Consider the following 576,716-nt stretch of genomic DNA (forward strand, 5'->3'; position numbering starts at 1 on the left):
CACCAGTACATTGTAGTCACCAGTACGTTGTAGTCACCAGGACATTGTAGTCACCAGTACGTTGTAGTCACCAGTACATTGTAGTCACCAGTACATTGTAGTCACCAGTACGTTGTAGTGCCCAGTACATTGTAGTCACCAGTACGTTGTAGTCACCAGTACATTGTAGTCACCAGTACGTTTTAGTGCCCAGTACATTGTAGTCACCAGTACATTGTAGTCACCAGTACATTGTAGTCACCAGTACGTTGTAGTCACCAGTGCGTTGTAGTCACCAGTACGTTGCAGTGCCCAGTACGTTGTAGTCACCAGTACGTTGCAGTGCCCAGTACATTGTAGTCACCAGTACGTTGCAGTGCCCAGTACGTTGTAGTCACCAGTACGTTGCAGTGCCCAGTACATTGTAGTCACCAGTACGTTGCAGTGCCCAGTACATTGTAGTCACCAGTACGTTGCAGTGCCCAGTACGTTGTACTCACCAGTACATTGTAGTCACCAGTACGTTGTAGTGCCCAGTGCATTGTAGTCACCAGTACATTGCAGTTGTTGAGTCCTTCTCGTCCCTGGCTTCCTGAATGTAGGTAACCAAGTAAATGACACGCAGCACAGAGTTTGTGTGATCATATAAAGAGGTAGCCCTGGAGCACGTCTGCCTCACTGGGCTCTCCCCCTCCTTTATATAGTAAAGAGTTAGACATTTTACAGACATGCGCACAAGCGCTCATATTTCACATTCTTTTACAAAGCAGATCTATACTGTGATAAGTTACAACCTCTGGTATGTAGGTGAAAGGCTACAATATCAAGAAGGAATGCGTGCGTAATTATTTCCATAAAAGGAAATGTCAACTTTGCTCAAGTTTCCTGTTGTAAGCCAGATTTAACAGGAGAAAGACACGATAGATTCTTTTGGTTCAGTCTGATCTCCACACAGTGCCCAGCACATTGCAGTCACCAGTACATTGTAGTCACCAGTACATTGTAGCCACCAGTACGTTGCAGTGCCCAGTACATTGTAGTCACCAGTACCTTGTAGTGCCCAGTACATTGTAGTCACCAGTACGTTGCAGTACCCAGTACATTGTAGTCACCAGTACATTGTAGTCACCAGTACTTTGTAGTCACCAGTACATTGCAGTGCCCAGTACATTGCAGTGCCCAGTACATTGTAGTCACCAGTACATTGTAGTCACCAGTACGTTGTAGTCACCAGTACGTTGTAGTCACCAGTACATTGTAGTCACCAGTACATTGTAGCCACCAGTACGTTGCAGTGCCCAGTACATTGTAGTCACCAGTACCTTGTAGTGCCCAGTACATTGTAGTCACCAGTGCGTTGCAGTGCCCAGTACATTGTAGTCACCAGTACATTGTAGTCACCAGTACTTTGCAGTCACCAGTACATTGCAGTGCCCAGTACATTGCAGTGCCCAGTACATTGCAGTGCCCAGTACATTGTAGTCACCAGTACATTGTAGTCACCAGTACGTTGTAGTCACCAGTACGTTGTAGTCACCAGTACATTGTAGTCACCAGTACTTTGTAGTGCCCAGTACATTGTAGTCACCAGTACGTTGTAGTGCCCAGTACATTGTAGTCACCAGTACGTTGTAGTGCCCAGTACATTGTAGTCACCAGTACGTTGCAGTGCCCAGTGCATTGTAGTCACCAGTACATTGTAGTGCCCACTGCATTGTAGTCACCAGTACATTGGAGTGCCCAGTACACTGTAGTCACCAGTACATTGCAGTGCCCAGTACATTGTAGTCACCAGGACATTGTAGTCACCAGTACGTTGTAGTCACCAGGACATTGTAGTCACCAGTACGTTGTAATCACCAGTACATTGTAGTCACCAGTACATTGTAGTCACAAGTACGTTGTAGTGCCCAGTACATTGTAGTCACCAGTACGTTGTAGTCACCAGTACATTGTAGTCACCAGTACGTTGTAGTGCCCAGTACATTGTAGTCACCAGTACGTTGTAGTCACCAGTACATTGTAGTCACCAGTACGTTGTAGTCACCAGTACGTTGTAGTCACCAGTACGTTGCAGTGCCCAGTACGTAGTAGTCACCAGTACGTTGCAGTGCCCAGTACATTGTAGTCACCAGTACATTGCAGTGCCCAGTACATTGTAGTCACCAGGACTTTGTAGTCACCAGTACGTTGTAGTCACCAGTACATTGTAGTCACCAGTACGTTGTAGTGCCCAGTACATTGTAGTCACCAGTACATTGTAGTCACCAGTACATTGTAGTGCCCAGTACATTGTAGACACCAGTACATTGTAGTCACCAGTACGTTGCAGTGCCCAGTACATTGTAGTCACCAGTACGTTGTAGTCACCAGTACGTTGCAGTGCCCAGTACATTGTAGTCACCAGTACGTTGCAGTGCCTAGTACGTTGTAGTCACCAGTACGTTGTAGTCACCAGTACATTGTAGTCACCAGTACGTTGTAGTCACCAGTACGTTGTAGTCCCCAGTACATTGTAGTCACCAGTACATTGTAGTCACCAGTACGTTGCAGTGCCCAGTACATTGTAGTCACCAGTACGTTGTAGTCACCAGTGCGTTGTAGTCACCAGTACATTGTAGTCACCAGTACGTTGTAGTCACCAGTACGTTGTAGTCACCAGTACGTTGCAGTGCCCAGTACATTGTAGTCACCAGTACGTTGCAGTGCCCAGTACATTGTAGTCACCAGTACGTTGCAGTCACCAGTACATTGTAGTCACCAGTACGTTGTAGTGCCCAGTACATTGTAGTCACCAGTACATTGTAGTCACCAGTACATTGTAGTCACCAGTACGTTGCAGTGCCCAGTACATTGTAGTCACCAGTACGTTGTAGTCACCAGTACGTTGCAGTGCCCAGTACATTGTAGTCACCAGTACGTTGCAGTGCCTAGTACGTTGTAGTCACCAGTACGTTGTAGTCACCAGTACATTGTAGTCACCAGTACGTTGTAGTCCCCAGTACATTGTAGTCACCAGTACGTTGCAGTGCCCAGTACATTGTAGTCACCAGTACGTTGCAGTGCCCGGTGCATTGTAGTCACCAGTACGTTGTAGTGCCCAGCGCATTGTAGTGCCCAGTACATTGTAGTCACCAGTACGTTGTAGTGCCCAGCGCATTGTAGTGCCCAGTACATTGTAGTCACCAGTACGTTGTAGTGCCCAGTGCATTGTAGTGCCCAGTACATTGTAGTCACCAGTACGTTGTAGTCACCAGTACGTTGTAGTCCCCAGTACATTGTAGTCACCAGTACGTTGCAGTGCCCAGTACATTGTAGTCACCAGTACGTTGCAGTGCCCAGTACGTTGTAGTCACCAGTACGTTGTAGTCACCAGTACGTTGTAGTCCCCAGTACATTGTAGTCACCAGTACGTTGCAGTGCCCAGTACATTGTAGTCACCAGTACGTTGCAGTGCCCGGTGCATTGTAGTCACCAGTACGTTGTAGTGCCCAGCGCATTGTAGTGCCCAGTACATTGTAGTCACCAGTACGTTGTAGTGCCCAGCGCATTGTAGTGCCCAGTACATTGTAGTCACCAGTACGTTGTAGTGCCCAGTGCATTGTAGTGCCCAGTACATTGTAGTCACCAGTACGTTGTAGTCACCAGTACGTTGTAGTCCCCAGTACATTGTAGTCACCAGTACGTTGCAGTGCCCAGTACATTGTAGTCACCAGTACGTTGCAGTGCCCAGTACGTTGTAGTCACCAGTACGTTGTAGTCACCAGTACGTTGCAGTGCCCAGTGCATTGTAGTCACCAGTACTTTGTAGTGCCCAGCGCATTGTAGTGCCCAGTACATTGTAGTCACCAGTACGTTGTAGTGCCCAGTGCATCGTAGTGACTGGTTGGCTCTTTTATACCGACAGACTTGAGCTGTTCTAAGATCAGCGTCCATTGCAGGTAAAGCACTTTCGTGTCGTTTTCTTGGTGTTTTGATATTCAGCCCCTTCTACAAAAATTGGTTTTGCACATCAGGCAATGGAGAGATTTGTGATTATTGTGCAGTAAAGACCTAAACCGGCCAATTCATTGTGTGATACTTTTCCTACACTAAATGCTAAATCCACTACATCCATCAGGATGAATATGAGACCGGTATCTGCGTGAGGCCTCATCGATGTCAAGTGTATGGGAATCAGCGGCTGTTAGGACCTTGCTCACACTGATGACTGACAACACTCAGAAAAAGGGACCGAAGTCCGAGCTCCAAGGAATCACTGCAGCCGCCCAGCACCAGCACCAGAAGAAACGACTCTCGCCGCGTTTTGAGTCCTGCGAGCCACCGTACCAGGATAGGAAGCGCTGACAGCTGACTGCCGATCACGTGACTTCTGCTGTCGCTTCACTTAGTTGAAGCAGGACCGGCGCGAAACGGAGCAGACAGGAACGAAGTGCCGAGCTTGTCACCATGGCGACAGCGGTATTCAAGGAGACTGTGAGGTAGTGTGAGGGGATGGGAGCCGGTACTGCATTCTGTGATTACCGGAGGGGGAGTGCGCAGTCATGTCTGCTGCGTTATCCGTGCGGCATCACATGGCCGTTATCAGACAGTGATTCTAACTAAACGCGATTCACCAATGTTCTGCTAATTCACAATGTCAGCGGTTCCTGAGCTATGACGGCTCCTTTCACACTGTGCTCCGGCCCCTGTCCGGTGGTCCTGTCAGGGCTTAGGGCCAAACCCCCCGCAAAGTGGGATTCTCAGGAATGCGCCCATTGCCTATACTGGTGCTGCAGAGCGGACGTGCGCTGGAGACGCATTTGGGTGCCCTCCTCCGGTAGGCATTTATGCCCGGAGCACAGCAGAGCGCACTGTCAGCACCATTCCAGTCAGCGCATACATCCGAATCCCATTTTGCAGGGGCTTTGGCCCTAAGCTCTGACGGGACCAATGAACGGGCCCAAAACGCAGTGTGAAAGCTCCCCAACACTTTTATCAGTCTCCAAGGCAAAGCGTGCTGCCTTAGATACCGACCACCGCTGCTAGACGGACGGCGTGCTGCCTTAGATACCGACCACCGCTGCTAGATGGACGGCGTGCTGCCTTAGATACCGACCACCGCTGCTAGACGGACGGCGTGCTGCCTTAGATACCGACCACCGCTGCTAGACGGACGGCGTGCTGCCTTAGATACCGGCCACCGCTGCTAGACGGACGGCGTGCGGCCTTAGATCCCGACCAGTGCATTGCTATTGAGCGTGTAAGCACTGTTGTGAAGATGATCAGGGATGCTCTGCTTCCTCCTAATCCTGGCCAGCTTACAGGCTAGACAGCAGAGGCAGTCGGTCTCCTAGGCAACTAGCTGTAAACAAAAGTGTTAATCTCAAGAACAGCTGCAAGTATCAGTAAGTGGTGAGTTGCAGAAGTGCCTTCTTTTACTTGCACTCTCCAACCGTTTCGAATCTGAAAAAGCAGGAATAGCCCTTCAAGGGGCAAAAGAGTTTGATTAAGATTTACACACAGAAGTAGAATCAGTGATTGTATTCAGGAGCGGTAGACGGTCCCTCCCTGTGCCCGGGAGCGGTAGACGGTCCCTCCCTGTGCCCGGGAGCGGTAGACGGTCCCTCCCTGTGCCCGGGAGCGGGAGGCGGTCCCTCCCTGTGCCCGGGAGCGGGAGGCGGTCCCTCCCTGTGCCCGGGAGCGGGAGGCGGTCCCTCCCTGTGCCCGGGAGCGGGAGACGGTCCCTCCCTGTGCCCGGGAGCGGGAGACGGTCCCTCCCTGTGCCCGGGAGCGGGAGACGGTCCCTCCCTGTAATATGGAGCGGGAGACGGTCCCTCCCTGTGCCCGGGAGCGGGAGGCGGTCCCTCCCTGTGCCCGGGAGCGGGAGGCGGTCCCTCACTGTGCCCGGGAGCGGGAGGCGGTCCCTCCCTGTGCCCGGGAGCGGGAGACGGTCCCTCCCTGTACCATGGAGCGGGAGACGGTCCCTCCCTGTAATATGGAGCGGGAGACGGTCCCTCCCTGTGCCCGGGAGCGGGAGGCGGTCCCTCCCTGTACCATGGAGCGGGAGACGGTCCCTCCCTGTACCATGGAGCGGGAGGCGGTCCCTCCCTGTGCCCGGGAGCGGGAGGCGGTCCCTCCCTGTGCCCGGGAGCGGTAGACGGTCCCTCCCTGTGCCCGGGAGCGGTAGACGGTCCCTCCCTGTGCCCGGGAGCGGGAGGCGGTCCCTCCCTGTACCCGGGAGCGGTAGACGGTCCCTCCCTGTGCCATTGAGCGGGAGGCGGGCCCTCCCTGTGCCATTGAGCGGGAGGCGGGCCCTCCCTGTGCCATTGAGCGGGAGGCGGGCCCTCCCTGTGCCATTGAGCGGGAGGCGGGCCCTCCCTGTACCATGGAGCGGGAGGCGGGCCCTCCCTGTACCATGGAGCGGGAGGCGGGCCCTACCTGTACCATGGAGCGGGAGGCGGGCCCTCCCAGTACCATGGAGCGGGAGGCGGGCCCTCCCAGTACCATGGAGCGGGAGGCGGGCCCTACCTGTACCATGGAGCGGGAGGCGGGCCCTCCCAGTACCATGGAGCGGGAGGCGGGCCCTACCTGTACCATGGAGCGGGAGGCGGGCCCTCCCAGTACCATGGAGCGGGAGGCGGGCCCTACCTGTACCATGGAGCGGGAGGCGGGCCCTCCCTGCAACCTCAGTCCCGGATGTTTACAGTAAGATTTTTAGACTGGATGGTCATTGGTAAACTGTCCTGTCCCCCGTGTTCTTATCTGTATTATGCCCACGTCTCTTCATCCCGCAGCTCTGGATGCAGAGCCACCTGCTGCCCCCCACAGGGCTCATTGACTGCTCCTATCATCTACCTATTCATGGACTGAGTTTGTCTTAGTCATGGAGAGCTGATAGGAGCTTGTAGGGCATGGGACATTATCACCACAGGGCCACATCTACTCCTTAGAGACACTTCCACGTGATTCTTCCAGAATGCTGTGGAGGTGCAGTCATTGTGAAGTCTGACGTCCGCAGGCTCATTGGTTTGCACCTACTGTTCTCTCCTGCCTTGTTCCCTTGTGAAACTGGAGCAATCACCTATGTAATTTCTCATAGATTTGAAGATCCTGGACATTTAATATCCAGCTCCTCATATTCCTAGAATCGGGCAGATTTCATTGACCGCTTTTAGCCATCTCTCCCACAGGTTTACTAGGCTCCAGTAACATTTTTGCCCATAATGTCGCTCAGGACTGTACTGCTGTCACACATGGAAGTGTAAGACCCCAGACTAAAAACAAAATCCAGCTTGAATTGCGAGGTTCTGGACAGTGATTTGTAATGTGGGGTAATACGTGAAGGGAACAGACATCCCACTGTCTCCGGACTTTATACTAGTTGCTGTCTCAGTGCTTTTGCATTTCCTGCTGAAATGTTTTTTTTTATATATATAATCTTTATAAGAACAGATGTGTCGGTCACATGATTTTGTGGCACTTACCAATATGTAGGTATTACAGGTTCTCATCCAGTATTTGTTAGTGCGGATTTCCTCACAGACTGCAAACCCGCCTGTCCTGAAAATGTCTGCTGATGGAGAAGCATGTAACCAGACCTGTCCATCAGCCTCCTCCAATTCAATAGCACCACTAATGGAAAAGCTGCTTTTTAATTGGGGGAGGCTGATGGACAAGTCGGCTACACGCTTCTCCATCAACAGCTATTTTATAGAGTTGAGGGCTGTAGAATCTCTAAGGATGTCTGTACTGATAAGTGCAGGAGAACCTGTCATCAGTGGTGTACCAGGCCCCCGCCCGTCATCCTAAGTTCAACTGTATCGGCATCCTGGATACTGATACAGTTAAAAGTAATGTGAGAGGGAGCGTCAGCTGACACTCCTGCCTTCAGTCTTTCACACTTAGCGTCTGACGTCTCACCGCAGTGGGCACGATGATGTCCCTACACAGCGCCCACTGCTCTGAGATGTGTGGGCAATTCAGAATGCTGACTGCAGAGACCGGAGCAGCAGGGGAATGAGGAGGAGTGAGGAGTTTTTTTTTTTTTATATGGGAGTACATTGTGGTGGCCGTAATACTATGTGGCGGACTATAGGGAATGCATTGTACTGTGTATGGAGGACTATGGGCAGTGCTAAGTGCTGTGTGGAGGACTATGGGCAGTGCTAAGTGCTTTGTGGAGGACTATGGGCAGTGCTAAGTGCTGTGTGGAGGACTATGGGCAGTGCATTGTACTGTGTGGAGGACTTTGGGGAGGGCATTGTACTGTGTGGAGGACTATGGGGAGGGCATTGTACTGTGTGGAGGACTATGGGGAGTGCATTGTGCTGTGTGGAGGACTATGGGGAGTGCTATGTGCTTTGTGGAGGACTGTGTGGAGGACTATGGAGACTGCATTGTACTGTGTGGAGGACTATGGAGACTGCATTGTACTGTGTGGAGGACTATGGGGAGGGCATTGTACTGTGTGGAGGACTATAGGGGCTGTGTGGGTGTCACAGTTGTGTTATCATACTGTCTTGGGGTCACCATGCTTTGCTGGGGCAGTTGAGGTTGGGTACAGTAGGGTCATCATACTATGCGTGTGCAAGAATTCACTGTGGGGATATCATACTGTGTTTTGGGGGGCACTTTTACTCTTCGCCACGACAGCACCCTACTGGAGAGAGGGATCCGCCCCGCAGGAACAGGAAACCTATTGAGAAATAAATGGGGGCGGTCCGCCTCTCCTCCTCAGTTTAGGTTTCCTGTTCCTGCGGGAACGACAGGACTCTTACTGAGAAGACATACCTGGGCTTGCATGCCGCCTGCGCAGTATCCGTGAGAACGGCAGGGGCTGCGGCTCAGAAGCAGCGTCGGGGGAGTTCCGTTAGACGGCTCCCCCCTCGTCTGATGGAGCGGGCAGACGGCCGGGTCCGGGAAAGGCCGACCGGCGTCCTTCCCAGCGTGCGGTACGGCAGCAGGAGCCGGGTAAGGTGACCTTCCAGCGGCCGGCGTGGAATCCCGGGCCGCGCGTGCGCCGACCGCCGCACATACAGGCTACCCCGGAAGTGGTTCTTGGACTTCCGGGGCGCCTAGGCCGGATCCAGGGCGGGGGAGCCGGCACTGATCTACGCATGCGCGGGAAAAAAAAAAAAAAAAAAAACGTTTTGGCGCTCTATTTAAAGCGCTCACTAACGCTGAATCGGCGATGCAGAGATGTCATCCCCAGGTGCCATGGACCCTACAACCGGAGTTCCAGTACCCCCCGCCAAAGATCACGCCAGAGGATCCTCGGACACCGCTCGTAAAAGCGACGGTTCCAGAACAGGATCTCGGCCTTCTGATCCGGTATTATTTGCTTCACTGGGTGAGTTGTGAACTCTACCTATTAAGCTAACGCTGTCTCCCTATCTCTCTCTTTTCCCTTTCTCTCTCTACTTACACGCTTAGAGCAAAAAACGACAAAAAACGAAGCACAGGGAATGTGCCTTGTGTAACCAGCCCCTCCCTGACTCATACCCCAAAAAACTTTGTGAGGACTGTTTAAAAGAAACACAGGGAGCAGCAGTGTCCATTACGGACCTACGGGCCATTATTAGAGAAGAACTAAAAAATATGACCCAGGAAAAACCGCGTAGTTCTAAATCTAAAACGCCAACACTTGTGTCAGACTCCGACAGTGACCAACCGATACTGTCAGATGCCTCCCTATCATCATGTCCAGCGTCATCATCCTCATCAGAGATTGAGGGACGCTCATGTTTCCCCTTGGACAGTGTGGACAACTTGGTAAAATCTATTCGAAATACCATGGGGTGTGAGGAGTCTAAGGGTGCGCAAACCGCGCAAGAAATAATGTTCGCGGGTTTGGCAGACAGAAAGAGGAGATGTTTTCCGGTTATTCCAGCAGTGAAAACATTGATTAAAAGAGAGTGGGAGAAGCAAGATCAGAGAGGCTTTCTACCCTCAGCCTCAAAACGCAAATATCCGTTTAGTGACGAGGAGCTTCTTACTTGGACCAAAGTCCCTAAGGTCGACGCAGCTGTAGCCTCTACCTCCAAACAATCCACTCTACCTGTGGAGGATGCGGGACTATTGGTCGATCCTTTGGATCGTAAGGCTGAATCATCCCTTAAACGTTCCTGGGAAGCGGCTACAGGGATATTCAAACCTGCAGTAGCCAGCACTTGCGCGGCCCGGTCAATGATCATCTGGATTGATCAGTTAGACCAGCAAATTGAAAAGAAAAGCTCGAGGGAAAAACTAAGAGCAGCCATCCCTTTAATACGAGGAGCAGCGGCCTTTCTGGCAGACGCCTCCGCCGACTCACTCCGTTTAGCAGCAAGATCTGCGGGCCTTGTAAATAACGCAAGAAGAGCCCTATGGATGAAGAGTTGGAAAGGGGACGCGCAATCTAAGTCTAAAATATGCGCAATCCCATGTGAGGGTGAGTACCTCTTTGGTAAAACCTTAGATGAGATACTCAAAAAGGCAAAGGACAGGAAGAAAGCTTTTCCTGAAACCTCTATTCCGTTTTACAGGAGAGCCTTTAAAAGGAGGCCGTTTGGCAAAAGGAGGCAAACGGATAGGTCTACAACATGGACCCCTAAAGACGACAAGCAGAGAGGTACCATGTTTAGAAGACCCAACCCCCCAAAAGACAAATACTGAGGACATACCAGTTGGGGGCAGACTTAAATTTTTCACCACCCAATGGGAGAAGATAACATCTAGCTCGTGGGTTTTAAATATCGTCCGAGATGGAATTAAATTAAAATTCTCTCGTGTACCCCACGAGTCTTATATTATAACAACTCTCAGCTCGCCTATACAGCAACAGGCTTTAGAGCTTGAAATTCAAACCCTAATATCAAAACGGGTCCTAGTCCAAGTGCCAGTGGGACAGGAGGGTAGGGGATTCTATTCTCCCCTATTCTTAATCTCTAAGCCCGACGGTTCTTTCAGAACCATCATAAACCTTAAAAAACTCAATTCATTCATTGAAAATTATACATTTAAAATGGAGTCCATTAGGTCCACCATAAAACTCCTCTTCCCAAACTGTATGATGGGGGGCATTGATCTAAAGGATGCTTACTATCATCTCCCCATTCATAACAGATACCAAAAATTCCTCAGAGTGGCGGTAAAAATCAACAACGAGGTTCGTCACTTCCAGTATGCGGCCTTACCCTTCGGCCTCTCAACAGCGCCGAGGATCTTCACCAAGATAATGCTAGAGGTGATGGCATACCTACGCCAGAAGGAAACTTTGATTGTGCCCTATCTGGATGACTTTTTGGTAATAGCAAATTCAGTTACTCAATGTGCCGATCGTTTGGCTCACGCAATTTCCTCTCTACAGGACCTGGGCTGGATAATCAATACCGACAAATCCAGACTCACTCCGCTTTCCCGTCAGGCGTTTTTGGGGTTCCAGTTAGACTCCATATCTCAAAAGTGTCTCCTGCCGCAGGTAAAAATCCTACTGATCAGACACAAAGTCCTAGCCGCAATAACTAATCCTCGTATATCCCTGAGACAAGCTATGTCGTTACTAGGGTCTCTTATCTCTTGTATACCAGCAGTGAGATGGGCTCAACACCACACTCGAGTCCTACAACATCAAATTTTACAAGAGGATAGACGGTTATTTGGTCACCTAAATACAAAAATAACCTTATCTCAGGAGGTTTTAACTTCCTTAGAGTGGTGGCTAGACTCAAACCATTTGTTGAGTGGGGTTCCATGGGTAATAACGCCATCTCACACCATAACCACTGACGCCAGTCCTCATGGATGGGGCGCTCATATGGGGAACGATTATTGCCAGGGTTTATGGAGCAGGGAAGAAAATTGCAGCTCCTCTAACTTTAAAGAACTGAATGCTGTAAAATACGCCTTATACCATTTCCTCCCACAGATTCGGGGGAAAGACGTCAGAGTCCTGTCCGACAACACCACCACGGTGGCGTATCTAAATCGGCAAGGAGGTACGCGATCAGAGACTCTGATGTCTTCTGCTACGGAAATCTTAAATCTAGCAGAAAGTCACCTAACATCCCTTACTGCATTGCACATAAGGGGAGCAAGCAATCAGCAGGCGGACTTCTTAAGCAGACACACCCTGAGGCAAGGAGAGTGGTGTCTAAACCAGCAGATATTTCTGGACATAATATCTCTTTGGGGCCGTCCTCAGATAGATCTCTTCGCCACAAGGAAAAACAGAAAAGTCCGGAGATTTGCTTCTCTATCTCCAGCGGATCATCCGGACATTCTGGACGCTCTCCAAGCCCCTTGGCAGTTCAGTCTGGCGTACGCGTTTCCTCCGATCATATTGCTTCCTCAAGTTATACGCAAAATCAGGGAAGAAGGGGCGAGAGTTGTACTGATAGCTCCATTCTGGCCCAAGAGACCATGGTTCTCATGGTTACAGACCATGTCGGTCTCAGATCCTTGGGTCCTCCCCTCAACGCCCAACCTTCTCTTCCAGGGTCCGTTTTTCCACCCTCAGGTGGACAATCTACACCTGACAGCCTGGAACTTGAGAGGCAGATGTTAAGATCGAGAGGATTCTCGGGGGGTTTAATTGATACGCTTCTCCATAGTAGAAAACCCTCCACCACAAAAATCTATACAAGAGTATGGAGAAAATTTTTTCAATTCCATACATCTACCGACACATCAGAAATTCCGATACATTCTATCCTGGAGTTTCTTCAAAAAGGGAGAGAACTAGGTCTAACTGTAAACACCTTGAAGGTTCATGTTTCAGCGCTAGGAGCCCTCTATGGCCATAACATCGCGGGGGATAGATGGGTATCCAGATTTATTACGGCCTGCGAAAGAATGAATCCAGTTAACATACCTAGGATTCCACCCTGGGATTTAAATTTAGTCTTACAAGCCCTAACAGACTCTCCATTCGAGCCAATAGACTCAATACCAATTAAATGTCTATCACTAAAAACGGCCCTCTTGGTAGCACTGACTTCAGCTAGGAGAATCAGTGACATCCAAGCACTCTCTATAGATCCACCTTTTTTGTTAACCTTTCAGGATAAGCTAATTCTTAAACCAGACCCTTCCTACCTGCCCAAAGTAGCAAAAAAATTCCACAGGTCACAAGAAATAATCTTGCCCACTTTCTTCAGTAATCCATCCACTCCTGAAGAACAAAAATATCACACTCTAGACGTTAAAAGAGTAGTGTTAAAATACATTGAAAAGACCAGCAGCTGGCGACAGAGTAGGGCTCTGTTTATTTCCTTCCAGGGCGTCAAGAAGGGTCATGGAGTAACAAAAAGCACCTTATCCCGGTGGATCAGAGAGGCTATCAGACTGGCTTACTCCGCGAGGAAAGAAAACCCTCCGGAAGGCATAACGGCACACTCTACCAGAGCGATGGCATCCTCCTGGGCAGAGAGGGGAGACGTCCCGATTGAAACTATATGTAAGGCGGCAACGTGGTCAAACCCTTCTACATTTTATAACCACTATAGGCTAGACCTATCGTCAACTTCTGACCTAGACTTTGGCAGGACTGTCCTCAGCACGGTGGTCCCCTCCCTAGGTGATGGTCTCTGAAAGATCTCCAGTAGGGTGCTGTCGTGGCGAAGAGTAAAAAGCCGGATTACTCACCGGTAATGCTCTTTTAGTGAGTCCACGACAGCACCCTCTTACATCCCTCCCTAGATTAATATAATGCATATTATTTGAGTAAAATCCTTTTAATCATAAGCAAATAAGTTTAAACAATGAAATAAATGATATTTGCCTAATACTGGCGGTCCTCCGGGTACTCTGAAATCAAAACTGAGGAGGAGAGGCGGACCGCCCCCATTTATTTCTCAATAGGTTTCCTGTTCCTGCGGGGCGGATCCCTCTCTCCAGTAGGGTGCTGTCGTGGACTCACTAAAAGAGCATTACCGGTGAGTAATCCGGCTTTTTGCTGGCATCATACTTATGGCTACAGTGAAAGGGAATCTAGGGTTTTCTTTATGAGTAAAATTACTTTGGACTCTAGATTTATGAGATATGCTCTTTTGTGACCCTGCTAATTATTAGAGCTTAATATAAAGCTTCTGCTATGGGGCCCCATGATTTCTATGTGCTGCCTGTCATAATTATGTATTAGTAAATGCCTCAAAATCTTGTCCTCAACACATTTGGTAAAATATTGAGAAATAATCCCTGATCTGCTGTTATCAGCTGTGGCAGTGTACAAGTGGAAGAGCACAGCTCTGTACTCGGATTAGTGTCTGCTGCAGACTGGCTCTTAACTAAAAGATGTAGGCGTTGATTTGCCGTACTCGGGAGTGGCCACTAATCTGTGTGCAGAGCTGTGGTCTTCATTCGGCCACTGCCGGAATCGATAACGGTCATTCAGTCAGGATTTGGGCGATCCCCACCAGTATCATAGTGGATAACCCCTTCTGACTAGAAGCTGTCACCCTGAATACACTGAAAAGGCCAGAAGCTGAACAGATTGATATGTAGGTTTGTGAAAAAAATGCTTAGCATAACCTGAGTTTTATTCATTGAAATCCCCTCTCATTCTGGGATTAGGAGTCATGTGGGCGGTCCTAATCAATTAATGACACCTGTCTCTATATGCTCTTTTATTTAGCAAGGCTGTAGATCACCGCCTATCTGACTTCTAATCCCAGAATTTTTATTTCATAAATCAATATGAAACATGAAAATTGAAACTTTGTAATATATCTTAATAGAGAAGTCACCTTCTTCCTCCACCAGGGCTGGGCATTCATTCTCAATGTAAAAATAAAATCTGTTTTCGGTGAACACATACTTTCCCATTACTGAGACGGTTGGTGCTTTTAAAATTCTATGAGGGGAAGGAGAAGCGAGAGGCAGACAGACATTCTGCTGCAGGTTTGCATGAAATGACAGTTTACATTCTCCATAGAACTTTATAAACACCAACTGCCACCTCCTGTCTCAGTGATGGCGATGTCCCCTACACAGAGAATGAATGATCAGTCCTGAGGCAGAAAGAAGTGGAAATCTAGGATACAAATACATTACAAAAGTTTCTTATTGTCACAATTACTATTGATTTATGTAAAATAAATAAATTACCCAACATTTATTATTTAAATGAATAAACCTGAAGTTCTGTTGAATTTTTTTTTCCCACAAACGGGCAATGTGCTCAGCTTCTCTATAACCTGCTGCCTGCAGAGCGGACTGGATTTCCAACGTGACATGTTCCCTTTACGCTGTACATGAGTTGTGGCTTTACATTGGGCTGCAGACATTCTACATCAGACTACAATGCACATTTACTTCTCCTCTTATTTTCTCTACCAGCATAAAACAAGCGGTCGCCATTATCAATGGCATGGATGCTGGAAAGTTTCCCCGGCTTCTATCACGGATACTTCAAAAGCTGCATCTGAAGGTGAGTCTGAGATGCATCTAAAGAAGAAAAAAGACTTTATAATTGTAGTATAATTTCTCTATTACCCAGTAATAAGGCCTTGGGTGGCTGAAGCTGACCGTGCACGTTAGGTAGCTTCGCAGCTGTCCTGCCCCCCATAGACACGTACATGTCCCCGGAAGGGTGCATGAGCTCTGAATGTGGGGCTGATGTCACCTGAGATAAAGCAATCTGGTATGTGTAAATCCAGCTGCCCCGGTCCTTATTTCCCCGAGACGTATTTGGGAAAACCGGGACAGTTCCAGACATGTTAATGTTCGGATGACGCTGATGTATCACTAGCTTAATGCCTTGTTACGGCAGTACTTTCATCAGTATTTGTAGGCCAGAGCTAGGGCTCCAAATTACTGTCGCGTGAGAGGGCTAAGAGCTGCTAAATTGTCGTCGCCATGCCAGAGAATTGTGCTGCAACCTCTCCAGGACTCCTGCATGAGAACCGCGTGTTTGCCCTGCACTGATTTCCATTCACAGATCTGCTCTCCGCTGTTGGAAGCGGCCATGTTCCTCACATCCTTGCTGTGCTCGTATTATGCACTGAGACAGTTTCTCCTGTACAGTGTATATACTGCACATTGTCTGACATAGAGATCATTTTCTCAGAACGTTGATCACAACAGAAAGATCCCTGCAAAGACTGATGGAAGAGGCATCTCAGACCTGCTGAATTGTAAATGCAGCTTTCTTGTATACTACATGCTGTCATTCAGCTTCACAACGTTCATTATGGCTGGAAGAAATGTTATGAAATCCTGTTCTAGGCCATTCCTAGAAAACAGGAGCACATTCATGAAACTGATTTTAAAGGGAATCTGTCACTGGGCTTTTGTTACTTAATCTGAGAGCAGCATGATGTAGAGGCAGAGATAGTTATAGGCCGAAGAAATGTTTTACTGTCAGTTATCTAAGGTGTATGAGCAGCTGAACACTACTAATTCCCCTAACAAGGAATCTGTCACCTCCTGATGTGTGAACAGCAGAAAATAGAGAGAGAGACCCGGCTTCCAGTGATATGTCACTTACTGGGCTGCTTGCTGTTGTTTTGATGGTCAGTGTTTTAACTGCTGGAGAGGAGATTATCTGTAGAGGACTATTAAACCAGCTGAATGTAGGTTTTTTTTTTTGGTTGTTGATCAGGTAAATCCCGTATCACTGGTCACCCAGCAGCAGCCTCTGTGTGTAGAGAAATTTAACTAGTAGCTGACAGGTTCTAGAAGGGCAAACTTTGATTGTGTACATTCTCATTACCAAAGAGGTACTAATAAATGAAGTGGGGGGGAGGGATTGTCCAATGCGAGACATGTCACCCATTTAAGCTGCTGTATTTTCTGCCTTGTGAAACCACAGAAATGTGTTATCAATCCAAATTATGGATATACACACATGGTCCTAATTGCTGGTACCCCTCGTTTAGTGACGGAAAAACCTACAATGGTCACAGAAATAACTTGAATCTGACAAAAGTAATAATATATTAAAAATCTATGAAAATGAACAAATGAAAGTCAGACATTGCTATCCAACCATGTTTCCACAGAATTAAAAAAAATAAAATAAATAAGACTCATGAAATAGGCCAGGACACAAATGATGGTACCCCTGAAAATAATGTGACAAAAGGGACATGTTAAATCAAGGTGTGTCCACTAACTAGCATCAAAGGTATCTACAATCTTGGAATCAGCGAGTCGGCCTGTATATAGGGCTACAGATACTCACTGGTGTGTATCACACTCAACATGGACCAGAGGAAGCGAAGGAAGAGTTGTGATTAGAAAGCAAATTATAGACAAACATGTTAAAGGTAAAAGTTATAAGACCATCTCCAAGCAGCTTGATGTTCCTGTGACTACAGTTGCACATATTATTCAGAAATTTAAGATCCATGGGACTGTAGCCATCCACCCTGGACATGCCCGCAGGAGGAAAATTGATGACAAATCAAAGAGACGGATAATACGAATGGTAACAAAAGAGCCTAGAAAAAAATTCTAAACAGATTATAGGTGAACTTCAAGCTCAAGGAACATCATTATCACATTGCGCCATCCGGCGTTGTATGAGCCAAAGTGGACTTCATGGGAGACAACCAAGGAGGACACCATTGTTGTAAACAAATCATAAAAAAGCCAGACTGGAATTTGCCAAACCAAATGTTGACAAGCCACAAAGCTTCTGGGAGAATGTGTTATAGACAGATGAGACACAAGGGGAACTTTTTGGCAAGACACATCAGCTCTATGTTCACAGATGGAAAAATGAAGCATATCAAGAAAAGAACTCTGTTCCTACTGTGAAATATGGAGGAGGCTCTGTTATGTTCTGGGGCTGTTTTGCTGCATCCGGCACAGGGTATCTAGAATCTGTGCAGGGTACAATGAAATCTCAAGACTATAACGGGATTCTAGAGAGAAATGTGCTGCTCAGTGTCAGAAAGCGTGGTCTCAGTCGCAGGTCATGGGTCTTGCAACAGGATAATGACCCAAAACACACAGGTAAAAACACCCAAGAATGGCTAAGAGGAAAACATTGGCCTATTCTGAAGTGGCCTTCTATGAGTCCTGACCTAAATCCTATTTTGCATCTATGGAAAGAGCTGAAACATGCCGTCCGGAAAAGGCAACCTTCAAACACGAGACAGCTGGAGCAGTTTGCTCTTGAGGAGTGGGACAAAATACCTGTCGAGAGTAGCAGAAGTCTCATTGACGGTTACAGGAATCGTTTGATTGCAGTGATTGCCTCAAAAGGTTGTGCAACAAAATATTAAGTTAAGGCTACCATCATTTCTGTCCAGGCCTATTTCATGAGTTCTATTTTTTTTTTAATTCTGCGGCAGCATGGTTGAAAAGCAATGTCTGACTTTCATTTGATCATTTTCATAGATTTTTAATTTATTATTTCTGTGACCATTGTGGGTTTTTCTGTCATTAAACAAGGGGTACCAACAATTTTGACCACGTGTGTATTGTAGTTGTTTGGTGTGTCAAGGATGGTGAAAGCATCCTCGGAAATATGGCGGTGATATTATTCCAACACGAGTTTACTGTGGGGAAAAAAATGACATGAATAGAATAGGGTCTTTACACCTATTTCTGTGCATATGATTAACCATCCTCCTTTCACTGACCAGAAGGAGGGTTGAGATCCTATAGAACATCCCAGAGACCCCCATTGTCAGATCCAGGAGGGACAGCGTGCAGTATAGATCTGCCCTAATCTCCGCAGTAATCTACTCCACCAAAAGCCCTCACAGATCTAATCTATAGGATGTTTCTGGATTTCATTCCTTTTGTTGTTTTTGCTTGTTAATACATCTTTTTTTTTATAATTTCTTCTTTTTGTCATTTTTGCAATTACTGAACTTTTTTTGTATATTAAATCTAAAGTCTAAATTAATGTATTCCTTGCTGCTCTAAATGTGCCCAGAGCATCAAAGAGCAAAGTATAGCCTAGTTGTGCTATCCTATATATGCCAGAGTGTAAGAACAGTACCTATCAGGTGCTCGGCAAAGCTGGACGCATGTATCCAAGTGTGTTACTAGGGCTGGCCCAACAAAATGGTGAGTGGTGGCAGCGAAAAGTCACATCGGAGTCACAAGTGCAACAAGTGGGCAGTGTTCTTGGCTTCCATCATATCCATGAGTTCTATATAACCCCACCTCCACCACTGATTGGCAGCTTTGTGTTTACACTCTGCCTAGGCATAAAGTTGCCAATCAGTGGTGTGGGCGGGGTTACACAGGGCTCTGCATTCAAAGAACTGCTAGATCTGCTGCAGATAAAACAGTGACCTTATCAAAGCTGGTGCATGCATCCCAGTAAGTGATACATCGCTGGAACCGGGGTCTCTGCCCCTATATCATGCTGCTGTCATATGGGGAACCAATGACCTGAAGACAGATTCCCTTTAATATGAAAGAGCAATCACCTGAAATGTACTCACTCTTACCTGTGCCTGCAATCCTCTGACGGGCTGGTGCAAGATCACATGATGCTTGGCCAGATGTGTCGTTCCATCCACTAGGTGCTTTGGTGACCACCTGCCATATGTGGTCACAGGTAAGAGGCAGAACACACAGTGGTTAGGGCTACTTCTCTCCCCCCACTGGCAACCCCGCACCGTGATCACGGAGGAGCCGAGTTTTGTCCTGACAGCCAGAGGTTATTTGATGACCTCCAGGTCTGTCAGCTATGGTGGCCTGTTATACTCAACCTGCTGCAGGGCCTAACAGGCGTTCTAACAGTGCAAGCACTGACAGTTCTCATGCATTGCAATGCAGGGACTAAGAAAAAAAAAAAAAAAAAGTAACAACATTTTTTTTAAAACTACTGTGTTTGGAAAAAAAAAAAAATCACAAAATATATAAAGAAAAATGTTTGAACCAGTAGATACGTATATTCATATAAAAACAAAAAATGTTATCGCCGCGTCCATAACGTCCCAATCTATAAAATTGTCACGCTAGTTAACCCTTTCAGTGGACACCATAAAGTAAACAAAAAAATCAAAAAGTGACAAAAAATAATGCTTTTTCGACATATTGCAGAACAAAAAGTGGAATGAAACATGATCGAAAATACAAATGGTATTGAAAATGTCATTTTGTCCCGCAAAAAACAAGCCGCCATACAGCTCCATCAGCGGAGAAATAAAAAAGCTATAGCTCTCAGAATAAGCAATGCAAAAACAATTCTTTTTACTATAAAATAGTTTATATTTGTGAATAATTGAAAAAATTGGTCTGGTTAGGAAGGTGAAAACAGGCTCTAGGGGTGGAGGGGTTAAAGCAGACTTGGGCAAAGTGCGGCCCGCAGGCCACATCCGACCCTCTGGCTGTCTGTCTGGAGACCAGAAGTCCACGGGCCGCACCATGCCCGTCCGCTCACTATCTTCGCTGTCTATATCCACACTGACTGCGTTGGTGGAGGAGGGGTCTCCGGCCACTTCCTCCACCAATCAGCGTGTGAAACAGCTGATGCGATGTCATTTCATCACGTCAGCTGTGTCCTGCGAAGAGTCGGCGCACCGGTGCCAGGAACAGAAGCGGAGTGCCGGGGAACGGGACCGAGGTGAGTATATGGTATTTTTTTTTCATGTGTATGGGATGTTTGGGTGGGCATGGGAAGGCTATGGGGGTGTCCTGCTGCACATGGGTAGGCTATGGGGTTGTTTTGCTGCACATGGGGAGGCTATGGGGGTGTTTTGATGCACATGGAGAGGCTATGGGATTGTTTTGCTGTACATGGGGAGGCTATGGGGGTTTTGTGCTGCATATGGAGAGGCTATGAAGGTGACATGCTGCACATGGGGAGGTGATGGGGGTGACATGCTGCACATGGGGAGGTGATGGGGGTGACATGCTGCACATAGGGAAGCTACGGGGGCTCATGCAGTATATAGGGAAGCTATTGGGGCCTTATGCAGTATATAGGGAAGCTACGAGGGCCTCATGCAGTATATGGGAGGCTGTGGGGGCTTCATTCAGTATATGGGGAAGCTATGTGATGCTGATGCAGTATATAGGGAGGCTATGTGGTGCTCATGCAGTATATATAGGGAGGCTGTATGGGGCTCATGCAGCATATTGGGGAGGCTTTGTGCACTCATGCTATATATGGAGAGGCTGTGTGGGGCTTACAGTATATAATGGGCCGTGGGGAGCTCATACGTTATACAGAATGGGCTGTACTTGGGTTCAAATGATATATAGGGGGATATCAGCATATTTAACTCTGCTCAATATTAAGTGATACAATTAATATTAATTTAATTATCAATAATATAATAATTATAATCTGTCGATATTAATATTGAGCAGAATTAATTTCAGCCTATAGGTTTGGCCCTCCACAACAGCTACGGTCTCTCATGTGGCCTCTCGGGAAAATTAATTGCCCACCCCTGGGTTAAAGGGAAAATTTGTATTGTTTTTCCAGGAAGGGGGGTAGTAGGGCATTAAAGTAGACTGGAGGGGCACAGATGAAAAAGAAAAACTGTTCCAGAGTCAGTGGAACAATACTTTTATTGGAAGAGGTGCTCAACTTAAATAGGTTATGCAGGATTTTTTTTCTATGTGCATAAAAACTAACAGGCAGGCAACTACCTGCCTGCTGTACCCGCTGCTGGCACAGAACAGTCACTGACCACTCCTGCTGGCGATTCGGCTGCTCCATGTCAACAGAGCAGTTCTACTTCCAGGAAGTTTTATCCATGGGTCGTGACTGCTGGAATCATTCTGATGGACAGCCGACTTCCTGCACTTAGGCAGCCGGGATATGGCTTTCAATCAGAATGACGCCAACATAAAAATGGAAAAGAAGCCGCTGCAAGGTCTGAGCTAGTAGAGATTGGCGTCGGGCACAATAGGCAGGTAGTCGGCATCTACTGTACGTACCTTTTAGTTCTTCTTGGATACTTCTTGGATAACGGTCTAACGCCTCTCACTCAGCCAAACCAGATCTCCGCTTTGCACTGACGAGGGGCAGTACCCCGAAACAGTGTCTGCAAATTGAGATTCTGGTTTGGCTATTATCCTAAGTCATGTGACAAGGCTCGTTAAAGGGTCTCCTCATCTCGGCATGCTTAGCATGTCGATCTCCGCAAGGAGAAATGATACTTCTTGGATTTCCGTTCTTCGGCAACTGTAAAGCTGTGCTGCGGATTCTAGAGATTTCAATGAAGAGAGTAAAAGCTGCAGCAAATCTGCAGTTTTCCCACAATGAAAATCTTCCAGTGTTTGATTTTGATTTTTCCGCTTTATATTTTACTGTCCATTTTTCACTGCTGGAAACGTATCAGTCCTGTGTGAACGAACCCATGGTGATGGCCATGATTATCAGATGCCAGTTATTGGTGTCATTGTTTATCCTCGTTATCACAGTTATGATTTACGCGGTATTTTCCCAAATGACTGTTTTTTGGGCACAGTCAGATCTGTCATTGGGTGCTGGGGAATCCCTGGTAATGACCTGTGTAGTGTATCTGGGGAGAGCTGATGCTTCCTCCTGTTGCACAGTCTTCGGCCCGTCTGCCAGTGTTATTAGCCTTCCAGTGCCATTTTGTGATATGGTTGGATATGCAGAGATATGACCACGGGCTGGTTTGCTTTTAAGCTGCAGTTAAAATGTTCCCCATATTGTGTTGTCAGGCAGAAGCTGTAACTTGAGGAGATAAGGAAACCTTCAGAGCCGTTCTGCAGTTGTTATTTCCAGTATCGGTCTGATTTTCCAGTCTTGTCTATCAGATCATTTCTGCCTTTTTAGATTGAGTATACATAATAATGAGCAATGTGCCGTTGCATCTGCTCTGGCATCCTCTGTCGCCTCGTACATGTTTCACAGGTTTATCACTATAGTTGTAAGTGCCGCTCATACATTAAATTGATGCAATTGGCTAGCAGCAGTGAATAAGTAAATATAGAGATTGTCGTTTTCAATGAATATTTTATTTTAGCTGTTCCTGATAACTGGTCCTTCACCTGGGAAGAGTGATCCATTTATATGAGGTTTTATTTCCTCCTATTGGCCCTTCTCTCTATCGATCTCTGAACTGACCTCATTCATTTCCACCTATATATAATGACACAATGGGTTTATTCCATGTGATTTGTGATGTCACCTCATGTAAGTTGTCTTATTGGCGCACTAGCATTCCAGTTATGTTTGAAAAGTATATCATTTATTGATAATTAAAGAGAAGCAGCCATTTTGCACAGGATGCAATAGCAATTTTCCTCAGTAGGATTGTGGCCATCAGATGCTGACACCAAGCTGCAGGTAGTCATATGGAACATTGTCACTTAGGGATGAGTCACACAGCTGTATATTACTGGCGAGGATCAGAATTCATTGCTCGGACTGGCCATCGTTTCTCCCCACCTGAGCCTGACATCATGTATTTGGAGCGCCCCGCTAAGGGCCTTAGGGGTACTCGGTACAGGGTCTGGTCTTCATTAAAGGGGTGGTCATGGTGGCAGCGACCCGATCGGTGGCCCTGGGCGTCCAAATTAAAGGAAATGTCTTTAAAGGGGTTATTAGAAATAAGAATGTTCATGACAGCACCTGTGGTATTCGGTCCGGGATGACCGACACTGCTTAAAGGGGTCCACTGGAGTGATGTGATATGGCAGCTGGGATGGTATGGCTTTCCACAGGTGAAGCAGGGTCCCCAGGGCTCCCAGTATAATAGATAAAGATCGTGTAGTAAGAAACAGTGGACACAAGGTTGCAGTCTCTTTACCTCTTTACTGGTGTAAGGCAGCCACAGTCCAGGGCACCGGATCACAGGTACGGTCCGGCCGGCTTGGAGGCGCCTCAGGAATCTCCCTAGCCAGGTGAGGTTGGAAGCCTTCCCTTCTGCACTGTGTTGTAGTCTGTTGCTGCCTTAGGCCTCACACAAGGTCCTCGCGTTCTCTCTGTCCCCCTTGCTGGTAGGACACTACCCGCATGGCAGGTAACTCAAGCCTTTTTACAAGGTCTCTCAGGATGACTCCGGGCTCTATCTGTTACTGTGCCTTCGGGTGTTAATGAAGGACAGGCGACTTGCAATCTGCTGTCTGACGGTTTCTGCCGTGGGGCATAGAGTTACCCCCACAACCTCGGTCTGCCGGCTACCGGAATTCTGCACTTCAGCGAGGAGGAAGCTCAGTTGCAGCTTCCCTCCAGCTCTTTACTCTCCTGCACTTCTCTTCCCCTCGGTCTCCTACAGACTGCTCTGTTCCTCTCTCCTTCCAGGAGCTGCAGCACCTGATGTGGCTGCACGGCCCCAGCTTTCCTCTGACTCTGTCTGCTTCCACTCTCTTCACTCTACTCTCACCAACTGACCTAACTCCTCCTCCAGCCAGAATATATAGGGAAGGCCCCTGAATCTGGGTCTCGAGCTCCCCCTTCTGGCCTAGAGTCAGAACAGTGTTGCATGTACTGGTTACCTGTTAAAGGGATCCTTCCTCGCTTCCAAGCATGGCATCACCCTCCCCGAGAGGAAAGCAATTCCACTGTAACAACTGGTTACCTGGGGTGTTACATATTTCTGTGCAGCTGCCATTCTGTCCTAGCATTGTGTTGCAATCCTCGTCCGTGTTACACGGCTGTGTGACTCTCTCCTTAAAGGGAATCTGTCACCAGATTTTTGCCACCACGCCTGAGAGCAGCATGATATTTAGCAGAGACCCTGATTCATGCTTGCTGCAGTTTTGCTAAAATCATTGGTTCTTCTGCTGCCGAGCCACCAGCTCTTTTTATGTTGAGCTCTATATAACCCCATCCATACCACTGAATGTCCGCTTTCTGTGTACACTGTGCATAGGCAGAAAGCTGTCAGAGTGGTGGAGGCGGGATTATATGGAGACCATGAATATGGAGGACTACGTGGCAGAAGATTCACTAGACATCAGAACTGCAGCAAGCAGCTCAGTAAGTGACACAACACTGGAGTAACAGCTGTTCATCCCTGAGAGTCGGTGGAAGTGGACTGACGTCCGTTCCGTAGGCACGGCCGTGGTATGTCACGGTGCTTCCCGGAATGAAGCTGGGCGTCTTCTTGGGGCACGGCCTGAAATGGCATAGTGCATCCCCAGCGACAATTGGAGCAGCGACGGATCCAGGGATAGGAACCAATTCCTACTCCTGGCTCGATTCGGGGGCAGACCTGGGAGGTATATAGGAGAAAAATCTCCCTCCACCTCTTAATTATGCTGCGGAAGGTATACCAGATGGAGGACATCAACCAGCTTGGAGAACCTACGAAGGCGGCCCCTCTGACCTGTGTAGTTCTGCATCAGGTGTGGCGAGTTAGGTTTGAATCCCTGGAGAAAAACCATTCTAAATGCCTGTATTTTACTTTTATCTATATGTTTCATAGGGCAGGCCTGGGAGAGTGCAATCTAAAGCCAAGCACAAGGAATGCGTTTTATGCAGGAATAGATTAGCTGCCACCTACACTAAAAGGCTGTGTAAGGATTGAATTGAGAAAGCCCTGACAGAAGGGTCCCCATTCCCTCATGGACGTATGAGAGACATGATTAGGGTAGAGATTAAGAAAAATCTGTAAAAGGAATTAAATCTGGAACCTCAACAATTGAAGCTAGCGAAAACTCCAGTTCAGAGGAGGAGATAGAAGATGGAAAGTTCGGGTTATTATACAAACACCTCATCATCATTTTCGACTGACAGCGGCGGAAATTCATCTTGTTTCTCGATAGAAGATTCAATAAATTAGTGAAGGCTGTCAGAGCAACCATGAGAGTAGAGGAAATGAGTGAGCCAAGATTCATACATGATCTGATGTTCGTGGGACTACAGGTCAGAAAACGTGAAGATGTTTTCCTGTACATATAAGCTTAGCCTCACTGATTAAGGAGTGGAAGAAGCCTGACAGCCTGATCTTTATCAATTATAAAAATCGCTGGTGCAATCGAAACGTGTCGCTCTCTGTCCCAGTGTGCACTATAGTGCAGTCTAGGAGCTTGTCATGTTTTACTATTTCGAATAAATTTGGAATATTTTAACCAAGGAGCTGGAAAAACAAGTGTGCTTTTCTCATAAGAGAAAATACCCCTTTGAAACTGGGGATTCGGAAATATGAGATAAAGTGGCCAAGGTTGATGTGGAAGTATGTAAGGTGTCCCACAATACGTCGCTTCCGTTCGACGATGAAGGACTGATTAAGGACCCACATGATAGAAAAGCAGAGAGCTTTCTGAAAAAAACCTGGGAATCTGGGCAACAACATTTAAACCAAATATAGCAGCCACATGTATGGCGAGATCCCTGTGGCTTAGCCAGCTGCAAGAGCAAATTAGAAATAAATGCCCAAGGGATCAACTACTTGCCAGTTTACTGAACATGGCAAATAATCTTTAAGGTGGTGGCAACACAAGACAAATTTATCCGGCGGAGTTCCTTGGGAAATAATAATAAAAAAAAAAATAATAATCACCACGGATGCAAGTCCTTTTGACTGGGGATCACACACAGAGGGAAGAATCCTCCATGGGAAATGGCCTCAAGAGCTGATGGATGCATCCTCCTACAGGAAAGCGCTAACGTCCATGGGGATGGCACTAGAAATCGTGCCGGATATAAAGGTCCAACATGTGAAAGTTTTATCGGACAACAAAACAGCAGTGGCATATATAAACAAACAAGGGGGCGTGAGGTAAAGAGATCTCATGATAGAAGCAGGCAAGATAATCACTTTAGCAGAAGAAAACTTAAAAGTCAATATTGGTAAGTTATCTCAAAGGAGGAGAACAACGAGGCAGATTACCGCAGTCGTCACATGATAGACGAGGATGAGTGGTCCCTAAACTCGGAGATATTTCAAAAAATAGTTATGCGCCGGGGGAAGACCCAAATAGACTTGTTTGCAAACAGATCAACAGATCCAGGTAGTTCTTCTCCCTGGATCCAAAAAGACCTTCCCTACGGAGTAGCCACCCTTCTTCACAGATGGCCAAAGGACTTAGTTGATGCCTTTACCCCAATTTCCTTAATTCCGATAATTCTCAGGAAACTTCGGATGGACCAAGCCAAACCGATATTAATAGCCCTCTTCTGGCCCAGAATAACCTAGTTCACCTGATTATGTCGGCTAACAGTGTGAGTGCCATGGATACTTCCGGAAATATCAGATCTCCTATCCCAGGGGCCCATATTACATTGCAATGTGAGGGGTCTTCATTTGACATGGCGCTTGAAGTCCAGGAAAAAATTATGTCAGACATCTTCTCTAGAATATGGGGAAAGTTCAAAAAGAGTGGGAGATGGGGTTTAAAAAGAGTACAATTAAAGTCCACACTGCAGCACTGGGGGTCCTCTTTGACCAAAAAATTGCTGATCACTGCTTAATAGTTAAATTTTTTAAGGTGGTCAGTTGCTCCTGGATAACCCACAGCCCCGAGCCACTCCTTGGGACCTAAACCTAGTTTTAAAAGCTTTAGTCAAATCTCCATTTGAGCCCCTATTAGATTGCTCGATTAATATTTTTGACTCTGGAAAACTTACATCAGCTAGAAGGGTGGGGGAGCTGCCGGTACTATCGGTCAATCAACCCGTTACTCCTTCTTAGCAGATAAGCTGGGTCAGGGCTAAATATAACCATTTATCCCCAAGGAGGTAACAACCTTTCACAGATCCCCCCCTGATATAAAAGCACACTCCACAAGGGCTGTTTCTACATCCTGGGCAGAGAGGGCTAACGCTTCTCTGGAGCAAATCTGTAGGGCTGCCATGTGGTCTTACTCTCCACTTTTTTCAAAGAACTACATGTTAGATTTAGGTGCTGGGAATATTACTTTCAGGAGGAAAATCTTACAAATGGTGATCCCTCCCTAGGGGACTCCGAAAAAATCTCTCTCCGTGGTGCTGTCGTGGAGAATGGAAAAAATGATTATTACTTACCAGTAATTGGATTTTCCAGAACCCACGACAGCACCCTTGCTTATTCCCACAGGGTGTTGCAAAACAAAAAAAAATTACCACTGGAATAACATGTATTACCAAACTAGTATGTCTACCATGCAAATCAAATGGAGTTTCTCTCATGTTTTGTAAATCACTGAAGTGTACTAGAGGGCTCTGTCTTTTAAAGCTGTAGGGTTTAGTGTCCTTGAGGGTGGATCCTCTCTCTCCATGTTGCTGTCGTGAATTCTGGAAAATACGGTTACCGGTAAGTAATCCTCATTTTCCATGAGGAGGATAGAGTAAACCTTTACCAGACTAGTCTATCAGCGACTTATCTGTCTGGGGACAAAAAATGGAGATCTAGAATTCAAATAGCTGATCCTTGTGTCACCCACATCATCTGTGATGGGAGAGCTGGGAGGTTCTCGGACACATTAGATTGTCAGCAGATCCACCAAATGATTGCGTTTGGCCGACTTATTTTTATTGTGAATAGTGCCTTTAGACTCTCCCCACACTGTGCTGTGTTGGTCTTATGTCCCATCATTATGTTATATCCCTAATGGAGGCACAAGAAGACTACTGATCAAAAAAGGTGTTCTTTTGGGAATCTTTTACTATCTGTAGAGAAATGGAGGGTATATGATTCTGGATATGTCTAAAAAACTTGGATACTGCCTCTTATAGGCAAGAATAGTGTCACAGAATTGCTGTCAAAGGCTTACAGAACCGCAGTGGCTCCCAATACAAGTCAATAGGATCTGTTTGGATCCATTGAACTGTGGATCTGGAACAGTATCATAACTGCTGTAGAGGATCATGCTGTCGGGTAGCCACCTGGCACAGGGTTATACATCAAAACAGCATGCAGTTTATTCTCCATCATAAGCTTTACGCCTCCAAAGCGAAAACACCTTTCCTTCAGTATCAGTGGGTAACCTAAACAGTCCTTTTCTTCAGGCAGAATGAAACAGCATAAATGCAACAGACTCACCAACCTTGGTATTCCCAGCAGCAGCTCACACTTGTGTTAAACGCGTTCACCAAACAAGCACCTCTCTGTACACCTTTTAGCCGAGCAGACTGACTAGCAGATCTGCCTTTTTCACACTGCTGTTCTAACCCATCTGCTGTTAGTAGGCCTGTAAAACCCCAGACTGGATCATAGGATTTACTTTTTCCAGCCAGGTTCTTTTGGTTACTCAAAAATCCCAAACTCAAAAACCCCAAATCAAGCCACATTAAACCCTCTGACTAACCTAGTGTTACTGGTACAGCTTACATTACAATACAGATCTACCATCCAGGACCTTAGTTCCTACTTTCCTACACCACGTAATACAGAACCGCAATGACCCCTTATATCAGTCAGTTTGGTCCATGGGTCTTCTGTATTTAATGTCTGAAACATCTGGCCCTGTGTGATGGCTTCTGTTACTAACCTATATGACTATACATTATGTCACATCTGGTGGGACAAAGGGGAATTATATTGACACCTCATGTGTAAATTGTGATTCTCATGTTCTGCTCCAGAACTGGATTTAGTTCTGCTTAGTGCTAATTTACGTGAGTTGACATCCTCAGTTGATGGATCTATATCCGACTCTGTGCAAAGAACAAGATAAGGTTCTCTCTGGCATCACTAGATTGATGAATGCAGCCCGGGCAGACTCTCAATTATTCCTCTGAGCCCATTTATTTTCCAGATTTGTTATGTGATCTCAGCCTTGGGATTATAACAAGAGGCTTTTCATGCCTTGTGTAAAGGATACAAATACCTGACATTAGCTCTCAGTAGTTTGGATATTTTGCACGCTCTGCACTTTTATGTGTTTTATTCAGATAAAGATATGAAATGATAGATTTCATCCAGTCACAATTCAGTTTTCTGAAGATATGGCTGAAGATTTGCCTAACGGCAAAGTATGTGCCTTTCTGAATTATTATTCCTGATGCTACACTCACATATACAGTATATATATTTCTTGGTAAACTTTATTCACCTTTTTTTTTTTTATAGGCAGAACAGAGTTTTAATGAAGAAGAAGAGGAGAAACTTCAAGGTGCCTTTTTATTGGATAAACAAAGTCTTAAATTGGTTTTGGAGACCATTTCCTTCATTTTGGAACAGGTATTAAAAGTAACCTAATTAATAAAGATAATTATTAAGGAAGATTTGCAGAGCCGCATTGTGAAAGCCATAATTCTTTACCATCAGTGTAGTTTTGTAAAGGTTTGTTTTATTGCGTGATGAAATCTATTTTATATGAGCACTGTTTTGGAGTAAGTATCTTTTATTGAAATTAAAAGAGTTGTCCTTGGGATAGCGCATCAGTATCAGATCAGTGGGGGTCAGACATCCAACTTCCCCTTCTTACAGCTGTTATACGTTCCAGCAGTTGGCGGATGTAAACCTTGAATGGAGATGCATTGTGTAGTAATGTGTTCCAATGTGTGGTGCCCACCGCTGAGTACTGCAGAATGGCTATTCAAGGAACTGACTGTCTGCAGTTTAAGATGTAGACAGAAATATTAAGTTTCAGTGCCGGGTACTGCGCAACCAACCTCTATTAGTACATGATAGTGACTGCCACATGATGAATTGAGCTCTGCAATGCAGCCTTATTCAAGGTGTTTACATCCGTGCACTGCTGGGGCTTGTGTGTGTCGGATCCCAATTGATATGATATTGATGACTTATGAAGATGTGTCATTGTCATAGAGAAAAATTTAAATCCCCAAGACCTCTCTAAAGAGGGGAGATATAACCTTCACATTGAATGTATGGGATTAATTATAGCTGAAGAAGAGAAATACAAATTATACCTGGAGAAGTGGGAGGGTGCTAACATCGCAACCTCCATTGAAGTAGGGGCCAGCAGAACCCCTCCAACTTAATATTGGTCCAATAGATGGTGCTATCCATGCCATGTTTCATATCTATAGACAGATAAAATTGTGATAAGAAATGTGAAGACAATATCTGCCGCCAGGAAACTCCAGGGGTGAAGATATCCTGTAGGCTGGGATTCTCATAAAATTCTAAAAGACCTAGCACATCGCACAATCGGCCTCCTTATGAGCTCACCAAGGGGAGGTATGTGGGTGTAACCTTGCTCTAATAAAAAGCAGAATTTGGATTTGGTCATTTGTCAGACCTGAAAAATACAGCTTGCTATGGGTTCTATTGTTATCCTTTTTACTGTATTGTGATTGTATATACTGTATCTTTGTATATTCTTTATGAACACTGCCTACATTTACGATTTAAATATATAAAATGAAATAGCTCTGTTCCTCTTGTTCTGTAAATGGCACCCCCTAAGCCATTCGCCACCTTGCAACAGGTGTCCAATTGGTCCATGTAAACAATTGGTGGTGGTAGCTAGTAGTTCATTTTGTTGTTGGGTAGTTGGCAGTCACCATACCGGGGTATATAGATTCCATGAGATGGAATCGTAAGTGTATATACCATATGCTCACTGTGAGTTCCCCAATAACTGGCCTAGTAGTGGAAACAGCCGCGGCTGACGTCCATCACTCGTCAGTCAATTGCGTAGATGTCCTGACGATTGAAGGCAGTGGAGTTGTGTCCCCTGTCAAGCTGGTGACAGTGGGGGTATCTGCGTGATTTCTCCGGCTGTTATCTTTGACAATTGGTGGCAGCAGTGGGATCTACGCGATTTCCCTGGCTGTTATCCTTGACAGTTGGTGGCAGCGGTAGGATCTGCGCGATTTCCCCGGCTGTTATCCTTGACAGTTGGTGGCAGCGGTGGGATCTGTTCGATTTCCCTGGCTGTTATCCTTGACAGTTGGTGGCAGCAGTGAGATCTGCGCGATTTCCCTGGCTGTTATCCTTGACAGTTGGTGGCAGCAGTGGGATCTGCGCGATTTCCCTGGCTGTTATCCTTGACAGTTGGTGGCAGCAGTGGGATCTGCGCGATTTCTCTGGCTGTTATCCTTGACAGTTGGTGGCAGCAGTGGGATCTGCGCGATTTCCCCGGCTGTTATCCTTGACAGTTGGTGGCAGCAGTGGGATCTGCGCGATTTCCCTGGCTGTTATCCTTGACAGTTGGTGGCAGCAGTGGGATCTGCGCGATTTCCCTGGCTATTATCCTTGACAGTTGGTGGCAGCAGTGGGATCTGCGCGATTTCCCTGGCTGTTATCCTTGACAGTTGGTGGCAGCGGTGGGATCTGCGCGATTTCTCTGGCTGTTATCCTTGACAGTTGGTGGCAGCAGTGGGATCTGCGCGATTTCCCCGGCTGTTATCCTTGACAGTTGGTGGCAGCAGTGGGATCTGCGCGATTTCCCTGGCTGTTATCCTTGACAGTTGGTGGCAGCAGTGAGATCTGCGCGATTTCCCTGGCTGTTATCCTTGACAGTTGGTGGCAGCAGTGGGATCTGCGCGATTTCCCTGGCTGTTATCCTTGACAGTTGGTGGCAGCAGTGGGATCTGCGCGATTTCTCTGGCTGTTATCCTTGACAGTTGGTGGCAGCAGTGGGATCTGCGCGATTTCCCTGGCTGTTATCCTTGACAGTTGGTGGCAGCGGTGGGATCTGCGCGATTTCCCCGGCTGTTATCCTTGACAGTTGGTGGCAGCGGTGGGATCTGTTCGATTTCCCTGGCTGTTATCAATAGTGACTTCTAATTTTGCCAGGCTGGATTTTCACTATTTTTCTCCTAAAAAAATTAGTTTTGTAAATTTTCTTGAAAAAATTAAAAATTAATGCTAAATTTTTAAACCGTCTAAAATTCTAACAAAATGGCGCTAGTGTAAAGCAGACATGAGGGAAATGTTATTTATTATGTTTTTGTGTGGTATGACTATCTGGATTAAAGGGATAATCATTCAAAGTTCAAAAATAGTACACATTTTTGGAAATTTTTGTAAAAATGTCTGATTTATGTTTATAAACACGGAAAATATCGACATAATTTTACCATTATCATAAAGTACAATATGTCATGAAAAAACTATCTCAAAATCAATGGAATATGTGTTAGCATTCCAGAGTTACCACCACATAAATTGACACTGGTCAGATTTTAAAAATTTGGCCCGGTCACTAAGGGGTTAAGAAACCAGAATACTGAATTCCTCTCACAATGTCCTGGTGTGCTTTGTTTTATTTTGCAGGCGGTGTACCACAATTTAAAAACACCGGTGTTTCGTCAGCAGCTGGAGAACATCCAACTTGAGCAGAGCAAAATTGAAGCCTTTGCCAGTGTCTGGGAAAATGCTGGGCCCGAGACTGTGGAGAAATTTAGGCAGAGGACTTTTACTCCTAAAAAGGTAATCTTGGCCCTGAAAGATGATGGTGATGGTTCCTTCTACTTGCTACTAACACTTGATACAGGAAAGATATATATCTTGGTACCGTGTTAGCCAGTAGATAGAAAAATATTTAGAATTGAGAGTCCTCAGTGGTTGATACCTTTTAATGCCAGCTAACTGAAAAGATGGTAACAAATTGCAAGCTTTCCAGACTACTCAGGTCTCTTCATCAGGCATAGACTAATAGAATTTCTGGAGAATTCTGGAGCTTGCAATTTGTTACCATCTTTTCAGTTAGCCATTAAAAGGTATCAACTACTGAGGACTCTCCATTTCTACTATCACTTGGAGGTTCTTCTAGTGCTTTGTTTTACATACGAGCAGCTGTTTAACTCCGGTTTTCCTTGTCACCTCTGCTGACAACGTTTTTATTTATTTATTTTTTTTTTACTTAAATGCATGTATTTGGGTCTAAAAATAATTTTTCAATTTGTAAGCCAAAATTGAGAGTGGAAGAATCAAAGGTAACGTATAATAAAAACACGTCACCATTTTTCACCCACTCCTGATTTTGGCTTACAAACATTGATGTAACATACTGACCAAATACTGAAGATGTGAACGTGGCCTAACTGTTGTACCTGTCGGTTTCTGAGCTCCTCTCAGCTGATTTAAGACCACAGACCACATCCAGGCAGTGTTCCTTAGATAATTCTTTGGAAAAGTGAAATTGTGCTTCCCCATGCAGAAACCAGTGTCACTAAGTGAAAATCAGGAACACCTAATCCGAAAAGACCAGTTGGGCTCTGTTCACACCACACTTGGAATTCTGTTGAAAAGAACATATTTTCCTTTAATTTGAAAAAAGAAAGTGTCAAGATGCAAAATCGGTACAAGCTCCTTTTTTTTTTTTTTAAATCTCCGTCGCAAATCAGAATCATGAGCGTCAATTGTGACAGGACAGGCCCCCTTTATTTTTTATAAAGGTTTTTATACAGAATGCAAAAATGTATTGTGAACCCAGCTTTAAAAAATGTGATTTATGTTTACGGTACATTTATTTATTTATTTTTTTACAGACCGGCATTTCAGTCCTGTAAGATCTGAATGCTACAGTTGCTTCAGTGCACATTGCGTCTGATCTGTATACTGGTGGTGCACATTGCGTCTGATCCATATACTGGTGGTGCACATTGCGTCTGATCCGTATACTGGTTATGCACATTGTGTCTGATCCATATACTGGTGGTGCACATTGTGTCTGATCCATATACTGGTTATGCACATTGTGTCTGATCCATATACTGGGGGTGCACATTGTGTCTGATCCATATACTGGTGGTGCACATTGCGTCTGATCCGTATACTGGTTATGCACATTGTGTCTGATCCATATACTGGGGGTGCACATTGTGTCTGATCCATATACTGGTGGTGCGCATTGTGTCTGATCTGTATACTGGTGGTGCACATTGTGTCTGATCCATATACTGGGGGTGCACATTGTGTCTGATCCATATACTGTGGGACACATTGCGTCTGATCCATATACTGGTGGTGCGCATTGTGTCTGATCCGTATACTGGTTGTGCACATTGCTTCTGATCCATATACTGGTGGTGCGCATTGTGTCTGATGCGTATACTGGTGGTGCACATTGTGTCTGATCCATATACTGGTTATGCACATTGTGTCTGATCCATATACTGGGGGTGCACATTGTGTCTGATCTGTATACTGGGGGTGCACATTGTGTCTGATCCGTATACTGGGGGTGCACATTGTGTCTGATCCATATACTGGTGGTGCGCATTGTGTCTGATCTGTATACTGGGGGTGCACATTGTGTCTGATCCGTATACTGGGGGTGCACATTGTGTCTGATCCATATACTGGTGGTGCGCATTGTGTCTGATCTGTATACTGGGGGTGCACATTGTGTCTGATCCATATACTGGTGGTGCACATTGCGTCTGATCCATATACTGGTGGTGCGCATTGCTTCTTATCCGTATACTGGGGGTGGACATTGTGTCTGATCCGTATACTGGGGGTGCACATTGTGTCTGATCCATATACTGGTGGTGCACATTGCGTCTGATCCATATACTGGTGGTGCGCATTGCTTCTGATCCGTATACTGGTGGTGCGCATTGCTTCTTATCCGTATACTGGGGGTGCACATTGTGTCTGATCCGTATACTGGGGGTGCACATTGTGTCTGATCCATATACTGGTGGTGCGCATTGTGTCTGATCTGTATACTGGGGGTGCACATTGTGTCTGATCCGTATACTGGTGGTGCGCATTGCTTCTGATCCGTATACTGGGGGTGCGCATTGCGTCTGATCCGTATACTGGTGGTGCGCATTGCTTCTTATCCGTATACTGGGGGTGGACATTGTGTCTGATCCGTATACTGGGGGTGCACATTGCCTGATCCGTATACTGGGGGTGCACATTGGAAGACTTTCCAGCGTGTTTCTCTGTCTTATGCCCTTGTAATACATTGTGATATACATTCTTGTAGCCAATCTGTCCCCAGTGGAGGCAGAAGGGACGTTCTTTTGGCTTCCATCAGGTAAATGGGGCACTTACAGTAAGATATGTTTACGCATGGGACTTTTTTTTCAGATGTTCGCACCAAATTAAAGGTTTGAACTCGGTGTACATAGAACCTTCAACTGCGAAAGAGCTCAGCGGAGAAACGAAACTCCGTGTGACTCTGATCTCATAAGGAGCAAAGTTAGGAAATTGGCACACTGCGGTTAGTGAATTCATAAACTTCACTATTTAGTTTTACATATTTAACATGTTTTAATCAAAGTTCCACAGACATTCAACCACGTCATGGTGTTCCTATATATGGATGGTCCTTATCACTAATGTCCTATCTCCATGTGCCAAACCTCATCTGAACTGGGGAAATCAAAGGGGACCAGGCGAAGCTCACAATTGTAACCTTGTCTGGGAAAGATGGGTGGATAAGAGTGCTGAGCCCCCCAGGCTGGACCTTAGTGATGGGGACCATCCATATTGAAGTACACCTTGATGTTGGTTGATGTTGACCTTGGTTAATTGCCTCTTGCACTTTTTGATAGAAAAAACATGAAATACCCTCCATTTCTAATGGTTACAGCAGTAGTACAGTTCATGTATCCATTAATCGCAGTGAACTCCCGCATCGTGTACGTATATGTTAGTATATTGGCCACATGGCGTGTGTGTGCCTGTACATTAATTTAATAAGTTATGTAAGCCCTACTTTTTTCATCTTTTTTTTATGTCCACTTTAATCTATAGAGAAATGGAAATGCTTGTGCCAAAAGAAACGTCACAGGGAGGCTCCATGAACAGGGAGCTTTTTTCTTCTCCGTACCCTCAGAATACTATAACGTTGCAGCTTTAATCTACATAAACCCAGAAAACCCCTCTCTATAGACGCTGGGCACTGCTTGCTCCACTTGTGTGCGCACGTTCTGCCGGTTCCCTTTGATATCATTATCCTTTCGTTCTCTGGCGTCCCACATTTCCTCATGTGGGTCACATCTCCTACACAATCTCTTATTCATATTTTATTTCCTACATTTCCATGATATTCCCGCAGCTCTCCGCTCTGCAGTCCAGTTCCTCTATCATTTGTTGTCTGTGAAAGCAGGAAGGATGTTTTCCTCGGCAGCCGGCAGATTGTGTGCAGGTATCAGGTAGTGACACAGGATTTGTGTGCGTTCACTCCCAGACACATCCAATGTGACTGCCCGCCTCTTGAAGATGGAATCTCTATTACTTGACATCTGTTGGCGGTCGATTCATTCATCAGAATTAGCAGTCTGGAGAGCATGTCCCTGCTATGCCACACTTAATGGGCGAACCGATAACCGCTCACAGCAGCTAATATGTATATGACACCTTGTTTAGCTATAAACTTATAGGATCGGAATCATTAACTGTCATGGAGCGTATCGAAGAAAAGCGCGCCCCGATCTGAGTTATGACTTCTCAGGAAATTGCTCTGTGTACAATCTTATAAATGCCACATCGCAGTTCCAGTCACAGTTTATGCGTTTGTGATAAAAGATGTTGTCGGCTTCCTGAGAGGCCCATAGTGCAATAAGCTGCAACATATTACAGCTCTGACTTTTCTGTTAGTTCTGTGTTATCTTTCCCTTTAATCTACCGCCTCATGGTCCAGCAATTCCAAAATGTATCCGCTTTTTTTTCTACCTAAAATTGTCTTAGCTGGGATCCTGCAACAAAAAATAAGTGATTCAAGCACTTTAATTTATTTCATCCATATAAATACTGTTGTTTGTGTCTTATTAGGTTGATAAATAGATATTTGTATGTCCATATAAAAGAAAGCGGATTGGTACATACCACCCCGTGCAACAAAATCCTTTATTGTGGCATCATCATACCAACAGCAGGCAGATAAAACAGTGGAGCAAATATAGACGATGATCGTTTCACGCTTACATTGCACTTCAACAGGTCATGATATATAGATATGGCCAAAATATCAAAATGCAATAATTTTTTTTCAGCAATTTCCCGTTGCTGCATTTTTGCATAGATAATTGATAAGAGACTCTTTTTTTCAAGTGTATGTATCCATGATTGGTAACGTCATCAGATCGTGATGGGGTAGGCTGTAGTGTCATCATCATTATAAATTTAATTGGTTTACATAACCCCTTTTTAAAGTGTTGGTCATCCAGCATTAAGCTGAGTACAGTGGGGCATACTAATTATGTTTAAACCTAGACGAAACAGTCAAAAGGTCCCATACCCTTTAGATAGCTGTGATGTGTTTGGCTGACAGCTGTCGCTCTTGACTCCTCATACATAACGCACCGGTGCTTTCCATGAGTGAGTTGCTGTCAGACTTCCCTGACGATGGCTTATCTCCTGAAAAACAAAAAGATTGTCTTCTGAAATTCAGCAGACCTGACATCATTTGTCAGGAAGCAGTCAGGAAGCCCCCATAGACAGTAGACTGGATGATCCCACCAATGGGCAGCACGGTGGCACAGTGGTTAGCACAGCAGCCTTGCAGCGCTGGAGTCCTGGTTCAAGCCCCACTAAGGACAACATCTGCAAAGAGTTTGTATGTTCTCTCCGTGTTTGCGTGGGTTTCCTCCGGGTACTCCGGTTTCCTCCCACATTCCAAAGACATACTGATAGGGAATTTAGATTGTGAGCCCCAACGGGGACAGTGATGATAATGTGTGCAAACTGTAAAGCGCTGCGGAATATGTTAGCGCTATGTAAAAATAAAGATTATTAAAAAATAAATAAAGATTATTATTAAATATCAACAGACTTGGCCAATTTTAGTCTAAAGTGTATGAGGGCCTTATAGTTGCATAGGGTATGCTATAAATGTCTTCTGTGAAGCGCTTTGTAATCACATCTCAGACTTAAGCTAGTCATACACATTAGATGGTTGTCAGCTGAATATTGTTTTAGCTGATTGTTCATCTGACAGCTATCTCTGCCTACTCCTCTTTATACAAAATCACTCATTCGGTAGAGCACTCCTCTGTTCTATGAGTAAGCTGGGATAATATTGCAGTTGGCAGTCCGAAATTGGACATGTGCAATCTACACCTCTCCATACCATACAATATTATTGTTTTACAATTGGTCCCTTATAGTAATTCTGGCCCCTTGTTCTGTAATAATGTTCTTCATCCTGTAAAAAATGTCCCCAGTTCTGTAATAATGTATTAGTCTTTGTTCTGTAATAATATCCATCGTCCTGTAATAATGCCCCTTATCCTGTAATAATTGTCCTCATCTTCACACACATATAAACACACACACACACTTCTTCTCACCTGACTTCGCTCCCTTGGCGAAAGGTGTCCTCTTCCTCCACGGGAATTGATATTGATGATGCTGCTACTTGCAAATGCTTTTCTAGATTTGCGTCAGTCTGGAGCACAGTTAATTATAAGTTTTATAAAGAAATGATCGCAGCAGTATGTTGTTCCAAGCACAGATTTATACAACACAACATGTCTCCTCAAAGAGGGAAATTCATCGCTGCTCACGTAACTTAAAATTCAAGCAGTGGAAGGTCTGCAGTAATCCTCACATAGGAGACGAGAGACTGCTGCTGTATATACATCACGTAGGAGACACTGAGACTGTTGTATATAAATCACATAGGAGACACTGAGACTGCTGTGTATACATCACATAGGAGACACTGAGACTGTTGTATATAAATCACATAGGAGACACGGAGACTGTTGTATATAAATCACATTGGAGACACTGAGACCGCTGTGTATACATCACAGGAGACACTGAGACTGCTGTATATACATCACATAGGAGACACTGAGACTGTTGTATATAAATCACATAGGAGACACTGAGACTGCTGTGTATACATCACATAGGAGACACTGAGACTGCTGTATATACATCACATAGGAGACACTGAGACTGTTGTATATAAATCACATAGGAGACACTGAAACTGCTGTGTATACATCACATAGGAGACACTGAGACCGCTGTGTATACATCACATAGGAGACACTGAGACTGCTGTATATACATCACATAGGAGACACTGGGGCTAGTATATGTACAGCACATAGGAGACAGATATATACACCAATCCCTGTGTAACCTATGTGTTGTGTATATACACGAATCCCTATCTCATAGGAGACACTGGGGCTGGTGTACACACATCTCAAAGTATACACAATCTGCTGTATTCATTATATAGGAGACACTGCAACTGCTTCCTTCACCATTAGGACCGTTCAGGGCACTAACTCCACAACAAAGAATGTCCTAATGCTGGCATTGGCCAGCATCAGTGCGTAATAATTCATTATTAATGCATGTACATACTCTCGGTCCAGGGAAATTAAAGGGAACCTGTCACCCTGTTTTTTCAATATGAGCTAAAAATGGCTTTAACCCCTTAAGCCCGTATGACGTACTATACCGTCGAGGTGGGGTGGGCCTTAATTCCCGGTGACGGGATAGTACGTCATACGCGATCGGCCGCGCTCACGGGGGGAGCGCGGCCGATCGCGGCCGGGTGTCGGCTGCATATCGCAGCTGACATCCGGCACTATGTGCCAGGAGCGGTCACGGACCGCCCCCGGCACATTAACCCCCGGCACACCGCGATCAAACATGATCGCGGTGTACCGGCGGTACAGGGAAGCATCGTGCAGGGAGGGGGCTCCCTGCGTGCTTCCCTGAGACGATCGGTACAAGGTGATGTACTCACCTCGTACCGAACGTCTTCTCCCTGCAGGCCCCGGATCCAAAATGGCCGAGGGGCTGTATCCGGGTCCTGCAGGGAGCACTTCCGGGTCGGAGCAGGCTGCAGATGAAAGCTGCAGCCTGCTCCGATGAAAGTATGATCGCGGATCTGATAGAGTGCTGTGCACACTATCAGATCTGCGATCTGTGATGTCCCCCCCTGGGACAAAGTAAAAAAGTAAAAAAAAAAATTTCCACATGTGTAAAAAAAATTCCTAAATAAATAATAATAAAAAAAAAAATATTATTCCCATAAATACATTTCTTTATCTAAAAAAACAAACAAAAACAATAAAAGTACACATATTTAGTATCGCCGCGTCCGTAACGACCCAACCTATAAAACTGGCCCACTAGTTAACCCCTTCAGTAAACACCGTAAGAAAAAAAAAAAAAAGAGGCAAAAAACAGCGCTTTATTACCATACCGCCAAACAAAAAGTGGAATAACACGCGATCAAAAAGACGGATATAAATAACCATGTTACCGCTGAAAACGTCATCTTGTCCCGCAAAAAACGAGCCGCCATACAGCATCATCAGCAAAAAAATAAAAAAGTTATAGTCCTCAGAATAAAGCGATGCCAAAATAATTATTTTTTCTATAAAATAGTTTTTATCGTATAAAAGCGTCAAAACATAAAAAAATGATATAAATGAGGTATCGCTGTAATCGTACTGACCCGACGAATAAAACTGCTTTATCAATTTTACCAAGCGCAGAACGGTATAAACGCCTCTCCCAAAAGAAATTCATGAATAGCTGGTTTTTGGTTATTCTGCCTCACAAAAATCGGAATAAAAAGTGATAAAAAATGGTCACGTGTCCGAAAATGTTACCAATAAAAACGTCAACTCGTCCCGCAAAAAACAAGACCTCACATGACTCTGTGGACCAAAATGTGGAAAAATTATAGGTCTCAAAATGTGGAGACGCAAAAACTTTTTTGCTATAAAAAGCGTCTTTTAGTCTGGTTTCACACTTGCGTTTTTATCTGCATGCGTTTTTTTAAAAAAACCGCATGTGTGAAAAAATGCATGTAAATGCGGTAAAACGCATGCGTTTTTATAGAAAAACACAAGAAAACAAGAAAAAAACAAAAAACCCTAACCCTACCCCTAACCCTACCCCTAACCTGAAATACGTGGCACTGAAATACGTGGCACTGAAATATACGTTTATATACGTATATACGTATATAAGTGCCACGATATTTCAGTGGCCACGTATTTAAGTGCCACGTATTTAAGTGCCACGTATTTAAGTGCCACGTATTTAAGTGCCACGTATTTAAGTGCCACGTATTTAAGTGCCACGTATTTAAGTGCCACGTATTTAAGTGCCACGTATTTAAGTGCCACGTATTTAAGTGCCACGTATTTACGTGCCACGTATTTACGTGCCACGTATTTTTCAGTGCCTGAAATACGTGGCACTGAAATACGTGGCACTGAAATACGTGGCACTGAAATATCGTGGCACTTAAATACGTGGCTCTTAAATACGTGGCACTTATATACGTGGCACTTATATACGTGGCACTTATATACGTGGCACTTATGACTGTCAGAAAATGTTCAGTAAACGGTTAGGGGTGAGGTTAGGGGTAGGGTTTCAGGTAGAATTGGGGAGTTTCCACTGTTCAGGCACATCAGGGGCTCTCCAAACGCGACATGGCGTCCAATCTCAATTCCAGCCAATTCTGCGTTGAAAAAGTAAAACAGTGCTCCTTCCCTTCCGAGCTCTCCCGTGCGTCCAAAAAGGGGTTTACCCCAACATATGGGGTATCAGCGTACTAGGGACAAATTGAACAACAACTTCTGGGGTCCAAGTTCTCTTGTTATCCTTGGGAAAATAAAAATTTGGGGGGCTAAAAATCATTTTTGTGGGAAAAAAAATATGTTTTATTTTCACGGCTCTGCGTTGTAAACTGTAGTGAAACACTTGGGGGTTCAAAGTTCTCACAACACATCTAGATAAGTTCCTTGGGAGGTCTAGTTTCCAATATGGGGTCACTTGTGGGGGGTTTGTACTGTTTGGGTACATCAGGGGCTCTGCAAATGCAACGTGACGCCTGCAGACCAATCCATTTAAGTCTGCATTCCAAATGGCGCTCCTTCCCTTCCGAGCTCTGTCATGCGCCCAAACAGTGGTTCCCCCCCACATAGGGGGTATCAGCGTACTCAGGACAAATTGGACAACAACTTTTAGGGTCCAATTTATCCTGATACCCTTGTGAAAATACAAAACTGGGGGCTAAATTTCATTTTTGTGAAAAAAAAATAAAAAAATATTTTCACGGCTCTGCGTTATAAACTGTAGTGAAACACTTGGGGGTTCAAAGCTCTCAAAACACATCTAGATAAGTTCCTTAGGGGGTCTACTTTCCAAAATGGTGTCACTTGTTAGGTGTTTCAATGTTTAGGCACATCAGGGGCTCTCCAAATGCAACATGGCGTCCCATCTCAATTCCAGTCAATTTTGCATTGAAAAGTCAAATGGCGCTCCTTTGCTTCCAAGCTCTGCCATGCGCCCAAACTGTGGTTTACCCCCACATATGGGGTATCGGCGTACTCAGGACAAATTGTACAACAACTTTTGGGGTCTATTTTCTCCTGTTACCCTTGGTAAAATAAAACAAATTGGAGCTGAAATAAATTTTGTGTGAAAAAAAGTTAAATGTTCATTTTTATTTAAACATTCCAAAAATTCCTGTGAAACACCTGAAGGGTTAATAAACTTCTTGAAAGTGGTTTTGAGTACCTTGAGGGGTGCAGTTTTTAGAATGGTGTCACACTTGGGTATTTTCTATCATATAGACCCGTCAAAATGACTTCAAATGAGATGTGGTCCCTAAAAAAAAAATGGTGTTGTAAAAATTAAAAATTGCTGGTCAACTTTTAACCCTTATAACTCCGTCACAAAAAAAAATTTTGGTTCCAAAATTGTGCTGATGTAAAGTAGACATGTGGAAAATGTTATTTATTAAGTATTTTGTGTGACATATGTCTGTGATTTAAGGGCATAAAAATTCAAAGTTGGAAAATTGCGAAATTTTCGCCAAATATTCGTTTTTTTCAAAAATAAACGCAAGTTATATCGAAGAAATTTTACCACTAACATGAAGTACAATATGTCACGAGAAAACAATGTCAGAATCGCCAAGATCCGTTGAAGCGTTCCAGAGTTATAACCTCATAAAGGGACAGTGGTCAGAATTGTAAAAATTGGCCCGGTCATTAACGTGCAAACCACCCTCGGGGCTTAAGGGGTTAAATAGGGCCTGAGCTGTGCTTTATAACTGTGTCTTTATTGTCCCCTGATTCCCCCACCTTTGCTGCCAAAATACCTTAGTAAAGTCGCCGTTTTCGCCTGTCAATCACGGCGGTCTGGTCAAATGGGCGTTGTGAATTCGCTGTATCTCCCCCACCTCTTGCTTTTCCCTAAGTAATTTCTTCCCGGCGTTTGCGTCGTGTTTTGCGCCTGCGCAGTTAAGTCTAATGTCGCGCCTGCGCATTATGCTTTGCCCAACTGTGGGCATAGCATACAGCTCGTCTCTGTGCATGCGCGGCTCTTCTCTGTAACCTGTGTGCCCCGGAAGTCTGGCTATGCAAATGGTGTTGTCCTGGATGCCGGTAAAATTTCCCCATCCATTACTTCTTGCGTAAGTTTGTAAGAAAATCGCTTATCTACAAAACTTACGCAAGAAGTTCTGGATGGGGAAATTTTACCGGCATCCAGGATAACACCATTTGCATAGCCAGACTTCCGGGGCACACAGGTTACAGAGAAGAGCCGCGCATGCGCAGAGACGAGATGTATGCTATGCCCACAGTTGGGCAAAGCACAATGCGCAGGCGCGACATTAGACTTAAAGGGAACCTGTCACCCAATATTGTGGCCAGCATGCAGCCAGCGGGTAAGGAAAGGGTGAATCAAACACCCGAAAACCCCGCCCATATGACCCAAAACTGGTCCCGCCAAATTCAGGTGACAGGTTCCCTTTAACTGCGCAGGCGTGAAACACTATGCAAATGCCGGGAAGAAATTACTTAGGGAAAAGCTAGAGGTGGGGGAGAAACAGCGAATTCACAACGCCCATTTGACCAGACCTGCGTGATTGACAGGCGAAATCGGCGACTTTACTAAGGTATTTTGGCAGCAAAGGTGGGGGAATCAGGGGACAATAAAGACACAGTTATAAAGCACAGCTCAGGCCCTATTTAAAGCTATTTTTAGCTCATAAAAAAAAGGTTGAAAAAACAGGGTCCCTTTAAAGGACTAGTGAAACCGGGTCGGCTGTCCCAAGCAGTATGGTCCCCAGGAATCTGTCTGGGTACTGTAGAAATGACATCATGGGTTGGAGGTTCCCCACCGCTGTATATACAGTAAATCATCGAGGGTGCTTTGCAATTTAAACCATAGCTGTCACAAATTTTGAGGTTTAATCATTATTAGTTTGATGTGAACTTCCAGGTACATGATAACTTTTTCTATTCAGACAAGCACCGTCACAAAATATTTCTACTGCAATTCTAAATGATTGCTACAAAGACATAGAAAAACAGCATTTGGAGACAGATGTTCACTAAGATCTGCAAAAGAAGTGGACATTGAAACTTTGTGAGACTATTTCTAGAGTTGTTGACAGACGTCGCAGTGTTCAGATCCCAAGGTCATGTGAAGCATCCATCCGGATTGTAGGATTGCCCATAAAGTCTGTGTAGATAGGCAACAACGGAAAATCCAGCTCATCTGAAGAGCAGTGTTTTGGAGAGCATTGTGTCATCTGCTGTATATAAAACCAAACCTTTCATTTTCTTTTTACCGTATATAGCACGGAGCGGGGAGAGGATTAGCTTTGTGTTTATTATCATGATTTCTGCTCACATCATCTTCAGCTTTTTTTTCCTATTTGTATTTATATTTTTTCATGATTTTCTTATGTTTTTCTGTCTTGATTTTCATGCAAAACTGCATATTTGTTTTACAAAATTGTTACAGGCTATAAGTAGACAAAAACAGCTCATGTAATTTTTTCTTTAACCAAAAACAAGACTCAAATTGAAGAAGTGTATTTAGGTTCTTCTCCATATATATGCGACCTAAAGCTAGCTGTAGACGTGGTATTTTCCAGAATCCACTGCCGGAAAGAAGGATGGGACTGGTTGGATTTTACTAGAAACATAAAATCGAGCAGATAATAAACACAATATAAACAAGCTAAAAACAGTACACATATAAGATAAGACAGCCATCTTACAAACCACAGTTTGGGTAACCTTTTTGTTAGAGATGCAGTGGCCATCATTGGTTATGGGAATAAAAAAAAACTATAGGATTGCTTAGTCCAATGACCTTATTTTCGAAAATGTATTTTTAGTAAAATATGCCTCCCCAAACCTTCAGAGAAAAGTCCCCGGAAAGTTTATCAAAGTGGCATAATAGAAGAAAATATAATTTTTGAAAAGTTATTTTTTCTGTCCATGAGATCATTCACTATTTTACTTTCCTCTGGTATGTGTGCTCCAAGTAATTTCTGAATTGTGTCGCCCCAAGCTTTTTTTTTCTGTTGATTTAGCCGTTTGAAATGCAAAGGGTGAAATCTTCAGCAAATCCACGCCTAAATCTGCATGTAATATATGCAAATGTTGCTATGTATCAGCGACATTTTCCAGTATATGTGGAAGTAATTTTGAATTTCTCTATTTACCCAAAACCTTGTCTATAAAAAAAACAAACAACTAAAATACTCACAGGCTTCAATACTCTTTCCCCCGTTAAAATGCTGCTTATGTTCTGGTAACATACCATAAGCGGAGAAGTATTGGCCTCATTTAAACAAAGGATACTATCTCTTTTTTTTTTTTTTTTTTTTTTTTACTGGAGGATGCGCCCCTTGCAGATGACTTGGCCTAGTACCTAGCCCAGAGCTTCCCAATCTTATGTCATTGAGGCCTCATGTGAGAGGAAGTGCCTTTCATTGTTTTGTTACTGGAGCCGCACCATGTTTCAGCTACAGCATTAGTCCTAGTAAATTACTTTTTCACAATTTAGCACACTGTATATTAAACTTTTGGATTTAGTAAAAGAATAGATACAGCATAAAAACAATTGGCTCTGTTTCTATTCCAACTGTTGGTGTAGCCATGAAAAAGCATGTAGAATATAATCCCTTATGGCAAAACTGTCCCTTCAGCTGCGCCTCACCAGCAAGTGAAGGTTCCTCATGTTCTGATCTACGGCGCTCATCCAAAAGTCATCCTACATACAGAGTGAGAAAACAAGCAGAGGGAGACATAAAAGGATTATGGTAAGATTTTTATCAAGTGTTTTGTATTACCCCAGAGCTGGATTCACTGCTACATAGCTCAGTTCTGCTATAATAACTTTCCCTGTGTTGCTGCTGCTGCCTCTATGTACTTTCTAAGGAACTTAGAAATAGAGAAGAGCCCTCAGAGGGTAAATCTGGTGAAAATGCAGGGCACAAGTCATATAATGGCCAGAGATAACATTATTCCTTATCTACTCAAGCAAGACCGCTTATTGTTGGAAGCATTGGTACCCTTTAACTTTATCTATAATATTATTAGATAATCTGCGAGTGTGTGCAGACCTGTATATTGCTCTCCATCATTTGCTGAACGTCATCCTAGAGCTAACATGCTCTGTATTGGAAGTATATGTGACCGCATCTGTCCTTCAGTGGCCTCCATTGAATAACATTGTGTATGGCAAGGAAAACTAGCGACATGTTCATCAGTGCCCAATTCCCCCTCTGCCGTGTTCAGCCTTAGGCCACATTTTATGTTTGACCCTTTTGCACAGCAGTTTTTTATTTTGAATCAGTATTTCTAAGTTAAAACTAGGAATGGAGCCTATAGGGAAAACTGGAAAGAGCTGTACATATGTCATATTTTACACCCAATGTTGGCATTGATTTTGTATCAGATTTGTGAGTCAATGTCAATGCAGTGTGAAAGAGGTCATGGACTTTAAAAAAAAAAAAAAAAAAAATCCAAACCAAGATGTGGTGCATAACCGCAGAAAAAAGTTTATTGGAAACATTTATGCCTCTTTTTGTGCACTCCTGGCTTTGACTTGAAAATACAGCAAGAGACAGAATGGAACTGCGCTAGTCTATGCGATTCTGGCAGTTCTTATTCCCGCAAAAATGATAGAGGCAAGATGTCTCCATCTTCTACTGTCAGTGATATGGACCCTGCCGTAACTGCCCCTGACTTGCCCTTGCGTACACACAAGCAGAAAAATGTCAGGAAGGCTCAATGACAATTGCAATACTTCAGGACTTTTAATACATATGTTGTCATAAAAAAAGGTATAAAATATTTGTACAATAAAAATGTGCTTTGAACAATAATAATAATAATCTATATTTTTATATAGCGCCAACATATTCCGCAGCGCTTTACAGTTTGCACACATTATCATCGGTGTCCCAATGGGGCTCACAATCTAGAATCCCTATCAGTATGTTTTTGGAACAATGTCATCAATAGACTTCCTTTAGCCCTTGGAGGGAATTTAGCAGCGGGTTTTTGCTATTTATTCTGAGAGCAGTATAATGTGGGTCATAGTCTGATTCCAGTGATGAGTCACTTACTGGGCTGCTTGCTGTGGTTTCTGTACAATCAGTGTTTTTTCAGCAGGAGATTATCACTGCAGGACTGTCTGTGGTGTGCCAGGCAGTCATGCCAATCTGTGTAACCCCACAACTACTACTGATTGGCAGCTTGCTTACAATGTACAGTGTATACAGGAATCTGCCAGTCAGGGTGTGGGCGGGTTATATACAGCTCAGCATTTTGAGCACTGCTACATCTACCGCAGAGAGAACAGGGTTCTATCAAAACTGCACCAAGCAGCCCAGTAAGTGATACGTCGCTGGAATCGGGCTTTCTGCCCCTACATCATGATGCTCTCAGATTACATAGCAAAAACCTGCTGATACATTGTCTTTAGTCTCTTGTTTTATTTTTTTTGGGATCAAATGAAATGATACAGCCCTCTACTAAACATAGATTTTTCCTTCACCCCCTTGCCCAAAACTGTGCTCACAAAGCACTGATGTAATTAACCTCGTTGCTTGTATGGGGAACTAAAGTGCTTCATTCATCAAAGTCTGACGCTATCGAGGTTAATTACGTTATTGTTGTACAAAGCCTAATCTTCGCTGGTCACATAATGTTTGAGGCATGTTCCTAGCGTTTATATAAATGGGGCACATTTTCTCACAGGGGTCAAGGGAAATCGCGCAGAATACGTTTCTGCCGCAGTATTAGTGGCTGTCAATCAATATACATAATGAAACCCGTGTGCCATTGAGTCTGTGTATATACTCTATTATTGCCCTATATTAATATGCATATTTATGAATTCATATTAAATTAGGCTTATGTTTTGTAATAAAATGTTGTTGTTTTTTTTTGCTTTTAGAAATCTGTTTTTCTTGGACAGTACTCATAAGATAATGTTTTGAGAAATAAATATTTTGGAGCTGCTGTTTGATATTCTTGTGTTTCTGATTTAATAACGCAGAATGAATACTAGCGCCGATATAAACAGAGCCTTTCTACAGCGAGGAGGGCATGGTGGAGGAGGAAACCTGATCTGTCCACCAGAATATGAACTTTGTCAGAAATCTAAAATCCCTTTTACACAAAGACAGTACGTTATTGTAAGATAATTAGTGAACATTTATTCCCAATAAATCACAATGTTGGCGATTAGTGATGAGCGTGCTTGAAGAAGGTGTTGTCAGATCATGCTTGAGTGCTAATAGAGTGTCTTTGGCATGCTCTAATACCATGTTCGAGTCCCCGCAGCTGCATGACTCAGGGCTGTTCAGCCGCCACACATTTAAGGATTGCCTAACAGGCGAGACATGCAGCCGCTGGGACTCGAACATGGTATTAGAGCATGCCAAAGACACGCTACTAATACATAAGTACGCTCACTCATTACTATTGAGGATCTCTCAATGGTCAAGCTTAATGCTCATTCATCCAGTGATCGGAGCGTTTCTACCTTGTCATAGGTCGGCTCACTCAGCTGCTCCCCGAGGTAGACACAGGAACACTTGATATTAACCCCTTAATGACAGAGCCAATTTGGTACTTAATGACCGAGCTAATTTTTACAATTCTGACCACTGTCATTTTATGAGGTTATAACTCTGGAACGCTTTAGCGGATCCCGCTGATTCTGAGTTTGTTTTTTTCGTGACATATTGTACTTCATGTTAGTGGTAATATTTCTTCGATATTACTCGCGATTATTTATGAAAAAAACAGAAATATGGCGAAAATTTTTAAAATTTTGCAATTTTCAAACTTTGAATTTTGATGCCCTTAAATCAGAGAGATATGTCACCCAAAATAGTTAATAAGTAACATTTCCCACATGTCTACTTTACATCAGCACAATTTTGGAAACAACATTTTTTTTTGTTAGGAAGTTATAAGGGTTAAAAGTTGACCAGCAATTTCTCATTTTTACAACAAAATTTACAAAACCAATTTTTTTAGGGACCATCTCACATTTAAAGTCACTTTGAGGGGTGTACATGACAGAAAATACCCAAACTTGACACCATTCTAAAAACTGCACCCCGCAAGGTGCTCAAAACCACATGCAAGAAGTTTACTAACCCTTGACGTGCTTCACAGCAACTGAAACAATGTGGAAGGAAAAAATGAACATTTAACTTATTTTTGCAAACATTTAACTTCAGAACCAATTTTTTTTATTTTCATAAGTGTAAAAAGAGAAAATGAACCACAATATTTGTTGTGCAATTTCTCGTGAATACGACGATACCCCATGTGTGGGGGTAAACCACTGTTTGGGCGCACGGCAGGGCTTGAAAGAGAAGGAGCGCCGTTTGACTTTTTCAATGCAGAATTGACTGGAATTGAGATCGGACGCCATGTCAGGTTTGGAGAGCCCCTGATGTGCCTAAACAGTACAAACCCCCACAAGTGACACCATTTCGGAAACTAAACCCCTTAAGAAACTTATCTAGATGTGTGGTGAGCACTTTGAACCCCCAAGTGCTTCACAGAAGTTTATAACGTAGAGCCGTGAAAATAAAAAAAAATCACATTTTTTACACAAAAATGATCTTTTCGCCCACAAATTCTTATTTTCACAAGAGTAACAGGAGAAATTAGACCATGAAAGTTGTTGTGCAATTTCTCCTGAGTACGTCGATACCCCATCTGTGGGGGTAAACCACAGTTTGGGCGCATGGCAGAACTTGGAAGAGAAGGAGTTCCGTTTGACTTTTTCAATGCAGAATTTGCTGGAAATGAGATCGGATGCCATGTCGCGTTTGGAGAGCCCCTGATGTGCCTAAACATTGGAAACCCCCCAAAAGTGACCCCATTTTGGAAACTAGACTTTTAAAGGAACTTGTCTAGATGTGTGGTGAGCACTATGAACCCCCAACTGCTTCACAGAAGTTTATAATGTAGAGCCATGAAAATAAAAAAAATCATATTTTTTTCCACAAAAATGATCTTTTCACCCCCAGATTTTTACTTTCACAAGGGTAACAGGAGAAATTGGATCCCAAAATTTATTGTGCAATTTATGCAGAGTACACTGATACCTCATATGTGGGGGGACCACTGTTTGGGCACATGACAGAGCTCGGAAGGGAAGCGCGCCGTTTTGGAATGCAGACTTTGATAGAATGGTCTGCGGGCGTTATGTTGCATTTGCAGAGCCCCTGATGTACCTAAACAGTAGAAACCCCCCACAAGTGACCCCATTTTGGAAACTAGACCCCCCCAAGGAACTTATCTAGATGTGTGGTGAGCACTGTGAACGCCCAAGTGCTTCACAGTAGTTTATAATGCAGAGTCGTGAAAATAAAAAAAATTTTCCACAAAAAATGATTTTTTTAGCCCCCAATTTTTTATTTTCCCAAGAGTAACAGGAGAAATTGGACCCCAAAATTTGTTGTCCAGTTTGTTCTGAGTACGCTGATACCCCATATGTGGGGGGGGGACCACTGTTTGGGCACACATCAGGGCTCGGAAGGGAAGTAGTGACGTTTTAAAATGCAGACTTTGATGGAATGGTCTGCCAATGTCATGTTGCATTTTCAGAGCCCCTGATGTACCTAAACAGTACAAACCCCCCACAAGTGACCCCATTTTGGAAACTAGACCCCCCCCCCCAAGGAACTTATCTAGATATGTGGTGAGCATTTTGAATGCCAAGTGCTTCACAGAAGTTTGACGCAGATCCATGAAAATAAAAAATCATTTTTTCCCAACAAAGTGACGAAAATAAAACAAGAGGAAGAATCTTTATCTGCCGTCCGGCACATCACGGCGGGGCACTGCGCATGCATTTTCTTCCTGGGGGAAGAAGCCGGCAGCCAGGAGGGGACACGGGAGGACCCAGGGACACCGGTAAGTATAACAGGGTCCCAAAATCCCCCTATTTCTCTGTCAGCTGATGTGCGATCACATCAGGGAACAGAGAATGACACGCCGCTTTTTTTTTCTTTTTGTGGTCGCCGGTAAACGGTCAATTACCGGCGATCGCAAAACGGGTCGGTAAAAACCGACCCCGATCATGTTCTTTGGGGTCTTGGCTACCCCCGGCAGCCGAGACCCCCAAAGGTCTGCCGGGTGCCGGCTGCTGGCGCACTGCGCATACACCCGCCATTTTTTTCAAGGAAAAAGATGGCGGCGCGCATCGGGAGCCACGAGGAGCATCGGGGGAGACGGGTAAGTATCGGGGGGCTATCGGGGACCCCATTTCTCTGTCCTCTGATGTGCGATCACATCGGAGGACAGAGAAATTAAATCGCATCCTTTTTTTTTTTTCTTTTGAGTCGCCGGTAAACAGTTATTTACCGGCGATCGCAACCCGGGGGTCGGTGAAAACCGACCTGAATCATGTTCTCTGGGGTTTCGGCTACCCTCGGCAACCGAGACCCCAGAGAAAATCCGACTCTTGGGGGCGCTATACACTTTTTCCACAGCACTGTTAATTAATGGCGCTGTGGTTTAAGTACCTTTAACTGCTGCTGTTAAAAGGCGTATCAGCGGTCGTTAAGGGGTTAAAGTCTCTGGGTGGTTTATTGCTTCTTAAACTGTGAAGCCAAAATAGTAACACAAAACAGCCTTTCTGGCACACATGAAAATAAAAAGAACATACAAAAGTCCTCCCCAGTGTAGCTCCAGCCTTCTGGGACACAACACACATCAGCTCCCACTGGAGTTTAAGCCTGGAGACTTCCCTCCTCCAAACGCACAGCAGAGAACAAACAGTAGCTGGATATTAAACTCCCTCAACCACGCTCTTGAGGTGGAGATATGGTGAGTAGGTGTCCTGCCTGTTATGGTTCTCAATGGCAAGAGAACATAGCCCAGCAAACATACGAACTAGCTCTTGGAAGGATGGAAACTAAACTGACCATGAACTAAACCTGCCGCACAACTAACAGTAGCCGGGTAGCGTAGCCTGCGTTTTATCCCTAGACGCCCAGCGCCGGCCGGAGGACTAACTAATCCTGGCAGAGGAAAATATAGTCCTGGCTCACCTCTAGAGAAATTTCCCCGAAAGGCAGACAGAGGCCCCCACAAATATTGGCGGTGATTTTAGATGAAATGACAAACGTAGTATGAAAATAGGTTTAGCAAAATTGAGGTCCGCTTACTAGATAGCAGGAAGACAGAAAGGGCACTTTCATGGTCAGCTGAAAACCCTATCAAAATACCATCCTGAAATTACTTTAAGACTCTAGTATTAACTCATAACATCAGAGTGGCAATTTCAGATCACAAGAGCTTTCCAGACACAGAAACGAAACTACAGCTGTGAACTGGAACAAAATGCAAAAACAAACAAGGACTAAGTCCAACTTAGCTGGGAGTTGTCTAGCAGCAGGAACATGCACAGAAAGGCTTCTGATTACAATGTTGACCGGCATGGAAGTGACAGAGGAGCAAGGCTAAATAGCGACTCCCACATCCTGATGGAAACAGGTGAACAGAGAGGATGATGCACACCAGTTCAATTCCACCAGTGGCCACCGGGGGAGCCCAAAATCCAATTTCACAACAGTACCCCCCCCTCAAGGAGGGGGCACCGAACCCTCACCAGAACCACCAGGGCGATCAGGATGAGCCCTATGAAAGGCACGGACCAAATCGGAGGCATGAACATCAGAGGCAGTCACCCAAGAATTATCCTCCTGACCGTATCCCTTCCATTTGACCAGATACTGGAGTTTCCGTCTGGAAACACGGGAGTCCAAGATTTTTTCCACAACGTACTCCAACTCGCCCTCAACCAACACCGGAGCAGGAGGCTCAACGGAAGGCACAACCGGTACCTCATACCTGCGCAATAATGACCGATGAAAAACATTATGAATAGAAAAAGATGCAGGGAGGTCCAAACGGAAGGACACAGGGTTAAGAATCTCCAATATCTTGTACGGGCCGATGAACCGAGGCTTAAACTTGGGAGAAGAAACCCTCATAGGGACAAAACGAGAAGACAACCACACCAAGTCCCCAACACAAAGCCGAGGACCAACCCGACGCCGGCGGTTGGCAAAAAGCTGAGTCTTCTCCTGGGACAACTTCAAATTGTCCACTACCTGCCCCCAAATCTGATGCAACCTCTCCACCACAGCATCCACTCCAGGACAATCCGAAGATTCCACCTGACCAGAAGAAAATCGAGGATGAAACCCCGAATTACAGAAAAAGGGAGACACCAAGGTGGCAGAACTGGCCCGATTATTGAGGGCAAACTCCGCTAAAGGCAAAAAAGCAACCCAATCATCCTGATCTGCAGACACAAAACACCTCAAATATGTCTCCAAGGTCTGATTCGTCCGCTCGGTCTGGCCATTAGTCTGAGGATGGAAAGCAGACGAGAAAGACAAATCTATGCCCATCCTAGCACAGAATGCTCGCCAAAATCTAGACACGAATTGGGTACCTCTGTCAGAAACGATATTCTCCGGAATACCATGCAAACGGACCACATTTTGAAAAAACAGAGGAACCAACTCGGAAGAAGAAGGCAACTTAGGCAGGGGAACCAAATGGACCATCTTAGAGAAACGATCACACACCACCCAGATGAGAGACATCTTCTGAGAAACAGGAAGATCCGAAATAAAATCCATCGAGATGTGCGTCCAGGGCCTCTTCGGGATAGGCAAGGGCAACAACAATCCACTAGCCCGAGAACAACAAGGCTTGGCCCGAGCACAAACGTCACAAGACTGCACGAAGCCTCGCACATCTCGAGACAGGGAAGGCCACCAGAAGGACCTTGCCACCAAATCCCTGGTACCAAAGATTCCAGGATGACCTGCCAACGCAGAAGAATGAACCTCAGAAATGACTTTACTGGTCCAATCATCAGGAACAAACAGTCTACCAGGTGGGCAACGATCAGGTCTATCCGCCTGAAACTCCTGCAAGGCCCGCCGCAGGTCTGGAGAAACGGCAGACAATATCACTCCATCCTTAAGGATACCTGTAGGTTCAGAATTACCAGGGGAGTCAGGCTCAAAACTCCTAGAAAGGGCATCCGCCTTAACATTCTTAGAACCCGGCAGGTAGGACACCACAAAATTAAACCGAGAGAAAAACAACGACCAGCGCGCCTGTCTAGGATTCAGGCGTCTGGCGGACTCAAGATAAATTAGATTTTTGTGGTCAGTCAATACCACCACCTGATGTCTAGCCCCCTCAAGCCAATGACGCCACTCCTCAAAAGCCCACTTCATGGCCAAAAGCTCCCGATTCCCAACATCATAATTCCGCTCGGCGGGCGAAAATTTACGCGAGAAAAAAGCACAAGGTCTCATCACGGAGCAATCGGAACTTCTCTGCGACAAAACCGCCCCAGCTCCGATTTCAGAAGCGTCGACCTCAACCTGAAAAGGAAGAGCAACATCAGGCTGACGCAACACAGGGGCGGAAGAAAAGCGGCGCTTAAGCTCCCGAAAGGCCTCCACAGCAGCAGGGGACCAATCAGCAACATCAGCACCCTTCTTAGTCAAATCAGTCAATGGTTTAACAACATCAGAAAAACCAGCAATAAATCGACGATAAAAGTTAGCAAAGCCCAAAAATTTCTGAAGACTCTTAAGAGAAGAGGGTTGCGTCCAATCACAAATAGCCTGAACCTTGACAGGATCCATCTCGATGGAAGAGGGGGAAAAAATATATCCCAAAAAGGAAATCTTTTGAACCCCAAAAACGCACTTAGAACCCTTCACACACATGGAATTAGACCGCAAAACCTGAAAAACCCTCCTGACCTGCTGGACATGAGAGTCCCAGTCATCCGAAAAAATCAAAATATCATCCAGATACACAATCATAAATTTATCCAAATAATCACGGAAAATGTCATGCATAAAGGACTGAAAGACTGAAGGGGCATTTGAAAGACCAAAAGGCATCACCAAATACTCAAAGTGGCCCTCGGGCGTATTAAATGCGGTTTTCCACTCATCCCCCTGCTTAATTCGCACCAAATTATACGCCCCACGAAGATCTATCTTAGAGAACCACTTGGCCCCCTTTATGCGAGCAAACAAATCAGTCAGCAGTGGCAACGGATATTGATATTTAACCGTGATTTTATTCAAAAGCCGATAATCAATGCACGGCCTCAAAGAGCCATCTTTCTTAGCCACAAAGAAAAAACCGGCTCCTAAGGGAGATGACTAAGGACGAATATGTCCCTTTTCCAAGGACTCCTTTATATATTCTCGCATAGCAGCATGTTCAGGCACAGACAGATTAAATAAACGACCCTTAGGGTATTTACTACCCGGAATCAAATCTATGGCACAATCGCACTCCCGGTGCGGAGGTAATGAACCAAGCTTAGGTTCTTCAAAAACGTCACGATATTCAGTCAAGAATTCAGGAATCTCAGAGGGAATAGATGATAAAATGGAAACCACAGGTACGTCCCCATGCGTCCCCTTACATCCCCAGCTTAACACAGACATAGCCTTTCTGGCACACATGAAAATAAAAAGAACATACAAAAGTCCTCCCCAGTGTAGCTCCAGCCTTCTGGGACACAACACACATCAGCTCCCACTGGAGTTTAAGCCTGGAGACTTCCCTCCTCCAAACGCACAGCAGAGAACAAACAGTAGCTGGATATTAAACTCCCTCAACCACGCTCTTGAGGTGGAGATATGGTGAGTAGGTGTCCTGCCTGTTATGGTTCTCAATGGCAAGAGAACATAGCCCAGCAAACATACGAACTAGCTCTTGGAAGGATGGAAACTAAACTGACCATGAACTAAACCTGCCGCACAACTAACAGTAGCCGGGTAGCGTAGCCTGCGTTTTATCCCTAGACGCCCAGCGCCGGCCGGAGGACTAACTAATCCTGGCAGAGGAAAATATAGTCCTGGCTCACCTCTAGAGAAATTTCCCCGAAAGGCAGACAGAGGCCCCCACAAATATTGGCGGTGATTTTAGATGAAATGACAAACGTAGTATGAAAATAGGTTTAGCAAAATTGAGGTCCGCTTACTAGATAGCAGGAAGACAGAAAGGGCACTTTCATGGTCAGCTGAAAACCCTATCAAAATACCATCCTGAAATTACTTTAAGACTCTAGTATTAACTCATAACATCAGAGTGGCAATTTCAGATCACAAGAGCTTTCCAGACACAGAAACGAAACTACAGCTGTGAACTGGAACAAAATGCAAAAACAAACAAGGACTAAGTCCAACTTAGCTGGGAGTTGTCTAGCAGCAGGAACATGCACAGAAAGGCTTCTGATTACAATGTTGACCGGCATGGAAGTGACAGAGGAGCAAGGCTAAATAGCGACTCCCACATCCTGATGGAAACAGGTGAACAGAGAGGATGATGCACACCAGTTCAATTCCACCAGTGGCCACCGGGGGAGCCCAAAATCCAATTTCACAACACCTGCCCATCTCTTACATTACTCACAAAAAACCCAGACCCTGGTAACTGCTGATTAACCCCTCAGCATATATCATGCTGGAGAGAAACTTATGTGTCCCGAAGGTTTTTTATGATGTGAAACCCATATCTCGCCTCACATACAGCGCCAGTGGCCCTGTCACAACCTGTGTAAAACCCTCACTGTTGTTCGCACCTCGTGTAAACTAATGTTGTGCAGCCGATGACGCAAAGCTTTGTGGGACCCAGTTAATCCTAATAGCAAACGTTCTTCTGCCATCATTGTTAGTTGACCCTTGAAGAGAGGCCACAAACGAGCGCCATGTATGTAGTTGATTGGCTCTCATTAACGATCTAACATTGGATTTTCTAAGTGCATCATAATTCTTAGTATTCTACAGACGGGCCAAGTCTGATGTAAGAGGTGCTGCTTGTTGTAAGCTTATCTAGCCGTCCGTATAGGACTTGGAGTTTCTCATCTTAAGGGCTCTTTTCCATTTGCGAGAAACACGTCCGTGTCTCGCATGTGAAAATCAAGCTCTGGAGCCGGCAATTTGGAGCGGAGCGTGCATCTCCATGTGTTGCTATGCGGCCGCATGCTCCGCTCTGGAGTGCCGGCGCCAGAGCCTGGTTTTCACATGCGAGACATGGACGTGTTTCTCGCAAAAGGAAAAGAGCCCCAATATATACTTACTGTGATGCAGTGACCCATGTTACAGCCAGGGGGTACTGTGTGTGCGCTGTGTGTGCGTGCTTCAGGATGCGCTTGGTGATGGTGAATTAGGGACTGGCATTATTGTAAATGGCTGGAATGTGTCGCAGAGGTTCTCTGCGCTGTAAGCCCAAAATGATATGGTTATGCTGGGACTTATAGTTCCACAAGTGTTTGTTGGGTTTACTTATAAGGGGGCTTATAGGGTTAGTCAAAGAGCTGGGCGGGAATTGGCTAACCACACATGCACCACCCATCTATGGGGGGTGGTTACAACCATATAATGTGACTGAGGTCTGGTCACATGATGAGTGTTTGGACCTGAATGGTCTGTGTTGTAGGTCCTGAAAGAGGTCAGGTCTGTGTTGGAAGCTGTTCGAGTGGAGACTTCCTGAAGAGCACATGGAGAGACCGTGGACCTGAATGGTCAGTGTTGGAAGCTCCTGTGAGTGGAGACTTCCTGGAAGCACCTGGTTAGACCATGTACCTGCAAAGCCTGGGACAGCATCTGTGTTGGCGAAGCCAGGACTGACGAGTAGTCAGCCTGTGGAGCAGTAGCTCCTGAGAGGTAACCCCAGGTATGGGGAAAGAACTATGTGCACTGCACAGTTCAGTAACTGTCCTTTGTCAGTTACCCAGTGACTGGAGAGAGACAGGCTTGACTAGTGAATGCTTTGTAAAGCCATATGCGATGAAGTAATGGACTATGTGTAAGCTGGTGATGTGCAACCTAGCTTACGGTGCGGTTTATGACGCTTAAATAAACTGTATGGACTGTTTTGTGTGAAAAACCGTGCCTGACTATGTTAATCCGCTGCCAAGCGAGTGTTCCCCAACACAAACAGGCGCAACGCTACATTATCTTGTAATGTCTTCACATCCCGTTCCGTCCAGATGTGTCCGGTTCCCAGAATTCCAAGCGGCGGAAGTTCACCGACCGCCATATTGGGACACCCAAGTGATGGGTGTCCCAATATGGAAACTTTTTTTTTTTTACTTTTGCCATGCTTGTGGTACCAGTCTCTTGCGCGGCACCACCAGCGGAACACTGTCGCACCACACACACATACCCATACCCATACACACACACACTGTATACACCGTAAACAGCACACACACACACACACACACACACACACACACACACACACACACACACACACACACACACACACACACACACACACTGTAGCCGGTCACATTAAAGGGGTTTTCCCACGAACAAAAGTTCATTTTAAAAATGGTCTGTGCCTGACTGTGTACGGAGCATACCGCATCTCCTGGGCAGGGGAGGAAGCACAAGTCAATGCTGACATTACGAGCAGAGTAGGTATTGGTGTGCACGCAAGGTCACTGTAGAAGTGAGGTGCTGGAAGAACGGACCGTGGTGGTCCCTGAAATAAATAGCAAAAATTCTGTGGAATTTTATTTTAGACAAAGAAAATAAGTGCCAAGTTACAAAAAATTGGTCCCAAACCCAGTAAAGTAGAGACACCCAACATTTCGAGACCTCCCGGGTCTTAATCATGGGGTTTACTTAGGTTCAAAAGGAATGGGAACCAGGGTTAGGGAATAGCTGTATATACGCTTCCATGCGGATAATGGTAGGCTGTAAAGAAATGGTAACCTTTGGAGGATATGAAATGTACTAGGTAATGATAATAGGTCAGTGGTAACCTTAAGGGGCTTTGAATGGAGACCCGATAGAGTCCTGTGCAATAAAAAGCGTTGCTTTTTGTATGTGATATATTTTCCATATCTGGTATGGTAAGATATGTGTTGTTTCATACTTATAGTCAGAATAGTGCCAATCATTGGTGGCCAATGGTGATAACTGCATCATGAGGCTGTAGAACCTTCCTGGATATGCTTGCGCCCTGCTCCAGCCAGGGGACCATTTATTTACAGCCTACCATTATCCGCATGGAAGCTTATATACGGCTATTCCCTAACCCTGGCTCCCATTCATTTTGAACCCAAGTAAACCCCATGATTAAGACCCGAGAGGGGCGAAACGTCGGGTGTCTCTACTTTACTGGGCACATTGGGCGTGCGCTAGCGATGTGCCGTCATTTGAGTGACGGCCCGCGAACGCTGCTTGCAGCGTTCACTGTCCGTTCCTCGCTAGCGCAGATCGGGGATCTGCGCTAGCGGGATCGGCTAACGCGATCCCTTTTGGGACATTGCGTTAGCGCAGTCCGTAGCGCTATGTGCTAAACGGACTGCCCTAACGCAATGTGACCCTAGCCTAACTTGGCACTTATTTTCTTTGTCTAACATAAAATTCAACAGATGGTTGCAAATCATTCCATTAGAGTGTGCAGTGAATTTTTGCTATTTAATACTGACATTACAGCAGGGAATCACAGAGGATTCATTTTGTCAGGTAAAATATTTCACTGACTTTTTAAACAATATTTTACCTCACAAAATGTATCCTCTGCGACCTCCTGCTGTAATGTCAGTATTGTCTTTTGCTTCCTTTTCTTCCCAGACAATTTTTAAAATGAACTTTCCTTCGTAGGAAAACCCCTTTAAAAAGCAAATGTCAACACAAACATGGCTCCTCCGGATTGCACATGGGGTAGACAGGTCAAAGAAGAGAGCACAGATGGGAAAAGTCAGCACATGGTGAAAGAGACAGTGGATAGGTGGGTGAGCACATGGGGGAGATTCTCAACGCTGTAAAGTCTGCCCCCATCGTTACATCACCGCCCTCCCGATGTGATAGCATCGGGCCTCCATCTAGTTGTGAGTATAAGAATTACCAGTGGATGTACATTATATACTGTGAAGGGTTGTTTCAGTATGTATCGTGTTCTATGTCATTCTAGGAGCCTCGGTCAGCAGGCCGCTCTAGACTTTATTTTTAGTATTTTGATGGATGAAATGACATACAAGGTGCTGTTCACATTGCGGACCAGTCAAGGTTATAGTGACCTATGATAAATGCTGTTTGTAGAGGACATAACTAAAAAAATCCTCAAGTGATCACCGTGTCCTCATACTAATTATGGTAATATATCCTGTTAGGAGATGAATTATGTCGGTATAAACTGCACAAAACCCCATTGTTCAGATCAGGGCCATAGACCCTTGTCCCTTCACACTTGTTTTTTTTTTTCTCAATGGTTTATAAAATAAAAATTCCATTATTTTCATTTGTTCTTAGAGATGTATGGGAAAATGGCGCACCTGGTGCGTGCTGTTTGGAAAAAAAAATGCCACGGAGCCAAAGTAACGCACCGAAAAGGTGATCAAATGCCACAGATAAACACCACACTGTATGTAGTGCATGTGTTTTTTTTCCATAAGTTTTTGTGATGCTGTCATTTTGGGTCCATAAACCCATATAAAAGCAAGACACTGACTTCTCATCCTTGTTTGCACTGCTGGGAATTGGACCAGACCTTGTGTGTATGGTGCTCCCTTGTAGAAGAAGGTAACGCACATGGATTATCCTGTATTACATATGGTGCTGGATAGTGTCCTGTGGACAGCTGTACGACAGTGACAAGTCTTCCCTAATAGTAATAGTAATGCTTCTTGGCGAAATAAAATCATTTTGGAAAATAAACATTCATTTGAATCCAACTGAAAAGCATAGCTATGCTTCTTATCAAATCAGAGGCATGTGCTGGTAGGGTTGCCCCACACAGAAGCATCCTAGGAACGTATGTGTAAAGGAGAACAGAATTGCTCTGAACCATGACCAGCCTGCTATATGGCTATGTATCAGGCATCTGAATAGCCTCCCTTACACGGGGTATTTAGACCATCTGGATTATCTAGATATGGCATAATAGGCAGCAATAGGGATTAATTATACATTTTCTGATAATTTGTTACTTGGGCACACCAAATGCTGATAGTGGAATCAGGCTTGAGATGCAGGTAGCCGCCAAGTATCACTTCTAGGTAGTCCTCATACTGCAGCTGCTAATGTTTGTAGACACTGACTCTGGATCCGTTCAGGCTACACTGCTTCTGGATCGTCACGTAGAATGGACACTAACACGGAGTCACAGACTGGGCTGGATTTGAAAAGTGGGACAACAAGGAATACAGGGATAGGTGTGCGTTCAGACACACTAGTCTCCGGAACTTGTTCAGAGACCACTGGAGCGGTTTCAGAGTTCAGGACCTGGCCGCACAAAGACCAGGGGTTTGGGAACAGGGCCTGGCCACACAAAGACTGGGACCTAACAACTCACTGGTAGCACACTAACACACTAATGAAGCAATGTTGCTTAGTCTCTGTCCTATTGGCGAGGGTGCCTTTATATACAAGATGCCCCCAAGCAATTGGCTTTGGGCTTCTTTGCATGTGCGGGCGCTGCCCCTTTAAGAACAGGGAAGCTTGCACTAGGCATGTCTCCTGGAAGTGTGGCGTGCACAGACAACAGGAAGTAGGGAGCACGTTGAGGACAACTTCAGGTTGCCGGGGTGGAAAATATGTCCGCATCCCTACATGTAGAGGGAAGGAGAGCCATGCGAGGACGCGGCATTAGCGCTACAATGCAAGTATCCCTCTCTACTACTCTTTGGTCAAACCTCTTTTGGAATAGTCTCCAGTTCTGGGCACCACATTTTAAAAAAGACTTAAAAAGAAAACTGGAGCAAGTTAAGAGAAGAGCTACCAGGATGGTGAGCGAACTGTAAACTATGTCATATGAGGAACGGTTAAAGGATCTGGGATTGTTTAGCTTGCAAAGCAGAAGGCTAAGGCTGCCATGGGAGGTGGTGAGTTCTCCTTCAATGGATGTCTTCAAGAGAGGCTGGACAGACATGTGTCTGAGATGCTTTAGTGAATCCTGCATTGAGCAGGGGGTTGGACAAAATTGATCCTTGAGATCCCTTCCAACTCTGACATTCTATCATCACTGAAATCTGTGGTTTTACCCCTACAGCATGCTGAAAGATACACTTTTAATTTTAAAGGGCACAGGGTTGTGTAAGAAAACAAAAAATCCTGAACCTTCCTTCCAAACTGAAATTTCTCCTTCACACTCTGTACTGTATCCCCCGCCAATCTCGTGGGATCAGCATACAGTAAGGGAATGTCATATGACCGCTGCTGACAATCAGTTGAGGCTGTTATGTTTAAGTGGTCACATGATGTCTCCAGCAAGATGCTGATGGATACAGTATGGAAGGTGGAGAAGCAGTTTGTAGTATGGAAGAGCAGTTGTGGAGCAGGAAATGTGTGTATATTTTTGTTTTTTCTCGCTGCCTTTGGTACATCTAGATAAACTGGAATAAATGGCGCTATAATAATAAATAATAATAATAGTGGAGAACCCCTTTAACATGATTATTAATATTGTAAAACTATAATATTACCATTAAAATCTTAATTTATTGAACTACCTCTCCTATAGCATAGCGATTTTGGCCAGATATGGTGACATGGGCATTTCGAGTATGTTGAGGACTAGGTGAGTGTCGGATTGGCAGGGTTTTTTTTAGGTATTTTGACTGTATTGTTACTATTGAGCTGGTAGCATAAGGGCGCAGTCAGACGGCCGTACTACTCCTGCAAGGATCGTATCACATTCCTTGGACTAACTGTCGGCTCTGCTGACCGGAGCGTGACAGCTGCAGAGAAATACATGCTGCCACACTCAAGACATTAGAGCCGACGGCCAGTCTGAGGATTGCAATTGCGATCCTTGCACGAGTAATACGGCCGTCTGACTGCGCACTTAGAGTGCTTTTTTTTTTTTTTCAATTAAAAGTTGGCATGAAGCGATAAAGCCATGGTTTTTGTTGATTTTTAACTGTGCTGTCACATTTGTCATATGTGAATGTACCCTCATAGATGGCACTTCTGGAGGGGATTGCTTTCAGTTTGGTCTCACATATTTCCCATCTAGCAGACAAGTGTTTAATTAGTAATGAACATTGGGTGTTGCTACTTGTAGTGATTGCAGTTTATAGGTCAGAGCCCAAGAGATGCGTCCTATGTCATCATTTATGCAGGCTCGTCTGTCGCTCACCGCGTTGTAGTAAATGAGGTGGCGCGCACAATTTTCTTAGTAAAGGCAGCTAAGAGCCTTCTGTAATACTAGTAAAGTTGGGCAGTTCTGCTCCGGTCCGTTCACAGTAACCCCGCATTGAGCAGGGAGTTGGACACGATGACCCTTGAGGTGCAATCCAACTCTAACATTCTATGTTATCATTTAGTCACATAGGAGTTCTAGTGTTACAGTGGCTCTACATATGACAGATCTGGCTAGATGTGCCTTCCTTTATAAAGTGTGAACATTGCCTAACAGTATTGTTGACCTCTAAGAAAAGGCACTTCCGGGTCTCCATTATATTAGTATCTGAAGTAAGAGGGTCCTAGATACAGATGAAGTGCTCCATATTTGTCAGATGGCATTTAATAGAGCAGTTTATGGTGGCCCAGTACCCAATGAACAGCACAGGTCGGAGAATGTAAGCCCCATACATCTCAGGCTTCAGAGACCAGGGGTCATCATATTCTCGAATTGAAAGCCTTCTTTGTAAGACTTTGTATACATTGGCAGCAAGTGTGACTGACTGTCATCTTATTATGGCTAAAATCAACAAGGATTTGTCTATAGTTAATTTAACATGTATTTTACTAGTGGATCTCTAGGTGAAATCTGAGCCTGGTATTTGGATTCCAGCTGTGGATGTGCCAGGGGCCCATATATACCATGTTTCAACCAATTGGACAGCAGAAATCTCGGGCGACTCTCCCATACACAGGAGCGCTCCCTCAGCCAAGTGCTACTGTGCTCTCTATTAGAGATCCTCCAGGCTGGTTCATCATCAGGAGAACAAATGGTCGGCAGTCTGAAATCAGACATGATGGGTCTATACCTCCCCTGACAATAAATTGTCCAGAGCCCCAGTACACACTAGACGGTCTGCGAAACCCATTGTATGGGAGCTTTTGCCTCATTCATTGGGGATCATACACCGTTCCCAGCAGCATGCACATGGCCATCAATGTTTTATGGGGGAAGGCTGCCATTGTGCAAAATACTGATAAACCGCCACTCAAGGCCAAATATTCATGAGCTAATGACTTGTTAGTAGTATACTTCCAACCAGATGAGGCTTTCTTGAGTCTTTTTTTTTTTTCTATTACCGGTATTTCATAAACTATGGGGCTTTTCTATGTGGAAACTGGTGATAATATTGAACATGCCCATTATTCTCACCGATAGCAGTGTGGATTAGGGTGAATGGGGTTATAGTGATGCCATGTTCTTGCATGAGGCTGCGGATTTGATGTGGATTTTGACACAGATTTCACATTAAATCCAAAAGGAAAACGTTAAGAAAAGGGAGAAATTTTTGTGTGAAAGTTGTGCAGTGACCCCAGATTTAGCCAGCTTCACCCATGAGTCTGCCGAGATTCGTCTCCTTCTGATGCTGCTGTGCATCCTCCATGCCTGCCCTTTATTGCTGGTGCTGCGGTGAGCGCTCCTACAGTAAAACCTCCTGTCACTACAATTTATGCTGTAGAGATTTCCACATACCTAATGTCTGGATACAAATTCCGCTATCCTGTCTGCCTGGCTCCACGAATGAGCGCACATTGTTACTCACATCCTGACATTAAATCCATCCTGAAACGAGAGGGCCTTTCGCTATTCTACACTGCAATGCAATCTAAACCCTAGGGGAAACTTGTGCATCCGCTAGAAGTGACACATGGCGAGCTCCTCTCCTGGAATCGCTCTCGTAGACCGGTCTGCCAGTGAGGACCTGCGCACCCTGCATCAATCATTGGGAAGGAATATAACATTGCGTCTTTCAGGCTCGCTCTAATACATCAGGACTTGTTCTGATTTTTTTCCATCCTTTAATGAGCTCGGAGATGTTGCAGCCGAGCATGAGCTGATGAATTGCCGGAGTGATGAAAAGTCTGCTTTTATATTGTTGTGATTTATTCATGCGAAATCTAAATATATGAATCACAGTATAAAGCCTGACTGCTACAGAAGGAGGATAATAAAACTCCCAGCGTACGTCTCGCTGCCTTTATTTAAAGTCCTGTGTTTCCAGACTTACCTGCATGATATAGTGGGGACCTCACCATAATGATGGGCTTATTGGTGACAACAGCTGATGGGAGCTGATGGGTCTTGTAAAACATTTTCAGGAAGAACCGGGCAGCTGCTGTGTAACACACATGATCCTTTGCGGTCAATACCTTTTTATTTCCTTGACGATTTATTCTTTTAAGGAAAAGAATATTCTCTCCACAGATTGTTTCCCCTCGCATATATGATGTAGCCCCTGGTGTCTATAAGGGTCGATCCACCGATTTTAAGCTGTATTTTTTTTCTCTAAGGCTCTGTTCACATCTGCGTTACCGGAACAAGCCCTAATAGTTGCTTCTTTGAAAAGTCCGTCATCATGACCATGAGCGATCCGATGGACTCCATTACAATACATTTTGGTGGATGCTGGTGTCTGTGCTCGACATAGGAAAGTTTTCTATCTGAACCTCTGCTTTGGTGCCGGACACGCTGTTGGTTTGGCTTCAACAGCAATGCATCTATTTGTTTTCATTTTTAATATTTCTATGATGTCGTCTTGGAAGTTACAGTCACACAAGCGTGTAAGTCGGATGAGTGCTATCCGATTTTTTGTTTCTTTTATTTTTTCCAGCCATAAGTTTGTGTTGATTATAAAACTTGCAGCACGACTAAGAACATTTAGCCAAACCAGAGTCTTCTGTAAGAGTAAAACACCTCCATCTGCAGAAAGCGGTTTCCTAGGGAGCAATACCCTATGCCAGCTTTGGCGATTTCCACAAGGAGAAACAATACCCACAACATCCGATAAGGGCCTCAAATTCAACCAAGCAGTATCTTTGTACTCACGGACGAGGAGCATGAGCCCCAAAATAGTTGTCTGCAGATGCAGATCTCTTCATCTTGGAGAAGACTGGTGTGGTGGAATATTTTATGAAGAATACAGGTTTAAAAAGTTGGGTGAAAACTGACTTGTAGGGTCGCTATGCCCAGTAGTTGGCACTACATAGCCCACTTTCTTCCTCTTGGAGGAGAGCTAATTTGCTTACCTTATACCCCGTGTCCCTTAGACCCCGGACATACCTGCAATGTAAGATGACAGTCTCTGGAAGGAGGAATTTCCTAGTTGATTGCTTATTTCTGCTCGGTGTGACACATGCCAAGTCCCATTGATGCCAGGTTGTTGCACATGCATAATTTGTGGCTTAAATGAAGATTGAAGCAGAAGTCATGGTTTCCTAAGGAAATAAATGAATGGAAATGAGTCTCGTTCTATTACCGTTTCCTTCTACTTGTCAGTCTCTTCTTGTCACTTGCGATTTTTCACCTCCTACTCTGCATCTTTTATTTGTGTATGTCCCCAAATAGAAATTAAGACACAATTGTGGCTGGATCTGATAAAGTGATGATAAGGTGCTGGTAGGAATCTATATTCGGATGGTAAACAAGTGCTGATATTGAGCAGCCTAGAGCCGGGTTATACATCTAATTAGAAGGGAAGCATTATCTCCTATAATCGCTTGTGATGTCGCTTCTTTCTGTAATCCGTCCTGCCATATGTAACTGATATTTGTCCTTACTGTACGCACTCACTATGGTTGGGGCTGTGACACAACAGGAGCCCACCTCTGGCTACTACTAATGGCTACTAATGATAGTGAATATGGTTGGCGAGAACATTCCGGTGACGTGACGGTCCATAGAAATCCAGTTTTCCTAGATGTGAGTGCACCCATATTCACTATTATTACTTGTCATTTTAGTAAAATCGATACTACAATATAATTTTGCTCGCCTGAAAGTCACCATTCAGCACTTATATAGAAACACATAATATGATAGATTTTTAGTCAATAAGTCTTAACCTGTTACTGTGGACGTCTTTCAAGAGCATGCTACTGATAATTGATGTCCATGCGTGCCATATACATTAATGCTCCACAACCGTATATCTTCTCATAATGTATTGCAAGTACGTCTGCTGCACTAATGCAGTGCTTAGGACAAGTTTCCATTGAAGCCCAAACCCTCCCAAAAAGGGAAAAAACATTTTCTATCCGGATCCAGCAAGGTCTTCTAAATTGGGAACAAAAGACCTAAAGGTGTTATTCCAATCTGATAATGTGTTGGCACACCGGATCAGTGGGACTTTCCAAGGTCGTCCCTCCACTGATTGTGATGTGTGGCCAGACCGTGTCCTAGGAGTGTCCTGGTACTTTATAACCTAGGAGTGCCCCTTTATATATATATAGGCATATCATTACATACTTCACACATGTTTGTTTATCATATCTTCGGATTGAGTTTTATTGTAGTATTGATAATATTACTCGCAGGGCCAGAATTTACAGCCTATTGATATTGGGTCTTTGTATATCCGTATATACAGTAATATAGTCCTATCCGTCATACTGCAGCATTTTATGAATTTTGTTCTTGTGCCAGAATACCTACCTAATGCATTTAAGGTAAACTGGCACAGATGGCGTAAAGAAGGAGACGCTATCCTGTTTACCGAAACTGCCGTCGGACTTTTTGAGCTCACAAACACATGGAAGAAGTAACTATGGCTTTTTTGTGTTTTGCTGTCTAGCTGGAGACAACTGCCTGGCAGCTCAACCTCCAGATGGCTCAATCCACCCAAGCAAAAATGAAATCTCCCCAGGCTGTGCTAGAACTTGGAGTTAGCACCGAAGACACAAAGGTAGGCAGACACATCTGCTGCTGAGCGCTTCCCTTCTCTCCTCCGGGTGGCTGGGAACAGCAGGTCTTTATCCGACCAGTGCTGGGTAATGCCTGAGCTCCTCCGTCACACAAGGGGTTAAGTAGAGGACTCCTCACTTGCTGTTGTCAATGTTTTATCTCTTGGTGAATATGTCATTATTGCATTTAGAGGGGAGACGAGCAGTTTGCTTACGCTGTGCTCCAAGTGAAGTAATTAGGAAGTGTTGCCTGCAGACACACGATATTGCCGCGTGCTGAATAAAGCACCCCTCTAGTCTTCTCCTTATCCCAAGTGTGGCATAGGATTAAGATCTCTGCAAAAAATGCTTGTTCTGGCTGTCTTGGCTTGTTACATCTTATTTTCTTTAATTGCTTTCCTTTAATTACTTTTTTTTGAGTCTTCACAAATTCTCTGATGTACCAAATGGTGTTACGGCGAGCATCGCTGCTGTGCTGAGAAGTTTATTACGTTTATTTAGTGATATGTATCTCTTGTACATATATATATATTTATTATAAAGCACTACAGAACCTGCTTGTGTAATATCTAGTTGCCAGCCATGCGGCTGTGGCAAGGACATGCTGGTATCATGGTGGCGTCTGCCGATAGGATGTGTTGGGTTTCTGCTGGAGCCTACACTTAATTTCTCAGTGTTCCCACCCTAGAATTGCTCACCGGGCAACGAAATGGAGATTAAACCCTAGAGTAAGTAGCCAAGCAAAAGGTAAGCTTTCAAGCATAGTTAGAAGTTCACCATACCACCTCTGTGATACGCTGTGAGGCTCCTCTCGGACGACCATTGCAGCAACTTATGTTGTCAATCATGGCACAGAGATTAAAGAGATTTTGTCTGAATTCACATTAATGGCCGTTCCTTACGGTCTGATCTCCATGGCCACTTTCCTTGTTGAAGGGGCAAGGCCGCTACGTTGCGGTGCCATATAAAGTGGCACTTCTGTACATGTGGCACTACCACAGCTTACCACTATGCTTCCAAGTTTTTCTTCTGCTGGTGAAGGACAGATATCTCTGCACCTAAAGAATTTTCCTGGATGAACCAAAAGTAGGACACAAATTTTTAAAAACAATTAATTGCCAGATAAATCCCCTACTGCTTATGATGTGCCCCCCACCAGTCTTATATTAACTTTTTTGGACTGGTAACATACCATCTATCCACATGACGGCAGCAGTCAGTCACTGGCCTCAGCTGTGTTATGGCATCTATGCCATCAGACCACTAAGCCTAGTAATATGCTGCAGTAGTCACGTAGGCATAGGGCAATTGATCCCTTCTGGATAATAAATAGATAGATGAGGGGCTCCACAGCAGGGGATTTATTTACCATTTATGCCATGAACTTGTTATATTCCTATATGTGTTGTCACTTGTAACTGCTGATGATACTGTCCATACAGCTGTAGATGAAAAGTGCAGGGTGATATTACAGGCTGGATGTTAGACTACTTCCTATGCATTGAAAGCGTTTGTGTATATACGATGACTGTATACTGGATTCAGAGTTCTTCAAGAAAAAAGTTGGAGCGAACGGCACCGATTTCTGTATATTGCATGAAGATATATACATTATTTGATCCTATAAAGATCAGTACGTTCCGAGGCTCAGTGCTGATGTGGCCGGTGCTCACCATATGAAATCCACAATCGATAAGGTAAGTATAAGAATGAAAGCGGCACTCACCCGTTCCAAGCAGTAGAATTGCTGACCTTTATTTGCATTCAGCAAGTTACAGACATATTTCGGCGGCGGCAGGTGAGGAGAGGGGTGCGAGGGGTGAAAGACTGAACGACGGCCGTTTCGCGCACTTGCACTTCTACGGGTGGACAGCAATTCTACTGCTTGGAACGGGTGAGTGCCGCTTTCATTCTTATACTTACCTGTATACTGGATTCGTCATCTGTGAAACGGCATGTATTTGTGAATTTATAGGCTTGTCTGATGTGATTCATCTAGTTTTGTTTTTCTGTAATGTGTGAGATAAGATACAATTAATAACGGCTTTGTAAGTGTTAATATTCATCACTGACAATAATTAGATGGTGGCTTGAGAATAGATGGGTGTTTATTCTTCCTACAATATGCTTTCTTCCATTTTCTCTGTCTCCAGGACCTCCCTCGTGCTGCGCCAGTTTTCTGGAATGTACTACCCCAGCAGATCCAACAAATAACTAGCTCTTACGTTTTTAAGAGCGCTTTAAAAACACATTTCTTTAGACAAGCCTATCACCTCGCTTCTCTGACTTAACTATGACCTGTCCCCGCTTTCTAAATTTTCCTCAGACTAAATGCTGATGTAACATACTGACCAGATACTGATCTTGTGAACCTGGCCTTATAGTCTATGGGGTAGTCCACTTGTCCTCAGACCGATTGGTCCACACAGGAGTACAGGGACTTGTCCGGTGTTCATCCTGGGGTTGGATTAAACTTGGCAATGTAAAATAATCGTACAGCACTTGGATGCCGTCCGTGTGCCCTCTGTTTTTATGAGAAACCTCCTTGAGTTAATATTTCTCATAAACTGGTGAAACGCTGACCCAACTCTGATAACACTCTGCTCAAAAACACTAGTGAAACGCGTAGCGGTTTCTGAGTATGTGAGAAATCCCTGACGCATGCCTGAGCCTTAACAGATACATCAGCACAGTGAAATATTGGTTTTATCTTTCCAGTTTGATGCGAGCAAGAATGAAGAAAATGACATTTTGGTATCTGGTAGATTCTGATAACTTTGATAACACTCCCAGGTAATTCTGTTGACATTTGAGGGGGCTAACGCCTTGCCTTGGCTGTAGAGAAGCCCTCCGGACGTGGAGTGTCTCCCGCTACTTGTGCCTTCACCCTTGTATTCCCATTCCACGTTTAGGAATCGGTTTCTGCTTTTATTCCGCTAAATGCCAGGGCATTGTTCTTCATATCAGTACAACATTTCGCAGTGTCTGGCTGTGGTACAGGTGTAGTAATTCACAGAAGTCACTTGGGATGCCAGGAACCTCTTCATTATCATACTCTAACAATATGGAATCTCCTGGCAGGAGCTGGCTGAGCAGGCTGCATTGAATCCTCTTTCATACATTGCTTTACATATTTTCCACTTTTCTTTTAAACACATCCTTTAATAATTTCCGAACTACAGCAGGGTAAGTATTTTACTGTGAGAATCATTTGCTAACATGACTCTTGTGACTACTTCAGGCTGCGTACAATTCTCACACTAACCGTCAGCGCACTAAATGCCAGAGGCACGTTCCCATCTACAGAAATGAACCTAAGAAACCTAGAATGTAAAACAATATAAAACAATAGCTGGCGAGAGAGAGAAAAGTTAATTATATGTGTTGGTTTGAAAGTAAAGCTGGAGAACGAAGGAACATGATCTTGTGGCTTTAGTGAAGCGGATTTTGGGGTGCAAGAAAGGGAATGAGCAAGTAAACTCAAACTGCATCATGTCTGAAGAAGTGTGGTAGCACGACTTAGCGGAAAGCAGTAGTGCTTGTTTGCTGTGTACACTGCTGCTTACTTTGGCGCTATAGACCATTATGTGTTTCCATGTCACGGGGTGGTACTACATTAAAGGCCCCCATTCACATTAGCTGCTGGCGCACAGCCATATTCCCATCTCCCCGACTCCCTAATATATTTTCCCCAGTCCCACAAATATCCATGACTTCAGACTTTAGACTAATGTGTAAGGAGCGTTGGCACCTTGGGAGTATTCTTGCTATGAAAACAGCCAAACTCCTATTGTTCCGTTGATTCATTCTCCAGCCAGCCTCCTATCTCTATCCATCCACCCCACAGATGTCCCCACCCTGTGCCCGTCACTGCTTTGGTTGCCAGTTGTTTTTACAATTCAGTTAAAGTTTATCCCTCCCTTGTACAAAGTCCTGCCCGATGCTGGACCACTCTGTAACATCTGTATCTACCACTCTACTTGTGCTCGGTGTTCTGCCAGTTTTTTTTTAATAAGATTACCTTCTCCATAATCTGGACCGCCCACTCTTGACTTCAAGATCTTTTTCCTCCTGCCCCAATTTTCTGACAGTTAATACATGCTTCCCGATCCACATGCAGGATGACAGTGACTGTATGACTTCAGCCTGGTAGGTTTGATTCTGAAACCCTGTTGCGTTTCACTGAAGAACACCGCCCACACCAGGCTCTGTATGTACCATGTCTATTGACAGTGAGACGCCTATCACAGGAGGGGGCGGAGTCAGACTAATATGCACTGCGCTGCTGTAGTCCGGACACTGATAATCAATAGGTGATAAAACCTTCAGGGTAAGTAATCAGCACGAAAACTGACATGTGACACATCGTTGAATTCTTTGTTTTAACCCCTACCTCATGCTGTCTGTGGATTACATAGCAAAAACTTGCTGTCAGATTTTCGTTGAAAGCTGACTGGGTCCTAGCAGCACAGGAGCCGATTGGAAAGGTCAGTCCTCTCTGCCTGCTCCCCTGGAATGACAGGATTTCTCTCTGTGTGCATTGTGCGTGTGTAGGGAAAGACCAGTTACTCCAGGGGAGCGAGTGCAGAGACGCCGCCTGGGACCACCCTGTCCGACTAGTCACCCATGTGGCTCATTCCCCGGTGACTTGTAAAGTCTGTTTCTCTCTGAAGTGCTGCAGTGTTTTAGAGTCAACCATTCATGGCTGAAATCATACATCCAGTGTCTGATCCATGATGCCCGTGGATCGGGAAGGAAGTATCCGCTGTCAGGTTCCCTTTAATTCCTATGATCAGCAGTTTTAGGCATGTCTTAAAATACATCTTTCTATGCAGGCCTATCACAATCCTTACATTGGTTCCTGTCCTGTTATCACCATTACCCCCACACTCCTTGCCCGGTGCTGCCCCCCATCTATTCGTACACACATACTGACCGGTGCCCGGCCATGCAGCCTTTATGTGGACTCCCCTACTTAGTATGAAAGATGGCCAGGCTTTCCTATATGCTGCTTACTGAGAACTAAGCTGAGGAAAGTCATGGAGCCATTAGAATAGTATGTGAGGAGAAAGGGCCTCGCTACTGTTCTATCCCACTACTCCGCAGCACCGCACTCACAAGTCAGAAAAACATCTCATCTCTCTGTTTTTCGCACATAGTCCACACATAATCACACGCTGATTAATTTTAGAAGCCAAACAGATTTTGTTTTCCTTGCTTTTTCCTGCAGCAATGCGATCTGCTCTGTGTAGATTACACTACAATGATATTCTTCTATAATAAACAGCAAAACAAGCCAAAATCAGGGTTGCCTGCGTGTCAGAAAAACAACGTTGTTCCCGTGATTGACAATTTGGCTCGTGATCACAAACAGATGCGTTCTGTGGAGCTGATGTATAAATCTGTCATGAAGTAACCAGCAGTATTTTGGAATGTGTTCAGCCCATTGTACAAGCTGATGGTAATTGCGGGTCTGGTACAGATGTCACCCCGTGTGGCTCGCCGCCCTTCAGTGTGCAGCATGTCCCTCCGGCAATGTGAGCATGGGAGGTGAGGCACTGTGTGGGAGCACCGCGCGCTCTCTCCTCTTGGGGCGATTATTAGTATTTTCGGACAGATGCTATTGTAGATGTAATTTTATTTTTTCTGTTCTATACTTTCCCATTTTGTTGACACTCCATGACACGTAAGCACATTTGAAATGCATTCATGTGAGAGGTAAAATAAAAAGATCTTGAGGTCAAAATGCACTTAAGTCATCAAAGGGTTACTTTGCTTTATACTGGGCAATCATCATCATTATGAATGGTTGGAAATGAAGACAGTCATAGTTTCCCAGTGAAAACATGGCTTTACTATTAAAAAGGTCAGTAGGTTAGTAGGTCAGTAGTTGGAGTTGGTATAAAATGCACTGACTCCGGCTCTTAAAATATATAATACATTGGGTACAGTAGGACAATGCAGAATGTGCTGTAAATTGTTTTCGTAAGAATTTGGGAAAGTTCTGAAATGTTCTATAAATGTCTGTTCCTGATCTAAGAATCTGGGCTATTAGTGGAGATGAATCTGTGCTGCACTTTATGCACATTCTCAGTAGTGACCAGTGCTGGGGAGTCAGGAGTCGGGCACATTGAGGAGTCTGAGGTTTGGCTTACTGCCTCCACAGCTGTGCTCCTTTTCCAGTGCATCATGTGTTCTATGGAGCTACTAATCTAACTTCCCTGATCCTAGCATTACATGTACCAGTTGCTGTCTTCATCTGTTCCTGGCGCCGCTCCAGTCCTGTGCCGACATCAACTTCTGACTGACCGGAAGACAAAGGTAACGGTCACAGGCACTCAATGCAAGTCTATGAGCGCCTCATTCTCACAGCCTGACGTTGAGTTGCGACTTTCAGAGCAATCTGCCAGGTCACAAACCTCTGCAGCCTGATCTGAACGGCGCCGATAAAAGGTGAAGCTGGCGGCGGGTCAGCATGAGACCACGTGCAGGGAACTTGCATTAGTTGCAGTAAAGAAGAAACCTTTGGAGGGGCTTTACATCTGATGTTCAGTGTGTCGTAGCCCCTTGAATCAAATGGATCTTTATTTACTAGAAATGGCTGCTGCACCTGAGAGATTTGTAGGAGCGGCGATTAGAGCATAGTCTACAGAAGAAAGCATCAGGAAAGCTTGGATTTGAGAGCAAACAGTGGTTGTCTGTCCCGGTGGCAGCGGTCTGAATATGTCGCTACCTGGAAATAAATGTTAACCCACAATTTGGAGTAAAACAAAAATACGTCTCTGCCATTTCTCCCACCACCTTATTTTCTCTCATGATGGGAACCTTGCAATGACACGGAGCCCTCTAGAAGGTGGCTTCCGGAGGAGTCGCTAGGTAGGAGACCCTCGGGAATCTGCCTTTAGACCTTGTGTGCAGCTCTCGCCTATGAAGGATGCTTTGCTTTGACAGCTAGTAACCAGGGAATTTCAATGGCAGGGCTAGCAAGCTTCGGGTTTGTTGAATCCACATGTCAAGTGTTGGCTTGCTTTCTGTCGAGCGTATTGAAAAAAGGAGCCTTGCCATTTATTCTCCCATGTCTGATAATCCTCTGCTTTACTTCCCGTGTGTCAGCTAGGACTCTGAAATGTGCGCCGCTCCATCATTAGTGGCTAATATTCTGTTGTTGGTAATTTAGAGATTTAATCTGGGTGGATTATAGGTTTTGTTTCTGGACTCTAAAGACCTGTCACTCACATAAACAAGAGCAGGCAGGTTGTGTGAATCCGCTCCCTTCTGTGCTGCGGCCACTAGGAGGCATTGTTGCTCTTCCGTTGGCCGCTGCACCACTGACACCCGAAATTTATTGTCTTGAAAGCAGCATTCAGAATCAATTGTGAAGCCGGTAGCTGTGGGAAATGCGAAGTGTTTACATTTCTAATCTGTGCCTAACAATGGTCTTCTGTTGCACTTCTAGCAAATGAATTCCTATTCATCAAACCAGGGCAGAGCACAACAGCAAGCGATTTAACCAGTGCAGCTCTAGAGAGATCATCCGAGCATCACCGCTTAATTCTCTACAGGACTTTCCAGCAAGAAAGAATCACAAACTTATTTTGTTTTCCTTGCTCTGAACCCTCATGCTGTCAGTTAAAGGGTTTCCGCGCAGCGCTCCGCCAATGCCGCCTTTCTTTAGATTCCGAGTCCTTTCTCTTCCCTTGCTCCGATTATCGCTCTTGGTTCCCTGTAGGCGCCGCGGCATTCTCTCTTTTGAGACAGACGGTAAACAAGACTCATCTTGACAAAGCTACTTTGCATAGGTGAAGGGGTTAATTTGGCTCTTTCAGGAGCCTTCCTGAGAACAATATCTGTGTTGTGCATAAATCACTTGTACACCACTTTTCCGGGCCCAGTTTGTAAGGATTACAGGACACCTATCAATAATGGAGCGGGCAGCTGAATTTGTCTACCTTCTGAAGAGAAAAGACAAACTCTGTTTGAAATTCACATTTCCGATCTTTTTCTATTCAGCGAGGAGCCACAAAAGAGAAAAATCATTTGTTGTGGACACTTTCATGTCAGTTTATAGCTGTGAAAGTCAGCTTTAATAAAATGTATGTGAGAATGCACGACGGCTACTTTTTTGAATGTCGGCATGATAATCCTTTTTTTTTCCGTCTCTTTTAATTACCGTACATATTTGTTTTGCTAGCGGGGTTGATACTAGAATATCCTGTAACATTGTGCCATGCCTTTCTCTGAAATTCTTTACTATGAATCCTTGAATGGTTAAACCTAGAATATGCTGTCAGCATGTGATGATGAGATCCAAACACTAACACTTCAATATCATAAAAATATCATAGAATATAAAATAAATAAATAAAATCTCATAAAACACTGCGCACCTCAGCGCTTCACAGTTTACCCCTCTAAGGGTAATCTCATCATCATCATAAATGAGCAACTTTGTCATTTACTTGTTTTTACAAATCCCTGCAGTTCTCACAAACAGAGGAAATGTTTCATTTTGTTGTTTTTTGCTAGTTTCCTAGGTTACCTGTCATCGTTAGTAAAAGGAGTGCTGTGCTTTCATTCTTTTTCTAATAGAGCTTGTAAGTGCTGCACTGAAGCTGGCCAAAACAAGATCCAACCAGCTTCAGTGCCAGTGCGCTCTCAAGGAGCTGCTTTGCCTCTGCAGCATCAGAAGAGCGCACTGTTTGTGTGAAATTCTGAGGGTTCAAGCTGTCAATCAGTCAGATGTGCCCTGTCCCCCGGCAAGCACAAAGTCCGGAGGCAGGAGAACTGTGCTTCCCTTCTTTTGCTCCAGTTACTGTTATCACACGTAATTGGATATACCAGATTAGATTCTGCCAACTGATCCTTCCCCTTCTGAACAAATGATGACGCTATACACTGACAAGGACATACTTCTGATCTCCTGTATGTGCTGGGCAGTATTTACCGCACTGGGGGGCACAGGAAGCGGGCACATGTATCTGCTATATCTCTTGGTTGTGTTTTTTCTCCCTGCCCCAGTCCCTTTATGGAACATAAAATCACCTTGGCAACAGAACTAAATCTCACGTATGCTATAGGAAGCTGGTCTGGGTTCAGGTTACAGATGGCTCTTCATTTAGAGAAAACAAATTATGACATTGAGTCAAATGAAATCATGCTAATGTAAATTTTCAAGGGACAGAATATTCGCTGTTAACTGTTTTCTCACTGAGTGTCCAGGGTGTTATACTGCCAAATGAGAGCGGAACAGATTTCTCAGGCCATTTTTTCATTTCCTGTACCTTGAGCCTTTTAACATCTGTTTGCTATGACTGATGATTGATACGTATTGTATAGATGTCTTTTTATTTTCTTATACTTAATAGTAAAATTTAGGTTACTTTTTTTTTTTTTTTTTTTTTTAGAAAACCAGTTTAGGCTATTCGTATGAGAAAGAACTGGCATACTCGCCAATTACATATCCACAATATGGGTACAGGCAGCAACAAATCCTGGTCGAGAAACACGCCAAAACACCAAGTGAAAGAGAAGAAGACCGCAGCATTTTGGGGCGTAGTGTGAGCAAGAATGGACATGGATCCCAATCACATATATGGGTGCAGGCAGCAGTGTATCTGGGTCCAGAAACACGCCAAAACACCAAGGGAAAGAGAAGAAGACCGCAGCATTTTGGGGCGTAGTGTGAGCAAGAATGGGCATGGATCCCAATCACATATATGGGTGCAGGCCGCAGTGTATCTCGGTCCAGAAACACGCCAAAACACCAAGGGAAAGAGAAGAAGACCGCAGCATTTTGGGGCGTAGTGTGAGCAAGAATGGGCATGGATCCCAATCACATATATGGGTGCGGTCAGCAGTGTATCTCGGTCCAGAAACACGCCAAAACACCAAGGGAAAGAGAAGAAGACCGCAGCACTTCGGGTAGTAGTGTGAGCAAGAATGGGCATGGATCCCAATCACATATATGGGTGCAGGCAGCAGTGTATCTCGGTCCAGAAACACGCCAAAACACCAAGGGAAAGAGAAGAAGACCGCAGCATTTTGGGGCGTAGTGTGAGCAAGAATGGGCATGGATCCCAATCACATATATGGGTGCGGTCAGCAGTGTATCTCGGTCCAGAAACACGCCAAAACACCAAGGGAAAGAGAAGAAGACCGCAGCACTTCGGGTAGTAGTGTGAGCAAGAATGGGCATGGATCCCAATCACATATATGGGTGCAGGCAGCAATGTATCTCGGTCCAGAAACACGCCAAAACACCAAGGGAAAGAGAAGAAGACCGCAGCATTCCAGGTAGTAGTGTGAGCAAGAATCAGTATGGATCCCAATTACATATCCAGGATATGGGTGCAGGCAGCAGCGCATCCCAGTCCAGAGGCACGCCAAAAATATAAGTAGGGGAGAAGACCACTGAACTCTAGCTTTAGCCCAGCATGTCCGGTGAATAAGACCCCTGGATGAAGCTGGAGTGCTGCGATCTTCTCGCTTACTTACAGTTTGGCGTATCCCCTTTGGATACTTTGCTGCCTGCAGCCATATTGTGGGTGCTGATTCTTTCTCATACCACCAGAGGAAACCTATTCTGCCTTCTTCTATAATTCAAGTCTCTCCTCATGTAACACTTTGGTTATTGGCAAATGTTCACCTGTGAAGTATATGGGAACTGGATAAAGAAGTATTCACCTTAAGGACCAACTGTGCCCCTATTGTTTCCCTTTTGCCACAAAGTGGATCTTGTAAACCTTGTTGTATAGGAAAAGAACAAAAGTCTGTGAAGTGAAGAGGGAGCTCTCCATTATGACCTCAGGGGCTTATGTAAACTGTTGATCATTTTTCTTCATGATACTTTAACATTAATCAGAAATTATAATCCGCTTCTATGAAACATTGTCTCATATACTGTAACTATTGTATTCATCAAGGTTTACATTTATGAATGACCTTTTCACATGCCTTAGAAAAACACATTACAGACCTAGTGCCATCAAGCCACTCCACCAACAACCATTTACTTGGTCATATGTGAAATCCAATTTATTAGAGTTTATTCAGTCGTCCGTACAGGGCTGTTCACTTGCCTGTGTCCTTTTGTGCACTGCTTGCCTCCTAAAAAATCAGAGAGACATATCTGTTTTTGATTTGAGCCATGGATGTGATGGAAGTGCATAGGCCAGATGAAGCGCAGAGCAGCGTGAAACGAGCCTTGCCTACATGCCCCAGCTGCCTCCGCTGTATCCAGCTGCCACATTTTTTACAGTAGACACTTATGGTGAGTGCCCCTTTTTCCTCCTCATTGTTTACTGGATTGTCTTTTTTCATGCTGAGCACCACCTGTTATCGTTTTTGCAGAGTGGACGATGTTATTTGATGCACGTCTGGTTACATTTGAGGCGACCTCTAGTTGCCCACCCACAGGCTTCATGCACTTTGTATGGGTCAAAATGCCCCATACAAGTTGACGGATCCGTAAGATCACGGACAGCACATGAATGCCATCCATGTGTAATTTCATGTTCTGTCAGTTATTAATATTGAAATGGGTAGGAGAAGCTTCTTTTTTTTTTTTCTTTTGCGTGGAAGAAAATCACTGGTGGAAAAAAACTGACAAAACGCTGATGAACTGATCCAAAACACTAATAAACATCTGGTTTTTTTTTTTGCATTTTTTTTTTCCCTTTTCTGGACGTCTGAATGAGGCCTTATGGAAAAAAGTTTGTGCTAGAACTCTGTGTGGCATTGGTATCTAACCTGAGCTGTTGTTAACCTGCGATTTCTGAGGCTGGTGACTCGGATAAACTTATCCTCAGAAGCAGAGGTGACTCTTGGTCTTCCTTCCCTGGGGCGGTCCTCATGTGAGCCTGTTTCTTTGTAGCGCTTGATGGTTTTTGCAACTGCACTTGGGGACACTTTCAAAGTTTTCCCAATTTTTTCGGACTGACTGACCTTCATTTCTTAAAGTAATGATGGCCACTCGTTTTTCTTTACTTAGCTGCTTTTTTCTTGCCATAATACAAATTCTAACAGCCTATTCAGTAGGACTATCAGCTGTGTATCCACCACACTTCTGCACAACACAACTGATGGTCTCAACCCCATTTATAAGACAAGAAATCCCACTTATTAAACCTGACAGGGCACACCTGTGAAGTGAAAACCATTTCCGGTGACTACCTCTTGAAGCTCATCAAGAGAATGCCAAGAGCGTGCAAAGCAGTCATCAAAGCAAAAGGTGGCTACTTTGAAGAACCTAGAATATAAGATATATTTTCAGTTGTTTCACGCTTTTTTCTTAAGTATATAATTCCACATGTGTTAATTCATAGTTTTGATGCCTTCATTGTGAATGTACAATTTTCATAGTCATAATAAATAACCAGAAACACAACAAAAGCCAGCATAATTAGAGCAAGTCCTTATTTAGCTGTCACAGAGACCAATTAACTACTTATACTGAAGAGGAAAAGTGAAACGGAGGACTACATATCAGGACAAGTCCACAAGGACCCAAAGAAAACACCCTGAAGAAGGTGTGACAACCGAAACGTGCGTCGGGGAGGGCGCTCGGACCCTGTGTACATCTTACCCGCTTCTCTACTAAGAGGTAATTGACACTTTTTACCTATATTAGATACTTGGGAATATGGCTCTCTCAATTATGCATACATTGCAAAGATTTTATATTGGTTATAACAAGGTGGTTTTATTTATCTAACCATATAACATAGCGGATTTTTCTCTGTTATTTATATACACCTTAGCTATATAGGAGGAGCATTAATCCCTTGTCGGTCAATTTATTTGTTTATTAATGCGGGTGTGTCTGTTCCCGGCTCCGTGCGCCCCTAGTATGCTTACATGCCTGTGTGGCGTCTATGCACACGATGCAGCACTGTACCTCACCTGTTCTTGGTAATGTGATGTATATCTGTGTATTTCTTAAAGGGAACCTGTCACCCCGTTTTTTCCGTATGAGATAAAAATTCCGTTAAATAGGGCCTGAGCTGTGCATTACAATAGTGTATTGATCGGTGGGGGCGGCCATCTTCCTGTGGTTGCGCGTGCGCAGATGGAGCGCTCTGCTGCCCGGGGCTTCAGGCCATTTTCCTGAAGCCGAGATGCGAACTCTGCTTCAGGAAAATGGACGCCGCGATCTCCATCTGCGCACGCGCGGCATCCCGCGGCCATTTTCCTGAAGCCCCGGGCAGCAGAGCGCTCCATCTGCGCACGCGTGGCCGCATGAAGATGGCCGCCCCCACCGATCACCAGGGGAATAGCGCAGATCGCGCTCTTTTTCCTCACCTGTGCAGTGGATTCGGCACTTGGGCATGTGCAAACCACTACGCCACCAACGGAAAACTAAGCAAGATCTGGGGGAAGAAACAGCGATGTCACCACGCCCATCCGACCAGACCAGCCTGATTGACAGGCGAAAACGGCTACTTTGGTAACGTATTTCGGCAGCATAGGTGGGGAATCAGGGTCCACAAAATACACTATTGTAATGCACAGCTCAGGCCCTATTTAACGGTATTTTTATCTCATACGGAAAAAACGGGGTGACAGGTTCCCTTTAAATTTTTAATTAATTAATAAAGATACATGTTTTATACATTGTTCTATTTGGACGTGTAGGTCGTTTTCTTTGGGTCCTTGTGACCCACTCCTTTGCAATTTTCAGAGTCATGAAGATTCAGAAAAATCTTTAAACTGCTGCGGGTGGTGTTCGGTGCTGCTGAGATCTCCATCTGTGCATGCGCCGCCCCCGGCAGCCATTTTCCCGGAGTCCACTGCATAGGATACCATGGGACTGCAGGGGCTCTGGTCTTTCACAAAATGTCGGCAGAGCCCCCCGCAGCACCGCACCCCGCATCCGAACACTCACTCATCCCAGCCTGCGGCCTGCAGCAAGGCTCCACTCATACCTCCTCCAGCAGGGACCCAGCTTCACCGCAGCCACTACCCCCGGTAAGCAATTAGATGCATGGTTTATAAGAAGCACCACCATTGTTATTAGTTTTACCTCTGAATTATTGTTTCCAGTATTGACTTATAGGCTGAATATTAATTCAACTCCATAAGTCTAAACATGATCATTACCTATATCTCTACTGCATTTGTCTTATGTGGCGATCACCAAACTTTGGCATCTTCCAGCCTCAGTCATAGTCTGGTTGCCTGTGACTGTCATAACATGTAGTTTTAGTAACCAGTTTGGTGGCCACTGGTCTAATAGGTAGGAGTACACACTTTGTGTATATTTACATGTAATGGTGAAGCAAAATGACTGGCAAACAGTTCCTTTGTTATCGATACCTGAATAAAAGTAAATAAATGTGAATTTTGAAGAGTGGTTGGCCTATTTCCTCTTAATGTGAATATATCCCAAATTATAAGCCCATTCTTTGTACTTTAGCTTAGTCAATATGGTCAATCTTGTGTCTGGTAAGACATAGACAACCATAGACTTATCATGAATCTGCGCTTAAGACAAGTAGTATATAAGAAAACTGAAGCACAGCAAGAAGGAATACTTCTGACTTGTAGTAATGAGTACTTCCTTCATCAATGAATTTTTTTAATGATTTAACACAGTTTTGCAAGGTGTTTTTATATGCATAGCTCTTAATAGACACTTAATATTACATTCATACATATCGAATTTTTCGGACTATAAGATGCTCTGGACCATCTGAGGGTTCATCTTATAGTCCAAGTTTAAGGTATGTTACATGGGGCAGGCAGTGGTGGAGCAGGGTTGCAGCAGACATGGTCCCTTCCTCAGAAAGCCAGCGGTGGCAGAAGCAGGGCAATGCTCTGGGTTGGAGGAGGGGGGTATACCTGCGGTGCGGGCTCAGTGTCGACAATGAGGCAGAGCAGAGTGCGTTGCGTGGAGCAGGGTCCCTTCCTCAAGAAGCCAGTGGCGGTCGAAGTGTGGCGATGTGGGCCCGATGTTAGCGGTGAGCAGAGTGGATTGCATCATTGGTTTTCCGAGGCCATTTACCTGAAGCTGTGGAGTACTGGAGGTGGCGCGTGTGCAGATTGGGATCTCTGCTCAGCCGATATCACAATCTGCAAACGTGCTGCCTCCAGCAGCCATTTTCCTGACGCCCACAGCTTCAGGAATATGTCCACCTCCGGAAGAACGAAAGATCTTGGCTAGGCCTAGATCCCAATCTGCACATGCACCGCCTACAGCGACATACAGGTTCAGGAAAATGGCCGTTGGGAAACCAATAATGTACTCAGTTCTGCGCACCGCCGACATTGGGCCTGCTGCATCGCTACACTTCTGCCTCTGCCGGCTTTCTGAAGAAGGGACCCTGCTCCACCACTGCCGCAACCCCTCGGTAAACCTGCATTCGGACTAAAAGACGCAACCACCATTTTCCTCCCCAATTGTTTTTTGTTTGGGGGGGGGAGGGAAGTGCATCTTAGGGTATGTGCACACGTTGCAGATTTGCCTGCAGATTTTTCTGCACTAAATCCGCATGTCTTGGCAGAAAACGCAGGTGTGGTTTTGACACGGTTTTTATGTAGTTTTGTATGCGTTTTTGAAAGCTAAATAAAGATGTATTATTGAACAAAAAAAAAGATTTGTGATGTCATGTCTTGTCCAACCTCCTCTTTTACATTTGTCCAACCCACACTCCATTACACACATAGATAGACAGACAGATAGATAGATTCATAGATAGATAGATACATAGACAGAAGGCATTAGATAGATAGATATACAGTACAGACCAAAAGTTTGGATACGCCTTCTCATTTAAAGAGTTTTCTGTATTTTCAAGACTATGAAAATTGCAAATTCACACTGAAGGCATCAAAAATATGAATTAACCCATGTGGAATTATATACTTAACAAAAAAGTGTGAAACAACTGAAAATATGTCTTATATTTTAGGTTCCTCAAAATAGCCACCTTTTGCTCCGATGACTGCTTTGCACACTCTAGGCATTCTCTTGATGAGTTTCAAGAGGTAGTCACCGGAAATAGTCTTCCAACAATCTTGAAGGCGTTCCCAGAGATGCTTAGCACTTGTTGGTCCTTTTGCCTTCACTCTGCGGTCCAGCTCACCCCAAACCATCTCGATTGGGTTCAGGTCTGGTGACTGTGGAGGCCAGGTCATCTGGCGTAGCACCCCATCACTCTCCTTCTTGGTCAAATAGCCCTTACAAAGCCTGGAGGTGTGTTTGGGGTCATTGTCCTGTGGAAAAATAAATGATGGTCCATCTAAACACAAACCGGTCGGAATAGCATGCCGCTGCAAGATGCTGCGGTAGCCACGCTGGTTCAGTATACCTTCAATTTTGAATAAATCCCCAACAGTGTCACCAGCAAAGCACCCCCACACCATCACACCTCCTCCACCATGCTTCACGGTGGGAACCAGGCATGTAGAGTCCATCCGTTCACACGGTGGTTGGAACCAAAGATCTCAAATTTGGACTCATCAGATAGAAAGAACAGATTTCCACTGGTCTAATCTCCATTCCTTGTGTTCTTTAGCCCAAACAAGTCTCTTCTGCTTGTTGCCTGTCCTTAGCAGTGGTTTCCTAGCAGCTGTTTTACCATGAAGGCCTGCTGCACAAAGTCTCCTCTTAACAGTTGTTGTAGAGATGTGTCTGGTGCTAGAACTCTGTGTGGTCGGTTTTTCATGTTTTTTTTCCATTGTAATCATGCACATTTTCCATTCTTTCTCTCTAAAAAACGGATTAGTTGCATCAGTTTTTCACTATTTGCAACGGATCCGTTTTTCCACAAATTCACCGGGTCCTGCCTGACGGAAACAAACTGATGTGTGAAAGTAGCCTAACTATCCATATATTTATCTACATCTATCCATCAGGCAGGATCCGGCGAATTTTTGAAAAATCTGATCCGTTGCAAATAGTGAACAACTGATGCAACTGACCCGTTTTTTTTTTTAGAGAGCGATAATGAAAGCTGTGCATGATTTCAATGGAAAAAATGCATGAAAAACCGGATTCTTCATTTCACATCTCAGTTTCATACATTTTTCGCCGGATCCGTCGCTGTTCATTTTTTCGTCGGACAGAAAAACCGTTCTTCTGTACGTTTTCTCCGTCCACCGGAAACAGCTTTTCTGACGGATCAGTCAAAAAACAGAGGAAACGTGTGGCCATCAGGCGCAATCCGGTGCTAATACAACTCTATGAGAAAAAAACGGATCCGATTTTTTTCAAAACTCACTGGATTGTGCCTGACGGCAAAAACCTGATGTGTGAAAGCAGCCAGATATATGGATAGATACATCTATTTATCTATAGATATATCTATCTATAAATATATCTATAGATCGATATATCCATAGATATATAATAGAAAGGCCGATGTTTCTTAGGCTACTTTCACACTTGAGTCGTTTTGGGAAAAAAACTGCATCCTGCAAATGTGCCCGCTGGTTGCGTTTTTTTCCCATAGACTTGTATTGCCGACGGATCGCGACGTATGTCCATACATCGCGTCCGTTGTGCACTGGATGCGTCGTGTTTTGGCGGACCGTTGTCATGAAAAAATGTTCAAGGGAAAGTTTTTTCCATACATCGGGACCGCCATTTCCTACCGCGCATGCGTGGCTGGAACTCCACCCCCTCCTCCCCAGGACTTTACAATGGGCAGCGGATGCGTTGAAAAACTGCATCCGCTGCCCACGTTGTGCCGAATTTGCACAACGTCCGTCGGTACGTCACGCCGACGCGTAACGACAGCCGCCTACCGACGCAAGTGTAAAAGAAGACTTAATGAGCGTTTAATAAAAAAAAAAGGAAAAAAATGGCGTGGGCTCCCACGCAATTTTCTGCGCCAGAGGGGGAAAGCCGACGGCTGGGGGTCAATATTTGTAGCCCGAGAAGGGGTTAATACCCATGGCCCCTCCCAGGCTATGAATATTAGCCCGCAGCTGTCTGCGTAGCCTTTACTAGCTATTAAAATAGGGGGACCCCCCAAAAAAATGACGTGGGGTCCCCCTATATTTTATAGCCAGAAAGGCTATGCAGACAGCTGCGGGCTGATGTTCATAGCCTAGAGAGGGGCCATGGATATTGCCCCCCCCCCGGCTACAAATACCTGTCCTTAGCCACCTCAGAAATGGCGCATCTGTGAGATGCACCAGTTCCGGCACTTAGCCCCTCTCTTCCCACTCCCAAGTAGCGGTGGGATATGGGGTGATAAGGGGTTAATGTCACCTTGCTATTGTAAGGTGACATTAAGCCGGGTTAATAATGGAGAGGCGTCAATAAGACGCCTGTCCATTATTAATCCTATAGTAGTGAAAGAGTTAAAAAAAAAATAAAAATTAAGACACGGCCAAAAATAAGTATTTTATTATTCTTAATTTAACCATACTTGCCATACTCGATCACCTGCAAAAAACGTAAAATAATAAACCGTGTACTCCCTGTCCGACGCAGTCCAATTAATAACGAGTGTCCCACGACGATCTCCCCTATAGAACAGTGACATCGGGTGATGTCACTGCTCTATAGGACCTCCAGTGGCACACTGACAGGAGACAATGGCTCCTGCAGTGCATCACTGAGAGGTTACTGTAGTTCACTGGTCTCACTTTATGGCATTTGCTGCGTGGGAACTTTCTCACACAGCAGTGCCAAAAATGAGACTAGGGACTATTTTTACAGTGGCGGAGGAATACAGTGCCACAGACCCCCGGCAGGCCCGCACAGACCCCCGGCAGGCCTGCACAGACCCCGCCCGCACACACAGACACGCACAGTCTCTGCCCACGCACCGCCCACACTCTTCCCTCCTCCTGATCTGCAGCGTTTCACCACAGCTAAACTGCAGATCTTTTTTATATCTGCGGTTTTGCTGCGGAATTGCCCGACTCAATGCAAGTCAATGGGTGCAGAAACGCTGCAGATCCGCACAAAGAATTGACATGCTGCGGAAAAAACTACGCTGCGTTTCCGCGCGTTTTTTTCCACAGCATGTGCACAGCGGATTTGGTTTTCCATAGGTTTACATGGTACTGTAGACCGCATGGAAAACTGCTGCAGATCCACAGCGTCAAAAACGCCGCGGATCTGCGGTAAAAACCGCAACGTGTGCACATGGCCTTATGGTTCGAAAAATAAGCTACGGTATATATTCTCCATACATAGTTTTTATTATAAAGTTCCTTATATACTTTTAAAAATACGTATATTGGCTACTGCTGAGTATAGATACAGAAAAAGCTGTTGCTGAGGGGAGCGCTCTGCTCACCATCTCTCCATACAAGGACCACTGATTTGTAGTCTTGGCTACTGCATACAGCCTTCCAGTGTTCACATACAGAGGTGCTCAGTTCATTGGGCACCTGAAGAAGGGTATTTATTTTACATTGAATTACCAGGCCCCCGGATTTTTACACAAAACCGAAACCGATAAATACCAAGGAACCCCTTTAACACTTTTTGTTTAGTCAAATTTAACACTGTAGTAAAATATAAATATTTCATCCTTCACAGATTTTTGACTGCAAGGTCTACGGCGTTTATCACTGTTGAAATCCTCATACTGGCTATGTGTCAAGTCCCAATTATGAAAATCAGCGTGACTTGGGGTTACGAAGCATAAAATTAAATTTTAAAGTGAAAGTCTGGATATTTCATTGTGCCTAGAAGTCCCAGAATGAAGTATTGATTTTTCATTTTTCACTAATTTAGTCAGTTTCCAAGGCTATAGTAAATGCTTGGTCAGTTAGGGGCAATTTCAGATTTCTCTTCTACTCTGAAAATATTGAATTTTCTTTGATTTATTTTATTATTACAATAAAAGAAAAATGTATTTGTAATAATGTTTGATGATTTTTCTTAGCATTGGTGATGTTCCTGACAGCATTTTGGAGCTTCACAGCCACAATGCCATGCACATGGCAGCCCTGTGATCACCGAGTCCCGATGTCCCCACACTGTGCATTGTGGACTCTATATTTGGTTGTTGGCTCTATTTGCCGCTTTATGGCCAGTTGTATTACAGTGAACATCTCAAACATTTGCCGTCCAATGGCACATGTCACATTTTGGTGGGCAGATTCATTGGAATCTGATAGGAATCAGGTGGTCGGAGGATGGGGGGGCTTATAGATGGAGTGTTTGTATGACGCCTTAATTCAGTTGTCAGTATGAGTCCTAAGCGCTTATTTTTTTTCATCTTCGATCAAACTCAGCTTCTAGTGTAAATTTTCTTGTAGAAATTATACTTCACACATGCACATACCTAGTAAGTAGTTATGAGTTAATGTGGAGGCTCACCAGTAAAATTGTTGCTTTGTAGTGCTGGGGTCCAGGGTTTAACTCCTTAATGGCAAGGCCAAATTTTTGAAATCTGATCAGTGGCAATTTATGTGGTAATAATTCTGGAACGCTTCAGCAGACCCAAGTGATTTTAAGTCCGTTTTTTTTCATGACAGATTATATTTATGGTAATGGTAAATTTGGGTCAATATGTTTTGTGTTTATAAAAATGTCAGAAATAATTACAAATTTACAATTTTCAAACTTTAAATGATTTCCCTGTAAGGCCTTGTTCACACGTTCAGTATTTGGTCAGTTTTTTACATCCGTATTTGTAAGCCAAAACCAGAAGTGGAAAAATCAGATGGAAAGTATAATAGAAACACGTCACCACTTCTGTATTTATCACCCACTCCTGGTTTTGGCTACAAATACTGATGTAAAATACTGAACATGTGAACGTGGCCTAATCCAGATAGTCACACCACACAAAAACATTAATACCGTATATACTCGAGTATAAGCCGAGATGGGCCCCATAAGATGCTCCATACAAAATACACCCCATATAATGCTCCATAAAATTTATCATGGGCCCCATAAGATGCTCCATATTAAAATATGCCCCATATAATGCTGCACAAAAGGTTAATAATGGCCCCGTAAGATGCTCCATAGACACATTTTCCCTATGCAGTGCTGTATTTGCCCCATATAATGCTGCACAAATGTGATTATGGCCCCATAAGATGCTCCATAGAGATATTTGCCCCATATAATGCTGCACAAATGGTGCTTATGGCCCCATAAAATGATCCATAGAGATATTTGCCCCATATACTGTTGCCGCGATTAAAAAAAAAAAAAAAAAGACATACTCGCCTCTCGTCGCTCAGGCCCCCGGCACTTGCAATATTCACCTGTCCTCGTTCCAGCGCCGGGCACCGCTGTGTCTTCCCCGTCCTCTGCACTGACGTTCAGGTAAAGGGCGTGCACTAAACACGTCATCGCGCCCTCTGACCTGAGCGTCACAGCAGATGACGCGGAAGACTGAGTCCGGCGGTGGAACGAGGACAGGCGAATATCGCACAATGCTGCTCACCCTCCCCATTATACTCACCTGCTCCTGGCACGGTCCCTGGCAGCTTCCCAGATGGTCTTCTCCGGGCGCTGACAGCTTCTTCCAGCGTTGAGCCGTCACTGGTACCGCTCATTACAGTAATGAATATGCGGCTCCACCCCTGTGGGAGTGGAGTTGCGTCCATATTCATTACTGTAATGAGCGGTACCGGTGACCGCTCAATGCTGGAAGAGCTGCCGCGCCCGGAGACCATCGGAGATGCAGGGACCTCGCCAGGAGCAAGTGAGTATGTCACAGCCGCCGCTCCCCCGCCACCCCCTTGGACAATGACTCAAGTATAAGCCGAGAGGGGCACTTTCAGCCTAAAAAAAATGGGCTGAAAATCTCGGCTTATACTCGAGTATATATGGTAAGTAACATTTCCCGCATGTCGGCTTTACATCAGCACCATTTGTAGAATGTTGTTTTATTTGTTAGCTTGTTAGAAGGTTTAAAAATGTTGCAGTTATTTATATTTTTTCAAGGAAATTTACAAAATTTATTTTTTAGGGATCTGTTCAGTTTTGAAATGACTTTGGGGGTTTTACATATTTGAAACCCCCCAAAGTGATAACATTTTAAAAACCGCACCCCTCAACGTATTCAAAACTGCTGTCAGTTGGTTTATTAACCCTTCAGATGCATTTGAAGAATTAATCTAAACTGGCATGACGGGAAAGAAAAAATGTTATTTTTACCACCTGAATGTTGCTAACCCCTGAACAGGTCACAATATCTGGAAGACTCTTATTGCCATGACAAACATCAGGACCACACAATCATGATCTCAGGATGCTGATCAAATGGAATTAAAGAGGAAGTCCCCACACTCTGTTGACCATTTAGATACTGTAGTCACTGTTGGAAATATCTAAGGGGTTAAATGGCCATTGTTGGTGCCAACACTGTGACTGATTCAAGTATTAGCTATATAATGTACAGCTACAGGATTGTCACCTGTATGGGGATACTATTCTCATATATATATATATATATATATATATATATATATATATATATATATATATATATATATATATATATATATATAATGTGGTGATACGCTACCTGAGTGTGTTGGGGGACACTCGCTTGGCATAGGATTCAAGCACTCAGGCACGGTACCTCACACAATTCTGGTCATATCCGGTTTATTAAACGTCATACATCACATGACATACAGTCTATTCATGCAGCAGATAAACTTCTCTGCCACATATTACAATCCCCTTGTCCAGGGTTAACTTCCAGGAGTTCCACTCCTCATACTGACTTCACGTCAGTCCCAGGTCCTCAACACGGACTGTCCAGGTCGACGGTCTCACAGTGCTTCCAGGACGACTCCACCTGCCAGGAGCCTCCAACACTGACCATACAGGACCTACAGCCTTACCAGGTGCTTACAGGACTCCAGCCCATCCCAGGACAATCCAACACCCTCGAGCATTCAGTCCATAGCCTCAGCAGTGCTTCCAGGACTCCAGTCCACTTCAGGACAATCCAACACCCGGCTATTGCAGGACTCACGGTCTCAGTGCCTCCAGGACTCCAGCCCATACCAGGACAATCCATCACTGACCGTACATCAGGTCCACGGTCTCAGGTGCTTGCAGGACTTCTCCAATACCAGGAGTCTCCAACACCGACCGTCCAGGACCTTGCACAGGAACCAAACGGATCCATACACAGGAACCTCCCAGGCACATGTGACCCACACCCTGGTCACATTACATACCTGTAACCACTCCCCTGGGTGGGAGTGTGGGTGTGTGTGGCTAGTCTGACCCTCCCATCTCTCATAACTAGCCCTGCCAATCTCCCATTAGCATTACACAACTACTTGTGGGACTACAGGTCCCAGCACACCAACCAAACCTCAGATTGACAGCACAGAGTGTCTTCCTGTGCAACACACACACCGGCCATTAACACTCCTGCCGGACTTAGTCTCATCACATTTATGCCTCCAAGCGCATCTTGAGGCCTTGGGTTTCAACCCTTGAGTCACCATCCGTCTGTCTCACCATACCCTTTTTGGTCAACCCACTTTTACTACAAGGTCTTCCAGCTATGTCACTCATCCCTGAGTCAACTGAGGAGACACTACTTCTTTCATTAGGCTGGGTACTTCCACCCTTTTTCTTGTCCACATTTCGGGTCAAACGTGGCAGCCATCTTCCATCAACAGGGCGCAGCAGTCCTGTAAGGCGCCGTCCTTCAACCCTTAACTGCTCCATTTCCTTCAGATATACCATATGATATTCCAGCAGAGTCCGTATTTTGCCAAGACTCTCCTCTGTTCCCACAATGAGGAAAGGAACCATACCCTTTTCTCGAGGTAACTGGTCTTCATGGACACCAGGTATTCTCAACCTTACCACTCCAGAGTTATCCACCATTTCTTGCATGGCTTGACCATTCCTTCCAATTACTCTTTTTACCTGTATTACGCTCTCCTGAAGACTCCGAGCTTTCCTCATATGCTCCAGCCATCTAGCAGCATCTTCATTCCGCAATTGGATCATCCACTTTGTGCGCACATATCTCCAGTGCATGTCACTCAGGGTAGCAACCCTCTTCGCTGTGAGATCAGTTGTGGACAGTATCACTAACTGACTTGTTTCCGGGGTCCAGCTCACCTTACACGCCCCCACAGCCTTCTTGAACCCTTCATGCATAGACTCCCTAGCACACGCCTCTCTCAGTTCTTCAGGTACGTCTATCATGAACTTGAACAAGGAACTCTCCTTCTCTTCTGCTGTCATTAGACACCCATCTTGTTCAGGTTTCAGAGCCAACTTCCTTTGAATATCACCAGTTTCCAGATGTTTGGCCAGGAAAAACACCTGCTGCTCCACCTTCTCCCAGGCTGCTTTATGCATTGACTGGCTTTCTTCCAGGAGACCTCTGAGCTCTGCCACCTCTTTCTCTAAGGCACTCACACGGCACTCAGCAGCCCGTCTCCATAGCTCCTCTTATTTTACTGGGTTTCTACTTCAGGCCCCACTCCTTTGGTGGCCTTCTGCACTTCTTCACAAGGTGCAACTGGTATCATTTCTTTGCACCCTTTACGTCTCCAGCGACGGAAAGATTTTTCCTTTTGGTGGGGCTCTTCTTTACTGTACTCCCTTGCTTCCTCCGAGTCACAGTCACCCGCATAGTCTGTGTCACACTCCACAGTATGGTGAACTTCCAAGTCACTCTCTAACTGGGTGTCAGCTCCACAGGTTCTATTTACCACATTACAAACCGTCACATTGGGGTACACATCAGGTGACATCATGTCCGTAAGTTGGGCCCGTCCACCATTTTCCTTGGTCACGCCCACCTTAGGACTGTCAACTATCGGGGGTGCATTCTCTGCAACAGTTTTCATACACATTAACCCAACAGACACTTTCCCTTTTATCAGGTGCTTGCAGGACTTCTCCAATACGAGGAGTCTCCAACACCGACCGTCCAGGACCTTGCACAGGAACCAAACGGATCCATACACAGGAACCTCCCAGGCACATGTGACCCACACCCTGGTCACATTACATACCTGTAACCACTCCCCTGGGTGGGAGTGTGGGTGTGTGTGGCTAGTCTGACCCTCCCATCTCTCATTAGCATTACACAACTACTTGTGGGACTACAGGTCCCAGCACACCCACCAAACTTCAGATTGACAGCACAGAGTGTCTTCCTCTGCAACACACACACCGGCCATTAACACTCCTGCCGGACTTAGTCTCATCACATTTATGCCTCCAAGCGCATCTTGAAGCACACACACAGCGCCCCCTGGCTGTAACGTGGGTCACCGCACCACAATATACATACATATATATATATATATATATATATATATATATATATATATATATATATATATATATATATATATATATATATATATATATATATATATATATATTTATATATATATATATATATCGGTTCTGCAGCTCCGCCCAGTTGCCTGATATAAAGTGGCTAGTGGCAATGGTGTACTGTAACTTTTAGTCACGCCCCACCGGAAGACGCATAATTGCGAAATGCCGCTCGTCGGGGGCTGGGTAGGACACAGCTCTGTCCCTTGGCCGCACCGCATCACAGCAAGCACGCATCCACTTCAGGTAATGGCATTGGCACTTCAATACCTGAGTATGGAATGTCTTATATTGTGTGTGCTGTATAGAGACTTAGAGAAAGGGCATGGTAATAGTCTATACATGGTTGTCAGGTTTTTACTTGTCCATGCATCCTTCCTTATTTATGGAATATTACCTCTTCATGTTTATAAGTTATTTTGAAAATATCTAATAGGATGCAGAGTGCTCAGCCTTCACAACTATAAGCCCTCTTAATTTTGGATATTTTTAATCGTTTACACTGCCATTTCCCTTTTCAACATCATTGTCTGGGTGCAGGCCTTTATTGGATTGCTTGCCTCTCCTCCCCTTGTTTGGATGTATTCTCCCTTCCCCGTCTTTTTATATCTGTTTTTATCTTTTTTGTATATAATGCAATTAATAAAGATATTATATTATTTTATTCTAATCCTTTTCCTTCGTCACGTCTTACTGTTATGGCCTAATTTCATATCAGTATGGAGAATAATCTGTATATTGCAGTGCTTTCAGCCTATTCTATTTAAGGACTATGGGAATCATCACTTTATTTAGTCCGCATATACTCCAACATCGCCGTTTCACGTGAACATGTTTGAAAGGATATTTACAGACATTATAACTAGTGATGAGCAAATATACTCGTTACTCGAGATTTCTCGAGCATGCTCGGGGGTCCTCCGAGTATTTTTTAGTGCTCGGAGATTTAGTTTTTCTTGCCGCAGCTGAATGATTTACATCTGATAGCCAGCATAAGTACATGTGGGGATTCCCTAGCAACCAGGCAACCCCCACATGTACTTATGCTGGCTATCAGATGTAAATCATTCAGCTGCGGCAAGAAAAACTAAATCTCCGAACACTAAAAAATACTCGGAGGAAACCCGAGCATGCTCGAGAAATCTCGAGTAACGAGTATATTCGCTCATCACTAATTATAACATAAATTAATAATAAAACAGCAACCCTAAATCTGAGCACTTTAGAATGTGATCTCCTCCTTCTATCCTTGGTCACATTATCAGTAGATACCAGTGGCTTACCTCCAGTTACCTCCAGTGCAGCTATACATGCCCCTGCCGTAACGCCACCGCCTCCACATTTGACGTGTGCTTCAATTTATGAAAACTTCTACTTTTTCATACTGTTCTCTTCCCATCATTCTGGTACATGTTAGTCCCATCCATTGAATTCTATCCATCTACATAATCTTATTCCAGGAACTGAGTAGTTTTTTTTTAAACATAATATGGAGATAAGTATTTGGGGCATTTCTTAATCATTGAATGAAGTTTCTCATTCCGCCCCATTACCACAGGTGTATAAGATCCGGCCCCTCGCCATGCCGTCACCTTTAGTAACGTTGTGACACAATGGTCTTTCCAACCTGCTCACTGAGCCCAGTGTGGTCCTGTAGTAGGACGTCACCTTCCGTCCATGCGATTCTTCCCTCCTAACTTCTCAGTAATCGCCTGTGAGTGGTCATTATATGTTTGGGAGTAGAGACCAGGTAAAGTTCCAGAGCGGGGTCGCCGAGTGCTGAGGCACATACATAAATCATTTTTTGAGAGATTTACAGTTGTATACATATAAAGAATATCATTGCATGAGATAAAATATGTCATGTTGTTAATGATGTAAAATACCGTATTTTCCGGCGTATAAGACGACTGGGCGTATAAGACGACCCCCCAACTTTACCAGTTAAAATATAAAATCTTCTTAAAAGTCGGGGGTCTTCTTATACACCCTATGTCGTCTTATAGGGCCGGTGAATATGTGCCTTTTTGGGGGGGGGGAGTGATCCTGATGACGAGGGGGCGTCTCACAGGAAAGTGAGTATCCCCCATTACCTTATCGTAGCGGTGCAGCGTGGGGGTCTCAGTGCTGGGAGTGGCGGCGGCGGCTGCTGTGCTCTGGTGCGGCGGCTGCTGTGCTCTGGTGCGGCGGCTGCTGTGCGGGGCCTCTGTGCTGTGCGGTGGCGGTGGCGGCGGCATATCTTTATCCAGTTGGGGCTCCTCCGGCATCTCCTTAGCCCTGGAGGCCCCGCCGCAACTCCATGAGTGCAATGCAGCGGCCATTTTCCCGGAGGCAGCTCAATAGGTGCGATGCGGTGGCCTCCGGGAAAATGGCCGCTGCTCAGATTCAGATCTCGTCCCGAAATCTCGGGACACGAGATCTGAATCTGAGCAGCGGCCATTTTCCCGGAGGCCACCACATTGCACCGATGGAGTTGCGGCGGGGCCTCCAGGGCTAAGGAGATGCCGGAGGAGCCCCAACTGGATAAAGATACGCCGCTGCCGCCGCCACCTCACAGCACAGAGGCCCCACACAGAAGAGGAGCCGCCGCACCAGAACACAGCAGCTGCCGCCGCTCCCAGCACTGACACCCCCACGCTGCACCGCTAGGATAAGGTAATGGGGATTACTCACTTTCCTGTGAGACGCCCCCTCGTCATCAGGATCACTCCCCCTCCCCACCCACCATATACACCGGCGTACAAGTCGATTCCCGGCGTATAAGACGACCCCCGACTTTTAAGAAGATTTTCGGGGGTTAAAAAGTCGTCTTATACGCCGGAAAATACGGTATATCTGTAATGTAAATTATTAGCTTTGCCTAAACCTAGTGATTTCTAGGAGAATAGAGTGCTATATGCAGGAAAGTTGTAATTTTGCAAGAAAAAATGAATCATGCGGAGGTTGAATCGCTGCGGAATAAAAGTACAGATCATGGTGTTTGAGACATAAGTGTTTCTATCAGACGTGTATTTGTAGATGACCTTTATCAGGATGAAATGAGGTGCACATTGAGTATGAAGACTAGAATGAAAATTCTGTCATAAAACAAGCGTGTAACCGAGGGGTCTGCAGGACCCATGCGGGAAATGGCCAAGCTTTCCTACCGTTTCCACTAATAGATTGCTTCCATTAACTGAACCTGTTTGTTTTTTTTGTTTTTTTTTAAATCACCTTCAGCAAGCGGCGCCTGCACTGCAGCATGATCGCATGTATAATGTGCATATAATTCTTTTATTTGATGCTCTAAGTAATTTCATAAAAAAAATAAATCTGTGGCAAAATGGCGCCGGACGCGCCTGCGCAGGAGCAGCTATCGGTGACTCGATAGATGCTACTGCACAGGCACCAGCGGGGCAAAGCTACTAGAGAAAAAAAAATTGCCCCCTCCAAGATGGCGGCGCCTGCGCAGTAGCATCTATCGGATCAATGATAGATGCTACTGTACAGGCGGCGCCATCTTGCTAGAGAAAGAAAAAAAAAATTGTCTCCACCAAGATGGCATCGGCTGCTCCTGCACAGTAGCATCTATCGGCGATCTGGTAGCGCCAGCTTGTAGGAGACAATTTTTTTTTTCTCTAGCAAGATGGCGTTGCCTGTGCAGTAGTATCTATCGGATTGTTAATGGCTGCTACTGCGCACTGTTCCACCCACTGATTTTTACATGCCCCCACCTCTTAGCACATTGGGTTGACTGGAGCAAGCACTGTCTGCTGTGAAAACTCAGGCAAGCCAGTGTTGTCAATCATGTGCCGAGAGGTGGGGTCATTCAAAATCAGTGGTCTGTATGGTGCTTCCCCAATGGTGCCCTGAGCTTCTTGGCCTCACCTTTAGTGCCCTGAGCTTCTTGGCCTCACCTGTGATGCCCTGAGCTTCTTTGCCTCACCTGTGGTGCCCTGAGCTTCTTGGCCTCACCTGTGGTGTCCTGAACTTCTTGGCCTCACCCGTGGTGCCCTTAGCTTCTTGGCCTCACCAATGGTGCCCTGAGCTTCTTGGCCTAACCAGTGCTGCCCTGAGCTTCTTGGACTCACCAGTGCTGCCCTGAGCTTCTTGGCCTCACCAGTGGTGCCCTGAGCTTCTTGGCCTCACCAGTGGCGCCCTGAGCTTCTTGGCCTCACCAGTGGCGCCCTGAGCTTCTTGGCCTCACCAGTGGCGCCCTGAGCTTCTTGGCCTCACCAGTGGGGCCCTGAGCTTCTTGGCCTCACCAGTGGGGCCCTGAGCTTCTTGGCCTCACCAGTGGGGCCCTGAGCTTCTTGGCCTCACCAGTGGGGCCCTGAGCTTCTTGGCCTCACCAGTGGTGCCCTGAGCTTCTTGGCCTCACCAGTGGTGCCCTGAGCTTCTTGGCCTCACCAGTGGTGCCCTGAGCTTCTTGGCCTCACCAGTGGGGCCCTGAGCTTCTTGGCCTCACCAGTGGTGCCCTGAGCTTCTTGGCCTCACCAGTTGGCGCCCTGAGCTTCTTGGCCTCACCAGTGGAGCCTTAATGTCCCTAATTAGAATATTTGGTTGAACTTCAGTTTCCACAGAGAACTAATACCTGACTCTTAAAAAAAAAAAAAAAAAAAAAAAAGATCTTTATGGCATCATTAACAGTGAAATATTACATCCATTATTGACAAAGCCAGGAGTGGAACCTAATGGACAGTAAAGTATGAAGCGGGCTTCCTCAGTCTTTTTCTTCTAAGGCCATGTGCACACGCTGCGGATTCCATTGCGGAATTTTCCCCAGCGGATTTGATAAATCCGCAGGGCAAAACCACTGCGGTTTTTCCTGCGGATTTATCGCGGTTTCTATTGTGGATTCCGCTGCGGGTTTACACCTGCAGTTTTCTATTGGAGCAGGTGTAAACCCGCAGCGGAATCCGCACAAAGAATTGACATGCTGCGGAATGTAAACTGCTGCGTTTCCGCGCGTTTTTTTCCGCAGCATGTGCACTGCGGATTTCGTTTCCCATAGGTTTACATTATACTGTAAACGCATGGGAAACCGCTGCGGATCCGCAGCAAAATTCGCAGCGTGTGCACATACCCTAAGATCTCACCAGCCAGAACATGGTGATACTTGGTCTTCATCATTCATTACAGCTCTTGCAAATATTACAAATGTAGTTAATTTGTATTACAAAATTGTTTATGGGAGCTAGTAGAATATTAAAATAAGCATCAAGTATTTGTTGTTTGCTTATTTGATTGGTGCAATTTGTGCAGCACATGTTCACTCTAGCTGAATGCTAAGATAAATATTGTCTCATGAATACAGATTCTTTTTCAAAATAAGCTACATATGTAGATGGATCTGACCAAACATTCTGGATACTGAAGGTGAATGTAGTGTTTTTACATGGTGCCCAAAACAAATGAATCCATATAATACAGTACATGTAAATACAGCGCTGCAGTTCACAAATGTGATTGCGCCTATGACATCCAAATGTTCTAATAGTGTATTCACATAATGAGTTTATCCCTTTCAGTACAATAATTTGTTATATCATCAATAGTAAGCAATACTGTATTCATTGATTTTCTGGGATTTACTGAATTCACTCTAAGTGCAACTATCCTTTTTACATTTTATTAAATCAACAGTACACATAACAATAAGTAACTTTGTAATATATTTAATCAGAGGAATTTGCTTCTTCATCCACCTGAATTAATCTTGTACTCTCATTTCATGGGTGAAATCTGTTTTCATTGAATACAGATTTTCTCATTACTAAGATAGGAGATGACAATTGGTGCCCATACATTTCTATGGAGGAGGGAGGAGCTAGAGGCAGACACAGATCTTCTGCTGCAAGTTCTCATGAAATGACCGCTTCAGTTAAAGGTGCACTTGCTATTTTTGCCTTTAGCTCCCCCCATCCTCCTCTCTCTATTGAATATTATCAGCAACTCTCATCTCCTATTTCTAGTACTGGGATAACTTGTCTTAGCTGAAAACAGATTTTACCACTGAATCCAGCATTGACAGTGTAAAAGATTATTATTATTATTAGTATACATTTTTATAGTGCCATTTATTCCATGGCGCTTTACATGTGAAAAAAGAGGCATACACAGACAAGTACAATAAACATGAGCAATAATAGGCACGCACAAGTACAGAAGGAGAGCGGACCCTGCCCCTGAGGGCTCACAGTCTGCAGGGGATGGGTGAGGATACACTAGGAGAGGGTAGAGCTGGTTGTGTGGTGATTCAGTAGGTTGAGGATCACTGCAGGTTGTAGGCTTGTCGGAAGAGGTGAGTCTTCAGGTTCCTTTTGAAGGTTCCTATGGTAGGCGAGAGTCTGATGTGTTGGGGTAGAGAGTTCCAGAGTATGGGGGAAGCACGGGAGAAATCTTGTATGCGGTTGTGGGAAGAAGAGAAAAGAGGGAAGAAGAGAAAAGAGGGGAGTAGAGAAGGAGATCTTGAGAGGATCGAAGGTTGCGTGTGGGTAAGTACCGGGAGACGAGGTCACAGATGTATGAAGGAGATAGGTTGTGGATGGCTTTGTGTGTCATAGTTAGGGTTTTGACCTGGAGCCTCTGGACAATAGGACGCCAGTGAAGGGCCTGGCATAGGGGAGAGGCTGGGGAATAGCGGGGAGAAAGGTGGATTAGTCGGGCAGCAGATTTTAGGATAGATTGGAGTGGTGCTAGAGGGGAGGCCAGAGAGTAGGAGGTTGCAATAGTCAGATCAGCTCTGGAAGAGAAAGAAGCTGATTTCTCTGATAAAATGTATTACAACATTTCTTATTTTCACATGTACTGTTGATTTGTGAAAAAAATAAAATGACAGTTGCTCTTTAACCTCTTCACGACCATAGACCTATCCATACGTCCAGGTTGCCTGGTTGTTTAATGACCTTGGACGTATGGATTTGTCTAGGCAATTTTGCACTCACAGAGGCTGTGTGCTTGCGATTGTCACCAGGTGTCAGCTGATTCTGACAGCTGACATCTGGCTCTCCGTGTCAGGAGCCTGCATCGCTCCCTGCATTTTAACCTTCTAAATGCTGCAATCCCAATTCAAATTTTACCACTATCGTGAAGAACAATATGTCACTAAGAAAAAACCTCAGAAGCAGAGGGATCCATGGAAGTGTTCCAGAGTTATTACCTCATAAAGTGACACTGGACAGAATTGTAAAAATTGACCTGTCATTAATGTGCAAAATGCCTTGGGGGGTTAAAAGAATATTCTCATGCTTTAAATTGCTTTATCTAATTAGACAGCATAAAAATTAATAAGTTTTCAATTGACTTGTTTTGTTTATTTGCTATCTTTCGGCAATGAAAGCTTTTATCTTGCATGATGTACAGTTTGTTTCCATGGAGCACAGTCATTAGAGCCTGACTGAGTGTGCATAGTAGTTATATTCCACGGACGGAATTAACTCCTCACACCTCAATCAACTCTCTCCAGCCCATTTTATACAGCAGTTATCTGCTCAACTACCTCCCTCTAAGCTCCTGACAAGCTGCTGCTACAGATTTTGCAAACTCACTAGCTGCAACCATCGGCTGCTTGTAGAACAGTTTTCCTAATCACTGCTCTCACTGAGCCATGTGCTTGTTCAAATGCCATGTAATGTTATCTCTCGATATAAATATAGTGATAATAGTGTAAACTTCTAAAACTATAACTCTGCTACTCACTGGAACTTACGCTCAAGTAGTAAAAGCCTGCTCTGCCACAAACCATTAAGTGAAAGAGAGAACTTGAGAATAACCCTTTACTTACAGCTTCTCTTCACTGTTTTTAAGTACAAATGCTTCCATTCAACACATAGTGGATCATACTCCAAGTGGTTTAAACCAGAAAACGGGCCCATAAAAGCCGCAAACACATTTTTTTTTTCCCGCAGCTCTGACCCTGTTAAAACATAGGCAAGCTTAGTGGAAATTCACTGTAATTTGCTAATGCAGATTTTTCCTCAAGCTTGGCATAGAAAATGCTAGTTTTGATGTATCGACCCCACAGTGTTTCTAAGTGTATTCTTTGCTTATGTAGATAGAAGGATAAAAACTGAGAGAATCAGTGTTACAATTCTTCAAATGTTCTGCAAGCTAGCTTTTCCCCAGTCAGATGGCTGACAGAGAACCAGAAGAAGAGACTTTTTAGAAAACTGCAGGATTTATCAGGGATGTTACACAACCTGTTTGGCTTTGTAATGTAGACAGCAGGGCTTTAGCACTCGTCCCGATCAATGCAAAGACTAATTTGCACTTTAGAGATGTATAACTGAGCTAATTTCCCTAGATTGCTGTCAGTAAATAAATTAATATGATTTCAAAGACCTTTTATCAACTTACTAAAAAAATGTGTGTAGGAGATTGTTCGGCTCAAGGTCCTCAGGAATGACGTGACTTACATTTTCAAAATTCTGTTTATTTAATGATGGTATTGATAAATAGCAGTAACAGGACTGTTCTCAAAAAGACATGCAAATTATGGTCTTCAAAAATAAGCCCTTCGCCTCTCCTATTTTTGATCTTTCAGGAGATGCTCTGCAGATCATTTCAAGATTGTTGTAGCAAGTCTAATATATGGGCAAAGAGGTTGTCAATGAGTAAAATATTAAAGAACTCTGAGTAGGATAAGCTTGTTGGGGTCTGACATGTGGCACGCCCAATAATCCGTTCTCATCAGCTCAGGAAATTAAGACATGTACAGAGTCTGAACAGTAAAGCTGTTTAGTGTTAAGTGGTCGCTCCTTGAAGCTTCAGCTCAACGCCTATTTAAGTGAATGAGAGCGTCCCAGAACCCGGACAGGCACCAAACTGTACAAAGCTGGGCTGTTTCGCTTCTGTAATTGTTTACATTAGATGGCCACAAGAGCAGATAACAGATGATTGAGGGACAGTGTAGTCCGCTCCATATGGCTATCAATGGTTTATCAGTGGTAAAGGTCACCTCTGTATGAATCGTGAACTGTTACTATCACATTCTGTCTTATTGCGGTATCGTACGTGTTACTTCTTAGGCTATGTGCACACATTCAGGAATGTCTGCAGAATTTTCCTGAACAAAACCGGACTTTTTCTGCAGGAAATCCGCTCGCGTATTTTTTCCGGAGCTTCCCAATGCAATAATATAACGGGGAAAATCAGCAAAATTAATGAACATGCTGCGTTTTTTTACCGCGATGTGTTTTTTTTGCGGAAAAAACGCAGCATGTGCACAAAAATTGCGGAATGCATTAAAATGATGGGATGCTTAATGTAAGTGGTTTTTACCGTTTTTTCTGTGGAAAACGGCAAAAAAGCGAAAAATCCTGAACGTGTGCACATAGCCTTAATGTGTACTATGTGTATTTGAAGCTGTTATTGATGCTAGCACATCAGAGTTAGAGGGCTGTAATCTCTGTTATTCACAAGTCAAAGTCGTTTTGCATGAAAGTTAGACTAAAGTCCCCCATACACATCAGATTTATGTAGATTACTGAGCAGTTTGATTCATGCTCCCTAAACCTCAGGCAGCATAAATCAGAGCCTGGCTGCATAACTGCAGTAAGGTATATTTTTCTCTTAAATGCTCTAGCTGGGGACTGGAGACCACACTAGTCCAGCTCTGCCTCTGGCCAGCTTTTCCCAGTGCTGCTCCACTCCTACCTCTGGCTGGCTCCTCCCAGTGCTGCTCCATCTCTACCTCTGGCCGACTTTTCCCAGTGCTGCTTCAGCTCTTCCTCTGGCCGGCTTTTCCCAATGCTGTTCCAGCTCTGCCTCTGGCCGGCTTTTCCCAGTGCTGCTCCAGCTCTGCCTCTGGACGGCTTTTCCCAGTGCTGCTCCAGCTCTTCCTCTGGTCGGGTTTTCCCAGTGCTGCTCCAGCTCTTCCTCTGGCCGGCTTTTCCCAATGTTGTTCCAGCTCTGCCTCTGGCCGGCTTTTCCCAGTGCTGCTCCAGCTCTGCCTCTGGCTGGCTTTTCCCAGTGTTGCTCCAGCTCTTCCCCTGGCCGGTTTTCCCAATGCTGTTCCAGCTCTGCCTCTGGCCGGCTTTTCCCAGTGCTGCTCCACTTCTGCCTCTGGCTGGCTTTTCCCAGTGCTGCTCCTGCTCTGCCTCTGGCCGGCTTTTCCCAATGCTGTTCCAGCTCTGCCTCTGGCTGGCTTTTCCCAGTGCTGTTCCACTTCTGCCTCTGGCTGGCTTTTCCCAGTGCTGCTCCTGCTCTGCCTCTGGCCGACTTTTCCCAGTGCTGCTCCAGCTCTGCCTCTGGCCAGCTTTTCCCAGTGCTGCTCCAGCTCTTCCCCTGGCCAGCTTTTCCCAGTGCTGCTCCAGCTTTGCCTCTGGCCGGCTTTTCCCAATGCTGCTCCAGCTCTGCCTGTGGCCGTCTTTCCCAGTGTTGCTCGAGCTCTGCCTCTGCCCAGCTTTTCCCAGTGCTGCTCAAGCTCTGCCTCTGGCCGGCTTTTCCCATTGCTGCTCCAGCTCTTCCCCTGGCCAGCTTTTCCCAATGCTGTTCCAGCTCTGCCTCTGGCCGGCTTTTCCCAGTGCTGCTCCACTTCTGCCTCTGGCTGGCTTTTTCCCAGTGCTGCTCCAGCAGTTCCTCTGGCCAGCTTTTCCCAATGCTGTTCCAGCTCTGCCTCTGGCCGGCTTTTCCCAGTGCTGCTCCAACTCTGCCCCTGGCCGGCTTTTCCCATTGCTGCTCCAGTTCTGCCTCTGGCTGGCTTTTCCCACTGCTGCTCCAGCTCTGCCTCTGGCAGGCGTTTCCCAGTGCTGCTCCAGCTCTGGCTCTGGCCGGCTTTTCCCAGTGTTGCTCCAGCTCTGCCTCTGGCCGGCTTTTCCCAGTGCTGCTCCACTTCTGCCTCTGGCTGGCTTTTCCCAGTGCTGCTCCAACTCTGCCCCTGGCCGGCTTTTCCCAGAGCTGCTCCACTTCTGCCTCTGGCCGGCTTTTCCCAGTGCTGCTCCAGCTCTGCCCCTGGCCGACTTTTCCCAGTGCTGCTCCACTTCTGCCTCTGGCTGGCTTTTCCCACTACTGCTCCAGCTCTGCCTCTGGCCGGCTTTTCCCAGTACTGCTCCAGGTGATTGACCAGTTTCTGCATTAGTGAGTTGTCTGCTGCGATGTTGGTTGAAGCTCTTCTAACTAAATCTTCTTTGAAGCATTGACATGTTTCATGGAGAAATATAATGGCTTTAAATTGGTAGGCATATGCTACCTGTGGTTTGTGTGGCATGAATCAACTGATAGTCACCTTAAACATCCGATTATCTCACTTGAGAGCAAAGAATCTGCCACAAGAATTGCCTGGCTTCATCTTTGTTCTTCGTTCCTTGAAATCACATTAATGCTCAGCCAAGTCGAGCATTCATGCACATGAAGCAGTCACAAAAAATCAATGATCAATTGTTTAGCTGGTAACAATCTTATGTGTATGGGCAACTTAAAACATTGTGTATGGATGGGATTAGATATACGACGCCCCCTTCTGGTGTTATTTATCCTAGAGATAAAAGTTATCTGATCCCATAACTATGCCATACTTTATCTGGTGTGGGTTTCTCTTCTATATATTTGGATACTGCGCTAGGGTTGGATGTAAGCTCTGATGTGCAGGGAAAATGCATAAAGTAGCCACGCTGCTGCAGACCATTATTCTCAGGATCGCTTGGGTCCTGGCAGTGAACTTCACAAATCAGAAAATGAGGTCATATCCTTAGCAATATGTGATCATTTCTAATTGTCAAGCTTGCCTCGTTTTGCGACTAGTGGGCCACAGGTTCATTAGTGGATCAGAAGTGGGTGACCTGGTAAGGCGTTCTTCTCCTTTGTTGTCTTGTTTTTGCCCCAGGTGTATTATGACTATTTTTATAGCGTAAGATAAGAAAACAAAGCCCAACTAATACATCTAGTACAACACGAGAATTGTTGACCTCAAGTACTCTTCTCTGCAGAAGGCCTAATTAGCTGCATCCTGAAAACTTGTCAACCATCCTCTACCAATGCCCCCGTTGTCTCTCTTGTGTAGGGTACGTTAAGAACATACAAATAATTTGAGCAACAGAAACAAACACAAGAAATGATCCAAACTCTGGAGAGACCAAGATGGTTGAAGAAGTTACAACTGTCTGGAGAACCGAACCTTCAAGGAGATGCATGATATCTGTGCAAGGGGAATACACTGTGTGGGGACATGGTAGAAGCACGAGTAAAAAAAAATATTTGAATACATAAGCAAAAATAGCTAAATCATAATGTATTGAGGGGCGAGGCGTTCTATACCTGTGCAAGGGCAAATTTGTGGCAGCTAGCCCATCTGTGTCTGAAGTTCTCATCTTCTATCTGAAGTATTTCATCCAATGACTTCCATCCTGCATAGAGATAATCACAAGCTGAAATACAAAGATGATTTGTGTCAAGTCTGTGTGTCTCGCCCAATACGAGATGCACTGGATTTCTAGCATGAGGACAAAACATTGCCGAAGAGAGAGAGAACGATTCTTTCTTTGTTATTGCAAAAGCACAGCGAGTCCCCTTAAATTCTCTTTATGTGACATTTACTGTGAGAATGTATCAAAACAAGGCTTTGTAAGCCAACTCCTGTACACTTAGTAGTGCCGGAGTCACAAATTAGTCAGCAAGAGAGACAGGCAGGCAAGACGTATTCAAATGTACCGCTCGGCTGACTCTCCGGCTGTAAACTCGTACATGGGACTGCCATGGAAGCTTTGTGTTCAACGTTGGCCTTGCTGTTTTATATGGCACTAAAATGGGTACAATTTTACCAAGATATTATGATTTCCGCCACACTTAGTACAAGGACAGTATATTCCTTTCCTTTTAATAAGAAAATTGTAAAATTGATTTCTTGCAGAGGCAACACGGGGTCATTTTGACTTTTTCAAATCAGAGACTGGTAAAAAGCGTTGTGCTGTACCGACGACTCCAGAGGTGTTAACGTTGTATAGCTTCATTGGTTGGCAGCTAGTGAAAGATGTGAGGATTGCAGATTTGTAAAGGTAATTATAATACTTTATAACTTGATACGACGGTGTCTAAGAAATTCGTCCTTTGCCTCTGGCCTTTATACGGTACTTTGTGGCGATCGTGAATGCATCTACTGCTGATCTAGAACTTTTACTTTAAAGAACTATTTGGGCCTTTTTACCTATGAAGGTAAGTACTACATTCCTGCCTGTTCTGCCTTGAGAAGATCTCTTGACGGACCGCTCTTGTCGACGATTCTCCTTCATGTAACGTTACGTCAATAGTTGTTCCTTCTCTTCCACTTTTGTCTGTTGACGGAGTGTCACTGCCAATGTCATGTTGGTTGACAGCCGGCTCCCACTGCCTGTAAACTCGGAGGAGAGTGGGGGGATTCCTAAGTCTTTCCTACGAGCTGCCATCTAACTAAGGGTGTTTTAATGTGGGATGTAATTTGCTACAAAAATTCATTGTGGATATCAGAGCATGATGAGCGTTTATACACTGGGGATATATGTAAGGGGTGTGCTAGCATGTCTTTAAATGAGGAGATAACTTGGCACTAATAACAGTGATAAGTGTAGTACTTTGGTTGAACCCCATGTTCTTCATTTTACCTCCACCTTGAATTAAAGACCTAAATATTTATTAGAGGTAATTGAATATACGAATGACCCATGATGATAAAACCAACACATTAGGGTTATGGTGATTGTTGGACTATTTGAGGTTAAAAGAGCATGGTGTAATAACAGGAATTCGGAGACCTTGACTCGAGCGTGGTGCTTGGCATACATTCATCACATAAACATAATGAAGTTAAAGTTGTTAATGCGAGAGAGTGTTAGAGGGACAATAAATCAAGCGTCCAAGGCAAGTCTATAATTAATTTATTTAAATGAGTTAAAGATGGTAGCGTGCCTATTAAGCCTCAGGATGGCTCCGTTAGTTTGCAATTTCAGAAGAACATTAATGACTGGTCTTAACTTTCCATCCATGTGTTAAGTAACTGTGTTTTCAATGTGTTCTATCGTGTTCTGTGACCCTATAGATATTCAAGCAAATATATAAAATGGATGTAAAACATTAATCACTTTTGCTGTCAAGAAGTTTCATAAACCTGATTTATCCACTTGATCGCTTTAGGTGTTAGAATAATTTATTGCCTAGATTAGACTCGGAATATTGGCTCTGTACAGGTTTCCAGCTTCTGGGTGTAAAACAAGAGATTTCTTATTCTTTTACAGTTAGAAAAATGGTGAGAAATTGTGACTCTGCCACTAATCACTGTTTGTCTTTTTTCTGATATCCCTGGTAAACTACTGAAGGTTTAGTGAAAACTGTTACATTCAAGTGAATGGCCATTCATGGAACACATTGCCAGGGCCACCAAAAGGTGTTCCTCATAAGCTCCTCTCTCTTCCAGTTAATAGACAAGGGGCCTAATGGAGTATTTGGAAGTGAATTGTCATATTTAAAGGGTTATTCCCAAACTGTCAAGTCCACATGATAGTTTGCTGAACGCTGAGGGCTTACCGCAGGGACCCACTCCAATTCCAAATACATGCATTAGCCCCATATACATTAAGTCAAATGAACACGCCGATATTGATGGGCTCAACTGATGGACTAATAGGTTTAGAGGCAATGGCCAACTGATGGTTGAGAGAGATGTGAACTGCGCATATCTAATTTTGGACTGCCAATTGCATTTCCCTCCCTGAGATAAGCCAGGAGGCGACATGTGTTTCGGTGGCTTTTTCAAAGAGAACAAAGGAGCGCTCCTGTGTATGGGACAGTCAACTGAGATGGCTGTCGACCAAACGATCGGCCAAAGCATCGTTCATCTGACAGCAATCTAGTGCGCATGGCAAGTTTAGATATGATGATAGGCTTGTTACAAAACACTCCATTTTGTGTCCATTGTATCTATCTTGTCTTACATCTCCTGTGCACAAGGTTGTCAAATAACACGTATTGGCAAGTATGTTTCACATTTCTTTTCAAGCCCCTAAAGTTCCTGTTGGCTCATATTTCAGAGGGAACTCTTCCCTCGTATGTGACATCATTTAACGCCTTCTCGACATGCGCCGTGCATATACTGCTCTGCGGAAGCTGCGTTCCCGCAAGCAGCAGTATATGTATGGTGCAGCGAACACGCGGCCTCACGCTGAGCGCCGCGGTGATTACATGCGGGTGTCAGCTCTGTGTGAGAGCTGACACCCCACAGCAACGCCCATGATCGGTGTTAGCACAGATCGCGGGCACTTAACCCCTAGTTAAGTAGTCAGTAGTCCGTAGTGACAGCGGCATAGAGGAGCATCGTGCAGGGAATGAGTTTTCAGTGCTCTTCTATCAGGACTACGCGATGCAGGGTCCTTCCAGGTATTGCAAGGAAGGTGGCTTGTGAGCACGTGCGGAGCACAGGCGCTGACATGCCTCCTTCCCTGCATGTCAGATCCTTATGTGATACTCTGCAGTGTACTATACTATATCCCATCCTGGGACAATGTAAAAAAAAATATTGAAAATTGTAAAAATATTTTTTTAAAAATCCCTAAATAAAGAAAAAAAGATAAATATTTTTCCAATAAATACATTTATTTATGTAAATAAAAAATAAACAATAAAAGTAAACATTTGGTATTGCCGTGTCCGTAACAACCCGATCTATAAAACTGTCCCACTAGTTAACCCCTTCAGTGAACACCGTAAAAAAATATAAAAACAAGGCAAAAAACAATGCTTTATCATCATACCGCTGAACAAAAAGTCCAATAAAACGTGATCAGAAAGACGGATGTAAATAAAAATGGTACCGCTCAAAACGTCATCTTGTCCCGCAAAAAACAAGCAATGCAAAACCAATTATTTTTTCTAGAAAATAGTTTATATTGTGTAAAAGCGCCAAAGCATAAAAACTATACAAATGAGGTATCGCTGTAATCGTACTGACCCGAAAAATAGAAAAAAACAAAAAGCAATTCCTGAATTGCTGTTTTTTGTTCATTCTGTCTCCCAAAAATTTGAAATAGAAAGTGATTAAAAAATGTAATGTGCCCAAAAATGATACCAATAGAAACGTCAGCTTGTCCCGCAAAAAACAAGCCCTCACATGACTGTAGGAAATATGGAAAAAACATAGCTCTCAAAATATTGTGATGCAAAAACTAGTTTTCTCAATAAAAAGCGTCTTTTAGTGTGTGACAGAAGCCAAACATAAAAACCAGATATAAATCTGGTATTGTTGTAATCGCACTGACCCAAAGAATAAAGTCACCTTATCACTTATACTTTACGAGGAGCGGCGTAAAAAATAAATAAAACCAATTCTTCACCTGCTGTAGATTTTTTCATTCTGCCTGCAAAAGATCGCAGTAACGCTCGGCGCACATTTATCCTGTGTTCTACGCTGAATGCTTACACCGGGGTTTTTTCGTGTAAATCTCTGAAATACGTGATTCAGACAGAACCCCCGGTGAAAGTTTCTCTTTAATGAGGCAGATGGAGGCATTGTGGACGCCATAAGACCTGTGATCCGGTGGTGTCTGTCTTTTTTAGGATTGCGTAATAGTGCCTTCACCACAGTCTTGTGCACTTATGTAAAGAAGGACACTACTGAACAGAGGTCAGACTGAGTCCAGAGTAATTCTGCTGCCTCATTATAGTGAATGGATCCCTCGGGGGTTTCATCTGTCACGTCACCTAGAGATTTAGATGGAAACCTCAAAGTAAGTGCTCAGCGTAGAGAGCTGGATAAATGTGATCCCAAACGTTATGTAAATGTTCCCAATAAAAGCTTCAACTAAATCCACAAAAAAAGCAAGTCCCCACTCAGAACAGTAATCTGTTAATGGAAATATAGGGGCTTCCACGTTACTGGTAGCACAAAGGCTTTGGAAAAGCTAAATGGCTCCTCACCCCTCAAAAGAAATTCAGCAAATCTCCTCTCCCAAATCCAAATGCCCCCTCTCCTCTCCCTTCTGAGACCCAGTGTGCCTAACCACATTTAAGCACCCACATGTTTGGCATTTCTGTAGTGATAAGAGCCAGCCTAATTTACAGGTGCGTATCACCAGAAGCATGAGCTGGGCATAATGTACTGGTCACTACAACGGCAGTTTCCAATTTTCACTCAGCAACATCCACTGCTGCTTGTTTCTGGAAAACACCCATGGAGTCAAAATCATCACTACATCTGTAGATAAATTCCCCAAGGGTTATACCGTATTTTTCTGACCATAAGACGCACTTTTTTTCCTCCAAATTTGGGAGGAAAGTGTGGGTGCGTCTTATGGTAGGGATGTAGTATGTGGGGAGGGGGGCAGCAGCGAGTGGGGTGGCACTGTTTTTATCGTGTACCCCGACCGATGATAAAACCGTGGCGTTCATTTGTGATGGTTTACGTTTTGTTTTAACACACAATGCGTTTAAGTTTGATTCCACCTGGTTTCTCCAAACAGAGGGTACAGCGATGGGTACTCCTGTCGCTTGTACCCTCGCCAATTTATATCTAGCGGTGTTTGTAAAACGCTTCGTTAATGTGGTAAATAATCCCTTCCTGAAACATTTAAAACTGTATATAAGATTTGTGGACGACGTGTTTGTGGTCTGGGATGGGGATAAAGCTGGTTTTCTATCCTTTGTTCAATATCTTGAACAAGAGAATAATATGAACATGAAGTTCACGTCGGTTTTTGGTGGTTTAACCCTGGAGTTCCTGGACGTCAGAATTTGGATAGAGGAGGGGACGATACAAACGGAAGTGTTTCACAAGCCGACTGCGACAAATTCATTATTACACGATCAAAGCGCACATCCAGATTATACGAAAAAATCCCTCCCTTATAGTCAATTTCTCAGGGTATTGAGAGTCAATAGCAGTCAAGCTGGGTTCCAACGTCAATCACAGGAATTATACACAAGGTTTAGAGACAGAGGGTATCCCCCTAGTGTTTTGAATCAAGCTTTAGCAAAAGCAAGAATTGAGGGCAATGTAAAGCCAGGTAAAAAGACGGGTAATAACGATATTGTACACAAAAAGTTCGTTTTTAGTTTTAGATTTGGTCCTATGGACCATTGTATAAGAACGGCTATAAGAAATAGCTGGCACATCTTGGAAAGATATCCCATGTTAGCCGGTCCCGTTAGTAAAGGCCCATTATTTGCTTGCCGCCGAAGGAAAAACCTAAGGGATGTATTGGTGCGTAATAGAGTTGTGTCTAAACGAGTTGATTGGTTAACAGCGGGTATCCCACAAGGCAACATGAAATGTGGACATTGTAATTTCTGCACTTACCATTTAGTAGGAAAATTGATCCAAATCGGCCCTGTCCGACATGTAGTCCAGGATTTTATTTCCTGTAGAACTCCGTATGTAGTGTACATTCTGTTTTGTCCGTGCAGTTTCTATTATGTGGGAAAAAATATACGCCCCCTCTTTGTCAGATTCAGAGAACATTTCAAATCTATCAGCACTGGTAAGGGAGTCCCTAGACTCATAAGTCATGTTCGCACCCATCATCCAGGAGATGCGACATGCCTGCGCTTTGCAGGCCTTGAGAGGGTAACTCTGTCAGAACAAGGAGGAGATCTCCACAAGCTATTATTAAGAAGAGAAGGGAGGTGGATATTGAGAGTAGACGCAACAGGCCCTCTAGGATTAAATGATCGTACTGATATGTCAGTCTTTTTATAAGGTATCTTGGTAAATTGTTATAGTACTCTGTGGTATTTCACTGTAAATGTTTCTTTATATTATTTAGTCTTTTGTTCTCTTTCATATTGTTTTTAAAGTTTTTACTTTTAGTAGGAGTTCCGTAGTTTGGTGACGCTCACAGGTGTTATAGTACTTTCCGGGCGGAAACGCTTGATAAGTCTTCCTACCTGGAGTTACCATTAGACCCGTAGAAGCTCAGAAGAGCGAAACGGCCGTCATTCGGAACCACAGGTTCTCCCTGCTATGTTCTGCTATTTTAAAATGAAGCCTCAATAAAGGAAGGACACTTTTGCACGGATGGTGAGTGCTCGTTTTCTTAAATTTTTCTGATGGCACTGTTATCCCACTTCAGGAGGCAGAAAAATGTCCCCACTGCCGGGAATCAGCGCTGGGGAAAGCATGTGGTCCCGATGATTACGTGCAGTATTCATTAGCTACTCCCCGCCCAGCTGAGCTGGGAGCTGGGAGCAGCAAATGAATACTGCACTTAAGCAGGGACACACATGGTTTCCTCAGCGCTGATTCCTGCAGCAGCTGGGGAGATCCGTTTGTCCGGGGGAGGAGGAGGCAGCAGCAGCAGGGCCTGGGGGAGAGGAGATCGCTGTACCTTCCTGGGCTGGACGCTGAGTGCTGTGCAGTGTGCACAAGGAGGACCTGTGATGATGTCAGAAGTGGGCGGGCAGGAGCATCACATGGCAGCACAGAGCCCTCCCTCTTCTTGACATCATCACAGGTCCTTCAGACTCCCCACTAGAATCTGCAGGCTTCCATTACCTGTGCTGTGGAAAGGCAACAAGAGGGAGGGCTCTGTGTGTGCAGTCATGGGATGCTTTTCACCTCACCTCAGTGGCTGCCACAATTAAGAGGTTAGTCTTTCCAAAACACAATAAAGCACTCTGCCACTCCTTTAATGAACTATAACTCCCAGCATGTCATAGGATCTGCAGGACATGCTGGAAGTTATAGTTCTCCCATGGGCTTTTAAAGCAGCACTCCAGTGTTATTTTGCAGTGCTGGAGTGGTGCTTTCAATATAAGCCCTGTGCCCCCAATCTTATACTCACACTCCAGCATCTTCATATAGTACTTCACAGACACCACACTGGGCCCGCAGCTTCCAACATAATAACATACTATTATATATAATAACACCACATATAATAGTATGTTATTAAATATTTTACCACATTTTTTTGCTTCAAATATTTTTTTCCCTATTTTCCACCTCTAAAACCTGGGTGCGCCTTATAGTCTGGTGCGTCTTATAGTCCGAAAAATACGGTAATTTCCAAAATGGGGTCACTTAAGGGATTTTGCTTTTCCAGCACTTAGGGGCTCTTATATGGAATTTGCAAACTATTCTAGGAAAATCTGCATTCCAGGATGCAAATAGCGCTTCATCCCTCCCGAGTCTCTCCGTATGGCTAAGTACTACTGTACAGCCACAAATGGGGTATTTCTACATTCAGCAGAAATTGTAGGACACATTTTGGTGCCATTTTTACCTTTTTGCCAGTATGAAAATGTAAAAGTTGGGGCTAACACACAATCTTGGTGGTAAAAATGTAAATTATTTTTTCTTCACTGCGCAATGGTAAAAAATTCTGTGACACACCTGTTGTGTCAGTATAATCACTGCACCCCTAGATGAATTCATTCAGAGGTTTAGTTTGTAAAATGGGGTCCCTTTTGGGGGGTCTGCTGTGTTGGCACCTCATGGGCTCTGTCAATGTAACATGGTACCCTCAAACAAGTGCAGCAAAATCGGCACTATAATATGGCGCTCCTTCCCTTCTGAGCCTTGCACTGTGCCTCAAAAGTAGTTTTCGACCACATATGGGGTATCAGTGAACTCAGGAGAAATTGCATGACAAACTTTGGGGTCCATTTTCTCCTTTTGTCATTGTGAAAATGCACAATTAGGAGCTAAAAAAGAGTTTTGGGGGAAAATTTTTATTTATTTATTTTTTTTTATTTTCACTGCTTAAAGTTACAAACTTCTGTGAAGCACCTGGGGGTTCAAGGTGCTCAATACACATCTAGATAAGTTTCCAAAGGGGTCTAGTTTTTAAAATGGTGTCGTTTGTCAGTGGTTTCCACTGTTTAGGCACATCAGGGGCTCTCCAAACAGTACATGGCGTTTGCTAATTATGCCTGCAAATTTTACATTCAAAAAGTCAAATGGCGCTCCATCTGAGCCCTGCCGTGTGCCCAAACAGTAGATTTCCTCCCCATATATGGTATCTGCATGCTCAGGAGAAATTGCACAACAAATTGTATGGTCCATTTTCATCTTCTGTTACCCTTGTGAAAGTAAAAAAAATTTTTGTGAAAGAAATGTCAATTTCTTTTTTTTCCTACCACATTCCAAAAATTCCTGTGAAGCACCTGAAGGGTTAATAAACTTGAATGTGGTTTTGAGTTCCTTGAGGGGTGCAGTTTTTAGAATGGTGTCACTTTGAGGGTCCAATATGACAGGAAATACCCAAAAGTCATGTGGGAAATGTTATTTATTACCTATTTTGTGCGATATGACTCTCTGATTTAAGTGCATAGAAATTAAAAGTTTGAAAATCGCAAAATTTTGAATTTTTTTAACCAAATTTCCATTTTTCTCACAAATAAACATAAGTCATATCAAAGAAATTTTACCACTGTCATGAAATACAATATGTCATGAGAAAACCGTCTCAGAATCACCAGTATCCGTTGAAGCGTTCGAGTTATGACCTCATAAAATGTTAGTGGTCAGAATTGTAAAAATTTGTCTGGTCAGGAAGGTGAAAACAGACTTCGGGGTGAATGGGTTCTGTATTAATAAACCAGAAATATTGTAATGCCATACAAGGCTGGGCTGCAATGGTTTTCCGATCGCTCGTAATTAGTGTTGAGCATTCCGATACCGCAAGTATCGGGTATCGGCCGATATTTGCTGTATCGGAATTCCGATACCGAGATCCGATACTTTTGTGGTATCGGGTATCGGTATCGAAACAACATTAATGTAAAAATGTGTAAAAGAGAGAATTAAAATAAAAAATATTGCTATACTCACCTCTCCGACGCAGCCTGCACCTTACCGAGGGAAGCGGCAGCGTTCTTTGTTTAAAATTCGCGCTTTTCTTTCCTTACGTGAAGTCCCGGCTTTGTGATTGGTTGCGTCGCAGTCACATGGGCGATGCAACCAATCACAGCAAGCCGTGACGTAATTTCAGGTCCTTAAGGATTTTAAAATTACGTCCCGGCTTTGTGATTGGTTGCATCGCAGTCACATGGGCGACGCAACCAATCACAAGCCGTGATGTCACGGGAGGCTGGACACGCGCGCATTTTAAAATGCGCGCTTGTCCAGCCTCCCGTGACGTCCCGGCTTGTGATTGGTTGCGTCGCGATCAACCAATCACAAGCCGGGAGGCTGGACACGCGCGCATTTTAAAATGCGCGCTTGTCCAGCCTCCCGTGACGTCCCGGCTTGTGATTGGTTGCGTCGCGATCAACCAATCACAAGCCGGGAGGCTGGACAAGCGTGCATTTTAAAATGCGCGCGTGTCCAGCCTCCCGTGACGTCACGGCTTGTAATTGGTTGCGTCGCGATCAACCAATCACAAGCCGGGAGGCTGGACAAGCGCGCATTTTAAAATGCGCGCGTGTCCAGCCTCCCGGCTTGTGATTGGTTGACCGCGAAGCAACCAATCACAAGCCGGGACGTCACGGGAGGTTGGACAAGCGCGCATTTTAAAATGCGCGCGTGTCCAGCCTCCCGGCTTGTGATTGGTTGACCGCGAAGCAACCAATCACAAGCCGGGACGTCACGGGAGGTTGGACAAGCGCGCATTTTAAAATGCGCGCGTGTCCAGCCTCCCGGCTTGTGATTGGTTGACCGCGACGCAACCAATCACAAAGCCGGGACGTAATTTTAAAATCCTGAAGGACCTGAAATTACGTCACGGCTTGCTGTGATTGGTTGCGTCCCGGCCACATGGGCGGCACGCGACCAATCACAAGCCGGGACTTCACGTAAAGGAAAGAAAAGCGCGAATTTTAAACAAAGAACGCTGCCGCTTCCCTCGGTAAGGTGCAGGCTGCGTCGGAGAGGTAAGTATAGCAATATTTTTTATTTTAATTCTTTCTTTTACACATTAATATGGTTCCCAGGGCCTGAAGGAGAGTTTCCTCTCCTTCAGACCCTGGGAACCATCAGGGATACCGTCCGATACATGAGTCCCATTGACTTGTATTGGTATCGGGTATCGGTATCGGATTGGATCCGATACTTTGCCGGTATCGGCCGATACTTTCCGATACCGATACTTTCAAGTATCGGACGGTATCGCTCAACACTACTCGTAATACAAATCTTACTAATTTGGAGTTCTAAAGGCATACAAAAGAGTGTATTTCGCTCAGAGACGCATATTCCCTGTTCTGTACAGAAGACTTTTCAGAAGTCTCATTATCATCACAGACCTGATTAAAATGAAAAGCAACCCTTTTTTGCATAATGTAATAATATATAGTAGATAACACATGATCCACCTTTCACAATAGATGGTGGTCACAGCCAATCTCTTCCATTCTCTTTACAATGATTTTTGCTGAGATCAGAGCATGCCTAGGAAAACTCCTGAATAACTTAGTGTCAGGCAGTCTATTGTCTATTGGAGCCTATGTTCACGTGACTGCTTTGCAGAACAGGAAGTATGAGTCAATTATTAGCATTAGTGGCCAATGTAAAAATCTGAAAGATTTCTGAAACTTTTGTGTAAACTTTTACTACATATAGTTTATAAATAAAAGAAATATCAAAAATAAAAAAAAATTATGAGAAGTCCTCTCGTGGCTGACAAGGATCTCTCCTTTGCAATGGGAGAATTAACCATTGCAAAAGAAATGTAGGCTTGGAATACAAGAATTTGTTTTATTAAATGTAGAATTATTAATTAGAAGTAAATATATTGTGTTTTATTGGTGGATATAAAGTTGGTATAATTAATAGGTAATAGTATGATTATTACTGTTTAAACAGATAAATAATTTTATTGTTTTTTTGTTTGTTTTTTGAGAAAATGGACTATACAGTATTTACTCCTGTTTTTATCCTAGATTTGGATATATCCATTGCTTTACCCTTCTAACCCCCTCTCCTTGTCCTTCCCCTGCCTATCTCTCCAATTACACTAAATAATATGTCTTAAGTATAGTAAAATATTGAGAGAAGATATACTTAAATGACAGAAGTGATATGCCACATGCACAGCTTGTTGTTGTTGTTAAAAAAATGTTTGTTTGCTTTTCTTTTTGGAAAAATAAAAATTTATTGAAACAAAAAAAAAAAATGCATTTAATGTAGAAACCTGATTTAAACACGATCTCACTTTCTGCTCACACATTCCCTTTACGCTCTTTTTACATAATATTAAAAGTTTTTCAATTTTAACTAATGAAGTTTTACGTACAGGAGTTTTGCGGCTGATTAAATGCTTACAATTGAGTTTAGAAAGCAGTTTTCGAGCTTCTTAGCATTGAAATCTTATGAAAATGATGAATTCTTTGGGGTGGGTCAGCGGTTTTGTCTCCCCCAACTACTCTCTGCCAGCCATTTGCATCCTGTGTCAGACGGACATTTAACTTTTGTTTCAGGGAATTGCCCCTCTTGATCGAGCTCTCACAAGTGCCGTCAGTCCTTGAGGCGGTTCATGTGCAGATCAACTTTCTGGGTCTGGTGACATCATGAGGATCTTACTGCACATGCGCTCCGCTCCTTGACTAATGGCACTTCTGAGAAATCTCAGTCAGGGGAGGCAGGTTCTGGAAACAAGGGGCACGCGTCAGGGAGGGAGGACAATGTCCCACCCCGAAACACTTGTGGCGCATTTGCATCAAATTTCAATTTTTGGACTGCTGAGAAATGCCAAAAGATATGTCTAAATCAAGGTATTCATTTATTCAGCCTCCAAGTGTCTGCATGTACTTCTCAGTAGCTTGAGATATAAAGTCCTCATGGCAGGTTTCCTTTTTAAATAAAATAATAAATTCTGATGTAGACAAAACATGTCTGTTAATTGTGTAATATATAATTGTGCAGGCCTTGTGATTCCTGCCATGATGTCTGTGTCTGTGAATCGGACATGTGATGCGTATGCCAGGCATTCCCACGTAACTCTGTACACAGACCACTTACTTATGCATTATATGTGTTTCCTTGTCTGCAGAGTCCGATCTATAGATGTCTCTAATGCGACTACGGGGGGGGGGGAGTTTTCTTCTGTCTTGAAAGTTCTCGTCCGTAGTCCCTTGGGTCCAGCTACCAGCAGAAAATAGTGTTTTGTTTTGCATTTTTTTTCTCCTGTCTGTATCCTTGCCGTTCAATAAACTGAGCATCGTTCTTCTGGTACAGAACATGGGAGGATGAAAGATGAAGGCTGCTGCGGTTCATGAGCTCACCACTAGAGTCGACCGTGTCTTCTATACACAGTGACGCAATGTTCTTCCTATCAGTGGGTTTTGTTTAGAAAAACTGTTGAAACTAAATGGGAAAACGTTTAATGTAAAGTACAGGTGCACCATAGCCGAGATCTTGTTACTCAACCCTTCTACTGAACAGTTCATAATACATCCTCAGATTGATATGTTTCAGAAAGTAGATGTTCTGAGCAGTGTAAATCTAGTATTATTTTTTCATTTTCTTTTACATTTCTCTGCATTTCTATTATAGAAAGTATTTTTGTAACTGTACACAAATGTCCACAACTATGTACAGTATAGTTTATTTGTGTAGGCTCACATTAGGGTTGAGCAAAAAGATTTGCCTGCCTCTGGTTAAGCAATGGATGATGTCAACTAATTCCAAAAGGCTTGCACATAGGAGGAGGTTTGTGGGGCTTTTGGTCTGGCAGCCATGACCACTGATGTGGCCACTGGAACAGGGTTGTGCGAATCTTTATACTCTAATTCACACACCGAACAATTTATCATTCTGATGAAAATACTTAACCTCCCCAAAACTGAGTGCCACTTTTTTTTTAATCATATGCAAATGCATATTTCTAGTCCTAGCACTGTTATACTATGTGTGTTTCATTGCAGCCATTTTGAAAATTCAAAAAAGTTCGTTTTTTTTCTCATTAATGTGCACTCTGCACCCCATCTTGACTAAAACAAAAAACAGAAATGTAGAAATTTTTGTAAATTTATTACAAAAAACCCCCTGAAATATCCCATGGTCCTAAGTATTCAGACCCTTTGCTCAGTATTGAGTAGAAGCACCCTTTTGAGCTGGTACAGCCATGAGTCTTCTTGCGAATGATGCGAGTTTTTCACATGTGGATTTGGGGATCCTCTGCCATTTTTCCTTGCAGATCCTCTCCAGTTTCGTCAGGTTGGATGGTGAATGTTGGTAGACAGCCATTTTCAGGTCTCTCCAGAGATGCTCAATTGGTTTTAGGTCAGGGCTCTGGCTGGGCCAGTCAAGAATGGTCGCATACTTGTTCTGAAGCCACTCCTTTGTTATTTTAGCTGTGTGCTTAGGGTCATTGTCTTGTTGGAAGGTGAACCTTCGGCCAAGAATGAGGTCCAGAGCACTCTGGAAGAGGTTTCATCCAGGATACCTCTGTACTTGGCCTCATTCATGTTTCCTTCAATGGCAATCAGTCATCCTGTCTCTACAGATGAAAAACACCCCCATAGCATGATACTGCCACCACCATGTTTCACTGTCAGGATTGTATTGGGCAGGTGATAAGCAGTGTCTGGTTTTCTCTACACATACCGCTTAGAATTATCACCAAAAAGGTCTATCTTCGTCTCATCAGACCAGAGAATCTTATTTCTCATAGTCTGGGAGTCCTTCATGTGTTTTTTTTTTTTTTAGCAAAATCTATGCAGGCTTTCATATGTCTTGCACTGAGGAGAGGCTTCTGGTGGGCCACTCTGCCATAAAGTCCCAACTGGTGGAGCGCTGCAGTGATAGTTGACTTTGTGAAACTTTCTCCCATCTCCCTACTGCATCTCTGGAGCTCAACCACAGTGATCTTGGGGTTCTTTTTTACCTCTCTCACCAAGGCTCTTCTCCCACGATTGCTCAGTTTGGCTGGACGGCCGGGTCTAGGAAGACTTCTGGTTGTCCCAAACTTCTTCCATTTAAGGATTATGGAAGCCACTGCTCTTAGGAACCTTCAGTACTGCAGAAATTATTTTGTAACCTTGGCCAGATCTGTGCCTTGCCACTATTCTGTCTCTGAGCTCCTTGCCCAGTTCCTTTGACCTCATGATTCTCTTTTGGTCTGACATGCACTGTGAGCTGTGAGGCCTTATATACACAGGTGTGTGCCTTTCCAAATCAACTCCTATCAGTTTAATTAAACATAGCTGGACTCCAATGAAGGAGTAGAACCATCTCAAGGAAGATCACAAGGAAATGGACAGCATGTGACTTAAATATGAGTGTCTGAGCAAAGGGTCTGAATACTTATGACATGTGATTTTTCAGTTTTTCTGTTTTATTAAATTTGCAAAAATTTCTACATTTCTGTTTTTTCAGTCAAGATGGGGTGCAGAGTGTACATTAATGTGAAAAAAAATTAACTCTTTTGGATTTACCTAATGGCTGCAATGAAACAAAGAGTGAAAAATTTAAAGGGGTCTTTCCGTACCCACTGTATATGTGGATCCTAGAGAGCATGTCCACAAGGTGGAAACTACTGGGATACTGGGAACAAACAAGAAGCCCTCCCAACACCAGTGGGTGAACCCTATTCTATCACAGATTTTTTTTTTTCCTTAAGAAATGACAACCATTACTATTTTTAATCTACTTGCATGTATGTTTGTGTGTGTGTGTGTATGTGTGTGTGTGTATATATATATATATATAAGGTGCACATGTTGACTGGACAATGGAACTATCAAGCATATCCGTGTGAGACACCATAACAAGGCTCTTTGTGTTGCAGGTGGTTATTTTCTCAACTTAGGTTTTTAATGATAACCCTTTGTTGACTTTAGTAAACCATTTTCAATGTATTTGATTAATGATGATTCCCCATTTGTCTAATATCGGAAACATTCTGCTGATTTGTTGCTGCTTTTTTTGGTTGTTTACAACACAAATTAGTTTTTAGCGTTCACAATTCTAATATATTATGCCTTCCAGAAGGCTCATTAGCTGCTAGTGTATTTCTCTCAGTGAGATGCCATCTGTTGGAGCAAGTGTGGTGGATAGGTAGTTCACCTCTTCCTAGCATTGTAGACGATAGATATAGAAAAACTGAAGGAAAGAAAGAAAAATTCTACTTAAATTGTATAAAGTAACATCAGAAACTAACTTTATTTATATAAATAAAATTTACATTCTTTTTTGTTTGAAACATATTTTTTCTGGATTTTGAAATTATCCACAATATATGGAAATATTCCAGTTTGCTCACTGGCCACTGGAGAAAACACTGTAAACTGATGACTCCTTTATTTAGCTACTTTGTCAGCTTTGCTGTGTGTGCTGGGTCAACGTGAGCAGAGCCACTTCATTATAATTTGAATTTTGGCAAGTAATATCAGCCCTTTTATTGATGAAACTCTCTATGTGTCTCCACTGTCACTCCCTGATCTATAATTTTTTTTGGGGGGGTGTTCATCATATTATGGAGACTTAAATTTTTTCGAATACTGACTCCCATACACCATAAAACACGTACTCTGCTTCATAGTCTACACAGATTATAAGAAAATGTGTGTGTTCTCATAAAGGATTTTAAATAATTACACTGAAAAAGAAGACATTACTTCTCTTCTACCAACTCATGTCTATGTAATGAAGCTAAAATTCATAAGACATTTCATTTTCAAAAGAGTTACAAATGGTAAATTTTCACGTTTTTATCCTGAATACTCTTATTTTCTCTAATTAGTCTTTAATATTTATTGCAGATGAGTTAGCCCTGAACATAAAGCTTCCTTTTAGTGATGCTAGTTGGAGGATTTGCCTATTATGTATCGGTAATGGAATATGAAGAAAATCTACTTTCCTAATCAGTATACGGGTTAGACCTTTGACATGTTTCCATTTGGTTGCATTTGTGGATTTCATTACATAATATCTATATTGCTTCACAAGATAGGTTATCAATTACACCCAAAGCCTAGCATTCTCCAATCCCACCGAAATGATAAACGAATGCGAATGACAAGCAAGTCCTCCGGTGATCTAGTAGAGTCACAAGAGCGATGGCTCTTGTCTCTGCAGTTTCAGTGAGGGTAATCAAAAGATAATTACAGGTGCTTTATCTGTTTTTAGCATAGTACTATAGACAAATACATGCTTATTTGTCTTACATGTCTGTAAAGGTTTATTTGCTATTTTTGTTTCAGTAAGGTTTGCTATACCTGACATACTATTACAATGGTAACTTTAAAAAGTATCCATCTTGTCAATTTATATTTCATGAATCATTTGTGCACATGAAAATAAGAAAGTTTGTGAAATATGTTATCAGAGAAATCCTCTTCTCATTTTCAAAATTCTTAATTCACAGGTAAAATCTTACAATTTTACCTGAGAGAATACAATTGGTGCTCGTAAAGTTCTATGTAGGAGGGAGGAGCTCTGCCTCCAACTCCTCCCTCCTCCCCGCCTACATGGAAGCTTATCAGTAGCACCTGCAACCTCTTATCTCCGTAATATAACACTCTGTCTTCACTGAATACAGATTTTACCTGTAAATTAAGAGTTTTGAAAATCATCGATCAGTTCAAGAGGAGAAAGAAGCAAATCTCTCTCATAAGATATATTACAAGGTGGCTTATTTTCATGTGTATTGATTTATGAAATAAAAATGTAAATGACGGTTAAGCTTTAATGAATTGATTCTGAGAAGTAATGTAAGTAAAGGATAGTATGTATATATTGTATGCACTAGAACAGTGGTCCCCAACCTTTCTGACCTTGAGAGCTACATTCAGCTCTGCAAGAGGGTCGCGAGCCACATCCAGCTCCTGCTCCCCTCACCGTAGTGGCAACCAAAGCCCCCATTATGGGTATAATGATAACCAAAGCTTTTCTACACAAATCACCCTGAATCAGGATACCAAGATCCAGGGGTTCCCACCACACCCCCATTCAGCATTCTTCCATCACTCCCAACACAATCACATTCAGCTTCAAGCACCTCCTCTGACCGGTAATATCATCCTGTCTCCAGCGTACCATACTTAAATTAGCTCTAAACCCCCAAGATCAGTAGAAGTGTACCCAAATCTACTCTACTGTGCAGGGCTGCTCACAAAGTTCACCATTTTGGGATCTGCTCTTCATAACCGTTTACTAAATCTGGAGCTAATGCACAAAGTTGGCAGACAGCCGTGAGCCACAATGCATGGGACCGCGAGCCACATGTGGCTCCTGAGCTACAGGTTGGGGACCTTTGCACTAGAATATGGAAATGTATGGAAATTTTGTTTTGGAGCTATGTAACATTTCATGTTACCAGTGGCTATAAAAAAATTGAATATTTAAGCTGCATTTACACTGACAGGTAATAGTGTGAGTGTTCTTAAAAACGCTTGTTTCCAGAGCCTGTAAACAGGCTGCCGATATGCTCTTTTGTGCCGAGAACCATGGCTGCCTAAGGCTACGTTCACATTTGCGGTCTGCGCCGCAGCGTCGGGCGCCGCAGCGTCGCCGCATGCGTCATGCGCCCCTATATTTAACATGGGGGCACATGGACATGCGTCGCACTTGCGTTTTGCGCCGCATGCGTCCCTGCGGCGCCCGCGTCCGGGCGCAGAGGACGCAGCAAGTTGCATTTTTGCTGCGTCCAAAATCAATGAAAAAAAGGACGCATGCGGCGCAAAACGCAGCGTTGTGCATGCGTTTTGCTGCGTTTTTGTTTGCGTTGTGCGCTGCGGCGCCGACGCTGCGGCGCACAACGCAAATGTGAACGTAGCCTTAGACCACTGAGCGGTCTACTATAGATCACTCAGTGCACAGTGTTCACTGCGGGCGGCCTGTGTAAACAGGCTATGAAATGACCGCCGATCAGTATAGGCTTGGTGGTCTATGTAAATGGACTATTACTCACAAGTTATAGATGATTCCTGAGGGCCCCAGCAGAGAGCACCATCTAATTTGCCTATTATCAAAGGTTCCCTATAATAACTGTAAATTGTTCAATCTGGAGACTGCAACTAAACTGCAGTGCAATACATGTGAATGGAGTTCTACAAACCCCCTCTATACACACTCAGACAATTGCAAATGGTGAAATATGTTTTTAAATTCGCTGTATATATATATATATGTAGTCCTAATAAAAAACAGTACTGTTAGGATCAAATCCTGATCATATCATAGTAGTTCAGCTTGGAGCAACTGATTCTTAGGCTATGTGCACACCTTGCGGATTGGGGTGCAGAATTTTCTGCACAAAATCCGCATCTCCTGGCAGAAACCGCAGGTGCGGATTTGCCACGGCTTTGCCACGGATTTTGTGTGGTTTTGATGTGGAATTGATGCGGATTTTCTGCGTTTTTTACCCCTGCGGATTTCTATCATGGAAGGGCTCAGAAACGCTGCAGTTCCGCACAAAAGTAGTAGCATGCTACTTATTTTGTTCTGCAACGGTTTTTATGCAGATTTTTCCGCAGATTTTTTTTTTTGCTATTGATTTACATTGTACTGTAAATCACTGTGCGGAACTGCAGCGTTTCTGCACGGCAAAATCCGCTGCGGATCCTCACAAAATCCGCGTCGTGTGAATTCAGCCTTAGAGTTGCAATATTGGTCCCTGTCCACTTTCTGTGAGCAATACATTACTAATGATACGAAGGGCTGTATTAATTTCTAATGCTATTTATTAGCAGTGTTGCAGGAATCTATTTAATAACTTTGAAAACAGTGTGGAAACTCACAGCTCTAATGTAATCTTAAAAAAATGTCTAGAAGGATCTCATATAGCCAGGAATTTAAAATGTTTCCATTTAATCTTTATACCCTAAATAATTTGATCACACATTGAGCTGTTCATATTAACCCCTTCACCCCGAAGTCTGTTTTCACATTCCTGACGCGGCAATTTTTTTTCAATTCTGACCTCTGTCACTTTATGAGGTCATAAGTCTGGAACGCTTCAATGGATCCCACTAATTCAGAGATTACTTTTTCGTGACATATTGTACTTCATAATAGTGGTAAAATTTCTTTGATATGACTTACGTTTATTTGTGAAAAAATCGGAAACTTGTCAAAAATTTTGAAAATTCTACTTTACATCAACACAATTTTTTAAACAATTTTTTTTATTAGGAAGTTATAAGGCTTGAAAGTTGACAAATGATTTCTCATTTTTCAACAAAATTTACAAAACCATTTTTTAAGGGACCACCTCACATTTGAAGTGACTTTGAGGCTGTGTGCACACGTAGCAGATTTTTCACTTTTTTTCGCAGTTTTTTGCTATAAAAACGCTATAAAACTGTGAAATTTATTTAATAGAATGCAATCCACATTTTTTGTGCACATGCTGCGTTGTTTTCCTGAGCGGAATCACATTCCAGAGAAAAACACAGCATGTTCATTAAATTTGTGGAATCGCGGGGAATTCCGCACACCTAGGAATGCATTGATCTGCTTACTTCCCGCATGGGGCTGTGCCCACCATGCGGGAAGTAAGCAGATCACGTGCGGTTGGTACCCAGGGTGGAGGAGAGGAGACTCTCTTCCACGGACTGGGCACCATATAATTGTTAAAAAAAAGAATTAAAATAAAAAAATTGTGATATGCTCACCTTCTGATGGCCCCAGAGTCTTCCCGCCTCTCAGCAGTGCACGCGGCCGCTTCCTTTCCCATGGATGCTTTGTGTGAAGGACCTGCGATGACGTCGTGGTCACGTGACCGTGACATCATCGCAGGTCCTGCACACAAAGCATCTATAGGAACGGAAGCCGCTGAGGAGATCGGCTGCCTTCGGAAGGTGAGAATAACCATTTTTTAAATTTTTTTAACATTATATCTTTTACTATTGATGCTGCATAGGCAGCATCAATAGTAAACAGTTGGTCACACTTGTCAAACACTATGTTTGACAAGTGTAACCAACCTGTCAATCAGTTTTCCAAGCGATGCTACAGATCGCTTGGAAAACGCTAGCATTCTGGAAGCTAATTATGCTTGCAAAACGCTAGTTTTTAGCAGGAATATGCATGCCAATTCCGCATGCGATATACCCGTGGCAGGAGTTGCAGAATTGCCGTGGAAATTTCCGCGGCAATTCTGCGACGTGTGCACTTAGCCTGAGGGTCCTATATGACAGAAGATACCAAAAAGTGACACATTCTGAAAACTGCACCCCTCAAGGTGCTCAAAACAACATTCAAGAAGTAACCCTTCAGGTGCTTTACAGACATTACTGGAATGTGGAAGGAAAAAATAAACTTTTAACTTTTTTTCACAAAAGATCCAATTTTTTTTTTTTTTACTTTCACAAGGGTAACAGAAGAAAATAGTAACATAGTTATTAGGGTTGAAGGAAGACTTTAAGTCCATCTAGTTCAACCCATGGCCTAACCTAACATGCCCTAACATGTTGATCCAGAGGAAGGCAAAAAAAACCCATGTGGCAAACAGAAAGCTCCACATTGGGGAAAAAATTCCTTCCCGACTCCACATACGGCAATCAGACTAGTTCCCTGGATCAACACCCTAACAAGGAATCTAGTATATATAACCTGTAACATTATACTTTTCAAGAAAGGCATCCAGTCCCCTCTTAAATTTAAGTAATGAATCACTCATTACAACATCATACGGCAGAGAGTTCCATAGTCTCACTGCTCTTACAGTAAGGAATCCGCGTCTGTTATTATGCTTAAACCTTCTTTCCTCCAGACATAAAGGATGCCCCCTTGTCCCTGTCTCAGGTCTATGATTAAAAAGATCATCAGAAAGGTCTTTGTACTGTCCCCTCATATATTTATATATTAAAATAAGATCACCCCTTAGCCTTCGTTTTTCCAAATTAAATAGCCCCAAGTGTAATAACCTATCTTGGTATTGCAGACCCCCAGTCCTCTAATAACCTTGGTTGCTCTTCTCTGCACCCGCTCTAGTTCAGCTATGTCTTTCTTATACACCGGAGACCAGAACTGTGCACAGTATTCTAAGTGTGGTCGAACTAGTGACTTGTATAGAGGTAAAATTATGTTCTCCTCATGAGCATCTATGCCTCTTTTAATGCATCCCATTATTTGCCTTTGTAGCAGCTGCCTGACACTGGCCACTAAATGTGAGTTTGTCATCCACCCATCCACCCAGGTCTTTTTCATTGACGGTTTTGCCCAGAGTTTTAGAATTAAGCACATAGTTATACATCTTATTACTTCTACCCAAGTGCATGACCTTACATTTATCCCCATTAAAGCTCATTTGTCATTTATCAGCCTAAGCTTCTAGTTTACATAAATCATCCTGTAATATAAAATTGTCCTCCTCTGTATTGATTACCCTGCAGAGTTTAGTGTCATCTGCAAATATTGAAATTCTGCTTTGTATGCCCCCTACAAGGTCATTAATAAATATGTAAAGCGCTGCGGAATATGTTAGCGCTATATAAAAATAAAGATTATTATTATTATTATAAGATTATTATGTTAAAAAGAAGAGGGCCCAATACTGACCCCTGCAGTGCCCCACTGCTGACTGCGATCCAGTCCGAGTGTGCTCCATTAATAACCACTCTTTGTTTCCTATCCCTGAGCCAGCTCTCAACCCACTTACACATATTTTTCCCTATCCCCATTATTCTCATTTTATGTATCAACCTTTTGTGTGGCACCGTATCAAAAGCTTTTGAAAAGTCCATATACACTTCGTCCACTGGGTTCCCTTGGCCCAGTCCGGAACTTATCTCTTCATAGAAATTGATCAGATTAGTCTGACAGGAACGGTCCCTTGTAACCCCATGCTGATATTGGGTCATGAGGTTATTCCTCTTCAGATACTCCAGTATAGTATCTCTTAGAATACCCTCCAGGATATGGATAATATAATTTGTTGTGCAGTTTGTCCTGAGCATGCCGATATCCCAAATGTGGGGATAACCACTGTTTGGGTGCACGGCAGGGCTCGGAAGGGAAGTAGCGCCATTTGACTCTTTTAATGTAAAATTTGCTAGCTTAATTAGCGGATGTCATGTCGTGTTTGGAGAGCCCCTGATGTGCTTAAACAGTGGACCCCCCCACAAGTGACACCATTTAAGCCTCTCAGGGAACTTATCTAGATGTGTAATGGGCACCTTGAAACCCCAGGTGCTTCACAGAAGTTTATAACATTGAGGCTTCTTTTACACTTGACGTGTTTTTGCAGCCTGTTATTGCAAGCCTTTTTTTGCGGGCCGTATTGTCGCAATTTTCATCGTCTCCTGCAATAACGGACAGCAAGAACCTTACGGGTCGCCGTTTTTCGGGTTCCCAATACTGTAGCAAAAGTATTGGGAAAAAAAACGGCGGTTCGTAAAACCTTCCGTTGTTTTTGCGGCCCCATTGATCTCCATCTGCGCTCGCGCGGAATCCCGCGGCCATTTTCCTGAAGCCCCGGGCAGCAGAGCGCTCCATCCGGTAAACGGCTGAATAGCGCAGATCGCGCTGTTTTTCATCACCTGGGCAGTGGATTCGCCTTTTGGACATGCGCACACCACTACGCCACCAACAATGTAATGATGAGCAGGATTCTGGGGGAGAAACAGCGCTGTCACCACGCCCATAGGACCAGACCAGCGTGAGTGACAGCAGAAAACGGCGACTTTACAAAGGTATTTCGGCAGCATAGGTGGGTAATAAAGGCACACAAAGACACTAATGTAACGCCCAGCTCTGCCCCTATTTAACGCTATTTTTAGCTCATCTTCAAAAAACGGGGTGACAGGTTCCCTTTAAAACTCGTTGTTGAGGATCAAGTTGGGTGTCAAGTTATGCTGTGTTCATAATACAGACACCAAAGAGAGACCATCCGAATAATGAGAAACTCTCAATCTAAGGAGCAGCTATCCAGAGGGAGTCTCTCAGGACAAAATGACTGTCCAAACCAAGCACACGAACTTGGTCTAGTGAACAAGAAAATGTTGGAGACACTTGGCCACACCAAGGGTGCACTGAGCTTTTGTGCTTCGAACAAAAATTTAAATCAGTTTTTCAGACTAAGCCAGGAATGGATCCTGCAGGAAAAAGAATTACAAATTATAAAACTACAACTATTTTCCCCATTCCTTTCAAACTCATTTCTGGCTTTGGCTTGAAAACTACAACATAACAAACTGGACCAAAAACTACTCTAAATGGCTTTTTCGCACTTTGGATCTGTATATATTTTTATAGTATTTACTTCCATATTCACTGGTTCCTTGGCTTGTGATGAAAAGAAAACATTTTGAGTTGTCCGATGTCACAAAACATCCTGTTTTTCTAAGATTGTGTGGGTAATAAATGGAATGACTGGAGTGCTACGGATATCTATGGGTAACCTGGTCTCTGATCATTTGCAGTTATTTTCCTAAACTTTCTATATTAGGCCGGGGTCACTCTCTCATCAATACCCGGCACTGCCACCGGCACTCACGACCGGAGTGTGCGACTGCGTGTATTTCTATGCAGCCGCATACTCCGGTCCCGAGTGCCGGTGGCAGTGCCGGGCATTGATGGGAGAGACTCGCGCACGTTTCTCGCATCACACTCGCAAGTGTTACCCCAACCATAAGTTTTGGCTTCTTACTTTTTTGTGTAATAAAATAAAATTGAGTGCTTTAGTGATTAGTTTGTAGTTGGCGTAGTAATAGATGGAAGAATGTGCACCTTGAGACCTCATGTTTGTTCTTGCTTCTTATATTAATTAGTGAAAATCTCATTCCCATCTTGCAGAGTTATTTTGGATGTGCAAATTGAATGGCTATCTATAACAAGTGTTGACATCTCTTGTTCTCATTTGAAGCTTGGTAACCAGGACATAAACATATGAAGCCATTTAAGGCAATTAGCATAGGAGAATCATACATTGGGCAGTGGAGTACAATGTACTCATCTACATAGAAAATCTCTGATTTTTGAGTATCACCATGGACTACCTTAACCAAGTCTCTTTATCTATGGAATGCACACATGGCTTCTTCTTCTGCTCCATCTAAACAGTACTTAACCAATATAAACCAGCACAATGTGAAAATCCATGCCTGCAGCATTACCGTGTGCACAGCCCCCGTACGATTGTCCAAGGGTCTCCTGCAGGTCCCTATGGTGCAATGCTTCATACATAACGCATCGTGCATGGGAACATGCCATCTGAAAGCAGCCTGTGCCCCTATGTAAGGTACAACATTGGCTGAAATGGCACGGGCATATGCAGAAAGTGATTCCAATATACAGTAGCTATCTCCAGACGCCAAGATTACATTTCCAAGTTTTCTTGCTGATAATTGGCTTATTCACCCACCGCTTCACATTGGATCAATAGCATATGCTGCTGTGCCATTAAGCATGAAGTCAATTCATGCATTGTCCTTTGTTTTTTTTCCCTATTTAACGCACTGAAAAGTGTGCTTAATGTTCAACTTAAATACTTGGAGCATGAAATAGAGTGTGTGTTTATACTGGTGGGCTTATTAGATAATTGCATGCGCCCGCTAATCACAGTCATTTTTTCTTTTCATTGACTTCATTTTTCATTACTTTGTTTTTCTGCTACAAAACACTTTAACGGGTCTCATTCTGTAAATGGCATCACCAGTAGCGTAGCTACTGGGGGGGCAGAGGGGGCCGTCGCCCCGGGCCCTGTCACATGAAGGGGCCCACTGGGAGCCAGGGCCACTTCTGTGACGAGGCAGGAGAACACCGCATAGGAGCAGAGCAGTATAATGTCTGCTCCCGTCTGACGGAGACTCTGCAGGCTGCTATTAGCACAGTGGCGGCTGCAGTCTCCCCCCTGCAGTGAATGGTTTCGCCCCCTCTGACCTGATCATGAAGCTTTTCCTGGCTGCAGTTTTCTTCACTCTGTGCACGCTGGGATTGGCTCAGGCACGCTGGGTCCTAGTGCCCACCTTACATTACACTTACACTTCCTGGTCCTGCCTGCCTGCAAACTTTACCAGTAAATGGGGATGGAACTTATTAGGTTTATTAAATTCAGGTATGTCACTGTGAGACCGTTGGGGTATTGTGGGGGCTGAAAGTGAGTGAGGGGGGACAGGGTACTGGGGGGTGAATGTGAGACCATTTGGGTGTTGTGAGGGCAGAAGATGGGTGAGGTGGGACAGGGCACTGAGGGGTGGATGTGAGATGATGGGGGTATTGGGGCTGAAGTGGGGGAGGGGGGACAGGTCACTGGGGGCTGAATATTATAATGTTTTGTTATGATATTATATGTACTCCATCACAGGTAATATTTGCTGTCTGGGGAGGCTGGAGATGGGAGTAGGGGGCTTTTGATACGTACCACCTGGGTCTTTTATGAGTATTAGTATTAGGAGCCCCCATACAGTAACCAGGAGCTGCATCACATTTACAGCACCACTGCAGCATTATTTTTTATTTCATTGCTGGAGCGGTGCTGACAATCCGCGTCCCCTGCCCCGTCTGATACTCACCTTCTGGTGTTTTCATGTTTTTGTCTCCGCTCGGCTCCGTCTCCTGCAGTTTGTGACCTGTCCGAGGCTCCAGTGTTTCATGGAGCAGCGCAGAGGTCACTAATCAGTGTGAGTCTGTGGGAGCCTCGTTCTGGCCTCTTTCTCACTCTCAGGCTATGTGCACACGGTACGGATTGGCCGCTGCGGATTCGCATCAGTTTTCCATCTGGTTTACAGTGCCATGTAAACCTATGGAAGACCAAATCCGCAGTGCACATGGTGCGGAAAATACAGCACGGAAACGCTGATTTGTATTTTCCGCAGCATGTCAATTTTGTGCGGATTCTGCAGCGTTATGCACCTGCTCCTGTATAGGAATCCGCAGGTGGTAAAACGCAGGTGAAAAAAGCACAAAAAACGCAGGAAATCCGCCGTAAATCCGCACTCGAATCCGCAACAAGTGCACAAAGCCTCATAGTCTTACATTGAGCGCTTGTGACATAGCTTCTAACTTCTGGCCAATCAGTAGCTGCGCTCACAAGTTTGAGCAGCGGCACTGCAGCAGTGCCACAAAATAGTGAATACGCCAAAGGATGAGTAAATGACCGGGGCATCCAAATCATGACAGGGAGCTGCGGGCCCATCATACTGTGTATAAGGGAGCTGCGGGTCCATCATACTGTGTATAAGGGAGCTGCGGGTCCATCATACTGTGTATACAGGAGCTGCGGGTCCATCATACTGTGTATACGGGAGCTGCAGGCCCATCAAACTGTGTATAAGGGAGCTGGGGGTCCATCATACTGTGTGTATGGGAGCTGCGGGCCCATCATACTGTGTATATGGGAGCTGCGGGTCCATCATACTGTGTATAAGGGAGCTGCGGGTCCATCATACTGTGTATAAGGGAGCTGCGGGTCCATCATACTGTGTATAAGGGAGCTGCGGGTCCATCATACTGTGTATAAGGGAGCTGCGGGTCCATCATACTGTGTATACGGGAGCTGCGGGTCCATCATACTGTGTATACGGGAGCTGCGGGTCCATCATACTGTGTATAATGGAGCAGTACATGGGGGAACTTAGGGGACATTATTATTGTGCATATGGTCCAATATGGCGGTAACGTCAATGTTCGTTTTTGTATATAGATTTATTTTCAATAACAGTGCGGTCATATTCTGAGGTTCCCCTATATTCACAATAAGATTGCGCAACCGTAGCTGTAATCTGGGTTAGCTGGTTAGGGGCCCACTCAGATGTTTCGCCCCCCCTAAGTTGAAACCCTAGCTACGCCTCTGGGCATCACCCACATATAACTGCGAGAATGAGCAAGTGCCTAGAAGTTGCAGGATCCTGTCACTTATTTACATGCTCACAGCTCTAATCCTGCCTGTGACTAACCCCCCATTAGGGTCACGGCAGGTTGGGGGTCGGCACGTGGCAATGCGGGGTCAAGTTTAAAAGAAAACAGAAAACCTTTCTTTGTGACAAGTTTTTATACCATCGTATGACACATCCAGGAGGAGGGCGGTGTGCGGTACATTTACTCACTTTGTGTGACAGACATAACTATCATAATTGGATTATGATTAGGTTGTTAATAGAATATTATGACAGTCTGACTGCAAAGATGTACCCTGCCGGGTTAGTCAGTCATTGTTACAGCTATACATAGTAGTCAGAAGAGGAATACAGTCGGCAGGGTTTCTTTTTTAAATTATTGCCTAATAATAATAGCTAATAGACTGAGTCATTATGGAGGCCGTATTGTACAGCGACTGTACATGGTAACTGCGCCACCGCAGGGGTCACTCACAGATTGCAGGCATTAAGGAAGCCCTCCCATGAATATCTTTTATTGAATGTGTATATGTGTATGTAATATGAGTGTTAATATACTTACCGCCACTTTCTCCAGGATCCAGCGCTGTTCTTCTCCACTTCTCAGTGATGTCAGCGCTCTTTAGACTCTCCGGGTCATGCTGCGCTCTGTGTGACCCACCAGTGGCTTTTACAATGCAAGTATATGGAGCGTCAGAATAAGGGTCCATATACTTACATTGTAAAAGAGACTTCCAGCTCACGCATAAAGCAAAGAGTGAGCTGGAAAGTCTGATAATCTGGACCTCGGAAAGAGCGGCAGTAGATGAGTATATTAATACACTCACACTGTACACCATACATATATACATACATTTAAAAACAAATATTCATCATAGTGCTTCTTTAAAGGGTTATTCCCATTTCTTTCTTTCTTGGATGATGTTGAAAGAACTGCTTATAGATCCCGACCAGCAGAGATGGGGTTACAGGTAACTGCAGAATTGTACCATAACTTGCATTATTACTATATTTCTATAACTCCCATTCATTTCTAAACAGCATAAGGCAATGTATACAGCATAATACAGCTGTTTTCATTACTCCCTCCCTGGAGGCAGGTATTCCCATCTTGAAATGAAAGGAATAGATTGCAATAACCCTAGAAAGGTCACAGTTGCCGAACAACTGGTGATCTGCTAAAAAAAGAAGACTGGATTGTCCAGTGTGGACAACCCCTTAGTATTGTACCAGCTGATCACATTTACCAGCTCTGGGGGTGGCTTTCCTTATTTTCCTCTAGTGGTCCATTCCTTATTTTCCTCTGGTGGCCCATTCCTTATTTTCCTCTGGTGGTCCATTCCTTATTTTCCTCTGGTGGTCCATTCCTTATTTTCCTCTGGTGGCCCATTCCTTATTTTCCTCTGGTGGCCCATTCCTTATTTTCCTCTGGTGGCCCATTCCTTATTTTCCTCTGGTGGCCCATTCTTTATTTTCCTCTGGTGGCCCATTCTTTATTTTCCTCTGGTGGCCCATTCCTTATTTTCCTCTGGTGGTCCATTCCTTATTTTCCTCTGGTGGCCCATTCCTTATTTTCCTCTGGTGGTCCATTCCTTATTTTCCTCTGGTGGCCCATTCCTTATTTTCCTCTGGTGGCCCATTCCTTATTTTCCTCTGGTGGCCCATTCCTTATTTTCCTCTGGTGGCCCATTCTTTATTTTCCTCTGGTGGCCCATTCTTTATTTTCCTCTGGTGGCCCATTCCTTATTTTCCTCTGGTGGTCCATTCCTTATTTTCCTCTGGTGGTCCATTCCTTATTTTCCTCTGGTGGTCCATTCCTTATTTTCCTCTGGTGGCCCATTCCTTATTTTCCTCTGGTGGCCCATTCCTTATTTTCCTCTGGTGGCCCATTCCTTATTTTCCTCTGGTGGCCCATTCTTTATTTTCCTCTGGTGGCCCATTCTTTATTTTCCTCTGGTGGCCCATTCCTTATTTTCCTCTGGTGGTCCATTCCTTATTTTCCTCTGGTGGCCCATTCCTTATTTTCCTCTGGTGGTCCATTCCTTATTTTCCTCTGGTGGCCCATTCCTTATTTTCCTCTGGTGGCCCATTCCTTATTTTCCTCTGGTGGCCCATTCTTTATTTTCCTCTGGTGGCCCATTCTTTATTTTCCTCTGGTGGCCCATTCTTTATTTTCCTCTGGTGGCCCATTCCTTATTTTCCTCTGGTGGCCCATTCCTTATTTTCCTCTGGTGGCCCATTCCTTATTTTCCTCTGGTGGCCCATTCCTTATTTTCCTCTGGTGGCCCATTCCTTATTTTCCTCTGGTGGTCCATTCCTTATTTTCCTCTGGTGGCCCATTCCTTATTTTCCTCTGGTGGCCCATTCCTTATTTTCCTCTGGTGGCCCATTCCTTATTTTCCTCTGGTGGCCCATTCTTTATTTTCCTCTGGTGGCCCATTCTTTATTTTCCTCTGGTGGCCCATTCCTTATTTTCCTCTGGTGGTCCATTCCTTATTTTCCTCTGGTGGCCCATTCCTTATTTTCCTCTGGTGGCCCATTCCTTATTTTCCTCTGGTGGCCCATTCCTTATTTTCCTCTGGTGGCCCATTCTTTATTTCCCTCTGGTGGCCCATTCTTTATTTTCCTCTGGTGGCCCATTCCTTATTTTCCTCTGGTGGCCCATTCCTTATTTTCCTCTGGAGGTCCCTTCCTTATTTTTTTCTCTATGGATCCATTCCTTATTTTTCTCTGGGGCTCCCTTTCTTATTTTGCTCTGGGATTGCCTTTCTTATTTTGCTCTAGGGGTCCATTCCTTATTTTTCTCTGGGAGTCTCTTCCTTATTTTGCTCTACGGGTGCCTTTCTTATTTTGCTCTGGCAGTCCATTCCTTATTTTGCTTTAGGGGTCCATTCCTTATTTTCCTCTAGGTGTAACTTCCATCTTATTCTCTGGGGTGCCTTTCTTATTTTGCTCTGGGGGTCCATTCTTTATTATGCTCTGGGGGTCCATTACTTATTATGCTCTGGGTGTCTCTTAATATCATGCTCTGGGAATCCCAGAGCATAATAAATATAGTATGGGGAAAAATCTATAATACATCACTACTGGTGCTGGATTTCTGCACAGATCCCTCCGGCCTGTTCTTTACTGATTCATGGCATGTGAGGTTCTCTTCCTCTGTATTCACTTTCCACTGGGGCTTTCGGCGCCGAGTAGGCCCCTAATGGCAAGACACGCATATTTAGTTAGGGCCTTGGGCAATGCACATAATGACACAAGATGCCTAATTGGCACATGAAGCAAATCCTAAAAAAAATTGTATTTACGAGAATCCATTTTTGTTATTCAAATTAATTTCAACCAATTTGCTCATCTCTAGTTATTACCAATCTGTGCGTTTTTATATTCTCAGCAGCTTCAATATGTTCTTGAAGCCAGCAGAGGTGTTGAGTCCTGTACACATTGTAAAAAAGTTGAGAGAGCAAACTATAGTAGGGGCAAAGGAAATTCCTTCTAATAGCTCCCTGCAGTGTCACCCTTTGAATCGCTTACTTCTCTTTTGATCTTATTCATGTAATTGTTAAAAATGACACAGACTGAAAAAAAAAATCGTGTTTAAAATAGCACAAAAGCCATAATGAATTTTGAGCAAAGATAAGAATGCTTTTAAACTAAACTTTTTTCCGCAATAAAAATGAGCAAAAAGAATGATAAATGTTGCCTTATTTTGCTTAATTATTGTTCCTTATGAAGAGAATAGGAAGATTCCCTATAAGTCTATGGGCTATTAGCATTGTTAGGTGCATTGTGTCTTTGTATCAGATATTTGCCTACAATAATATTAATAATAATTTTATTTATATAGCGCCAACATATTCCGCAGCGCTTTACAATTATACAGGGGCTTTGTACAGACAATAGACATTACAGCATAACAATAATCACTGTTCAAAACAGATACCAAGAGGAGTGAGTGCCCTGCTCGCAAGCTTACAAACTATGAGGAAAAAGGGGAGACGTGAGAGGTGGATGATACCAATTGCTTTCGTTGTTCGTTGTTTTTTGAATGGGCTACCCAGGGATAGTTAGGTTAATACATTGAGGCGGTAAGCCAGTCTGGACAAATGCGTTTTTAGGCCACACTTAAAACTATGGGGATTGGGGATTAATCGTATTAACCTGAGTAGTGCATTCCAAAGAATTGGCGCAGCACGTGAAAAGTCTTGGAGACGTGAGTGGGAGATTCTGATTATTGAGGATGCTAACCTCAGGTCATTAGCAGAACGGAGAGCACGGGTAGGGTGGTAGACTGAGACCAGGGAGGAGATATAGGGTGGTGCTGAGCCATGGAGTGCTTTGTGGATGGGGGTAATAGTTTTGTACTGGATTCTGGAGTGGATGGGTAACCAGTGTAATGACTGGCACAAGGTAGAGGCATCGGTATAACGATTGGTGAGGAATATGATCCTGGCTGCAGCATTCAGGACAGACTGGAGAGGGGAGACTTTGGTAAGAGGGAGGCCGATTAGTAGAGAGTTACAATAGTTCAGACGAGAATGAATAAGTGAAACAGTAAGAGTTTTTGCAGAGTCGAAAGTAAGAAAAGGGCGAATTCTAGAAATGTTTTTGAGATGCAGATAAGAAGAGCGAGCCAGTGATCGGATGTGGGGGGTGAATCAGAGCTTGGAATCAAGTATGACCCCCAAGGCAGCGGGCATGTTGCTTGGGAGTAATGGTGGAACCACACACGGAGATGGCAATGTCAGGCAAAGGTAGGTTAGTAGAGGGAGGAAGCACGAGGAGTTCAGTTTTTGACAGGTCCAGTTTCAGATAGTGGGAGGACATGATGTTAGAGACAGCGGTAAGACAATCATTGGTGTTTTCTAAAAAGGCAGGCGTGATATCAAGAGAAGAAGTGTATAATTGGGTGTCATCAGCATAGAGATGGTACTGGTACCCAAATCTTCTGATTGTTTGTCCAATAGGGACAGTATACAAAGAGAAGAGGAGGGGGCCTAGGACTGATCCTTGAGGAACCCCAACAGTAAGGGGAAGGTGAAAGGAGGAGGAACCAGCAGAAGATACAGTGAAAGAGCGGTCAGAGAGATAGAAGGAAAACCAGGAGAGAACGGTGTCCTTGAGGCCGATGGAGTGTAGCATAGTGAGGAGGAACTGATGATCCACAGTATCGAATGCTGCAGAGAGATCCAAGAGACTTAGCATGTAGTAGTGACCATTAGATTTAGCTGTTAGTAGCTCATTAGAGACTTTAGTGAGTTCAGTTTCAGTAGAGTGTAAAGACCGGAAACCAGATTGAAGAGGGTCGAGAAGAGAGTTATCTGAGAGATTGCAGATAAGACGGGAGTGGATCAGGTGTTCAAGGAGTTTAGAGATGAAGGGAAGATTAGAGACAGGTCTATAATTAGCGGCACAGTTTGGTCGAGGGATTGTTTTTTAAGTAATGGATGTATAATGGCATGCTTAAATGAGGAGGGAAAGATACCGGAAGAGAGAAAAAGGTTGAATATTTTTGTCAGGTGAGAGGTGACAGCAGGTGGAAAGGGACTGGAGGAGACATGACAGAATGGGGTCACTGGTGCAAGTGGTCGGGCGCGAAGATGCAAGGAGTCTGACTACTTCTTCTTCTGTAACTGGTTTAAAGTCAGAGAATGAACTAGATGCAGTGGGGGAGGGAGGACAGTGCATAGTATGAAGGGATTTGGAGATAATTTCCTGTGTGGATGTGGTCAAGTTTTTCTTTGAAGTAATTGGCCAGATCGTCGGCTTCGGAGATCCGTGGTTGGGGTTTGCACTCTTGGGTTGAGTAGGGAATGAAAAGTGTCAAAGAGACGTTTAGGGTTATTTGACAGTGAGGTGATGAGGGTGTTTAAAATAGGTTTGTTTGGAGGGGAGAAGGGCAGAGTTGTATGTTTTAAGCATGAACTTATAATTGATGAAATCTTCGGGTAGATTTTCTCCACAGACGTTCGGCACCTGGAGCACCGCTGCAGGAAACGTGTTTGCAGCGTTTGCCACGGTTGTTGCCATCTGTGCCGAGTTGTTCTATGTATAGGAAGTGCAATTTCATCCAGGGCGCTTTGCAGGGTTTCATTGTAATGCTTCAGTGCAGAATCAGGACATGAGATAGAGGAGATGGGGCCAAGGACTGCAAGTTCTTCATAATTTTCTGGATGTTAATGGCCTGTATGTTTCTATAATTGTGGAAAGTGGGGGTGACCTGAGCGGGATGGCAGTTCTTGATAGAGAATGAATGAAGGTTGTGGTCCAAGAGCGGGTGAGGGGAGTTTGTGAAATCATCCACTGAGCAAAGTCGGGAGAAGACCAATTCGAGGGAGTTTCCGTCTTCATGCGTTGGAGAGTTAGTATGCTGCAAGAGGCCGAAAGAGGAGGTTAGAGATAAAAGGTGAAAGGCAGATGGGGAGAGGGGGAAAGCAATGGGGATGTTGAAATCACCCATGATGAGGGTGGGGATGTCACAGGAGAGAAAGTGTGGAAGCCAGGTGGCAAAGTGATCCAGGAACTGATGAGAGGGGCCGGGAGGACGATACACCACCACCACTCGCATGGAGAAGGGGATGTAGAGTCTGACAGCATGGACTTCAAAAGAAGGGAACACAAGTGAGGGTACTTAGGGGATAACTTGGAAGGTACATTTGGTTGATAGAAGCAGACCAACGCCTCCACATGCTCTGTTGTCCGATCCGTAGTCCACCATATGAAAGAGCAGCAGCAGCGGTGGTGTCTGACTGCTGGATCCAGGTTTCAGTAAGAGCCAGGAGATTAAGAGAATTAGAAAGGAAGAAGTCATGGATGAAAGGGAGTTTATTACACACAGAGTGAGAATTCCAAAGGGCACAACTGAAAGAGGCAGAAGGCATGCATGGGATATTAATAAGGTTAGAGGAGTTTCTGAGCATAGCATTTGGGAGGTTAGACTTGCTATAACATGGGGGGCCGGGGTTGGGAGAGATGTCTCCAGCGACTAGGAGAAGGAGGATAGAAAGAGTGAGCAGATGGGTAAGTGATTTTTGAGAGCGTCTTTTGTGTTGGATGGTGGGACTAAATGGATCTGCGCTGTTAAGCAATTTGAACAGAGCGTGAGTGCTATACATAGGAGAGGAAAGGACAGAGGGGCCGATATGAATGGAGTGTAAATAGTTAATGCAAGGGTGGTGAATGTGAGTGAATGCAGCATCCAGGATATAGATTATACAAATGCATATGGTGAATATTTGTTCTGTTCCAAATGTACAGGGAATAGATTTACCTGTCTCCTACCCTGTCTAACTTCCATGTTGTAACTGCCAGTACTTAGATAAATGTACTTCGATTAAATGTGCACAGACAAAAGTGCACAAATGCTCCCCCACATGAATGCTTCCCCAAGCTATGTCTAAATTTATTGGAGGCTAGATCTTACTTTTTTTTTCTCGTTAGTAATCAATCAAACTTAAGTTGAGACAGCAGTACACAATAAATGTAGTGAACAGATAAACAAATGTCCAGGCCAACATGGATCATAAACCACTTTGAAAACCGTTATATGCCTCTTTGCATAAGGGACAAGCAGAAGTAAGTTCAATAGCTATATACCAAGACAAATGCTTGCTAAGATGGCTAATAAATCTAGATACAAGCAGTATTCAATGCCGGAGATAGAATTAGTTAAATACCATTCAGGTTGCTTGCTGACATTGAATGGAGTGAAAAGACATGCAAGATAGTTCAGTTCAGAGGTTGAATGATATGATTATCTTTATGAAGAGAATAGAGATGTGTGTTAGATTCATCCATGTTGTAACTGCCAGTACTTTGATAAATGTACTTCGATTAAATGTACACGAATAAAAGTGCACGAATGCACCCCCGCATGATAGATAGTAATAATAGAATGAAATAATAGAATGAAATGTGTGAACAAGGACCCAGAAGGGGAAAAAAAGAGAGAACAGTTTGATATTCCTTTGATCATTTTTACATTGCTGTTTTTAAAATGTATGCTAGTTTTACATCCATCTCTGCGGAATACTATTTGGGTCGTTTGAGAAAAACACTTGGTATGAATAATTTAATAGTATGCAAATATGCATTGTCTTAAATTTCATTTTGATTGCTTAGAAAGCTCAAGTCATAAACATTTATCTCTCCAGACCTTTTAGATTTTTTTTTTGTTCATTTACTATTTAAATATTTTATATGGGAAGAACTTACACTCATTTATTACAAATAATGCTGTTTACTCATCGATAGCCTCGGGCTACTTCTACATTTCTGGAGGAAAATGATTTATTGACAAAATACTGAATACTTGGAACCTTGTAGTTTTCCAATAATAAGCTTAATACATGAAAAAACTCAAGACAGAATTATAACCAGGTCCTACAGGAACTGGTAGATTCCACCTTTGGCCCTTGAAGAACGCCCAACTCATGGTGATAATTTTATCTTTCCTCATTGAGTGTGTGAATCTGAGCAGGATCTCCACCTCATACTACAAGCACCCAAAATGTAGCAAACATTATGCAAAAGGGGAGGTAAATTATCATTGCTAGTCATACCAAAGTACCTCGAATGACGAAAGAACAAGAAAATGAAGCTCATATCACATACAACTTGGTGAATACAAGATGTATCTCTGCTCATTGTCCTGTTTAATGTGAGAAGATACATTTTAATAGAGCACCTTGCTTTTCTGCTGCAGGACCTCTCAATACTGTGACTCTTCTAACGGAGAGGTTACCTAGTCTTGCTCATGCTCTGAAGGGGAAGGAGAGGACTTACTCCAGTGCAAACCAATGAAGCGAGCTAGTTTAAGGAGCACAGCTGAGCCACAAGCAGCAGGTATCAGACACTGGCTGTATAATTTCAGCTGTATATGTTTAACTCTGAAACTCCTGTGACTAGATGGACAGGCGAGTCCCTGGTGGATTCTTCCTGCCCGCGCCTCTTGTGTTACAGGTGTCTCCCTGTGTGCATGTGTAGGGAAAGAGACCTGTCACTCCAGGGCAGCGGGCGAGGACAAGCGGCTAGTAACATGCCTGTCTGTTTCCCATGCGGCTTAGTCCCCGGAGTCTCTCTTGCAGCACTTCAGAGTTGAACACATATGGCTGAAATCATACAGCCACGGTCTGATACATGCTGCCCGTATATTAGGCTGTATGTATCAGCTGTCAGGTTCATGTTAAAACAAACAAAAAAATAACAGAACACCACTCTTGATTCTAGATTGCCATAATTTTCAAGTAAAAAAAAAATACCTTAAATTCTTTGCCAGAATTATGGGACTTTATGATCAGACAGTAGGACATGACAGTGTGATCTGCTGGGTTACAGTGGGTTTTCAGGCATATTGTATTTATGACCTATCCATATGATAGGAGATCAATGTCGGATTGATGGGGATTTGACCCCGGCACCTGAGTAAACTGTGAATAGAGGTAAACCGCGCCGCTCCAGTCCCTGTGTAGTGGACGTTCTCATGTACTGCATCTAAGCTTCTATTGAAGTGAATAGGAGCTGAAATGGCCACCACAGAGCTGTTCTGTTCACTGTTAACATCTACCCCACTGGTGATAGGTCATCAATTTCTTAAGTCTGGAAAATCCTACTGATGACTCATCCTAACACTATAAGCCTGGTGAGGGTTCGGCTCTTGACACCTCTACTTATTAGCTGATTGAGGAGCTGCGATCAAGTTCCACAACCCTTTATATTGGTTATTGGACACTGCTTCATTCACATATGGAGCTGTTTCTGGTAGACTTTGAAAGGGTCCATTCAGTCAGCTGATTGGTGGGAGTGAGACCTCCATAGATTTGATATTGATGGCATAGCCTTAGACAATTTCCTATAAATTCCCTTTACAACCTGTCAATTTGGAAATGGACAGCGTTTTGGGTAGTTCTTTTCTTGCTGTGCCTATTGTCACATTACAGAGTCTGATGGGACTAAACGGCACCCCTGGAGTTTGCTCTGGATCCCATGGATTGGTTCATCTTTTAAACTATGAAGCCCTTCTGTAGAATTAAGGCTCATACTCGCTTGCACGGCAATACCCAGCATGGCAATACCCGGCACTCAGGAGCGGAGCGTGCGGCTGCATGTATTGTGGCCGCACGCTCCGATCTGAGTGCTGGCAGCAGCGCCGGGTATTAACATGCGAGACTCATCCGAGTTTCGTACAAGTGAATATGAGCCCTTAGGCTCACACTGAACCTAGAATATATATTTAATATAAATGACATTTACATTTTCTTTCTTGTCTTAAAAGACGAGTTGCAAACAAATCACAAGAAAGCATCCCGTCGTTTTACCTATGAACGCGGAGCGCTCAAGGGACAGGCCACAGAATGGGCATCCATTTTTCTCTATTGCACAATGAAAGTACTTTGCTTTGCAATATAATAAAACAAGACTTGATATATTACCGTAACAGGATTGTATTACCTCTAGACAAGGAATAAATTGATTGCCTTGACACATGGAATGCAGCATTGCTGACTTATCCCAGTAATAGTTCTGAGATTTATTTCTCTTTAGTAGTGAGAGATCTATGCTCCATCCTTCTATGTTATTTTCTATTATTTTAAATCAGCACTTAATGTTGGCAACTCCACCCAGAAAATGAATGCAATCCAGATCACCTCCAGCAACCGGGAGACAAAGTATCATCCTCTCAGCTGTCTGAGGATATTGATTGTCTCGCACCTTTCTTCGCCTCTTCTTCGTGCTCTGCCAGAAGGGCCGGAGATGCCGTGCTAACCAGCGAAGGACGTGTGATGTGGACAATCCTGAGTGAGGTTTTGGCACACGGCATGGGATATTGTGTTAAGGTAAAGACAGGTATATTTATTGCTCAAGCCCATGGCACTCCGGAATTTCCCCCCACTCCATTGTCACGCAGTGACTCTCAGGGGCTCTTAGAAGAAACACATTAAACGAGTTGAACGATTAATAAAGAATGAGTTGACCTTGGGGTGACGACAATAAATATTTTCTGAGAAGACTGCTGCTTGTATTCAGACTTAATAAAGAAGTATGGAGACTTGGGTATGAATGAATTTTTTATTTTTGGAGATTTGCAGAGCAGTGCACTGATGTATTTTGTATCCAGTTGAACCTGCTGCATAATAATCTGCTAAAAGAGGCTCCTGGAGCTAAAGAAAGAACTCCTGTAAATACAAAGAATGAAATATTCTTTGCCCTGAACTGTATTTTGCAAAGAAATCTATTGATTTGCCTCAAAATGTCCTGTGTATGTAGAAAAGTGTGGTCTTTCTGCCCTTATTACTGACCGCCAGTCCGTTATGCCCGGGAGCCATCTCAGTTCTCAGGCACTTGTCAGCCTCTTTTTTTTTGAGTGGTCGTTACTGATTCATTGACAGGCTCGGTCCGAGGAGAAAGTCAGACATACGCACAATACCATAGCATAACATTGGTGCAATGTTTTGTCGGATCGCAGTCTGACACAAAGTACGGTAATCTGCACAAGCTCTTAATGAGGGGCATGCAGGAACAAAATGTGCCGACTTTATGAAGTGGCGTACCCCACATAATGACTTATTACTGGTGTGCACCTCTGTTACTCCGGTCAGTGACTAAAGTAACATTCCTGGTGTAAGAGACAGAGTTTGTGAGCATTCAAAGTGTTTTATGTCAGGTTTGTGGTGTATCTATATCGACCCACGGTGACTAACAATTTGGTGTGATTTCTGGTGGGTAGACAACATCATTTTTAAATAAAGTGATTTGAAATGTGTCTAATTATCAAATTATCTGTCAAATGAGATCAAGTCTGAAAGTGCAGCAAGCTAGAATTTTCTATGTGAACTGTCACTCTTCCTCTCTGTTGTATCGGAGTGTGATTATCACCGGTGTATTCTGGATCTGGATCCCTCCAAAATAGAAGAGGTGGCAAATGTTGTTCTTTGTGACTATTCACACTTTCAGCTTTCTACACATGTTTGCATATGCCCTATGATGGCCGTGTTCATCCTGCAGAGGTCAAAGCAACCTACAAAAACAGATACATATATGACTTCTAGGTTACAGATTTCAGTATTTGTATTTGCAATATTGGAAAAGTGCAAGTAAATAACATAGAGCGGCATATTGATGTATTATTGGCTTAAAGATAGCAATATAACAGTAAAGACAGACAAAAAAATCCATATTGCTTTTATTATGCAAAGATAAATGGTGACCAGATCGCTGTATCGCATTAGTCTACAGCGTCCGGCGTAGATGAATTCTATCTGGAATTAAAAGGTTACCTGTGTTTTCCAAAGCAGTCAGCCAGTCTGGGCCAGAATATAGTATTGGCCACCAACTATAGAACGATGCGCCTCTTCCCAAGCAAGCTTTAAGTAGATGTGGGTTCAGGGGTTGCTGGGAAGTAACAACATTATCCTGCGGTTTCCCTATGTTATCACATTTTTTATATAATCTGTCAACCTTGCTTAAAGCACCACTCTAACGTGTTTTTTTATTTCACCGCTGAAGTGGTGCTTCTAATCTAAGGTCCTTGGCCTTATTCTTATACTCACCTGCCGCTGTCTCCACATATTATCACCGCCACTCCCATCGGTCTTGGGCAGTTTGTGAAGTGCTGGATCGCTCCAGTGTTTCATGGAGAGAGCTAGATGTCATCTTCCATACAAGTCTGAGATCCTTGTATTAGAGAAGAGCTTCCCAGTCCATGGTTTACGTCTGTTTTCGACTGAGCACAGGAGCGGCACAATTTTACTTTAAATTCTGGGTTCCTCATTGCAACATTCGATTTTCCGGCCTGGCGTGACGTCATCTGTGGGACGTATGCAGTTCACAGGAGACATCTCGCCAGCCTGGCTAATAATAGGCCCAGCTTGGGATCCTGGAGGGTAATAGGCGCAGCTCCTGTACATGGTCAGTGAGCACGGGCCTGAACCGTGGACTGAGGTTGTGTAAAGTATCCGCTCATTTCTGTGAAGTGGGCAATGTGGGGGTCCTTCCTGTACAAGATGGACTACTGCAAAGTGACATTTGGAACAGAAAGCAAAAACTGGCAATAAGCCTTTTCCTTGTGTTCTTAATTAATTTCCTTTTTCCTAGCGACAAAATGCAGATTTTTGTCTGATCGGCATTACATTTACCTTGATACATATGAGCCTAAGGCCGTAATATCTAAATTGTAAAGAGCTGTTAGAGATAAATCCAGGCCAATCCGCCTTTATGAAGCTAAGAGAATGCAGCTCGTACAGATAATACAGGGATATATGGTAACTAGCTCTGCCGTCTACACTGTATTCTCCGCTAATTGCAGAAAGCCCCTTCCCATGGAACAAAATGCTGTGGTTAACCATGGCATTTACTGGGCATATACATAATAATGCATAGTTTTCTCTAATCACTGAATTATAGACACATGAACAGCCAGGTTTAAAGTACAACCATAAGCAATTTTAAAGGTTCGCCCAGTAACAGAAAAAGATGCACAGATGTGCCCATAAATGCATACATCTGATTGAAATAAAGGTGGAAATGATGGCTAAAGCTTAGCAATTAGGAGATAATGGCCCCTATTCTAGGACTTGTAGTCTGGCTTACTGTAAGATTCATGAGAAATTGTACCTACTCTTTTGTAAGCCTTTATGTTCGTTGTGTATCTAGCCACTGTATAGTCTTACGTAAATGGGGCAAGTAATAGTCATCTATTATTTTATTCCCAGAGCTAGGTTTATTGTTATCAGATCCTGCTGTTCATATAGTCATCTGTATTAGGATTTCTTATTTTTTCTCGTTTGTTGAAAAGCCAATAAGATTAAAATTCATTGTAGTGAATAAGGAGTGGAAACCTATTGCGCTATATAATTTATTTTTATCGTCAAACCCCAAAACCTAAAAATGGATCTCTTGATTCCACGTTTAGTTGCCTTTATAAAATATCAGCAGCGTCTTCTTTGACAAGTACACCTTGATCTTTACAGTAGTTTTCTTAGTCCAAAGATACACCACATTTATTAAGAGGCGTTCTGTTCTTAATAAATCTGCGGCACCCAATTCTGGGGCTATAGTTTCAAGACTGGTGTATTAAACAGCGTTCCTGATACATTTCCCCCTGCCTTCAGCTACTGTACATCCGAAGATCTTTGGTTGGTTTGATTTGGACAATCAATTTTGCTAGAAAGTCTTGACTTGGTTACAGGATGACCGGCTTCTGATACCTTCTGAGGTAATGTGTAATCTATGAGAGGACTCTGAAGCCTGTGTTATTGGGTGGAGGGTAAAAAGTGGCTGCAGAGGAAGCAAGGAGACTGGCGGGTACCCTGGGCACTGCTAGGAGAGGAGTGTTGGAGGATTGGCAGGTGAGTATTCATTACTTTTTGGTTTTAGACCATGCCTGGGCCACTTTTATACATAAAAGGGGGTGAGAATGCCATTTATATTCCGTACTGTAAGGCTATGTTCACACGCTGCGGTTTTTGCTGCGGATCCGCAGCGGATTTGCAGCTGCGGATCCGCAGACGTTTTCCATGCAGGGTACAGTACAATGTTACCCTATGGAAAACAAAATCCGCTGTTCCCACTTTGCTTTTTTCCGCTGGAAAATCCGCGCTGATTTTCTGCGGAAAAAAAGAAGTAGTAGCATGTCACTTCTTTCTGCGGATTCTGCAACTGTTTTCCACCAGCACCAATAGGAAAGTGCAGTTTGAAAACCGCAGTGGAATCTGCAGAAGAAACCGCACAAAAAACAGCAGGGAAATCCACCGCGGTTTTGCACTGCGGGATTCCCAAATCAGGACCTGAAAAATCCGCAGGAAAAAAAGGATGGTGTGAACAAGGCCTAACTCAAAAGGGGTAAAGAAGTGTTACACAGTTCCCAATAAAATGAGTCGGCTTTTGACATAACGTGTTGGGCACTCCATCACCAGAGCAGCTCTTTGTAGCCTTTCATGGCTTTAGCTAATAGACAGTGGGTTGAAATTGGGGTGTTATAACTCATAATTCCTTAAAAGTGTATTTGAATTTAGAATTCATAAAAACATATTCCATGTCGCCAGTGTCCGGCACTTGGTGGATTTTGTCCGATCGTGCATTTAGTTTGATTTCCTCTACAGGTAAAAGCTCCAAGTACTGATGGTGACTGTCACGTCCTCTGTACCTGCCGCCGTGCCTGGCGCTTCTGTCTCCGCTCGCCAGTATACTCACCGGCTCCGTCGCACTCTCCCTGCCGCCTTGCGTCCTCCCTCTTCCGGAGTACCTTCTTCCTGGTTCACGTCGGGTGCGCGTGCGCACCTCACGCTCCTGCTCTCTCTGCGCACGCGCACTTCCTCCATTTGTTTTGCTGGTGTTCCATGCCTCCACTCCTGGATCCTGACCCGGAAGTCCCCTTGCACATCTGGTATTTAAGGTTACTCCTTCCTCTATCCCTTGCCTGTCTGTCATTTGTGCTCTTTTGACCCAGGTCCTCCTTTGTCTCTGCTCGGTCAGCCCTGTGTCTCTTTCAGCCCAGCCAGCCTAACTTCCCCACCATTCCTAGCTTTCCTTGCCTCGCCGTCCTGCTCTGTCCGTCCTGTTACCACTCCATCCCTTCTCTTAGTGTCGCCTTCCTACCCCGTTACCGCTTTCCTCCCTGCTTCTCCTGTTTTTCTCATGTCTCTACCATACCAATCCGCCCTGCGTCCTGTTACCCCTAGTCTGTCTTACCCATCGCTTCTTTCTCTGGGATCTCCTACTGCTTGTCCCCAGGTGCCAGCTTCCGTGGTGATAGTCTCCCTCGGGCCTGCCCCTAACACTCCCTGTATAGGGGGTGGTCTATCTGGCTAGCTCACTCGTGGGAGGTTCGTTGCCGTGGATCTGCGGGTTCACTCTAGGAGTTTTAAGTATCTCACAGTGACTATTTTGATGATTCACCAAGACTAGTCCATAGATATAAACATAAGGATGAATGACCTCGGGGAGATCAAAACATTCAACACCGCGGAGACACCATCACGTGTTTCTCAACGCAGTGATCCAGAACACTGCCCCCATCCCTTATGGGAAATATGCAAATGCATGTAGAAAGGCCGCGGAGACACCATCACGTGTTTCTCAACGCAGTGATCCAGAACACTGCCCCCATACCTTATGGGAAATATGCAAATGCATGTAGAAAGGCCGCGGAGACACCATCACGTGTTTCTCAACGCAAGCAATGAATAGCCAGGTCTTTCACCGGGAAGGAACAACCACGGGAAGGGCAGCATCCAGTAAAGGAAAACCACCTATTCCAAAACATGGTATCTATCCACAGACAGCTGTTTTGGGGTATTTGCCCCTCATCAGTGTGGAGTAGGAAACTGGCTATTAGGAGCAGTGCCTAGTGAAAGGACTATAAACATAAGGATGAATGACCTCGGGGAGATCAAAACATCCAACACCGCGGAAACACCATCACGTGTTTCTCAACGCAGTGATCCAGTGATGGTGTCTCCGCGGGGCAAATACCCCGAAACAGCTGTCTGTGGATGGATACCATGTTTTGGCATAGGTGGTTTTCCTTTACTGGATGCTGCCTTTCCCGTGGTTGTTCCTTCCTGGTGAAAGACCTGGCTATTCATTGCTTGCGTTGAGAAACACGTGATAGTGTCTCCGCGGCTTTTCTACATGCATTTGCATATTTCCCATAAGGGATGGGGGCAGTGTTCTGGATCACTGCGTTGAGAAACACGTGATGGTGTCTCCGTGGTGTTGGATGTTTTGATCTCCCCGAGGTCATTCATCCTTATGTTTATAGTCCTTTCACTAGGCACTGCTCCTAATAGCCAGTTTCCTACTCCACACTGATGAGGGGCAAATACCCCGAAACAGCTGTCTGTGGATGGATACCATGTTTTGGCATAGGTAGTTTTCCTTTATTGGATGCTGCCCTTCCTGTGGTTGTTCCTTCCCGCTGAAAGACCTGGCTATTCATTGCTTGCGTTGAGAAACACGTGATGGTGTCTCCGCGGCTTTTCTACATGCAATAGTCCATAGATATGTTTTAAGTTGTTTTTGCTTTTCTCTTTTAATTATTCTTAATCTAATTTGTACTGATTAGTTTCTGATAATAAAAATGAATAATTCATACTTCTGACTGAAAATGAAATCGAACCTAGAGCAATCATAGAGTGTATCACAGTGTTAGGGTATGTGCACATGTTGAGTATTTGATTGCCGAAATTTCTGCATCTCTTGGCAGGAAAACGCAGCCTCAAAAACATTGCATTTTTGCCTGTGTTTTTTTTTAGTGCATTCAATGGGTGAAAAATGCACAGAGACTTGACATGTTGCATATTATATTCTGCACCAAATACTCAACGTGTGCATGACACTTCAGGTTTCTCACTCACTTTACTGGCATCAGGTTTTGTCACAAATAATCACAGGAAAAAAAAAATGCTACAAAAACGCACCAAATCTGAAACGTGTGCACACAGCCTTAAGCTCCCATCTTGTCTGTTGATATTTCGGGCATTGCCATCCTGCACATAATGTAGAACGTGCTATTCGTTGCTGCACCTTGTGCCTTTGGAGGAGTGCATGCAGAGCAGAGCTGGAGAGCAGCTTAGTATTTCATCATACTGTGTACGGCGCCTTTCTGAAGGATTGTTTGAAGCTCGAAAACAAATAACACAGTAGGGTAACATTAAGCATAGCTGGTAAGAACAACATCAACATTTGTTACAAAGTTATGGTTGTTGCTGAGTTTGTGGAAGCAAATGCCTTGAAGAGTTATGTGAAGATTTACAGAGAGCCGCCAAGTGTTCTTAGTACAGGGCGGATGTGTTTTCCACTTTATTTAACAGTATTTCCAGAATATTTCTATTAACATGTCAAAGAATTGGTGGTTGTGGTCTGTCAGTGTAATTAGAACCCCCATTATTCCCCCCCCACCCCAAAAAAAAAAAAAAAAAAAAAAGACATTCATAATGTGATGCATCAGGACTAATAGGATGCTGGTCTGAGATGCCAGAAGCTGAGCAATTCAAGACTTGATCTATTTGCATGCTTAACTCAGCACCATTATGTCATCTATCAGCACAAAATGACTGTTCACAGCAAGCACAGGTGTGGCAGAGCAGTATGTATCTAGAGATATCAGAGATAGATGGAAACGTAGGTGAGAATGTGCACCACATTGTTTGGCTATGGCAATTTTTCACTGAGTGTCTGTGCTTGGTTTGAACAGTCATTTTGTTTTGACAGACTCAGTTTAACAGCAATCTTTGAAGTTTTGTACTAGACCCAAAAGGATTGGTGAGTATTACTGAGTGCCATCTTTATTCTCAGACTCCCTGGCTTCTCAGCTCGCCCCTCTCCACTTCTTATCTTCTGATTTCTTGCACTGACTTGTCAAGCATTAATTAATATGCACATTTTATGTGAGTGGCAAGGTCATAGAAGAGAAATGGTTGCCACAAGTCTGACTCTTTTTTGTTTTTGTTATGTAGAATTTGTTTTTTCAATGTCTATTTTATTACACATTTACACATTATGTACGTTATATTATAAAGTTAGTGCCCCCTCTAAAGGGAGAATTTATCAATTTTTTTGCCCCCTTTTTGCATACATTGAGATAAAAAATAGTCAAAATCATAATATACTACATAGTTCAGTAAAAAAGTCAGTTTTTGTCACATTTGCAAAAGTAGAAAGGTGTGGCTATGTCGGCATAGAATTAAGGGACAAAAAAGTCTCATTTTTTACACAAATCTATAGGTAGCCATAGCAGGCATACATTAGATTTTGTAACTCTATGGCCAGGTCTACATAGTGACTTTGGCGCCAACACAAGTTGCGTGAACAAGTTTTTTTTTTGACCTGCTAAATTACAAGGTAATGCATGTGGAAGGGGTTGATTTGAGACCCGCAGGGTATCACAAATGTGTCAGGCAGCTTACAAAACATCTGACTGGTTCTGACTCTTTCCAACTTGTTAGTCCCAGTTGCAGTACCCTGCTGGCTCCGATGCGACTCCATTCCCACCCATTCACCTGCATTATGCTGTTATGTAGCAGAGGCATAGAGCGATCTTTGTCAGCGCGACCTGTGTTGGGGTCAAATTTACCCTGATTGTAGCATCATGGACATAAATTGCTGGGATTGAAAGTTACCTGCCCATCCCAGAGAGACACGCGTGTGGGAGTACAAACTTATGATGACCTTTGACACATTCAGAGCAGGAATTCATGTGTCTCTTGGATTTATAATGGTCACCTGCCTTTAATGTTTCCTTTTTGCCATTATCACTTTAAGGAAGTCCGGAGTGCAGATATCTTGGCGTCCTTCTATCCGGAATGCTGTATAGGATCATGCATTTTCTATACATGTATGAGCCGATATTTTACTAGCTCATAGTTGGATAGTTCAATGTATCTGTGTAGCTGTCCAAGGAGAAATGTACCCACAGGCAATCATGCGGCCCTGATATTAATCATAAAATGAGAAGAGCCCTCCTTAGTAACATAGCTACAGATGGAATACGATCAAATACAGATGGAAAAGTTATCTCTCTGCAAATCCTATATAACCATCCTTTTTTAGCTGGGATCACGGGGTTAAATTTAGATTGCTGCCATCTGGGCTGTCATATATTAAAGGCATTCATTTCTGAGGTAGAGTTTTATCAGCTGTATACTTTCACACCAAGCAACATCCTATAAAATAATTTGAAATGTCTGGATCAGCAAACTAATGCTTCATGTTTCTTGTCTTCATGCTCCCCATGTCCCTTCTTGATTTATCTGTAGAAATGCAGGTTGCTTCCAAGTCTGGGATATATTTCATGGGGATTGCGAAGCAACTGCCTCAATAATTGGCTTTTTTTTGTCAGATTTCATAGTAGAAAACCTTTAATAGTAAAGTCCAAGGAAGAAAGCTAGCCGAGCATCAAACTCTTCAGGGTAGACCGTCAACGAGGAGAAAAGACCCAACAGAACCGACTATTGTAGCATACATATCAGCAGGGCTCAAGAATGGTTTGGACGGAGGCATGATAGAGCTGTCATAGCGGTTCATAAGCCCTTGTTCCTATGAATGCACCTAAAAGAAAGCATGGCATGTTCTCTTATATAGTAGTTCTTCTAGGGCAAATACCTATGTACATGCAAAGTCTGTTGGTGCCTAACAGCTCTGTACAATGTCCTAACCCAGAATCATCACACATAGCCCTCCTATGGTATCAGCTGCACGTTTCCATACATATTGGCATCATGTAGTCTGCTGCCTGCATTATAGTGTGTGCTTCATTAAGGCCAATTAATATGAGCTATCAGTTGAGAATGATCCTTAATTTGAGCTTGTGTTGACCAACTATCGGCATGTGTAAACAACATGGCAGCAGTCACATGATGTGTGAGCATTCACGCTGGCCTTAGCATCCTTGTTCTCTCCAGCACATCGTCCTGTGTCAGCAGGCTCTGTGCTGCCAATAATGATAACAATCTACGATCATCCAATAATCATGGTGACAATATGTTTGTGTGCATAGAATTTTGGCCTGCTTGTCTGAACAGGTTACTAAATGGCCACCTGCCGGTTGGTATCCATTGTTTTTCAGTGGTCACAGTTCACTTGTATCAATAGGCCCTTAGTCAAACTTTTGAGGGTAGATACCACCACCATACGACTGTGTTGCGGAAGCATCCATCCACATAAGGAAACTGCGCATGCTTAACCTTAATACTAGAGTACATCAGGCAATAGGCAACGTATGGTAAAAGGTGTCAGAATGAGTTTGGGAACTTTAAAAGCTAAAGTAAAGTAAGTCTTCTTTTTTTATTTAATTTCAGAAATTACTTTAGGAAATTGTTTATCCAGCAGTTTTCTAATGAATTGTAACCTGGATTGCTGAATAGTAAATTGCACCAAATAGTTTAGCTGTGAGGAATTGAAAGTCTGTATAGATGAGCGCTCCTGCCATCAGCAACGTCCAGTACCATTTATATATCTACAGGAAGCCTTGGTGTGATTGGTATCACAGGGGGACACCGCAACAGAGAGGGGCCAGAAGATCGCGGCGTCTGGTTACACGAACTCCTGCACTCTCTCTGGTATATATGATCGTCACTGGTACTGGGGAGTTGCCAGTGATTGTTCTACTTCCTGGTTTGTTGATGAAGGAGAAAGTTCAGTGTTTGGAGTTGGCAGCTGGAGAGTTTTTCTGTAGTTTGTTGCGTGGAGTTGGTTTGCTGTTTTTCCTTATCCTCTCACATTTGGATTCCCCTTTCTATACCTCCTCTGTTTCCCACTCTATTGTTTTGTGCGTGTATTTGTAGGATTGTAGTTTTCTTTTATCCCTGTCTGTTAACCCTGTCTGTCTGGTTAGTGTTTTCCTATACACTTCAGCCCCTCGCCTCCCTGGTTGGGAGAGGGAGCACATAAGGGTTAAGTTAGGAGCATAAATAGGTACATGAACGCAGTATCTCCACCTCCTAGAATAATCATAGGGACAGGGATAGACTAGGGTGCCCCTAGTTCAAGGGATCGGGTAGGTGCCCCCACAGTTCCTTGACTCTACTTTCGGGGGTTTCAGTAACAGCCGTACATTATAGAATTGTTGTCAATGCATGTAATAATTTGTATATTTGTAATATAACAGTATATGTGTTTTCATAACATTTTATAGTCCATATTAATGTTATTGTTGAATAATTAAAGAACTTTCCTTTTTTTTTATACGACTTTAGACCTGTTTCATGTTAATTCTTCTCAGTACAATTGCCTAATTCTATTTTAAACTTGGACTCATTTCTGCTTGTCATAAGATAGCAGCTCGATAGTGTAACACATCTGTCTTGATTCCAGGGTCGGGCTTTGCTCACAACCCCTATTGCCACTTCCCTTTGTACATTACAGCAGGTTTCAAAAGTTGCTCGGCGTACCTCTGTAACATAATTATCCAAGGCCTTTTAAGGTCGATATACAACCCCTGGCAAAAATTATGGAATCACCAGCCTTGGAGGATGTTCATTCAGTTGTTTAATTTTGTAAAAAAAAAAGCAGATCACAGACATGGCACAAAACTAAAGTCATTTCAAATGGCAACTTTCTGGCTTTAAGAAACACTAAAAGAAATCAAGAATAAAAAATGTGGTAGTCAGTAATGGTTACTTTTTTAACCAAGCATAGGGAAAAAATTATGGAATCACTCAATTCTGAGGAAAAAATTATGGAATTACCATGTAAATTTTCATACCCAAAAATAACACCTGCATCAAATTAGATCTGTTCGTTAGTCTTCATCTATAAAGGAGTGATCACACCTTGGAGAGCTGTTGCACCAAGTGGACTGACATGAATCATGGCTCCAACACGAGAGATGTCAATTGAAAGAAAGGAGAGGATTATCAAACTCTTAGAAGAGGGTAAATCATCACGCAATGTTGCAAAAGATGTTGGTTGTTCACAGTCAGCGGTGTCTAAAATCTGGACCAAATACAAACAACATGGGAAGGTTGTTAAAGGCAAACATACTGGTAGACAAAGGAAGACATCAAAGCGTCAAGACCGGAAACTTAAAGCAATATGTCTCCAAAACAGGAAATGCATAACAAAACAAATGAGGAATGAATGGGTGGCAACTGGAGTCAACGTCTGTGACCGAACTATAATAAACCGCCTAAAGGAAATGGGATTTACATACAGGAAAGCTAAACAAAAGCCAACATTAACACCTAAACAGAAAAAAAACAAGGTTACAATGGGCTAAGGAAAAGCAATCGTGGACTGTGGATGACTGGATGAAAGTCATATTCAGTGACGAATCGCGAATCTGCATTGGTGATGATGCTGGAACTTTGGTGCCATTCCAATGAGATTTATAAAGATGACTGCCTGAAGAGAACATGCAAATTTCCACAGTCATTGATGATATGGGACTGCATGTCAGGTAAAGGCACTGGGGAGATGGCTGTCATTACATCTTCAATAAATACACAAGTTTATGTTGATATTTTGGACACTTTTCTTATCCCATCAATTGAAAGGATGTTTGGGGATGATGAAATCATTTTTCAAGATGATAATGCATCCTGCCATAGAGCAAAAACTGTGAAAACATTCCTTGAAAAAAGACACAAAAGGTCAATGTCATGGCCTGCAAATAGTCCGGATCTCAATCCAATTGAAAATCTTTGGTGGAAGATGAAGAAAATGGTCCATGACAAGGCTCCAACCTGCAAAGCTGATCTGGCAACAGCAGTCAGAGAAAGTTGGAGCCAGATTGATGAAGAGTACTGTCTGACACTCATTAAGTCCATGCCTCAGAGACTGCAAGCTGTTATAAAAGCCAGAGGTGGTGCAACAAAATACTAGTGATGTTTTGGAGGGTTTTTTTTGTTTGTTTTCATGATTTCATAATTTTTTCATTAGAATTGAGTCATTCCATAATTTTTCCCCTATGCTTTTGCCAGGGGTTGCAGACAGATGTAGTGTCTGAGTCTTTAGTCAGTGGTGTTTTCAATTCCCATTTGTATAGGAGTTTTACCACCATCCACTTCCTTTAGCTTCAGTTATGTTTGCAAGCTCATGTTTGCAACTTGCATCTACTGCTTATCAAACCTTTATTCATTTGATATAGAAAAAGACTCTTTCAGAAGGGAGGAAGCCACGCAAAACCCATGTCAGGGAGCACCTGGTGGTATTTGTGTTTAGTAATATTGATTCCTTTTGATGTCCTCTTTATAACTTGTATATTTTCTTTGGACTGTGTTGCAAAAGGATTTTGTATTATACTTGCAGAGCTCACTTGTTAAGCACTGTGTAAAGCTCTCCATTTTGGAGGCCAGCATTTATACCAGTCGGCTCTACTGGAGATAGGAATAGATGTATATACCCATACAAGGAATTCTGCATACCATCCTTAAAGCAAACCTCTCTCTACTGGGGCTAAAACCAGGCGCCGTAGAGAATTGGGGTATGATCAATTTGCAACCCGCTAATAAATAGCTATGCTGTTGACTTTCTTTTAGAGCTGTGGAGTCGGTAAGCCAAACCTCTGACTCCGACTCCCTCATACATGCTTCACCACTGAGCATGTGCATAAAGTGCAGCACCGATTCATCTCAACTAACAGCCCAGATCCTTAGATCAGGAACAGAACAGACATTTATAGGACATTTCAGAACTTTCCCAAATTCTTATGAAAACATTTACAGCTCATACTGTATTGTCCTACTGTACCCAATGTATTATATGTTTTAGGAGTCGGAGTAGGTCCATTTAATACCAACTCCGACTCCACCAAAATGGACACCGACTCCACAGCCCTTATTTCTTTCTCATTTTTTTGCAGGAGTTTAGTTGCACTGAGTACTTTATTATGAAGGATATACAGTATATCGCTGTGCTATACTGTTACCCCTAATTAGTCGTTCTGTTATATCCTATATTTTATATTACCTCCTCCCCTCTTTTTTAAGGGGTGTCCAATGCAATTCAGGCTATCATAGTATCTATCATTTATAGAAAGGAAATTGGTTTTGATATTACAATATATGATCTGTAATATATATACTGTAAACGTAAATTTTTTTTAGCATTATACGACTGAGTCTTTTGTCATGGATATCTATGGATATATGTATAGATAGATCTATAGATATAACTATGGCTATATCTATAGATATATTTATAGATAGATATATCTGTAGATGCATAGATATATCTATCCATATATCTATCTGGCTACTTTCACACATCTGGTTTTTGCTGTCAGGCACAATCCGGCGAGTTTTGAAAAAAAAAAAATGGATCCGTGTTTTTTTTCCGCCGGATCCGTTTTTTTCTCATAGAGTTGTATTAGCGCCGGATTGCGTCTGATAGCCACACGTTTCATCCGTTTTTTGCCGGATCTGTCAGAAAAGCTGTTTCCAGCGGACGGAGAAAACTTACAGAAGAACAGTTTTTTCTGTCCGGCGAAAAAACGCCCAGCGACTGATCCGGCGAAAAGCATATGAAACTGAGATGTGAAATGATGAGTCCGGCCTCCGAATCCGGTTTTTCATGCATTTTTCCATTGAAATCATGCACATTTTCAGTTTTCTCTCTGATAAAAAACTGATCAGTTGCATCACTTTTTCACTATTTGCAACGGATCCGTTTTTTCACAAATTTGCCGGATCCTGACTGATGGATAGATGTAGATAGATCTATGGATAGTTAGGCTACTTTCACACATTAGTTTGTTTCCGTCAGGCAGGATCCGGCGAATTTTTGAAAAAAACGATCCGTTGCAGATAGTGAAAAACTGATGCAACTGATCCGTTTTTTTTTTTTTTTTTTTTAGAGAGCGAGAGAGAGAGCGGAAAATGTACATGATTTCAATGGAAAAAATGCATGAAAAACCAGATTCGGAGGCCGGATTCATCATTTCACATCTCAGTTTCACACGCTTTTCGCCGGATCCGTCGCTGCGCGTTTTTTTGCCGGACAGAAAAAACTTTCCTCTGTACGTTTTCCCTGTCTGCCGGAAACAGTTTTTTTTTTACTGATCCGGCAAAAAACGGATGAAACGTGAGGCCATCAGGCGCAATCCGGCGCTAATACAACTCTATGAGAAAAAAAACGGATCTGTTTTTTTCAAAACTCGCCAGATTATGCCTGACGGCAAAAACTTGATGTGTGAAAGTAGCCTTCCTATCCATATATCTATCTACATCTATCAATCTCATTCCATCTATCTATCTGTCTATAAAACGCACACAAAAACGCATAAAAAAACGCACCTGCGTTTTCTGCTGAGAGCTGCGGATTTAGTGCAGGAAAATCCTCAGGCAAATCTGCAACGTGTGCACATACCCTTAACGAATGAATTCTTTGTCTGTTCTGCTATGCTCGTCTATACACCTGGCCCTGTGGCTTCCAGCATGTCGTTTCCGCTTCCTTGCTTGCCGTTCAGCATAGCCCATTGTGCAGTTCCTCACTGCTGTGCCATCGCCCTCGGTCCGTGTGTTCTGTCTGAGCTGAGGCTCAGTTTTTCCACCTCACAGGGTGAGCTCTATCAGATCATTTAATTCATGTAAAATGTCTTTATAATGTGCAAGGTGGATTGTAGAATTTCCCATCTCTCTGCTGCCTCTGCCTTGGCATATATGTATGTTCTTTGGGTGTTTTCAGAAATTGATGCATATCAATAGTTGGTATTGCTTGCCCTTTGAAGCTGGCAGGCGCGGGTCTGCACTCACTGCCCCATTTACAAACTACATGCTTTATTAATATTTAGCCAAGGAATTTCAGGCTTTCATGAGCCGGGTGATAAATGTGTGCCGTTATAATCATCAGCATGTTCTACCCAGTGGACGACCTGCCGGGGAGCTTCATCCATTACACCCATGTGATGTACTATAGGCAGGACAAAGATCAGATGTCATCCATTCAGGGGATTTATTTCTTCCCTTCCATCCAAATATGTCATCTCGTTTTATTGGAAGTATTAATGTGACAGTGTGAGATGTATGAAACTATTTGTATTGATTCGGCTACCCACATTCATTTTATGCTTGCTTGGCTGGTCACAGTCCTGTTATATGGATTACTTAGGATTAACCTTGTTTGAAATCATCACAAACACCCCCTTCCGAAGAGAAAAAGATAACAAGGAATTGGCTTTTTGCTCCTCTTACACTTGCACTGTAATGTGCAGCTGATTTAGGTACAGTATTTGGAGTTTGGGGTTCAGCTCTGGTCCCATCATGGCTCAGTTTTCTCTCATCGACAAATTCCATTATGGGTGAGTAGGATCCAAAATAGAACAAAAAATGTCATATCCATCATAAAATCCTTAAAAATTAAAATAGAATGTACGACGGTACAGTAGGAGAGGTTTATATTATTTGTGCCAGTTTTATGGTTAAAAAAAGTGTTTTAAGTCTTGTCACATGACTGTTTTGCTAAAAAATTAGCAACTTTCTTCAATTTGGTGCCCCTTTTGCCGGAAGTGGGCAGAATTAGACAGAAGAGATGGGGCCAACTGCAACCCAACAGATTTAGTTTAATTAGCACCAAAAATCTCAAATCTGGCATGGATTCCAATTTGTGGCGTGAATGAATGCCAATGTAGTAAACCACAAATTCCATAACCATGATGATCTGACGCCTAACTGTAACTTGGGAAGATCACATGTAAATGGTATTTCACCTTAGTTACAAGGCCTCATATTTATCCAGTGCCTCTCATTTCCAAAGCCGTAGAGAAGCAATGCTAAGGTGGGGTCCATCCTGCACTTACCATGTTATCTCACACCCAGCAGCAGATCTCATACTACTTATGACAGAATGTGTACATGGTACCTCCTGGGGGTGTACGATTCTTGGGATAATTTCTTTAAAAAATGTGATACATCTTCGGTTGCCCATATGCCACCAATAAATTTGTCACATTTTACTGCAGTTGCTTCTGTTTAAGGCTCGTGTACGAATATTTAGTAAATCCCCCCCCCCCCCCCCCCCAATTTCTTTCTGACAAAGTAATGTGGCTAATGGTTGCAGTAGAGTTTTATGACACATAAACCCTTGTAATTAAAGGGAGATTCCATTAAAACTTGATTTTCTAATACATTCTGGGCAGCGGCATAACTACAGTCCGATTGCCCCCTGGACTTGGGCCCCCACCTGCATGCTGGTCAGATGTATGGGCCCTTGTAGAATTCTAGACTCTATAAAGTAGGCAAAAAAATAAACCCTCAACACCCTTGCATCAAGAGCTTCGTTCTCTATCACAATTTGATACTGAGGTTTTCGCCTACATTAAGTCAGGACGATGGTCCTTTGCTCAAGTATGCCTTTAGGAGCAGCAGTCCTTGCTTTCCTCCAGAATCTAGGTCCTATAAAGACATACAGTGGCATGTAAAAGTTGGGGCACCCCTGGTCAAAATTACTGTTATTGTGAACAGTTAAGCAAGTTGAAAATGGAATGATCTCTAAAGGGCTAAAGTTAAAGATTACATATTTCCTTTTGTATTTTAGGCAAAAAAATATATATTATCATCTTTCACATTTTAAAAATTACAAAAAGGAAAATAGACCAATGCAAAAGTTTGGGCGACCTTGAAGATAGGTGTACTCAGATCTTTGACCAATGTTTCAGACCTAAATTAGCCTGTCGTTGGGAAAGACCAGGGGATGCACATTTCCCAGCTTTATAAAAACTCAGCCTCCTAACTTTATGCCAAAAAACAGCAGCCATGGGTTCTTCTAAGCAGCTGCCTAGCACTCTGAAAATGGTGTAAAAGTAGCTGATTTGATCAGCTGTCATGTGCCCCTAACAGCCGTGGGTGGAATCGCGATCCACCCACCGCTGTTAAGTAACACTGTCAATCTGTGACAGCGGCGTTTAATGCGCTTACTGGAAATGCGTCACTAATCCTTCCCATCGGTGCCCCTGTCACATGATTGTGGGGCACCAATGGGTTGGCATGACAACCAGTGGTTTGCAGGAGACTCCAGTGCTGTCATTGCTGATCTGCTACGAACACCGGCCCTCAGCTGGCATACATAACAGATGCTGATTTTTGCTACACATAGCAGGGCTGACACCGTGCTAGGTATAGCACATGCCTTTAAAAGATCAGAGCTTCAAATCTTCTAAGAAGACTGTTGAAGCAAGTAATAAGTGTAAGTGTAAGGGTATGTGCACACGGTCTGGTTTTTTCGCGATAAAAACGCTATAAAAACTCATTAAAAATGCATACATTATGCATCCTATCATTTAGAATGCATTCTGCATGTTTTGTGCACATGGTGCATTTTTTTCCGCAAAAAAAACGCATTGCGGTAAAAAAAGCAGCATGTTCATTAATTTTGCAGATTATCTGCGTTTTTCCCGCTGTTCTATGCATTGGGAAAAAAAGGCAAAAAAAACGTATGCGGATTTCTGGCAGAACCAAATTCATCCCCCTTTTGCATATATATATATATATATATATATATATATATATATATATATATATATATATATATATATATATATATATATATATATATTACAGATATTTGGAAACGCCTAATCTATCAAGATATAAAAAAAATTATTCAATCGGTAAATGGCTCAGCTGGAAAAAAAAATAAAAACGCAGAATTTTTTTTTTTTTTTTGGTCACTTCAACAATGCAGTAAAATGCAATAACAGGCGATCAAGACAACGTATTTACCCAAAATGGTGTCAATAAAAACGTGAGCTCTGCTTAAAAATGAGCCCTCACCCAGCTGCAGATTCCGAAAAATGGAGATGCTACGGGTCTCTGTAAATGGCACCATTTTTTTTTTACTATCTTTGTAATTTTTTTTCACCATATAAACAAAAAAAAACCTATACATGTTTGGTATCAAGGAACTCGTAATGACCTGAAGAATCATAATGTCAGGTCAGTTTTAGCATTTAGCGAACATGGTAAAAAAAACCAAAAACAATTATTTAGTATTTAGTAGTTTTATATGGCAAAATCAATGGTGTCGTTCAAAAGTACAATTCGGCCTGAAAAAAATAAGCCCTCATATCCTCCTTTTTATAAAGCAATTTATTTAGAAGAACAACTGAGCCAAAAGCAGGGCTGTGGAGTCGGTAAGCCAAACCTCCGACTCCAACTCCGACTTCTCAATTCCCATGACACCGACTCCGACTCCCTCATACTTGGCTCAGTTTAAGTTTGTGATAAATTTACTGTAGTAAAATGGGAACATCAGGCTTTTAATCTTTTATTATGATTCAATAATCAGGCCATTTAGATAGAAGATAAAATATATTTATTGGAATAGAACTTTAGAACAATTAATTTTTTTGCAAATTTACAATTTTATTTACAATTTATTATACACTCTGCAGTAAGTGGAAAAAAACGTTTTCAACAAAAACATACTGAATAGCATTTGTGCAGTCTATGAATCTGTTCTGAGAAATAGTATCGCTTCCATCAAAATCCTCCTTAATAGATGTCCTCAAATCTGACCTAATTATTTTAAGGCTAGAGAACAACCTGTCTACACTAACTTGGGTTGGTGGCAAAGCAGTAATCACATGGGCAACATTTCTAACCTTTTCAGGGTATAAAGGAATTGCCTTATGCACAGTCAGTTTTGATGAACGATTGAACTCTTCTACTTCTTTGGGAGCAAGTGAAAATTTTTGCTGAGATATGGTCAATCTGTTTTCTATGTGAGTGGAATCTTTTTCCCTTCAGCAACGCTTTGCCTGCTCCATGTCGTCCAAATACTTGTCAAAATCAACTCCTCAACTGATGAGGATGAAGGAACGGCAGCAGCAGCACTGGCAGGACCCCGATACCTCTTGCTCTTTGCAGTCCTGTAGCCCACTCATCCTAACTGCTACCTCAAACAAAGCTTCTTTTCCTTTAGTAAGCTGTTGATCATCCAGCAATGTACGATGACTCGGGTCCACATAAACAGCTGCCAGAAGAATTTTATTTTCTAATAGCAGTGTCTCTCTCCGTTTCATTGAAGCAGCAATGCCATCTGCGATTAAACCTCCTCTTTGGGACAGGCAAAACAACAAGTTCTTCTACTCCTTTATAAAAATGCCAGTTAAATCCTCAGCTTGTAACTTTTTAGTCACTGTAAAAGAGTGTTGAAGCAATTCTTTCAATTCAGCCACCTGTGTCCATTGACCTTCATGTTGTGTTACCTGAGGGTTCGCTGTTGTGAATTTGCTATTTGCTCCCTCTAGTGGTTACTAGTTTTTTGACTCTGGTTTTTCTGTCATTCCTTTTATCCGCACCTGGGTCGTTAGTTAGGGGTGTTGCTATATAAGCTCCCTGGACCTTCAGTTCAATGCCTGGCAACGTAGTTATCAGAGCTAGTCTGCTGTGCTCTTGTCTACTGATCCTGGTTCCAGTTATATCAGCTAAGTCTGCCTTTTGCTTTTTGCTATTTGTTTTGGTTTTGTATTTTTGTCCAGCTTGTTCCAAATCTATATCCTGACCTTTGCTGGAAGCTCTAGGGGGCTGGTGTTCTCCCCCCGGACCGTTAGACGGTTCGGGGGTTCTTGAATTTCCAGTGTGGATTTTGATAGGGTTTTTGTTGACCATATAAGTTACCTTTCTTTATTCTGCTATCAGTAAGCGGGCCTCTCTGTGCTAAACCTGGTTCATTTCTGTGTTTGTCATTTCCTCTTACCTCACCGTCATTATTTGTGGGGGGCTTCTATCCAGCTTTGGGGTCCCCTTCTCTGGAGGCAAGAAAGGTCTTTGTTTTCCTCTACTAGGGGTAGCTAGATTCTCCGGCTGGCGCGTGTCATCTAGAATCAACGTAGGAATGATCCCCGGCTACTTCTAGTGTTGGCGTTAGGAGTAGATATATGGTCAACCCAGTTACCACTGCCCTATGAGCTGGATTTTTGTATTCTGCAGACTTCCACGTTCCTCTGAGACCCTCGCCATTGGGGTCATAACAGTTTGCCAGGCCAGTATTAAATGTTTAATGCATTGCAGAAGAGGGATTATAAGAAAGAAGATTCTGAGTTTTTTTTTTCTTCTTCCCCTTTACCTCAGAGTGGCTATGCTTGCTGCAGACATGAATGTCCAGACCTTGATTACAAGTGTGGACCAGCTGGCTACTCGTGTGCAGGGCATACAAGACTATGTTATCAGAAATCCTAGGTCAGAACCTAAAATACCGATTCCTGAACTGTTTTCCGGAGACAGGTTTAAGTTTAGGAATTTCGTGAATAATTGTAAATTGTTTTTGTCCCTGAGACCCTGTTCATCTGGAGATTCTGCTCAGCAAGTAAAAATTGTTATTTCGTTCTTACGGGGCGACCCTCAGGATTGGGCTTTTTCGCTGGCGCCAGGAGATCCGGCATTGGCTGATCTTGATGCGTTTTTTCTGGCGCTCGGTTTACTTTATGAGGAACCCAATCTTGAGATTCAGGCAGAAAAGGCCTTGCTGGCTATGTCTCAGGGGCAGGACGAGGCTGAAGTGTATTGCCAAAAATTTCGGAAATGGTCCGTGCTGACACATTGGAACGAGTGTGCACTGGCCGCTAATTTTAGAAATGGCCTTTCTGAAGCCATTAAGAATGTTATGGTGGGTTTTCCCATTCCCACAGGTCTGAATGATACTATGGCACTGGCTATTCAAATTGACCGGCGGTTGCGGGAGCGCAAAACCGCAAATTCCCTCATGGTGTTGTCTGAACAGACACCTGATTTAATGCAATGTGATAGAATCCTGACTAGAAATGAGCGGAAAATTCATAGACGCCGGAATGGCTTGTGCTACTACTGTGGTGATTCTACACATGTTATCTCAGCATGCTCTAAACGTATAACTAAGGTTGTTAGTCCTGTCATCGTTGGTAATTTGCAACCTAAATTTATTCTGTCTGTAACTTTGATTTGCTCACTGTCATCTTATCCTGTCATGGCGTTTGTAGATTCAGGTGCTGCCCTGAGTCTCATGGATCTCTCATTTGCTAAGCGCTGTGGTTTTACTCTTGAACCATTAGAAAATCCGATTCCTCTTAGGGGTATTGATGCTACACCATTGGCAGCAAATAAACCGCAGTATTGGACACAGGTTACCATGTGCATGACTCCTGAACATCGGGAGGTAATACGTTTCCTGGTTTTACATAAAATGCATGATTTGGTTGTTTTAGGGCTGCCATGGTTACAGACCCATAATCCAGTCCTGGACTGGAAGGCTATGTCAGTCTCAAGTTGGGGCTGTCGTGGTATTCATGGGGATTCCCTGCCTGTGTCTATTGCTTCTTCTACGCCTTCGGAAGTTCCGGAGTATTTGTCTGATTATCAGGATGTCTTCAGTGAGTCTGAGTCCAGTGCACTGCCTCCTCATAGGGACTGTGACTGTGCTATAGATTTGATCCCAGGCAGTAAATTTCCTAAGGGAAGACTGTTTAATCTGTCGGTACCTGAACATACCGCTATGCGTTCATATATCAAGGAGTCTCTGGAGAAAGGACATATTCGTCCGTCTTCTTCCCCTCTTGGTGCGGGATTCTTTTTTGTGGCAAAAAAGGACGGATCTTTGAGACCTTGTATTGATTATCGGCTTTTAAATAAGATCACTGTCAAATTTCAGTATCCTTTACCGCTGTTGTCTGACTTGTTTGCCCGGATTAAGGGTGCCAAGTGGTTCACCAAGATAGACCTTCGTGGTGCGTACAACCTTGTGCGCATTAAGCAAGTTGATGAATGGAAAACCGCATTCAATACGCCCGAAGGTCATTTTGAGTACTTGGTGATGCCTTTTGGTCTCTCCAATGCGCCTTCAGTTTTTCAGTCCTTTATGCATGACATTTTCCGGAAGTATCTGGATAAATTTTTGATTGTTTATCTGGATGATATTTTGGTTTTTTCTGATAATTGGGATTCGCATGTGGAGCAGGTCAGGTTGGTCTTTAAAATTTTGCGTGAAAATTCTTTGTTTGTCAAGGGCTCAAAGTGTCTCTTTGGTGTACAGAAGGTTCCCTTTTTGGGGTTCATTTTTTCCCCTTCTGCTGTGGAGATGGACCCAGTCAAGGTCCGAGCTATTCTTGATTGGACTCAGCCCTCGTCAGTTAAGAGTCTTCAGAAGTTCTTGGGCTTCGCTAACTTCTACCGTCGTTTTATCGCTAATTTTTCTAGCATTGTGAAACCTTTGACGGATATGACCAAGAAGGGCTCTGATGTAGCTAACTGGGCTCCTGCTGCCGTGGAGGCTTTCCAGGAGTTGAAACGCCGGTTTACTTCGGCGCCTGTTTTGTGCCAGCCTGATGTCTCACTTCCCTTTCAGGTTGAGGTGGATGCTTCGGAGATTGGGGCAGGGGCCGTTTTGTCGCAGAGAGGCCCTGGTTGCTCTGTTATGAAACCTTGTGCCTTTTTCTCTAGGAAGTTTTCGCCTGCCGAGCGAAATTATGATGTGGGCAATCGGGAGTTGTTGGCCATGAAATGGGCATTTGAGGAGTGGCGTCATTGGCTCGAGGGTGCTAAGCATCGTGTGGTGGTCTTGACTGATCACAAAAATCTGATGTATCTCGAGTCTGCTAAACGCCTTAATCCGAGACAGGCCCGCTGGTCATTGTTTTTCTCCCGCTTTGATTTTGTTGTCTCGTATTTACCAGGTTCAAAGAATGTGAAGGCCGATGCTCTTTCTAGGAGCTTTGTGCCTGATGCTCCTGGCGTCGCTGATCCTGTTGGTATTCTTAAAGATGGAGTTATCTTGTCAGCTATTTCTCCGGATCTGCGACGTGTGTTGCAGAGATTTCAGGCTGATAGGCCTGAGTCTTGTCCACCTGACAGACTGTTTGTCCCGGATAAGTGGACCAGCAGAGTCATTTCCGAGGTTCATTCCTCGGTGTTGGCAGGTCACCCGGGAATTTTTGGCACCAGAGATCTGGTGGCCAGGTCCTTTGGGTGGCCTTCCTTGTCAAGGGATGTGCGGTCATTTGTGCAGTCCTGTGGGACTTGTGCTCGAGCTAAGCCTTGCTGTTCTCGTGCCAGCGGTTTGCTCTTGCCCTTGCCTGTCCCGAAGAGACCTTGGACACATATCTCCATGGATTTCATTTCTGATCTTCCGCTATCTCAGGGCATGTCCGTTATCTGGGTGATATGTGATCGCTTCTCCAAGATGGTCCATTTGGTTCCTTTGCCTAAGCTGCCTTCCTCTTCCGATCTGGTTCCTGTGTTTTTCCAGAACGTGGTTCGTTTGCACGGCATCCCTGAGAATATTGTGTCAGACAGAGGATCCCAGTTCGTTTCCAGGTTCTGGCGATCCTTTTGTAGTAGGATGGGCATTGATTTGTCGTTTTCGTCTGCTTTCCATCCTCAGACTAATGGTCAGACGGAGCGAACCAATCAGACCTTGGAGGCTTATTTGAGGTGTTTTGTCTCTGCTGATCAGGACGATTGGGTGACATTCTTGCCGTTGGCTGAGTTTGCCCTTAATAATCGGGCTAGTTCCGCCACCTTGGTTTCGCCTTTTTTCTGCAACTCTGGTTTCCATCCTCGCTTTTCTTCGGGTCATGTGGAGCCTTCTGACTGTCCTGGGGTGGATTCTGTGGTGGATAGGTTGCAGCAGATCTGGAATCATGTGGTGGACAACTTGAAGTTGTCACAGGAGAAGGCTCAGCGCTTTGCCAACCGCCGCCGCGGTGTGGGTCCCCGACTACGCGTTGGGGATTTGGTATGGCTTTCTTCCCGCTTTGTTCCTATGAAGGTCTCCTCTCCCAAATTTAAACCTCGTTTTATTGGGCCTTACAAGATATTGGAAATCCTTAATCCTGTATCTTTTCGTCTGGATCTTCCTGTGTCGTTTGCTATTCACAATGTATTTCATAGGTCCTTGTTGCGGCGGTACATTGTGCCTGTAGTTCCTTCTGCTGAGCCTCCTGCTCCGGTGTTGGTTGAGGGCGAGTTGGAGTACGTGGTGGAGAAGATCTTGGATTCTCGCCTCTCCAGGCGGAGGCTTCAGTACCTGGTCAAGTGGAAGGGCTATGGTCAGGAGGATAATTCCTGGGTGGTCGCCTCTGATGTTCATGCGGCCGATTTAGTTCGTGCCTTTCATGCCGCTCATCCTGATCGCCCTGGTGGTCGTGGTGAGGGTTCGGTGACCCCTCACTAAGGGGGGGGTACTGTTGTGAATTTGCTATTTGCTCCCTCTAGTGGTTACTAGTTTTTTGACTCTGGTTTTTCTGTCATTCCTTTTATCCGCACCTGGGTCGTTAGTTAGGGGTGTTGCTATATAAGCTCCCTGGACCTTCAGTTCAATGCCTGGCAACGTAGTTATCAGAGCTAGTCTGCTGTGCTCTTGTCTACTGATCCTGGTTCCAGTTATATCAGCTAAGTCTGCCTTTTGCTTTTTGCTATTTGTTTTGGTTTTGTATTTTTGTCCAGCTTGTTCCAAATCTATATCCTGACCTTTGCTGGAAGCTCTAGGGGGCTGGTGTTCTCCCCCCGGACCGTTAGACGGTTCGGGGGTTCTTGAATTTCCAGTGTGGATTTTGATAGGGTTTTTGTTGACCATATAAGTTACCTTTCTTTATTCTGCTATCAGTAAGCGGGCCTCTCTGTGCTAAACCTGGTTCATTTCTGTGTTTGTCATTTCCTCTTACCTCACCGTCATTATTTGTGGGGGGCTTCTATCCAGCTTTGGGGTCCCCTTCTCTGGAGGCAAGAAAGGTCTTTGTTTTCCTCTACTAGGGGTAGCTAGATTCTCCGGCTGGCGCGTGTCATCTAGAATCAACGTAGGAATGATCCCCGGCTACTTCTAGTGTTGGCGTTAGGAGTAGATATATGGTCAACCCAGTTACCACTGCCCTATGAGCTGGATTTTTGTATTCTGCAGACTTCCACGTTCCTCTGAGACCCTCGCCATTGGGGTCATAACAGTTCGCTATATCTACAAGGAAGGGTTTCAGTAAGCAGATGCTGCCCCACCGAGTGGCTTGATCCACAATTGCCCCTTTTCCAGCACGTCTCTACAAGATGGAATCAATTTTAGGGGTTCTGGCAGCAATAACAAGTTTCCTCACTTTGCTAATCAGAGTTCCAGCATGTCCCTCTTGCAGACTATCTCTTATTGCCAGCTGCATCGTGTGCACAACACAGCGTATGTGATGAGTAGGAAAGAGGTGTGAAGCAGCTTCAACAAGATCATCTAATTGTAAAGAATAATTTTGCTGTTCTTCTGTAGTAATATCTGTTTGTTCCTCCGTTATGGGAACAGGATTGTGGCCTTCCATCTCCAACATACTGAATGTGAAATGTTCTTCTAGCTGCTGTTCGCTGTTCACCTTCATTATTCTCATTCATCAGTTTAATTGTACTTATCATGTTTGAAGCATTATCACTTACAATAGCAAGAACCTGTTCTTTTTTGAGTTCATAATCTTGCAGAACTTTTTCCACTAAGGTCTGGAGAGACTGGCTGCTGTGATGAGCTTTAGTTTCTTTTACTGCCAGTGTCTTAGTAACAATTTTTTGTTGTCACAAACATATCGAATGTTGATAGCAAAATAGTTCACTCGGACGTGTGCAAGCATCCATTTTAAGAAACATAAGCATCCATTTTAAGAAACATAAAGAGTCTCTTGAGAGTCATTTTAAGATCTTCCTTTTGGTTAAGGGCTTCTTCAATCACTTATTTTCTAATACTTTCTCTTTCCAGAGAAACACCAAGTTTACTAGCCATTTCTCCATTAAGAGCTGTAAAAGCTGGTCGTGCAAATAATAATGGTACACAGTCCTTCACAACAAGATTGATGAGCTGTTTTTTAAACACATCTGCTGTCATTGTTACAGTAACTTTGTCACTTACAAAATTTCTTGTAACTGACATTTGAGACGCTCTTTTGTCCTCCTTTGCCTAGTGGGAAGTGCGGGTCTCTGGTTTCTTGGTGCTGCTGTGATCTTTTTCAATCACAGCTTTGTAAACTTCTGAGTAGCAGCATTGTAAAAGTCTTTAAGTCCTTTTAGATTGGAAACTCTGGAAGGAGCATTTTTACCACTGCCTGAGTATGCACTGTCGCAATGCGTTGGTAATGTAAGTCTATGGGGAAAAAACGCATCCTGCGATCAACTTTGCAGGATGCGTTTTTTACATTACAATACAGTATTTCGACCGATCCGTCGTAGATCCGCTAGACCAGTGATTTTCAACCTTTTTTGAGCCGCGGCACACTTTTTATACTTAAAAAAATCCCGGGGCACACCACCAACCAAAATGGCACAAAATGACACTAAAACAGTACATATTCTACATATAGTTAATAATATAGATTCTAAATGTATTTATACTCACTCAGTGTGAAACCTGGGCCTGTTTCGATAAACTCAAAAGGGATATCCTGGCAGGAATGGTGGAAAGACACACACGAAGCTCTTCCTCAACAGTTCTCAGTCTCTTCCTGTTTTTAGTTTTTTTTTGTGCACATGCCCTACCCCTAACCCTACCCCTAACCCTAACCCTACCCCTAACCCTAGTTCTAACCCTAACCCTAGTAGAAAAAGAAAAAAAAAATTATTATTATTATTTTTTTTTTTTATTATTGTCCCTACCTATGGGGGTGATAAGGGGGGGGGGGTCATTTACTATTTTTTTTTTATTTTGATCACTGTAATAGGTTATATCTCAGTGATCAAAATATACCTGGAACGAATCTGCCAGGGGGAGTGGACTGTTACTGTACAATGTACACAGAGCGATGTGGTGTGGACGGGGTTATACACAGCCCAACAACTGAGCTCTGCTAGATCTGCCGCAGTGAGAACTGTGATTGTCATAACTGTGGCACCCAGTAAACTAAGTGACACATTGCTGGAATCAGGGTCTCTAACCCTACCTCATGCTGCTGTCAGATTACTTGTCAAAAACCTGCTGATAGATTACCTAAAAATACATGAATTGTTCATGAACGCTTAAAAATGTTTACAAAAAACTATTAAAGAAAAACTATTGGCAGTAAGCTTCAAGAAGCAGTAACAAAACGCTATAAAAAAAATGCTACGCTCCAGGAAAAAATATGCCTAAAAAACTCCACAAAGAAGAGCATTTCCTGATGCAGTTTCTGCTTGAAAAACTTGTTCTATTTGCCAACCACAAAATCTCCCTGTGTAAGCATGCCCTACCAGTTTGTGTCCAGAATACATAGGTGCTTGGCTCGTACCCCTTGTTTGGTATGTTCAGTCATTTTATTTTAAATCAGTCACCCCATTAATAGTTTTTATAATATTATCCTTAATGCTAAAAAGAGAATCTATGCGTTAATGTTGTATCAAGATCCAACAATCCGAGAAGTCTCCTCGATAGTCACCTGCCAGCTGAACGGACTATGTATACAAGGCCAGCCACAGTCGTCATTGCCTGGGACTCTGCTCCAAGCAACAATTCATGAGCATATGTGCAGCTACGTCAGCCTGAGGAGTGGAAAGGAGCAGATCATAGTGCCTACCTCTGGGAGCGTGAGGTGTAGCCCAATGCTGGAGACTTTAATAAATTATCACAACTTCTGGCTGTTCCTCCATGCCTTCTGTTTGCTGATATTTCTGTTCCCTTGCTGTAAATGTGTCTTTATAGATATGGAAAGTACTGTTCAATTGAAGTGAGATGAAGAATGTGTTTGATTTTATGGGAAAAGGCTTATATCTGAATAATGCTGGCCATCTACGCAGCTGTAAGAGAATAGAGGAGCAGTCATTTATGTGACTGACCTGCCTGACTATCTTGTAGTGTCACAGTCGGCCTTCATCTTAGCAAACACATCATTTTTGAAATGCGATAAAGAAAAAAATGTGACCCTAAAAATGTCTTGTTTGAAGAAAAAAAATGCTACAAAAACATCATAAAAATTTACAATAAAATATTGGAAAATATAAATGCAAACTTTACATTTTTAAGTGCTTTTCTTAATCCAAAATATGCTCTGGAAAAATGGCTCTGTAAACGCAGCAACAGATTTTCACCGCATATTGTACTGTACATTTATGTCCTTTACACTCTGACATATAGACTGTATGGAGGACTATGTTGGGCCCATTATACCGTATGGAGACAATGCGGGGTCCAGTATACTGTATGGAGGACTATGTTGGGTCATTATACTGTATGGAGGACTATATGAGCCCCATTATATACTGTGTGAAAGGAATTGCAGGGCCCATTATACTGTATGGAGCACTCTGTGAGGCCAATATTCTGTATTGACTATATGGGGCCCATTATACTGCACGGAAGGCAATGCAGTGCCCATTATACTGTACAGAATGCAATCCAGTGTCGATTATACTGTATAAAGGACTATGTGGAGCCATTATATTACATAGAGTGAAACGCTGTTTCCGGCGCCAATGCATGGATCCCCTCCTTCCCCCTCCATGCAGGGATGCCGGCACACTCAATGCCCCAGCCATGTGGCGTGGCCCACTGGTATGTTTCATGTCTGTTCTGAGCACTGGCGGAACACCTAGGGTGCGCGCACTCCCCTGCTCTTAAAGGAGTGTCACGCGCATATATTAAAGTGCCCTGAGTCTGTTGCTGAGAGATATTTAGGTTTAAATGGCTTCATCTGCAAGATGGCTCCAAGCCAATAGCTGGGAGTCATCTTATTTAAAAGGCACCCTCCCCAATAGGGAGGTGCCAAGCAACACATTGCGTCATTAGGCAGTTTGGTGTTCTACCAGTGAAGTTGTGAGGTCTCCTGGTCCCGGAATGTGTATTCTGTGTTTCCAGACTGCTACAAACAGTCTCCAAAAACACTGAATCCGCATGGGCGTAACAGTTCTGCCTGAGGATGCTGAATCTAGTTGTCTGAACCGAGCCTGAGTTCTTGTCAGTAACCATTCTGTCAGGCGATCCAGAACTTAGTAGTCTGAACAAAGTCAGACTTCTTATCCAGGTCTGCGTACCTGATCCCTGGGGTCAGCAGCTGCAGTACCGGGGACGGCCTACGAGTTGTATCTGGCAGCTACCCGCAGGCAAGCCTGACTCCACCATCGGGAACTTCAGTAAACACGTGGTATTCGCTTAGCTACGCCCCTCCTAGGCAAGCCTGGCCCCATGGCACAGTGGGTCCAGGAACCATGTGAGCCACCTGCTTGCGTAACATGAAAGACTGTTTGGGGCCATTGTACTATATGGAGGACTATGTGGGGCCATTATATTGTGTCGTGGACTATGTGGGATCCATTATACTGTGTGGAGTACTATATGGGGGTCCCTTATACTGTGTGGAGTTCTATATGAGGCCCCATTATACTGTGTGGAGGACTATATGGGGGCTCATTTTACTGTGCGTTGGACTATGTGGATCTCATTATACTGTATGGAAGGCAATACAGGACCCATTATATTCTTTGGAGGACTAGTCGGGGTCCATTATCCTGTGTGGAGGATTATGTGGGGCCATTACACTGTTTGGAGGACTATATGGGGTCCATTTTTTATACTGTGTGTAGGGCTGTGGGGATCACCGTATGGGAATCATACTGAGTTGGGGGTCACCATACTTTGTCAAGGAGGGGTACAATAGGGTCATCATACCATGCGTGTTGAGGGTATTGTGGAGAAATTTACTGTGGGGGTATCATACTGTGCTTGGTGGGCACTTTTATTGGCATCATACTTTTTTGTATTCAAGGTTTTTATCTTTTGTTACATATTGAAATTAGGCCATTGGGCCATATGCTTTTACTGCTCTTACATAATATATTATTCTATTACTATGCCCCATTTGTGATTAGGGGATTATTTTATTCTAATATCTACTAAATCTAATGTACTTTGACAAGTACTTTTGACATAAGTTTGTTTCCTTATTAAAACGTTCATTGTTATATTTGATAAGGAAAAACTTCAATTGTAGACATTTTCACCCCACTGCCATCACTGGCAGTTTTCTGTGTACACTATGTCATGACACAGCTGTTTGGTGACCCGGGATCATGGGCTCCTTCCATGCCCCTAACACTAGGGGGCGACCTAGCTTGCCCTGCTCCCTGGGATACTTCTGAAGGTAAGGATGTCAGGGCCTCTGCCTTGCCTTATCTCCTGAGTTAGCCATCCGTCTGTTCTCTTCCCCCACCCAGGGAAGAGGGGGCGCTACTGTGCACCGTAATACACCAACCTGACAAAAAAGGCAACACAAACAAGGGTTAACAGAAAACTCCAGGCATACAAAATATTCACTCACATATAACAGAGGAATGCACCAGGGTGTGTAAGTAGAGGAATAATACCTTCTTAGAAAACACCAGTGATTGTCTTACCGCTGTCTCTAACATCATGTCCTCCCTCTATCTGAAACTGAACCTGTCAAAAACTGAACTCCTCGTGTTCTCTCCCTCTACTAACCTTTGCCTGACATTGCCATCTCCGTGTGCGGTTCCATCATTACTCCAAAGCAACATGCCCGCTGCCTTGGGGTCATCCTTGATTCCGAGCTTTCATTCACCCCCCACATCCGATCATTGGCTCGCTCTTCTTATCTGCATCTCAAAAACATTTTTAGAATTCACCCTTTTCTTACTTTCGACTCTGCAAAAACTCTTACTGTCTCACTTATTCATTCTCGTCTGGACTATTGTAACTCTCTACTAATCGGCCTCCCTCTTACCAAACTCTCCCCGCTCCAATCTGTCCTGAATGCTGCTGCCAGGATCATATTCCTCACCAACCGTTGCACCGATGCCTCTACCTTGTGCCAGTCATTACACTGGCTACCCATCCACTCCAGAATCCAGTAAAAAACTACTACCCTCATCCACAAAGCACTCCATGGCTCAGCACCACCCTACATCTCCTCTCTGGTCTCAGTCTACCACCCTACCCGTGCCCTCCACTCTGCTAATGACCTCAGGTTAGCATCCTCAATAATCAGAACCTCCCATTCCCGTCTCCAAGACTTTACACGTGCTGCGCCGATTCTTTGGAATGCACTACCCAGGTTAGTACGATTAATCCCCAATCCCCACAGTTTTAAGCGTGCCCTAAAAACGCCTTTGTTCAGACTGGCCTACCGCCTCAACGCATTAACCTAACTATCCCTGTGTGGCCTAATAAAAAAACAAACAAAAAAAACATAATCAGGTTCCTCGCATCATGTTCTCATACATTCTCATACACTTTATGCAGTTAATAGCCTCTGTGTCTGTACTGCTACATACTTAGGCAGCTAACTGGTTCATGCAGCTTTACATGAACACCCGAGCCTTACACTATGACTGGTCCAAATAACTAAAGCAATTGTTACCATCCACCTCTCATGTCTCCCCTTTTCCTCATAGGTTGTAAGCTTGCGAGTAGGGCCCTCATTCCTCCTGGTATCTATTTTGAACTGTGATTTCTGTTATGCTGTAATGTCTATTGTCTGTACAAGTCCCCTCTATAAGTCGTAAAGCGCTGCGGAATATGTTGGCGCTATACAGTTAGGTCCATATATATTTGGACAGAGACAACATTTTTCTTATTTTGGTTGTAGACATTACCACAATGAATTTTAAACAAAACAATTCAGATGCAGTTGAAGTTCAGACTTTCAGCTTTCATTTGAGGGTATCCACATTAAAATTGGATGAAGGGTTTAGGAGTTTCAGCTCCTTAACATGTGCCACCCTGTTTTTAAAGGGACCAAAAGTAATTGGACAATTGACTCCAAGGCTATTTCATGGACAGGTGTATGTAATCCCTTCGTTATGTCATTCTCAATTAAGCAGATAAAAGGTCTGGAGTTGATTTGAAGTGTGGTGCTTGCATTTGGAAGGTTTTGCTGTGAAGTAAACATGCGGTCAAAGGAGCTCTCCATGCAGGTGAAACAAGCCATCCTTAAGCTGCGAAAACAGAAAAAACCCATCCGAGAAATTGCTACAATATTAGGAGTGGCAAAATATACAGTTTGGTACATCCTGAGAAAGAAAGAAAGCACTGGTGAACTCATCAATGCAAAAAGACCTGGGCGCCCACGAAAGACAACAGTGGTGGATGATCGCAGAATAATCTTCATGGTGAAGAGAAACCCCTTCACAACAGCCAACCAAGTGAACAGCACTCTCCAGGAGGTAGGCGTATCAATATCCAAATCTACCATAAAGAGAAGACTGCATGAAAGTAAATACAGAGGGTTCACTGCACGGTGCAAGCCACTCATAAGCATCAAGAATAAAAAGGCTAGACTGGAATTTGCTAAAAAACATCTAAAAAAGCCAGCACAGTTCTGGAAGAACATTTTTTGGACAGATGAAACCAAGATCAACCTCTACCAGAATGATGGAAAGAGAAAAGTATGGCGAAGGCGTGGTACAGCTCATGATCCAAAGCATATCACATCATCTGTAAAACACGGCGGAGGCAGTGTGATGGCTTGGGCATGCATGGCTGCCAGTGGCACTGGGTCACTAGTGTTTATTGATGATGTGACACAGGACAAAAGCAGCCGAATGAATTCTGAGGTATTCAGAGCCATACTGTGGGCTCAGATCCAGCCAAATGCAGCCAAACTGATTGGTCGTCGTTTCATACTACAGATGGACAATGACCCAAAACATAAAGCCAAAGCAACCCAGGAGTTTATTAAAGCAAAGAAGTGGAATATTCCTGAATGGCCAAGTCAGTCACCTGATCTCAACCCAATTGAGCATGCAGTTCACTTGTTAAAGACTAAACTTCAGACAGAAAGGCCCACAAACAAACAGCAACTGAAAACCACAGCAGTGAAGGCCTGGCAGAGCATCAAAAAGGAGGAAACACAGCGTCTGGTGATGTCCATGAGTTCAAGACTTCAGGCAGTCATTGCCAACAAAGGGTTTTCAACCAAGCACTAAAAATAAACATTTTATTTAAAATTATTGAATCTGTCCAATTACTTTTGGTCCCTTTAAAAACAGGGTGGCACATATTAAGGAGCTGAAACTCCTAAACCCTTCATCCAATTTTAATGTGGATACCCTTAAATGAAAGCTGAAAGTCTGAACTTCAACTGCATCTGAATTGTTTTGTTTAAAATTCATTGTGGTAATGTCTATAACCAAAATAAGAAAAATGTTGTCTCTGTCCAAATATATATGGACCTAACTGTATAAATAAAAATTATTATTATTATTATAAACCAAAACAGAGAAGGATAAGGAATTCCACATATACAAACCAAGCAACAGTCACTAATAACTCCTTCAACTCTCCTTCCATAAGAACTCCTCTCTCTCTCCATTAGCCATGCAACAGGAAAGCTAACTCTGACAAGGATTAGTATCAGAGCCCAGATTATAAAGGGAAAAGGAGTGGCTAGCTGTGAGCACAGGGATTTCCAACATGGCCGATTAACCCCTGTTCTGCCAGAAGGAATAAACACATTAAAAATGAAGGAGACGTGCTTCTTCTCAGTGCAGGAGTAGGAGCAATCAGACACTATGGTCTTCTTGCTACACACTGTCACTATTCATGGAAACAAAGCTGCCAATCAGTGATGTGGGCAGTGTTATACAGGGGTTAGCATTCAGAGAACTGGTAGATCTGCAGCAGAAAAAAATATGATTTAATCAAAATGACAGCAAGCAGCCCAGTATATGACACAGAGCTGGAATCAGGGTCACTTCCCCTACATCATGCTGCTCTCAGATGGAGTAGCATAAGTGACAAATTTCCTTTAATAATTTTTTAGTAGTCAACTCCTTTAAAAGGGATATCCAGTAATTTAAAAAAAAAAAAAGGCATGTAGTTGCTAACAACTACATTGACCGCTCTTGCCGGATATTCAGCTGCTCCCTCTCAACAGAGAAGCAGTTTCTCTTCCTGTTGACAGGGCGGGACTACTGATGTCATGCTGATTAACAGTCGGCATCCCCCAAATAGGCAGCGGTAGTAGCTGAATCTCTGGCAGGAGCGGTTAATGACCAGTGCCGGGTACAACAGACAGGTAGTTGTTAGAAACTACATGCTTTTTTAAAGTCCTGTATATCCCCTTTAAGTCGTTTTCCTTCATTGTCACTGCCCCATTTGTAAGATCCTGAAGAATATATTGGCCCTATAAAAGATATTCGCTCAAAGTCCGATATTTATCAAGACATGTATGGTAGAGTAAGTGTTTCCTTTAAGTTTTTTAAGACCTTGTCTATCATTTAAAGCCATTAAAGAGCATTTGCACCTTAAAGGGAACCTGACAGCAGAATTGTGCACAGTAATCTAGTGTGTCAGGTCGGTTCCGTTATACTGATTAAAATGACACCTTGGTTGATGAAATCCGTCTTGTGGTTGTTGTGTAATCTTTATTTTCAGTTTTGAGGTAATGTTATGCCTGTACTCCGGGGCGGCCTGTGGGGGTCTTCATGTGGTCCTCTGCTTAGGTACTCACCAGTATGGCTTCTGACATGTCACTGATCACTGACTTACCTACCCCCAATTTTACATACTGAATATTGTATGTATTGAAAAAAAATCACATTCACCAGGCATGCGCTGGCCCTGTAGCATGATCGTATCTATGATGTCCATGTAATTATTTTATTGGCTGATAAACATGTATTAAAAAAAACCAAATCTCTCTCAAAATGATGGCGCCAGCCGTGCCTGCGCAGTAGCATCTATTGTGCATGTACCGCTGGCGCCATTTTGCTACAGGAAAAAAAACATTGTCTCCACCAAGAGGGCATCGGTGGCGCTTGCGCAGTAACGTGTCAGCAAAATGGAGGCGCCTGCACAGTAGCATATATCAAGTCGCCAATAGATGTCCCTTGTTTGAGAAAGTGAATGATAGTGGGGAATATCCTCTTCTATATTATCCTTTGTAGGAATATTTAACTCTGGCTCTGTTGTAGTTGATTGGCCACTCACTTGAATGTCTGACATGTAATAGTACATTTACTCCAAGCAGCGACTATTGGCAGATGTATGGCGAGCCGCGGCTGTTAGCGACGCAGTCTGAAGCCAGACCTGCAGCAATCGGCTGATCCCTGCCTTACTCTGGTAAAACTTAAGAGTCCATTTAAACTAAGTTATATATGTGTTTCCTATGTTAGGATACAGTAGTACTTACACTTCCCACGGTGGTTATCTCCCAGCTTTCCGAGACTTCTGAATAACCTAGTTATAAATTATTATTTGTTTTATCACTGCATACATAGACAGATTAGCCATTAGAGTCCTTATTAGTCTGGACAGAAGATGCCAGGTCTCGGCAGTAAGCCACATGTAATAGTCTATGGCGGTTACCTGATGGAATGTTTATTGCTGTATAAATGAACTTTCTGGTATTTACACGATATTAAAACTGTAATTTATTAGGCATTTTGCACTGTATGTAAGCAACTTTACTTATCCCATGCCGACTGCACACTTTAATCTGCCAACAGAGTATTTTTGTGTCCGTATTACAAGGACATTGTAAAGATATCGTCAATACATAATTTCAGCATTAAGAGACTATTGGCTGTAAAGAAAAGCTATAAAACATTTAAAGACAACTTTTTATAGTTGTGCAGGACATTTTTCTTTTTTTTACTAATTAATAACAGAAGACAGGCTTTCTAGACTTAGAGAAGAGAGTTTTATGATTCAACAACAACATTAGAAATAGAAGATTTTCTGGAGCAGATAGTTAATAACTTCCTCTCTTCAAAACTTAAAAACGGGCATATAAGAATAAGAAGGTTCACAAAGTCTTACTGAAGAGATATAGTTTACTAGGGTAGAATGGGAAAAAATTCAAACAAAACGAATCATAAAACATTGAAAAAATACTTGTCAACTTCTTAGCTTCCTGGGGAGACAAAAATGTTCTTGTGTGCGCAACTACTGGCCACAATGTCGCCAATATCGTAAACTGCAACACGCTCCAGTGCCATGTGCTCCTTTATTGTTTCTTTACCAGCCATAATATTAAAACTAGTGATGAGCGAACGGGCTTTGATAAGGTGTTGTCCGAGCACGCTTGTGTGCTAACCGAATGTTTTTGTTGTGCTCGAATACTAAGTTCAAGTTCCCTCGACGGATTGCTAGACTGCCGCAACACATGCAGGCATTGTCCAACAGCCATGAGACATTCAGCTGTGGGGAGCCCGCCGATGACACTCAGCACACGATCATGCTCGGATAAAACTGTAACCAGAGCACTTTCACTCAACAGTTATTAAAACCTGTGACAATTGAAGTGAAAAATATTGATTATTTTCTGACAATGGTACCCATCAAAGGGTGCGATGTGTTTTGCAGAATGCGAACAGCCATTCGTGTCATTAAACTTCATCTTCTGAAAACAGGAGAAATGGATAAAAATAAGAATTTGAGGAACTTTCACAAGATCCAAATTGTGATTGCTAGAAGACAGGGTGAGAGCTTTATTTCGTAAATATAGCACTTGTCAAAAGGTTTGGATATAATGGAAAGCAAGTGAATATTTAGTTATTGAAGTTAACATGTTGGAAACAGGAAAAATGGATAAGTACAAGGATTTCAGCGATACCGATGAGTCCAAATTTACAACAGCTTGATGATTGGGTCAGAACATCTCCAAAATTGTATACCAGCAAGTTTGGCACAGTGGTTTGTACAGTGGTGTACAGTGCTTACCTACTGTTCCATAAGTGTGCCAAAGAAGAATCACTGCGGAACCAATGAAAGAATTTGTGTTGCCAAGAAATCAATGATGTGCAGTGCCATTCAAAAATTGGACTGGCATGTTCATGGTATGTTTTTTTTTCTTACAGGAATGTGCACATAGTAGATTCAGAATGAAGGGTGCAAAACTATATCTAAAGAAGGTGTAAAGAAACACGTGTTAAACAAGCCCGAATATGTGTTAAGCCTTAGGTTCCAAAGTACCCACCTTTTGGTCTGATAACACCTGTACACCCCTTGGTTTCCCAAGCAATTTTATCAGGTAGTCACCTTGAAATGGCTTATATTGTACTGGTATTCCTCATTAAGAGGTAATTTGTGCAACCACCTGCCTTCAGATAGTCTTTGCAATCATTAGGTGAGTGTTGTAAAGACATTGAGTGTTGCCACACTGTACCATACAGTTCTGAGCTCCATTCCACCATTATTATAAGCGAGAATATGCCAATAACCACTCGAGTGAAGATAAATGACAGTTAATCATTACTTTTAAGACATTAAAGTCACTCAGTTTGAAAAAATTCTAGTACCTTCTTGAAGGTATCTTCAAATGCAGTTATGGAAGCTATCAAATGCTATGATGAAACTGGCTGTCATGAGAACTATCATAGGAAAGGACGACCAATAATTACCTCTGCTGCAGAGTATAAGTTCCTCAGAATTACAAGCCGCAAATTGACAACACCTCAAATAACAGCCCTCATAAATGATGCACATACATCAAGCAGCAGGTACATCTCAACATAATCTGTCCAGATGGGACTGCTAAGAAGTCACTACTGAGGACAACAAACAGGAATAAGAGGCTTGTTTGGCCCAAATAACAATAAGACTGGATGTTGGAACAGTAGAAATTTGTACTGTGAGCTTGTAATTAAAAATTTGGAATTGTTTATACCAACACCTATGTCTTCGTGAGACACTCATCATGAAGCATGGAATGGAAGGTGCAATGATGAGTTGTTTTGTTAGTGACACTTTTAGTGATTTATTTCATATTTAAGGCATGCTTACGACAGCACTCTAAAGTGACATGACATCCTATCTGGTATGCACTTAGTAGGACCATCATGTGTATTTCAACAGGGCAATGACCCTAAACACACCTGCAGGCTATGTAAGGGTTATGTGATCAAGGAGAAGGATGGAGTGCTGCGTCAGATGACACGGGTTACACAATCACCCGACTTCAGCACAATTAAGATAGCTTGAGATGAGTTGGACAACAAAGTGAAGGCAAAGAAGCCAACAAATGCTCAGCACTTCTTCTAGACTGTTGGAAACTTAGTCTGGGTGACTGTGATGAAGCTGCTTTGATGAATTCAGAAAGGGTGAAAAGCTGTTATCATTAAAAAGGGTTACTCTGAGAAATCTAACATTTAACATTAGTGATGAGCGAATATACTCGTTACTCGAGATTTCTCGAGCACGCTCGGGGTCCTCCAAGTATTTTTAGTGCTCGGAGATTTAGTTTTTCTTGCCGCTGCTGAATGAGTTACATCTGTTAGCCAGCATAAGTACATGTGGGGGTTGCCTGGTTGCTAGGGAATCCCCACATGTACTTATGCTGGCTAACAGATATAAATCATTCAGGTATCAATTACAGGTATACAAAAAAACAGAGCCAGCGCATACCGTATGAGCTAAGCTACAACTGGCGTTAATTAGAGGCAGACTAATTGGAGGCAGAGAGCCAGCTAAATAGCCAGGTAATCAATCACTCACATAGCAGACGAATGGAGGAAGCCTCATCATGCATGAGCTCTGATTGGACGACTGAATTGTCACTCAACACAGTGATAACTCGGCACACCCCAGCCTCCTATTGGATGACAAAGCTGTCCATCACCATACTGACAGCTCAGCATGCCCCTGTCCTAGACTGGACGGCTGAACTGTCACTACTTCCAAAAACACGGATTGGCGGAATCGTTACAGCCTTGTCTGAAGAATAATTTTTTCCTTTTACATCATGTGGATCTCAGTGTACATACCGAAGAGCTGTCGCCAGGAAACAGTAGAAGAACGTAATGCAGCCACCCAGCAGAGGGAGTGTGAATCTCTGGGCAATGTTATGGGAAACCTGGGTCCAGGCATTTAATTGGATGTTATGGTCACGTGTACTAACTCCCTAAGCACTGTTGCATATGTAGTACTATTGGCAATTGCATTATCCCAATAGTGTTGAACTTTCATTAGGATAAAGCAGTCTGCTACAGTGGAAAAAGTGTTCAGAAATGGTTTGGGGACATGACCGAGAGTCACTTGACCTCAAGTTCCCCAGATCTCATTCTATTGAAGCAACTGTGTGATTTACTATCAAGACAAGTCCAATATATTACAGCCCCACCTCACTATTTTCAGGACTTAAAAAGACCTGCTAATGTCTTTGTGTCAAGTATCTTAGGACACCTTCAGGGGTCTTGTGGAATCTACAATTCATCTGGTCAGAGCCGTTTTGGCTGCGCTTGCACCTACACAACATTAGGCAGCTGATTTAATATTATAGCTGAATGGTGTATACGCTAATGGTATAAATTTGAACTGAGAAAGCAACTAATTGAAGACTTCCTGGTATTGGAAATGTTTTGATGACAAGATTTTAATTGATACGCATTATTATAACAAGTAAAAATAAGTTATCAGCAGGTGTACTTGCTAGCAGTTCCTCCACATCCTTCCAAAGAATTACTAGTTAACTCCTCATTTCGAGAACTTTCTGAACATGATGTTTTAGAAACATAAAATGTATCCTTTGCATACACATGGACTCATAAATGCATGGTAAATCTTTAAAAGCACAATTACCTTATACCTAGAATTCTTCCCTATGGGCAGAAAAGCTGCAAGGTCAGACATTTGGGACTACATCATTGGAGTTGAACTGGGACCAATTCACCACAAGTGGCTCTACCTATTGTATAGTTTTAAGATTGCAATTCTGTATTCTGATTTCTGCTATGGAAATATATTGAGCGTCATTTGTTTAGTTATTTGAATGCAGACATGCAAATGGTTAATGTTTTTATTCTGGTTACCATGGTTATGTCCAAGGACTTAATGTGTGTATTCATCAAAGTAGAATTTATTTAAAAGTTCAGGCCAGATATACTATTCCAATACACTACATACAGGTAAGTTGCTAGATGCTGATTTCCCACCAATAATCTGCAACAAAGTACAGTACAACACAGCTGAAGAAAAGATTCTTTATTTACATATGGTGGAGAAAAAATGCCTGACGATCCTCCTTGGCAGCATCCCAGTAAATTTGTATATATGTCTATGTATGTATATATGTATAATGTGTGTGTGTATATGTGTATATATATATATATATATATATATATATATATATATATATATATATATATATATATATATATATACTGTGCCTAAAAGTAGTATTCAACCCCCTGCAGATTTAGCAGGTTTAATAAGATGCAAATAAGTTAGAGCCTTCAAACTTCAAACAAGAGCAGGATTTATTAACAGATGCATAAATCTTACAAACCAAAAATTTCTGTTGCTCAGTTAAATTTTTATAAATTTTAAACATAAAAGTGTGGGTCAATTATTCTTCAACCCCTAGGTTTAATATTTTGTGGAATAACCTTTGTTTGCAATTACAGCTAATAATCGTCTTTTCTAAGACCTGATCAGACCGGCACAGGTCTCTGGAGTTATCTTGGCCCACTCCTCCATGCAGATCTTCTCCAAGTTATCTAGGTTCTTTGGGTGTCTCATGTGGACTTTAATCTTGAGCTCCTTCCACAAGTTTTCAATTGGGTTAAGGTCAGGAGACTGACTAGGCCACTGCAACACCTTGATTTTTTGCCTCTTGAACCAGGCCTTGGTTTTCTTGGCTGTGTGCTTTGGGTCGTTGTCTTGTTGGAAGATGAAATGACGACCCATCTTAAGATCCTTGATGGAGGAGCGGAGGTTCTTGGCCAAAATCTCCAGGTAGGCCGTGCTAGCCATCTTCCCATGGATGCGGACCAGATGGCCAGGCCCCTTGGCTGAGAAACAGCCCCACAGCATGATGCTGCCACCACCATGCTTGACTGTAGGGATGGTATTCTTGGGGTCGTATGCAGTGCCATCCAGTCTCCAAACGTCACGTGTGTGGTTGGCACCAAAGATCTCGATCTTGGTCTCATCAGACCAGAGAACCTTTAACCAGTCAGTCTCAGAGTCCTCCAAGTGATCATGAGCAAACTGTAGACGAGCCTTGACATGACGCTTTGAAAGTAAATGTACCTTACGGGCTTGTCTGGAACGGAGACCATTGCGGTGGAGTACGTTACTTATGGTATTGACTGAAACCAATGTCCCCACTGCCATGAGATCTTCCCGGAGCTCCTTCCTTGTTGTCCTTGGGTTAGCCTTTACTCTTCGGACAAGCCTGGCCTCGGCACGGGAGGAAACTTTCAAAGGCTGTCCAGGCCGTGGAAGGCTAACAGTAGTTCCATAAGCCTTCCACTTCCAGATGATGCTCCCAACAGTGGAGACAGGTAGGCCCAACTCCTTGGAAAGGGATTTGTACCCCTTGCCAGCCTTGTGACCCTCCACGATCTTGTCTCTGATGGCCTTGGAATGCTCCTTTGTCTTTCCCATGTTGACCATGTTTGAGTGCTGTTCACAAGTTTGGGGAGGGTCTTAAATAGTCAGAAAAGGCTGGAAAAAGAGATACCGTATATACTCGAGTATAAGCCGACCCGAGTATAAGCCGACCCCCCTAATTTTGCCCCAAAAAACTGGGAATACTTATTGACTCGAGTATAAGCCTAGGGGGGAAAATGCAGCAGCTACCGGTAAATGTCAAAAGTAATAATAGATACCAATAAAAGTAAAATTAATTGAGACATCAGTAGGTTAAGTGTCTTTGAATATCCATATTGAATCAGGAGCCCCATATAATGCTCCATACTGTTCATTATGGCCCCATAAGATGTTCCATATTAAAATATGCCCCATATAATCCTGCATAAAGGTTAATAAAGGCCCCATAAGATGCTCCATAGACACATTTGCCCAATATAATGCTGCACAAATGCTGATTATGGCCCCATAAGATGCTCTATAAAGATATTTGCCCCTTATAGTGCTGCACAAACGTTATGGCCCTATTAGATTCTCCATACAGACACTTGCCCCATATGCCGTAGTGCCCTACAAACGTTAATTATGGCCCCATACAGACACTTGCCCCATATAGTGCTGCACAAACATTATGCCCCTATATAGTGCTGCAGAAACGTTATGGCCCCATATAGTGCTGCAGAAACGTTATGGCCCCATATAGTGCTGCAGAAACGTTATGGCCCCATATAGGGCTGCAGAAACGTTATGGCCCCATATAGTGCTGCAGAAACATTATGGCCCCATATAGTGCTGCAGGAATGTTATGGCCCCATATAGTGCTGCAGGAACGTTATGGCCCCATATAGTGCTGCAGGAACGTTATGGCCCCCATATAGTGCTGCAGGAATGTTATGGCCCCATATAGTGCTGCAGGAATGTTATGGCCCCATATAGTGCTCCAGGAATGTTATGGCCCCATATAGTGCTGCAGTAATGTTATGGCCCCATATAGTGCTGCAGGAATGTTATGGCCCCATATAGTGCCGCAGGAACGTTATGGCCCCATATAGTGCCGCAGGAACGTTATGGCCCCATATAGTGCTGCAGGAACGTTATGGCCCCATATAGTGCTGCAGGAACGTTATGGCCCCATAGATGCTCCATACAGACACTTGCCCCATTTGCTGCGATAAAAAAAATAAATCACATACTCACCTCTCCGTCGCTCAGGCCCCCGGCACTTTCAATAGTCACCTCTCCTCGTTCCGGGCGCCGATCTGTCTCCAGCACTGACGTTCAGCAGAGGGCGCGCACTGACCACGTCACCGCGCCCTCTGACCTCAGCGTCACTGCTGGAGACCGATCGGCTCCCGGAACGAGGAGCAGGTGACTATCGCGCAGCGCAGCGCTCCCCTCCCCGTATACTCACCTGGTCCTGCTGCTGTATAGATCCTGCTTCTCCGACGCCGCAGCGCTTCATCCTGTACTCAGCGGTCACATGGTACCGCTGATTACAGTAATGAATAGGCGGCTCCACCCCTATGGGAGGTGGAGCCGAATATTCATTTACTGCATTGAGCGGGACCATGTGACCGCTCAGTGCAGGAAGACGCTGAAGCTGCTGCTGCCGGCGCTGGGGAAGCAGGGACCGCGCCTGGACTAGGTGAGTATTTTTAGACAGCCCCCGCTCCCCCTCCCCTGCCGACCCCCGGGTATGACTCGAGTATAAGCCGAGAGGGGCAATTTCAGCCCAAAAAAGTGGGCTGAAAATCTCGGCTTATACTCGAGTATATACGGTAATTAATCCAAACATGTGAAGTTCATTGTTCTTTGTGCCTGAACTACTTCTTAATACTTTAGGGGAACCAAACAGAATTCTGGGGGGTTGAGGGGTTGAATAATAAATGACCCTCTGATAAAACTTTTCACAATTTTAAAAAAAAAATAAACAAAGAAATAACATTCTTTTTTGCTGCAGTGCATTTCACACTTCCAGGCTGATCTACAGTCCAAATGTCACAATGCCAAGTTAATTCCAAATGTGTAAACCTGCTAAATCTGCAGGGGGTTGAATACTACTTGTAGGCACTGTATATATTGTGACAGGGTCACTGGCACTGTATATGATTGGAAATACCGTATGTGTCACGGACATTGCTTCCCTCTGTGAGCTAGAAACCTATAAGTTTCTTTTCAGCATGCTATCTGCTGAAGGAGTTAAGCGGCCATTTTATGGGTGAGTTTTTAGGTGAGTAGGTAAAGAGATGGGTGGGACGCCTACTCACCATATCTCCACCTCAAGGTTGTGACTGGGAAAATAAATGTCCAGCAAGTTCTTTTTTTCCGTACTGAAGCTCCTGCGAGAGCTGCCATATGCGTTGTCCCAGAAGTATATGTAAGTAAACGGGAGATAAAGTCCTGGATAGCAGACATATGGTACCGAGGTGGTTGGCCTTGTTAAAGTGTAGTCTGTACCAGTGACACTAGATTACGGAGAGTGTTTTTTATTTGATTGGATTTTGGGTAGGGGATTTAGCAGAATGCAGACAAATTTGGGAAACCCCAAGAGAACCCTCACTAACAAGCCCTAAATCTTAACTTTTATTGATATTTAAAACACGGGGTATTTAGATATTTGTACACTGCCTAAATCATTCTAATTGTATAGAGAGGCGTGAGACAAGATTATCTAATGGTGTCAACTCTATTGGCAAGACTGGACAAATTATTAGAATATCACAAGTCCCTCCAGCATCTTTCACCGCAAAGGAGCCTGGGTGGAAAAACAGATTTTTCCCACAATCCCGCCTGGGGCTTACAGGCCTATATTCAAATAGAATTTAGAAAAAATAGAAAAAGCCAAACTCACTACCATCAAATATAGTATAGTTTCACATCACATGTTGGACCTGCAAAAAACGGTTGCCCAGCATGATCAAGTTAACCCCTTATTGACCCCAACTTTTTTTGGTTTTGCATTTTTGTTTTTTCGAGTTGTACTTTTGAACGACATCATTGGTTTTAGCATGTTGTCTACTAGAAAACGGGAAAAAATTCCAAGTGTGGTGAAACTGTAAAAAAGTGCAATCCCACACTTGTTTTTTGTTTGGCTTTTTTGCTAGGTTCCCCAAATGCTAAAACTGACCTGCCACTATTATTCTCCAGGTCATTACGAGTTCATAAACACCAAACATGTCTAGGTTCTTTTTTATCCAAGTAATAAAAAAAATTCCAAACTTTGCTAAAAAAAACAAAAGAAAAAAAAAAATTGCGCAATTTTCTGATCCCTGTAGCGTCTCCATTTTTTGTGATCTTGGGTCAGATGAGGGCTTATTTTTTGCGCGCCAAGCTGATATTTTTATTGATACTATCTTGGTGCAGATACGTTCTTTTGATTGCCCTTTATTGCATTTTAATGCAATGTCACGGCGGCCAAAAGAACGTAATTCTGTCGTTTTTAATATTTTTCTCGCTGCGAAGATTAGCAATCAGGTTAATGCTTTTATTTTATTGATAGACCTGGCGATTCTGAACCGCGGCGATACCAAATATGTGTAGGTTTGATTTTTTTAATTTTATTTTGAATGGTGTGAAAGGGGGTGATTTAAACTTTTATATTTTTTTATTTTTTCATATTTTTTAAAACATTTTTTTTTACTTTTGCCATGCTTCAATAGCCTCCATAGGAGGCTAGAAGCTGGCATAGCCTGATCGGCTCTGCTACATAGGAGCGATGCTCAGATCGCTCCTATGTAGTAGAATTGCTGCATTGCTATGAGCGCCGACCACAGGGTGGCGCTCACAGCAATCCGGCATCAACAACCATAGAGGTCTTCAGTGGACCTCTGGTTGTCATGTCGACACATCTCTGACTCCCGATCACGTGATGGGGGTCAGCGATGCTCACATTTCTGGCCTGATGACTGGAAGCGCTAGTTAAATGCCGCTATCAGAGTTTGACAGTGGCTTTTAACTAGTTAATAGTGGCGGGTGGATCGCGATTCCACCTGCCGCTATTGCGGGCGCATGTCAGCTGTACAAAACAGCTGACATGTCCCGGTTTTGATGCGGGCTCACCGCCGGAGCCCACATCAAAGCGGGGGATCTGACCTCAGACGTACTATCCCGTCCGAGGACAGAAAAGGGTTAAAATTCTTGGTAAAAACTGCAGAAACATTAAAAAAAAAAGTTTTGTTTCATGTATGCATTTCTGATGCGTTCCTGGCTCTACTAACCGCCCTTAGTCATATAGATCTCTATGACTTAGGGTCAGTAGCGCCAGAAACAGGTCAGAGATGCACTCATGAACCAACGAAACTGTTTTTGATAGATCTGAAATAAAGGATCTCTGTTTTATAAGTGAATATTCCTGCTGTTTTTACCAAGAATTTTGGCTTTGAGGCCTAATAACAGCAGCTGGTTTAGCTCAGCAGTGTGGAGTTTGGGCTGGAGCTCAACCGAGGTGTGTTTGTTGAATGCGTTTAAAAACTGCTACGGCCTGGAATACCAGGATTGGCGAGACTGCTACATTTACTCTGTTTCATTGAGCCTGAAGAAAGGACTGTTTATTTATTTGTACTGGAGGTAAGCTGTTTTCATTTTGGGGCTGCATGATGCTTTATGATGGGCAATAAACTTTATGCTGTTACATACAAAACCCTGTGCGTGTGCTTATCCAATTGCTACCAAAGACCTGAAACCCTATAATATAAATATACATACCGTATATACTCGAGTATAAGCCGACCCGACTATAAGCCTACCTCCCAAATTTTGCCACAAAAAACTGGGAAAACTTAATGACTCGAGTATAAACCTAGGGTGGAGAATGCAGCAGCTACCGGTTAATGTCAAAAATAAAAATAGATACCAATAAAAGTAAAATTAATTGAGACATCAGTAGGTTAAGTGTTTTTGAATATCCATATTCAATCAGGAAACCCATATAATGTTCCATACAGTTCATGATGGGCCCCATAAGATGCTCCATACAAAATACACCCCATATAATGTTGCACAAATGCTGATTATGTCCCCATAAGATGCTCCATACAGACATTTGCCCCATATAATGCTCCATAAATGCTGATTATGGCCCCATAAGATGCTCCATACAGTCATTTGCCCCATGTAATGCTCCATAAATGCTGATTATGGTCCCATAAGATGTTCCATACAGTCATTTGCCCCATGTGATGCTCCATAAATGCTGATTATGGCCCCATAAGATGCTCCATACAGTCATTTGCCCCATGTAATGCTCCATAAATGCTGATTATGGCCCCATAAGATGCTCCATACAGTCATTTGTCCCATGTAATGCTCCACAAATGCTGATTATGGCCCCATAAGATGTTCCATACAGTCATTTGCCCCATGTAATGCTCCATAAATGCTGATTATGGCCCCATAAGATGCTCCACGCAGACATTTGTCCCATATGCTGTTGATGCTATAAAAAAAATCACATACTCGCCTATCGTTGCTCAGGCCCCCGGTACTTGCTATATTCACCTGCTACTCGTTCCACCGCCTCCAGCCACCGCTACGTTCCCCGTCCACTGCACTGACTGGTCAAGTAGAGGGCGGAGCGCACTAATCGCGTCACCGCGCCCTCTGACCTGAGCGTCAGTACAGAGGATACAGAAGACGCAGCGGCTGCTGGTGACGGTGGAACGGGGAGCAGGTGAATATCGCGCACTGCTTATACTCACCTGCTCCTGGCGCAGTCCCGGCTTCCCCGGAGCCGGCAGCTTCTTTCTGTAGTGAGCGGTCACATGGTATCGCTCATTACAGTAATGAATATGCGGCTCCACCCCTATGGGAGTGGAGTGGGGTCCATATTCATTACTGTAATGAGCGGTACCATGTGACCGCTCACTACAGGAAGAAGCTGCCGGCGCTGGGGAACCAGGGACCGCGCCAGGAGCAGGTGAGTATGCTTAGACCGCTGCCACTCCACCTCCCCTGCTGACCCCTGGGTATGACTCGAGTATAAGCCGAGAGGGGCAATTTCAGCCTAAGAAAAATGGGCTGAAATTCTCAGCTTATACTCTAGTATATACGGTATATTGTAGGGATTCACACTCTCAGGTAGCCCCAAGGGGTTTCCTGGTCCAAACACATCTACACTACTGATTATCAGCTTATTGTCAATATACAGTGTACATAGAAATCTGCTTCTTAGTTGCCTGGGCGGGGTCAGCTTTCTGAGCACTGCTACATCTACAGCAGAGACAACTCTAATGATATCACAACTGCAGCACCGAGTAAACTACCGTATATACTCGAGTATAAGCAGAGATTTTCAGCCCATTTTTTTGGGCTGAAAGTCCCCCTCTCGGCCTATACTCGAGTCATACCCAGGGGTCGGCAGGGGAGGGGGAGCGGGGCCTGTGTAATTATACTCACCTACTCCTGGCATGGTCCCTGCTTCCCCGGCGCCCCAGCTTCTTCCTGTACTAAGCGGTCACATGGTACCGCTCATTACAGTAATGAATATAGAGGTGGAGCCGCATATTCATTACTGTAATGAGCGGTAACGGTGACCGCTCAGTACAGGAAGAAGCTGCGGCACCGGGGAACCAGGGACTGCACAGCGCCAGGAGCAGGTGAGTATAATGGGGAGGTGGAGCGCTGCGTGATATTCACCTGCTCCCCGTTCCGGGGCCGCTCTGTCTTTAGCATCTTCTGCTGTGACGCTCAGGTCAGAGGGCGCCCTCTGCCTGAACGTCAGTGCAGAAGACGCTGAAGATGGAGCAGCGCCGGAACGAAGTCAGGTGAATATTGAAAGTGCCGGGGGCCTGAGCGACGGAGAGGTGAGTATGGGATTTTTTTTTTTTTATCGCAGCAACAGCAAATGGGGCAAGTGTCTGTATGGAGCATCTTATGGGGCCATAACGTTTGTGCAGCACTATATGGGGCAAGTGTCTGTATGGGGCCATAATCAACGTTTGTGTAGCACTATGTGGGGCAAGTGTCTGTATGGGGCCATAATCAACGTTTGTGCAGCACTATATGGGACAAGTGTCTCTATGGGGCCATATTCAACGTTTGTGCAGCACTATATGGGGCAAGTGTCTGTATGGAGCATCTTATGGGGCCATAATCAACGTTTGTGCAGCACTATATGGGGCAAATATGTTTATGGAGCATCTTATGGGGCCATAATCAACATTTCTGCAGCATTATATTGGGCAAATGTGTCTATGGAGCATCTTATGGGGCCATTATTAACCTTTATGCAGGATTATATGGGGCATATTTTAATATGGAGCATCTTATGGGGCCATCATAAACTTTATGGAGCATTATATGGGGCTCCTGATTCAATATGGATATTCAAAAACACTTAACCTACTGATGTCTCAATTAATTTTACTTTTATTGGTATCTATTTTTACTTTTGACATTTACCGGTAGCTGCTGCATTTCCTACCCTAGGCTTATACTCGAGTTATTAAGTTTTCCCAGTTTTTTGTGGCAAAATTAGGGGTCTCGGGTCATCTTATACTTGGGTCGGCTTATACTCGAGTATATACGGTAAATGATACATCGCTGGAATCAGTGTCTTTCCCTACATTATGTTGTTCTCGGATGAAGGAGCAAAAACTTGCAGACAGTTTCCCCTTACTCAGCACCCTACCGATTAGCAGTAGCCGGATGTAAATAGTGTATGGAGCAGAAAACCACCGCTCTTATGTCTCACTGCCTTGTGGCTGCTCTTGGGTACTGCAGACCAACTTCAGATCGGACCCCCACAAACTTCTATTGATAACCTGTCCGAAGAAAAGGTCATTAATATAGTAATAGTGAAAAAACTTTTCAATTGATATTTTAATCTCTCCATTAATTATATTCTGGAAGGGAAACTCCTCATTATGAAATTGAATTGTCTATATTGTAGTTGACATGTTCAGTGCAAACTTTTAATATCAACCCTCCAGTAAAATGAATAAAACAATTTTGTCCATATCCATTTGCCCAATCAGTAGCTACAGTATATCTGAGTATTAATGAGGGTATTGCGGCATGTGTATGATAAATCACACAGCAATGCTGCATTATGGCGTTGACTTGTTGGCGCTACATATGCAGTTTAAACAATAAATAATGTCCAACAAGCATTAGAGTAATTTGATGTGGTTGCCAAAGGACATGTGTCTTATATTAAAGTCATGAGTGGCATCATAAAACATTTCCTGATTAAATTCACAATATTTTAATATTTCACCGACAATGCGACAGTTTAATAGCTTTTGTCCTTTAACTCTCCAGCAGCTTATGGTGGCTGCAGTACATAAAGTGGACTCATACAAAGAGGCCTATTCATAACGCAGGTGACAATACATTGCAAAACCAGTTTTAATAATGATGGTAACGTCAGTTTATTTCACAGGAATTATCTGTTCTTAAATAAATACTAAAAATAGTCTGTGTCTAGAGTTTCTTGTTTGATGTCTGCTTCCAGTAGGTGTGCAAAGTATGCGAGATAAATATTTTAATGATACGTCAGATGATACAACTCAATAGGATAGTGTTGGAAGTGCTAGACATTGCATAGTGTCTATGTAATGATGAAAGCTTTGTGGATTTATTGCATGTAACTGCACTTTTTGTAGCAGAGATCTGTTTGGAAATAAATGGGGTTTCACATCCCCTTCTAGCAACAGTCACAAAGTGCATTTTGAGAAGTGGCATGAGTTCAGTAACACGTTGCCATGCTAGCCCAGGTTAGCACCTACTGTGTTATGTTGGCATGATTACGCTTGTTTTTTAAATACAGGGATGTATTTTGGCAGGCCCAACATCGTCAGTGTACAATCGTAAATCAATTTGCGATTTTCGGCGTAGGATACAGTCATTTTTAAAGACTAAGATAAGTAATTGGGAAGAGGCCGAGTCATCCTGTAATCCAGTGGTTTTTGGCCCCAGTTGCATTGTGATCTCGTTATGTCACGTGCCACAAATTGACATTCATTAACCTGTCACCAGGTCAGAGAGAGAAAGTTTTTGCTATTGTTTTATTCGCTGTTCCTCTCATTATTCCATGTTTTTGTTTGTTTGCTTTTTTTTTTTTTAATCTTCTATGCTGTTCCATAGACATGTTCCTTTTTATGTATTGCTAATTGTTGTGGTCGTTACCAAAGGGCCGTGGCTCACAGGATTCCCAGTGGATGTTTTTAAGCTGCTCAATATTATTACCCTGTGAACAATAATCCTCTGGTAAAGACCATAAATGATAGCACTAAATAAAAAAACTCATCGCTGAAACCATATATAAGATTACAAAAAAACACTGAAAACTCCGCAGGATTAAGGTAAGGCCCAAACTGCCCACTGTTGACCTGGTGACAGGTCCTCCTAAATGCAATGTTGCAATGCAAAACTGTGATCTTTGTATTGTCCAAGTAAAGTTCCATTATAACCTTAACGTGATACATCACTTCTCATATGCATAAAGAACATCGCTTGTTATATTAGTAAACTTTAAAGCTAAGTTCAGTTGCCTTTGTGTCTAACCATGTGGTTTATGCCTTAGCCGAAATGACGACAAAGTTGCACACTTTGTGAGTACCCATAGCCAAAAGGAAAAAGTTGCATTCATATTTCTCAGTCTGACAGAATTATTGCCACTAAACAATAAGCTTGTACTATAGAAAACTTTGGTTTCAGTGGTGTCATATTAGTTTAACTCTGGAATTTTTAGAAAAAAAAACAAACTTTGAGGACCAGAGATGTCATATGTGCAGATCTACAGTGTGCTAGTTCTACTGATTCACCTGCCCATGTTGCTTGGAAATATTCGCAGTACTGATACAGTATCTTTTGTTTAGATGTAACACAAAAACACAGGGCACCACACAGTGACCTCAGGGACTTGGCAATTGGTAGATAGAAGCCCACAAAAAACTACTTCTGAGTATCAGTGCTGTAGTCACTGTTCTTCCTTGTATTCTGGAAACCTTTGAATCTCTGAGTTGCCAAGCGACAGCCTCAAAATCTTAATGATTTAGAGATGATCTGCAAAGAGGAGTGGACCAAAATTCCTCCTGACATGTGCGCAAACCTCATCATGAACTACAAAAACGTCTGACTGCTGTGCTTGTCAACAAGGGTTTTGCCACCAAGTATTAAGTCTTGTTTGCCAGAGGGATCAAATATTTATTTCTCACTGCAAAATGCAAATACATTTATATAATTTACTGGCTATTGAACCCGTTCTACGCCCGGGTGGCGAGCATTTATATTGGTATATGGTCTCCATCCTGGTATGTGCTGCTCACATCTTGCTCTCCCATCCTGTCATGTGCTGCTCCATCCTGCGCCCCCATCCTGTCATGTGCTGCTTCATCCTGCGCCCCCATCCTATCATGTGCTGCTCCATCCTGCGTCCCCATCCTGTCATGTGCTCCCATCCTGCGCCCCATCCTGTCATGCTGCTCCATCCTACACCCCCATCCTGTCATGTGTGTGCCCCCATTTTGTCATGTGCTGCTCCCATCCTGTGCCCCCATTCTGTCATGTGCTGCTCCCATCCTGTCATGTGCTCCCATCCTGCGCCCCATCCTGTCATGTGCTCCCATCCTGCACCCCCATCCTGTCATGTGTGCGCCCCAATTCTGTAATGTGCTGCTCCCATCGTGCGCAATCATTCTGTCATGTGCTGCTCCCATCCTGCGCCCCCATTCTGTCATGTGCTGCTCCCATCCTGTGCCCCCATTCTATCATGTGCTGCTCCCATCCTGTGCCCCCATTCTGTTGTAATGTGCTGCACCCATTCTGCCTGTTCCTGTTTCCATTCTGCCATATGTTGCTCCCATCTTTCTCTCTCCGGCTCTACTGCCCGAGTACGGCTGTGCTGAGTGCGGGCGGCTGTGCTGAGTGCGGGCGGCTGTGCTGAGTGCGGGCGGCTGTGCTGAGTGCGGGCGGCTGTGCTGAGTGCGGGCGGCTGTGCTGAGTGCGGGCGGCTGTGCTGAGTGCGGGCGGCTGTGCTGAGTGCGGGCGGCTGTGCTGAGTGCGGGCGGCTGTGCTGAGTGCGGGCGGCTGTGGTGAGTGCGGGCGGCTGTGGTGAGTGCGGGCGGCTGTGGTGAGTGCGGGCGGCGGTGGTGAGTGCGGGCGGCTGTGCGTGGCGGTGCTGATGGCGGGCGGCTGTGCGTGGCGGTGCTGAGTGCGGGCGGCTGTGCGTGGCGGTGCTGAGTGCGGGCGGCTGTGCGTGGCGGTGCTGAGTGCGGGCGGCTGTGCGTGGCGGTGCTGAGTGCGGGCGGCTGTGCGTGGCGGTGCTGAGTGCGGGCGGCGGTGCGTGGCGGTGCTGAGTGCGGGCGGCTGTGCGTGGCGGTGCTGAGTGCGGGCGGCTGTGCGTGGCGGTGCTGAGTGCGGGCGGCTGTGCGTGGCGGTGCTGAGTGCGGGCGGCTGTGCGTGGCGGTGCTGAGTGCGGGCGGCTGTGCGTGGCGGTGCTGAGTGCGGGCGGCTGTGCGTGGCGGTGCTGAGTGCGGGCGGCTGTGCGTGGCTGTGCTGGGCGCCGAGTGCTGGGGGCCTGAGCAGGCAGGGACACCGGCGCTGTGGGGGTCAGGTGCCAGAGTCGCCGCTAGCTCAGGCCCCCGGCACTTGCTATATTTACCTGTCCCATTCCACCGATGCATGCTGCTCCATCCTCCACATCCTCTGGCTGTGACTGTTCAGTCAGAGGGCGTCGCGCATTAAGCGCGTCATCGCGCCCTCTGAACTGAACGTCACAGGCAGAGGATGTGGAGGACGGAGCAGCGCGCATCGGTGGAACGGAACAGGTATATATTGCATACTCACCCTCCTGGCACGTCCCTGCTTCTCCGTTGGAGATCGCGGTGTGCGTTCAGTGCTTACGCATACCGCGATCTTCTGGGAGCGTCACTCTGTGGGGTCCAGACTGCGCCGGCGCTTGCGCAGTCTATAAAGGCTTCGGACAGAGTGACGCTCCCAGCGTTATATTATAGATATAATGTGTATTTCTGGATTTTATTTTTTATATTCTGTCTCTCAATGTTAACATTAACCTACCCTTAAAATTATAGACTGTTCAGGTCTTTGTCAGTGGGCAAACTGACAAAATCAACAAGGGATCAAATCCTTATTTCCTTCACTGTATATGACCAGATGCGTGAAATTATCTTCCACAACTTCACGGTTGTAGCAGAGTAGGGCTGTTCCTCATACAGTTTTAAACCTCCTATACAGCTTTTTCTGTGTTGTTTAACCCCTTTCTGCTTTGATGTGGGCTCCGCGGTGAGCCTGCATCAAAGCCAGGACATGTCAGCTGTTTTGAACAGCTGACATGTGCCCGAAATAGCGGCAGGTGAAATCGCGATTCACCCGCCATTATTAACTAGTTAAATGCCGCTCTCAAACGCTGACAGCGGTATTTAACCGGCGCTTCCGGCCGGGCGGCCGGAAATGAGCGCATCGCTGACCCCCGTCACATGATCGGGGGTCAGTGATGCATCAGAATGGTAACCATAGAGGTCCTTGAGACCTCTATGGTTACTGATCCCCATCAGCTGTGAGCCCCACCCTGTGGTCGGTGCTCACAGCACACCTGCAATTCAGCTACATAGCAGCGATCTGATGATGATGATGTAGCAGAGGCGATCGAATTGTGCCAGCTTCTAGCCTCCCATGGAGGCTGTTGAAGCATGGCAAAAGTGAAAAAAATAAAAAAAATATAAAAGTTTAAATCACCCCCCCCTTTCGCCCCATTCAAAATAAAAAAATAAAAAAAAATCAAACCACCTATTTTGTATCGCCGCGTTCAGATTTGCCCGATCTATCAATAAAAAACCCATTACCTGATCGCTAAACAGCGTAGCGAGAAAAAAATTCAAAACGCCAGAATTATGGTTTTTTTTGTCGCCGCGACATTGCATTAAAATGCAATAACGGGCGATCAAAAGAACATATCTACACCAAAATGCTATCATTAAAAGCGCCAGCTCAGCAGGCAAAAAATAAGCCCTCAACCGACCCCAGGTCATTAAAAATGGAGACGCTACCGGTATCGGAAAATGACGATTTTTTTTTTTTTTTTTTTTTTTTAGCAAAGTTTGGAATTTATTTTCACCGCTTAGATAAAATATAACCTAGTCATGTTAGGTGTCTATGAACTCTTAATGACCTGGGGAATCATAATGGCAGCTCAGTTTTAGCATTTACTGAACCTAGTAAAAAAGCCAAACAAGAAACAAGTGTGGGATTGCACTTTTTTTGCAATTTCACCGCACTTGGAATTTTTTCCCCCTTTTCTAGTACACAACATGCTAAAACCAATGATGTCGTTCAAAAGTACAACTTGTTTAGCAAAAAATAAGCTCTCACATGGCCATATTGACGGAAAAGTAAAAAAGTTATGGCTCTGGGAAGGAGGGGAGCGAAAAACTAACACAGAAAAACGGAAAATCCCAAGGTCATGAAGGGGTTAATACCTGTTTGTCACGCTCGTGCTGCACATGGTTTGTGGACCCACTATCTGGCTTACCTAGGAAGGGCATAGCTGAGTGGCTACTCAGTATTCACTGGAGCTCCTGATGGTGGAATCATGCTTGAGCTGCAGGTTGCCACCAGGTACCACTCCTAGGTATTTCCCAGTACTGCAGCTGCTGACCACAAGTGTCATGCATGCAGACTCCGGCTCTGGTCAAACTACTCCTCTGGCAAGTTGGATGCTGACAGAGTTATACACAATGCTGGATTTGGAAACTACTGTGACAGTCCGGATACACAAAGACACTTTCAGACAAATGGGTCTCGGGAACCTGATTCAGGCCCTGGCTATACATGGACCAAGGGAGCATGTTCAGGTGCTGGCCCTACAAGGACTAGGGGTTCAGATTCAGGCACTGGCCGCACAAGGACCAGCGGTTCAGGTTCAGGCACTAACTTGTGCATACTAGGACACAGGACATCCTGGCAACATACAGCTACACACACTAGCAACTACTAGGAAAGTCTAGGGGTGGCTCAGTAACCTCCCTAATGGGGAGAGTGCCTTTTATGCCCAGATGCCTCCCAATTATTGCTGGGGGCATTTTACCATGTGCGCACCAGGCACACCGATGGGAAGTGTGACGTGCACAGAGACAGGAAGCTGGGAGCATGTTGCGCGGCCAGGGTGGTGAGTATGCCAGCGTCCCTGCATGGAGGTTAAAGGGGTACTTGCCTTAACATTACACTGTGTTTCAAACTATGTAGGAAGATGATGATATTTATCATATGTTTAGAATAATTGGTTACTCATACACTTTACTATGACCCACACAGACTTTGTGCAAGCGTACCTGGAAGAATTGATGGTCGCGCCAAACTATGCATTATGTTAATTGATAAAACTAAACAATTAACACTTCTGTGCATGTAATTATTAAAACTCTATGTTATGTAATTTTTAAAACTCTATGTTAAAAGGCATTTTAGTGTAGATGTATAACCCGAGTACGTTTGCAAGATGGTAATGCCAGGCTATATGTTGCTCATGCTGCTGTGAATAACTTGCATGGCCTACATGGACTACCACAGCCTGCAATGCTCTAGACTTCTCATTTCGAGCACATCTGAGGTGTCATTGTCCAGCAATTGCAAAGGTAGCTGCTAGCAAATAATTTACGTGCCCAGGTGCATTCAGCATGGTAGAATATTCTTCAAACAACCATTAGCACCTCATTGACATCATGCCAAGGTGTGTAAGTACATGTAATTGTTTGTGTGGAGCTCATACTCGATACTGAATAAATTGAGATGTTTTCATATTTAATTTCCATTTTATCATCATTGTACACACACATTCGGAAGTTGCACCAAGATAAAGCATCTGTTGCACACGAGATGAACTCATTTTTATGCTCTTGTTTGAAGATTGGTGTGGAAAATTAGTACAGACTTTCATGTTCGGGGCATGCATTCAGGTAATCATAAAGAGCCTATAAATTAGCAAGAGGCTGCATCTAGGTCTCCCAAAGGCAAGTTCTTATCAGATACCTTCATAAGTTATTAATGAGGCTTCAATCTCCCTTCTACCTTTACCATGTTTAATTAGGTTTCTTGGTCCCTAAGGCCTTTCATTTTCAACCGGAACTCTCCAACCTTCACATGTTCCCATAATTAGAAAACGAGTCTGATACTTTACTTTTAATTAGAAACATCATTTAGCTTCTGCCGGTTTCTTCCAAGGTTTTGATACTGTGCAGTTCACAAGGGCTTGCAGGGGTTAAGTGTCAACATTTTAAATGCAGAAAACAGTAGGTGTTTGCCCCAGTTGCATGCATCATCATATGTTTTTCCTGATGAAGACGGAAATCATTTTAAGAATTTAAAAACATAATCTAATCAAGATACAGCAACTGGAGTGACTTTGGCTTCTGCTGTATGTGCAAGAATTCTCTTTCCATTTGCTTAGTGAATGTTAAATGCATAAAACCCAGGGGTGAATTCACTTAATTTTCGTTGCCATTAGATGTCAAGTTCACACTCACTCAGACGTCCATTTCTTTGTCGAATGTATAAAAGTGGAACAATTTCCATGAGTGTGCTTGATCAGATTTTCACCATTGTTGTTCATTTTTGCCATCAGTGATTTTCGCAAATTTCAAAGCTTCTCCTACTCATTATTGTATTGCAATGTTGAAAACAGGCAATGTCTGATTTTCACAGACTCTTAGACTTGAGTTAATTCTTTTTGCGACCGGGATCAAAATGGACATGTCTCAGTGATTTTTTTTTTATAAAACAGGAACATGTGAACAGCCCTGTATCTATACTTCATAGTCGGATAGAGGTTCCTGACAAATGACGTATAGGTATGACATGGCGATCGTGCAGATTAATTACTGTGTTTTTGGTATAAATTATATTTCCACATGTCAAACAATGTACCAGTTGGCGCAGTAGATCTGCATGTTTTTAAGTCTGTGTATTAGAATAATTAATTGAAATGGGGTGTGTTCAAAATAATAGCGTGTGGAGTTCAATTAGTGAGGTCAATCATTCTGTGAAGAAACAGGTGTGAATCAGGTAGCCCTTATTAAAGGGTGAAGACAGGACATGTTGTACATGGATTTCTCCTTAAAAGCCTGAGAAATATGGGTAATACGAGACATTGTTCAGAAGAACAGCTTACTTTGATTCAAAATTTGTTTGTAGAAGGTAAAAATGGAAAACGAAAGACTATCATTCGAATGGATGGAAGAAAAGCCAGAATGGCAAAGGCTCAGCCAATGATCTGCTCCAGGATGATCAAAGACAGTCTCAAGTTACCTGTGAGTACTGTGACAGTTAGAAGACACCTGTGTGAATCTAATCTCTTAGCAAGAAGTCCCGCAAAGTCCCAATATTAAAAGAAAGACATACTGAAGCGGATACAATTTGCGAAAGAACACATCGACTGGACTAATGAGTAGAGATGAGAGAACTTGTTCAGAAACCGGTCACCGAATCCGAATGTGCCATATTTATGCTGAAATTTATGTTTGGCAATCATTTTCTGAATATATTCGCTCATGCAAGGCTTGGCTCACATTCTTCCTGTGGTCTACTCTGAGCGCTTACACTGGGGTTTCCGTTTAAATCTCAGAAATATGTGATTCGGACAGAATATTCCCTATAATGAGGCAGATGGAGACACTGTGGACGGTGTCCGGCATATGATCCGGCGGTGCCCTCTTTTCATGCATGTATAAGAACATGGTCGGCCACAGTTTTGTGTACCTCTGAAAAGGAGTCCAGATTAACTGTGCTGACTCATTACAGTGAATGGATCCCTTAGGGTTTTCATATGATTCACATAATTTGGAGATTTGGATGGAAACCCACAATGTAAGTGCTTAGCATAGAGTGCAGGATAAATGTGATCCAAAATGTTGTGTAAAATGTTCCCAATAAAAGCTTCAAGTCAATCGATAAAAAAAACAAGTCCCACTTAGGTCAGTCATTTGTCAATGGAAATATAGGGGGCTTCCATATTACTGGAAGTACAAACGCTCTAGAAAAGCACTATAGCTGCTCGCCCCCCCAAAAGAAGTCGAGAAAATTCAGCGCTCCCAAATCCAAATACCCCCCTCTCTTCTGAGCCCTAGTGTTTCTAAACCACATTTAGCATCCACATGTTTGGCGTTTCTGTAGCGATGAGAGCCCGCTTAATTTAGTGGGTGTCTTCAGAACCATGAGCTGGGCATTCTGCATTACGCACTACAATGTATAGGCACTACAATGGCAGATTCGCAATTTTCACTTGGCAACATCAACTACTGCTTGCGTTTGGAAAACACCCATAGAGTTAAAATTGTCACTACACCTGTAGATAAATTCCCATGGGGGTGTAATTTCCAAAATGGGCTAACTTGAAGGGGAATTTTACTCTTCTGGCACTTAGGGGCTCTGTAAGTGTTATCTACAAACTAATCTATGAAAATTTGCCATCCAAGAGTCAAATAGTGCTCTTTCCCTCCCGAGTTTTGTCGTGTGGCTAAGCAGTACTGTACAGCCACATATGGGGTATTGCCACATTCAGCAGAAATTGTAGACAAGTTTTGGTTCAATTTTTCCCATTTCCCAATGTGAAAATGTAAAATCTGGGTTTTTTTATGGTAAAAATGTAAATTTTTTTTTTCACAGCCCAATGGTATACAATTCTCTGACACACCTGTTATGTCAATCTGATCAGTGCACCTTAGATGAATTCATTGAGAGGTGTAGTTTGTAATATTGGGGTCAATTATGGGAAGTTCTGGTGTTCTAGCACATCAGGGGCTCTGCCAATGTGATTTGATTCACGCAAATCATAAAAGCAAAATATGAACTCCAAAATGGAGCTCCTTCCCATCTGAGCTTTGCACTGTGCCTGAAAAGTTTTTCTTGATCACATGTAGGGTATTGTGGGTCGATGTTACCATCCAGGCTGAGAACCGCTGATGAATGAGCTGCTGTGAGCGCAGCATCAGTAAGCAGTGGTGACCTCATCGAGGTTACCGCCATTCATTGCGGCTGTGTTCCCAGCTGGGCTGAACTGAGGTGACCTCTGCACTGTGATAAAAAGTTACTGAGTTCACCGGAGTTCAGCTCAGTGAGTTCCCCACAACTCTTTGATTTTTGATCTGTGGCAAACTCAGTTAAAACTAAATAATTGAAGAAAACAGCGTGGGGACCCCTCTATTTTTGATAACCAGCCTTGCTAACGCTGACAGCTGAGGGTTGCAGCCCGCTACGGTCAGTTTGGCCTGGCTGGTTATCAAAAATACAGGGGAACCCACGCCTTTTCTTAAATTCATTTATAGCAGAGGCAGCAGCTGATGAATACTCCCATCAGCCGCCGCCTGCTCCCACAGTTATTAGCAGTGGCAGGTGTAGGCTGATGGAAATAATAGTCCCATCAGCCTCCGCTTGCTGTCTCTGTTATCAGTTGCATATAACTCTTATCATTCTCCCCTGCTTGTGCTGATCACAGGCAGAGCAGGGAAGAATGATGAGAGCCATCTTGTATTTCACAAAAAAAACAGACTCAATAACAGATATGTCCGTTATTGTATTACTTCACATCTATTATGCATATTAATGGAGGACAAAAGCAATGTCCTGGGATGTAAGTTGGTGTGAAAAGATAAAGCCTAAGAAAAACAAAATGAGCAAATATCTTGTAGTAAATAAATAGCAACAGTGCATGAAAATAATATAGGGTACTTGTTTAACATATTTTTTATTAAAAAAATAAAACGTAAATTGATCCCACCATGTCAGTGACTTTTTTTGGCACTGTACTAACATCAAATATTTAAATCTTACCATGTGTCTAATGACATTTGTGGGAATAAGTGCTGAGAAGGACTGAGGCCCCGACTAATGTCCAGCTGAAAGTAAAGGGAGGCCATGCCTTATCTGCCCAGGGTGCAGAGACTAAACTGAAAACAAAATCAATGAAGTGGAATGTAAGGGGGTGTGCAGGCAGCATGTACGTGCATGTTCACACTGGCCGCTAAACATACAAAACCCAAGAGAAAAACATGCACTGTTGCTATTTATAAATTTAGTATTTAATTCTAACAGAATTTTTTAAAATTTTACCGGGTTTTTTTTGCGATCTATTTTGTAGCTCCAGCTACATGATGGGAAAGTAGAACATATAACATGTCTTTTTGTTTGCAGGCTCTACTGATGGCAGCTAAGCAGGGGAGGTGATAAATAGAGGCCACAAGAGCAGTTTCCCTACTTGTCTCTGTCTCTCACGTGTGCTGTTCATGTTAGTGTATCACCTTCTGTAGGCGAGCAGTCAGTGTATACTCAGTCTTGTGGTCTGTCCATAGCTCACAGTGGAGGCTCTGCTGTATTTCTAAGACATTATCTAGGATCTACGGCAGATGTCCATACTGTACCATAGATGCCAGAGAGCAAGACTGCATTTACATCATTGCTTAATCTGAAAGGTCTCTTGTGTATATCTTCTGTGCTGCTAAATTAGAAGATAGCTGTGGACAGCTTGGCGCAATGTAAAATGTCATCTTTATCATTTTTTAATTAGTTTATCTTCTACGTTACGGAATGCAATCTCAGACTTACCAAACATACTGCGGCCCCACTCCCAAAAGATGAAAATGCATCTTACAACAGTATTGATATATCAATCTCAATGCTTTAATACAATGTAGAGCCTTGGACATTGCCTTTATTAGGGAAAAAAAAACATTTTGAAGTGTACCTAAATTGTTTTTAGTGTAGATGTTTTACTCCGGTTCTGCTCACATTTGTGCCAACGTATAACATCCTCACGTTCAGCTGCTAGCAGGCCCTGTGGTAACTGGTTGCACGCAGTGTGGTCGCAACACCACAGCTCCATACTAGTGGCTGTTCTCTGCTACTACAACTCAGATTAAAGGGAACCTGTCCCCCCCCCCCCCCCCCCCCTCAGGCGTTTGTAACTAAAAGAGCCACCTTGTGCAGCACTAATGCTCCGGGCCTGTGCGCGCCGCCGCCTCTTGCTGCATTATCGTCCCCGGCACCTGCGCTGTAAGTACAAAGGGCAGCGCAACTGCACATGCCCGGAAAAAAAACTTAATGTGCAGGCCCGGAGTGACGGCTGTGCTGCGTCTGATTAGGAAGAAAATTCCCGCCCCCGGGACGATTTAAGGGTAAGAGGGGGCACATTTTATAAACGTTTATTTCAGCGTGTGCAGGCATCATAACTAAAAAGCCACCTTGTCAGAATGCAGCATTAGTGCTGCACAAGGTGGCTCTTTTAGTTGCAAACGCCTGGGGGGGGGGTGGTGACAGGTTCCCTTTAAATTTAGCTCAGTGGAGCCGAGTTGCACTACCTAAGAACGGCCACTACTCTGTGTACTGGGCTATGGTTTTATGGCTTTGTACCCTGTTTACCTCTATCTGCTACAGGACCTGTTAACAGCTGTATGTCGGGTGTTATTTTCCCAACAACTTAACATTGGTGACCTATTTTAAGGATAGTCCATTAATATCAAAGTTCTGGAAAACCTGTTCAATTAATCTTTCTTCACTGTTGTCCTCCGTTTTCCTATTGTCTACACATATCTATTTAGCCAGAGATAGATTATAAAAGTATATCTTTATTGGTTGTAACAAATGTCACAAAAAGTTAAAAACGAGGAGTATAGTCAAGGAGCAGCACAAAACAGCAGGAGATGATAGAGGTAAACAGAATCTGATATATGGTCACAGTATATATATGTATATATAAAATGTACTCGGCAATGGATAAAGTACAAAGGTAATCAAAGTCCGTATACAGGTAACCATGAAGTGACCATAGACCTAATAATAAAAGATGGTTAGTATAAGGCATAAATTCACACCTGTGTTCATCTTCTTAGGCTATGTGCACATGTTGCGGATTTTGCTGCGGATCCGCAGCTGCAGGTCCGCAGCAGTTTCCCATGAGTTTACTGTACAATGTAAACCTATGGGAAACAGAAACCTCTGTGCACATGCTGCGGAAAAAAAACGTGCGGTAACGCAGCAGTTTACATTCCGCAGCATGTCAATTCTTTGTTCGTATTCCACAGCGGTTTTACACCTGCTCCATAATAGAAAACCGCAGGTGTAAAACCGCAGTGGAATCCGCTCAAAAACCATGGTAAATCCGCAGGAAAAACGCAGTGTTTTTGCCCTGCGGATTTATCAAATCCGCTGCGGAAAATTCCGCAGCCCTCACAAATACGTGTGCACATAGCCTTATGCTAGAATGGCGCCAGGCCCCAGCACGCATTTTGGCTCTAGTCCCCGATGAAGGTTAGCGCCAAATATTATAAACCAGTTTTTGACATTTGTGTGTGCATGTATAAATCGTCCCCTTTCCTTTGACCCCCTCTAGTTACATAAACACACTAGTAAAATCCACAGTTACTTACTTTTTCAGCCACATATAAAAATTTATATTGCTAAAGGTAAATTTAAACATTTTTCCAACTCTGACATCTTTGAGGCAGCTGATAAGCTGGTGGCTCCTAGGTGAGGTTACTTGGCAATTTTCTGCTCAGAAGAAAGAGGTGTAACCGACTTGCCTATCCAGCAACTCCAAAGGATCCCAATTCCACAGCAAGACAAACCTAACATAGGAGCCGGTCCAACTCCAGCTCTTCAATAAAATGTAAAACTTTTATTTAAATCCAGTAATAACATTATCACAAAAAAATGGCATAATCATCAGAGGAAAAATCCCAGAGATCTACAATCAAGGTTGACACATTTTGAAGTACAACATTTTACTCATAACTTTACTTTGAAACGCGTCAACCTTGATGGTACTTTTCTCTGGGATTTTTCCTCTGTTGATTATGCCATTTTTTGAGATATGGTTTTAACTGGATGAAAATAAATTTTACATTTTATTGAAATGCTGGATCAACGACTATTTTCAATATTTTGTTCATCCTGCTTTTACCAACTTGGAAAATACGTGAACATGTTAGTTCAGCTTTTAATTTGTGCACTGTTTCTCCCTTTGATTTTGAGACATTTTGTCCTCAGAGGTGCAGTGGCCTGATAATTTGTAGACAGTTCCAAGGTCAGACTTTGTGGACACTCTCGGTTCCCTTATCTCTACGAGGAATTCCGCAGTATGTCGCTCTCCATCTCTTCTCATTAACAGACTCCCTGCCTCCAGTTTTGATATAGCGTTTGATAAATAGCATAATTCATTCTTTCAGAAGCAGACATTAAATTGAGATAGATGGTGCCTAGTCATCCATTTATTTATTTCTTGCATTTTTTTCTTCCGTTTCACTATTTAAACTTTTTTCTTCTTTGATGGTAATTAGATTTATTGTACGCTACTTGTGATGGGCATAACTTAATTGGTGCCTTTGTTACAGATTCCTGCCAGCGCTCATCGTGGCATATTACATTTAATAAGTGACTTTGATTTGTAACCCTTTCTGTATCATAGTTCTCTTATATATGCTGTAGTGCAGCGGGGTTGGTGCAGTGCGACGGATAGGCAGGGACCACAGAAAGTTCAACATAAACAGTGTCTTTATTTTCAGTCTCACATACAGGAGTGATATCCTCCAGATCGCAGCTGGGTTTCCACAAATACAGTCCGTGTTCAAAACCTGTTGCCATGGACAATGGCATCGCCGTGTCTCTTGGGTGCGTCAGCCGCCTTGAAGTCCCTGGCTCTGTGTTAGCTCCACACAGACTTGGATTGCACAGAGCCTTCTGTTCTGCAGCTTGCAAACTCCAATCTGACACACTCAAGGCCAAACTGACTGATCTAAAATGAATTGTGGCAATAGAGCCACTTCCAAAACCCAGAGTGGTGTGAGAGGGATTTGCCCCACTACCAAACCTGCAAATCCCTCTAAAAATAAAAGCTCTTGACTGGACCTAATCCACTCTTTCTTTTAGTTTGCCTTGTGATTCACAGGCATTCTGCTGTGAACACAAGGCGCTCCATCATGTTTAATAAGACTGTCCGCATCCTGGGGGGCACACATCGACCCTTCCATATGATCCCCCTCAATGCCTCACAATGCTCAGCAGACTGCAGTGTGTGACACACAGAATGCAACAGGGATCAAAACCCACAAATTACGCAATGTAGAGCAAGTAGCCGATTTGATGAGTTCTCTAAAATCCTTATCAGACCCCATAGCATCCAAGAATGGACCAAAAATGCATGCAGATGCACCTGAAAAAACTTTTGACTTTACTAGAATTTTTTGACAGTGGGGATAATTTGCATTTAGATAGAAAGCATAATATGTAATGAAATTCTAGTGTCTCCCTCAGATTTGTACCACAAATTGTAAAAAAAAAACCAAAAACCAAAACATTAGAATTGTCTTTCTAAGCCTCAAATACTGAACTTAGACTGACACAGATTTTTTTATTCCCACGGAAATTTTGACCATATTCTGCTCCAGTATCCACATGAAAAATCTCTTAAAAGTCTTTGAATTAACTTCCTATTGATCTCAATGGAAGACACACCTATAGTGTACATTGTGGTGTTTTTTTGCATGTGGAAAAAGTATCAATGTCAATGCTGGGTGCATTTTTTCTGTTAAATCAATGGAAGCAGAAAAAAACTTGATATACAGCCGACAATGGGGGTTTTCAACCTGAAAAATCCCTGTGTGATCATACTCTAAAGAGGCCTGTACTCATTGCAGCATGAAAGAGTCAATATGTTTAGGCCTCAACATCACCTCTTTCTTTTGGAGATGTCTTATAATGACATATCCCAGACAGAAGAATGGGGTAGAGGCCAGAAAGGATGTGACTCAGGATCAGTCAGAAGGACTCTTTAGTAGATACCTTCTTAAGTCTTTCCTGATATTTTGCATGTGGTGTATTAGAATTTACTGGGCCAATTCATTACAAGTGGCACTGCACACATCTGTCTGAATGAAGGGGCATGGTGGGGTAAGATACACTGAAGTAATTAAAGGGAATCTCTCAGCAGGTTTTTGCCATTTAATTTGAAAGTAGCATAATGTACGGCATGAGACCCTATTCAATGCACGAGTCACATATTAGGCTGTGTCCTGTAGTTGCAATGCAATCAGCATTTTATCAGCAGGAGAATAACATTGCTGGACTACAGCTTCCATGCCCAGCAGTCAAGCTACTCTAGTTCACTAAAGTGGTGTAACTTTTAATGAATTTGGGAGTCCGGTGCCCTTATGCCCTTGTCCTACCCATGCTTTGCCACGTTGGCGGAGCTGGCTGAAACTGGGATGACAAGCGGAAAAAAACTTGTGCGACTTTGCAACATTTCAGTGTGTTTTACGTCTCAAAACTGGCGTAGACACTTGGTATTGATGAATCAGGCACTAGAAGCGGATCACTCTGCATTCTGTATTTTATTGCTAAGCCACAAACTGATGCATTATGTTCTTGACTTCCATGATACTAGTTCTTTATACCCCAGCTTTGTACATTTGGTTGGGATGTATAGGTCTTTGATAAGCGTAGTCTTTAGGTCTTTGATAAGCATAGTCTTCTGTGTGCTCTGACTCCTCAGCGGATGTGTTTGTTTTCCGTAATGTTGAGGCAGCCGGATCGCCTTAATTACTGTGCAATGCTGCAGTGCTTTATAGTAAGGCTGCTGACTCCTTACACCGGGGAATCTCACTGCTAAGTGCACTTGTTAGTTGACAACTGGCACATACACTATGTCATCATTATTCTGCACATACACACAGACTCATTTATAAGCCTTGTTGGAAGAGGACATATTACTTCAGTGTCACACGTTATATGACAGGCTGCCCAAGGCTTGATCAAACACAAAGAAAATAAAGTTTTCATTCATGTGTGAAACCAGACCATTGTAAATGTGCCGTATGAGTTTTGCTTTATGTAATGTAGAGGAGGTTATCCCTTTTGTTGTAAAAATAATAAATGCATTCCGCTTATAATGTTGTTTGATGGGACTGCTCAAGGACAGAACTCCTTCCTGTGTTGGGGGTGCTCTGGCCGATTTTCCATGGGAATGATATTATAATCATGCCTTTCACCCATAATACAAGAAGGGTGCTGGCTCTTTAGGCAGTATTGTTCTAACCAACTGTGTATAAGAACCCTTGTGATAGAGAAAAATTAAAATCCATAAGACTTCTCCAGGAAGAGGACATGTCCCTCTTAACACTGGACATATGTGGAAGATGGAAAATGACATATAGCTAGTAAGTGAGGAAAACTAATTAAAACCTAGGAAGAGCTAACAATTCAAGCTCCTTTGAAGCCAAGACCTCCTGCCATGGACAGGTGATTAAAACAGGATATCTGCTCGGGAAAAGACAAGTCCGATTGAGTTTTGTGTACGCAGGAGAGGAGAAGTGGAGAGGCTGCCTTTGTCCAAGGAAAGAAGCAGCCTGAGTTCAAAGAATTTGTATGAGAGAACAGCTAGAAAATATGACCTGATATCATGTTAGTAGGGGATATTATAAAATCCCGAAGGACTGATAATAGCACCCACATAAGATCATCAAGGAGAGGTGTGTAGGTGTGGGGGAGTGCCATGGCGTTAGTCGTGGCTGAGGTAAAAGTCTCTTGCACACCCTGACCTGCCATCACATACAAATCATAGGTCTCCGTTCCGTTACCTGTCACGTTCTCCAGCTCCCTCTCGGGCCTTTCTGCACTGCACTGCACTGCACGTACTCCTCAGACGATGAAGGATAAACAGAGTCACAATCCAGTTCAACGCTTGAACTATTAACTTTACTGCTTCTGGTACACAGTTCATACATATTCTTTCCATCATCAGCATCAGAGTGGACATTAGGCAGTTTCTCCTTTGTCCTTGTCTTCTCTTCTTTGTTACTAAGCACCCTTCCGGGACGGACTGGGTTCTCCGGTCTCTCAGCAACATCCCTGCTCAGTCCTGCTTCAGTAGGTGAACCTCTAAGCCGTTTTGCCCCAGTCTCGAGTACATCCACCCACGTAACAAGCCGCCACATTACGAGTGACCTGCCCATACTGCTTAGTCTTCTTCTGGCAACTGCAGACCTATTTATCCTGCACTTTTCCTGGTGTTACTCCCTGATGAGGCCCTGACCCAGAACACTGTATGACTGGGCTCAACGTTACGGTGCTAATTGACCTGTCAGGGCGCTCCCTCCCAACTGATTCAAATTCCAGATGTTTTCCAGGTTAACGGCCGTTAGCTTCTCTCAATTAACTATTTACAAGCTGACTATCACTCCACCCCATCTAGTGGGCCAACTAGGGTACTACACTCTCCCTATAAATATTAGAAAACCATACATTACTTCAAAGCATACAGAATATCATGCAATGGACATAAATAAACATTAAATATACATAACATATTTCATGACTTTAGTCAACCCCCTTACATAGGCATAACTTGGAGTTAATAAAAAGAAGAATTTGGGTTTTGGTCTGTCAGTTCTTGGAAAGTGCAGCTTACTGTAGTTGTGTCTGTGTTCCTAGAGTTCCTCCCTACACTATGCTCTAAGCCACTTTTGTGGCATCAGGTTTAGTTATTCCTTTTTATTTTATGTAATTGTATATATCGTATTGTTTTGGTCCCATTCTGTACCATCTTGTATATTTTTTTAAACACTGCCTATCTTTCTTCATTAATTCGGACAAACAACCGCACTCTGACAATGTATTCAGATTGCATCAGAAGTGTGAAGTATTTATTGAGTAACTAGATGGTGGCCCGATTCTAACGTATCGGGTATTCTAGAATATGCATGTCCACGTAGTATATTGCCCAGCCACGTAGCATATTGCCCAGTTACGTAGTATATTGCCCAGTGATGTCGTATATTGCCCAGCCACGTAGTATATTGCCCAGTGACGTAGTATATTGCCCAGTGACGTAGTATACAGCACAGAGCCACGTAGTATATTGCCCAGCTACGTAGTATATTGCCCAGCCACGTATGTCACAGGTTAAAAAATAAACATATACTCACCTTCCAGGGCCCCTTGTAGTCCTGTCGCCTCCTTCTCGCGCAGGCGCGCAGGAGCTGGGATGACGTTGCGGTCACATGACCGTGTCGTGGTCACATGACCGTGATGTCACGGCAGGTCCTTCTCGCGCAGGCGCGCAGGACCTGTGATGACGTCACGGTCACATGACCATGACATCATGGCAGGTCCTTCTCGCAGACCATCCTTGCCACCGGAACCTGCCACTTGCATGGAGCGGTCACCGGAGCGTCGCGAGGAGCGGGAAAGGTGAGTATATAATAATTTTTTTTTTTTTTTTATTATTATTTTTAAACATTAGATGTTTTTTCTGTTGACGCTGCATAGGCAGCATCAATAGTAAAAACTTGGTCACACAGGGTTAATAGCGGCGGTAACGGAGTGAGTTACCCGCGGCATAACGCGGTCCGTTACCGCTGGCATTAACCCTGTGTGAGCGGTGACTGGAGGGGAGTATGGAGCGGGTGCCGGGCACTGACTGCAGGGGAGTAGGTAGGGACTAATCGGACTGTGGCTGTCGCTGATTGGTCGCGGCAGCCATGACAGGCAGCTGGCGAGTCCAATCAGCGACTTGGATTCCATGACAGACAGAGGCCGCGACCAATGAATATCCGTGACAGAAAGACAGGAGGACAGAAAGACGGAAGTGACCCTTAGACAATTATATAGTAGACACCACAGTGGTCAATAGAGTTCTGAGGTAACGTTTCGACCCTTTGGATCTTTAGCAAACCTCACTTTATGAGTAGAGAATGATAGAAGAGAGAGGAGGACACTTGTCCAAAGTATCCAAGAAAGTTGGGAGGTGCGGAGGTCCGGTACAGCACGCAGGGAGCAGCGGCCCTAGAGGCACTAAGAACAAGAGGCAAAGAGTCAAAGTGCTAGTAGTATAATAAGGTGCAGGGAACTGGTCAGAAAGCAAAGTACCTGTGGGTCCAGCAGGAGGGAGGAAGGCGGTAGTGTCTTTCTTCATTAAATATATAAAAATTAATAGCTCTGTTCCTCTTGCACTGTAAACCACACCCTTGAAGCCGTATGCTATCTGTAACGGGTGTCCAATCGGCCTGTATAAACGATTGATGATGGCAGCCAGTAGTGGTTCCTTTTTAGTTATTGCGGAACTGGCAGTGACCTACGGGGGGGGGGGGTATATACGAATCGGAGGTGTATATAACATCCTCTCACTGTGAGTTCCACAATAACCAACCTAGTAGTGGAAGCAGCCGCGGTCATGTCCATCACTCGTCAGCCAATTGCGTAATTGTCCTGATGATTGCAGGCAGCAAAGTTGTATTCCCTTGACAACTGGTGGCAGCGGTGGGATCTGTGTGGCTTCTCCAGTGTGATCTGTGACAGTGGTTTCAATGGTAGGTTCTGTGTGATCCCCCGGCTGTGTATCTGTGACAACCCTCTATATTGCATCTGGAAAGTGACCAAAAAAATCTCATGGCACAGGAAAAGTCTCCTGTTAGTGAGGCATTGTATTTGCAATGCAGGCTAGTACATCCAGCCTATATAGTAATTAATATAAATGGCAGCCGAGAACAGCATAGAAATTAAATGGGATCTCCCATCTTATTAACTGATGACATATTACTAGGATATACCATTGTTTAAATGTCCGATGAAAAGATGATATGACCAATCCACTGGATTGGTGACCGCTTGTAGATCATCTTAACAGCACACTTTTTCCCTGTTAGAATGGAGGATGGAGTGGCTGTGCTTGGCCGCAACTTCATTCATTCTCTACAGGAATACTGAGTGCGGTGCTTGGTTTCTACCAGCAGTTCCATAGAGAATGGATGGAGTTGTGGTCAAAGGTGCCCAGTGCCGCTCCATTCTCCGTTCCAACAAAGGTAAAAAAAGACCCATTCTGCCAATCAGTGGAAGATGAACTAACGCCAATATGTGTTGTTACCTTTCTTTTTGATAGGTGATAACTTCTTTTGAGCTGGACAACCCCTTTAATGATTGCTGGGGTCCAACTTCAGAGACCCCAATGATTCTCGGTTGTGAAGAGGCTGCATTGTTTTTTTACATGTTTTTCATTGCGAAAGGCACTTTGGTACCCGCTGTAGTGCAGATCTCTTTAAATTCATGTCCCTAGGTGTAGTTCTCTGAATAGATGGGTGGCCGGTAGTACCATTGTGCAGTGCTTCAACCTCTTCATTGTCGAGATTTGATGAGGTTCCACATCCAGTGGACAGCCGCGTCACTAAATGGGGTGCGGCGTTGCTCAATACAAGTGTATGGAGCGAGATCGTACCCACTAGACGAGCTCTGGCCGGGAGTATGTAGAACTCATACCTACCCTCCGGCCCGGCTCAGAAACTGGTGAATTCCCACAGCGCACAGTGCGAGCACTAGGGGGATTCATAAGTCTGCAGTCACACAGAGAGACTTCAGACTTACGATTTGGACCAGACAACCCTAAACTTCTTATAGCTTGCCTATGATGTGGGATTCTTGAGGGATCCCTTGAAGATGATTTCTTTTTTACCCTATGAAATCTGTGGAAACAAGTTTGTTCTGGTCCTAATGGGCAGGTCCACCATGAGATGCTTGAGATGACCCGGATACATGATAGTGCACAGCTGGTCATACACAGTGATAGCGTTTTGCCTTATGCAATAATCTGACCTGTAATTTCACATCATTCTTTTAAGGTTGACGCCAATAGGGTGTGAATGGTAAGCGAGATCGTGTCTGTGAGTTTAGTGCGGACAGTAGGGAGCAATGTTATGGTGTAATTATAACACCGTGTAGGATATTCCATTCTTGGTTCTTGCTTGTAGATGAGTACCAGTGTAGAGATTGCATATGGCAGGCCTGGGACTTATTTTTTGCAGTAATTGGTTTATACCTTAAGGTAAATCGACTAGTATTTGAAGAGCCGCCCTTTACATGACCTGTTATTAAGATTTGGAAAAGCCTTCCACTTCATTCTCGCAGAGTTCATAAAGCGCCATTTACTGAATTCAATCACTTAGGGTTCAAAGGAGGAGTTAATTCTTCCGAAATGACTCCAAGCACTTGTGCTGGGCATCAGAAGCGTCACCTGTCTGACATGGTGACAAATGCACACTTCCTATAAGTGGAAGCACATGGAGCAAATTGTGGTCCCGCTGACCCCTGCCTTTAGATCACTAGTCCCAGCTCACACAAAGGGTGGGAGAGTTAAATGTTACCTACTGGTTAACCATGTCTGGAGGGGCTGAGTGTCCCGGGTCCAGGCCCTGCTGATGGATGTGTTTAAGACTTCCAGCCTAATGTGCTCATTTCATTTTGTAGGTGATCCTAAGCCAAGCTGCAATATTAATCTATGCCAGACGGAAGTGTTTCAGAAAGGAGAATGGATTATTATGTAATGTGTCAGGTGCAGGGTAACATTATGTAGACCATCATTCTTCTCACCAGCAGTAGCAGGCGTGCGATTTACTAACTACTTCAATGGCTGTATTTCATGACAATGACTTTGTAGTTACCATGAAGTCCACCCTTTCACAGACCCAACTGTTGGATCCAGAGGAAGCTTAGCAGGATTCTGGAGGATTGTAGCTAATTTTGCCTCACGGGGTAATAACAATATTTCTTAGCACCACAAAGGCAGTCGGATAGGTTCCCAGGAGCCGTTTACATTCATTCTCCCTCCTTTCTAAATTCTATTTTTTTGCCACTGGACTGACATCTCCTGAATATTAATATCTGTTGCACGCTTCTAGAAATTGATTTTTTTTTGCCAATTTGTATTGATATTTTGTACACAGAATAAAATACATAAAATCATGTAAAAAAAAAAACCCTTTTTGGACTGTTCTATGTTGAAAGCTGTGCTGCGGACATTGCTAAAAATGGCGGACACAATAGTGCTAATATATCCAGAAGAAGCCGGGCAGGGATCTCCTAGTCAGTGGAGTCCGTGGGATACTGCAGCCGTTGCTTTCCATGCTCTGCTTGTATGATGTGAACGCAGCCTCACTTGTTTTATTTTTCTTAGTTTTTTTACTCAAAATATTAACTAAGCCCAATTTCTCCAGCATTTCTTTGTAAGAACAACTATTTAGTATCTTAATACGGTATTTATTAACTAGTTTTTGAAGCACCGTTCCATTTTCTGCTCTTAGGGCTCCTTCTCACTTGCGTGAAATACGTCCGAGTCTCGCAGGTTAAAACCCGGCTCTGCCGCCGGCACTCCAGAGCGGAGCGTGCGGCCGCACAGCAATACATGGAGCTGCACGCTCCGCTCCCAAGTGCCGGGTGTTACCATGCGAGACTCGGATGTAGTTCACGCAAGTGAGAAGGAGCCCTTAGGGTGAGTTCACAGGTTGCAGCAAATCTATCAGTTTTCACTATAGATGGCCCAAAATCGACATGAAAAACTCCACAATTTGGCCGTGACAGGTTAGTCTACGTTCACATTAGCGTTCTGCGCCGCAGCGTCGGGCGCCGCAGCGTCTCCGCATGCGTCATGCGCCCCTATATTTAACATGGGGGCGCATGGACATGCGTTGCACTTGCGTTTTGCGACACATGCGTCCCTGCGGCGCACGCGTCATGGCGCAGAGGACGCTACAAGTTGCATTTTTTGTGCGTCAAAAATCAAGCAAAAAAAGGACGCATGCGTCGCAAAACACAGCGTTGTGCATGCGTTTTGCTGCGTTTTTGTTTGCGCTGTGTGTTGCGTTGCCGACGCTGCGGCGCACAACGCAAATGTGAACGTAGCCTTAGCTCATCCTTACTGTGGGCTCAATATGTTTCATTATATCACCATTACATTTAAATCTGCCATTTACCTTCAAAGTTTGTCATTGGCTGAAAAAACCAAAACCGAATCCAAGCAGCTCCTAATTTATAGTAGCGCACCATTCATTATTCTGTGTGTTGTTCCACTTTTCTATGTAGCTTTTGTGGTGACACCGGGAATGAAGCACCATTTGCTTTCCGATTTCTCCTGCCACGTGTTGGCTTTTCAGCTTTACCTTTGGTGTCAATATTATATTTTTTAGTGTGACGAGCGCAAACACCATTGCGTGTACCTTTAGCCTATTACTGGGTATTAATGAGCCTTTAGCACGTATGGACCTACTGCAGGTATTCCTAGCACATGGTACTAAGGCAGCACGTGTAGGTTGTAGTAGGATAGGGCAGGAGTTTGGTGTCAGAAAAAAGGGCATAAGCAGGGATCAGGGCAGGCAGCACGGTCCAGTGTAATTGTGATCAGAAGTAACATGTGCAAGAAAGCAGACTAGAACAGAAATTACCAATAAAGATGGCGCGAGGTACTGTGCCGGGATCTCTATAAAGAGTGGCGCACATTGCCTGGAGGCTGGGAGTTGGCGCATGGCATGAAGCAGGATGAGACCAATGTCATGAAGCAGAGCGCCGCACACCTGGAGAGGTAAGCCTGCACGTCTTTATTGGTTGCTGTGTAATTATTCATATATTTTTTTTTATCATGCATCCATCATTATTTGCAAAAACTTTTTCCATGCACCCTAGATCTGTAAAATATACTGAAATACATATTTTGCTTTTCATTATGTACTTTATGAACCAATGAACCTTCTTAATGATAATTTATAGCATAGTAAACGAAGATGATCAAGTTCTCTTAAAGGTAATTTGTCATCAGCTTTTTGCCATCCAATCTGAGAGCGTAATGTGGAGACCCAGATTCCAGTAATTAATCATTTACTGGTCTGCTTTCTATACTTTTGATAAAATCACTGGTTTTACTTATTAAAACCCCTCCTCCATCACTGATTGACAACTTTCTGCCTATGCACAGCTTTTGGGTGTGGGCAGGGTTATACCGAGTTCAGAGAACTGGTAGATCTACAGAAAGAAAGCAGGGATTTTACCAAATCTGCAGCAATCAGCCCAGTAAGTGATGTATTGCTGCAATCAGGGTCTTGGCCCATACATCATGCTGCTCTCAGAGGGCTAGCAAACATCCAGTGACAGATTCCCTTTACATTTGCATATGGTGCTTTCAATACTTTTTTCCTTTAACTCCATTATATGAAGAATATGATGGAAACTAAGGATAGGCTTTTGAGACTCGCTATTTGTAAGGCAAATCATGCTAGCGTCAGGATCAGACTGAAATTGAGTCAGATGTGTAAATTATAGTCATTTACACACGTATTACACTCTCCTTCCCAGTATTCTACTCCTGTAATTTAGTTTGCAGGAGTCTGCTGTAGAATTCTCCTACCCTCCTGTGTGATAATGCATGCAGCTCATGCTCAGGTGGCATTATTTGAGTTTTAGGTGATTGCTTTGCATGAGAGATCTGTCTCCCTGTCAGGCAGCATCCTGCCAAATTGGGGCAGCGCCCATGCTTAGCATAATACATCAGGAAGAAGGTCAGTGCGTATCAGAGCTGGGCGCCAAGCCGGCCTTTATCCGTGGTGTGCAGATTATTCATTCGAACAACAAAAGGGACCAGATATTTTGTTATCTTCTCCTACATGGACAGACGGGAAGGTCACTACTGATTGGCGTTAGCTGCTCACATATCTTACTCATTTCACACCACTGCCACCTCTATCAGTCATGAAACATGTTCCTTCTAATACGTCCATGACTCCATGTTCTTACTTATCAGTCCTGGGTGGGCAGGATCTTTCCTGCACGTTGTGGGGCGAGGGCCATTTATTTTCCTGTAATATAGCTTTCTTATTAGAGCACCACATCACTCTCCATCAGTATGGAGGACATCTACTTCTAATGACCTCTTCCTTCTCGGGCACCAGGAAATGACTTCAAAGAGCTTTCAGTCAGACACAAAACAGAAGGAAGACGTTGGGATTAGACAGTGAGTAGAGTGCCACTTTCTAGGCAGGCTTGTCACAGGGATCTCAGAGCAGAAATGGGGCAGCTTCCTAACTTGGGGCATGACCAAGGTGATTTTGTGAGCCGTGGTCATAGGTCTGGACGATGTGAAGTGTACTTGTTTTACTGATTGATTATATTTATTAAATATTATTTGCTGTTAATGATATACAGTTAGGGCCATATATATTTGGACAGAGACAACATTTTTCTAATTTTGGTTATAGACATTACCACAATGAATTTTAAACAAAACAATTCAGATGCAGTTGAAGTTCAGACTTTCAGCTTTCATTTGAGGGTATCCACATTAAAATTGGATGAAGGGTTTAGGAGTTTCAGCTCCTTAACATGTGCCACCCTGTTTTTAAAGGGACCAAAAGTAATTGGACAGATTCAATAATTTTAAATAAAATGTTCATTTTTAGTACTTGGTTGAAAACCCTTTGTTGGCAATGACTGCCTGAAGTCTTGAACTCATGGACATCACCAGACGCTGTTTCCCCTCCTTTTTGATGCTCTGCCAGGCCTTCACTGTGGTGGTTTTCAGTTGCTGTTTGTTTGTGGCCCTTTCTGTCTGAAGTTTAGTCTTTAACAAGTGAAATGCATGCTCAGTTGGGTTGAGATCAGGTGACTGACTTGGCCATTCAAGAATATCACTTCTTTGCTTTAATAAACTCCTGGGTTGCTTTGGCTTTATGTTTTGGGTCATTGTCCATCTGTAGTATGAAACGACGACCAATCAGTTTTGCTGCATTTGGCTGGATCTGAGCACACAGTATGGCTCTGAATACCTCAGAATTCATTCGGCTGCTTCTGTCCTGTGTCACATCATCAATAAACACTAGTGACCCAGTGCCACTGGCAGCCATGCATGCCCAAGCCATCACACTGCCTCCGCCGTGTTTTACAGATGATGTGGAATGCTTTGGATTATGAGCTGTACCACGCTTCGCCATACTTTTCTCTTTCCATCATTCTGGTAGAGGTTGATCTTGGTTTCATCTGTCCAAAGAATGTTCTTCCAGAACTGTGCTGGCTTTTTTAGATGTTTTTTAGCAAAGTCCAGTCTAGCCTTTTTATTCTTGATGCTTATGAGTGGCTTGCACCGTGCAAGTGAACCCTCTGTATTTACTTTCATGCAGTCTTCTCTTTATGGTAGATTTGGATATTGATACGCCTACCTCCTGGAGAGTGCTGTTCACTTGGTTGGCTGTTGTGAAGGGGTTTCTCTTCACCATGGAGATTATTCTGCGATCATCCACCGCTGTTGTCTTCCGTGGGCACCCATGTCTTTTTGCATTGATGAGTAGTGTTGTGCATTCCGATACCGCAAGTATCGGGTATCGGCCGATACTTGCGGGTATCGGAATTCCGATACCGAGATCCGATACTTTTGTGGTATCGGGTATCGGTATCGAAACAACATTAAGGTAAAAATGTGTAAAAGAGAGAATTAAAATAAAAAATATTGCTATACTCACCTCTCCGACGCAGCCTGCACCTTACCGAGGGAAGCGGCAGCGTTCTTTGTTTAAAATTCGCGCTTTTCTTTCCTTACGTGAAGTCCCGGCTTGTGATTGGTCGCATGCCGCCCATGTGGCGGCGACGCAACCAATCACAGCAAGCCGTGACGTAATTTCAGGTCATTCAGTATTTTAAAATTACGCTCCGGCTTTGTGATTGGTTGCGTCGCAGTCACATGGGCGACGCAACCAATCACAGCAAGCCGTGACGTAATTTCAGGTCCTTAAGGATTTTAAAATTACGTCCCGGCTTTGTGATTGGTTGCGTCGCAGTCACATGGGCGACGCAATCAATCACAAGCCGTGACGTCACGGGAGGCTGGACACGCGCGCATTTTAAAATGGGCGCGTGTCCAGCCTCCCGTGACGTCCCGGCTTGTGATTGGTTGCGGCGCGGTCAACCAATCACAAGCCGGGAGGCTGGACACGCGCGCATTTTAAAATGGGCGCGTGTCCAGCCTCCTGTGACGTCCCGGCTTGTGATTGGTTGCGGCGCGGTCAACCAATCACAAGCCGGGAGGCTGGACACGCGCGCATTTTAAAATGGGCGCGTGTCCAGCCTCCTGTGACGTCCCGGCTTGTGATTGGTTGCGGCGCGGTCAACCAATCACAAGCCGGGAGGCTGGACACGCGCGCATTTTAAAATGGCTTCCCGGCTTGTGATTGGTTGACCGCGCCGCAACCAATCACAAGCCGGGATGTCACGGGAGGCTGGACACGCGCGCATTTTAAAATGGGCGCGTGTCCAGCCTCCCGTGACGTCCCGGCTTGTGATTGGTTGCGGCGCGGTCAACCAATCACAAGCCGGGAGGCTGGACACGCGCGCATTTTAAAATGGCTTCCCGGCTTGTGATTGGTTGACCGCGCCGCAACCAATCACAAGCCGGGATGTCACGGGAGGCTGGACACGCGCGCATTTTAAAATGGGCGCGTGTCCAGCCTCCCGTGACGTCCCGGCTTGTGATTGGTTGCGGCACGGTCAACCAATCACAAGCCGGGAGGCTGGACACGCGCGCATTTTAAAATGGGCGCGTGTCCAGCCTCCCGTGACGTCCCGGCTTGTGATTGGTTGCGGCGCGGTCAACCAATCACAAGCCGGGAGGCTGGACACGCGCGCATTTTAAAATGGCTTCCCGGCTTGTGATTGGTTGACCGCGCCGCAACCAATCACAAGCCGGGACGTCACGGAAGGCTGGACACGCGCGCATTTTAAAATGGGCGCGTGTCCAGCCTCCCGTGACGTCCCGGCTTGTGATTGGTTGCGGCGCGGTCAACCAATCACAAGCCGGGAGGCTGGACGCGCGCATTTTAAAATGGCTTCCCGGCTTGTGATTGGTTGACCGTGCCGCAACCAATCACAAGCCGGGACGTCACGGGAGGCTGGACACGCGCGCATTTTAAAATGGGCGCGTGTCCAGCCTCCCGTGACGTCCCGGCTTGTGATTGGTTGCGGCGCGGTCAACCAATCACAAGCCGGGAGGCTGGACACGCGCGCATTTTAAAATGGGCGCGTGTCCAGCCTCCCGTGACGTCCCGGCTTGTGATTGGTTGCGGCGCGGTCAACCAATCACAAGCCGGGAAGCCATTTTAAAATGCGCGCGTGTCCAGCCTCCCGGCTTGTGATTGGTTGACCGCTCCGCAACCAATCACAAGCCGGGACGTCACAGGAGGCTGGACACGCGCCCATTTTAAAATGCGCGCGTGTCCAGCCTCCCGGCTTGTGATTGGTTGACCGCGCCGCAACCAATCACAAGCCGGGACGTCACGGGAGGCTGGACACGCGCCCATTTTAAAATGCGCGCGTGTCCAGCCTCCCGTGACGTCACGGCTTGTGATTGGTTGCGTCGCCCATGTGACTGCGACGCAACCAATCACAAAGCCGGGACGTAATTTTAAAATCCTTAAGGACCTGAAATTACGTCACGGCTTGCTGTGATTGGTTGCGTCGCCCATGTGACTGCGACGCAACCAATCACAAAGCCGGAGCGTAATTTTAAAATACTGAATGACCTGAAATTACGTCACGGCTTGCTGTGATTGGTTGCGTCGCCGCCACATGGGCGGCATGCGACCAATCACAAGCCGGGACTTCACGTCAGGAAAGAAAAGCGCGAATTTTAAACAAAGAACGCTGCCGCTTCCCTCGGTAAGGTGCAGGCTGCGTCGGAGAGGTGAGTATAGCAATATTTTTTATTTTAATTCTTTCTTTTACACATTAATATGGATCCCAGGGCCTGAAGGAGAGTTTCCTCTCCTTCAGACCCTGAGAACCATCAGGAATACCGTCCGATACTTGAGTCCCATTGACTTGTATTGGTATCGGTATCGGATTGGATCCGATACTTTGCCGGTATCGGCCGATACTTTCCGATACCGATACTTTCAAGTATCGGACGGTATCGCTCAACACTATTGATGAGTTCACCAGTGCTTTCTTTCTTTCTCAGGATGTACCAAACTGTAGATTTTGCCACTCCTAATATTGTAGCAATTTCTCGGATGGGTTTTTTCTGTTTTCGCAGCTTAAGGATGGCTTGTTTCACCTGCATGGGAAGCTCCGTTGACCGCATGTTTACTTCACAGCAAAACCTTCCAAATGCAAGTACCACACCTCAAATCAACTCCAGGCCTTTTATCTGCTTAATTGAGAATGACATAACGAAGGGATTACCCACACCAGTCCATGAAATAGCCTTGGAGTCAATTGTCCAATTACTTTTGGTCCCTTTAAAAACAGGGTGGCACATGTTAAGGAGCTGGAACTCCTAAACCCTTCATCCAATTTTAATGTGGATACCCTCAAATGAAAGCTGAAAGTCTGAACTTCAACTGCATCTGAATTGTTTTGCTTAAAATTCATTGTGGTAATGTCTATAACCAAAATTAGAAAAATGTTGTCTCTGTCCAAATATATATGGACCTAACTGTAGCACAAACATATTCCATAGCAATGTACATAGAGCGTTACCATTCACATTAGTAATGCTCAAAGTGTCCAGCTTTTGCTCCATAGTGGTGTACCCGACCGTGCAAGGAGCTGTTACTAGCATGGTCAACAGACATTTCATTGCCGTGCCAGGAGAAAATGGTGAGAGGCATGAGTGGGCACAGACAGAAGAGGGTCTCTGTACAAGAACAGTATGTGGGCCCTTTGCTATCCCATAGCTCAATGTAACGCACATTTCCACCTGCTTTGGAGTTAGAAGTGGACCCCTTTTAACTCTGGGGCCTCTGTGGTTGCACCAATGGTGTTTTCACCCCAGGTTAGAGGGATGCATCATTAAACCAGCACTATGTCCTTCATTCTCGGGATCAGTGATTTTTTTAGACTTACGAGTCTTAGAGATGAGCAAATTTGTTTGGCTCCCTCCTTATTCGGCAATATACAAAAAAAGGTTGCACTCTATCGTGCCAAAACACATCAGATATGAAATACATGAAATATGAATAGCAAAATGGCTTTTTGAACATTAGGAAAACATTTTTTGAGACGCTTAGCACAGAATTTGGCCAAACAGTGTGAGCCCATCAACCATCGTCAAGGTGGTCTCATTAAACTGATGGGTACCTGACCTCCCTGTCCAAATGTGAACACTTACCGAAGGCTAATGTCTGTATGCTTGGGTGAATATGGACACCTCTCTAAGCAAAGCCTACATATGGGTTGGCCAGAACCAAGTGTGATTAGATGTAATTAAAAAACCAGATGGTGAAGGGATGAGTGCTCATTCAGTAAGCTAACATAGAAGTGACAGAAAAACAACTGGCACATCCAATCCATTCTATGTTAGCTTACTGACTGAGCACTCCTCCCTTCACCATCTGGTTTTTTAATTACATCTAATCACACTTGGTTCCGGCCAAACCATATGTAGGCTTTGCTGAGAGAGGTGTCCATATTGTGTTATGTTCACATTTGGACAAGGAGGTCAGGTACCCATCAGTTTAATGAGACCACCTTGACGATGGTTGATGGGCTCACACTGTTTGGCCAAATTCTGTGCTAAGCGTCTCAAAAAATGTTTTCCTAATGTTCAAAAAGCCATTTTGCTATTCATATTTCATGTATTTCATATTTGACGTGTTTTGGCACGATAGAGTGCAACTTTTTTTTTTTTTTTTTTTTTTTTTGTGTATATTATATATGGAGGTAGCTGCTCCTGGTATGCACCTATTCACACTAGTTTGGATGTGCCAGTCGTTTTTCTGTCATCCTTATTCGGCAAGCTATAGCTCTTAGCGAATAAGCTGCAGAGAGAACCCGGATGCCTGGAGCGCGCCAGCGCGCCGTCTGAACGGTGCCGCAGCTGCATGTGTCATGGCTGTGTCACTGTCACAACCCAATAGTTCAAAATAAGTAGGGAGCCGAACAAATTTGCTCATCTCTACTTACGACTACATCCCTTGGGTAGTGCTATGGTTTCTTAGAGGCTGAAGGATTGGAAAGCAGATCTGAATAGTGGAGGCTTTTAGAAGCAAATAGAGGGCACCAAGTAGGGTGTCAATGCATTAGATATAGTAATTTCTTAGTCACAGGGTGGGGGGGGGGGGGTCGTTTAAAAAGGTCCAGAAGTTTAAATCTTTGTGAAAATAATGAAATCATTGCTTCTCACCCAGTTCCACTTCAGCCCAGTCTCCGCGATGCTCCCCGTTGGCCTTTCTTGACTTGGCTGCAGGGTTGTTCTCGCGTCTTGTGCTGTTTGCACCATTTCATGACCACTGATCCCAGTGATTGGCTGCAGCCGTGTCCGTAAAGACAGGAGCAGCAGAGAGGCAGCGGGAAAGTAATGATATTGTTATTTTCATAGAAAGCTATTTTTTCGACCAGAACATTCTTTTAATGATTATATGACCTCCGACCTTCAACATGGTTCTTTATAAAGGCCCCAGAATTGTGCTTTACTTACTGTGCATTCAGCTAAGGGTCGAAAACTAACAATTAAATTGTCATTCATTAATATGGGAAATGTTAACCTCCTGCACAGTCTGTGAAGCTGCGTTGAGTTCATATATATTTTTATTGAACCGGCTTTCAAAGACGACCATACCTTTTCTAATGTCTAAATTTATCACAAAAAGAAAACAATGAATAGAAGATGGATCTGCTCCTTGCTGACATGGTTTGTGTGTATTTAGCTTTGCTTGAATCAGCCAAGGGTTGAGCATTGCGTTACACACCATGGAGCATGTTCACTGAAGTATTCCCAGACAATTACATTGGATGCACTTGCCACCTCCTCACGTGTCTGCATTGTGTTGTATGCTTCCACGCATGCTTTATCTGAAAAAATCCCTACTAATATATTGTACGTAGTCTGGACTGCAGTATCTTCAGGCACCACAAATGGAAAGATATTTAACAAAACCTGCCCCCCACTGTGTATTTCTGAATTAACTGGCTGCTGTGGCTTCTGAGCCATAAAACAGTGCTTTTACGCTGCTTCTTTCTGTCTATTCCCGCACAATCTTGACACGTCGGCTATATGGAATCCAGAATTCTGATGAGCATACATCTTACTCCATGCATGACTGCTTTCATTAACGTAAGAATTGAAGACAAAAGAAAAGAAGCATGCTTGCTTTACTCTTTGATTCAACCCACATGTGAATTCTTCAGAGCTTTTTTCCTATGGCTTTGACATTTTTAGATTTTATCATGGAAAATCCTTATGTACCCTACCAAGAACACACAACTCTGGTAAATGTGAGCCAACATCAGTATTCGACTCCTATGTGTAAAGTTGTACATCAAAGGCAGCGTATATTAAAAGTGAAAACAAAATCTGAAGTGTGGTTAAGTTAGATAAATGACATAAGAAAAGTTTAGCTAACTCCTCACTGGTCTGGTGGAGCCATTATTCTAGAACTGTTTGAGCAGCTCTCTCTCGCTTGCGGAGGATGTGTGTTAGGTTCACTTGGACAATTACACATCAGAGAACCTGATGAAATACAGGCAAAGTACAGGAAAGAGAGGTTTATTTTATATAAGGAGACATGTGATGGGACAAATGTCTGTTCTGGTAGCAGTAATATTAAAAAATAAAGATTTTCCTCTCCATCCACAATCTATATGACTGCACCTGGAAGCAGCAGCCATTTTCGGCCTCGTGAACTCAGTTGTATTATGGCTTTTATTTCTTTTGAGACGTTCAGAGTTTTTTTCTGGTGGATTCTGTAGGATTATGGCAGAAACATTGAGAACAACTCTATACATCAAGATGTTCATCTTATGTTTCTTCTTGGGTTGACATATTTTGAGATGTGTGTCGTGTACGTGATAATTCCCCTTCTTCTCCTACTTTGGTTTAACCCCATCCTTCCCTCCTCGGTGTTAACCTCTGTTGTGTATGTGAGTATATTTGTATGATTGGTATTTTCCTTTATCCCTGTTCATATTACCTTGTTAGTCTGGTTGGTGTATTACGGTGCACTACTACTTCCCTCTTCCCTGGGTGGGTAAAGGGTACAGTCTGAGGGCAGATTCAGGAGCTAAGGCAAGATATATGGCCCTGGTGTTTTCACTATGAGAAGTAATCTGGGGAACAGGTCGAGCTAGGGCACCCCTAGCATTAGAGACAGGGAAGGAGCCCCTGGTCCCGTGACACCCGACAGAGTCGTGACATACTGCTTTCATTTTTGTCTGTAACTCCTGTAATGGAGTTGGATAAGGCCACAGTGGGTGTCCCCACCTGTCAAAACAGATCCAAAAAGGTCCCATAGGTGAGACCCCACCCTGAAGTACATTTATGGCATATCTTTTCACTCTATTATAAATGTTGGTAAAAACCCAAAAATGTTCAGCCCAAAAAATGGCAAACTCTTCTACATCTGTAGGTTTTTTTTATATTTTCCAATGTAATAAATGACTGGTTCAGTGGGTGTACAATACTTTCCCTTTACCTGCTATAGATCATCTATTGAGAAAATAAAAGCAAAGATTGTGAGCGCTTCTCTGCTGATCTCTGGTAAATTCAGGTAAAAATAACCTGGATGTAAAATTTGTAGCATCTCTCATAGGCAGATGTAAAGTGGTCAGTATAAGGCCAGGGTCACACTGGTGTAGATTCTCTTGTCCGTGATCATCGGGCCAATTATGCTAATCACACTCTGATCCAACTCTGATAGTTTGGTCAGAGTATGATTATAGTGTTAGCCGATTTCTCAGATAAGAAGATGGGGAAAAAATATTTTCTCCATTTGGTCAGTTCGTAAAAATCGTACGGCATTTATATGTGATCCGATTTTCTCAAATGAGGAGAAGATGGGAAAAAAAATTCTCCATCATCTCCATTCTGTCAGTCTGTGAAATTGAACCGCACCCTGATGACATCTGAGTGCAGTCCTTTTTCCACGTACTCATTAACTTGCATGGCCGAGTGCGATCCGAATATCTGATGCAAATCAAGCATGATGCAATTTTATTCCTCAAACAGACATTTTGCCTGGCCCCATAGAATGACATTGGTCTGAGTGTGATCCGATGTTTTGTTGGATCACACTCAGACCGAAAGTACAATCTTCTACATGAGTCCTTATGCGCATGGAAGGTACAGTTACTGAAATCATTCTTTGCTAATCCTGATTTTCCTCTGAGGAAAGTAATCTTATTGAATGGTCAGCATAAAAGCCAAACATATCTTTGGAATGTCTAAAGAAAAATGAGAAGCAAATTGTACATTGTAAAGCATCATGACACCGTTAGAAGAAAACATGGGTGATTTTATGATCAGTTCTTCAGTGACCTACATTTTTGTGATGCGCAAGTATGTATATTTTTTTACCTTTTCCTAATTGATTGATATAGATGCTTTGTAAGGCCGGTTTCACACGTCCTAATCTTACCAGTACCAGAAAAACTGGTACCGGTGAAATCCGTGTCCGTGTGTGTACTACGTGCGGCACACGTGTGGCAACTGTGTGCCACCCATGTGCCGCATCAGTACCACACGGACGGATGCCGGGGAAGAAGCACTACAGTAAGTGCTGTTCCCCGGCGGCTTGTGCTGATGCCGGCTCTCATCATTCTCCCCTGCCCTACCGGCGATCGGCGCGAGCATAGGAGAATGATGTCCGAACGATGACAGCAGGTGGGGGCTTTTGGGACTCTTACCCACATCATCCGATACCTGCTGCCGTAATAAGAGTGACAGGAGGAGCGGATGATTGGGGTATTCCACAGCTGCCGCCTGCGATCTAACTAAATAAATTAATGAAAAATTCGACATGGGTCACCCCTGTTTTCTTGAATCAACCAGGCAAAACTCACAGCTGGGTGCTGTAACCCTCAGCTGTCAGCTTCTGCAAGGTTGTTTATCAAGAATAGAGGGGTCCCCATGCTGTTTTTCTTTAAATAATTTAAATAAATAATTAAGAAAAACTGGGGTCCCCCCCATTTTTGACAACCAGCCTTGCTAAAGCTCACAGTTGGGGGCTGCTATTCTCAGGCTGGTAAGGGGCCATTGATATAGACCCCCACCCAGCCTAAAAACAGCAGCCCGCAGCTACCCAGAAAAGGCGCATCTATTAGATGCACCTTTTCTGGCGTTTTGCCTGGCTCTTCCCACTTGCCCTGTAGCGGTGTAAAGTGGGGCTCATATTTGTGCGGTTGATGTCACCTCTGTAATGTCACGTGACATCAAGCTCACGGTTTAGTAATGGAGAGGCGTCTATAAGACACCTATCTATTACTACTCCTATAGTTGTATGTTAAATAAATACACCGCCAGATTAAAGTCTTTTATTTAAAAAAATTACACAGACTCCTTTATTAATCTAAATTAAACCTTACTTACTGCAACACCTAAATCGATCTCCTGTAATAAAAAAAAAATAAAAAGGCAACAATATACCATACCTGTCCGTCGTTGTATCCCACGCTGTAATCCATGTGTGGGGGCTAAACCTTTTTCAAACTGGACGGTTCGAAGATGCTACCGTCGCAGCTGAAAACCACTGGTGAATGAGATGCTGAGAGCCCAGCGTCATTCACCAGCGGTGACATCATCACCGGCATTTTTCACAGTCCTGAGGTCACCGCAGTTCAGCCCAGCCTCAATGATGTCACCGCTGGTGAATGATGCTGATGTCTATAGGGAGTGATCACCTGACCAACTAAAGTTTATGCTCGCTCTACTTCACTCCTTTTATTCAGCTCTTGTTCATTCCAGCCTTCTGCATGACAATTTTTTTCTTGTGCCTGGTATCTGGTATTGACGTGGCTTTCTAACCATCCTCTTCCAGCCTGCTGCCTTGGCCAGCAGCTACCTTGTGAACCCAGCTAAAAAGCTCCTGTGTAAGTATGAATGTCTGTACAGTGGTTCAAGAGTGAAGGCCAGGGGTTCAAGAGTGAAGGCCAGGACATCCTCTGGGATCTGCTAGACAGAGTGGTTAGTGTAAAGCTTGTCTATGGAAGTCCTATTAAGAAGTGCAAGGTTTCCCTGGCAGAGCTGCCTGACATTTACAAGGTGGATCACTGTTACTGACACCTAACAAGAATATTTTTAGCAGTAAATCATTTGCATATGAAATGTCTAATAGTCCATATGTAACTCCTGAAATATCAGAAAACACAATTGTCTACAAGTGTGATTATCTTTATTCATACATAACCTACCTGCAGTAAACCATAGGTGCAAGCCTTACCGTGATCCCCCCCAAAAGTGCTTAAAACATATCGGTTTAAATTTCAGTTTCCGTTGTGCCCATTCATACACACAGTAGTAGTCCCATTGTATTTTCTTTATTGTATCTGGCAATGTATTTTAGGCTTTTTTTTTTTTACATTGATGAACAGAAAAAAAGCTATTATATTAGTGCAAAATAATTGATTTCATAAATATCTCCCACCTTCAGGACGACATTGATAGTGGCATCCTTGTTCTGTTTGTGCAGCTCATAATATTTTATTACAAATTATTTCCTTATCAATGAAATATTTTACAAGTGAAATGACTAATGGGTCAGGGCAAGTGTGCCAGATGGGAAATCACTGAGCAAACACTGCGGGACCTGACCCTGAATCCGTGTCCTGTTTCCATCTCTAGGACTGCAAACACATGCTGACCACAAATGCGCAGTTGCTTCAATAGACCGGTGGGTGATCCTTCCGGGATGGCTGAAAAATAGCATGATTTCTCTTCAGCTGCCAGACAGGACCAAATTCTCTGCTGTAAAAGTTTCCATTGTTTTGTAGCCTGGCATAAAACAGAGAATGAGCGCTCAACACAGAAAAAACAAGCTGGCGTGATTTTGATTGCCTGATTTTGGTATTTTTCTCTTGTTGGGAATGTAATCCGGACAGAGCAGAGGACCTGGTCCAGCTTTCTCCGCAGCCAAGACTCCAGTGGGCGTGCGGCACGGTGATGAGTGGAGCAGTCACATCATCCTCATCAGTATTTGCAGAGAAGAAGGATTTTACCTTGTATAGAGATAAACACATGTGTTATGCAAATAGATTGTTGTCGTTTATTTTTAGAGCGATTGCTATGACCAAACTGGGAGAAAGTCGAATATTATTGGACTCCGTGCAGTGTTTAATCCATTTGCAGCCACCGCACATTTCATTGTGTTTCTTCAGATTTTAAATTAGCGCAGAAATAAACTCCATGATATCTGGCTTGGAATTGTGCTTTATATAACAAAATCTGACGTCGCATCCAAATGAGTGGGAATGCATCTACAACTGGGCGGGAGCGTGGCACCGCAGAACTGCATTACGGAAGAGTCAGGATCTAAGTGGTCCTGAACAATGCACAGACGTGGTGACAATGACAGGTAAAATATAGGATGCCTGCCAGTAAATGGCAGATATGGGGATTAAAATCTAAATCTCCTTGTAGGGTAATTCATAACCTGCTCGTCGCCTGTTACAGAGCCGCCCATGCATCACCGCTGTACGTGTCTGATTGCACGCTCGGGAATTTCACATTAGCGTTAGGAAAGCGAAATGGCAACTATCATTTACAGAAAAACATTTATGCTTCATGGGGGATGTAAAGTGTCATCGATCCTTGGGGGTTCGGCTCCTAAGACTCCACTGATCAGTATCACTGATCAATGGAAACTGTGTATCTGTATATTGCTCAGGTGTAGGAGCCCATAAACTTACTATTGAGCCCGTACACCACTCCATATCATGCAGAAGATGTACACTTCATAGGGGTGTTTTGACTGATTGGTGGAGGCTTCAGGACCCAGGCCACCACCAATCAGCAATACATGGCATCACCTGTATCATTTTTTTAAATGATCGTTTCATTTTAAAAGATAGAACTATGTAGAAAAGACTTGTAAATATCACTATTACGGTACTTACTTTAAAGGGAACCTGTCACCCCCAAAATCGAAGGTGAGCTAAGCCCACCGGCATCAAGGGCTTATCTACAGCATTCTGTAATAATAATAAATGCTAGTAATGTCATAAAATCCGTTCATTTCAAGTAAGAATTAAGTATTGCTCTAGAGCGAGCTATATGGGGCCTTAAGTAAGTACGCCCCTTTCCAGTCCGTTCTAGAATGTGTCATAAGCCTTTATGCCAGAGAGCTTTAAACTTCCTCAGGTCTTCATTCATATCCCCTGCTGCTCATGGGTAGGACTGTATGCGACTCAGCATTCTCTCCGTCCATAGAAATCAAGATGCATTCATTCTGCATAGGTTCAGACACACAGGTTGTTCTGTCTGTATCTGCATACATACTAAATGGATTCAGCCCCTGCACCCAAATGGATGGATGAAGAGCACAGCGATAAATCACTTTATTGCGGCTCTCTTGTTTATTTTTGATTAGAAGACCACGTCCAATGCATTACAGCCCTATCCGCATGGAGCGGGGACACGTGAAGTTGTAGAGCTTCATAGCACAAGCACAAAGACTTATGGTATAGTATAAATTGACCTAAACATGTCCAACCCCTTTAACAAATCGAAAATTGTTTTGAACACTCAGAGCCTCAATTTTAGGGTTCACTCACACTGCTGTATAACACGGCCGCCTGCTATCCACTATTTGATCGGCTAGCACTTAGCCCAATGTTCTACTATGGGCCAGGGTAAATCTCAAATTATTTTCTCATGCTGATTCAGATCGGTCGGATCCCTCTCACCCATACAAGTCTATGGGTGTGTGTGAAACATCGGACTGACTCATTGTCATCCGAGTACAATCCGATGTATGTGTGCAGAGACAATGGAAAGGATGGAGAAATTAGGTTCTCAATCTTCTCCACGCTGAGCTTCTCTCATGTAAAAGAATTGGATCACACTCGGAGTGAGCGTACCCCCAAGGAGATCAGAGCACTATTCAGCATCGTCGGCTCCTCAGCTGGCCATACACGTGAGATAGCTGTGGTCGGACCATCTGATGGGCAGACTGCTCTCTCTCCATACTTCCCCCATTACACAAGTTCATTTTCCTCGCCCGAGCATTCATGTGTTATCAGATGCTTCTGACATCGGCGTTCCTCCTCTGAAAACAGAAGGTTCAGGCGTGGAAATTACAACTGCCCAATCCTTACTCCCTCAACATTATCGTTGGGGGAGGGTTGGACCCCCATACATAGCGCAGGTTCGGCTGGCCTTCATCTAATATGTATCAGGGCCTTTCATCTCAGTTCCTTGACAAGCAAAACCTATGTATTCAGCTCTCTTTAGTTTGATTGTGCCAGCGAGGATACTGGGGTTCACCTGAGCGTTAATATTTATGAAATCCTCACCTGCTAATGAAGTAACATTTTCTTTGTAAATAATAAAATAGTCTCACTATCCACACTAAGGAAAAAGTTGACATCAATGAGTGTATTATTCAGATGCCCCGAGGCTTAGTAAACCTTTCCGATGCTAACGTAAAGATATTTTTGTGTTTGGCATTTACTTAGCCTCTGGTACAATGAATGCATGTGCAGTGCGATGCTTTAATATGACTGATGCTCGCTGAGCTCTCCGGATGGCTTTGTTTTCTCTCGGGGCTCTCATAATTGGAATGTACAGTTTGCATTATTTAGGTATTATCAGAAATCAGCTTTTCTCTGTGCAGTTTGGAAGGTCTTTTTTTGCTCTTTCTGTTGTCAGTGTGATGATTTGAAATAGTTACAACAATATCAATTTGCATTATAACATTGTCTATTTACTTTAACCCATTTCCAACGTTGGGCGGAATAATACGCCCACGTCGCTCTCCCTCCCTTTGACATGGGCTCTGGCGGTGAGCCCACATCTTTTCCGGCACATGTCAGCTGATGGGGGGGGGGTCACATGATCACGTGATCTGGGGTCATCGGTGCGCCAGCATGACAACCAGAGGTCTCCTGCAGACCTCTATGGTTGTCGTAGCCAGATACTATGAGCGCTGTCCGGTGGTCGGTGCTCATAGCAAGTGAGCATTTCTGTTATATATACAGTTAGGTCCATATATATTTGGACAGAGACAACATTTTTCTAATTTTGGTTATAGACATTACCACAATGAATTTTAAACAAAACAATTCAGATGCAGTTGAAGTTCAGACTTTCAGCTTTCATTTGAGGGTATCCACATTAAAATTGGATGAAGGGTTTAGGAGTTTCAGCTCCTTAACATGTGCCACCCTGTTTTTAGAGGGACCAAAAGTAATTGGACAATTGACTCCAAAGCTATTTCATGGACAGGTGTGGGCAATCCCTTCGTTATGCCATTCTCAAGCAGATAAAAGGCCTGGAGTTTATTTGAGGTGTGGTGCTTGCATTTGGAAGGTTTTGCTGTGAAGTAAACATGCGGTCAAAGGAGCTCTCCATGCAGGTGAAACAAGCCATCCTTAAGCTACGAAAACAGAAAAAACCCATCCGAGAAATTGCTACAATATTAGGAGTGGCAAAATCTACAGTTTGGTACATCCTGAGAAAGAAAGAAAGTACTGGTGAACTCATCAATGCAAAAAGACTTGGGCGCCCACGGAAGACAACAGTGGTGGATGATCGCAGAATAATCTCCATGGTGAAGATAAACCCCTTCACAACAGCCAACCAAGTGAACAACACTCTCCAGGAGGTAGGCATATCAATATCCAAATCTACCATAAAGAGAAGACTGCATGAAAGTAAATACAGAGGGTTCACTGCACGGTGCAAGCCACTCATAAGCATCAAGAATAAAAGGGCTAGACTGGACTTTGCTAAAAATCATCTAAAAAAGCCAGCACAGTTCTGGAAGAACATTCTTTGGACAGATGAAACCAAGAGCAACCTCTACCAGAATGATGGAAAGAGAAAAGTATGGCGAAGGCGTGGTACAGCTCATGATCCAAAGCATACCACATCATCTGTAAAACATGGCGGAGGCAGTGTGATGGCTTGAGCATGCATGGCTGCGAGTGGCACTGGGTCACTAGTGTTTATTGATGATGTGACACAGGACAGAAGCAGCCAAATTAATTCTGAGGTATTCAGAGACATACTGTATGCTCAGATCCAGCCAAATGCAGCCAAACTGATTGGTCGTCGTTTCATAGTACAGATGGACTATGACCCAAAACATAAAGCCAAAGCAACCCAGGAGTTTATTAAAGCAAAGAAGTGGAATATTATTGAATAACCAAGCCAGTCACCTGATCTCAACCAAATTGAGCATGCATTTCACTTGTTAAAGACTAAACTTCAGACAGAAAGGCCCACAAACAAACAGCAACTGAAAACCACCGCAGTGAAGGCCTGGCAGAGCATCAAAAAGGTGGAAACACAGCGTCTGGTGATGTTCATGAGTTCAAGACTTCAGGCAGTCATTGCCAACAAAGGATTTTCAACCAAGTACTAGAAATGAACATTTTATTTAAAATTATTGAATCTGTCCAATTACTTTTGGTCCTTTTAAAAACAGGGTGGCACATGTTAAGGAGCTGAAACTCCCAAACCCTTCATCCAATTTTAATGTGGATACCGTGAAATGAAAGCTGAAAGTCTAAACTACAGCTGCATCTGAATTGTTTTGTTTAAAATTCATTGTGGTAATGTCTATAACCAAAATTAGAAAAATGTTGTCTCTGTCCAAATATATATGGACCTAACTGTAGGTGATCTGATCATCACCTGTATGTCGCAGAGCCAATCAAGTTATGTCAGCTTCTAGTCTCCCATGGAGACTATTGAAAAAGTTTAACTTGTCCCGCAAAAAAACAAGCCCTCACATGGCCATTTTGACCGAAAAATAAAAAAGTTATGGCCCTAGGAAGAAGGGGAGCAAAAAACAAAAACGGAAAAAGGGGCTAAAGTGCACGATCGTTTTACCTTTTATTTCACAAATCAATACTGCATATAAAAATAAGCATTTCTTGTGAGTAAAGTTAGCTGCTTTCTCCTCCTGTTTTGATCTTTCAGCTCAAAGGTAAAATCTGCCTTCAGAGAGGACAGAATTTCCCATTGTTAAAATAGAAGATGGCAGTTGATGCTCATAAAGTTCTATCGAGAGGGCAATAGGGGAAGTGAGGAGTCTGACACAGACATTCTGCTGCAAGTTCTCCTGAAATAATGGTTGTACTTTTCTATTAGTACTGGGCAATCCCCATCTCCCCTTTTTCAACTTTGCACCAATTTAGTGCAATATTTCCTCTTTTCTGGTTACTTTAAACAATGTGAACAAAAGAAAAAAAGGGGGAAAAGCCAGCTCACCTCACCGGTGCATGGAAGTCCGTCCTGGTCAGACGTATATGCAAAGCAGCAGAATACAAAGTTGCTTCCAGCTCCTGGGATAAAATGTAAAACTTCTTTATTTGAAAAATGCTAAAAATCCATAAGAAATTCCGGGACATAAAATATCGGACAGATGAAAGAGCGACGCGTTTCGATCAACAAAGTGATGTTGTATTCCCTTACTTTTAATTTCGGAAATTGCAAAAATATTAGTTACTTGTGTTACTTTATGATTAAAAAAATGCTTATGTTACGTATGGGAGCAGATTGGTAATACCTTTACTTGTCATTATATTCATGCTGTCCGAGCCATGGTCAGCATGAAATGAACACGATTTGTACGATGGGGGCCAAATTGGAAACAAACAAAGCTGTGTGGTCCCCATCAATCCAGGGACTCGTGGCTGAGAGCGCAAGTAATTACTTCCCCTTCTTCATTCTTATGGCTAACAAGCCCTTCATTTGATCTTATAATAGCTATCAGGATGGTATACAAGGAGGAGCAGGACTATGGAGGAGGGCAGCTGCAGGAGATCAAATTTGCGAAGCCTATGCACAGAGCATCTGCATACACAGGTGGCCAATATGGTGGCCGATCCTCACAGCAACTGCAGGGAAATTGAATTCAATATATGTTCTCTTGGATAAAGTGTCGTGATTCAGATACTGGACATACTATATAATAAGAATGACCTGTCCATGTAGGTCCCTAACAATTACCTCCACTTTAGGCTCATCAAATGCAACCTACATACTCTGCTGTGGATAAAAGATGTATGTGAGATAATGTAGCTCCTATACATTAATAGATTGTGTGATATCAACCTGGAAAGGCTTAGGGCTCATTCACAAGTCTGTTTTTCACGTATAAGTGCAATTCATTTTTTTTTTTTTTTTTAAGGATAGCACTCGTTACCTAAGACAGTCTGGGGGTCTGTTCACATGTCAGATTTTTTTTTTCACTAATAAGAGAAGATGGATAAACTTTATTTGTTCTTACCATTGAAAAGAATTATGAATAAGGGTTATTAATACAAAATGTGTAAGCTTATGGATATTTAATCTTTTTGTTCTTTTTGACTTTCTCACTGTTTTTAATTGCACAGTAAACATCGTGGTTTAACATTTTTATCGGGGCTGGAATGTAGTCCTCGTGGACCCTCTCTTATTCCTGACCTTTATGCCAGCCAGGTGTGTTCCCACACTCCTTGCACCACGCTCTGACCAAACAAGGTCTACCAGGGCTCCTAGGTGAATTTGTTCAGTTGTTTTTCTACTGAGCTGTCTTTACTGGAAGGTGAGCAGATTACCATATTTTTCTGTCCGTACTGAAAAAAATAATAAATCTCTGACCAAACTCTGAAGACACTGATGAAACTTTGATGATGCTGATGAAACTGATGAAAAGCACTTTGAAACCCAGTTCATTTTTCTCATACGTGAAAAAAACAGACGTCTGAATGAGTCCTTATGTAATATGTACTAAAATAAGTATATCAGATTTTTTTTTTTTCATACACCATGACTTTGGTCATTAATGTACCGTAGGTATTAAAACTTTTAGTCATGAAGACATGCTTGGCCTTTTAGCTCTAGTTTTGCGACATCAACTTCTATGGCCGAGTGTTGAGGCTTCTCATGTAATAGCCGAGTGTCGGGACCCCTATCCTTATTGACGAGTGTCAGAACTTCTACCCTTATGGCTGAGTATCAGGCACGTCTACCCTTATGGCTGAGTGTCGAAACCTCTACCCTTATGGCCAAGTGTCGTAACCTCTATCCTTATGGCCGAGTGCCAGGAACATCTACCGTTTTGGCCGAGTGTCGGGCACATCTACCCTTATGGTCGAGTGTTGGAACAGTCTACCCTTATGGCAGAGGCTTTTTTTACGAGATTCAGACAGAACGCCCGGCGGAAAATTCCCTATAATTAGGCAGATGGAGGCACTGTGGACATTCCGTGGTCTATGATCCAGCGGTGTCCATCACAGTTTTGAGCACTTTTGGAAAGGACATAGCTGAACAGAGGCCAGATGGAATCCAGAGTAACTCTGCTGCCTCATGATAGTGAATGGATCCCTCAGGGATTTCATCTGAATTGCTTCATTCGAAGATAAAGATGGAATCCCCAAAGTAAGTGCTCAACATAAGGCACAGGATAACTGTGATCCCAAATGTTATGTAAAATGTTCCCAATAAAAGCTTCAACTCAATCCACAAAAAAGCGCCTTGCACTCACGTCCATGATCTGTTAACAGAAATATAGGGGGCTTCAATGTTACTGGTAGTGCAAAGGCTCTGTAAAAGTAAAATGGGTTCTTGCCCCTCCAAAAAAGAAATTCAGCAAATGCTGTGCTCCCAAATACAATGCCCTCCTCACTTCTGAGCCCCAGTGTGCCTAAACAACATTTTGCACCCAAATGTTCGACATTTCTATAGCCATGAGAGCCAGCCTCATTTACTGGTGTGTGTCTCCAGAAGCATAAGCTGGGCACTACAACGTCTTGAACATTGCAACATTCTGGGCACTACAATGGCAGTTTGCAATTTTCACTCAGCAACATCCACTGCTGTTTGTTTCTGGAAAACACCCATGGAGTCAAAATTGTCACTACACTTGAAGAGGGATTCTGCTCTTCTAGGGTTCTGTATATGAAGTCTGCAAACTATTCTAGCATATTCTGTGCTCCGTCCCTCCAAAGTCTCACCATATGACTAAGCAGTCCTGTACAGACATATGTGGGGTAATTATTTTTTCAGCAGAAATTGAGGGACAAATTCTGATGCAATTTTTACCCTTTTACCAGTCTAAAAATATAAAATCTAGGGCTAAAACAAAATTTTGGTGATAATGTAATTATTTTTTCTTTATTATTATTATTATTATTATTTATTTATATAGCACAATTAATTCCATTACTGCTCAATCGTTTAAAATTCAGTGACACACCTGTGGTGTCAATATGATCAATGCACCCTTAGATGAATTCATTGAGAGGTGTAGTTTGTAAAATTCAGTTTCTAAGTGCTCATACTCACTTGCGAGAAACTTGGATGAGTCTCGCATGTTAATACCCGGTGCTGCTGCCGGCACTCAGATCGGAACGTGCGGCCGCATAGGAATACATGCAGCCGCACGCTCCGCTCCTGAGTGCCCGATGCAGTGTGGGGTATTGCCGTGTGAGACTCATCCGAGTTTCTCGCAAGTGAGTGTGAGCCGTTATGGGGAGTTCTGCTGTTCTGGCACTTCAGTAGCTCTGCCAATGTGACATTGCGGCCACAAACTAGTCCAGCAAAATGTGAACTTCAATATGGCACTTCCTTCTGAGCTTTGCACTATGCCTCAAAAGTAGTTTATGACAACATATGGGGTATTGGTGAACTCAGGAGAAATTGCACAATACATTTTGGGGTCCATTTTCTCCTGCTATTCTTGTGAAAAAGGAAAAAAAATTGGGGCTAAAACAACATTTTTGTGGGAAAGATACTTTTTTTTAATTTTCACACTTCAATGTTGTAAAATTGTGTGAAGTACCTCTGGGTTCAAGTTGCTCACCACACGTCTAAATGAACTCTTTGAGGGGTCTAGTTTACAAAATGGTGTCACTTTTGTGGGGTTTCCACTGTTTAGGCACTCCAGGGGCTCTCCAAATGTGACTTGACACCCACAGAACATTCCATCAAAGTCTGCGTTCCAAAACATCACTCCTTCTTTTCTGAGCCCTGCCATGCACCAAAACAGTAGTTTTCACATCACATACTGGTACCGGCATACTCAGGAGAAATTGCACAATAAAGTTTGGGGTCCATTCGCTCCTGTTACTTTTGTGAAAATGCAAAATTTGGGGCTAAAAGAACATTTTTATGTGAAAAATGTGATCTTTTTTATTCATGACTCAATGTTATAAACTTTTGTGAATCACCTGGGGGTTCAAAGTGTTCATCACACATCTAGATAAGTTCACTGAGGGGTCTAGTTTCCAAAATGGTGTCACTTGTTGGGGTTTCCACTGTTAAAGCACATCAGGGGCTCTCCAAATGCGACATGGCATCCGCTAATTATTCCAACAAATTTTTCATTTAACCCTGCTATTCTCCTGGTTACCACTATACACTTGTTATCTTCCGGTCATTTTTGACCAGACCTAATAAAGTCTTGATTTTTAGCTAATTTAAGTGTTTTAATTGAATAATTTTTGCAGTATTATATTGTATGTGAACCTGGTTGTTTATAAACAAATGAACAATGGAAAGAAAAGCTTACTTTTTATTTTTTTTTTGACAAAACATTTAACATGGCTTTATTGGAATATTTATGCATATTGCATATTTGCACATACAAAAATAATGATTCATCCAACTGTAAACTATAACTAATAACAATAAATGTATGTGTAAATCTTCATGGACCAAAAGGACCTAAATAAATTGATAAATAGTAGTAGATGTAATATATAGTCCAAAATGAGATTATAGCTCCTTTATTTTACTTATAAAATGGCTGGAGATCACTATAAAAGGCTATCGGTCATTTTTGACCGAAGAGTACAAGTGTATAAAAAATTGTGGAGCAAAAAGTAAACATAAAAAAATATACAGTATATAAAAATACGCATAGTAAGAACCCCTCAAATGAAGAAAAGTCAATCAACCACAAGTTTCAGAACCGCAACTTGAATTTTTTTAAAAATATTAAAGTTCAAAATCGGTCGTTTTTGACCGAAGAACAGCAGGGTTAAAAATTCAAATGGAGCTCTTTCCCTTCCAGGTGCTACCATGCGCCCAAACAGTAGTTTTCCCCCACATATGAGGTATTGACATACTCAACAGAAATTGCACAACACATTTTGGGGTCCAAAAACAAAGTCCACATTCCAAGTGTCTGAAGGGTTAATAAGCTTCTTAAATGTGGTTTTGAGCACCTTGAAAGGTACTCTTTATAGAATGGTGTCACTTTTAGAGACCGCATTACACTATGTGTTGGGGCCCCTAAAAAATGGTGTTGGGGTGTTGGTGTTGGGGCCCCTAAAAAAATAGTTTCAGAAATTTTGTTGAAAAAAATGAAAAATTGCTGGTCACCTTTTAACCCTTAACATGTCCCCCCAAAAAAATTGTTTCAAAAATGGTGCTAATGTGTTATCTTTGTATCCGATTTTCCCATCCGTGTCCATTTTTAACATCTGTGTTTTTTTCCATCAGTGTGTTATCTGTGTCCGTTTTTACTATCAGTGTGTTATCATTGTTTTTGTTTATACCATCCATGTGTCCGTTTTTACTATCAGTGTGTTATCATTGTTTTTGTTTATACCATCCATGTGTCCGTTTTTACTATCAGTGTGTTATCATTGTTTTCGTTTATACCATCCATGTGTCCGTTTTTACTATCTGTGTTATCATTGTTTTCGTTTATACCATCCATGTGTTTGTTTTTACTATCAGTGTGTTATCATTGTTTTCGTTTATACCATCCATGTGTTCGTTTTTACTATCAGTGTGTTATCATTGTTTTCGTTTATACCATCCATGTGTCCGTTTTTACTATCAGTGTGTTATCATTGTTTTCGTTTATACCATCCATGTGTCCGTTTGTACTATCAGTGTGTTATCATTGTTTTCGTTTATACCCAGGGCCGTATTTGCCACTAGGCACTTGAGGGCACGTGCCTAGGGCGGGGCCATGCGGGGGGGGCGGCACCTGAGCAGGTGTGTGTGCTTTTTTTTTTTTTTAATGCAAAGTCCGGTCCGGCCGGGGTCACCTAAAGGCTTAAGCTCCTCCCCCCTCACCCCCCCCCTCCTCGCCGCCACCGCCGCCCCCGCCGCCCCCCCGCCGCTGCCTCCTTGCCCATACACACTATGATTGATGCATACTCACCTGCTCCAGCGACGCCTGGTCTGCTCTCAGTGACTGCACCCTCGCTGTGTGAGCGGTCACATGGTACCGCTGATTAAGGTCATGACCTTAATCAGTGGTACCACCTGACCGCTCATACAGGACGACGAGGGTGCTGCGCCGGGACACAGCACAGAGGTGGAGGATCCCGTTCCTCTGCGCGCCGTGCGCGGTGTGAGGTGACACAGCCAGGTGAGTATGATGACAGCCAGGGACGGGGGGAGCCGGGGAGGATGAAGGAGGAGGATCGGGGAGCCCAGCAGGCGGCAGCCACAAGATAGATGGGGAGCGGCGGGGCAGGCTGCCGATGAGCCACGCATGGGGGATGGGAGATGACGAGCCAGAGCCACCAATGCCACCATGCATGCATGCATACAGGGGGGGATGGGAGATGAGCCACACATACAGGGGGGGATGGGAGATAAGCCAGAGCCACCATGCATACAGGGAGGGAGGGGGAGATGAGCCATACACACAGGGGGGGTGAATATAAGCCATGCATACAGGGGGAGGGGGGGGGGTGAATATGAGCCATGCATACAGGGGGAGGGGTGAATATGAGCCATGCATACAGGGGGGGGGGTGAATATGAGCCATGCATACAGGGGGGGGGGGTGAATATGAGCCATGCATACAGGGGGGGTGAATATGAGCCATGCATACGGGGGGGGTGTATATGAGCCATGCATACGGGGGGGGGTGTATATGAGCCATGCATACAGGGGGGGGGGGTGTATATGAGCCATGCATACAGGGGGGGTATATGAGCCATGCATACGGGGGAGGGAGTGTGAGCCATGCATACAGGGGGGGAATGTGAGCCATGCATACAGGAGGGGGGGGGTCATTATACAGTATCATGGAGAACTGTGTGGCCATTATACAGTATTGAGCATCATGTGTGGCCATTGTAAAGTATTGAGCATCATGTGTGGCCATTATACAATATGGAGCATCATGTGTGGCCGTTATACAGTATGGAGCATCATGTGTGGTCGTTATACAGTATGGAGCATCATGTGTGGCCGTTATACAGTATGGAGCATCATGTGTGGCCGTTATACAGTATGGAACATCATGTGTGGCCGTTATACAGTATGGAGCATCATGTGTGGCCATTATACAGTATGGAGCACTGTGGCCATATTTTTTCGTTTATAATTATTGTATATAAAACAGTGTGATCAGCAGTGCTAAATGGCTGTGGTTGGGACGTGGATATGGGTGTGACTAGTTGTGAAATGGGTGTGGTCAGAGGCGTGGCACACTTTGTCTCCTTCCCTTCTTCAAAAGTTGGGAGGTATGGTACCGCATTTGCCAGGTCATAAGTGCCGCAAATCCCATAGGGAATGAATGAGGCCAAGCGCAGTGTTGCCATAAGTGATCCGTTACGCGGCACATGCAGAAAAACTGCCGGATTTGCTGCAAAAGGCGACTTTCACATCAGCGATTATTGCTAAAGTCACTGCCGATAGTGTCATACTCACCAAAGGGGGGGGGGGGGGGGGGCAGCGCTAAAAGTGCCTAGGGCAGCAGAAACCCTAAATACGGCCCTGTTTATACCATCCATGTGTTCGTTTTTACTATCAGTGTGTTATCATTGTTTTCGTTTATACCATCCATGTGTTCGTTTTTACTATCAGTGTGTTATCATTGTTTTCGTTTATACCATCCATGTGTCCGTTTTTACTACCAGTGTGTTATCATTGTTTTCGTTTATACCATCCATGTGTCCGTTTTTACTATCAGTATGTCATCCGCATGTCTGCTTTTACTATGTGTGTTATCATTGTGTCCGTTTTTACCATCATTGTCATTTGTGTTTTTCTGGTTTGAAAAAGAAAGAAATAGATGAAAAAGCTTCTCCTATACATGGATGTCATCTGTGAGCTGTATGTGTTTTTCACAAACCCATGGACTAGTATTGACCCTTGTCATCTGGGCTGCTGGTAAAAAACAGACATGTCTCCGTGTGTTTTTCATGGACACCTGGTGCGTGTAAAAACATGGCTATGTGCATAACACCCTAGATTATAATGGGCACGTGTGATGTCCTTGAAAAGAAGTAGATACAACACGTAGCAGATGTGTGACGGAGGCCTGAATGTGTTCAGCTTTGTTGGACCTGCTCTGACTCGGTCATTGCATCTATTACTGACCAGGCTGCACCTTGCTGGGACCACTGAGGGCGACTGTCATATCGTCAAAGAGCCCCATACATGTTGGCTCACCCTGAAGGAATGTTCTGCCGCAATGTATGAGATCCAAGAAAAGTATTAAAATCTACACATCTGCGTGTGATTGCGAAATCCAGCAACCATTTTACTTCTATCTTTGGAATTGGCGCTTTCAGAATTAATGGTTCATAAAACAAGTTTTACATGAAATCCTAGTAGTCATCTCAATGATAATGAGTAACCCGCGAGGCCTGTAGAAGTGTGTTGTCTTTTATCGCATTGCAAGGCGCCTCCGTAAACTAAAAAATTACACGCTTTCTGATTTTTGTAAGAAAACTGCAGATTTCTGAGCTGCGGTTATTTAGAGCCCGAGATGGCTTTCAGCTTTGATAGACTGAGAGTAATTCTCACTTCACACCATAGAGATCGGTCTTGCCGCCCGTGACGAAGTAAAACTGATGTAAATTATGTGCGCATCAGTTTAAAGGACAGGTCTGTGTGGCTCAGTGAGGCAAAGCAAAGTGGAGTCTGTTTACTTGTCTCAGCTATCAGAAGAATATAGGCTGCCACAAGAGCGCGGGAGAACGAGCTAGTGATGGAGTGCTCTGTGATGACCCGCACGCTGCGCCGCCACACATTACACAAAGTGAAGGTTGGACAAGTCACAGAGAGCTTGAAAGGCTCATTCTCTGGGAGCACGCAGAGGCTTTTAGTAAGAGCGCCCATGACAGGTGCTTTCTATTCAATCAGTCTAACATTCTTTGCTGGGGTGACTGTATGAAGTCGGCATTTTAGTTTACACTTTAGGTACATATCGCCAGCACAGTGAACTAAGTGCATGAAATAATAAAGAGCAAGTAAATAAAGAGCAGATCTATGAACGCCTCATTTCCTAAGCCATCCTGCTGAATAAAGCATAGTTTTTTCACAGAATGGCTCATTAAAGCCATTGTAGTCCCAGGAACCACCATACAAAGCATTGGGATGTATTTGTTTTAGCAGAAGATGCTACAAGCTTCCTAAGGAAAAGTGGTCCTTTGCCCCTAGTAAGCAGAGTTGACCATTCGTCTTTGCACCGTGTTTTGGGTATTTGTCACTGTCAACTTTATTCTTGAAGGGATTTAGGGCACAGTTTACACATCACATATTTTCTTTTCTTTTTTTTTTTTTTCCGGGTGCCGGCACATTTAGTGCGATCACGTCTTTTAAAAACTCCTAACCAGGCAATGTTTCATCAGAGTCGTCCGTGACACTGACACGTTTGTCCCGATTCCTCGAACAGTTTGTGCCACAATTCCGGACGAAAACTGTTTGAAATGTCGCAAAATTTTTGAAAAGTGGGAAGAAGAGCATGACTGAGCACCGCCATCACATTTATTAGAAATAACGCCACAAATTACAGCAGAAAGGTTCTGTAACACTTTGGCTTACAAATACTGATGTAAAAAAGCTGACCAGATACTGAACCTGTGAATGAGGTCTCCGAGCCAAACGTTGCATACCTTAGACATGGAATAAATATTTAATACAATTCCTTATTCAGAGGCGTATTGGAGATACAACTGCGTAAGAATGCAGGTATGGTATGAGCCATTCAGGATATATGCGCTGGGACAGCTAAGTGTGATTGTCATCTAGTGTCAGTTTTTGATGACTGATATAATTCAGAAATAATGGCACCGAGTAATAAAGTAGATCTGACAGATATTTTCCTCTATGAAATAAGTCCCCTAAGCAGTGGTAGAGGGTTCTCGTTGTTTTTTTTTAATTTTATTCATTAGTCTGGAGGGTGGATAACAGCCTTCAAATATGTTTTGCTGCCCATGTTAATTATTGTAATGTCATTATATGTGTCATGGGCAATTTTTAAGCATTTGACATAAGTAGGATGATGACGACCTGCAAGCTTTGGCTGTAATGTGGAAATCTAGAAATAATATGTCGTTGCTTGTTGTTGTGGCTGTCGGCATCCATGCTCCTTTCCATTATTGCAAGGGTCCCCAACGATATGTGTTTGGCCCGTGTGCGCTCTGTGTGGTCTTGTGTGTGGTCCATTACACGGACAGTTAATGAACTGAGAGATCGGTCGTCTGAATGGGGATGTTTGTAGGGGAATGCTAGAGAAATCTGCTCCACATGACATTGCTGTCTAATACATGGTTTCCCTTGGCCCAAAGAAGACAGTCTCTCTCTGCCATAACTTTGCTCTACCTTTCAGTGGGTGCACATTGTAAAGCTGTAGTAGCATCGTATGCAGTGAAGAAGCAGTGACCCACAAATTCAAACACAAAAGTCTCTTTTAATGTGTTTCTTCACAGCATTAAAGTCCAGTACACATAAATGCATATAACTTCAGGGATCAGTTTACACCAGTTCAATGCAATACATTTCACATGGCTTTAGATTTGCGGTCCCTAAACAGGCCAGACTTCCCTTGTCCAGTTTCCCTGGGCGACCGCATGCCATCTCAGTCTCTATACGTCTCCATACACACAGCCTCATATGTTGCAGACACTACACACGCCAGCCCTCCTCTGACTAGTTCTCGTGGGTGTCCTGCATCGCTATATCACAGTCTCTTACAGACTCTTTACTTACACAGTCGTACACAGTTCAGGATATCCTCCGGATAGCAGCCGGGCACCATATCCACCTGTTTGCAATCGTTGCACATGCTAGTCCTCTTTCGGGCACAGGACATCCACCTCCGGGCACAGGACTGTCCACATCCAACTCCTACGGGCACAGGACTGTCCACCTCCGGGCACAGGACTGTCCACCTCCGGGCACAGGACTGTCCACCTCCGAGACCAGTACCATGGACGACTTGCATCTCGGTGTACGCTGCGGGTGCCAGGCTATTCAGCTGCCCTGGGTGCTGGCTCTGCTGGCCTCCATGCACTCTGCAGACCAGCACACACTAGACTGACACTGACGTGCACCTGGCCTCACCTGGCCAGACATCTGACATGGCCTGCACGGCCTGACACACCCATACCCCTTACTGCAGGGCTTTTAAACACACACAAACCTGTGGCCTTCAGCCACTTGGAAAACCCGGACCGGAAATCCATGACTCTCATGCACACCTATGGACTTCATCCGTCAGATTTCAAAAATTTGGCTCCGTCACTAAGGGGTTAAAGGGAACCTGTCATGTCTAAACACCATGTTCAATCCCTGGAGCTGCTCACTTTCAGTCATAGGGTGAGTAGGAGGGGACTGTAAGGACTCAGTCAGACGTCAGTGATTTTCCAATACGGTCAAAGTTTCATCAGTGATTTTTGTCAGTGTCAGTTTTTTAACGTCAGAGTTTAGTCAAAGTTTCATCAGTTTTTCTTGATTGACAAACAAGCAAAAATTTTCTCCCATCTTTTCCTATTATTATTATTATTTATTTATATAGCACCATTGATTCCATGGCACTGTACATGAGAAAGGGTTACATACAAATTACAGATATCACTTACAGTAAGCAAACTAACAATTACAGACTGATACAGAGGGGCGAGGACCCTGCCCTTGCGGACTTACATTCTACAGGATGGTGGGGAAGGAGACAATAGGTTGAGGGTTGCAGCAGCTCCGGTGTTGGTGAGGCGGTAGCTCCGGTAGTGGTGAGGAGGCAGCGGGGTCAGTGCAGGCTGTAGGCTTTCCTGAAGAGGTGGGATTTCAGGTTCCGTCTGAAGGATCCGAATGTGGTTGATAGTCGGACGTGTTGGGGCAAAGAATTCCAGAGGATGGGGGATATTCGGGAGAAGTCTTGGAGGCGATTGGATGAGGAGCGAATAAGTGTGGAGGAGAGAAGGAGGTCTTGGGAGGACCGGAGATTACGTGAGGGAAGATATCGGGAGATTAGTTCAGAGATATATGGAGGAGACAGGTTATGGAGGGCTTTGTAGGTCAGTATTAGTAATTTGAACTGGATACGCTGAGGCAATGGGAGCCAGTGAAGCGATTTGCAGAGGGGGGAAGCGGAGGAGTAGCGAGGAGCAGTCCGTGAATAATAGAATGCGCATGGCTGGTATCCGAGTGTTGTCCGATTTTTTTTTTTATTTTTTTTTTCACGGACCAATAGACTTGCATTTTCCATCTTGATTTGACACTTAGATCAAATTCAGATGTGTCTCTTCGATTTTGCACAGAAGTGGCCCCATTCACTATTTGAGGTATGCGTTCTACCCTTGAGCAACACGGGTAGCACTTGTCTGCAAAAAACAGAAGTCTGAATGGGCGCTTAGTCATTACTAGTGATGAGCGAATATACTCGTTACTCGAGATTTCCCGAACACGCTCGGGGATCCTCCGAGTATTTTTTAGTGCTCGGAGATATAGTTTTCAGCGCCGCAGCTGAATGATTTACATCTGTTAGCTAGCATAACTACATGTGGGGGTTGCCTGGTTGCTAGGGAATCCCCACATGTAATCAAGCTGGCTAAGGCCGGCCTCACACTAGCGAGTTTTACGGATGTATGAGCGCATAAACTACGTCCGTAAAATGCGCATTACACACGGCCCAATGATTCTCTATGGCCCAGCTCCTGTCTGCCGTATATTACGCATCCATAATATACGGTCTTGTACGGCCGTAGAAAATCGCAGCATGCTGCGTTTGTCTCCGTATTGCGCAAAAAAAATCGCCAATGAAAGTCTATGGGGGTGAGAAAAATACGGATTCCACACGGATCAGCAGTGTGACTTGCGAGAAATACGCAGCGGTGTTAGTGAAAAGCCGGGGTTTACAGGCACGAGCGAGTGCTTTAGCACAGCTCCTGGCTGTAAAGTGATTTAACCCCTTCAGATGGATTTACTTCGTGGGACGTGACAGATCATCTGAAGGTATGTATATTGTTGGTTTATTATTTTTCATAGCGAGAGTCTTCAGGTGGATTGAGAGAGCAATAAAATATTAAAACAACCTGTGTGTTTATTTCATTAAAGGACTTTGTAATAATGTGTGTGTGTGTGTGTTTTATTAACCATTTAGTACTATTGGATTAATAATGGATAGGTGTCTTATTGATGCCTCTCCATTATTAATCTGGCTTAATGTCACCTTACAATAGCAATGTGACATTAACCCTTCATTACCCCATATCCCACCGCTACACGGGAGTGGGGAGAGAGTGGCCAAGTGCCAGAATAGGCGCATCTTCCAGATGTGCCTTTTCTGGGGTGGCTGGGGGCAGATGTTTGTAGCCAGGGGGGGCCAATAACCATGGACCCTCTCTATGCTATTAATATTTGCCCTCAGTCACTGGCTTTACCACTCTGGCGGAGAAAATTGCGCGGGAGCCCACGCCAATTTTTTCCGCCATTTAACCCTTTATTTTAGCAGCTACAGCGCCCAAATTTTGCACATACACACTACTAACATTAGTAGTGTGGAATATGCAAAAAAAAAAGGATATGAGATGGTTTACTGTATGTAAACCATGTCTCATATCCTGTCGGGTTTGGGAAGGAGAAATGAAAAGCCGGCAATTGAATTACCGGATTTTCACAGATATCGCGCTGAAGTAAATATAAATACAGAATATATATATGTGTGTGTCTCAATGACATATATATATATATATATATACACTGTATATATGTTTTAACAAACATTTGAGCACATAAATCCATTATATGTCGGTTTTGCAAGCCTGTGAGAAAATATTGCAGTACGGATGCCATACGGATTACATACGGAGGATGCCATGCGCAAAATATGCTGACACACCCTGCCTACGGATGACATACGGACCACTATTTTGGGGATTTTTCTGCGTATTACGGCCATAAAAAACAGACCATATTTACATACGCTGAGTGTGAGGCCGGCCTAACAGATGTAAATCATTCAGCTGAGGTGAGGAAAACGAAATCTCCAAGCACTAAAAAATACTCGGAGCGGAGGTCACCCGAGCGTGCTCGTGAAATCTCGAGTACCGAGTATATTCGCTCATCACTAGTCATTACTCATTATACTGTGAGCGGAGGCTGTACTCCGCAGCACACTGATTGACAGCTTGCGCTACAGTGGGTTTGTAAAGCGGGGAGTGAGTACAGCCGCCACTCACAGTATAGTGTGCTGTGATTGTAACCGCTCTATGCTGCCACAGCGAGAGGCTCCTGGGAGGATGTAAGCTCTTTTTTCCAGGTAGCTGTGCTTTCAACAATGTGTCCATGCTGCATTTTAACACTATTTACCTGCAGATTAACCCTTTTATATTGTTTTGGAAATGACAGGTTCTCTTTAAGAGTTATACTGCTAGGCGCACTAGCTACAATTTACAATTACTCAGTTTAAAGCTAATTATTGCAAATGTAGCATAATTACCACCAAAAGTGCTGTGATTCATGATACATTTTGCTTTGCCTTATTCCTGCTTTATTAAATAATTCAGGGAAATGCTGGTGATTAACAAACATGAATGTGCACCCTGCTAACTGCGTTTTATATCTATTGATTAACATGGACATTTCACGACTCAAGGTTGCTGCTGCGGAGAGAATCCATTATTCACGATCTCCTGGAATAAACTATCATTACTAGCTCCCCAAAAAATATACTATTCTGTACAAAATCCCCTTGTTGCTCCAGGCAACAGATCATTAATTGCCATCTCCAGTATCTCATTACAGGCCCATTGAAATCCAGTAATTGTGTGTAGTTAACCCTCCTACTCAAGACCTAAGCATATGTTCTAGTTTATAATAATTGTGACAATATTATAGGTTATGCTTGTCAGATCGTGCGTTCTGCATCCTGTAAACATAAGTAAAGCTCTTAAGAGACCGTTTCCGCAGCCCTCTTTGCTTGACTGCCCACCGCCTCGGAGTATAGTCCTCTGAATTCTCCGAGGACCGCCAGTCTGCAGGGGGTAGACTGTTTATTCATTGCTTCTGAGTGCTCATATTCTTATGCCATGCAAAGACGTATTAAAAGGCGGCATAAAGCAGCTGGTAAACAACAGCCCAACAATCAGTGGCACGCATGGCTTGGAAATGTAGGGCTTTTACACCTGTTTGACCCATAATGTGCACAAAAGAAAGTTCCTGTTGCCTTTGTATTCTCGGTCACTATATAATTACGGCAATTAAGTTATTACTGGCATAATACATAGCGCTACCTGCTAATTAATACATGTAACCAGGAAAACAAGAGGGGCTGTACCACCTAATCATGACAACTCAGGCGTGAAAAGCCAGGATCATTTTCACTGAACCATTCCGAAATAAAATGGTTTTATTTCTATGCAGTGTATTTAAGTGTTAGATTTTAATTATAAAGCTTTTGTCATGAAAACAAAGAGAATACGTGGATTTTTCAGCCTTTCTGAAATGTGAAACAGCTTAATAGATTATTAATTTTTGTTAACCGTTTCTGAGAAAACTTGATGACGAGCGACATCACTGTTGTTAGCCAGCTTCCCCGGAGTTCTGAACTGCAGCGCTGCCTAGTAGTATAGTGGCACGGGATGAATGAAGCATAGACTATCTAGTGGCAAAAATCAGCTCACCCATAAATTGGCACACATCACAACTACTTCCATCTGCTTCTCTGGACCGCCAAATGATTACACTGGGCATTGACTCAGACACAGTCCATAGGGAACCTGGAATCCGGGACTTCAAGTATATAACATCGCATTTATTCCAAAATATTTATTAAAAAAGCAAAGTGGTTAGCCTCTTTTTATTTTTATTTTTTATTCAAAGGACCGTGATAAGTCTGATAGCACCGTTACCCTGCTTATATAGGGCTAATGTGCAAGTTAATAGTGTTATGAAAGTGCCCAGCCACAGTACTAAAAGTAGTGTCTCCAGGGAGAAAATGAACTTTATTTCTCTCAGGAGTTGCCAGGATTCAATCTTGCAGGCGTGCCTGGAGGAATTACAGTTACCGATCACAGCACTGAGAGCAGCGTCAGTAATTACACCCCAGCACTGACAGTGACAGTGCAGTGCATCAGTACAGAGCTGGCTGTCAGTCATGCAGGTGTGACCAGAACAATTACAGCCAACGCTCAGTCACAGCACTGAGAGCAACGGCAGTAATTACACCCCAACACTGACAGTGCAGTGTATCAGTACAGAGCTGGCTGTCAGTCATGCAGGTGTGACCAGAACAATTACAGTCACTGCTCAGTCACAGCACTGAGAGCAGCGGCAGTAATTACACCCCAACACTGACAGTGCAGTGTATCAGTACAGAGCTGGCTGTCAGTCATGCAGGTGTGCCCAGAACAATTACAGTCACCGCTCAGTCACAGCACTGAGAGCAGCGGCAGTAATTTCACACTAACACTGACAGTGCAGTGTATCAGTACAGAGCTGGCTGTCAGTCATGCAGGTGTGACCAGAACAATTACAGTCACTGCTCAGTCACAGCACTGAGAGCAGGGGCAGTAATTTCACACTAACAGCGACCGTGCAGTGTATCAGTGCAGAGTTGTCTGTCAGTCATGCAGGTGTGACCAGAACAATTACAGTCACTGCTCAGTCACAGCACTGAGAGCAGCGGCAGTAATTACACCCCAACACTGACAGTGCAGTGTATCAGTACAGAGATGGCTGTCAGTCATGCAGGTGTGCCCAAAACAATTACAGTCACCGCTCAGTCACAGCACTGAGAGCAGCGGCAGTAATTTCACATTGACAGCGGCAGTGCAGTGTATCAGTACAGAGCTGGCTGTCAGTCATGCAGGTGTGACCAGAACAATTACAGTAAGTGCTCAGTCGGAGCAGCTTTAAGCATGTCCTGGCACTAGCTGACAGTCGGCTGATACTGCACTACCTGCTGTCAGTCAGTGCCTTGGCGTACTTACAGACATTGCTCTCAGTGCTGTGATCGGTAACTGTAATTACTTCAGGCACACCTGCATGACTGAAAGCCGGCAGCTCCTGGGAGAAATAAAGTTAATTTTGTCCTGGGTTCTGCACTTTCAGTACAGAGGCAGGGCACCTCCATAATGCTATTAACCTGCAGACTAACCTTATATTATCAGAACTGACCGGTTCTCATTAAATGTGTTGTGGTCATGATTTAGTGGTGTTGAGTAATCTAAAAATATTACAGGATCTCTTCCTCAATTTGTTAGCCTTCCTCATTGACTGCACAGCTCTCCTGTTCTCAAAATGGCTGCTGAATGCTGATGGAGAAGCATGTGACCAGACCTGTCTTATCAGCTTCCCCAGTTGAGAATCAGCATTCCCATGTGCAGTGTTATACAGTTGGACGAGACTGATGGACAGGTCTGGTCACGTGCTTCTTTATGAGGCCTCTTTCACACTTCAGTCTTTTGGCGTCAGTTTGAATCCGCCATTTTCGTCAAATAGTGGATCCGCCATTTATTTTTGACGGATCCGCTATTTTCCCATAGATTTGCATTAGCGACGGATTGTGGTGGATGGTCGTCCGTTCCATCCGCCATGTGACGGATCCGTCGAGATTTGGCGGACGTCCTCTAGACATTGACGGACATTATAAAGTTTTTTGTCTGCGCCGAAATGGCGGTTCGCGACGGATCCGTCGCGTCCGCCATTCCATAGAATGGCCGCCAATGGGCGACGGATCCGTCGCGACCGTCATTTGGCGGATCAGTCACCCCAATCCGCTTTTTCAATTGCGCATGCTCCAAAAAGTAGATACTTTTCCCAGACAACCCCCAAGTAACGGATCCGTCAAAAAAACGCATCCGTTAGAACCGTTTTTTCAACAATTGTGACGGATCCGTCAATCCGTCACTATGTCGGAGCAGACTGACGCCAAACAACTGAAGTGTGAAAGAAGCCTAAGCAGCCATTTTATGGACTTGAGAGCTGTGCAGTCTGTGAAGGAAGCTGCACTAACAAGTGCAGGAGGGGGACCTGTAATACATATATGAGTAAGTGCCTCCAAATCGTGTCTCCAATGGAGTTGGTTCAAATCGATTAACAGGACAGGTCATGTCAGTAATGTGTGACTGCTGGACTGGAGCCCTTCTTACCGAATGCCATTTATGGCTAGTATTTTGAGTAGCTGGCGTGATGCAATGTCTTTACTGCGGCATGAGATGTAGGCCGGCTAATAAAAAGAAGAGCAGTGGATGCTGCAAGGAAAGAGGTGGCTCTCAGATTACTGATATGGCCAGTGGACCGGGTCCTGCATACCAACATGCACCAACTCTGGTCTCAAACACATTTTATAAAATAGCCTGTTCGACCTCACAGCACACAATGAATATAAGAGTAGCACAAATAAATCCACATTTATAATATAATAAACCTTGTTCCTTTTCATGGATATGTTTGCAAATATTGTTACAATTTAGCTGGCCGTGCTGGATTCAGGTTTCCTTTATGACCAGTGATATCTGCAATGTCGGACTCTCGGAGACTCGTGAAGCAGATGCTGTGTGGGAGCTGAAATCCTGGCCGCCTTGTAGATGTCACTAACCATTAGTCATAGTGGTGGTTTCAAAGAAATATAAATCTCAGAAATCTTTTCTTGCTACTATTTTTCCATGTACTGATATAGTAGAGAAGTGTACAGCGTGCCTGACACCTAAAGCATGACGAACACATCCCCGTCACTTGGCATTACGTGTATAGTATCATCCAAAAATAATATCCACAAATATGGAAACTCCATAACCTGCAGCCACTTGGTTCTTGCATTGGATAAAGAGTTGTCCTCCATTGTGGATCATTTTATTTATGTAATATATACATATATAAATGCATTTATTTGGGGCTCAAAATCATTGTTGCAATTGGATTTCATTTTAAATTGTGCACCGCTTTCCTTCTGTAGTGTCTATATTGCACTGTATATTGCTGGCTGCAGAATGAGTGGGCTTTTACTGATGGACAGAGAGTTTGTAACGCTTTTGTCTATGGTTTTTTAGCTTCTCTAGGCTCATGTATGACCACAGACCAGATCAAAAGACTTTGCAGGAAGAAGAAGATCTTGTAAAAGCCAAACAGTGCAAGATTTGTAATGACACCCAATGCTAACATAATCATTAGTCCCAAATACCTGCATTTAAGTAAAAAAATGCCCTCCAAAGGTGGACAACCCCTTTAAGATTTCACATAGGACTGCATAGGCACGATAATGACTTCATAAAATAATGCCCACGTGTATGTGCAGAGGCTACATGATGAGGCGCCGTGTGATATAGTGGCGCAACATTATAACAGCGTTTTTCTCATTCATGAATGGGATCTGTCTGTCAATTGAACGTCGATGAAAGGCCAGAACTTTTGCAGGCGCTTTACTCTTCGCCTTATTATGCGGTGACGGAAGTGACACACATGACAGGTGATGACACTCTTGATACATTTCTCAGCACGGTTTTGTGATGGAGCTGATCCTGCCATTGGAAGGGTGCAATTACTTTTGTAGTCCCCTTCAGGTGTAATTTTGATGTTGCTTTTGATAAATGTATAGTGATCAATAGTAAATCGATACAAATCCCTTATTTTACAATGTAAGCAGGATTGTGCCCAAGGGGCTGCAGGCTCGGTACTTTACATACATCACAAAGGTTTTAGTACTTTGTATATCATTGTATTTCTTTGTATATTTATTATGTAGAAGCATCTATAGTGAGCAAGTGAGATATCTGGGGTTGGGAGCGCTACAGCACATCATGAATTTGGCAGTGACGCTTCAGTCCCTCACCGGTGTCCCCATTTCGGCAGAACGACAAAAAAATTGGACAAATTAGGCCCAACTCCAAGTTGCACCTATTTTTTTTTTATCCTTTTCAAAGCTTTTACGCCAGAATTTTTTTGTGAAAGCTAGTTCCCAGTCATTTTTTTCTGAGTATTTATTCTACAGTTTCACAGTAAAATGTACACGGCTGTAATAATGCAACCAGTATCTGACTCCTTTTACCTGCCATGTTTTTTTATTGCCATGCTGGGGTAGTGCTACTAATGTGACTTCCCTACACTAAAGGTACCGTCACACTCAGCGACGCTGCGGCGATATAGACAACGAGCCGACCTAAACTAGATCGCTGGAGCGTCGCTGTTTAGGTCGCTGTAGAGACGTCAAACACAGCAACTCCAGAACGATGCAGGAGCGATCCAGTGACATAACGGCGACTCACTTCTCGTTCTCGCTGGTTGTTAGCTCCATGTCAAACAGCCGGAGTGTACCGACTGGCTAGAAGGAGACGCTGCGACGCCCCCTATGCTCGTTGCTGGCGTCGTTGCTTTTGATGTCAAACATGACGATACACGCCGACCTGGCGACGAAATAAAGTTCTGGACTTCTAGCTCCGACCAGCGATGGCACAGCGGGATCCAGATCGCTGCTGCGTGTCAAACACAACGAGATCGCTATCCAGGACGCTGCAACGTCACGGATCGTTGTCGTTCTCTTTGCGAAGTTGCTGAGTGTGACGGTACCTTTAGTCTCATACTTAGCAGCCGCTGTCTTCATCTGTTAAGCGTGCCGCTTCGGTCTTTCTCCAGCAGTGTGTGACTTTCCAAATTGCTCTAGTGTTTGCTGGAGCGATCCCAAAAGTCACAACGCCATGTAAGTCTGAGAGCCAGGACGAGGCTCAGACTTGCCCTGAGAGCTTGTGCCGTCACCTCTGACTTCCGGCCTGTCAGGAGTTGCGGTCGCAAGATGGCAGAAGATGACTGGTGGAGAATATAATACTAGGGTCAGGGAACTTGGATTAGTAGCCCCACTCCAGCACTGAAATAAGAAGAAAAACTCTTCTGTAACAGACAAATGATGTCTACTAGCCCTCTGCAGTGCAATGTCTGAGGTGATTGAACCACTGAGGCTGGATGTGGACTGTATATGGTTAAATTCACCGCTCTCATGATCCGACCATTGTTTGATCATGTTCTAGTTTCTATATCTTAACTGCTCAGAAAAAATACATACACAACAAAGGCATTTCAGAAAAATCTGTCACAACAAAGGAATAATAATGCGGAGTAACAGCAGGATGCAGACAACCCAGTGCTGGCATTCTAATGATACAGACACATGAAACATTACATCAAAAATAACCAAGTTTATTTCTACAAAGGATCCATTTTCTCTATACTCACTGAGAAGACCGCAATGTCTAAACACACTGAATCGTGGGTAATTAACGGATGAGTCTTACGGTGTTGGCCCCCGTTCTTTATATTAGATCACCTATTAACCCCCATTCTTGTATGAAGAGCGCGGTTTACTGGTCAGCGCACGTAGATATTTAATTTTCATATACCGTGCTCCGTAATCCAGACTCCGCCATAAAGGACACACACAGCGTAACGGCGGTGCTGTATACCGTGCAGCATGGCGCATTCACAATGTCAGCGTCTTACCAAGGCTCTTGCAATTGTAGTCAGCTTAGCGTCCCTATTGTGTGCTGCGGTGTTTTAACAGTCGCTGGATTATAAGAGCCACACTGAGGGCTTTGAAGAGCTGCACGGGGCTCACAATCCACAGGCTAAATATGTCTGTGCCCATGGATTGGCTTTATCAGGTATTGAAACTCAATTAGACTGTTAAATGTAAATCTGTATAAAATAGACAGTGGCTTATTCCCAAAAAGGAATACCTCATGTACCAAAGTGAAAAAAGTCAATTATTCCGAGCTAGAGAAATGCGATTTTTCTCCGCAGATCTATTTTTGTCTTCAAACGATAATGTAGTTCAGCTTGTTAGGGTATGTGCACACGATGCGGAAAACGCTGCAGTTTCCCATGAGTTTACAATACAATGTAAACCTATGGGAAACAAAAAACGCTGTGCACATGCTGCGGAACAAAACACGCGGAAACGCAGCAGTTTACATTCCGCAGCATGTCACTTCTTTCTGCGGATTCCACAGCGGTTTTACAGCTGCTCCTATAGAAAACCGCAGTTGTAAAACCGCAGTGAAATGCGCAGAAAAACCGAGGTAAATCCGCGATAAATCTGCAGCAAAAACGCAGCGTTTTTGCCCTGCAGATTTATCAAATATATGTGTGCACGTAGCCTTAGGGTATTCACTGTTTACTACCCAACACTTTGAGCAACCTTAGGCTGCATTCACATGTTCAGGATTTTAATGCAGTTTTTGATAACAAAAGCCAGATGTGGATTCAAGAGAAGAAGCCCAAGTCTTTTCTTTCTAGGTGTTTTCTATTTATAAGCCATTTCTGGTTTTGACCTAGAAAACGGCATCAGAAAACCTGAACATGGGAGCCAAGCCTTGGCCATTAGGCAATTGTGTAAACCGCAGTCACCTATTTGTGGCCTTTAGGCCTCAGTCAGACGTCTGTGATGACCGTCCATACATGGTCTAGCTGTGTTCTTCACGCATACAGTACATACCCTTTATAGTTTATGCGCCTGTTCACATGTCTGTGTTTTTTCACGAATATATGTCCATTTATTTCTGCCAGCATGGATGAAAAGAGCCAATATAAGTTTATGGGTCTGTGTAAAATACATACAGCACACCAATGGGATCCGTGTGCCTTTCATGTTTTGCTGTCCACACTTAAAATTGCAAAGTATGTTTGTCTCAAGCCCTGCTATGTGTAGCACAAGCCATCAGAAGATTACAGTTTCAAGTTTCCTAAAAAGACTATTGAAGCGTATAAAAATATAAATAAATAAAAAATATATCAATGTTCAAATCATCCCCATTCGCCCAATTCAAAATAAAACTGTAAAAATATTAAAAAATGCACATATTTGGCATCGTCGCTTTCAGAAACTATAAAGTATAAAAATAATTAATCCGATTGGTAAATGGCGTAACAAGAAAAAAAATCAAAACGGCAGAATTAAATTTTTTTTGTTCTCTGCAATATTGCAATAACAGTCAATCAAAACATTGTATCAGCCCCAGATCATGTAAAATGGAGACACTATGGGTCTCGGAAAATGGCAACTTTTTTTTTTTTCTTACAAACTTTGGTGTTTTGTTTTTTTAACCACTTAAAAGGAACCTGTCACCAGGTTTGGCCGATATAAGATGCAGCCACTGCCTTTCAGGGCTTATCTACAGTATTCTGTCAAGCTGTAGATAAGCCTCCGATCCGACCTGAAAGATAAGAAAAATAAGTTTTATTATACTCACCCAGGGGGGTGCCATGAAGCAGGAGGGCAGCAACGCAAGAAGATGGGAGGCGCCGGACCCTTATCTTATTATCAGGTCGGATCGGGGGCTTTTCTACAGCATTATAGAGTGCTGTATATCAGCCCTGAAAGGCAGTGGCCACATCTTATATCAGCCAAACCTGGTGAATAAAACTAACTTTAATACCTTTCTACGATAGATAAATCACACATGTAATCCACCTAAAAAAAATAGCATTTTGGCTGCAGAAAGAAACACTGCAAAAATGCCACAAGTACATATAGCATAAATAACTGACAAACATGCTAATTTTAGGGGCTTATTTGTATTTCTGCAGCAGATAACTTTTATAGAATTTGTATATACAAATACACAGTGCTTGGCCAGCAAAGTATCTGCTATGGAGGAACATTGTTATGATTTTTGTGATAAAAGTGCTCCCACTTCCCTCAGTTCGCTCATTGACAGATTGCTTCCTATTACTGTGCATCAAGTTCATATCATCTGACTTTTCATTGGACTCTTTCCTTTTCAAAGTTCAAGATGTAAGTATTACAAGATTTACTGTACAAATACTGTAAAGCAGAGGTGGGTAACCTCCGGCCCCAGGGCCATTTACGGCCCTCTATGACCTTTTATCAGGCTCCCGAGCAGATTCTCAGGGACCGCATTCTTGGGCAGGGAGCTGTATTTTGATTTGCCGCCAGCTCATTAATGTCTTCTTGCTCCGTTAGCACACACACACTGTTCACTACTGAACACTGAAGGGCAGGCAGTGAAGGATGACGCCCTGACACCAGTGCCAGAGTCAGGATGTACTTTGTGGGCGGAGCTTGTACGGCCCCCGAAGGATGGTATAAATATCCAAATGGCCCTTGGCAGAAAAAAGATTTCCCCACCCCTGCTGTAAAGTGCCAGACTGCTGAAATGAGCATAACTGTCATTACATTATGCTGCCTACAGAGGGCAATATTCTGGGCCTTCCAGGTTTCGTTTAAAATCCGATTCACTGCTGAGCAATTGTAAAATAAAATTAGTAGTTATCTTGCTGCCGAATTAACTTTTTATACACTACATCATCATTTTTTTTTATAATCTCTCCACTTACATTGTATTACATTGTATTACATTTTTTTGCAGTTCTGTGCAACAAATTTCTTATGTGTATACTCTTAGTGGTGGTCCCGAGCTAACATTTATTTTAATACTAAATGCCTATCTATTTAATGTGATAATATAATAGTTATAGGATAGTCAATTGACACATCATTAAGGGAGCAGAGGCTGCGGCCACTGCTGCAGGCTATGCCCTCCCTGAAACCAAGTGCTATTATTCTATTCCTCATTCTATTGAACATGCATTCTTTTCAATTCTGATGTGCTCAGTACCATCCCCTCGTCACTGTGCAATCTGCACAGTGGCAGTGCGCTCGCCAGCTCTGATCAGAAGTAAAGAGCTAGAAAGAGAGTGCACTGTCAGTATGCATTGTAAGAAGAATATACGCTGTGTGGGAAAAGCAGTGACCAACGCCACCCCAGCAACAAATTACAAAGTCTAATATTTTTATTTTTTGCTCATTTGTTTGATTTTGTTCACTTTATCAACTTTTAGAAGCATGGAGAATTCTAAAGGGCTCACAAACTTTCAAGCTCTAGTATACATGTTGATTAAGAAGTACCTCCGCCCTAGTTTGCGTTCTAATTGTAATAATGGCTTCTTTTGGCAATTTTTGAATGGCAAAACTAATGAAAACGAAGAGACAGCAGATTACAATAGAGGGCAGTTACAGGTGCGGGTAGTGCTCCTCACTGTGGTGTTGATTCTTTCGGATGAGGATTGCCGTCGTCTCCGTGTAGAACAGCTCTTCTCAGAATGCTGCTTTATCTGACATTGTAACAAGCACTGAAGGTATAGACCTTGAGGCGAGGGAGCAGATCTTTAACAAGGTGGTATATACTGTAAGCAGTTGGATTGAATTTTAATAGGTTAATTTCAAAATGTACTCAACCTGAAATTTCATTTTAGCAGAATTCCAATAAGACAGGGATTGGATAGATTTATTATGATAAAATGTTTATGGGGCTGGTCTCTAATCATCCTGGGAAGTAGGAAGATGCATGCTCAATTTATTATGCTACCCCATAATTGGGTTCAATGTTGAGGTGGTACACACTGAAGATACTGAATGGAGCTGGAATCCCAGTTGCCATGCCAACCGCAGAATTATGCATGATAACCGTGCTGATTGTTGGGAGGGAGTACGAAGGATGTTGCCGTAACTGCAGCGCCCTTCTTGGAACTGATTTCATGTAATTCAGGAAGAGAACAAAGGAAAAGCAGATGCATTCTTACTTTAGGATGTATTTCCGAAACCTGTCAGTCATTTTCAGCTGTTGAAGAACTTGAAGGACCAAGACCTTGTCTATTAGGGTCCCGAGTTCTACAGTAATATGAACGTTTTAAAATAAACTTGAAAAGAGTAATATGGAAATGAATCTTATGTTAGACATGTGTCTCAAAAAACATACCATAATAAATCTACATTTTCCGTTTCCAAAGAACTTGCAGCCAGCTAAGTGGAGGATCTAAAATTGTCCCCAGGTATCTCATTTCCAAGACTTTTAGCTAAGAGGTAATTAAAGTAAATCAGATCCCCCGGGTGTTGTTTTTACGCCTGTAGCCAAGAGGGTTATTGTAAACAAGTGTACAAGATGCAAAACATATTGTTTGGACTTGACTCTGTCCTGTGAAGTGCATCTGTGATGGCTGCCAGGTGGGCAAACACCTGCATAGGGAATTGTATTGTTTTAAGAGGAATCATGCCACAGTCGTGCTTTTATGGTATCATGGTGATAATTATGTGAATGGGAAGCAAATGTTATTTTGGCTTCTGGCATGATTGATGAGGACTCATGTGTCAAATTGGTGGGCTGCGAGTTTGACTTCATCTTTCTAATGGCCCTACAGGTCACAAGTTCTTGCTCTAATGTTTGGGACCAAATATTTACTTGATCTCTGGAATAAATCCAAAGTTAGTGGAATACGGGTGATGCTGTGGTCATAAGATATCTAGTTGAATTATAAGAGGTTACTTAGCTTTCCTTAAGGTTGGTTTCAAACAACTGTAATACTGCAATTAATAATGATCAGATCTTCTGAACTGAACATGTGCCACCACTGAGTTGAAAGGAGATCTAAATTAGATTTAGTAGAAGCTTAAGATGTTCAAACCTGTTGAGTAGAAATGGTTCAAATCAATTTGAAGGAACTATTTTAGCGGCCATATCAGCCTTCTATGACCGTTGGACGGGAGCCCTGAAAAAAGCCTCCTACCTCACAGCATCTATGGTTCTTTTGTTGACTAATTGACAATGTGACGTCCAGGGCTGTATAGTTGGAGTTTTTTTATTCGGTGTCCATTTTGGTGGAGTCGGAGTTGGTATAAAATGGACCGACTCTGAATCCTAAAATTTGTAATAAATTGGGTTCAGCAGTTCAAGGTAGTAACTTTTTTCATAAAAATTTGGGAAAGTTATGAAATATCCCATAAATGTCTGTTCTATTCCTTATCTAAGGATCTCCGCTTTTAGTTGAGATGAATCTGTGCTGCACTTTATGTACATGTTCCGTAGTGATCAGTGCCATGCAGTCGGGAGGCAGTCAGGGAAAGTGAGGCGCCTGAGTCGAAGCAGCCCTGGTGACATTGCCCCCCATTGATGAAGCCATGTTGACTAATCAAAAGAAGAGCCACTGATACTGAGAGGTAAGAGGTGTTTCTTAGGGCTCCTGACTGCCAGACCATTTCTTATGGATCAGTTAGTATTGAGTTATTATAGATGCCATAATCCGTCCAACAAAAGGTGAGTAGTAAATGATGATTGTCTGTAGGTTGTTTCCTTGTGTTTATTTGTGACGTTCATTGGGCTTTTTTTGGAAAGCTATTACGAGCATTGTGATTTGGATGTTTGACATACCTCCCATAGTCTTGGTTATCATACATAGTTTCCTTTCCACATATCTGATAATTATTTTTTTGTCTTTGTTACTTTTGGAATCACCCCAAAACATCACTATTTTGCTATATATTTAATTTGTGCAAAGAGAAAGCTCCATTGGTCAGATGGATGCAAAGAGATTGCCCTAATTGAGTAGATTATGCTATTCCATCCAGAGAATGAAGTAAATGATACAAAGCGCTCTGTATTAATGGTAGCCTGTGGGTGGTGTCGGTGGCGTCCAACACCTAAATGGCTTCTGTTTAACTTATACGTCATAAAAAGCTGTTGGGACTCTCACGGCGTATATGTTGTACTGATGCCAGTATAACTTGTGGGTGACTGATGCGTCTTCTAAGGAATGGAATATTTCCAGCTCTTTACAGGAAATAAGGCAAAAACACACTATGTGAACATGAGTTATTTCCACCTGGTGTAGAGGAACTTTATGCCCAATCTCTGGACTTCTTGGGTCCTTCTGCTCCTGTATTTAACTCTGAGGAAAGTAATTTTCAAAGCTTCACATAGGAGGTAGCATTAATATAGCTGAGAACTTCTCATAAAGTTTCCGTGGTCCTCATACGCATCATGTCCACTTCCGGTTCCAGCAATAACATGTTTGCCTGCTCATCTTCGATACAGAATCCTATTTTCCCTGGTTTATGAGGTATGTAACCGCTTGATAAGATGCTGGTTGTCTGCAGATTTTATGGTAAAATGGCTGCTATCCAAGCTTACTTTGAAATGACCAGTTCTCTGCCTTTACAACTGTGTGGCCTCATTTATAGCCATATGTTCTCTGCGGACACGGTTTATACTTTAGAAGAGTTTTAATCACATTGAGCAAAGTTAGTGAATGTTGTTGATTTTAAAATAAATTTTCTGCAACAAAAAAAAGAAAAAAAAAACACATTACAAGGTGTTGGGCTTCATTCACACTATGTTTGGGTGATAGATTTTCCTGTATGTGTCTTTTGATAAAACATGGAGTGCCATTCTTACTTAAGGCTTTGGACTGGATAATATTTTCAACCCCATTTTATTCTTCCTAAATGGTGTTTGCAAATTGCACACCAGACTGCTGTGTCTCATATTAACCTCTGCTAAACGAGTTCTAGCTCTTTCCTCGAAATGAGGTGCTCCTCCATCAGTAATTGACTCGTATAAACGAATATTCACACGTAGCAGGCATGTTGTACTGTACTGCTAATGTATGATTGAAATGATGCTATTTGCTGCAATTTTGTATTAGACTAAGACTCCACTAAGAACCACAACATGATACCGTGGGTGAGCGACGCTGATAACGTTTCATTAGAACAAATCTGCCAAGACTCTTTACTGTTATACATTCCTTTTGTCCTTTTATAGGACCATCTCACAAGGTCCTTTTTAATGCTGTCCTTTTCTAGTAAATAGGAGAGGGGCACGATATCTGCTAACTATACATACACCCTTGTAAGTATGTGTAGATGTAAAGTCATCAGCATCACTCTCCTCCCTATGAATAGGTAAGCTGCCCCAGAATCAAAGAATTTTGTGCCATGAACCACCCTATGGCTACTTAAATGACCACCTTAAATTGACTTGTGGAAATTTTGTTGCACTAGGATACTAGGTGATCACTTAGCCTTCATTACATCTGTTATCAGGGCCGGTTTTAGAAAAAGTGGGGCCCTGGGCAAAAGTTTAAAGTGGGACCCCAAATGCTCACATATTCCACATCACACAAATATTTTGGTTGTATTTACAGGTGCAAAGTTCAGACCATTAATTGAGCATGATCCACAATAATGAAGTCGTTTGACGCTTGTTCCCGAGTTTCTTTACACCGACTGAGAAAGAATGATAGGAACAAATAGTCCCCGATACAGTATAATGCAGGTCCCATATAGTACATATAGTATAGTGCACTTTCCATGGTCCTTGATAGAGTATACTGCAGCCCCCCTCAGAGTATAATGCAGCCACACACACAGTATAATGCAGCCCCTCTCCACACACACGCAGTATAATGCAGCCTCTCCCCACACACACGCAGTGTAATGCAGCCCCTCCCCCCACACACAGTATAATGCAGCGCCTCACAAACCCACACAGTATAATGCAGCCCCCACTCACAGAATAATGCAGCCACTCCTCACACACGCAGTATAATGCAGCCCCCACTTACAGTATAATGCAGCCCCACACACACACAGTATAATGCATCTCCCCCCACACACAGTATAGTGCATCTCCACACACAGTATAGTACAGCTCCCCACACACACACAGTACATTGCAGCTCCCCCACACAGCACAGTGCAACTGCCCCCCACACAGCACAATGCAGCTCCCCCAACACAGTAGAGTGCAGCTCCCCAACACGCAGTACAGTGCAGCTCCCCCACACACAGTATAGTGCAGCACCCCCAACAAACAGTACAGTGCAGCTCCCCCACACACAGTATAGTGCAGCTCCACAACACACGGTATAGTGCAGCTCCCTCAACACACAGGATAATGCAGCTCCCCAACACACAGTATAGTACAGCTTCCCTCCAACACACAGTGTAGCGCATATTGTGAACATATATTTAGTAGGGATCCATTTAGGATCCAAAAGAGAATGCTCTTTTTGGTGAGCAGAGTTGAGAGCCGGATCACCAAAAAGAGCCGGACTGCTCATCACTAGATGGAAAAGCATGGCGCATGGTGAAGTGACGTAATCGCATGCCCGCTGAGTCACAATAAGAGGGGTACTGATGGGAGAGGGAGCGTCAGCTGAAGCTCTTTCCTCCATCACTGCTTTCAGCTGTATCAGTGTCTATGCTGCCGATATGTTGAATCAGAAATGGGGGCGGTGAGGGGACTCTCTTACTCACGGACCCCATAACGGCTGCGTGGTGTGCTGCTATTAACGGCATGCCACTGGCTGGGCCCCCTGGAGGAGCTGGGGCCCTAGGCAGCTGCCTGGTCTGCCTGCCTCCAACGATGGCCCTGTGTGTTTTTAAAAAAATCACTTTTTCCCTTGTCTTCACGTATATGAATGTTTTTTGCAACTTGTGTGACATGTCGACTCCAGTGCAAAGTAAATGAGAGGATGTGTAATGCAAACTTCATAGACATGCTACATTAACGGGGTTATAAAGCCTACAAGAAATAAAACCCTGCTGTAACTAAATAAGTAAAAAGCAAAAGTTCAGATCAAAAACAGCATAAAAGCCATCCCACCGTCGACAAGGTGACCCTGATCGGGACGGTCCTACATTGTCTAATATTAAAAACCTTACCATGTGTCAGAGTTGACCACAGTGTGTGAATAAGGGCAGACAAAAGGACCGGATCCCGACCTATGGACACCAGTCTGGGGAAGCCTTTAAATCTCGTTTCCAGCTCGGGAGAGAGAGGCCACACCCTGGGGTTATCAAGGACTGCATTATTTTTTTACTGCAGGCCTAAGAACTAACAAGCAGTAATCTGCTAAATACCTGCCTGTTCTTCTCAGCATACATCACTGCCAGCAGAGAGGGGGTCACAGACTTCCTTTACTGGCAAATCTGCAGCTTCCACTGACACCACGTCGACAGAGCAGTCGCTTCTCTTCCGCTCTGCTCTGTTGACGGGGCTTTACTGCCAATGTCATGCTGATTAAAAGTCGGCTCCCCACTGGAAAACTGCAGGAAGCTGGCTGTCAATCAGCATGACATCAGTAGTCACACCCCGTCAACAGAATAGCCCGGAAGAAGAAGAGCTGCTGTGTTGATGAGTAGTAACTGAATCACCAACGGAAGTGGTCAATGACCTCTCTGAGGTGGCACCTGATAGAACAGGTTACCTGCTCATACTAAAAAATAAATTTAGTCCTGAATAACCCCTTTAATGCTTTGGCATACCCCACAGGCTCCTATATACCAATTGAATCTGTATCTCCCACCCTTAGGTAATATTTTTTTGTATACAAAACTTGATTTATTTTTCTACCCATGACAGCTTACTGAAAATAGCACCTTAAAATGCTCTAAGGATTGAACATTTCTATGTCAACATGCTGTTCTAATTATTAGACTTTTGATCGTCTTTTAACCGCTTTGGGTTTCAAAAGATGTGACATCTGTAAATCTACTTATTCCATGTGTATTTACTGTATGTACGTTAATCTATCTTATCCTGTCGGCTCCTGCCGTGATTTTACAGTACACGGCAGATGAATTGCCGGCTTTTCTTCTATCTATCTATCTACTGACATCTACATATCCATCTATTCTATGTGTATATATCTATTCTATTCTATCCAGAAAAAAGGGCCGTATAACATACGCTCATCCATAGAAGCATCAATATCAAACCAAAAAAACAAATATGGATAGCAGAACAATAATAAAAAATAGAGTTTTTATTGATAATTACATCAAATAATTTTATCTTGGTAAAAATACATAAATTCACAATATAAAAGAGAGAAAGGGATTTGGTGACACCTTAGTGCCACGTCCAAGAGTGGTTGGTTAGGTCAGAAAGGTAAAATTAAACCACATTCATATGTATGCACATAACTATTGCCATTGTAAAAAAATGGATTATATAGTTAATATTTGGTAAGTAGTACAAATAATACCAGCTATTGAAGGCTAATTGTGGAGGTTCACAAGGGCCTCAATTCAAATATAAAGTGGCAAGTGCATAATATATTAGAGGATCCAAATGGAAACAATCACAAAAGAAGCCAGACCATTAATACCATCATACAAAGAGCAGCTTGGTGAAATCAGATTTCCATGAAGTACACACCAATAGAAAGCATGTAAATAATCAAAGTGGAAAAATCAAAAGCACCCATAAGGGTATGTTTCCACGTTCAGGATTGCATCAGGATTTGGTCAGGATTTTACGCAGGTAAAATCCTGACCAAATCTGCACCTGAGGTCACTGGCAGGTCACCTGTGGTGTTCCTGCGTGTTTTGCTCATTGTAGCAACATGCTGCGTTCTGAAAAGACGCTCCGCATGTCCGTTTCCGCGGGTCTGCCGCATGCGTGTTTTAATGCATGGTGGAGACGGGATTTCATGAAATCCCCTCCACTATGCTGGAACATCTGGACGCTGCGTGTTTGACGGCTCTATGCAGCGTCAAACACGCAGCGTTTCCTGAACGTGGAAACATACCCTAATAAACCAACCTTAAAGAAAGGACGTGGAAGACAGACCCCAACGCGCGTTTTGCTGTACTGCTTCCTCGGGGGGGGGGGGGGGGGGGGGCGTGGTGTCTAGGTGGAAGCTGCAGGTATTTATAGGCCAATGGCAAAGCGGCATCACGTGGCGCTTCCAAAGGCGCGGCGCCGGCCGGAAACCGAGATTCCGACGTCATCAACCCGCCGCTGACGCGCCAGTCAAGCGGGCGGAGAACAGAAGACGTCAAAAGGACGCGTAACCACGGCAACGGCCGAGCGAAGGCCCGGGAAAATGCACACCGCAGATAGAACAGGATATGAATGGGTAAAAAGGTGGGTATAACTGAGTGAATACCATAGGGCAGAGAAGTAACACAAAGTGGAAGACACTGAAAAAAGATAAAGTGAAAACAAATACATACCTGGTGAAACACAGAAACACCCGTGATAAAAGAAAAAAAGTTAAAGTGAAAAGCGAAGTGCTGAAAGAAGGAAGCAAAAAGATATGATAAGAATACAATTGTTTAAACATTATTACCGTATGTGAAATGGTGAAATGCGTATCAAATACATATCAAATATTGAAAGTGAATAGATAAAAGATGATTAAAAATAATTAAGAGAATGTGTAAAATGTGCAATACATTATGTTTGAGCAAATACAATACACTAATACATGAGTGTATTAAAACATGTTCAATTAAGAGAATCTGAAGGAGTGATGTAAGGTGTGTTGTGTAAAATTAATTAAACAGTTACAATATGCATGGGACCACAGACAATGGAACATAAAATATAAGTGAATGTAAAAATCCATCATAGTTATATAATGTGATATAGATAATCCCTATGAGTCATTAGAAAAAGGAATAGTGCACTGTAAAGAGAGCACATATAAAATATGCAAGAGAGTTAAAGAATATTATTGACAATAAAGTAAATAAATAACAAAATTAACCAGATACACATACATAAATACAGTACAGACCAAAAGTTTGGACACACCTCATTTAAAGATTTTTCTGTATTTTCATGACTATGAAAATTGTACATTCACACTGAAGGCATCAAGACTGAATTAACACATGTGGAATTATATACTTAAAGGGCCACTGTCACCCCCCTCCAGCCATTATAAACTAAAAGAGCCACCTTGTGCAGCAGTAATGCTGCAGTCTAACAAGGTGGCTCTTTTAGTTTTTGATTCAGTTATTCCCTCAATAAAGCGTTTTAAAATTTGTACAAAATAACCTGTCCTTAGACCTGGAGGCGGTCCGAAGCTTCCTCGGTGAATCTCCCAATGGCCGTCACTCTTCTCTTCTGGGGATGTGGTCGCCGCCCCCTGAGCGCTGTTTCTTCCTAAATCCGGCGCCTGCGCTGTGCGTGCCTGCCTGGGGCAGGCGCAGTCTTCATTGTCCGTCATAGGTCAGATGCAGGGTGCCTGACTGCGCCTGTGCCGGCAGTGCGGCCACCCTGTTGCTGAATCCCCGCCCCGCACTGTGTTATGCATTATGCACAGTGCGGGGCTGGTATTCCTGGGCATGCGCACTGCGCTGTTCAGACACTCCCCCGCTCCCCCACCTTCCAGCGTTGCCATAATATACAGGTTTCCTTGCCAGCGTTTGGAATGAAGCAGCCGCAAATAACAACGCTGGAAGGCGGGGGAGCTGGGGGAGCGTCTGAGCTGGGGGAGCATCTGAACAGCGCAGTGCGCATGCCCAGGAACCCCCGCCCCGCACTGTGCATAATGAATAACACAGTGCGGGGCGGGGATTCAGCAACAGGGTGGCCGCACTGCCCACACAGGCGCAGTCAGGCACCCTGGATCTGACCTATGACGGACAATGAAGACTGCGCCTGCCCCAGGCAGGCACGCACAGCGCAGGCGCCGGATTTAAGAAGAAACAGCACTCAGGGGGCGGGTACCATCACCCCTGAAGAGAAGAGTGACGGCCATTGGGAGATTCACCGAGGAAGCTTCGGACCGCCTCCAGGTCTAAGGACAGGTTATTTTGTACAAATTTTAAAACGCTTTATTGAGGGAATAACTGAATCAAAAACTAAAAGAGCCACCTTGTTAGACTGCAGCATTACTGCTGCACAAGGTGGCTCTTTTAGTTTATAACGGCTGGAGGGGGGTGACAGTGGCCCTTTAACAAAAAAGTGTGAAACAACTGAAATTATGTCTTATATTCTAGGTTCTTCAAAGTAGCCACCTTTTGCTTTGATGACTGCTTTGCACACTCTTGGCATTCTCTTGATGAGCTTCGAGAGGTAGTCACTTGGAATAGTTTTCACTTTACAGGTGTGCACTGTCAGGTTTAATAAGTGGGATTTCTTGCCTTATAAATGGGGTTGGGACAATCAGTTGTGTTGTGCAGAAGTCTGGTGGATACACAGCTGATAGACCTCCTGAATAGACTGTTAGAATTTGTATTATGGCAAGGAAAAAGCAGCTAAGTAAAGGAAAACGTGTGGCCATCATTACTTTAAGAAATGAAGGTCAGTCAGTCCTAAAAATTGGGAAAACTTTGAAATTGTCCCCAAGTGCAGTGGCAAAAACCATCAAGCGCTACAAAGAAACTGGCTCACATGAGGACTGCCCCAGGAAAGGAAGACCAAGAGTCACCTCTGCTTCTGAAGACAAGTTTATCCGAGTCACCAGCCTCAGAAATTGCAGGTTAACAGCAGCTCAGATTAGAGACCAGGTCAATGCCACACAGAGTTCTAGCAGCAGACACATCTCTACAACAACTGTTAAGAGGAGACTTTGTGCAGCAGGCCTTCATGGTAAAATAGCTTCTAGGAAACCACTAGTAAGGACAGGCAACAAGCAGAGACTTGTTTGGGCTAAAGAACACAAGGAATGGACATTAGACCAGTGGAAATCTGTTCTTTTATCTGATGAGTCCAAATTTGAGATCTTTAGTTCCAACTACTGTGTCTTTGTGTGACGCAGAAAAGGTGAACGGATGGACTCTACATGCCTGGTTCCCACCGTGAAGCATGGAGGAGGCGGAGGTGTGATGGTGTGGGGGTGCTTTGCTGGTAACACGGTTGGGGATTTATTCAAAATTGAAGGCATACTGAACTACCACATCCATCCTGTTTGCGTTTAGTTGGACCATCATTTATTTTTCTACAGGACAATGACCCCAAACACACCTCCAGGCTGTGTAAGGGCTATTTGACCAAGAAGGAGAGTGATGGAGTGCTACGCCAGATGACCTGGCCTCCACAGTCACCAGACCTGAACCCAATCGAGATGGTTTGGGGTGAGCTGGACCGCAGAGTGAAGGCAAAAGGGCCAACAAGTGCTAAGCATCTCTGGGAACTCCTTCAAGATTGTTGGAAGACTATTCCCGGTGACTACCTCTTGAAGCTCATCAAGAGAATGCCAAGAGTGTGCAAAGCAGTCATCAAAGCAAAAGGTGGCTACTTTGAAGAACCTAGAATATAAGACATAATTTCAGTTGTTTCACACTTTTCTGTTAAGTATATAATTCCACATGTGTTAATTCATAGTTTTGATGCCTGCAGTGTGAATTTACAATTTCATAGTCATGAAAATACAGAAAAATCTTTAAATGAGGTGTGTCCAAACTTTTGGTCTGTACTGTGCATACAAATGCATGCATATACACACATGCACAGCAATAAATAATAAACGTACCGGCCATAAATGCATACATATATAATAAACGGCATGAAAAGTAATTGTGATGCGATCAAAATTCTTCTTTCCATTCAATGGCTGTGGAATAAAATAATTTGATAATACGCCACCATGGTTACCGACCCAAACCATTATCCCAAAAGAAACCTGCAGCAAAAAGAGAAGTGAGAATTAAAATGCAATAAAGAAAAATAAAAACAGACTTAACGCATAAATTACGAAAACGCATAAAATACGAAACGAATGCAATCAATTTTGAAAATCCAGCGGGTTTCGAGTTGAGACAATCTCTTCTTATTGTCACTGCCACATTTGTCAGTTAGAATACAGTCAATGGCGTGAATCCTTAGGTGTTTACTATTACACCCATGCATCAATTTAAAGTGTCTCGCTAATGGTTTTAATTGTTCATCTGTCTGGCATTCAGCAGCCTTCTGAATGTCACGCACATGCTCTCTCACCCTTATACGTAGTTGGCGAGAAATAAGGCCAACATACACTAACCCAGAGGGGCACATGGCATAATATATCACATTTTCAGTAGAGCCAATGATATGGTGCGTGATCTTAAATTCCTTTGACCCATCACTGGATCTAAAAGAAAAAGAACGTTCCAGATTCTTACATGCTGCACAGTTCTTACAAGGGAAAAAGCCCCATCGCTGACTCTTTACACCAAACATACCCTCCGATTCTTGGCCTTTGTAGTAGCTGTGGCTGAGAAGATCTCTGAGGTTTTGATTTCTCCTATGGGTGATGGAAGGTAAAGGAGAAATATGTTCAGACAAAACTCGATCCTGCCTAATTAATGGCCAACATTTTTCCAGAGCCGCCCTGACAGCAGATGAATTGTTTAAATAATGCGTCTGGTGTACCCACGTTCTTGAAAACGTTCATGCAGATCAGCAACCTGCTTTTGATATGTAGTTTCTTCCGAGCAGATCCGCTTTGCACTGAGAATTGGCCATATGGAATATTTTGCTTAAGGTGTGCAGGGTGAGCTGAGGAGGCATGTAGTAGACTGTTAACTGAAGTTGCCTTCCCGAAGAGGTCACTTTGTAGAAATTCATCCTTTGAAAACAGCTGAGAAAAAAATAATGATGTGAGCTGCCCCATAGATTAACACTAGTCCGAGTGCTATGCAATGTTTTCTCGAATAGCCCTATTCTATGGTAGTGTGACTCCGGCCTTATTGGTGTACCTGACCTTGATGATCTAATTTTCCATCCGTTCATAGGTCTATAATACACCGGTGTCTGGACCTCTTCTGTCATGTCTCCTTCATGTACCCAATCTTATATTCATGCCTAATTGCATTTACCGTTGTCATGTGCCCAGTAGTTTTTCATGTTGGCTGGTGAAATTGGGGCTTGGTGCCAATTGTATTACTAAGACATAAGCAGAAATAGGCATCTAATCCCCAGAACAGCATGGCAGCCCTATGAGAATGCACTTCATTATATCAGATTTTCACACTTCTCCTTCTCAGCCATTATTAATCTACTTATTTATTAGGGAATAAAATGCTTTCAATAATTATATGCAATGTATTGTTTCTTGTAAGTTGGACTTCTTGGAAGTGTATGTTTATTTGCCACTTGTAAGGTAATAGTAAGAGATGAGTACATGCTTATAAAGGTAATTACTCCTATTAGACAAATCCTCTAAATGTTCTCCATTCAGTTGCACTTTACATGGGGAGATAACTCCTGTTTTCATACAAATTATTAGTAGATAATGCGCTTCCCTTTTTTGTTCTATGTTTTTATCGTGGTACAAAAGTTCAGTGGTGACTCATGTTGGCGCACTAATGGTTCACTGTGTATGCAGTCAGGGCTTATGATGGATAGTGCCACTTATTAAGGTCTGGGTGGGGGTGCTGCCTTCAGAATCTCTAATCCCATGAAGTATAAATCTAAAGAATATCCAGTATTAATATTTAACCTCTAAATTGCACATACAAACAGTCTCAAATTGCAAGTGCCTTATTTTTTTCCTTCACCTTGTGATAAATCTTCATTATGGTTTCTTTTTGCAGTGCTTACTGCTATCGAGCTCTACTACGTGAGTAGTTCTGCTATCCATCTTTGCTGCAGTTCAGATGACCTATTCTTGACTGTGTGTTAGTGTCCTAATGGGTTCTAGTTATTCACTGGGTGCAATAATTAAAGGGAACCCATAACCTGACTCATGCTGCAGAAAGTGCTGGCAAAATTAATCGGATTCTAGCTGCACAATTGTAGCCAGGTATATGTCTCAGTCACTTCACTGGGGACACAGGGACCATGGATTAGTCTGCTGTCACCTGGAGGATGGCATTAACAATACATCTTACCAAAAAAAAAGTTGACTCCTCCCAGCAGACTATACCTTTCCTGGTAGCACTAGGCCTCCTCATTTTAGCTTAGTGCTGCGCTCTTTACCTTGTTCTGCATCTGAACAACGCATCGCAGTAAAAAAACGCAGCATGTTCATTAATTTTGCGGATTTTGTGCGTGTTTCCCACTATATCATTGCATTGGGAAATCTCCGGAAAAAAAACGCAAAAAATCTGCAAAAATAACGCGTAACAAACCGCGAGAAAAATGTGCAAAAAAACGCATGCGGATTTGTTGCAGAAAATGTCCGGTTTTGCTCAGGAAATTTCTGCAAGAAATCCTGAATGTGTGCACATAGCCTTACTCTCCCATACTACCAAGAGAACTCTGCAGAAACTAGACATCGTCAAAAGCAGAAAAAACTTCCTTACTGTTATCAAAGTATTGAACCCTTCCAACATAAATAAAACACCAATAGAGAACAACCGAAGGATCAGTCAACCGAAGCATTTAAAAATATAACAAATTTTATTTAGAAAAAATACATAATAACATAAAGAAAAAGAAAAAAAGAATGGGACTATAAGGGCGTATTTGGAACCAGTCAACATAGATCAACTACAGCAGCAGTTCCATGGAATGCAACATCAAAGTGACATCATCAATAAATTTGCAGTAGCTTTAGATGTGTCCATGGAATAGCCCGGTGCAATGGACACTATGGCACAATATTTAAAAGTGACTACAATATGTGCATGGCCATAAATACATCAATAAATAACATAATCCAAGTCACAACCATTAGTCCTACAACAACATTGAGCTATGACAGTTTTCCAAAAGTTAGCCGATGAAGGAAAACAAAAACTACCGTAATTAGTTTAAGGAGCAGGCTCGCATGTTGTCACAGTCATAGCTTGCAGATAGTTTGCGCATTAGTTACCTGTGTCCATGGCAGAGGGATCAATTACTGCTGTAACTGCACCTCGACGCGCGTTTCACCGCCGTTTGCAGTTTCATCAGGCGTTCAAAGCTGGCTGTGCGGTGCTACTTATCAGCCAGCCACCGCTCTATTCAGATGTTCGGATTCTTTGTCATTCGGTAAAGCCCGCGCAGAGACCTGGTCACCTTTAAGGTGACCATTGCTTGTTGGATTTTATCTGTTATTTTTGAAGCAAATAGGGCGAAGGCTAGATCTCCCCTTTTAGGATTAGCAACAAAAGAAACTGCAGGAGAAATAAGCGCAAAATAGGGTCTTATCCGATGGACCTTTAAAATAAAAATCAGATGGTGCTCACCTGATGCTTCCTTGTACTAAGGTATGTAAATACGATCGGTTTTATCAGCTGCTGCAGATCACGGGTTAATAGGTAACTGTATCAGGAACAATAGATTATCACAGATTTGGATTCTTTACTGTAAGAGCAGTGAGACTATGGAACTACATGATGTAATGGTGGATTCACTACAAAAGTACAAGGAGGCCATGGATGGCTTTCTTGAAAAATATAATATTACAGGTTATGGGTGCTAGATTCTGTGATAGAGCCTTGATCCAGAGAACTAGTCTGATATATATATATATATGTATATATATATGTATAATATGTATATATGTATAATATGTATATTATATTTGGAGGCATTAGCATCTGCCTCAAGGGGATTTTGACTTCCCTAGATCAAAATGTTAGGCTACAAGTTGAACTTGATGGACTTTTATCTACATTGAACCTTAAAAACTATGAAACAATGCATGCAGGTACATATATGGGGAACACTAGTCCACATACATAATATTTCCTTTATTCTCACTGTTTTGGATTGGCACAATGTATTACATAATGTACCCAATGCTGGAATCTTTAAATTATATTTTGTCTGAAATGCTGGAGTGATTCAGAGAAAAATGAGGATTTTTGGTACTCACCATTAAAACTCTTTAACGTAGTCTTCATTGGGGATGCAGGAACCGTGAGTTAGGGCTCATACTCACATGGGAGAAACTTGGATGAGTCTCGCACGTCAATACGCGGCACTGCACCTGGCACAGAGGAGGGGAGCGTGCAGCTGCATGTATTCCTATGCGGCCGCACGCTCCGCTCCTGAGTGCCGGGTGCTGACGGGCGAGACTCATCCCATTCTCGCATGTGAGTATGAGCCCTTAATCTGCTGCTACCTGGAGGCTGACATTAGCAGTACTAGCACCAGGCCTCCTCACTTAGTGAGAAAGCAGTAAAAGAAGGAAAATAACGAAAGCATAACGGATTGCAAGATGAAACATAACCACTCCAAGAGACAAAATAACTTAAATGCTTGGATGGGCATAATACATTATGGTTGTGGTAAAAACCTATTTCTATTGATTATGTACTAGCTCAAGTAGTACCGCTGTATTATTGTCTGACTTGTTGTATAGGCTAATGCATCATTGGTTTTGGATTGAGGCCTCATTTGTACTTTTTATTTGGGGGTCACCATCTTCTTGTTATTTGACTCCTAGTTTTTTTAAATGTCCCTTCTCGCATTATTATGTTATATTTGATTGAACCCAATGTTAATCTTTCTTACAATATTGCATGGACGATTACTTATGTGTGTTTTTCATCTTGATCCTGAATCACATAATGCCTGTTGGTGCATGCCCAATTATGCCGCTCGCTATTAGAAACAGTCAGCAAGCCACAATGCTGCCACCTAAGCTTGGACATCGCAGTGGTCTCCTCTGCATTAATCTGGCAGGTTTTTTATACTTGGTACAAAGATGAGACTTTGTAGCATCCCAATGAACGGCGGTCTCGTTCTTGTGCTGCACGGAATGGTGGGTGATATAACCTGATTATGTGAGTTGTCCTGTATGATTATACAGCTTCATCATGGCTTGTTTTATTACCCATATAAATATAGCAGCCACCTGTGCAGATTATAAACCATCATTTCCTGGAATTTTCAGCTCACAGCTGGATATTTTCACCGTCGCAGAGAATAGTCACCTGTAGACCGCGGCCGGGCTGACGAGCCTCCAAGTGGCGCAGTAAATTATTCAGATGAGCCTGGTTTAGTGTTATTTAGGGCAGGTATGGCGCTCCGCAGAGTTGTAGCCTGGGATTACTGTCTGTCTTGTTATATTCGAGGAACAATGATATAATTTCATCGCTTTTTGCTGCTAGACCATTAATTACTGGAATTGTCACATTTCATTAAGCCATGAATGTCATTTTTCCACCCGTTGAAAGAACGTTATAACATTAGCATTTCATAACATTTTCTTTATCACATTATTGTTGAGTCTGCTTATGACAATGGTGCCTGTTATGAAATTACTCCACATAATTACTCACTCAGGTGTCAGGTTTGCAAGATTCAACTGGACGGCAATAGCTATAGCATATGCTGACAACACACAGGGTAGCGTAGAGCGGGGGGTCTCTGTATACAGTCATGATATTTTTTAGAAAAAAATGTAAAAATCTAAGTACCTCGTATTTATAGTGCTCACATATTTCTAGTTCCTCCATAGTTTACTATTGTATCTAATCTCTGCACTTGCGTGCATGATGAATCAGGCCTCAGGCTAATCCATGCCGCCACATTTGAACACCCTAAAATCAATGAGAGGACCTCCCCATGAAGGTCTACCAGACCCCCGCTACACATATTACTAGAATGCAGCACTACCATCTGGCTGTTTTCTCCCGCTAACATTTTGGAGCAAAAAAGGCCGAGGGAATAAGCCTAGTTAACCCCCATTTTCTCATCTAATCCCTAGACTAAACATGAATGTTAGTAATTTAAAGCAAGGAAAGATATTAAGAAAATCAGGAAGGTGGTTTGTCAAACATTTTGGAAGATGCATAAATGTCTGAGTTTAATACAATTTTCTCTAAATACGAGATTAACAATAATACCAATGATGCCCAGTTCCGACCTCTGGTCCGGACCCCTGATACAGCTGGACTTCATATGATCAGGCTTCTTAGAGGGTCTTTGTTGACTTTTAGGATTACTACATCCAATAATTGGCGCTAGAGTTCTAGTCCTCTTCTTCATAACAATGATCAGTATTTAATGTTCCACTTCTACCACTGCTCCCAGTGTGAGGGTTAAAGGGCCACTGTCACCCCCTCCAGCCGTTATAAACTAAAAGAGCCCCCTTGTGCAGCAGTAATGCTGCATTCTAACAAAGTGGCTCTTTTAGTTTTTGGTGCATGTATTCCCAAAATAAAGCGTTTTATAACTTCTCCAAAATACCTGTCTTTCGCCAAGGAGGCGGGTCCTCACCCCCCTGCTTGAAACGCCACACTGCCGTCACTCAAATCTTCAGGGGCGCTGGGCGCCACCCCCTCCGCGCTGTTTTTGCATGAAATCCGGCGCCTGCACTGTTTAGTACTGTCTGGTGCAGGCGCAGTGAGCTTTGGCCGTCTGACGTCACAGCCAGGCTTGCAGACAGCACCTTTGCGGCCAGTGCGGCCACCCACCTTCTGAATCCCAGCCCCGCAGTGTGTTATGCATTATGCAGACTGCAGGGCTGGGATTCACAAGCAGGGCGGCCGCACAGGCGCAGTCTGCAAGCCTGGCTGTGACGTCAGACGGCCAAAGCTCACTGCGCCTGCACCAGACAGTACTAAACAGTGCAGGCGCCGGATTTCATGCAAAAACAGCGCAGAGGGGGCGGCGCCTCTGAAGATTTGAGTGACGGCAGTGTGGCGTTTCAAGCAGGGGGGTGAGGACCTGCCTCCCTGGCGAAAGACAGGTATTTTGGAGAAGTTATAAAACGCTTTATTTTGGGAATACATTAACAAAAAACTAAAAGAGCCACCTTGTTAGAATGCAGCATTACTGCTGCACAAGGTGGCTCTTTTAGTTTATAACGGCTGGAGGGGGTGACAGTGGCCCTTTAAGTGTGAGTAGATGCAGATTGCCATCTAAAACAAAAAAAATTGATTTTGAGTGTTTTGGCTTGTTTATAGGAGCGTTCAAAGAATTCACCGAATATTGTTGTATTCATTAAGGGAAAACTTGCCCCATTTTTTCCCAGCCTCCTCATAGTAACTGACAGGTGGTAGTATATGCAGAGACACACAGCAACAATCAGCAGCGCTATCCTCATAAATACACTGGACACTCATTATTTTATGCAGATTTTTTGCTTATATGAGTGAAACTGTGTATGTATTAGGCTACTTTCACACTAGCGTCGTGCACTGCACGTCGCTATGCATCGTTTTGGAGAAAAAACGCATCCTGCAAAAGTGCTTGCAGGATGTGTTTTTTCTCCATAGACTTTTATTAACAACGCAGTGCGACGCATTGCCACACGTCGCAACCGTCGTGCAACGGTTGCGTCGGACCGTCACCACCAAAAAACGTTGCTTGTAATGTTTTTTGGTGCGTCGTTCCCGTCTTTTCCGACCGCACATGCGCGGCCGGAACTCCACCCCCGCCTCCCCGCACCTCACAGTGGGGCAGTGGATGCGTTGAAAAACAGCATCCGCTGCCCCCGTTGTGCAGCGCTTCCACAGCTAGCGTCGGTGCGCCGCAACGTCGCATAGTGACGTGCAGCGCACGACGCTAGTGTGAAAGTAGCCTTATACTGATCCTACATAGCTCAGCATAGTCTTATATTATCTTATAGAAGTCATCTTCATGCAAAACTTCCTTTCATTACCTGTCATGTGAAAAAAATACTATTAACTTGCAGATATGGGGTTAATCTGCAGGTTAATTGTGTTCTGAACCTGCCGGCACTGGGCACTTCGAGCCCCAGTGCCGGGGGAAAATGAGCATTCTTCCCCTCAGCATCATTCATCATTCAGTCATACGGACTGAAGACACATACGGACTAATGCTGAGCTGCTGTCAGTCGACACAATTTCAGTAACCGTTCTGTGTATATAGAGTGGTGGCTGTATCCGCACCCATGGGACTGACTGACAGCCCTAATGCTGAGCTGCTGTCAGTCACTGCTGTCTGTGCTCAGAGGTCTGACTGAATCCGTGCTGGCACCTCCCCCGTGACTAAACACTGCCAGGAGGAATAATCTTCATTTCCTCCCTCCCTGCAGCAGGGGTCTAAGTGCAGGTGCCGGGCAGGATCAGAACACTTTTAGGCCGGCGTCACACTAGCGAGTTTTACGGACGTATGAGCGCAGAAAATACATCCATAAAATACGCATAACACACGGCCTAATGATTCTCTATGGCCCAGCTCCTATCAGCCGTATTTTACGGATCCATAGAAAATTGCAGCATGCTGCGTTTGTCACCGTATTGCGCAAAAAAATCGGCAATGAAAGTCTATGGGGGCGAGAAAAATACGGATTACACACGGACCAGCAGTGTGACTTGCGAGAAATACGCAGCGGTGTTCTATAGAAAAGCCGGTAATTCAATTGCCGGCTTTTCATTTCTCCTTCACAAACCCGACAGGATATGAGACATGGTTTACATACAGTAAACCATCTCATATCCCTTTTTTTTTTTGCATATTCCACACTACTAATGTTAGTAGTATGTATGTGCAAAATTTGGGCGCTGTAGCTTGTAAAATAAAAGGTTAAATCGCAGAAAAAATTGGGCTCCCGCGCAATTTTCTCCACCAGAGTGGTAAAGCCAGTGACTGAGGGCAGATATTAATAGCCTAGAGAGGGTCCATGGTTATTGGCCCCCCTGGCTAAAAACATCTGCCCCCAGCCACCCCAGAAAAGGCACATCTGGAAGATGCTCCTATTCTGGCACTTGGCCTCTCTCTTCCCATTCCCGTGTAGCAGTGGGATATGGGGTAATGAAGGGTTAATGTCACCTTGCTATTGTAAGGTGACATTAAGCCAGATTAATAATGAAGAGGCGTCAATTATGACACCTATCCATTATTAATCCAATAGTACGAAATGGTTAATAAAACACACACATATTATTTAAAAGTATTTTAATGAAATAAAGACACAGGGTGTTTTAATATTTTATTATACTGGTAATCCACCTGAAGACCCTTGTCACCTGAAATAAAGTAAAAAAAACAAACAACAATATTCCATACCTTCCGTCGTTCCGTCAGTCCCACGATGTAAATCCATCTGAAGGGGTTAAATCATTTCACAGCCAGGAGCTCTGCTAATGCACCCGCTCCTGTCTGTAAAATGTTGTGAATGAATGGATTGCAGGGGAATGTCCTGTAGTTACCTTGATTCGCGGTGATGCGCCCCCTGCTGGATGTCCTCATATGAACTCAAGCCTGGGAAAAGTTCCCACGCTATATATATATATATATATATATATATATATATATATATATATATATATATATATATATATATATATATATATATATATATATATATATACATATATATATAATATATATATTTGTGTCTCAATGACATATATATATATACTAGACTGTGGCCCGATTCTAATGCATCGGGTATTCTAGAATATGCATGTCCCCGTAGTATATGGACAATGATGATTCCAGAATTCACGGCAGACTGTGCCCGTCGCTGATTGGTCGAGGCAACCTTTATGACATCATCGTCGCCATGGCAACCATTATGACATCTACGTCGATACTGTGCCCGTCGCTGATTGGTCGAGGCGAATTCACGGCAGACTGTGCCCGTCACTGATTGGTCGAGGCAACCTTTATGACATCATCGTCGCCATGCTGTGCCCGTCTCTGATTGGTCGAGGCCTGGCGGCCTCGACCAATCAGAGACGCGGGATTTCCAGGACAGACAGACAGAAAGACAGACAGACAGACAGACAGACGGAAAAACCCTTAGACAATTATATATATAGATATACACACTGTATATATGTTTTAACGAACATTTGAGCCGAAAAATCCATTAGATGTCGGTTTTGCAAGCCTGCGAGAACATATCGCAGTACGGATGCCATACGGATTACATACAGAGGATGCCATGCGCAAAATACGCTGCCACACCCTGCCTACGGATGACATATGGATCACTATTTTGGGAACATTTCTGCATATTGCGGCCGTAAAATACGGACCGTATTTTCATACGCTGAGTGTGACGCCGGCCTTAACCTGCAGATTAACCCCATATCTGCAGGTTAGTAATTTATTTCATGTGAAAGATGGCCTTTAAATAACTTATATAACACTTTACAGACATCGGCATCACAGTCCCCACTGAGGCTCACAATGTAAATTGCCTATCAGTATGTTTTTGGAGTGTGGGAAGAAACCAGAGTCCCCGGAGGAAACTTATGCAAACAGGGAGAGAAGATACAGACTCCTTGTACATGTTGTCCTTGCTGGGATTTGAATTCAGGACTTCAGCGCTACAGTGTTAACCACTGAGCCACCTTGCTGCCCTCCTATTGGGCAATGTGTGCAGCTCTGTTGGAATCCTATGCGTCACCACGGGCTTAACCATTTGGTCCTCTCTTCTTGTTAACCAACCACATATGCTTTGTGAAGCAATAGGGCACAGATGGAAAGCAGTCTGACTTTGGGATCTGACTACATGTAGTTTGTGTGTAGTCTGTTACCATGGAGAAAAATAACACAACCGATGTAACGCAGCAGAAAAATGTTCATTGTAAAGTTGCTTCAGCTTCACTGGTAAATCATCATTTTTAAAAGTTGGTGGAATTTATTTTATAAGTAGAGGAAAGACTTTATTCTAAAATGTCTCTTCTGGCTGAGGATCCAGTTGGAGGTGTAATTTTACATGGAATTTCTCCGCTGATAACAGCTCCGTCACTCAATGTCTTCCAGTCTGCTGGTGAATATAGGATTGCTGCCTGTAGCGCCATTCATCAGTTCTGCTGAGCTGTTTACTTTTGGTATGCTGCCACGGCCTGCACAAGAGGAGAACACGCCCCGGTAGAAGAACTTATGGCTCAGCCATTTGTCAATGTATCCAACAGCTAATGGACTATATCGAGGGCAGTGTATTTACACAGTCCCCTTGCATCACTTTCATTTCACTAAATTAATGTCATTTTGCACATGAAAGAGGAATGGCGGATCTATGCAGATGACCGTTCTGTCATTTCTATCAAAGTGAATACACATTGCTGGCTCATTGAAGTGAGACAATGCTTTCTATCATCACGATCATATATCTAATGCGCACCCGGCGCCCTACGAAAGAGCTCCATTAGGCTGTGTAAGGAGCCATAACCCGGTGATTATGAGCTCGGAAACCACACACATTTTAACCTTCCAATTGATTTTGGTGAAATTACAGCCTGCCGTTTACTGTGTATTAATATTCCCTGGGCTGTGATATGTGCTCAACCACATTTAATAGATATATCACTTTAAAGAAAAGCATAATGCAGGAGCAGATGGGAAGAAGTGTTCAACTTGTCGAGCTGGCTTAAGTTTTATAAATAATTGAGTATGCACTTCACGTGTGTGTTTGGGAATGAAAAAGCCATTGCTTAACCTTAACTGAACTGGAAGAACAGAGGGGTTTTGTCGAAAGTGGCATTTTCCTCCTTTTCCCTTCAGTCGTCAGTATGGCGTTCTCACAGACAGGGAGGCTGGGTGACTGCGAGGGGCGGGAGGGTTGTATAAGGTACTGTCATGGTGGGAGCTGTCACCAAATTAATTAATAGTATTGCTGGATCGACTATTGAACATCCTGCTCCATCAGGAACTGGATTACTGCAGAGAGCTGGCAGTGCCGCAGCGACTCCGCAATTCTGGACAGATGAGAAACCCACTTCCTAACTTGAGTCATTAATAACGGAGAACAAGACATACGGTATTTGTTACTGTACACCCTCTGGCGACTTGCACCACTTCTGAAGAGGAGGAATAAAGAACATTACCCCATTGTAAAAAATAAGTCTCTGATTTCTTTTCTCCATGAAGTCTTTATTCTGGTTAGCTCTCTGTAGGTTTTCTTAGCCTAACAGGTGACCACTGTGGATGGCAGATACTGTGGTCGTTGAGCTTTCCAAAGACCCTAAATGCCATACAGATCTTCATTTTAATACTCTTACCCACTGTTACACCTACATGTGGCGCATTGGTGCTGCAGTTATATGCTCTCAGAAAGCAGAGAATGAATTTTGTCCTGTCCAGTGTGCACTTTGGTGAAATTAAAAAAGGCACCAAAATGGTAACTTCAGATAGGTAGGAAAAGTTAGTAACTAATCACTTAGGGGCAAATTCGTCAGTCCTGTGTAATTGTTAGACTGGTTTCATACATTTGACATCCATGTATGGCCCGTGATGTATGGACTGGCTCTGGGTCTCCTCACCTGAACTCCACAGTGTTCGGGTATCGGGACCCACAGCCAGGCCAGATATAGTGGTCCATTCTCGGACCGCGATTGTCGGATGTATGGAGCTGACCTCTGACAGCGTAAATTTAGCCCAGCCTTCAGTCACACCTACTTTGAATGGGAGCTGTCCTGAAGTACTCGGCAGCGGCTACTACAACTATACATAGAATGAAGCTACACAGTGCCACTCCGCACAATGTTTTCATCCGGCCAACGCAGAGCGTATAGTGGCTGATTGGTGGGGGTGCCATGTGTCATACTGTACATATGCAAATTGTCTCTGCGGAGAGGAAAAGGACTAGAACTCTAATGCCACCTATTGGAATTAGCAATCCTAGAAGTCAATATCGACTCTCTAACCAGCCTTGTCACATGACTTAGGATAAAAGCGAAACCAGGGAGTTACCCCTTGGATCCCAGCCAGACACCCCTCACCCAGCCAGACCAGATCTCATAGTTTGCACTGACGAGGGTCAGTACCTCAAAACAGTGTCTGCAAATTGAGATTGTGGTTCTAAGTCGTGACAAGGCTCATTAAAGGGTCGATTTTTGACTTTTAGGATTGCTACTTCCAGTAGGTGACACTAGAGATCTAATCCTTTACCATTTGCATAATTTCCCAGAGGAGCGTTGTGAGACTTAAGTTCCTCACGGTCACATGGCAGGCTTGTCATATCACTCTCAGGCAGGAGATCTAGGTGTCATACAAACACGGTACTATTCTAAGTGTAATTCATCAGTATCTTGTGACAGAACAACCTACTTTAGACAAAAGAAAAATTGGCGTATGTTACAAACTCTCTCATTTTAGACCCTTTGTAAATGTGTCTATTCAGGTGCAAAAAGTGATTAAAACTCTTCATTATTGTGGCACATGACATGTTATGTAAGCAAGAATATTGCCTCATTACCCCTTTATAGTTGTAATGTTTCAGTGAAGAATACAGTGGGGGGGATTGTGTCTCGTACACAGAGATGAGCGAATTGACTTGTAGGACCCTGGTCCAGCAGCCAAGTTAATGGCCTAAGGCCGTCAGATAGAAGGCCTACACTCATCATCTCAGCTTTGTTTTTCCAGAAGTTATCATGCCATAAGAAAGACATTGTGCCTGGCCTTCTAATCAGAAGAGGTGGAGTGACTCTAGCCGGAGGAGGCAGTTTGCAGGGCTCTCATCTGGCAACCACTGACATAGCTGCTGGACCAGTGTCCTGCAGAACAATTTGCTTATCTCTGCTAGGAATGGTATTGGAAAATGAGTTGGAAGCTGACATTATAATGTACTGAGAGCTTTATATGCAGGCAGCACCCTGCCAGCACTTAATATGCAAGTTCCTCCACAAGGTTGCAAACACTGAGATGTCTAATTTTAGAATTACATTGTCAATTTATTCCGAGGCTTTTTACTTCAGGAAGATTGTAATGAGCTGGAACGACTGCTTCACAGGTCAACACAAAAGGTTTTTTTTGTTTTTTTTTAACAAACTGTTAGAACTACTTCAGCTGGTTTAAGTGATAAATTGACTATTTTTACAGCAATGGTGTAATAATGGTGATATACTATCCAGTGGTAATATAAATATATTCATGACATGAATCTTGGCTTTATATCCAATTCTGATTTCGTCATGTTATACCCTACCTAGACTAGCTAAGAGCGTTTAAACCAAATAGACACGAATACCATAACTAGTAAGGAATCATGTAACCATCCAGTGTGTATAGAAAATATGGCACCAAAATGCCACCAAACTTTGTGGTTACAGGTCACCTCATCCAATATGTGTATGCTGTCCAATCTGGTTCCTGGCCAATACACTCCACTGTACACGGAAAAGACGTGAGGTATTAACCAAAGGTTCCAGGTTTTTCAATCCAGCATAGTGAATTAAAAACATACAATTCTTTATTGTGCCTTCATTAAAACAGTAACATAGGCATATCTTTCTTCTACAATTAGTCAGCAAGACTTGAAGCGTGTAAGATATTTTTCCATGCCCATGTTACTATTTTAATAAAGTCATGTCACTGCCTCCAATCATTAGGACACTTACGCAATTGAATGACGAGTGATGGACAAGGCCGCGGCTGTTTCCACTACTAGGCCAGTTATTGGAGCTTCAACTCCCTCCATAACTTTTCTATGGGATTAAGGTCTAGAGCAGTGTTCCCCAACTCCGGTCCTCAAGAGCCACCAACAGGTCATGTTTTCAGGATTTCCTTAGTATTGCACAGGTGATAATTGCATTACCTGCACATGCAAGCATTCAATCTATGCAATACTATCGAAATCCTGAAAACATGACCTGTTGGTGGCTCTTGAGGACCGGAGTTGGGGAACACTGGTCTAGAGACTGGCTAGGCCACTCCGTGACCTTAAAGGGAACCTGTCACCTCCAAAATCGAAGATAAGCTAAGCCCACCAGCATCAGGGGCTTATCTATTCTGAAAGATGAGAAAAAGAGGTTAGATTATACTCACCCAGGGGTCCGATGGGAATCGCGGTCCGGGGCCTCTCATCTTCTTACGATGACGTCCTCTTCTTGTATTCACTCTGTGGCTCTGGCACAGGCGTACTTTGTCTGCCCTGTTGAGGGCAGAGCAAAATACTGCAGTTCACAGGCGTCGGGAAAGGTCAGAGAGGCCCGGCACCTGCGCACTGCAGTAGTTTGCTCTGCCCTCAATAGGGCAGACAAAGTACGCATGCGCCGGAGCCGCAGCGTGAAGACAGGAAGAGGATGTCATCCTATGAAGATAGGAGGCCCCGGACCGCGACGCCCATCGGATCGGACCACCCCTCCAGGTGAGTATAATCTAACCTCTTTTTCTCATCTTTCAGGATACATTGGGGGCTTATCTACAGCATAACAGAATGTTGTAGATAAGCCCCTGATGCTGGTGGGCTTAGCTCATCTTCAATTTTGGGGGTGACAGGTTCCCGTTAATGTGCTTCTTTTTGAGCCACTCCTTTGTTGCCTTGGCTGTATGTTTTGGGTCATTGTCTTGCTGGAAGACCCAGCCACGACCCATTTTTAATGTCCTGGCGGAGGGAAGGAGGTTGTCACTCAGGATTTTATGATACATGGCTCCATCCACTCTCTCATTGATGCAGTGAAGTAGCCCTTAGCAGAGAAATAACCCCAAAACATAATGTTTCCACCTCCACACTTGACAGTGGGCATGGTGTTCTTTGGGTCATAGGCAGCATTTATCTTCCTCCAAACACAGCAAGATGAGTTAATGCCAAAGACCTCCATTTTTGTCTCATCTGACCACAGCACCTTCTCCCAATCACTCACAGAATCATCCAGGTGTTCATTGGCAAACTTTAGATGGGCCCACACATGTGCCTTCTTTAGCAGGGGGACCTTGCGGGCACTGCAGGATTTTAAAACTTTACGGCGTAATGTGTGACCAATGGTTTTCTTGGTGACCGTGGTCCCAGCTTCCTGGAGATCATTAACAAGATCACCCCCATGTAGTATTAGGCTGATCTCTCACCTTTCTCATGATCAAGGATACCCTACGATGTGAGATATTGCATAATGCCCCAGATCGATGTCGATTGACAGTCATATTTTGTATTTCTTCCATTTTCTTACTATTGCATCAACAGTTGTCTCCTTCTCACCCAGTGTCTTACTTATAGTTTTGTAGCCTATTCCAGCTTTGTACATGTCTATGATCTTGTCCCTGACCTCCTTATAAAGCTCTTTGGTCTTGCCCATGTTGTAGCAGTTAGAGTCTGACTAATTGAGTCTGTGGACACGAGTCTTTTATAAAGGTGACTATGTAAGACAGCTGTCTGTAATGCAGGTACCAAGTTGAATAGGATCGTCAAACTAGTCTGTAGGAGCCAGAACTCTTAATGATTGGTCAAGGATCAAATACTTATTTCTCACTGCAAAATGCAAAAAAAATTATATAATTTATACAATGTGATTTTCTCAATTTTATTTTTGATATTCTATCCCTGTGCTAAAATTAACCTACCACCCTCAATCATTTATATAGGCTGATTTGACACCTGTTACAGGTAGCGTATGGCTTAATGGGTGCGGTTTACAAAGCAAGAGGAACACAGCTTTTCAATTTTATATAACGTATATATTCGAGTACAAGCCGACCCCAGTATAAGCCGACCCCCCTAATTTTGCAACAAAAAACTGGGAAAACTTATTGACTCGAGTATAAGCCTAGGGTGGAAAATGCAGCAGCTACCGGTAAATGTCCAAAATAAAAATAGATACCAATAAAAGTAAAATGAATTGAGACATCAGTAGGTTAAGTGTTTTTGAATATCCATATTGAATCAGGAGCCCCATATAATGCTCCATACAGTTCTTGATGGACCCCATAAGATGCTCCATACAAAATAAGCCCCATATAATGCTCCATAAAATTTATGATGGGCCCCATAAGATGCTCCATATTTAAATATGCCCCATATAATGCTGCACAAATGCTGATTATGGAACCATAAGATGCTCCATATGGATATTTGGCCCATATAATGCTACAAAAATGCTGATTATGGCCCCATAAGATGCTCCATATAACAATGTACCACATATAATGCTCCATACAGTTCATTATGGCCTCATAAGACGCTCCATATAACAATGTGCCACACGTAATGCTCCATACAGTTCATTATGGCCCCATAGATGCTCCATATAACAATGTGCCACATATAATGCTCCATACAGTTCATTATGACCCCATAAGATGCTCCATATAACAATGTGCCTCATATAATGCTCCATGCAGTTCTTTATGGCCCCATAGATGCTCCATATAACAATGTGCCACATATAATTCTGCTGCTGCTGCAGCAATAAAAAAAAAAAGTTACATACTCACCTCTCGTCGCTGCTCCTCAGCATCCCGTCTCTCCACACCGACTGTTCAGGCAGAGGGCGGCTCACACACTAATACGTCATCACACCCTCTGACCTGAAAATTCACTGCAGAGGTCGCAGAAGACGGGGCGGCGGTGGATTGAGGAAATACTCACCTGCTCCCAGCGCGGTCCCTGGCAGCTTCTCCCGGACAGATGGTCTCTGGCGCTGGCAGCTTCTTCCTCTGTTCAGCGGTCACATGGTACCGCTCATTACAGTAATGAATATGCAGCTCCACCCCTAAGAGAGTGGAGTCCATATTCATTACTTTAATGAGCAGTACCATGTGACCGCTGAACAGGGGAAGAAGCTGCCGGCGCCAGAGACCGTAGGACTTGCAGGGACCGCATCAGGAGCAGGAGAGTATGTGATCGTCATCGCTCCCCTTCACCCGCTGACCATGACTCGAGTATAAGCCGAGAGGGGCACTTTCAGACCATTTTTGGGGGTTTATACTCGAGTATATACGGTATTTAATCCAGAAAGGTAGGCAGTGTTTATAGAAAAAAGTATACAAAAATGTTACAAAATGGAAACAAAACAATACAGTATACTATATATAATTACATAAAATTAAAAGAAAGAGAAGTTCTATACCTCATTTTGTAGAAATGGCTCTTATCTTTATAGAGGGAAGCTCTTTGCTTTGGAATACTCTCATACTATGTGTTCCAGAAATTAATAATGACAGAAATCTAAACTCTGATTTTTATTAGATCACATGCCTCCCATTGGTGAGCTCATGAGGGGGGGCTGGTTGTGGGATGTGCTAAGCCCTTAGCGAATTATTGGATCCCCAACTTTCAGGATATCTTCTCCCCTGGAAGTCCCAGGCATGAGATATCTTCATGTTTCCTATCGCGATTTTACCTTTCTATAGAAAGAAAACATGGCATGGATAGCATCATCCGTCTGATCAATATTAACTTGGAGGTGTTAGATTAGCCTTACGGTGATGGGAATGAATGTGTTATATTCATCCCTTCACTACAATGATGAAATTATGTCTCCCATAAATTTTGGATCAATGCAAACCACAATATTCATCACTGACCAATGGCACCAGAAAGTCTGAGACAAGACCTTTTTGAACCAAGGAAGCTCTTACCTCAGAAGTGTGCTTCTCCACCTCTGACTATACAAATCCTAGCTTTGGTGTCTGGTTTTCAGAGCAGATCTCTGTTGTAATTACCTGTTTACCGCAGGACGTTTTACTTCAATGGAGGGTGAAATGTCAGCTCCTTCTCACTTCCCCAGTTACAATTAGCTTCTTACTTCCCCAGTTATAATTAATCCCATATGTTCAATATGAGAATGATCTGTCCCCTCTCTGAAGCTATGTTTATGAATTTTACAATTTTTCCCTACACCAAGTCACAAAGATTTTTTTTGCTTTTAAATCACTGTTCTGGATTGAAAAACGTTTATCATCACTTCATATATATAATGCTACCATGCTGTACAAATAATGCCACTATATGATATATAAATTTCTTCCCAATATACTGACACAGTAACATCATCCCATTATTAGCATCATCATGACCAGCAACGCCTCTTTTATACAGTATTTTCAGCCAATTCCTCTCCTTTAATACCAACATAGTTCACCCTGCAACCAACAGGGGCAGCAGTGGCATTCTAGGCTTATTTCCAGAGAGTTATCTCCTATTCAAAGGAAAGCTGATAACTTTCTGATTGCTGGGTGACAAAGCTGGGACACTAAGCAGTCCCAAGAACAGAGCTCTGCAGCACCATTTTGAATAGAGCAGAATTGGAAATTCTCAACCCAAGCAGCCATTCATTGTCTTTAGAAGTGCAAGAAATAGCCAAGTGCTTTACTCAATAGAGACAGAGCTTGTGCACCTTTGCTCCATTCAAGACAACGTTCTTCTCGTTCAAGAGTCCCAATTTCTGGATCAGTGTGGTCCCAGTGGTTGAACCTCCAGCAATGAGCAGGTGAATAGTGGATAACTTGTATTTCAGGAATAACTGCTTAAAGGGAACCTGTCACCAGGTTTGGCCGATATGAGGTAAGGCTACCACCTGTTAGGCCTGCTATACAGCATTCTATAATGCTGTAAATCTGCCCCAAACCAGACTAGAAAGAGAAGTAAAAGAGCATTTATTATATACACACACGGGGCGGTCGGTTCTGAGGGGTGTTTCTGGTCTTGCTCTGTCACCTCCCATCTTCTTACGATGGCCATTCTCCTTCTTGCTTTGTGTGGATGACGTCCTTACGTCATCCACACAGTTTCCTCGGCACCGCAATCCTGCGCAGGCGCACTTCTCTGCCCTGTACTGTAGTGTGCATGTGCTGGGAAAGGTCAAAGAGCCCTGGCGCATGGCAGTACTTTACTCTTCCCTAGTCAGAGCAGAGAAGTACACCTGTGCAGGAGCGTGATGACGGTGTGAATGACTTAGGGAAACTTCATCCACACGAGCAAGAAGATGGGAGGCTCTGGGCCAAGTACATCGACGCCCATTGGACAGGACCGCCCCACAGGTGAGATTAACAAAAAGGTCTTTTATTTCTCTTACAGGTCGGGTTGGGGCAGATGTATAGCATTATAAGTTGCTGTATATCAGGCCTGAAAGGTGGTGGCCATATCTCATATCGGCCAAACCTGGTGACCGGTTCACTTTAAGTATAAGTCTACAGTTTTCCTTATAATGGTTGTGACTTCCTATCTCCGATTTCTCTGCACACAGCCATAGAGTTACACAATAACATTTGTACAGGCTTAAGACGCCACTAGGGTTATACAGCTGCCATTGCAGTTAATGGAAGCTGAATACATACTCAGTGGTGGCTGCTGGTGGACAGGTTGTAGTGGAGATCAGCTCCTTCTGAACCCACGAGAGAACCCTTGTGAGCACCTCTGGATGTCGTTCAGTTTCCAGTGTTGTCAGTGGATCAGTGTTTGTCTTTTTCATCGATGTGCAGTTAGGGGATTTGATATATAGCGGCTGTGTATGTTGTAGGCAGTCGGCATTCTGTCCATGCGTTACCAGATACAGGCTGTTGTTTGTCTGCTGACAGCTGCATGGGGACCATGTGAAGTATAGAATCGCCAACCTCTTCAGTACACAGAGCCTATAATGACCCAGCTTGTGGTCCTGAGGGTCCTGGATCAAAGAGACCTGAAAAGATACATTAGAGAAGACATATCATATTATTAATTGATTTTCATAATGTGCCTAGTGAGTAGGTATTACTGTATCCTCTATGTAGTTCTCTGGAGCTTCCCAGGCATTGTCACATCCCATAATCCTCAGACTGCAGACCTCAAACCTCTATGTGCTAAGGAACTGATACAAATCAAGTGTGCCACTTATTACATCCCATCTTTTAAGGGATCTTGGAAATACCTAAACACTACATTGTCTATTCATTCAATCCTGACCTAAAGGAATCAGATCAGGAGCAGCTGACAGCCGCCACTTGCTTTGCCTTTTTCTTGCCGGCAGGAAGGAGGAGCGGTGCTTGTGTTACATAAGTCTTAAGCTTTGCGTTCTATTTTCAGGTGTGTTTGACACGGATGAAAACAAGCACATCAGATCATTGCGATGCACAAAATCTATCAGACATGTGCAATGATCACCAGAAGTAGAGAAGTTGTGACATAACAGGTGTAAATAGATAGTGATATATCCCGGCTCTGTCAGCAAGTTGTGCCTTACTGTATAATTTGCATATTTCTGAACATTGTTAGCACCTTTTTCGCAACTTTTCAAAAAAGTTAGCATTCAGCATCACAGGTGTATTTTGATAGAAGTTTCAGAAGCTAATGAGAAACTTTCTTGATCTGTTCTAGACACCCACTTTGGTAGACCCCCTGGGGCATCGCCGGGGCCATAGTGTACCTCTTGTGTTCCTCCATACTTAGGTATACAGAGATATTTCCTGCCATTCATATAAATGCCATCTTTTCTACCTAGAAACATTGCTGCTAAGGACTAATATTTTCAGTGCAGTGTTATATAGAGACTCCATACATCATCATGTCCCATCAAATGGTATTCTACACTGGTGGCAACGCCTCCGAAACCACACAAAGTGATTACAGGTTTATGAGATAGACTTATAAGGGCTTCAAATACGGCTCCACTTCCATAGGTCTCCCGTGGTCATGAAGTATAAACATTCATTTTACCATAATTTAATATAACACTTAGGTCCTGATTCAGCAAGACTGATGTTTTGTTATGCCAGCCTTGATGAGTTGTCGGGAGAGGCACACACCTCTTCGTGAATTAGGCAAGGTGTGAGGTGGCATGTTTACCTCACCATAAATCTTACTCCAGTCTGGGACTAGAGTAAGGTTTGTGCCACTGAGTCAGGCAAAAATTTGGTGAAAATGCCAAAAGTCACAAAAATTTAGAGCAGCCTCACATTGCTCAAAAATGTTGTGACTTTTCAAAGCTGTTTATGCCAGTTTTCTGACAACAGCTCAGATGAATCTGGGCATTGGTGATGGGAAACATTTTAATATATTATTACAGAAAAATGGCACTTTCTCCACTTAGCACACATCTCTCCTCCACTCTGCTACCTGCACTGATCACTCACTGTCATTTCACTAGTAAAATTAGAGGGAGTAGAACAGAGAGGTGGTGGAGCGGGGTCACCTGACCCGATCAAATTTGCTCAATCCTAGGGTCACCTCTTTTCAGTGTGTGACGTGTTCGGGAGAATCATAGCTGCTCATTCTGGAACTGCCCTTAGGAAGAACTGACAATGTGATATGGATGGTGGAGACCATTAATAAGTGCAGGTTGGAAGTCCTAGTTGTCAGAAATAGTATTACTCATTACTTATTCTGAAATGACAAAAATGATATACAGTTGTGCTCAAAAGTTTACATACCCCGGCAGAATTTTTGCTTTCTTGGCCTTTTTTCAGAGAATATAAATGATAACACCAAAACTTTTTCTCCACTCATGTTTAGCGGTTGGGTGAAGCCATTTATTGTCAAACTACTGTGTTTTCTGTTTTTAAATCATAATGACAACCTAAAACATCCAAATGACCCCGATCAAACGTTCACATACCCCATTTCTTAATACCGTGTATTTCCCTCTAACATCAATGACAGCTTGAAGTCTTTTGTGGTAGTTGTGGATGAGGTTCTTTATTTTCTCAGATGGTAAAATTGTCCACTCTTCTTGCAATAAGCCTAAATTGCTGGGCTGTCTAGCAACTGCCAGGGTATGTAAACTTTTGAGCACAACTGTACAACCAGTTCAGGTCTGTTAGTGTATGACATGCAGAAAACTGGAGTTGGATCTACATCTCTACTATTTTGAGTTCCTGTTTTTCTCAGCGTAACACTTTTATCTCAGAGGTTTTCTAAATCTTCTAAACAAAATTGAAAACAGGAAGGCCGGGATATCCTCATTAATGTGCTTTATGTTAGCCTCACGGCTACGGGAAAGAAGCTGTATGGTCGTGGAAAAAATAAGACTGGCTTTGTTTTGTCTTTCTTAAGCGCTGTTGGCATTGAGCCTTCTTCCTAGTGTCGCTACTGGCACGATAAGGGTGTAACGTTTACCCAAGCAAAAGGCTCAGGGGAGATCGAAACACTCAAGGTATCCGCAGCAATATATGGAGTAACCTGGCATGTCATTGATAGGACATTCGTGCACTTCCTACATTAAATGTACTGTTTAACCAGGCACACTGGGGTCATTATCAGGCCCAGATGACAGGTCGGCTTCATGGGGACATTCATTTATCATTCTTCTAAATGGCAGGGGTCGGGAAAGGGCTGTTTGTTGCTCTCTGTAATAATGCTCAGGCAATATGGGGTAGGACTTTAGAAAGTTGCATTAATTGGTACAGATTAGATCTAGTGGATTACTATGAGTCAGCTGTAGAAATATAGATCTGATATGAAAAACAGAAAATGTGAAAGTTTGTTCACATTATCTTAATAATGTTATAAATTAATGATAATTTATAATGTTTATTATTAACTTTTGCAGCTTTCTGATCCAATCCCCATGGTTTTCAAGATCTCCTCTTGCTATTATTTAATCTGTCCTGCCCAAGTGATGGACAAGCAGGTGCATGGAACAGCTCCAAAAACTCATGTCTGATAACTGTATTGTAATTATCATCTGCGGCCCATCACCTACGTGATCAGGACAGAGTCATACTCACTACCCGTTATCTATGACAGGTAGAGTCTTGGAAATCAGGAGAAATTGACAGAGAAAAGAACATGGCAAATTGAGTAGCTTTCCGTTCTACCTCTGTATAATATATGCCTGCACTGTTTGTATGGTGATGATTTTATCTAGTTTTCACCTACTTTCCGCATTGATTTAATTTTCTATATAACCTTCTTGAATTATGATGACATCACTGCTTGGTATGTGAGAACATTAGGGATGTGATAAGTAGGAACATGGTCTATTAATGGGAAATGATTTCACAGAGCCATCATGTTAGCAGAAATTCATTCAGTTCTTTTCTCCTTGACACATGAAAATTGTAAGGTAATAGGAACCTGGAAGCCAATTCATTTGGGTAATTTTCCCAATTCACATCTGTGATAGAAACATTTTTTTTTTTTGTAATATAGGAACCAGAATTAAACTATGCACTTTTGAAACTGTATTTACTCGTCCTCCATATTTTACTTGCTATCAAATTACGGTAGAAGGACAGCGTGCTTTTTGTGTGACTATTGATTTTTATTGCATGTAGTCAGCAGGACATGGACATTGATCTTGTAATGGGAAATAAGAGTAACACGAATCCCCCTGGATGCACAGTGAGAATAACTAATGTGGCTCGGGTAACTAGGAATCGGGGGAGTAATGGTGAAACAGTGAATTGTGTCCTCAGGTGAAAAGTTACTGCCGGGCCACATTCTGTTGTGATCCCAAGATGGAATTTGCCATTAATTAAAAGAGGCGGTCCCACTAAAAACATTGATGGCATGACGCTAGGATCTCCCAACTGCGGCCAATTGCTGCTGATCTGATTAGACCTCCTACATTAATGCATTGCTGTGCCACATATATTTTTTTCCGTGTGTTTAGTCTGCGTCAGAGCATCTCCAAAACAGAAGGTTTTGTGCGGTGTGCCTGCATGTCGTATTTAGTACCGAATAAATGTGGTCCAAAGAATGATGGGATCATGGGTGCCCAGGGCTCATTAATAAGAATGGGGAGCTTAAAAAATGTTAAGGGGTTTGCTACTACTTTACTTCTTAGGATAGGCTATCAGTATCAGATATGTGCTACATCCGGCACCCCGGCCCACCAGCTGTACCGGTGCCGACTAGTAGTTGTGAGATGTTGCCAGAACACAACAGCGCCGTCATTCCTATAGTGGTTGTGACCGTGTATTGCGGTTTTACTTGCACCTGCAAATGAATGAGGTGGGTCTGTAACACCCGGCTGCATCCACTCTGGTTTTATCGAATTGTTGTCTTGTGGCAGCATCTGAGAACTTCCGTCTGTCGCTGGTAGCAGCTGATTGGCATGGATGCCAGCTGTCACACCCCCACGGATCAGATATTGATTGTCTATCACAAGGATAGGCCATCAATAAAAAAAATAAGGAATGGACAATCTCTTTAATGCTGTGTATGAAAGAAAGAGCAAAACATCCAGTCATCACAGCAGACTGGCCAGAGAGCGCATGCTGACCTCTGTCCACCTCTCTAAGCTCCTATACTGGGCATGTGAGCATCAGAACTGGACTAAGCTGCAATGGAAACCGGGGGCCTGTTCTGATGAATCATATTATTTTAATAACTGATAGAAAATCCAAACATCAAGTGGATATTACTTTGCCACCTACCTGAAGTTCATGAAGGCCTTCAGAACAGTAGTATCCCTCCATGGCAGTGGCCTCTTTTAGAATGATAATGTTGCCTGCCACATTGAAGAATAATTTTCAGGAATGGTTTGTGGAATATTACAAAGAGTTCAAGATGGTGACCTCCAAATTTCCCAGATTTCAGTCCGAGCCAGTACTGTATTTGGGATGTATTGGAAACACAATTCCAATCCATGACGGCTTCACCTCCCAACTTACAGGACTTTATGCAGGCCTGTCACCTGCTCAAAAGGCATCAGTTTTGCTCCTGTGTAATTTCCTCTGTTTCCCTGAGTATTCCCAGGTTTTTTATTTTTTATTGTTTTTTTTTTTCTTCATTTTAAGTCTGCCATACGATTCCATAATACTCAGCCAAGCAGCAGGAATTAAAATAGACAGCCTAAAAACACACTCCGAAAGAAAGACCAGAGCCTTTTTGATGAGCTACCAATTCTATCGTCTTTCTCTGGGAGGCTGCTCTGCATTGTTACCCCGCTTGCTACACCCACATGAAAAGCACCATAAAAACTTGCACTAAGTAAAAGCCTGTATGTCTGGAACTATATGGCGGATAGCGTACTTGCCAAGCAAGGGGTTTTAATGTTTTGGCTGATATTTTTATATACACTCACATAGCAGCTGAGCTTTTTCAGCCACATTTCTATTAAACTGAATGTTTTTCAACTGCAAGCTGATAAAATAACGACTATGGCTTAAAGTATTTGCCTTTACACATTGATTTATGGAGCTTTGCAAACATGTGGCCCAGACAAAATTATAGTCGTAATCCCACATCCGGCAGAATTCAGGAATAAATCAAGATTCTGCTGTTTCCAGGCAATATTTCCTGATATAATATAAAGAAGCGTTCATTAGCCGGTAGTGATTAGTTATCGAGGTTTATGTACGGGCATTATTCTTTGGGTCATAATGAATGTAATCGGCATTTTAGTCTTTGCCCCGTTCCTATATTGTGCTCTCTCCTGTTCTCCTGATGTTATATACAGCACGTGGTAACTTTTCTTGACAAAAATCCCAATAAAATATGCCTGCTACAGCTATAAATACAGAGAAATGTTTGCTGATGTGCGAATTTATTGAGTTTTCTCGGAGGATGGAAGAAATTGGACAATATCAGAGCAGTTAATTATTGCATCCTTTGAGAACAAAGTAGAAAATGAGTATTGGAGGCTAAATGTCATCATTCAGTAATAGGCTGAATAAATGTCTCTCCAGGGAGTGTGCCGATACAGCGAGCGGCATTATCCGGACCGTCTGCGGTGTGAAGCAGCGCAGTCCGCCTGGCTGTAGGGTCTAACAAGTGACTGTACATTTAATGGGGCGTCATCACACCTTTTATGAAATGAAGCTAAGAACTAATATAAGCCAGCAGATTAGAGGAAAAACTAGATTAGTGGCTCCCGGGGAGTGCAAAATGGCTTTCCATGGCTCCCCCAGTACTACGGTAATATAGTCAATTACTACCCCAATGACTCCCTAATCCATGTCCAGATTTATCCTCTGTTTGCCGATTCCATAATGACAAAAATATGAAGAAATTTAGGCCTAATTCATAAAACCCACAGCAATCAGTAGTGTGAAAAAAGGCATCAGTGGCAGCCGTAATCATATGAAGAAGGGGGTCTGTAGCATTCTCCCGGCCCTGCCGCTTTGTGGCATCAACTAGACAATGGTGCTGCTGTTAGCATAGCATGGAGATAAGAAGATGTTTCATTGTCTAAATCATGTTTTTATGTTAAGTGTGTATGTTTTAATTATTAGGTTTTTTTTCCCATATCACAAACTGTATGAAAGATAAAAGTAGACGTGTTGCAATGTTCGCCAGGCTATTTTATCCTTCACTTCCCATATGATCAGAAAATCCACATGCACATAGGCAGACATAGACCCAGACCCTCCCTTGTGTATTGAATGGGGGGAGCAGGGTCACGTGGGACATCGTCTATCGTGATTGGTGGATCCTGTGCTATCAGCTGTATGTAGAGGTGTTCTCTGTCATTGTAAGGGTAAGTTCACACTGGGCGTTTTTGCTGCTTTTTTATGATAATTTTCAGCTGCTTTTTACAATACCAGCAAAGCCTGTGAGATTTCAGAAATCTCATGCACACACATTGTTTTTTGTGTGATCAGTATTTTGTGCTTTGCTGCGTTTTTTGGACATAGAGCGCGTCACTTCTTTCAGCGTTTTTGCTGTTTTTTCAGCATTTTTCACCCATTGACTTGAATGGGTGTTGAAAAAACACAGCAAAAATGCTGCAAACACGCAGGTATCATTATTTTCCTGTGTTTTTGCTTCTGAAAATTCTAGGACATTAGCTTGGACAAAGAGAAAAAATACGCAACAAAAAATGCACCTAAACCTGCGTTTTTGAAGCAGCTTCTTTCTTGCCAAGAAGATCCGTTTTTTCTGCAGAAAAAAAGCAGCAAAAATGCCCTGTGTGAGCTTACCCTAACGCTGCCTGGGAGGCTATGGGAAGTGCTGTAAACTATTCCTAAAAGCACAGAAATCAAGAATATAAACTAGTCCCAGTGGTCAGTGTAAAATTTGCAAGATATCTGATTTTGTTGTTTTTATTTCAAAACAAAGTTACCGACCGCTCTTGAGACTGTAGAGTGACGGGTAACCTCAGGAACAAGCTGTATGCTATAAAATTAGAAATCCCTCTGTTCTTGAGAATGGATTAGGATTTTTATTAAGGGGTTAATTGCAAATGGGCTGGTTATTACTAACATGTTGCAATTTTATCCATTTTTGAACTTGAGACAACCCCTTTAAGCACACCTCCCAATCGTCCCAGATTCAGCGGGACTGTCCCGATTTTGACAGTGAGCCCCGCGATCACAGGTGGGACATTAGTTGTCCCGCACTGGTTGGGAGGTGTGTAATATCACCCGGTCAGCTCCCTGAGTCCCTGCACCCGCAGAGCAGCACACCACATATTGGCTGCTCTGTGCGCACAGGATCTGTGATGAGGTCACAGGAGGGGAGGAGTCAGGGGGTCACATGATCGGGAGGACCTCCGTGTACAGTACTCTGCTGGTTGTCATGGTGCTGGACGAGGGTAAGCGTATGTGTGAGGTCAGGAGGTGTTTACAGTGTGGATGTAGCATAGGCGTGTGTGTACGAGGTGTACGGAGCGGAGCAGTGTGTGAAAGGTGTATGGAGCGGAGTCGTGTGTGTAAGAGGTGTACGGAGCTGTGTGTACGAGGTGTATGGAGCAGAGCCGTGTCTGTAAGAGGTGTACGGAGCGGAGCCGTGTGTGTAAGAGGTGTACGGAGTGGAGCCGTGTGTGTACGAGGTGTACGGAGCGGAGCCGTGTGTGTACAAGGTGTACGGAGCGGAGCCATGTGTCTGTACAAGGTGTACGGAGCGGAGCCATGTGTCTGTACAAGGTGTACGGAGCGGAGCCGTGTGTATGGGCTGTACGGAGCAGAGCCATGTGTCTGTACGGGCTGTACGGAGCGGAGCCGTGTGGCTGTACGGAGCAGAGCTGTGTGTCTGTACGGGCTGTACGGAGCAGAGCCGATTGTGCAATGTGTATGGAGCGGAGTCGTGTGTCTGTACGGGCTGTATAGAGCAGAGCTGTGTGTGTGTGTACGAGGTGTATGGAGCGGAGCTGCGTGTGTGTGTGTACGAGGTGTACAGAGCGGAGCCGCGTGTGTGTATACGAGGTGTACGGAGCGGAGCCGCGTGTGTATTAGGTGTACGGAGCGGACACTAGCTGTGTCGGAGCGGAGCAGATATTGCTCCTCGCTCTGACACTGACTGGCACAGGAAACACGGAGAGGTCTATATCAGTGGCGTACCGGAGCACATTGCCGATTGTGCAATGTGTATGGAGCGGAGTCGTGTGTCTGTACGGGCTGTATAGAGCAGAGCTGTGTGTGTGTGTACGAGGTGTATGGAGCGGAGCTGCGTGTGTGTGTGTACGAGGTGTACAGAGCGGAGCCGCGTGTGTGTATACGAGGTGTACGGAGCGGAGCCGCGTGTGTATTAGGTGTACGGAGCGGACACTAGCTGTGTCGGAGCGGAGCAGATATTGCTCCTCGCTCTGACACTGACTGGCACAGGAAACACGGAGAGGTCTATATCAGTGGCGTACCGGAGCTGCAGCAACGTGAGCAGTCAGCGGCGCAGCTGGATGACATCATTCAGCGCCGCAGGAGTGGAAGCTGCCGGCTGCTGCGAGGGAGCGCGGTGAAAGGTGTGTGTGTGTACTGATGGAGAAGGCAATAATGGGGGTGGGGTAACCATGTGTGGCCATTATACTGTACAAAGCATCATGTGAGCCCATTATACAGTATGGACCATCACGTGAGGCCATTATACTGTATGCAGCATCATGTGGGGCCATTATACAGAGCACCATCACATGGGGCCAGTATACAGTATGGAGCATCATGTGGAGCCATTATACAGTATGGAGCACTGTGTGGCCATTATAAAGTATGGAGCATCATGTGTGGCCATTATACAGTATGGAGCACTGTGTGGCCATTATACAGTATGGAGCATCATGTGGGGTCATTATACAGTATGGAGCATCATGTGTGGCCATTATACAGTACGCAGCATCATATGTGGCCATTATACAGTATGGAGCACTGTGTGGCCATTATACAGTATGGAGCATCATGTGTGGCCATTATACAGGATGGAGCATCATGTGTGGCCATTATACAGTATGGAGTATCATGTGTGGCCATTATACAGTATGGATCACTATGTGTGGCCATTATACAGTATGAAGCATCATGTGTGGCCATGATAGTTTGGAGCACTGTGTGTGGCCATTATACAGTATGGAGCACTGTGTGGTCATTATACAGTATGGAGCATCATGTGTGGCCATTATACAGTATTGAGCATCATATGTGGCCATTATACAGTATGGCGCATCATGTTTGGCCATTTTACAGTATGGAGCACTATGTGTGGCCATTATACAGTATGGAGTATCATGTGTGGCCATTATACAGTATGGAGCATCATGTGGGGCCATTATACAGTATGGAGCATCATGTGGGCCCATTATATTGTATGGAGCATCACATGGGGCCAGTACACTGTACGAGGCATCATTTGGGACCATTATACAGTATGGAACACTGTGGCCATTATACAGTATGGAGCATCATGTGTGGCCATTATACAGTATGGAGCATCATGTGGGCCCATTATACAGTATGGAGCATCATGTGTGGCCATTATACAGTATGGAGCACTGTGTGGCCATATTTTTTTGTTTATAATTATTTTTTATGAAACATTGTGATCAGCAGTGCTAAATGGGTGTGGTTGGGGCGTGACTAGTTGTGAAATGGGTGTGGTCAGAGGCGTGGCCTAAAATTTGCTGATGCGCACTGTGCGCGCTGCAAACTTTGTCCCTTTTTCCCTTCCTCAAAGGTTGGGAGGTATGCTTTAAGGTGCTAACATACCTAAATAAATGTCAAAAGGATTGACCAGTGAGCCACTAAGCACAGAGATTAGCTGCAGTGCTGGTGATATGACATCACCACTGCAGCCAATCAACAGAAACCAAGGCAGAGGCAGAGACTGAGCACTGGACCCAGAGAGTATAAGTAAAAGTCAGTTTTTCTTTTTCCTATAGCTGAGAATTTTGGCCAAAGTTTATTAAAATAGGACAACCCCTTGAATAGCCTATCCATAGATTAAGGTCCATCATCCATCACCCATGTCAGCACATTGCTAGACTCTAGCGTCACATTTCTAATTAGTGAGTGTTGTATTAAGCTGCAGATTTTCCACATTCAAATCTACTCAGAAAATTCCTGAGAGTAAATTCACACACAGGACATCTGCTTTGGATTTTTTCTTTAGCATGTATGCAGCTAAATTCTGATGTGTTACTTGCAGAATTTTCTGAGGATTTTGTCACAGCATTTTTGCTGTGGATCAAGTTGTAACTGCAGCATTTTTACTGCTTTCTATCTCCATTATCTGTAATGCTTGGTAGGGTCATGAAAAGCACCAGTGGTAGTCAGGAAATAGTCTAAATCTGCCTCCAAACTTATTAGAAGTCAGAGGAAAAAAAAAAAATGAAAGTGTTATTCCCCCCCAAAAGAAACAAGTTATCCATCAGATAGGGGATAACATGCTGGGGGTATGACCACTGGGCCCCTTAGTGGTTCCATGAACAGGGCTCTGAAACCCTGAGAACGGAGCTCTGCAGCGCCATTCTGGATACAGCTCCATTTATTGCCTATAGGATTGCTGAGGGCACCACTTGGCTTGTCCCATAGACAATGAATAGAGTGGAGGCCACACATGTCCACCTCCGGTCCATTCTGAACAGAGCTAAAGAACACAATTCTTGGGGTTCTTAAGCCCCGAACTTTTGATTGTTGGAGGTCCCAGCAATCAGCGTGCTATCCCCTAGCTTGTGGATAGGAGACAACCTGTTCTTTTGGAAATAACCCTTTAAACAAACCAGACAAGTCAAAATGAGGTCACAGTTATTGTTCTTGACAATGAACCTGGGCAGCGACTGAGAAGACTATGGACTGAACCTCCTCTGTAGGTATTGCACCTTCTCACCGTTGGAGTCCCGGTAGCCCCTAGAGAGGAGCCATAACAAGCCGTACCTGCATTACCCATTGCCTTAGTTAACCTGGTTCCAAACTGACCAAATATATGTAGTAATCAATAATCTCTTTATTGTAGCGTATCCGGTCTGTGTTATACCGATAAATGATTATTCATGCCCAGGGTTGGTATCTGGCGAATATTTTACAAGCCTGACTGGCACAAACGGCCATGTGCTAATGTTGTTAATAGAGCAGAAACATAAAATAGGAAGACCAGTTTCATTTCCATGCCATAAAATCCAGCAGCCAGCTCCGTAATGTCACTGTTACCTCCAGCACTGCGCGGCTGAAGCTTGATGAAGCTCACAAATTAGCGGCAGCGCCCGATGGGCTGTAACCTGTGTCCACACCGCCTTCGCAGGGTAGGGGCATCTCCGTTCCTCTGGCATGCTCGCTAATCATGGTTCTCTCCGCATATCTTCCTGCTCGCGGCCTAGAGATTGCACTAGCTGATTTCCACATTTTTCCCCCTTCCTCACACAATGGATTTTCACCTACAAATTTACAATTCCAATTTCCTTTAGAGCAGGATTTATTTTACAAGCCGTGTATTTTGTTCGTCTTTCTTTTTTCCAGCTGATGTTTTGCATAAACCTTTCTTTTTTTTTTCTTTTTTTTTGTCTCCTTTGCCATGCTTAAGCCACTTCAGCTTTTTTTTCTTCTTCATTTGATGTTTTGTTTTTTAACTTCCGAATAATAAATGAAGTGCACATGAAACGCAGACTGATAAGTTCCTGGCGTTAATCCTTTCCGTGCGCGCCGCTACCTATTAATCAGCTACGCTGGTTAGTTCAATGACTGCGTTTGCACATGAATGGTTAGCAAATGTCGCGCTTCATTTTCCAAATTTGAATACATATTTTTGCAGTTCTCCTATGTCAGAACGTTCTCATAAGCATCTCCCTACATCTTTACTAGAAACGTGGAAATAAATATGAATATTTGTTGGACTCGTGGTACAGGAAATATGAAAACGTGATCTCTGTAGTGCCGAAGCCGCAGAACATGATCACCTAAGTACAGTGAAGAGTGAATCAATTAATGCCTATATATACGAGCACCATCAATTGCTGCAATTAATCTTTTGTACTCAGGCAGCTCCCCGGTTGCGTCCTAATTGGTTTTGGTATATTAAATATGCAGATGGAGGTCACCGTCTTTGTCTTTAGAATATGGATTGAGTTTATAAAGCAAGGGTAGGCTTTCAATAATGAACACTGTTGGCAGAGCTTTTGAAGTGTGCTCAAACCTTTCCATTTTTGATGTTGTGATGTTTTAAAGTCACATGTATCAGATTCATGTATTTCTAGATTTTATCAGTGCTATGCACAGTTTGCACAGAAAACCGGAATCTCTGCTTTATCCCCTATTGGGCATGTTTCCATGGAAAGAGAGTAAAGTACCGTATGTGTCAGAAATAGTGAATTTTATCTTTTTGTATCGATCTCTGCAGTGATCCTGATGATAAATTAGAATATACAGATGCATCTCACAAAATTAGAATATCATCAAAAAGGTAATTTATTTCAGTTCTTCAATACAAAAAGTGAAACTCATATGTTATATAGAGTCATTACAAACACAGTGATCTATTTCAAGTGTTTATTTCTGTTACTGTTGATGATTATGGCTTAAACACAATGAAAACCCAAAAGTCATTATCTCAGTAAATTAGAATAATTAACAAAAAACACCTGCAAAGGCTTCCTAAGCGTTTAGAAATGGTCCTTAGTCTGTTTCAGTAGGCTCCACAATCATGGGGAAGACTGCTGACTTGACAGATGTTCAGAAGGCAGTCACTGACACACTCCACAAAGAAGGTAAGCCACAAAAGGTCATTGCTAAAGAAGCTGGCTGTTCAGAGTGCTGTATCCAAGCATATTAATGGAAAGCTGAGGGGAAGGAAGAAGTGTGGTAGAAAAAGTGCACAAGCAACCGGGATAACCACAGCCTTGAAAGGATTAAGAAAAGGCCATTCAAAACTTGGGTCAATTTAACAAGGAGTGGACTGCTGCTGGAGTCATTGCTTCCAGAGCCACCACACACAGATGTATCCAGGACATGGGTTACAAGTGTCGCATTCCTTGTGTCAAGCCACTCATGACCAATAGACAACACCTGAGACGTCTTACCTAGGCCAAGGAGAAAAAGAACTGGACTGTTGCTCAGTGGTCCAAGGTGTTGTTTTCAGATTAAAGTAAATTTTGCATTTCATTTGGAAATCAAGGTCTCAGAGTCTGGAGGAAGAGTGGAGAGGCCACAATCCACTACACTGTCTGTAGGTTACTGTGCACAATCCGTCTGTCAAAATCTTGAGGTCCCCTGACTCACTTCCAATCACTTCCTGTCATTCTTTATTAAGAGAAAAGTCATAGTCCCTTTTATCTTTAGGGCTTTAAAACTGTCTTTAGGTATAAAAACCTCAAACCTCTTATTAGTGAGATCAAGCAGTAAGAAACGTTCTAAAATAAAAGGTTTTCTAGATCATTTCGCAAGTTATTAGCAATTAAATGAGAGTCTGAATGCAGTATAGGTCATATTCATAAAATGGGTGTTGAGTTATGTCCCATGTGAGATCATCCCTGAGAAGGTCAAGTCTTCAGTGATTTTGTGAATGAGCAATATACATTTTGCTAAAAGAGATAATCAGATCGCCCATATTGAAGCTCATTGCCTCATTGTTTTTTTTATTATTTTTAGCATTACATATTTTTCCTATTGATGCTGCTTAGGCAGCATCAATAGTAAAAGTTGGGGACACACAGGGTTAATAGCAGCGGTAACGGAGTGCGTTACCCGCGGCATAACGCGGTCCGTTACCTCTGGCATTAACCCTGTGTGAGCAGTGACTGGAGGGGAGTATGCGGGCGCCGGGCACTGACTGCAGGGGAGTAGGGAGGGACTAATCGGACTGTGCCCGCCGCTGATTGGTCGCGGCAGCCATGACAGGCAGCTGGCGAGACCAATCAGCGAATCGGGATTTCCGTGACGGAAGTTGCAGACAGAAAGACGGAAGTACCCAGTAGACAATTATATATATAGATTGCTGAGCCCTAAATTCTTCAGCCCACAGAAGAATAACACAGAGGTAGTAAAAATGCCGGTCTGGCGCAATCCCTCTGTCCTTGGGAAAATGATCACCATCAATGAAGTCATCACTCCTTCAAAACATAATGAATTTTTATTGGTCGCAACCGTACATTGCATTTTATGGTATACAGGAACCCCTTTATCAGATACACATGGTGCGGCATTGTTTTATACATTGGGTTACACCTAGAAAGGACCCTAACTTTGGAGGCTTGACAACAACCAGCCACCCATAGTACAATGCGTATAGGTATTGAATAGGTGCTTATTCGTCCTGTAATACGATGCCACCATTGTAACAGAAACGTCTTACCTTCTGAATATTCCACATTCTCATCTGTCTGAGAGAAGCTGGGTAGGCTTGAACCAAGCCAAATGGGCATAATGCTCAGGAAAGCATTACTACTAAACGATGCTCAGAGCTGTGGAGTTCCGCTCCATGTATTTCCTATATCCACTGCCGGAGAAGATATCAGCTGATTAGTGGGAGTGCTGGGTATGGTACCCACTCCAATATTATAATAGCAATCTATCCCATGGATAGGAAAATAGTAGACAGCGTCCTGCAGGTCACGAAGTTCACAACATCTTTATTCTTCCATACACAGGATGTAACGTTTCGACTCGAATAAAGATGATTTGAACTTCATCACCTGCTGGACGCTGTCTACTATTTTCCTGTGCATGCTGTATCCAAGTGGGTTCATTAGATTTTTGACCTTGTGTCTTTATATGGGAGAATACCTTGATCAAGAGTGCTGCGAGCTAACCCAACACATTTGCTATCCTATGGATATGTCATCAGTATGCAAGTCCAAGACAACTTCTTTAACTGATAACTCAAGTATGTGTTATATTCAACTGGTAAACCAAAGCGTTATCAGAAAGTACAGAACCTTGAATTGTCATCTGGTCCAGATTGTAAAAACCTACGATAGGTGGCTGCTTCATGGTGAGCTTTGTGGTGCAGCAGATCAGATGTAATGACAGAGGGATATGGATGCTGACTTTTCTTGCCCTAGTCCTGTATATACATACCATGGCAAATGCAGTGTGGTTTGATGGCTCACCACTTGGCACCCAATACCAAGGCAACATATTCCTCAAGGCCCTTTCTAACTACACCCCTGACAGGAGCCATATTTTGAAAATGCATTCTGTGTAAAGGAGTATAAATGGATGGCCTCTCTACAACCTGCATGTGCAAGGGCTGTCCAAAGGAGACTTTGAAGGGTTATCCACGTCTTCTAAAGAAATGGAATATATCACTAGAATATACCTCAGCTTTATGGTCAGTGGGAGCCTGATCTTTGTGGCTACTTTACCTCTGCATCCTCTTCATTGGTTTTTCGGAATGAAGGGAATGTGGCTGGCTGCACAATAAATTCAGTGCCGCGGCCTCACCATTCTCAGGATTGTTTGGTATCCAAGTGGTCAGACGCCCACTGATCATAAAATAATTGTATATCCTAGCAAACACGATACAACTAAGAATACCTATTTAATAATCACTTCTCAAAATGTTTTGTTAGCTAAACCTGTGTAATATACTTATTGATTTCCAACTTCCCCAGTCTCCAATGCCGCTCCAGTTCTCTTCACACTCAGACTTCTATTACGACTTGCCGGCTTACATTGGGGTCTATGAATGAGCGGAAGAAGCTTTTACAGTATAAGTCTATGGAGCATCAGAACAAAGCTCTATAAGCATGTTAAAAGCAACTTCTGGCTTATACAAAAAATCCCACTGTAAGCTGAAAAGTCAAGATAGACATCACGTGACCCAAAAAAGGACCGGAGCCACACAGGAAACCGGAAACAAACAGCAATCCTTAAGTATATTAGTGTACTTGCACTACATTACATGTACATAATTTTTATAATAGCTAAACCTATAGTTAGTGCTTCTTTACTGAAGCAAAGTTACACAAAAGTTAGCACTTTTATCACTGACAATATGGTATATACAATGACTTACGAAAGTGGCATTTTTCTTGTTTTGCTACCTCGCAATCTGGATTTTTCTGAGGGCTTGCATCAGTTCTTGTAAAGAACATGCCTACAACTGTGAACATTTGTTTTTCTTTTTATTGCGAAGCAAACAACAGATAGGACAAAATGGCATAAAAGTCCAGTATACATAACTATTCACCTCCCTAAAATCAGTACTTTGTAGAGCCTCCTTTTGCGGCAATTACAGCTGCAAGTCGCTTTGGATAAATCTTCATGAGCTTTCCACATCTTGCTGCTGGGATTTTTGCCCATTCATCAAGGCAAAACTTTTCCAACTCCTTCAAGTTAGATAGTTTCCTCTGGTAAAAAGCAATCTTCAAGTCTGACCACGGATAGTCAATTAGATTAAGGTCTGGGCCCTGACTAGGCCACTCTAAAACATTTACACGTTTCCCTTTAAACCCCTTGAGTGTATGCTTTGGGTCGTTGTCTTATTGAAAGGTGAACCTCCGTCCCAGTCTCAAATCACTGGCAGACTGAAACAGGTTTTGCTCAAGAATATCTCTGTATTTCTCACCATCCATCTTCCCCTCGACTACCTGCTGCCAAAAAACATCCCCACAGCATAATGCTGCCAACACCATGTTTCACTGTGGGAATGGTGTTCTTGGTGTAATGAGCTGTGTTGGTTTTGCACCAGACATAGCGTTTATGTTGGTGGCCAAAAAGTTCAAGTTTGGTCAAGTAAAGGCTGTTTTCTGCCTCCTCTATGGAGTGTACGGCTTATTGTGGTCTTATGGACAGATGGTCCAGTCTCTGCTTGGGAACTCTGCAGCTCCTTCAGGGTTACCTTTGGTTTCTGCTGCATCTCTGATTAATACCCTCCTTAGGCTACGTTCACATTAGCGTCTTTGGGCGCAGCGTCGTCGCCGCAACCCAAAACGCAATACACAACGCAGCGTTTTTTGACGCATGCGGTCAACGCAGAACAACCCAATAAAAATTAAATAAACCACCATATATTGCAAGGAAAAAAAAAATGTCACACACATAAAAAAAACAAACAAACAACAAACATTGCAAAGAATAAAAAAAAAATGGGCAGATAAATTATATACTTACATCTCTTGAAGGCAGAGCTGTGTCTCGTGTACTCTCTGTTTCCAGACGTGCAGGCAAGTGAAATACAATGCAGTCACCCTTTTTTTATATCTATGGGGTGGTCTTGTCACTGTCTAGACACTTCATCACTTGTTTTTTACTCAAAAGGCGCATGCGTCGAACGCAGGCACCTGCGCCCTATGCGTTGTACATAGACAGTAATGTGTTTTTTTGGCGCATTTACGACGCAAGTGCGTTGCATGCGTTGTTTACCGGAAATTTGGCCCAGGAAAAATGCAACATGTAGCGTCGCCCGCGCCCTGTCTGGTGCGCCCAAATGACGCATGCGTCGTACAATGCTTGACAACGCATACCGGCGCATGTTCATGCGCCCCCCATGTTAAAGATAGGGGCGTATGGCGCATGCGTCGGTATCTGTCGACGACGCTGCGCCCAAAGATGCTAATGTGAACGTAGCCTTACCCAGACTGAGACTTTTGGAGGACGGCCCACACTTGGCAGGTTTGTTGTGGCACCATGTTCTTTCCATTTGATGATAATGGATTTGATGGTGCTCGGGGGATTATCAGAGATTGGGATATTTATTTATAACCCAACCCTGACTTGCACTTCTCAACAACTTTGTCCCTGACTTGTCTGGAGATCTCCTTGGTCTTGATGGTGTTTGGTTAGTGGCGCCTCTTGGTTAATGGTGGTGCGGCCTCTGTGGCCTTTCAGAAAAGGTGTGTATATACTGACAGACCATGTGCCATTAGATTGCACACAGGTGGATTTCCTTTCACTAAACACGTGATTTATGAAGGTAAATGCTTGCGCCAGAAATTTTTAGGGGGTTCATAGCAAAAGGGGTGCATACACATATACACATGCTAATTTTTAGTTATTTGATCCTCATAAATGTAATTTATGCCTATATTTTTATCACTTCATCACACACAAATCTGATTGCAGAGATATATAAATACAGGTTGCAATGTAGCAAAATAGGTAAAAAGCCAAGGGTGTGAATACTATTGCAAGCCACTGTATATAATGATACCCCACAGTTGTGAGCGCTGACACACTGGCTTCTAGATTTGTTTGACTTGCTCCTGTAATAACAGGTCTAAAATATCTTCCCAAAGTAGAAGCATGATGTACTTTAGAGCTCTCTATAATTTGCTTGTATGGTTTCACTGCAAACGAATTTTACAAATATAAAGCCATTCAATAGTTCATAAAACCCTGCGGTAGTAAAGATGATAGACACAGAAAGACTCTACCTGATATACATAAAGGAGAGATTTGTGCTAATGGCTGCTGAGGTCGGGTTGGTAGGCTTCTGAAGTCCGCAGACCAAAAATACGATCACACATAAACTAGCCGTACTCCATAACACACTGGTAACAGGGTATCAGTCAATTAAATACAATGTGCTTAAGCTGCCAGACGTTCAATGAAATAATTAGACAATAAAGTGTAGAAAACTGCCGGGGTCCGCTTGGTTGACTTCCAAGGTTTGTAGACCAGTGCTATAGCGGTATATAACTGGAAATAGCATAATCGTATATATACTAATTTACTGTGATTGCATAAAAGCTGCAGAAGCGCTCATAGACGCCGAGCTACTGGTTTTCTATATGATTTCAGTATGCCAAGGACCATGGAGACGTCAGTGTTATTGCAATGGCCAACCACTAGCGTTTGATTCATATACGGCACATGTATAGGAATATGTGTATCACCATCCCTGCGCTATAGATGCTGACGCCAACTTCTGTGCACTGGGGACTACACTTTAGGAAGGGGTTAAACGATCTGTACCTTACATTACCATGCAATTCAGTCTAGTTCAGATGCTGCTGTGTTGTGTTACGGCTACTGCTCAGGATTTTGTTTTCCCAAGATATATATATATATATATATATATATATATATATATATATATATATATATATATATATATATATATATATATATATATATATAAAATATTCATTATGTAAACTAGGGAGCAGGTCAGTGAGGGATCAGTGACCTGTCAGAAGCCATACTGGTGAATACCTAATCAGAGGACCACATGCAGACCCCCACAGGCCGCCCCAGGATACTAGCATATCATTACCTCAAAACTGAAAATAAAGATTACACAACAGCACAAGATTTTGTCAACCAAGGTATTATTTTATTCAGTTTATCGGCGCCGACCTGACACTGTCTGTAGGTTACTGTGCACTATCCTGCTGACAGATTCCCTTTAAAGGGTTTGTCCGGGCTTTCTGTATAATTCCTGTTTGGACCTAGACTGCAGATTTTTTTTTGTTTGTTTTTACAAACCTTCCAGCAAAGTGTAAAAAAATATGAATCAAATTTGCCTTAACAATCCCTGCCGATTCTCTTGACTGTATAGATTGCTCCGGTTGCTTCCCTCCACCTTCCCGCCTCATTTTCTCCGATTACAGCCAGAGCGGCATGTCGGCACTACAGAAAACACAGGACACAATGGTTATGGCCCACTATGCCTTCCACTGTGACATGTGACACTGTGTATTTTGTGTTCCCTTCATTAGAAACCATATAAATGTGGTACCTCTGTGGACACTGCAGACTGAAGTATTCACTATTGTCCTAATATTTGTATTAGAACTCTGTACTGTTTGGATAATGTTCTTATCGTATAGGGACTAGCCAGTAATTCTGGTAGACAGACACATTGCTGTCCAGTCAGGGCATTACCAGGCTTTCATGCCACATTCACTTCATCTCACAAGTAGCTGACGTGATAGTGTGGGCACGTACAAAACAAAAATAAATTGGTACCGGGAAGAAGTTAAATTGATTTTGTCCTTGTTGGATTTTATTGCTGCTTTCCAATCGTGTGTTACATCTGGTGATATTTAATGGAAGATGACATGCTTGATAAATTGGGACCAGAAACCAAAGTGTCCGGTATAAGAGCTGCGCCGCGCTAGATCTGTATAAAGCTCAGGCTTGGAATGTGCAGCTTAGTGTTCAGGAAGCGTCCATCTCGCCTGCTGCGTCATGAAAACCACTGAATTATTTAGAGAGTGCCAGTGCCATCCAAGATGCTTATGTAAATGTCGCACAACTGGTCATTCTGATGGCGATATTGCCGCCAGCATGTAGGTTTAGCTATATTTGACAGCCACTTTGGCTTTTCACCCTCGCTTGTGAGCCGTGCAGCTTTGATGTAACAGCACGCTGTATTGCTGATGATTTCGCTGCTACACCCAGTAATCAACGCCACCGCTCCAAGTGAATTACTATCTATCTATATATATATATATATATATATATATATATATATATATATATATATATATATATATATATATATATATATATATATAATGTCATTTCAGAAATGACGTGTTGGGTAGCAGAATAAAAGGTGTTTTCTACTGACACCAGCCTTACCCTGATTCAGGTTCTCATTAGGAGACTTTTTATTAAGATGAGTACCGTATATAAATCTAGGTTTACTGGGGAACCCAGTGATCACTAGATCAAGGACGCCATGCCAACCATTCTTCGTCACTGCATGACCGCAATGAAAAGTCATGGGATGGAGCTTGGGCTTCTGCTTCAGTTATGAATTGAGGTGGATTCAGGGGCTCTGGTCTCCCATTCTATCCTCTAAGGTATTTATAATTTTGGGGTTTCATGCATATGGCTTGAGGAGTGGGACAACACACTTAAAGAAGAACTGCTGATTGCTAAAAAAATTGTGTAAAATACATTTCAAAACTCCCTGAGCTCCTGTTTGTACAGCTCATTTTCATTTTCATCTGCATCATTTTATTGCAGAGGTATTCACATTTGTTGCTTTTGGAGTTGCAATGCAGCGGTAGGACCATACGCAGTAAAACAGCAGTGACCCAAGCAAGTTCAAACAAAACGTTCCTTTATTGTGTTACTTCACACAGTCTATTAGCAATACACAGTACACGGCTTCTTCATCCACGCCAAAGGAAAATACACAGTACACGGCTTCTTCACACAGTCCATCAGAAATACACAGTAACCGGCTTTACCTTTGCAGTCCCTACACAGGCTAGACTTCCCTTTGTCAGTTTTCCTGGGGCGACCGCCCGCCGTTACCAAGTCTCTTTACTCACGCCGTGCACCCCACGCCATCCTCCGGATTGCAGTCTGGCAAACACGAGACAGCCCGGGACACAGGGTGTCAGTTCCTTTGGTTCCTTTTCCCCTGTGTTGCTCCACACACAAAGAGCTCTGCAGACAACTGCTCTGTCTGCTTCCAAACCAACAGTGACACACCTCCCCCTCTACTACAGGGCTTTCAATCAGTCACTGCTTCACTATTCTAATTACAGCCACACCTGTGACTGCAGTACGCCCTCATAGCCTCACTACGCCTCAGTGCACATTCTGGAGAGCATAAACAGCGCCCCCTAGCTGTAACAGGGGTCACTGCCTCACAGAGTGCAGTTTGTGAAATGTCTGCTTGTTGTGCAACTGGGCATTTCTTCATCGTCTTCTCTGGTTGTGTGTACCCAGGCTGGGACTGACCCACAAGAGAACGGGAGAATCCTCTGGTGGGCCACAGTGCAGGAGTGCCCATCACCCTACTATATGAGCAGCACTTTGCGCTATATACTTATGGTTACTGGTGGGCCCTTGCACCCCAGTCTGACACTGGGTATACCTTCAAAATTATGCTGCCAATCACAGCTCAGCTGCTTCTGAGACTGCTAGGCTGGGTAAACTGCTGAGCTCAGCTGCTATATCAGCTACAGAGATGTGATTGGCAGTATCTGCAATGTAGGGGTATAAGCCCACGCCCCAAGAGAAGACTCTGAAGGAACGCCCAGTAGGTCTACAAGCACAGTTTTTGCATACTGCGCTACAGAAGCAACAAATATGAATATCTTTGTAGTGAAGCGACACAGTGCAAAACGGTAGAGTAATAGAATTAGGAGAGAAGTTATTTTGCTCAATTATTTTAAGTCAGTGACTCTACACAGCATTACTGGATTTCCATGCAGTAAATATGATTGTCATTGCTACTAAATATCACTTCAGGCTATAAACCATGCTACTGGCACTAGACTTCTTGGCTGACATTCTACTGACACTTGGTACTACAATCAAAATTACATTTATGGACTTAGCAACATGCAGCATATAGAAATTGGATTTCAACATCATTAAAGGATGTCTGTCAGCCCCCCCAAATTTCAATTAAATTGTGGGTACTGTAATATAGGGGACTTAGGACCTTTATAATTGTGTGTGTCCTATAGATGTTACTACTTGTCCAGAGCGCTCTCTTTTCCAGAGCTAGCAGTACCTTAACTGAATCTGACATGTGAGCGCACACACCTGGTGCCCCACGGGGCGCACACAGTGTTAGTGCGTGCCTGCTCTCCTTCTTTGTTCAAGATACCCCTGTCAGTGTAGTGAGTGGTTGCTGTAGTCAGGGGTAAGGAAGGAGAGCATGCACATGTAAGTGGGACGACAGCACCGCAGGTACCTGTGTGCTGGGTCTGTAACTGAAAAGGCTCCATCCTCTGTTCCCAGGGGGAAGCTTTAGTGAGGTGGACCTTCCTCCTGACCGAGGGGGGCGGGGATATAAAAGGAGAACGCACGCGCAGCAGGGGAGCTTGGCGCCAACCCAGGGCAGCAGGCAGTCAGGCGAGTGGCACGCTCCGCTCCCCCTCCCCATCAAGAACCGGCACTGCGACAGGCCCGCCGACTGCAGAGGGACCGCTGCACTGACTGGAGCCATGCGTTCAGAAGCAGCTCAGAGAGAGACTTGGCGGGAACAGACAGTGTGCAGCAGGGATCAGTGAGGGCTTGCGGTCCTGGAGCATCTGTATAGCGCAGCCCTGCGCTCAAGCACCGCCACCGCTGACAGAGACTGTGAGGAAAGATGTGCAGAGTGCCCGTTGGTCACCACGGAGCAAAGTGTTGAACATTTCGGGCTAGTGAGTACTGTGTGCGTGCTGCCAGAGAGAGATCAGGTGCAGTACCCCGCCGGAGAAGCAGCGCGCCAGTGGTTGTCGGCGCTTGAGATTTGGCGGGAACAGGCAGCATAGAGAGAAAAGTGCAGCGCGCCCAGTAGCTGACAGAGATCGAGGTGCTGTGTGCTTCATGACTGAGTACAGCGCACGTGCCGCAAAGAGACAACCAAGTACTGGATAGACTTGTGTAACCCACCTTACCAGCATATACTTTCCCGCTCATGGGAGACCCTGATTTTGCCAGTTTATATTTGCTGAGCCACGTTGGGCTCATACAGTACGGTGGCCCGCACCCTTATCAGCCACTGTAGCATATAGACTAGGCTCAGCAGAAGGTACCTGAGACCGACCTCTGCCGCCAGAAGACGGGGCATTGTTGCCCACAGGACCCCATTGGAAAAGACACCGCACCAGCCTTTGTTGGAGCTATTCAATTCAGGGACCTAGGAACCACTATCAGAACTGCCGTTATCTGAACCGTTGTTCTTCAGCTCACAAAATATCCTTTGCCATTTGAACCGTTTAATCTCCTGTTTAACCCTTTACCTCCCTGCGTGGAGTATGCCCCTGTTGTTAACCCTTGCTCTGCCTCCTGTCAGTCACTGCATCCCACAACCTGCTCACACATGCACTAACACGGTGTAAGCACTAACACTGTGTACGCACTGCGGAGCTCCAGGAATCTCGGTGCACATGTGATTCAGTTAAGGCAGCGCTCACTGAGTAGGCAAGCCCTGTCAATCAAGCTAAAGGGGGTGTTTCACAGAGTCCTTGGCAAGGGTGCATCGAGAAGCCCTGATTTTCAGATTGAGTATGACAGCAAAAGCAATATAATCTATAGGGCAGGCATAATTGTTACAGAGGAGTCTCCCATATGACTGTAGATTAGTTGGACATTTGGGTGTAACAGACTCCTTTGAAGCATCCCTCACTAGGTGTACTACAGGTGGCATATTGCATAAGGGTATAATTATGCTTTTCCTGTGCCATAAGAGCCCATATTGCCAAAAAATGGAAACTTTCTAATTGATTTTCCCTTCCAGCCCCAAAACTTCAAATTACAGATTATTAATTTGGATTTACTAAAGTTAACTATTGCTTGTCAAATATCTGAATATTCTTCATCTTTTACTCATAGATTTTGACTTGACTTTGTCCAAGTTTATCTCCTCTTCACTCCTATCAAGGGGGTTTTCACTGTATTCAGTAGATGGAAAGACACGGCGTTCTCTTCATATTTCTAGAACATGTCCTTGACTGTGCGGCTGTCATGTATGAATCCAGTGTGAATGACAATTCATATGCTTTATCAAGCTCCTGAAATTCCCAGCCTTTGTGTCTTCAGTACATTAGCTTTGCTGCATTGTTACAACCAAGGCGTCACTGATGTGATGTAGCTTTGAATATGGTTGTCCGAGCGTTTTCTACCTGCTGACAGAGTTGTAGAAAGACGTTCCGAGTACAAGGAAGGGTGTCCTGTGCTTTTATCACTAGATATTCACAGCCGCCGTCAAGACGGCTAATCTGCTCATCTACATCACATAGACTATTGATGATATTATTATAAAGGTAAAAGACATTCCTGCTTTGGACTTTTTTCATCCGTACATTGCACAAAAATGTGAACAATAATACTCAGATTATGGCTTCTGAAGCATAAATTAAGCGTGATGTTCACAATTCAGTGCATTGAATATTAAAGAACTTACACATTTTATTGCATCGTTTCTACCATTTTATACTATGATCATTTGGCTTTGTGTCTTTTGATTAAGGAGAGTGTTTGAGTCTGCAGCTATGTTCGGGTAACAGTGTAAATGTGCAACTAAAACACGTATAGGAACGCACCAAAACACACAAAGAAGCGGACATGCTGTACCCCAAGTAAGAGCTAATAGGGTAGGGGGCCTTTAAATTTGTTTCTGACTATTAGATTGCATGCAAGGCACTGATCTATTTCAATTTGTGGTTCATAATTACTAGGGAATTTGTATATACATATTGCCTCTTCAGAGAGAAAGAGGACTTGAATTCTATAGTGCCACCTGTTGGAAGTAGCGATCCTACAAGTCACAATTAACTCTTTAACGATTCTTGCAGTATGACTTAGGATAGGGAGTTTTTAGATATACATACAGAGGTGTTATATATTATTGGAAAGCAGGTGACCCACATTCTGTTCTGGGACAAGGGCCTCCTTCCGTGTCTGGCTCTTAACATGCAATTTGTTCTCCTTTATGCCTTTGAAATTGCAAAGTTGCTCCAAAAATACCACCAACTGTGTCACTCACCAGTCAGAGACATGTGAATTTTGTAGCACATAAAGATGATTTTGAAATGGGAATTTGCCAGATTCAGACAATTAAAAAAAAAAAAAATTAGGTTAGTAAATTTGCCTCAAATTGCAAGTACTATAATTACCCTAAAAATGTATATAAAACTGTGAGGTCTCCTAGGACTGTATCCAACCCTTTCCTTTCTCTTTAATGCAAACATTGCCTAGTAATGTCATAGAAACTGATGGTAACCCCGTAGTAACCAACAGCCCATTTTATTTACACAGAGAACTAGCCGACTTATGTTTTTTTTTAATAAAACATAAATGGTTCAATTATCCATAATTATTAGCCTTCTTGGTTACTTGTGATGAGGCAGACTGATTTTGTGCAGAACATTGAATCAAACTGACTGTGTCGCTGTCAGAGATAACACTATTCTGCTGTGACTGAGACAAGTATGTGCCATGTATGTTCCATCATGCGCTCCACTTCTACTTTACTATAAACTTGTCGGAAGCACAAAGGACCTATTGTAGCCTAGATTTGGTAATGCTACTGCCCGAACAGCGGGTGCCAAAGAACACCATGTTGGCGCAGCTTGTACTGATGTAGAATTTGAAAGTAAACCAGGTGTGCTATATAAAAAAAATAATAGCTTGCGACACGCACACTTTGTGAGGTGAATAGTGACAGTTAAATGTCTGGTTTTAGGGAATTTTCTTTAGTATTTTTAAACAACAATTATTCCTCACGTTGCAAATAGGATTGTGCAAGAGATGCAAAACCTCATTACAAGTTCACCTGCTAGGTGATGCTGATTTCTGGATTTTTTATGTAAAAACTTTCTAATTCTTAAAGAATAAAGAAAAAAAATGTGTAATTGGTATTCAAATGCAGCAGCACAGATACCGAACAGACGATGTCACTGATCAGACAAGCCGGGTCTGCCACTGCTGCTGGCACCTCCCCTCCCGCTTTCTTATTCTCAGACTACTACACTGTTCTTCTTCATTGATGTACAACACTTTACTGTCTGGAGTTCTTGTGGAATGTTTTATGGCCTTCTCTTACTATCGCTGTTGCTGAGCTGTGAACGCTGACACCCTCTCACTGTCTTAAAATCACCCTAAAATGGTTGGGGGCTGCCGTATTCTACAGGATATGATGGCCCCTCCTGAAATGCTGCACTATACTATGTGATGCGATAGCTGCAAGGCATTATGGGAAAGCCCACTTGGATGTGCCTGAGGTCACGTCAGTCATCTGTGGCTAATGCAATTCGTTTGAATCACAAATGTTCAAATGGGACATGCTAAATTCATAACATTTTCCTCAAATTTGATTTCTCATTACAAGCTTTACCAATTCTTCCCAGCTGATTGTCAGTGCACTGTAATGTCCTTTCATAATCTTACAGAAGCTCATATGCATGATAGCATATTGTGCAGGAGATGGTTTCCCACATAATGTGATCTGCAAAAAATGATCAATTCTCATGCAAACTTTACTGTGGTAAGTTGTAGAAATTCAATACACTCTCTGCTCGTTCAGTTAAAAAAAACAATCTGTCACAGCAATCCAGCGAGAAGAAGAAAAAAAAAAAGATTTGTTACACTTGTAAGTTATTTATTTTTTTCTACATGGATGCCTAAGGCCATGTTCACACGATCCTTTTTTTGCTGCAGATCCGCAGCTGTTTTTAGGCTGCGGATCCGCAGCCGTTTTCCATGCAGGGTACAGTACAATGTTACCCTATGGAAAATAAAAACCGCTGTGCCCACTATCCTTTTTTTCGCAGGCAAATCCGCGCGGATTTGCCTGCAGAAAAAAAGAAGGACCATGTCTATTCTTTCTGCGGATTCCGCTCCTGTTTTCAACATGCACCAATAGGAAAGTGCTGTTGAAAACCCGCAGAGGAATCCGCAGAAGAAAAAGCAGGAAAATCAGCACTGCAAAAGCACCGCGGTTTTGCACTGCGGATTTTCAAAAACAGGGCCTGAAAAATCCGCAGCAAAAAAAGGATCGTGTGAACATGGCCTAATAGTGAAGGATGCTGGACAGCAGCAATAGGTCGAGACATCTATGGAGACATACATCTCAGGACATGTTCGGTTTAGAAACAAGTTAAAGGGAACCTGTCAGCAGGATAGTGCACAGTAACCTACACAGTGTCAGGTCGGCGCCATTATACCAGATAAAATGATACCTTGGATGATATCCATCTTGTGGTTGCTGTGTAATCTTTATTTTTAATTTTGAGTTAATGATCTGCTCGTGCTCCGGGGCGGCCTGTGGGGGTCTTCATGTGGTCCTCTGATTAAGTATTCATGTGTATGGCCTCTGACAGGTCACTGATCCCTCAGTGGCCTGCCCCCTATTTTACATAATGAATATTATTATTATTTATTGTTATAGCGCCATTTATTCCATGGCGCTTTACATGTGAGGAGGGGTATACATAATAAAAACAAGTACAATAATCTTAAACAATACAAGTCTTAACTGGTACAGGAGGAGAGAGGACCCTGCCCGCGAAGGCTCACATGGGTGATGATACAGTAGGTGAGGATAGAGCTGGTCATACAGCGGTTTGGTTGATCGGTGGTTACTGCAGGTTGTAGGCTTGTCGGAAGAGGTGGGTCTTCAGGTTATTTTTGAAGATTTCGATGGTAGGCGAGAGTCTGATGTGTTGTGGTAGAGGGTTCCAGAGTAGGGGTGATACGCGAGAGAATTCTTGTATGCGATTGTGGGAAGAGGAGATAAGAGGGGAGTAGAGAAGGAGATCTTGTGAGGATCGGAGGTTGCGTGTAGGTAAGTACCGGGAAACAAGGTCACAGATGTATGGAGGAGACAGGTTGTGGATGGCTTTGTACGTCATGGTTAGGGTTTTGTACTGGAGTCTCTGGGCAATGGGGAGCCAGTGAAGGGATTGACAGAGGGGAGAGGCAGGGGAATAGCGGGGGGACAGGTGGATTAGTCTGGCAGCAGAGTTTAGAATAGATTGGAGGAGTGCGAGAGTGTTCGAGGGGAGGCCACAGAGCAGGAGGTTGCAGTAGTCAAGGCGAGAGATGATGAGGGCATGGACTAGGGTTTTTGCAGATTCTTGGTTGAGGAATGAACGGATTCGTGAAATATTTTTGAGTTGAAGTCGGCAGGAAGTGGAAAGGGCTTGGATATGTGGTTTGAAGGAGAGATCAGCGTCAAGGATTACCCCGAGGCAGCGAGCTTGTGGGACTGGGGAGAGTGGGCAGCCATTTACTGTAATGGCTAGGTTCGTTGGGGGGGTCGCGTGAGATGGGGAAAGATGATGAGTTCTGTTTTGTCCATGTTAAGTTTCAGAAATCTAGCGGAGAAGAAGGATGAAATAGTGGACAGACATTGAGGGATTCTGGTTAGTAGGGAGGTGATATCTGGTCCAGAGATGTAGATCTGTGTGTCATCAGCATAGAGGTGATACTGAAAGCCATGAGATTCTATGAGCTGTCCCAGGCCAAAGGTGTAAATGGAGAAGAGCAGGGGCCCAAGAACTGAACCTTGTGGGACTCTGACAGATAGGGGGCGAGGTGAGGAGGTGGTGTGTGAGTGGGAGACGCTGAATGTCCGGTCTGTAGGTATGATGAGATCCAGGATAGGGCCAAGTCTGTGATGCCAAGGGATGAGAGGATCTGTAATAATAGGGAATGGTCCACTGTGTCAAAGGCAGCCGACAGGTTGAGGAGGAGGAGAACAGAGTAGTGTCGCTTGCTCTTGGCGGTTAAGAGGTCGTTGGTGACCTTAGTTAGGGCAGTTTCAGTGGAATGGTGTGACCGGAAGCCAGATTGTAAGCGGTCAAAGAGGGAGCAAGAAGAGAGATGGGAGGACAGTTCAAGGTAGTGTTGTTCCAGTAGTTTGGAGGCATAAGGGAGAAGTGATATAGGGCGATAGCTAGATACAGAGGATGGGTCAAGAGAGGGCTTTTTGAGGATAGGTGTGATGGAGGCATGTTTAAAGCTTGAGGGGAAAACACCAGTTGTTAGTGATAGGTTGAAGAGATGGGTTAGGGTTGGGATGAAGACTGTGGTGAGGTTTGGGATGAGGTGGGATGGGAGCGGGTCAAGCGCGCAGGTGGTGAGATGCGATCTTGAGAGTAGAGTGGAGAGTTGATCTTCTGTAATGGTGGAGAAGTTGGTTTTGGAGGTGGAGGGCAGGGAAGTCGGGAGGAAGGGCTCTGGGGCTTGTTGACCAAAACTGTCTCTGATGCTATCAATCTTCTGCTTGAAGAATGAGGCAAAGTCTTCAGCGGAGATAAGTGGGGAGGGAGGAGGTGCTGGGGGACAGAGGAGAGAATTGAAGGTGTTGAATAACTGTTTAGGGTTGTGAGACAGGGAGGATATGAGAGATGAGAAGTAGGTTTGTTTAGCTGTGGCGAGTGTGGTCTTGAAAGTAGTGAGGGACTGTTTGAATGCGATAAAGTGGTCGTTGGAGTGGGATCTTTTCCATCTGCGCTCAGCAGCCCTGGAAGCTCGCCTCAGTTCTTTGGTCAGGCTGGTGTGCCAGGGCTGTCTGTTCATTTTGCGAGCTTTGGTATGTGTAAGTGGGGCAGCAGATTCCAAAGCTACAGCTATTGTGGTGTTATATAGAGCGGCAGCGTCATCCGCATTGTGTATGGTACTTATGTCTGTGAGAGGGAGGAGGGATTCAGAGAATGAATGTAGGTCAAGATGTTTAAGATTTCTGCGAGGGTGTGAAAGTTTGTGGGGTGGGGATTGTAGACATGGAGTGGAGAGAGATGAGAATGTGAGAAGGTTGTGGTCAGAGAGTGGAAGAGGTGAGTTAGAGAGGTTAGATAGGGAGCAGAGGCGGGTGAAGATGAGGTCCAGTGTGTGACCATCTTTGTGAGTGGCTGCAGAAGACCATTGAGTGAGGCCAAAGGAGGAAGTGAGAGATAGAAGTTTAGTGGCAGCTGAGAGCGAAGTGTCAATGGGGATGTTGAAATCGCCCATGATGATAGTGGGGATGTCCGCAGAAAGGAAATGAAGTAGCCAGGTGGTGAAGTGGTCAAAGAAGGTGGTGGCTGGCCCTGGGGGGCGGTAAATGGCAGCCAGTTGGAGGTTGGAGGGGGAGTAGATGCGCACAGAGTGCACCTCAAAGGAAGGGAGGGTAACAGAGGGTGGCAGTGGGATTGGGGTGAAGGAGCAGTTATCTGACAGGAGAAAACCAACTCCTCCGCCATGCTTGCTGCTGGTGTGTGAGAAAGGTGAAAGCCACCGTAAGAGAGTGCAGCAGGGGAGGCTGTGTCAGAAGGGGTGAGCCAGGTTTCGGTGATGGCGAGGAAGGAAAGTTTGGTAGTAACAAAAAGATCATGGATGTACATATGTATATATGTACATACTGCAATTAAAAATAAAAAATAAACCTTAAATGGCGCTGGCCTCACCTGCACAGTAGCAGCTATTGGTGCTTCTCTGGTCAGTCTCCAGTAATTTATGCTCGATCACTCCAGTGTTTGCTGGAGGTCACTTTTCAATGTAAGTCTTTGAGAGCTACATTCTGGCTCTAATAGACTTGCATTGAGGGGTCCTGTCTATTAACCCCTTCCCGACATGTGACGGAATAGTACGTCACATGTCGGGACCCCCGCTTTGATGTGCGCTCCGGCGGTGAGCGCACATCAAAGTCGCGCAATAGCGGCGGGTGAAATCGCGATCACCCGCCGCTATTAACTAGTTAAATGCCGCTGTCAAACGCAGACAGCGGCATTTAACTACCGCATCCGGCCGTGCGGCCGGATATGAGCGCATCGCCGACCCCTGTCACATGATCGGGGGTCGGCGATGCTCCTCCATTGTAACCATAGAGGTCCTTGAGACCTCTATGGTTACTGATTGCCGGTGGCTGTGAGCGCCCCCCTGTGGTCGGCGCTCACAGCACACCTGCATTTTAGCTACATAACAGCGATCTGATGATGTAGCAGAGCCGATCGGGCTGTGCCTGCTTCTAGCCTCCCATGGAGGCTATAGAAGCATGGCAAAAGTAAAAAAAAAAAGTTTTTAAAAATGTGAAAAAAATAAAAAAAACATAAAAGTTTAAATCACCCCCCTTTCGCCCCAATCAAAATAAATCAATAATAAAAAAAAAAAACCTACACATATTTGGTATCGCCGCGTTCAGAATCGCCCGATCTATCAATTAAAAAAAAGCATTAACCTGATCGCTAAATGGCGTAATGAGAAAAAAATTCGAAACGCCAGATTTACGTTTTTTTGGTCGCCACGACATTGCATTAAAATGCAATAACGGGCGATCAAAAGAACGTATCTACACCAAAATGCTATCATTAAAAACGCCAGCTCGGCATGCAAAAAATAAGCCCTCACCTGACCCCAGATCACGAAAAATGGAGACGCTACGAGTATCGGAAAATGGCGCAATTTTGTTTTGTTTTGTTTTTTGCAAAGTTTGGAATTTTTTTTCACCACTTAGGTGAAAAATAACCTAGTCATGTTAGGTGTCTATGAACTCGTAGTGACCTGGAGAATCATAATGGCAGGTCAGTTTTAGCATTTAGTGAACCTAGCAAAATAGGCAAGCAAAAAACAAGTGTGGGATTGCACTTTTTTTGCAATTTCACTGCACTTGGAATTTTTTTCCCGTTTTCTAGTACACGACATGCTAAAACCAATGATGTCGTTCAAAAGTACAACTCGTCCCGCAAAAAATAAGCCCTCACATGGCCAAATTGACGGAAAAACGAAAACGGAAAAAGCTCCGGGGATGAAGGGGTTAAATCTGACTTCCCATCAGTCAGAAGTTGTGGTGAAAGAAAAGTGGCGCAGGACCTGAGCTGCGACGGGAAGCGCTAAATACGGCAGGTGTTAAGTACACTCGCTACAGCGATCTTCCGCTATTGGCACCATTCGAGTTCTGCAGTAAAAAAAAGATGGAGTGATGCTTTAAAGGGCCACTGTCACCCCCCCCAGCCGTTATAAACTAAAAGAGCCCCCTTGTGCAGCAGTAATGCTGCAGTCTAACAAGGTGGCTCTTTTAGTTTTTGATTCAGTTATTACCTCAATAAAGCGTTTTAAAAATTGGCCACAAATACCAGATTTTGTACCTGGAGGCGGTCCGAATCGTCCTCTATGAATCTCCCAACTGCCGTCACTCTTCTCTTCTGCGGCGCTGGTCGCCGCCCCCTGAGCACTGTTTCTTCTTAAATCCGGCGCCTGCGCCTCCAGGTACAAAATCTGGTATTTGTGGCCAATTTTTAAAACGCTTTATTGAGGTAATAACTGAATCAAAAACTAAAAGACCCACCTTGTTAGACTGCAGCATTACTGCTGCACAAGGTGGCTCTTTTAGTTTAGAACGGCTGGAGGGGGTGACAGTGGCCCTTTAAAACATACCTTAATTTACACTATTGATTCTCGCTTTTGATATAATATTCAGTACCCTTAGAAAAGACCATATAGCAAATTTAATGAAAACCAATGGCAAAAATACTCACTTGCTCAGTGGGAATATCATAAGCATAAAAACTTTCTACATTTAACCTGGTGTCATATCATCTAAATTGTCTGATTGCACTAGCTTTAAAGAAGCACTCCCATCAAAGTTTTTATACTCTTAATAAATTGCAGTCAAAATATTATAAAATACTTGGTACTTAATGCTCATTTTGCCTTTCTACTCAGTAAATTCTTCTCTTTTCTCTGCTCTTTGTAGAAACAGGAAGTCTCTTGCCCCTGCATTTATCATTCCTCTCTTCACCCCCTGAGTCAGCTGCTCTGCTCCTCCCACCTGCAGGGGACTTTTGCAATGACTGATGAGTCATAGAAAGAAAACCGACATCCGTTTCTATGTAGAGCTAAAAAGGAATCAGTTTTTAATCACGTGATGTCATAGACCTAATGTAAAAGAGAAGAATTAACTGGATAGAAAGGCAAAATGAGCACTTGTAAGCAATGCTTCGGAGTCGGAGTCGTTGTGTCCGACTTGGTGTCCATTTTGGTGGAGTCGGTATAAAATGGATGGACTCCTAAAATATATAATAAATTGGGTACAGTAGTTCAGTGCAGTATGTGGTGAATATTTTTTCATAAGAATTTGGGAAAGTTATGAAATGTCCTGTAAATGTCTGTTCTGTTCCTGATCTAAGGATCTGGGCTTTAAAGGGAACCTGTCACCTGAATTTGGCAGGACCGGTTTTGGGTCATATGGGCGGGGTTTTCGGGTGTTTGATTCACCCTTTGCAATATTGCCTTGCGCTGGCGTGTACTCCGGAGGACAGAGAATGAACTTCAATCCAATATTGCGGCCAGCATGCAGCCAGCGGGTAAGGAAAGGGTGAATCAAACACCCGAAAACCCCGCCCATATGACCCAAAACCGGTCCCGCCAAATTCAGGTGACAGGTTCCCTTTAAGTTGAGATGAATCTGTGCTGCACTTTATGTACATGATCAGTAGTGAGCCTCCTCTACTGATCAGAGGAAAAAGGCACTGGGAAGGAATACCTGAACTCATCTCAGAACTGTATACCAATAAATATATTTTATGTTCTATCTAAATAGCTTGATTATTGTATCATAAAGGTGATTAAAAGTCTTATGTTACAATTTTATTACACTAAATATATCACTTAAACATAAGCCATGTATAAGGGAGTGGGAGGTTTTGCTTATTGACTCCACAGCCCTGATTGTAAGTACACAGTGCTACAGTGGGGGAAATAAGTATTTGATCCCTTGCTGATTTTGTAAGTTTGCTCACTGACAAACAAAGACATGAACAGTCTATAATTTTAAGGGTAGGTTAGTTTTAACATTGAGAGATAGAATATCAAAAATAAAATCCAGAAAATCACATTGTATAAATTATATAAATGTATTTGCATTTTGCAGTGAGAAATAAATATTGGATCCCTCTGGAAAACAAGACTTAATACTTGGCAAAACCCTTGGTGGCAAGTACAGCAGTCAGACATTTTTTGTACACTATGTTCCAAATTATTATGCAAATTACATTTTTATCGGATTTTCCTAAATGGTCTGTGCAAATGACAGTCAGTCTAATAAAAGTCATCACCCGTTAGAGTATACATCAAATTTTATTGAAGAAACCTCCCAATGATAACAGTATAATCTCCAAAATGAATAAAAACTTAAAATGCACTGTTCCAAATTATTAGGCACAGTAGAATTTCTAAACATTTGATACGTTTTAAAGAACTGAAAATGCTCATTTGTGGAATTTGCAGCATTAGGAGTTCACATTCACTGAACAAAAAAGCTATTTAACTCCAAAACATCCTAACAGGCCAAGTTACATGTTAACATAGGACCCCTTCTTTGAGATCACCTTCACAATTCTTGCATCCATTGAACTTGTGAGTTTTTGGAGAGTTTCTGCTTGTATTTCTTTGCATGAAGTCGGAATAGCCTCCCAGAGCTGCTGTTTTGATGTGAACTGCCTCCCACCCTCATAGATCCTTTGCTTGATGATACTCCAAAGGTTCTCTATAGGGTTGAGGTCAGGGGAAGATGGTGGCAACACCATGAGTTTATCTCCTTTTACACCCATAGCAGCCAATGACTCAGAGGTATTCTTTGCAGCATGAGATGGTGCATTGTCATGCATGAAGATGATTTTGCTCCTGAAGGCACATTTCTGCTTTTTATACCATGGAGGAAAGTTGTCAGTCAGAAAATCTATATACTTTGCAGAGGTCATTTTCACACCTTTAGGAACCTTTAAGGGCCCTACCAGCTGTTTCTCCATGATTCTGGCCCAAAACATGACCCCTCCACCTCCTTGCTGACGTTGCAGCCTTCTTGGGACATGGCGGCCATCCACCAACCATCCACTACTCCATCCATCTGGACCATCCAGGGTTGCTCAACACTTATCAGTAAACAAGACTGTTTGGAAATTAGTCTTCATGTATGTGTGGGCCCAATGCAACCATTTCTGCTTGTGAACACGGTTTACGGGTGGCCGTATAGTAGGTTTATGAACCACAGCCAGCCTTTGGCCGGAGACACACTGGTGCGAGAGACGGCCGAGTCTCGCTGGTTAAAAGCAAGCTGTGGCACCTGCATTCCGGAGCTGAGCGTGCAGCTCCATGTATTGCTATGGAGCCGCACGCTCCGCTCCGGAGTGCAGGTGCCACAGCTTGCTTTTAACCAGCGAGACTCGGCCGTCTCTCGCACCAGTGTGTCTCCGGCCTTTGAAGGAGCCTACACCTTGAGGTTCGAGGGACTCCAGAGGCACCAGCAGCTTCAAATATCTGTTTGCTGCTTTGTAATGGCTTTTTAGCAGCTGCTCTCTTAATCCGATGAACTTGCCTGGCAGAAATCTTCCTCATTATGCCTTTATCAGCACAAACACATCTGTGCACAGATGCAGCCACAAATCTCTTAACAGTACAATGATCACCCTTAAGTTTTTGGGAAATTTCTAATGTTTTCATCCCTTCTCCAAGGCATTGCACTATTTGATGCTTTTCAGCAGCAGAGAGATCCTTTTTCTTTCCCATGTTAATTGAAAACTGTGACCTGCTTAATAATGTGGAACATCATTTTTAAGTAGCTTTCCTTTAATTAAAATCACCTGGAAAGCCAATTATCACATGTAACACCATACAGGAGAACCACGAGTCAAAAATAGCCAAAGGGTTAACAAACTCATATAATTTATTGAAAATCCAAAAAATTTAATTTTCACATTATAAGTATAAAATGTTACCAAATAATAAACAATTTGTGACTACATCCATAGATACAAACAGACCCAAGATCACAAACCGGGACGGTAGTAAACATAACAATTGCTAACAAGTGTTAAAAAATAGACAGCAAGCATGCTGCCGACACTTCAAAATTAAAGACCTATCCGTAATGCTGGTAAGATCGCCACATACTTATGTACAAAAAAGTATACCAAGTGAGATTAGGTGAGGGAATTAGTTACCCATGTGTCCAGGGAGTCCCGTCCGGATCCTAGTCAGCAATCTATGTGTTTAAGATTGATTTCAGTGATCCATTGAGCCCTGAGACACAATACCATCCTCGAGTTTATTTGAAAAACAAAACAAATCTTTATGACACTTAAATCCAATTGGCATAATAATTTGGAACACAGTGTAGTTGATGATGAGGTTTGCGCACATGTCAGGAGGAATTTTGTTCCACTCCTCTTTGCAGCTCATCTCTAAATCATTAAGATTTTGAGGCGGTCGCTTGGCAACTCAGAGCTTCATCTCCCTCCATAAGTTTTCTATGGGATTAAGGTCAGGAGATTGGCTAGGCCACTCCATTACCTTAATATGCTTCTTTTTAAGCCACTCCCTTGTTGCCTTGGCTGCATGTTTTGGGTCATTGTCTTGCTGGAAGACCCTGCCACGGCCACGACCCATTTTTAATGTCCTGGCGGAGGGAAGGTTGTCACTCATGGCTCCATCCATTCTCACATTATTGCAATTTTTTTCATTTTATTTTTCCCTAACTAAGGGGGTCATGAAGGGGGGTTTGATTTACTTTTATAGTGGGTTTATTAGCGGATTTTTATGATTGGCAGCCATCACACACTAAAAGACGCTTTTTATTGCAAAAAATAGTTTTTGCGTCTCCACATTTTGAGAGCTATAATTTTTCCATATTTTGGTCTACAGAGTCATGTGAGGTCTTGTTTTTTGCGGGACGAGTTGACGTTTTTATTGGTAATATTTTCAGGCACATGACATTTTTTGATCGCTTTTTATTCCGATTTTTGTGAGGCAGAATGACCAAAAACCAGCTATTCATGAATTTCTTTTGTGGGTGGCGTTTATAGGGTTCCATATTTGGTAAAATTGATAAAGCAGTTTTATTCTTCGGGTCAGTACGATTACAGCGATACCTCATTTATATAATTTTTTTATGTTTTGGCGCTTTTGCGGGACAAGATGACATTTTCAGCGGTACCATGGTTATTTATATCTGTCTTTTTGATCGCGTGTTATTTCACTATTTGTTCGGCGGTATGATAAAGCGTTTTTTGCCTCTTTTTTTTTTTTTCCTACGGTGTTCACTGAAGGGTTTAATTAGTGGGACAGTTTTATAGGTCGGGTCGTTATGGACGCGGCAATACTAAATATGTGTACTTTTATTGTTTTTTTTATTTAGATAAAGAAATGTATTTATGGGAACAATATTTTTTTTTCTTTATTAAGGAATTTTTTTTTTTTTACACATCTACCGTAAATATATATATATTTTTTTACATTATCACATTGTCCTAGGGGGGTCATCACTATATAGTGACAGATCGCTGATCTGACATTTTGCAGAGCACTGTGTCAGATTAGCAATCTGACGTGCACTGCTCCAGGCTTACAGGCACCTGCTCTGAGCAGGCACTTGTAAGCCATCTCCCTGCAGGACCCGGAAGTAGCCCCGTGGCCATTTTGGATCCGGGGCCTGCAGGGAGGAGACGCTCGGTACAAGGTGAGCACATCGCCTTGTACCGAGGATCTCAGGGAAGCCCGCAGGGAGCCCCCTCCCTGCCGATGCTTCCCTATGCCCCCGGAACGCTGCGATCATGTTTGATTGCAGTGTTCCGGGGGTTAATGTGCGAGGAGTGGTCCGTGACCGCTCTTGGCACATAGTGCCGGATGTCAGTTTCGATAGTCAGCTGACACCCGGCCGTGATCGGCCGCGCTCCCCCCGTGAGCGCGGCCAGTTGCATATGATGTACTGTCCCGTCACTGGGAATTAAGTCCCAGGTCACCTCGACGGGATAGTACGTCATATGGGATTAAGGGGTTAAAAATAATTTAAAAATTAAAAAATCGTGATATTCTTACCTTCCGGTGTCACCCGCAGGATTCCAGCTCCTTGCGATGCTCCCATTCCCAGTAATGCCTCTCAACAATGACCCCAGATGACGTAGCGGTCTCGCGAGACCGCTGCGTCATCACATGTTATTTTCGCAAGGCATTATTGGGAACGGGAGCATCGCGAGAAGCGGGAAGACTGCCGGGGACACCGGAAGGTGAGAATATCATTATTTTTTATTTTAATTCTTTTTTTTTTATTTTTAACAATTATATGGTTCCCGGGGCCTGGAGGAGTGTCTCCTCTCCTCCACCCTGGGTACCAACCGCACATGATCCGCATGGTGCCCCAGATCGATGTTGATTGACAGTCATTTTGTATTTCTTCTATTTTCTTACTATTGCACCAACAGTTGTCTCCTTCTCACCCAGCGTCTTACTTATGGTTTTTTAGCCCTTTCCAGCTTTGTGCAGGTCCATGATCTAGTCCGTGAAATGCTTATAAAGCTCTTTGATCTTGCCCATGTTGTAGAGGTTAGTCTGACTGATTAATTGAGTCTTTGGACAGGAGTCTTTTATAAAGGTGACTATGTAAGACAGCTGTCTTTAATGCAGGTAATGAGTTGATTAGGAGCGTCTTAATTGGTCTGTACGAGCCAGAACTCTTGATGGTTGGTAGGGGTCAAATACTTATTTCTCACTGCAAAATGCAAATTTATATAATATATACAATGTGATTTATTATTTTACCCCACGATCAAGTGTTTTGTTCATTAACCCCTTCATGACCTGGGGTATTTTTATTTTTTCGTTTTTCCTTCCCCTCCTTCCCAGAGCCATAACTTTTTTATTTTTCCATCAATATGGCCATATGAGGGCTTATTTTTTGCTGGACGAGCTGTACTTTTGAACAACATCATTAGTTTTAGCATGTCGTGTACTAGAAAATGGGAAAAAAATTCCAAGTGCGGTGAAATTGCAAAAAAGTGCAATCCAACACTTGTTTTTTGTTTGGCTTTTTTGCTAAAACTGACCTGCCGTTTTGATTCTCCAGGTCATTACGAGTTTGTAGACACTAAACATGTCTAAGTTAGTTTTTAACTAAGTGGTGAAAAAAATTCCAAAGTTTGCTAAAAAAAAAACAAAAATGGTGCCATTTTCCGATACCTGTAGCGTCTCCATTATTTGTGATCTGGGGTTTCACATTTTTTCCTCGCTACACCGTTTAGCGATCAGGTTAATCCTTTTTTTTATTGATTATTCGTGCGATTCTGAACCCGGCGATACCATATATGTGTAGGTTTGATTTTTTTTTTTATTATTGTTTTATTTTGAATGGTGCGAAAGGGGGGTGATTTACACTTATATATATATATTTTTTTATTTTTTCATATTTTTTAAAACTTTTTTTTTACTTTTGCCTTGCTTCAGTAGCCTCCATGGGAGGCTAGAAGTTGGCACCACGCGATCGCCTCTGCTACATGGGAGCGAGGCTCAGATCGCCTCTATGTAGTAGATTTACTGCTTTGCTATGAGCGCCGACCACAGGGTGGCGCTCATAGCAATCCGGCATCAGTAACCATAGAGGTCTCAAGGAGACCTCTGGTTGTTATGCCGAAGCATCGCTGACCGTCGATCATGTGACGGGGTCAGCGATGCGCTCATTTCCGGCCCGATGGCCGGAAGCGCTAGTTAAATGCCGCTGTCAGCATTTGATAGCGGCATTTAACTAGTTATAGCGATTCACCCGCCGCTATTGCAGGCACATGTCAGCTGTTCAAAACAGCTGACATGTCCCGGCTTTGATGCGGGCTCACCGCCGGAGCCCGCATCAAAGCAGGGGATCTGACCTCGGACGTACTATCCCATTAATTTGGTAATTTATAGCCTGTTTACACCGCAAAATTATCGTAAAGGGTGTTCCTAGTATTGCCTCTTCACAATAATCATGCAGTGTGAATGCAGTTTTAGTCAAATTTGGAGTTAATTCCCCATCTCTTTGCTGTTCCGCGCTAATCTCTTTTATTCTTCCATGTCATACCCGTTTGAAGATGCTATAACCTCTTTTGCTGGAGGCCAAGTCATTTATCAGATTTCACTTTAATCTAGTTTACATTTGCCTTCCATAAAGTGCGGCAATGATTGTCAATGTTGTTACAGGCTTTGAATTGTCTTTTAAAGGCCGTTGAAGAATATTTAATTAGGTATTCATCTTGATGTAGACCCTCCAGGACAAGCGTGCCTGAATCAGAAACTGCACTGAGCAATTCATTACGGCAAATCTGAAAATATTAACTTGCTGTTGAAGACATCTGGGTAGGAATGTACTGAGATACTGTCATAAACAAGGTGGGATGGTGGCATTGCTTCCTATATAATCAGATTTACTCATTTGCTTTTATTAGATTTGCCCCCATTGCTCCCTGGTGTATTGTTTCACTAAACTATTAGATTTCTACTTAAAATACAATTTTTAGCCTTTGGTTCCTATAAATAGTTGAGACCAGTTTTTCCAAAACTTTTTATGTAAATCATTTTAATTGGCATAAGCTACATTACGGAATACTTGTAGAAAATGGTTTTCAAAGAACAGACCCTCATTGTGTAAGTCTTCAGAGGTGTTCTGACCAAACCTTGTATTGCTGAAGCAGATAGGTCAGTATGAACAGAAAGATGAAAAGCGCAGTTTACCATTTTGAATTCTGACATGTAAATTACATTTCAGATGTAAAGTGAAGGCACTTTTTGAGAATGTAATTCTAACCTTTTGTAACTGCAATACATGGGGTCTTTCTGGCTTGGTCCAGGTAGATGTTCAGGAAATGTTCCAATCATATTTGATACTTCTGTAACAAAGTATCCTTGGATCGGCGCATTAGGCTACTTTCACATTAGCGTTGTGTGACGCAAGTCGCAATGCGTCGTTTTGGAGAAAAAAACGCATCCTGCAAAGTTGCCCGCAGGATGCGTTTTTTCTCCATAGACTTTCATTAGCGACGCATTGCGACGGATTGCCATACGTCGCATCCGTCGTGCGACGGATGCGTCGGGTTTTGGAGGACCGTCGGCACAAAAAAAGTTCCATGTAACTTTTTTTGTGCGTCATGTCCGCACGCATGCGCGGCCGAAACTCCGCCTCCTCCTCCCCAAAACTCACAATGGGCAGCGGATGCGTTGTAAACCTGCATCCGCTGCCCACGTTGTGCTACATTAACACACTGTACATCGGGCCGACGGTTTGCGACGGCCCTTACCGACGGACTAGTGTGAAAATAGCCTTAGTGCGAACTCGGCATCAATGTGGGTAGTAATCCTCAGTCGCCATGGGAAAAGTACTTGATCTCCTTAAAAGACCTGCTGAGTAAGTTGTCTTAAAGCCAATTCTCCCTTGGAGAAAGGTATGCAATTGGCTCTCTTGTAGACTATCTTGCACAATACAAGCCAGTAGAGGTGGCTACTCTATATAAGTCAAGCCAACCCTTCAACGAGCTGTTCATCATTATCAGAAATCAATACCATGCCAGAAACTCATCCGCAGGAAGCTTGTTTTGGAGTGTTTGCCCCTCATCAGTGTAGAGCAGGGTCTTGCTGGTGGTGTGGCATATTTTCCTAGTCATGTTGGAGGGTTGGATGTGACTTGTAAGGTAGCCAACTCTTTTAGGTGGTAATATAGTCTCTTGTGTTCTGCGTACTTCTCTCCCACGGAGCATCGCCTGTTAATCACATATGCAACTGTTTTTTTTTTTGTTTTTTTTAAAAGGACTGATCACTAGTTAAAGCATGTTAAACGGTTCACATCTTGGAATAATGGCTGCAGAGCTGAGTAAAACGCAGTTTTGTTTTTTTTTCCACTCTTTGTTGTGGAGATACTGTATTAGCTTGTAACGTTAAGGTTATAATTTGTTACCTCCATGGGGCATTACCAAAGATTTTTCAGTGGGGCGTATATTTTACTAGTATGAAATTAACTAATCATAAGCAGGAAGCAACATACTGCAGGGGAAGGAAGAACACCCGTCCTCCCCCAGTAGGTTAGAACAGAGTTTCTCCAGTGTGAGACATGTAATGGCAGACTGTCTGCTTTTCTCACTGATATCACTGCAGAGCTCTGTGTGATTCTAAGCGCAAGGAGGAGAGCAGATATTACCAACATCTTTCAGCTTTCATCTCACAGCACGCAGTGTGGCAGTAGGGGAGTAGAGCACAGTTGTGAGAAGAGAGCTGCAGACGTGTTTGTAAAAGACAAAGCACTGCTGTACTGCCCTTCTCCCCACAAGGACTAACATGAAATGATAGATGTATGTAATATCTGAAGTATACTTGTAATCCCTTTTGTAGTGAGACCAGTGAGAAGATGAGACTGTCTATATATCTTGCACAGGAGAAAGCCTGCTCTACGCTATAGTGGGGGAGTTTTCTTTTTAACCAAGTAGGTAGTGCCTGCTTATGATTGGCCAGTGTCATACAGTGGAAGAAGTACACGCCCAATTGAAAAATGGACTTACCATAAATTATAACCTAAACTTTACAAGCTTATAACTTTGCAAGGGAGAGGAGAAATAAAAAGAAATGTTTTATTCTGCTCTGCAGCAACAATTCCATGATATGGTCAGTTTAAACATGCTGAAAAGAATGAAAGGTCCTATTAAAAGAGAATTTCTACTTTCCCTTATGCTGCCTCCAGGGCGTCGTGCTCAGCCGGCCAGACTTGTTTCTCTACATTGATGAGGGATACGGACCCTGAAGCAGGCTCTCTGCACTTGAGTTTCTGGGTTGTTATTTATCCCTGGTCATGTTGCAAGGCTCATTAAAGAGTCGGACATTTACTTATATTATTGTAGCTACTTTCCTTTGTGGTAGTTTGTGATATTGTCTATTTTTCTGCAAGTAAGCTAATTTCTACTCTCAATACAAAGTTGATATGTAGTTATCCTGTTCACAGACAGAAAATCAATGGTGACTATATGTTGCGGTGAGCTTTCCTGAACGGGATCACTTACTATGACGGGGAGTAGAGTAGGATGTAGTTTTAAAATCTGTAAAACAAAATAAAAAAAATCTTTATTTCAATATAAATATAAAGCACCGTTTTAACCTGTGGCCCCCTATGCTCCTGGAGTCCCCTCCGTCTGCTCTTGCTTTTTTTAAAGAACAGTTTATACTTAGAACTAAGATCTTATATAACAGGATCAATGAGTGTTATGTCCTTAAAGTGCAACAAATGTCAAATAAATAAAGATTCACATTTGAAAGCCATTACTAAGTTTTTTTAAACCATTTCCGACTCTCTCCTGAGACTAGTGCCTGCAATTTTACCCATTATCCAAATTCCATCCTCTTAACACAACTTCTTTATTTTTTATGTCGTCATCGTCTTCATTGTTCTTTATCTGATTTCGTACACCTTTATTTCTAAACTGCTTTGTCTCTCCATATAGCTTGACCCAAGAAGGAGAGTATGTCTTTGAAAAGCCTCTTTGAGAAATCTGAATATATCTCTCACTTTACCTTCTCTTGCAGTAAAATAAGAATGTCCTTTATTTAATGCACAGCGAGTACGTTTTGTAAAATAGCTCTGGGAATACAGGTACATGGCAGGGACTTTGTGGACTCCATTTTACCCAGGCACAATCACTTAGAAAAAAAAATTGGCGAGCATATAATTGACTTGTTCTGCCCATTCTTAAATCAAAATAAGAAGAGTATTTTGTGAAAATGGAGTGCAAAATGCATTGGTTCTCTCTAAATGTTACTGCCAGGAGCCCTATAATGAGGTCGTACAGACAAGCCGTTTTCTAAGGAGCATTCAGTCATTGTTTGGTTCCACTTATTCTCCGCATTTTTCCAGCTGCTCCATGTTTTGTGTGAGAGGATAGGACACTTCTTTTATGGTTACTTTGCACCGTGATGTGTCACAGTTTATTCTGCAGTTTCTAGGTCATCTCTGAATAGTGTTCCAAATTGGGCTTAGTGTGAGATCAGCTCATTTACCTGATGCTGCTTTTTCCAAGTACGGGGTAAAAATAATCAGAACTTTTAGTAGAGGGACACTTCACCCGAAACAGTGGATACATGAGTGCCATCCACAACCTAACCTAAATACAATTACAGGGTGATAATATATGGCAGCCAATTAGTCCGATGTCCTGAGATGCTCATTCTGTTCTTATGGTGCTTTCTGAATGCTTGTTAGCCCAACTGTGATGTCATGCAGATTGTAGATGCTTCATGCCTGTTGCTTTCTGTCACAAGAGCTGTCACGTTGCAGACTTTCTAATTCCGTTTATAAAATAAAAACTCAAGATCCAAATGTTCATATGTTATAATTCACATGTTTGTAAAGCAGAGGTATTCATTAATGAAGTGACTAAGAATACTGAAAATGGTGTAAGTGTGGCCTCCAAAAAGAATGTAACTGTATGTAAAAGTAAAGCAGAAAAATGATTGCTTTTCCTTTCCATATGACCCCGTCAGCATCTGAGCTGAGCGAAATAACGCTCTTCGTTTTCTGCCTAGAAATCCCAAGACTTTTTTCATGCACTTTGTATTCAACCTCCCCCCCTCCCCCCGTTCCACTTCACCACCAGTCAATCTCCTTTCCCTCTCTGGCAGCTATATGGTCCCTCTATTTACCCTCTCTTGCAGCTGTATATATAGTTCACAATCAGTCACCTTCCCCTGTCTGGCAGCTACATATATAGTCCTCAGTACATTTCCAGTCAGTCTCTTCCCCTCTCTGGTAGCTGCATATATAGTCCTCAGTACATTCCCAGTCAGTTCTCTTCCCCTCTCTGACAGCTGCATATACTCCATGACAGAAGTTATGTCGCTTATCCATGTTATGTAAATAAATGCTTATAACCTGATGTTAAATTCATCCATTGGTTGTATAAATTATTCTTTTGAAAGCTGAAACCCTCCGAAATGTGGTTTAGATTAAGAAAATAAATTGGGATCAATGCAGAAAGATTGATCAGTTAATGGACACAGAATGGTCAGATTTTGGCAAGACAAAAGTTTTGTCGCCTGGTCAAATAATGAACCCAATTCTAGTTTACATCCTCACCTGTGCTCAGTAAATGATCGGTTAATTAGCTTGTGTGTATAAAAAGAAACCCAGCACCCCAGACCTTCACTTGAACTGCAACTTGAGCTCTGACAACATGCCAAAAATCCACCCTGCGACAAAAGCGTGGATTATCAAGAGGCTGAAGACCAGATCCACTGCAGAGGTGGCTGGCACCTTTAATGTGTCTCAGCGTCAAGTAAAAGAATTAAAAAAAAGAACTGAAGAGACTGGAGATCTGTTTGACAAGGCCAGGTCCGGCAGACCCCGAAAGACAACTGCTCAGGAGGAATGTTTGTTGGTTAGAAAATCCAAAGCAAGCCCCTCTTCCACTGCAGCAGAGCTCCAACAGGCCTGGTCACCTCAAGTCCCTGTGTCAACTAGAACATTTTGTAGGATTTTGTCTCGAAATGGCCTCCATGGTCGAATCAGTGCCCAGAAGCCAGCACTAAACAAAAGGCAAATAAAAAACCGTGTGGCATTTGCAAAGTACCACAGCCTGCTAAACAGATGGACGCTGGAAAAGTGGCAGAAGGTGGATTTCTCTGATATATCTTCAGTAGAATTACACCACAGCTGCCGCAAATACTGCAGGAGACCTACTGGAGCTCATATGGATCCAAAATACACCCAGAAAACAGTTAAATTTGGTGGTGGAAAGATCATGGTCTGGGGTTACATTCAGTATGGGGGTGTGCGAAACATTTGCAAGGTAGAAGGCTATATCAATAGCCTAAAATATCAAGAAGTATTAGCTACCTCTTATATTCCAAATCATAAAAGGGGTCAAATTTTGCAGCAGGATGGTGCTCCATCTCATACATCCATCTCTACAACAAAGTTCCTCCAGGCAACAAAGATCAAGGTGCTCAAGGGCTGGCCAGCCCAGTCACCAGACATGAACATCATTGAGCATGTTTGAGGTACGATCATAGAGGAAGCTTGGAAGACAAAACCAAAGAATCTAGATGAACTCTGGGAGGCATGTAAGATTGCATTCTTAGCTATTCCTGATGACTTCATTAATAAATTGTATGAATCATTGTTGAACCGCATGGATGCTGTCCTTCAAGCTCATGGAAGTCACACAAAATATTAAATATGACTCTAATAGCACCACATCTTCATTCACCAATGTTGTGCAACATATACCGTATTTGTATTTTAAGTTAATTATTTGTTTGAATATCACATTACTTTCTGTGGACGACAAAACTTTGGTCTTACCCAAAATCTGACCATTCTGTGTCCATTAACTGATCAATATTTCTGCATTGATGCCAATTTATTTTCTTAACCTAAACCACATTTCCGAAGGTTTCAGCTTTCAAAAGAATAATTTATACAACCAATGGATGAATTTAATGTCAGGTTATAAGCTTTTATTTACATAACATGGATAAGTGACATAACTTCTGTCAGGGAGTGTATATAGTCCTCAGTACATCCGCTGTCAGTCTAATTTCTCTCTCTGGCAGCTTCATATATAGTCCTCAGTACATCCCTAGTCAGTCTCTTTTCTCTCTCTGGCACCTGGATGTATAGCTTACAGGCAGTCTCCTTCCCCTCTCGGATAGCTACATATATAGTCTTCAGTACATCCCCAGTCAGTCTGCTCCCCTCTCTGGTAGCTACATATACAGTCCTCAGTACATCCCCAATCAGTCTATTTCCTCTATGGCAGCTATATATATAGTCCTCAGTACATCCCCAGTCAAGTCTCTTTCCTCTCTCTGGCAGCTGTATATATATCTCAACAGTCAATGGCTTGGACAGTGTTACATTTTCTTAATCCTCTTAAGTCAGGTAACCTTCTGTGACAAGTTATTAAGTAGAAGCGTAGCATGAGACGTTAAACATGTCTACATCTGTATATAGTAGTACATTATTTTGGAGGTAAATCAAATAGTAATTGATTACTTACAAATTAGACCTCAGAAGAAAGCATATCCAGAGTGACTGAGCATGTGTGTCCACCCACCTCTAGCCTATCAGGTGGGTGTGCACGTTGCTATAGACTTTGAATACCATGTGGCGTCAAACTGTGTAAGTAGAGTTCACAACTCTTCTATTAATTACTTTTCACCATGAAGTAAATGGCAATTATTTTCAATAGCTAACAGTGGTTCTTCACCTATGGGTGGGAGGAGTGCTGAGGTTCCCATTTGTAGGGATTGTGGGGTTCTCAGAGCTTGGCTCAGCTACTTCACTTTACTATTCAATAAATAAGTGATGATTGTATCTGGTATGCCCCATGTTTAAGAGCCTGTTTTTGGTCAAATAATTATAGAATTTGATTTTAAATATCTTTTGCTCTATCTGACCCTGATTTTTCCCTCAATAACTTGCCATTACAGAGTGATCTATTTCAAGTTTATTTATGTTAATGTTGATGATTATGGCTTACAGCCAATGAAAACCCAAAAGTCATTATCTCAGTAAATTAGAATAATTAACAAAAAAACACCTGCAAAGGCTTCCTAAGCGTTTAAAAGGTCCCTTAGTCTGTTTCAGTGGGCTCCACACTCATGGGGAAGACTGCTGACTTGACAGATGTCCAGAAGGCAGTCATTGACGCACTCCACAAGGAGGGTAAGCCACAAAAGATCATTACTAAAGAAGCTGGCTGTTCACAGAGTGCTGTATCCATGCATATTAATGGAAAGTTTAGTGGAAGGAAAAAGTGTGGTAGAAAAAGGTGCACAAGTAACCAGGATAACTGCAGCCTTGAAAGGATTGCTAAGAAAAGGCCATTCAAAAATTAGGGGGAGATTCACAAGGAGTGGACTGCTGCTGGAGTCATTGCTTCAAGAGCCACCACACACACAGATGTATCCAGGACATGGGCTACAAGTGCCATATTCCTTTTGTCAAGCCACTCATGACCAATAGACAACGCCAGAAGCGTTTTACCTGGACCAAGGCGAAAAAAAACTGGACTGTTGCTTAGTGGTCCAAGGTGTTGTTTTCAGATTAAAGTAAATTTTGCATTTCATTTAAAAATCAAGGTCCCAGAGTCTGGAGGAAGAGTGGAGAGGCCACAATCCAAGCTGCTTGACGTCTAGTGTGAAGTTTCCACAATCAGTGATGGTTTGGGGAGCTATGTCATCTGCTGGTGTAGGTCCACTGTGTTTTATCAAGACCAAAGTCAGCGCAGCTGTCTACCAGGAAATTTTAGAGCACTTCGTGCTTTCCTCTGCCAACAAGCTTTTTGGAGATGGAAATGTCATTCTCCAGCAGGACTTGACACCTGTCCACACTGCCAAAAGTACCAATACCTGATTTAAAAACAACAGTATCACTGTGCTTGATTGGCCAGCAAACTCAACTGACCTTAACCCTATAGAGAATCTAAGGGGTATTATCAAGAGGAAGATGAGACACCAGACCCAACAATGAGGATGAGCTGAAGGCTGCTATCAAAGCAACCTGGGCTTCCATAACACCTCAGCAGTGCCACAGGTTGATCACCTCCATGCCACACCACATTGATGCAGTAATTAATGAAAAAGGAGCCCCGACCAAGTATTGAGTGCATTTTCTGAACATACGTTTCAGTAGGCCAACATTTTCAAGCTGGTGTTATAAGGTATTCTAATTTACTGAGATAATGACTTTTGGGTTTTCATTGGCTGTAAGCCATAGTCATCAACATTAACAGAAATAAACACTTGAAATAGATCAATTTGTTTGTAATGACTATATAATATATGAGATTCACTTTTTTGTATTGAAGAACTGAAATAAATTAACTTTTTGATGATATTCTAACTTAGAAGCACTTGTGAGTGCTCCCCACAAGGACAAACGCCCCAGTTCTCCTCCCCAACATCACAGGGCCTGGTGCATCCTCCATAGATGAATAACATACATGAGGCATTAGTTGATATTTTGGCCCACTTATACAAGCATCTTCATGTGCATCTATAATACTAAGCAACCACCCTATAATGAAGGGTAGGTATGTGCCTAGTTGTTCAGCAAAATATTGCACCTGTGCTATTTCCGCCAAATGTCACTATGGCCTGCTGCATCCTGCCGAATATTGGAATTGTAACCAGTTATTGATAAGTATGGCCTTTTTTTTACCTCAGGGTGGGGCCAGTCCATGTGGCTATAGTGCTGCCAAAGCTCCGTCCATTTCAGTGGTCCAATGAGTGGGCAATTGTTGTGAAACAAAATCATGTGGCAGTTGTCCGTTACAATGGGCCATCCGCACCATCTGTCATACCCTTCTGATTTATGGTGTAATTGGTGTAAGCATTTTCCACTGCAAATCCCTCCCTATACAAACGTGCCCTGATGGAGACATGACTGAGTTTCTAGGAGACTGTACAGTTAACGGGCAATTTAGCAAGATCATGTTATATATCAACAGAAGGGATGAATTCTACATTAGTGGAGGTCCGACTACTGACACTGATGTCCCCCATTTAAATGGAGTAGTGGTCAAGCATGGGCCTTGCCCCTTCATACATTCCCTGTTGGCCTGCTGGACATAGCCAAGTGGATAGATGATCACTAGTTATTACTGCAAGACCTATTTTAGTCACGTATTACTTGCCGTAGACACACTTTTATTTGTATGGTATTTCCTACACCTTAAAATATATAAAATATATATATTTTTTATTTTTTACAAAAAATACTGTGCTGTTATTTAGTACTATCTGTCCAGAGGGCCTTTACTACGAGATCAAGTTGTATGATTTTTTACACATCACTCACTGTTGGAGATCATTCAGATATCAATTTTTCACTGATAAAAATCTGATCTTAAAATCAATAATGATAGTAATAATCTTTATTTTTATATAGCGCTAACATATGCCGCAGCGCTTTGCAGACATTATCATCGCTGTCCCCAATGGGGTTCACAATCTAGATTCCCTATCAGTATGTCTTTGGAATGTGGGAGGAAACCGGAGAACCCGGAGGAAACCCACACAAACACGGGGAGAACATAGAAACTCTTTGCAGATGTTGTACTTTGTGGGAATTGAACCCAGGACCCCAGCGCTGCAAGGCTGCAGGGCTAATCACTGAGCCACCGTGCTGCCATCAATACTTTTTTTGCAAGAAAATCACTGATGTCTGAATGAGGCCTTAGTATGTAGGTGGTGTTTTTCTCTCGGCTGCATTGCCCTAGATCCCAGCCATAGATTATATATCATATATGCAGAACTGGAATGACTGAAAGGCACCACCATGACCACCATTGAATTTCCGTACTAGGTGAATACCACACTAATGGGCTAATGTGAGCTGTATACCTGGTCACTTAGCAGCCAGGACACGTTCGTCACGTGCAGCAGCGCCCCTGGCAGGCTGAATGGGCAGTGCTGCCAGCTTATAGTACACACCGCTCTCATCCCGAGCAGGGCTGAATTAATGTAATTATTCCTGTGGAAAGGAAAAGCTGACATTTCCTATTAGCTGATTCCGAAGACTAAAGTGTCAGATGACTTTAAAATGAAGGCGAGCGGAGATCGAGATCCTGACACATCTAATCAGATTAATATGCATGGCTTCTCCACCCACTGCCTGCTGCAGAACTGCATTGAGTGCTCAATTGACCGAACATTCGGTTATGGGCAAGACCGAGAGCTGCTCTCCTCGATATAAAAACTAATCGCCTGATGCAGAGGACAGATGGATCCTTTAAAAACTGTGCGATAATTAATTTCATTATGACCTAATGAATACAATTGTGTTTTTTCTTAATATCAGTTAATTTAGCTGCTGATTACGAAGTGTCCAAGTAAAGTGTTTCTCTCTTTCATGGCCCATTGACTGCCGGCAGTAAATTACTTTTGGTTAGTCCTATCCATAGGTTGAAGATTGGAATCAGCTGCCTCTGTGGTCACGGAGCCTGGTTCCATTTATTATGCTACAATTTTCCCATATCAACAGGTAAATGATGCGTGTTTTACTGGGGAGGTTCTTGTTATTTATCTGACACATTACCAAGACGCCTTTGGCTTAGGGGGCTTAGACTCTGCTGACGTTATTGGCTGGATTCTCAGTATTACTGTCAGCGCTGCACTTTACATTCCTGTATAATTTGTGCTCTTTATTCCTGTACAGATTTTTTTATTTTATTTATTTATTTTTTTACTACTTTTCTTTCCACTTTGTGTCTAGATGTCCTAATTTATGCTGATTGTTCATCGCTGAGTATTTGTGCTACAGCAAAATGTAAGCAGACAGTTTGGTCATGTCTCATATATGGAGATTAAGATAAAAGAAGCACTCCCATGAACATTTTTATCCCCTTAATATACGGCAGTCATCATATTATATAGCACTGTGTACTTACAGTTGCACATTTTGCCTTTCTACACAGCTAATTTTTCCCTTTTCCATTGGATCTATGACATCACGTGATTAAAAACCGACTAGATGAATCCTTCTCAGCTCTATGTAGTAACAGGAGATCAATTTTCTCTGCATGAATCATGAATCACAGCAAAAGTCCCTGGCAGGTGGGAAGATCAAAACAGCTGGAGTTGAAGAGGGGGATGATAAATGCAGGACAAGAGACTATCTGTTTCTACATGAAAGAAGCAGAGAAAGCAAGAATTTACTAGATAGAAAGGCAAAATGAGCAATTGTAAGACCACAGTGTTATGTATTATGATGACTGCAATATATTTAGTAGAAAAACTTTGATGGGGCGCTTCTTTAAGGCAGCATCATGACTCAGTGGTTAACACTGTTGCTTTGCAGCATTGGGGTCCTGGATTCAAACCCAAAAAGGACAACATCTGCAAGGAGTTTGTATGTTTCCCCCATGTTTGCCCGGGTTCTCCGGTTTCCTCCAGCACTCCCAACAACTTGCTAATTGGAAATTTAGATTGTGAGCCCCAATAGGAGCAGCAGTGGCAATATCTGTAAAGCGCTGTGGAACATCTCTGACAGCGTCATTTAACAGGTTAGTGCCCCAGGTGAAGCTGTTAGAGGCAGATGACGGCTAAATGTCAAAGCCATCATCTGCTGAGAAGGATCCTGGCTCATTTTCTGAGCCTACATCAAAGGCATGGAGCCAGCATGTGACGCAGCTACTGTATATGTCATATGTCAGTAAGGGGTTAAAGAATTGTAATGAGTTTGTTACATTGGATGCTATGTGGACCATCCAGCTCATGTGGAAAAAATATGATGTGAATAGCACAACTGAAAAAAATTGGTCCATCTGAAGTCAGTTTCTTTCCACAGACAGCAATCTGACTAGATATCTGGACGGATGAATGTACCCTATCTGAAAAAAGACTGATCTGTTTACCAGATCAATAAACATAGATAAATAATAAAAAATAGTAACTCACGTAGATAAATGTTCAACTAAACCAGCAGTGTAACGTGAAATGATTTCCTCTAAAAATCCAAAACTTACTTAAAATGGCCAATTATCTCCGGTAACTCTGCCCCCTCTATCCTCCCATATACAGGCACAAAGCCCCACTAAACATGCATGTGTTTTCTTTATGGAGATGTGGTCTTTGATTACCCAGATATCTGTTGTTGAGGAAGAGTCTTATCACATCCATATATATAAGTCAGTTCTCCGAAATCGGTGGGGTCGTTGGAATTTCCTTTTATGTGGAAGTCTGAGAATAGTTCTGCAACTACCGGTAATATCTGTTTATCTGTTTTTATTCTATTTTGCCTTTTAATCTTATTCTACTGGCACAAAACTGCTAAAGGTGACAGCCACTGACTGAGACCATTATTATGCCTGGAAGTATCTTCATCACATTTGCCAAAGCCCCCTAAATGGCATATCTATTCCCCCCACTCCTCTGACTGTGTGTCCCATTCTATTAAAGTAGTATTTCGGCTCCACTCCCTTCATTAAGTGAGCAGCGACAGAATACCCCATTATAAAATACCTGGCGTTTATGGTAAGTAGTGTTTTAAGCTCCAGTGAAATCCTATCCTGAATATGAGCAGGCTAACAGTAAAAGTAGCATTTCCCTATTTTGCTGCTTAGTCTGATTGTGCCATTATCCTACAGTGCTTTCCACTATATTACGTGCAGCCATTTTCCGTGATTTTGGTGTATCGTTCTGTAGATGCGCACCGGTACATGGCCACCAATTCCATGCACAGATGAGATCCATGTGTCGATCTGTGGCAGTAATCCAGTGTGGTTTTGCCTCTTGTCTGCACTCTCTGGAAGTCTGCTGGCTTAGTAATCCAATTCTCAAGTCTTTGTTTTTATATCCAAGGAAAATAGCACAAAGCCGACAGATTTATTTCTGCTGTCAATTGATGGAATTCACTGGTTTCCTAAGCGAAATTATTTAGCCCAGAATTGATATTGATACTTATAAACTGTGTGTGCTAAATGGTATATTGCTGTGTGCCTGAAACCATCTGCATGCAATACAATGTCCATACACCCTGATAGGGAATTCTCTGTTCTCTAGTCCAGCATGGGAAACGGTTTCAAGAATCTTTTCAGGTCTGTAAAACCTGTCCTGTCCTGCATTACATGGGCAAATAATTCATTTAAATGTCATATGTGAAAGGATTAATCTTGCCCTGTGGTGGTAGGTCTGCTGGGAAATTGTACACTTATAGGCAAGTTTTCTCACAGAATTCAGTCAATCATTGAGTGGCAAGCGGACACTTTGTGATCATCATCTTATCAAGGGCCATTTAAACATTCATCCCACTTCCCCCCATGCACCTTATATCTACTGCACCAACAACATCAGATGTCCGTTGATACATGCTGACACATTGTTGCAACAACTGCCATCAAAGGTAGCACCAATCCCGGCCATTCAACCCCTCAGGCTATGTTTCCACCATCATGAAACCTTCAGGTTTTGCTGTGGATTGGACACTGCGTACAGCCGCAACGTCCAACCCGCAGCGTCCAGATGTTACAGCATAGAGGAGGGGATTTTATGAAATCCCATCTCCACTATGTGTACAAACACGCAGGCGGCAGACCTGCGTAACCAGACATGCGGCGCGTCTTTCTAGACCGCAGCATGTCTATTTATGTTGCGGAGACGTTCCGTCTCTGCAAGATAAATAACACAGTCTATGGATAGGATGCGGTGATTCCGCATGTGTTCATTGAAAACATGCGGTATCACTGCGTGTACAACGGGGCGGCGCTTTGGGTGGTAGCAGGGTATCCGCCTCGTCCAAAGCGCAGGGAATCCTGAGCGTGGAGACATAGCCTTTGATGACACTTTAGTAACGACTGCACTATCTAAGCAGTTAGACTGAGGCATGCAGCTTGCTTGATTTACAGGGTGATGATGAGTTTTGTATGACAACTGAGGGCCTTAACTCCTTAAGAACCAAACCACTTTGTAAATGGACAACCCTCATTTTTTACATCTGACCACTGTCACTTTATGTGGTAAAACCTCTGGAATGCTTCAATGGATCCCATGGATTCTTAGGTACGAGGAGAAAATGGCCCCCAAAATTTGTTGCTCAAATTCTCCTGAGCATACTGATACCCCATATGTGGGAGATAACCACTGTTTGGGCGCACAGCAGAGCGGGGAAGGAGCATCGTTTGACTTTTTGAATGCAAACATGGCTAGAATCGAGAGCCGACACCATATTGCGCTTGTAGACCCTCTGATGTGTCTAAACAGTGGAAACTCCCCACAAGTGACCCCATTTCGGAAACTAGATGCCTTAAGGAATGTATCTAGATGTGTGGTAAGCACCTTGAGCCCCCAGGTGCTTCACAGAACTTTATAACGTAGAGCCATGAAAATAAAAAATCATATTTTTCCCACAAACATTTTCACAAGAGTAACAGGTGAAAATGGACCCCCAAAATTCTTGTGCAATTTCTCCTGAGTGCGCCAATATCCCATATGTGGTCAAAAACTAGTATTGAAGTTCAGATTTTGCTGGAATGGTTTAAGGGTGCCATGTCACATTGGTAGAATCTCTGAGGTGCCCAAACAGCAGAAACTCCCAATATATGACCTCATTTTGCAACCTACACTCCTCTACTAATTCACCTAGGGGTGTAATGACTGAGTATGAGGACACCACATGTGACTCTCAGCATTTTATACAATTAAACGATGAAGAAAGAATAATTATATTTTTACCTCTCAGATTGACTGACCGATCACAGAGATCTGAGTGCTGGGACCGACAGGCATTGAGCAGCATAGCATGTCATGGTGCTGGAACTGAAGCCCGCTCATGACATGCTATGTCTGTCATTGATCATAAAGGGGTTAAGGTCTGCCATTTTTTAATTCCATGATAGGCTGTGCCTTGTGGCTGTCCATTTGCCAGCCCACCCTAGATGAATCTTTTGCTACTCGAATGAAACTACACACCACTTCCAAATGAGAATTTCCATCCTTTCAGGAAATCTGACTAGGGAGTTATAAGTATACAGGTTTTGGTTTTTTTTTCTGTGTTAAAGGGAACCTGTCATCTGATTCATACTGACCAGCCCATGAGCAGTATGAATAAAAACACTTGCTGTGTTATCAAGACCCTATTTGTTCTACTCTAAAAAGCTGCAACGTTTCATAGGAAACATACCTGGAAAAGCCAACCAGGGACTATGTGTGTAAGATGACCAGACCGAATAAGGTCCCTGGCCGCATCTCACCGGCCAGTCTAGTGGATTGGGTCTGGGAGAAGCTACTACAGACCTGCCTCAGTCTGGTCATCCAAGACACTCAATCTGAAGCGCTGCAGCATTTCAGTGTAAAATGTGTATGTTCATGATATTACAACCAGTGTCAGATTCATGCTGCTCATGGTTCAGATGACAGACTTCCTTTAATTCTTTTTAAAATTGTCCAAAATTGGAGGGATGAACAGAACTAATGTCTCATGGGCAGAACAATGTTATCATATTTTTGCTGTACTCGTGTCTTTCTCCAGTTCATGTCAGGACCCTGAGTCATTGTTTTTGCTTCAGCATTTTGTGAAGTATCTCTGTTCTCTTCACTTACTAGAATCTCAGAATACTTCAAAACTGAGCACAATATTAAAGCCTGAAGTGCATTCATCTAAGCTGCAATCAAGTGTGGCTTTAGCTATGTTTGAAGGCCAGACCTCCCATCTGTCTTATGAGCTTATTGTAGTGCTGCGGTATTCACACCGTGCAGTAACGAGGCAGTGACCGAGGAAAGCTCACAGCAAGCGTATTTAATGTCAAAACAACTCACATAATGAAACAGCACACAGTATCCTCCGGATCACATCACAACAGTCCGTATCCGAGACTGGTTGCCGAGGGCGACTGCACCACAATATCATCCTGCGGGGTGCCAGGTGTTTGCTGTTCTTGGCTCTGTGTTACCTCACGCAAGCTGGACGTTGCAGAGCCACCTGCTCTGCCACTTGCAAACAAACACCCCCCCAACCCTTTGCTGCAGAATTTTTAAATGCAATCTGTGGCCATGGGCCAATTGTAAATCCCAGCCTGTAGGGAGCGAACTGTACCACTACCATCCTGTAATTTGCTCCAAAAATAAAAGCCCTTAATGGGTTTTCCTAAACATTGCCATGGTCAAATAACTTGACCAGGTCCACACTTACTTTTATTTTGCACTGCAGCCACAGCTATACTCTTCTATGCGCATCCTGGGAGATATATAGCGACCCTCGCATATAATTCCTGTCACTGCCTAACAGTATACAAGAACAACTATACTCTAAAGTAGGCCAGTTTCTTCTTTTTATGAGATCCGCATACATTATATTTCCCTGATGTATTTCTATTTGTTTTTTCTCCTATTATAATATGCATGCAGATCTGATGAGGGATAGACCTTGCTTGAATCTGAACCTATGTACAATCAGTTAACAATGCATTCACCCTTTCATTTACAATCCTTTCCTTTAGGGCAGTTTCAGTCATAAATATAGGGCAGTAAAAAAGTAAAGATCTTTTGTTTTGTGCTTTTGACCTTATTTCGCATAGATGAACTAACAAAGGTTGACCAATTTCAGCATCAACTGGAGCTGCTAACAATTTCAAGGAGTATGCCCTAGACCTGCCCATGATAAAGCTCCGCACCATTCTGCTGAATGGTACTAAGATACAAGTCTAGACAATTATAATTATAATCTGTACAAATTCACTGACAAACTGAAATAATTTAGGTGGGGGGAGGCCATGGGATTAAAGATTCAAAACTAAAATAATGTGGTTGCAAAAGTGTGAATACCTCTAATAATTGGTGATGTGGTTGTATTCAGAAATAGCCAAACACATATACTCATGTTAAATAGTAGTCAGTACACAGCTGCCATCATTTAGAGTCATTCGGATTAACTGCTCATGAAGTTTAGCTGTTCTAGTAGGATTTTCCTTACATCTTAAAACAGTAGAGTAATGTTCTATCCCCGCACACTCTTGATAGTTGCTTGTGAGGATATTGCAGCCTACAATCCAAGGCGCACGTGCGCCGGACCTACCCTGGACCCAGGTGTCCTTTGGCAAGCAGAATATCCTTTATACCGTTCAGTGAACCTTGCCAACAGCGACCCTATGAAATATATTGAAAGTTAATGTTCTTGTCGCCTCACCATTTTCTCTATCCCTGCACCAATTCCTTATTCATGAATTGTGTTATTGCTGCATCTATATCTGTACGATAAAGTTCTCACAAGCATGTATCAGGAGTGTGTGGTGATTGAATATTACTCTACTAAGAGGCCTACAGCAACATTAAAGGAGATGCAAGAATTTCTAGCAAGTACTGATTGTGTACTGTGTGTAACAACAATTTCCCATATTCTTTATATGTCTGACCTGTAGTATAGGGTGACAAGATGGAAGCTTTTTCTTATATTTTTTGGACTATAAGACACACCAGACCATAAGATGCACCTAGGTTTTAGAGGTGGAAATTAGAATAAAAAACTAAAGCAAAAGATGTGGTCAATTCCCACATCCAATTGGGACTGCGATAATAGTGCCTTGCCCCGTATGCAGGGTTAGTCCGCCCCAATATCGGTACCTGCCACACATGTTGAGGGGAATCCGGTCTGTGGTTATCCATCTGCGTATATTGGTGAGATCAAACCAATTTTTAAATTAGAACACTTGTTGGCACGAGCACTTTATTTATGTGGCATAATGTGTGGAGCATCTTATGGAGTATAATGTGTGGAGCATCTTATGGGGCATTTAAGACTCTGAATTTATATCTCTGACCTATTGTCTATTCTGAACTCCCTTGATGAATCCCCATAATTGGGGAGGACACGCATAGGGAGATATATTACCCTATTTTGTGTTGGAGGGTGCCCATAGCAGGGTTTACTTGGGGCCTGTCCTTGTTAGGACAGGAGCTTCGCAGGGGCACGGCAGGGGTCTAGGGAAAGAACCCCGCATCCTCTACCCCACCCTGTTATCTGGACCTCCGCTGTTCCTGCCACACATGTTGAGGGGAATCCGGTCTGTGGTTATCCATCTGCGTATATTGGTGAGATCAAGCCAATTTTTAAATTAGAGCACTGGTTGGCACGAGCACTTTATTTATGTGTTTTTTTGTGTGTTGCGTATGTCCATTTTAGAATGTTTATTAAATGCTATATTTTATTATATTGGTATACTCTCCTTGCTATACTCCTGATATCCTGAGGGTGGTATAACAGTGTTGACAACTGCACACTGTAGCTTATTTCCACACATTATGCCCCATAAGATGCTCCACACATTATGCCTTATAAGATGCCCCATACATTATGCCCCATAAGATGCTCCATACATTATGCCCCATAAGATGCTCCATACATTATGCCCCATAAGATGCTCCATACATTATGCCCCATAAGATGCTCCACACATTATGCCCCATAAGATGCTCCACACATTATGCCCCATAAGATGCTCCACACATTATGCCCCATAAGATGCTCCACACATTATGCCCCATAAGATGCTCCACACATTATGCCCCATAAGATGCTCCACACATTTTGCCCCATAACATGCTCCACACATTATGCCCCATATGCTGTTGCTGTGATTAAAATAAAAAAAATCACATATTCACCTCTCGTCGCTCAGGCCCCCAACACTTGCAATATTCACCTGTCCTCATTCCACCGCTGTGCGATGCTCTGTCTTCCATCCTCCGCAGTGACTGTTCAGGCAGTGGGCAGCGCTCACACTTAACTACGTCATCACGCCCTCTGACCTGAACAGTCACAGCCAGAGGACGGAAGACAGAGCAGCGCGTGGAACGGGGAGAGGTGAATATCGCGCAATGCTCACCCTCCCCTGTTATACTCACCTGCTCCCGGCGTGGTCCCTGGCAGCGTCTCACTGTCAGGTGGTCTCCGGGAACCGGCGGCATCTTCCTATGTTCAGCGGTCGCATACCGCTCATTAAATGAGCAGTACCACGTGACCGCAGAACACAGGAAGAGCTGCCCGGGGACCATCGGACATTCAGGGACCGCGCCAGGAGCAAGTGAGTATGTGACAGCCGCCGCTCTCCCTCCCCCGCCGACCCCCTGGGACAGCGACACGAGTATAAGTCGAGAGGGGCACTTTCAGCCCAAAAAAGTGGGCTGAAAATCTCGGCTTATACTTGAGTATATACGGTACATTGAATGCTGTCATAAATTCAAAGGGTACTTCAGCAAAGTGTAAGTTTAAGGGTGAGGATATTCATGCAACTACATTGTTTAAGTTCTTTATTTTTATTTTTCCACCCAAAAATATTTCCGTTTATTTTTCAATTGAACTATAGAGATGGTGGGTGACATTAAAGGTGCAAAAAGTTCTGAAATTATTCTTCTTTGTATTGTTTTTTTACATTACAAAAACCTGGCATTTTAACAGAGGCGTGTGGATATTTTTATAACACAGCTTGTTAACAGCTCCTCACTCATACAAGGAGAAATCTCTTTAAAAAGTCTTTATGAGAATATAATTGGACATGTACAGTATTAGGCCAGTTTCACACATCCAAGTTTCATGATCTTTGTACAGACCATGATTTCCGAACAAGCCACTGGTCTCCTAACCCAAGCTCAAATAGCCTCATAGACATATGTCAGGCTGTTGAGCTCGAGTCCAGACCACAGCTGGTCCTGAAATCCTGAAATCATTGTCTGAATACAGACCATAAAATTCGGATGTGTGACTCTATATATAATATATGAGCTTCACTTTTTGTATTGAAGAACTGAAATAAATTCACTTTTTGATGATATTCTAATTTTGTGAGAAGCACCTGTATATATGTATGTGGGGCAGAACGGTGACTCAGTGGTGAGCACTGCAGCACTGGGGTCCTGGCTTCAAATCTCACCAAGGACAACATCTGCAAGGAGTTTGTATGCTCTCCCCGTGTTTGTGTGGGTTACCTCCAGGTTCCCCGGTTTCCTCTCACATGCCAAAGACATACTGATTGGGGCTCACAATCTAGATTCCCTATGAGGACAGCGATGATAATGTCTGTAAAGCACTGTGGAATTAATGGTGCTATATAAGTGAATCAAATAAAATGTGTTTTTTGTAGTAGAGCTAATTTGGTGTTGTCATTATTGTACCAAACTGCAGGAAAAAAGTTTTTTATTATGCTGAATGTTTGTTTTGTTTTTTTAAACAAAAGGAAGAAAAAAAAAAGAATTACTTTATTACACCTCCCAAAAAGTGTAATAAACAGTGAGCAAAAGAGATATGTACCTGAATGAGACCAATAAAAACCACTTCTTGTCACTCAAAAAATAAGCCCTCATATAGCTTAGTTGATAAAAAATTATTAATCCTATGGCCATCATAATATGGTGACACAAATGCAATTTTTTTTTTCATGGCATTTGATTAATCCCTTACTTCCATCAGACGGAATAGTACGTCAGATGTTGTTATCCCCCGCTTTGATGTGGGCTCCGGCGGTGAGCCCGCATCAAAACCGGAACATGTCAGCTGTTTTGAACAGCTGACATGTGCCCGCAATAGGCGAGGTTGGAATCGCGATCCACCCACTCCTATTAACTAGTTAAATGCTGCTGTCAAACTCTGACAATGGCATTCAACAAACACTTCCGGCCATCTGGCCGGAAATGCGCCCACTGGTGACGCCCGTCACATGATCAGGGCATCGGTGCATCAGCATGATATCCAGAGGTCTCCTTGAGACCTCTGTGGTTGTTGATTCCAGATTGCTATGAGCGCCCCCTGTGGTCGGCGCTCATAGCAAGTCTGTCATTCTACTACATAGGAGCGATCTGAGCATCGCCTCTATGTGGCTGAGCCGATCAGGCTATGCCAGCTTCTAGCCTCCCATGGAGACTATTGAAGCATGCCAAAAGTAAAAAAAAAAAAAAAAAAAGTTTTTAAAAATATGAAAAAGCAAAAAAATATAACGTTCAAATCACCCCCCTTTCGCCCCATTCAGTAAAGTAAAAACAATAAAAAATCAAACCTACACCTATTTGGTATCGCCGTGTTCAGAATGCCTGATCAATCAATTAAAAAAAGGATTAACCTGATCGCTAAACAGCGCAGAATTACATTTTGGTTGGTCGCTGCGACACTGCATTAAAATGCAATAGCGGGTGATCAAAAGAGCATATGTGCACCAAAACGGTATAATTAAAAACGTCAGCTCCGCACACAAAATATAAGCCCTCACCCAACCCCAGAAAACAAAAAATGGAGACGCTACAGGTATCAGAAAATTGCAAAATTTTTATTTTATTTTATTTTTTGCAAATTTTGGATTTTTTTTTTCACCAGTTAGATAAAAAAAGACCCTAGACATGTTTGGTGTCTATGAACTCGTAATGATCTGGAGAATCATAATGGCAGATCAGTTTTAGCATTTAGTTAACCTAGCAAAAACGCTAAACAAAAAAACAAGTGCGGGATTGCACTTTTTTTGCAATTTCACCGCACTTGAATTTTTTTTTCTCATTTTCTAGAACACGACATGGTAAAACCAATGGTGTTGTTCAAAAGTACAACTCGTCCTGCAAAAAATAATCCCTTAATAATAAAATTAGCCCTTTACTTATGAAACAAATGAAAGGCGTAAAATTGAAGAAAAAAAAACAGCAGAATTTCTGTTTTTTTCCATTTCTTTCCATATACAGTTAATAACAAAAAATTGGTATTAGGCTATATGTACCCCAAAATGATGTAACTGAAAAATAGAATGAAGAGAATTGGGAGATAGACATTCTGGCAGATCAGTGTCACGACGCTGTTGTCGTGCGTCGTGGGACCAGGTGCACCCTCCCTGTCTCTAACGCTAGGGGCATCCTAACTCACCTTGTTCCCCAGATTACTTCTGATGTTGAAGATATCGGGGCCATGTACCTTGACTTAGCCCCTGAATCCACCCTCAGTCTGTACCCTTCCCACACCCAGGGAAGAGTGGAGTAGTACTGTACCCTAATACACCAACCAGTCTAACAAGGTAATTCAAACAGGTGTAACGAAAAATACCAAACATGCAAACAACACAAACAAATAACAAGGTGATGCATTGGGAAGTGAAGGATGGGGTTAAACTAAAGTACAATAAGAAAGGGAATTATCACACATTCAAAACCTAGCAACAGTCACAGATAAATCCACCAACCGCCTTCTCTAATAACCACCAACAACCTCCAGCCATGCAGCAAAAGCTCGCTCTGACAATGACTGCTAGACAGCACCCAGATTATATAGAAGATGGGAGTGGCTAACAGTGCACAGCTGAGAGCCTTAGGTCCAGGAGCTCTCAACAGAGCACATTGACCCCTGCACTGCTAAGAGAAATGTACACCATTTAACATGAAGGTGAAGTTCTTCTAAGGAGTGCAAGATTAAGAAAAATGATATGCTGCGGTTTTCTGGCTCCTGTCTGTCACAGCAAACCCGTGACAATCACTTTGCTGTAAAAAAAGCGCCGTCTACAAGAACGTATATCTTTTTCTTTTCTTCAATCTACATGCAGAAAAAGATCTTTTAAGTTCAGATGTGACTTCAGCAGCTGAATAATCTATAGGCATATTGCAGTTGTGGCATACAGAATACAATCTAAAAGTTATGGCGCCTGAAATGTGACAATGAAAAAAATGAAAAATAAAAAAAAATATGTTGGAAATTAAGGCCAAATATGTCCTGGTCCATAAGGGGTTAAGATAGGTGCCAGACCCAAAGGAGAGACCGGTACATGTCAGACATTTCTATTGCTGCGACTGTGCCATAAATCTCTGAGATGAGAATTCCCCTTCAGATAATAAAGATTTTCAAAATCAACATTGTGCAGCAGTGAATAAATCAAAATTATACAGCGGAGAATAACCTTACAATATAAATCTTGAAATATGATATTCTCATAGTTGTCAAGGTGTGCTGAATTGGCAGAGATTTTAGGAGCCACTTGATTGGTAAAAGGGTCTACATTTGGTTAATGTCAGACGTGAATTAGAAAGCCCTTCATATTAAGTATTCTCTGGTTTTGCTGCCTGCACTGTTGGCTGTACTTTAGCTGGAGGAACTGTGTAATTCATTATTGACATTGAAAAGGTTAACTAAAGCCCTTGGCGGGCATAGAAATAAACATTTCTTCTGTGTAAATGTATGCCAAGATTTCTGCTATGTATTCTAAGCATTCTGCTTAGTGCTTCAGTAGGAATATCTATTTAGTCTGTCCAACGTGTAGGTAAGGTTTATCTGCCAGGATTTTCAACCGCCCCTAATTTCATAGAGCAATCGTACAATTAGTGGAATTTTTGACAAATGTCTTCAATAAAAATATGAGACAGCTGTATGTTTTTGGTGACCAGGACATCTTAGTTATTGTATAGTTCATAGTAAATGCTGCTAATGGCTACATTCTAGTTTCCAAGCCATAGACATGTATTAAGGATATTCTTTGTATGTTTTTGGCTTTTTCTTTGTCCTTATAAGTTGTTGGATAGTCAGTGATTTTTGTCCTAAAAAGATAAAAGATTTGTACCTGGGTGTTTTTCAAGTGGAAAGAAGAAAATGAAAGCCATATTGAAGTCAATAAAAATGAAAGCCTTATTGAGGCCAGGGTTAGAGCGAGAGGAATACAGTTAAGTGGAGTCTCGACAGCTGGATTCTCCCATTAATGGCTTGAACCACCAGCTTCACAGCTTGTCAAATGAAGTACATACACATTTTCTTTAGGATAGAAATTCACATGGAGAGAAAGTGGACATTATATGCAGTAATTCATCAGAACGTAAAACGTTAGATTTTTATTACCATGAGCTAAGACGAATACATGGGATGGCTATAAACGCACATTGGCAGCCGGCAAGCCTTCAGAGACCCACCGTGTGTCAGAGAATAGTGTCAGACTTAGGGTACTGTCACACAGTGCAATTACGATCGCTACGACGGTACGATTCGTGACGTTCTAGCGATATCGTTACGATATCGCAGTGTCTGACACGCAGCAGCGATCAGGGACCCTGCTGAGAATCGTACGTCGTAGCAGATCGTTTGAAACTTTCTTTCGTCGCTGGATCTCCCGCTGACATCGCTGGATCATTGTGTGTGACAGCGATCCAGCGATGCGTTCGCTGGTAACCAGGGTAAACATCGGGTTACTAAGCGCAGGGCCGCGCTTAGTAACCCGATGTTTACCGTGGTTACCAGCGTAAAAGTAAAAAAAAAAAAAACGTACATACTCACCATGTGATGTCCGTCAGGTCCCTTGCAGTCTGCTTCCCGCTCTGACTGTGAGCGCCGGCCGGAAAGTGAGAGCAGATCACAGCGGTGACGTCACCGCTGCGCTCTGCTCTCACTGTACGGCTGCACTCAGTCAGAGCGGGAAGCAGACTGCAAGGGACCTGACGGACATCAGATGGTGAGTATGTACGGTTTGTTTTCTTTTACTTTTACGCTGGTAACCACGGTAAACATCGGGTTACTAAGCGCGGCCCTGCGCTTAGTAACCCGATGTTTACCCTGGTTACCAGCGAACCTCGGCATCGCTCCAGCGCCGTGATTGCAAAGTGTGACCGCAGTCTACGGCGCTGGAGCGATACTCATACGACGCTGCGACGTCACGGATCGTGCCGTCGTAGCGACGAAAATTGCACGGTGTGACAGTACCCTTAGGTTGTTCTCTTTGGTCTATCTTTGTTTATTGTGGTAATTGGTCTCAGAGTTTTGTAATTTTTAGGACAATCCTATATATATATATATATATATATATATATATATATATATATATATATATCGGTATCTTCTAATCTATGTTCTACAGGTTATGCTCTGCTATATTGGCTATAATCAGTATACGGTAGTTGAATCGGGGTAATTAGAGGTAAATATCTGATTGACTGATGTGAACTTTGGTGTTGTGTATGAACTGGATGTTCTCTTATAGGATATAATGTATTAAATTCTCTTTTGTATTTTTGGGGGGGATCATAAGCATAAAAAAGCTTATATTACCCCAAAAACTCCCTTAACTTTGGGCAAAAGTTTAGCATTGTATCTGAATACCCCGACTTTAGGTGATTATACACCTTAGATACCTGTGGACTGGCAGCTTTCTTTCCTGATTCCCACATACATTTTTTTTTTCCTGTGGGGAGAACAGAATAAGCCTCTGCCAGATGAATCTGGCAGTTGCCTATTTTTCTGAAGAACAGATGGATTGGACATTTGAATTTGAATTGCCTGATGCTTATCTCCCTGACATTGTCTGTCTGGAGGCCCCATACAGAAGAGATGGCAGGAAGATAGTCACAGCTTCAACTGGCTTTAGGGTATGTGCACACGTCAGGATTTCTTGCAGAAATTTTCCTGACAAAAACCGGACATTTCTGCCAGAAAACCGCATGCGTTTTTTTCGCGTTTTTTGCATGTGTTTTTGATGCGTTTTTGACGCGTTTTTTGTGCGTTTTTTTCCAAATGCATAAAATTGCTTGAAAAAACTCGGAAAATCCACAAAATTAATGAACATGCTGCTTTTTTTAGGGTATGTGCACACGTCAGGATTTCTTGCAGAAATTTTCCTGACAAAAACCGGACATTTCTGCCAGAAAGCTGCATGCGTTTTTTCGCGGTTTTTCATACTTTTTTCATGCGTTTTTTGTGCGTTTTTTTCCAAATGCATAGAATTGTGGGAAAAACGCGGAAAATCCGCAAAATTGATGAACATGCTGCTTTTTTTACCGCGATCCGTTTTTTTCATGGAAAAAAACGCACCATGTGCACAAAACATGCAGAATGCATTCTAAATGATAGGATGCATCATGTATGCGTTTTTAATGAGTTTTTATAGCGTTTTTATCACAAAAAAATGTGAAAAAACCTGAACGTGTGCACATAGCCTTAAGCTAACGTGAATAGAGGCCTTGAAGCAAAGCAGCTTGTTAGTGCCCCTCTTCACCTGGCTCCTGGGGCACAAGTTCCTATGTCCCCCAACCATGCACACTGCAACACTTTTCTTTTGGATTATTCCATAGTCAATACCTGTTTACATGCCACTTCATATTCATTATAATACAACCAAATATCAGACAGCCAATAATGAACCAATGCACCTAACATTGCCGTGTCTGTGGATTGTTTTGCTTGTATTATTCATTTTCTATACTGTTAGCAAAATAATCCTATAATACAGAAAGGATGTGGTAGAATATGACAGTTGGATTCAGAAAATCCCTGATAATGGGGTTGCATCATTCAGGATGTATTATCATGCTAAATTGTAATAAAGTGGGGAGCCATTATGTTTCAGAAACATTCTACAGAGAGCATTCATGCTTATCTATTGTCGGAGAAAAGAGCGGGCCAATACACATCCATATTTAAATGCAAATATGGAGAATATGTTAGGTTCTGTGTACCGTCATTTGTACAGATCTGCTGTTCAGTATGCAGGTACTAGATGAAAGCTTACAAAAAACTAAGATTCATTCTGGAGACATCTGTTAATATTTTTTCAAATGATCTTAAAAAAATAAACATCTGGGGATAGATTTTTTTTTAATATTTCTAGAAAAAAATCCAATATTTCTATAAATATAAAACTCGTAGCTGTGAACACTCTAACACTGATATTTTTTACATTAGTCTTGAAGAAAATCCTGCTGGAGTTAGGCTATGTTCACATAGCATTTTACCTACATTCCATGTTACCATCGGGGTTTATGTCCGACCCCCCACAAAACAGGTTTCGGATGCATGGCTGACAGGGCCGTTGATGGTGATGATCAGGCAGAGTCACAGTGCGCTCTCTTGTAAATGATTTTCAGCTTCATATACCTATTGGAGAAGCAAGACATAGTCGACTATGTCTTTTTGACAGCCTCAACTAGGTGCATACTGCCGAAAATGAAGCCCGACAAAGCACACTGTGACTCTCTGCATCATTACTGTCATAGCCCCATCAGCACATACGTCCAAATGCCATTTTGTGAAGTTTTCAACGTAAGCCCCAACAGAACCACTGAACGTGTAGTGTATAATGTGATGTGAACCCCACCTAAGATGTGCCAAAACTCCTATTTGGTGCATCTTTAAGGCTGTACATGTGCCACAAACAGACATTTACATCAATTTGCAGCTGGATTATAGTTCTGCTAATTTTTTTATGTAAATGATAGTGAATCTCTTGAAGTGACGTTTCCCACGCCCTTCTGCAAAATCTCATACATATTTTGAGAAAAGTCATAAAAAAACACAAACAAATTTTATTGAGGTTTTAGTGCATGACGGAATATTCCACAGAATTTCCTGTTATAGATATATTGGGAATTAAAAGTAAGCCTATAAAGCATAGACAACAAGTAAAGTTTTTCCAACTTGACCGAAATATGAGGAAAAGAGATATAATGGCAATGTATTAACCCCTTAACGACCGCCGATACGCCTTTTAACGGCGGCGGTTAAGGGTACTTAAACCACAGCGCCGTTAATTAATGGCGCTGTGGAAAAAGTGAATAGCGCCCCCCAGAGTCGGATTTTCTCTGGGGTCTCAGTTACCGGGGGTAGCCGAGACCCCAGAGAACATGATTCGGGGTTTTTTTTTAACCAACACCCGGGTTTCGATTGTCGGTAATTAACCATTTACCGGCGGTCGCAACAAAAAAAAAAGCAATTTCCCATTTAATTTCTCTGTCCTCCGATGTGATCGCACATCAGAGGACAGAGAAATGAGGTCCCCGATCGCCCCCCGATACTCACCTGTCTCCCCCGGTGCTCCTCGTGGCTCCCGATGGGCGCCGCCATCTTGTTCCGGCAAAAAAATGGCGGGCGCATGCGCAGTGCGCCCGCCGGCTGGCACCCGGAAGATCTTTGGGGCCTCGGCTGCCGGGGGTAGCCGAGACCCCAAAGAACATGATTAGGGTCGGTTTTTACCGACCCCTGTTTTGAGATCGCCGGTAATTAACTGTTTACCGGCGACCGCAAAAAAAAAAAGCGGTGTGTCATTCTTTGTCCTCTGATGTGATCGCACATCAGAGGACAGAGAAATAGGGAAATTCGGGGACCCTGTTATACTTACCGGTGTTCCTGGGTCCTCCTGCGTCCCCTCCTGTCCGCCTTCTTCATCCGGTAAGAAAATGGCAGGCGCATGCGCAGTGCGCCCGCCATGATCTGACGTCCGGCAGCTAGAGGAGTTGGGGCTAAATTTAGGGTTAGGGTTGGAGCTAAATTTAGGGTTAGGGTTGAGGCTAAATTTAGGGTTAGGGTTGGGGCTAAGTTTAGGGTTGGGGCTAAATTTAGGGTTAGGGTTGGGGCTAAATTTAGGGTTAGGGTTGGGGCTAAATTTAGGGTTAGGGTTAGAGTTCGGGCTAAAGTTAGGGTTGGGGCTAAAGTTAGGGTTAGATTTGGGATTAGGGTTAGGGTTTGGATTAGGGTTGGCATTAGGGTTAGGTTTGGGATTAGGGTTAGGTTTGGGATTAGGGTTAGGGTTGGGATTAGGGTTAGGGGTGTATTGGGATTAGGGTTAGGTTTGAGGTTATGGTTGAGATTAGGATTAGGGGTGTGTTGGATTTAGGGTTTTGATTAGGGTTATGGTTAGTGTTGAGATTAGGGTTGTTTTGGGGTTAGGGTTGTGATTAAGATTATGGATCAGGTTGGGATTAGGGTTAGGGGTGTGTTGGGGTTAAGGTTGGAGTTCGAATTGGGGGTTTCCACTGTTTAGGTACATCAGGGGGTCTCCATACACAACAGCCAATTTTGCGCTCAAAAAGTCAAATGGTGCTCCCTCCCTTCTGAGCTCTGCCGTGCGCCCAAACAGTGGTTTACCCCCACATATGGGGCATCAGCGTAGTCGGGATAAATTGGACAACAACTTTTGGGGTCCAATTTCTCCTGTTACCTTTGAGAAAATAAAAACTTGGGGGCTAAAAAATCTTTTTTGTGGAAAAAAAATATTTTTTATTTTCATGACTCTGCATTATAAACTTCTGTGAAGCACTTGGGCATTCAAAGTTCTCACCACACATCTAGATAAGTTCCTTGGGGGGTCTAGTTTCCAAAATGGGGTCACTTGTGGGGGTTTCTACTGTTAGGTACATCAGGGGCTCTGCAAACGCAACATAAAACCCGCAGACCATTCTATCAAAGTCTGCATTCCAAAACGGCGCTCCTTCCCTTCCGAGCTCTGCCATGCGCCAAAACAGTGGTTTACCCCCACATATGGGGTATCGACGTACTCAGGAGAAATTGCACAACAACTTTTGTGGTCTAATTTCTCCTGTTGCCCTTGTGAAAATAAAAATTTGGGGGCAAAGAGATCATTTTTGTACAAAAAATGCGTTTTTTTTATTTTCACGGCTCTACGTTATAAACTTCTGTGGAGCACCTGGGGGTTTAAAGTGCTCACCACACATCTAGATAAGTTCCTTAATGGGTCTAGTTTCCAAAATGGTTTTCACTTGTGGGGGGTTTCCACTGTTTAGGCACATCAGGGGCTCTCCAAACACGACATGGCGTCCGATCTCAATTCCAGCCAATTCTACATTGAAAAAGTAAAACGGCACTCCTTCTCTTCCAAGCTCTGCGGTACGTCCAACAGTGGTTTACCCCCACATATTGGGGTATTGACATACTCAGGAGAAATTGCACAACAACTTTTGTTGTCTAATTTCTCCTGTTGCCCTTGTGGAAATAAAAATTTGGGGGCGAAAAGTCATTTTTGTGTAAACAAATGCGATTTTTTTTTATTTTCACGGCTCTACGTTATAAACTTCTGTGAAGCACTTGGGGGCTCAAAGTGCTCACCACACATCTAGATAAGTTCCTTAAGGGGTCTAGTTTCCAAAATGGTGTCACTTGTGGGGGTTTTTCACTGTTTAGGCACATTAGGGGCTCTCTAAACGTGACATGGCGTCCGATCTCAATTCCAGCCAATTCTGCATTGAAAAAGTCAAACGGCGCTCCTTCTCTTCCAAGCTCTGCAGGGCGCCCAAATAGTGGTTTATCCCCACATATGGGGTATCGGCGTATTCAGGAGAAATTGTTGAACAAAATTTATGGTTAAATTTCCGTTTTTACACTTGTGAAAATAAAAAAAAAAATGGTTCTGAAGTAAAATGTTTGCAAAAAAGTTAAATGTTCATTTTTTCCTTCCACATTGTTTCAGTTCCTGTGAAGCACGTAAAGGGTTAATAAACTTCCTGAATGTGGTTTTGAGCACCTTGAGGGGTGCAGTTTTTAGAATGTTTTCACACTTGGTTATTTTCTTTCACATAGACCCCTCAAAATGACTTCAAATGTGATGTGGTCCCTAAAAAAAATGGTGTTGTAAAAATGAGAAATTGATGGTCAACTTTTAACCCCTTATAACTCCCTAACAAAAAAAATGTTGTTTCCAAAAAAGTAGACATATGGAAAATGTTATTTATTAACTATTTTTTGTGACAAATCTCTGATTTAAGGGCATAAAAATACAAATTTTTAAAATTGCAAAATTTAAAAAATTTTCGCCATATTTCCATTTTTTTCATAAATAATCACAAATAATATCGAAGAAATGTTACCACTTCCATGAAGTACAATATGTCACGAAAAAACAGTCTCAGAATCAGCGGGATCTGTTAAAGCGTTCCAGAGTTATAACCTCATAAAGTGACAGTGGTCAGAATTGTAAAAATTGGCTCGGTCATTAAGTACCAAATTGGCTCTGTCACTAAGGGGTTAACTAAGAGCAGAACACCTAGATTCTACAGTATGTATAGTCAATACGTATGGAAACATGCCTTGAATAAGCAGTGACAATATCTAAAGGAGTAAAACTATTCTAATAGTGATGTAATTGGGAACATCTCCTTTTTCTTGCTAAGCCCAGTAGACGCTGATGGTTTTCAAAATAATGACAATTGCTTAGCACACCTGAAGTGCAAAAACTCCACACAACAAACTTAAATGGGTATGAAAGAGGCAAAAAATAGTCAGTGGCACCATTTAAGCATGACAAGTTAAGTTGATATACCACTTTGAAGCTTCTGTTATCGGTCATCCCTGAAATAAAGAGGTGTCTTCTGCAGGAATTTCTGCTGATGTCAGGGGAGAGAGCTATGATGTGAAGTAGGCTTCATCATCTACCTCGGACCACTCCCGATTCACAAACCTCTTCTGGAAAGTATGTAGACTAGAGGGGACTCTGTAGAGTGGACCATGGTGGAAGCCTCTATTATTTTTGTCCTTTCCAGTGTCGAAAATTGTCCAAAAAAATGTGCGATGCCGAGTATTAGGCGTATGTTTTCCATGCATGCCAAGCCATGCCCACCGAAATTTGTGAATTTTATACATAAATAATGTAAGTAAATACTTTGAGTACCCCTTATAGCTTTTAAGCAAGTTTTTAACAAGCAGATGCTTTCTGATTATTCACACATTAGACTTTAACATACTAATATAAAATTCACCCTAGTATACACCTGACACTCGGACACCGCTCCCTCACAACTAGTACTGTATGTCTGCACCCTGACTATTCAGGAACTTGGATAAAGAATGCAATTGGTTGTATAAAGAGTGTGATACCTTGCCTCAGCAGACAATAAGGCTACTTTCACACATCAGGTTTTTTGTTTCAGGCAGAATCCGGCAAATGTTTCAAAAAACGGATCCGTTGCAAATAGTGTAAAAACTGATGCAACGGATCCTATTTTCTGCCGGATCCCTTTTTTATTTTTCATATGTAGTTTACATCGAGTTCCTGGAAAAAAAAAAAAAGGAGAGAGAGAGACCCCTCAGAATGGAAAATCTGCATGATTTCAATGGAAAATGCTTGGAAAACAGGATTCATCTTTTCACATGTTCGTTTCTCACTTTTTTGCCCGGTTCCGTCATTGTATACTTTTTTTGCTGTACGAAAAAACGTTCATCTGGACGTTTTCTCCATCCACCGGAAACGACTATTTGGACGGATCCGGAAAAAAACGGATGAAACCTGTGGCCATCAGGCGCAATCCGGCACTAATACAACTCTATGAGAAAAAAACGGATCCGGCGCAAAAAAACGATCTGTTTTTTTTTTCAAAAATTGCCGGATTGTGCCTGAAACAAAAAACCTGATGTGTGAAAGTAGCCATACTCCACTTGTGAACAGCAGGAGATGTCGTCGTCAAGCCGTAATGGATCCTCAAGGCCACATGACAAGTTATTAAGACACTGACATTTTTTGTTGTGTTGGGATATAGCCAAAACTGTTGTTGGCTTTTGTTTCAATAAATTGTTTGAGATGAGGAAAATCATCACTACATGCTTCTACCTAAATGCTCTACTTTCTTGATAAATATCACAGTAACATGAACTTTTTATGTTTTCCATAAATATTGCCGAAAGCCAAATATCCCTAACTTTTTGTGAGTAGTGTATGATAGTGAAGATGGCAATGAAAAGTGCTTTGATTATGTCCATACATATACCATGTAATATTGGACAGAACCTAATACATTTATGATAACTGATGTAATAAGCCTTTAGTCTGAACATAACCATCAGCATTGCGCTGTGCTGTTCCCTTTAAAAAAGATCTACAGTTCTGTTTTAGTACGGAGCCCATCAGTCCATGAGTTAAAAAGTAGAGCTAGGATATAAAGTTAAAATACTCACCCTGCAACATTTCATCTTAATTATTCATCACCAATTACACGTCATTTTATTGATTTCTTGTCCGGACATTTGTCGGGGTTGTTGAAGATCTTTTGTACAGTTATTGTGAAGGCAAAGTAATTGCATTCATTGCTATATAAAGCCTGGACAGTGCACATAACAGACGGATTGTCCTCAAGTAACAGTCACTAGAGCGGCTTTTTATACCAAGTATGAGCCATATAGTTATTCCACCATCAAGGTATCCAACCTTTTATACTCTATCTCCCAGTAAATAAATGAATGATGTTTGATGTGCAGTAACACAATTAGACCTGAACCTCTAGATGTGTAAGATAATGCAGGAGCTTCCGGTGGGAGAAATGTCATAGATTTATGCGATGGTATATTTTCGGCAGAAAATAACAGTGCACGTCTGATCAAGGTGCTGGCACATTAGCAGTTCCATGTACAGACAAGTGCAGGCTAATATATAGAGGTGTGATATCGGTAACACTCGGCTCCAGAGGCTGCCTTCTGCAGGAATGAGGTAGAAAAACCAGAGAGATGATAACTGGAAAGCTCGCCCTTCGAGAACAGAGGGCTGCAAAATGCAGTAGCAGCGTCCAGATACCCGTATTTAAAAGAATTGGAATTAGTTCAGCTTCATATGTTACAGGCTTGTTGTTTAGCTCAAGGTATATTATCTCAGTGGGAAAGGATATCCTAAGGGATGCAGCCCCAGAATTAATTGGCTTCTGGTAATTTCACTGTGAAACTGGGATGTGCATATATTAATGCCTTAAGAACTGTTCTTTTTGCTCACCTAATTACCTATATGAAAGACTGGGTGTTCTTATGTGTATCATTCCTAATTACTACCTGCTAAAACCTTTGTACATAAGTTTGCAGACCAAATTTGTATTTCTATGATATATACTATATTATTTTGTGCTAATATAAAAAAAGGCTATATAAATATAATATGTGTACAGCGGGTGAAATAAGTATCGAACGCATCACCAAATTACTTAAGAAATATGTTTGTAAAGATGCTATTTACATGAAATTCTCCCCAAATGTTAACAACCCTTTCCATCCACACAAAGAAATCAAACCATAAATGTCCATAAAATAAGTTACCGTATTTTTTCGGACTATAAGACGCACCAAACTATAAGACGCACCCCAAATTTTCAGAAGGAAAATAGGGAAAAAAAATGAATGTGCCAAATGGGGGTCCATCTTACAGTCCGAATTCAGCTTACCAGGGGGAAATCGGCAGCGCTGGTGGAGCGTGGTCACAGGGGGTGTTCGGTGGTGCGGTGATATGACTCCCATCCCAGACTCGTGCGGCAGGTTCAGCGGTGCTCTGAAGTGCAGGGGCTGCATCGGCATTTTGTGAAGGCCCGGAGGCCCAGGCATACCCATTGCTGCGATGCGGTGGCCTCTGGGAAATCCCATCCCAGGCTGGTTCGGCAGTGTTCTGTGGTGTGGGGGGCTCCGCTGGCATTTTGTGAAAGCCCGGAGGCCCCCGCACATCCATTGCTTCGATACGGTGGCCTCCGGGAAATCCCATCCCAGGCTGGTTCGGCAGTGTTCTGTGGTGCGGAGAGCTCCGCCGGCGTTTTGTGAAAGCCCAGAGGCCCCCGCACATCCAGTGCTGCGATGCAGTAACCTCCAGGAAAATGGCCGCCGGGGGTGCGTGTGCTCAGATTGAGATCTCAACGGATATTTTCCCGGCCACCAAATCGCAGCAATGGATGTGTGGGGGCCTCCTGGCTGTCACAAAATGCCGGAGGAGCCCCCCGCACCACAAAGCACTGCCGAATCTGCAGCACCAGCCTGGGAAGGGAGTGGTATCATCGCCCTGCAGCGTCGGACTGGGACCACCGCAGAATTGTTTGACTCCTGCTGCCGCCACACTACTTGTAAGTATATTACAACTATAAAAAAAATTTTTGGGGAAAAAGTGCGTCTTATAGTCTGAAAAATACGGTATTTGTAATTATAAGAAATGACACAGGGAAAAAAGTATTGAACACACTTACTGAACTTTACAAACACCTTTCTTGGAGTTGACAGCTTCAAGATGCCTCCTGTATGAAGAACCTAGCTGCATGCATTGCTCAGGTGTGATTTTAGCCCAGTCTTCCACACAAACACTTTTCACATCCCATTCTGAAGGTCCCGTGGGCTCCTTCTATGAACTCTGAACTTTAATTCCTTCCATAAATTTTATAATGAATACAAGTCAGTTGATTGGTTGGACCATTCTAGCAGCTTTTATTTTCTTTCTCTTAAACCAGTTGAGCGTTTCCTTGGCTATATGTTTGGGATCGCTGTCTTGCTGAAATGTCCACCCTCATTTCTTCATCATCCTGGTAAATGGCAGAAATTTTTTTTATCAAGAATGGCTCATACATTTGTCCATTCATCCTTCCTTCAATGACATGAAGTTTGCCAGTGCCATGTGCTAAAAAACAGCCTCACACCATAATGTTCCAACCTCCAAACTTCACTATTGGTATGGTATTTTAACATGTTATGTCATCCAAAAAGTTCAGTTTTAGTCTAATCTGACCAGACTGTATTCTCCCAGTATTTCACAGCCTTATCTAAATGTTGTTGATCAACCTTTAGGCTGCCGTCACACTAGCAGTATTTGGTCAGTATTTTACATCAGTATTTCTCAGCCAAAACCAGGAGTGGATGATAAATACAGAAGTGGTGCATATGTTTCTATTATACTTGTCCTCTGATTGTTCTACTCCTGGTTTTGGCTGAGAAATACTGATGTAAAATACTGACCAAATACTGCTAGTGTGACTGCAGCCTTAAACGCGTTTGAACATGCTGTTTGTTCAGCAGTGGAGAGCGTGCATGCGGGCCATGGAAGTTGAGTGCATTACTTAGATGTTGTTCCAAACGTCTTGGGGAACTAATCATGAATCTTATGTGAATGAAGGCTTGCACAAATCCTTCTGTCACTTCATAGAATCCCAAACAGATGATGATGTTGAGATAACAACTCTGTGACTGCCATATCATCCCTTCCAGGACTCCTTGTTCCTCTTTATGCTGAAGATAGATATAAATTATATTGGATGTCTGTTTGGGGTCCTCGTCCTGGTGCAAAATAAATTTTGAGCCATTCTGCTGTCTATAATGATATTTCATGATGTATAACTATTTGACTAGATTTCTCAGCATTGAGGACAACATTATTTCTGACTAAATTCCAAACTTCCTTTGCTGAAATCTAGCCTCATACTTGCAAAGAATCTCCAGTATGCTCAACTATTATCTCCAGACAATCTGTTGTGCTGCTTTCAGCCTAGCAGTGACCAAACTTGCGTCTGTTACAGACCAATATTTCACATTTTTATTCCTAAGTCTAAAGCACTGGATGACAATTTCTGCACCCCAGTTCATATGCTTTAGAACTGTTTAATTGAGTTGCTTGGCCTTGCTTACATGTTGAAATTATGGCTTTTTGGACACAATACTTACATGAAGACAGCTTCTGGACAGATTTCTCTGAACAGTAGAAGGTTGTAGCTGGATCCCCCTGGTTGCTGCTTGATCTGAGCTGATGGCACTGATGAACATCTTTCAGTTTTGAAGGGACGTAGGCATGATGTCGCTTTCATCTGCTGCACTAAGTTTTCTTAACCGACCACTGCGTCTACAGACCTCATGGTTGCCCATTTCTTTGTGTCTTCAATACTGATAGATACAGACACTTATCCATCATTCAATACCTTCAGGAAGGCATTGGATTTTGTCCAATAAAATTTGGTTCATACTCTAACTGTTGATGATTTGAACATTTACACTGAAGCATTTGCATTGACCATTTCGGAAAATCAGATAAAAATTGCATTTGCATAATAATTTGGAATGCGGTGTATATTAAGACATGAAGGACAGTTACTATGGAAAATTGTAAGAACCTTGAAGGGATCCTCAAGTGCAGTTATGAAAACCAACAATTGCTATGATAATATTGACTCTCTTGAATACGTCCCCAGGAAATGCAGACCAACAGAGACTGCGAGAATCAGATCTTTATGGTCAAATTGCTGTCTGTGAGATACAGAAAAGGTGAGAAAGATGGTTTCTAAATGTTTGGGGTCAACTGTGAAGCACTGAAGGAATGGTGTAATGATGTTTGGTTGCTTTGCTGGTGACACTGTTGGTGACTTATCCCATTCTCTCTATCTATGATGCAATGACATGCCATCCCACCTGATTTGCACTTAGTTGGGCCATCATTTGTGTGGTAACATGACCATAGCCCAAAACACACCTTCAGGATGTCATGATTCCTCTTATTGGTGTGATAGCATGTAGTGAGTGATAGTTCATCCATGCAATCTAGGGTTGGGGCTTTCGGAGCTGTCAGAATGGTGATAGACAGCTTAGCTGTCTAGTCGGAGGCTGGGGCATGCTGAGCTGTCAGTGGTGACAGTATAGCCACCAAAATAGGGATGGAACATGCAGGATTTCTTTGTGTCTCATGTTTTGAGTGATTTCCTGGCTATTTATATGGCTCTCTGCCTCCAATTACTGCCAGTTGTAGCTTAGCTTAAGTGGTGTGTGTTTGCTCTTTGCTCTAAATTTTTATATTCTGATCTTTGTTGCCTGACCTTAGAATTGTCTTTGACTATCCGTTTACCTAGCCCCTTTGTCTTGATCCCTACCTTCCTGGATTTCTGACCTCGGTCCATGACCTGACATGACTCTGACTTTCCGCTTAGTTTATGATGAGCTCTCTTGACATCTGACCCTAGACCTATTAACTACCATGCCTCATGGCTTGTCTGTGAGTAGTGACTAGTGTCAAGCAGGATATGTTAACACTATGGGACCACGAAACAGGGGGATGGAGTTCTGCATCAGATGTCATGGCTTCCACAATTGCCTGACCTCAAGTCAATTGAGATGGTTTGAGTTGAGTTGTACTGCAGAGTGAAGGCAAAGCAGCCATCAAGTGCTCAGCACCATGCTCAATTTTGTTGGAAAGTCATTCTAAGTGACTACCAGATGAAGCTGCTTAAGAGATAGTTAGTGTAAAGCTTTCCTCAGATGTGGGGAAACGCATTCTGGTTTGTTTCACTCATGTTTCTTTAACCAGTGCATGTAAAGAGGTTGTTCTCGAAGAATGAAAAAGGATAGCTGTTACAATATACGGTATCACCAACTTGTTCCTTCCATACCTAGAACATTTGATGATATTCTTAAAAATCATGGAGGTCATGCAAAATACAAAATGTAATTGTTTTTTGATGTGGGATGTATTCATTTCTACATCAAATAATTTGAGTAAAATTGAAGATTTTGCAATGAGAGTTATACTACTAACCTTACTTTCATGTTGTGAGCTAAAAAAAAAGATCTCTAAAACTCAAAGTTGTTGGATTTAAAAGAAAAAATACGAGTAAAATCTTGTGTAAGCACAATAAGTAAAATATGAGCAAAATTTAACTTCGGTACTTTTGACCTTACTGGTCCTCTTTAAGTCAGGAATTGTAATATATAGTGAAACTGTTACATTTCCTTTGTTACAACCTCTACTTTCTCAATATAAAGGGGTAATATCCATTGAAATATTTTTCCTCGGCTTATCTCCTGAACCATGCCTTCATCTTCTCAACCTATTATACTGCACACCTATTTACATTTTATCATGTAGATACATGTATGCCATTTAAAATTTGTTAAAGATTATTGACCCATCATGCTATAGCTTTCCACCCATTCCAGACTGGGAAAAATCAATTCTTCACTGAAATAAAATATGTCTGTGATCTTGAGTTTCCTATATGCCGTCGTATCTGTAAATAAATGTACTGTTGATTTAATAAAAGATAGCGCAACTTGTGTCAGGCTCTTTCCATCTAGTGCTGATCTAAAGAGCGAGCTGCGAGTGTAATGTGGCTGAGACTCCATAATCCCTACTGCTCGCCAATATTGCTAACTGCAGGCAGAGGAGAAAGCCACAAGCGGGTGATAACCTTTGCCACACCAGAGCTCATTTTTCCCAACCACGGGGTTAAAAAAAAAAAAAAAAAAGAAAATTAAAGAGGCAATTTGCATAGATAAAAGTAAGTTAATGAAATTACACATAATGTTTTCCCCTTCTCTCTCCTGAGAATTACTTACAGGCAGCTTTGTGAACCAGCACGGCACAGTGGTATAAATCAAATCCCGCTTGGTGGCTGAAAGTAGTCATTTCTCCCTGCCCACTTAATTATCACTTCCCAGCCCAGACTGTAAGTGTAGCGGTGCCAAGTGGCCTGAGATCTTTTTGTGCATTATTCTCTAAGGTGAAAGTATCAGGAATTCTCTATGTGACCATAAGCGAGCGCTGCCGCTCCTTGTCTTATTACTTGTTTTACGTTCTACAATAATGAAAGCAAATCATTTTCATTTCTACAGAAAAATTATACAAGTGAGTGTTGTCAACTCATTTGTAACCAGAAATGCAAACATGGACAATTTTGTTGGTAACCTTCTGTTAAAGTGAGTAAAACACACAATGGTCACTGAAATAACTTGAAAAAGTAATTTTCAATTAAAATTTGCTGAATAGTAAATAATGAAAATCAGACACTGCTTTTGAATTGTGGTTAAACAGATGAATAAAACAAAATAATGGAAATGGCCTCTACAAAAATGGTGGTTCCCTTAAAGTAATAACTTGTTGCGCAACATTTTGCTGCAAACAATTTATGTAACTCTCTCACTGAGACTTCTGCACTTGTGTGCAGGTATTTTGGCCCACTTCTCATGGGAAAAAGTGCTGGAGGTGTCTCAGGTGTGAAGGCTCCTTCTCCAAGCTGCAGGTTTCATCTTTCTTCCACAGATGTTCAATAGGATTTAGATCAGGACTCGTAGAAGCCACTTCCGAATAGTCCAATACTTTGCCCTTGACCATTGTTTTTATTTTTAACAGAAAGGTACAAACTATTTTGTCCATGTGTGCATGTCGTTTTGCAGCAGTCACTTAGGTGCCTGAATGTGGACCTGACACTTTGTTACTTTATAAAATGCATACCTTTGAGGTGGGTCTACTTACTTTGATAATCCTTGCAAGAATGGCTGTATATTTATTACACTAAAATGAGCATTTCATGAGATGAGTCCAACTAAAGAGAAGGCTTATGATTATGTGTATTTAATCTCTGCTCACCATGTATAACTGACAGTTGCAGCTTGTCCTAAACAGTGTGAGATTTCTGCAGCAGGGAGGCGGGACACTGATAACTAAAACTAAATGCAAATATCTTGGAATATAATGCAATATAAATATACTGGATAGACATATGAAATACTGAAAAACCTTATGAATTGATAACCAATTGAATAAGTGATGAGCTGCAGTTCTTGGGTGGCAGCAGCCACTACACAAGTGAATGTGAGCTCAACCTGCGAAAATATATGCAATACAGTTAATGCTGTACAGCCTTTTATCAGTTTATATCACATTAATTTCTCTCATATTTTTATGATGGCACAGCATCACTTATTAATTGCTGAGCTTTAAATATTGGCTATCAGGAATCTGCTGGATGGTAAAAATGTGTATATACTAACAGTGTGTTTAACACCAAGATCAATAACATCTATGTTTGCAGCCATTTAGCGTTCAGGTGCCATGCAGAGAACGCAGTGGGAAATCAACTGAATGTTCAGCAGTTGAATCTAACCTAATGGAGCATCGTAGCGCTGATATGATGCCATTTCCTCCATTTCACTAGTGGGACTCGGAAACTAGGATCCAGAACTTTGACAAGCCTTCTTTTTGTTCAAAGTTAGGCTGTATTTTACTTTTACACAAATAGAGTCAGCAGTATCATTAAGCGTCGACAAAGTGTAATTAATTTAAGTCATGTACTTATGGTAGTGCAATGTTGTAAAAACGATCCGGAAGTAATATAGTTGGATCTAAAACAGTAAATTGATGGGAGTATATCAAAATCACATTTTTATGGAGAATTATTTTTGAGTTTGCAACATTAAAATTACCATACTAGGGTATGTGTATAATTAGACAAATGGAGTCAGAAAGGCTATCTTTTAAAGTATAAAAATTGTAACATTTATTCAATATCAAAATTTTATCAAAAATCACCTCATAGAAAATTGTAAAAAGCACAGCCATTAAAGGTCACTACATAGATGAAGGATACAGGTAACACATCCACAAATCTACACTAATAAAATATAGTCCGACCTGAGGTCTCAGATTCCATGGGGTATATTGAATATGTAATAGTAAGCACTCAATGTCCCACTACAATACCTGGTAGAAAATGAGTATATAGGACTGAACCTCACCCATAATGGTCGTAGTGTGGAAGTGGAAAGCCAGCCCCTATGCACGTTTCGCGTAAGCTTCTTCAGGGGGCTGGCTTTCCACTTCCACACTACGACCATTATCGGTGAGGTTCAGTCCTATATACTTATTTTCTACCAGGTATTGTAGTGGGACATTGAGTGCTTACTATTACATATTCAATATACCCTATGGAATCTGAGACCTCAGGTCGGACTATATTTTATTAGTGTGGATTTGTGGATGTGTTACCTGTATCCTTCATCTATGTAGTGACCTTTAATGACTGTGCTTTTTACAATTTTCTATGAGGTGATTTTTGATAAAATTTTGATATTGAATAAATGTTACAATTTTTATACTTTAAAAGATAGCCTTTCTGACTCCATTTGTCTAATTATACATGTATTGTAGGGAGTTCTTTTTGCTATGGTTTATATAGTTAGTGTTGCTCTGTTCTATTTAACTACATACTAGGGTATTGTAGAAAAATGACATGAACAGAAAATGTTGGTCTTCCCTGTCTGACTGTATATACAAACATAGTTGCCAATCACTAGTTGGACCGCCCACTGGACTTGTAGGCAAATATACACCAAGAATTTCAATGAATAAATGCTTCTGCACTACTATACCTTATAACTGCAATCAGACTGCAGAAAGTGAGAATCTCATAGTGAAAATAAGTAAAAAAAAAAAAAAAAGTAACTAAAGAGAAAATAAAGTTGTAAAAATATATATATATTTTTTAAATTACAAAATAATAAAAAACAATATATATATATATATTTATACACTGCTCAAAAAAATAAAGGGAACACTAAGGGTATGTGTCCACGTTCAGGATTGCATCAGGATTTGACGCAGGTAAAATCTGCACCAAATCTGCACCTGAGGTCACTGGCAGGTCACCTGCATTTTTCATGCGGATTTGTGTGTGTTTTTGTAAGCTAAATAAAGATATACAAAAAAACAGAATTGTGATGTCATTTCTTGTCCAACCTCTTCATTTACATACTCCATTGAAGAATAATGTTTACACACACAGATAGATAGATACGATAGATATCTATCTATCATATCCATCTATCGTATCTATCTATCTATCGTATATATCTATGGTTTCTATCTATCGATATATCTATCTATTATCTACTGATATATCTATCTATAAATATATCTATCGATATATAGATATATCGATGGATATATTGATAGATAGATAATAGATAAATAGATAATAGATTAATAGATAGATACGATAGATACGATAGATGGATACGATAGATAGATAGATGGATACGATAGATGGATACGATAGATGCATGGGCGGACATACCGCCTGTTCAACCTGTGCAGCTGCACAGGGGCCCGGAGGCTCCAGGGGGCCCCTGCAGGCAGGGCCGGCGTTAGGGGCAGGCAGCTGCCTAGGTCCTCGCTCCCCCAGGGGCCCCCAGCTAGCGGCACATCACGCAGCTGCTATGGGGCCCCAGTGAGGCAGGGGGCCCGCCTGCCGCCAGCGCCGACTCCCCCGCCGCATTGAACTATACCGGCGTCTGCCGATACAGTTCAAAGCAATGATGGAGGAGAGAGCGTCAGCTGACGCTCCCTCTCTCATCATTCCCCGCTCTGCCTCTGACAGACACTGCCGCGCACTCACTGTGTGCCGGCAGGAGCCGGAACTGGAAGCAGCGCGGGCACGAGGAGAGGTGAGGAGTGTGCTGTGTTGTTTGTTGTTTTTTTTTTACTCTATAACAGTGAGTACTGGACTGTGGGGCCATTCTGGGGGGGAGAGCTGCGCTGTATTCTATGAGGCAGTGTGCTGTATACTATGAGGCTGCACTGTATACCATGAGGCTGTGTGCTGTATACCATGAGGCTGTGTGCTGTATACCATGAGGCTGTGTGCTGTATACCATGAGGCTGCACTGTAGGCTGCGCTGTATACTATGAGGCAGTGCTGTGTATCATGAGGCTGTGTGCTGTATACCATGAGTCTGCGCTGTATACTACGAGGCTGCGCTGTATACTATGAGGCTGCGCTGTATACTATGCGGGCAGTGCTGTATACTATGAGGCTGTTCTGTATACTATGAGGCTGTTCTGTATACTATGAGGCTGCGCTGTATACTATGCGGGCAGTGCTGTATACTATGCGGGCTGTGCTGTATACTATGTGGGCTGTGTTGTATACTAAGGTGGGTACATTATACGTTATATTCTATGGGGGAGGCTGTGTTATATACTATGGGGGTGCATTATATTCTATGGGGAAGGCTGTGTTACATACTATGGGGGGCTGTATTATATTCTATGGGGGGATTATATTCTATGGGGAGGTGGACTGTATTATATTCCATGGGGGGCTACATTATATTCTATGGGGGGCTGTATTAGATTTTATGAGGGAGGATTGCATCATAATCTTTGATGGGGCTAGATTATATTCTATGGGGAGGTGGGCTGTATTATATTCTATGGGGGGGTTGTATGTTTGGTATTTTTTGTTACCCCTGTTCGTATTATCTTGTTAGTCTGGTTGGTATATTACGGTACACTATTAATCACCTCCTTCCTGCATGCGGTAAGGGTGCAGACTGAGGGTGGAGCTAAGGCAAGGTAGGTTGCCACAGCATCTTCATCATCAGAAGTAACCTGGGGAACAGGGCAAGCTAGGGGCCCCTAGTGTTAGGGACAGGGAATGAGCCCCTGGTCCCAGGACACCCGACAACAGAGTTGTGACAAATACACTCCTCAGTCCTCCAAATAGTATAGTACACTATTTTTAGTCCTCAATATTGTATAATGCACCCCCTATAGTACTTCATGTAGTGCAATCCACCCCATAGTTCTTCATATAGTATAATGCATTCCCCATAGCCTTCCATACAGTATAATGCAGGTTCCATATAGTGCATATAGTATAATGCACTCCCCATAGTACGATAGAGTGTAATGCAGCCCCCATAAAGGATAATGCACTCCATAGTCATAGTCATTGATAGAGTATGATGGAGCCCCCTCAGAGTATAATGCATCCCCCCTCAGAGTATAATGCAGCCACTACATAGAGTATAATGTAGGCACCCCATAGAGCAGTGTTCCCCAACTCTGGTCCTCAAGAGCCACCAACAGGTCATGTTTTCAGGATTTCCTTAATATTGAAGAGGTAATAATTGCATCACCTGCACAGGCAATAATTCCATCACTTGTGCAATACTAAGGAAAACCTGAAAACATGACCTGTTGGTGGCTCTTGAGGACCGGAGTTGGGGAACACTGCCATAGCGTATAATGCAGCCACCCCATAGAGTATCATGTAGCCCAACTGTCCTGCAGTATTATGGCTGCACATACTCACTAATATATGAAAAAAAATACAATACTCACCTCTCCTCCTAGTTCCCCCGCTGCTGCAGAGTATCTCAGCAGCTCCACTGCCCGGCATAGCATGGTGCGCGATTAATTGACGTCATCGCGTACCCACTGCTTCAGAAATAGAGGGGAATGATGGGAGAGGGAGCTTCAGATGACGCTCTCTCCTCTATCATTGCTTTCAACTGTATCGGCATCCCCTGACCCACGGATCCCATAGTGGTCTCATGGTGTGCCGGTATTAGCGGCTGCGTGGTATGCCGCTATTAACGGTATACCACTGGCTGGGGGCCCCTGGAGGAGTGAGGGTACTAGGCAGATGCCAAGTCTGCCTACCCCTAATGCTGACCATGGATCTATGAGAGCTTTATGGCACATCTGTAACAGTGGTAATGTGAGGGGATGTGTCATTACACCATGTACTGTTCAGGGTGTATGAAAGCTTAGTGATGTCCCCTGTAGGAGCGATAATGGCGGCCACTTTGATTGTCATCCTTTATTTCCACATACAGATCACTAGGAAATGACACAAAAGCTGTTACTATCACATCTCTTGCTGTGGACGCCTCTCTGCAGGGGATTCTCCTTCATTAATCTTTTCTGGAGGATCTAATCAGACTGGCTGTCTATGATATGGGGGTCTGGTATAGGAAACCCATTCTTCTCTGTCCTGTTAGGAAGTTCTGAGGTAATAGAGGATGGAGCGGCTCAGTGTTCTCATTTATTAGCGGAAATGGAGAAAGGCCCCAGAGTCTCCTGCTCTGGACCTGACACTCCCAGGAATCAGAGCTATTACCTGATTTATCCCCATTGGATATAACGATATCGGGGCTCATCCAGCTTTATCTCATGTGTGACATTGATCCCCAAACTCCAGTCCTCACGGCCCCAACACATCATGGTGTCAGGATTTCCTTCATTTTGCACTGAGGATGGAATTATTATCGAGGCCTCAGAAGCTGCCGCAGGTTCTCTCCCCCGAGAAATACGAAGGAAATCCTGACACCATGATGTGCTGGGGCTGTGAGGCCTGGAGTGTGGGGGACACTGCTGTATGCGCCCACCAGACATAGGGAGCAGTATAATAATGACTACATGGCCGAGCAATGGAGTAAAGACAACACAAAGGTATAGGGGTAAAAAGAAGATTTTATTTATAGATGAGGTTATTATATGTTATATATCATGTATATGTGTAAATTATTCATCTATCAGACTAAATCTATCTATGGGCCGTGTTGGTCCAGAGGAAGGCGAAAACCCCCTGTGAGGAATCGGCCAATTATCCTCATATCAGGGGGGAAAATTCCTTCCTGACCCCAAATAAAGTATGGCGGTCAGAATAAATCCCAGGATCAAGGGCTGATAATGAACCGATGAGATTAAAGTAAAAAAATGTGTTGTATTAATTTTTTCCTACTAATCTGGTAGCATGTTTGGACTAATTTATGTCTATATTTGGTTAGGAAACATTTTTTCAACTAATAATATTTTATTTTGTATCTTTTTTATGCTCTAAAAGTGTGCACTTACTTATTAACCTATGACACTATATGTATCGGCCGTGTTGATCCAGAGGAAGGCGAAAACCCCCTGTGAGGAATCGGCGAATTATCCTCATATCAGGAGGAAAAATTCCTTCCTGACCCCAAATATGGCGATCAGAATGAATCCCAGGATCAAAGGCTGATACCTAACCTGTGTAATGTACCTAACCTGTGTAATATACCTGTCATGTAAAATAATATATATGTTTCTTTACTTGGACTAACTATTATTTATAGGAACTATTTTTTTCTTTTAAAGTAAGAACATTTTATTTTATTATAACTTTTTTGTGCTACTAGTGTGTGATTCTACTTATTAATCTATTATACTAAACCTATTTAAGGCCGTGTAGATCCAGAGGAAGGCGAAAACCCCCTATGAGGAATGGGCCAATTGTCCTCATATTAGGGGGAAAAATTCCTTCCTGACCCCAAATATGGCGATCAGATTAAATCTCAGGATCAGAAGCCGATCTATGTCCTACATCTATGTGCTGATATGTACTGTGTGCTATGTGTGTGCCTGTACTGATGATGTAGTGTGGGGACCTGCACTGATCATGCAGTGTGGGTGATGTGTGATGGGTGCGATACTTACCAGGCCTGTGCTAAGGTGAGTTCAGGGATAATGGCCGCTCCTTACATGCTGCTGCTCAGCGGCCCCAGGACTGAAAGGTGCGACTATTTGTTCCTGAACTCACCAGATGGAAACTTAGCACAGGCTGCTCCTGGGGTAGAAGATCTTCAGGCTGGAGGGATGTTAGATGCCAGCCCAGGAGGTCAAGTGTCTGGGGCAGCAATGGCAGTGGTCCGACATGAAGATGGTATAGAGAGAGATGATGTTGAAGGGCAGCCGAGGTGACGTACAGCAGCAGAGACGTGAGGCACGGGTCAGGAGGCATGAAGTTCTGGGCAGTTGGCACGGGCTCATCCTGCAAGACATAAGAGGAAGACATGAAATCTATCTACCGGATCTTATGTTATATTAGGGGAATGGTCTTTATAATGAACCATTCTGCTATATAACATCAGATGCAATGTACTGACATAATAGGTGTCCTGTGTGTACATCGGTCACTCACCAGATGGTCGTGAATTCTTTCACAGTCCAGATCTTTTCATCCACCTAAGAAAAATAGAAACATAAAGTCACTGTCAGAAAAAGTGAAAAAAGGTAAGATCGATGATGATGATTACCACAATGAGAGAACAGCACCTGATGAGTGTTATTCCCAGAGGAGGAGATATTTACCGGGTCCAGCTTGGTGACACGTACGTAAATCCGGCCACGGGGTGAAGGACTGTGTGCTCCGGCCACTGCAGATGGTGGTTCTCCAGAACTGGCCTGAATGGTGTAAATGGTGGCTCTACTCTCCTTTCCTCCAGATCCTCCCAGCCGATGGTGGTAAAGAATGGATGCTCTCTGATGTTCCCGCTCACACCCAGGCGTGTCTGAGGGTCTTTGCGCAGCAGCTTCTTGATGAGATGTTTCACGTCAGCATCAAGCCAAGTTGGAAATTTTGGCTTCTCGTTGATGATGGATTTGAAAGCCATTTGCTTGACGGGGCCGTTGTAAAATGGATATCGCCCTGCTGCCATCCTGGACACCACAATCCCCAGGCTCCACCAGTCCACTGCTGCGCCATACCGTTTTCTACGATGCACCTCAGGGGCCATGTAATGGAAAGTGCCCGTCACTCCAGAGATGTTTTTGGAGGAGGAGACGCCATCTTGGGCAAGCCCAAGGTCGATGATACGGATGTGGCCATCTGCATCCAACATGATGTTATCCGGCTTTATGTCACTGCAATGAAAGAAGAAAACAAAATAAGAAATCTGTCCAGTGATATAAGAGATGGAAAATGGGTCACTACAAAATACGGCAGAATAGGCGGCAGGACACCAGGGAAGCCGGGGGCCATATCTACAGCTTGTAAAGGGGACAGAGAGAAGGAGGAAAGTTCTGCTTACCGGTGGACGATGTTGTGTCCGTGGAGGAACTGGAGGCCGCTTACCATCTCTGCTGTGTAGAATCTGATGGAGAGAACAGAGTGCAGAATCAATGTCATGAAATCCTTCTCTGGCAATCCCCAAATACCATGGCACCCCACCTCCTGCTTCCAGCACCCTAAATATATGCCCTGCCAGTGCTCCCCTAGCTGCACCCTGACCTCAGGTTTTTTCCCTTTCTCTTAGTTCTCTTTTAGGTACATTCTCTGCTTTCTCACCTCACATTGCCGATGTTCAGGCAGCCGCACATCCTGATCAAATCCTCCACGCTGCCACCGGACAGGTACTCCATGATGAAATATGCCCTGTGCTGAGACTGGTGTGCGGCATAGAGGTGGCACAGGAATGGGCAGTGTCTGGCCGCCAGGAGTATCCGCCGCTCTCTCAAGATGGTGTCCTCGTTGTCCCTTTTGGTGATCATTTTGACGGCCACGTTGATGTTACTGCCGGGGACAGATGCCAGGACCACCTGAAAAACACAAATGGAGAATACTTAGAAGGTGTCTGCAGGGGTGGAAGGATCTGGATTTTATAGTCCACAAGGCGCATGAGAAAACTGAGTGATCGCTCAGTCTGCTAGTGACCAGGACCATATAGAGGAGCAGATCTATCTATCAGAACAATGCACTGCCTGCTCCATGGATGGGCTATGGAGAGGTCTTAATAAACATTCGTCATTTTAATATTTAGTTCATAAAACAATAATACACATGAAAATATTTAACTTTGTAATACATTTTATCAGCCAAATCGGCTTCTTTCTCCGCCAGGACTGATTTTTTATTTTCAAAATTCTATGTACCTGGGTATACTCTGTATTTAGTGAAGACAGATTGTTACATTACTGAGGGGAGATGACAGTTGGTGCTGATAATATTCAATGCAGAAGGGAGGGGGGAGGAGGAGGGAGGAGTTTTGCATTTAGCCCCTCCTCTCCACTACATAGAATATTATCAGCACCAACTGTCATCTCCTCTCAGTAATGTAACAATCTGTCTTCACTAAATACAGAGTTTACCCAGAAATTGAGAATATAGAATATGAAAAATCAGTCTTGGTGGAGAAAGAAGATTTATCTGATTAGAATTATTACAAAGCTGCTTATTTTCATGTTTGCTATTGATTTATGAAATAAAAATTAAAATGACGATGACATTTTAAAGGGTTTTCCTCTGTTACCATATGGAAATAAACAGTAAGCATTAGTAGAGGCATTGAGTTGGCATTAGTATGGTCCAAATATCATTGATTATCTAGATTTAATAAAAACACAGAGACAAATGTATGTACAATATGGCAGCCTGATAGGAGAAAAAAATAATGTCCCCTGCCCTCTACAGCTGTGACCCCTGAGATGAACCCTCCAGTATAGAAGAATACCAGGTTATAGCAGCACTAGCCCTAACTATGGTGATGTCTTATACCTCATCTCACAGAAGGACACTACAATGAGCAATAACAAAGCAAGACATGGCTGATAACAAAGAACAATACATGGGGATATATGAAAAATCTCAGATTTCAAATAAATAACAAATATGTAGGCCTTACTTTGCCAAAGGCGCCTCTACCTAGGACCTGGTGGATGTTGAAGCGGCTGATGTTAAGCCTGGCATAGGGGCCGGATGATCCAGGGTCTCCGCTGCATCCAGGTGTTGGCTCCTCCAATCCGCTGTTGTCTCGTCTCCTTTTCTTCTTTAATCCGGTCACGCTGTCCTCTTCCCTCTTCTCCTCGCGCCCCTTCTCCTCGCTCCTCTTCTCGCTCCCTTCTCCTCGTCCAGTAGTCGCCATTCTCTGTAATCTCTTCCCGCCTGTAGACCTCGGTCCAATCACTTCAGCCGACAGTTGAAAGTAAACGGCAGTTGGTCGTGTGCAGGTGACCAGAGGTCAGAGGTGACGGAACCCTCAGGTGGCTCCTGCCAGGCAGCGGCTCCTGGCCCTGCTCTGCCCTATACACTGTGATGTGGGCATCATGGGTGACAGTTTAGAGTCCAGAGGAACGGCAGAGAACTTCATGGCGACTTCCAGTGGTTTATTTATTAGATTATTAATCCCTCTATGTCTTTCATCATCGTCCCATTTTATAACTTACATTATTTTTGTATTGTAAAGTTAATATTTTTATTAGTTTTTCTATGTTTCTTATCACATATTTCCTCGATGTCCCATTTCCCTTTATCATTTCTCCCAAGAGTCTATTCCACCAAAGTGGTGCTCACCTATTACCCCCAGTGCCACCCAGCCGGCTCTACTGCACCTCATGGACAGAATACACGGAGCTGTAAACTCTTCCTGAGCTTTTATATTCTCTGTATAACCAACACTTTCTACCAATTATTACCTCTTACCAGGAATATGGTGATATTGGGGCAGTATATAATAAAGCCATCAGTGCTATATATAATACAGGTTGTACCGTTCCCAATAACCCATCACATGTGATTTACAGAAATCCCACCACAACCCATCGGAAGGACGGGTCACTGCTGCTCATCTCTGGGGTCACCGAAATCTTCTTCTTCCTCTTTATAATATTGCTTTATTTACATGTAACACAAAGAAAACAATTAAAACCCCCATAAATGAAAATGACCCTGTTATTACGGCTTCTTTGTGCTATTATAGTGTCACAGTCACAGGCAGTGAATACACCGTACCATTTACTGCTGCAGTCAGCGATTAGTTATATACTGGCGGATTGTCACCGTTATTGTAATGCAGGTCCTGTCGCCCTAAATCTATAAACATTAATCCCCCAACATGTTTCGCCCGCTCTCAGGCATCATCAGGAGAATGGGGATTAAAGGAGTAAGATGTCACCGCTCACTCCCATATTATTTGTGGTGCAGACGACTTATGACGTCACATCCACGCAGACATGTGAAGACATAGCACAATCAGCAGGTGTCCTAGTCTCATAAACAGGACAGGACACAATTATTGACAACTATGAACACACCTGAGAGGGCTACCTTCAGGGGAATGTCATTAAATTTGACATATGACATCAGACACCATTTAATGGGTGATCTATCACGCCCGATGTCCAGGTGGGAAAATCTACATTGGTCTCCTTGCTAGAGAACTTCACGTATGTATCAAGGAACATGTAAGAGACATGGACAAATCTAGGACAGAGGATGATCTTGAACAATTTAAAACCCTACTAAGATATTTTCAACAATTCCATCATAGGGATTCAAGTCTTCTCAGAGTTCTTTTGGGACCGAGAAGTGGTGATCTCAAGAAAACTCTTGCTTACGTTGAGAGCAAGTGGACTTTTAGATTGGGTACTGACCAGGCTTAATGAAAATCTGGGGTTTGGTTCATTTTTAGAAATATGGAGGCATCTTCTGGGAGGTGGGTTTGTGTTTTTTTTTATTGATTTTAACTCATATTTGTTTGCTCTGCAGTATACAGCCATGAAGGCCGGATTTTAATCCACCTATCTATATCCCTGTATGTGATGATTTCTACTTTGTGAACATTTTTCATCCTATAAAGAGATGGAGAACTGGGGGAGGAAAGTCTTCCTACAAACAAGCTTGTTTTTCTCTGCTATTGTACTCCATGGATCTGTTGCAGAATATATGAACTCTAGAAATGGTCTCTGGCTAGACTGTGAATTCTTTATTATTTTTTTCTATGAGACATTATGGAGCCTTGATAGACTGTTGAACAGCCGGGATTGTGAACCTCTTTATGGACTTGATTTAATTATGATAGATGCTTGTTGACAATCAGGTTACGGATTTTATCATTTGATTTAATGAATTGATATTATTAGCTTTCTACAAAATTATTTTCTCTATTATATGGCCATATGGTATGTTGACACATTTAGACCTATTTTTATCTGTGTTATTGGGGACCATACTTTTCACTTTATACTTTTCCCTATTGTTGCTCTGCCTTTTTCACATCTTTTAACCCCTTGTAACTTACCTCTGTTTACATCAATTTCACTTGTGCAATTTTGTGCATACACTTATTTATATTATATATTTTTACCCCTTTTTATACTTTCTCTTATGATCCCCTAACTTTCCTGCTTTGGCAGTGATAATATGCTCAGATTTTTAAGCGTTAATTTCTATTAATAAAATTGATTTTATGGTTGAACATATTCTTTGATTCCCCTGTTACTTTAATTACACCTATTGGGGTTTTTTGTGTTCATAATGCTTTTTGAATTTGGACCTGTTGTTTTTGATATTTATCTTGGGAAACTTCTTGTTTAACTACTGAAATATGTCATCAGTAAATGCACTCAATACTTTGTCGGGGCTTCCTTTTGCATCAATTACTGCATCAATGCGTCGTGGCATGGAGGCGATCAGCCTGTGGCACTGCTGAGGTGTTATGGAAGCCCAGGTTGCTTTGATAGCAGCCTTCAGCTAATCTGCATTGTTGGGTCTGGTGTCTCATCTTCCTCTTTACAATACTCCATAGATTCTCTATGGGGTTAAGGTCAGGTGAGTTTGCTGACCAATCAAGCACAGTGATACTGTTGTTTATAAACCAGGTATATTGGTACTTTTGGCAGTGTGGACAGGTGCCAAGTCCTGCTGGAGAATGACATTTCCATCTCCAAAGTTCTCTAAAATGTCCTCGTAGATGGATGTGCTGACTTTGGTCTTGATAAAGCACAGTGGACCTACACCAGCAGATGTCATGGCTCCCCAAACCATCACTGATTGTGGAAACTTCACACTAAACCTCCAGCAGCTTGGATTGTGGCCTCTCCACTCTTCCTCCAGATTCTGGGACCTTGATTTCCAAATGAAATGCAAAATTTACTTTCATCTGAAAACAACACCTTGGACCACTGACAACAGTCCAGTTCTTCTTCTCCTTGGCCCAGGTAAGAGGCTTCTGGCATTGTCTATTGGTCATGAGTGGCTTGACACAAGGAATGTGACACTTGTAGCCCATGTCCTGGATACGTCTGTGTGTGGCGGCTCTTGAAGCAATGACTCCAGCAGCAGTGCACTCCTTGTGAATCTCCCACAAATTTTTAAATGGCCTTTTCTGAACAATCCTTTCAAGGCTGTGCACCTTTTTCTACCACACTTTTTCCTTCCACTCAACTTTCCATTATTATGCTTGGATACAGCACTCTGTGAACATTAGCTTCTATGGCAACGACCTTTATTGGCTTACCCTCCTTGTGGAGTGTCAGTGACTGCCTTCTGGACATCTTTCAAGTCAGCAGTCTTCCCCATGATTGTGGAGCTACTGAAACAGACTAAGGGACCTTTTTAAACGCCTTTGCAGGTGTTTTTTTTGTTAATTATTCTAATTTACTGAGATAATGACTTTTGGGTTTTCATTGGCTGTAAGCCATAATCATCAACATTAACAGAAATAAACACATGAAATACATCACTGTTTGTAATGACTCTACATAATATATGAGTTTAACTTTTTGTATTGAACTGAAATAAATTAACTTTTTGATGTTGCACATCCCTGGTTTCTAGCTCTTTATTATGCTGCTCTCAAATTACAAAAAAAACTACTGAGAAATTCCCTTTACGGGTGCATGTCTTTAAATATGTGTAACTTGTTCTGTGTATAATATTTAATTTTTTTAGATTTTTACATAGAAAAGCATTTTTGGGGATTTTTTTCCCCATATTTTTGTAGATTGGTGACAGAGAGACAGAGGCATGGGCGGACATACCGCATGTTCAACCTGTGCAGCTGCACAGGGGCCCGGAGGCTCCAGGGGGCCCCTGCAGGCAGGGCCGGCGTTAGGGGCAGGCAGCTGCCTTGTTCCTCGCTGCCCCAGGGGCCCCCAGCTAGCGGCACATCATGCAGCTGCTATGGGGCCCCTGTGAGGCAGGGGGCCCGCCTGCCGCCAGCGCCGACTCCACCGCTGCAATGAACTATACCGGCGTCTGCTGGTACAGTTCAAAGCAATGATGGAGGAGAGAGCGTCAGCTGACGCTCCCTCTCTCATCATTCCCCGCTCTGCCTCTGACAGACACTGCCGCGCACTCACTGTGTGCCGGCAGGAGCAGGAACTGGAAGCAGCGCGGGCACGAGGAGAGGTGAGGAGTGTGCTGTGTTGTTTGTTATTTTTTTTTACTCTATAACAGTGAGTACTGGACTGTGGGACCATTCTGGGGGGGAGAGCTGCGCTGTATACTATGAGGCAGTGTGCTGTATACTATGAGGCTGCGCAGTATACCATGAGGCTGTGTGCTGTATACTATGAGGCTGCGCTGTATACTATGAGGCTGCGCTGTATACTATGAGGCTGCGCTGTATACTATGAGGCTGTGCTGTATACTATGCGGGCAGTTCTGTATACTATGAGGCTGCGCTGTATACTATGAGGTTGTTCTGTATACTATGAGGCTGCGCTGTATACTATGCGGGCAGTGCTGTATACTATGCGGGCTGTGTTGTATACTAAGGTGGGTACATTATACATTATACGTTATCTTCTATGGGGGAGGCTGTGTTATATACTATGGGGGGTGCATTATATTCTATGGGGAAGGCTGTTTTATATACTATGGGGGGCTGCATTATATTCTATGGGGGCTACATTATATTCTATGGGGAGGTGGGCTGTATTATATTCTATGGGGGCTGTATTAGATTTTATGAGGGAGGATTGCATCATACTCTTTGATGGGGCTACATTACATTCTATGGGGAGGTGGGCTGTATTATATTCTATGGGGGGCTGTATTATATTTATATTCTATGAGGGGTGATTGCATCATACTTTATGGGGGGGGCTACATTATACTATATGAGGGTGGCTGCATTATATTCCATGGGGGTTACATCATACTTTGTGGGGTGGCTGCATTATGCTCTATGGGGTGGCTGCATTATACTATATGTGGGCTGCATTATACTGTATCAAGGACTATGGGGAATACATTATACTATATGAAGAACTATGGGGTGCATTATACTGTGGGAAGTTAATTATAGGACTGAGGAGTGTATTATACTATATGGAGGATTATGCGGTGTGTATTTTACAATATGGAGGACTGTGGTGCACATTATAATATATTGAGGACTATGAGGTGTATTATACTAAACAAGTAAAATGCTGCCTATTCATCCATTGATTGGATTGGTTATGCCGGAACAGAAATCATTGTTCTCAGCAGCACATCGCCGTTGTAAACTGTAGTTGTGCTGCTGGTAACATGATACTGTATAGTGATCTGTTAGTGATCTATTAGTGATTGTTCTGTTCCCATCATTCTTTCTCAGACGGTGTAAAGAGGCCGGGAAACAAGCGTTGAACAACTTCAGTATTGTCGATCACATTCCTTTAGTGGCCTGAACTCAGCGCTTGTAAATACAACAGAAATGCTTCTGTGTGATGTGCAATATGTTAGGATTTGAGGCCCCATTTTAAACTTTGCCTAGGGCCCCACTTTGCCTAAAACCATCCCTACCTGCAGGGTGGCTAATAATGAGGGCAATCTGGCCAGTTTATCCGCCTCCGGGGGGCCCCTGGCCAGATTGCCATCATGGGATTGCAGCTCCGCTGCCTGCAAGAGAAAAAGGCAGCGGAGCTGCAGGGAATGGATCCATCCTGCTTCCTGCCACACAGCAGTGGCTGAATGACATCATCATTCAGCGCCACGGCTGTGTGAGACAGGAAGCTGCCAGCTATGGTGCGGCTTCAGGATACTGTGTGAGCAGAGGTGAGGTGTGTGTGTGCAGAGAGGTGAATGGTGCTGTGTGTGTGTGTAGGTGGAGGAGAGGGCAATGATGGGGGTGACGGGGCCGAAGGCAATGATTGGGTTGATGGAGATGGCAATGATAGGGGTGGTGGGGCAGGAGGAAATGATGGTGGCAGTGGAAAGGACAATGATGGGGGTGGTGGGGAGGAGGCAATGATATGGGGTGGTGGGGGAGAAAGCAATAATGGAGGTGGTGAAGAGGTCAATCATGGGGGGTGGGGGAGAGGGCAATAATGGGATGCGGGAGATTTATAATGGGTTTAAGAACAGGGGGAGGTGGAAAAAGACAGGAAGACATTATTATCGATTATTATGTCTAACACAGTCCCTTAGTATAAAGTGTACTCACTTATGTATAGCACAGTCCCTTAGCTTTGTCGCCTTAAAAGGAGGGGGGCCCAGGCACATTTCCTGCACAGGGGCCCCAAGCAGTCTGTGTCCGCCCCTGGATAGATGGATACGATAGATGGATACGATAGATAGATACGAAAGATGGATCACACATGCGAGAAACTCGGACGAGTCTCGCATCTTAATACCCGGCACTGCCGCCGGCACTCTGGAGCGGAGCGTGCTGTTGCATGTATTTCTAAGCAGCCGCACGCTCCGGTCCCGAGTGCTGGGTATTAAGATGCGAGACTCGTCCGAGTTTCTCGCATGTGTGATCCCGGCCTTAACCCCTTCCTGACATCCGACGTACTATCCCGTCGAGGTGGGGTGGGCCCGTATGACCGCCGACGGGATAGTACGTCATACGCGATCAGCGGCGCTCACGGGGGGAGCGCCGCCGATCGCGGCCGGGTGTCAGCTGATTATCACAGCTGACATCCGGCACTATGTGCCAGGAGCGGTCACGGACCGCCCCCGGCACATTAACCCCCGGCACACCGCGATCAAACATGATCGCGATGTGCCGGCGGTGCAGGGAAGCATCGCGCAGGGAGGGGGCTCCCTGCGGGCTTCCCTGAGCCCCCCGCAGCAACGCGATGTGATCGCGTTGCTGCGAGGGTCTTACCTCCCTCCCTGCAGCTCCCAGACCCGGATCCAAGATGGCCGCGGATCCGGGTCCTGCAGGGAGGGAGGTGGCTTCACAGACGCCTGCTCAGAGCAGGCACTGTGAAGCAGCCTGCACTTTCCTCAGATCGGTGATCTGTCAGAGTGCTATGCAAACTGGCAGATCACCGATCTGTATTGTCCCCCCCTGGGGCAAAGTAAAAAAGTTAAAAAAAAATTTTTCCAAATGTGTAAAAAAAAAATAAATAAATATTCCAAAATAATGAAAAAAAAAATAAAATATTATTCCCATAAATACATTTCTTTATCTAAATAAAATAAAAAAAACAATAAAAGTACACATATTTAGTATCGCCGCGTCCGTAACGACCCAACCTATAAAACTGCCCCACTAGTTAACCCCTTCAGTAAACACCGTAAGAAAAAAAAAAAAAAAAAACGAGGCAAAAAACAACGCTTTATTACCATACCGCCGAACAAAAAGTGGAATAACACGCGATCAAAAAGACGGATATAAATAACCATGGTACCGCTGAAAACGTCATCTTGTCCCGCAAAAAACAAGCCGCCATACAGCATCATCAGCAAAAAAATAAAAAAGTTATAGTCCTGAGAATAAAGCGATACCAAAATAATTATTTTTTCTATAAAATAGTTTTTATCGTATAAAAGCGCCAAAACATAAAAAAATTATAGAAATGAGATATCGCTGTAATCGTACTGACCCGACGAATAAAACTGCTTTATCAATTTTACCAAACGCGGAACGGTATAAACGCCTCTCCCAAAAGAAATTCATGAATAGCTGGTTTTTGGTCATTCTGCCTCACAAAAATCGGAATAAAAAGTGATCAAAAATGGTCACGTGTCCGAAAATGTTACCAATAAAAACGTCAACTCGTCCCGCAAAAAACAAGACCTCACATGACTCTGTGGACCAAAATGTGGAAAAATTATAGGTCTCAAAATGTGGAGACGCAAAAACTTTTTTGCTATAAAAAGCGTCTTTTAGGCTGGTTTCACACTTGCGTTTTTATCTGCATGCGTTTTTTAAAAAAACGCATGTGTGAAAAAACGCATGTAAACGTGGTAAAACGCATGCGTTTTTAGACGCATGCGTTTTTATAGAAAAACACAAGAAAACAAACAAAAAAAAAAAACCCTACCCCTAACCCTACCCCTAACCTGAAATACGTGGCACTAAAATATACGTTTATATACGTATATAAGTGCCACGATATTTCAGTGGCCACGTATATAAGTGCCACGTATATAAGTGCCACGTATATAAGTGCCACGTATATAAGTGCCACGTATATAAGTGCCACGTACTTAAGTGCCACGTACTTAAGTGCCACGTACTTAAGTGCCACGTATTTACGTGCCACGTATTTACGTGCCACGTATTTAAGTGCCACGTACTTAAGTGCCACGTACTTAAGTGCCACGTATTTACGTGCCACGATATTTCAGTGCCACGTATAACCACATAGTTATAGTATTTATAGTACGTGGCACTGAAATACGTGGCACTGAAATATCGTGGCACTGAAACACGTGGCACTGAAACACGTGGCACTGAAACACGTGGCACTGAAATACGTGGCACTTAAATATGTGGCACTTAAATACGTGGCACTTAAATACGTGGCACTTATGACTGTCAGAAAATGTTCATTAAACGGTTAGAGGTGAGGTTAGGGGTAGGGTTAGGGTTACCGTTGGGATTAGGGTTAGGGGTGTGTTTGGGTTAGGGTTTCAGGTAGAATTGGGGAGTTTCCACTGTTCAGGCACATCAGGGGCTCTCCAAACGCGACATGGCGTCCGATCTCAATTCCAGCCAATTCTGCGTTGAAAAAGTAAAACAGTGCTCCTTCCCTTCCGAGCTCTCCCGTGCGTCCAAAAAGGGGTTTACCCCAACATATGGGTTATCAGCGTACTCAGGACAAATTGAACAACAACTTCTGGGGTCCACGTTCTCTTGTTATCCTTGGGAAAATAAAAATTTGGGGGGCTAAAAATCATTTTTGTGGGAAAAAAATATGTTTTATTTTCACGGCTCTGCGTTGTAAACTGTAGTGAAACACTTGGGGGTTCAAAGTTCTCACAACACATCTAGATAAGTTCCTTGGGAGGTCTAGTTTCCAATATGGGGTCACTTGTGGGGGGTTTGTACTGTTTGGGTACATCAGGGGCTCTGCAAATGCAACGTGACGCCTGCAGACCAATCCATTTAAGTCTGCATTCCAAATGGCGCTCCTTCCCTTCCGAGCTCTGTCATGTGCCCAAACAGTGGTTACCCCCCACATAGGGGGTATCAGCGTACTCAGGACAAATTGGACAACAACTTGTTGGGTCCAATTTATTCTGTTACCCTTGTAAAAATACAAAGCTGGGGGCTAAAAAATCATTTTTGTGAAAAAAAAAAAGAATTTTTATTTTCACGGCTTTGCGTTACAAACTGTAGTGAAACACTTGGGGGTTCAAAGTTCTCACAACACATCTAGATAAGTTCCTTGGGAGGTCTAGTTTCCAATATGGGGTCACTTGTGGGGGGTTTGTACTGTTTGGGTACATCAGGGGCTCTGCAAATGCAACGTGACGCCTGCAGACCAATCCATTTAAGTCTGCATTCCAAATGGCGCTCCTTCCCTTCCGAGCTCTGTCATGTGCCCAAACAGTGGTTACCCCCCACATAGGGGGTATCAGCGTACTCAGGACAAATTGGACAACAACTTGTTGGGTCCAATTTATTCTGTTACCCTTGTAAAAATACAAAGCTGGGGGCTAAAAAATCATTTTTGTGAAAAAAAAAAAGAATTTTTATTTTCACGGCTTTGCGTTACAAACTGTAGTGAAACACTTGGGGGTTCAAAGTTCTCACAACACATCTAGATAAGTTCCTTGGGAGGTCTAGTTTCCAATATGGGGTCACTTGTGGGGGGTTTGTACTGTTTGGGTACATCAGGGGTTCTGCAAATGCAACGTGACGCCTGCAGACCAATCCATTTAAGTCTGCATTCCAAATGGCGCTCCTTCCCTTCCGAGCTCTGTCATGCGCCCAAACAGTGGTTACCCTCCATATATGGGGTATCAGCGTACTCAGGACAAATTGGACAACAACTTTTGGGGTCCAGTTTATTCTGTTACTCTTGTAAAAATACAAAAGCTGGGGGCTAAAAAATCATTTTTGTGAAAAAAAAAAAGGAATTTTTATTTTCACGGCTCTGCGTTATAATCTGTAGTGAAACACTTGGGGGTGCAAAGCTCTCAAAACACATCTAGATAAGTTCCTTAGGGGGTCTAATTTCCAAAATGGTGTCATTTGTGGGGGGTTTCAATGTTTAGGCACATCAGGGGCTCTCCAAACGCAACATGGCGTCCCATCTCAATTCCAGTCAATTTTGCATTGAAAAGTCAAATGGCGCTCCTTCACTTCCGAGCTCTGCCATGCGCCCAAACAGTGGTTTACCCCAACGTATGGGGTATCTGCGTACTCAGGACAAATTGCACAACATTTTTTGGGGACCAATTTCTTCTCTTACCCTTGGGAAAATAAAAAATTGGGGGCGAAAAGATCATTTTTGTGAAAAAATATGATTTTTTATTTTTACGGCTCTGCATTATAAACTTCTGTGAAGCACTTGGTGAGTCAAAGTGCTCACCACACATCTAGATAAGTTCCTTAGGGGGTCTACTTTCCAAAATGGTGTCACTTGTAGGGGGTTTCAATGTTTAGGCACATCAGGGGCTCTCCAAACGCAACATGGCGTCCCATCTCAATTCCAGTCAATTTTGCATTGAAAAGTCAAATGGCGCTCCTTCCCTTCCAAGCTCTGCCATGCGCCCAAACAGTGGTTTACCCCAACATATGGGGTATCTGCGTACTCAGGACAAATTGCACAACATTTTTTGGGGACCAATTTCTTCTCTTACCCTTGGGAAAATAAAAAATTGGGGGCGAAAAGATCATTTTTGTGAAAAAATATGATTTTTTATTTTTACGGCTCTGCATTATAAACTTCTGTGAAGCACTTGGTGGGTCAAAGTGCTCACCACACATCTAGATAAGTTCCTTAGGGGGTCTACTTTCCAAAATGGTGTCACTTGTAGGGGGTTTCAATGTTTAGGCACATCAGGGGCTCTCCAAACGCAACATGGCGTCCCATCTCAATTCCAGTAAATTTTGCATTGAAAAGTCAAATGGCGCTCCTTCCCTTCCAAGCTCTGCCATGCGCCCAAACAATGGTTTACACCCACATATGGGGTATCAGCGTACTCAGGACAAATTGTACAACAACTTTTGCAGTCTATTTTCTCCTGTTACCCTTGGTAAAATAAAACAAATTGGAGCTGAAATAAATTTTGTGTGAAAAAAAATTAAATGTTCATTTTTATTTAAACATTCCAAAAATTCCTGTGAAACACCTGAAGGGTTAATAAACTTCTTGAGTGTGGTTTTGAGCACCTTGAGGGGTGCAGTTTTTAGAATGGTGTCACACTTGGGTATTTTCTATCATACAGACCCCTCAAAATGACTTCAAATGAGATGTGGTCCCTAAAAAAAAATGGTGTTGTAAAAATGAGAAATTTCTGGTCAACTTTTAACCCTTATAACTCCCTAACAAAAAAAAATTTTGGTTCCAAAATTGTGCTGATGTAAAGTAGACATGTGGGAAATGTTACTTATTAAGTATTTTGCGTGACATATGTCTGTGATTTAAGGGCATAAAAATTCAAAGTTGGAAAATTGCAAAATTTTCAAAATTTTCGCCAAATTTCCGTTTTTTTCACAAATAAACGCAAGTTATATCGAAGAAATTTTACCACTATCATGAAGTACAATATGTCACAAGAAAACAATGTCAGAATCGCCAAGATCCGTTGAAGCGTTCCAGAGTTATAACCTCCTAAAGGGACAGTGGTCAGAATTGTAAAAATTGGCCCGGTCATTAACGTGCAAACCACCCTTGGGGGTGAAGGGGTTAAATAAAGACACATACACCCATGAAATCTGCGTTAGGCCGGAGTCACACTCGCGAGAAACTCACACAAGTCTCTCGCTTCAATACCCGGCACTGCCGCGGGCACTCGGGACCGGAGTGTGCAGCTGAACGCTCCGGTCCTGAATGCCCGAAGCAGTGTCGGGTATTTACCCTGGCCTTAAATGCAATTTGTTTAATTTAAAAAAAAAAAAAAAAATTGAAAAAAAAAAGGCGTGGGCTCCGGCGCAATTTTCTGCACCAGAGAGGGAAAGCTGGGGACTGATATTTGTAGCCTGGGAAGGGGTTAATCCCCATGGAGCTTCCCAGGCTATGAATATCAGCCCGCAGCTGTAATCACAGCAAAAGGTGGCCCAACAAATTATTAAGTTAAAGGGGCCAAATAATATTGCACGCCCCACTTTTCAGTTTTTGAATTTCCACAAAAATTTAAAATAACCAATAAATTTTGTTCAACTTCACAATTGTGTTCCAATTGTTGTTGATTCTTCACCAAACATTTACATTTGGTATCTTTATGTTTGAAGCATGATATGTGGGAAAAGGTTGAAAAGTTGCAGAGAGCCGAATACTTTTGCAAAGCACTGTATGTATAACTTGATTACTAGTGTACACAGTTGTATGATTAAGAGATTTTAACTACTGTTTTGACTTTGGTTTAATTTTAATGGGGCTATGTGCAATATTGGATTCTAACATGTATTGGATATTTACATGTCTTGCATATATTTTTGGGTTTGTAGTATACTGATATTCTTCTACTGGTGTTAAATGAACATTATACACAGTACACCAGTAATGAATATTTTTCAAATATACTTATTTCTTTTTGTTTTGGGAATTTGAATCTAGTGACCCATGAGAAGAAATGTGGACTTCCATTTAGTCTTTTATCGCCTGTGATATCCCAAGATATATGGGATGTCCTAAAATATGTTTTTCGTGCAATATTCTGATATAACTACAAGCCTTATTGTACCTTACTGTTTGTCTCTAATTCACATGCTTTAAGGTAATCAGCTATCTGACATATTTTCTACTATCTTCTCTATATAGGGCCAATAATTAGGCACACACACAGAGATAACACACTAATATTAACCAATTTTAATGCAAATACAACATCAATGTAAATATTAAGATGCTTCTAATATTCTATTATTGCAATATCCCATGTGGCCTAGATCAATGCCTGTATCAGGTAAAAAGATACCATGATGTAGGAATGATGCAGTAATTGTCCATAAATACCTTAGTCAGTGTAGCCGAATGGGGCAGTGGGATTCCTAAGTGACCGCGCGTCTACCTCGACTCGTATTTCGGCCCCTGTGCACCTAATCTTCGGTGTCTTCAGCTCCACTAGAGCACTTACCACCAATGTGCGCCTCTGCAGGGCGGCCAGTGACGTCAGCAGCGTGATCACATGATCTGATCACGCTGCTCGTGTTGCTCTGACCCGGTGGTGAGAGCTTCAGTTGTACTCACATCTGATCCTTTGACAGCCGGTACAGAGAACAGCCGGTACAGAGAACAGCCGACTCCCAGTCCGGGGGCAGCAGAATGAAGCTGCAAGGGGAAACACTGCGGACCGCCACAGGCGGCCCAACTGCGCCCCCCTGCCGGCTGCTCCCAGGGCACATGCCCCGGCTGCCCTCCCAGATATGCCTCTGAAAAGGAGTCAGCGGCGAAGAGCCGCACATGGAAACAGTGGGCGGACACTGTACGGCTGTGGACCTCTGATTTCTTGCCCCATGGCTGTTTTGGTCCGCTGGCCAGACTGAGACAGTTAGAGGGCTGGTTTTGTGGCATGCGGGTCGCACTTTGCCCAGGTCTGTCTTAGAGTATTATATGTTACTGCATTAAGTAAATACATACAGCAAGTCGGAAAGCTCCATATTCACCATTAATAGTGCAGAGGTCCGTGGCACGCCACCTTTGTAGCTTAGCAAATGTGTGATACATTTGTAACTTGTAAGCGTTGAATAATGCATGTCTATATAGTATTGTTACTTGTAATATATATTTTATAGTAGAGGTCGGTACAATTCTTTTCATATACACAATTTGAAAAACATAATGATATTTTCCTTTTTAACCTTTTCTTTATTTTCCCACTCTTATTCTACACTATACAGCGCTATACACTCTTATACAGTATACTTCAGTGCAGAAATAGCTGACACTTTGATAAAGCAGGATAGTAATGATAATGGGCACAAAGCGGCATTCAACAATATGAGAAATGTTTTTGATTGATGAGCTTTGTCGTGTACAACATTAGCTACACATTTAATATCTTCAGTAAAGACGGCACATGTTAAACCTAATGCACATTTTTCACTGACCAGAAAGTGGAATTTAGAATTATGCTGGAAAACACAATATACGTTTGCTTTCTTCCATCCTCTTTAGCAATAAAATCTGAAATGCACCATGCTGTATTTATGAGATATGTTTGTGTGTACTTCCATGGTGGCGTCATTCTCTAGCTATATTATTCAGGTTCTGTCCACTTGGCTTTGGAGATTCCTTTCAGAATCTCTCTGATTAAGCCCACCAGATCAGGCCGGAAGAATGGCGTTAAATGCAGCATTGAGTTGCAGGAAAAAGTTGAAACCAAAAAGAGCTTGTTTGCCTTTGAGACCCATTTTTGTAGCCATCACATGGTGGATCCAGCCAAGCGTCAACAAACGTCCACAATTACTGCTCACAGTGGTGACCAGCCTTAGCTTATGATTCACCAAGCAGTTTTCCTTTCCGTCACAGTGTGTCCTGACAAAACCAGCGGTTACCAGGTTAGTGTCAGAACGAAATCTTTACCAAGGAGGCTCTATATTCTGCGAGTTGTTTCCACTCCGATCGTGGTCTGATCCGAAGTGGAGAAAAAAAAATGCAGATGAAGACACAATGGTAGAATAACATTGGTCCGAAGGCAATTGGATTTTCAATTGGATTGCATTCGTCCGATTTCATCGCAAGTGGGATTCAGCCCTCTTTGTGGATCTGCATCAGCTAGTCTGTTCAGCGTTCACAGGAGTTGTGCTTTAATCTAGATAAGACCCTGTTTTTCATCATAATCGTCTGTATGCAAGGCATCATGATATCTGAAGATTACCTAAGGATTGTGGGTCTCAATGTAGTCCCAGTGTCAGAAGGCTGGCTTTGCATCCTAGCTCATAAGGCTTTCAGAAGGACAATGACTGCAATTATACTTCAACAAGCACCCAGAAATGGATGGAAACAAAGCGTTGGAGAGTTCTGACGTGACCATCAATGAGTCCGGATCGAAATCCCATTGAATACCTGTGGAGAGAGCTTAAAATTGCTGTTGGGAGAAGGCAGCCTTCAAATATGAGAGAGCTGAAGCTGTTTGCAAAAGAGGAGTGCTCCAAAATTCCAGGTGAGAGGTGTAAGAAGCTTGTTGATGGTTATAGGAAGTGATTGCAGTTTTTTTATTCCAAAGGATGTGGAACCAAATATTAAGTTGAGGGTGCCAACAATTTTGTCCTGCCCATTTTGGGGGTTTTGTGTGAAATTATGTCCAATTTGTTTTTTTGCTTTCCCAGTTTTTTTTCGTGTTGTTCTAATACACACAAAGGAAATAAACGTGTATAACAAAACGTGTAATTGCAATAATTTTCTGGGAGGAATACTTAATTATGTGGAACAATTTCAAGAGTGCCAATACTTTTGGCCATGACTGTATGTATTCTTAAAAGATTTTCATGTCTTTTCATTATAACAAATATTCATGATCATATTTTAAAACCGAGATCAATTGGTTCACCATAGGCAAACATAGAGAAAAAAGTATAATTCATCAGTTGTTTAGTGCGATTATTACAGTGCTCTAAGCATCCAGATATATTATGAAGTGAGAAAGAAAAATATACAACTTTTAGCGCTGCCTACTTCTTTAACTGCACAGATCGAGTTGCACACTTTGATTTGCATAAATAATTTTTATCACAGCACTACAGGGCGGAAGTATGCAAATGTAGGGAAAGATGGTGCGAAATCAGACAATAGATTTGTATGCAGTGTCGAATATAAGAGAGAAAGGTAGGGATGATGCTCCAGGATTAACTGTTTCAGCCATGAAAATCTACAAAGTATTGTGCCCGCTAAGAGCTTCTTAGGAAACTAGGTCATCTGTTCACACTCCAGACGTCATAATATAAAAAATACATCCATGGCATCAATATTACATCAATGACAAGTTATCCAGGCATCCAGGACCATTAACATCTAGTTCAAAACTGGAGCTAGCGAAGCACAGCTTGATGTCTAAAAAAAGGAAGCATCATAAATGCAGCAGAATCCAATGAAAGCATTATAATTTTGGTTACTGGCATGGGGCAACACAAAGTGATATTTATCGCTGATGCACTCATTATTGCATATTTGTTATTTCTCACAATAATTATGTATCTACTACCCATATTACCGTGTATGAAATCTACATAACTGTGACCTAAGTATGTTTGTAATTTAGGGATGTGCCACTTGTACAGGTGAAGCCTTTGCAGGTATTTGTGAGAAAGAATGCATCCTGTTTTGCCACGTGGTTCAATAAAACTTCATAATCATAGAATGATAGAGTTGGAAGGGACCTCCTGGATCATCTGGTCCAATCCCCTACTTCAAATATTGATTCATCAAGATGTAACGTAAGACCTCCTTAACCATTCTGCCGAAACTCCGTCTACCTGTGGCTGCCAATGGTCAAATGATTATGGAACAAAATTGTCATAATTGGCCAACATGAGTGAGTGTAATTACAGCAGTATGGCCAATTTTAAAATTATTTTACTATTATGTATATTTTTAAACAGGATAAATAATTATTTGAATTATTAAAGTAACCGCAAATCAATTCTTTTTGTCCATGTAGGTCACCATTCCAAATCTCAAACTTCAGTTACAGTACTAAATAGCCCAGATATGTTAAATGGACCCTGTCATTTCAACAAACTTTGCTTAAATCAATGATGCAAGTCAATATAATAAACTCTCAAATATCTTATCAGAGAAATGTGCTTATTCCTTCACTTATTAAATACTACTTACCTTCCCCCCGCCTCCTTAGCTAACTATCCACTCCTAAAAGCGGGCAAGACATTGCCAGGTAACGGTCCCTATTAAAGTCTACCTTTGGGAAGGGCAATGGAGAAGCACTCATCACAATGATAGTCCAGACTGGACTGCTGCAGCTTTTAGGAAATGTATTTCATATTGGAGCTGGATGAACAGCCACACAGCTCAGTACTGCTGTATGTCTGTCTGTGTGTGACAGCGAAAGAAGAGCAGGAATCTATCTGTGAGTACTGTGTATAACAGACATATAGGCAGCTAGTCTTCACCCACTAGCTCGGAGACATCTCAAAATTAGAGATACAAAATGCAAAGAAAAAAGTGGTGAAACTGCAGACTACAAGTTTTATTATCAAGTCAAGCAAAAAAGGCAGCACACTGCAGCGCTAACACATGAAAAAATGAAACACAGAAATTGAACTGCATTACTGCACTAAAAATATGAAAAATGAGAGCGTTTAGCGCATAAAAAAGGCCAATTTTATGTGTACCTGGTAGCCACTTTACGGCATCTCTCTTATACCAGGTCCTGCGCTATCCTTCCTCGCTGAGAATAAACGTCTCCATGTGAATGGGCACCCATGAAAACCTCTCATGAGACTAACATTCTCCTTCTCTGTGGAGGGGTACTGGACCTGCTGCAATTAAGACACTTGTGACTAGGAGGCGGAGTGCTCAGTCAGAAGGCTACACAATACATTTGAAAAAACTGACCGTCACATCCAAACATAGATCAAGTGTGAACAGGTGCTGAACCTTAGAGTCACCAACTCCTATACAGTCAAGCAAAAAAGGCAGCACACTGCAGCAGTTTTATTATGGCCAGAAATAGCGTTAACACAACATTTACTGAAAAGTTTCCTGGTATAACAGGCACATTTTGAGGCTGCAGAACCTATAAAGTAGAGTCTTCACTCTAGTAAACTATTACAATGAAAAATGTGTTTTTACACCAGAGTTTCCATTTATGTCTCCCATAAAGTCATAGCTGCGGGTAGATTGTTATCTCCAAGTAGCTCACCTCGGATAATTTGCCGATTAGCAACTAATAATTTTATTTGTACTTCTTGTTCTTTGATCGAAGCTGATCATTGCACTCTGTCATGTTGGTGCCGTCTTTCCAATAAGGACAGGTGATCAGTCAGTCTCTAGTAAAGATAGTACATTGTATTTTTCTGTATCCTAATTCAAATGTCTGCACTGTAACATTCGCTGTGCCCAGGAAACTGCATTTCCTCATAGATCTTCCAGATCATCTTTTTAGCTGTCAAAACGGGAATTACAGAAATAGTGAAATTAATGTGTGTGCATATTGCCAGAATGTAATTCCTTATTTAATCTTGATAGAATCTATCAAGACAGAGAAACCTGTACCTTACTACTTCAGACGACATAGCATTTTGTTTCTTGAGCTGAAGTTCCCCTCGGCAAGGACTGGAATATCTTCGTTAAACTCACAGAGAGTTAAGGCAAATTATAGCATAAAGCGATAGTTCATGTTGCAATCATCTACTCCTCGCTTTTCATTTGAATATAAATTGAGCAAATTATGTGATTTCAAGTCAATATAAATTTCTTCATACCTTTTTGAAGTCTGAACATTTCTGCGGATATTTATTTATCAAGGTATAGTGGTCATGTGTCGAGGGATAGATCAAAACAAAACAAACCATATCAAATGTATCCATGTTTAATATTATGATAACCTGCTGCTTGAGTAACTTATAGGGAGTCTGTCAGTAGGATCAACCCTCCTAAGCTGTCTATATGGTCATGAAGGTCATAAGAAGCTGACTAAAATGATGCGTTGATCTCTGGATTTGATGTTTAATTCCGGAGAAATCCACATTTTTCTTATATGTAAATTCCCTCTTTCAGGCTATGGGGTGTTTATTTTAAATAAAAGGGGGAGATACCAGTGTAAGACTTGTAACTAACACAGAACAGTAAAACTGAATTTTGTCTTCTTGCAAACACATTTTTGCAGCTCTCTGAGCTCTGCTGAACTGTAGCAATATAGCAGCCTTGTCTGCATGTGAGGTTGAAGCTGAGACATATGTGTTAGTTATAATCACAGCTCTGCAGTAAGATCAGGGGTGCAGAGAGCAGCAATTACATACCATACTGGTGAAAGCCCTTCATATAAAATAATCTTTGAAGGCGGAGTCTCATGCAGATCAATGTCCGGTCCATAGCATATAAGGGAAGCATAGATTTCTCTGGAATAAGACATTGGATCATAGATATCAAGGTATCACTTTATTCAGCTTCCCATGACCTACATGCTCATATGGACAGCTTAGGAGGCACGATCCTACGGTTAGATGCCCTTTAAAACAAAGCTAAAATTTCCTACCAAATGTCATGAGGACACTCGGACTCTTCAACATAGCCATGTACCATGTATAAATTATTAATTAGATTCAGTATACAGTACTGTGTAAAAGGATTAGTCACATGCAAAAAAAAATCTAAAATGAAAATGCAGAAGAGGCAAACAATGTTAATAGTCTAAAGGATATCATTAATGCATGTAACCAACATTTGTCATTAAAGCTGTATTAATGTTTTTTAGGTATGCCAAATGTAGGTTACATCGGTCGTCTTGGAAAACTTTTGTAGAACTTGGATGTTTTGCTTACTTCTGACCTTCCAAGTAATGCCAAACAGCCTCAATGACTGTAAGATCTGGGCTTTATGGAGGCCATGCCATCTGTTGTGGTGTGCTCTCATATTTATGCTGAAAAGTGTTCTTTTTCACCTTGGCAACTGTTGTGTTGCATAATGAACCTGGAACCAGTCCGATCCCCTCCTTCTGGATTTGGATGGATTAACATATGCTTGTCATTGTTAGCAAGAAGGATTACTTTAGTTCTGACCAAAGCCCGAACCGTTCCCAAAGCTCTAGGGAACCAAGCTTCTGTGTTGGCAGTAAAGAAGTGGCAACCGCTCTTCTAAGCTCGAAAGATAAAAAGAGCCATTAACTGCTCAGCTCAGAGCACTTACTGTCATTGTTTCATGCCACTGTCTTTGGTATGATAATGCTTTTCATTTCTCAGTTTACAGTACCGTAGAGCTCATTTAGACGCGCTGATAATCAGGAATGAGTGTCCTTATAAATGCTTGTTTCCCAATTATCAGCCCATGTTGATCATTCCTCATAATTTGTCTGTCTTACCAAGCTGGCAAACCCAACGAGTGAGCAAAATACTCGCCCATTGGGTGCAATGATTTTTAAGAAGGCTTAAAGCTCATCATTTTAGTGGCAGCACATCGTCCTGGGTAAACAATAGGTGTGTTGCCGATTACATAGTATCCTATGCACACAGAAGAATCGTATTAACTTCTTTTCTGTTCTCATAGAATACCGTTCAGACGGTGTAAACAGGCCAGTAAATGACCACCAATCTGCTTGTGCATAGCCGATCGGCAGTCATTTAACGGTCTGGATTGGGCGGTGTAGATCGGTTTTGTAAGTGTATGTCATGTCCCTAGACAAGCCTGTAAAATATTCACAGCCCCACTACTCTTTCGATTTGGATAAAACCGTAAGGTTGTGTGCACACGTTCAGGATTTTTCGCTTTTTTTGGCGGTTTTCTACTATAAAAACGCGATAAAACCACTAAAAAAAGCTTACATTAAGCAGCCTATTATTAGAATGCAATCCTCAATTTTTGTGCACATTTTGCGTTTTTTTTCCGCGGCAGAATCATATTCCGGAAAAAAACGCAGCATGTTCATTCTTTGTGTGGAATTGCAGGGATTTCGCACACATAGGAATGCATTGATCCGCTTACTTTCTGCATGGGGCTATGCCCACCATGCAGGAAGTAAGCGGATCATGTGCAGTTGGTACCCAGGTTGGAGGAGAGGAGACTCTCCTCCAGGCCCTGGGAACCATATACCTGTAAAATAAAAAAATAATTAAAATAAAAAATCTTGATATTCTCACCCTCCGGCGGCCCCCACAGCCTTCCCGCTCCTCGCGATGCTCCCGTTCCCAGGGATGCTTTATGGCAATGACCTGTGATGACGTAGCGGTTCAGCGTGATGCTACATCATCTGGGGTCATTGCCGCGAGGCATTACTGGGAATGGGAGCATCGTAAGAAGCGGGAAGGCTGCGGGGGCCGCCGGAAGGTGAGGATATCACGATTTTTTTTATTATTATTATTTTTAACATTCTATCTTTTACTATTGATGCTGCATAGGCAGCATCAATAGTAAAACGTTGGTCACACTTGTCAAACACTATGTTTGACAAGTGTGACCAACCTGTCAATCAGTTTTCCAAGCGATGCTACAGATCGCTTGGAAAACGCTAGCATTCTGCAAGCTAATTACGCTTGCAAAATGCTAGTGTTTAGCGAGAATACGCATGGGAATTCTGCATGCGTTATACCCGCTGCAGGGAGTTGCGGAATTACCGTGGAAGTTTCCGCTGCAATTCTGGACGTGTGCACAATAGCCTAAAGGGCAGGTTACGTTACAGAAATCTTCAGATTAGTTCTAGTTCTAGTAGCGATGATCCAGTTGTTTGTAACCAAGTCAAGTACCGTATGTTCTATCAGTCTGGGAATGTATCTGAGATAGATTAAAAGAATATTTTATTGTCTCGCATTTGTATCATTGTAGTCATATATTGCACAGACCAAAAGCTTCCAATGTGAATTCATACAAAAAATGGAGTTTTTAAAAAGATAAAGCCCCACAATGGTGCAAGCCACCCTGTACAACATGGGCATGGTTCATCCTTCGCCCTCTCCTGTCTTTCCATGACCCTTAGACTTGTTTTGCTAGCTTGCAGTTCTTCTCCAGATGGAAGTCCTCTTCAAGAAAAGGTTATGGGAGCCTCACGGTATACTTCTACGTATGCATGCCTTTGCTTCTGATCTAGAAAGGAAATGATTCTGATTTTGCCACCTTGACTAATGTTAATTTTTATTCTCTGTATTTTTTTTCACCACAGATATGACACATTAAATACACTTGCACCCAGAGGGGCTTCTCTTGGTTAGTTAGTGAAGAGCATATGGGTTATTCTTCATCATATGCGTAAATAGCTGAAAATGGAAATGCCTTTAAATTACATTAAAAAGTGAAGCTGGAGCAATTTGTGCAATCACCTTTTTATCAAACACTCTTGAAACGGTAGATTTAATTAACCTTTAAATAATGGTTCTTTTTAAAAGTAAATTTTGACATTAAAATAATTGAGATTCTGCATCGGTAATGTTCAGCAGTATCTTGAAATCCAAGATGTGTAATATGTTTAATGTTTTCACAGCTGCAGTACCGAATATTTTACTTAAAATATGCATTTTGCCCCTTAAGACCAATATTGTAGAAAAAGTTCTGAGTGCGAGATAAATCCTACTTAACAAAAAACCACAATTGGCCCCATTTGTGTCAGAAGAGTTATGTGGGAAAGACATTATTGCTGACGATTAAAGACTGCGTTTGGCCGGGACACAGCCTGTGCATTAATAAATCAGATATTATTTTCTTCAATTTAGTCATTGATATGACTGTATTATCTTACTCTGGACATGGTTGGGTTATTGGGGTAGTGTATTTCTCGTGCTGGGAATGTCACATTAAACTTTAAATGTTATTCCTGAACCTCTTTACATAATTAGACTTTAAGATAATAATGACACATTCTGAAGTATGGTCCAATATTCAGGCAGCACACGCGGTTTTCTAGTAGTCATGCAGGATTTGCTAAGCAGTGTATCATACAGGCTACCCCTATAATAAAATATGGAAAACTATGTTTTCTTAAAGGGAAGCTTTATCTTGGAATAAAACCGTATTTATTCAGGCAGTTGAAGTGGAGTCATATTGTCTGGACGCCATTATCTGCTGAAGTGACCATACAGCACCATAAATCCCTAATTTCAGGCTGGTTGAACCACAAGGCAACTAGGTGTTAAATCAGAACCAGACTCCTTATCCATTTTGGCCCTAAGCATACTGTTATGTAATGCATCAGCTTTCTAGAGTTTTTAATTGACCCACAATGTAATGTTTTATCTGTCTCATGAAAAAGTACATGCAAACTGAAGATCAACTTATCATTCTCCATATTGACTCTAAACCTTAGTGCCAGTGAGTCATGACTGGTTTCCGCCTGGATTCAAATGGCATTTGAGATGTAGGTTTAGCATGTAGTCTGAAAATGTCCTCCATGTGCTCAATAAGCGAATTCCAGACAAAGAGCAAAAAAAGTTCACCTTTGAGTACTTGTTTACTTCTATACTAAAAATAATAATGGGTTAAATAGGCATAGTCCACTACGCTACTCCATACAATTGTTTTGACGAAGTAGTCATTAAATGTATATTTTTTGTACATTGGGACCTTATAAGTGACAGATGCTGCTGTCTGGCCACCATTTAATGTATCAGTCCCATTATATAAAGTTAACAGAGGCTATACATGTGCTTTGGACAGAGCCATGTTAAGGTTCACACATTTTATAAAATCTTAGTTTTACAACAGTGGTGTTTTGGGGGCACACCCTAAGGGTATGCAATCCTCTTAATTATCTGCTGCCAAATGTGATATCACGTAGAGGTGCGTGCACACTTGGCTCTCTATTAAGGAAGTAATGCGTGCTTATATAGCCAATCTCCTGGGAGTTTCCAAGGTGCGTGTCTTTATTCAGTAGGCTCAAGCTGCAGTTATTGCCTTTTATGATTCTACACAGTAAACGTTATCAGGAGGAAGTCCATAAAAGTCTTATGATCTCTAAATATAGCTTAGGTGCGGTCCAGGATGCGCACACCAATATGGATATCTCCATTGATTACTGATATCCTTAAAAGTGGTGGAAAGAAAACCTCACTGTAACGTGTGAACACAGCCTAACAGCATCATCTAGGGTGGCATGGTGACTCAGTGGTTAGCACTGTAGTTTAGGAGTCAAATCCTAGCCATGTCTCCCCATGTTTGCATGAGTTTCCTCCAAGACTCCAAAGAGATACTGATAGAGAATTTAGATGGTGAGCCCCAATGGGCACAGTGATAATAATATCTGTAAAGATCTGGGCAATATGATGACGCTATATAAGTGAGTAAAATAAATATATCTAGATGCTCTCTATGTGCAAGAATACTAACCATCCAGCTGCCCTCATGAATGATAGGTGTGTGAGGGAATATTCTGCAGTATTTCTCAACCTGCAACTCATGCTGGGGACTGTCATTTTAATGTTCCTTTGTCATATTAAGCATTGCTTTTTTCAATGAAATGTGGTTAATTTGATTCCCCGCTTGGAAATCACTACTTTACAATAGTAATCGGGATTTACATTATAGAAGCTAGCCCAGCATCTGCCTCGTTAGTCTGTCACATGATGCTTTTAACAATGAGACATTGTATATGGACATTATATAGTCATGGCTGGAATTGTTGATACCTTTGAAATTGTTCCAAAAAAATGAAGTACGGTATTTATCCCAGAAAATTATTACAATTACGCGTTTTGTTTTAAGCATTTTTATTTCCTTTGTGTGTATTTAAATAATACGAACAAAAAACAGAGAAAACAAAGGCAAATTAGACATAATTTCACACAAAACCCCCCAAAGAGCCGAGCAAAATTGTTGGCACCCTCACCTTAATATTTGTTTGCACGTCCTTTGGAATAAATAACTGCAATCAATCGCTTCCTATAATCATCAAAAAGCTTCTTACACCTCTCAACTGGAATTTTGGACCACTCTTCTTTTGCAAACTTCTCCAGGTCTCTCATATTTGAAGGCACCTTCTCCCAACAACAATTTTAATATCTCTCCAAAGGTGTTTAATGGGATTTAAATCCAGACTCATTGCTGGCCACTTCAGAACTCTCCAGCGCTTTGTTTCTATCCATTTCTTAGTACTTCTTGAAGTATGATTGAGGTCACTGTCTGCAGGAAGACCTATGACCAAGGACGCAAACCCAGCTTTCTGACACTGGGCACTACATTATAACCCAAAATCCTTAGGTAATCTTCAGATTTCATGATGCCTTGCATACAGTCAAATCACCCAGTGCCAGAGGCAGCAAAACATCCCCAAAACATCTTTGAACATCCACCATATTTAACTGTAGGTACTGTGTTCTTTTTTTTGTAGGCCTCTTTCCATTTTCAATAAACAGTAGAATGATGTGATTTTAAAAAAATAACTCATCTTGGTCTCATCTGTCCACAAGATGCTTTCACAGGAGGATTTTGGCTTACTTCGCATACATTTTTGAAAACTGCAGTCTAGCTTTTTTATGTCAGCAGTGGGGTCTTCCTGGGTTTCCTGCCATATCGTTTCATTTCATTCAAATGTCAACAGATAGTTCGTGGTGACACTAATGCACCCCGAGCCTGCAGGACAGCTTAGATTTCTTTAAAACTTGATTGGGGCTGCTTATGCACCATCTGGACTATGCTGCGTTTCAACCTTTTATCAATATTTATCTGCTGTCCAGGGAGACTAGTTACAGTGCCATGTGTTGTAAACTCCTTGGTTATGTTGTGCAATTTACAAAGGAACATCAAGATCTCTGAAGATGGACTTGTAACCTTGAGATTGTTGATATTTTTCAACAGTTTTGGTTCTCAAGTCCTCTGACAGTTCTCTTTTTTTTCTTCCATGCTTAGTGTTGCACACACAGACAGGCAATGCAAAGATTGAGTCAACTTTTCCTTTATTTTAATCTGATCCCAGGTGTGATTTTCATATTGTCCACACCTGTTACTTGCCACAGGTGAGTATGAAGAAGCATCACATGCTTGAGACATAGTTGTTTACCAACAATTTTGGAAAGGTGCCAAAGGTTTCTGCCACTTTTGGGGGGGTTTTGTGTGAAATTGTTTCAAATTTGCCTTTTTTCCCAGTTTATTTTGTGGTGTTCGAATGCACACAAAGGAAATAAACGTGTAATTGCAATAATTTTCTAGGAGAAATACTTCAGTTTCTGGAACAATTAAATATAGGGTTTTGATATGATGTCTGTTGATGATTTGGTAATGCCCTTTGTTATCCTGATTTTCTGTACATCTCCATGGCCTTCAGGGATTATTTGGTTGCGCAGTGTGAACTGGAATCTTCTTTACATGTTCGCTGCACGGCCTGCTGATTCTGATTGCTTTATCTGAATTCTTTCACACCACATTTGACACATTTCATATATAAAGCGATGTGACAATAAGTTGCAAAAATACACTTTCATCGACAGTTGTATATCCATTTTTGCTATGAGTGATATTGCCAGAATCCCTAACATACCCATGGTTACACTTCATCACCTCCGTGGGGGTTGAGGCTTGGTGTCTGCAATGTGTTCCTCTGCTTCATCTTATTTCTAATACTTGGTTTATTGTTCTAGGAAGACCACAGTGTGTTGATCATTGCCATAGTCTCTGGAGTGGGATTTGTGGCTGGACACACAAGGCTTTTTTTTGCACTCATTCAATGGGATTAGATCATGAAACTGAAATTGAAGTTTGTATTGCTGTAATCTTGAATATACACTTCAGATTGGATTATACCAGGGACAGGTCTGCCATTTGGGCTCAAGTCTGTAGTCTGCATCACTTATTTTACACTTTGTGTGATTATTTGAAAACTCTTTTACTGTGTCTCACTAGAACAACAAATACACTTCAGATTTTGAATATGCCAAGCTTTATTCTAATGTTCCCTGTGGTAACCATTGCCAGGGAATTGGAAACACCAGGCAACAATGGTGAAGGCCCAAGGAGCAGCCGAACATTGAAAAACAACATTTTAAAGTTTTGAGAGGAAGCCCACAGTTTTTGATCATCTACATACGTGCCATCCATAAGTCCCCAAGTGCCTGTCCCAAATGCCCAGTCAGTCACAGTCTTTTTCTCCTTGGCTCCAATTGTGGAAGTTTCAGATGGGTGTCGGCTGTATGACACTGGTGGCACCCACTGTGCGCAGAGTAGGCTTACCTCCTGAGCCATACTCTTCTTGCCTAAATCATCCATACTTATTCAGCAGATTTTGCTAAGCGATGAAAACTGCTTAGGGGTGAAATGAATAACATGCTGCGTATTATGGCGATCGCAATCGTGAAAGGTTGAGATATACTGATGTAGCATTTGTAACCTAACATACAAAGCATTAACAATACTTTGTCACTGAAAAATACCCTGATGCAAAAGCTGTAACTGGACGCTTAATGCGCAATGTCAAGTTATAGTTTTCTGCATCAGCCATAAATAGCAGCGTGACTTCAACAGGGATCAAATTGTGATAGCAAAATAACTGGATCACAAATTTCCAAAATGGCAGGTATGTTGGGGTGTTCCTGGTATAGAGAAGTTAGTAAACACCAAAGTGGCCCAAAAAAATAGGAAAAAATGAACAAATGAAAGGTTCATGTGTGTCAAATGCACAAGGAAAACAAGTGCTCAGTTCAACAGATAAACTTTAGTAGTGTAAATTTCAGGAAAAGTTCATACTGGCTATGATAGAAAGTTGTCAGAAAATATACGGTAATCGCTTTCTGCACAGACCAGTATGCCATTGATGACCTATGTCCGCTATCAAATGAACCTTCAATGGGCATGTGAGCATCCGAACTGTGCTTTGGAGCAATGGAAGAAGGTGGATTGGTCTGATGCATCACATTTTCGTTTACAACATTTGTGTTGCTTACCTGTGGAAACTATGGCACCAGAATGTACTATAAGAAATAAGTAAGGCAGCCAGGGCAGTGTGACACTCTGGGTAATGTTTTGTTGGAAAACCTTGGGTCCTGGTACTCATGTGGATATTATTTTGTCTTGTTCCATCTACCTACAGTGGGGAAAATAAGTATTTTATACACCGCTGATTTTTCAAGTTTTCCCTCCTACAAAGAATGGAGAGGTCTCTAATTTTTATTGTATGTGCACTTCAACTGTGAGAGACAGAATCTTAAAATAAAAACAGAAAATCACATTGTACAATTTTTAAATAATTAAATTGGATTTTATTGCATGAAATGAGTATTTGATCACCTACCAACCAGCAAGAATTATGGCTCTCACAGACCTGTTAGTTTTTCTCTAAAAAGCCCTCCCATTCTGCACTCATTACCTTTACTAATTGCACCTGTTTGAACTAGTTACCTGTATAAAAGACCCCTGTCCACAATGGCCAAGACCGAAGAGCTGTCTAAGGACACCAGGGACACAATTGTAGACCTGCACAAAGCTGGGATGGGCTACAGGACAAGAGGCAAGCTTGGTGAGAATTATGGCACAATTATGAGAAAATGGAAGACATACATGATGACTGACAATCTTCCTTGGTCTGGGGCTCCATGCATGATCTCGCAGTGTTGAGTAAGGATGATTATGAGAAAGGTCAGGTATCAGCCCAGAACTACATGGGAGGGCCTGGTCAATTACCTGAAAAGAGCTGTGATCATAGTCTTAAACATTACCGTTAGAAACACACTATGCAATCATGAATTAAAATCCTGCAGGGCTCGCAAGGTCCTCCTGCTCATGTTAGCACATGTCCAGGCCCATTTGAAGTTTCCAATAAAACAAGAAAAAAGCAGCAGCACTCCAATTGTTGGTGAAAAAAACAACCTTAGTCCTTTATTACATAATAAAGATCATGGACAAGGTATTGCGGGTAAAACAAGTGCAGATTATGCAGGCAATAGGACGACGGCCGTTTCACGCAATAAGCGCTTCCACGGGTCCAGATGACTCATGACGTCAGAGCTTAAAGGCAAGTAGTTCCTAACTACCTGCCTGTTCTGCCCGGCTGTGGTCTGTGCCGGCCCCTGCTGGCGATTCTGCAGGCTCCAGGGATGTCATGTCTGCAGAGCAGCTGCTTCTGTCAATCAGCATGACGTCCGCAATCTTGCCCTGTTGACAGAGCAGCCTGGAAGAGGTGGAGCTGCTCTGTTGACCTTAGGTCTGTGACAGCTGTGAGCTAGAAAGTCAGAACAGGCAGTTAGTTAGCAATTACCTGCATATCAGCTTGTAGCCCCATAGGAAAAATCGAAAATAGCCTTGATAGCTCCTTTAAAATACGGTAGTCTTGTTGACTTTAGAGGGCCTCTGGATTATTTTTCTGGAGGTTTTATTACTATGGCTGATTGGTGTTTATTGTGATAATAAATTGACGTGTGTTATACTGATATATAATTAGTAGAATATTATTGACATGTATTACAGTATTATTACATGATACGTTAGACGTACTGGAACCATAAGGGGCGCTCTGTTCTAGCTAGCTCAGATCATGTATAACATGCATTTTTTTCTCTCCTCTTTATAGTACCACTTTTCCCAACGTTGCTATTGTGTCTTTGTAAAAGTTAGCAGGAAATGTTTTATTGCTGTATAAATCTGCAAAGATCATTACCGAAGGCATTGCGTTCAATAAAAGCCTTTAGACTCATGGTGCCCGTTGATAGAGCTTGTAGTATAGATCACGCATCTCCTTGTGAAATAATGAATAAATAATTTGTGCCAGTCTTTTCAATGGCTTAACCTTTTTTCCCCAGGGCAGCTGCACTTTATGACCACCAGTAAAGTGTCCTCCTTGTGCCGTTCTTTTCCTCACTCAGAAATCTGAAATCTGTATTGTTTATTGACTGCTTTGTCAGGTATATCTTCAGCTGAATGTTCAGCCTTGTGTTTTGAGGACTTTCTCTGCTCTTGCGAAGTGCAGGATGATATCTGCTTTATCTACTCACAAATAACAGAAGAGAAAAAAGTAAGAAAAAAAGTGAACAGTTATGTAAGACTGCTTAATGCATTGCCTAACAGCCACAGTCTTTTTTTTAGTGGAGCAGATAAGGCAGCACTTCCCTAGGAATCATGTTTTGTTTTATCTAGAATGCGTTTACTTATATATAGGATTGAGGCACAATACCAGGCACAACCCCCTTGGTAAGAGTGGACCTGTTTTAACAATAATAATCTTTATTTTATAATAATCTTTATTTTTATATAGCGCTAACCTATTCCGCAGTACAGTTTGCACAGTTTTAGGGTATAAAAGAAGCACATTATTTCAGACAACCCTTTTAATGCACAATTGCCACTTACTTGTATTTCATGGAAAGTTGTCCCCTGCCCACTGGATAGGTGATAACTTGCTGATTGGTGGAGGTCTAACGGCTGGAAGTCATTCAATCCCTGGAAAGGGGCTGTGAAATGAATCCTCGTATTGATGCTGTGATCGCTCCATAGCTGTCTATAGGACTGCCGGAGATAGTCAAATAAAGTCCTCGTCTTTTTCTACCAGTCCCATACGAATGCAACGCTCCATTCCATTTTCTGGATCAATGAGGGTTCCAGTGGTCCATCGCCCAATGATCAGCAGGGTATCACCAATCCCATGAATAGGTGATAACTTTCAATGTCACCAATAACTGTTGAAATCGGATTCTTTTATAGGAAAGACACCAAGCAGTAGGACGGGAGAAAAATTCCAGTAGATTCGGATAAAATAATTCCACAATTTTATTTCGTTTCTCCGTCTGCAGTGACACTATGATATTCCACTCTTCTTCTCTTATGGACTATTAAGTATCTGTCAGGTCTGCCCTTAATAGTACTCAGTGACCTGCTCATTAGTAACGTTTTTTGCCCATTAATGGTCTGATTTGTCTTCCATCAGTTAAGCCCGCAGCACACATAGCTAGCTATACATTGATTATGATATCACTTGATCATTCATCTGCCACACTTAGTAGTTCATTATCTGCCTGTCCAATGCTTGTTTACTCAGCAGTGGAAGTCATCATTTTGATTCATGAGCTGGGAATGTGTTTTTTTTTTCTTTCTGCTGATATCCATCTGTTGTAGGTGCATGATTACCAGTGCAACATTCATGCACATGAATGGTGATGTGTTTCTGAAACTGATCCCAGCTGTTGTGTGTATGCTCCGATATTGTATGCAGCTGCCATTATGATGTCCTGCCTGCCCAGTGCTTTTACCATGCAATTTGTTTCCTTGTACTATTCCTTTATCTTTACAGTAGAGACGTGTTATTCTTTCATGGTAGATTTCATGTGTAACCTGTTAAGTGGTCTATATGTGATCACACATGCCAAAGATGATTATTCCTAAACTCTTGCAGCTGTGATACAGATTTTCCAGCTTCTCCACTTTCCACGAACTGATTGTGTCGATGACCATGACTCTATTCTGTAAAAATGTACATCAATGTTGAGATTGCGTTCACTTTGAAGTACAGGTCTTGACTGTATTATGTAGGTAACTTCTGTTTCCACTCTGGATCTGAACGAGATACTGACATATACTATAAATTCATGCAGTGTCCAACTGGAGTGCCAGGGGTCCACCAGTAACCAACTTCAGGGTCCCAACTTTCTGCTACATGCAAGTGTGACATTATCCTCAAAACAATGAGCCGGTTACATGAATAAGATGGCGCCTTTGTCTTTACATGGTGATTCAAGTATACAGTGCCAAGTGCTGCTCATATGAGAGGTTGGTGGCCCACTTCTGCACAGGGGCCCGCCTGATGATTCTCCTGTGGGCCAGTCCAAGTCTGTCTTCAAGCTTAATTATATCAACATACAATATATAATGTTCTCTTGTACTATGGATTCACAAGGAACCAGACACATGGAAGTTAGGACATACAGTATTTTTTGGACTATGAGGCGCACCCCAAATTGGGGTGGAAAATAGCAGAAAAAAGATTTTTATAAGATGGGGTCCGTCTTATTGTCCGAATTGAAGGTATCTTACCTGAGGACAGGCGGTGGTAGAGCGGGGTCACAGGAGGCATGGTCCCTTCCTCAGGAAGTCGGTGGTGGCAGAAGTGGGGCAATGCTGCAGTCCCTGGGTATCGGTGATATCTCTTTAGGCACACTGAAGATCATAAAGCTGAAAATCACTGAATAGCACCAACCCCCTTTACTGCAAAGACTAAAATAAGCAATGATTTCATTATCACCAACTCCCTACGTGAAAGTGGTCTAGTTCATGTGTGTGAGCTAATTTGACCTTGTTGACCTTGGATATTCAGGTGATTTTCTTTGTACAGGTTATGTGCAATCTTTGATACTCTGAGGTCCCCTAAGTCTATATCCAACCTCTGTCAATCTCTTTAATGCAAATGCCGCCTTTTTAATGTTACAGTCACCTCAACATATATGGCTATGCTGTCATACACTATCTTTACAGTTTCTTCATTATTTTATGCCAATCTCTCCTGATCTATATGGCTAAGCTGTGAGATATGATGTCCTCTCACTATCCAAATTCACCCTGAAATGGCTGCTGCATTCCCTACCTCTAGTTTTATTCAGTCTATGATAGTCTCTCCTGACTGGCTGTGCAATACCTTGTGATTTGGTAAGTACAAGGTGTTATGGGGAAACCCAGCCATGACCACGGTCTTGTGAGCCTTCTCTGGCTGATCCAGTGTTTAAAATATCAGCGGCCGATTTTAGTGATTCACATCCCAAATCATGTTAAGTAGCCTGATTCTATTTATTTTACTCACTTATATAGCTCTATCCTATTTTTCAGCACTTTACAGACATAATCATCGCTGTCCCCATTGGGGCTCACAAGCTATATTCTCCATCAGTATGTATTTGAGGTGTGGGAGAACCCAGAAAAAACCTACGCAAACTCCTCTCAGATGTCCTTGGTGGGATTTGAACCCATGACCCCCCAGTGCGCAAGGGTACAGTACTAACCACTGAGCCACAATGCTGCCTGTTTAGAAAATTTCCAAAAATTTGACATGAAATCGATTTGTATGTAATCGATTTGCTCATCAGTAAAATAAGGATCTTTTGAGCGTTTATCTATCTTAAAGGTGCTTTATCCCAGCTACCCCAGGGTCCAGAATGATAACATCTGCCTGGTATGGATCAGCTGAATGCATTTGGTTATTTCTAAGTGTAAATACATTTGGTGAAAAAAAGGCAGCAATTACTAATTGTGTTTTATATTCGTTTGTATCCAATCGGTGGAAATTCATTGCAGATTTTGCTTGTAATTTACTGCTGCAGCTACAGGCTGAAACCTGGTTTCTATGCAGAATGAATTCCAATAATGTATATTAGGTGTATTGGTATTTCTGTGGGATCCTCTAACTTTCTCATCTTGCTATTACATTTAGTGAGAAGTTGACTGGTGGTGAAGCATTAACATGTATTCACTTTAAGGAGAGTTAATGCATTATTGACTTTGCATAACTCTCTACAGAATAGTAATGAATCTAGTGGCTGAGTTTACTGTACAGCGACGATGCGGCTGTGTTTGATGGAATGCATGGAGCGATTTCCAATCAGTAAAACCTAGGCAATGCTTTTAATCAAGCTCGATGTCAACAATACTTGCATAATCTATTGTAGGTATTACGGTCTATTTATTTCAGAAGAAAATCATTGTCCTCCTATACTTATGTACTAAGGTGCATTACTTAATGGTTTACAAGTCTGTGCTATGTTCATACATTTTACAGATAGGCTGCAAATATCTCCAAACGTCTTCCAACTCGTGTAGCCGTGGTGTATGCGACTCTGTATGCCCTCTAGTTTCATGGATAGCCTAATGACCTATTGTAATTAGAAGAAAAGCTTGCCAAGTGTTGTATTCACTGCAGGATTCCATTATATTGAAAAGTATACCAATAATCAGGTATATATGTGTAGATATACTTTTTGGCACAATTTCCCAGTAACCTAGTAACTCGCTAGAGAATGTCCACACACGTATACACATATTATATATATACTAGGGAGGGTGATAATGTCTCGATGGGGGCAGGCATGCGGAGCTGTTGTTGCCTATGGGCATCCTGTGATAATCTAATGACTTTTGCATCAGGGGACTCATGTGCTTGATGCCATATGCTTATATGCATTGTTTTTGTCCCAGCGATGCTGTTGCTCTTCAAGAGTCTCATTTGCCCTTTGTTGTCTTCGACATTGTGCCTTTGCTGCTTTCCTTTCATTGTCATGGGAGTACTTTTTATAAGGAGCCATGTTGGCATTGATATTTGCTTTTTAAAGGGGTTTTCCCACGAACAAAAGTTAATTTTAAAAATTGTCTGTCTGACCGTGTACCGAATATACCACATCTCCTGGGTAGGGGAGGAAGCAAAAGCTAATACTGACAGTACAGCAAGGGATCACAGTGTACTCATTTTGTGAGGTAAAATATTTCATTGACCGTTTTTTTAAAATATTTTACCTCACAAAATATATCCTCTATGATCTCCTGCTGTAATGTCATTATTGTCTTTTGCTTCCTTCCCTGCACAGAAGATGTGGTATGCTCTGTACACGCTCAGACACACTCACCCCACTCACTCACCTTTTTTTCAACATTCGATTGCGACTGATATAAAAAAACTGATGTGTGAAAGGGGCCTAAGTGTGAGTGTGTGTGTGTGTGTGTGGTGCATATGGCATATAGAGTGTGTGTGTGTGGTGCAACGGTGTTCCGCTGGTGGTACCGCGCAATAGGTTGGTACGAGCAGCAGTTTCCATATTGAGACACCTATCATTTCGGTGTCCCAATATGGCAGTTGGTGAACTTCCTCCTCTTGGAATTCTGGGATACGGTGACATATGGACAGAACAGGAAATGATAACATTACATTATATTATAAATGTACCGTATATACTCGAGTATAAGCCGAGATTTTCAGCCCAAATTTTTGGGCTGAAAGTGCCCCTCTCGGCTTATACTCGAGTCACGGTCTGTGGCAGGGTCGGCGGGTGCGGGGGAGAGGGCGCTGAGGCATACTTACCTAGTCTCGGCGATCCTGACGCTCGCCCTGCCCGTCACACTGTCTTCGGGTGCCGCAGCTCTTCCCCTGTACAGCGGTCACGTGGGACCGCTCATTAAACTTATGAATATGGACTCCACTCCCATAGGGGTGGAGCCGCATAGTCATTTCTCTAATCAGCGGTGCCGGTGACCGCTGATAGAGGAAGAGGCTGCGGCACCCGGAGACCAGCTGTCCGGGGGAGGGAGCGGGACGCCGGGAGCAGGTCAGTATCGCATATTTACCTGTCCACGTTCCACACGCCGGGCGCCGCTCCATCTTCCCGGCGTCTCTCCGCTCTGACTGTGCAGGTCAGAGGGCGCGATGACGCATATAGTGTGCGCGCCGCCTTCTGCCTGATCAGTCAGTGCGGAGAGACGTCGGGACGGGACGCTGAGGAGCTGCAAGCAAGAGAGGTGAGTATGTGTTTTTTTTTTTTTATTGCAGCAGCAGCACCAGCGTTATATATGGCACAGATTTATGTGGAGCATCTATGGGGCCAAACTGAACGCTGTAGAGCATATAGGGCACAGCTATATAATGAGCATCTATGGGGCCAAACTGAACGGTGCAGAGCATATAGGGCACAGCTATATAAGGAGCATCTATGGGGCCAAACTGAACGCTGCAGAGCATATAGGGCACAGCTATATAATGAGCATCTATGGGGCCAAACTGAACGCTGCAGAGCATATAGGGCACAGCTATATAAGGAGCATCTATGGGGCCATACTGAACGGTGCAGAGCATATAGGGCACAGCTTTATAATGAGCATCTATGGGGCCAAACTGAACGGTGCAGAGCATATAGGGAACAGCTTTATAATGAGCATCTATGGGGCCAAACTGAACGGTGCAGAGCATATATGGCACAGCTTTATATGGAGCATCTATAGGGCCATAATGAACGGTGCAGAGCATTGTATATGTGGCATAGCTTTATATGGAGCATCTATGGGGCCATAATGAACGGTGCAGAGCATTGTATATGTGGCATAGCTTTATATGGAGCATCTATGGGGCCATAATGAACGGTGCAGAGCATTGTATATGTGGCATAGCTTTATATGGAGCATCTATGGGGCCATAATGAACGGTGCAGAGCATTCTATATGGCACAGCTATATATGGATAATATATGGGGCAATAATCAATGGTATGGAGCATTATATATGGCACAGTATTATATGGAGCATCTATGGGGCAATAATGAATGGTATGGAGCATCTATTTTTATTTTTGAAATTCACCGGTAGCTGCTGCATTTTTCACCCTAGGCTTATACTCGAGTCAATAAGTTTTCCCAGTTTTTTGTGTCAAAATTAGGGGGGTCGGCTTATACTCGGGTCGGCTTATACTCGAGTATATACGGTAAATATAATATACATTATAAATAGATATTAATTTTTTTGCTATTTTTTTGTTTTAAACAAAGCCTAATATAGAAACAAAATAAACATACCCTGCTGTAATTAAGAAGCAATGCCTAGTTTTGTCATGAACCACGAAATAGGTTAACTTGGTATGCAGTGTGCTGGGGAACAGAGCAGTCTGCGGATTCTTCTGGGAGCTGCAGAATACGGTTTGCTGCTGACTAGTGATGACCGCACAGTGAAATGCTTGAGTGCTCTGTATTCGAATCGAGCAGGTCGGACGCTCGGATGTGCTCGACTTGAGTAGCGAGCATAATGGAAGTGAATGGCAAATGCGAGCATTTTTCCAGAAGACAGAAAAATTCTCTCTCTATTTTTCTCTCGCTTTCTCTTTCTTTTTCTCTTTCGCTCTCTATTCCTCTCCTTTCTCTTTTTCTTTCTCTCCTCTTTCTTTCTCTTTCTTTCTTTCTTTTTCTTTTTCTCTTTCTCTTTTTCGCTCTCTATTCTCCTGTTTCTCTTCTCTTTCGCATTCTCTCTTTTTCTCTTTTCTCTCTCTTTTCTCCTCTCTTTTTTCTTTCTCTCTTTCTCTCTCTCTTTATCTTTCTTTTTCTCTTTCGCTCTCTATTCCTCTTTCTCTATTTTTCTAACTTTCTCTCTTTTCTCTTCTCTCTTTCTCGTTTTTCTTTCTCTATCTTTGTATGTCTCTTTCTCTCTCTTTATCTTTCTTTTTCACTTTCGCTCTCTATTCCTCTTTCTCTCTCTTCTCTCTTTCTTTCTTTCTCTCTTTCTTTCTCTTTTTCTCTCTCTCTTTCTCTCTCTTTGCACCTGTCTCAGATAATTCATTTACGGAGATGCGAGCACTCTGAGTATCAGCAGTTCCAAGCACTGTCGCCCATCACTATTACTGACTAAATTGAGCCAGGAGAAGTGCCCGGATTACCGCACGGGTGAGAGACTGTGGTCTATATGTGAGAGGAGAGGTGAAAGACCTCTTGGTGCTCGTCTCTCTGACAGAACTTGAGAGAGAGCTGGACATTACTCTGCTGGGTCATCTGCCTGTATATGAACTGTTTACTTTGTTCCTTTATGCTGGAGAAAGGCTGTTTGTTTTTCATGGTGCTGTAAGTTTATGCACTTCAATAAACCTCCCAGTTTGACTAAGGAACTACATTTCTGTGTGAATGTTACCTGCTGCCCAAAAGTGACTGAATCCCTATAATGTATATGTAATTACCTGCCGAGTCTCAGCATCCTTACTTACAACTGGCAAGGAATCCCCACCAAAAGCCTTGAGTCGTCTTCTGGCAAGGGCCATTGTGTGAGCATACTTTAATTTTTCAGTCAGTTTAGGGCTATTTTTGTGATACGAGTTGTATAGATCAGAAATTGGCCATAAATCAGCTTCGGGGATTACTCAGGAGAAGAGAGACTAGAGACCCAGCCATCAGACAAGCTCACTGATGGATTTCACTGTTGGCTCATTCTGCGATTAGCTGTGAACTGTGATACATAGAGGCTGGAGAAGCTAAGACGTCCAAAGATGCTTTGCAGCCAAAAATACATGCATTTAGAAAAAAAATAAGTCTTCAACGGTGCTCATATTCTGTAAATGCAAACTGTACAAGTAGCGGAATCTGCAAACAACATGTAGTAAAATATGACGATTTCTATAGTTTTGAGGGAAATTATTCAGTATAATTTGTATTTTATGCATGAAAATCTCTTAGTTTAGGAGTCAAGGGGGCGGGGCTAATCAGTGATTGACAGGTCTTTCTCTAGGTACACTGATCAGTGTAAGGCTGTAAATCAATGACTAGGACCACCACCTTGACCCTGAAGGCTAGAATAAGCAGTGAATTCAATATCATTAGCTCCCTATGTGAAAGTGGCCTAATTCATGTATAGGAGCATTCAGGGGATTTTCTTTGTTATCTGTTATGTAATGTGCCACATGCCTGTATGACATTTCCAGTTGATGATGTTAATGTGACATGTTTTCTGGCATAAAGATAATTAGGCTTTATTTTATCTTCTAGAATCTGGAGAAGATATTTGTGGAGTTTAACCACCAGGAACTTTTGGAGTTTTATAACAAGGTATGCATTGTTCACAAACGTGCCTTTATTTGTATTCTGTACCCCTGCCCTATTCATTGTTACAGCTGTGAAACCTGCCAGTGCAAGGCCCATCTGCTGATCTGCACTGCTTTGCTAGTGATGCCATTATTAGCATATGGGCTACTAGAATACTCCCAGCTTGTTGCTGTATACCTTAGCAGTAATGTAGATAATAATATGCGCTCTTTATTGTCGTTGTCTCTGCTTGATATTTTAACAAAGTGACAAACAATATGGCTGCACTTACTTTTGTCACAAATCACTGCCACAACTGATTAAAGACTTATTCCTATCTTCTAAGATGGGAACATTTGCAAACTGCTTATCTGTATATATAATTGTCTAAGGGGTACTTCCGTCTGTCTGTCTGTCTGTCTTTCTGTCTGCAACTTCCGTCACGGAAATCCCACATCGCTGATTGGTCTCGCCAGCTGCCTGTCATGGCTGCCACGACTAATCAGCGACGGGCACAGTCCGATTAGTCCCTCCCTACTCCCCTGCAGTCAGTGCCCCGCGCACACAGGGTTAATGCCAGCGGTAACGGACCACGTTAAGCCACGGGTAACGCACTCCGTTATCGCTGCTATTAACCCTTTGTGTCCCCAACTTTTTACTATTGATGCTGTCTTTGCAGCATCAATAGTAAAAAGATCTAATGTTAAAAATAATAAAAAAACAAAACACCTGCTATTCTCACCCTCCGTAGTCCGCCGAGCTGCACGTGGCTGCCGCCATCTTCCGTTCCCAGAGATGCATTGCGAAATTACCCAGAAGGCTTAGCGGTCTCGCGAGACCACTAAGTCTTCTGGGTAATTGCGCAGTGCATCCTGGGAACGGAAGATGGCGGCAGCCGCGCGCTCATCGCCAGAGCTTCGCTGGATCCCGGCGGGTGAGTATATAACTATTTTTTATTTTAATTATTTTTTTTTAACAGGGATATGGTGCCCACACTGCTAAATACTACGTGGGCTATGTTCTATACCGCGTGGCTGCTATATACTACATGGCCAGTGTTATATACTGCGTGGGCTGTGTAATATACCGCGTGGGCTGTGCTATATTCTACGTGCCCTGTGTTAGATACTGCGTGGCCTGTGTTATATACTACGTTCCCTGTGTTATATACTGCGTGGCTGCTACATACTGCGTGGGCTGTGTTATATAGTACGTGGGCTGTGTTATATACTGTTTGGGCTGTGTTATATACTGCGTGGCCACTGTTATATACTGCGTGGCCTGTATTAACGCATCGGGTATTCTAGAATATGTATGTATGTATATAGCAGCCACATAGTATATAGCACAGGCCACATAGTATTTGTCTGCTATATACTACATGGCTCCTGTATACTTCGTGGCCTGTGCAATATACTATGTGTCTGCTATATACATACATACATACATACATATTCTAGAATACCCGATGCTTTAGAATCGGGCCACCATCTAGTATAAAAATAATCAGTTTTGTAATTTACTTATTGAAATTGGTCCGTTTTCCCCTAAATTTGTTTACTTTCTTTTTATTTTGTTGTTTACTGCTTCTTGCCATGGGGATGTGCAGTGCTTTCAAGCTGTTTTATAGTTAGCTTGTAAGCACTGCATTGAAGATGGCCAGGATCGCTGGAGCATGTGGTTATTTTCTGATGAGTCTAACTTCAGTTTCACTGCGCTTCCAATGCTGTAAAGACAAAGGTGCCTTCTAGAGCAGCATTGTAGGCGCACAGTTCAGACCAGCAACACAACAATGCCGCTGGCCTGAACTGTCAATCAAGCAGGAGCACCTGGTAACTCCGGCAATCGAGAAGTTGAGATTATGAAGCTTAAAGCATAAAAAAATATACATACAACACAACTGAGCTAGCTTTACAAAAAAAAGAATCTAATCACTAACAAACAGGTAATTGCAACTTATCTGCATGTTGTGCACGGTGACGTTCTTCCCTGGCACAGAGCTGTCACAGATCGCCCCTGCCGGGGATTCTGCTGCCTTTGCTGAAGCGACGGGGTGCGACTTCCGAGGTCATTCTAATTGACAGCTGGCTCCCCCAGTTAGGCAGTGGTGATTCGGCTGTCAAACCTTGGAAGTCACGCCCCATCGCGAAAAGAAGCCTCTGCTGTGTAGATGTGACGTCAGCAGAGACTTCTGAATCCCCGACAGGAAAGACCGCTCTGTGCCAGGGAAAAACAGCTTCGGGCACAACAGTCAGGTAAGCTGCAGTGACATGCCTGTTAGTGCTAAGATATATATATATATTTTTTCTAGAGTCCCGGATACCCACTTAAAGGAAAAATATTATTTACATTATATGAAGATCTTTCTTTATTGAGGATCTTCAAACCTGAAATGTAGTATAGAAGAGTAATATGCTGAAACGCCTATTAGAGAGGTGACCTTTTCATGCTTCAAACTGAGCCAAAAGGTTATTCTATAATGCATGTCACTTTTAGACAGACTTTGTCATTGACTCCCAAGCAACTAACACTTGGAAAGAAAAAAAAAAGCTAAGTATCTCTTGTAGAGTAAAACTAAAGAGAATTGGGATACCAATAAGTTCGAACATATCAGATATTTCATGATAGGAGATAAACGCTTTTATTAGAGATTCTTAATGTTCATGAGAAAGTAAAAAAGAATTTATGTAAAAAAACATTCTTTTCTTGGGGATGAAGTTATAATTTATGTACTTTAACTGCTAAAGAGTTTGATAGATAGCGATTTGTTTCTCAGTTAGTACAACCACACCCATTAGCAATGAAAATGGGGAATAAATAGCTTAAAAATCATTTTATTATACACTTGATGAAGGCCTACATGGCCGAAACGCGTTGTTTATTTTTATAGCAAAAAATGTTTTAATTGTCTTTTATAAAATTTTGCATTTTACTTAGCCAATAAAATATCATCTGATTCACCATCAGAGATACTTAGTGCTTTAACTATATAACCCTCTTATTCCTAATTGAGTTAACGATCCTCTCAAGGAAGCGCCCTGGAACTTCTTTATTCAAAACAGGAAATTAGTAAGCAACATGTGAAAGAACACTACACTACTTCTGATGTAGAAAAAAAGATAATCAAGAAGGGCCAGATTCATAATTTTAGATTTATTTAAGTCTTTTTTTGGTCTTTTTTACTTGTGTTATTTGCTGAAGGTTTTTGTCCCATATTCATCACAATGGCACATGGGTCATGAATTTTATGCAAAATAAAGCTGTTCTTTATTTTTTTTACCCCGGAAAAAAAGCACATGTTCTGCTAAAATGGTGGAAAACTTACAGTAAAATATCTGGACTGCAGTACATTTATACACAATTGATGAATCAGGTGACACCATCTGGAATCCCCCAACCCAGCCCACAATGGTGAACATAAAAATAAAAACAAACAGGCAAACGCAAATAACATTACCGCAATGTAAAAGAAGAATTAGGATCAAATGAAAAATAGGCTAAAACAACAAAAACTAGACAGAAAAGGCACACAAATCCACAAATGAATTGGGCTCAATTAATAAAAGTGAGAATATTGGGAAGAACCATGATTTATATACCTTTTCAGAAGAAACAAAAATCTATAATACACAAAATATTTTATTGTTTTTTATTGGTTTCTATTTCAAAGTATAATAATACTTATATACTTATTATATAATAATAAAAGAAAGAGAACACTGAGCAGATAAAATATGGAAAGGAAAATTTAGATGGATGGATGGCCTTCCATTGGTATGTCACTCTCTACAAGGAGAAGCTTTACCCCTTAGATCTCAGTCCAGAGCCTCTCACCTAGCCACTGGTGAATGAGCTGCTGAGAGCGGAGCTGCAGTGACTAGCGGTGCCGTCACTGATGCTGCGCTGCCTCACAGCCTGACCTGCGCTGAACACTGGAGTGTGTGAAAATGAAATGGCATTTTCCCACGCTCCAGAGTTCTGTGTAGTACATAACCAAAAATCCAGTCGTGGACTAGCCACCTCAGAAACCAATTGTAAATACACAAACACCACACCAATTGCAGGTGAAAAAGAGGCATAGGCAAATGTATAAAAAATGCATATATACTTTATTTAAACATACATAAAAAACAAAACTAGGAGACTCATAAAATACCAATGGCATACAGAGCAAGACATATTCATTAGCACTGCTGCAAAAAACTGTACCACATTACTGCTGATCGCAATACATATTCAAAATCTGCATTATGACTCATACAGGGGTCTATAAAGGCAGAACATATTGCTAGGCAGAAACTTCTTCACCATATTGAAATACAATCTACGCCTCAATGATATCTTGCCGCACATATAGTGTTTTAATGCAGGCAATAGATAGGGCAATACTCATATTGGTGTCATATATATATAAATTAAAATAGTGGTAACAGAAGAAACAATTGCAGCCAAATATCCTGTTTACTCACATAAGTATGAATCCTGCTCCGAGTGACCATCAGTAACCCCGACAGCGCCGTTTCGCCATAGTGGCTTCCTCAAATAGGGGCCCCTATTTGAGGAAGCCACTATGGCGAAACGGCGCTGTCGGGGTTACTGATGGTCACTCGGAGCAGGATTCATACTTATGTGAGTAAACAGGATATTTGGCTGCAATTGTTTCTTCTGTTACCACTATTTTAATTTATATATATATGACACCAATATGAGTATTGCCCTATCTATTGCCTGCATTAAAACACTATATGTGCGGCAAGATATCATTGAGGCGTAGATTGTATTTCAATATGGTGAAGAAGTTTCTGCCTAGCAATATGTTCTGCCTTTATAGACCCCTGTATGAGTCATAATGCAGATTTTGAATATGTATTGCGATCAGCAGTAATGTGGTACAGTTTTTTGCAGCAGTGCTAATGAATATGTCTTGCTCTGTATGCCATTGGTATTTTATGAGTCTCCTAGTTTTGTTTTTTATGTATGTTTAAATAAAGTATATATGCATTTTTTATACATTTGCCTATGCCTCTTTTTCACCTGCAATTGGTGTGGTGTTTGTGTATTTACAATTAGAGTTCTGTGTAGGTCAGGCTGTGAAGTAGTGCAACATCAGTTATGGCACCGCTAGTCACTGAAGCTGCGCTGGCAGCATCTCCTCATTCACCAGTGGTTTTCAGCCAGGGCGGTCGCATCTTGGCACCGTCCTGGTTGAAAACTGTATATACCCCAGATATGGGTTACGGCATGGAACATAACTACGGACAGGTATATTGGTATGGTATATTGTTGGTCTGTTATTTTTATTTTTATTACAGAAGATCGAGGGCTTCGCATGGGTAAGGAGTAATAATAAAATGGGACAACTGTTTTGTGTTTTATTTCATTAAAAGACTTTATTCTGGCTGTGTCTTTATTTAACATGTAACAACTATAGGATTAGTAATGGATAGGTGTCTTATTGTCACCTCTCCATTACTAAGCCGTGGGCTTGATGTCACCTTACAATACAAAGGTGACATCAACCCCACAACTATTACCCCACTTGCCACTGCTACAGGGCAAGTGGTAAGAGCGAGGCTAAGTGCCAAATTGGCGCATCTTAGAGATGCCCCTTTTCTGGGGTGGCTGAGTGCTGATATTTTTAGCCAGGGAGGGGCCAATATCCATGGCCCCTTTCTAGGCTATTAATATCAGCCCGCAGCTGTCTGCATAGCTTTTGCTGGTTATTAATTCTAGGGGGACCCAACGTCATTTTTATTTTAAGCTCCATGGGTATTACCCCCTTCCCAGGCTATAAACATCTGCCCCCAGTCGCTGGCTTTCCCTCTGTTGGTTGCAAAAACTGCGCTGAAGCCCACTCCCTTTTTTTCCATAAAATAATATTTTATTAATTAAATACATGTCCAGTAATTTGCACACATTGTATTAAATGTATTTGTCACTGACATCTATATATCTACCTATTCTATATGTATTTACTGTATGTAATCCTATATACTATATTTGTGTGTGTGTTTTGAATAATATTTTGTTTTAAAGTGATGTGTAAATGACAGAGAACTGCTGTATGCAAAAGCTCATAAAATCGCATTGCATACGGGTGTCATACGGATACAAAGATGCAAGAAAATCGCATTGCAAATAGATTACACACGGATGACCATACGGAGAACACTCGTGCGACTCTTGGCCGAGAGAATCGGACCGATTTTTAATACGTTAAGTGTGACGCCAGCTATATTGCAAGACTGTTTAAAGGGTCGATAGTGACTTGATGGATTGCGGCTTCCAACAGGTGGTGCTATAGAGATCGAGTCCTCTTTCTCTCTTGCATCTAATGATCAGTAATTCAATGTCAGCGATTCCACTAATTAGTGTTGAAACTTGACTTTATATACAAATGCTTCTCACAAAATTAGAATATCATAAAAAAGTTAATTTAGCTCAGTTCTTCAATACAAAAAGTGAAACTCATATATTATATATAGTCATTACAAACAGAGTGATCTATTTAAAGTGTTTATTTCTGTTAATGTTGATGATTATGGCTTACAGCCAATGAAAACCCAAAAGTCATTATCTCAGTAAATTAGAATAATTAAGAGGAAACACCTGCAAAGGCTTCCTAAGCGTTTAAAAGGGTCCCTTAGTCTGTTTCAGTGGGCTCCACAATCATGGGGTAGACTGCTGACTTGCCAAATGTCCAGAAGGCAGTCAGTGACACACTCCACAAGAAGGGTAAGCCACAAAAGGTCATTGCTAATGAAGCTGGCTGTTCACAGAGTGCTGTATCCAAGCATATTAATGGAAATTTGATTGGAAGGACAATGTGAGGTAGAAAAAGGTGCACAAGTAACCAGGCTAACCACAGCCTTGAAAGGATTGTTATGGAAAGGCCATTCAAAAATTTGGGGGAGATTCACAAGATGTGGACTGCTGCTGGAGTCATTGCTTCAAGAGCCACCACTCACAGACGTATCCAGGACATGGGGAACAAGTGTCCCATTCCTTGTGTCAAGCCACTCATGACCAATAGACAACGCCAGAAGCGTCTTACCTGGGCTATGGAGAAAAAGAACTGGACTGTTGCTCAGTGGTCCAAGGTGTTGTTTTTAGATGAAAGTAAATTTTGCATTTAATTTGAAAATCAAGGTCCCAGAGTCTGTAGGAAGAGTGGAGATGCCCAAAATCCAAGCTGCTTGAGGGCTAGTGTGAAGTTTCCATAATCAGTGATGGTTTGGGGAGCCATGTCATCTGCTGGTGTAGGTCCACTGTGTTTTATCAAAACCAAAGTCCGTGCAGCCATCTACTAGGAAATGTTACAGCACTTCATGCTTCCCTCTGCCGACAAGCTTTTTGGAGATGGAAATTTTATTCTCCAGCAGGCCTTGGCACCTGTCCATACTGCCAAAAGTACCAATACCTGATCGCCTCCATGCCACGCCACATTGATGCAGTAATTGATGCAGAAGGAGCCCCGACCAAGTATTGAGTGCATTTAATGAACATATATTTCAGTAGGCCAAAATTTTGGATTTTAAAATCATTTTTCAAGCTGGTGTTATAAAGTATTCTAATTTACTGAGATAATGGCTTTTGGGTTTTCATTGGCTGTAAGCCATAATCATCAACATTAACAGAAATAAGCACTTGAAATATATCACTCTGTTTGTAGTGACTCTATATAATGTATGAGTTTCACTTTTTGTATTGAAGAACTGAAATAAATTAACTTTTTGATGATATTCTAATTTTGTGAGAAGCACCTGTACATATGTATGTAAATATATATGTGCGTGTGTGTGTGTGTATGTATGTATGTATATATATATATATATATATATATATATATATATATATATATACTGTATATATACATATATATATATATATTGACCCAGAGTGGCCACAGTGTCTGCCCATTCAGACTTATTACAGACAGTTGCGTGATCAGTGAATGTTAACATTTATTTCATAACATTTTTACGAAAAAGTACCAGATTTAGTAGCTCTTTGGAAGCTCAGGCGGTATATGTCCCACATTGTTCTGCCAAGTCTTTATCTCATGTATCCAAAGTTAGTACTTCTGTAGAGTTTATAGATTTTTCTGCCCACATTACCAACAAATAAAAGTAAATACAAATGGCAGATTTAAAAACTGATACTAACCACTCTGACCAGTATGCCTTAGTTTTAGTATGCTTTATCCTCTTCTACAGTTTACAAGCCCAGAAAGCTCTAGCAATTCTGATTGTACTAAAGAGCATATCTTAGCATCATTGTAAGGCCATGTTCACACTTTGCGGTTTTTACCGCGGATCCGCGGCGATTTTGATGCTGCGGGTCCGCAGCAGTTTCCATAGCGTTTACATTAACATGTAAACCCTATGGAAACCGCAAACCGCTGTGCACATGCTGCGGGAAAAAACGCGCAGAAACGCAGCGGTTAAAAACCCGCAGCATGTCACTTCTTTGTGCAGAATCGCAGCGATTCTGCACCCATAGAAATGCATTGAACCGCTTACTTCCCGCATGGGGCTGTGCCCACGTTGCGGGAAGTAAGCGGATAATGTGCGGGTGGTACCCGGGGTGGAGGAGAGGAGACATAAATAGTGTAAAGCATAAATAATGTAAAAAAAAAGAATTAAAATAAAAAATCATGTTATACTCACCTCTCAGCGCTGCCCGCGGCCGTCCGGTCTTCGGTTTGCTGTGCGAGCAGGACCTGTGGTGACGTTGCGGTCACATGACCGTGATGACACCTCGGTCACATGACCGTGACGTCACGAAGGTCCTTCTCGGCACAGCATCTTTGGAACCGGACCGCCGGGTGCAGCGCCCAGGAGATCCGGACATCGGAGGGTGAGTATAACCAATTTTTATTATTTTTATCATTACTATTGATGCTGCATATTGCTGCATATGCAGCATCAATACTACAGGAGTAATCCCACAGCGGAAACCGCGGAACAAACCGCGATAAATCTGCAGGGATAACCACAGCGGTTTTGCCCTGCAGATTTATCAATTCCGCTGCGGGATAAACCTGCAGAGCACACCGCAGAGTGTGAACATGGCCTAAAGGTACAGAAGAAGACAAACATCTAGGACAAAATAGCCAAGCACATACTTAGTTTAAAGAAAGACTCCCATCAAAGTTTTTATCCTCTTAAAGGGAATCTGTCACCCCAAAATTCGCCTATAAGCTAAGGCCACCGGCATCAGGGGCAAATCTACAGCATTCTGTAATGCTGAAGATAAGCCCCCGATGTAACCTGCAAGATAAGAAAAACAAGTTATATAATACTCACCCAGGGGCGGTCCCGCTGCGGTCTGGTCTGATGGGCGTCGCGGTCCGGGTCCGGCGCCTCCCATTTTCATACGATGACGTCCTCTTTTTTTTCTTCCTGCCGCGGCTCCTGCACAGGCGTACTTTGTCTGCCCTGTTGAGGGCAGAGCAAAGTACTGCAGTGCACAGGCGCCGGGATTGGTTACCTCTCTCTATCTTCTCTCCACTGCTCTCTCTTTCCTAGGCTAGGCTTTCAAAGGCTATGATTTGAAAATGGAGGAGCACAGAGCAAGTGTCTCTTCATATGTTTCTTATATCTGTTTATATTGGTGGCCACATTCACATTAACATAAAACCAGGTGAATTTACAAAAATAATACTTTTTCCCAAAATTGGTGTTTATAGACGATAAATGTATGTTTGCTCGGTCTCCAGTGACAACAGAATTGGAGGCTCCACTACAACGACCGCAGCAAGGATGAGTTTGAGTGGAGTAGCAGGTGAGCATGCGTGGTCAGTCAGCCCCAGAGGCCGGTCCATTCAAACTATTCCTCACTGCGGTGATGATGTTAGAAGGAATGGGTTCTTAGGACACCTGTTGTGAATTAGACTTTTTGGCTCCCTCTTGTGGTTACTAGTGATATGACTCTGGGATTGTCTTTCCTCAGTTTAGCACCCACCTGGGTCGTTAGTCCAGGGGTGTTGCTATATAAACTTCCTGGATCCTTAGTCCAGTGCCTGGCATCGTTGTAATCAGATCCTTTCTGTTTGCTCCTGTCTGCTGCTCCTTGTTCGTGCAAAATTAAGCTAAGTCCTGCTTCTTTGTTTTTTGGTTATTTGCTTTGCTTTTATTTTTGTCCAGCTTGTACTAAATGTGATTCCTGACTTTGCTGGAAGCTCTAGGGGGCTGGTGTTCTCCCCCCGGGCCGTTAGACGGTTCGGGGGTTCTTGAATATCCAGCGTGGATATTTTGATAGGGTTTTTGCTGACCATATAAGTCATCTTACTATATTCTGCTATTAGCTAGTGGGCCTCTCTTTGCTAAATACCTAGCTCATTCTTACGTTTGTCTTTTCCTCTTACCTCACCGTTATTATTTGTTGGGGGCTTGTATCCAACTTTTGGGGTCTTTCCTCTGGAGGCAAGAAAGGTCTTTCTTTTCCCTTCTAGGGTTAGTTAGTTCTCCAGCTGGCGCGAGACGTCTAGAACCAACGTAGGCACGTTCCCCGGCTGCTGCTATTTGTGGTGCTAGGATTAGATATATGGTCAGCTCAGTTACCACTGTCCTATGAGCTGGTTTTTTGTGTTTGCAGACTTAGTAATTATTTCTGAGACCCTCTGCCATTGGGGTCATAACAGACACCTATCTTAGTCACTGTGAGGGTCCCAGCTGTGGAGCACTTAACGCTTAGACATATTCATCTAATCCGTGGATAGTTGACAAATGTCAATTGTGAGAAAATCCCTTTAACACTCCAAATTCTAAGACTGTTTTGTGGGAACATGGCTCTAGGCCCCATGATCGTATTTCTGGATTAATAGACCTCTGGGTCGTACATAGCTGTAATAAGACATTTAAAGGTTTATATGGGCCACTTACTGTATCTATGTATGCCTTTTATTTCATACACAGGCTTATAGAGTTTTTCTGTTGGGTTTCATTAAAAATTGTAGCATACTTCTAATAGGAGGAAATCCTGTAATGTGCAGCCCATGATCCACCATATGGCAGTACACATAGTATGGAGCCTCAAGAACTCTGTGTATAAGGTTGAAGGCTATGTTCACATCACATTTTAGCCTCATGTCAGTGGCTCCGTCTGGACTTCTATCTGAAGTCCTGAAAAATGGGATTCAAGCATATCCGTCAACAAGGCCATTGATTTTAATGAAGCAGACGGGGTCACTTGTGCTCTTTCTGAACTAATTTTTGGCAAGATGGCGCAAAAATGTAGATGACCATGTTTTTGGGCCCATCTGAGAAGGTGGATACCACCAAAAATGAGGTCAGACAGAGCACAAAATGGCCTTGTCTGCTAAATTCAAGTCAATAGCCTCGTCAGCAGATACCCCTGAATCCCATTTTTTAAGGGCTTCAGACGGGAGCTCTGACGGAGCCACTGATACATGGCGAAAGCGTGATTTGAACCCGACCTTACATTGTACTAAAGCAATCTGTTCCAAGGTCAGCATTCAACCTGCAGTGAAATATAAAGCGTTTGTGTATTTAGACAAAATCTATTGCTTCAGATTGTAAATTTATTGACCATGTAAGAGGTATACAAAACATGAATGTACATGCGGGTATTTGCTCAGAGACTGTGAGTTTAATTTCCAACTTCAGAAAGAGACTTAATTTACCTCGCTGTGCACAGAAGATTAAGCACAATCAAAGATGATTTTTTTCCCTCCTCGGCGGCTCAGCCTCCACTATAGTGCCAAATGAGAAATCGTAATTTGCCGTTATAAAAAACAGGTGTTGAGTTCTCTGAAATCTCACATTCATTTAAGCTTTCAGATGAAATGTTTTTTTATGAAACAGATATTGTAAGATTCTGCTACTTTTTTTAATAACTCTACGCAAATACGTTTAATATGCAAAGCTTCAATGCTGCTCGGCGTTACCTGTGTGTGTAAATAATCCTTATATATGAAATCTCTTCTCTTTTTAATAGCTTGAGACTATCCAAGCACAGCTGGATTCCCTTACGTGATGTCTTGAAGATGGCTTCCTCCACGGCACTCCTGCCACCTCATTATTTGGTATAGAAGATAGATTGCCAAGCTGTGTTTGTTAAAGGAATCAATGGGCTGCTTCCTGTAAAATTATATGGCTTATCTCCTCTTAGAGGAGCAACATTAGACGAGGGAGATCATTGTGAACAACGCACAGAGTCTAATTGACTTTTCGAGTTGGATTCTGTGAATACTGGGTACATTATACATAATTGTAATAGCGCAGAAGAAAGTAATGATCATTCTATTACCATTTATACTTATACCATTCCCTTAATATACAGTAAAAATTATCCAAAGCAGAAGGATCCAAGGATGGACTGTGAGATTTACACCATATTTTGAAGACCTTTCTTGACGCACATATGCTAGCCATCAAGTGTTATAGGCAATGGTTGTAATGTTATACTGAGATCAATAATGAGAAAGATCTTTATCAATCCTGACCCTCCAAATGGAAAAACTGCAAAGTTTCAGATTTTTAGCACGCGATCTTCAGGTAGATGAACAAGATGGAACCATATGGTCAGTTCCAGAGGACCCAACAGTTTTCAGCCACTCTGGGTAGTGGAGATGCCAGGCGAATAATAGTGTTCTTCCCTTGCCAAAAATACTGGCATACGTTTGCCATTGGAGCCTATACCTGCAGAGATGCCTAGGTCATGGCTACTACTTTTACTGTTTGGGGGACAAGAATCTAGGCTAATCTTTGTAACTAAAGCTTAATCGTTGTATCATTTTTCAACGCCTATGCCTTTGCAAGTTTTTTGCTCGCTGTCAGTGTATGGAAAGATTGTCTACATTCAGAAACTTTACATCTTGGAACCAGCATGCAAACACTTTTTCAATAGAGAAGCCATAGCTTCCACATATAAATGATTAAATGCCATCAGTTTTTCATATGAGGGAAATATGGCAAATGTGCTCATCAACTAAGCAGATTTTAACAGATTAACGTAATCTTCGTTAAGATCAAGTATCAATGCAAGGCTGAATTTAGATGTTCGTTTCCCACTGTCCTCATATGAACCGATCGGTGGTCTACTGACCCAAACTAGCAGCCTTGTATTTGCTGATGAGGATAATAGTTCAGGTCAGGAGACCGCACAGTCAGTCCGAGCATTGTTGTCCGTATAAATGAAATGTGGATGTCTTATATTGTCAGGCATTGAAACCGTTGCTCAAAGCTCGAAAGCAGGAAACATTTCCGGCATCTGAATGTAAACAAGCAGAGTTCCATTCTGTGCACAGGTCTTTAAAATAGTGCAGAGCTGCTACACAAAGCACTTTTTGTTATACAAAAAAATAGGAAAACTTTTATTTTCAAAATAATGGAAACTAGATATTTTATGGAAAGGGCTTTCTTTCAATGCTCTGCATTACAATAAAAAATAATCTACTAGAGGGGTGATCCTTTCAAAGAAAACACAGACACAATCTCACAGTTAAGGAGTGGTCTTATAACGGAATTGAAATTTCACAGTACAGTAGATGTAAAAGTTTGTACAATGAACGCAATTAAGAATCTGTCACCAGGATTTCACCCCCCAAACTATATCCACATCTTTCACAGACAAGTCCGGCAATATCTTTACATGGGCAGTCCGTTCCTCTGTTACTGAGCAATGAGCATGCAAATGAGGTGTTTTTGGCACACAGAAGCACTCCTCAAGCCTCTGTCACACCAGCTCTTATCACCGCAGCACTTCCTTCTATTTGACTAACCGCTTCTGTGCTATGTGACTTCAAACTAGGAGCTGTCAGTCAAGGAGGAGAAAGCAGCGCTGGTCAGCGAATAGAGCTGGAGTGACAGAGGCTTGAGAAGTGCTTCCACGCACCGAAAGGACTTAAGCCTCATTCCATGTCGTCAAACGCTGATTTCTCAGGAACAGGTGAACAGACTGGCTATAAAAATTGTTTGCTGGACTTGTCTTTGAAAGAACTAAATGTGCATATAAAGCATATAAATAGTTTTGGGGGGTGAAATCCAGCTAACATTCATTTTAATCATTTATTGACTTTTCTGTTTGGAGAATTAGATAACTTGTTGCTCTGTTGTAAACATGAATTATTTTTAGTTTAGAGAGCAATAATGTATGATAAGTGATTAATGTCGGACTGTAGAAAGTGATTTATTTTTCCAAGTAACATTCCACCAATTACAACTTCATTCCAATACTTAGTGTTTGTGCTACATATACACTTTGACCATTTTCTGCAAGTTAACTCTTTAGACATGACAGTTATAATGAAACCTACAGGCCATAGCATGTCCTTGTTCTTGTGACTGTTGCTGGATTTACAGAACATTACTTTGTAACGCATTTGTTATTGTTGTTCACACACAAAGCATAAAATGTTGATATGACATCTCCAATGATCTTCCCTTAGGGCTTGTGTTGCAAAATAAAGTGACAATTTGGAATAATAGAAAATCTTAGCTAAGCGTGAATGTTCTTGTACTTTTCATCTGTTTTTTTTTATGCTTTATGGATACAAATCAACGGGCAAAAATTGATGACTCACTATTCACTAAAAAGCCCGCTGAGTAATGGCAACATTAATAAATGGACATTTAAATTGGTGGCCACAGTAATAGCTTGAATTTTCTTTTGGTAATTTGCTGTTTCAGACCCAGAAATGTGAAGAAATTAATATGAATTATGTATATAGAGTCATGGCCGAAAATGTTGGCACCCTTGAAATTGTTCCTGAAACTGAAGTATTTTTCTCAGAAAATTCTTGCAATTACAAATGTTTTGTTGTACACATGTTTATTTACTTTGTGTATATTGGAACAATCCAGAAAACAGAGAAAAACAGGCAAATTAGACATAATTTCACACACGACCCCCAAAATCGGCCTGACAAAATTTTTTACCCCCAAATTAATATTTGGTTGCACACCCTTTGGAATAAATAACTGCAATCAATCGCTTCCTATAACCATCAGCAAGCTTCTTACGCCTCTTAACTGGAATTTTGGACCACTTTTCTTTTGCAAACTGCTCCAAGTCTCTCATATTTGAAGGCGCCTTCTCCCAACAGCAATTTTAATACCTCTCCACAGGTGATCAATGGAATTTTGACACGGACTCATTGTTGGCCACTTCAGAACTCTCTAGTGCTTTGTTTCCATCCATTTCTGGGTGCTTCTTGAAGTATGTTTTGGGGTCATTGTCCTGCTGGAAGCACTATGAGCTAGAATGCAAATCCAGCCTTCTGACGCTGGGTACTAAATTGTGACCCAAAATCCTTTGCCAATCTTCAGATTTCATGACTGCCACACATACGAGGCACCTAGTGCCAGAGGCAGCAAAAAAAAAAAAAAAAAAAATCTTTGAAACTTCACAAAATTTGCCTGTAATTACTGTGTGTTTTTCATTGTAGGCCTCATTCAATTTCAGTAAACAGTCGAATTATGTACTTTACCAAAATGCTCTATCTTGGTCTCATCTGTCCACAAGACTCTTTCCCAGTAGGGTTTTGGCTTACTCACTTATATTTTGGCAAACTTCAGTCTAGTTTTTTTTATTTCTCTGTGTCAGCAGCAGTGGACTCCTCCTGCGTCTTGTGCCATAGCGTTTCATTTCACTCAAATGTCGACAGATAGTTTGCGCTGACACTGACGCTCCCGGTGCCTGCAGGACAGCGTGAATTTGTTTGGAACTTGATTGTAGCTATTTATCCACCTTTCAAACTACCCTGCATTTCAACCTTTCATCAGTTTTTCTTTGCTGTCCATGTCCAGCTAGATTAACTACAGTGGCATGGAATGTAAACTTGATTGTGTTGTGCACATTGGACAAAGGAACATCAAGATGTCTGGAGATGGACTTGTAACCTTGAGACTGTTGATATTTTTACACACTTTTGGTTCTCAAGTCTTCAGACAGTTCTCTTCTTCTTTTTCTGTCCTCCATGCTTAGTGTTGCACACACAATGCAAAGATTGAGTCAACTAATCCCCTTTTTATCCGGTTTCAGTTGTGATTTTCTTATTTGCCAACACTTGTTACTTGCCACAGATGAGTTTATAATTTTTTTATTATTATTATTTATATAGCACCATTAATTCCATGGTGCTGTACATGAGAAGGGGTTACATCAAAATACAAATATCACTTACAGTAAACAAAACTAACAATGACAGACTGATACAGAGGGAAGAGGACCCTGCCCTTGCGGGCTTACCTTCTACAGGATTATGGGGAAGGAGACAGTAGGTCAAGGCTTGCAGTAGCTCCGATGGTGTAGAGGTGGCCATGTGGTCATTACAGGCTGTAACTTCTTTGAAGAGGTGGGTTTTCAGGTTTCTTTTGAAGGATCCAAATGTGGTGGATAACTGGATGTGTTGGGGCACAGAATTCCGGAGGATGGGGGATATTCGGGAGAAGTCTTGGAGGCGATTGGGTGAGGAGCGAATAAGCATGGAGGAGAGAAGGAGGTCTTGGGAGGACCAGAGATTTCGTGAGGAAAGATATCGAGAGATTAGTTTGGAAATATACGGAGGAGAAAGGTTATGGATGGCTTTGTAGGTCAGTGTTAGTAGTTTAAACTGGATACGCTGGGAAATTGGGAGCCAGTGAAGGGATTTGCAAAGAGGGGAAGCAGGAGTGTAGCGAGGAGAGAGAGATTAATTAGTCAGGCAGCAGAGTTAAGGACGGACTGGAGGGGTGCGAGAGTGTTAGAAGGTAGGCCACAGAGGAGGATGCTGCAGTAGTCTAGGCGGGAGATGATTAGGGCATGCACAAGCATTTTGGTAGAGTGAGGGTTGAGGAAAGGACAGATTCTGGAAATATTTTTGAGCTGGAGGCGACAGGAGGTGGCGAGATCTTGGATGTGCGGTTTGAAGGACAGGGCAGGGTCCAGGGTTACTCCGAGGCAGCGGATTTTGGGGACAGGGGAAAGTGTTATTTCATTTATTTTGATAGATAGATCAGGTAAGGAAGATATGCGAGATGGAGGAAAGATAAAAGAGCATCACATACTTGAATCAAAGTTATTTACCCACAATATTAGAAAAGTGCTAACAATTTTGTCCTGCACATTTTTTTTAGATTTGTGTTAAAATATGTCCAATTTGCCTTTTTTTTCCATTTTTTTTGTGTTGTTCTAATACTGACATAGGAAATAAACTTGTGTAACAAAACACGTGTAACTGCAATAATTTTCTGGGAGAAATACTTAATTTTCTGGAACAATTTCAAGGGTGCCAACACTTTCGGCCATGACTATATATATATATATATATATATATATATATATATATATATATATATATATATATATATATATATATATATATATATACACTGCTCAAAAGAATAAAGGGAACACTAAAATCCCACATCCTAGATATCACTAGATGAGATGTTCCAGTTGTAAATCTTTATTCATTACATGGTGGAATGTGTCGAGAACAATACAACCTAAAAATGATCAACGTAAATCACAACTAATATCCCACGGAGGTCTGGAGTTGGAATGATGCTCAAAATCAAAGTGGAAAATGAAGTTACAGGCTGATCCAACTTCAGCGGAAATGCCTCAAGACAAGGAAATGATGCTCAGTAGTGTGTGTGGCCTCCACATGCCTGTATAATCTCCCTACAACACCTGGGCATGCTCCTGATGGGGCAGCAGATGATCTCCTGAGGGATCTCCTCCCAGACCTGAACTAAAGCATCCACCAACTCCTGGACAGTCAGTGGTGCAACGTGACGTAGCTGGATGGTGCGAGACATGATGTCCCAGATGTGTTCAATCGGATTCAGGTCTGGGGAATGGGCGGGTCAGTCCATACCTTCATCTTGCAGGAACTGCTGACACACTCCAGCCACATGAGGTCTGGCATTGTCCTGCATTAGGAGGAACCAAGGGCTAACTGCACCATCATATGGTCTCACAAGGGATCTGAGGGTCTCATCTCGGTACCTAATGGCAGTCAGGCTACGTCTGGCAAGCAGATGGAGGGCTGTGCGGCCCTCCAAAGAAATGCCACCCCACACCATTACTGAGCCACTGCCAAACCAGTCATGCAGAAGGATGTTGTAGGCAGCAGATCGCTCTCCATGGCATCTCCAGACTCTGTCACATGTGCTCAGTGTGAACCTGCTTTCATCTATGAAGAGCACAAGGCGCTAGTGGCGAATTTGCCAATCCTGGTGTTCTGTGGCAAATGCCAAACATCCTGCACGGTGTTGGGCTTTGAGCACAATCCCCCATCTGTGGACATCGGGCACTCAGACCATCCTCATGGAGTTGGTTTCTAACCATTTGTGCAGACACATGTACATTTGTGGCCTGCTGGAGGTCATTTTGCAGGGCTCTGGCAGTGCTCCTCCTGTTCCTCCTTGCACAGAGGCTGAGGTAGCGGTCCTGCTGCTGGGTTGTTGCCCTCCTACGGTCCCCGCCATGTCTCCTGGTGTACTGGCCTGTGTCTTGGTAGCTCCTGCAGCCTCTGGACACTACGCTGACAGACACAGCAAACCTTGCCACAGCTCGCATTGATGTGCCATCCTGGATAAGCTGCACTACCTGAGCCACTTGTGCGGGTTGTAGAGTCCACCTCATGCTACCACGAGCGTGAAAGCACAACCAACATTCAAAAGTGACCAAAACATCAGCCAGAAAGCATTGGTACTGAGATGTGGTCTATGGTCCCTTCCTGCAGAACCACTCCTTTATTGGGTGTTTCTTGATAATTGCCAATAATTTCTATCTGTTGTCTTTTCCATTTGCACAACAGCATGTGAAATTGATTGTCAAACAGTAATGCTTCCTAAGTGGACAGTTTGATTTCACATAAGTTTGATTCACTTGGAGTTATATTCTTTTGTTTAAGTGTTCCCTTTATTTCTTGAGCAGTATATATATATAAAGTACTGATGCTCATCCCGATATGATACAAAGGAAAGAAGACCCTTATCCTGTATCAGTTTTGTGATGCATTAATTTATTTGTCTAATTAAATTGCCACTAATTTATCAGTGCAACCAGTAAACTTTGCTCAAATGTTGGTAGCTCATGCCTAACTGCACAAAAGGAGGCAATTATGCTACTAAATTAGATGATCCTGCTACCATAGCAAATGCTATGCAGCTCATATTCACTTCTGTCAAAATTGCCTGCTCAACAATGGAGAGCTCCTTAACTATGACATGGAGGCCAATGGTACAATATTATAAAACAAAATATGTAAAATGCAGTTCCACATAAATCTCTGCCAACTGACCACTCTAAAATATTGCTCAGCACTTTCTTACTTCTTCCATGCTCATCTTGCGTATTGTATCTGTTATAATGTAAACACACTGATTTGTTGACGTATAATTTATGCTACTCACTTGTGAGCAATCTGAGGTTACACAGGAACCGTTTCTATGTAAAGTCCGGCTTGTTAATTTTAGCCCTCATAACCTACACCACAGGAGTACTGAAATACAGCCTTTGTCCTGCACAAAATGAAACATAAAGTAACAAGTCCATACAATAGTGCTGTTTAGCCCGCCTGGCTTAAGGTACCGTTACACTAAACGATTTACCAACGATCACAACCAGCGACACGACCTGGCCGTGATCGTTGGTAAGTTGTTGTGTGGTCGCGGGAGAGCTGTCACACAGACAGCTCTCCAGCGACCAACGATGCCAAAGTCCCCGGGTAACCAGGGTAAACATCGGGTTACTAAGCGCAGGGCCGCGCTTAGTAACCCGATGTTTACCCTGGTTACCATTGTAAATGTAAAAAAAAAAAAAAACACTACATACTTACATTCCGGTGTCTGTCACGTCCCTCGCCGTCAGCTTCCCGCACTGACTGTGTCAGTGCCGGCCGTAAAGCACAGCACAGCGGTGACGTCACCACTGTGCTCTGCTTTTACTTTACGGCCGGCGCTCACAGTCAGTGCGGGAAGCTGACGGCGAGGGACGTGACAGACACCGGAATGTAAGTATGTAGTGGTTTTTTTTACATTTACAATGGTAACCAGGGTAAACATCGGGTTACTATGCGCGGCGCTGCGCTTAGTAACCCGATGTTTACCCTGGTTACAAGCGAACACATCGTTGGATCGGTGTCACAAACACCGATCCAGCGAAGACAGCGGGTGATCCAACGACGAAATAAAGTTCTGGACTTCTAGCTCCGACCAGCGATGTCACAGCAGGATCCTGATCGCTGCTGCGTGTCAAACACAACGAGATCGCTATCCAGGACGCTGCAACGTCACGGATCGCTGTCGTTCTCGTTCAAAAGTTGCTCAGTGTGACGGTACCCTTAGAGTCCAGCTTCTTAGTCCTTTAGCAAAGGCACTCAATCTAAGAGATCTGCACACCTCCATACACACAGACACGTGTGAGACAAACAGATCTCATTCTACAAAGTGAACCACACCCAGCAGTTGAGATATGGTGAGCAGCCGTGTCTCCCAACTCTTCAGCTGTTTGCAATCAGACGGTCGTGGGTAATTAAACCCTTTTAGTGCTATATGTACTAAAGCATTACTCCATATTTATCTCCCATCCACTAGGTGTCCTACAGCGATCTTACACAGTATAATTATTTTATTTACAAAATGTATATTTTTCATTTTTATATTTTATTTGCTTTCTGATATTCGCTCTTGTCAAAGTTTAAATGTAGAGCTGATATCAAAACCTATTAAAAGCAAAAAAAACACCCCCCAGGTAATTACTAAAATGTTATTTCCAAATTTCCCTTGGCACAAAGAAGTTGAAAAGCTATTTTTATGTTATTGTGATCATCTGTAGCTTCCTTTTCTATTTTTTTTCTGTAGTCATCCTCCGATGTAACTGAACTTTCTTATATTTAAGATGGATTTTTATGTCCCTAGATATATGAGCTGGTGGTGAGAGGCAGATAGTATTTATTTCCCCCTCCTGCTGTACTATAAAGAGTGACTGCTTCAGGAGTCCCAGTAGGGCCGTTGTGCTCAACAGGAGTTGATTCAGTATGAGGTTCCCGGTTAGAGCCTTGTGTTTGCAAGAACTCAAATTTTATATTTCCTAGAAGAATTTCAACCAATATTAATGCTCTGCTCAGCACAGCAGATCTCCGTTATTGACCATTAGATCTTATCTGAAACAAAATGTTGCCCTTTATACAATATTGTTGGAGACTCTGGCTGCATACACATGATGCAAACAGAAATTATTTCAGATGGGAACTGTGGCGTTAGAATGAATCTCACACGGTGTAAAGTTGACTTTCTATTTATTTCCTATTAAAGTGTAAATGTTGCCTACAGGAAGCTGATAAATCCTATCAGGACCAGTGGTATTGCAGTTTCTAGTTCACAGTGGCATGATATTTGATCAGTTTAGTAACATAACTTTTATCTATCTTCCGCGGTAATTCAGATATGTCAGGAGATAGCACTATATGAACCAGACTCCTGCTAACTCATATTATCAAGAGGCCCCCTCATTTTTCAGTTTGGATACATTTTTTACTATTATGTTGTTTTCAGGTTCAAGATTGTGTGGATTAGTTTTAATGTCTATTTCTAGTAATCAGAGCTGTTTTTGTTACAGAGCCCCAAATCTCCTTCACCAAGCCATAGAGGATCTGTCACTAGCTATTACCATAATGAGCACATTTTTAAATAGATCTCCCAGACCTTACTTTATAAATCCAAGATAGATTGGCTGTGTAATGGATTGACATTTTAGCTCAATCTCCTCTCATTTAGCCTGACTGACAGCTCCTCAGTGTCACTCTTCCCTGCAGCTGCTGAAATCTCACACTGCTCAGTAAATGCTGCAGCTACAGTCATGGCCAAAAGTATTGACACCCCTGCAATTCTGTCAGATAATACTCAGTTTCATCCTGAAAATGACTGCAAACACAAATTCTTTGGTATTATTATCTTCATTTAATTTGTCTTAAATGAAAAAACACAAAAAGAATTGTCCTAAAGCCAAATTAGATATAATTCCACACCAAACATAAAAAAGGGGGTGGACAAAAGTATTGGCACCTTTTGAAAAATCATGTGATGCTTCTCTAATTTGTGTAATTAACAGCACCTGTTACTTACCTGTGGCACCTAACAGGTGTTGGCAATAACTAAATCACACTTGCAGCCAGTTGACATGGATTAAAGTTGACTCAACCTCTGTCCTGTGTCCTTGTGTGTACCACATTGAGCATGGAGAAAAGAAAGAAGACCAAAGAACTGTCTGAGGACTTGAGAAACCAAATTGTGAGGAAGCATGAGCAATCTCAAGGCTACAAGTCCATCTCCAAAGACCTGAATGTTCCTGTGTCTACCGTGCGCAGTGTCATCAAGAAGTTTAAAGCCCATGCCACTGTAGCTAACCTCCCTAGATGTGGACGGAAAAGAAGAATTGACAAGAGATTTCAACGCAAGATTGTGCAGATGTTGGATAAAGAACCACGACTAACATCCAAACAAGTTCAAGCTGCCCTGCAGTCCGAGGGTACAACAGTGTCAACCCGTACTATCCGTTGGCGTCTGAATGAAAAGGTACTGTATGGTAGGAGACCCAGGAAGACCCCACTTCTTACCCCGAGACATAAAAAAGCCAGGCTGGAGATTGCCAAAACTTACCTGAAAAAGCCTAAAACGTTTTGGAAGAATGTTCTCTGGTCAGATGAGACAAAAGTAGAGCTTTTTGGGCAAAGGCATCAACATAGAGTTTACAGCAGAAAAAAAGAGGCATTCAAAGAAAAGAACACGGTCCCTACAGTCAAACATGGCGGAGGTTCCCTGATGTTTTGGGGTTGCTTTGCTGCCTCTGGCACTGGACTGCTTGACCGTGTGCATGGCATTATGAAGTCTGAAGACTACCAACAAATTTTGCAGCATAATGTAAGGCCCAGTGTGAGAAAGCTGGGTCTCCCTCAGAGGTCATGGGTCTTCCAGCAGGACAATGACCTAAAACACACTTCAAAAAGCACTAGAAATTTGAAAATGGTTTGAGAGAAAGCACTGGAGACTTCTAAGGTGGCCAGCAATGAGTCCAGACCTGAATCCCATAGAACACCTGTGGAGAGATCTAAAAATGGCAGTTTGGAGAAGGCACCCTTCAAATATCAGGGACCTGGAGCAGTTTGCCAAAGAAGAATGGTCTAAAATTCGAGGAGAGCATTGTAAGAAACTCATTGATGGTTACCGGAAGCGGTTGGTCGCAGTTATTTTGGCTAAAGGTTGTGCAACCAAGTATTAGGCTGAGAGTGCCAATACTTTTGTCTGGCCCATTTTTGGAGTTTTGTGTGAAATGATCAATGTTTTGCTTTTTGATTCATTCTCTTTTGTGTTTTTTTCATTTAAGACAAATTAAATGAAGATAATAATACCAAAGAATTTGTGTTTGCAATCATTTCCAGGAAGAAACTGAGTATAATCTGACTTGCAGGGGTGTCAATACTTTTGGCCATGACTGTATTAGGCTGTGTGGACTGATAATTCACTTGGTCTAATGAGGGCTCTCTCAATCTTTAGCTGTATTATCAAAGAAAGCAGTTCATCCTCATGAAGTCTTAGGCTTTGTGCATACGGTACTTTTTGATGCGTTTCCGCAGTGGGGTTTTTTACGCGCGTAAATGCTTCAAAAATGCAATGGAATACTAAATCAAGTTAATTCAAGTGACAGTCCTGAAGTGTTGTGCACATGATCCGTAAATTTCCAGCATTTTATTTTCTGAAGGATGTCAATTTTTTGTGTTTCTGCAGCATTTTGACTCATTGACTTAATTGAGTCAGTCAAATCTGCAGCAAAAATGCAAGTACAAAAAGGTTTGCTTATTTGCTGTGTATTTTCTGCAGATTTGCTGCCAAAAACGCTGCGATTTGTCAAAGGGAAATGATGTCAGAAGGAGGACGAGCGTGTGGGCGGAGAATATGTGTGTGTGTCTGTGTGTGGGCTGGGTGGAGAATATGTGTGTGTGTGTGTCTCTGTGTGTGGGCTAAGAATATGTGTGTGTCTCTGTGTGTGGGCGGAGAACATGTGTGTGTCTGTGTGTGGGCGGAGAATATGTGCGTGTGTCTCTGTGTGTGTGTACTCAGGCATTGTCTGATGGGACTACTCCCATCTGGCTACGTGTTTTGTCACATATAACAGAGACAGCATTAGCCGATGATGGGAGAATAGTCTCATCATCAGGCGCCTGTGTTCAATTGTAAAAAAAGAACAAAACATTTACATATTCACATAGAAAATACGTATGCCTGAATGCCTAATCCCCTATGCCCATGTGTCCTGCAAACAATTAAAAATAATAAACCAACATGTACTCACCTTTCCGCCGTAGTCCATTTAATACCGAGTGTCCCACGTCGATCTCACCCGGCCGCCGGCGATAAACTGACAGGAGGTAATTGCTCCCGCAGTGTATCACTGAGCCGCTGTGTGAGTTCACCGGAGTTCATCAGCTTCAGTGCTGTGTCTTACGGCACCGCTGTGTGGGAAAGTTCTCACACAGCGATAGTGCCGTGAGAGCATCGGAGCTGATGAACTCCGGTGAACTCTCACAGCAGCACAGTGATACACTGCGGGAGCAATTACCTTCTGTCATTGTATCGCCGGAGGCCGGGTAGAGCGATCACAACTCCCGATGTGACTGTTCTACACATGAGATTGCCGTGGGACACTCGGTATTAAATGGACTGCGTCAGACAGGATAGTATTATATGTTGGTTTATTATTTATTGATTCTTTGCAGGAGACTAGGGCGTCGAGGATTAGGCGTTCAGTAAGTATGGTAAATTTAGATTCAATAAAGGAATCTGTGATTATTTCAAATAAAGGACTTTATTCTGGCCGTGTCTTTATTTATCATGTAACTGTACGATTAGTAATGGATAGATGTCTTATAGACGCCTCTCCATTACTAACCTATGGGCTTGATGTCACCTGACAATACAAAGGTGACATCAACCCCACAAATATGAACTCCACTTGCCACCGCTACAGGGCAAATGGGAAGAGCAAGACTAAGTGCCAGAATTGACGCATCTATAAGATGTGCCATTTCTGGGCCACTGAAAGCTGTTTTTAGCCTGGGGGGATGCCAATATACATGGCCCCTTCCCAGGCTATTAATATCAGCCCACAGCTGTCTGCCTAGCTTTTGCTGGTTTGATTTTATAGGGGGACCCCATGTCAATTTTTGTCTGATTTTGATTTTTACAGGGGTCTCCTGTAAACTAGCCAGTAAAGGCTAAGCTAACAACTGTGAGCTGATATTAATAGCCTTGGGAACCATTTGCTATTGGCTCCTTCCCAGAATATTAACATCTGCCCTAATCCGTCGGCTTTCCCTCTGCTGGTTATTAAAATTATGCGGGAGCCCATGTAATTTTAAAAAAAAAAAATTTGAAAAATAAACATTGTATTTCACGCAGATTTCTGACAGTTGCTTTTTTGTAACAGCTTATGTAGGTTAATTATGTTACTGCTCTTACATAGGCTGGTGTGTGTGTCTTTATTTAATATTAATAATATAACTTTAGCTCTATGGATTTACAAAAACACATGAAAAAACACATGCAAAAAGGCATAAAAAACACGTGTATTTCCAGCTGCGTTTTTCTGCCAAAAAATGCAGAAACCTTGCAGAAATTTCTACACGCAAATGCGCAACATGCCCACATAGCCTTAGAGATCTATTTAAAAATATGTGCAGTTTTACTCTAAATTATGTTGACAGATCAGCTTTAACTAAGATTGTGCATACTTTACTAGGGGACTCTTTGCCTATTGATGTTTTTTTTTTTCTGTTTATCTAGTGTGTGAATATTTAACTGTTGGTTAACTGAAGTTTGTAAGTGGTCATTAACTTTAAAAATTGCCCCCACTGTATCTAAATAGGTGGCTAAATATTAATTTTAGTATGTGTTTACTTGGGCTGGAAAATCAACTGCATATTACAGTATCAGCAGTGTAGATTTTATGATATCTCAATCTACACTCTGCAGCACTACATAGTTTGTCAATTGGCAAGGTGGATTTTCACAGCAGATTAAAAGTGTAATTAAAAATGTGAAATCTGCAGTAAATCAGCATTTTTGCAAATTAATTCATAGCATAATCTACACCACTCGCGGTTTATTTTCTTCAGCATATTCAAACCAAGTGGACAGATCTTTGCAGGGATTCAGTTTTGCTTGTTAGAATCAGAAGGCACATTCAATCTAAAATAGAGCTGAACAATGCAATTTTCAAGATACTGGTCAGTATCCCATGGCCACTGGACTCACTAAGACTCACCTGCCATCTACTGACACCTCATCAGCTACTCTTTTAATTATACAATCTGGTTTGACATTATTATTATTGTGGTGTGACACACAGGATGTTGCACCAGGACAGCTAATCAAATAAAGAACTTGGGATGATGGCAAGTATCCATTGGTTTACAGGGCTAACTGACGTGGCTGCTCTAGTCTTAAATGGTACTGTAAGTGCAAAATTAAAAGTGTATTTTCTATCATAAATAAACATATTCGTTCTTAGAGAAGTGTATTTTTTAAATGATAAAAGCAAATTGGTAGTGCGACATTCCAAATTGGTGTTGTTATACAATGTAGACAGTAAGCAAGATGGCATCTGCTTACCAACAGGTCTGGAACTGAGTATGTACCTGGCCTCAGTGATGTGACACCTGAAGAGAGCTCCAGCACTGATAGGTTGTTGAGAGGTTTAGGTTTATTGGAGCAGTATGTGTTGAGGTGTCAGGAATCATTGGTAAGTGATGGGTGGGACCAGTCATTCCCATCCTCCAATCCAGGAGGTTCAGCTGGAGTTAAAAAGGCAGCAGAGCTGCTCATATCTGCCTGGCTATGGAGGTCTGAGCACCTCTGAACCTCAGGTCTGATTGACGAACCTGTAGGATACTGGTCAGCCTTGCAAGTGGATTTCAAGACCAGAGAAACTTCCTGGCTAGCAAAGCTACTGATGCTTTTAAGAAAGGTGAAAAACTTTTGGATGTTTTTCAGAATTTACACCCCAAACTACCTACCTACCGCTGATCCCAAAGGTCCATAAAGATTTCCATGACCCCCTTTCTCGGAAGGCCAATAGTTTCAGGGAATGAACGACTATACAAAATAGTATGTGACGTTGTAGATTATTTCCCAAAAATCCGAATAGAAAGCGATCAAAAAATGTTATGTGCCCAAAAATGGTACCAATAAAAACGTCAGCTTGTTCAGCAAAAAACAAGCCCTCACATGACTCTGTCTGCCAAAATATGAAAAAATTATAGCTCTCAAAATATATGAAAACAAGAGGGAATTATAGTGAAGAAATGGGAAGCGCAGACTTCTGAGTGTAGTAGCTAGTTTCCAAAGGTATATACTCAGTGTGAATCCACTCACCTTTTTGGTGTCTTGATCCATGGATCACTCCATTCCTCTTTTCAGTTTGCTGCAGAGATCTGGGAACTCATGAGCGCACTGAACAGTGCTTTCATAGGGGATAACACTTTGTAAATATTTTTCCCAGCAATATGCGCTCCTGAAGGATGATGATGGTACTTGATATTCTGATTCAAGGATGATTTTTATTTCAAACTAGAACACAACTGGTTTTGACTTCTTAAAGTCTTCCTCAGGTATAATGTCATGCATGAGTTCCATCATCCTTCAGGAGCGCATATTGCTGGGAAAAATATTTACAAAGCTCTCAAAATATGGTGATGCAAAAACTAGTTTTCGCAATAAAAGCGTCGTTTAGTGTGTGACAGCAGCCAAACATAAATCTGGTATCGCTGTAATCACACCTACCCGAAGAATACAGTCTCGGCACGAGGAATGGCATAAAAAATGAATAAAACCAATTATTCGCATGATTTTTTCATTCTGCTTCCCAAAGAACGCAGTAAGGCTCAGCGCACATTTATCCTGGGCTCTGCGCTGAGCGCTTACATCGAAGTTTCCATGTAAATCTTTGAAATACGTGATAAAGACAGAACCTCTGGCGGAAGATTCTCTATAATGAGGCAGATGGAGGCACTGTGGGCGCCATAGGACCTGTGATCCTGCGGTGTCCATCTTTTTAGGGTTGAATAAATGTGCCGTCGGCCACAGTTTTGTGCACTTCTGAAAAGAAGGACACCGCTGAACAGAGGCCAGACTGAGTCCAGAGTAACTCTGCTGCCTCATTATAGTGAATGGATCGCTCGGGGGTTTCATCTGAATCACATCACTCAGAGATTTAGATGGAAACTGCAAAGTAAGTACTCAGCGTGGAGCGCCGGATAACTGATCCCAAACGTTATGTAAAAGCTTCCACTCAATCCACAAAAAAAGGAAGACTACTCAGATCTGTCATCTGTTAATGGAAATATAGGGGGCTTCCACGTTACTGGTAGCACAAAGGCTCTGGAAAAGCGAAATGGCTCACTGCCAAAAGAAAATCAGCAAATTCTCCACTCCCAAATCCAAATATCCCCCCCTCCCTTCCCCCCCCAGTGTGCCTAAACAACATTTAGCACACACATGTTTGGTATTTCTATAGTGATGAGAGCCCGCCTAATTTACAGGTGCGTGTCTCCAGAAGCATGAGTTGGGCATAATGTACTGGTCACTACAGCGTACTGGTCACTACAAGGGCAGTTTCCAATTTTCACTCAGCAACATCCACCGCTACCTGTTTCTGGAAAACACCCATGGAGTCAAAATCTTCACTACATCTGTAGATAAATTCCCTAAGGGTTATAATTTCCAAAATAGGGTCACTTATAGGGGGTGCACTGTAAAATGGCGCTACTTCCATTCTGAGCCTTGCACTGTGCCTCAGAAGTAGTTTTTGACCACATATGGGGTATCAGTGAACTCAGGAGAAATTGCTCAACAAACTTTGGGGTCTATTTTCTCCTTTTGCCCTTGTGAATATACAAAATGTGTAGCTAAAAAAGATTTTTGTGGGAAAAAATATATCACATTTTTCACAGCCGTTTTTTTTCACGGCTTAACGTTATAAACTTCTCTGAAGCACCTGGAGGTTCAAGGTGCTCAATACACATCTAGATAAGGTTCCAAAGGGATCTAGTTTCCAAAATGGTGTCACTTGTGGGGGTTTCCACTGTATAGGCACATCAGGGTTCCTTCAAATGGGACATGGCGTCCGCTAATTATTCCATCAAATTTTGCATTCAAAAAGTCAAATGGGGCTCCTTCTTTTCCAAGCCCTGCCGTGCGCTTAAACAGTGGTTTTTCCCCACATATGGGTTATCGGCGTACTCTGGAGAAATGGCACAACAATTGTATGGAGCAATTTATCCTGTTACCCTCATGAAAATGCAAAATATGGAGCTAAAAAAGATTTATTTGGGAAAAATTAGATTTTTTATTTATTTCCATGGCTCTATGCTATAAACTTCTGTGAAGAACCTGTGGGTTCAAGGTGCTCAATACACATCTAGATAAGTTCCATAAGGGGTCTAGTTTCCAAAATGGTGGCACTTGCAGGGGTTTCTACTGTTTAGGAACATCAGGGGCTCTCCAAACGCGACATGGGAACCGCTAATCATTCCAACATATTTTACATTCAAAAAGTCAAATGGCGTTCCTTCCAAGCCCTGCCTTGTTCCCAAACAATAGATTTTCCCCACATTTGGGCTTACATCATGCTCAGGCGAAATTTAACAACAAAATGTATGGTCCATTTTCTCCTGTTACCCCTGCAAAAGTAAAAAAATAAAAATTAGGTCTAAAGGAAAATTTTTGTGAAAGAAAAGTAAATGTTTATTTTTTCCTTCAGGAAAGATATATATCTTGGTACTGTGTTAGCAATTTTAGTTAGCCATTAAAAGGTATCAACCACTGAGGACTCTCAATTCTAAACATTTTTCTATTTTTTCCTTCCACATTCCAAAAATTCCTGTGAAGCACCTGAAGGGTTAATAAACTTCTTGAATGTGGTTTTGAGTACCTTGAGGGGTGCAGTTTTTAGAATATCATTTTTGGGTATTTTCTGTCGTATAGACCCCTCAAAGTCACTTCAAATGTGAGGTAGTCCCTAAAAAAATGGTTTTGCAAATTTTGTTGTAAAATTTTTACAAATTTTCACCAAATTTCCGTTTTTTTTTCCCACAAAATAACGCAAGTCATATCGAAGAAATTTTAACGCAATCATAAAATACAATATGTCACAAGAAAACATTCTCAGAATTGCCGGGATTCGTTGAAGCGTTTCAGAGTTATCACTTAAAGTGACAGTGGTCAGAATTGGCCCAGTCATTAAGGTGAAAACAGGCTTCGTTTCAAAGGGGTTAAAGATCCATTTATATTTTGCTTATAAGAAGTATCACCCACTCCTTCACTCCTTCCTCTGGCCTTACTTTCATACACATCCCCTCCTTCACTCTCACCTCACAGTCACATTTGGTCCGTCTTTCCCTTTGCAACGCTGTCCATTTCTGCTGATATACCCACCATTCCCAGGTTGTTCGCATGCACTGGACAGGCACGCGCTGGTGACACACTAAGCGCGGTCTTGATGCAGGGGCCAAATATCCAGCTCCTAACCTCACCTGCCTAACTTGCGGGGTGAATTACAGGCCTTCCTGCTTGACCGCACTCCTGTGTCCTCCTTCTTGAAGTGCCACCCTGCCATTGCACGCGCTGTCAAAACCCGGGACTGTCATCACATGACATTAATTTTCACTGTTCATTGGCTCATGGGAGCATTTAAACCCTGACACCCTCTGGCCAGACACGCCCCCCCACCCCGAAGATGATGTGCGAAATGTGCGCGTCGGGGCAGAGGGACAGCACTCACTCACAACTCTATGCTACTCGGATCCAGGTAAAAGCTTTGTGCCATTTTCACAGGGCCGGATCCCATTTATTTTACCTGCATTGTTATTCATGCACCACTGGGAGTCTTGTCTGGCATTTAGCCTTGCTCAAATTTCCATGCTCAATAACTTAAATGAGACAACACATTCAGGCTCTACACTGTTTGCAAAGCCTGGGATGCTTACTGGATTGTCTGGTTATGCCACTATGGTAAGTGGTATATGATATGAATGCATCACAGCCTTTGCAATAAATTACACTAGCATTTTAAGCCATAGATTACACTCTTACTTTTGATTTGATTGAATTTAAGTTTATTTTTTCAGAAAATACATATTGTTAGTCCTATGTCACTTCTTTCATTTCCTGCACCTTTCTTAATATTTTAATCATGTATTTTACTATGTAATAAATAAAATAAAAGCAATTTTTATGTTTAGATTTATTGTTATTTTTTTAGCCACTCCCTCACCCTTTGGTTTAACTCATGCCTCAATTTTTTTGAAAATTGAAAGTGGCTGATAGAGCCTACAAAGTCTGGATGTCAGGTGTATGTGTGGCACCCCAGGAGTCTGGTTTCCACAGTGGCATTGCCTTCCTTATGGGGGGGTGATGCCATTCCTGGAAGCAAGAGGGGTCCCCTATCCAGGTTATTTCAGCATACAACACCTTTCCTAACTCCAGACCAGAAGGGGTAGCTCTAACCCGGTTTTCAGGGGAACTTCCCTATAAATTCTGGCCTGGAAGCAGGGTTAGTCAGTTTTCAGTTTCAGTCAGGGAGCAGACAGTGAAGGAGGAAGAGGCAAGAAATGAGGAGAACCTTGAGGGATAGGAGCTGTGACTGAGCTCACCCCAGGACTAAGTGCCTAAGACTGGACACTGGAGTCCATGTTTGTGTGGAAACTGCAGGCCCCACAACCAAGTCCGGAGGACAGGAGATTGCTGGTCTCCTGGCCCCAGCTGACACCCGGAGGCACAGCAGCATACGAGAGCCCAGAGTCACCACAAGGGTGTGACTCCCGGAACAGGCTCAAGCTGCTTGCCATTCACTTAGTGGACAGACTGAGAGAGGGACTAGAGAAGAACTAAAAGCACCAAGCAGTCGGAGAACAGAGCAGTAGGAAGGCCTTCAACCCCACCTGGCTTGGTGGACTCTGAATTGCTTCCAGGATGCCCGGATCTCCATCACCAGCTGTGACTTGTGCCCCGAACTGCACCTTCAACCTGGGATTAAAGGTAAAGAAACTGCAACCCTTGTGTCCTCTAGTTATTCCCCCACCCTCAGTCTTGCACCCCAACATCCACAAGTCCCTTACAAAGTCAAGTAAAACTTCCTTTGCACTGAGATGTTTCATGCCTGTTTGAACACTACCCAGCTGCCTGAAAGTGAGTGAATCTCTGGTGCTTCGAATGCAGGCAGAAATCCCAAGAAGCACAGGTGATTGTGGATAAAGACTGTATGTCCTGGGTGAAAGCAGCTTCAGCGGTGTAAACACAATCTAACAAAATGGATGGGCTGAATGTGCAGCTCGTAGAGGCTAATAATATACAGCAGCAGGAGACCAACAAACTCCTCATGCAGCAGTTTCAGGTGCATCAGCACCTGTAGCAGATTGAACTCCTGACACAGGCAGTCCGCAGCAGGGAGACCGCACCACCCCCAAACTGAGGTGATAATACCCAGTTTAGGAAGACTGTAAGAGGGGTGTTACAGAATATGAATCCAGGTGATGACGTCAAGGCATTCCTAACCTTGTTCGAGACCAGGAGAATTTGCTTTCAAAGCAGTGGGTGAAGGTGCATGCACCATATTTGACTGGGGAACTGCAGAAGGCGTATCATGATCTGAATCTACTCGACACCAAGGAGTACAGAAAGCTCAAGGCGGAGATCTTAGCTCAGCTGGGCATAACACTGGTAAACTTGCCCGTCGTAGATGTTTGACCTCCTACACTTGGTGCAAAAATGGCTGCAGCCAGAGACTAGAGAAAGTGAGTGAATCCCTACAAAGTTTGTGCTATGGAAACATGTAGTTGAACATTGGATATTGTATTAAAAAAGAACAGTAACGTTCTTTTTTCCAAACTGAGATTTTGCTTTTTATTTCCCAGGGTTAGATGTCGATTGAGTTAGGATATGACTAGTTGTTATTGGAAATGCCTCTGTTTATATTAGAGCTCCTAATAGGGCTTTACTCATAACAGCTCCACATAACCTTTGTATTAAATGGCGTTTTGCTATATTGTCATTTGTATCTTTGTGTAGTGAGATTTATATTACCCCTTTGTAATTATGGAGTGTCTTTCAGTCTTTAATGATTGATTTTTTTTTGCCTTTTAACAGATGCCACACAGCAAGGTACTATGGTCTCATCTCCTTTGTTAAAAATAGGCTACTCTGTGGCATCAGTGCTGGTAGAAGTCTCCAGTTGCCCTGCCACAATGTTATCTTTAACATTTAACCTAAAGTAAACAAAATTGTTCATGTTTTGACAAGTGCAGCATCCCCTTTTTATAAACTTTAAAGCAACTACTGATAGTTTACAAAACGGATCTATAGTCTTACCAAACTGACGCTATAATTTAACCATAGCAAGACCACCCTGAAGTATGTCTCTATTATAATAGTGTTTTTTTTAATATGAATCTGACCCTGACATGAAGGCTTGTTATAAGTAAATGAGGTAGTGACGACTGTTGGAGACAATTACTGACGTGAATGAATATATTCCATATACAGCCTTGTGAAATGGCACTGCTGTAGAAATAAATGACTTGGGTTTGGGAGTAAGGCCGGGGTCACACTTGCGAGTGCAATGCGAGAAATTTGCACAAGTTTTTCACATCAATACACGGCACTGCCACTGGCACTGCATGTATTTCTATGCAGCTGAACGCTCCGTTCCTGAGAGCCGGCAGCTGTGTCCGGGTATTGATGTGAGAGACTCGTGTGAGTTTCTCGCATTTGTCAGGAGACAGCAGGCATGTAGGATGCAGTAACGGAACTTAGAGCAAGGGTTAACAGGGGATTTAATTCTACAATGGATACTCCACGCAGGGAGAAGTAGAGGAAATTTTTCCGAATACAAATTACTGTAACTTGTAACACGGCAGTAAAACAAGTAACTAAGACAATATGCTCAGATGAAATAGACTTATCAATCTGACGCAGTCCTCAGTGTATTCCCTGGGTGCAAACGGCACCAAGGCAATGGTGCGGTGGAAATTCGGCAATGTCTCTGTCCTACACGGCGGTTTCCCCTATGTGGGGTCTGTTTAGAAGCTTATCAGGATAAAGTTCACAACGGGTGATACGACTCTCCGGTCTGCGTGGGCGCGAGGCTATGTCCCGTACACGGGCCCTTTGTCTCACAGTCAGTGGTGTTAGCTGTGTCAACGGTGTCAGCGATATCGGTACAAGGCCTTGAGGACAGTCTCCGCTTATCTCCCTCTGGCCTTCAAGTCTTAGGCCTGCTCTCTCACGATACTCCGCGTTAGGAGCCTCTACTCTGACCTCTTGCACGCTGCACTTACCTGCCGTAACTGTCAGATTACTCACGCTGCAGTTCCCTCAGCTTAACCACGCCCCCTTTTCTCAACTGCTGGGAACGGTCCGGGGCCTTAAGCTTCCCCCTGCAACATAAAAACCATCATAGCTGGGTTCTTTTCCTTACATTCCCCTCTCTTTGTGCTCGCCATTCCACAGGTGAGAGTTCTTGTAGTATGCGTTGACATTGTTCTAAGTTTCGAACAACTTGCTGCCAAACAAAACGATCCTGATCAAATCAATTGGGGGGTTTTCCTGCTGTTGAACGTTCAGAACGTCGTAAACTGGGAATATCAGTTGGTTCTACTTGAGTAGTTGAATCAGGCTGGATCAACAAAGGCAGAGACGTGCTCAACTCTGGAAAAGCCGCCATTTCAGGAGTTGCAGGAGTCCCAGGGGCCTTGGGTTTCTGTTCTCCTTCTGGTCCTGCCTGTGGTGCTTCAGGGCATTCCTCCTCTTCACTATCACTAGTGACTGATGGAAGATTCTCAGGAACATCGTGTTCTTTCTCAGTTCGAGCAGGGTCTCTAGACACACGGGCGTAACATGTTTTGGTGCACAATACGAGTAGGAGCATCTTCGACCCCTTCAGGCAGAACTTCATAGACTGGCCCTTCAGAATTGACTTGTCGCCGCACATGATACGGTGTTTTTTCCCATCAATGATCTAACTTTTCTCGAGGACGTTTCTCTCTGACTAATACCCGGTCTCCGGCCTGTAGATCTGTCCCCCGTAGAGGAGCCATCCCTGGATGTTCCAACTCTCGGAACTGGGTCTGCACCAGATGATGCAATGTCTGTATCCGATGACGGTGCTCTCGGACCCAGGTGGACACCCCCATCCATAGGTAGTCTTCCTCTTGGTCCAGCTCCAACTCAGTAATCTCTTCCTGACCTGCCGAAAAGTAGAGTATCGGGATTGTATCCTGTGGTACGATGCACCCAATTGTTGTACACCTACACCAGCTCTGTTACAAATTCCGGCCAACGGGCCTTACGGTCCTCTTCCAATGTCCTCAACATTTGGATAAGGGTTCATTTAAATCGTTCACACGCTCCATTACCCTGAGGGTGGTAAGGCGCCTTATGAGATTTCTCAATTCCATACAAATGGTGTAGCTCTTCCATGACTCGCCCCAGGAAGCAGGTGCCTTGGTCTGAGTGAATTCTCTTCGTGCAACCATACACCTTGATGAAATTTTTAGATAGCTTGAGCTGCAGATTTGGCAGTTTGGTCCCGAGTTGGGGTCACGACAGCGAATTTAGTGAAGTGATCCACCATGACTAAACAATGTTCGAACCCTTGATAGGCTGGGCGTATTCTCAGATAATCAACCATCAATACTTCTAGCGGGGCGGAGGTCATGATAGTAAGTGTGGGGGCCCTCTGTTCCGGAGGTGTGGGCAGCTCGCAGTACCTACAGAGCTGATACACTACTTACACCACCGTTTTTAGCAATGGATGGTACACCAGTCTCTAAAACCACTGAAAGGTCTTTTCCTGACCAAAGTGGGCCCCTTTTTCATGTGCCTCTGTGGCCACTTGATGATAACAGCATCTCAGGAATCACTACTTGCCAAGTGACAGACAGGGCCCTTTGCAGCTGGACCTTTCTATATAGCAATCCATCTCTCAGGTGGAGCCTCTCCCATTGACGTAGGATTTTTCAACCCGAGGGACAGGGTCTCTCTCTCCTCCCAGCTGGGCAGTTGTTTGAGGGCCACCCACTGCCAAATTTGGGTGAGCTCTTCATCTTCCTGCTGAATCCTTACCCACTCTTCATGGGGCTGTCCCAGCACACCTTCCTGAGGTCCTGTCCGAACCTGTTCTTGCACAGCTGCCAACATTCTGACAGATCCTCGGAACTTAGGAACTTAGTCAACCTCCAGCTCTTCATCTCGGTTAGGGCCAGGCTGCTTATTGGAACCCTGGATAACGCATCTGCATGGGTATTTTCAGCCCTCCGTTTGTAGACTATTTTGTACCAGTATTTGGCCAGTCTAGCCACCCAGCACTGCTCCAGGGCCCCTAACTTCGTGTTCTTCAGGTGAGCCAGTGGGTTGTTGTCAGTGCGCACCAGAACCTCAGACCTGGATAGATATTTTGCAAACTTCTCTGTCATGGCCCATACTAGTGTCAACAATTCTAGTTTGAACGAGCTGTAGTTGTCTGGATTCTGTTCAGAGTCATGGAGGGAATGACTCGCATAGGCAATCAACCTCTCTTTCCCATCTTGGACCTGTGACAATACGGCCCTGAACCCATGTAAGCTCCCATCTGTATGGAGAATGAAAGGTTGAGAAAAACCAGCTTAGGCCAGGACCAGGGCTTGTCAGAGCCATTTTCAAGGCTTGGAACGCTCTCTCCTGACGCTCTCCCCACTGAATTTCCTAATTTTTTTTTTGCTCCTGATGCTTTCAACAGTTCTAGCAATGGATTTGCAGTGTGAGTGAAGTCTTTCAGGAACCGCCGATGGTACCCGGTCAGCCCTAAGAAGGCTCGAACATCCTTTATGGTTCTCAGGGTAGGCCAGTCCTGTACGGCCGCAATCTTCTCACGGGATGGTTTTACACCTTCTACAGAGACCACATGCCCTAAGTACTCAATCTGAGTGTGGAACATGTGACATTTAGACGTTTACACTCGCAGCCCATTCTTCTGGAGCCAGCTGAGTACTTGCTCAAGACGCTGTAAATGCTCCTCAAACGTGGTGGCGAACACAATTATGTTATCCAGGTAGATGAGAATGGCTTCAATGTTTTGATCTCCTAAACACCTCTCCTTGAGTCGCTGAAAAGTACTGGGAGCATTAGCCAATCCGAACGGCATTCTGTTGAACTCGTACAGGCCCATAGGTAGTATAAAGGCCGTCTTCACTCGATCGTGTTCTGACATCGGCACTTGCCAGTACCCACTAGCCAGGTCTAGCATGGAGGAGTATCTTGCGTTCCCCAGAGTGTACAAGGATTCATCGATACGGAGTAGTGGATATGAATCCTGCGCCATGCAGGCATTTAGTTAGCGATAGTCCACACAGAACCGTAGAGTACCGTCTTTTTTCCACACTAGGATGATAGGTGCAGCCCACGGGCTTTGGCTCTCTCGAATGACACCAGTCCGTAGCATTTGTGTGAGCATCCCTTTTACCTCCTGGTACATATTTGGAGGAATCTGTCAATAACAGTCTCTCACAGGTGCAGCATTACCCATTGGGATCTCATGTGTGATGGCAGTTGTACAACCAAAATCATCCTTATGTCCAGTGAACACGTCCTGGTAACATCCTACTAAGGCCTCCACCTGCTGCGGTGTGAACTCTGTTAACTCAGCCCAAGTTTGTTCTAAGATGAGATGCCCCTTTGTCTATTGTTGGGGTTCAAACATTGGGGCTGTCTCCACAGCTACAGTCCATGGATCTTCCCCTTTTGCCTTTAATTGGATGGCCTGTGATGGTATCAGCTCCTCTAGCATGCATACAATTTGCCCAATTTCACTTCTAGGGAAAGTGTCATAGTATCTTCCCTTAAGTTCACACACTGCATGGGTACCATTCCTTCATGCACGGTCGCTAATGTCCTGGCATCTAAGAGCCCTGATGGTAGATTCTCCATGGCAGCCGGTTCTAGTTGTATGTCGACCCCCTCCAGCGGGGTGCAAGCTCGGACAGGTAGTGAAAGCTGTTACACCTGGTCCAGTCTTTGTACTTTGCGGGGTCCCCGTCGGGACTCCCGCTCTGTGCTGGCTCCACGCTGTCAGGATGCAGCTTCTGCCTTTCCTACCTCTCCTTTCTGGCATGCTGCCAGCAGGTTCTCAGGCAGAGTGCTTAGGCCACGCGCACGCTCGCTCCCGGTCTCTTAAAGAGACAGCGCGCATTTTTTTAAAATATGCTTCTGGCCAATGGCGTGTTGTTCATTGCTATTTCTAGCTCCTCCACCATAGGGAGGGCGCCGGAGCAACAAGTATCTACGGTTGCTTCTTCCGGTTCCGGTCAGCATGTGCTTCTGTTTCTGAAAGTTCTCTGCCAGTGCTCTGCTAATACTCTCTGTTTCCACAGATCATCAGCTATCAGTTACCCGGCTATCTTGGACGACGTTCTCTCTGTCTATGCCAGTTCCGTGTCGTCCCGCCAATCTGCCATCATCTCTGGACGACACCAGTACCGCTGGAACCAGCTTCTACCTGTACACCCAGTTCCACCTGGTTAGCTCCACGTCTCCCGCTAACCCTACTTGTCCGTTTGTCCCGCTGGGACAGCTACCACGAGTCCGGGGTCTAACTGGAGGTAGCACCCGTGTCCCCCAGGCATTCCATTCTAACCCTGTTCGAGGGGACTTACCATGGGTGTCTGGGACTCACATAGTCACGCCCCCTTCGGAGCGCCCGGACCATGGCCCAGAGGTTCCACGTTCAACCTTAATAAAAATGAATGTGAACTTCAACTTCTGTGCCTCCGTTTCCATTCGTTACAGGTTGCTCCGGCCATGGAACCTGCTGGATCCCAGACTCTGCCGGCCGTGGAGCTATGTCAAGAAGTTACCCATCTTAAGGATCAACAGGACAAGATCATGACTTTTCTGCACAACGTGTCTTCTCGCATGCATACCCTGGTCTCCTTGACTGCACCTGTCTCTGCTTCAGGTATCCAGGTATCTAGCTGTACTGCAAATAAAGGTCCTCACCTGGCGGCTCCTACCTGCTTTCATGGTGATCCCGTTCAGTGTTGGGGGTTCATTAACCAGTGCACGTTGCACTTTGAACTCCTGGGGCATATGTTTGCTTCTGATCGGGCCAAGAGAGGCTCTTGCCTGGTTGAATCCGCTGTGGGAGAGAATGGATCCTGTAGTTTCTAATCTTAAGTCCTTTCTAGAGGCATTTCGCAGGACCTTCGATGAACCCGGTCGTGCTACGTCGACTGCTTCTCTTCTTTGACTACGACAGGAGGATCTCACAGTGGCTCAGTATGCAGTGCAGTTTCGTACCCTATCGTCTGAATTATCCTGGAACAACGAAGCCTTAGTGGCTACCTTCTGGCAGGGCCTTTCTGGAAGAATTAAGGATGAGCTGGCGGGACGGGACTTACCTACAATTCTGGATGATCTGATTTCTCTGGCAGTTCGGATTGATCTACGGTTTCAAGAACGATCCAAGGAGACCAAACGTGAAAACTGGTCCAATCATCAGGTTTCTAATAATCCTAAATCATCGACCTCCTCGACTTCGTTTTCCTCACCTATGGCTATGGAAGTGAATCGAGTAAGCTTGCGCAACCGTTGTCAGGAGGCATGCCGCCTGGAGGGGAGCTGTTTCTACTGTGGCAGTTCCAAGCATTATATCCACACTTGTCCAAAGAAGTCGGGAATCTCCAGTGCCTAGGGTCTGTATGAGAGGCTACCCTAGGTAAGGATCATCTCTCTCCTTCACTGCAAATAACTCTCCCGCAAGGTAAAATTTTCGGAACTTTGTCACCTGGACTCCGGAGCTGCCGGAAATCTCATTCAGCAGGTGCTAGTGGATCGTTATCAAATTCCAGTCCAGCGTCTTCCAAAGCCATTGCAGGTGACATCCGTGGATGGCAAACCCCTGTCCGAGTCCGTTCGGTTCCAGACCGAGCCATTGGAACTCTGGGTAGGTTCAATGCATTCTGAAAGAATCTGCTTTTATGTCTTGCCAGATTCGTCTCACCCCTTGCTTTTAGGCCTACCTTGGTTTCGGATACATGAACCAGTCTTAAATTGGAAGACGGGAGAGGTTCTGCGCTGGGAAGACTCCTGCTTGGATCGGTGTATCACCCCCATCCGTCCTGTCCTCCCTCTAGTCCAGCCTACTGCCCTGCTGGGTCTACCGTCTTCTTACTGGTCCTTAGCTGACGTCTTTGGGAAAAAGGAAGCCGAGAGATTACCTCCGCACAGGTCGTATGATTGCCCCATTGATCTGCTCCTCGGAACATCTCCTCGAGGGCAAATCTATCCTCTTTCTCAAGTAGAGACTCACTCCATGTCTGAATACTTTCAGGATAATCTAGCCAGGGGATTTATCTGGAAGTCATCCTCGCCAGCTGGAGCAGGATTCTTCTTCGTGAAGAAAAAAAGATGGTTCCCTACGGCCCTGTATCGATTACAGAGGGCTGAATCAGATTACGGTAAAGAATAGGTATCCGTTGCCACTAATTTCTGAGGAGTTTGACATCTTAGTGGTTCTAAAATCTTCACCAAACTGGATCTCAGAGGAGCTTATAACCTGATACACATTCGTGAGGGAGACGAGTGGAAAACCGCTTTTAACACCAGGGATGGACACTACGAATACCTGGTAATGCCATTCAGCCTAAGCAATGCACCCGCAGTTTTTCAGGAATTTGTAAATGATATGTTCAGAGATTTGCTTTATTCGTGTGTTGTCGTTTACCTGGACGACATCCTGATCTTCTCTGCAGATTTAGCCTCTCATCGGAGACAAGTACGTCTGGTCTTACAAAGACTCAGGGAAAACAGACTTTATGCTAAATTTGAAAAGTGTCTCTTTGATCAAGCTTCTCTGCCCTTCCTTGGATACATAGTCTCGTCCACAGGTTTAAAGATGGATCCGGAGAAAGTCTCCGCTATCCTAAAATGGCCTCGTCCATCCGGCCTGAAAGCCATACAACGCTTCCTGGGGTTCGCCAACTATTACCGTTGTTTATTCCACACTTCTCCGCCCGAGAGGCACCCATCTCGGCCTTGACCTGGAAGGGCGCGAATGCCAAGGAATGGACTCCTGAGGCAGAGGATGCTTTTGTTTCTCTTAAACAGACTTTTTCTTCCGCACCTATTCTCCATCATCCGCATTCTAATCAACAATTTTTTCTTGAGGTAGATTCTTCTTCTATAGGTGCTGGAGTGGTTCTCACCCAGAAGTCATCTACTGGTCGGATGGTTACCTGTGGTTTCTTCTCCAAGGTTTTTTCCACCTCAGAAAAGAATTCTGTAGGAGATCGTGAATTGTTGGCAATCAAGTTAGCTCTGCAGGAGTGGCGGCAACTCCTTGAGGGAGCTGTTCATCAGGTTGTCATCTTCACTGATCATAAAAACCTCGCTTATCTTCAATCCGCTCAAAGACTGAATCCTCATCAGGCCCATTTGGCCTTCTTTTTTGCTCGACTTAATTTTGTTCTTCATTTTCATCTAGCTGATAAGAATGTGAAAGAAGATGCACTCTCTAGAGCGTTCCTGCCTCCTGACTCTGAGGAAGAACCTTAACACATCATTGAACCATCCAGGTTTGTGTCCGTGGCAGCAGTCAATCTTGCTTGTCTCCCTCCGGGTAAGATTCTTGTATCTAGTACTGAAAAGATTAGAGTTTCCCACTGGGGTCATTCTTCTAAATTGGCCGGTCATGCCGGTCAGAAGAAGACTCTGCAACTCATTTCTCGTTACTACTGGTGGCCTACCATGGGCAAAGATGTCCAGAAATATGTTGCTGCTTGCCCTTCGTGTGCCCATTACAAGACTGCTAAGCATCTGCCCTCCGGGCAGTTATTCCCTCTTTATGTTCCATCAGTTCCCTGGCAGCACATCGCGATGGATTTCATTACTGATCTTCCTGTTTCTTCTGGCTGTTCCGTCATCTGGGTAGTGGTGGATCGATTCTCGAAGATGGCTCATTTCGTACCGCTACCTGGTCTTCCGTCTGCTTCTGAGCTCGCTGAACGTTTTATACAGCACATCTTTCGTCTTAATGGATTTCCTCTCCATATTGTGTCTGATGGGTGTCCAGTTCACCTCCAAGTTCTGGAGAGCGGTTTGTAAATCTGTGCAAGTGGAGCTGGACTTCTCTTCTGCATACCATCCTCAATCCAATGGGCAAGTAGAGAGGACCAATCAAATCCTGACTGGATTCCTGCGTCACTTCGTCATCATGGTGACTGGATCAAGTTGCTGCCTTGGGCAGAATTCTCGTACAGTAATCAAGTAAGTGAATCCTCTGGAAAATCTCCTTTTCAGATTGTGTTTGGACTTCAACCCGGGATTCCCCTTCCCATCTCTGGGTCTTCAGGGGTCTCCTGCAGCTGACACCTTTACTGGGGAATTCTCGAAGATATGGAGTGACACAAAAATCGCCTTGGTGAAAGCCTCACAACGTATGAAGAGGCATGCGAATAAAAGACGTCTGGACGCTCCCATCTTTTGGCCTGGAGATAAGATGTGGTTTTCCTCCAGATATATCCATCTGAAGATGCCCTCATACAAACTGGGTCCCCGCTTCATCGGTCCGTTTGATGTCTTGAAACAAATTAACGCAGTTTTGTACAAATTGAAATTGCCTCCTTCTCTACGAGTGCCTAACTCTTTTCATGTCTCCCTTCTCGAACCAGTAGTTTTGAGCTCCTTCTTTAAAGATCCAGGTTCCACTCCTGATCCCGTCAGTGAGGAAGATGTTTTTGAGGTAGAGAATATCTTGGCCACTAAGAGAGTAAGGGGTAAAACGTATTATCTGGTGGATTGGAGGGGCTTTGGTCCTGAGGAGAGGTCATGGGAGCCTAAAGAGAATATCCGGGCTCCTCGTCTTCTGAAAAGATTCTACGCAGGCTTGAAAAAGAGGGGACGTAAAGCGGGGGATACTGTTACACCTGGTCCGGTCTCTGTACCTTTGCAGGGTCCCCGTCGGGACTCCCACTCTGTGCTGGCTCCACGTTGTCAGGATGCAGCTTCTGCCTCTCCTTCCTTTCCTGCTTCCTGGTGTACTGCCAGCAGGTTCTCAGGCAGAGTGCTTAGGCCACGCACGCGCTCGCTCCCGGTCTCTTAAAGAGACAGCGCACATTTTTTAAAATATTCTTCTGGCCAGTGGCGTGTTGTTCATTGCTATTTCTAGCTCCTCCACCATAGGGAGGGCGCTGGAGCAACAAGTATCTACTGTTGCTTCTTCCGGTTCCTGTCAGCATGTGCTTCTGTTTCTGAAAGTTCTCTGCTAATACTCTGTTTCCACAGATCATCAGCTATCGGCTACCCGGCTATCTTGGACAACGTTCGCTCTGTCTACACCAGTTCCGTGTCGTCCCGCCAATCTGCCATCCTCATCTCCGGACAACGCCCCGAGTCCGGGGTCTAACTGGAAGTAGCACCCGTGTCCCCCAGGCATTCCATTCTGACCCCGTTCGAGGGGACTTACCACGGGTGTCTGGTACTCACGTAGTCATGCCGCCTTCGGAGCCCCCAGACCGTGGCCTAGAGGTTCCACGTTCAACCTTAATAAAAACAAATGTGAACTTCAACTTCTGTGCCTCCGTTTATATTCGTTGCAATAGCACACTTTCACCCGGTGGCTGCAGCCAGAATTATCACTTTTCCCAGCACCTTTCCATCACAGGAGGCCTCTTGTGCCTGGGCCATCCAGATCAACTGCTGAAACACTCTCCTTTGTGGTGTATGCGGGCTCCACTGTTTTAGGAACACTTTAGGAGACTCAATAAGATTTCCAAACTCCCTGAGTACATTCATTCCCAGTGTGATGGTATGTCCATGCGTGGGGTCGCCCGCATTTAACAACACTCCCTTGCGGTCCAGGTCTTTGCCACAGACCTTAATCGGCAACCATGCCACCCCTGCGACCGGTCTAGGTAGTTGATTGGCGGCCGTCAACTTGATCACTGGCCCCCACTCAGGCCTCATGGCTTCTGGGAAGTGTCTTTTAATGTGTGTCTCAAGCATCATGGTTACTTGAGAGCCATGTCTACCAGGTAGCGCATGGCCTGCCCATCCATTTCGGCCCATACTAATGGACACACTGACACTAAATTGGTGGGACTATTGGTTCTTCTTTCAGGCTGTTCTGGCTCTGGGCGATGCTGTAGTGGCCGCCCCCGTTGCAGGCAGACCCTGACCACATGTCCTAGTTCTTCATAGTGGTAACAAGTTGAGGGCTCTTCCCGACAAGATACTCTTTCACCCCGTCGCGGTTCTGAGAATGTTCTGCTTCTGGGTGTATTTAACGAGGTCACCTTCCTTTTAGTATCGGTCAGATCTTCCCTCATGGATTGGATCTCTTTCTGTAAATCTTCCACCCATCCTGTTTCAGCAAATAAATTCATGGCCACCTCTCTGCTCCGAACCTTCGCCACCAGGACTGTCATCCCTGCTCCTGTTCACGCAAGCGCGCCTTTCTTCCCACCTCTGCAAAGGTCATGCATGGGTAAGCGCTCCCGCAGGGCCTGTTTTATCAGCGCATCTCTCATCCTGGTCACTAACTGGTCTTGTAACATCACGTCAGTCGGTCCTACTCCCAAGCCGTCTTTTCTGACTATGGCAGTGTGAATTTCATGTAATACGTTCATATACTGTGTCACCGTTTCCCCCTCTTTGAACCTGACTAAATCGCCGCATGCCCAATTCCCCTACATCTGTGGGGTCCCTGTGAATCTCCTCTAGTATTTGCAACACTTTGTCAAGGGTATCTCATTCCCAGGGGGGCAGCAACATAACTGAATCCCTCGCCTTCCCCTCTAAAGCCATAACGGCGACCTCTGCCTGCAAGGCGAGGACCATAGGGTGCATTCTCATCATTCCTTTTATGCGCTCAGTCCAGCTCCATAACATGGTGTTATTTACATTAAATTTCAGAAGATTGTTTAGCATTGCCCCCAGAAAGATACTAGACCTAGGGCCTTCCCTAGATGCTTGGTCTGCCATGTCCGTACGTGTAGACTGCATCCTGCCGACTACGCCAAATGTAAGGAGACAGCAGGCATGTAGGATGCAGTAACTGAATGTAATCCAAGCAAGGGTTAACAGGGGATTTAATTCTACAGTGGATTCTCCACGCAGAGAGAAGTAGAGGGAAATTTTCTGAATACAAATTACTGTAACTTGGAACACGGTAGTAAAACAAGTAACTAAGACTATACGTTCAGAGGAAATAGACTTATCAATCCGACGCAGTCCTCAGTGTATTCCCTTGGTGCAAATGGTGGCGCCAAGGCTGTGGCCCGGTGGAAATTCAGCATTGTCCTGGTTAGGATAGCGTCCTGGGTCCTGGAGAAGATGGCGTCTTGGGTCCTGTCCTGGGCGATGTTTCCTTGTGGTCCTGATGCCGGCTTTGGGTCTGGAAGGGGAAGGAATATACAAGGCAATGTCTCTGTCCTGCAAGACGGTTTCCTCTATGTGGGGTCTGTTTAGAAGCTTTTCAGGATAAAGTTCACAACGGGTGATACGACTCTCCGGTCTGCGTGGGCGTGAGGCTATGTCCCGTACATGGGCCCTTTGTCTCACAGTCAGCGGTGTCAGCGATATTGGTACAAGGCTCTGACAACAGTCTCCATTTATCGCCCTCTGGCCTTCAAGTCTTGGACCTGCTCTCTCACGATACTCCGCGTTAGGAGCCTCTACTCTGACCTCTTGAGCGCTGCATGTACCCGCCGTAACTCAGACTACTCGCACCCTGCAGTTCCCTCAGCTTAACCATGCCCCCTTTTCTCAACTGCTGGGAATGGTCTGGGGCCTTAAGCTTTCCCCCCTGCAACATAGGTGACAGCCCCAATGATTTTGGACCCGTAACAGCTGGGTTCTTCTCCTTGCACATTGCACTCGCAAGTGGGACCCCGGCCTAACATTTTAACTTTTAAAGGATTATATAAGACCAGAGGAAGAAACAAGACTAGCTGGTGCCACCCCTGGCCAGCATCTACCCAAACTGACAGGTCTTTCCATGTGGATTCTTAAGGACAGACCAGTCAATCAGCGCTGCAGAAAGAAGCCAGCCAAGGTAGTGTGGGTGGCCCTCGCTAGTCTCGTCTTTCCTATGATCACCAGCTGGATCTTTAACTATGTTTTCTCTAATCAGCTGGTGCACTTGGTTTGAGGTGCATGAAACACATGGCGCTTCCCTTTAATCATTAAGTTCAGGGTTTTTATTTGTTTCCTCTGGTACACTGGTCTTTGACCTGTCAGTCAGCCAGGGGATGGTACTGCTAATTTGGAAATACAGTGGAGACTGGGGAACTGTAAGTGCATCATCACACCTTGGTGCACTTCCAGACCAAACTTCAAAATGTGATTTATCGCTGATAGAGCAGGACCTGAGGTGTGGTATTCTGCTCTCAGGTAAGGAGGGGGCACGGCACAGAACCCTACACCTGCATCCAACAGTAGACAATTCAGTCAGGGCACCTTGGCTTACCCTAAGGGAGGATGGCCTCATTCCAGTCTGGATAGAAAACTGTGTTGGAGGAGGGGGTGGGATAGGTAGAGTAGGGGAGAAGCTAATTAGGAGGGAAATTTAGGCAGATTGTGAGAGCAGAGGAGCAGAGCAGACTTGAGGGTCTGCAGCTCCTGACAGACAGAAGAGAGAAGTGAGGGCGAGAAGTAGAAGGAAGCTGCCAGAAGGACAGGAGGGGTCCTAGGGGCATGGATAGTGAGAGATCCATCCGTGGGCCCATATCTGCAGGTGTGGTTGGTGGAGGGACCAGGTCGCAGTCAGGGGACCTGCCCCATTCTACTGGAGAACCAAGGACTCAGCTAAATAACTGGAGACTGTGACTTTTGCAGGAAGCACAGTCACATCTGCACACATTCGCTGAAAAGGCAGCCATATAGGATCCAGGGGGATTTAGTGCACACCGTCCTACAAGATCTGCGGCTGCTGGCTTGGGACACTGTGTGGCAGGTGCAGGGCAGGAGAGGCGAATCCAGCGCAGAGCGACTGCCAGGAAAGGACATATGAAAGAGGTTTCTGGAAAGTGTACCCAAATTGCTTGAGAGCTGGCTGTGTGAGTAAGAAGTTTTTACTGTGAGTAAAGCTTTGGAAACTGCACTCCGCTGTGTGCTCACACTTATTTACTGCGCCATCCACCCTGCACCACAGCTACTACAACATCCATCATCTCACAATTTCACCTAAGTGCCCTGGGACTAAAGCTCTTCCTGTGGAGAGCTGTACCCACTGTGCTGCATCACCATCAGCCCCAGCGGTCTCTTCAAGCAGCGTCGACTAACATCTTATTTGCCGAATACCACAGGTGGCGTCACGAATTTAAACTTTAATTCACTTTATTCCCCGCGCTTATTGGACACCCAGGGCCACGGACCGGGTCACTGTTGCCGTGACACATCCCCTTTAAGAATCGGCCCGGTACCGAGTAACCCCACGGCCCTGGCAGGTGTTCCAGATCCCTTTATGACTCCAGTCATGTAAATGGTTTGGGTTTGGAAGGCGGATAAATGTTTCTAGTAGGTTTCTTTAAAGCACTTTATATGCTCCTATATGCTACTGATCGCTCAACAAAACACCCTTGAAGAGTACTGCTCAGGAGGCTGAAGTGCTCAGCTAATCTGTGTACAGGCTCAACAGAAAGTCTATGAGCCCATGCATGAAACAGAATATGGATCCATACATATTCTATTGAAGCCATACACCCCTCTGTGTACACGCTATATGCTGCGGGTGAGCAGTTAGGCCTCCTGAGCAGAGCACTTCAGAGCTGTTTTTGATCCATTGGTTTTCATCTTAAGACACAGACCCTCACCAATCAGCAGCATGTGTAAAGAGGCATAGTATAGTAGAAAAACAAACCTTAATTGAAAGTTACCCTTTAGCTTTTATAGTAGTGGAGAACTCCTTTGAATACTGTTCTTCTCTCATTCTGATTAAGGCTACTTTCACACACAGCATATTTGCTGCGTATTTTTACGCGCGCGTATTTTGCTGCTGCTTTACCTGCGTTTTTTTACGCAGGCAAAAAACGCAGCTGCTTTCACACACAGCGTTTTTTGCTGCGTTTTTTGCCGCTGCGTTTTTTTCAGCATTGTGTACTGAAAATAAAGTTTGTTTGAAAAAAAAAAAAAGGGGAAAAAAAAAAAGAGTCATTGAGGTCATTTCCTGTCTTTATGACTCAGAATACAATACACACTGGAGTTAACATCATGTCGATTCTGCCAGCTGCAATGGCCTTGAGCCAAAGACGCCTCAGCAAGCGGAACAGACATCAGCTGGGGTTTACTAACCCCACTGTCACTAACCCCAGGTTACTAGGGCAGGCGTCAGTCAGACGCCCCCCCTCGTAACCCTGTACGGTAAGGGTATGTTCACACGATCCTGATTTCAATCCTTTTTTTTCAGGACAAAAACCGCAGCTCTTGGCAGAAAACGCAGGTGCGTTTTTGATGCGGTTTTTGATGCGGTTTTTAGTGCGTTTTTTTATGCAGTTTTCTCTGCAGATTGTCTGTGTTTGACACAAATAAAGCTTTAACTGCAGTGGGGGAAAAAAAAAAGAAATGATGTCATTTCCTTGTCCAACCCTTTTCTTCTTCCATCCTCCATTTTGGGACTAAACACCAAAATGAGTGGACGTGTTTTGAATGACAGCGCTCCGCAGAGTGCTGAGCGTAGGCCAGATCACAGCCCGCGGATCCAGCTCTATCTAGCTATTTAAGTCTACGTTCACATTTGCGGTCTGCGCCGCAGCGTCGGGCGCCGCATGCGTCATGCGCCCCTATATTTAACATGGGGGCGCATGGACATGCGTCGCACTTGCGTTTTGCGCCGGCCGCATGCGTCACTGCAGCGCACGCATCCGGCCGCAGAGGACGCAGCAAGTTGCATTTTTGCTGCGTCCAAAATCAATCAAAAAAAGGACGCATGCGGCGCACAACGCAAATGTGAACATAGCCTAAGTGCCACGTATTTCAGTGCCACGTGTTTCAGTGCCACGTGCCACGTATTTCAGTGCCACGTGCCACGTATTTCAGTGCCACGTATTTCAGTGCCACGTATTTCAGTGCCACGTATTTCAGTGCCACGTGCCACGTATCAAAGTGCCACGTGCCACGTATTTCAGTGCCACGTATTTCAGTGCCACGTGCCACGTATTTAAGTGCCACGTGCCACGTATTTAAGTGCCACGTATCACGTATTTCAGTGCCACGTATCAAAGTGCCACGTGCCACGTATCAAAGTGCCACGTGCCACATATTTCAGTGCCACGTATCAAAGTGCCACGTATCAAAGTGCCACGTGCCACGTATTTAAGTGCCACGTATTTAAGTGACACGTGCCATGTATCAAAGTGCCACGTGCCACATATTTCAGTGCCACGTATCAAAGTGCCACGTATCAAAGTGACTGAGCGCCGGCCCTAAAGTGAAAGTGAAAGCAGAGCGGTGACGTCACCGCTGTGCTGTTAAGGCCGGAGCTCAGTCAGTGTCAGGAAGCAGAGGCTGGGGGACGCGCAGGTGAGCATGTACTGTTTGTTTTTTTTACTTTTACGCTGGTAACCAGGGTAAACATCGGGTTACTAAGCGCGGCCCTGCGCTTAGTAACCTGATGTTTACTCTGGTTACCCGGGGGCCTCGGCATCCTTGGTCGCTGGAGAGCGGTCTGTGTGACAGCTCTCCAGCGATCAAACAGCGACGCTGCAGCGATCGGCATAGTTGTCGCTATCGCTGCAGCGTCGCTACACACACACACACACACTCACTCACTCACTCACTCACACACACACACACACTCACACTCACACTCCATGCTGCTTCACTGGGGGGCGGGGGCTTCCCTCTTCCTGTCCGACGTCACGTCCGGTCCTGGGTGTCAACCCCTCCGTACAAAGACGCCGACACCCAGGACAAAGGCGCTGTGTGTGCACGTTAATATGGGGCCCTAGGGGGATACGCAGACACGCCGCTGCGTAAAGAATTGACATGTCAATTCTTTTTACGCCGGCGTGTTTGCAGACAAAAGCGCCGCGTTTTTTTGCGGTGTGTCTGAACGGCAAAGTGAATTTCTCATTCACTTTGCCGGCAGACGAAAATGACATTGCGCATTTTTGAAAAGCGCCCGCAAAATAGCGCTCAAAAATGCGCTATGTCTGAAAGTAGCCTAAGTGACATCGTTTCCTGAAGATACATTCTCTTTGCAGCCGTTATACGAGTGCTGGGTGGGACTGTTCACCTCACACTGCAGTGTCTTCCAATGATCAGAAAAGCGGTAAAAAAAGTCATTCTCATAAAAGAGTTTGCTGTTCTGATGGGAATCGGATTTTAGTGCTTTGGAGCCAAAATAATATGCTACAGGCTTGCTTCATTCAGGTGCTTAGTCACAGTTTGTCAATGTTTGAAGCTTTAACGGAGTTTCCCCATCACAAACTCATAAACCATTTAATCACTTCAGGGAAGTTATGGCCTACGGCTGTGTAACACAGCGGACTACAAGTACTGAAGTATAAGGCAGTTTGTTTGAGGAGATTTAACCTGTTTGTTGGTGGAGAGACATTTATTTCAGATATTTTGTTGACATCCGCTGTTAAGTGGCGTCCTGTGCTGACCTTCATGTGTGTAGGGTGCTGGCATTATTGCTGTGTGGCAGGACCTAATCTTTAGTGACTGTGCGCTAAGTCTTGAGGCGTGGAGCTAACACTGACTGCTAATGAGCTTTCATAAACTGCTAGACTTGTCTCTCTTCCTTGCAGCTTCTGAAATCATCAAAAATTACTTTTACGCCTGTTTTTTTTTTCTGCACCTGTATGATGAGTTACGGACAGGCTAGACATTTCTTATTTTTAGGAAGCATTTTATCCTCATCTAACTCCACACCACTAATTTGAGTGATGTTTCCTTGCTTTAATATCCTGTCTTTACTCCTTCAGTAAGGTTTATCCTCTGGGGCACAGCACTTTCAACCTGTCTGAACCTATTAAAAGAGAAGCGAGTAAAGAACTTTATAACAACTGCCAAATATGTTTTCTACTATCTGCATGAAAGCAGAGGATCCTGACAGGACCTAGACACCCTGTGTTCTCTCCAGCCACGCTCTGCCTGTAACATGCTTCATCATACTCATTTATGTTAATACTGATGAAATATATTTCACTGGATAAGAGCTTCTTCGAGTTGTGTACCATACATGACATTCGGTGGGCAATCTCTTTTGATAAGTGTACTGCGATAAGCAGTTGTGACCCCCAATCACCTGCAGTCTGTGGGTAGCAAAGTGTACACAGTGAATTCAATGTTATTACATTCTGATCTGTAGGTTTAACGTATAGATTTGTCCTTTTATGTCTTTACTTTTGGTGTAAGATATACCAAATGGTTGGTAAAAGATGACCAAAATCAGCCAACAGAGTAGTGTGAAAGGTTTATGTTCATCAAGGCTGGTCACTCTACACCACTAGTGTCGGGACATCTTAAAAGAAGAAAGCGCACATAGGACAATCTAGTGATTGAAATAAGACCGGTGAGTGCCTTGGTGAAATGGCATAACAAAGCTGGAGAACCATTTTATTTGAATGTGGCTTCTGGACATAAAAACACATTTTTGTTAAAATAATGCAAATTACACAATTTCTTGAAGTGCACTATACACAAAACCCATAAAGATCAGAGGTCCTCTATTAGAAAATGTGCACACAATGTCTTGTAGACATGTGTGAACGCGCCAAGCTTTTCGGAAGGAGGATGCTTTAGGACATGCTGGCTTTTTCTTGTCCTGAAGTGGAAAATTGCACCAGTGGCAGCACATGCATAAATTGACCTCCTGACAGTCTTCAGTAAAATAGTGTCAGTGGTGGCGAATGCATAAATTGAGATCTTGGCTTGTCATTGAGCTGAGGTCTAATCCTGCGGATGCGCTTGCACCGATGCTATTTTCCTGAAGACTCCCAGGAGATAATTGTGCTCAGGCGCTGCTCGCAGCCAGGACAATGCTGGAGCAAAATGTAAACCAGGAGTACGATGAAGACAACAGGAGCTGCGGAGGGGCCGCGGCAGAGCCAAAGACACTACCCACAGTCCCGCCCTGATGTACGAAGCTGTAGTTATAAGAAAACTTCAAATCCTGATTGCACAAAATCCACAAAACAGATTTCTTCACCACAGGTAGCATTTTGATCAATATTATAGCACCATGTGTGTGCTTTACTTAGCAAAATCCTGTAGACAAGTTCTCTTAAACTGCTTGGTGCCTAATAAAACCTGAAGCAGCTAATCGTTAAACTGAATAACGGTATGCACAGCTAGTCATTTTTTAAATATAAATTTATATTCATTCTTTGTAACCTATATATAGCGTATTTTCAGGTGGGCTACAGAGCGGACCTGCCTGAAGAATACATTGTGTGCACATACCTTTAGAAAGCGGACATGGGTCTTCGTCTACCTAATTCTTTGAGAGGGATGATGTTTATTTTTAGTACCCAGCATTATGCAGAAAAATACAGCTTAATATAGCACTGAAAAATTGAAGGGGTTGTCCAGTCTAAATTAATAAGTGTGTAGTCAGTGTGTGTGACTGCAGACTTATGCATCCCCCCCAGCGCACGCACTGTGCACTGTGGGGATTCATCCGTTTCTGAACCGGGAATGGCGGTGATGTATGTATGCATTATGCATACTCCAGAACCAGACTTGTGTGCGTGGCCTCATGCCATAAACCAGCATTAAGCAAGGCCGCGCCCACTGGTTGGCCGCATCTTTAGACGGGGTGCGGCCTCGCTCTATACAAGTATATGGAGCAAGGTAACGCCCACTAGACGGGTTCTGGCTGGAAGTATGCATAACTCATACATCACCACCGCTCCCAGCTCAGAAACTGTCAAATCCTCGCAGCTCACAATGTGAGCCCTGGAGGGATTCATAAGTCTGTAGTGACACAGAGGGACTGGAGACTTATCAATTTATACCGGACAACCCCTTTAATGTAATGCACATTCACTTAAAAGGGTTGTCCTAAAATATTATATCTCTTCAATCACACAAAAACATAACTTTGGAATCATCATAAGAAAGTGTTCTTGTTTGTAAATATTGCTGTTACATACTTGTTATGGTACCCTCTGCTGTTCTCTTTATTTCCTCGCAGAATGTCCACCAAATGTGTCCATCACAATTAGCAGGAATTACCCACAAGGATTCATACAGCAGAATTGAGGTTGAGAAATATTGGTAGCACAAGAAAAAGTTTATAAGAGCACGTCTCCCCCCCCCCCCCCCCCCAAAAAAAAAAAAAAGCCGATTTGATTTAGAAAACTGTTTTTTTTTGCCTAATCGAGCAAAGACATACAGTATTTCATTGTGGAACTAAGCCTTTAAACTATGATTATTTATAATGCAAGCATAATGTGCTTAGAGCCTGAAGGAGATTGCTTTGTCCAAATATAAACTCCTAACAGGCTCCATGATCTCTCAGCTACTACTAAGTTGTTGTTCATATAACCTTAATTCCTTGTTCTTTTTAATATTTTGGGAAATTTCCAAAAAGTGGTTTATTACCTTGTATTTCAGCCATTAAAAACATGATGTATAAAGAATTAGACTAAAAATGAGCAGAGCTGCAGATATAATTTTCATAATTTCATTTATTACATGTTATTTGAAACTTGTTCAGTACGGTTGTGATTTTGGTTCTGCCTCCCCTTTTACTACTTTCTTGCCTAGTAAAGAACTTAATGTCAGTAGTGCAATCACTGCCCCTGGCTATAAACTTAATGTGTCTTTACCCAAGTGATCCTGGCATAGCACTCATGAAAAAAGTAATTATAGTTTTAATACCAGTATATTATGTTAATTTTAGTGAAACTGGATAGCTTTTAAGTATGAACATGTTCAGCCAAACAATAATCCCAGTTGACTAAATGCCTGGGAATGGTATACATTATAGTCCCAAAACCAGTAAATTCCCCATGGTAAAGGCTCTAAGACTTCTAGTAACAAGAATTATTATATTCCTTTATAGGATAGCTTTAAAGCAATACGTTAATTTTAATTGCTAATATCTTCAGTATTTTGTGAGAGGTTTGAAGATTTTTTTCTTTCTCTTTGTAAATGAAAAGATTACAAAAAGAAATATTTAAACTTTTTTTATGTTGCCACTTTATTACGAAGATATTGGCAATCAAAGTACGAGTATTTGGCACCTAATGATTTAACTTTTGTTAAATCCAAGTGGGTGTTATCAGATAGATTTCACTAGGGGAGTGTACCTCTCCCTGTTTGACGCTGAACAATCACACAACAACACACAGCAGAAAATAACACACCACACAATAGCTTAGAGCAGATTTCTCTGCTTGTACTGGAGGTAGCACACAGATGACAGATGCCTTTCAACTAAGGTCATTACAGAACAGTCGATCATTATATGTCTCACACAGGAGTACCCTGCTCTGCTCTCACTGCAGAATGATTGCAAGTTGCTGAAAGAACAACAGACATAAGAGATTACTGACACCTTTGTCTCATCTCTAGACAGGCTAATGTGACCTAGCTAAATTCAGCTTTTCTTCCCCTATTCCCACAGGGACCTTATCAGGAAGGTGTTACTCATCTGTTCTTTAAGGTACCGTCACATTAAGCGACGCTGCAGCGATATAGACAACGATGCCAATCGCTGCAGCGTCGCTGTTTAGTCGTTGTGTGGTCGCTGGAGAGCTGTCACACAGATAGCTCTCCAGCGACCAACGATGGCGAAGTCCCCTGGTAACCAGGGTAAACATCGGGTTACTAAGCGCAGGGCCGCGCTTAGTAACCCGATGTTTACCCTGGTTACCATTGTAAATGTAAAAAAAAACAAACAGTACATACTCACCTTCTGATGTCTGTCCCCCGGCGTCCGCTTCCCTGCACTGTGTAAGCGCCGGCCCTAACAGCAGAGCGGTGACGTCACCACTGTGCTTTACGGCCGGCCGGCGCTCACAGTCAGTGCGGGAAGCTGACGGCGAGGGGACAGACACTGGAATGTAAGTATGTACTGTTTGGGTTTTTTACATTTACAATGGTAACCAGGCTAAACATTGGGTTACTAAGCGCGGCCCTGCGCTTAGTAACCCGATGTTTACCCTGGTTACCAGTGAAGACATCGCTGAATCCGTGTCACACACACCGATTCAGCGATGTCTGCGGGATATCCAGCGACGAAATAAGGTGCTGGCCTTCTAGCTCCGACCAGCGATTTCACAGCAGGATCCAGATCGCTGCTGCGTGTCAAACACAACGATATCGCTATCCAGGACGCTGCAACGTCACGGATCGTTAGCGATATCGTTGTTAAGTCGCTCAGTGTGAAGGTACCTTTACTCCCAGCACTTTCTAATTATGCAAGAGGTTAGACCAAGAGATCAGAGCTGTATAATTTCATTTCACACACTGAGAAACCTGCTCTAGTCTGTCTGGGTGTTATCTTATTAGGTGCCAAATGCTCTGATTTCTAAAATCTATGCAATGGAGAGGCAAAGTAAAAAAAATATGTGTTACTCTTCTGTGCAGCCATTTTTATAACATGTCCTGTTTGACATGAAAAATTTGGTGAAAGATGCTCCTGAAACCAGAATTTCCAAATGCCAAGGTAGATGACCTTGCCTAGCTGAGATGGCACAATTAGAATATGATGGCCACTGTGACAAATTTGGACCTGGGCCCCCACCTACATGTTTGTCAGATAAATTAGCACTTGTAGCATTCGAAACCATATAAAGGCATATGTGTGTCCCCCTCATAACGAAATAATATCCCTCATCCTGTATTAATGTTACCCATCATGGGCCCCTTCCTGGTATAATGTCGTCCATCCTGGGCCCCTTCCAGCAGTAATGTCCTCCTTTTTGGTGTAATGCCCCTATCCTGGCCCCATCCAGTAATATATGTCTCCCATCCTGGGCCAATTCCAGTAAGAATGGTGTAATGTCCCCATCCTAGCCTTTTCCAGTAATATATGTCCCATATTCTGGACACCTTCCAGTAACATATATCCCCCATCCTGGTGTAATGTCTTCAATACTGTGCCCCTTCCAATAATATATGACCCCTATCCTCATCCTCTTTCAGTAATTTATGTACCCTATCCTAGACACCTTCCAGTAACATATGTCCCCTATCCTGGGCCCCTACAATTAATATAATAATAATTTTATTTCTATAGCGCCAACATATTCCGCAGCACTTTACATTTTAATATACAGTACAGACCAAAAGTTTGGACACAACTTCTCATTTAAAGATTTTTCTGTATTTTCATTACTATGAAAATTGTACATTTACACTGAAGGCATCAAAACTATGAATTAACACATGTGGAATTATATACTTAAGAAAAAAGTGTGAAACAACTGAAATTGTCTTATATTCTAGGTTCTTCAAAGTAGCCACCTTTTGCTTTGATGACTGCTTTGCACACTCTTGGCATTCTCTTGATGAGCTTCAAGAGGTAGTCACCGGGAATGGTTTTCACTTCACAGGTGTGCCCTGTCAGGTTTAATAAGTGGGATTTCTTGCCTTATAAATGGGGTTGGGACCATCAGTTGTGTTGTGTAGAAGTCTGGTGGATACACAGCTGATAGTCCTACTGAATAGACTGTTAGAATTTGTATTATGACAAGAAAAAAGCAGCTAAGTAAAGAAAAACGAGGGGCCATCATTACTTTAAGAAATGAAGGTCAGTCAGTCTGAAAAATTGGGAAAACTTTGCAAATGTCCCCAAGTGCAGTGGCAAAAACCATCATGGCTCACATGAGGACCGCCCCAGGAAAGGAAGACCAAGAGTCACCTCTGCTTCTGAGGATAAGTTTATCCGAGTCACCAGCCTCAGAAATCGCAGGTTAACAGCAGCTCAGATTAGAGACCAGGACAATGCCACACAGAGTTCTAGCAGCAGACACATCTCTACAACAACTGTTAAGAGGAGACTTTGTGCAGCAGGCTTTCATGGTAAAATATCTGTAAGGAAACCACTGCTAAGGACAGGCAACAAGCACAAGAGACTTGTTTGGGCTAAGGAACACAAGGAATGGACATTAGACCAGTTGAAATCTGTGCTTTGGTCTGATGAGTCCAAATTTGAGACAGTTGGTTCTAACCACCGTGTCTTTGTGCGACGCAGAAAAGGTGAACAGATGGACTCTACATGCCTGGTTCCCACCGTGAAGCATGGAGGAGGAGGTGTAATGGTGTGGGGGTACTTTGCTGCTGACACTGTTGGGGATTTATTCAAAATTGAAGGCATTCTGAACCAGCATGGCTACCACAGCATTTTGCAGCGGCATGCCATTCCATCCGGTTTGCGTTTAGTTGGACCATCATTTATTTTTCAACAGGACAATGACCTCAAACACACCTCCAGTGTTATGATCCTAGTGGCTGAGGATCACAAAACGGACTAGCTAAGTTTATGAACATAGACACGAGCTCTAGGGAGGTGGTAACTGGACTGAACGCAAACCTGATCCTAACCAACAAACTAAAGGAAGCCGGTGAACGTGCCTAAAATCCTGGACGCCTCGACGCAGCCTGAGAAACTATCTACTCCTGGAGGGAAAGTAAGACCTCACTTGCCTCAAGAGAAATCACCCCAAAGATATAGGAAGCCCCCAACAAATAATAACGGTGAGGTAAGGGGAAAACACAAACGTAGCAATGAAAACAGATTAAGCAAATGAGGCCCACTAATACTAGATAGCAGAAGACAGATAGGGAACTGTGCGGTCAGTAAAAAACCCTATGCAAAATATTCACGCTGAGAAAACAAGAACCCCCACACCAACTAACGGTGTGAGGGGAGAAACTCAGCCCCCTAGAGCTACCAGCAAGCAAGGAAATCACATATTAGCAAGCTGGACAAAAATAAACCAAGAAACATATGACCACTGATGGTCAAAAAATGAACCAAGCAAAACTTAGCTTCTCTTGAAGAGACTGATAACGAAGGACTGCAGGAGAGCTCCAAAATAGCACTGAAGACATTGACAGCAGGCAACAACTGAGAGTCCAGGTGAACTAAATAGGAAACCAGCTAAGAGATTACGAGACAGCTGATCCTGCCTCAGACCTGCAGAATGACACAAAGAACCACCAGAGGGAGCCCAAAGACAGCACTCACACAGTACCAGTTGTGGCCACAAGAGGGAGCCCAAAAACAGAGTTCACAACAGTACCCCCCTTGAGGAGGGGTCACCAAACCCTCATCAAAACCCCCAGGGCGATCAGGATGAGCCACATGGAAGGCATGAACCAAATCGGCCGCATGAACATCAGAGGTGACAACCCAGGAATTATCCTCCTGACCATAGCCCTTCCACTTAACCAAATACTGAAGCCTCCGTCTAGAAATACGAGAATCCAAGATCTTCTCCACCACGTACTCCAATTCGCCCTCAACCAGCACCGGAGCAGGGGGTTCAACAGAAGGAACCACAGGCACCACATACCTCCGCAACAAAGACCTATGGAACACGTTATGAATGGCAAACGACGCTGGGAGGTCCAAACGAAATGACACCGGGTTAAGGATTTCCAAAATCTTATAAGGACTGATGAAACGAGGCTTGAATTTAGGAGAGGAAACCTTCATAGGAACATACCGAGAAGACAGCCATACCAAATCCCCAACAAGAAGTCGGGGACCCACACCGCGACGGCGGTTGGCAAAGCACTGAGCCTTCTCCTGTGACAACTTCAAATTGTCCACCACATGGTTCCAAATCTGCTGCAACCTATCCACCACAGAATCCACCCCAGGACAGTCAGAAGGGCTCAACCTGACCCGAGGAAAAACGAGGATGAAAACCAGAATTGCAGAAAAAAGGCGAAACCAAAGTAGCAGAACTAGCCCAATTATTAAGGGCAAACTCGGCCAATGGCAAAAAAGTCACCCAATCATCCTGATCAGTAGAAACAAAACATCTTAAATAAGTTTCCAAGGTCTGATAAGTTCGCTCGGTTTGACCATTCGTCTGAGGATGGAAGGCCGACGAAAAAGACAAATCAATGCCCATCTTAGCACAAAAGATCCACCAAAATCTGGACACAAACTGGGATCCTCTGTCAGACACAATATTTTCAGGGATGCCGTGCAAGCGAACCACATTCTGAAAAAATAGAGGAACCAAATCGGAGGAGGAAGGCAACTTAGGCAAGGGCACCAAATGGACCATTTTGGAAAAACGATCACTCACCACCCAGATGACAGACATTCTCTGAGAGACTGGAAGATCTGAAATAAAATCCATGGAAATGTGCGTCCAAGGCCTCTTCGGGACAGGCAAAGGCAAAAGCAAACCGCTGGCACGAGAACAGCAAGGCTTAGCCCGAGCACAAATCCCACAGGACTGCACAAAGGAACGCACATCCTGCGACAAAGAAGGCCACCAGAAGGACCTAGCCACCAAATCTCTGGTACCAAAAATCCCAGGATGTCCTGCCAACACCGAAGAATGAACCTCGGAAATAACTCTGCTGGTCCATCTATCTGGGACAAACAGTCTCTCTGGTGGGCAACGGTCCGGTCTATCCGCCTGAAATTTCTGCAGCACTCGTCGCAAATCTGGGGAAATGGCAGACAAAATCACTCCCTCTCTGAGGATACCAGCCGGCTCTGAAACTCCCGGAGAGTCAGGCACAAAACTCCTAGAAAGAGCATCAGCTTTCACGTTCTTCGAACCAGGCAGGTACGAGACCACGAAATCGAAACGGGAGAAAAACAACGACCAACGAGCCTGTCTAGGATTCAGCCGCTTGGCAGACTCGAGATAAATCAGATTTTTGTGATCAGTTAAGACCACTACACGATGCTTAGCTCCCTCAAGCCAATGTTGCCACTCCTCAAATGCCCACTTCATAGCCAACAACTCCCGATTACCAACATCATAAATACGCTCGGCAGGCGAAAACTTTCTTGAAAAGAAAGCACAAGGCTTCATCACAGAGCAATCAGAGCTTCTCTGCGACAAAACAGCCCCTGCTCCAATCTCAGAAGCATCAACCTCGACCTGAAAAGGAAGAGAGACATCAGGCTGACACAAAACTGGAGCCGAAGAAAACCGGCGCTTCAGCTCCCGAAAGGCTTCCACGGCCGCAGGAGACCAATTAGTCACATCAGAACCCTTCTTGGTCAAATCCGTCAAGGGTTTAACCACGCCAGAAAAATTAGCAATGAAGCGACGGTAAAAATTAGCAAAACCCAAGAACTTCTGAAGACTCTTAACAGATGTAGGCTGAGTCCAGTCATGAATAGCCTGGACCTTGACTGGGTCCATCTCAATAGTAGGAGAAAAAATAAAACCCAAAAAGGAAACCTTCTGTACTCCGAAGAGACATTTTGAGCCCTTCACAAATAAGGCATTAGCACGCAGGACCTGAAATACCATCCTGACCTGCTTCACATGGGACTCCCAGTCCTCAGAAAATACCAAAATGTCATCCAGATACGCAATCATAAATTTATCCAGATATTCTCGGAAGATGTCATGCATGAAGGACTGGAACACAGAAGGAGCATTCGAGAGTCCAAAAGGCATCACCAAGTACTCAAAATGGCCTTCGGGCGTATTAAATGCTGTTTTCCATTCATCCCCCTGCTTAATGCGCACAAGGTTATACGCACCACGAAGATCTATCTTGGTGAACCAACTGGACCCCTTAATCCGAGCAAACAGATCAGACAACAATGGCAAAGGATACTGAAATTTGACCGTGATTTTATTTAGAAGACGATAATCTATACAAGGTCTCAGAGAACCATCCTTCTTGGCCACAAAAAAGAATCCTGCACCAAGAGGGGAGGAGGACGGGCGAATATGTCCCTTCTCTAAAGACTCCTTCATATAGCTCCGCATTGCGGCATGTTCTGGTACAGACAAATTAAAAAGTCGTCCCTTAGGGAACTTACTACCAGGAATCAAATTTATAGCACAATCACAATCCCTGTGAGGAGGCAGGGCACCGGATCTGGGCTCATCAAATACATCCTGGTAGTCCGACAAAAACTCAGGGACCTCAGAAGGAGTGAAAGAAGCAATTGATACCAAAGGAGCATCGCCATGAATCCCCTGGCAACCCCAACTTGACACAGACATAGCTTTCCAATCCAGAACTGGATTATGGGCCTGCAGCCATGGCAGACCCAACACGACAACATCATGCAAATTATGCAGCACAAGAAAGCGAATCACCTCCTGATGTACAGGAGTCATGCACATGGTCACTTGAGTCCAATATTGAGGCTTATTCTCAGCCAATGGTGTAGCATCAATTCCCCTCAGTGGAATAGGGAATTCCAAAGGCTCCAGGACAAAACCACAGCGCCTGGCAAACGACAAATCCATCAGATTCAGGGCAGCACCTGAATCCACAAAAGCCATAACCGAGTAGGATGACAAAGAACAAATTAATGTAACAGACAAAATGAATTTAGGCTGTTTAGTACCAATGGTGACAGGTTTAGCGATTTTTTTAACGCGCTTAGAGCATGCTGAGATAACATGAGTTGAATCACCACAGTAAAAGCACACCCCATTTTGACGTCTATGATTTTGCCGCTCAATTCTGGTCAGAACTCGGTCACATTGCATAGACTCAGGTCTCTGTTCAGAAAACACCGCAAGATGGTGCGCAGATTTGTGCTCCCGCAAATGCCGATCAATCTGAATGGCCAAAGCCATTGAGTCATTCAGACTTGCAGGCGTGGGGAACCCCACCATAACATTCTTAATGGCTTCAGAAAGACCTTCTCTGAAATTTGCAGCCAGGGCACACTCATTCCATTGAGTAAGCACCGACCATTTCCAAAATTTTTGACAATACACCTCAGCTTCATCCTGGCCCTGAGAAAGAGCCAGCAAGGCCTTTTCTGCCTGGTTCTCAAGATTAGGTTCCTCATAAAGCAGTCCAAGCGCCAGAAAAAACGCATCCACATTCAGCAATGCAGGATCTCCTGGCACCAGAGAGAAGGCCCAATCTTGAGGGTCGCCATGTAACAAGGAGATAACAATTTTAACTTGCTGAGTGGAATCACCAGAGGAACGAGGTCTCAAAGATAGAAATAATTTACAATTATTCTTAAAATTCAGAAACCTAGATCTATCTCCAGAAAACAACTCAGGAATAGGTATTTTTGGCTCTGACATAGGGCTATGAACAACAAAATCCTGAATGCTTTGCACCCTTGCAGCAAGATGATCCACACTAGAAGTCAAACTCTGAATATCCATGTCTGCAGCTGAACACAAAACCACCCAGAGATTAAGGGGATGAGAGAAGCTGGACAGACTGCAGCAAAGATAGAGAGAAAAAAAAAAATTGTACTCAGGGCTTCTCTTATCCCACTTCTGCGATGCATTAAACACTTTTCGGGCCTGCTGTACTGTTATGATCCTAGTGGCTGAGGATCACAAAACGGACTAGCTAAGTTTATGAACATAGACACGAGCTCTAGGGAGGTGGTAACTGGACTGACCGCAAACCTGATCCTAACCAACACACTAAAGGAAGCCGGTGAACGTGCCTAAAATCCTGGACGTCTCGACGCAGCCTGAGAAACTATCTACTCCTGGAGGGAAAGTAAGACCTCACTTGCCTCAAGAGAAATCACCCCAAAGATATAGGAAGCCCCCAACAAATAATAACGGTGAGGTAAGGGGAAAACCCAAACGTAGAAATGAAAACAGATTAAGCAAATGAGGCCCGCTAATACTAGATAGCAGAAGACAGATAGGGAACTGTGCGGTCAGTAAAAAACCCTATGCAAAATATCCACGCTGAGAATACAAGAACCCCCACACCAACTAACGGTGTGAGGGGAGAAACTCAGCCCCCTAGAGCTACCAGCAAGCAAGGAAATCACATATTAGCAAGCTGGACAAAAATAAACCAAGAAACATATGACCACTGATGGTCAAAAAATGAACCAAGCAAAACTTAGCTTCTCTTGAAGAGACTGATAACGAAGGACTGCAGGAGAGCTCCAGAATAGCACTGAAGACATTGACAGCAGGCAACAACTGAGAGTCCAGGTGAACTAAATAGGAAACCAGCTAAGAGATTACAAGACAGCTGATCCTGCCTCAGACCTGCAGAATGACACAAAGAACCACCAGAGGGAGCCCAAAGACAGCACTCACACAGTACCAGTTGTGACCACAAGAGGGAGCCCAAAAACAGAGTTCACAACACTCCAGGCTGTGTAAGGGCTATTTGACCAAGAAGGAGAGTGATGGGGTGCTACGCCAGATGACCTGGCCTCCACAGTCACTAGACCTGAACCCAATCGAAATAGTTTGGGGTGAGCTGGACCGCAGAGTGAAGGCAAAACGGCCAACAAGTGCTAAGCATCTCTGGGAACTCCTTCAAGATTGTTGGAAGACCATTCCCGGTGACTACCTCTTGAAGCTCATCAAGAGAATGCCAAGAGTGCAAAGCAGTCATCATCAAAGCAAAAGGTGGCTCACAATCTAAATTCCCTATCAGTATGTCTGGAATGTAGGAGGAAACCGGAGTACCCGGAGGAAACCCACGCAAACACGGAGAGAACATACAAACTCTTTGCAGATGTTGTCCTTGGTGGGGTTTGAACCCAGGACTTGTTGTGCTATCCACTACACCACCGTGCTGCCCACAAAAATAGCTAATAACTAAGACTTCTCTAACCCTTTTTCTGCATTGAGTGGAGACACTCCTATTCCATGCAGATGGCTCCCTGCTCCATTGCAGTATTTAACTATCACTATGTAGGGTTGTGGAGTGTTTTACCCTGTTCCTTCCCCTGAAGACAACAATCACACTATGTGAATAGTGTCATGCGGTTTTACATGTAATAGTGATGTTCGTCTAAAGTAATGTATTATAGTAATGTACAGCATTTGAGTCATGTAAAGTGTTAATGTATAATGTGAGTAGTGTATAATGCAGCTTAAATATAGTATAAGCTTAGGATAGCAAATGTATGATTTATATAGTAAGTGGTTTAGCAGCAGCATAGGACATAGGGTAAGAACAATAGGTTTAGTCTGTAAGATAGGAAATAGTTAATGATGGAACTAGCCCAGTGGGTGAGAACTAGTGTTGTTAAAAGAGAGGCATTTGCTGATACTGTGTGGTTAGAGAAGCGCAGAGCCATGGTCAAGTTCAGGTGCAATGAGCTGAGTGTCACGGGTATTTCACATACTCCTGCACTGGCTAGAATCACTTCTCCTTCATATTAAAAAGTACAGGTTTTTCCTTGCTAGCAGAGCAAGGGTTAATCTGTTCAGCTGAGAGCTTCTGAAGTTTCCCTGCTCTGATGGTATCCGCTATTCAGTGTTAGCCACTACTCTCTGCTGTATATACTCTCCTCTGGAATTCAGGAATTGCCAGTGTTCGTTCATACTGCCTGGTTCTGGAGTTGGAGGAGTTAGTTTTTTGAGAAGGCGTATTGCAGTGTTGTTCTGAAGACTGTTTCTTGGAGTATTGTCTGTGTGCACATCCTCATCTTCTATTTTGGTTTCTCCTTCCTTTACTCCCTAGGATTCCACTCTGTTGTTTGTGATTGCATGTTTGTATGATTGGTATTTTCATTTATCCCTGTCTAACTTCCCTTGTTTGTATGGTTGGTGTATTCTTATACACTACTTTTCCCACTTCCCTGGGTGTGGAAGGGGACAAATCAGGGCTGAAATAGGAGCACAGCAAGTCATGTGACCCACTGTCTTCACCATCAGAAGTATTCCAGGGAGCTGGAATAGGCTAGACTGCCCCCTAGCTTGAGAAATAGGGAAGGAGCCTCTAGCCCTGGGATATCCTGATACCAAGCTGTGACAATGGGTCAACTATTCGAGGCAGTGGCAGTCCGCATTGAGTTTCCCTGATGGACATTCCTGTAACCAATGGAACCTAGGGCTCACACCAGGTACCAAGGAGCGGGCCTAGTCTTCTAACATCACAGGGTCAGTAGACATGGAACTACCTGGGGAGCAGGTGGTCAGTTTCGGGTGTACATCTGAAGTAGACAGGAAATCCCAGAGACTGATGGAGTCAGCAGGCTTAGAGGTAGTCTAGGATGAACAAATGGCATGGCTAAAGAGGTACTGTTCTAAGCAAGAAAGAAACGTGAATTGCTGTGCCCTTTCCAACATGTCAGCACCTGATAAACTTGAGCTAACTAGTAAACGTTTGCCTATTGTAAAGATCTTGCTGTCCACTGAATTGTGTATGGTGGCTCCTGAGGACGAGAGCCTGTAGGCAGCGGAGTCCTGTGTCCTACAAGTGAGTGTGATACTCCCCATACCCTACAGCACACTGCGACTGAGATACCGTTTGTCTGTAAAGCAAAACCAGACAGCAGCTCGGTCATGACTACAACTAAGCCGCACTTAAAGCTACATCATAGAGAATGAGAACCTTGCTTTACATCTCACCATGTGGTTTCTGCCAGAGTATTCCAAAGGTCAAAGCTCTTGAAATAGTCTATGAATTGTATTTTTTCTATACATAAAGGGAACCTGTCACCCCAAAAATCGAAGATGAGCTCCAGCCACCGGCATCAGGGGCTTGTCTACAGCATTCTGCAATGCTGTAGATAAGCCCCTGTTGTATCATGAAAGATGAGAAAAACAGGTTATATTATACTCACTCAGGGGAGGTCCCACTGTGGTCCGGTCCGTGGCCTCCTATCTTCTTACGATGACGTCCTCTTGTCTTCATGCCGCAGTTCCGGCGCAGGCGTACTTTGTCTGCCCTGAGGGCAGCATAAAGTACTGCAGTGCGCAGGTGCTGGGCCTCTCTGACCTATCCCGGTGCCTGTGCACTGCAGTACTTTGCTCTGCCCTCAACAGGGCAGACCAAAGTATGCCTGCAACGGAGCCGTGGCAGGAAGACAAGAAGAGGATGTCATCACAAGAAGATAGGAGGCCATGGACTGGACCCTGACGCCCATCGGACCCGGACAGCAGCGGGAACGCCCCTGGGTGAGTATAATATAACCTGTTTTTCTCATCTTTCAGGATACATCGGGGGCTTATCTACAGCATTACAGAATGGCCTACCGCCTCAACGCATTAACCTAATTATCCCTGTGTGGCCTATTAATAAAAAACAACAACATAATCACGTTCCTCCATCATGTTCTCATACACTTTATGCAGTTAATAGCCTCTGTGTCTGTACTGTTACATACTTAGGCAGTTAACTGGTTCATGCAGCTTTACATGAACACCCGAGCCTTACACTATGGCTGGTCCAAATAACTAAAGCAATTGTTACCATCCACCTCTTGTGTCTCCCCTTTTCCTCATAGATTGTAAGCTTGCGAGCAGGGCCCTCATTCCTCCTGGTATCTGTTTTGAACTGTGATTTCTGTTATGCTGTAATGCCTGTTGTCTGTATAAGTCCCCTCTATAAGTTGTAAAGCGCTGCGGAATATGTTGGCGCTATATAAATAAAATTATTATTATTATTATTATTATAATGCTGTAGATAACCCCCTGATGCCAGTGGCCGCAGCTCATCTTCAATTTTTGGGTGACAGGTTCCCTTTAAGAGTAGGAATCAAGTCATAAAGATGTCCTGCAGAAGTCACTAAGCTTGGGGAGGGTCAAAACTAAAAACAGAGCAAGTCATTCACATGGATAAATAGTATCAATTTGTAATACAGCTGCAATAGAGGTCCATCAAGTTTTCACTGTAAGGCCGGAGTCACACTTGCGAGTGAAATGCGAGAAACTCGCACGAGTCTCTCGCATTAATCAAAATCAAAACAGAAAGACTTATTAGGGGGCTTATTGGGTGTTAAAGACAGAGGATGAACATTAGGGTTGTGATATGTCACTATCAGTCAGTGCTGGAGGTGCTGTTACAGCTGCCGCTCTTAATGCTGAGAGCGGTGAGTGAAATCATGCTTGTGCCACCTCCTTGACTAAAACTTTTACGCTGCCAGGAGGAATAAAGTTAATTTTGTCTCGACAGTTTTTGGTCTTACGGAGCCGGGTAAGTTCACAATGCAGATTAACCCCATATCTGCTGGTTAATAGGGTTTTTTCAGGTGACAGGTTCCCTTTAAAGCTTAATAATGTATATTTTTTATAACTCTCATTGTCAGTTCTTTAGTCAATGACACACAAGCACAGAAAGTATAAATAATTCTCACTGTTCAACCAACACAGTAAACTTTTCTTATAATGACTTTGTTCCATTTTAACTTTGTTTCTTTTTGGGAAATATGGAATCTTTTTATTACTAATTTGAGTTTGTTCTCTATAAAATAATTTCAAAGTACAGAAAGTTTGAGAAATAGATTGATCTCCTTCTTACTAACATTTGTGAAACAATCCAGTCTCAAATTAAACACAACTTAATTCCCGCAGTATGGAGACGTTCTCTTTTAATTAAGTCTAATTGATCACTGTCCTCTAGGCTACGTCTTTATAACATACTGTATGTAGACGCGATGTATTTCTGTTTGAATAAAGAGCTAGAACAGGGTTTTTTCTTGTTTCCTATTTTTTGCTGATTCCATGAAATACTATGATTTTTATATTAATCAAACTATCAAACCACAAGTACACCCCAAGAGGAACAATACCATAGGGTGCCAGGAAATATTAAATGGTTACGTGCCACAGTATATATAAACCAAAGCGGAAAATAGCACCAAGAACCAAGGATAAAATATATAAATTTTATTAACATCACAAAAACAAGAACATATAAATATAGTAAAATAGAGTGATACAGGAAAATGCCCCCAGAAGAAGGCACATTGCCGAAACGCGCGTTGGGGTGGATGGCAGCGTGGTCCCACAGGTAACTATGTGCTACAACTACTATTCACTTATTATTCCGGGCTGTGTGCAATTTACACTTTTATCCGCTTGAGGCTTTTTTTGGTACTCCTGACACTTCATAGATGCACTTTGCGAGCAACATAGACGGACTTTCTCCTTTTGCGGAGCCTATTGTTTTTGCAGTGGATCATTAATTACCATATGTTTGCCTGTGGGGTACCCCTCTGCCATCCTTTTTGGTGAGATCCCTTGTCATTTTCCTGTATCACTCTATTTTACTATATTTATATGTTCTTGTTTTTGTGATGTTAATAAAATTTATATATTTTATCCTTGGTTCTTGGTGCTATTTTCCGCTTTGGTTTATATGATTTTTATATGCAAATTGAATTCTTTAGCGCCACCTGTTAGAAGCAGCAATCCTACAGGACACAATCAACCCTTTATCGAGTCTTGCAATATGACTTAGGTTTTTATACGTATTTTATAGGTGAACGGGTGGGAGGTAACGGCACTACTAGACTCAGAGAGTCTAGTGACCCTTGTGAGGGCCACCCTTCCGCTCCAACTGACTGATCCCGGGAAAAAAGTTGGCATGTTGTGCATTCATGGTGATGCTAAGGACTACCCTATGGCCAGAGTGGACATTGAAACAGCCCCACGGTACTGAGTTCTATGAGGTCAGTGTCATTCGGGACTTGTTACATCCTATAATTATAGGCTTGGACTTTTGTTTATTTTGGGACCTGTGGGGGAAGGGTTCTGAATTCACTGGTGTGAATAGGAAACCAGTGAACCCTCATAAGGAATCACCACACCCAGAGGCAGAAGGGTTTCCATTTTGTGCCCTTGTGGGGGATGAGGAGGAAGTATCCCCTGAGTCTGACATTCTGGAGTTAGAGGTGAACAGTGAGAATTTTGAGACTGCCCAACATAGGGACCCAACTCTGAAAGAAGCCTTCAATAATGTCACTGTCATTAATGGGGTTCCACAGAAGCCAGGGGCTGACACAAGGTTTCCCTATTTTATGAAGGTCGTAGAACACAAAGTCCTGATGGAGCCACATGTGCGTGTAAACGTGAAGCCTTATCGGCTTCCAGAGGACCATCCAAAAATGATCTCCAAGGAGGTGGAGTGTATGTTGAAACTCAGGGTAATTGAGGAGTCCAAGAGTGGTTGGTCAAGCTCGATTGTCCTGGTCCTGAAGCCCATATGGGAAATGGAGGTTCTGCAATGACTATCGGAAGTTGAATGAGGTCTCCAAGTTCGATGCATATCCCATGCCACTTGTCGATGAGACTTGGGCCCGCAAGGTACATATCCACCTTGGATTTGATGAAGGGCTATTGGCAGATCCCCATGGCACCGGGAGCCAAGGAGAAGACTGCATTTTCCATGCCAGACGAGTGCTTCCAGTATGTACGGATGCCATTTGGACTGCAGGGGGCCCTGGTGACCTTCCAGAGAGCTATGGATAAAATTATTTCACCCATAAGCAAAACGCCGTGGCATACCTGGACAATTTTGTTCTCTTCAGCCCGGACAGGGAGAGTCATCTGGAAAAGATCCAGGCGGTGTTTGATGCTCTAAGGAAGGCGGGGTTTTCAATCAACCAAAAAAAGTGTGCCTTGGGGAAAGAAGCAAAACACCTGGGATATGTAGTGGTTAGAGGAAAGATAAAACCCCATATCAGTAAAGTGGAGGCAATCCAAACATGGCTAGGGCACTGTCAAAAACAAATTAGAGCCTTCCTGGGGATTGTGGGATACTACAGGAGGTTCATCGAGAACTTCGCCATGATGGCCACGCCCCTGACTGACCTCCTTAAGGGGAGGAAATCAGTAATGGTCAAATGGTCTGAAGAAGCAGAAATAGCATTTAAAAAAAATGAAAGAAGCTCTACGTAAACAGCCGTTTCTGGTGGCCCCGATTTTAAGATAGAGTTTATACTCCAAACAGATGCCTTAGAGTGTCTTTAGTGCCCGTAAGCACTAAGAGGTTCGTTTGGTGCACATGGGACCTTGTTGCGTGTAGCTATGAGATGGGCAGGTCTGGCTACCCACATACCTCACCTCTGGGTGTGGCTACAACCTATATAATGGAGGCTGTTGTTTGATACATGGTCTGTGTGTTTGGCTCCAGATCAAGCCTGAGAACTGGACACTACCCCAGCCTGTGTGCCCACGGGCCTGGCAAAGCAGAACCCTGCTATAGACATTGGTACTTTGTTTTGCCTGATCTAAAGGCTGTTTATTTTCTGTTTTGCTTCTGGGGTTTATGAAGCAATAACCCCCCCATGAACTTTTAAAGGAAAAAGCCTCCTGTGTTCCTCCCATCACACCCAAGTGAGTAAAACCCCTACAACATGTAGATAATAATAAAGTGTTAAGTATTAGAATAGTAAATTTATAAATGTGTATAGAATTCGGCCTTCCCTTAGTGACTGTAACATAAAGTGTAAATGTTTACATTGAAATAAATTACTGTCTATAAAGTAGTACTGTCCAACCAGTATCCCGGCTTTCAAGGAAAAGGGGTGCCAGCTTTCCCAATGTAGAAAATTATTGCTAGAGATGGGTTTTCTATAAATATCCATATGAATATCTCCTCCTGCACCTATCGATATTGTCAAATCCAAGAAATTAAATTGTTTGTATCCAATTTCCATAGTGAAGTGCATTCCGATCTCATTATTATTAAAAAATAGATGGGAGAATGGATGGAGCCATATACCAATCCTGAGTGACAACCTCCTTCCCTTCGCCAGGACATTAAAAATCGGTATCGGAATGCTCAACACTACTAGTAACCCTAGGGTTAGGGATAGGGTTTTCTTCTTTTTTTCTTGTGTTTAGGGTTAGGGTTTTCTTGTTTTTTCTTGTGTTTTCTTGTGTTTTTCTATAAAAACGCATGCGTTTTTAACGCAAGCAAACGCATGTGCTTAAAAACGCATGCGTTTACATAGACAGCAATACATTTTTTGCCGCGAATAAACGCATGCGTTTTTTTTGCGGCAAAAAAACACCGCTAGAAATTACTACAAGTTGCATTTCTGCAACTAAACGCACGCATCAAAAAACGCATGCGTTGCCGAAAACGCGTCAAAACGCATGCTAAAAAAAAGCATGCGTTTTTAATGTTAAGTATAGAAAAAAAAACGCATGCGTTTTTTAGCGCTAAAACGCTGCAGATCAAAACGCAAGTGTGAAACCAGCCTTATCCTACCCCCTGGGAAAAGTTTAATTTCTAGGACTGTGTGAATACAAGGATGATTGCCGAATGAACAGCACTTTATGTCCTCAGAGATACACACTGACTGCCCGTCCTTTTTAATCATATTCCTTTAATAGTACTATTAAAAGTTAATTTTTCTAATCTTCTGTTAGGGATTAGTTGCCTTTTGGCAAATTGTGAATATCTGTTTTCTTAGGCTGGTTTCACACTACTTTAACAGCAGCCCTTTCAACACATGCGTTAATGGGCTGCGCTAACGCAAGTGCCAACTTGCCATCGCGCTAGAGCAGATAGAGCTAGCAGATGCTCTATCTGCGCTAGCGGTGACAGAACCGGAAACGCTGCAGCCCACGTCCCAGGGTCCGTCACTCAATGCACCCGAAATAGAGCTCAATGGCAGCATTAACGGACTGTGTTACACCGCGTTATGCCACGGTGTTACGCAGTCCATCTAACGGATTGCTAAACGCAATCTGAACCCAGCCTTATCCATGCCCAATTATTCAGCATTCAATAATGTAATACAGTGGTTGGGCTTTTGGGGTTTAAATGAGGACATCGGTGGAAAGAAAGGAAATGGGCATGGATGGAGTTTTTGTAGTTTTTTGTTCTTAATAAAGCTGTGGCCAGCCCACTTATCCCACACAAGTTTCAGTGTCTTCATTGGAGGAAAGGAGCTAATTGATATAAAGCAGCCAAGTTTTTGTAAGAGGCTGGTGTATCACACTCCTTGCAGTCTTATAGGGCATGAACTATATAAGGAAAGGCGCTGGGACTGTAACGGAGTAGAAAAGAGTTAAAGGAAAGTGCAGGAACGTTTTGGGGCTGATCTGTGTAAAAGGGGGTGGGATTGGTCAGCCATATTACCTTCATCTTGGTGGATGGAGTTTTGGTAGTTTTTAGTTGTTAAAAAAGCTGTGGCCAGCCCACCTATCTCACACAAGTTTTGGTGTCTTTATTGTGGGAAAGGACGTAATTGATATAAAACAGCCACGTTTTTGTAAGAGGCTGGTGTATCACACTCCTTGCAGTCCAGATTTATTACCACATAAGGTAACACTGGTCAGAATTTAACAATATGGCCTGGTCAGGAATGTGAAATTAGGCATCGGGGTGAAGGGGTTAATAGTTATGTCTTCAAGTAAACTGAATAGGGTATCAAATATAGCTGAGAATGAGTTTGTAGTAAGGATTTAGCAGACACAGCAAACAGACGGGATGCAGAACTGACTCATAGTTGTGCCTTTTTTTCTAAGGTTGCCATCCTAATAGGGAGGTTTTAGTATCAAAACCTATGTTTTCATAAAATTCAGTGACACCTACCCATAAGGAGAATTAATAAAAATGTCACATTTTAGAGTCTGATGCAAAGTGTATCAGGAACTTGTTCCTGTTCCATTGTATTGTAGAGGTTGGAAGGCTTCTGTTCCGTGTGCCCTTGCAAATGTTACAATTGCTATCTAAACAGTAGAGGATCCTAATAGCATGGCTAACCTTGACAGGAAACATGGATGATTTTTACAATGCATGTGTGGGTCTTTTTTGTACCCTGGAACATGAAATAGTGCATACTTTACAAAATGAGATTTCAATAGCCTTGAAATATGTGGCCTTGAATATTTCTCCACTGCTGGGGCCTAATTTGAATTGCTTTCAGAAGTACTAATAATAATTATTAATTCTACAGCAGGTACGAGCCTTGCCTCCTGGCCTTTTCTAAGCTATATTTTAAGCAACATTTTACTGAAAATTGTGCGCCTGATGATATTTCCACATTGAGGGGTTATGATTTTGTTGTATGAGCTTTTCTCATTTTCGAATTTATATTGTGTTGCTGTAATGCTTTGGCATTGACCGCTGATATATCTCATTGAGATTGTATTGTGTCTTTCTGCAAATGCTTTACCTAAACAATAAGTGCCATCAAGAACCCTAAACAATGTTTGCCAACAATCGCTATTTAACTATTGGAGAAAATTCAGGATAATATTTGTTATCAGACACTTGAATAATGGTAAGTAACGTTTGAGGTTTGTGTGATGTTTTACTAGTAGAGCTGCTTCCTTTTTTCTTACTAGTAAGCGCCCTCTAGAAGTCCTCACGCACAGATGTTGTAAAGCTTTTCCAGTAAGCATCTGATTAAGGTCTCATGCACATTATAAAGGCGGTATAGTGACACACAAAGCACAAGTATCACTAAACTAGCGAGCCACAGGTGCAAAATGTTGGACATATTTATTTTCCATTATGAACAATACTTCTATGGGAGAATACATCTGCAACACAGCATACAATGCAACCATAACAAGATATCTCAACAAATGAATGCCTTTTGAATAGTGTTGAGCGATACCTTCCGATATCGGAAAGTATCGGTATCGGATTGGATCAGCCGATACCGGCAAAATATCGGATCTCACCGATACCCGATACCAAAGCAAGTCAATGGGCCGAAAATATCGGAATTAAAATAAACCCTTTCTTTCCTTGTAGGTTCATTCTACATGAAGGAAAACAACTAAGAATAATGTAGGATGTATTGGGGGAGGTGGCAGAGACATTAAAGGCATAGAGGTGTAGCCCAATCAAATAGAATAGCAGGAATTTTTTTTTTTTTTAAGATGTTCGGTGTTACAAAGATATTGACTATGTTAAGAATTTTTTTTATTTTGTCAGATATTGATGTTTCACAACTTCCACGCCCTTCACCTTTTTTTTTAATTTCTCCCACACTTTCTTCATCATCATCAGCAGCATCTTTGACATCAACTTCTTCACCTTATTCATCTTCTTCATCTTCTACCTATTATTTTTTTTGTTACATTCTTCATATTCTTTTTATTCAACTATTATTCTTCTTCATATTCTACTTCTTCATCATATTCTTATTTGTGACAGGCATTCCTGTAGTTGTTATCTATAAAAGTTTGAAGATTACACCTTCCGTTCTGCCTGTCACAAAAGAGTTACATTTGTCCGCGTTCAGTTTGGCCTGCAGCATCAGGCTTTATCCAGGGGCACCACGAGGAGGAACGGACTCACCCCCATACACTGCTTAGTCTTCTTCTGCTTATAATTTAGATAATATCTTTTGCTCTAATATTTAGTGTTATGCTTAATGTTCTTCTGCTCTTTGTTCTGCAGCCTCTTGTTCTTCTGCTTCTCAGTCTTCCATGTCGTCGTCTCCGGGGTCATCGTCGTTGTCATCGGGGTGGTCTTCAGGGTCATCGTCTCCAGGGTCGTCGTCATCTCAGTGGTAGTCGTCTCTGGTGTCGTCGTCATCTTAGGGGTGGTCTTCCGGGTCGTCGTCTTTAGGGTCTTGAACTTGGAAATGTAGCAGAAGGTACAAGAAGGCTGAGAAAATGTCGAGAACCAGCTGATGGAACTGGAACTCGGATGGCTACCCGAAGGTCCAAGAGCCAATGGAACTACCGAGGACCAGCAGACGTTACTGGAACCCAGTTACTAAGCAGGAGGTACCCGTGCCAGAAAGCACTACCAAGGACCACCTGACGTTGGTGGAACTCGGATACCCAGAGGGAGGCACCTAAGCCAAAGGCTCTGCCCGGAACCAGCTGACGGTACTGGAACCAGGATGGGGAGCAGAAGGTACAAGTGCAAAAGACACTGCCGAGAACCAGCTGACGGTACTGGAACCCGGATGGGTAGCCGAAGGTCCAAGAGCCAATGGAACTGCCGAGGACCAGCTGACATTACTGGAACTCGGTTACTAAGCAGGAGGTACCCGTGCCTGAAAGCACTACCAAGGACCACCTGACGTTGGTGGAACTCGGATACCCAGAAGGAGGCACCTAAGCCAAAGGCTCTGCCCGGGACCAGCTGACGGTACTGGAACCAGGATGGGGAGCAGAAGGTACAAGAGCAAAAGACACTGCCGAGAACCAGCTGACGGTACTGGAACCCAGATGGGTAGCCGAAGGTCCAAGAGTCAATGGAACTACCGAGGACCAGCTGACGTTACTGGAACCCGGTTACTAAGCAGGAGGTACCAGTGCCTGAAAGCACTACCAAGGACCACCTGACGTTGGTGGAACTCGGATACCCAGAAGGAGGCACCTAAGCCGAAGGCTCTACACGGAACCAGCTGACAGTACTGGAACCAGGATGGGGACCTATTCAAGATTGTCTTCCTAGAGCCCCAACTAGCAGTGTTGGAGCAAAGGGTCAGCAGGGGGAGCAGAGTGTAGGCCGAAGCCTGCACTGGAGGCAGCTTTGTGTCTGCGTGGCGTTTGCAGGACACGATGCCGGCTACACAGCAGGGGAACAGCTGGCGTTGCTGTACCCCTCTGACACATTGGTGGGTGTTTTTCTCTGTGCAGCTAGCACTTCCGGCCACCAACTGGCGGTGTTAGAGCCCAGGGTCAGCAAGAGGAGCAGAGTGTAGGCCGAAGCCTGCACTGGCGGCAGCTTTGTGTCTGCGTGGCGTTTGCAGGACACGTTGCCGGCTACACAGCGGGGGAACAGCTGGAGTTGCTGAACCCCACTAACACATTGATGGGTGATTTTCTCTGTGCAGCCAGCACTTCCGGGCACCAACTGGCGGTGTTAGAGCCCTGAGACAGCAGGAGGAGAGGGAGCAGAGTGTAGGCCGAAGCCTGCACTGGAGGCAGTTTTAGGTCTGTTGTGTCTGCGTGGCATTTGCAGGACACTTTGCCGGCTACACAGCGGGGAAACAGCTGGCATTGCTGAACCCCACTGACACATTGGCGGGTGTTTTTCTCTGTGCAGCCAGCACTTCCGGGCACCAACTGGCGGTGTTAGAGCCCAGGGTCTGCAGGAGGAGCAGAGTGTAGGCCGAAGCCTGATTGAACCAATTTTAAAGGTAACCTTTAACCCCCCTCAGGTGTTACAAACTAGAAGAGCCACCTTGTGCAGCAGTAATGCTGCACAAGTCAAAGGTTGCTCTTTTAATTTTGTTCCTTGCACACGCTGAATGAAACACGTATAAAATTTAGCCCCTTATACAGTCAAAACTGTCTTGGAGGCGTGAGTTCCCTTCTTAATGAGACGCAGCACAACTGTCGAAAAAACCACCTTGGTGCTTGGCGCATCCTCCTGAGCGTCGCATTTTGCTGTACAGGAGTCTGCGCTGTTGTGTTATCTTTTGGCCCTGCGCTGTTAGCGCTGCCCGTCTTCTGACATCATTTCATGTCGGCCGGTGCGGTTCGCGATGTGTCATGATTCTCAATGGCGAGAGAACATAGCCCAGCATATATGAGAACTAGCTCTTGGAAGATGGAAACTATACTGACCATGAACTAAACCTGCCGCACAACTAGAAGTGGCCGGGTAGCATGCCTACGTTTTTTAACCCTAGATGCCCAGCGCCAGCCGGAGAACTACCTAATCCTAGCAGAGGAAAAGACAGTCCTGGCTCACCTCTAGAGAAATTTTCCCAAAAGGCAGACAGAGGCCCCCACATATATTGGCGGTGATTTTAGATGAAATGACAAACGTAGTATGAAAATAGGTTTAGCAAAATCGAGGTCCGCTTTCTAGATAGCAGGAAGACAGAAAGGACACTTTCATGGTCAGCAGAAAACCCTATCAAAACACCATCCAGAAATTCCTTTAAGACTCTAGCATTAACTCATAACACCAGAGTGGCAATTTCCGATCACAAGAGCTTTCCAGACACAGTAACGAAACAGCAGCTGTGAACAGGAACAAAATGCAAAAACACACAAGGACAAAAGTCCAACTTAGCTGGGAGTTGTCTAGTAGCAGGAACAAGCACAGAAGGCTTCTGATTACATTGTTGACCGGCAAGAAACTGACAGAGGAGCAAGGTTATATAGCGACTCCCACATCCTGATAGGAGCAGGTGAACAGAGGGGATGATGCACACAAGTTCAATTCCACAAGTGGCCACCGGGGGAGCCCAGAATCCAATTTCACAACAGTACCCCCCCCTCAAGGAGGGGGCACCGAACCCTCACCAGAACCACCAGGGCGATCAGGATGAGCCCTATGAAAGGCACGGACAAGATCGGAGGCATGAACATCAGAGGCAGTGACCCAAGAATTATCCTCCTGACCGTATCCCTTCCATTTGACCAGATACTGGAGTCTCCGTCTGGAAACACGAGAGTCTAAGATCTTTTCCACAACGTACTCCAACTCACCCTCAACCAACACCGGAGCAGGAGGCTCAACGGAAGGCACAACCGGTACCTCATACCTGCGCAACAATGACCGATGAAAAACATTATGAATCGAAAAGGATGCAGGGAGGTCCAAACGGAAGGACACAGGGTTAAGAATCTCCAATATCTTGTACGGGCCGATGAACCGAGGCTTAAACTTAGGAGAAGAAACCCTCATAGGGACAAAACGAGAAGACAACCTCACCAAGTCCCCAACACAAAGCCGAGGACCAACACGACGACGGCGGTTGGCAAAAAGCTGAGTCTTCTCCTGGGACAACTTCAAATTGTCCACCACCTGCCCCCAAATCTGATGCAACCTCTCCACCACAGCATCCACTCCAGGACAATCCGAAGATTCCACTTGACCGGAGGAAAATCGAGGATGAAACCCCAAATTACAGAAAAACGGGGACACCAAGGTGGCAGAGCTGGCCCGATTATTGAGGGCGAACTCCGCCAAAGGCAAAAAAGCAACCCAATCATCCTGATCCGCAGACACAAAACACCTCAAATATGTCTCCAAGGTCTGATTAGTCCGCTCGGTCTGGCCATTAGTCTGAGGATGGAAAGCAGACGAAAAAGACAAATCTATGCCCATCCTAGCACAGAATGCCCGCCAAAATCTAGACACGAATTGGGTCCCTCTGTCAGAAACGATATTCTCAGGAATACCATGCAAACGAACAACATTTTGAAAAAACAGAGGAGCCAACTCGGAAGAAGAAGGCAACTTAGGCAAGGGAACCAGATGGACCATCTTAGAGAAACGGTCACACACCACCCAGATGACAGACATCTTCTGAGAAACAGGCAGATCCGAAATAAAATCCATCGAGATGTGCGTCCAAGGCCTCTTCGGGATAGGCAAGGGCAACAACAATCCACTAGCCCGAGAACAACAAGGCTTGGCCCGAGCACAAACGTCACAAGACTGCACAAAGCCTCGCACATCTCGTGACAGGGAAGGCCACCAGAAGGACCTTGCCACCAAATCCCTGGTACCAAAGATTCCAGGATGACCTGCCAACGCAGAAGAATGAACCTCAGAGATGACTCTACTGGTCCAATCATCAGGAACAAACAGTCTACCAGGTGGGCAACGATCAGGTCTATCCGCCTGAAACTCCTGCAAGGCCCGCCGCAGGTCTGGAGAAACGGCAGACAATATCACTCCATCTTTAAGGATACCTGTGGGCTCAGAATTACCAGGGGAGTCAGGCTCAAAACTCCTAGAAAGGGCATCCGCCTTAACATTCTTAGAACCCGGTAGGTACGACACCACAAAATTAAACCGAGAGAAAAACAACGACCAGCGCGCCTGTCTAGGATTCAGGCGCCTGGCAGACTCAAGGTAAATTAAATTTTTGTGGTCAGTCAATACCACCACCTGATGTCTGGCCCCCTCAAGCCAGTGGCGCCACTCCTCAAAAGCCCACTTCATGGCCAAAAGCTCCCGATTCCCAATATCATAATTCCGCTCGGCGGGCGAAAATTTACGGGAAAAAAAAGCACAAGGTCTCATCACGGAGCAGTCGGAACTTCTCTGCGACAACACCGCCCCAGCTCCGATTTCAGAAGCGTCGACCTCAACCTGAAAAGGAAGAGCAACATCAGGCTGACGCAACACTGGGGCGGAAGAAAAGCGGCGCTTGGGCTCCCGAAAGGCCTCCACAGCATCAGGGGACCAATCAGCAACATCAGCACCCTTCTTAGTCAAATCAGTCAATGGTTTTACAACATCAGAAAAACCAGCAATAAATCGACGATAAAAGTTAGCAAAGCCCAAAAATTTCTGAAGACTCTTAAGAGAAGAGGGTTGCGTCCAATCACCAATAGCCTGAACCTTGACAGGATCCATCTCGATGGAAGAGGGGGAAAAATGTATCCCAAGAAAGAAATCTTTTGAACCCCAAAAACACACTTAGAACCCTTCACACACAAGGAATTAGACCGCAAAACCTGAAAAACCCTCCTGACCTGCTGGACATGAGAGTCCCAGTCATCCGAAAAAATCAGAATATCATCCAGATACACAATCATAAATTTATCCAAATAATCGCGGAAAATGTCATGCATAAAGGACTGGAAGACTGAAGGGGCATTTGAAAGACCAAAAGGCATCACCAAATACTCAAAATGGCCCTCGGGCGTATTAAATGCGGTTTTCCACTCATCCCCCTGCTTGATTCGCACCAAATTATACGCCCCACGGAGATCAATCTTAGAGAACCACTTGGCCCCCTTTATACGAGCAAACAAATCAGTAAGCAGTGGTAACGGATATTGATATTTAACCGTGATTTTATTCAAAAGTCGATAATCAATACACGGCCTCAAAGAGCCGTCTTTCTTAGACACAAAGAAAAAACCGGCTCCTAAGGGAGATGACGAAGGACGAATATGTCCCTTTTCCAAGGACTCCTTTATATATTCTCGCATAGCAGCGTGTTCAGGCACAGACAGATTAAATAAACGACCCTTAGGGTATTTACTACCCGGAATCAAGTTTATGGCACAATCGCACTCCCGGTGCGGAGGTAGTGAACCAACCTTGGGTTCTTCAAAAACGTCACGAAAGTCAGACAAGAATTCAGGAATCTCAGAGGGAATAGATGATGAAATGGAAACCAAAGGTACGTCCCCATGAGTTCCTTTACATCCCCAGCTTAACACAGACATAGATCTCCAGTCGAGGACTGGGTTATGAGATTGCAGCCATGGCAATCCCAGCACCAAAACATCATGTAGATTATACAGCACCAGAAAGCGAATAACCTCCTGGTGATCCGGATTAACACGCATAGTCACTTGTGTCCAGTATTGTGGTTTATTACTAGCCAATGGGGTGGAGTCAATCCCTTTCAGAGGTATCGGAGCCTCCAGTGGCTCCAAATCATACCCACAGCGTTTGGCAAAGGACCAATCCATAAGACTCAAAGCAGCGCCAGAGTCGACATAGGCGTCCGCGGTAATAGATGACAAAGAACAAATCAGGGTCACAGATAGAATAAACTTAGACTGTAAAGTGCTAATTGAAACAGACTTGTCAGGCTTCTTAGTACGCTTAAAGCATGCTGATATAACATGAGTTGAATCACCACAATAGAAGCACAACCCATTTTTTCGTCTAAAATTCTGCCGCTCGCTTCTGGACAGAATTCTATCACATTGCATATTTTCTGGCGTTTTCTCAGTAGACACCGCCAAATGGTGCACAGGTTTGCGCTCCCGCAGACGCCTATCGATCTGAATAGTCATCGTCATGGACTCATTCAGACTCGCAGGCACAGGGAACCCCACCATAACATCCTTAATGGCATCAGAGAGACCTTCTCTGAAAATCGCCGCCAGGGCGCACTCATTCCACTGAGTAAGTACAGACCATTTGCGGAATTTTTGGCAGTATATTTCAGCTTCATCTTGCCCCTGAGACAAGGACATCAAGGCCTTTTCCGCCTGAAGCTCTAAATGAGGTTCCTCATAAAGCAACCCCAAGGCCAGAAAAAACGCATCCACATTGAGCAACGCAGGATCCCCTGGTGCCAATGCAAAAGCCCAGTCTTGAGGGTCGCCCCGGAGCAAGGAAATTACAATCCTGACCTGCTGTGCAGGGTCTCCGGCAGAGCGAGACTTCAGGGACAAAAACAATTTGCAATTATTTTTAAAATTTTGAAAGTGAGATCTATTCCCCGAGAAGAATTCAGGCAAAGGAATTCTAGGCTCAGACATAGGTGCATGAACAACAAAATCTTGCAAATTTTGTACCTTTGTAGCGAGATTATTCAAACCTGTAGCTACACTCTGAAGATCCATTTGAAACAGGTGAACACAGAGCCATTCAAGGAATAGAACGAGAGAAAGAGAGGAAGGCTGCAGTATAGGCAGACTAGCAAGTGATTCAATTAAGAGCACACTCAGAACTAGAGGAAAAAAAAAAAAAAAAAATTGTAGCAGACTTCTTTTTTCTCTCCTTTCTCAGCCAGTAATTTAACCCTTTTTTGGGCCGGTCAAACTGTCATGATTCTCAATGGCGAGAGAACATAGCCCAGCATATATGAGAACTAGCTCTTGGAAGATGGAAACTATACTGACCATGAACTAAACCTGCCGCACAACTAGAAGTGGCCGGGTAGCATGCCTACGTTTTTTAACCCTAGATGCCCAGCGCCAGCCGGAGAACTACCTAATCCTAGCAGAGGAAAAGACAGTCCTGGCTCACCTCTAGAGAAATTTTCCCAAAAGGCAGACAGAGGCCCCCACATATATTGGCGGTGATTTTAGATGAAATGACAAACGTAGTATGAAAATAGGTTTAGCAAAATCGAGGTCCGCTTTCTAGATAGCAGGAAGACAGAAAGGACACTTTCATGGTCAGCAGAAAACCCTATCAAAACACCATCCAGAAATTCCTTTAAGACTCTAGCATTAACTCATAACACCAGAGTGGCAATTTCCGATCACAAGAGCTTTCCAGACACAGTAACGAAACAGCAGCTGTGAACAGGAACAAAATGCAAAAACACACAAGGACAAAAGTCCAACTTAGCTGGGAGTTGTCTAGTAGCAGGAACAAGCACAGAAGGCTTCTGATTACATTGTTGACCGGCAAGAAACTGACAGAGGAGCAAGGTTATATAGCGACTCCCACATCCTGATAGGAGCAGGTGAACAGAGGGGATGATGCACACAAGTTCAATTCCACAAGTGGCCACCGGGGGAGCCCAGAATCCAATTTCACAACAGCGATGCCCATGAATCCCAGCCCCGCAGTGTCTTTTCATTAATTCACACTGCGGGGCTGGGATTCATGGCCTTGCGCAGTAAATATGTTCGCCTCTCACTCATGTCCTTACACCTGCTTCAGACTGTGCGGCGTCAGCTGATCCCTTATCGCATGCCACGGCCATGAACACGCACAGTTTGAAGAAGGCGGAAGGAGATGAGTGACAGGCGAACATATGCACTGCTCATGCCCATCAATCACACCCTCGCAGTCAAAATAAATAAGACACCGAGGGGCGTTGTGTCGGGCAGGGCGGCCACAGAGGCGCAGCCAGCCAAGCAATGATGTCAGAAGACAGGCAGCGCTACCAAGGGGGTTGCTGCGTGTCATTACAAAGGAAAGTCACACCTCAGGGACGGTTTAATGGTCTCAGGGGACACATTTTAGACGTGTTGAGTTCAACGTGTGCAAGGAGAATAACTGAATGAGCCACCTTGTACAAATGCAGCATTACTGCTGTACAAGGTGGCTGTTAAACATACAAACGCCTGGGGGGGAAAGGTTCCCTTTAATTTCAGTTGTTGTGTCTGCGTGGCGTTTGCAGGACACGTTACCGGCTACACAGCAGGGGAACAGCTGGCATTGCTGAACCCCACTGACACATTGGCTGGTGTTTTTCTCTGTGCAGCCAGCAGTTCCGGGCACCAACTGGCGGTGTTAGAGCCCTGGGACAGCAGGAGGAGAGGGAGCAGAGTGTAGGCCGAAGCCTGCACTGGAGGCAGTTTTAGGTCTGTTGTGTCTGCGTGGCGTTTGCAGGACACGTTGCCGGCTACACAGCGGGGGAACAGCTGGCGTTGCTGAACCCCGCTGACACAGTGGTGAGTGTTTTTCTCTGTGCAGCCAGCACTTCCGGGCACCAACTGGCGGTGTTAGAGCCCAGGGTCAGCAGGAGGAGCAGAGGAGCAGAGTGTAGCCCGAAGCCTGCACTGGCGTCAGCTTTGTGTCTGCGTGGCGTTTGCAGGACACGTTGCCGGCTACACAGCGGGGGAACAGCTGGCATTGCTGAACCCCACTGACACAGTGGCGAGTGTTTTCTCTGTGCAGCCAGCACTTCCGGGCACCAACTGGCGGTGTTAGAGCCCAGGGTCTGCAGGAGGAGCAGAGTGTAGGCCGAAGCCCTGCATTGGAGCAAGTTGAAAGGGAACCTTTAACCCCCCCCAGGTGTTTGTTGCTGAAAGAGCCATCTTGTACAGCACTAATGCTGCAAAAGGAAAAGGTGGCTCTTTTAATTATGCTCCTTGCAACCGCTGAACTAGACACTTATGAAATGTGTCCTCTCACACCATGGGCATGCGCAGTGCATATCCTCGCCTCTCACTCCCCTCCCTCCGGCTTCTGCAGACTGTGCGGTGTCCCGGCCGTGGCATGCTATTCGGGATCAGCTGACGGTGCACAGTCTGAAGAAGGCGGAGGGAGATGAGTGAGAGCCTGAGGTGAAGATATGCACTGCTCATGGCCATGGATCCCAGGCCCTCAGTGTGATTAAATCAGAAGACACTGGGAGGCAGGATCTCGGCCAGTGCGGCCGCACAGGTGCAGTCAGCCTGACACCAAATGATGTCAGAAGATGGGCAGCGCTAAGTGTGCCTGGCCAAGGGATAACATAACAGAGCAGGCTCCGGGACAGAATCAAACAGCGCTGAGGAGGCGGCGCACGGCGCCAAGGGGGTAGGAATGACGGCTGTGCTGCGTCACATTCCAAAGGAAAGTCCCACCTCCGGGACGGTTTTACGGTGTGAGGAGACACTTTTCATAAGTGTTAGGTTCAGCGTGTGCAAGGAGCACAACGAAAATAGGCACCTTTTCCTTGTCCAGCATTACTGCTCCACAAGGTGGCTCTTTCAGTAACAAACACCTGGGGGGGGCAGGTTCCCTTAAATTTTAGTTGTGCTAGCATTTCGGGCGCATGACACGTTGCCGGATACACAGCAGGGGATCAGCAGGCGTTACTGAACCCCACTAACACATTGGCGAGGTGCTTGGCTCTGTGCAAACAGCACTTCCGGGCAGCAACCAGCAGTGTTGGAGCCCAGGGACAGCAGGAGGAGCAGTGTGTAGGCCGAAGCCTGCACTGGAGGCATGTAAATGTCTGTTAGTGTGCCAGCGTGGCGGTCGCATGACACGTTGCCGGATACACAGCAGGGGAGCAGCTGACGTTACTGAACCCCAATAACAGAGGAGCGACTGTTGACTGTGCGGACAGCACTTCCAGGCACCAACTGGCGGTGTTAGAGCCCAGGGACAGCAGGAGGAGCAGATTGGAGGTATTGCCGCACACACAGCAGGGGAGCAGCTGACGTTACTGAACCCCAATAACACGGCAGCAAGTGTTAACTGTGCGGACAGCACTTCCAGGCACCAACTGGCGGTGTTAGAGCCCAGGGACAGCAGGAGGAGCAGATTGGAGGTATTGCCGCACACACAGCTGGGGAACAGCTGACGTTACTGAACCCCAATAACAGAGGAGCGACTGTTGACTGTGCGGACAGCACTTCCAGGCACCAACTGGCAGTGTTAGAGCCCAGGGACAGCAGGAGGAGCGGATTGGAGATATTACCGCACACACAGCTGGGGAACAGCTGACGTTACTGAACCCCAATAACAGAGGAGCGACTGTTGACTGTGCGGACAGCACTTCCAGGCACCAACTGGTGGTGTTAGAGCCCAGGGACAGCAGGAGGAGCAGATTGGAGGTATTGCTGCACACACAGCAGGGGAGCAGCTGACGTTACTGAACCCCAATAACACGGCAGCAAGTGTTAACTGTGAGGACAGCACTTCCAGGCACCAACTGGCGGTGTTAGAGCCCAGGGACAGCAGGAGGAGCAGATTGGAGGTATTGCCGCACACACAGCTGGGGAACAGCTGACGTTACTGAACCCCAATAACAGAGGAGCGACTGTTGACTGTGCGGACAGCACTTCCAGGCACCAACTGGCGGTGTTGGAGCCCAGGGACAGCAGGAGGAGCAGAGGAACACAGTGTAGGCCGAATCCTGATTGGAGCAAGTTGAAAGGGAACCTTTAACCCCCCCCCAAGGCTTTTGTAGCTGAAAGAGCCATCTTGTGCAGCACTAAGGATGCAAAAGGAAAAGGTGGCTCTTTTAATTATGCTCCTTGCAAACACAGAACTAAACACTTATAAAATGTGTCCCCTGATACCGTCAGACCGTCCCGGAGGTGGGACTTTCCTTTGTAATGGGACGCAGCACAGCCGTCATTCCTAACCCCTTGGTGCCGTGCGCCGCCTCCTCAGCGTTGTTTGATTCTGTCCCGGAGTCTGCGCTGTTATGTTATCCCTTGGCCAGGCACACTTAGCGCTGCCCATCTTCTGACATCATTTGGTGTCAGGCTGGCTGCGCCTGTGCGGCTGCGCTGCCCGAGATGCCGCCTCGCAGTGTAGTCTAATGTAATCCTACTGCGGGCCTGGGATCCATGGCCATGCGCAGTGCATATCCTCGCCTTTCACTCCCCTCCCTCTGGCTTCTTCAGACTGTGCGGCATCCCGGCCGTGGCATGCTATTAGGGATCAGCTGACGGCGCACAGTCTGAAGAAAGCGGAGGGAGATGAGTGAGAGCCTGAGGTGAAGATATGCACTGAGCATGGCCATGGATCCCAGGCCCGCAGTGTGATTAAATCAGAAGACACTACGAGGGGGGATCTCGGCCAGCGCGGCCGCACAGGCGCAGTCAGCCTGACACCAAATGATGTCAGAAGACGGGCAGCGCTAAGTGTGCCTGGCCAAGGAATAACATAACAGCACAGGCTCCGGGACAGAATCAAACAACGCTGAGGAGGCGGCGCACGGCACCAAGGGGGTAGGAATGACGGCTGTGCTGCGTCACATTACGAAGGAAAGTCCCACCTCCGGGACGGTTTTACGGTATTAGTGGACACATTTTATAAGTGTTAAGTTCTGCGTGTGCAAGGAGCTAAACTAAAATAGCTACCTTTTCCTTGTGCAGCATTACTGCTGCACAAGGTGGCTCTTTCAGTAACAAACGCCTTGGGGGGGGGGGGACAGGTTCCCTTACATTTCAGTTGTTGTGTCAGCGTGGCGGTCGCAGGACACATTGCCGGCTACACAGCTGGGGATCAGCTGACGTTACTGAAATCCAATAACACTGGGTCGTATGTTTTGACTGTGCAGACGGCACTTCTGAGCCTCAACTGGCGGTGTTGGAGCCCAGGAATTACAGTTCAGGTGGTAGAAAGATGAACACAACACGAGACCTGGATACTGTAGACAGTCACCCAATTATTTAATCAGGAAGAGGAGTGGCAAATTCCTGCGAGATCCAGGCCTGGTTCATTTTCAGAAAAGTAAGCCGGTCAATGTTATTGGAGGATAGTCGCATGCGACGGTCTGTTAGTACTCCACCTGCAGCACTAAAGACGCGTTCCGATAATACACTAGCCGCAGGGCAAGCCAGCACCTCCAATGCATACTGGCTTAGCTCTGGCCATGTATCCAGCTTAGAGACCCAAAACTTGAAAGGGGAAGAGCCGTCTGGGAGTACAGTAAGAGGGCAAGACATGTAGTCTGTCACCATCTGATGGAACCGTTGCCTCCTGCTGACTGGAGCCGCCTGTGATGGTGTAGACATTTGTGGCGGGCACACAAAACTGTGCCACAGTTGGGCCATACTGGTCTTGCCTTGGGCAGAGGCACTGCTTCTGCTCCCTCTTTGTGCAGAGCCTCCTCCACTGCCTGGACGCACTGAGCTGCTTTGTAAAGCACTGACCGCCCCCTGACGAAGCTGACGCGAAACGCGCGTTGGGGCAACGGTGCTGTCCAGGTCTGACGCCAATACTGTGGTAAGAGCAATGGGGACGGGTTTGAATATATAGCTATTTGGGTGCTAGCCTGTGTACAGGGCTGCACGGTGTTTTCTCTATACGACCCAACATATTTCCCTTTGACTCTGTGCCCCTTTATATATTTTGCATTATGCATGTGATTGTTGTATATATATGGCGTTGGCAACGGACAGCACCGGTTGTTTTGGTCTGTGCTACCTACCTTATCTGAATTTATATACTTGTGTCTTAAAATGTTATGATATGTTTGCCTTGTCATCTGTGTAATTTAATAAAATTTGGTATATATTTTTCTGGACATGTACTCCAATTCTTTCTGGTTCTTTTTGTAAAGCACTAGCAGCACTTCTATCAGTTGGACTGGAGAAGATGATGGAATTCACCAGTGTGTCTTGGTACTCCCGCATTTTACGCTCCCGGTTCAACGCTGTGATGAGGCTTTGTACGTTGTCCCGGTAGCGAGGATCAATGAGGGTGTACACCCAATAATCAGCCATGTTGAGAATGTGGGCGATGCGGCGGTCGTTTCTCAGGCACTGCAGCATGTAATCAACCATGTGCTGCAGACTGCCAACTGTCCAAGAAACGCTGTCCCCTGCTTGAGGCGTGATCTCTGCCCGCTCTTCATCACCCCACCCTCGCTGTACACACTGACTACTGGACAATTGTGTAACTCCCTCCTCTGGATGGATATCTTCCTCCTCCATTGACTCCTCCTCATCCTCCTCACAAAGTGTCTCCTGCCTACGCGTTTGTGAGGAACCACGTGGCGCTGACTGTCCAGAAGCTGATGGAAATGGCGACTCCTCATCCTCCACCTCTTCCACAACATCATCCCTTGGCGCTTGCAGTGTTTGTTGAAGCAGGCAGATAAGGGGGACAATCATGCTGACTAGTGCATCATCTGCACTCGCCATCCGCATGGAATAATCGAAGGGACGCAAAACCTGGCAGACGTACTTCATAGTGGCCCACTCTGTGGTTGTGAAGTCAGAACGGCGCGGAGTGCGACTTCTTTGCGCCTGATGCAGCTGGTACTCCATTACTGCTTGCTGCTGCTCACACAACCGCTCCAACATATGTAACATGGAATTCCACCTGGTAGGTAGGTCACATATGATGCGATGTTCCTGAAGGCGGAATCGGCGCTGCAGAGCTGCAATGCGCGATCTTGCCATGCTGGAACGCTGCAAGTGAGCACACTCTAGGCGGACCTTGTGCAGCAGTGCATCAAGATCCGGATGGTCCCTCAAAAAACTCTGCACGACCAAGTTGAGCACATGTGCCAGACATGGGATGTGAGTGAGGTTGCCGAGGCCCAGAGCTGCCACCAGATTTCGGCCATTGTCACACACTACTATGCCTCGCTGGAAATTCGCTGCCACAAACCACACATCGCTCTCCTGCTTGATGGCATTCCAGAGCTCCTGCGCTGTGTGGCTTCGATTCCCCAAAGAAATTAATTTCAAGACGGCCTGTTGACATTTGGCCACGGCTGTGCTCATGTCGGTCGTGACAGGTAAACGTTCACGGGTCCATGTGGAGGTGGACTGTGACGGCTCCTGCAGCGATGATTCAGAGGATCTTGTGTATGAGGAGGAGTCAATGCGTACAGACTGGATTCCTGCAATCCTTGGAGTGGGCAGGACACGTCCTGCGCCACTCGCATGATCTGTACCCGGCTCAACAACATTATCCCAATGGGCCCCTGTCCATGGTGACTGGTCCACGCATTGGTGGTGAGGTGGACCTTGCTACTGACGGCGTTCAGTAGCACGTGTTTTATGTGTCCCTCCACATGCTTGTGCAGGGCAGGGACGGCTTGCCTGCTGAAATAAAAGCGGCTGGGCACATTGTACTGTGGGACTGCCAATGCCATCAAGTCACGGAAGCTGTCAGTCTCCACCAGCCTGAATGACAGCATTTCCAGTGACAGAAGTTTGGCAATGCCTGCTTTCAGAGCCTGTGCTCGTGGGTGGTTTGCCGAGAAAGGCCGCCTTTTCTCCCATGCCTGTACTACCGATGGCTGTAGACTGGGCTGGGAGTGTGAGGATGACTGGGAACGTGGTGCTGCGGGTGGAATTACAGTGGGTCTCTGGACAACAGTGCCAGAGGTTCTTCCATGGCGATCCTGGGAGGAAGCCGAACCAGCTGTGGGTGAGCTGGAGGAAGAGGCAACACGAGGTGAAGAGGTGGTAGCTGCCGCTGTTGGTTGGCCTAGGTCTTCAGTGTGTTTTTGTAACTCCACCGCGTGCCTGGTCCGCACATGTTTGCACATATTTGAGGTATTGAGGTTGCTGACATTTCTCCCTCTTTTGATTTTATGATGACACACCTTGCATTTGACAAAGCAAATGTCATCTGCAACTGTGTCAAAAAAGGACCAGGCACTGCAAGTCTTGGGAGCGCCCTTTTTGGCCTTTGGAAGAGACATGCTCCTAACAGGTGCCGAAGTGGAGGCTACAGGCTCCGCAGTCTTCCCCCTCCCTCTCCCTCTTTGGCCCGTTCGGGGAATCTCTTCCTCAGAGCTGCTCCCACCACCTTCCTGTTCCTCACGCCACTATGGGTCAAGGACCTCATCATCTACACTACCCTCTGCCACCAACTGCTCCTCCTGGTTAGTCTCGGCAGCACAGCACGCACCAGAAAGTGGCACCTGAGTGTCATCATCAGATGCGTACTGCGGTGTGGTGACCGGAGGTACTGGCCCACCCGCCTCTTCAGACTCAGAGAGAAAAAGCTGTTGCGCATCACTGCACACTGCCTCTTCCATTTCTCCAATGCTGCTTTGCTGGCCCCCTGTTTCCAAGCCGAGAGATTCAGAGAACAGAAGTAGAGACGGCTCCTATCCTGGGCTCTCTGACTGCTTGGGCAATTTGGCAGGTGGTGAAGAGACAGATGGGTGCTCTCCAGTGCTCTGTGCCTGAGAGGATGTGGCACTAATTGAAGTCAATGCGTTAGCTGCCATCCATCCGACAACGGCTTCAATTTGGTCTTCACGCAGCAGCGGTGTATGGCGCTCTCCGACAAAGCTGCGCATGAAGGACTGTTCCCTCCTTAAACTGGGTGATGATGAGTCACCGGTGCCCGCAGCAGGCACAGAATCCCCACGTCCTCTCCCTGCCCCGTGCCCACGCCCACGTGCCTTACTTCCTGCCTTCTTCATCTTGGTTGACTGATAAAGATAAGCAGAAAAGTACTAAGGGCTTAGTGTGCTTATTCCTGAACAGCTCCTAACAGGTATAAGAAACACTAATTTTCTAAAGTGTGGACTAGACTTTAATATGAGCTAATGTGGCCTACACAACTGTAAAGTGGTGTGTTTGGTGAACTTTATTATTTATTCATTTTTTTTGGCAGAACTGACTACAGGGCGAGCTGCACTCACACGGAGACCGTGCAGACAGCCGTAAACGGCGCTGCAAGGCCCAAAAAAACTCCTCTAGGTTATCCTATGTTGTGTTTTTCCACAATTTAGCTGGATACGGGTGGAAAGCCACTAATAGGAATTATTTGAAAAAATGTGCAGCAGCCTGCACTATTTGCAAAAAAGGACAATGTATTTTACGGTATGAGGCAGTGATGCACCCTGAGCTGGATACATCCGGCTGTGGCTGCACACAGACTACAGGGCGAGCTGCACTCACACGGAGACCATGCAGACAGCCGTAAATGGCGCTGCAAGGCCCAAAAAAACCTCCTCTACGTTATCCTATGTAGTGTTTTTCCACAATTTAGCTGGATACGGTTGGAAAGCCACTAATAGGAATTATTTGAAAAAATGTGCAGCAGCCTGCACTATTTGCAAAAAAGGACAATGTATTTTACGGTATGAGGCAGTGACGCACCCTGAGCTGGATACAACCGGCTGTGGCTGCACACAGACTACAGGGCGAGCTGCACTCACACGGAGACCGTGCAGACAGCCGTAAACAGCACTGCACGGCCCAAAAAACCTCCTCTACGTTATCCTATGTAGTGTTTTTCCACAATTTAGCTGGATACGGGTGGAAAGCCACTAATAGGAATTATTTGAAAAAATGTGCAGCAGCCTGCACTATTTGCAAAAAAGGACAATGTATTTTACGGTATGAGGCAGTGACGCACCCTGAGCTGGATACAACCGGCTGTGGCTGCACACAGACTACAGGGCGAGCTGCACTCACACGGAGACCGTGCAGACAGCCGTAAACAGCACTGCACGGCCCAAAAAACCTCCTCTAGGTTATCCTATGTAGTGTTTTTCCACAATTTAGCTGGATACGGGTGGAAAGCCACTAATAGGAATTATTTGAAAAAATGTGCAGGCTGCACTATTTGCAAAAAAGGACAATGGATAGAACGGTATGAGGCAGTGAACCACCCTGAGCTGAATACAACCGGCTGTGGCTGCACACAGACTACAGAGTGGGCTGCACTCACACACACACACACACACACACACACAGAGACCTTGCAGATCTCTGTGAAAACAGCGCTGCAAGGCAAAAGCAAGGTGAACATACAGCGGTTGCTAAATTAGCCTGGGAAAAGCACAATGAAGCAAATCGCTATCTCAACTGGCCCTCAGTCAGAACACAGCGTCCTATGCCTAACTGAATTCACAGCAGAGTGAGCCAGAGAGGGCGGCAGCGTTTTTTTATAGTGCATCATGACATCATTTCAGCAGCCAATCACAGCCTTGCCAGTAGTTACATGCCCACCATGCTGAACAGGATGTGCCCACACTTGTAATCATTCCTCATTGGCTGAATTCGTGCAGTTTGAATTCTGGGAACTTCCGATTCCGGTATCCGATATGCGGTAAATATCGGAACTCGGTATCGGAATTCCGATACCGCAAATATCGGCAGATACCCGATACTTGCGGTATCGGAATGCTCAACACTACTTTTGAATGAAGTCACATGCATACATACAGTACAATGCCTTAAAGGGAACCTGTCACCCCCCCCAGGCGTTTGAAACTAAAAGAGCCACTTGTGCAGCAGTAATGCTGCATTCTGACAAGGTGGCTCTTTTAGTTATTGGTGCGTAACTGCAGAAATAATCCCTTTTGTAATTTGTCCTAAATACCTTTCTTCAGTCCTGGAGGCAGGCCTTTCCCCCCCTGCTGCAGACGCCACACAGCAGTCTCTCAAATCTTCTTGGCGCCGGGCGCCGCCTCCTCGCCGCTGTTTTGAAATGAGCCGGCGCCTGCCCTGCCCTCTTTTCTCCTGCCTTGGGCAGGCGCAGTGAGCGCTGCCTGTCCTCTGTCCTCATATGCAGTTTAGCTGACTGCGCCTGTGCGGCCGCCCTGCCTGTGAATCCCAGCCCCACAGTGTCTTCTGATTTATTCACATTGCAGGGCTGGGATTCACAGGCAGGGCGGCCGCACAGGCGCAGTCAGCTAGACTGCATATGAGGACAGACGGGCAGCGCTCACTGCGCCTGCCCAAGGCATGACAAAAGAGCACAGGCGCCGGCTCATTTCAAAACAGCGCTGAGGAGGCGGCCCCCGGCGCCAAGAAGACTTGAGTGACGGTTGTGTGGTGTCTGTGTGGGGGGAAAGGCCTGCCTCCAGGACTGAAAAAATGTATTTAGGACAAATTACAAAACGGATTATTTCTACAGTTACAGCACCAATAACTAAAAGAGCCACCTTGTCAGAATGCAGCATTACTGCCGCACAAGGTGGCTCTTTTAGTTTCAAATGCCTGGGGGGGGGTTGACAGGTTCCCTTTAAAGAAGTGTACATACTCCGTAAACTTTTTCACATTTTTTCACTTTTCACCCCCAAACTTAAATTTTCTGAGAGGGACTTTATGTTAGATTTTCGAACTATTTTAAAAATATGAATCTAAAAATTGTGACATGCATTTATATTTAGCCCCCCAGTTGTCTAAATACCCTAAATAAAATCCTTAGTGGCCAATTTCCTCATATTATAACTACAACTCTCCTATGAAGAGACCTCAGAGGTTTGTTTGAGAACGTTAAGAATCAAACAGCATCATGAAAACCAAGGAATACAGCAGTCAAGTCATGGATAAAGTTATGGAAAAGAGTGAAGTAGCGTTAGGTTATAAAAAAAAAAAAAAAAATTAGCCCAAGCTCTGAATATCTCACGAAACACTGTTCATTCCATCACCCAAAAATGAAAGTAGTACACAACTGCGAACCTGCCAATACAATGGTCCACCTAAATCTACATCCTAAACAAGGAGAGTACTAATTAGAGAAGCAGCCAAGAGGGCCTATGGTCACTCTAGGGGGAGATGCAGAAATCCAAAGCTCAGGTGGAAGAATCTATCCACAGGACAACTATTAGTCATATACTCAACAAATTTAGACTTTATGGAAAGTGGATAGAAGAAAGCCACAGGAAGGCCAGTTTGCAAAAAGCCATGTAAGTGACACAGCTAGCATTTGGAACAGTGTTCTCTGATTAGATTAGAACCTTTTGGAAAAAGCATAGGTGAAACGGCGTAGTCAGGGTGATGGCACGCTATACCCTCAGCACAAGGCACTAAGCACTTTGTAAGTACATACAATATTTTTTGGTTTGACTTGTCTCCTTAGCATTTCCCTATTGAAAGGAGCACAAAAATGGAAATGCTATTTCCACAGGATGTAAAGTTGGATAAATAGGTGACTCTGGTAGGACTAGTACACCTACTATCTACACCTGCTTACATTGACCTGATGTAACAACTCTGCTGGCATCATGGCATGGCCTCGCATCTCTCACACTATCTTACCCACTGCTCCAGGTCATGATGTGCTTTCTGTTTCATGCCAGCTCCATGCTCTGTGTCTCTGATCTCTGCATGCTTCATGGCTGTGTGTATAGGGGGGCGGCGCCTGAACTCTCTGGTTCTTATAGGAATCAGGTGCATCTGTCTAATCTGTTCCTGACCAATTGCCAGGAGGCCTCCAGTATTTAGTGCAGCTCCACCCAGTGGTCTGCGCCTGTGCAGCGTGTTAGCTCAGTTTGTGTTTAGCTGCTGAGTTTGCCAGGCCTTGCTCTGAGTTACTCCCTCTCTGGAGGCTTTTCTCCTTGCCTTGCCTTGATCTTGTTGTCCGCCCTCCAGGAGGCAGAATATCCTGGTCCCTGTGTCTTTGTCTTTGTTTCTTGTCTTGTTCCATTTCCTTGTCTGAACTTAGTCTCATCTCGGTCTCCTTGTCTGTGGCTTCCTTCCCTGCTGTGTCTTTCCTCGTGTTCTCAGTCTGCTTACACTCTGCACTCTTGCGGCTTTGCCTGCTCTGTACCTTTGTGGCTTTACCTCTGCTCCGCACTCCTGCGGTTCTGCTTCTTTCTACTCTGCTTATCTTCTGCTGCTGCAGTTATCCCTTGCTGCAGCTCCTCTCCACATTCCTTGTGGCTCCGCTCTGCTTTGCTGCAGAAACCTCTCGCTGCAGCTCCTCTCCGTATTCCTTACGGTTCTGCTCTGCTTAGCTTTTGTTGCTACACTATCTCTTGCTGCTCTACCATTCCTATCCGCAGCCTTGCGGTTCTCTTCCTGTGTGAACAGGTCCCAACCTGTTCCTTCTTTCTCCTTTCCTTCTGGCTTGTTTCCGTACCTACATCTCCCGTAAGAACAGGTCCCAACCTGTTCCTTCATACCTCATTCCTTTCTGCTTGTTTCCTTTCCTGCACCTCCTGTGTGAACAGGTCCCTACCTGTTCCGTCATATTTCATATCCGTTCCTGCACCTCCTGTGTGAACAGGTCCCTACCTGTTCCTCCACACTACATATCCGTACCTGCACCTCCAGTGTGAACAGGTCCCTACCTGTTCCTTCATACACCACATCAACCAGCCCTGTGTTCTCTGCCGTGCCTTCCAATCCAGTGTTCCTGCCAGTCCTGCCGTTCCTGCCGTGCCTTCCAGTCCTGTGTTCCTGCCGTCCTAGCCAGTCCTGTGTTTCCTAGCGTCCCTGCCAGTCCTGTGTTCCTGCCAGCCCTGTGTTCTCTGCCGTGTCTCTGCCAGCCCTGTGTCTCAGCCGTGCCAACCTACTCGTCTGAGTTTCAGCCGTGCTCTTCTGCCAGTCCTGCCTGATGCCCGCACCAATCCTGGTGTTCCTGTCTCCCAAGTGGGATCAGCAGCCACTGCCAGACACCACCCTTGAGTAGCACCTGGCAGCTGCCTGCTGCACAAGCCTGACCTCACCATCAGGGGCTCCAGTGAAAACCCAGGCAGCTGTCATAGTCACGCCCTTTCCAGGGTAGTCTGGTTTGTGGCTCAGTGGGGCCACAAACCCCTCGAGCTCACGCCCATCAGTCAGGGCGGGAGCGTGACAGTTTGCACAGGCCATGGCCTCCGCTGTATCCCAAGTCCTACCGCTCGTAGAGCATGATGAACTTTCTACCCATATGAGCAAGCTGAAGAATTTGTTCCGCTCTGTGTCGTTCCAATTGAGGAGACCTCGGGCCCAATCTTTATTTCAAACGCTCTCTACAATCAACTTCTGGCCTATGAGGAAGAACACAACCCAGCAGACCCTCCTAGGTTCTATGGGAATCCAGAAGAATGCCAAAGCTTCCTGGAACAGTGCTTGCACTACATCCTGAAGAATGCAGATTGTTTCCCCTCTGACCGCTTTAAGGTGGGTTACATTCTGTCCTACCTAGCAGGAGATGCTTTATTATGGATTTGTCTCCTCTGGGAAGCACGGGATCCTATCGTCATGAGTCTTGGGGCCTTCCTGGTGGCCTTCCGTAGAGTCTTTGACAAGCCTCGTCCTGCTGCTCCTGTGAAGTTTTCCCCATCTAGATCCGAGAGGCGCTCCAGACGGGCGAAACCCGTGAAGAAACCTCCACGTCAAGCCATGACCGTCTGTGACCCTCCAGTTCCTCTACCCATTAAAGCAGCTTCTCAAATAGAACCCAAAAAGACTGTCAAGTGTGGACTGGCAAAGCACCAGTCTAAGACCAGTCGTAAGAAGGGCTTACTATGTCGCTGCTGTTGTGAGGAACACCTGGATAGCCATTGTCCAGGGGATCTAAAGCTCCAAAACCTCGGGCCAGTAGGAGAGACTGCCCTTTGTGGGAATAACTCCCTTCCGCTAAAGTCTGTGTCTGTTCCAGTGCCTTGTGGGAGCTTCGGTCCTGCAGATGTGTTCAAGCTGCAAACCAGACGGAGTCTAACTGTGGTTCCTGTTCCACTGCTCCAGAATCCTGTGAAGGTGATTGGTGATTGCCGAGTCCTCCTTATGAACAGTCCAGTGTCAAAGGGACAATTACAGCTCCAAATCGGAGCATTATATGTAAATAAATTTGTCTTTCACTTGCTGACCAGTTTGCCCATCGGTCATTCTGAGCCGGGTACTCTACTGTCCAGTCCGGTCCGAAGACCCAGCATGGTGCTGCATTTTGAACTACCTAGTCTCCAGAAGTCTCTAGTTCCTATAATGCAAGGTCAGTCTACAGTGTTAACATCCTCTCCATCTGATTTGCTGGCTATTAAACACGGTTTGCTGACCTCACTGAAGTAAAGGAAGCAGTGGCGTCCTCTCCGCACACCTCCAGTGACAATACCAGTGACCAGTTCCCAGGAACATCCCTGTCACTTAAAAGTTTTTCTCTGAGCTATGGGCAGAAGATGCTTCCTGTAAAGATGCCTTCAGACTCCATGTGGCAGGTGGATGAAGAAGTTGAAGCAGAAGCTCTTGTATCTCTGTTCTTCACCAATCCGGAGGAAGAAATGGTCCAGTTTTGTCAGAGTAACAGGCTGATGGGGCTTCCTGAATGTATGCCTTCTGCTTCCAAGTGGCTACTTGATATTAAGACAGAGACTTATTCATCCTCTAATCCAGAAGAGGAGGTCCAGTATTTTCAGGGTTCCAGGCTGAAAATGTTTCCTGTATGTATGCCTCCAGCTTTCATCTGGCTATTGGGTGAAGATTCCAAGACAGAAATGTTCTCATCTCTGCTTTCCACCAGTCTAAAGGAGGTTCAATTTTCTTGTTATGATGAGCTTAAGTTGGATCCAGTGAACGTGTCTTCAGTTTCCAAAGAATCAGATTATGTTGTGGTCAAATCGCAAGCTTCCAAGTTCCTGCTTTCAGTTAACCAGGTGAAAGAAGTCCTGTCCCTTGTGTCTTCTGTGTGGGAAGCTGATCTTACTGGACTCGAAGAGACTGGGCAGCCTGAGATCTCTAATGTCTCATATACCTCATTCTACCAGAGGAATGTTGTGATGGCTCTGACTATGTGTGCTCCTATCCTTCTTCTACAAGTTATTCTGGCGGGCTTGAAGAAGAGGGGCCGTAAAGGGGGGTACTGTAACAACTCTGGTGGCATCACGGCACGGCCTCACATCTCTCACACTATCTTACCCACTGCTCCAGGTCATAATGTGGTTTCTGTTTCATGCCAGCTCCATGTTCTGTGTCTCTTCTCTCTGCATGCTTCATGGCTGTGTATAGGGGGGCAGCGCCTGAACTCTCTGGTTCTTATAGGAATCGGGTGCATCTGTCTAATCTGTTCCTGACCAATTGCCAGGAGGCCTCAAGTATTTAGTGCAGCTCCACCCAATGGTCTGGGCCTGTGCAATGTGTTAGCTCAGTTAGTGTTTAGCTGCTGAGTTTGCCAGGCCTTGCTCTGAGTTACTCCCTCTCTGGAGGCTTTCCTCTGTGCTATGGTCTCGATCTTGTTGTCCGCCCTCCAGGAGGCAGAATATCCTGGTCCCTGTGTCTTTGTCCTTGTGTCTTGTCTTGTTCCATTTCCTTGTCTGAACTTAGTCTTATCTCAGGTCTCCTTGTCTGTGGCTTCCTTCCCTGCTGTGTCTTTCCTCGTGTTCTCAGTCTGCTTACACTCCGCACTCTTGCTGCTCTGCCTGCTCTGTACCTTTGTGGCTTTACCTCTGCTCCGCACTCTTGCGGTTCTGCTCCTTTCTACTCTGCTTATCTTCTGCTGCTGCAGTTATCCCTTGCTGCAGCTCCTCTCCACATTCCTTGTGGCTCCGCTCTGCTTTGCTGCAGAATCCTCTCGCTGCAGCGCCTCTCCGTGTTCCTTGTGGTTCTGCTCTGCTTAGCTTTTGTTGCTACACTATCTCTTGCTGCTCTACCATTCCTATCTGCAGCCTTGCGGTTCTTTTCCTGTGTGAACAGGTCCCAACCTGTTCCTTCTTTCTCCTTTCCTTCTGGCTTGTTTCCGTACCTACATCTCCTGTGTGAACAGGTCCCAACCTGTTCTTTCATACCTCATTCCTTTCTGCTTGTTTCCTTTCCTGCACCTCCTGTGTGAACAGGTCTCTACTTGTTCCTCCACACTACATATCCGTACCTGCACCTCCAGTGTGAACAGGTCCCTACCTGTTCCTTCATACACCACATCAACCACTCCTGTGTTCTCTGCTGTGCCTTCCAATCCAGTGTTCCTGCCAGTCCTGCCGTTCCTGCTGTGCCTTCCAGTCCTGTGTTCCTGCCGTCCTAGCCAGTCCTGTGTTTCCTGCCGTCCCTGCCAGTCCTGTGTTCCTGCCAGCCCTGTGTTCTCTTCCATGTCTCTGCCAGCCCTGTGTCTCAGCCGTGCCAGCCTACTCGTTTGAGTGTCAGCTGTGCTCTTCTGCCAGTCCTGCCTGATGCCCGCACGAATCCTGGTGTTCCTGTCTCCCAAGTGGGATCAGCAGCCACAGCCAGACACCACCCTGGAATAGCACCTGGCAGCTGCCTGCTGCACAAGCCTGACCTCACCATCAGGGGCTCCAGTGAAAACCCAGGCAGCTGTCATAGTCACGCCCCTTCCAGGGTAGTCTGGTTTGTGGCACAGTGGGGCCACAAACCCCCCGAGCTCACACCCACCAGTCAGGGCGTGAGCGTGACACCTGACCTCTAGTCTAAAGACAAATGTACTTGCTCTTTATAAACTGGCTACAGGAGATTCTGCTGTCTTTGTATGCATATTTTTTCTTTTGCCTTCTGAGGTAAGATACCACACTTTTTTTTAATGTATTATTTCTAGGTCAGCGCACCATTGTTGATATACTAATATATATTATTATTCTATCTGCTTGAATTTTTAAATATTCATTAAAATCAAATTTTTTAGTGATATCTTTTTGCAATGTGTTAAGATAGATTATAGCAAATTTAATATGTTTGGACTAAATGCAAAACACTGTGTGGCAGAAGACTAACACTGCACATCACTTTGAAAACAACATCTTCACCGTCAAACATAATGGTAGTAGCATGATACTGTGGAGATGCTTTTCTTAAGCAAGGATAGGGAAGCTGGTCAGAGTTGATGGAAAGATTGGTGGAGCTAAATACAGGGCAAATCCTGGAGGAGAACCTGTTAGAGACTGCAAATGACTTGAGATCGGGGCATAGCTTCACCTTCCAGCAGGATAATGACTCTAAACATACTGCCAGAGCTACAATGGAACAATGAAATGGTTTAGATCAAAGCATATTCACGGATTTGAATGGTCAAGTCACAGTCCAGACCTAAGTCACATTGAAAATCTGTGGCATGGTTTGAAAATTGCTTTTCACAGACGCATTACATCCAATTTCACTGCTAGTTTGCAAAGAAAGATTGCCAAAAAGTCAGATTTATATACCCCTTTCTGCCATCAGACGTACTATTCCGTCCATGTGACCCGGGCCCTAATTCCCATAGACGGAATAGTACGTCTAACGCGATCAACCGCGCTCACAAGGGGAGTGCGTCCAATCGCCGCCGGGTGTCAGCTGACTATCACAGCTGACATCCGGCACTATGTGCTCCTGGCACATAAACCCCTGGAACACTGCGATCAAACATGATCTGGCGGCATAGGGAAGCATCGCGCAGGGAGGGGGCTCCCTGCGTGCTTCCCTGAGACCCTCAGAGCAACGCGATGTGATCGCGTTGCTTCGAGCGTCTCCTCCCTGCATGCCCCGGATCCAAGATGGCCACGGGGCTCCTTCCGGGTCTTGCAGGGAGGTGGCTTGCAAGCGCCTGCTCAGAGCAGGCGCCGGCAAGCCTCCTGCAGTGCCTGTCAGATCGCTGATCTGACACAGTTCATCTGACACTTTACCATGATGTCCCACACTGGGACAAAGTAAAAAAAATATATATATACATGTGTAAAAAAAAAATCCTAAATAAATTAAAAAAATATATATTGTTCCAATAAATACATGTCTTTATGTAAATAGAAATAAAAAAACAATAAAAATACACATATTTAGTATTGCCGCGTCCGTAGTGACCTGACCTATAAAACTGTCCCACTAGTTAACTCCTTCAGTGAACACCGTAAAAAAAAAAACTAGGCTAAAAACAATGCTTTATCATCATACTGCCGAACAAAAACTGGAATAACACGTGATCAAAAAAATTGATATAAATAAACATTGTACCGCCGAAAACATCATCTTGTCCCGCAGAAAACGAGCTGCCATACAGCGTCATCAGCGAAAAAGTTATAGCCCTCAGAATAAAGAGATGCAAAAATAATTATTTCTATATAAAATAGTTTTTATTGTACAAAAGCGCCAAAAAATAAAAAAAATTATACAAATGAGGTATTGCTGTAATCGTACTGACCCGAAGAATAAAACTGCTTTATCAATTTTGCCAAACGCGGAATGGTATAAACGCCCCCCCAAAAGAAATTCACAAATTGCTGGTTTTTGTTCATTCTGCCTAACAAAAATCGGAATAAAAAGCTATCAAAAAATGTCATGTGCCCGAAAATGATACCAATAAAAATGTCAACTCATCCCGCAAAAAACGAGACCTCACATGACTCTGTGGACCAAAATATGGAAAAATTATAGCTCTCAGAGTGTGGTAATGAAAAAAAAATATGTTTTGCAATAAAAGCGTCTTTTAGTGTGTGACAGCTGCCAAACATAAAAAACCTGATATAAATAGTAAATCAAACCCCCCATTATCACCGCTTTAGTTAGGGAAAAATAATAAAATGAAAAAATGTATTTATTTCCATTTTCCCATTAGGGTTAAGGTTAGGGTTGGGGCTAAAGTTAGGGTTTCAGTGGGGTTAAAGTTAGGGTTAGGGTTGAGGCTAAAGTTATGGTTGGGGCTAGAGTTGTGGTTAGGGTATGTATTACGTGTACAGTTGGGTTAGGGGTGTGTCAGGATTAGGGGTATGGTTAGGGTTGGAATTAGGGTTAGGGGTGTGTTGGGATTAGGGTTAGGGGTGTGTTCCGGTTAGGGGTGTGGTTAGGGTTGGGATTAGGCTTAGGGGTTTGTTGGGGTTAGGGTTGGAGTTAGAATTGGGAGGTTTCCACTGTTTAGGCATACCAGGGGCTCTGCAAATGCAACAATGACGTTCAATCTCAATCTATACAATTCTGCGTTGAAAAAGTAAAATGGTGTTCCTTCCCTTCCGAGCTCTGCCATGCGCCCAAACAGTGGTTTACCCCCACATATGGGGTATCCGCATACAAAACTAGGGGCTAAAAATCATTTTTGTGGAAAAAAAGATTTTTTATTTTCACAGCTCTGCTTTACAAACTTTAGTGAAACACTTGGGGGTTCAAAGTGGTCACCACACATCTAGATAAGTTCCTTTGAGGGTCTACTTTCCAAAATGGGGTCACTTGTGGGGGTTTCTACTGTTTTAGGTACATCAGGGGCTCTGCAAACGCAACGTGACCCCCGCAGACCATTCCGTCAAAGTCTGCATTCCAAAACGCCACTTCTTCCCTCCTGAGCCCTGCCATGCCCCCAAACAGTAGTTTTCTCCCACATATGGGGTATCAGCCTGCTCAGGACAAATTGCACAACGTTTGGGGGAAAATACAAAATTGGGGGCTAAAAGATCTTTTTTGTGGAAAAAAAAGATCTTTTAACTTTTACGGTTCTACATTATGAACTTCTTTGAAGCACTTGGGGGTTCAAAGTGCTCACCACACATCTAGATAACTTACTTAGAGTTGTACTTTGCAAAATGGGGTCATTTTTTGGGGGTTTCCACTGTTTAGACACATCAAGGGCTCTCCAAATGAGACATGGCGTCCCATCTCAATTCCAGCCAATTTTGCATTGAAAAGTCAAATGGAACTCCTTTCCTTCTGAGCTCTGCCATGCGCCCAAACAGTGATTTACCCCCACATATGGGGTATCAGCGTACTCAGGACAAATTGCACAACAACTTTTGGCGTCCAATTTCTTCTGTTACCCTTGAGAAAATAAAACATTGGGGGTGAAAAGATAATTTTTGTGAAAAAATATGATTTTTTATTTTTATGGCTCTACATTATAAACTTCTGTGAAGCACTTGAGGTTCAAAGTGCTCCCCACACATGTAGATAAGTTCCTTAGAGGGTCCGCTTTCCAAAATGGTGTCACTTATGGGGGATTTCACTGTTTAGACACATCAGGGGCTCTCCAAACGAGACATGGCGTCCTATCTTAATTCCAGCCAATTTTTCCTTGAAAAATCAAATGGTGCTTCTTCCCCTCTGAGCTCTGCCATGCGCCCAAACAGTGGTTTACCCCCACATATGGGGTATCAGCATACTCAGGACAAATTGCACAACAATTTTTTCGGTCCAATTTCTCCTGTTGCCCTTGGGAAAATGAAAAATTGGGGGCGAAAAATTATTTTTGTGAAAAAAAAATCTTATTTTTTATTTTTACGGCTCTACATTATAAACTTCTGTGAAGCACTTGAGGGTTCAAATTGCTCACCACACATCTAGATAAGTTCCTTAGGGGGTCTACTTTCCAAAATGGGGTCACTTTTGAGGGGTTGCCACTGTTTAGGCACATCAGGGGCTCTCCAAACGCGACATGGCGTCCCATCTCAATTCCAGCCAATTTTGCATTGAAAAGTCAAATAGCGCTCCTTCCCTTCTGAGCTCTGCCAAGCGCCCAAACAGTGGTTTACCCCCACATATGGGGTATCAGCTTACTCAGGACAAATTGTACAACAACTTGTAGGGTCCAATTTTTACTTTTACCCTTGGTAAAATAAAACAAATTGGATCAGAAGTAAATTTTTTGTGAAAAAAAGTTAAATGTTCATTTTTTTTTTAAAACATTTCAAAAATTCCTGTGAAACACCTGAAGGGTTAAAAAACTTCTTGAATGTGGTTTTGAGCACCTTGAGGGGTGCAGTTTTTAGAATGGTGTCACACTTGGGTATTTTCTAAAATATAGACCCCTCAAAGTGACTTCAAATGTGATGTGGTCCCTAAAAAAAATGGTGTAAAAATAAGAAATTGTTGGTCAACTTTTAACCCTTATAACTCCCTAACAAAAAAAAATGTTGGTTCCAAAATTGTGCTGATGTAAAGTAGACATGTGGGAAATGTTACTTATTAAGTATTTTGTGTGACATATTCACAATTAAACTCAAATAATGTCAAGGAAATTTTACCACTAACATAAATTACAATACGTCACGAGAAAACTATGTCAGAATCACCAGGATCTGTTGACGTGTTCCAGCGTTATAACCTCATAAAGGGACAGTGGTCAGAATTGTAAAAATTGGCCTGGTCATTAAGATGCAAACCACCCTTGGGGGTAAAGCGGTTAAAAACCTTGTATAATTTCCTTTACACTTCACAAATACTTGCTACTTTGTGTTGGTATATCACCTAAAGTCCCCCCAAATAAATTTAAGTTTGTGGGTATAATGTGAATACATGCGGAAAAGTTCATGTTGTGTGAATACTTTTTCAAGCCACTTTATATAAGGATTGCAGGGCCCCATAGAAGTCTGTGAATACCATCTTATAACTATTGAATTACCATGTCAAATTCTCTACTTGTTAATATATAACCTTTATTAAAGTCATGACTCTTTTTGAAGGATCCTACGGTCCCAATTGCCACCCCTGATAGATGGGGAAATGACTTCAATGACACTAAAGGTGAAGGAACAACGATCCCCATGATGTTCCTCTCTTACATGTCTAGAGATAGAGGTGTCTCTAGCATGTTTTATGTCCTCTATGTGGTCACCTATTAGTTTCTGCAATTCTTTTTTGGTCTTGCCAATGTAATTAGTCGGGCAGGAACATTTAAATAAATGTTCCCCTTAGTCTTGCAATTGGCAAAATGTCTGGAGTAATATTTTCTGCCAGTAATCGCACTCTCAAAATATGTACACACCTTAATGTACTTGCAAAAATTGCATCCTCCACAGCGAAAAGTTCCCTGGCTTCTATTACCCAGCAAAGTACTCTTTATCTTGCGGGGGATGTAAGTGCTATGCTCCAACTGATCACCAATGGAACTCCTTTTCCTAAAGGTGATGGCTGGCAAGGAAGGTAGAAGATCGCAAATATCAGTATCCGCTTTTAATATCCCCCAGTGTTTGCGGATGATTGTCCTGACCTCTTGTGAACAGTTGTCATAATTTCCTATGATCCTGAGGATTGAGTCTAACTTATGGTCTCAATTGGTCTCAGCGGGTTAGTTCTGCTTGCAATTTGCCATGGTTAAATGCTTCCTTGAAGACAGTTTTGGGGCAGCCTCTCTCAGAAAATATATCCCTTAGTTGGCAGCCTTGGGTATAAAACAATGTTGGTGAGGTGCAGTTCCTCCTGACATGTAAATATTGGCCCTTTGGGATGCCATTTCTGAGACAGACTGGATGGTGACTGTCCCATCTCAAAATATTGGTTGTAGATGTTGGCTTTCTATAACTAATCGTCTGTATGTGACCCTCCTTGTCCTTAATGATATTTATATCAAAGAAATTTAGGGATTCATCATTAATTTCTGAAGTAAACCTAAGGCCCAGCTCGTTGGTATTGAGCTCTTGTACAAATGCATTAAAAGAAGAAACATCACCTGTCCAAAAAATGATCACTTTGTCAACGTAGCACCCCCAGAAGGCAATCTGGGAGCACCACCAGGAGGATCTGTCTTCACCAAAGACGACCGTATCCTCCCACCAGCCCAGGAGCAGGTTGGCGTAGATGGGGGCACATGGACTGCCCATAGCCTGAGCTGGTAGTAGAACCGGCCATCAAATAGAAAATAATTGTGGTTCAGGACAATTTTGAGTAGTTTTGTGATGAACAGATTATGCGGACCAGGTGTGTACCCCTTAACCGCAAAAAGAATTCCTTTGCTTGTATGCCTATGTCATGTGATATACTGTTATATGAAGTCTCGACATCAATAGAGGCGAGTTTTGTGTTCTCGCACAAAACAACATCTTCACGTTTTAGAAGTATGTCAGAGGTGTCATGTATATGAGAGGGTAATGCAGTAATGAACTCTCTCAAGATTTTATCAATATATACCACATAATTTTGGGAAATAGTATCTGGGAATGACTATCGGTCGACCCTTGAGAGGGGTAAGATCCATGTGCACCTTGGGTATGGCATAAAAGACTGGTATTGTTGGTGTTTTCTGGAAAGAATATTAAGGGATAAGTGGAGTCTCAATATAATATAGAACCAAAAAAAGTGCTTAAGACCCCTAAAGATTAACTTTTATTAAAATATTAAAAATGCTAAAAAAGAGGGCCACCAGGGACAACTATAAACAGTTGGAGGTATAGTAACCAAATGTAAAGAGAAAAAGGGAGGGGCTGCTCTCTCCCTAAAAAAGCCATGAGAGTCGATCTACCTACCAGCGGAGGTTGTCACCCTAGTTGTTGACGTGATGGCGCCCCCCGCTTCACGTCAGTAGCGCTGAAAACCCCATAACACCCTAAACATACCACAAATAGAAAAACACAGAAAAAAACACACACACACGCACAAAAAAAACATATAAATACCCCTAGTGGGGAGACAAAATAGTGTCATAGGGAATAAGTCTGTAAACTAAATTATCTCAGAGTGTTAAAGTCCACACTAGCATTAAAAGAATCCTAGTTCTTGTCCTCTATGATGTAACTAAATAACAGACTTTTCAACAGATGCATAGATGGTTAAATAGCCAAAATATATTGTGGACACACCCCACAAATCCCTCTTCCCAGAAGTTTAGATGAATATCTAACTGAATGAAAAGACTAGGAAAAAAGGAGGTACATACTATATATATATTAACGATATAGATTCAGAAAATCATCATATATAGTGATCCCATTCAGATTTGGCACTGACAGTTGTGTTTTAAAGTTTACATACTCCAGCAGAATTTTTGCTTTCTTGGCCTTTTTTCAGAGAATATGAATGTAAACACCAAAACTTTATCTCCACTCATGGTTAGTGGTTGGGTGAAGCAATTTATTGTCAATCTACTGTGTTTTCTCTTTTTAAATCTTAATGACAACCCAAAACATCCAAATGACCCTGATCGAAAGCTTACATACCCCATTTCTTAATACTGTGTATTGCCCCCTCTAACATCAAGCTTGAAGTCTTTTGTAGTAGTTGTGGATGAGGTTCTTTATTTTCTCAGATGGTAAAGCTTCCCACACTTCTTGTCAAAAAGCCTCCAGTTCCTGTAAATTCCTGGGCTGTCTAGCATGAACTGCGCGCTTGAGATCTCTCCAGAGTGGCTCAATGATATTGAGATCGGGAGACTGAGTGTCATGGTTGTGGTCTGGGTTCTCTCCTGGTCTTCACAGGGTTAATTGTCTTTGGCCTACTTTTGGATCTGGGAGGGACATATATACCCACACCAGGCTTAGGTTCCCTGTCAGTTATACTTACGCCCTCTGCTGAGTGTGTTGACCATCGTGTGCCTGTGCGTTGTGCCTGCTCTTGTGCTTGATCTTTTGGCTCTGACCCGGTTTGTCCCTTTGTTTGTGATTTGGTATTTGTCTTGGTACTGTTTGCTTGCTTGTTGGTACATTGACTCTTGCCTGGCTTTTTGACTAAACGCTCTGTCTTTCCTCTCTGGTACCGCGATGATATCTCTGGTTCTGACCCCGGCCTGTCCCTGATTATGTCACTGACTGTCCCCTCTGGTAACTGTGTTGTCCTCTGGTTGTGACCGCTGCCTGTCCAACAGCTCTCCTTTCCCCATTGGAGCCTTAGTCTCCGGAGCTCTGGCAGTGGTCTCCGCCCCGACCACTCTCCACGGCTGTTATGTGCTTCAGGTCCTGTCCGCCTGAAGCACATCTCTTCGCCACCGCTGCTTCACATCTCTGGGATCCTAAACTGACCCTGGGATCTGTCATTCAGGGCACTCGCATCGGGCTAGTCTGTAAGTGCCTAGTGCTTGACATTATAACTGACCTCACACACAAGGGGGCTGTGTCTGTGAAAATTTTTTTTCTGGCTTTGAAAAAATGTTTTTCTTCCGCTCCTGTATTAGTTCAGCCGGATTCGTCAAGACCTTTTATGGTGGAGGTCGATGAGTCTGAGATGGGGGTGGGGGCCGTCTTGTCTAAAGATCCTTCTACCCTTACTAACCGTAAACCTTGTGCCTTCTTTTCTAGAAAATTATCTTCCGCAGAGAGAAATTATGATGTGGGCAATAGGGAACTGTTGGCTATCAAATTGGCCTTTGAAGAATGGAGGCATTTTTTGGAAGGGGCTATTCACCCCATTACCGTAATCACGGATCACAAAAATTTAGCCTATATCGAGTCTGCCAAGAGATTGATGCCCAGACAGGCTTGATGGTTGCTGTTTTTTTCCCATTTTCATTTTACTATTACTTTCCACCCAGGATCCAAAAATATTAAGGCGGATGCCTTGTCCCGAAGCTTTGATCCCGTGTCTCCTCCCGAACCTCCATCCTCCATTCTTCAGCCAGAGGTGGTCGTGGCCGAAATCTCATCTAAATTAGAGAGAGAGGTTGCACATGCGCTAGCTCCCAGGGGTAAACACTTAAGTAAATTATTTGTACTCAGACTTCTCCAGGAGTTTCATGATTTGGCGTTGAGTGCCCACCCTGGGGTTTCAGTCGCCCAGCGGGCTGTTGCTAGGAGTTTCTGGTGGCCCTCTATGACAACAGATGTTAAAAAATTTGTGTCTGCCTGTGGGGTTTGCGCCCATTCAAAAAATTCTCATTGCCGGCCTGCCAGGGAATTGGAGCCTTTGCCAATTCCAGATAGACCATGGACACATTTGTCCATGTACTTTATCACAAATCTTCCTCTTTCCAGGGGCAACCCTGCGGTGAGGGTCATGGTGGATAGGTTCTCCAAACAGGCCCATTTTGTATCTCTGTCCGCTTTACCGTCTGCTAAGACTTTGACACACTCGTTTATACAGCATGTGGTCCGGCTGCATGGCATCCCGGTGAACATTGTGTCGAACAGAGGTGTGCAGTTTTTGACCAGATTTTGGAGGGCTTTTTGCAAGAAGTTGGGGGTTACATTATCTTTTTCCTCTGCTTATCACCCGGAGTCCAACGGACAGACTGAATGCACAAATCAGTCCCTGGAGCAAATTCTAAGATGCTTAGCCTCTGCCAGACAGGAGGACTGGTGTGAGGTATTACCCTTGGCAGAATTTGCATTCAACAGTCGTGTGCGTCAGTCTACGGGGAAATCTCCCTTTCTGGTCAACTATTGGTTCAACCCGCATTTTGGGGAATTTTCTTGTATGGATTCAGGTTGTCCTGGGGCTTAGGGTATGGTTCAATGTTTGAGAACTCTTTGGAGGGAAGTTCAGAGTAACATCTCCAAGGCCCAGAAAAGATACAAACGGTTTGCAGATAGGAGGAGGGGGTCAGGTCCATCATACATTGTGGGGGATAAGGTGTGGTTGTCCACTCGCAATATCAAACGGAAGGTACCCTCGATGAAGCTGGGACCTAAGTTTATTGGGCCTTACAAAGTGGTAGAAAGGGTCAATCCTGTGGCCTACAGGTTATAGTTGCGCACCTCATTCAAAATATCTGATGTCTTTCATAGGTCTGTCTTAAAACCGGTGGGGGTGGTCAAGGAAGATCCCTCGTCCGATACTCCACCAGTATTGATGGAGGGGCAGCTGGAGTATGAAGTGGGTCGCATTATTTATTCATGGGTAGTGAGCCAGAATCTCCACTATTTGGTACATTGGAAGGGGTAGGCTCTGAAAGATCGGTCGTGAGTTCCGGCCAGTTTGGTGCATGCTGATCGACTGGTCTGTGCTTTTCATGCCAGGCATCCGGAGAAGCCTGGGGGTCCGGTGGCCTCCCGTTGAAAGGAGGGTACTGTCATGGTTGTGGTCTGGGTTCTCTCCCGGTCCTCATGGGGTTAATTGTCTTTGGCCTCCTTTTGGATCTGGGAGGGACATATATACCCACACCAGGCTTAAGTTCTCTGTCAGTTATACTTATGCCCTCGGCTGAGTGTGTTGACCCGCGTGTGCCTGTGCTTTGTGCCTGCTCTCATGCTTGATATTTTGGCTCTGACCCAGTTTGTCCCTTTGTTTGTGATTTGGTATTCTGTCTCAGTACTGTTTGCTTGCTTGTTGGTATACTGACTCTAAATTAATCTACTATACAGTTGCATCTTTTGTTTTTTTTTCTAATATATTGACTCTTGCCTGGCTTTTTGACTACCCGCTCTGTCTTTCCCCTCTGGTACCGCGATTATATCTCTGGTTGTGACCCTGGCCTGGCCCTGATTACATCACTGACTGTCCCCTCTGGTAACTGTGTCATCCTCTGTCTGCTTGACACTGAGATGGCCACTCCAGAACCTTCACTTTGTTCTTCTGTAGCCAATGATAGGTCGACTTGGCATTGTCCAACTATGTCCCATGCGCAGCTTTCGAGCTGATGAATGTAAATTTGCTTCCAGTATTTGATGATAACGTGCTGCATTCATCTTTCCTTCAACTTTGACCAAGTTTAAAGGAAACTCACATATCCCCAAAACATCAGCGATCCACCTATGTGCTTTACAGTAGGAATGTTGTTCCTTTCATCATAGGTCTTGTTGACCTCTCTCCAAATGTAACCTTTATGGTTGTGGCCAAAAAGTAAAATTTTGGTCTCATTACTCCAAATTACCTCGCTCCAGAAGTTTTGAGGCTTGTCTCTGTGCTATTTTGTGTATTGTAGGCAAGATACTTTGTGACATTTGAGCAGTAATGGCTTTCTTCTGGTGAGACAACCATACAGCCCATTTTTTTTCAAGTGCCTCCTTATTGTGCATCTTGAAACAGCCACACTGCTAGATTTCAGAGAGTCCTGTATTTCAACTGTTATTTGTGGGTTTTTCTTTGCATCCCAAACAATTTTCCTGGCAGTTGTGGATGACATTTTTGTTGGTCTACCCGACCGTGGTTTTGTTTTTACAGAGCCCCTGATTTTCCATTTGTTAATCACAGTTTGAACGCTGCTGACTGGCATTATCAATTCCTTGGATATCGTTTGGTATCCCTTTCCTGTTTTATACCATTCAACTACCTTTTCCTGTAGATCCGTTGACAATTCTTTTGCTTTTCCAATGACTCACAATCCAGAAACGTCAGTGGCTGGATGACAGGTGCAAGAGTCTGTCTGGATCCCAGAAACTCACTCAGCTTTTTTTTGCATACACTCTGATTACAAGCAAATAGGTCATAGGTGAGGATGTTACCTTTAGTAGCCATTCAAACCCATTTGTGTCAACTTATGTGCATGTTATCAGGCCAAAATCACGAAGGTATGTAAACTTTTTATCAGGGTCATTTGGGTGTTTTGGGTTGTCATTATGATTTATATAGAGAAAACACAGTAGTTTGGCAATAAATGGCTTCACCCAACCACTAACCATGAGTGGAGAAAAGTTTTGGTGTTATCATTCATATTCCCTGAAAAGAGGCCAAGAAAGCAAAAATTTTGCCTAGGTATGTAAACTTTTGAGCAAAACTGTATATTGTTTCCTCTTGAGAAAGGTTCTCACTATTCATGTTAGGCTTACTCCTGTGAAGCTCCCATTTGCTATATTTATAGAAGCAGCACTTGGACTTCCAATTTGGACTTTATTCACACATGTATTTGTGTGAATATGGTTCACTTTTTTCACTGATTTGCATTGGAGTGCTGCTTCCAATCTATTTTTTCTTAATTTGGAGGCTTCTTGGCTGGTTTGCTTGAAGATTTATTACAAGCAGCAAACAGCAAATAGTGAAATATAAAACATAAACGTGTTTTCCCACAAATGAAAGTACATTTTAATCAATAGATCTTGGATAATAATAACTTCCACAATTGGATATGTTGAAATAAAATGTTCCTGTGCTGAGATAATCTCATAAATGTGCCCTGCTGCATACTGTGTAATGTCTGTGTCTAACCATGCAGGAACATGGTCCTAGTGTGGCCAGTCCTGTATCCGTAGTCTCCTGGTCTCGGAGCGGCCAGTGCCTGAACCTACATCTCTTGGCACCAGAGCGGCCAGTGCCTGAACCTCATCCCCTGGTCCCAGAGCAACCGATTCTGAACCTTGTCCCCCTGTCCATGTCGGGCACAACCCTGATCCAGTATCCTTGATCTGAGTGTCTGAACTGATACATGTCAGTAACCATTTTGTAGAGATGTCAGAATTTACTAGTCTGAACGGAGACCTGGTCCTAATCAATGTCAACCTGACTGACCACTGGGGTCAGCAGCTGCAGTACCGAGTTTTGCCCAGGAGTGGTAACTGGCGGCTACCTGCTGCACAAGCCTGACCTCACAAGTAGAGGTTCCAGTGAACACCAAAGAAGCTGCTTAGTTACTCTCCTTCCTGGGTAGGCCCGACCCTGTGGTACAGTGGGTCCACAAAGTCACATGTGCTATGGTTGGACGTAAAAGATCTCTACGAGGTCTAAAGTTAAAGATGACACATTTCCTTTGTATTTTGTGCAAAAAATATATATATATTTCCATATTTTAAAAAAATATATATTATCTTTTTTTTTTCTTTTTAAAAATTACAAAAAGTAAAATAGGCCTATGCAAAAGTTTGGGCACCCATGGAAATTTGTGCACTCATAACTTTGACCAAGGTTTCAGACCTTAATTAGCCTGTTAGGTTTATGGCTTGTAAACTATCATCTTTAGGAAAGACCAGGTGATGCAAATTTGTGAGCTTTAGAGAAACCCAGCATCCTCTAACCTTGTGCCAAAAAGCAGCAGCCATGGGTTTTTCTAAGTGGTTGCCTAGCATTCTGGAAATGGTGAAGGCCCACAAAGCAAGAGAAGGCTATAAAAAATAGCAAAGTGTTTACAAGTTGCACTTTTTCAGTTCAAAATGTAATTAAGAAATTACAGTTAACAGAAACAGTGGAGATCAAGGTAAGGTATGGAAAACCAAGCAAAAATATCAGTGAGAGCTGCTCGCAGGATTGCTAGAGAAGCAAATCAGAACACCTGCTTGACTGCAAATAACTTTCAAAAAGCATTATCAGACTCTGGAATTGTGGTACATTGTGCTACTGTTCAGGGACACCTGCACAAAAATGGTCTTCATGGAAGAATCATTAGATGAAAACCTCTCTTTCATTCTGACCATAAAATTTAGCATCAGAAGTTTGCAAAAGGACATCCAAACAAACCTGATACATTTTGGTAACAAGTCCTGTGGATGGATGACGTTAAAATAGAATTATTTGGCCACAATGATTAAAGGTATGTTGTGAGTTAAAATGGGCACATAATTTCAGGAAAATAACATCTGGCCACCCAAAAAGCATGTGGGTGAGTCCGTCATATTTCGGGGTTGTGTTGCAGCCAATGGCACAACATTTCACGGCTAGAGGTAAGAATGGATTAAATGGAATTTCAACAAATTCTTGATGCAAACATAATAACATCTGTAAAAAAGCTGTTGTTGAAAAGAGGATTTCTTCTACTAATGGATAATGATCCTAAACACATGTCAAAATTCACAATAGACTACCTCAAAAGACGTAAGCTGAAGCTTTTACAATGGCCCTCACAGTCACCTCGTCTGAGCATTATTGAAAATCTGTAGCTAGACCTCAAAATAGCAGAGTATGCAAGACGACCCAGGAATCGAATATGCAATTCAAATATACCTTACCGGCCAGGGGGTGTTTGAGGGTGCGACACTGCGGGTGGTCAGTGGTGCGGGGGCCCTGCCGACATTTTGTGAATAAACAAAAAAAGGTTGCACTCTATTGTGCCGAAGCATGTCAATATGAAATACATGAAATATGAATAGCAAAATGGCTTTTCAACATTAGGAAAATATTTATGAGACACTTTGCACAGAATTGGCCAAATATTGTGAGCCCATCAACCATCGTCAAGGTGACCTCATGAATCTTGATGGGTCCCTGACCTCCCTGTCCAATGTGAACACTTACCTAAGGCTAATGTCTGAATGCATGGGTGAATGTGGACACCTCTCTCAGTAAAGCCTACATATATGGGTTGGCTGGAACTAAATTTGATTTAATTAAAACCACATGGTGAAGGGTGGCGTGCTCAGTCAGTAAGCTAACATAGAAATAACAGAAAAATGACTGGCACATCCAAACTAGTCTGGATAGGTGCATACCAGGAGCAGCTACCTCCATATACAATATACAAAATTTTGTGAAAGTGTACGATGCTGCAGGTGTTCGGTGGTGTGACATTTTGTGAAAGCCCGGAGCCCCCGTACTTCCATGGTTTACATTGCGGTGGACTCCGGGAAAATGGCTGACGGGGTCAGCACATTCACAGGTGGAGATCTCTGCACCAAGATCTCGGGAGATCTCCGTGCCAAGATCTCCATATGCGCATTCCCTGCTTCCAGCAGCCATTTTCCCAGAGTCCAGCGCAAAGTAAACCATGAAAGTACGGGGGCTCCGAGCTTTCACAAAATGTCGCACCACCGAACACCTGCAGCATTGCACATCCGAACACCCCTTTCTCCCAGTCTGGGGTCCGCAGTATCGCCCCACTCCTGCCTCCGCCAGCAGCGACCCTGGAACCCCGCTTCACCGCAGCCACCACCCCCAGTAAGCAATAAGCTGCATGGATTGTGAGAAGCATCACTATTTTATTTTTAAAAAGTTTTTTTCCTATATATATATATATATATATATATATATATATATATATATATATATATATATATATATATATATATATATATATATACTAGCTGTTTCCAGCCAGCTAACGCTCGGCACGCTCATTGCTATCTAATTAACGCTACTGGTGATTAAACTAAAGTAAATAATGACAACATTCAATAGCTCTTACGCAGGTGGTAAATTAACTTAAAATTAAGTTAATAATAATAATCATTAAAAATCTGAATAATACTATAATGCATTTTATTCACAGTAAAATCAAAAACAAACTGGATTCAGTAAGATGTGTGTTTTTTATTCATTCCAGCATCTAAACAAATTTCATAACGAAACGTAAATTAAGTTAAAATTTCTCTGTAAACTCAATTATATCTAGTAATTTTCGTCATTTTTAAAGATCTAAAGATGGTGGGATTATGTGTGATGATGTGGTGGGGGGCGGGATTATGTGTAGCGATGTGGTGGGGGGGCGGGATTATGTGTGGTAATGTGGTGGGGGGCAGGATTACCGTATATACTCGAGTATAAGCCGACCCGAGTATAAGCCGACCCCCCTAATTTTGACACAAATAACTGGGAAAACTTATTGACTCGAGTATAAGCCTAGGGTAGGAAATGCAGCAGCTACCGGTGAATTTCAAAAATAAAAATAGATGCTCCATACCGTTCATTATTGCCCCATAAGATGCTTCATATAAAGCTGTGCCATATATAATGCTCCATACCGTTGATTATTGCCCCATAGATGCTCCATATAAAGCTGTGCTATATAGAATGCTCTGCACCATTCATTATGGCCCCATAGATGCTCCATTCAAAACTGTGCCATATAGAATGCTCTGCACCGTTCATTATTGCCCCATAGATGCTCCATATAAAGCTGTGCAATATATAATGTTGCTGCTGCAATAAAAAAAATGACATACTCACCTCTCTTGCTGCCCGCAGCTCCTCAGCGTCCCATCTCGGCGTCTCTCCGCACTGACTGTTCAGGCAGAGGGCGGCGCGCAGATTAGTACGTCATCGCGCCCTCTGACCTGAACAGTCAGAGCAAGAGGACGGGAAGACGGAGCGGCGCTCGGCGTGTGGAACGTGGACAGGTAAATATGTAATACTCACCTGCTCCCGACGTCCATGGCTCCTTATCCCGGCAAGATGGTCTCCGGATGCCGCAGCCTCTTCCTCTGTCAGCGGTCACCGTTACCGCTCATTAGAGAAATGAATATGCGGCTCCACCCCTATGGGAGTGGAGTCCATATTCATAACTTTAATGAGCGGTCCCACGTGACCGCTGAACAGGGGAAGAGCTGCGGCACCCAAAGACCATGGGACAGGCAGGGGGAGCGCCAGGAGCCCCGGAAGCAGGTGAGTATATGACAGACCTCTCTCCCCCTCAAACCCGCTGATCGTGACTAGAGTATAAGCCGAGAGGGGCACTTTCAGCCCAAAAATTTGGGCTGAAAATCTCGGCTTATACTCGAGTATATACAGTATGTGTGGTGATGTGGTGGGGGGGCGTGATTATTATGTGTGGTAATGTGGTGGGGGGTGGTATCTGTGATAATGTGGTGGGAGGGTGGGATTAGGTGTGGTGGGGGGGTGGGATTAGGTGTGGTGATGTGGTGGGGGAGTGGGATTATGTGGTGATGTGGGGGGGCGGGATTATGTGTAATGTGGTGGGGGCGTGGGATTATGTGTGGTGATGTGGTGGGGGCACGGGATTATGTGTGGTGATGTGGTGGGGGGTGGGATCATGTGTGGTAATGTGGGGGGCAGGATTATGTGTGGTAATGGGGTGGGGGCGGGATTATGTGTGGTAATGTGGTTGGGGTGGGATTATGTGTGGTGATGTGTTGGGGGGTGGGATTATGTGTGGTAATGTGGTGGGGGGTGGGATTATGTGTGGTAATGTGGTGGGGGGTGGGATTATGTGTGGTAATGTGGTGAGGGGGTGGGATTATGTGTGGTGATGTGTTGGGGGGTGGGATCATGTGTGGTAATATGGTGGGGGCAGGATTATGTGTGGTAATGGGGTGGGGGGCGGGATTATGTGTGGTGATGTTTCTGGGGCGGGAATATGTGTGGTAATGTGGTGGGGGTGGGATTATGTGTGGTAATGTGGTGGGGGGCGGAATTATGTGTGGTAATGTGGTGGGGGGGCGGGATTATGTGTGGTAATGTGGTGAGGGGCGGGATTATGTGTGGTAATGTGGTGGGGGGCGAGATTATGTGTGGTAATGTGGTGAGGGGGCAGGATTATGTGTGGTAATGTGGTGGGGGCGGGATTATGTGTGGTAATATGGTGGAGGGCGGGATTATGTGTGGTGATGTGGGGGGCGGGATTATGTGTGGCGATGTGGTGGGGGCGGGATTATGTGTGGTAATGTGGTGGGGGGCGGTATTATCTGTGGTAATGTGGTGGGAGGGCGGGATTAGGTGTGGTGATGTGGTGGGGGGGTGGGGATTAGGTGTGGTGGGGGGTGGGATTATGTGTGGTGATGTGGTGGGGGGTGGGATTATGTGGTGATGCGGTGGGGGGTGGGATTATGTGTGGTGATGTGGGGGGGTGGGATTATGTGTGGTGATGTGGGGGGGTGGGATTATGTGTGGTGATGTGGTGGGGGCATGGGATTATGTGTGGTGATGTGGTGGGGGTGGGATCATGTGTGGTAATGTGGTGGGGGGCGGGATTATGTGTGGTGATGTGTTGGGGGCGGGATTATGTGTGGTAATGTGGTGGGGAGCGGGATTATGTGTGGTAATGTGGTGGGGGCGGGATTATGTGTGGTAATGGGGTGGGGGCGGGATTATGTGTGGTAATGTGGTGGGTCAGGATTGTGTGGTGTTGTGTTGGGGGGTGCGATTACATGTGGTAATGTGGTGGAGGGTGGGATTATGTGTGGTAATGTGGGGGTGGGATTATGTGTAGTGATGTGTTGGGGGTGGGAGTATGTGTGGTAATGTGGTGGGGGGCGGGATTATGCGTGGTAATTGTTGTGAATTCTGTTCTTGAACTCCCTCCTGTGGTCATGAATGATCCTTCGGCGAGTTCTGTCCATGGACTCCCTCTGGTGGCTGTGAGTGGAACTGCTGGTTCTGAGGTTGATTCCTCAGCTGCCCTCGTTTGCGGTCTGGGTTGGCTTCTCTATTTAACTCCACTCAGATCGTTACTCCATGCCAGCTGTCAATGTATTAGCACTGGTTCAGATCTCTCTCTTGGATCTTTCTGATGACCTGTCTACTCCAGCAGAAGCTAAGTCCCTGCTAGTTCATTTGTTGTTCATTGTGTACTGAATATATTTCTTAGTACTTGCTAAGTTCTAGTCCAGCTTGCTTACATGATATTGCCTTGCTAGCTGGAAGCTCTGGGTTGCAGAGTGGCACCTCCGCACCGTGAGTCGGTGCGGAGGTATTTTTGCACACTCTGCGTGGCTTTTTGTAGTTTTTTGTGCTGATCGCATAGATCCCTTTCCTATCCTCAGTCTATCTAGTAAGTCTGGCCTCCTTTGCTGAAACCTGTTTCATCCCTGTGTTTGTGACTTTCCTCTTAACTCACAGTTAATATATGTGGGGGGCTGCCTTTACCTTTGGGGAATTTTCTCTGAGGCAAGGTAAGGCTTATTTTCCTATCTTTAGGGGTAGTTAGCTCTTAGGCTGTGAAGAGGCGTCTAGGGAGAGTTAGGTACGCTCCACAGCTATTTCTAGTGTGTGTGTTATAGGATTAGGATTTGCGGTCAGCAGAGTTCCCACTTCCCAGAGCTGGTCCTGTCTTCTAGTTTAACCATCAGGTCATTCCAGGTGCACCTAACCACCAGGTCCATAACAGTACAGCTGGCCCCCAAAGTGTTAATGCATCTCAATAGAGGGATAAGAGAAGTTCTGAGACCATTTTTTTTTCTCTGCAGTGTGTTTTGTTATTTTTTTCCCCTTAACCTCTGGGTGGTTCAGGACTCAGGTGTAGATATGGACATTCAAGGTCTGTCCTCTTGTGTTGATCACCTCACTGCAAGGGTACAAAGCATTCAAGATTATGTAGTTCAGAATCCTATGTTAGAGCCTAGAATTCCAATTCCTGATTTGTTTTTTGGAGATAGATCTACATTTCTGAATTTCAAAAATAATTGTAAACTGTTTCTTGCTTTGAAACCCCGCTCCTCTGGTGACCCCATTCAGCAAGTAAAAATCATTATTTCTTTGTTACGTGGTGACCCACAAGACTGGGCATTCTCCCTTGCGCCAGGAGATCCTGCATTGCTTAATGTAGATGCGTTTTTTCTGGCGCTTGGATTGCTTTATGACGAACCTAACTCTGTGGATCAGGCAGAGAAAATCTTGCTAGCTTTGTGTCAAGGTCAGGATGAAGCGGAGGTATATTGCCAGAAGTTTAGAAAGTGGTCTGTGCTTACTCAATGGAATGAGTGTGCCCTTGCAACAATTTTCAGAAAATGTCTTTCTGAAGCCCTTAAGGATGTTATGGTGGGGTTTCCCACGCCTGCTGGTCTGAATGAATCAATGTCCTTGGCCATTCAGATCGATCGGCGCTTGCGTGAACGCAAGGTTGTGCGCTATTTGGCGGTGTCCTCTGAGCAGAGGCCTGAGCCTATGCAATGTGATAGGATTTTGACCAGAGCTGAACGGCAAGAACACAGACGTCAGAATGGGCTGTGTTTTTACTGTGGTGACCCCACTCATGCTATCTCTGATTGTCCTAAGCGCACTAAGCGGTTCGCTAGGTCCGTCACCATTGGTACTGTACAGCCTAAATTTCTTTTGTCCGTTACTCTGATTTGCTCTTTGTCGTCCTACTCTGTTATGGCATTTGTGGACTCAGGCGCTGCCTTGAATTTGATGGACTTAGAGTTTGCCAGGCGCTGTGGTTTTTTCTTGGAGCCCTTGCAGTATCCTATTCCATTAAGGGGAATTGATGCTACGCCTTTGGCCAAGAATAAGCCTCAGTACTGGACTCAGTTGACCATGTGCATGGCTCCTGCACATCAGGAAGATGTTCGCTTTTTGGTGTTGCATAATTTGCATGATGTGGTCGTGTTGGGTTTGCCATGGCTACAGGTCCATAATCCAGTATTGGATTGGAAATCAATGTCTGTGTCCAGTTGGGGTTGTCAAGGGGTACATGGTGATGTTCTATTGTTGTCAATTTCTCCTTCTACTCCTTCTGAAGTCCCTGAGTTTTTGTCGGATTACCGAGATGTATTCGATGAGCCCAAATCCAGTGCCCTACCTCCTCATAGGGATTGTGATTGTGCTATTAATTTGATTCCTGGTAGTAAATTTCCTAAGGGACGACTTTTCAATTTATCTGTGCCGGAACACGCCGCTATGCGGAGTTATATAAAGGAGTCCTTGGAGAAAGGGCATATTCGCCCGTCGTCGTCACCGTTGGGAGCAGGGTTCTTTTTTGTGGCCAAGAAGGATGGTTCTCTGAGACCTTGTATAGATTACCACCTTCTCAATAAAATCACGGTCAAATTTCAGTACCCTTTGCCTCTACTGTCTGATTTGTTTGCTCGGATTAAGGGGGCTAGTTGGTTCACCAAGATAGATCTTCGAGGGGCGTATAATCTGGTGCGTATTAAACAGGGCGATGAATGGAAAACAGCATTTAATACGCCCGAGGACCATTTTGAGTACCTGGTGATGCCATTCAGGCTTTCTAATGCTCCATCTGTGTTTCAGTCCTTTATGCATGACATCTTCCGAAAGTATTTGGATAGATTCATTATTGTATATTTGGATGATATTTTGGTCTTTTCGGATGATTGGGAGTCTCATGTGAAGCAGGTCAGAATGGTGTTCCAGGTTCTTCGTGCTAATTCTTTGTTTGTGAAGGGGTCTAAATGTCTCTTCGGAGTTCAGAAGGTTTCCTTTTTGGGTTTCATTTTTTCCCCTTCTACTATCGAGATGGATCCTGTTAAAGTTCAGGCCATTTATGATTGGACTCAGCCTACATCTGTGAAGAGCCTTCAGAAATTCTTGGGCTTTGCTAATTTTTACCGTCGCTTCATCGCTAATTTTTCTAGTGTTGTTAAACCATTGACTGATTTGACCAAGAAAGGTGCTGATGTGGTGAATTGGTCCTCTGCGGCCGTTGAGGCTTTTCGGGAGTTGAAACGCCATTTCTCTTCGGCCCCCGTGTTGTGTCAGCCAGATGTTTCGCTTCCTTTTCAGGTCGAGGTTGATGCTTCTGAGATTGGAGCAGGGGCTGTTTTGTCTCAAAGATCTTCTGATGGCTCTGTGATGAAGCCATGTGCTTTCTTTTCTAGAAAGTTTTCGCCTGCTGAGCGTAATTATGATGTTGGCAATCGGGAGTTGTTGGCTATGAAGTGGGCATTCGAGGAGTGGCGACATTGGCTTGAGGGAGCCAAGCATCGCGTAGTGGTCTTAACGGATCACAAAAATCTGACTTATCTCGAGTCTGCTAAGCGGTTGAATCCTAGACAGGCTCGATGGTCGCTGTTTTTCTCCCGTTTCAATTTTGTGGTTTCATACCTTCCGGGTTATAAGAATGTGAAGGCCGATGCCCTTTCAAGGATTTTTGTGCCTGATTCCCCGGGAGTTCCTGAGCCGGCTGGTATTCTCCAAGAGGGGGTAATTCTGTCTGCCATCTCACCTGATTTGCGGCGGGTGCTGCAGGAGTTTCAGCCTGATAGACCTGACCGTTGTCCAGCGGAAAAACTGTTTGTCCCTGATAGATGGACTAGTAGAGTTATCTCTGAGGTTCATTGTTCGGTGTTGGCTGGTCATCCTGGGATTTTTGGTACCAGAGATTTGGTGACTAGGTCCTTTTGGTCGCCTTCCTTGTCACGGGATGTGCGTTCTTTTGTGCAGTCTTGTGGGACTTGTGCTCGGGCCAAGCCCTGCTGTTCTCGTGCCAGTGGGTTACTTTTGCCCTTGCCAGTCCCGAAAAGGCCATGGACGCATGTTTCCATGGATTTTATTTCAGATCTCCCTGTCTCTCAAAGGATGTCGGTCATCTGGGTGGTTTGTGATCGCTTCTCTAAGATGGTCCATTTGGTACCCTTGCCTAAATTACCTTCCTCCTCTGATTTGGTTCCACTATTTTTCCAGCATGTGGTTCGTTTGCATGGGATTCCAGAGAACATCGTGTCGGACAGAGGTTCCCAGTTTGTTTCAAGGTTTTGGCGGTCCTTTTGTGCTAAGATGGGCATTGATTTGTCTTTCTCTTCGGCTTTCCATCCTCAGACAAATGGCCAAACCGAACAAACTAATCAGACTTTGGAGACCTATCTGAGATGCTTTGTTTCTGCTGATCAGGATGATTGGGTGACCTTCTTGCCATTGGCTGAGTTCGCCCTTAATAATCGGGCCAGTTCGGCTACCTTGGTTTCGCCTTTTTTTTGTAACTCTGGTTTTCATCCTCGTTTTCCTTCAGGGCAGGTTGAGCCTTCGGACTGTCCTGGTGTGGATTCTGTGGTGGACAGGTTGCAGCAAATTTGGACTCATGTAGTGGACAATTTGACATTGTCCCAGGAGAAGGCTCAACGTTTCGCCAACCGCCGTCGCTGTGTTGGTCCCCGACTTCGTGTTGGGGATTTGGTTTGGTTGTCGTCTCGTCATGTCCCTATGAAGGTTTCTTCTCCTAAGTTTAAGCCTCGTTTCATTGGTCCTTATAAGATTTCTGAAATTCTCAATCCTGTGTCGTTTCGTTTGGCCCTTCCAGCTTCTTTTGCCATCCATAATGTGTTCCATAGGTCGTTGTTGCGGAGATATGTGGCGCCTATGGTTCCCTCCGTTGACCCTCCTGCACCGGTGTTGGTCGAGGGGGAGTTGGAGTATGTGGTGGAGAAGATTTTGGATTCTCATATTTCGAGACGGAAACTTCAGTACCTGGTCAAATGGAAGGGCTATGGTCAGGAGGATAATTCCTGGGTTTTTGCCTCCGATGTCCATGCGGCCGAGTTGGTTCGTGCCTTTCATTTGGCTCGTCCTGATCGGCCTGGGGGCTCTGGTGAGGGTTCGGTGACCCCTCCTAAAGGGGGGGTACTGTTGTGAATTCCGTTCTTGAACTCCCTCCTGTGGTCATGAATGATACTTCGGCGAGTTCTGTCCATGGACTCCCTCTGGTGGCTGTGAGTGGAACTGCTGGTTCTGAGGTTGATTCCTCAGCTGCCCTCGTTTGCGGCTGGGTTGGCTTCTCTATTTAACTCCACTCAGATCGTTACTCCATGCCAGCTGTCAATGTATTAGCACTGGTTCAGATCTCTCTCTCGGATCTTTCTGATGACCTGTCTACTCCAGCAGAAGCTAAGTCCCTGCTAGTTGATTTGTTGTTCATTGTGTACTGAATATATTTCTTAGTACTTGCTAAGTTCTAGTTCAGCTTGCTTACATGATATTGCCTTGCTAGCTGGAAGCTCTGGGTTGCAGAGTGGCACCTCCGCACCGTGAGTCGGTGCGGGGGTCTTTTTGCACACTCTGCGTGGCTTTTTGTAGTTTTTTGTGCTGACCGCTTAGATCCCTTTCCTATCCTCAGTCTATCTGGTAAGTCTGGCCTCCTTTGCTGAAACCTGTTTCATCTCTGTGTTTGTGACTTTCCTCTTAACTCACAGTTAATATATGTGGGGGGCTGCCTTTACCTTTGGTGAATTTTCTCTGAGGCAAGGTAAGGCTTATTTTCCTATCTTTAGGGGTAGTTAGCTCTTAGGCTGTGAAGAGGCGTCTAGGGAGAGTTAGGTACGCTCCACAGCTATTTCTAGTGTGTGTGTTATAGGATTAGGATTTGCGGTCAGCAGAGTTCCCACTTCCCAGAGCTCGTCCTGTCTTCTAGTTTAACCATCAGGTCATTCCAGGTGCACCTAACCACCAGGTCCATAACAGGTAATGTGGTGGGGGGCGGGATTATGTGTGGTAATGGGGTGGGGGGCGGGATTATTTGTGGTAATGTGGTGGGGACGGGATTATGTGTGGTAATGGGGTGGGGGCGGGATTACGTGTGGTGATGTTTTGGGTGCGGGATTATGTGGTAATGTGGTGGGGGGGCGGGATTATGTGTGGTAATGTGGTGAGGGGCGGGATTATGTGTGGTAATGTGGTGGGGGGCGGGATTGTGTGGTGATGTGGTGGGGGGTGGTATGTGTGGCGATGTGGTGGGGGGCGGGATTATGTGTGGCTATGTGGTGGGGGCGGGATTATGTGTGGTAATGTGGTGGGAGGCGGGATTATGTGTGGTGATGTGGTGGGGGGTGATATGTGTGGCGATGTGGTGGGGGGCGGGATTATGTGTGGCTATGTGGTGGGGGCGGGATTATGTGTGGTAATGTGGTGGGGGGGCAGGATTATGTGTGGTGATATGGTGGGCGGCGGGATTATGTGTGGTAATGTGGGGGGCGGTATTATCTGTGGTAATGTGGTGGGAGGGCGGGATTAGGTTTGATGTGGTGGGGGGTGGGATTATGTGTGGTGATGTGGGGGGGCGGGATTATGTGTAATAATGTGGGGGCGCGGGATTATGTGTGGTAATGGGGTGGGGGGCGGGATTATGTGTGGCATTGTGGTGGGGGGCGGGATTATGTGTGGTAATGGGGTGGGGTGTGGGATTATGTGTGGTGATGTGTTGGGGGCGGGATTATGTGTGGTGATATGGTGGGGGGCGGGATTATGTGTGGTGATGTGGTGGGGGGGGGCGGGATTATGTGTGGTGGGGGGCAGGATTATGTGTGGTAATGGGGGGTGGAATTATCTGTGGTAATGTGGTGGGGGGGCGGGATTATGTGTGGTGATGTGGTGGGGGGCTGGATTATGTATGGTGATGTGGTGGGGGCGGGATTATGTGTGGTGATGTGGTGGGGGGCGGGATTATGTGTGGTAATGTGGTGGGGGGCGGGATTATGTGTGGTGATGTGGGGGGCGGGATTATGTGTGGTGGTGGGGCGTGACTTATGTGTGGTAATGGGGTGGGGGGTGGAATTATGTATGGTGATGGGGTGGGATTATGTGTGGTGATGGGGTGGGCAGGATTATGTGTGGTGATGTGGTGAGGGGCGGGATTATGTGTGGTGATGGGGTGGGCAGGATTATGTGTGGTGATGTGGTGGGCGGGCGGGATTATGTGGTGATGTGGTGCGGATTGTGTGTGATAATGGGGTGGGGGCGGGATTGTGTGGTAATGGGGTGGGGGGCAGGATTATGTGTGGTGATGTGGTGGGGGCAGAGCTACTGTGTAGGGGCGGGATTAGCGAGTAATCACGATGCCTCATATATATAGATATATATTTTTTTTTGTTTGTTTTGTTTTTTTTTGTTTTGTTTTCTAAAATACAAATGAAAATTTGTCATCTTTAACTTAAACGGAAGGTGCCATCAAAACATTTTTTTTCCAGCGATTGAAAAAATGTAAAGAATTAATGTTTCCTTTTTGTTAAAAAATATTATCATTTGTTTATAATTTAGTAAAATATGAAAAATAATTTTAAAAGGTTTGGCATTTCCACTTTTAAACACTAGGGGGAGCAGCTAATGAAATTTGACAAAAACCTAGTGTACAACTTCTGGGTGTTTGCTAAGGGATAATTATAGAGGATGATATTCAGGAACCCAGTGAGCAACCATTTTGTTGGTGACTGCAGAGTTATACTGACAAGTAGACAGTCACCGAGGTTGGCAGGCAGCAAGGATTCTGGGAGATATGTGGTGGAGGGAGCAGAGTGACAGCAGCACAGAGTATTTCAGGAGAGCAGTGTGCTGGTGTGTGGGGGGGGCACCCTGTTTTGTGCGCGGAGCAGCCAGGGATTGCACATAGAGCGCTGTCTTTTATACACATGGATAGACCGTCCGCTCCACAGAAATCCAGGAAACATTTCTGCGGATTGATGTCCTGTTCTGATACAGACTTTGCATGCAGACCCCACTCCCCTCCTCAGATCCTGTCTTCTCCATCCTGTCCTGGCGATGTGTTAAAGCGAGGCAACAGGTGCAGTCCGGGGTGACGCTGGGGGGAAATGTAGCCATATAGTAACGATAAAAATGAGACCCCTCTCTTCAGCTGCCTCACCAGCCCTCCCCTGACTGCACCTAACTGGAGGTGATGCTGCCCCCTCTATTACCCCAGACCAGTGTGCAGGTGCTCTGCCAGGACCACCCTAGAATGGGTCCCCTTTCTGAAGATAATACTTAAATAGTGTTCTCACATAATACCGCTATATAGATCACACATAATACTGTCCTATAGTTCTCACATAATACCATCATATAGATTGCAAATAACGATGCCATAGATCACACATAATATCGCCATATAGATCACACAATACCGCCAGTGATCTCACATAATACCGACATATAGATCTCACATAATACCGCCATATATATCACACATAATATCGCCATATAGATCACTCATAATACTGCCATACAGAGCACACATAATACTGTCCTATAATTCTCACATAATACCATCATATAGATCACAAATAACGACGCCATAGAGTTCTCACATAATACCGCCATATATATCACACATAATACTGTCCTATAGTTCTCACATAATACCATCATATAGATCGCAAATAACGACGCCATAGTGTTCTCACATAATACCGCCATATAGAGCACACATAATACCGCCATATAGCGCACACATAATACCACTATATAGATCTCACATAATACCGCCAGTTTTCTCAAATAATATCGCCATATAGAGCACACATAATACAGCCATATAGAGCACACATACCGCCATATAGAGCACACATAATACCGCCATATAGAGCACACATAATACCGCCATATAGAACACACATAATACCACCATATAGATCTCACATAATACCGCCAGTGTTCCCACATAATACCGCCATATAGAGCACACACAATACCGCCATATAGAGCACACACAATACCGCCATATAAAGCACACATAATACCACCATATAGATCTCACATAATACCGCCAGTGTTCTAACATAATACCGCCATATAGAGCACACCTAATACCGCCATATAGATCTCACATAATACCGCCATATAGATCACACATAACGGGGGAGAGGAGTGCATACGAGAGGATTAGATACACAGCTCAGCAGTCAGTATCACACAGGACTGTATTAGATACACAGCTCAGTCAGTATCACACAGGATAGGATTAGATACATGGCTCAGCCGTCAGTATCACAAAGGATAGCATTAGATACACAGCTCAGCAGTGTCACGCAGGGGAGGATTAGACACACATCTCAGCACAGTAACACACAGAATAGGATTAGATACACTGCTCAGCACACAGTATACCACAGGGGAGGATTAGATACACATCTCAGCACAGTATCACACAGGGTAGGATTAGATACAAGGCTCAGCAGACAGCATCACACAGGAGAGAATTAGATACACAGCTCAGCAGACAGTATCACACAGGACAGGATTAGATACACATCTCAGCACAGTATCACACAGGGCAGGATTAGGTACATGGCTCAGCAGACAGTATCACACAGGATAGGATTAGATACACGGCTCGGCAGATAGTTTCACACAGGATAGGATTAGATACACGGCTCAGCAGACAGTATCACACAGGATAGGATTATATACACAGCTCAGTCAGTATCACACAGGATAGGATCAGATGCATGGCTCAGCTGACAGCATCACACAGGAGAGGATTAGATACACAGCTCAGCACAGTATCACACAGGAGAGAATTAGATACACGGGCCAGCAGTCAGTATCACTCAGGATAGGATTAGATACATGGCTCAGCAGACAGTATCACACAGGATAGGATTAGATACACAGCTCAGTCAGTATCACACAGGATAGGATCAGATGCATGGCTCAGCAGACTATCACACAGGAGAGGAGTAGATACACAGCTCAGCAAAGTATCACACAGGAGAGGATTAGATACACAACTCAGCAAAGTATCACGCAGGAGAGGATTAGATACACAGCTCAGTCAGTATCACACAGGATAGGATCAGATGCATGGCTCAGCAGACAGTATCACACAGGAGAGCATTAGATACACAGTTCAGCACAGTAACACACAGGAGAGGATTAGATACACAGTCAGCACAGTAACACACATGGGAGGAGATAACTGCTCAGAGTCAGCACCACAAAGGATAGGATTAGATTGCCTCTCCCCCTCCCCACTGATACTTACATCACTGCTGCCGGTGCTGCGTCCTTTCTCCCTCCCATGCTTGGTCTTCTCCTTCTCCTCCTATAACCGCAGGGCTCCTGCGATTATACTGTGAAACTGGAGCTCACAGACACTGTGAGCTCCAGGAAGATGGCGCCGATCTCCTGCCTCTGCTTTGGTGTGGACGGCTCAGGGGGCATGGCCAGATCACAGCAGGGAGCAGCACAATGAAAACTATACGGTCCGACGCCGTCCGCAGATCTCTGTGCCCAGGGCTGCCGTATTTGCAGAGTGTAAGTGTCGTGCAGCTACACTTACACTCCTGCAAAGCAAAATGGCGGCGCCCAGTGGCTGAAAAAAAAATTAATAATAAAAAAAAGTTAAAGTTAAAAAATGTAAATTTGTATTAAAAATAATTGTTTATATAAACAATAATTTTTAATACAAAAAATAAAATGCGGCACCTTCCCTTTAAGGCTTTTTAGAGATCATTTAATCTTCAACTTGCTTAGGCTAGTTTCACATTAGCGTTTAAATCCGCATCCGCAAGTAGTGGAAAAAACGCATATAAACGTGTACAAACGCGGCGTTTTTTAGACGCATGCGGTATCGCATGCGGTTAAAAAAAGCCGCATTTGTACACGTTTATATGCGTTTTTTTCTACGTTTGCGTTTTTGGTGCGCATGATGAGAAATTTCACAAGAGAAAAATCAAGATAACCAGACACCGCCAATGGGACTACAGAGGGCGTGTGTTATGGAATCTATATATAGACCCTAGGGCTACTGAAATTTTAACAGTTTGCTACTGTATCCTGTGTCATGATGGATCTTCGCATGGAGAGCTTTTATTTCAACCTGGATTTAAGCATCAAGCTGTTTCTTGCCTGTGCTTTTGCTTGGGAGCAAGACAGAAATCGCGAAAGATGGAGAAGGAGACAACGTAGGCGTTTTTGGAGACACCCCATTATCGAACTACGTGAGAGCCGTGGAGCCTATCACACGCTGTATGGCGAGCTTAATGCCAACCCGGAGAAATTCCAGGAATACACAAGGATGTCGCAAGACTCGTTCCGGGATTTGCTTGCTCGTGTCCAAGGAGCCATACGGAGACAGGACACCCAGCTCCGTAGAGCGATTCCACCGGAGGAACGTCTGCTGGTTACATTAAGGTACGTTCCAAATCTAAACCAATGACAGTCCAAATTTTGTGTTTTCTGACATGTATGTTTTGGGTATTTTCTTTTCTTTCTTTAGCGTAACCACACCATAAATAGAATAGATTGTAATGTTTCTTGGGTTTGTTTTAAAGATTTCTGGAAACCGGAGAGAGTTTATCATCCCTCCACTTCCAATACTGGCCTGGAATATCCACCCTGTCCGGAATAGTTGCGGACACCTGTCGGGCTTTGTGGAATGTACTCCGGGAAGAGTGTATACCCCTACCCACCTTGGACATGTGGCTTGAAATTGCGGAAAAATTCTGGAGTGTTTGTGATTTCCCCAACTGTTTAGGAGCAGTGGATGGAAAGCACATCCGCATTATCAAACCAGCAAGAACAGGATCGGAGTATTTCAACTACAAAAAATATTTTTCTGTTGTGCTCATGGCAATAGCTGATGCGAACTGTCGGTTCATTGCCGTGGACATTGGAGCTTTTGGCCGTGGCAACGATTCCCAGACTTTCAAGAACTCGGATATGGGCCGCCGTGTGTATGGCATAAATTTCAATTTTCTCCCACCACAACCTCTCCCCAACACTCAAGGTCCACCGATGCCATTTGTTATGGTTGGGGATGAGGCCTTTCAGATGTGTGAAAACCTACTGAAGCCCTATTCCAGTCGGGACTTGAACCACACTAGAAGGATCTTTAACTACAGACTGACCAGGGCCCGAAGAACAGTAGAGTGTACCTTTGGCATTCTGGTCGCTAAATGGCGCATTCTTGCATCAGCCATAAATCTAAAAGTGGAAACAGTTGACGAGGTGGTCAAAGCCTGTGTGGTTCTGCATAATTATATAATGGCTAAGGAGCAACCCAACATTGAACTGGATGAACCAGTTGCACACCCACTACCCGATTTCCAGCATCACCCGCTGTGGTCAACTGCAGCAGTTGGTCTCAACTTTTTTTTTTGTGGTTTTTTTTTTTTTTTGCCTGGTTGTGGGAGGTTTTGGTGGGCTCATATGGCGTGGTGTGGTGGTGGGTGACCTGTCAGGGTCCGGCTGCACTGTGTCAGAGTCCATAGTGCTCGTAGATCGTGCAGCCATGGCAGAGTCCATAGTGCTCATAGATTGTGCAGCCATGCCAGAGTCCATAGTGCTCGTAGAGCATGCAGCCATGCCAGAGTCCAAAGTGCTCGTAGAGCGTGCAGCCATGCCAGAGTCCATAGTGCTCATAGAGCGTGCAGCCATGCCAGAGTCCATAGCGCTTGTAGAGCGGAAGGCCATGCCAGGGTCCTGCTGCATCGTGGTGGTGGCGGTACGGAAGGCCATGCCAGGGTCCTGCTGTATCGTGGTGGTGGCGGTACGGAAGGCCATGCCAGGGTCCTGCTGCATCGTGGTGTCAGTGGAGGAGGTCCAAACAGGAGCAGCGGATGTCATGGTGGTGGCGGTGGGATGTCCAACTGCACTCGGCATGGTGGTGGTGCTGTAGTGGTGTCCGGCTGTGGAAGGAATTGAGGTTGCCGTGCAGTGGGATGCAGCAGAGGTCAATCGTGACAGTGAAGGCACAGGTGTTCCGACATGCCCTGCTCAATTTGGTTAAAAAATGATGTGCTGGCCTCTGGAGGTCGGCTTTAACTTGATCAAGGCTTTTGCTGACCACCTGGATACGTGCATTCAAGAGGCTATGTGAAACATCCATTCGGTCACCCAAAGCCTTGATTGCTTCGTGTAAAACCGAGCTCAAGTGCAAAAACTCGGGCATGAGTGACCTGTCCGAAGCCCTCTGCTGCTGCCAGGAGGAGCCCCAAAAAAAGGGGCAGTGGAAGAGGACTGCGAAAGGGGAAGACCTGATGGACCAGCTCCCTGGTCTCCAGTTAGTGTGGAAGGCCCACTTGCTGCTGCGCTGCTGGATGGCTGGGACGGGTCCGTGGCTGTCGGATGAAGGACCGCTCCAGAACCTGGGCCAACAGTAGTGCTGTATGTGCTGTGAGAAAAGGAAAAAGAAAATTAATACCAAATATTAACCAGACGCAAAGTCCTGTGGAATATAAAAATACAGATTATGGCAATACAATACAACCTATTGCACATGATACTTACGTTCTATGGGCAAGGACCGGTCTTAAAAATGCCAGAACTCGATGGTATTTGTATCGTGTGATCCTTGCTCCTGAACCACTGGGAACACGGCTCTCTTGACACAGGTCCTTGTTGAAGCGGTCCTTCATCGAACGCCAACGTGTTTTGGCTTTGGCTACTGTTAAAAAAAAAAAAATTGTGGTCAGAAAAAGGACTTTTGGCCGTGCTCACACAACTGTGTGTGATGCAGAAACTCCTGAGAGTTTCTTTCATCACACACAGTCGAGTGAGCACGGCCAAGGTCTCAATTAGATCATCCTCCCATTGTGAAACCTAAAAATTAAAAAAAGTCATTACAGTTTGCTCAATTAACATAAGGAAAATGAAGAAAAAAGATGCTGAGAAATGGCATGAATAGGAAAGTCAACATACAAAAGGATTCCAGAAGAAAAAAGTAAAGAAATACGAATGGAAAGAAAGGAAGATTCAAGAATATTACACTGAGGATACAGTAAACAGTCAGCCTTGTATACGTACCCGCTGCCGTCTTTCCACTGGACCTTGACTCCGCTGCTCCTGCCCTGTCTCTGCCGCAGTAGAAGAGCTCTAAAAAAAAGAAAAAATCAAATTGTCACATGTGTCGATGTGACAGTGAATACTTACCAATCTGACGAGGCAAGTACTCACCTCACTGACATGCTCGACTTCCGAAGGCTCAGGACGAAACTCCTCACCAGAAGAATCCGAAGAAGACATTCTGATGCATGTAGACAGAAAGAAATGCAAGAAATTAAGACATGTAGAGACAGAAAATAGAAAATGAAGGCATTGGATAGGATATACTCACATTGTTCAGTGTCTTGTTTTCCTCCAAGGATGTAGCCTGCGTCTCATCTGGTGAGAAGTGACCTGCAACTGTCCACACCCTCCCTTTATCACCTTGATGGTGGGGGGTGGCTTATCAGTGTCTAGACATGTTTTTCTCTATTGAAACGCATGCGTTCACGAACGCAACCAAACGCATGTGCTTGTAAACGCATGCGTTTATATAGACAGCAATGCGTTTTTTTGTCGCAAACCTTGCGCAATCGACCGCATGCGTTTCCAGGCGGCAAATAGACGCCTCTAAAAATTACTACATGTTGCATTTCCGCGCCAAGCCGCACAATATTAAACGACGCATGCGTCGTCAAACGCGGCAAAACGCGAACAAACAAAAACGCATGCGTCGCTAATGTTAAATATAGGAATACACAACGCATGCGGATATATGCGGTACAAACGCTGCGGACACAACCGCAAATGTGAAACCAGCCTTAACTGTTCGCAATCACCGTAATTTTGCCAGGGGTGCCAAAACTTTTGCATGCTATTGAATGATCTGTAGCTTTGTGACCATGAAAGGAAAAGGGTCTAGACACACTTCTTGCACAGGGGCTCCAAGCTGTCAGTGTCCGCCCTTGAGGCAGGCTATCAACGAAATGTGTATTTAGCAGAGTTACAAGGGAATTTTAGCCAATACATTATTCTACAAAATTATCTAAATGCTGTACTGACTAAATGTATTTCTTGCTTTGAGAAACTAACACAATAAGCCTTCGCGGGCAGGGTCTTCACTCCTCCTGTACCAGTTATGACTTGTATTGTTTAAGATTATTGTACTTGTTTTTATTATGTATACCCCTCCTCACATGTAAAGCGCCATGGAATAAATGGCGCTATAACAATAAATAATAATAATAATAATAATAAGCAATGATCAGCAAACGAGTCTTTGTTCTTGAGAGGCAATAATCAACATATCAAACAGATTTTTTTTTTCATATTTCTGTTCAAATTACACAGACTCCATCACCTTTGAGTATTGAAAATCTTGTTCTCCTGATAAGAAGGAAATGGAAGCTGACTACAATCATTTCTAAAGATATACTGTGGTGGCATCAGGGAAAATCTAAAAACAGATCTGATGGTAGAACTGCTATCTGCTTCTAAAAATAAAGAGTGAGTTAAAGATATTTCCATGAATATCCATGCAGTTTGGGAAAAAAACATTAAAGAGGACACAGAAAACTGGCACAAAGATCTTAATGAATCAGCCTCTATGATAGACTTTGATGATAGACTTTAAGATTTAGAGGCTAATGTGCTAAAAGATGTGTTGTTGTTAGTGAAATTATCTGACATATCCATACTATGAGGTATTGGGATTCATTGATTAACACAATACTCAATACAAAAATGTGTTATCCATCTTTACTGATACACTAAGAAGTGTATTGACAGCCCATAAGTTTAAAGGGGCTACCCGGGGATTTTTTTTTATAACATACCTAAGAACTAGCAGGCAGGTATTTGCTTCTGCTGATGTCACATCGACATAGAAGGGGCTTCTTTTCTTTTCTACTCTGGTGACGGGGCTGATTAGCGGCCAACTCCCTGCTGTGGGAATATGGTTGTCCATCAGAATGATGCCAGGAGTCACACCTGTCGACAGAGCACCCTGGAGGAAGAAAGGCTGTCCTATTGACAAGGAGCAGCTGAATCGCCACCAGGAGCAGTCAGTGACCTCTCTGAGCTGGCGCCAGGTACAACAGGCAGGGAGTTAGCAACTACCTGCTTCTTAGTTCTTAGACTCACTGTAAAAAAAATTCTGGATAATCTCTTTGATATAATGAAAAGTGAAGAAAAGTTATTTCAATATCTATTAATGTAGTTTACTGAATGGACTAAATTACATCTGTGAGCAAAGGAATGTTGTCCTGACCTGACCATTGTCAAGAGGGATAATCACATCGTTAATTTATTTTTGTTAAGTTGCACAGACTGATTTTTTTTCTTGTGAACATCAAAGAATTAGTTCACATGCTTTATGTATCATTACGGATAGATTGACCCACTGCACTGTTCATCTTTGTCATTAGTTTCTGAGCTCTGAACCTGTATACATCAATCAAATGTAATTTCAGCATAATAGATCTAATATGGTGTGTGCATGTATTACTTTTAAATTAGACTGTCTAGACTTGTATTCCTGCTAGATATCATGTCTGCCACTTATATCCTTTCTAATGCATTTCATTTGTCAATGACATACCATGGAAATAGAGTAGGTGCTTAGTTAAGGGTCCTATAGTCGTGCTCTACAGCGTCAAGAAAGAAATGGACAAATCACCTGTGACCAGGATATAGCACTAGTTACTAATCAAGCTCAGTCATACTACCATGACATAATCTCAATGCAGATCTTGATGAATGGGAGCCATAGCGATTTGCAGCTTTCTGTGTGTGGGGCTGCCTATCTGCATGCTAAAGTGTCATAGTCTACAGTGGGTAAGTGTTTATCAATGCCATTATTGGCATTCATGTAGAAATTTTGAAAGTATGTTCCACTAGTTTCAGTGGTTTGTGGATTCCAAACCTCAACACGTCAGAGCTGTTTTATAGTTTTGTTAGGTAGATGGTTTTAATGTTATGGCTGATCTGTGTTTTTATATGTTACATTTAATATATTACCCGGTTTAGAATGCAATTTTAGAAGAGACTTTAAAATACTATTGTAGGGCGTTGACTGTACTCTATTCCGGAGGATATTTCAGTCAGTTTTTTTGGTAATCTACTGCAAATTAGAGATGAGTGAATTGATTTGATGTTAATCAACTTTGTGTCAAATTTCATGAAATTTGCAGGTCACAGTGGATTTGAACAATTTGGATTTCGACTCATGGGTGTTGCTTAAAAATATCCAGCACCATTCCACACCAATCACTGCTGTGCGGGCTTCTGCAAATCACTCTGTCCAGTATGTAGCTACAGTGGGACTTGGAGCAACCACCACTCTTAACTGGTATAGTTAAGCTCTTCTGCGGTAGAGAAGAAAGACATGCTTTCCTGGCACTAATGCTCTCCATTAAGTAGACAGCTGGAAGGTTTAAGTCTGCCTACTACATAATGGCAAAGTGGTGCACTGGAGAAAGTGGGGGTGGAGTAGCGCACTCTGTCCTGTGCGTGCATCAGAGCGCTTTGCCACTGTCTGCCAGCAGACTCGTCAAAATCTTGTGGGGTAGGTGAGTATATGATGTTTTTATTTTAATTAGTTCTTGTATGAGTTCAGGGGCATCATACAGTGTAGCAGCATAATAAAGTGTATAGGGTCCTCATACAGTGTACTGACTACTCTGTGGATGCAATGTGGGGGCTACTGTGGGGAGCCTACATACTGTGTGGGGTCTACTGTGGGGAGCCCACATACTGAGTGGGGGCTACTGTGGGGAGCCCACATACTGAGTGGGGGCTACTGTGGGGAGCCCACATACTATGTGGGGTCTACTGTGGGGAGCCCACATACTGAGTGGGGGCTACTGTGGGGAGCCCTCATTCAGTGTGGGGCTCTCATGCAGTCTAAATGCTGCTTTGGGGGCCCTTCATGTTGTGTGGGGGCTACTAGGGGGGGCCTTAATGCAGTGTGGGGGCCCTCATACAGTCTGGGAACTATTGTGGGGGCCATTATACAGTGTGGGGGATACTGTGGGGAAACCTCATACAGTGCATGGTTCATCATACTGTGTGGGCACTATTTTGGGGCAATTGCAAAAAGCTTCTTGATAAAGAACAACCGTGTTCAAAACATGTCGTTTGCTCTTGTGCCTGTCCACCATTTTTTTTATTTTTTTTTTTGATGGAATAAAGATTACTCTAAAATTTTACCAGAAGCTGGAAAATGTTTTCTTTTTGCAATTGCTACACATGAGTGGTCGGCTCGTGGTTCCGTGCACGCTGGACTCCTATAAACTTCAACGGTGAACTGGCATTATCCCTTCTGTTTTCTGCAACTGTTTTGGGGGACATTATACAGGTGTGTGGCCTGCTATGGGGAGACCTGATACTGTGTGGGGCCAACTATGAGGTATCCTCATAAAGTGTGCCGACTACTGAGGGAACTCTCATGCAGTGAAGGGACTATTGTGGATGTTCTCGTACAGTGTGGGGACTATCAAATGGTGTGCAGACTATTGTTGGAGCCATTATACAGTTTGTCGGCTACTATGTGTCTATTATACAGTGTGGGGGCCATCACACAGCGTGGGGACTACTGTAGTGCCATCATACAGTGTGGGTGCTATAATACAATGTGTGGGCCATTGCACAGTGTGGGGGCTATACTATTGTGGAGGCCCTCATTTAGTGTGGTAGCTACTGTCAGGGCCATTATACAGCTCTCTTATTGCTGCTGTAGGGATTTGTACTGTCTTACCCTATGCTTGCCTCTGAAGACAACCATCGCACCATGTGTATATTGTCACATGGTTTCATAAGTAATACGTGATAAGCGTCTTATATAATGTATTATGGTATTGTACAGTATATGTTATGTTAAGTGTTAGTGTATAATATGAGAAGTGTATAGTGCAGGATAAGCATAGGACCAGCTTAGGATACCATACGTATGGTTCATATAGTAAGTAGTTTAGCAACAGTGTAGGACATAGGATAAGGACAATACAGCTCTGGCAATAATCAATAGACCACTGCAAAATGTTCAGTTTGTCTGATTTTTCTCTTTATAAGTATATTTTTGAGTAAAATGTAAATTGTTCATTTATTCTATAAGCTTCTGACAACATGTCTCAGAATTTCCAAGCAATACATTTTGTATTTTTCTCTGAAAAGGAGAAATGGTCAAATTTTTTTAAAAAAACCCAGTGCTTTCACACCTCAAATAACGCAAAGAAAACAAGTTCATAATCATTTAAAAACAACAATACTAATGTTTTAACTCAGGAATACTTGAGAAATCAATATTTGTGGAATAACCATGATTTTTAATCACAGCTTTCATGCGTCTTGGCGTGCTTTCCACCAGTCTTTCACACTGCTTCTGGCACAAAAATGTAAGCAGTTCTTCTTTATTTGATGGCTTGTGACTTTCCATCATCCTCTTGATTACATTCCAGAGGTTTTCAATGGAGTTCAGGTCTGGAGATTGGGCTGCCCATGACAGGGTCTTGATGTGGTGGTCTCTTAATTTTTGCAAGAGCTGTAGATGTAGTATATAGGAGAGGAAAGCATAGGATGTAGTTAAAGCTAGAACTAGCCCAATGAGTGGGAACTAGTGTCACTAAAAAGGGGGGCACTTCCTCGTAGTGTGAAATTCTCCGGGGTCATTTGTTGGAAAAATGAGAAATTGCTGGTCAACTTTTAACCCTTATAACGTCCTAACAAAAAAAGTTATGTTTCCAAAATTGTGCTGATGTAAAGTTGACATATGGGAAACGTTATTTATTAACTATTTTGTGTGACATATCGCACAAAACATATTAAGTGTACACAATTTAAAAGTTTGAAAATTGCAAAAAAGTTATATCGAAGAAATTTTACCACTAACATGAAGTACAATATGTCACGAAAAAACAGTCTCAGAATCAGTGGGATCCGTTGAAGCGTTCCAGAGCTATAACTTCATAAAGTGACAGTGGTCAGAATTGTAAAAATTGGCTTGGGCATTAAGTGCCAAATTGGCTCTGTCACTAAGGGGTTTCAAGTTGTAGTTGTTACATGGGAAATAAAAAATGAACATGAAAACAAGAATCACATGAATTAGCTTGGCTTTAGTTTCTGAAACAAATACATAAATATTATAAATCGTTGTATACATTGGTAATCATGATATTTTAGGTACTTTTATTAATTTTTTTTTTAGGGAAACAGCAACACAATATAATTTTTTACGTGGCTTCTGTTTGTAAGACTTGTTAAGCATAATATCCGAAGGAAGGATGCACATAGGGATCTATGTTTGTACAAGCCAAGTATTCCCTGATTCCCCAAGTGAAATATGCAATAGTCTGAAAGGTCAGTAGGCCTTTTGATTCATAACAGGAAGCTCATTGATGCAGGGGAAGTTCAGGGAGACGCATTCACACTGTGGATTTCTCATAATCCCCTATGTTACATGAAGCATTGACTATTCATTGCTGCACATTTGTCTTACTTGTTTGTTTAGTCATTTATTCATCAGGCTTACAGTAAGCTGCAGCCTGTTCCTGTCCAATGGTAAAAATATCTGTAATCAATGTAATAATAGTTTTCCTTTGTTCATTTTAACTTAATGAGATTCCAGGAAAGGCAGAGAAATTAAGCTTTTATTTCCTTTAAGTTACTGTTTTGTTGTGTAAAATGGAAAAAATAATAGGGTAGAATACTAAAATATAACCAAGACAGTTTATATTGATGTTTGTGCCATAAGGGCTTTGCTCTATTAGGAAAATGATTCTAGACTGAGCTAATTAAAGATGTAGATGGCACTGAAAGTGAGCTTGTGTGCAGGATTGTGAGGTCACATAGTTAGGGTCAAATAATACTACTACAGTCAGTGGTGTCCATAAAAATCCCTCCATGGTGATGGTCTGAATTTGTTCCCCAAGCTGTCATTAAACAACCTAATATGTTCCCGCAATCTTACCACTTAGATGCCATGGGTTGATTAGGGAACGTGATAGGCTGCTCTGAACAAATGTGTTTTGAGGGAGCGCCTAAAACTGTGCAAGTTGTGGCTGGTCCTAATTTTTTTGGGTAGAGCATTCCAGAGGATTGGCCCAATGTGAGAGTTTGGAGTGGGAGGTACAGAATAGTGCGGAGGTTAGTCGAAAATTATTAGCAGAGCCCAGCAATCGGCTAGGCTGATAGAAATGAGGGAGGAGATGTATGGGGGTGCCGCACTGTGGAGAGCTTTGTGTGTGAGAACAAGTACTTTGAATTGGATCCTATAATGAATGGGCAGCCACTGTAATGACTAGCAAAGAGTGGACACGTCCGCGTACCGATTAGCCAGTTGGACGACCCTGGCTGCTGCATTAAGGATTGACTAGAGAGGGGAAAGTCGAGTGAGGGGGAGGCCAATTAATAGAGAGTTACAGTAGTCCAAGCGGGAGTGGATCAGGGTGACACTGAGGATTTTTGTTGTTTCCATGGTGAGAAAAGGGCAGATTCTAGAGATGTTCTTTAGGTGTAACTGGTAAGAGCAGGCAAGAGATTGTATATGGGAGGTGAAGGAGAGATTGGTGTCAAACATAACATCCAGACGGCGTTATTATGGTGCCACCCATGGAGAGTGAAATGTCAGATTTAGGGAGGTTAATAGATGGCGGGAGGCAAAGAAGTTCAGTTTTGGAAAGGTTGAATTTCAGATAGAGAGCGGACATGATGTTGGAGACTGTGGACAGACAGTCACTAGCGTTCTGTAGTACAGCAGGGGTAAGGTCAGGGGATGATATGTATAGTTGTGTTATCAGCATAAAGATGGTACTGAAAGCCAAATCTGCTGATGGTCTGTCAATTGGGGTCTTGTAGAGAGAGAAGAGAAGGGAGCCAAGGACTGAGCCCTGAGGTACCCCAAGAGTGAGAGGAAGAGGAGATGAAGTGGAGCCAATGAACAAAACACAGATCAGCAGTTTCCGTTGGAGCATAATTTGTTTATTTTGGTTAGCGAGGCAATCTCTTTCTTTCTCCTTTAAAGTGAAAACTCTTAGGCCATGTGCACACGTTCAGTATTTTTCACGTTTTTTTCGCATTTTTTTGCGTTTTTTCACTATAAAAACGCAAAAAAACGCTTACATATGTCTCCTATTATTTACAGTGTATTCCGCATTTCTTGTGCAAATGTTGCATTTTTTTCTGCGAAAAAAAAGCAACATGTTCATTAAATTTGCGGAATTGCGGGGATTCCGCACACCTAGGAATGCATTGATCTGCTTACTTTCCACATGGGGCTATGCCCACCATGCGGGAAGTAAGCAGATCATGTGCGGTTGGTACCCAGGGTGGAGGAGAGGAGACTCTCCTCCACGGACTGGGCACCATCTAATTGGTAAAAAAAAAAGAATTAAAATAAAAAATAGTCATATACTCACCTTCGATGGCCCCCGGAGTCTTCCCGCCTCTCAGCGGTGCATGCTGCCGCTTCCATTCCTATAGATGGTGTGTGTGAAGGACCTGCGATGACGTCGCGGTCACATGACCGTGATGATGTCGCGGTCACGTGACCGCGACGTCATCGAAGGTCCTGCACACACACCATCTATAGGAACGGACGCCGCTGAGGAGATCGGCTGTCTGCAGGTGAGTATAACCTTTTTTTTAAATTATTTTTAAACATTCTATCTTTTACTATTGATGCTGCATAGGCAGCATCTATAGTAAAGGTATGTGTCCACGGTCAGGTTTGCTTCAGGCTTTGGTCAGGATTTTATGCAGGTTAAATCCTGACCAAAAATGCACCTGAGGTCACTGGCAGGTCACCTGCGGTGTTCCTGCGTGTTTTGCTCATTGTAGCAACATGCTGCGTTCTGAAAAAACGCACCGCATGTGCGTTTTTGCGGGAATTCCGCATGCGTTTTTTAGTGCACAGTGGAGACAGGATTTCATGAAATCCCCTCCACTATGCTGTAACATCTGGACGCTGCGTTTTTGACGCTGCGGCTCAGCACTGCGTCAAAAACGCAGCGTTTCCTGAACGTGGACACATACCCTAAAAAGCTGGTCTCACTTGTCAAACACTATGTTTGACAAGTGTGACCAACCTGTCAGTCAGTTTTCCAAGTGATGCTACAGATCGCTTGGAAAACTTTAGCATTCTGCAAGCTAATTTCGCTTGCAAAATGCTAAAAAAAACGCGAAAAAAACAGGAAAAAAACGTTAAAAAAAAAAAAGCGGATTTCTTGCAGAAAATTTCCGGTTTTCTTCAGGAAATTTCTGCAAGAAATCCTGTCGTGTGCACATACCCTTATGATCAATAGGGTCCTCTCTCTCTCCTGTAGTGTAAGCTATTATGGTTATCGCGGTCCTCTTTCTCCTGTAGAGTGTAAGCTTTTATGATCAGCAGGGTCCTCTCTCTCCTGTAGTTTAAGTTTTTATGGTTATCGGGGTCCTCTCTCTTCTGTAGAGTGTAAACTTTTATGGTCAGCAGGGTCTTCTCTCTCTTTCGCCTGTAAAGTGAAAGCTCCTAAGGTCAGCAGAGTCCTCTCTTCTATAGAACGTAAGCTGTTATGGTCAGCTGGTTTCTCTCTCTCCCCTCTTCTCCCTATGTATTTTCCAAGCAATTACAAACATTCCAGCATTGAGATTCATGTGAATTTATTCATTGCAAATCAAATTTTGTTGGAAACTTCAGCCAAGTCAGCAAATTTGAATTTCAAAAGATTTGCTCCTGACTTTTATTGTACATACATAGCAAAACTTGGCAAAAGTGAGTGGATGTCAGGCAGACGGCTGGGCCATTCAGGAGATCTAACAAAGTTTAGCATCAGTTACAGTATTCAGTATAATTTTTAAGCTGTCACTAGATTTGGGATCACTAAAAAATTAGAATGTTATTGGCAGCTGTTTCTATACTTTGTATATTGTAGGTACTTAGTACACATTGGTGGTTGTAGAATAATAATAAAAATCTTTATATAGCATCAACATATTCCGCAGCGCTTTACAATTCAACAATATTGCTATTCTGTGTATGTTGCTGAAGCAAAAATAATTTTTTTCTTTGAGAATTTAAGATTAAATCTTAGGTATTTGGTCAGGTCTTATATTATAGAAACTTTTGGAGGTTACTTCTTCAGATAACTTTTGTTTTTGTTGGTGCCTTTCATATTTGTAAAGGTTCAAGATATAGCTAAATAGTGATTTTGGCCATGATAAATTTTGCATGGCCAGAGATCAAGCTACATAGCTTCTACAGCACAGCATGAAATTAGTGAATTGAGTCACATTGTAACACATAAGTGACCATGACAGCGACAGAGTATATCGCAAAAAATCGAAATAATTTTGCCTTTAACATTAGCATTATGCTGCAAAGTGGCAGCTACAATGTCTGTTATGTACAAGGACATACAGTGGGGAAAATAAGTATTTAGAAGAGATGGACGGCACCGCTGCAAAGTATTATAGCTAGGGGTTTTCCAAAAGCATGCTAATAATGAATGTGGAAGGAAAAAAAAGAGCAAAGAAGCATGCATAGAACCTTTGGAAATGTTGGCCTACTGAAATGTATGTTCAGTAAATGCACTCAATACTTATTCGGGGCTCCTTTTGCATCAATTACTGCATCAATACGGAGTGGCATGGAGGCGATCAGCCTGTAGCACTGCTGAGGTGTTATGGAAGCCCAGATTGCGTTGATAGCAGCCTTCAGCTCATCTGCATTGTTGGGTCTGGTGTCTCTCACCTTCCTCTTGACAATACCCCATAGATTCCCTATGGGGTTAAGGTGAGGCGAGTTTGCTGGCCAAGTAAGCACAGTGATACTGTGGTTTTTAAACCAGGTATTGGTGCTTTTGGAAGTGTGGACAAGTGCCAAGTCCTGCTGGAGAATGAAATTTCCATCTCCAAAAAGCTTGTTGGCCGAGGGAGGCATGAAGTGTTCCAAAATTTCCTGGTAGACCGCTGTGCTGACTTTGGTCTTGATAAAACACAGTGGACCTACTCCAGGGCTAACCATAATGCATCCTGTGTGAACAGAGGCCACAGTATACAGAGACATCTAGGGCCCAGCCATCCTGTTCACACAGGATGCATTATGGTTAGCCCGCTTTATAGTGTCATTAATAGGCTTTGAGCCAATAACTTTGCATTTCTGTGTGAACACGCCACATACAGACTATTTGTTTGCACTGGTGCACCAAGTGGCCAATTCCTGATTGTTAGGTGGCTGACTGTTGTGAATTCTGCTCTTTGGCTCCCTCCGGTGGTTATAAGTGGTAGTGCTGCTGTCTCTGGATTGCAGCATTCATCAGGTGTGTCAAGTTTTTGCAATCCTGACTGGGCTATTTAGCCTTGCTTGACTCTTTAGTCAGTGCCAGTTGTCCATTGTTCCTGGAGGATTCACATCCTTGCCTGCTCTCTCCTGCTTTGCTGTTCCTTTCGACAAAGATAAGTTCTGGCCTTGATTTTTGCTGTCCACATGCTGTGGCCTTATTGTTCAGTTCTTTTCCATGTTTTTGTCTTGTCCAGCTTGGTCTGAATAAGGATTTGCTTAGCCTAGCTGGTATCTCTGGAGATGCAGATATACCCTCCATATCTTTAGTTAGCTGTGGAGATTTTTGTATTTTCTGTGGTGGATATTTTCTAGTGTTTTAATACTGACCGCATAGTACTCTGTCCTATCCTTTCTATTTAGCTAGAAGTGGCCTCCTTTGCTAAATTCTGATTTCAGTCTGTGTATGTTTTTTCCCTTTCCTCTCACAGTCAATATTTGTGGGGGGCTGGCTATCCTTTGGGAATTTTCTCTGAGGCAAGATAGTTTTCCCTTTTCTATCTCTAGGGGTAATTAGTCCTCTGGCTGTGTCGAGATGTCTAGGGAGTGATAGGTACATTCCACGGCTACTTCTAGTTGCGGTGTTAAGTTCAGGGTCTGCGGTCAGTACAGGTACCACCTTCTCCAGAGTACGTCTCATGCTGCTCTTAGGCCACCAGATCATAACAGCTGCCTTATCGGTATTATTGCACCTGTGTATCTGCCATCTTAACTTGGGTCCGCTGTACCTTGGTTAGTGCAATTGTTGGAGGCCTTGAACAGGTAAGCATCTCTGCCTGTATACTGGTGTTTTTTTTTGTTTAGAATAGTGGAGGTTTTTCCTCTTATGGTGTTTTTTTAGATTAGGACTGCCAATATGTAAGGACCCTTGACGCGGGTTGGCAGCTTAAATATTGTGGCCATAATATCGACCAATACCTTGCATACATTGTTATGTTTTTGGTGCACTGTATATTTTTCCAGGGTGCAGCTGGCCCCTAGATGGCTCTGTACACTGTGGCCTCTGTTCACACAGGATGCATTATGGTGAGCCCGCTACATGGCGTCATTAATAGGCTTTGAGCCATATACTTTGCATTTCTGTGTGAACACGCCGCATACTGACTATTTGTTTGCACAGGTGCACCAAGTGGCCAATTCCTGATTGCAGGGTGGCTGCCTTATCGGTATTATTGCACCTGTGTATCTGCCATCTTAACTTGGGTCTGCCGCACCATGGCTAGTGCAATTGTTTGGAGGCCTTGGACAGGTAAGCATCTCTGCCTGTGTACTGGTGTGTTTTTTTTTTGTCTAGAATAGTGGAGGTCTTTCCTCTTATGGTGTCATTTCTCCTTGGCCGAGGTAAGAGACTTTTGGCGTTGTCTATTTGTCATGAGTGGTTTGACACAAGGAATGCGACACTTGTAGTCTATGTCCTGGACATGTCTGTGTGTGGTGGCTCTTGAAGCAATGACTCCATCATCAGTCCACTCCTTATGAATCATCCCCCAATTTTTGAATGGCTTTTTCTTAACAATCCTTTCAAGGCTGTGGTTATCCCAGTTGCTTGTGCAAATTTTCCTACCACACTTTTTCCTTCCACTCAACTGTCCATTGATATGCTTGGATACAGCACTCTGTATCATCTTGCAATTGATGCTTTGAGAGTGCGGTGGTAATTTTTACAAGGACATTAGGCTAACAACCTACACACAGCACTATTAATATGCATGGATACAGCACTCTGTGAACAGCCAGCTTCTTTAGCAATGACCATTTGTGGCTTACCCTCCTTGTGGAGTGTGTCAATGACTGCCTTCTGGACATCTCATGAAGAAAAAGGTCAGCGCCTCACAAGTTGGTGAACTTGCATCACCTTTGTTCTGTCTTCTGTTGCGACTTTTCGATCTATAAAGATCTTTATCAAGAAGGACTCCTTGGACATAATGTGCTCTTCCATTGTGGGTAAAGTTAACCCTATGTTTCCATGACGTGCTGTGAATTACCAATTATTTGAGTATATGCCTTCTGGGCATCTGTCAAATCAGCAGTCTTCCCCATGATTGTAGAGCCTAATGAAACAGAATAAGGGACCTTTTCAAATGCTTAGGAATTCTTTGCAGGTGCTTTTTGTTAATTATTATAACTTACTGAGATAGTGACTTTTGGATTTTCATTGGCTGTAAGCCATAATCATCAACATTAAGAGAAATAAACACTTGAAATAGATCACTCTGTTTGTAATGACTCTATATAATATATATATTGTTTGTCTATGTAATATATGAGTTTCAGTTTTTGTATTGAAGAACTGAAATAAATTAACTTTATGATGATATTCCAATTTTGTTAGAAGCACCTGTATGTTAAAATCATACAATATGATTTTCTGGATTTTTTCTAAGAGTCTGCCTCTCACAGTTGAAGTGTACCTATGATAAAAATTACAGACCTCTCCATTCTTTGTAGGTGGGAAAATTTATAAAATTGTTTGTGTATCAAATACTTATGTTCCCCATTGTATTATTATTATTATTATTATTTATTTATATAGCACCATTAATTCCATGGTGCTGTACATGAGACGGGGTTACATCAAAATACAAATATCACTTACAGTAAACAAAACTAACAATGACAGACTGATACAGAGGGGAGATGATCCTGCCCTTGCGGGCTTACATTCTACAGGATTGTGGGGAAGGAGACAGTAGGTCAGGGGTTGCGGTAGGTCAGATGGTGGTCATGTGGTCATTACAGATTATAAGCTTCTTTGAAGAGATGGGTTTTCAGGTTCCGTTTGAAGGATCCAAATATGGTGGATAACCAGACGTGTTGGGGCACAGAATTCCAAATGATAGGGGATATTCGGGAGAAGTCTTGGAGGCGATTGGGTGAGGAGCAAATAAGTGTAGAGGAGAGAAGGAGGTCTTGGGAGGACCAGAGATTACGTAAGGGAAGATATCAGGAGATTAGTCTGGAAATATATGGAGGAGAAAGGTTATGGATGGCTTTGTAGGTCAGTGTTAGTAGTTTAAACTGGATATTCTGGAAAATTGGGAGCCAGTGAAGAGATTTGCAAAGAGGGGAAGCAGGGGAGAGAGATTAATTAGTTGGGCAGCAGAATTAAGGATGGACTGGAGGGGTGCAAGAGTGTTAGAGGGTAGGCCACAAAGGAGCATGTTGCAGTAGTCGAGGCGAGAGATGATTAGGGCATGCACAAGCATTTTGGTAGAGTGAGGGTTGAGGAAAGGACAGATTCTGGAAATATTTTTGAGCTGGAGGCGACAGGAGGTGGCGAGAGCTTGGATGTGCAGTTTAACGGACAGGGTAGAGTCAAGGGTTACTCCGAGGCAGCGGATTACCCGGATGGGGGAAAGTGTGAATTCATTTATTTTGATAGCAAAACCAGAGAAAAGATAACGCAGCACTCACCAGCACCCAGGTCAGATGTCTTCTTTATTGCGACATGGAAAGTTACAGCTTCACGGCACGGGGGAGTGACAAGGTGAGGAGCATGTGAGGCGGGACGACGGCCGTTTCACGCTGATAAGTAGCGCTTCTACGGGTCCATGTCCGGGAGGAAGTCACGCCAAGGGAAATAGGTAGGATACCCCTCCCCTATAGCGTAGCCTCCAATCGGACAATAGAAAAAGTGCTATGTGCATAAAGGGAAAAATTAAAATTAAAGGAATCAGGCAGGATATATACAAACTACATTAAAATGATGGACATGTATAGAAAAATATACTATTTAGTAACATTTGATCAAAAGCCACATTGTTTTAAGTTATTTAGGAAAACCCTACCTGCGGGCATGTAATACGGGAACCATGAGATCGATGTAACTAACACCGGCTTAGACTGTCAATGTAAATCCAAGGACAAATAATATGAATGAAAAAATATAACTGAACAGCCTCAGTTCTCATAGAATACAGTCCCAATGTTTTAAACTTTTTTTATAACCCCTTTCTTAGATTTTTTATCGCAATTATAAAAAGGACTACAGGGATATACAAAATTCCCGATCTATCCGCCATTCTAGTGAAGGGGTCAATAGAACCATACTATAAGAAAATGGACATGTCTGTCCTATCATTGAAGCCAGCAGGACCAGTGGCCCGAGTCCTCATAATCCACCTGGCTTCTTGTCGGAGTAGAATTTTACCCAAGTCACCTCCTTGTGCAGTGGGAATGACCTTTTCTACCCCTGCAAAAGTGAGAACAGTAGGATCTCCTCCATGACATTCTCTGACATGGTTAATAAGCCTAGGTACTCCTTTACCTGAGGAAATAGATTTGAAATGTTCCCTGAATCTGATATATAACTTACGTATAGTTTTCCCTATATAGAAGCGTTTACAAGGGCAGAATAGTACATAGACAACATAATCCGTTTTACAGGAAATAAAATGATGGACATGATGTATAAAAGGGCCAATTTCTAGGGTTTGTCCTGTCCTGTGGTATTGACAGAACGGACATTGTCCACAACAAAAGTTTCCTTTAAAGGCGGTCTGATTCAACCATGTACTTTTTTTATCTTTTCGAACTCTATTGCGTACTAGCACATCTCTAACTCTGGTACTCCTCCTGTTAGATATCAGTGGATCTAAGGCGGCTTTACTAGAGAGGTCACAATCCCTCTCCAAAACGTGCCAGTGTCGGCGAATGGTGGAACGTATCGCGTCATCCATAGGGCCGTATTGGAAGCAGAAAGTGAACCTCTGTTTAGAAGTGTCCGCAAATGTGTCACCATGCTGTATCTCAGTATTGGCTCGTTTCACTGCAGATTCCAGTACGTCTTCCGGGTATCCTCTGTCCCGGAATCTCTGGAAAAGTTCCCTAGATTGTACCTGGAAGCCAATCGATGTATTATTGAGACGCCGTACTCTAAGAAACTGACTATATGGTAGAGATTTCTTTACATGGTTAGGATGATAGCTATTGTAATGCAGAAGAGAGTTCACCGAAGTGGGTTTGCGGAAAATGGAGGTACAAATCTCTCCCTCCTCCACCCGAATCGACACATCTAAAAAATCTATAGTTTGGCCCCCAAAATTATGTGTAAAAGACATGCCCATGGTGTTACTCTCATTGAGATAGGCAACGAACATAGCAAACTCACTTTCGGTGCCGTCCCATACTATAATTACATCGTCCACGTACCTCATGTAAAGTTTAATATGTTTTAGAAAACTGTTTTTATGAGAATAAACATAATCCTCTTCAAAAGCCGCCATATATAGATTGGCGAACGTACATGCGACCGGGGTCCCCATGGCAGTCCCTGTGGTCTGCCTGTACCAACTGTCCAAAAACGTGAAGGCATTATGTGTGAGTATGAAATTCAAACCTTCACACACGAAATTGACGTATTCAAGACTTTTGGCAGTTGTATGTAACACTCTTCTGATGGTATCTACGCCCAAAGTTTGGGGGATATTAGTGTACAGGCTGACCACATCAATGGACGCCAAGGAGAACCCCGGCTGCCAGACAAAATTTCGAATATGTCTAAGAAAGGAATTCGTATCTTTGAGGTACGAGGGGATGTCTTTAAGTAAGGGACGTAAAAGCCAATCAATGTATTGGGAAAGGGGCTCAGTGAGCGACCCGATCCCAGATACAATCGGTCTGCCTGGGGGCAAACAACAGATTTGTGAATTTTCGGTAAATAATACCAGTGAGGTCTCGTCGGATAGTTGGGGAATAGCTTTTCAGCTTTCTTTTGTGTCAACCCTCCATTTTCCACCGATTTTCTAAGAAAAGTGCAAAGATTATTTTTGAATTTTTGTGTGGGATCTCCCGGTAATTTGGCATAGGTATTGGTGTCCGATAGTTGTCTATCTGCTTCTAATAAATAAGCTTCTCTGGGTAATAGGACGGTCTTACCCCCCTTATCGGCGGGGCGTATGATGACATCAGTCCAACTAGATATTTCAGAAAGGGCCTTTTTTTCCTCAACAGTTAGATTAGGAGGTGCCTTTTTGTATATCAGGGCTTCTATATCTTTTAGGACCAATGTCTCAAATAAGTCAATTGTGTTCCCTGGAGATGCAGGGGGCATATATGCGGAGGGGACTCCTCCCATAAAGGGAGTGGTTACTTGAGAGTTGGATTTCACTAAAGTAACAGGCTCTGTGTCTGTCAGATTCAATAACTGACAGGCATCCTGGCGAAAATCAGCCAGGACCTCTTCTCTTGTCCCTGCCATGAACCCCAAAGGACCTACGGTACAGGGTTTTTCCCCTTCCATGATGTTAGGATTGCTGGAGTTGGTAAGAAAGAATTTATAAAGATGTATCTTCCTAATAGCCTTAAATAAGTCTATCTGAAAAGAAACAAAGTCAAAATCATTAGGAATGCAATAATTTAACCCTTTAGATAACAAGTCTAATTGAGCCGGACTTAGTACACGGTGCGTCAGATTAAGTACATAATCATCTGGATGAGGAGTTAGTAACTCAAGATTGTGTATTTTCTGAACGCTAGCACCTCCGTTGTAAGACGTCTGTGATTTTCCTGTGCCTCATACACCCCTTGTATCCTCTGTTGGAGAGTTGTGCCACTTTCTTTTTTCTTTGGACTTGGCTTCATTTATTTTGATAGATAGATCAGGTAGGGAAGATGTGCGAGATGGAGGAAAGATAATTAGTTCGGTTTTGTCCACATTGAGTTTGAGGAAGCGAGAGGAGAAGGAGGAGGATATGGCTGATAGACACTCTGGGATTCTTGACAGCAGAGAGGTGACATCTGGGGCAGAGAGGTAGATCTGAGTGCCATCGGCGTATAGATGGTACTGGAAGCCATTGGACTTTATGAGTTGTCCCAGGCCAAGGGTATAGATTGAGAAGAGAGGAGGTCCTAGGACAGAGCCTTGAGGGACAACAACAGAGAGGGGGCGAGATGAAGAGGTAGTATGGGAGTGGGAAACGCTAAATGTGCGGTTGGTGAGGCATGAGGAGATCCAGGATAGGGCGAGGTCTTTCACACCAAAGAAAGAGAGGATCTGTAGTAAGAGGCAGTGGTCAACTGTGTCGAAGGCAGAGGACAGGTCTAGAAGGAGGAGTATAGAGAATTGTCTTTTAGCTTTGGCTGTAAGTAAGTCATTTGTAAGTTTGGTCATGACAGTCTCAGTGGAATGGTGGGGATGGAAGCCAGATTGTAGGCTGTCGAAGAGAGAGTTAGATGCAAGGTGAGAGGAAAGTTCAGCGTGGACGTGCTGCTCAAGTAGTTAGGGAGCAAAGATATGGGGCGGTAGCGGGACATAGTGCTCAGGTCAAGGGAAGGCTTTTTGAGGATAGGTGTGATTGTGGCATGTTTGAAAGCAGAGGGGAAGGTACCAGAAGTTAGTGATAGATTGAAGAGATGGATTAGGAATGGGATTAGTGTAGTGGTGAGGTTGGGGAGGAGGTGGGATGGGGTCAAGCGCACAAGTGGTGAGGTGTGATTTGGAGAGAAGATGAGCAAGCTGTCCTTCAGTGATTTTGGAGAGGGAAGTTATGGGGTTAGGGCATTGGTCTGGCATACAAAGGGGTTGTGGTAATCGGACAATAAAGACTTGCCTTATTTCGTCTATCTTATTTTTGAAGTGTGTGGCAAAGTCCTCAGCAGATATTAAGGAAGTCGGAGGGGGCAGTGGTGGGCAGAGGAGGGAGTTAAAGGTGTTGAACAACTGTTTGGTATTGTGGGATAAAGAAGATACAGGGATGTGAAATAGACCTGTTTAGCAGAGGTGAGAGCTGATTTGAATGCGAGTGTTGCTTGCTTGAGTGCAGTGAAATCATATGAGATAACATTGTGAATCCTATTCCATTTCTGTTCAAACCTTACTTACCTACATCTGTATGTCATGGAGTAATATCAATATAATCTGCCGCAGGAGTATTTCATGAAAATTATGGATTTATGCGTCACCAACAAAAATCTATCTTTTTGTAAATGTCTTATTTGATCTTTAAGGAAATGAAAAGTTGGAAAGAAAATAGATTATTTGCAGTTTTTCTCTCATTTCAATTCTCACAATTCCTCACCTTGTGCCCTTTTAATATTTTATCAAATGACATTTCCAATCACATCTCCAATATGATGCTAAAATAAATTAATTTGAATTTAATAGTATGGGCATATCACCAATTCTTGAATTCTAAGTAACATGAAAAATGGCTAATCCTAAAGAAGACACTAAAGACACATTTCTTTAAAAAAAAAAAAATCCTCTTATTACGGTACATTATTTCATGTAAAGAGCAACTATTGCCAGAGTGGCTTTACAAGGGCCCCATAGGCAAAGTAATCCTGCACTGCCATTTGCAGTTGCAAGTGTTAGTTATACTGTATGTAAAGGACTGTGTTTATGATCATCTTGTGATATACCAGAGAACCAGAACTTGCTTGTCTAAAAAGACCATTTCACGCTTTACAAATCATACTGTTCTTTGACTTCTGCCTAAGGGCTCATCCGTAAAAATCAGTCTGAGCATGAACTACAATGCACAGACCATCTGCGGCTCTCCTGACTGGGGAATTACAGCTTTATGTATTTCTATAAGGCTGTCATGCTCGGATTGGGAGAGCAGCATTGCGGCCCATGCTCGAACTGATTTACATTAACGTCTGCATGAGTCCTTAGTCTGCTACTGGTGTATGGTGACAAACTCAAATTAAAACACAGCTTACAAAATAAGACCACATGTTATTATGACATCACTGCCTCCGCTGTGACATCATAAGAAAAAAATGCAGCCAAGGATTGAAAAAAAACTTCTGAAATCACCAACCATGTGATAGAACACAACACAGGACACAAACTGGTGTACAATCACAATATGGTGACTTCACATCACAGGAATAAATGCAGTCACTTCAAACATAATCACAAAAGGACACCATAGGGGAATACATCAAAACTGGTGCTTTATAAGTCAATCTGTATTAAAATTCCGCTAGAGTAAAATGAGTCTGATTCAGAAGGAATAACACATGTCTTAATATATTTGATTCATCTTTGGGCTCCCCACATCAGTCAGAAAAGGTCATGGAGATGGAGTACAGTTCTCTTGTGGATGATGCGACCCTGCATCATCCACACAGGCTAACCAGCATTGCGCTCCTGCTTAGGTGTACTTCTCTGCCCTGTTAAGGTGCTGGAAAAGGTCAAAGAGCCCTGGCTCATGTGCACTGCAGTACTTTGCTCTGCCCTCAACAGAGGGAGGCGCCGGACCAAGAAGAGCAACACCCATCAGACCGGACCGCCCTACAGGTGAGTATAATAAAAGTTATTTTTCAGTTCTTTCTGCTCGGGTTGGGGACTTATATACAGCATTCTAGAATGCTGTATAAAAGCCCTGAAACGTGATGGCCGTATCTTATATCGGCAAAATCTGCTGACAGGTTCCCTTTAAGCCTGCAAAAAAAATGAGTGACATAAACATTTGTTTTTTTGGCTTACAATGAGGAATTCTCCCCAAAGTCTAAATAATGCCAGTTTAAGGGGGTAATGGAAGTGATGTGCACCAAACCAAGCATCTTAATAAATTTGCATTTTCCACATATTGATTTGCAATATTTTTTTACGCAGTTTATATATTTTTTTAGTGTTTTCTAAAAGACATACATTTTTATGTGAATATAGCTATTGTTTTTTTAATGTATACATTTAATTAACTCATTATGTGGGAAAGTAAAAAAGAGCAATTCTGTCATTTCTACAGTGGCTTGCAAAACTATTCACACTCTTGGATTTTTAGTTTTTTGTTACATTACAACCTGTGTTTAAATATTTTTGTAATTCCTTTTGTGTGTGATGCATCAGCACTAAATAGTCTAAGGGTACCGTCACACAGTACCATTTTAATCGCTACGACGGCACGATCCGTGACGTCGCAGCGATCGTATGATTATCGCTCCAGCGTCGTAGACTGCGGTCACACGTTGCAATCACGGCGCTGGAGCGATGCCGAAGTCCCCGGTAACCAGGGTAAACATCGGGTAACTAAGCGCAGGGCCGCGCTTAGTAACCCGATGTTTACCCTGGTTACCAGCGTAAACGTAAAAAAAACAAACAGTACATACTTACATTCCGGTGTCTGTCCCCGGCGTTCTGCTTCTCTCCACTGTGTAAGCGCCATAGCCTGAAAGCACAGCGGTGACGTCAGACGTCACCGCTGTGCTCGCTTTCCGGCTGGCAGACGCTCACACAGTGCAGAGAAGCTGAGACGCCGGGGACAGACACCGGAATGTAAGTATGTACTGTTTGGTTTTTTTACGTTTACGCTGGTAACCACGGTAAACATCGGGTTACTAAGCGCGGCCCTGCGCTTAGTTACCCGATGTTTACCCTGGTTACAAGCGAACACATCGCTGGATCGCTGTCACACACAACGATCCAGCGATGTCAGCGGGTGATCAAGCGACGAAAGAAAGTTCCATACGATCTGCTACGACGTACGATTCTCAGCAGGATCCCTGATCGCTGCTGCGTGTCAGACACTGCGATATCGTAACGATATCGCTAGAACGTCACGAATCGTACCGTCGTAGCGATCAAAATGGTACTGTGTGACGGTACCCTAAGTTGGTGAAGTAAAGAAATATAAGCAAAATTTTAATTTATGGCATAAAATAAATAAAAATTGGCATGTGCATATCTATTCACTCTATTTGCTATGAAGCCCCTAAAAATTTCTGGTGCAAGCAATTACCATCATAAGTCACATGCTTAGTGAATGGAAGTCTCCCTGTGTGCAATCTAAGTGTCACATGGTCTGTCGGTATATACACACCCTTTTTGAAAGGCCACAGAGACTGCAACACCATTAAGCAAGAGACATCACTAACCAAACCCCATGAAGACCAAGGAGATCTCCAAACAAGTCAAGGACAAAATTGTTCAGAAGTACAAGTCAGGACTGCGTCATAAAAAAAAATAACCCTATCTATGATGATCCCTGAGGTCCATCAAATCCATTATCATCAAATGGAAAAAACATGGTACCACAACAAACCTGCCAAGAGAGGGCCACCCACCAAAACTTTCAGTATGGGCAATGAGGGCAAAGGCAGCACAGAAACCAAAAGTAACCCTGAAGGTGCGGCAGAGACTGGAGTATCTGTCCATACAACCACAGTAAGCCGTACACACCATAGAGCTTACTTTTATGGAAGAGTGCGCAAAAAAGCCTTAACTTACATAAGAAAATTGTAAGGGTCATTTTGAGTTTGTCAAAAGACATGTGGGAGACTCCTCAAATGTACGGTGGAAAGTTCTGTGGTCAGATGAGACCAAAATTTAACTTTTTGGCCACCAAGGTAATTGCTATGTCTGGTTCCAAACCAACACAGCTCATCACTCCTTTCATGTAAGTGCTACTATCTACTATCTACTACTCTATCATTCTATCATTGTCTACTTTTACAGGAAATTATATCCCTACACTGTGTACCTGACTAATAAGTGGCTTTGATAATAATAATCTTTATTCATATAGCGCCAACATATTCCGCAGCGCTGTACAGTTTAACAGTTTCAAAAACAACAGTCATAAGTAACAACGTTAATACAATAATTAAAGCAACATAAGACGACCCTGCTCCTGAGAGCTTACAATCTACAATGAGGTGGGGGAGATACAAAGTACAGGTGTGTATTTACAATGATGTAATTACAATGATGATCCAGCGATTTTCAGGGGATGGGGAATAGATGGAAGTAGTGAATGGGCTATACACACACACAAACCTAAAATGACTTTGATTAGTGAACGTGATAGACCGCTCTGAACAAATATGTTTTGAGGGAGCGCCTAAAACTATGCAAATTGTGGATGGTCCTAATATCTTGGGGTAAAGCATTCCAAAGGATTGGCGCAGCACTGGAGAAGTCTTGGAGTTGGCAGTGGGAGGTACGGATTAGTGCAGAGGTTAGTTGAAAGTCGTTTGCAGAGCGCAGTGGTCGGTTAGGCCGATAGACAGAAATGAGGGAGGAGATGTAAGAGGGTGCCGCACTGTGGAGAGCTTTGTGGGTGAGAACAAGTACTTTGAATAGAATTCTATAATGAATGGGCAGCCA

At 43.6% G+C, this 576,716-nt stretch overlaps 3 protein-coding genes across 6 annotated transcripts; 2 read left to right on the forward strand and 1 right to left on the reverse strand.

The window, feature by feature from the left end:
• The first annotated feature begins 4,235 nt into the window (after positions 1 to 4,235).
• COMMD10 (COMM domain containing 10) lies at positions 4,236 to 437,276 on the forward strand. Of its 3 annotated transcripts, XM_077290707.1 has the most exons (7): positions 4,236 to 4,460; positions 15,277 to 15,367; positions 29,829 to 29,939; positions 32,949 to 33,104; positions 68,688 to 68,798; positions 422,784 to 422,843; positions 434,781 to 437,276. In XM_077290707.1, the coding sequence occupies exons 1-7, from the start codon at positions 4,429 to 4,431 to the stop codon at positions 434,817 to 434,819; spliced, it is 600 nt and encodes a 199-aa protein (XP_077146822.1). In that variant the 5' UTR covers positions 4,236 to 4,428; the 3' UTR covers positions 434,820 to 437,276. The 3 variants fall into 3 exon arrangements, with proteins under 3 accessions (XP_077146822.1, XP_077146814.1, XP_077146832.1); XM_077290699.1 differs by lacking the exons at positions 422,784 to 422,843; positions 434,781 to 437,276 and adding an exon at positions 78,201 to 80,298 and having other exon boundaries at positions 4,274 to 4,460; XM_077290717.1 differs by lacking the exons at positions 422,784 to 422,843; positions 434,781 to 437,276 and adding an exon at positions 231,657 to 231,779 and having other exon boundaries at positions 4,291 to 4,460.
• On the forward strand, positions 8,618 to 11,466 carry LOC143808233 (lamina-associated polypeptide 2, isoforms alpha/zeta-like). The gene is made up of 2 exons (XM_077290687.1): positions 8,618 to 11,185; positions 11,309 to 11,466. Exon 1 carries the CDS (start codon positions 9,559 to 9,561, stop codon positions 10,612 to 10,614), a length of 1,056 nt encoding a protein of 351 aa, XP_077146802.1. The 5' UTR covers positions 8,618 to 9,558; the 3' UTR covers positions 10,615 to 11,185; positions 11,309 to 11,466.
• LOC143793815 (protein kinase C delta type-like) lies at positions 380,858 to 384,849 on the reverse strand. Of its 2 annotated transcripts, XM_077280791.1 has the most exons (6): positions 384,300 to 384,849; positions 382,967 to 383,217; positions 382,710 to 382,772; positions 381,991 to 382,542; positions 381,821 to 381,864; positions 380,858 to 381,670 (listed from the first exon to the last, which is right to left on the reverse strand). In XM_077280791.1, the coding sequence occupies exons 1-5, from the start codon at positions 384,537 to 384,539 to the stop codon at positions 381,840 to 381,842; spliced, it is 1,131 nt and encodes a 376-aa protein (XP_077136906.1). In that variant the 5' UTR covers positions 384,540 to 384,849; the 3' UTR covers positions 380,858 to 381,670; positions 381,821 to 381,839. The 2 variants fall into 2 exon arrangements, with proteins under 2 accessions (XP_077136906.1, XP_077136907.1); XM_077280792.1 differs by lacking the exon at positions 382,710 to 382,772.
• Positions 437,277 to 576,716: the final 139,440 nt, after the last annotated feature.

Source organism: Ranitomeya variabilis, chromosome 1 (assembly GCF_051348905.1).
Source record: "Ranitomeya variabilis isolate aRanVar5 chromosome 1, aRanVar5.hap1, whole genome shotgun sequence".
NCBI lineage: Eukaryota > Metazoa > Chordata > Amphibia > Anura > Dendrobatidae > Ranitomeya > Ranitomeya variabilis.

Coding starts and splice junctions, on each gene's coding strand:
- COMMD10 (XM_077290699.1), top strand. CDS start 4,429: ATGGCGACAGCGGTATTCAAGGAGACTGTGAG. Junction 15,368..29,828: donor TTCAAAAGCTGCATCTGAAG/GTGAGTCTGAGA, acceptor TTTTTTTTATAG/GCAGAACAGAGTTTTAATGA. Junction 29,940..32,948: donor TTTCCTTCATTTTGGAACAG/GTATTAAAAGTA, acceptor TTTATTTTGCAG/GCGGTGTACCACAATTTAAA.
- LOC143793815 (XM_077280791.1), bottom strand. CDS start 384,539: ATGGCGACTACTGGACGAGGAGAAGGGAGCGAGAAGAGGAGCGAGGAG. Junction 383,218..384,299: donor GTAGAGGCGCCTTTGGCAAA/GTAAGGCCTACA, acceptor TGTGTTTTTCAG/GTGGTCCTGGCATCTGTCCC. Junction 382,773..382,966: donor CTGAACATCGGCAATGTGAG/GTGAGAAAGCAG, acceptor TCTCTCCATCAG/ATTCTACACAGCAGAGATGG.
- LOC143808233 (XM_077290687.1), top strand. CDS start 9,559: ATGACCCAGGAAAAACCGCGTAGTTCTAAATCTAAAACGCCAACACTT.